The sequence below is a fragment of the Peromyscus californicus genome, unplaced genomic scaffold (genome assembly GCF_007827085.1).
Source record: "Peromyscus californicus insignis strain IS unplaced genomic scaffold, ASM782708v3 Scaffold_20__1_contigs__length_68692818, whole genome shotgun sequence".
In the NCBI taxonomy this organism is placed as follows: Eukaryota; Metazoa; Chordata; class Mammalia; order Rodentia; family Cricetidae; genus Peromyscus; species Peromyscus californicus.
In genome coordinates this window covers 57,072,337-57,649,052 of record NW_026294503.1, presented here as the reverse complement: position 1 = coordinate 57,649,052, position 576,716 = coordinate 57,072,337, and the positions used below count along the sequence as shown (strand labels likewise).

Here is a 576,716-nt window from a genome sequence, read left to right as displayed (position 1 = left end):
TGTAGCACTACAGTGTATATTTTTAATCAGAAAAAAAGGATTTATTAGGAAAGTTCATTTTTTTTTCTTAGTATGAACTGGAAAAGAACTTGAGAGCAATGTGAAATTAATTATAGACCAAACCTTTACAGACATCTGAGTCAAGATCTGTGAGTTTTGATTTGGCCACTGTATTAGTTACTTTCCTGTGGCTCTGATAGACTCCCTGGACAAAAGCAACTCAGAGGAGAAAAGGCCTCAATTCTGGCTTACGATTTGAGGTTCCAGAGGGGATCTGGTCTGTCATATTGAGGAAGGCATGAGAGCAGGAGTGTGTGCGAGGCCTGACTGACAACCAGGGAGCAGAGAGATCACGTCACCCCCCACACAGGAGACTGAGCACAGGAGACTGGAAAGGGAGACCATGGTACCAAACCTCAAAGTCTGTCCAGTGATGTGCTTTCTCCAGGGCGGAGGGGTGGGGGTGGCACTCCATTTCCTCTAGGCTTCACAGTCTGCCCAAATCGGCAGCACTGACTGGGGATCCAGTGCTTAAATCCAAGAATTTATGGGGGACATTCTCATTGAAATTAACACAGAGAGAGGGTAGGGATGAGGGAGAGGAGAGGGGCAGGGAGAATAACTAGAGGGCAGTCTAAAAAGCCCCTGATGATGCAGAACAGAAAACAACCTTTCCTGAAGAACAGATAGGTGAGGTGTTTAGCTCAGGAGAGGAGAGTACACAGCAGCTGTGACAGCTGTCTTCAAGTATTTTGAGGATTATTGTTTTTTTTTTTTTTTTTTTTTTAGAATGGGTTATCTGTTGCCACAGAACATTGACTTGATTTGAGAAAACCCATTTTTTTTTTTTCTGGCATCACACTGAACTCCTCTCACAGACACCACTTTCTTTCCGAGGCACCTTCAGCTGGACCCCACGAATCCCTAACACGTGATTTGATAAGTGACTATAGAGGGACTAGCGAGCCACTTTCTACAGCAGACAGAACCAGGACCAGCAGGTAGAAATGGCCTCAAGCGTCCTGGAACATGTTTCTAGGGAACATGGACACATAGTTGCGAGTCTCTCATTTGAGGTCGTGTTTGATCCCTGGCTAAGCAGCATTTAAATGTATCCTAGAAGAAAAGTTCAAGTGCTTACCTTGGGGGGAGTACCCTGAGCCACGCCTCCCTTATCTTCTATGATTTATTAATTTTCTCTTCAGCCTTTTGAAAATACTTCCTAATTTTTTTTTGGCGGGGGGAGGGGAGTTTCAAAGGAAATAAGGAAATGTCTCGTATCTCCCATGCGGTTAGAAGCTGTTTTTTCTTTTCTTTGCTGTTTTTTTGTTCTTTCCACACCAGCATCACTGTGCCTGGCACCCTTCGTGGTCACCCCTGCTGGGCCTCTATGACACCCCTCCCATGGAGTGGGCACTCTTGCCTCTTCTGCAGGAATGGCACTGTGATGCTGATGTTTCTAAAGAAAATGGCTTCCCTTCTCACAAAAGTATCTTGTTGGGCTGTGTGTTCAGCATTCTTTCCCTGGCTATTATGGCCTCTGGCCCTCCTTCAGATTCCTCCAGCTGCCACAACAGTTCCACTGTGAGGGGGATGATGCTTGTCCTTGTGCCGTATCTAGTTAGAGGAGTCTTGTGCCTGTGGGACCTGTGCCCCAAGGTTATAAAGACTGTTTAGTGATACAGAGATGTGGGTTTTTTTATCTTAGCTACCTTTTCTTCTTGTAACTCAGAAACGAAGTCAAAGCTGACAGACACAAGTGTGCTGGACAGTTTTATGTCAACTTGACTCAGGCTGAAGTCCTCTGAGAGGAGGGAGTCTCAACGGAGAAAATGACTCCATAAGATGGGGCTGTAGGCAAACCCATAGGACTTTTTAAAATAAGTGATTGATGGGGAAGGGCCCAGCCCACTGTGGGTGGTGCTGGATTCTATAAGAAAACAGACTGAGCAAGCCATGTGGAGCAAGCCAGAACACAGCAGTCCTTCATGGCCTCTGCATCAGCTCCTGCCTCCCTGTTTGAGTTCCTGTCCTGACTTCCTTTGATAATAAACAGTGATAAGGAAATGTAAACCAAATAAACCCTTTCCTTCCCCTGTTGCTTTTGATCATGGTATTTCATCACAACAACAGTAACCCTGACTAGAACAGCAAGCAAGAGACCCAGGTCATGCACGACGTGCTCAGATTACACCTCACTTTTGGTAATCCAGGCTCTTGTACTGAATAAGAACTGTCACTCTCCACTTGGAGAAGTCAATTCAATTACTTGTGCAAATATGTATCGCTAAGGGTGACGCCATGTTTTCCAGACCCCCCAGATACTTGCATAGAGAAAGTTTCCATTGCATAATTAAGGGGGCATTTGCTTTGTAGAAAACTTGTAAACTATGAAAGTATCCACACTATCCATCATACTCATAATGAAGAGTATTAGAAGAAAAGCCAACCAAGAGCAGGGTTGTGAGGGAGAAATAGATTTATTTCTGCACACAGACTTTTGGGTAATTTGTAGCACGAACAGTGTGGTTGTATAGTTTGGGGTTTGGTCTTGGTTTTAAGCAACCAGAACGATTGCTTTGCATTCTGATGGTAAGATGAGAAGGTCCAGACATACGTACATTAGGTAATGTAGCATAGTGTGTAGGAATAGACAACTACTTTACATGTGGCAACCAGCAGGAGGTAAGGCTGACAATTTTTAAATTATAGCTGGATCACAACTTTGACACAAGTGAAATGATTCTATACCTTCAAAAACTGCATTTGGAGTGGACTGAAAGATCAGTTATGGTACTTCAGCTGTATTCTACTTATATTAAAAGAGTAACTAGTAAGTAGCTGAGTTCACTCCTTTGGGACTGGGACTAGGTCACTACCCTCTCCAGCCTCCCTGTGGTCCTCACAAGTGGAGGCTGCCATCTCACTGACATTTTATCATACAGCCTGGGATGATAACATGTACTTCAGTTCACTGTATTTACATATGACTAAAGATACCTATTGTCCCTTTTGTGCTAACTGTGTAAGGGGGATGATCCTGACAAATGGGCTCAGGTAACGATGTATGTCTGGGAGAGATGAGGGAGAAGTTTCTATGAATTAAACAGGAGAGAGGCTGAGAGGGAAAGCCCAGGAAAGACAGGCCAGAAAGGTCCAGAAGGAAATTCAGGTGGAAGGCCAAATTTGAGAGGGAACTAGGCAGCCTGGAAGAAGAATTATGTTTGGTGCTTTTAGATGGAAAGTGTGGGGTTGAGTAAAAGATTGTAACCATACGTTATTCTTTCTCCATAGGTGACCAGTCTGTGCCCAATATTGAACTCAAAATGGAATAAGGAGACAGAACAAGTGAGGTACATATTCCAAGTCTAAGAACAGCCTTCCATGACCTAAGATGTACCTACATTGGAGTATTACATTTAGTCTGTTTTCTCCAATGTATTTTCTTTACATTATTGTTTCTTCTACCTGGAACTCGTCCTCTTCAGGCCCTACATTTTACCTTCTTGCTTCCTATCTACATGCCTATTTTCTGTTCATAATGTCACTGATTCTGGAAGCTATTGTCAACTCTCCCTTGACCTCTGAGTATGTCCAGTGAACATATTAAATGAATGCAAATGTGCATTTATAAACTAATGGAATGCCAGTGAATGAATGTTGATATTACTTAGTTTCCTTGCTGAAAGGGTGATTGTTAATTGTCAACTTTAAAGGGTCTAAAATCACCTGGGAGGCAGGTCTCTGGGTCTGCCTCTGGGGAATTATCATGATTGCATTAACTGAGGACCCTCTACTTGGTACAGCCTCCGCCATTCTGTGGCCTGCATTACAAGGTAGGTTTCACTTTCACAGTAACGGAGGTGGGAAGTCCCGCCCACTTTGGGTAGCACTGTTCCCTGCTTGGAATCTTGGACTGTGTAGATGGAGATACGGTGTTGAGCAGCAGCATGGATTTGTCATTATTTGCTTCGTGATTGTAGATGTGATGTAACCAGCTGCTTCAAGCACTTCCTGTCATGATGGACTGTATACTTGACCTGTGAACCAGAACAGTTCTCATAAGGGATCACCCCCAAAGTTTCTTTGTTTAGAGCATTTTATCACAGCAATAGGCAGCCCCCACCCTCCCCCAAAATAACTAAGACAGAAATCAATACTGAGAAGTGAGGCCACTGCTATGGCAATCTGATCATGTGTTTCTTAGGATCTGCTCTGTGGCTTGAATTTAGAACTTTGATTTAGGAAAGTCCTTATAGGCTGTAAACAGAGATTAATGAATGGTCCATTCCAGTGGGAGTTTAGAAGACTGGACTGAAGTGGGAACACAGACAATGGGAACTCTATTGATGCATCTCAGAAGGAACAAGTATACTATCAGGAACTGGGCTAGGAAAGTTCATGTGATAGTTTGGCCAAGAAGCTGTCTTTATTCTGTCTGTCCTGAGACAGAATTTAGTGGCTGGTTACAGGTCTATGAATGTGATGCACCTGTGAGAAATTGTCTTGAGTCGGTTTATTCAGGTAGGAAGACTATGATGGGATGGGGTCATGGAGTGCATAAAGGGCTGAAAGTGGACTGAGCACAAGTATTCATTGGCTTCTGCTTCTTGATGTGGATTGATATCCTTTCCATAAATTTTGCTCATAGAATCATATAGAAGAATAAAGCCTTCAAACATAGTGAGATCTCTTCCTACAAGTTATCAGAACCAAATTAGCCAGCCTACATAGCCCCTTTCAGCCTTTTGTATCAGTAGCATGAGAAGGTCCAAATCCTCAGATAATATTAAGTATCACATTCTCTTCATGAAATTGATCCCCAAACCATCAAGGCACCAAATTGTAGACACAGGCAAGAGTAATTACCTAAGTTACTATTAAGCGTAATTTCAGGAAGGTGCATTCCCAAAAGCTGAGTCTAGATTCTGATTGTGGGATATATTGTACATGTATTGATCATTAGTTCGGAATATGTATTTAATTTTATATCAGCTTTCAGGATTCTCCATTGATTGGTCCTTCCAGCATTTGATCAATGCATCTGCCTCTGGCAAACTTATAGATGTCACTAGTGTAGGCCCATTGCTATGCTTCTCTTGCTGTTAAATAATTTTCTTGCTAGGAGTCAAGGTATGGGATACAATGAGAGGGACTAAGGTATAATGCACGTCCAAGGATAACGGTATGGGCAGAAAATTACAGGTAGGGAAGAATCATTTCTACTCTAAAGAACACAAGTGGCTGCTCCTTATGATGCAGAATTCCAATATAATAAGCAATCCGTTGCTAGGTGGCTCACTGGTGTTCTTGACAAATAGTAATACACTTATGGCTCACTTTCAGTCTCTGCTGTTGTCAGCTCAGACACTCAACAGTAGCAACTACCAGTTGGAGAGTATAATTCCATGTTCCTAAGGTCTTTCATAACCTCATATCTCAGTATGGGCTCTGAGATGTTCAGGGAAAGAAACTATATGCACAGACTATGTTACCAAGGATATCTGGCTCCTGAGAGATTCTTGCTGGTGGTATTGATAACTGCATGGTACTCTGTTAGAGTTAATTTTAATTATCAACTTGATTGTATTGAAAGACACCTAAGAGATTACAACAGCATGCTTTAGATAGGTCATCTGTAAGATCATTTCTACAGATGATAGGATCATGAGGCATCTAACCTAACCAATGATCAATCATCCGATGGTTATATAATGTGATGGTATTGTTGGGAACTGATGGAAACTAGGTGGAAGGTCCTTTTGGAGGAAGTATTCAGTGGAGACATGCCTTTGAAGGATGTATCTTGTGTGCTCTTCCAGTGTGGGTGTCTGCTTCCTAGCAAGCATGAAGTGAACTGTTTTGCCCCACCACATGCCATATGCCAGCAGTCTGCCAACATTATTACTTCACCTTCATATCTGGAAACATTCTTGGTCTCAATCATTGGTTTTCAATCTTCCTAATGCTATGGTCCTTTAACACAGATCCTCATGCTGTGGTGACTCACCCATAAAATTATTTAATTGCTACTTCATAACTGTAATTTTGCTACTGTTATGAATTATAAATATTTGATATTCAGGATAGCTGATATGTGACTCCCTGTGAAATGGTCATTCAATCCCCATGGGGTCACAACCCACAGGTTGAGAAACATTTGTCTGAATGGACAGACCTGTGCCCTTAGTTGTCACCCTTGAGAATGATAGTCTAACGGTGGGGGTTCACGGCCTTGTGAACACATGAGTGTTGGGGCAAGAGGTCAGTGCTGGTTGTCTTTGTCTCCAACCAGCTCATGTTTTGAGACAGGGTCTCTCACTGAACCTGGATCTCTCTGACTGGCTAGAATGGTTGGCCAGTGAGCTTTGGGGAATCCCTTGTCTCTGCCAACTTAAGTGCTGGGGTTTCAGATATTTGCACCTCCATACTCAGATTTTATGTGAGTGCCGGGGAATCCAAACTGAGGCCCTTATGCTTGTGGAGCAAACATGTTACCCCTGAATCATCACCCCAGACCTGATAGAATTTTTTGTTTGTTTGTTTGTTTTTGACTCCGTTTAAAGAAGGGATCAGAAGCTCAACTGCAATGCTTAGTTACTTATTTAAACGGGGACAGCATTAATAGAAATGGCAAATTCAAAACAAGGAACATACTTATTAGAGATGGCAAGGAAGCAAAAATATGAGAAAGTGATTTTAAATATAAATTTGAGAATTTTAAATCTTAGGCAAAGGCTTCCTTAAGTCAGACCCAGCATCAGCCTTTAACTCATCTGGATAAATGCATCATCCATCTGGGTAGTGTCCTGGCCTTATTCTGACACATACAAGAGAGCAATAGAGAGCATGATATGTGACAAGACAGTCTCAGGCTGACACTCCCCTGCCCCAGCCTTCCACCCCCCCCCCCCCCCCCCCCCCCCCCCGCACTGTGCCCATTGCTTTAGGATCCATGCAGGTGGTGGAACCACCTCATAGAAACGTTTACACAGAGAATTCTTTATTACCTCTGACAGATGTATTTTAGCCCCATTGCATCCAACCTCAGTTCCTGGAAGGCTGCCCAGCATTGTTGCTAGATATCATTGCCATGGCAACCATAGACCATGCCACCAGGGTGAGATATAGGAATGCCAAAGTAACCTAAAAACAGATTTTTTTTTTTGAGGCGCTGGTCCCTCTGGCTTCACACCTGACAGAAGCATAATGTATAACCCATGAGTGGAACTTGAGGGTAAAGCAAGCGAGGATATTGGGGTGCTAGGGATAGACTAACCAGGGAGTATATCTCACAAAGAAGCAGGGGCAGAAGTTAGTCTCCAAAATGTAAGATTGTTTTTCCTATTTTCCTCTGAAGATAGAGTCATTAGATCTTCTTTGAGAACAGAATTAACTGATAGCTATGTCTTGTTCTTTGGCACCGTGAAAGCAACTTCATTGAAAGAGTCTTCCTATTCCTGCCATTAACTCAACCACAGCATGAGTTTGCTCATCTGAGACAGAGGGTGGAGTGGGGCACTGATATGGGTATCACATATTTCTAAATTTGAGGCCAATGGACCAAGCATTTGTATTGCCCTGCCTTTGGGGGCTGGCAGTGGTTACAGGGGCTTGCTTGCCATTAGCTTCATGAAGCTTGACTATATGACTGAAATTTAGTCTAATAAAATACTTATAGCCACAAAATGGAAAACAAAGGATTGTTAATTACAAGTGATTATAAAAATATAGCTTGATTGAGAAGAGGGTTTCTATAGTCATGCAATTTTAATGCTAAAACAGATTGCAGTCTTTCAAAGGATTTTATTTGCAGAATTACTAAAGCTTTTCATTATGCTGTGGGTGGCAATAACTTGAGGTAGAGTGTCAATATTTTTTGTTTTATTTTGCTCATTTTCTGTCCCTCTTGTGTGCCCTACAAAGCATGTCCCTCTCACCAAGGGCATTTGAACATTACCCACACATGTGCTTGCTCTTCCATTTCTCTGCTTCCTGGCTTCTATGATGTTAGGTGCTCTACACTCACACACATACACACACACACATATACACACACATACACACACACACACACACACACACACACACACACACACACACACAAGCACACACACCCTGTCAGGATGGACTCTCAAAGTGTGAGCTAAAATAAGCCTTCCTTTCTGAAGTTGTTTTCCTCAGACACTGGCCACAACAACAATACAACTGGCCATTACAGCTTGGCGTGGTGTTGCATGTCTTTAATCCCAGCACTCAGGAGGTGGAGCTCTGTGAATTCAAGGCCAGCCTAGTCTACAAAATGAGTTCCAGGCCAGCCATGGCTATATAGTGAAACCCTATCTCCAAAACAACCCCCCTCCCATATAGTCATCTAAGATGTAGAGCCTTTTAAAGGGAGGAGGTGAGGGAATCCTCAAGTCTGCTCATTTTCTTTTAGTTTTTGTTCTTGTTTGTTTGTTCCTAAAGGTTAGTTGCCCTTTGTCTCTATCTCTGTCTTCTGGTCAAGAGATAGCATGTAGTAAGCATTCATTACGTTTGCTTTGCTATTTTGAATGCTCTGTCCTTTCTCTTCCTCTTCCTCGTGGATGCTCATTCTTCATCCATGTTGGTTAGTTTCTCTCAACTTGACACAAACCCAGACATATCTGGGAAGAAGATATCTCAGCTGAGGAATTGCCCCACCAAATTGGTCTGTAGACAAGTCCATAGGACATTTTTCTTGATGTGTGACTGATACGGGAAGGTCCACCTAACTGTGGGTGGTTTAACTCCCGGACGGTGGTCCTGGGTTGAATGAGAAGGCAGACTGAGCCAATCATGTGTGAGCAAGTCAGTCGTCAGCATACTTTCATGGTCTCTGTGTCAGCTCCCGCCTTGAGTTCCTGTCCTGACTGCATCAAGTTGCTTTTGGTCAAGGTTTTATCAAAGCAACACAACCCAACCTGCCCCAGAAATTGCTGTGACAGACCTGATCGCGTTGTTTTTAGGGGAAAAACAGGTGAGTGACTGCTCTTCCAGCTAAACTGCCCCAATCTCTAGGCCCTTACCCCCTGGGCACATCCCGCACCTCTTCTACTCCCATCTCAGCCCCAGCAAGGCAGCTGGGCCCTGCCCCCAACTCTGGTGGAACCCCGCTGCTCTGGCGCAGACCCCAGCAGTCAGCCAGCAGATGAGAGATTTGGTGGCAGGTTGTACCACCACCTCTCCCACCCACCGGACTCTTCCCACAAGACCAATTCAGCTGCCCAGCCGCACCTACCCCAGCATCCTCCCCTCAGACAGCCATCTCCCGCAACATCAGCAGACCCTATATGCACAAGCACCACCTACATCAGTTGGAAGAACAGATGGGTAAACATCAGAATACATTCAACAACATAAAGGGCAACATGCACCATCAGAAACCAGTGGTCCTGCAACAGCAAGACCTGAACATCCCAAAGCAGATGAAGCAGAAGGAAATGACCTTAAAAAATAACTTTATGAAGATGACAGAGGCCCTTAAAGAGGAAACAGAAAATTCCCTTAAAGAAATCGAGGAAAAGACAAGCAAAAAATTGGAAGAAATCAGTAAATCCCTTAAAGAAAGCCAAGAAAAACAATCAACAGGTGAAGGAAACAGTTCAAGACTTGAAAATTGAAATAGAGGCAATAAAGAAAACACAAACTAAAAGGATTCTGGAAATGGAAAATCTGGATAAGTGAACAGGACCTACAGATGCAAGCATCTACAGCAGAATACAAGAGATGGAAGAAAGAATCCTAGGTACTGAAGATATGATAGAGGAAATAGATTCATTGGTCAAAGAGAATGTTAAATCCAATTTTTGTTTTGTTTTGTTGCATTTTTCAAGACAGGGTTTCTTGGTGTAGTTTTGGTGCCTGTCCTGGATCTCGCTCTGTAGACCAGGTTGGCCTCGAACTCACTGAGATCCACCTGGCTCTGCCTTCTGAGTGCTGGGATTAAAGCCGTGTGCCACCACCGCCTGGCTTCCAAAAAATTCTTAACACAAAACATTCAGGAAATCTGGAACACCAGATAAGTGTTAAAATAGGGATAGAAGAAGGAGGAGAATTTCAGCTCAAAGGCATAAAAAATATATTCAACAAAATCATGTTGTTTTTGCGCAGATTGTAGAAGTACTTGGAACTTGGGTTGGGAAAGTCATTGAGTGGTCAGAGCTTACTGAGCTGTTGTGGGAACTTGGGAGATAAAGCCAAGAGCGATGAAGGCCTGACTTGTGAACTTTTAGAAGGAAGTTTGAGAGTCCCTTAAAGACTTTATCAGGGTCACTCATGTGATATTTTGAATTAAGAATCTCTGATTTCTTATCAACTGAGGCTGAACACTCAGCAGTAATTAACAAGAGACTGGAACCACCGAGGTGAAACCTCTGCTTTACTGGGATAATCAATGTTGATCAGACATGGGTGAGAAATCAGTTGTGATTAAGGAAAAGACCAACATCATTGAGCTGAAATTGTCTTGCAGTATCTCTTCGGGGTCAGCACACAGAAGCTGGGGTCCAGAACCTGTCAAGGCTGCATCTTATGTTGGCAGTTGAGCTTGTGGATGTGTCAGAGTCTCCCACGTGGTAGAAGTTTTGAGGGAATGAAGGAATCACGGAGAGCAGCTGAGGCTTGGCGTCATGAGAAGTTCAGAGAGTATTGGTGAATGTGTAGTCTCAAGTGCAGTGTCAACCCCAGGACTGAAGGAGTCAAGGTAAGAAACGGAGACTTGGGGAAGTCACATCCTGTGGAGACCCCAGTATATTGGAGATGCCATGCCTGTGGGATGACCAGTCGCCAAGGATGGCAGCAGCTGTGGAGTGAAACTGGCTTGAGCCTACAAAGCGAGTTGTGTATACTGTGGCTGGAGAAGTGGAGCTGCCCAAGATTAGTAGAGCCAAGAAGATGGTGAGCTTCAGAGATCAGACATTAAGCTTTGTTTGACTTCGCTTTGCCTTGATTGTGACTGTACCCCGATTCTTACCTTTTGTAGTAGGAATTATGTAATTTACTTTTGATTTTATAGGAGCCCATAGTTGAGAGGCATTAAAAGAGACTTTGGATTCTTTTAAAGAGAAGTTGGACTTTTGAAGTAGTAAAAATATTTAAAGACTGAGAGACTTAATGTTGCTTATACTTTATACTGTTTTATTAATATTAATATATAACTTGGGGACAAGTAAGAAAGGAAATGTTATGATTTAATACTGATATGTTTGTGCGTCAAGTTGGCAAGGGGCCAATTGTGCTAGCCTTTTTTTTGTCAACTTGACACAAACCTAGTTATACCTGGGAAGAGGGGAATCTCAATTGATAAATTGCCTTTGCCAGATCGGCCTGTAGGCAGATATGTGGGGTACTTTCTTGATTAGTGATTGACTTGGGAAGGTCCAGCCCACTGTAGACCTGGGAAGGTGATGTTGGATTGTGTAAGAGCAAGATGAGCAAGCCATGGGAAGCCAACCAGTAATCAGTATTCTCCTATAAACTCCATCTCAGTTCTTGCCTTTGGGTTCCTTCTTAGAGCTTCTGCCTGAGTTTCACCAACAACATACTATAAACTATAAGTTTAAATAAACCCTTTTCTCCCCATGTTGCTTTTGGTGATGGTTTTATCACAGCAATAAAAAGAAAACTAAGACAATACCATTGTCTTCACCGGAACCTAGGTGTACATGTGTTTTAAGCTCCCTAAAATTAAAGATTGATTGAGGAAACTATACACCATTATAATGAAGCTGTATTGCTGAATAATTCTTAACCTGAGGGAGCTCGTGTCCTAATGAATAATAGTCATTGGCTTGTAAAAGCAGAGGTATTTGAGAAATGAGTTAAAGGTAAAATCATGCTTGAGAATGTATTTGAAAAACAATCTAGATGTGTTTAATTTCTGGAGGTGATACAATGTAGAATGTGACCAAGGATGGATTCTGAGGAGTGGAGGGAAGGAGTTCAAGGCACTGAACAGCTTGGGTGTTGGATCATTTACCTAAGGGATGGTGAATTTAGTAAGGATGAGGAAAGGAATCCTGGAACAAAAGAATCCTGGGATTCAAGAAACCAAATGAAGTTAGGAGAAATAACTAGGAAATGGATTATTTATTAATAGTAATAAAGAGAGTATCAAATATCCATTCTATAAACAAAGAATCAGGACTTTTGTAGGAAGAAGACTCCGAAGGTATCAAATACCAGAAATGTTTATTTTGTAATAGTGTAACAGCTTTGCTCTGGGGGTGGACATTCCTAAAGGTTGAGGGTGCAGGGAAGTGTGCTGAATTCTGAGGCAGAGTGGGATTGTTTGGGAACACCAAAGTAGGAACTTCTGGAATCATGGATGCCCTAGTCTTGGGGTTGAGAGCAGAGTACCAGGCTTGGCACCAGCCATGTAAGACCAGGAGAAGGGGCCGGCTCTTCTGTTTTCCATCTGTGCTTTCACTGTGTGTTCTGCAGCATTCACGGTACTACTGAAATGACTCAAGTCAGAGCTCCCTCGTTCGTTTGGACCATCATCTGTGTGCTGGCAAAGTCTTTGCACATGCTCTCTGAGGGTGACAGTACTTTCTTGAAGTCTGTCCCATCTCTTCAGTCCGTGTCCTTATCCTGGGTGGCTTTGACATTCTTTATGACCCATTTAATAACTCAGTACCTCCACATGATTTCCTCTAAGAACACTCACTTCTTTGTATGTCATGAATTAGCTTAATCACAAGTGACTATTGTGAATTCTCATCTGAAACTGCCTTCAATATTTAAAATGCCAAGTAATAAAATTCCCTCTCTGCTTTCTCTTCCTCTTGCAAATAGATTTTTAGATGTCCTTACTGGACATCTGTTGTCATGAATCCTTGCTGTCCCCTCAGATTGTTGTTATCATCCCATGCGGCTCTGATGCAAAAATCTGTCTGTCTGTCTGTCTCTCTCTCTCTTACACACACACACACACACACACACACACACACACACACACACACACACACAATGGGTGAATAAACACCCCACCCCATCATATGATAGTGCTAGATGTGTAAATTACAAGTATATGCTTCCGTGTGCAGACATTCCCACGATGTTGCCCATCCCCCCTTCATAGCCGCTTCTTTAGGATAGTTTCTTGTTAATTTTCTTTAATCTAGGTTCTCCATGTTAGATACTGAGCTCTTTTTCTAGAGTTTTTTTTTCAAAATAAAGATTACCTAATTCACTTCCTTGATTAAAAATCCCTGTGAACACCCACTACTATTAATTCACTAATTGATTAATATTAAACCAATATTAATAGTATTAAACCAACTAATTAAAACTAATAGTATTAAACCAACTCCTAATGACTTATCATTATATACATAGATCAATGCATCTCTCAACCCTCATCAGAAAAGATTCCCTTTGCAGGAGATGGTGGTTAACACAGAGACCCACAACCAGCCAAGGTGTAGAGAATAGAAGACCACAGAATGCTTGGCCCTAAATGGATCATATATACTCTCCCCCTTCCTCCAACCATCGTGTGAGAGGATGTAGAAAGATGATAAGAGCCAGAGGCAGTGGAGGACCACACAGAAGTGGTGTCTTCTGGACACAACAGGGCATCTTCACATATGACCTCAGTGACTGTGATGGCCTGCACAAGACCTGTGCAAAAGACCAAATCCCAGCGTGGAGAGGGGAGCTAGGCATGGTCTTAGCCCTGGCTGAGGAGCTACTGGCAATTGTAAGATGCTGGGAGAGGGAGGGTCAGTTTTCTCTAACAGTGTGGCCCTTGATCAGTAGACCATGCTTCAGTAGAAATTCACACATCTAAGAACATCTGGGCAGCACAAACCAAAAACCAACCACAACAAAACAAGGGGACACATTTGGTGAGTGAGGAAACAGGATTGGATTTAGGAAGACTTGCAGGAGGAAGGGTGAATATGATCAAAACACGTTGTATAGAACACTCAAAGAGGTAATAAAATCCATTAACAATTACTGTGAGTAACCTAAACCCTAAAATTTGAAATAGAATCTTGGTGTAGACTTTTATGCAGGACTCACACCCCTTCGTATCTTGCCCTCAACTTGCTCGTCTAATCATGTTTTTACATTTATAATCTCTAACTCCTTTAATATATGAACATATACACTTGTATACATTCACACATGTGGACAGATGCATACATGCATACACATATATGCATATATACACATGTACACAGATGCATGCATTCCTGCACATGCATATATACACATGTACCCAAATGAATACATGCATGCATACATATGTGCATATATACACATGTATACAGATACATGCACACACACATATGCATATATACACATGCATGTACACATACACACACACACACACTGCTTAGTGTTCCCCGGACATACACGGGAATCAACATCACACTGTTCCCTCTGTGCAGAATCAAAGCTTGGTCCTCATTTGTGGAGATCTGATTTTTTCTCTCAGGTTCCTGGACCTGGGAGGTCTTCTTAGGAAATCCGTACTTCCCAGGTGCAGGAACCACTTCTTGTGATACTAGTGCATATTCTTCTTGTTAGGTTTGTCTAGATAAACGTGTAGCTTAATATACTGTATCCTGACTATCTTGAGCTTTGTGACTTTGTGCTTGGCCTCTTTCTAGAGGACTCAGTAGCATGGTTAGGATACGGTGGCTACTTGATAATTTATTTTGACTGGGAGATGAATATACACATAGCACTTTTCTGAAAAGAGACTTCTAGCTTCCAGATATGCAATGGAGATTTCTAAACCATATCTAGAACCAGGTGAACATAATCCCCCCTCCAAAGGATGCAGACAGCAGGGGCAGAAGGAACTCAGAAGGGAGGAAGTTTTCTTAAAGTCTGTGGGTCTCCATAACAAAACCCACTGGCATTGGTTTCCCATAGTTTTGGATGCTAGAAGTTTAAGACAAGGGTCTAGCATGAGTGAGCTCTGGGGAGGGTTCTCTTCCTTGTGACAGTCAGATGCCTCCCTACTCTGTCCTTGTATCAGAACAAGCTCTGGGTTGTCAGCTTGTACAAGGGCAAAGCTTCCCTAGTCACATGACCCATCTCATTTCTTAAAGTCCAGTCTCCAGAGAGCATCATACTGCGGGCCCAGACTGTAATATATGTGTGGGGACCACCCCATCCCTGACAGTGTTGGAAGCCCCTCTCCCTTATGCTGTATATTTCCTGCTTTGTGTGATGGGGGATGGTGCAGTCTATGCACATTGCCAAGGAAGCAGCCTCAGAACTTGGGACATGGATATCACTTCTTGAAGAATGCTCACTCAGTCTCCTGTCACTTTTAGAATGGAATCTGAGTTGTTAAACCCCCTTACGCAAAAGGGATACGTTTATGGCCGTACTTTACTGGTTTGGAGATTTTGCGCTTTTGATGTTGTTGTTGTTTGTAGTTTGACAGTTTCTCTGTCTGCTTTGAATTAGGGGGAGAGAGAGAATGGCCTGCTGCCAACAGCCGAGTGAAACTGAAAGAAGGGCCGTCATCCACAGAGCTGTCCCTGACCTGCTCTCAACTATGTAACTGGGCCTTGCCTTACAAGAGACAGGGGCCGATGCTTTCATGTCCCATCAGCTTGTCCACTCAGCACTCACTGAGAAGCACCCCCTTGAGTTATTCCTCTTGTAAATCCTTCTGTGACCATAATAATGCTGCTGCTTACTATAATAATGTTTCCCACTTACAATAGTAACAACTATAATTTGTAGAAAATTTAGGAATCTGGCTTCCTGGTGCACATCTGCAATTCCCATAATTGGGAGGAAGAGGCAGGAGGATCACAAGTTTGAGCCCAGCCGAGGATACTCATAATGAATCCTGTATACAGAGTATAAAATAATAACTTTCAGAAAAGTGAAAATATTTCTGTTTGACCAGGCAGAGGAGACATCACTTGTGATCTTCAGGGTCTTCTATATCATGGTGTATATACCTTTTTCTTCTGAAAATAAAAGGCAGAGGGAATAGCGTACAGAACTATGTATTCTGCTCTTAGGCAGATTCAAAGATTCACCCAGTGTCTTCAGAGAAAGAGACCAAGGCCTTGAAACTCAGATCTGATGCTCTGGCGGCGTCCAATCTTTTTCACATGGGTCAACTTGTTTGGACTTCCCAGTTTCTGCTCATGACCGATCTTTCACAGCTTGCCCAGTGCCCCTGTCCTGTTCTCTCCATGTCTAGAATGCCACCGTATTTCAAATCCTAGATGACTTCTCCTGCTTGATGTTTTCCTGTAAACATAACTGGAAGGGAGTTTCTGTCTCCTAACTTCTTCCAGAGGGTTCCTTCTGCCTTGCATTCTCTCTCGTCTTCTCTGTACTCAGACTTCACATCTTTCTCCTCAAGATACATTTCTTCAGGCTTTGCAATCCCATTTCCAACTTAACACCAATATGTCTTATTTTTCTTCAAAGATGTTATCTCTCCCTGATATTCGGCATATTTTGATTTGAAACATTTAATTGGACAATGGGCTTCTTTTTGTCATAAAACCATAAATGGATGCCCATTTCAGTAATTACATTTACCCCAAATATCCTAACAATCTTTGACAAGAAAAACAAAAGCTGAGGATGCATACTCTAAAACTTACAACAGCGATCAAAACAATGTGGTATTGGTATAAAGACAAATCCACACACCAATGAGATAAAATGAAAAATCTAGAAATAAGCCTTCCCAGATAGTTAAATGGTTTTTAAAAAATGGTGACAAAGGGATTCAGCCATGGAAGGAACAGTCTTTGCAGTCAGTGACTCTGGGAACACTGGATATTCACATCCAAAAGATAAGCGTAATACCACATGTGAAAATTAATTCAAAATGGATCACAAATCTAAATGTAAGACCTCAGACTATAAAACTCTTAGAAAATAAAGGGCAAAAGCTTCATGATACTGGATTTTTCACAACCAAAAGATAATCGTAATACCATATGTGAATATTAATTCAAAGTGGATCACAAATCTAAATGTAAGACCTCAGACTCTAAAACTCTTAGAAAATAAAGGGCAAAAGCTTCACGATGCTGGATTTTTCATTGGCTTCTTACATTGACCTCATAGGCAAGTCAACAAAACAAAAAAATGGACACATTGGGTTTTATGAAAATTTGGTACATCAAAAGACCTTATAAAACACTTCAAAGAATGTGAGAAAATATTTGAAAATCATGTCGGAGAAGGGATTAATATCTGGAATATGTAGCAAACTCTGAAAACTAACAACAAAATAATCCAATCAAAGGTGAGCAAATGACTTCAACAGACATTTCTCCTATCCATGGTTGGTGGTCCTTCATAATCAGATCCCAGACGCTGGTCCCATCTCAGCAGTCCTTCAGGGGTCAGTTTGTGTGTCCTGTTCTTCCTTCTGGGAAGTCACTCAGGAACCTGGTTATGGATGTTAGTCCTACTCCACAGTGGTGCTTTCTAACGTTGGGCACCCTGCCTTGGAGCTGTTTGTGTTGCTATGAAGATTCTGTATCTAAATGGGTTTCCACCTTTCTGAGTACTTTCAAGGTATTGATGTAGTTTTCCCTTTCTGCAGGCTAGAGATATTCTGGTGTCCAGATTTCAAGGATAATGATAGTCCCATGACCCTGCTCTGACTTCCCTAGAGTTTGGTACATGGAGTACCTGAGGCCACCAAGTCTCTCAACAGGAGTTCTTTTAAAATGACTTAAAATCTTATACTTCTCTGGTCTTCTAAAAATCACATCCTACTGCTGTTATGGCCAAGTGCCAAATTGAGGTGTTCCCATTATCTCTCTTCCCAAACTTGGGTCCTCTGGGAGAATAGTATGCATTCTTAACTTCTGGGCCATTTCTCCAGCTCTTAAACTATTTTCCACTTTTTAGGTAACAGTATAATACCTGCCAAAAGATATTTCAAGCCCCAGTTAATCAGTCAATATAATAGTCACTCCATACTGATTGAGGCAACAATTTATCAAAATGTCATTACAGTTTTAAATTTATATACACTCAATATGAGTCCATCAAATTTCATAATACAGACACAGCTGGATGGAAAGACACAGATTAATCTCAGTGTAGTAACAGAGTTTCCTTGGAGTCATCTACCACTTCCAGCTCTTACAATCTTTTTGCTTTCTCTTCCACATAGATTCCTACTCCTATTCAAAAGGAGGGGTTTGATTATGACATCCCCTTCATGAGTGCTCCAAAGTCTGTCACTCTTTGCACATTATCCAGTTGTGGGTTTCTGTGTTAATTCCCGTCTACTTCAAGAAGAAGTTTCTCTGAAGAGCGCTGAATCATATTCAGATCTGCGGGTATAGCATACTATGTCATTATATAATCAAACAGTAGGTTTTACTCTAGGCTCATGACCTATCTGATCTCAGATTCTTGTCCACTTTAGCAGTATCAGATATGCAACAATATGCCATGACCAAGGGAACCTATAAAAGAATATGTTTAATTTGGGCTTAGAGTGGGTTAGAGTCTGTCGTAGTGGAGACAAGTCATGGTGGCAAGAACAGCTGAGAGCTTACATCTTGACCCACAAGTAAGTAGACAGAGAGAGAGAGAACACTGATAATAGTATACATCTTTTTGAAAACTCAAAGTCTACTCCTAGTGATACAACTCTCCCAACAAGGGCAAGCCCTCTAATCCTTCCCAAACAGTTCCACCAACTGAGCACTGTGTATTTATGTGCTGATGCTGATCCTTCTACTTCAATCAATCACTAATAGATATCAGTGAAATTCAGAAAACCATTTAGGACCAAATTTTAAAGGGTTATATCTCACTAAACTGGAATACTTAAAAGAAACGGATGCAATTTTACATGCACATGACCTCACAATATGACTTACAAGAGCCAGTCCAACAAGGGCTGATTCCTCTAGTACGACTTCAGGTCTCCATCCCAAGGAGCTATTGGTGGTTAAATTGTCCAGATTCGCCGGGCGGTGGTGGCGCACGCCTTTAATCCCAGCACTCGGGAGGCAGAGCCAGGCGGATCTCTGTGAGTTCGAGGCCAGCCTGGTCTCCAAAGCGAGTTCCAGGAAAGGCGCAAAGCTACACAGAGAAACCCTGTCTCGAAAAACCAAAAAAAAAAAAAAATTGTCCAGATTCTCTGCTTCTGTACCCATAGCCTCTTCTAGCCTCAAAAGCTGTGTAGAGAGAAGATCTTTTTACTATTTGTTTGATTTTTCTATTCAGGCAGTTTAGATACTGTATTAGTTAGGTTTCTATTGCTGTAAAGACACACTATGACCATTACAACTCTTAAAGAAAAAAATTTAATTTGGGCAGCATAGCGTTTAAGAGGTTTAGTCCATTATCATCAGGGTAGGATAGGAATTCAGCCTCTCCATCTTATTTATTCTTATATAAACAAATTCCCACTGACTGGGCTTCTTGGCTATATGTACATACCTATATATAATGTTTTAATTATATATAACAGTGGCCATAAAACCTCTGTGGTGGCCTGATGATACTCATGTTCCTTATGTGTTACTCTCACAGACCACAAAATTTTTTTCTAAATTTTTAATCTTTTTTAAGGGTGCCTATATACTCACTCATTGGATGCTACTCATTAAGAAGGTCTGTTACTCTATACCACATAGAGGAAGACAGCCTCACCAGAGTTTCCCTTAAAGACTCTTGATCCAGGACTACCTCTGGGTATAGGACTTATCCTCCCTTGCACATCTCAGGACCCACTGTAGGAGCTACACAACTAATTACATAGCATGAAGGCACAAGACCCCATACCATCCAGGGAAGGTAACCATATCAGGATCACTCCTTGGATGTACCATCCTCAGGCTATTCAGCCTCAGTGGCATGCCTTGCTTCTCATATCTAATACAGTGCAATTACTTTCCCTAAACTTCCTCCTTGTTAGGGTGCCAATTATATTTTGTGACGTTATTCTTTTTTTTTTTTTTTTTTTTGGTTTTTCGAGACAGGGTTTCTCTGTGTAGCTTTGCGCCTTTCCTGGAACTCACTTGGTAGTCCAGGCTGGCCTCGAACTCACAGAGATCCGCCTGGCTCTGCCTCCCGAGTGCTGGGATTAAAGGCGTGCGCCACCACCGCCCGGCCATTGTGACATTATTCTTGAGGAGATGTGAGCAAATGCCTACTAACCCCAGGTATGGAATCAACAACAGACAAAAGTAATAATACCACCAAAGTCCAAGGTTAGTGAACCAGTGAGTTTTACTAATGCTACTAACAGTAGTATGTATGGGTAAGGGGTTACTCACAGGAACAGACTTGGAGACAGCTGCATCACCAAAAGCTCACCCTAGCGTGGATTGCCCAAACAATTTAGAAACTTGAAGCTTACTGAGTAACTTGCAGGCTGTTTGACAGACTGAAGAGGCTCTTGTGTCTCTTCCAGGCAGCTTGGTTTGTCTGAGACTCTTCCACACAGCTCAGCTGGTGTCTGTTTCTTCCAGGTTGCAAAGCCATTTAAAAAAAAAGTAAAAGTATTACTGTTTTCAGATGAAATGATTCTCTCTATGAAAGACTGAAGAATCTACCAAAACAATTCTTAGAACTTATTCACACTTTTAGCAGTTGAAAGGGTCTCTGTGACTTCCATAGCCAGCAGAGTTATGATCCAGAGAAGGCGAGAAGGCAGTTTTGTGGAGGATATGCAATTTGTATATAAGTATAAGCTCCTTCTGAAGAGCTATCTGTAAAAGCACTAAAAGTGGTCCATATGACCTTTAGATGTAATTTTAGGCAATACCTATGGGGTAGCTTCAAAAAAATTTCAAAAGGGGAGCTTTAGGATAATGATTATTTACAGAACCAGTAACATACTAATGCTACCTGCCAATTATCAGTGTAGAGCAAATTATCAACATGTGTTTTATTTAATGGCACAATGATTTCTGTAGGCTCTTTACTAGTAAGTTGTTTAAGACATCCTTCCCATCATTACCAAGTCTATAATTTCTTATAAATAAGGAGTTACATACAGATCATTGTGGAGATTTCTGACGTGCATAAATTTCTATAATACGGTTATCTTGTTGATATATAATTCCAGTAGGTAACAGGGAAGAAGGAAGGATAAGTAATTGATAAAGAAATAAGGGATTAATTCTTTGAGCTACTGCTTTAGCATAAGTATTGTTTAACAAAGTAATAACTTACCGCTTCAGGTGCTATGTTTCTTTTTTTTTTTTTAATTTATTTTAATTTATTTTGCAATACAATTCAGTTCTACATATCGGTCACGGATTCCCTTGTTCTCCCCCCCTCCCGTCCCCCTCACCTTCCCCCCAACGCCCCCCCCCCCCATTCCCATCTCCTCCAGGGCAAAGCCTTCCCCATAGACTGAGGTCAACCTGGTAGACTCAGTCCAGGTAGGTCTAGTCCCCTCCTCCCAGGCCAAGCCAAACAATCCTGCATAGGCCCCAGGTTTCAAACAGCCAACTCATGCAATGAGCACAAGATCTGGTCCCACTGCCTGGGTGCCTCCCAAACAGATCAAGCCAATCAACTGTCTCACCCATTCGGAGGGCCTGATCCAGTGTGGACCCCTCAGCCATTGGTTCATAGTTCATGTGTTTCCATTCATTTGGCTATTTGTCCCTGTGCTTTATCCAACATTGGTCTCAACAATTCTCGCTCATATAAACCCTCCTCATTCTCGTTGATTGGACTCCCAGAGATCCACCCAGGGCCTAGTCATGGATCTCTGCATCCAGTTCCCTCAGTAGTTGGATGAGGTTTCTAGCACAACAATTAGGGTGTTTGGCCATCCCATCACCAGAGTAGGTCAGTTCGGGCTGTCTCTCGACCATTGCTGGCAGTCTGTTGTGTGGGTATCTTTGTGGATTTCTGTGGGCCTCTCTAGCACTTTGCTTCTTCCTGTTCTCATGTGGTCTTCATTTACCATGGTCTCCTATTCCTTGTTCTCCCTCTCTGTTGTTGATCCAGCTGGGATCTCCCGCTCCCCCAAGCTCTCTTTCCCTCGACCCTCGCCTTTCATTACCCCCACTCATGTCCAGGCTGTTCATGTAGATCTCATTCCATTTCTCTGTCATTGGGCGATCCCTGTGTCTTTCTTGGGGTCCTGTTTTCCGGGTAGCCTCCCTGGTGATGTGAGTAGCAGACAATTCATCCTTGTTTCATGTCTAGTATCCTGCTATGAGTGAGTACATACCATGTTTGTCTTTCTGAGTCTGGGTTACCTCACTCAGGATGATTTTTTCTAGATCCATCCATTTGTCTGCAAACCTCATGATGCCATTGTTTTTCTCTGCTGAGTAGTATTCCATTGTGTATATGTACCACATTTTGTTTATCCATTCTTCAGTTGAAGGGCATCTGGGTTGTTTCCATGTTCTGGCTATTACAAACAATGCTGATATGAACATAGCTGAACAAGTGCTCTTATGGTGTGGTTGAGCATTTCTTGGGTATATGCCCAAGAGTGGTATAGCTGGATCTTGGGGGAGATTGATTCCCAATTTTCTAAGAAAGCGCCATATTGATTTCCAAAGTGGTTGTACAAGCTTGCATTCCCACCAGCAGTGGAGGAGAGTTCCCCTAGCTCCACATCCTCTCCAGCATAAGGTGTTAATTCACCTATAAAAAGACATAGGCTTACAGAATGGATACGAAAGCAGGACCCATCTTTCTGCTGCATACAAGAAACACATCTCAAATTCGAAGATAGACACTACCTAAAAATAAAAGGCTGGGAAAAGACTTTCCAATCAAACGGTCTTAAGAAACAAGCGGGTGTAGCCATCCTGATATCCAGCAAAATAGACTTCAAACTAAAATCAATCAAAAGAGATCAAGAAGGGCATTACATACTCATCACAGGAAAGATCCACCAAGATGAAGTCTCAATTCTGAATATTTATGCCCCAAACACAAGGGCACCCACATATGTAAAAGAAACATTACTAAAGCTTAAATCACATATAAAACCCCACACATTAATAGTGGGAGACCTCAACACCCCACTTTCACCACTGGACAGATCTCCCAAATTGAAACTTAACAGAGAGATAAAGGACTTAACTGATGTCATGACTCAAATGGACTTAATCGATATCTACAGAACATTCCATCCTAACAAAAAAGAATATACCTTCTTCTCAGCACCCCATGGAACCTTCTCTAAAATTGACCACATACTTGGCCACAAAACAAATCTAAACAGATACAAAAGAATTGGAATAACCTCCTGTGTTCTATCAGACCACCATGGTCTAAAGTTGGATTTCAACAACAACAAAAACTACAGAAAACCTGCATTCTCATGGAAACTGAATAATACCCAACTGAATCACCAATGGGTTAAGGAAGAAATAAAGAAAGAAATTAAAGACTTCCTAGAGATCAATGAAAATGAAGACACCACATATCCAAATTTATGGGACACTATGAAAGCAGTACTAAGAGGGAAATCCATAGCACTAAATGCCCACATAAATAAGTTGGAGAAATCTCACACTAGAGACTTAACAGCATACCTGAAAGCTCTAGAACAAGAAGAAGCACAGTCTCCCAGGAAAAATAGACGCCAGGAAATTATCAAAGTGAGAGCTGAAATCAATAAAATAGAAACAAAGAGAACAATACAAAAAATTAATGAAACAAAGAGTTGGTTCTTTGAGAAAATCAACAAGATAGACAAGCCCTTATCCAAACTAACCAAAAGACAGAGAGAGAGCATCCAAATCAACAAAATCAGAAATGAAAAGGGGGACATAACAACAGACATTGAGGAAATCCAGAGAATCATCAGGTCATACTTCAAAAACCTCTATTCGACAAAACTGGAAAACCTAAAAGAAATGGATAACTTTCTGGATAGGTACCACATACCTAAGTTAAATCAAGACCAGATAAACTATTTAAATAGTCCAATAACCCCTAACGAAATAGAAACAGTCATTAAAAGTCTCCCAACCAAAAAAAGCCCAGGACCAGATGGTTTCAGCGCAGAATTCTACCAGATCTTCAAAGAAGAGCTATGTTTCTTACAGAGTTCAACTGAGAGTCTCCAGGAAGTAAGTTAAAGAGCAGAGACAAATCCTTATTATTAATAGGCAGATAAGGACATGCCCAATTGACATGGCCCCAAATTTTTGGTTAGCAATTGAGGGTACATTGTTTGGGAAGTTGGAAGCTGAGAAGTTTATGGTAGATTTGTTGTTTAGTAATAATATATCCTAAATAATTGCTAAGCGATTGCTTTTGTATTTCATCTGGAGTTATGTTTAAATTTTGCTGTTTTAGTTTATTTACCAGGAAAGTTAAGGACTCATTTAAGTACTGATTCGATGAAGAGAAGAAGAGCATGTCATCCATATAATGAATGATTGATGCATTGGTAATTTAATCTGCATAGTTTAAGTGCTTTATGTATATAATATTGACATATAATGGTAATATTTTTCATTCCATGTGATAAAACTCTCCAATGATATTGGATCACTGACTATATATAGATTATGTAAAGGAGGAACAAAATGCAAAATTTTCCTTCTCATTAAAATGTAAAGGAATAGAGAAAAAGCAGTATTTTAAACCAAGCATAATAATGTAGTATCCTTGAGAAATCACAGGAGGAGCAGGAAGCCCTGCCTGTAGGACCTCCATTGTTTCCATAGTAGCATTTATGCTCCTGAGATCATGTAACAGTTGAAATTTATTTTGTCCTTTCAGGACTCACAAAAATTAGGATAACTCCAAGCACTGACTGAAGGTTCTGTGTGTCTTAGTTGTAGTTGTTCCTGTATGAGAAGTTGGGCCTATTTAAATTTTTCCCCATGAAGGAGCCTTGACATTCCTTAGTCCAATGTTTTCCCTGGGTAAATGCAAGGGGCCATAGCCAATCAGCTTCTTGGCCTGCCTGACACTTTGCCAAGATGTGTTCTGAGGATCCTACAGTCCTCCTGGAAGGGATCCAAGCATTACTGCAGTCCAGATTGCCAAATTGTTGACAAGGATTTTATCCCCCCAACCCCCTTTATGAGCTCTTTTTACATCAGCTCTTATGCGTTTCCAATTTTCAACATCAATGGTTCCTTGTTCAGGAAACCAAGGATTGAATTTTACAGGCACTTATACAAAGTTTTAGAGCTGTGGCTATGAATATTTTTGCTTCCCTGGATCTTAACATGCATCTCAATAACTGTATAAAATGCTTTGCCTCAGAGGACTGAGAGGAATCCACACTCATGATTCCGTGGGCAGGAGGACCCAACTCCTACCCTCTGCTCTGTTTTAAAGAAACACCATCTTGCGTTCTCCAAGGCTCAAGCCCATGTGTTGGCTCACCAGTTGCTGTGAGCTCTGCGACCTCCACAGCCAGAGAGTGACAGTCTGTGGGGAGGAGCGGGAACAGGGAGGCAGTTCAGTTCAGCGCGACTCAGTAGCCAGTGTTGGCTCAAACTTGTGGCGTCTGATGCTACGTAGTTTATTTTAGGCATGTTTAAGCACAGTACAGTTTGGTACAAACTTATTCTGGTGATAATTAACTCAATCCTATGTTTGCAACAAAGCATACACGTATCTCTTTGAAGAACAAAGTGAGCTAAATACAGATCAGATGTGAAATGCATTGTAAAGTCTGTAAAGATATGCTCTGAAAGATTGACTGAAAAATAATTTATTATAAGGTTCTGGGAGTAGATCCTGTGCCAGGGGAGTCTCCAGCCACACAGAGCAAAGGTCACACTGGGCTATTAAACATGTCTGTTTCCAGTCTTTAGGGCACGTAAGAGGTTATGCATTCCTTCCCTGTGTGTTTAACATTCCAGGATCCCCTGGTGCTTATCGGTTAGCACAAAGATCTTCATACCTCCTAAAAAGCAATGTGACACGATACAAGGGAAACATGAAAAAATTTAATAGTTTTCTTGTATACCAATAACAAACAGAAGTAAATCAGGCAAGCAATCCCATTCATAGTAGCCTCAAAATACAAAATCTACCTTGGAGTAAACCCGACTGAGGATATGAAACACTATATATATATATATATATATATATATATATATATATATATATATATATATATATATATATATATATATATATATACACACACACACACCTTATATTTTATATATATAAAATGTATATATATATATAATACACATATATTAAAGAAAACACTAGAAGAGGTATTAGAACATCTTGGAATAAACCTAGTCAAAGACAGGAACAATCTCTACAATGAAAACTTCAATTATCTGAAGAAAGATATTCAGGAAGACACTAGAAATTGGAAAGATAATTCCATATTCATAGATTAGTAAAATTAATATTGTGAAAATAACCATTATTATTGGGCGCCATTTGTAGCTGGAGAATTTCTCTCCAGCTCCCGCAAAGTCCCACCAGTCCAGAGCCCACTTATAAAATAAACACACAGACTCTTACATTATTTAAACTGTTTGGCCATTAGTTTAGGCCTATCATTGTCTAGCTCTTACTCTGATATTTAGTCCATTTCTATTAATTTATACTTTGCCACGTGGCTCGTGGCTTACTTGTACCTTACATCTTCCTTGTCTTGGCGGTGGCTCCAGGCAGTCTCCCCCTCTGCCTTCCTGTTCCCTCTATTCTCCTCTCTGTTAATCCCACCTATACCTCCTGTCTGGCTACTGGCCAATCAGTGTTTTATTTATATAGAGCGATATCCACAGCACTTGCCCCTTTTTTTTCTTTTTCAAAAAGGAAGGTTTTAGCTTTAACATAGTAAAATTACATATAACAAAACAATTATCAAGTAAGAATTACAGTTACAATATTAAAGAAGATATCTATCTTATATTTGTGAGTTTAAGTTTTATATCTAACTTATCTTTTATCATAACTAAGGAAAATTGTAACTATCTAGCTTCAACTACATCAAAGACCTCAGAAGGATATAATATTACCTGAGAAATGGGAAAAGGATGCAAGCAACTTTCAGGAGTCTTGTAGGGTAGATAGAGACAACTGACAGCCTGGACAGTCACCTCATATTCCTTTGTAAAGTTGGGGCATCTGTCTTTAGCCCACAGGGCTAGAGTCTCTTGGTCATTTTTTTTAGTGTCCTATAGAATGTCTGGCAGTTTTCTCTACGAAGCAGGAACCTGAAGGACCATTTTGTCAAGCAAAGTTCAGTGATCAACTTTTTATGGGTCCTGTATGTCCAGTCAATCAAGCAATCCAGGCAAGAACAGTTTCTTGCCCAAATAGCTATTTTTGCCAAGGTGAAGATAAACTCTATATGGAGTGTCTTTGATGCCCATCCTCCTCTCTGAAGTAAATCCGGTGCTGCCAGGAGCAGACATGTCTCACTGTCTAGAAAGTCTAAATTTTTAAAAATATTTTAAATGCCATATTCTGTAGGTCTTTAAAGTATTTGAAGATCACTTATCTATCTGAAATATATCTATGTATACCTAGAAGACTTAACTAACATGGCTATAAGTATGATTATCATAGATGACTAATTATTAATCTATTTAATTATTCATTCTAATCTAAATGAGTTACATAAACATAATACCTCAAACGAGAATAGAAATATATATACAGTATAACAAAATTAAGTTTAAACTTGTATCAATAAACTAAAATCTATACCAATGTAAAACATTTTGAACATAAACTAAAATCTATACCAAATATAAAACATTTTAAACAAGTTTTTCTTTAATAGTAGGTTTATTAATCTATCCTTTTATCCTATCATATCTATATCCTATATATCTATATCACATTATACCAAAGCTATTTTGCAGATTCAGTGCAATACTAATCAAAATACTCACAACATTCTTCACAGAAATAGGAAAAATAATACCAAAATTCATACAGAACAAGAAAAGACCCTACCCTCTACTTCCTCTCTGCCCCAATGTCTGACAGATGATCTTCTACAGCCTTTGTCATGACCTCACCGCTTTGTCTCAGTTGCAGACTCCTACAGGCATTTCTTGAGAACCCACTGACCAAGCCAGCCAGGGAAGCAGATAGGTAAGAGAAGCAGGTAGGTGATCTTCAGATCTTTACTCTTCCTCCTCTTCTCTAAATCCAGTCCCCCAGTCTCATCCTCAGCTTTGTAGCAGACCGCTTGCAGTGGCCTATCCTCCCTCTCTCCCCCTAATCCCAGGGAACTAAGCAGATACTAAGAGGTAGCAGATCCAGCTTTCCTCCCTCCTGTGGACCCATTCCAACCCCTACCTCTCCTTCCATCCCCATTTCTAAGTGTCAGCTCTCAATAACCAGAAAAACATTCTACCTGGAACCCCCCAGTGATCACACCTGACTAGATTTCAGACACATTCCCTACCAGGCAACCCACAGCCACCACACTCTACTAAGACCCAGAAAGGGCAACAGAAACCAAGGAAGGGAACACCTACCCATCAAAGACAAGAGCAGATATCATCACCTAGAGTTATAGTCATTCCAAACCCAGATACTTAGATGCCACTGTAAAAACACAATAACAGCCAGGACAATATGTTTCCACTAGAGACCAGCAGCCCTACTATAGCTGAAGTACAATACAGGTACTTCAAAATAGTCTTCATGTTCTAGGTCCTTAAAGAGGAAAGAACACATCTACTAAAGATACCTGTGAAAGCACAAACAGTGTAACACAATGAAGGAAATAGTTCAAGACTTGCAAGCAGAAATAGAATCAATAAGGAAAACCCAAAGTGAGAGAAATCTGGAAATGAAAAAAGTTAGGAGCTCAAACAGGAATCACAGATGCAAGCTTAACCAAAAGAATACAAAAGATGAAGGGCAGAATATCATGTATTGAAGGCAAGATGGAAGAAATGCTTGGTCCAAGGAAATGTTATATCTAAAATAGCCCAGGCACAAAACACCCAGGAAATATGGGACACCATGTAAAGACCAAATATACAAATAATAGTAATAGAGGAAGAAGAAAGGAGGAGGAGGAGGAGGAGAAGGAGGAGGAGGAGGAGGAGGAGGAGGAGGAGGAGGAGGAGGAGGAGGAGAAACCCAGTTCAAAGGGACAGAAAGTATCTTCAACAAAATAATAGAAGAAAAATTATCTAACCTAAAGAAGGCAATACTATCAAGGTTCAAGAATAACCCAGAACACCAAATAGACTGGACCAGAAAAGAAATACTCCATGGCACATAACAAAACACTAAACATACAGAAGAAATAATATTAAAAGTATAATTGACCAAAGTAGCATATAAAGCCAGACCCATTTGACACGTGACAAAAAACCACATGGTCATCTCACTGATGCAAAAAGGTCTTTGGCAAAATCCAACATCCCTTCATGATAGAAGTAATAGATTAGGGATACAAGGGACATACTTCAACATACAGAAGGCAGTTTACAGCAAGCCCATAGCCAACATCAACTAAATGGAAAAAAATTGAAACTCAAACCATTCCCACTAAAATCAGGAACAAGAGAGGGTTGTCCACTCTCTACATATCTATTCAATTTAGTATTTGAAGTCTTAGCTAGAGGAATAAGACAGTTGAAGGAGATCAGTGAGATACAAATTGGAAAGGAAAAAGTCAAAGTATCTTTATTTCCATATAAATGGAATATGATAGTATACATAAGTGACTCATAAAAACTCCACTGGGAAACTCCTACCTCTGATAAACACTTTCAGCAGAGTAGCAGCGTACAAAATTAACACACAAAACTCAGTAGCCCTCCTATATTCAAATAATAAACAGACTGGAAAATCAGGGGAACAGCATTGTCACAATAGCCTCAAAAAATAGAAAATATTTTGGGGCAACTCTAAGCAAGCAAGTGAAAGACTTTTATGAGAAAAACTTTAAGACATTGAAGAAAAACAACTGAATGGATATCAGAAGATGGAAAGATCTCTCATGCTTGTAGATGGGTAGAATTAGTATATTAAAAATGGCCATCCAACCAGAAGCAATCTACAGATTAAATGCCACCCCTGTCAAAATTTCAACAGAATTCCTTACAGAACTTAAAAGGATGATTTTTCAGCTTTATTTGGAAACACCAAAACAAAAACCAAACCAAACAGAAAACAGGATAGCTTGAAAACAAATTCTGAATAATAAAAGAACTGCTGGAGTTATCCCATCCCTGATCTCAGGTTGTACTACCAACTATAGTAATAATAATAAAGCATGTTATTGGCACAAACACAGACACATTAATCAATGGAATAGAATTGAAGACTCAGGAGTAAGTCTACACACCTATGAACACCTGATATTTGATAAAGGAGCCAGGAATACAAACTGGAAAAAAAAGAAAAGAGCATCTTCAACAAATGGTGCTGGTCAAACTGTATAGCTACATGTGGAAGATTAAAAGTAGACTCATACTTACCACCCTGCACAAAACTCAACTCCAAGTGGATCAAAGTCCTCAATATAATTCTAGTACACTGAACTTGACAGAAGAGGAAGTGGAGTGTAGCCTTGAATTCATTGGCACAGGAAGTCTTTCTCAATAAAACCGACAGCACAGACACGAAGCTCAATAATTAATAAATGGGACCTCATGAAACTGAAAAGCTTCTGGAAAGCAAAGGACACCATCATTTGGACAAAGTAGCAGCCTACATAATGGGAAAAGATTTTTTTTTACCAACTACACATTCAATAGAGGGCTACTATCCCTGATGTATAAAGAACTCTTAAAGCATGGACATCAAGAAAACAAATAACCCAATTAAAAATGTGGTACAGATCTAAACAGAATTATCAAAAGATAAAAATTAAATGGCTGAGAAACACTTAAAGAAATGTTCAGCATCCTTGGTCATCAGGGATATGAAATGCAAAACTACTTTGAGATTTCATATTGTACCAGTCGGTATAAGATCAATAAAACAAATGACAGCTCATGCTGAGAGGCTGTGGAGTAAAAGGGACCTCGTCCATTGCTGGTGGGAGCACAAACTTCTACAGCCACTATGAAAATCAGTGTAGTAGTTCCTCAGGAAGATGCGAATTGATCTACCTCAAGGTCCAGCTATACCACTCTTGGGTATATACCCAAAAAACACTTCATCCTTCTATAGACACACTGGCTCACCCATGTTTATTGCTGCTCGATTCAGAGCAGCTAGAAATTGGAAACAACCTATATGTCCTTCGACAGATGAATATATAAAGAAAATGTGGTACATTTACACAATGGAGTATTACTCAGCCATTAAGAAAAAATGAAATCTTAAAACCCGCAGGTAAATGCAACTAGAAAAAAAAATCCTGAGTGAGGAAACACAAATACAGACAAACAAATACAAGTATTTACTCATTTATATTATTTGTTACTAGACAAGAAAAAGCTTTATAAACTTAGGCATAGGGACAAATTTATGAGGAAGACCAAGTCTAGGAAATGTTTCCCAAGAGGGGGCGTCCGCTGAGCTGGTGTCCTCTTTTCCCTGATCAGATTGAGATGACAACTTCAGAAATTCCCTTGGGGAAGACTTCTGTGACCATCTTTCAGATCCCACCCCTGGCTGGCGGGATTCATTGCTGTGAGACAGGCTTGACGCCAGTGTCTGGATGCATGGCACCTTTTGAGATGCCACAGCAGGGTTCCTGCTGGAAGCCCTCAGCTGGTGACTGGCACCACTTCTAATTTCAGGCGGAACTGGGTTTTTAAAAGTGACTTTGACAAAACCTTAGCACAGCTTCAAGGGCTAATGCAGTTTCCTTTTTGATGTAGCCCAAAGCTTCCAGACAGTGAGAAATCTGAGAGGATTAGCAGGTTTGAAAAGCAACATTTATTAACTAACACATCCATTTCTTTTCCCACCCAGATTTCCTCTCAAAGAAAATGTACAATCCCCTCTCTCTGTGTGTAATACCTCCTGTGACACAATTGGATCTAAATGTAGTCAGTTCAATGCTTTTTCCTTCTTAATAACTAAGTTGAATTGACCGGATAGTTGAGTTCATTGATTGTGAAGAAATCTTTTAACTTGTTTGGGAAGAAACAAAATAAAAAGCAATTAGGCTGGAAAGCATCAGCATCAGTGTTGGTCTCTGGTGGCTAGATTCTGACTCTGTGGATGCGTCTGATTTGGGCATTACTTCTCTCCCCACCTGAGATAGGTAAGTAACAAAACGATGACGACAACATTCCTTATTTATCTCAAAGTTGTTTTACATTTATGGATCTAGGGTTGTTCTCTCTCTCCCTCCTTCTCCCTCTCTTCCTCTTTCTCTTTTTCTCCCTCTCCACCATCTCTCCCTTTCTCCCCCTTCTCCCCACCTCTCTCCCCTCTCCTTCCTCTCTCTCTCTCTCTCTCTCTCTCTCTCTCTCTCTCTCTCTCTCACACACACACACACACACACACACAAGGATTTTTAATTTTTTCTTTTAAAATAAAAAGAGAAAAATACTGCAAAGTAGTTCCTACATCTAGCATGAAAATGGAATAAATCAATTTTTAGGATTTTAAATTCATGCCTTGTACTCTGCTGAAGCCTGAAGATGTTTCTCTAACCATTTATCATTTATACATATAGAGTTTAAATCTTCACCCCCCCCCCCCCCCCCCCCCCCCCCCCCCCCCCGGCATGAGGGAAAATTCTGGTGATTCATGAAATCAACGGCTAGATATCTTAGATAGTCCTGTTTTAAGACGTGGAGTGAAAACTATCGCTCAGTGAATCAAGAGAGGATTTTCACAAGCAGTTAGAGTCAAGGTTCTTGAACTAGGTTTAATACAAAGTTTGACTCCAACTTGGATGTTTTCCCACTGAGTACATTCAAGCTCCTCTTCTCCTGCTCACACATCTGGGCAAATGAGTAAGAAAACCCCACACATTCTTTTTCAAATTTCATTACATTTGTGTGAGTGTGTGAGTGTGTGTATGTGTGAGTGAGTGTGAATGTGTGAGTGTGAATGTGTGTGAGTGTGTGTGTATGTGACTGTATGTCTGTGAGTGTGTGTGTATGTGTGTGTGTGAATGTGTGAGTGTGTATGTGTGTGTGAGTGTATGAGTGTGTGTGTATGTGAGTGTGTGTGTGTGAGTGTGTGTGTCTGTGTCCGTGTCTGTGCAGGTCAGAAGACAACTTGCAGGAGCTGGCTTCTTCCTTCCACCGTGTGAGTCTCAGGGACTGAACTTAGGTTGTCAGACTTGGCGGCAAACATCTTTACTCACTCAGCCATCTTGTAGGCCCTCATACACTGGTTCTCTTATCATAGTAGGAAGTTCGCAAGTTTCATCCTAAGGAACTTTGCTTTTCTGGCTTCCTCTTGGCTCTACTCACCCTGAATCTAATATATATATATTTGGATATATATATATATCCAAATAAAACCAATTTTTATTCACTTCACTTTAGCCATGTTTTATCAACTTGGTTGTTCTCTTTCATTCCTCTTAAACGCTGTATAATATGAGCATTTTTTTTTTATTCTCTCCAGGTATATGTGTTATATCTTTAGTTTCACTATGTGGATCTTTATGTGTATATGTTGGGGGAGGGGTATAGCAATTCTGCTGTCAAAGGGCTGCCACAGAATGATCACTGCTATGAGTACGATGGTGTGGACCACCCTAACCCAGACCACTTCCACCTTATTCCCCTGATGTCTGTTCGCTATGTGGTTATGTGGCTTTGCTCCCTGCTTTGAGGTTCTGCCTGTTAGTGGACAAGTGCTTTGAGCCATGGGGCTTTGTACTCCATTTGCCAACTCCTAGCAAACCTCTGTTGGATTTCACTGATGTAAGCGGAAACTTGTGGTAGTTAGCATTTAGGGACAAGGGTACAACATTGATGCCTTGTTAAAATGGCACTGGGTTATGAGTTCAAGCTGGGACACCTCCATGAGTCTTGTATTTTGTCTGGATTTTAGTACGGCAGTTGATACTAAAAGACTTTTACCCTACAGTTGTTGGTTGTATGTTTCAGTCAGGCACTGGTCCTGCTTCCACAGACTGCTCAGAGGAATTCCTATATCATCAGCACTGTAGGACCATTCATGTGAGGAAGGTTCATCACTATGTGTTGAGCTCCATGCTCTACCTGTTCCCATGGCTAACTATGATGCTATAGAATTCATATTCTGTTGCTGCACACGCTTGTGTGCACCACCTCGGTGATTTTCAGAGACTTAGGGGAATGTACCTGTGACACAGACAGGGAAAATAGTTCTCAATGCTTAGCTTCATACCCAATAAAGAGTTCTAACATACTGTTGCCTTAATGAAAAACTGTAAAATAGATTGGAAAAGACTGGGCCCAGTTGAATGCTTCAAGCTGACAATATGATGAGGGAGTGATTCAGGCAACTAAGCTCAGCGTCCCCCCATTCATTTCAACAATTCAGATCACAGAAAAAATTTCAAAAGGAGGAAAAAAGTTTTAGCTTATGATTTGGAGGTTTGGGTCTATGGTCAGTGGCCAGTTAACACCATAGCTGTGAGACTGAGATGCGGCAAAAACATGAGAGCATGGGAAATGTGTGGGTAAATGGCTCCTTAACTCATGGTAACCAGGAAACAGGATAAGACAGACGAGACGAGCTTAGGGACAAGATGTCCTTCAAAACCACACCTCTTTGTGACAGGTACTTTCTATCTAGGCTACACCTCCTTATATTTCCAGTATCTCCCCCAACATGGTGCCACCAGCTGGGGACAGCACTTTGTACAACATTCTCCCATCATTCCCAGTGATACACAATGATCACACTCAGCCCTTGCAGGATGGAGTATGTTTCTTGCCTTCAAGTTTTATTTATACACATTTACGCTTTTACAGATTGGCACATTTTAAGTGGATCTATCCATACGCATTTCAACCATTGGTATCATCCATAAATTACTTCATGTCAAGATTGCAATAACCATGTCTCAAGCCTCCTAGGCGTCTTTAGATACCCGCAATGGTCATCAGTTGCTCCTGGTATGAGAAGCTGCCCTTTGCAGTCCACACTGTACACCACTAGAATGGTGGCTCCTGGTTATACACTACGGTATTGGGTGATACAGGTGCTCATGGATCCTGAGCATTTGACTCTAAGCAAGCCAAGCTGTCCATTATGATTGGAATTATGGAGACAACACCCTGCAGAAGCCTGGCACAGCCATGGTGAATCCTTTTTGAAATAAAAACAGCACCTACAGAATAGAACTTCTCTTGAGCCTCCAGTATATCCCATTCCAAGAGGAAAGTGTTTCCATCTCCTTCCCCCTCCTATATGTTTTATGCTACTTTCTGTCCTCCCCCATGAGATAAGGAACCCTTTCCATTATGTGCATCTACTGCCATGATGCCTTGACATAGAACCTCTGAAACCATGAGTCAAACTTGTATCTAGAGTTTTCCTGCCTGGCCCACATTCAGGACAAATCTCTGTCACCCGCCAGTCCCACAGCCGCTCAGACCCAACCAAGTAAACACAGAGACTTATATTGCTTACAAACTGTATGGCTGTGGCAGGCTTCTTGCTAACTATTCTTATATCTTAAATTAATCCATTTCTATAAATCTATACCTTGCCATGTGGCTCGTGGCTTACCGGCATCTTCACATGCTGCTTGTCATGGCGGCGGCTGGCCCCCGCCTTCCTGTGCTCTCAATTCTCTCTGTTAGTCCCGCCTATACTTCCTGCCTGGCTACTGGCCAATCAGTGTTATATTTATTGACCAATCAGAGCAACACATTTGACATACAGACCATCCCACAGCACAAACTCAACCTTCCTCCCTTCCAAATTGGTAGTCATCCACCTCCTGGATCTACCGACCATCTCTGAAAAGTTCCTGATGACAAGCTGAGTAATCAGGGATTATTCAGAGACTGGGTTGATGGATCAGGACCTGAGTTCAGGTTCTAACACCCAGGTAAAAAGCCAGGCTCAGCCACACATATGCCTATAACTACATAGGTAGAGAGATCAGGATCACTGGGGCCTGCTGGCTTCCAGGTAGCTTCAAGTTTAGTGAGAGAAATTGTGTCTCAAAAGAATACTGAAGGGAGTGATAGAACAAAGCATCTTCCATTCTTCTGTATCATCAGAGTATGAGCACAGGTGTACATATCGGCATATTCATGTGTATATATACCACACACATATACCACACACGCCAATACATATATACCACACGACACACGTGCATGCACACACAGAGTGTGTACACTGTTTGGTGGTAGTGCCACTACCATTTATGACAGTGTGCCCTGACTACCTCTGCTGTCCATTCCCCTAACAGTGACATTCCAGAACAAAGTCAGGACTCAAAAGTTCATTCAGTTGGAAGAACTGTCAGAAATTTCTCAACATTAGAGGCTTCTTGCCAACCATCAGTTCTGTTCACATGATTTTAGAGTTCTGGGGCTATAGGTAATGATCTGATTTGATCGATATCATGAATAGCTCCTTATCTAAGGTTCTTCCCCAGTGAAAAAATAAAAAATGTCTGGGAATTCCTTGTTCTACAGATCCCTAAGTTATTAATTAAAGTCATACATGATTTTAGAAATATTAAACCCACAATAAACACCGTGGCTTATTAAAATTGCTTCTCATCCCTTTGCCTGGTTTCCTTTTTTGAGACATGGGTTTCTTACATTTCTGGTTAGGATATCCATTAACTCCTCATGGGGTATGCCACCACACCCAGTTTCTCCTTTGCATTTCTAGTGATCACTAATGGATACAAGGTAGAGTAACTGATGGCACTTCAGATGTTCACATTTTAATCTTCAGATTCTTGGAATAATCCTATGATGAGAGAGACTGCTGATGAGATAAACATTAGAGCATGGAGGTGTAGGATTTGTTGGTTTTAATAAGCCACGCTGTTACTGAGCGAGATACCGAGCGAGAAAGGTCACGAGGCACGACAAAACCCATTATCAGAGCAGAGTTTTATTAGGAGAGGGACCGAAGAGAGTGACCAGGCCTGTGGAAGACACATGCAGAGAGAGAGAGAGAGAGAGAGAGAGAGAGAGAGAGAGAGAGAGAGAGAGAGAGAGAGAGACAGAGAGACAGAGAGACAGAGAGAGACAGAGACAGAGAGACAGAGAGACAGAGAGACAGAGAGACAGAGAGACAGAGAGAGAGAGAGAGAGAGAATCTCTAAGAGAAAAGATAGTACCCACTCAAAAAAAATTCTCTTTGAAATTTTATTAAAGGACATAGGTGTTATGGATATATTTTCAAGACTCCATATTTTCAAGCTAAAACTAAACTCTTGTATGCATGTATGACGTTGGGAATTGAACCCATGGCCTTGCCCAGGCTAGGCACATTCTCTATCACTGAGCTGTGTACCTCAGCTTTCCTTTTATTTTTGTTTTAGTTTGAGAGAAAGTCTTGCTAAACTGCCCTGAATGGTCTGCAACTCACCCAGGAACCCAGGCAAGCCTTGAACTTGTAATCCTCTTGGGTCAACCCAGGATTACAGGTCTATGTCACCAGGTCTGGCAAACAACACTTTTAGAAAATATTTTGTCTTTGAGAAGGTTATTTCACAGCATCTTCCTTCCTTCCTTCCTTCCTTCCTTCCTTCCTTCCTTCCTTCCTTCCTTCCTTCCTCCCTCCCTCCCTCCCTCCCTCCCTCCCTCCCTCCCTTCCTCCCTCCCTCCCTCCCTGTTTTGGTTTTTTGAGACAGGGTTTCTCTGTGTAGTTTTGGTGCCTGTCCTGGACTCACCTTGTAGACCAGGCTGGCCTTGAACTCCTAGAGATCCACCTGCCTCTGCCTCCCGATTGCTGGGATAAAGGCATGTGCCATCACCACCCGGCATCATGTCCCTTTCTAAAGCTTAACTGCAACTAGAATTAATGTTAGAAAAATCAAATCTTTGAAGACCTCTTGTGAATTTTGGGGCTGTGCCGCAGGCAGCTGCCCTGGCAATCTCTGACAATCATGTCTGCCTGGAGTTGCTTGCCTGTGCAAGGTGGTGCATTATGAAACATGTCATGCCTGTGCTGAAGAAGATCATGGTATGTGCCCCTCCTCCCCTACTGCCACCATTTCCATCTTAGTGCTGACTGGAAGTGGGCATAAAGAGAAAGGGAACTGGAAAGACAGATCACATCCCTTTAAGTGAATTATCTCCTTCCTGGGTTCCTCCCTGTCTTTGCAAGGTACAGAAAACCTCCCCTCTAGGAACTGCATCAAATCTTCCTCATTATATGACTTTTTCCTCCTCATACAACTTCAGCTTGATGTATTGCCTTTGTCTTCTTAGCGATTCTTACTTGCCTTGCTCACAGGCCAATCACTCATCAGTCCACATGCGCCGCTTTAGTCTTTGCATTCTTTAGCTTGTTAGATTCAAGCTTTGTGGCATCGTTCTTTGTAAGGACTTTCTGAGGGCAAAAACTTCATCTTAAGTTTTCTTTATCCTTCACAGGACTCCTTGTAGTGGCTCAGGGTATCTGTTCCATCATAAATGGTAGTTAAGTTTTGGCTTATAGAAGGCCCCTAGGAAGAGTTTCAGAAAACTTCCAGTGAGTCCCAGTGATTCTGACTCCTGCAGACTATTTATATGTATACTTAATCCAATTATAATGTAGTCATTAAGGAATTGTTATATGCCAGATAATATGGTAGGCCTACAGAAAGCATAGATCACTAAGAAATGATTGTTATGTCACGGGGAAACAGAGCTGCATGTAGATGGCATGGAATAGTAGCATGACACATGCAGGATCTTTAAGGAAAAGAAAAATTTCAAAACAGAGTAGTGTCCAGCAAAACAGCTACCACAGTAGGAAGACCAGCCAAGCGAGCTGCTGGCGGGAGGCTGACCATGCTCCCCTCTCTGTGCTTTAGAGTGTGCACCCCAATGTTCATTCAACTGTCGTAGAGAGATTCAACTTGACTCAGTGTCTGGGGAGGGTCAGGTTTCATAAACAAAAACCTTGTTTTAAGCTTGAGCTTTTCTGGAGAGACTTAGCCCGAAAAAACGAAACCCAGAACTAAACATGAGTCAAGCTGCACTCCACCTGAAACACACATTCTAGTGGTGGAGAGATGAACACGCTTCCAGAATATTCACGCCAAGAAGAAGGGACATTTTCAGATGTTTTACCTTGATTTTGTTAGAGATATGCTAAGATTAACCGCTTTTGGCATTTCCTTGACATACGACTCTGATCACTGAGTTGACAAATACTCCAAAGATCAGCTTCTGAGTGAGGATGCTAATGTGAAGCATCACCCATGATCACATCCATCTATTGATTGTATTGGCTTGTCCATAAACTAACACGATTTGCATTGGGGACCAGACGAATGTATTTTAAGCAGAACAAAGGGCACATAGGTGTATCATTGTTTTATGACCAGTGATTTATTTTCAGGACATGAAGAAAATTGTACCAGCATTCCTTTTACAGAGTAAGGGCTGGCCTTTCCCCGCATGCTTCTATCTGCTGTTAAACGTGTTGTTTTTATAAAGTGGGGATGCTTATATCAGAGAAGCTGCTGGATTGTTTCTGATGGGAACATATGTTTTCAAAAATAAAGTCTATGAATTTTTTATTTTAAAACGTGCTTTTTACAGTAGCAGCATAATCTGCAGATGGCGCAGCTGATATGGCTATCTCGCTGGTTGTTAAAGAGTTTATTCTACATTAAATTGATTCCCAAGGGCTGTGTTTTTCAGGGCTGTTACGACCACCAACCTTTCTTATTGAGAAGGTCAACAGGCCTGATATGAAGTCTTGTAAATCATCAGCTCACTCCTTCTTTAATATCTAATATGTCCCAGTTCACATGCCTTAAAAATTATAAACCATAGCAATACTGTGTATCAACCAAATAAATCAGCTGCTATAAATATGGCCTTTCTTTTGGTGCTAGACAGATTCATTTTTGAGCACCTCACAAGATTTAACTGCCTTTAGCACAATAGGCAGAATCCTCTTTTTATCCAAGTATCAGAGAGCTGGCATGCAGTCTGTTTTTAATACCCCAGACACAACAATTGGCCCCATGACACTAACCGTGGCTCCTGAAGATTCTGAAGAACAGATGCAAAACAGTGAACATTATGATCTTTTCCATGTTTTTAATGACAAATCTCCAATTTTACTTATATGCCATGTTTATTGATATGCCAGATTAGGGGACAATAGAGAACTGGCACCTGCCTTTCAGTTACTGGATTGTACTAGAGACTCATCTATGAGTGAGTTTAGAGAGTTCCTGATCTATTCTCTCCTCATTTCCCATGGAAACTCTTTTGTGCTTAGGTGTCTGTTATTGATGGGTCTGAATTAACTAGATACCTGTAAACATATGGGGCTTGAAATGTAGCTGACTGGGAGAATAGAAGAGCATGGTTTCCATCCCAGGACTGGTGAAGCTATAGACAGAGGGGTAGGGATAAGGGTAGGCAGAAGTACAGGCAGGTACAGATAGATATTGACCTTGAACAATGAAGTATCCACGTGAAATCACTCCCACTTCTTTACATTTTTGTCGATTGCTCATTGATTGAAGAGTGAAGAGCCTGTATTAAACTTGTAGCATTACTGATTATTCATTGCATGCTTCCCGACAAGTGGACCCCAAGGGACCTTTTGTTTTCTTGAGAAATTTTGTGTTATAAATTCATTTAAGATAGGAATACAGTCAACCTTGCTTTCCAGTTCTATTAGCTAAAAAGACAAAGAAGATAGGAATCACTCAGTTAGGTTGGGTAGAGATAGGTCTAGAAGCAGAGGGTGTGGATTCTGGTCCTGATTCTGTCATTGATCAAACTGGGAAGGCTCTGAGTTTCTCAAACCCAGCCAATCCTCCTTGTTTGCAGGGTATATGTATCTGCAAAATGCAAATTTGCCTCCTTTCTCAAATTTATGCATAGCCTCTAAATAAATGAATGTTCATTATATTCTCATGGTTATTTTTAGACAGGAGAGGGACAGTGACACACACATTTCCAGTTGAGAGGGATTCTGGCATAAATGAGACCTTGTGAAATTCTCATTTTTAAAAACAAGCTTTTTGGTATTATTTTCTAAACTAGGGAGTGACCAGAGCTGCTTTGCTTACTTACCCCCAAGTCATGTCATATTTCAAAAGGTATGTTCAATGTAAGATATTTTGGTTGCATTTTATAGTTAAAGTGTCTCCACAGTGAGATGTGCTGTCCTGAAGAAATGCTTATAATATAATCTCATTCCTTTTTTAAAAATTTTGTTTTGTTTGTTTGTTTTGTTTTTTTCAAGACAGGGTTTCTCTCTGTAGCCCTGGCTGTCCTGGAACTTGCTCTGTAGACCAGGCTGGCCTCGACCTCAGAGATCTGACTTCCTCCGCCTCGTGAGTGCTGGGATTAAAGGTGTGTGCCACCACTGCCTGGCCCTGAGCCCCATTCTCAACCATCTTTCAGCATGAAGTAGCCACTGATCCCAGGAGGTCCCCCTTCTAGGTCGTAGCTTGCTTCCTCTCTGGGCTGGTTACATTTTTATGGTTATTGTCTCCATATATTTATGTAAATCTCAGTTCCTAGAAGGTTCCAGCTCAGCTGATAAAAATCCTGCTTTTGTAGGAGAGCCATAAGAGCAGCCAAGGCAGTGTTGATCATCCAAGGACAATGGAGGCTCCACATTCTTTTACTTCCAGGCTTGTCCTTTAACGGAAAATCACGCTGTAAATAGGAGTGGGCCCGTTAGCCAGAAACAACTCAAGGATTGAATTCAATAAAAATTCCCTTGGGTTTCTGCATGAAAACTATCGAATTGGCTGTAAATGAGCAAAAAGCACCTTCTATTTTTTTTCTTATCCTTTCCCATTGTAAAATCCTTGGTTTAGTTTATTAGACATTAATGAATCGCCATTGAGTTACCTAACTGGTATATTTAAATATCCATTTCATTTACAGTTAGGTATTCAAATATCCTTTTCATTAAAAAATATGCTCAAAAAGGAATCTAACAGCTTGTTCAACCATTCTTAATAGCTCCTTTGGAGACTCTCTGTGCTCTCAGCTAAATCCAAACTTGCAGAATCTCATTATGAGAGAGCATTGAGTCAATTCAATTGCTCTTGGAATCTGTGGTGACTTATCATGTCAGAGTGGCACCCCAGACTATGTTCATTTTAATTTTGCTAAGTCTGTATGAGGTTCTCCTGACTCAGGAAGTTTGAGGAGTGTGGTCTAGCCATTTTTAACTCTCTCCAGTTGAGACACAGTATGCACACACAATAGGCAGAAAGTGTGCTTGTGCTCAGTGTGCAGCTGAGGGGCTTGCACACCAGCAATTCTCAAACTGGGGGGTCTCAACCCCTTTGGGGGAATTGAATGACCCTCTTGCATATCAAATATTTACATTATGATTCACAAAAGTAGCAACATTACAGTTATGAAGTAGCAATGAAAATAATTTTTTGGTTGGGGTCACTACAACATGAGGAACTGTATTAAAGGGTCACAGCATTAGGAAGGTTGAGAACCACTGATATACACCATAGTGATCACCTTGATGGCAGAGAGCCTTCTCTTCATCCCCAGAGGTGTCCCATGCCTTTGTCCAGTCGGTACCCTTACCCCAGAGGTGAACACTATAGGTAGAGTAGTGATGTCCATCATCTTTGATTAGCTTAGTTTTGTGTGATCATCAGCTTCATATAAATGAATCTCGTGTGCTATATGTTTTTTGCCTTTTCTTTGACCTGTTGTAATATCCATGACAGTTGTCCACCTTGTTATATATAGCATCTCATTATTTTTAGTGTTGAAAGCTTCTATTAGGTGAATACACTAGAACTCAGTTCAAACTCTTAGTATTGTACATTTAGTTGCTTGGGAGGTAGACTGTGAACAGAACTGCTAAGAATATTCTGTAATATGTGCTTTGTGATGTGTGAACTCATTTCTTTTAAATATACATTTTAGTTTAGTCATGTGAGTGCTTGCAGGCAGATGTTGTTAGACTATAAATAGTGCCAGTTTTCCTCGGTGATTGCCCTCTAGTGTACTGGAGTAAACAAGTTCAAGTTGTCCTGCATTCTTGACAATATTTGCCATGACCAGTCTTTAAACAATGTAGTAATTCTGGTGAGGGAGCAGAGATGTGTCTCTGAATTTGTTTTACAGAATGCTTCCCTAAGTGCTATTGTTGTTACAACATTTGCATTCATTTACTGTTTAAATTCTGTGTGTCTATTTCCTGGTACATCTCTCCTGGAGGTAACGATAACTCGGAAATAGACCTGGGACTGAAAGTGGCCAGCAAGAGGCTCAATGATGGTGATTCTCTGGGACCTTCGTTTCGTAGTTGCTGAACGCTTGTCTCACGTTCATTATCACAGAGTAGGGCACAGACTCAGATTGAGTGGACTTGTTGACAGTTGTGTTGGATACCTTCCACATTTGCATCTTGGCCTCACCCTTGATCTCTCTTCCCTTCACGGGAGGCTGGCTGGGGTGCCATGCATCCTGATTTTTCTTTTGTCATTTCCTGTGGGTTTTGTCAATGTGTGACACTACCTGAAGACAGGGAGGCGGGGAGAAGGTTAAAAGCAGCGCTCCTTTTCTTTTCTTTTTTTTTTTTTTAACAGACATTTATTACTTTAGTTGAACAACCTCTATACACAATGATTTGTTTTGCTGAATAGAAAAGAATTCTAGGTCCCAAGATTGAGTCTAGTATTTTCTGGAAATCAATAAAATCATCCTTTAAAAATCTGAAGAGAAAAAAAAACAGTTTAAAGGCATCAGTTAGTTTTGTTTTTTTTAAATCAAGCCTGCTGTGAGTTGGCTGTGCCTAAGCTCTCACAAGTCCTTCTGGTGATCGTCTGTACACAGTCCTGGCTCCGGCAGTCAAACGCCTTCCATAACTTCTTAAGCATGAAATATCTGGAGCCCACTGTGATCACCTGGACTGCAACACTGTACCATCTCTATGAGTTCCTTGACTACTGCCTTGTCTGACTGGCAGGGACATGGAGGTCGCACTTCAACAAATACTTCATAAAAAAAAAAAAATCTAGGATGCCCATCAAGCAGACTTTGCCTAGTAAATGACTCCCATTCACTTAGTATGGCTGGCTCCTTCTTCTTGACCCAAAACTGGCCTGGATATTTTCTGATCTATCTCTACTAAGTCTGCTCATTTTAACCTGCTCTCTACCCTAGATCATGGACTGTTCTGTGCTCAGACTTTCATGGAGAACAGAGGTGCTCAAGCCCAATGCTGTTGGTGTTCGATGGGGAAGTGGCACCTAGTTCCTGAGCATACATCCTAGTGGTGAGAACTTGATGAACTCTTTATACCTATTTGCAAAGGGGCTGGGAAATGTGGCCTCTGATAATACACACACACACATGACACACACATATGTGTGTCATGTTTGTGTGATGTGTTTGAAAAGAGATTGGGTTTTAGGAAAGCTAACATCTCTATCACAATTGTGTTTATCTCTTGATTGCCATTTTGTATACCCTATGGGCTTACATCTATGAATGTACATACAGGAAAATGCACAGACTAGAATACCTGTTCCTACCAGGGACTAACTTCACATGTTTGCATTGAACCTGGAAGCCCATGAGACATCAAGGCAGGTATGGAGGTGTTTCCACCAGTCTAAATCCACTCTGTACTTTGAACTGTGTTAAAAAGGAATCAAATATATATGACAGACCTGAGCGTAAAGACACTGTAAAACACACACAGGAGAAAAGCTTAGTGACTTTAGAAAGATTTTATAGTTATGATGCAAAAGTGTGGTTCATGCAGAAAATCTGTGCTTTTGTACGGGAAGTGTTTACTCTACTGGCCAAGAGGATGAGCTAGGCAAATGCTCAACTCTGAGCTGCAGCCCTAAGTCTTGTTCATGCTGTTTGAAATTGATTCGTAATATGTATTTGTTTTCCAGTTTCACATTATTTAAAACAGTGAAATACGAGTGTGAAAATAGAGGTGTTTCTACAAAGCTAAACTGAAGGCATTAAAAAGTGGAATGAATACTAAATTGTTTTGGGAAGTCTGCTGTTGAATTGAGGGTAGGCTAGGTAATTGCAATATTAATAGTGTTTCATTCTCACATTGAAAAGCAATCCTAAATATCATTGTGGATGAATGATAGGCATGGTTTCTGCAAGAGGGAGCATGTAGAACTCCTATAAATGGGCTAATGTTCAGAACTAGGAGTTGTCTGTGTACGGAAAGACTGCTGAGCCATGTGCACATATATGTTGTATGTTAAGCTGAAGTGTTTAAGGTATGTAGAAATAATTTGCAAGTGAGTTTTTGTTTCACTAACTTACTAAGCCCTGTTGCAATAGCTTCATTCTTCAAAATATCATGAAGAATAATATCAGAATGTTGGAATATTCTCCATTACAACTATATACATTCCCCCCATCCCGCCCCAAGACAGGGTTTCTCTGTATAGCTCTAGCAGTCCTGGAACTCAAGTCTATAGACCAGGCTAGCCTTGAACTGAACTCAGAGATCCGCCTGCCTCTGTCTCCTGAGTGCTAAGATTAAAGGTGTGCACCACATCTGTCCAGCAACTATATACATTTTTATTCTGTCTTTTGTGTCCCTCTCAACCAGAAGAAACATTTTACAGCATTTATATTTTGTTACTAGGCGAATTTATATTATGTAGATATTTACTATCTATAGTTTAATATTTCAGTCTTTTATTTTATGAATTATTTTGATATTTATTTTGTATAGAAATCATATTTAGGAAGTTATTATTTTTAATTAAAAGTATTTTAGTATAATATATTTTAATCTTATTCTTTCCCCTTCTCAACTCCTCCCAGATCCCTCCGACATCCTTCCTCACCTAACTTTGTGTTTTCTCTCTCCCCCCATCAAAAATAAAAAAAAAGAGAGAGAAAAACTCTGTCTTAGTTACTTTTCTATTGCCATCAGAAAACACCATGACCAAAGTAACTTATAAAAGAAAACATTTAACTTGGGACTCAGGATTCCAGAGGATGAGAGTCCATGGCCACCAAGGCATGGAGCATAATAGCAGGCAAGCCTGGTGCTAGAGCCATAGCTGAAAGCTTGCGTCTTTAGCTGTAAGTTGAAAGTAGGAAGAGAGCTGACTGGGAATAGCATGTGATTTTGAAACCTCAAAGTCCACCCCCCACTCCCCAACCCCCGTGGCACTCCTCCAACAAGAGCACATCTCCTCATTCTTCCCAAACAGTTCCAACTAGAGACCAAATATTCAAATAATGAGCCTATGAGGCCATTCTCATTCAGACTACCCCCCAAAACAAACAAAAAAATGAAAAGCAAAGCAAACAAACCAAACCAAACCAAACCAAACCAAAACATTAAGACAAAAATACACCCCCCCCAGGAAAGCAAAACAAAATGTGTATACATACACATGTGCACACACACACACACACACACACACACACACACACACACACACAAGTCTACCTGTTCTGTATTAGCCAACTACTTCTGGGCATGGGGCACACCCTAAAATGCCATTAATATACCCAGTGACACTCCATTTGGGAAAACCGATTTTTTTCTTTGCCAGCAGATATCAATTGCAGCTAGTTTCTTGATTAGGAATGGGACTTTGTGCACTTCCCCTCCTCGGTGCTGGGACCACACCTGGCTTTCATTTGTGCAGGTCCAGTGCCTGTTGCCACAGCCTCTGTGAGTTCATCTGCGTATAGGTACTATTGTGCCTGGAAGAGGCTGTTTCCTTGGAGTCGCCCATCACCTCTGGCTCTTAGAATCTTATTTTCATCCTTTTCCACATAATGTCCCTGAGCCCTGGAAGGAGGGTTGATAAAGATAACCCATTTAGGGATGAGTGCTCCAGAATTTCCCACATCAATGGCAAGAAGAAGCCTCTCTGAGGAGAGCTGAGCAAGGCCCTGATCTACTGATAGAGCGGTATGTCATTAGGAGTCATTTCATTGCTGTGGTCCTTCAGCAGAATAGTAGTAATAGTCTCTCCCCTGGGCCCATGATTTATCGAGTCCCAGATTGTTGTCACATGACCAGTGTCAGGTATGGGTTCCATCTCATGGAGTGGGTCTTAAATAAAATAGGCAAAAGTGGTTGGTTGCTCCCATAATTTTGGTACCACTATCATACCAGTGCAGCATACAGGTGGGCTGATGTTGTAGGCTTCAGTTTGCAGCTGGGTGATAGTGTGATTACCTTTCTCCTCTGGTAGTGGGCAGAGTACCCTCCAGCACCATGAATGCTAGTCAGTAGTGATTATTCTGGGGCACCGGCTCCATTTTTGCATTTTTAGTGACATAAGTAAGTTGTTTCTTCAGCAATAGGGCCTTCCCATCATGTTGTGGAGAGCAACCAACAGCCTTGACAATGGCCTGAGATGTTTGGGGGACTTCCATGAGACCCTCTGGGCCTGTGACTTGACAAGATGTACCACGATGGGCACTGGAGTTTTTATGTGGTGTCATAAGATCTCTAATTGTGACTCCATTTAGCTTCCTTTCATAAACGCATATATTTTAGAAAGCTTCTACAGTAGTCGATTCCAATATAGCTTTTCCAAAGGCTTTTGGTGTAAGTTGTCTCTCCCCATGTTGCCTCCTTTACCTTGACATCCCATCCTTATCCCCACTTAATCCTTCTATTCTGCCCCCCCTTTTTTTAATAACACTATATTCTATTTGTCCTTCCATGAGGATCCCTTCCTCCCACTGGTCCCTTAATAGCTACCCAACCTCTGTGGTTATTTGGATTGAAACAGTTATCTAAAGCTTAAAAGCTAACCTCTAAGAGAAAACATGCAATATTTGTCTTTGGGGGGGTATGGGTTATCTCACTCTAGTTGATTATTTCTAGCTCACTCCATTTACCTTCATATTTCATAGTTTTTTAAACAGCTGAATAACATTCTGTTGTGTAAATGCACCACATTTTTATTGTCCATTCATCAACTGATGGACTTCTGGACTATTTCCAATTTCTGGCGATTATTAACAGAACAGTAATGAACATGGATGAGCAAGTCTAGAGTTCTTTGGGTGTATGGCCAAAAGTAATATAGCCAGATCTTGTGGTAGATAGATTTTCAGCCTTCTGAGGAACTTCCATACTGATTTCTGTAGCGAATATGCCCACTTGCACTCCCACCAGCAATGAATAAGTTTCCCCCTTTCCCCACATCCTTGATAGAATCTTTGGTCATTTGCTTTATTGATCGTGGTCATTCTGATTGTGGTAAGAGGAAATCTGAAAGTGTTTTTAATTGGCATTCAGGAAGCCACTTTTTTTCTAAGTTGCTTATCATTTAGTTGCAATATAATTCATCATTTAAAAATATTTTTCTAAGACATTTTGGGCATGAGCAGTGTTGCTTATGTATGTAAGTTTGCATCGGTATGCATGTGTGTTGGGTGCACACGTGTGTGTAGGTGGATGTGTATGTGTGTGCATGTGGATGCCTGACACTGACATCAGGTACCTCCATCCACTCCTCTTCATTTTCTATATGGAGGCAGTGTCTCTTGGTGAAGCTGGAGTTCACCATGCTGGCTAGTCTGGCTAGCCAGATTGCTCTGGGGATTCCTGCTAAATGGGCTGAAATTACAGACAGGCTACCACAATCACCTGGCATTTCTGTGGGATTCTGGAGATCCAAAAGTACATCTTCATGTTTGTAAGACAGGCGTTCTCCTTGCTAGGCCACCTCCCCAGGTCTTATTGTGCATATTAAAAATTTTCAAATTTTCTCCTGCTTATCTGTTAAGAGGTGATTACTACCCTTTCCCTCCCCTGCTAGGAAGAAAGACAAGCTGTAGTATTATGAGCAGCCCTGACTGACACAGCAGTTCTCAGAGGAAAGGAGTCTGCCCCATGAACAGCACTTTGCAATATCTGCACGTGGTTCTAGTTGTCATAGTCTGTGCATCTGCTATCTGAAAGCCAGGGCCCCAAAATCCTGCTAAAATTCCTGAATTACACAGGATACTCCAGCCACAGATGCCTGAATGCTCTTATTGCTCCGACTGAAACACACACACACACACACACACACACACACACACACCCGAACAAAACAACTGCTGCAAATAACCAAACAGAATTCCTTGGGGAAATGAGTGGGAGTGGGAAGTAGATACAAAAAGGAGAAAAAGAAAATGAATGCTCCACCCCAACATCTCAGAAATTAAGAATATTTAAAGCAGGAGGGCACAAAGGTACTTTAGAAGGGGTGGGCTGTACAGCATGCCATTAGACGATCTGATGTTATGACAGTGAGTGAAGCCATGCACATTAACTGACTCTGTGCATCTTTCATTAAATGGGTCTGTGGGGCATTAAGAGATCTTTCTGGTAGAGAATTGTGTTGATTGAATAAAATTGTCTAGGGGGGAAGTGTCTAGGTGTTTGATATCATGGCAGCTCCCAGGGCAAGAGAAATACCTTGCAAGAACTCCTTCAAATGGGCGTTTGGCCTTGGCTGTATCAATGTGCCACTCAAAGGTAATTAGTCTGTATTCTTTGCTCTGTCACCCAGCAATGTAAGGCAAATGCCCACTTTGCAGAGTTAGCATCCCAGGTCCCTGATTGAACAGACAGAAGTAGAAGACACTTGGTTAAGTTTTCCATTTAAATTAGAAACGGATTTGTTATGTATTTGAAATTGAAAACCAGTCGATCATCCTGTTCTTTTATCTGGTAACCTTAGCATGTTCTTTGATTATATTTTAGTATAAAAAAAAGTAGATTTTATATACTAACACTTTGCAGTCTTTTTATAGTGCTGTCGTTTGCCTGAAGTAGATAAAAATTGAATTCTGACTCTAGATACAGTATTTTGCTCTCAGAAGGCTGAACTCAGCCCTGGTTCTGGAATAGTCAGATGGGACATAGACTAAAATGAAAACAAAACACCTTGTATGGATAAAGGCCTGAGGGACAACGAGCATGACTGTGTCTCTGTCTTTGAGCCTGGCACTGGAAGGCAACAGTGATTCTCCATAGACCCCACGTCTCAGAATCAAGGACGAGTCCAGACCTGGACTCTTGAACTGGAATCTGAATCTTCATACTCAGCAAACCCCCCAAAGTGAGTCTTGATTCCTACTCAATTTAGAATTTATTTTTATTGGTGGGGATTGAACCTAGGTCCTTGCACATGGCAGGCGAGCACTCTGCTACTGAGCTGAACTCTATGCCTGATTCACACTGAAGTCTGAGTATCACCAGGTAAAACGTTTCCTGTTATGCTACTAGGGACAGAATAGTGTTGTCGGGCCATAGTAAACGTCGATGGTTTCTTCAGTATCAGACTTCATGTGGCAATATGATGGTTGTTTCTTAAATAAGGCATGTCTGTGAATTCCCATTTCTTTCCCACAGTCTCCACAAACTCGAGTTCCTACAATGCTTGGTGCTGTCCATTCATTTATCAAACACTGATGGGTACCAGACTCTGTAATTCTTTTAAGGTGAATGCTATAAATAGAAACCTTATCTCATTCCCTTCTTGAAGGACAGTGTCTTCATTTTCTTTGTGGATTTTTTTTTCTTTTTTACATTTCCATCATTCCCCACATTGTCGGCAGTAAAAACAATATACAGTTTTATTTTACTTATTTGTCTTCCTGTCTCCCATGGCAAATCTCTGATTTGTTACTAAATGGTATTTATGGGTTTGAACTTGCTTGTTTTCTCCATTGCCCCAGCACTGGGGTCCCAGGATGCACTGGCAATATGTGCGCATGCTTATCAAAGTACCCTTGGGAAATGAAATAACACACGAAGCTCATTCGCTGTTTTCCAACAAACTTCATAACATTCTCCCTGATTCTATCCTTTGGATAGATTTCTAGTTTATCTTATATGTGAGAAGTGACCTTCTAACCTGTGTGTGACAGTTGTTTGGGTTTTATTAAGTGCCCTGCTGGCTGGTGATATAGGGGCATTACTCATAGATATTTGTTGGCTCCCCCAGTAAGCCAAGAAAATGTATTTTTATACATTTAACTGCAGTGTCTTTCTTCTCCTGCATGTCATTTAGAAGTAGTTCATAGGATAAGGAGCGTGCTGCCAATTCTTCTTTAGACGAAGGGGAAGGAGATAGATTGTCATAATGGCTCAGGGAGGTGAAAACTTGGCAGCGTACACGTCTCCCAGGAAAAAGCAAACTTGTTGAAAATTAAACATAAATTCAAACCAAGGGGAGCCGTCTGTTCTTTTTTACTACTTAGAGAAAGACTCTGTTTATTTCTCTTCTTCTGTTCCTCGGAGTATTAGGGAACAGGAGCTCAGAAGTGTGCATCCTGCCATCTGAGATCATCTGAGATGTTCCCGACAGCAAAGCAAGTCATCCCTCTTTTTTTTTTTTTTTTTTAAGTTGTGATACCTTAGTAGTCATTTTGAAGTTCTGCCTAATTTCTCCCATATAAAAATATTCTATGGTCAGTTGGGTGGTGGTGGTGCATGCCTTTAATCCCAGCACTCAGGAGGCAGAGGCAGGTGGATCTCAATGAGTTTGAGGCCAGCCTGGTCTACAAAGTGAGTTCCAGGACAGCCAGGACTATTACACAGAGAAACCCTGTCTTGGGGAAATAAAAAAGTCCATAGTTAAGACAATTCATTAGGGCTTCAAGGGTAAATTTTTAACCATGTACTGGTTTTCCCTTTGTTGATAATTTTCTGTTGTACTGAGACTGAAGTCAGTTATTACTTGGTAGAGTCCACACAGTGGAATGTAGGACACAATTAACAGCACTGTATTCTTTCATGTAACTGCACAACACTGCCAAAGCAAAGGGGATCATTACCCACCCTTTCTCACTCAGGCCTTGTACCTTAAACTCCACTCTCCCAGAAGTTAGAGAATGTTTTGTTAGGCTCATGTGCAGTGTGCCGTGAGTCATCCCACTGGTTCATGCTGTCGAGGAGCAGAGTGAAGCCGGCTGAGACTGTCGGTGTTAGGTAATGGCTTCCTGCCCAGGCCCTCTTCACACCCAGTTGTGTCCAGAAATGCATGTGATGATTTGCTTTTTTTTTTTTTCACTGTGTTTGTTCTTCCTTTTTACAAAGATGTCTAGAAATCAGACAGAACAGAACATGATCAAGGAATGTGGTGATGGGGGATTCTCGAGTTTCTGGGTTTTGATTTTATAATATTAAAATGGAAGGAATATGCTCTAGGTGTACTGTAATAATTAAATTAAAGGCAAATTATGTGTAATGGCCAAAAACACCCCAAAACAAATAAAAAAAACCCCAGAAACACTGCAGATGGATATTATTAGTAGGTGTGTGGCTGAGCAAACACAGAAGGTTTCCTACTCTAAGCATGACAGAGCTGTCACTAAAATAAACAAGCCTTCAAAGTGGGTACAAACATGGACAAATGGACGCAAATGGGCAGCAGAGCCACACAGACTGAGGGAATGATCTTAATGATTGCATTTACTGATATGTTAAAAGTCCAAAAACGAACAGTTGTAAGGGTCCTGAATTTCAATCAACTCCAGGGCATCCATTGTCTTCTTCAGGCATCTACAGGTATCTGTGCTTTCACAGGTATCTAACCACCCTCCTCCACAAAAATATACACATTTAACAAAAGGTGACATGTGAACCAATTTGAAAGGACATCAGTTGGCCCATCTGCAAATGAACTGAAAGTCATTGGATACAGATTAAGTGACAAGTTCACAAAGCAAAAAGCATACACTTTGTTTACAACTCTTGGTAAGTATGGTTAGGTTGACCACTTCATTTAAAAGTTGGTAATCAAATGTAAAGAATTAGGCATTTATCTTTTCAGGGGAATATGATGCAGGGTAAGGAAATAAGTCTGGGTGTTGAGGGAACTTTAAAAGTGCATCTTACTGAGAATAAGGATGACATAATTCATAATCAGTTTAACTCTTTAGTAAAATATTCGACTCAAGCAAACTTGAGGGCTGGGTGGTAAAGAGCAGGCAAATGATTTCATAGGCATCAAGTGTTGACCTTTAGATGCCCTGCTAATCACGAAGGAAAGAGTCTGATAATGCAGAAATACGTATCACCTCTCTAACTCAGTTAACAAACTCACAGCTAGGAAACCCAACAATCATGGACCTCCTGATAGGTTGGGACTTGAGCACAAAGCATCCCTCAGAAAACACTCCTGCTGGGTATCTTTAATTTGTGTTTACTGCCTGTTTGCAACCAGTATTGGGGCTAAAGGATCAGTAAGATGATTGCAGCACACAACCAAATATTGGGACAGTACTCATTCATCAGACAACTGGCTTGATCTCAACTTGCTGGTGGTTCAACAAGGCAGCAGGACAGAGTCTCAGTACTGGGGGATCATGCTGTGCATGCTGTTATTTGGACTTGGGATCATTTCCTCATCTGTACCCAATGATGTGCTAGTGTGTTAGACACATGGGTACCCATAGCAAAGGAACTGGAGCACTCCTAATGAACCTAACACTGAGCAGGCACATTTTAAAAAGAATATAAGCTAGCTTATTGTGGATTTGCTAACCACATTTTTAAAGTGCATCTTGATTAACATATTAGCAACTTACTAGTAATTAAAGGACTACTCCTTTGTCAACGCATTCTTCTGAATCTACAAAGCCTTGTGGGATATGTGTGTTGATACACAAAGACCCATGTGCTGGTAAAACATTAAGTAAATGTTAAAATTGGGTGACTGTTTTCCTTTTGTGGTTCTAAGAACACTGTCTTGTCAGGACAATACCAATGCCTTTGATAAAAGTTGCCTTTGTCTTCACATTCTTACTTCAAGGGTTACTTTCTCTTATGGCTGTGTCGAATATAACATGATGAGAATGTGCATAATATTAGTTCCTCTGTTTTTACAATAAAACTTACATAGGTGCATTATTAGTACCAATGGATTTTAAGTAATTTAGCTACATGGGAATATTTTTGCTAACCTTTTTAAAGTCTAAAATTCTATGTTCTGAGCTACATAATATCAGTGGCCCTTGTTTTTTTATGTTCCTATATATGAGATCTGTGTTCATGATTTAAGTTGTTTCTCTTGACTGAAACAAAATATCTGAACTCCAAGAATTATAGTTATAAATTCATGTCTAAGGATATATATCTAAACAATCAACAGTAGTTTTAAATAAAACCAAATTATGAGAAACTATTATGCTTTCAAATGAGTCAGATATAAAAGGAGACACGGCAGTAGATGGGATCGATATTAATAAACACGGTGATGAGGCTATGATTGCAAACACAGCCGACTTCATGCAGCTCCAACTTGCGAGTGATTTATATTTATGCCCTTTATTAACTGGCATCTAATGAGAGTTTTTTTTCCTGTATCACATCAAAAGCTCCTAATAAAAATCTGCTGTTTTGCATGTAAGTTGCACCTTTTCATAAAAAATTTCAACAGTCTTTGACTCACTAAATAAAGTTGTCACTCAAAGCTCATTTCCCATTTAAACGTGGGGAAGTTGAATAGATGGGAATTAATCCTGCATATTGTTTCCACTTGATGAGGTCTCCAAGAGATCTTTGTCCTGTCACCTTTAATGGACTCTGTGTGATAGACTCATGAGTCAATTCCTTATCATTTTTACAAGAAAGATGTAATCTCACAAAGCTGTCCTTCATGCATTTGGAAATTATTGTAATTTATTCTTAAAATACATTCAAAAATAAAGAATGAGGAGACTTCACTTTGTTTGGGTACCATAATATTGTAACAATAACATGCTGATTACAAGGAGAGAGGTCTAAGAATACTATTTTGTGCTGATTACTCATGTTATATTCAGAGCTAGCAGCTAAAGCGGACAGTGCTTCAACCCAATTGTTTAATATTCTACCACTCTCAGAAAATCTGCAGCTGGGGAATGGAAATGTTCTTGACTTCATTTATCTGGGAGTGCAGAAAAACTAGTAATAAATGACTTCTGGATACCATGCAAATCTCCCTAAATTCATGCTGTTGAGATTTGGATTTTAATATTATTTTGCACTGCGGTCTGGAATTGAGTACTTGTATTTGTTATCTTGCTGCGTGCCCTTCATTCCTTGTCGTTTTTATTCCCCTTGGCTTCACATGCTAATTTGATTAATGAAATTCACATAAATGGATGGAAGAAGAAGGATAAGATGGGTATTGGACAAATAGTTAATTTAAGAAAAACCTGAAGAGCTTGCTATTCTTACTATGTTTGGGTATATTTTTATACTCTTAATTAATCTGTATAAATTTGCCACTCACAGATTATCACTTGAGAGATTTTGCTGGTTTCCTCACTGGAACTCTTAGATCACCAGTCTTTTAATGATGACTGTTTTGTTTTATATTCAATGGTAAGAAGTTTAGCATCGATCCTGTTAAGGACTCTATCCTTTTTCTTTGAATTGAAAGCATTCTTTAGCTTTTCACTGCTAATTGTCTGTTACAAGATTCTAATCTGTGATGAGCAAAGCCAGGTAAAGTATAGGCACAGCAGGTAATTGCTGTGTGAGCTGAGGCACCAGCACGTTTCTTCTGTGTCTCTGTTTCTCTCTGTTTCTCTCTGTTTCTCTCTCTCTCTCTCTCTCTCTCTCGTGTGTGTGTGTGTGTGTGTGTGTGTGTGTGTGTGTGTGTGTGTGTTCGTGTGTTAGTTCAGGTTATGGGGTAGTGAAAGGAAGGTACAAAGTTTTTATTTTTTATTTTTTTGTTTCTTTGAGAGATCAAGGTAAATAGAAGGCATATACAGTGCATATATTTGAGTTGATGCTCTGGAGGGAAATCATCAGTCTGACTCATCAGATCAGGTAAATTGTCAATACAAAGGCTGCCTAAAAGGAGGGAGCTTGCCAACGTCTAGACTTCCTGGGTTCTGGAACAATGATTTGTTGTGGTCAATGAGGTCATAGTTTGAGTAAGTTTCACACACAACATGCAAAACCTGTAGTATTCACTTTTGCTAGGTTTGTTTTAATAATTTCGTCATATCATTGCTTGAGCCATAGTTGAACTGTCAGCTTTGAGACAGATACTTCAACAACTTACCTTTATAATCTCAGTTCCTGTGTTGTGGTTTGGACCTGAACTGGTCACTTCTTAAAAGCTTAGTCTTCAGCTACTAATGCTACTGGGAGGTGGTGGCAACTTTAGGAGGGGATGTCCTAGTAGAACATCGTTGGGGACATGCCCTTAAATGGGATTCTGTATCCTGTTCTCCCTGCTGCCCTGACTTGCTCCCTCCCTCCTTCCCTCTGTCCCTCCATCCCTCTGTCCCTCCCTTCCTCCTTCCCTCTATCCCTCCCTCCTTCCCTCCCTCCCTCACTCTTCCCCTTTCCCTCCCTTCCATCACCTCTTCCCATCTACCTCTTCCTTCTCATCTTTTCCTCTCCTTCCTACCCAATGAGGTAAACGTATTTGCTCTATAGCACGCTTCTTGTTGTGATGTTTTCCTCATCACTGGCCCAGAAATTATGAGAGACAATGACCAAGGGCAGAAAGATCTAAACTTGTGAGTCTAAATAAATATTTTCACTTAGAAGTTGCCTAAGATAGTCTGTCACAGAGTTGGAAAATTTGTATGTAAATTTTGATCTTATTAACGCACCCAACAGACACTTTGGTCTTTCCTGCTTTTTAGTCTTTGATACATGTAGCATCTTTTCTACCTGGAATATTCCTTACATTCACATTTGTCTGGTAAACTATTACTCTTATTCATGGTACAATTCATATAACATCTCTTCTATGAAGATTTCCCTAATAAAATCCTCCGTAACTCCATGCCCAGAGCTGCCCATGTTTGTTTGCTAATCATACTGAAATGTCCTTAAAATGTCTGTTATTTGGAGAAGTCATTGGTGCTTAATCAAGTCTCAGTCTCTTGTGACAATAGGCATGATTAATAATCTGGATTTTTCTGCTTACAGGAAGGTGGGGGTTGGCGCAGAAAACAAAACCATGAAATGCTGTTACTAACTTCAGCCCTGTTAATAATGAGTATTTTTATTGTAATATCCTTTCTGTTGCATAGATGCATCTGTGCTGCCTTTCCAAATTGGACTGACTCTGCCATAAATTTCAGAACAGTTTCTGAGCAGCTGAAATGTTTATTACACTCAATGTTTATGCAGTGTGGAGTACAGGGAGTGGGATGCCACAAAGGAAAGGGGAACAAACCACCATCTGCTAGGTAGAAATGTTTGTGATGAGCAGTTGCTGGGAGAGCAGCATGAGGAGAAACAGAAATAGTCTCTATCAGGAGTATGTGAAATGCAGCTATGGAAAATTTACGGAATATGGTGTTTTTAATGCTGTTGGAGCCATTAGACTCCTCTGATTCATGAAAATAGGCTTGTAGAGAAGTCTATACTCATCCCAGACTTCTTTCAACTTGGTGTCTTTAGTTCTATAAGTGGCTATAAAATTAAATAGAACCAGTAATCCATCAGAGGCATGGGCCCTGAGGAATTCTCATCTTTTCCATTTTTTTTTAAAAATTACTGCACAGAAGAAAACCATTTTTACCATGACCAGCTTAGCTTTCATAGCTTATATCCACTGAACCCTTATATCCTTATGTATATTGTGCATATATCTTTAATTTTTTTTTATTCTTTGATGATTCCATACAACATGTTTTGGTCATATTCTTTATCCTCCCCCAAATTCTCCCAGATCCTTTTCTACATCCCCATGGTTTTTTATATAGGTATTCTATGGATTACATATAGGACTTAGCCATCTATCTGTTATATTGAAAGAAAAATTTCAGAAGAACTTTCACAAGACAAGTGAGCATCACAGTTGATGAAGTTTGGAAGAGGAAGCAGATTGTTCTCATTAATGAAAATGACTACATGTATGTCCTGACATTTCTACCACTTCTACAATTCTCTCTCTCTCTCTCTCTCTCTCTCTCTCTCTCTCTCTCTCCCCTCCCCCTTCTATTCTTCTTCATTCAAAACCAACACTCAGACTTACCTGACCATTCAAAATGAAAAATAGTTCAGCTAGAACTACTTTGCATTAAGTACCACTGACTCTCTTTTACCCTAAAAGCTACAAATACGATTCCTTTTCTAATGTGAACAATAAACAGCATAATTCAGGAAATTATTCTTTACCCTGGTATGAATACACTGATAGTAGGTCACTGAGTTTTAATCTATCATTTAAAAAAGATTCTAACGGCAACATTGCAGTTATTTCTTTGAGCCAACAAGTATACTAAAGACACAAAGATAGAAAAGGAGAAAAGAGATAATCCCAGAAATTATAGGACATCCTAAAACATAGAATTCTCAACGATTAAAATTTAGTTACATGTAAGAAACAGAAGCCCGTGACCTATGATGAGGAGAAAATAACTAAACAAAATCAATCTAGAAATTAAAGACAGGACAGATATGCAGGCAGAACCATAAATGCGAGATCTAACTGTATCCCACACATTGGAGACTAGAAGAAAAGTAAAGCATAATAATTAAATATATTCGAGGCCAGCCTAGTCTACAGAGCTATTTCTAGGACAGCTAGGACTGTTCCACAGAGAAACCCTGTCTTGAAAAGCAAAAAAAACCCCCACAAAACAAAACAAACAACACACATAAAAAATAAGTGTATTAAGTAGAGACATGAGAGATATAAAAATAAATAAAAATTTTAGAAATGTAAACACTCATGAGCTGAAATAAATACCAGGTGAGATAAACAATAGATTCAGAAAGAAAAGATTGACAAGCTTGAATAAATAATAAAAAACTGAATGAAGCAGTAAAAGGGGCTTTTAACAAGAACAAAGTATTCTTGGTGATCTGTACCAGAATGTCAAGTAACCACATACACAGATGTATGGACCACCAGGAAGAGATAAAAGAGAGATGTGGACAAGACTTGTAGCTGATAAAGCAAGGGAGATAGAGAATATCTCTGTTTAAAGGAAAAGAAGGGTTTGGTAAGATGGCTTAGTGGTTAAGAGCACTCCATGCTTTTACAGAGAACCCAGTTTCAGTTCCCATCACCCACCTCACAGCCATCTTAACTCCAGTTCCAGAAGATCCAGTACTCTCTGTTGACACTGCATGCACACATTCATTTAGGTGAAATTCTCCTTGTTGGTATTTATGTTGTTGTGATAAAACACCATGACCCAAAGTGACTTATGGAAGAGTTTATTTTGACTTAGAGTTCCAGGAGGAGGGTTCATAATGGCAGGGAATGCATGGTAGCAGGCAGCTGAATCAGAAAGTGCGGAAATCACATCTTTACAGTGCACAAGAAATAGAAGGCGAACTAGAAGAAGTTGGATAAGCTATGGACTCTCAAAGCCCACTCCAGTTACACACCTCCACCGTCAAGGCTCCACTTTCCAAGTTCTCAACAGTTTCCCCAAACAGTCCTACTATGGTAGTTTGAATGTAATTGTCCCTCATAATCTCATAGGGAGTGGCACTATTAGAAGGTGTGACTTTGTTGGAGTGGGTAGAGCCTTATTAGAGGAAGTGTATCACTGTGGGGGCAGGCTTTGATGTTTCCTATGCTCAAGATACCACCAAGTATATCTCAATCAGCTTCCTGTTGCCTGCAAAATCTAGGACTCTCAGCTACTCCTCCAGCACCATGTCTGCCTGCATGCTGCCGTGCTCCCTGCCATGATGATAATGGACTAAACCTCTGAACTGAAAGCTGCTACCTCAATTAATTGTTAGCCTTTATAAGAGTTGCCGTTGTCATGGTGTCTCTTCACAGCAATAGAAACCCTAACTGACAACTACCAACTGGGAACCATAGGTTCAAATATGTGAGCTTATGGGGGACACTACTCTCAAACCACCAAACACCTTTAGTATAAAATAAAGTAAACCTTAAAAACAAAGGGAAAAAGGTGTGTGGTGGGTATGGGTGGGGAAGAAAAGATCTGATGAGTGAAAAATAAATATCAAGATCAAATGTATAACAATCATATCCAATGAAATTGGTATAGGAACCTCATTAAAAAGAGACTGCCAGATGGAATAAGAACAGAAAACTTAATTGTATGGCATATATAAAGCATAAACTTAATAAAGACACAGAAGTAAGTTCAAGGAACAGGACATTTTGCAACTTCAATACCCATCAAAAGAATGTTAAAATCACTGTTCACCATTAAAGTGTGAGAGGGGTCTCATAAGGATCATACAAGTATCTGCTCATTGAAAAAAAAATAAAAAGGACTTCAGCCCTATTTATTATGTATCTAAGAGATTTTTCGTCGTAAGTGGTACAACAGTGATTAAGTACAAGGAGAATTGGCAGATGTATATTTTTAGATATAGATTCCAATAACTAATAACTGACAAACAAGTAGACAGAAAATCAGTTAGGAATGTTGAGATTTGAGGAGTGCTCTCAGACAATTGGATTTAGCTGACGTTCATAGGACAGGACAGCCAATAGTGGGATAAAGAACATTTAAAAAAAATCTACCAAAATTAAACAAATTACGGGTAATAAAAATGTACCTCAGCCGGGCAGTGGTGGCGCACGCCTTTAATCCCAGCACTTGGGAGGCAGAGCCAGGCAGATCTCTGTGAGTTCAAGACCAGCCTGGGCTACAGAGTGAGTTCCAGGAAAGGTACAAAGCTACACAGAGAAACCCTGTCTCAAAAAAACCAAAAAAAAAAAAAAAAAAAAAAAAAAACCAAAAAAAACAAAAACAACCCCTCTAAATCTGTTGAAGTATTCAAATAATACAAAGAATGTCCTATGTAACTTCTTTTATTATAGATGAAAAATAAAACCTGAGTTTCTACCAACTGTTGAAAGAAAATTAAAATATAGAGTACTCACACAGTAAATAGTGGTCACATGGATGAAACTTAACCAAACATTCTGAGTGAAGGAGAGACACAAAAGCTGTATATAGTAACAACTGATTTATGTGAAATTTGTAAGAACAGAAAACAGGTCAGTACTTATCTGGTATTTTAGAAGGAGTGGTTCTTGGCTGCAGATTGACTTGACAACATCTGGGGTCTTCTTAAAGTACTGTAAATCTATAATGGGATGGTAGTCCTGTCACTGTATGCATTTACTAAAATGTATTCTGTGTATTTTAAATAGATGGCTTGTATGCTGCCTAAGTACAATTAAATGAAATTACTAAAAATACAAAGAACATGAGAGGAAAAAAGCCACACAGGCCACAAAGACAACACATATCTGATGACCGCAACATTGAGCATTGGGCACGTGGAAAGTTGTCTCTCTTTCATTATGCAGCTGGCCTAACTGGACACCTGGAGTTTGGACTTGGAAGAAGTATTTTGGATGCTGCTCTAGTTTGTCCAGTAAGTGAGCAAGCATCTTCATATACAGACTCACTCACTGTGTGTGTGTGTGTGTGTGTGTGTGTGTGTGTGTGTGTGTGTTGTATGGGTATTCCCAATCCTGCACCTTCATGTGCACATACACTTGTGTGTATATGTGTCCCAGCCCTGCACCTTCATGTCCACACATGCCTGTGTGTGTGTGTGTGTGTGTGTGTGTGTGTGTGTGTGTGTGTTGGGGGTGTGTGGTTTCCACCCCTGCAAAGGAGATGGTGATATGATGACTCTTCAGCCATTAGTGTTGAACAGGTTTAAGCGGTGACACTTGGAAAGGCTCTGAGGTATTCAGAGGAAGGAACTTGACATAGTCTGTACAGATTTAATGACTAACAGGCCTGTTTGTGACTTCCCAGCTGTCACTTTTCCCTGCGTTCATTAGTTCTGTCTACTGTAAGGGGAACAGCTGGATCAACAAGACAGTGAGTAAACTTAGCACCCATCAAGTCTGCCAATAAAACTAAAGGCAAGCTCAATTTCTTTGGGCAGAATAATGAAGTTAGCACTCTAGTCTTGCAGGTTTCTTTAATGTCATTAGCGAGGATGTGCCTGTTTTTCCAAACACACTATTCTCTGAGCGCTCTTTCTTTCAAGCACTTGAAAATACTTGGTTGAGAAAACTGTGAAACACCCCAGATGTATACACCACAGTTACATGTAGAAAAATATTGGTTAAAACATTGGCTCATTTTCTTTAGGGTGACAAAAATGTAAATTAATTCTCTCATATAAATAGGAGTAGAATGGACCAGGAAGTATGGTAGACATATGCCTTATTTATAAGAAATTATCAAGCAGTAGCTGTAGCATTGTGTATTTCTACCAGCAGTGTGTGCATTGCAGTATTAAACCAAGTGACATGAAAACTATCAACAATCAACAGAGTTATATTGCACCCACTGTTTACAACATGTGGAAAGACTTAAAAATTCACCTCTTTGTGCGATGTTGTATACCATGTGGCTAAGTCACTAAAGGAAGCACAGGTTTGGTTAACTAGAGTAAGGGGGTTGAGTAATCAGTTGAACAACTCTAGCCTTAGCATGCATGGAAGGTAAGAGAATTCTGAATTAAGACAGACTAGAAAAGACCAGGGGTACAAAAACAGGGAACTTTATACCTACTCTGAAGGCTAGAACTAAGTTTATGTGGAGGCAGGAGTGAGAAGATGGAAAACAAACCCAAGATTTGGAGCTGCAGTACCTAAAACATTCCTAATATTAAGTGACCATGGGAGAAGGTTACTGTGGGAAAGAGGACTGTTACTTATGGTTTAGGTCTGTTATTTACTGGACTTTCTAACTGCTGCTGCAGAGCTTGGAAAGGAAGGTAGAAAGGTAGATCTTGGGCATCATACCCCAGGCCCTAGAGGGAGGTACAGGGGACTGTGTTCTGCTCAGCACCCCGAACAGTGCCCACACTGTGAAACGGGGAAAAAGGGTCCATAGCAAGAGCCAACAGAGAGAACAAAGAGCTAAGAATACTGGGCCCATTGACAGGTAAAGGAGAAAGACCACCTAAATCAGTTGCTTTGGGAATCTGTTTTTAATACATTTTGCCAAATGTTTAGATGTATGATTTAGAAAGAATTTTTTTTTTTAAAAGTTAAGATCAAAGAAACTGTGATTGTCTACAGATGAGCTGGGAAATGTCAGCTTGGTCACTGACATGACCTGGCTTTTTTTCTTTCTTTTTCTTCTTTCTTTCTTTCTTTCTTTCTTTCTTTCTTTCTTTCTTTCTTTCTTTCTTTCTTTCTTTCTTTCTTTCTTTTCTTTCTTCCTCCTCCTCCTCCTCCTCCTCCTCCTCCTCCTCCTCCTCTTCCTCCTCCTCTCTTTTTTTTGGTTGGGAGAGTGTATTTTGTTTGTTTTTTGTTTTTTTTTAACTTAACAATAGCAACAGAGGAAGGATTTCAAATAAAATAAACAGACACATAACAAACTGAGCACACACACACACACACACACACACACACACACACACGAGACACAGGAGAGAGAGAGAGACAGAGAGAGACAGAGATGGAGAGACATAGAGAATGAACATGAAGGATTAACTCTTAGAATAAAAAAACCCCGCTATACTATTAAAAGGTGATTACTTGACCCATACATTTAGCTTTGTGATTTTATATGGAGATCACAATTAAACCATAGTCTCCAAGGTGGAGATGTAATGATACAGACATCTGCTGGCTCAGCCTTGTCACTTCTGGAGAATTGCCTGAGCCCACCACGCTTTTCCTCAAGCTGCGTGGTTCCCTCGGAGCAGACATTAGTTTGAGATGCTAAGGCTTATGTCATCAGATGTTCTTATTTCTAGACCATGACCCTTTTAATTTGGAGTCTATGATCGTAAACGTAGTTTTTATTGGCTCATTTTATAGCACAGACGTTTCTTGCTTTCAGTTTTGTGTCAGAACCTGCTTGGGAGGACTTGACTGGTAGTTTATTCAGGCTTTAGAAAAATCTCTCCTGAAAACAGCTAAAGATGAAATATGTCAAACATGGGCTGCATAATTTAAGATGTTTCCCATATCAGAGGACTTTTACATTAGATTTATTTGTGTATTCCATATTCATCCCAAACACAATTAAGTACCACAAGCCTTTCATTATGCTAATGAGGATTATGATAATTTCTAGATGTGTTAAAAGAAGAAATCAGTTTGTGTTTTTGGAGGTATTTGTATTTCAGTAAGCTATAAAGTTATCTAATATAATAAGTTGTATTTCAAGAGTTCTTTTTGAAGCCTGTTGTTCAGAACTTGGGATGTAATTTGTCACATAAATACAGAGGTATTAATGCATCTAGGCAACCATAATCCTGTCTAGCCTGTGACACATGCTGTTACTGAATCTAATGCTCTAATGGAATGGGCCTACGTTTAGGGGAATGCATTCAGAGAGGCTCTGACATTGAGATCACTTCTCCACTGTACTGGGAATTGGCCCACCTTCCCCTGCCCTGCCCCTTGATAGTGAGATCAGTGGGAGGCTCCAGGAACAATTGGGAGGGAGCCCAGCAGAATGAGTACTTGTTTGAATAGGGGGCAGACAACAGGGTTCAAGGGAGAACATAGCGTTGGAGGAGGGGTGTCTGCTACTCACATAGCCCTTTTGGCTCATTTTGAAACAGCTGGACTTCCTTCCCAGTGCCCCGGAAACAAGCCCAGTGGTGGCATGCCTGTTCAGCATACTTCAACGCGTATATCTTTTCATCTGGAAGGAAATGGCCTTTAAGATCAACCCTGCTAAATTTGGAACCGTTCTTATTCTGCCTTCTCAGATTCCAGAAGCTGAAACTGCTTATTAAAAACCTCTCGTTTGGAAATCAGAGCGTAGATCCGTCGGCCTTCGCTGAACCATTAAGCCATAGACACCACTTTTCCTCAATAGGGCGTAACTTAGTTGTTGTGAAGGAAGAGTGCTTGCAGAGGTACACGTCGCCATAGCAACCGGATTTTCAAGCAAGGCTGTGGAAATAGAACTTGAAAGTCACACAGAAACAAGTCTGTCTAGCACTGGCTTCAAAAGGATTGTGTTGAGAGCGGGAGAGTCATGATTACATGCCATTTGATCTGTGATTGCTCAAAGGCAAAGTGCATGTTCTATCAATCCCTTGCACCCCTGAGACAAAGTAGAACGTGTTCCCTGTACCACTATTGATTTGCTGTAGGCAAGCTACCCAAGGAACTGCAGCCTCTTCCCCTATACCTGTGTGGCTTGAGTTATCATAGTATGTATGAGTACACAAAGCTGATAATTGTTACTCTGTTTTGAAAACCATAATTGACATTCTGGGAGGTTTTCTGTTGCTGTTTGTTCTACCTTAAAGCAACCTATGTTTATTGTGTTGTCCCATGCGTTTACAGCCCTGTGGGGGTAGACAGCCTGTTTGGGGCTACAACAACAAAAAAAAAAAGGTAAAAAGTGAACACAGGACAAAGTAGCGGGAAAACCAGGATCACAATTTGGAATTGAAATGAAATGCAGATTGTGAATCTCTAGCATTAAATACAGCAGGAACTCCAAGCGCCCTCTTTTGTCACGCCTCCACTGCCAAGTTCCATGCTGACTGGACAACTCACTGACAGACAGCAGTACTAATTAAGTGATGTAGGCAATGCTGGGAGTGGGATAGCCTGACTTCTGAGTTTGGAGATTGTAGGAGAAACTACCATGAACAGGCTTGAAATTGCGGGAGTCTAACTCTAACAGTAGATGTGGAATCTAGTGAGGGTGTGGCCATTGAATTCCACTAACCACTTTATTTACCTTTTGAGTTTGGGTTTTCTTATATAAATCAAACTTGTACCTGAGAGCCTCTTGTTCTGTAAGTCTCAGTACTGCAGGTATATGCTGCTACCATGCCTGGCTTAAAATATTCTTGTTGATATTGAGATGTGCATCTTCTAAAGCTATGAGTTGTAGCCAAGGCCGAATGATAAGATTATAGGGAATGTATGGAAAACAGTTATTGATCAAAATTTAGCCCCCTCCCCCTTGAAAAGAGGAGTATCGTATTACAGACACCGTCCTTGCTCTTAACTACCAATCTCATTTCCCTCCCAGACCCTTTCTCAGAAAATCACCATCTGGAAGGCAAGTTTCATCAAGTGCCATGTAGAGCTGTGGCTGATCACAATATATCAATATTCTAAATACCATTTTTATATCTACACATAAATTTGTGCATATTTCAGAATATGGTATGATTTTGATACATATATACATTGCTAACAATCAAATGGTAGTGTTTGGCATATGTCCTCATGTAGTATTTCTTTGCAATAAGAATGTCCCAAATATACTCTTAATTGTTTCAAAATACATTACTGTGAACGGTAGTGAGTGCACCATGTGGTAGAGCAATCAGGCTTATCCCTCCTGTGTACCTGTAAGCTTGTATTCACTGACTATTCTTAACCCCTCCTCCGCTCTCTGCTCTGGTAACCATTCTATTCTGTGCTTCTGTGAGAGCAGAGTCTTCAGAATCTGCATAGGGTGGGAACCAGGCATTATTTGTCATTTTGCACATAGCTTATTTACTTCAACATATTGTCCTCCAGGTTCATCCGCGGTGCCAGGAATGACAAGATTTCATTCATGTTTATGGTCCAAGAGATTTTCATCGTGTGTGTATGAAACACTTTCCTTTGTCTCTTGTCAAATTGATGGATATTTAGTTCGAGTCTAGACCTTGGCTATTGTGAACAAGAGCTTCAATAACCATGGCACTGTAGATGTCTCTTCAACACACGGACTTTATTTCTTTGGATGTTTATTTAGTTTTAATCACGTCTGTTCTAAGCAGAAGCATTTTAGTTCAATGCAATCCTCTGTCTACCACTGGCTTTTGTTAACTGTGGTTTAAGAGGTCCTTTTATTTAGTCAGTTGTTTGTTGAGACAAGGTCATGCTTCATAACCCCGACTGGGCTTAAACTCATGTAACTCAGAATGGTCTCGAACACATGGCCGTTCTCTTGCCTTTCTCTTTCATTCAAGTGTTGAGATTATAGTCATGAGCCTCTACAGCATTTTTGGAGGTTTTATCAAAGCAAATCCTTGTCCAGCCCAAAGGGCCACCCTTGTTCTAGGTCTTAGAAGAAAAACTGTCTTTCACCCATTCTGTATGCTATCAGCTGTGGGCACATCACATAGCCTTTTGTCTTGAGGTGCATTTTTTTCCCCAAGTCTATTAAGTTAGGAGTTCTCCTCGGGGAAACATTTTTATTTTATCAAATGCGTTTCTGAAATCTATTGAAATGATCTATGTTTTTTTTTCTTTCATTCTGGTGGTGTGAATATATCATGTATATTGAATTATATATTTAGCCATCTTGCATCCCTGGATGAACTCCACCTGATTATAGTAAATGGATGATCCTTTAAGCACACTGTTAAATTAGCTTTGCTAGTACTTTATTGAAGATTTTTTTTTGCAATTATGCAGAACAGGAATATTGGCCAGTAGGTTTACTGTTCATTGTATCATTGTCTAATTTGTATAAAACAGAAAAACTCTTGACCAAGAATACTTTACATTTTAAGGAAGGACCTTAAATGCATCCGTTATGATATTTATACATATATAAGACAATAATATTAGCATATTAAATTTGCTATTTATGTAGTTTTTTTGATAAAATACAGGCGATATAAAACTTAACCATCTTAATAACTTTAAATGTACAATTTTGTAGTATTAAACACATCCATCATGTTGGACACCCATCTTCGGAACTCCTCTAATCCTGGTAAAGAGACGCTCTACCCTGACTCAACGATGTCTTCCCATTTCTCTCCCTCTCGCCTCCCTGGCAGCCATTAGTCCACCTTTCACATCTATAGTTTTATCAGTGTGCTAGTCCCTCACCACCTCACCAACCAGCGCCAGCAACGAGATGTGGTGGTATTGTGTTCCCCAAACTATTGTGTACCTTAATAAACTTATCTGGGGTCAAAGAACAGAAAAGCCACTAGATACAGAGGCTAGAAAATGTTAGCACACGCCTTTAATCCTAGCATTCCAGAGGCAGAGATCCCTCTGGATCTCTGTGAGTTCAAGGCCGCATTGGAAACAGCCAGGCATGGTGACTCAGGCCTTTAATCCCAGAAAGCAGCCTGTAATCCCAGGGAGTGGTGGTAGAAAGGAGAAAGGTTTATAAGGAGTGAGGACCAGAAACTAGAAGCATTTGCCTGGTTAAGCGTTTGGCTGGTTAAGCATTCAGGCTTCTAGCAGCAGTTCAGCTGAGAGCCATTGGGATGAGGACACAGAGGCTTCCAATCTGAGGAAACAGGACCAACTGAGGAATTGGCAAGGTGAGATAGCTTGTTCTGTCTCTCTGATCATCCAGTGTTCATCCCAATAACTGGCCCGGGTTTGATTTTATTAATAAGACTCTTTAAGATTCCTGCTACAACAGGAGACCAAGTTCTCGGTGAGTGGTTTGAGGGAGAAATGGTCCCCAAAGGCTCGGGCATTTGAACATTCAGTCCCCAGTTAGTGGTGCTAATGAGGAGATGGTGTAGCACTGCTGGAGACAGTATGTCACTGTGAGCAGGCTTGGAGAGTTCGTAGCCTCACCCTACTTCCAAGCTGCTGTCCCTGCTTTGTGTTGAGGGTTGAAGGTATGATTTCTCAGCTTCCTTCTGCTGACACAATGCTTGCCTGCCATGATGGACTACTTCCCTCTGGAGCTGTAAGCCAAAATAAACTCTTTGGTCACAGTGTTTTATCACAGCTACAGAAAAATAACTAATACGAAAATTGGTACCCTAGGATGGTAGATTGTTGTGATGGGCCTAACTGTGTTGGTGTTTTGGGAGGACTGTAGATAGATTTTGGAGGTTTGGGCTGGAAAAGCCATTGTATTCTTAGAGCTCAATGGGCTGTTCTGTGGAGGCCTGGCTTGTGCATGTTCAGAAGCAAGTTTGAGAATCTCTCAAAGACTCTACTTTAGTTGTTTGTGTCATATTTTGCATTAAGAACCAGTGGTTTCTGGTAATCTGGAACTGAAGGATCAGCTTTGATGAATAAGATGAATAAGTATCACTTAAAAGGTAAAACCTTTGTTTGACTGGAACAATTTACATTGGTTAGCTAGGGCTGAAAACTCAGCTGTGATTAAGAAGAGGCCAGCATCACTGAGGTGAAATCTTCTGGGGAGCATTTTTTTTCAGGGTCAGCACACAGAATCTGTTCTCTAGTGGGGAACACCAAGGCTCCACATCAAGTTTACAACAGAACTTGGCAAATGATGTATTATATTCTCTCACATGGTACTGATTTTGAAGACATGATGGGCTTGTGGAGAGCTGCTGAAACTTGACATTCATTTTATGGCAGGGCTAGAATACCTTTGAAGAGAGTCCAGGAGAGGCCATTGGTAAAGGTGAAGCCTCAATTTCAGTGGAAATGGCAGGATCAAAGGGACCATAGAGAGAAGCTGAGACTTAGTGCCTGAGGAGGCCAAGATAATGCCTTATGAGAGTGCAGTCTCAGTTGCCATGGAGATTCCAGCATATTGGAGATGGCAGGACCATGGGATGAGCACCAAGGTACCACAGGCTGTAGAGTACAGGTAACATGAACTTATGAGGCAAGCAATGTGTTCTGCAGAGAGCAGAATCAGAGAAGTGAAATTATCCAAACCCTTGGAGCCCAGAAGATAATGAGTGAGTTCAAGATGCTGGATATGGAGTTATAGGATTTTTATTTGTGCTGTAGGACTTTCTTTTTGCTCCTTCCCTGGTTCTTCCTTTTTAGAGTAAGAAATATTTAACTTGTTTTTGATTTTATAGGAACTAAGAGATTTGTGATATTTTAAAAAGGACCTTGAAGTTTCAAGGTGTTTGAATTTTGCAAAGACTATGGGTCTTTTAAAGTTACACCATGTTTTGCATTGTGATATTAACATGAGATCTTGGAATAAATAGGAAAGAAAATGTCATGGTATAATAATGATGTATTTCTGTGTCAAGTTGATAAGGGGTCTGTTAGGTTTTTTGTCAATTTGACACAAACTAGAGTCCCTTGGGAAAAAGAAACTCTAATCAAGGACTTGCCTCTATCAGATTGGCCGGTGAGCATATCTGTAGGACATTTTCTTCATTAAATGATTGATGGGAGAGGACATAGTCCACTATGGGCATTGGTACCCCTGGGAAGGTAGTCCTGGGTTGTATAAGAAAGCAAGCTGAGCAAGTCAGTGTTCATGACCTTCCACAGCCTCTGCTTCATTTCCTGCCACAGATTCGACTTCAGCTCCATTCCTGACTTTCCTCCAGGATGGACTATATCTTGTAAGCCAAGTTCACCCTTTCCTCCTCTAGTTACTTTTGGCCATGGTGTTTATCATAGCAGCAGAAATCAAACTTGGAAAGTCTCTTATCAGACAAAGTTATTTGCAAGTATTTTCCTTCTCTACAAAACATGCTTCTCTTTTAGTAATGTCTAATAGTACAATTTTATGAATTCCAGTTTATCTACTGTCCCCCCCCCTTTTTTTTTTTCAAGACAGGATTTCTCTGTGTAGTTTTGGTGCCTGTCCTGAATCTTGCTCTGTAGACCAATCTGGCCTTGAACTCACAGAGATCCGCCTGGCTCTGCCTCCTGAGTACTGAGATTAAAGGCGTGCACCACCGCCGACTGGCTCTGTTTTCCTTTTTTATTATCTGTACTGTTGATATCACATCCAAGAAATTACCTAATGTTTTCTTCTGAGTTTTATAGTTTTATGTATTGTTTCTATTTTGAGTTGTTTTAATATCATTTTTGGGGAGGGTGGCACATGAATATTCAGTTTGCCTAGCACTATTGCATAGATGGACATTTTCCCACTGAATGATCTGGCTTCCTCTTTAAAAAAAAAATCTGATTGTATGTTAAAGGGCTTTTTTCTGGGTTTTCTGTTCTATTCTGTTGGCTATATGTCTTCTGCATGCCAGTACCACACTGCTTTGGTTATTGCACTTTTAAATTTGACTTACCTCAGACTCTGCATCAGTCTGAGATTTTATCTTTATTCTCATCCTTGCGTTATCTTTATGAGATCTACTAATATTGATATAGGCCAAATAATTTTTATTTGCTTTATGTTATAAAGAGTTTATTTCTTTCTCTATTGAATATATGAATATATATAATATATGTGGGAGATTTTTACTATTGGAATAAAGCTGCAAAATCATATTTTAAAAGTCTCCTGTGTACATACTTATATATACTTATTCAGACGCTATTTGCTGAGTGTTAGGGTAAACCATTCATTAATTTCTTACATATTAATGCATTAACTGTGGTTACATACTATTCATTACTCCCATCAATATTGGTTTTCAGCCAGGGATTATCTATGGATTAGTTATTTAATTTTTTGATAACATACTTATGCACTGCATTTTTTTTTTAAGAGGAGAGCAGTTTAACTGAAGAGCACTTTGAGAAGTGGAAGGCAAGCTCTCTAGTGGAAGAACACTTAGAAAACTATGAACTGGAGCTATTAGAGGCTGGCCCAGGACTGGACATGACTAGTGAAGGCATTTTTATACTGTGGGACAAAGTTTTAATTTGTAATCTGTTCATCTGGAAAACTAGGCTCAGACTTTCCTCCTGGAAATCAGTTTGGGTGAGATTAACCAAAATAGATCTTTAAAGAAATAAGAAGGCCTGTTTCAAACTGAGGCAGAAGAAAATTAGCATCTCTTCTGGACTCATGCCACCAGAATCCCATGAGTATATAAGGTACAGTGTGCCCACTGGCAAACATCCCATAGCGCACCCAGGGCTGAAACTTCTCAGCCCTCACTTTCAGACTTAATGCAGCCTGCTTCAGGCACAGTCCTGAACCCTTCTTGATGGAGAGATCAATGTCAACTCTCTTGACTTCTGAGGAAGTCACGTTAAGAACGTCATCGTAAAGTCATGGGGCTTAGCCTCAGGTATGACCACACAGAGAAGAACAGAGCCAGACCACTGGGGCACCACTGCAGCCCAGGGGGTTTTAATCCCACCTGAATGCCCATGCTCCAAAGAGGGGCACAGTGGCCTGGAAAGGTATGGCCACCTGGAAGAAGCATGGACTTTGTGTAACACTGGTGGCTAGAGACTGGGTGGTCAACAGGATGTTTTCTGTCTGGGGTGGTAGGCATGAGCACGACCCGAGGACTCAGATGAGCATGTTAAAAAAGAAAACAAACAAACAAACAAACAAAACCAAAAACCTTTGTTAAAATCTGTCTCAAATTTGTGTGCAAGATTGTGGCTGCCAAAGAAATAGAGGGAGATTCAGGAAAAGTATAAAATGGTTGAGAAAAGTGTTTTCCTTCTGCATTCATAAAGATGAAACTCTGGTCACTAGGTGGAATGGAGATGCTAGGTGGAAAATAATCATAATTGAAGATCAAAACGTTGAAAGCTCTGACTGGCTTTTGAGGTGTAAGTGAGCTGAACTGGCTTGTGGTTTCAATTTCCCAATTCTTGTAAGATACAGAGTAACTCTAACCAAACTTACCATGCACTTTTCAAATCTAGTAGTTGAAAGCTTTCAAAAATTTCAAATCTGTTTCAGTGAATTCTATTTCAACCATCGGATTTTAAAACTAACTTTTGATGTGTTAAGACACCTGATTCTCACATACAAGAGAAGTCTTCATTTAAAAAGAATCTTAAAGTGTGTACAGTTTTATAACAAATTTCGAATCATTAAGAGAACCCCTGTGTGCTCATGTATTATTGATTTGCACAATTATGAGGCGAGCAGAGGACTCTATTTTGCACTACTAGCCTTGTTCTGTCAATGTAAGCGAAACAAAGGGCCTCACTTACCTCCTTTTCTGAAATTATGCCTCTGATTTTACATGGCTGGTAACGTAACCATTTGGGAACATAGCTTATTATGACCATAATTTGAAAAATTCAACAGGGACTGTCAGAACTTGAAATTCAAAATGATATCTACAGATAAAATCAGGAGCAGCACGGCCCTCCCCTCGCACTCCCCTTACCCGCCCCTCTCCCTCGCCTTGACTGTTCCTGTACTTTATTTCTGAAGTAAACACTGTTAATTGTTGATGTTCTTTTCTTTCTTTTTTTAAAATTTTTTGTTTGTTTGTTTGAGACAGGGTTTCTCTGTGTAGCTTTGGAGCCTGTCCTGGAACTCACTCTGTAGACCAGGCTGGCCTTGAACTCACAGAGATCCTCTTGCCTCTGCCTCTAGAGTGCTGGGATTAAAGGTGTGTGGCACCACCACCCCGGCGTTGATGTAATTTTCATCATCCCCATCTTCCTGAGAAAACATGACTTTTGTCCTTTCTTAAGTCCTTACCAAATACAACACTAAGAAATGATATTTCAAAGAAATTTCCTTGAAGACTTAACAGTTCCAAGATAAGATCCCATGAAAAGGATGCAAAAATTGCATTTTATGAGAGAAATAAATGTGCCTAGTCTCCATTGACACTGGCCCTTCTACTCTTTCTTAAGTTTGATAGAAAACTACTAGACTTGATGCCGTGGTGCTTATTCTCAGAGTATCGGGATCCATGGCTGTCTGTCAGTCTGTCTTGGGAAACAGTCAGTGGTTAGGATCTCCAATGCTTTTCCTTTCTTCCCTCTTCCTGGCACTGTTGTTACACCATGTGTCCGTCCCGCCTTGTCCAGCAGCAGTTGGGATGTGTGCACTTCCGCTCTCTTCCTGTCAGTTTCCGCGTTTCCATTCGAACCCTCAGCCTGTCGGTTACTGCTTTGGAATTGTTTGTCTGACCCTCCCAACATTCCTTCCATATCCGGTTGGTTCTTATACTTGTTCATTCTCTTCAAGGAGTTTCCCTCTGCCCTCTGGTTTTCCTTTTTTTGTTGAATGAAGGACACAAAGTACTATGTTAGAAAGGGCTGCGGCAAGTAGCTCCTTGGCGATGCGGTGGTGATGTGTGGGAGAAGGGAAGTGTGTTATTGTCTTATGATTGGGCGTTGGTCTTATGTGGAGCCTGGGAGCCAGAATTTGAACTTCATCTATTTCCCAGGTCAACCTGAGAGAACATCCTCACCTTTATGTGGGACACAATGGCAAGAGGGTCTGGAGTTGGGTCTCTTCCCCACCACCTATGAAAAATGGAGCACTCTGGTGTGTTTTAAAACTGATTTTCAGGCTGACCAGATGGCTCATTCAGTAAAGATCCCCAGAACCCGACAGACAATGCCAGATGTGGTGCTGTGCCCCTGTAATCCCCATGCTGAGGTCGGGAAAGAAGAATCCCTGGGATTATTGGCTAGCCACCCCAGCCTAATTGGTAAGCTTCTGGTCAGTGGGAGATCCCAGGGTTAGTGACATTCCTGAAACTGATGACACCTGAGGTTGTCCTCTGCCCTTCATGCACGTACACATGTACGCCAACCCCCACACCAAGCACACACACACAATTATCATCATTATCCTGATTATGATGATGATAATTATAGTTTAATTTCCCATTTTCCATGGCAGAATCTTTGTCTGACATTCATTGTCATTACCTGGAAGCATTCATAGAAGGAAAAAAAAGTCCCTCTGTGACTGTTCCCCCACAGATTTTTAACTCTCAGATTGTCCATACTGATAGTCCAGAAACGTGTGGGTCATCACTGAACCTTTGTCTCTTCGTTAGAGCCCACAGAGTCTCATGCTCTGGTGATTCTCACTCTGACTGGTAACTGGGAAGCTGAAGTGCTGAGGAGTGTGAGAGCACAGGGCAGAGACAGGGCTGGGAGAAGAGCTAACTAACACTAAGGATGCTTGAAAAGGCCACATGAAAGTGGACTACTTTATAAACATATATGTGTGGAAAAAGAAAGTGTGTGTGTGTGTGTGTGTGTGTGTGTGTGTGTGAGAGAGAGAGAGAGAGAGAGAGAGAGAGAGAGAGAGAGAGAGAGAGAGGGAGAGAGAGACAGGCAGATAGACAGACAGACAGACAGAGAGAGAGAGTTGGAGAGCGAGAGATACACACACACACACACAGAGAAAACACTCCAGAATCCAGAGATCCATTTCTTCCCAACTAAAGTCTCTACCACCTTGCAGTAATGCCATCTACTTATGCATCCACACATGGGTGTTTGGTTGGAACCTCCAGCTCACCCCTGTATGATCTGGGAAGTGCCATTCCTGTCTCTCTCTTTCTCTCTCCAAATCCTGCCTGCTCAGAGAGTCTCAGAACAAAGGAAAGGTGCCAAAAAAAAAAAAAAAAAAAAAAAAAAAAGCCCAGTTCCGCATTCCTGGTGGCTACTGCTGGTTCCTCCCCTGAATTTGCCAGCTACCCAAGTCCCCACCTGAGCACTCAGTTTTTGACCACACTTGGGCACAAACCCAGCTTGTGGAAGACACGTTATCACTCCTTGCCTACCACCCATAACATCTCCCTGCTTCTGTTTGGGGGTGCAACGCCTCTGGCCCCCATTTCTGGGACCTGAGGACCTGCCCAGGAGTTACATTGTTTAAATGTATTTGAGGTTATACTTCATTTTGGCTTGATCTGGCTCATTGCATCGGCGGAGACACTTTATTATGGTGGGGGTGGGGTGGGGTGAGGAGTGCAGAAAACCTATTAATGGGTTAGTCCACAGATGAGGTCAGAGCCCTCCTGATCCAGACACTGCTAGGAATCAGACCTTTGAACACTGCTGCCCTGGGAAACAAGCTGTTAACGTTTGAGACTCTGGGGACCTTTCCTATCTGAACCGTAATATGAAGTGTGTGCTTGTTTCAGAACCCCAGAGCTTAGCGGAAGGACCTCTGGTACCACTCTGAAAATAAAAGGGGACATGTCTGTGTAAACATTTGCTCAATATAAGTAATGAGATAATATGTAGCTCAGGAGACCAGGTAGGCACTAGCCTGAAAATCTAAAGGAGTTAGAAATAGCCCAAGGAGAAGAAACTTTTGAAGTCTGTTTCAGTGAAGCAAACAGACTTTTCTCACAAAGTCCTTAGTGTGGCATATGTTGCTTTAAGAAGTAGTGAGTACCTCATCCCGGGGATGTTTAGGCAAAGCCAGATACCCAGTTGGTTGGGATGCTGGTGAAGAAATTCAAAAGGTAGATGGCTAGTCAAATCCCTTGGGATAACTAGTATGGTGATTTGAATAAGAATACCACCATATTTAGATGCTTAGGGAATGGCACCATTTGAAAAGATTAGAAGGTTTAGCTTCCTGGAGCAAGTGTGTCGCTGAGGGTGGGCTTTGAGGTTTCAAAGGTCCAAGTCATCCCCCGAGGCTCTTCTTCCTGCTGCCTGTGGATCCGGATGTAGAACTCTCAACTTCTCCAGCACCATGTCTGCCTGCGTGCTGCCATGCTCCCCGCCATGATGATGAAGGACTAAACCTCTGAACCTGTAAGCCAGCCCCAGTTAAATGCTTTCTTTTATAAGAGTTGCCATGGTCATGGTGTCTCTTCACAACAATAGAACACTGACCAAGACAGCTAGAGATCAAGATTCTGTGATTTTCTAAAGAAGCTCATTCAATAGATTTTTTTTTTGGGGGGGGGGATTAATGTCATGACTGAATGTAGATCAGCAGTGAATAAGATCTCATTATCTCTCGACGCTGCATCAGTCCTAATATTTATCAGACCCTGTCATTCTTATCTTTCATAAAAACCCAGTTATCCTATGATACTGACTTCCAATTTTCCCATTATCTGACTTTTCCCCATTACCATTCTCGTTCAAATGAGGTGATCATGAAATGTGGATTTCTCTTCTTTTTCTTTCCTTTCCTTCATTTCTTCATTCCCTTCTTTCTTCCTTTCATTCTTTCTCTCTCTCTGTCTTTCTTTCTCTCACCTTCCTTTTCATAAAGCACTTTTCTGAGACGGAGTTTCTCAGTGTTAGCCGGGCTGGCCTCGAACTTAGGGCAGTCCTCCTCCTTTCTTGGCTTCCTAAGTTCTGTCACATGTTTTCCTTTGAAATGTTAGTGACTTTGTAAAATAGACACCAGTCTTTGTCCTCATTCCTTGCTACATAGTTTCTAAAACTCTTGGAATCTTGGGAGGGAAGAAGTGTCTGTTGCTTGCTAGTGGGGTGTCTGGTAGATGGGGACCCTCGTAGCTGGGAGTGGGCTGGTTCCCCAAAGGCAGCCATATGTTAAAGGTTTGGGATTTTCAGCCTCACCTGCCAACCTCTGGGGAGGGGAATGGAGCTTGGGCTGTTGAGTTGATTGTGATGGTATTTTATTTGTGCTCTAACAAATAAAGCTTGCCTGCGCATCAGAGGACAAAGCCAGCCACTGTATTAAACATAGAGGTCAGGCAGTGGTAGCACACGCCTTTAATCCTAGCATTCCAGAGGTAGAGATTCATCAGGATCTCTGTGAGTTCAAGGCCACACTGGGAACAGAGCCAGGCGTGGTAGAACACACCTTTAATCCCAGCACTAGTTAACCATAGAGGTCTAGAGGTCTGTACAGACAGACAGGAAGTGATAGAGCTGGGTGGAAAGAGGAAGTGATGTAGCTGGGCAGAGAAGAAGTAAGATGGCAGGGCACAGAAAGGTATATAAGGCATGAGTATACAGGAAGTAGCTCTCTTGAGCTGAGGATTTCCTAGCAGTAAGAACTTGTGGCTGGCTTGTTCTATTCCTCTGATCTCTCAGTTTTCACCCCAATATCTGGCTCTGGGTTTTTTGTTAATAAGACCGTTTAGCAATTCGTGTTACAGTTGATCCCAGGAGCAGATGATTTATTCAGTTACCCCTGTGGAATGGAGCAGTTGCAGAATCCCCAAAGGACTGGCTTTGCAGAGACTCAAGAAAGCTCAACAAGAGGATGTCTCCTCGAGAGAGGTTAGAAGCCCCAGGAGCCTCCTTCATGTCTTGTCCATGCATCTTTCTGACATCAATGTTCCTTTGCATCCATTAGACTAACCTTTCTAATAGGTGGAGATACATACATACACACACATATATGTATATATATATACACACACACACACACACACACACACACACATACACACACATGTATGTAAATTTCCCAAGTTCTATGAGCTGCTCCAGCACAAATTAAACAAGGTCAGGAGGATGATGTTGAGAATCTTGATTTACAGCTAGTTGATGGGATGGGAGGTAGAGGTCACAAACGGGGGTTGATGTTTGTCTTAGTTACTTTTCTATTGTTGAGATAAACATCATGACCAAAAGCAACTTGGGGAGGAAAGGGTTTGTTTCAGCTTACAGCATACAGTCCATTAATGAAGGGAAGCCAGGGCAGGAACTCAAGGCAGCAATCAGGAGGCAGGAACTAAAGCCGAGGCCATGGGAGAGTGCTGCTTACTGGCTTGCTCAATCTTCTGTCTTACACAATCCAGAACCACCTGCCCAGTGGTGGCACCTCTCTGAGGAGCTGGGCCCTCCTACATCAATTGTTAATCAAGAATTTACCTTACAGACTTGCCCACAGGCCAATGTCATAGAGGCGTTTTTTTTTTTTTTTTTTTCAATTAAGATTTCCTCTTCCCAGATATGTCTATTTTGTGTCACATTGACAAAAACAACCAGCACACATTGGAAGGGGCAGTTTGGGGAGTCCCCACCCTTGACTTGAGGGGTCAGATGCTATAGCTAAGCAAACAGTGTCAAAACAGAAAGTGAACTAGAAGACCCAGCAGGTGTCTGCTGCCTTACTTGGTTGGAGAGTGGGGGGAGAAATCCCTCCATTTATCTGTGATCATGGGCATTCTGTGTTGAGAATAAAGAAAAAGAACACTTGATGGTTTAGTTTTTCCTATCCTCAAAATGCCAGACTCTATTTATAGGCTGCTGTTTTGGCTTCTACAGCTGTCTTTCCATCACTGTCCTTGGCACATGCAGAAGACTGGTTCCAGCCCGTCTATATGGCCCTCCCTCCTTAGCCTGCTTGTCCTCCCTCTGTTGCTTCTAAGAGCTCCTTCGTCATGCGTCATTCAAGCAAACGCCTTGACCGTTGTTTTCCTCGTCTGCCTGTGTTTCACTCTCCAAGCTCCTCATGTCATTGTGTCGTTTCTGTCCTCTCCTCCCCCAGCCCCTCTCGGGACGTTAGTGGGTTTAATACCCTTAGAGGTAGATGTGTGCATTTCTCTCGTTTTCCTGCTGAAACATGTCGGGTCTTTCGTCTCCCCATTCCCGTTAGGTTCATGACGTCATCTTTAAACACACTCGGTCTTGCTGATTTTCTTCTCCCTCACCCCTGCCTCACTTTGTACCCCCCCACCCCCCCGCAACCTCCTCCTGATGTTCATACCCCATGTCCTACTGCCCTCACTGCAAACATCTTTTGACCCCTCTTACAACTCCACTGTTTTTAAAGTAAATCATGGCAGGCAAGTTAGTTAAAACAGATGCTGAAAGCACCAAGAAAAGGGAGTAAGCTCTCATCCGAATGGTGTAAAAACCATCTTGACCTAACAGGCTTACAGAATGTGATTTGTTAGCACCGAGAAGGGATGGTCACCTGGCTGCAGTTGTCTCTTGGGTTCTTATGCTTTCGGTTTTTTTTTTTTTTTTTTTTTTTTTTTTTTTGGTTTTTCGAGACAGGGTTTCTCTGTGTAGCTTTGCGCCTTTCCTGGAACTCACTTGGTAGTCCAGGCTGGCCTCGAACTCACAGAGATCCGCCTGGCTCTGCCTCCCGAGTGCTGGGATTAAAGTCTTATGCTTTCAATCAGAGTTTATAATTTGTTTTATTTTAAATAAAATATATCATACTTCTCCCTTGAAGCTCTCCCATGTTCTCCCACTCCCTCTCAAATTCATTTTTCTTATTCTTTAATTGGTATCATTACACACATACATGAATTAACATATAAATACAACTTGCTCAGTCTGTCTAATATGGCTTGTTGGAGTTCATATTTTGTTAATGATGTATTAGTGTGTGAACATGTAGAACTCATGATCTGAGCTTTTCATATCTCGATTTTATAGAATATTTGACATGTGAAAAGTTTTTATGTTCCTGGTTGTGTGTGTGTGTGTGTGTGTGTGTGTGCGTGTGCCTGTGAAAATGTGTGCAAGATAGAGGAGGGCATTAAATGTCTTTCTCCATCTCTTTCTGTGTTATCCCTTTGAGACAGGGTCTCTTCCTGAACCTGGAGCATGTGAGTGTTCGGCTAGGCTGGCAGCCAGCAAACCTTTGTTTTTATCCCAGCCCACCCCCTCCACAGCACTGGGGTTACAGGTGTGTATGAGACTGTGCCCAGCTTGTTAGTGGGTGCTGGGTCTTAGCTTTGGTCCTTGTGGTTGCGTACAGTGACTGACTGCTGAGCTATCACTCCCACCCTCTAGTTTCCGAGGTTTTCAGTTTGTTTTACACATCAGTTTTATAATCTCACTGTATGTGCACTGCAAGTCAGAGAAAGCTATTATTGTCATTTGCTAGATTAGATCATTGGTGTTTAAGGAGATTAACGGATGCTACAAAGACTAAAAGAAAAACAAACAAAAAGGTTAGTGGGATGGCTCAGTGGGTAAAAACACCTGCCGCCAAGCCTGAAAACCTGAGTTCAATTCTTGGGAGTCTTCAAATTGTCCTCTGACCTCCATCTTTGTGTTGTGACATGTGTTGCATGTGTGTGTGCACACGTGTACACACACACACACACACACACACACACACACACACACACACACACACACTAAATTTTAAAGTATAATTGTAAGATGCAACCAGAGTTCCCTCTCATCTCTTCCGTCACCTAGTTCAGCGCTCTTTAAACTGATGTTTACTTGAGATAATTTTATCTGTAAAGTTTTAAAGTCAATTTTAGAATTTACTTCTCTCCCAAACATCTCTTAGTAAAACCTGATCATTAATTGCCATTTGTTTAGGTTTCAGGTTAAAAAAAGAAAAAGAAAATCCAGCCGTTTTAAACTTGAGGGCATTTCTCTGGTCCTCAGGTCCACTTCTATGCCAGCTGTTTGTAGTGTGGCTGAATCCTACCTGCCAGCGCATATTCACTGTCAGCTTGCTGAATACGTCCAGGAAGTGCACTTTTAGCTGACTAGAATATTTGAGGGTGAAAAACGAGCAGCCCTATCATAGTTCTCCCTTCTATTTTCATGTCCACACGTCTAGAAAGGCTGTCATTTATCGCCTACCTCAGTAGGTAGGAAGCAACCTTTGCTTAAAGGATTTTTAACCTGGAGCCTGATGGCTGCTAAATCATGCTAAGGTTATTCTAATCCTAGACAGCATTCATCCTTTGTAACTCCGAAGTGTCTTAGCTTTAGTTCTGAGGTTTAATCCTAATGAAATTACATTTCTTTTGTTAGACTAAGAGTGGTAAATAAACTTTGAATGAAAACTGGAATTAAAGCTTTGCATATTTTTATGCTGACTATGGCAATAAGAATCACAGACAGACACATGGTTACTTTCCTTGTGTTAACTAAACATTTAGTTGCCTTTTTTTCATTTTAAAAAGGAATTATGATTATCATAGGCCCTGAGTATTGGGATGGGGGGAGGGTGAGGATACAGTTTGGCCCTAATAATGTAAGTAAAAAGTTTCTGAAAAATAATAGAATAAAAGGTATTTTTAAAAGCTTTTACTCCAGGCTACTATAATGAAGAAAAAGTGTTCCAAATGTGAACTGATGAAGTACAAAGTAATGAATATTTAATTTGTATAATTTACCAAAGTGCTTTTAGAAATCAGAGCTACATTCTTCATAAACATAATGTTCATTAAGCCTGAACTGTAGCTCACACGCAATTACCATATCTCTCCTGGACCACTTGAGCATCGCAGGGTATTGAGTAAAACCCCTCTGAGAATTTCCTGTGGGGAAAGGGAGAAAGGAGTGAATGTGTATGGCCATCGAGTCTGAGTGGCTTACTTTTGGCAAAGGAAGCCTGGAGGACAGCAGGACTAAGGCAAGCCAGCCCTTGCCTAGGAGCCCAGTGGCTTTCCCAGGGCTACCTAGTCCCTCGGCAAACAGCAGTTTGGAAAGAGTAAACAGAAAACCAAATTAGTCTGATGGCTCTGCAGGACACCTTATCACATTCTTAAATGTAAAAGGAGTGCTACTTGGAATCTGACTGATAAGTTATCAGATCAAGCAGGGCAGTGTGCTGCAGAAACACACCCAGATGTGACCTGAATTTTAATGGGGAGCAGTAATGTAGCTTAGATTTCAGAGCCCAGGACCCTGCTTCTTTTCCATATAGTAGTGTCTCAAGTGAGAAATGATGCCTTCTTTTTCTTCTTCCTTGAAGCACATTTTTCCCCCATTCTCTCTCTCGTTTTTTTTTAAGACTTGGCAGCCAGATTATCACTATTAACAAAGGGCTTTAAAAATATTTTTTTCCAAGATTTATTTTTGAAATACATGAAGAAACTAAAATTTAGCAGCATTTTAACAATAATTTGTGAAATCGAGAAGTCTCTCCTTCTCCTTTTCGATAAAACAGATTTGGCAAAAATAAAATAGAATAAAATAAAAAATAAAAATTCAAAAAAAAAATGAAAATTCTCAGCGTTGAAAACTTGCCTTCCCTTCCCTTGTGCCTATGGGGTTTCTTCTCAGCTGTTCTGGGTCTGTGTGGTTCAGCCTTGCAAGAAGCCACCCAATCATGGTCAGGCGTTAATGGACCTTTTCCTACAGTATTGGTGTAACATACCGGGGAGAACCTCAAAGCACTTCAGACGGAACAGAGATGGCCTTGTCCTTGGAAAACGGCCTGGAGAAATGACATATAAACCGATGAACAGTAGTGCCACCTGAGCAGTATAAAGAGTTAGGGGATAAAACAAACCTACTGAATACCGAATTAATATGGAAATTATTAGTATGTGTGCCTTCCAAAGATTCCCACCAACGCGTCTAAAGAAAAATGATTTTGACAATTTTCATAAAATTGCTACTTTTTAATGAATAAAAGCGTGCAACCCGCTGCATGTGGTGTTTTGTCTGTCCATTGCTCAGAGAAAAGGTAAATTGCTTTTGCCGTGAGTCACCCTATCGGGATTCCAGCTCTCCAACGTAACTGTCAGTTAGCTGAGCCATCCACCTGGAAACATTTGGTGACAGCTGGCTAGTGTGGCCTTCAGAGAGCCCTACCTACTTGATGTAGGTCCTGCCTCAGTATAGGGAGACTGTCTCTGGAGAGTGGTTTAACAACTGTAGGATATCGTTTAAGAGATCTATTGGCAGGGATCTTCCATTTGGCTTGTCATTGGGAGAAGCAGAAAAAATGCAAGTTCATTTCAGAGCATAAGCAAGCTTCCAAGTAAAACAGCTAAAGCAAATGTATCATTGGACTAAATCGAAGCGTCTAGCAGAGTATTAGAATCCATCCAATGAAAGGATTATGAATTTCAGTGCTAAGCAAAGAAAGGAAACGCTCACTTCCGACAATTACTCAATAATGTATAGATCCCCTCCACTTCTGTAAAAGCAGAGGAAACTTAAAAGAATATAGAAGTGTTCAATGTAAAGCATTCGTTGAGAACACCCCACAGTCACATGACCATGTAGGGGAACATGTAAAGAGATCTATGTATGGTTGCATTGTGTGAGTGAGTGAGATTGCAAAGTTCGAGATGGGGAGAGAACCTCAGGGGAAAAGGGAGGTATGAGGGGTGAGCCATGTGCAGACAAGTTGCTAACAACGGAGGGAGGAAGTTGAGAGAGTTCATACACGGGAAGCGATTCTTTTCCTTCATTACATAGGAGGTAGAGCATGCTTTGCTGAAGGTGAAGGAGATGTGCAGAGTGTTAACAGAGTGGCAAAAGTAGGGAATTTATATCAGAGATTGGACAAAGCGAGAGTTGACTGGAGATAGTGTTGGTACGTCAGCTAAGTCCCTGGACGGTTGCTGAACCAGCTGGCATCACTATACAGCATCTAAAGACACTCAGCAGTCAATGCTAGGGGAGGAGTGTGTGACTGGCATTACTCAAGACTAGAATGGCTATTTTTGGCATTTTCAGGTTCTAGGTAAACTTAGAAATACTAAATAGCAAGCATTGACACGTACATAGGATGCGTGGGGGGGAAAGAAAAGATGTTTTGAGGCAAAATTAAAGTGGTTTGGTGTGTGTTTCTTACATTCATATCTCTGGCTTCCATGACTGTACTTAGAAATTCATGGTTTTATTCAGCAGAATCACTTTTTTTGTTTTTAATTTTTTGCTTTTTCAAGACAGGGTTTCTCTGTGTAGGCCTAGCTGTCTAGGAACTGACTCACAGAGAGCCATCTGCCTCTGCCTCCCGAGTGCTGGGATTAAAGACATTCGCCACCACTGCCCAGCAGGCAAGGATCTTTTTAAGTCTTACAACATGATAATTTACCCTCCGTTATTCTTAATGTACAACACAGGCTTGGGACTGTGTTGTCTCTTTAACTAACTACTTTTAAATGATTTTTTTTCTTCTGTTGCTTAGATAGTTCACACATAATAAATTGTATATCACATATTGTGCAAATAATCTGAATAAAAGAAAACAGAGATTTCACATGGCCATGCTAACTGGTTTTGCTTTTGGAACATTAGTAATTCTTCTGCTATGCTAAGTCATGTTTTCCTTCATCTCAGATGCTTAAAAGATATGCAAAGCTCCTTTTGGGAGAAATTCAACATCTGATACTCAAATATGACTTCAATGTCTATATAACTCTGGTTCTAGTACAAACATATAACATTACACTCTGGAAATTATTGACCAGGCTTGATGCCTATTTATTCTTGAGTGTTGAAACAGGAACCCTGCTTTTCCTGCTGCCTCTGTTTAGTTCCATGTCCCTTATACACCAGGCCAATAAAAAATAAGGGGACAAGTTGCTGGTGGTGTGGTGCCATAACCCAAGTTGCAAAACTAAGACATTTTGAAAAAGCCATGTAGATGCTTACTACTATAGAAGAATCCTAAAATATATACCTATATAAAAAGAGTTTAAATGGAATTGTTGTATATTAATACCTCAATCAAAGTGTTAAATCTATCTATCTGTCTATCTATCTATCTATCTATCTATCTATCTATCTATCTATCTATCTATCTCCAGGAAATCTGTGCCACTATGAAAAGACCAAATCTACAAATGAAAGGAATAGAAGCAGGAAAAGAAACCCAGGTCAAAGGCACAGAAACTATTTTCAACAAAATTCTAAAAGAAATTTTTTCCAACCTAAAGAAAGAGATGCTTACCTATCAAGGTATAATAAGCATACAGAACACCAAATAGACTGGACCAGAAAAGAAATTCCCCAAGACATATAATAATCAAAACACTATATGCACAGAACAAAGAATATTAAAAGCTGCAAGGGAAAAAGACCAAGGAACACATAAAGGCAGCCCCATTAAAGTAACACCTGGCTTCTCAATGGAGACCCTGGAAGCCAAAAGGACCTGGATGGATGTTCCACAAATTTGTGTTCCACAAATATGAGAGACTACAGATGCCAGCTCAGGCTATAAACCAAGAAAAATAGTCAATTACAACCAATGGAGAAAGAAAAACATGCCCCCATAAAACCAAATTTTAGCAGTATCTAATCTAGTTCTACAGAAGACACTGGAAGGAAATATTCAGGCTGAAGTGGTTAGCCACACCTAAGAAAACATAGGATATGCATACGTACATACATACACATGTGTATATGATATAAACAGGAGGAAAAAGCCTACACTATAAGAACAAAATAACAGGAATCAGTAAACACCCCATATTGATAACTCTCAATATTAGTGGTATCAAGTTCCCAACAAAAGTACAAAGACCAACAGAATGGATTAGAAAACAGTATCCGCCGGGCGGTGGTGGCGCACGCCTTTAATCCCAGCACTCGGGAGGCAGAGCCAGGCGGATCTCTGTGAGTTCGAGGCCAGCCTGGTCTCCAAAACGAGTTCCAGGAAAGGCGCAAAGCTACACAGAGAAACCCTGTCTCGAAAAACAAAAACAAAAAAAAAAAAAAAAAAAGAAAAAGAAAACAGTATCCATCTTCTACTGCATCCAAGAAACATAACTTACCATCAGTGATACACATCACCTCAAGATAAAAGTATATAAAATGGTTTTCCAAGCAAATGGACCCAAAGCAAGTAGGTATAGCCATTTTAATATCTGACAAAATAGATTTCAAACCAAAACTAATCAGAAGAGTTGGGAAGTATACTACATACTTATAAGATAGTAAAATCAGCTGAGAAGACATTTATTTCAATTCTAAACATTTATGCACCAAACACAAGGGTACCTGAGTTCATAAATGAAACACTACTATGCCTAAAATCAATCACATATTGATCCTCACACAGCGATAAAGGGTGACTTCAATATACCACTCTCAGCAATAGACAAATCATTCAGACAAAAAAATAGATAAATTCTGGAGTTAATGACATCATAAATCAAATGGACTTAGTAGACATTTCTGGAACATTTCACCAAAACACAGAAGAATATACTTCCTTCTCAGCAACTCATGCAACTGTCTCTAAAAATGATCATGTACTTGGACACAAAGCAAGTCTCAACATATGTACAAAGACTGAAAAACACCCTGCATTCACTCTAACCACCATGGATTAAAGCTGAATATCAACAACAACAGAAACAACAAAAAGTATACAAACTGATCAACTCACTACTGAATGAAAAATGAGCAAAGATAGAAAATAGGAAGGAAATTAATAAAAATGAAAGTACAACATATCCAAATCTATGGGACACAATAAAGGCAGTTCTAAGAAGCAAGTTCATAGTACCAAGTGTCTATATTTAAGAGAGGGAGAGAGAGAGAGACAGAGAGAGAGAGAGAGAGAGAGAGAGAGAGAGAGAGAGAGAGAGATCAATCTCATATTAGCAACTTAATGGCACATCTGAAATCTTTAGAACAAAAAGAAGAAATTGTACTCCAAAAGAGTAGATGTCAAGAAATAATAAAACTCAGGGCTGAATTCAACAAAATTAAAACAAACTATACAAAAAATCAATAAAACAAATTTCTTTAAATACATCAATAAGATAAGTCATTAGCTAAGTTAACTAAAAGAAGAGAGAAGATCCAAATTAATAAAATTAGAGGTCAAAAAGAAGGAATATCACAACAGACAGTGAGGAAATCCAAAGAATCATAAGGACATACTCTAAAAGTCTATACTCCAGAAAACTGGTAAAGTAATAGATGGATTTTTTGATATATGCAGTTTACAAATTTAAATCAGTATCATGTAGACAATTTAAACAGAGCAATAACCCCTAATGAAATAGAAACAGTTATTGAAAATCTCCCAAACCCCTCAAAGTCCCAGGGCAGATGGATTCAGTGCAAAATTCTATCAGACCTTCAAAAAAACAATTAACACCAATACTCCTCTATTTATTCCATAATGTAGAAACTGAAGGAACATTTACTAATTATTTTTATGAGACCACAAGTACCCTGATACCTAAACCACAAAAAAGCCCAACAAAAAATTACAAATACACCTTATGAACATAGATGTAAAAATTCTCAATAAAATAATTGCAAAGCAAATCCAAGAACACATAAAAAAGATTATCCACCATAACTAAACAGGATTCATTCCAGAGATGCAGGGACAGTTCAGCATACATAAATGGATAAACATAATCCACCATATAAACAGACTAAAAATTAAAACTCACATGATTATTTCATTAGATGTAGAAAAGGCCTCAGACAAAATCCAACATTCCTTTATAATAAAAGTCCTGGAAGGAATAGAGATACAAGCCACATACATCAACATAATAAAAGCAATTTGCAGCAATCCCACAGCCAACATCAACCTAGATATGGAGAAACTGGAAGCATTTCCACTGAAATCAGGAATACAACAAGGTTGTCCACTCTCTCCATATTTATTCAATATAGTACTTGAAGTCTTAACAAGAACAACAACAACAAAAAACAACTGAAGGAGATCAAGATGAATACAGCAAAGAATGAAGTCAAAGTATCTTTTTTGAAGATGATATGATTGTATATATAAAATGAAATTTTATGAAAAATGAAATTTGCAGGTAAATGGATGGAGCTAGAAAAAAAAATCATCCTGAGTAAGGTAACTCAGACCCCCTAAGACAAATATTGCATTTTTCCTCTTATATGTGGATGTTAGCTTTTCATCCTCAATAGGTGTGCTACAATCCATATAACCACAGAGATTAGGTATTGAGTAAGGACTAGTAAGGAGGGGAGGATCTTCCAAGGAACGGGAAATAAAATACCTAGTTATAGAGATGGGGTGGGTTGGGAGGCCGGTGCAGGAGAATAAAATGAGGGATAGAAGAAAGGGGTGAGGGAGGGAGTCCTGGGAGGGACAATTAACACTAAGAGCCAATTGAGGGATCATATAGAAATTTATTACTGTAGAATCTTCTTCAAATATATACACATATGGAAGAAATCTAAATGAAGTCACCAAACAATGGAGGTGACAATGTCCCACCTACCAACTAGACATCTTTTGCCACCCAATGAAACCTCCAGTGCCAGAAATGGGTTACATCTAGTTGAGTCATCAGGCAAAGGTATCTCATGGAAACACCCAAACGTCTCAGGCTCTAGAAAAGGCTATTGGTTGCTCTGCACAAACTGGTGGTAAGGCCCTGTTGCTAAACACTTAAGTATCTCATTGAACATGGAGAAATTGAGCTGGTGCCTAATCAGAGCCTTCATCCCCACTTAATAGTGTTCATGGTACTGGAAGGTACTCTAGATGCCACCAGAGGAGAGAGGTAAATAATAACCTGGCTACAAATCCTGTGGTCTACAATGGTGACTTGCCTCTAAGACATGCTGATGCATTAGTGGTGCAAACATTGTAGGAGTAACCTACTAGTCTCTGGTTGGATTTAAGGTCCACTGTACGAGATGGAACTCACGCTTGATACCACTCTTGTGGTCAATAGCCTGAGACGGCATAGGCCATAGGCCCAGGGAAAAACCAAATACTATTGTTCTGCTAAAGAAACATAGAAATAACATGACCCTTAATGCCATTTTTTATAACCATAAATTGGTGCCTAGATTGGTGTCTTGCTCAGCCATCATCAGAGAAGCTTCCTCTTGTAGTAGATTGGAACTAATGCAGAGACTCACAACTGGACAATGTGTAGAGAGTGAGAGATTTTTAAATCAAATCCCTTCCCTCAGAGATCAGAAAGCTTTGAGAATGAGGGTGCAAAAAGATTGTAAGAGCCAGAGGGGATGAATGACACCAAGGAAACAGTATCTTCTTGATGCAACAAGACTGATGCACATATAAACTCACAGAGACCATGGCAGCATGCATAGGACCTGCACAGGCACAAGAGATGGGGGTCCCAGGGCTGAGAGGGAAATAGCCAAGAAGTTATCTGCAACTGACATCTTCTTGCCAAGGAAAAACTTAGTTTTCTCTAATGGAGCCTCACACTTAAGGGTAGACCCCATACTCAGCAGTAGTTAGCTAACACAGAATGAACTGGATGGTACTTTTTGGAAATGTTTTTGTCTTACAATGTTTTGTTTGGGCATTTTTATCTTACTGGTCTTTTGTTTGTATATTATGGTTTCTGATTTTTGTGGGTTTTATATATATATATATATATATGTGTGTGTGTGTGTGTGTGTGTGTGTGTGTGTGTGTGTCTGTCATTTTTATTTTTAAAGTTTGGTTTGTTTTTTGTTTGCCTATTTTTTCCTGAAGAGACAGTTTGAAAGAAAAGGCATGAAGTTGGGTGGGTAGGGAAAAGGGGAGGATCTGGGAGGAGTTGGGAAAGGGAAAACTGATCAGAATATAATGCATGAAGAATTTTTTTTCAAACAAAAAGAATGTATTTAATTGGGATCTACAGTTTCAGAGCATTAGAGTCCATGGCCACCATAATGGGGAGGATGACAGCAGGGGAGGAGGGCATGGTGGGGAGCACGGCAGCAGTGAGGCCACCATGGTGGGGAGCACGGCAGCAGGGGAGGCGGGGTTGGCACTCAAGCAGCAACTGAGAACTTACACCTTCAGATGGAGCAGAGAGAGGGAGAGAGACATTGAGAATCATGTAAGTCTTTTGAATCCTCAAAGCCTGCCTCCAGTGACACACTGCCTCCCACAAAGCCACACCTCCTAATCCTTCCCTAGTTCCACTAGCTGGGGACCAAGTGTTTAAATACATGAAACTATGGGGGCCATGCTGTGGGATGGTCTGTATGTCAAATGTGTTGCTGATTGGTCAATGAATAAATCACTGATTGGTCAGTGGCCAGGCAGGAAGTATAGGCGGGACTAAGAGAGAGGAGAATTGGGAGAACAGGAAGCTGGGTGAGAGAGACACTGCCAGCCGCCATGATGAGAAACAGCATGTGAAGATGCCGGTAAGCCACGAGCCATGTGGCAAGGTATAGATTAATGGAAATGGATTAATTTAAGCTGTAAGAACAGTTAGCAAGAAGCCTGCCACGGCCATACAGTTTGTAACCAGTATAAGTCTCTGTGTTTACTTGGTCGGGTCTGAGCGGCTGTGGGACTGGCAGGTGAGAGAGATTTATCCTGACTGTGGGCCAGACAGGAAAACTCCAGCTACAAATGGCGCCCAACGTGGGGCAAGAGTTTCCACCTAAAACCTGAGTAAAAAGATTCTAAAACGGAGCTAAAAACAGCTCCTAGTTGTCTCTTTTAAGGTAGCGGCAGCCTGCGTGTTTGAGCTACTATGGTGGGTTCCTGGCGTGCATGCTCGACCTGCAGTATGGCGGGAATGAGGCCTCTGCAAGTGCCACATTAAGCTGTGTGGTGGATATAGCCTTTGCTAGTACAAAAAAAAAAAAAAAGAGGTTTCTGGGCTATACACGCTGCTTTGATAGAAGCATATACCCACTATTTCTGAGAGTTGATGGCTCCCAGAGCTGGTGGAAAACGTATCACCGCCATGTTGGGAAGCTAAAGTGGGCAGAGCCAGCAGCCACAGCACCAGCGCCGTTTCAGGCTTAGAAGGCTACAGTTTAAAGCAATAGGCTCAAGCTAATATAAAAAAATAAGCCACGTAAAGATGGCTACCACACAGAGAATCTGGATTATGTTCTCTTTGATATTCGTAACTGAAGAAAAACATTTGATTACAAAAGCTGTTGAGTTATGCCAAAATGTATATTTTAAAGGTACTTTGACTTCAAAATTTGGATCTAAGGATATGTTGCTTTGGAAAGGAGGCTCTGCTTTTGTTCCCACAGAAAGCCAGAGGCTATGGATTTGTTCCAGATTAAGATACATCAGGTTTGACCAGCCAAGACCCCCTGAAAGGTGACACCAAGGCCCAGATGATGCAACATCCAGAATGGTTTCAAGGCAACTGGCTCAGACGATACAGCCTCACGGACTACTCCATGATCCTAAAATTTTCTTTGTTTCCCCAGAAGATAGAGCGCCCCCCTCCAGCAGGAAGTAGTAAGAGAAGCTACGCCCAACTTCCCAAATATACCAAGCTGACTTTGGAGATATGTAAAGGTTAAAACCTTCCTTTTTAAGAAAAGAAAAGGGGAAGTGCTGTGGGAGGGTCTGTATGTCAAATGTGTTGCTGATTGGTCAATGAATAAATCACTGATTGGTCAGTGGCCAGGCAGGAAGTATAGGCGGGACTAAGAGAGAGGAGAATTGGGAGAACAGGAAGCTGGGTGAGAGAGACACTGCCAGCCGCCATGATGAGAAACAGCATGTGAAGATGCCGGTAAGCCACGAGCCATGTGGCAAGGTATAGATTAATGGAAATGGATTAATTTAAGCTGTAAGAACAGTTAGCAAGAAGCCTGCCACGGCCATACAGTTTGTAACCAGTATAAGTCTCTGTGTTTACTTGGTCGGGTCTGAGCGGCTGTGGGACTGGCAGGTGAGAGAGATTTATTCTGACTGTGGGCCAGACAGGAAAACTCCAGCTACAGGGCCATCTCTCGTTCGCATTCAAATCACTATAATCATAATTTTTACTTAAAAACAAGCAGGGCAGTTCCATGATAGTGGGCCCCCCAAACCTGCAAGGGTCACCAAGTGACTGACAGGCCAACAGCATATGTGGTGTGGATAACACTGGATGAAGGGATGCTTTATTTCTGGGCAGGTTGGAACTGGATAACATGAGATTTTATCATTCTCCTGTGAATTTGGCAGCTGGTGAGATGGCTCAGTGGTTAAGGGCACATACTGCTCTTGATGATGACTCAAATTTGATTCCCAGCACCCATACGAGGAAGTTCACAACTGCCTGTAACTCCAGCTTCAGGGAATTTGATGCCTCTGGCCTCTCTATGAGCAACTGCAGCCCCAACACAGACACACATACATGTGATTAAAAATGAAATGCCCTGCCCAAACTTTGATGTGATAATTTTTGTTATGTTTTTTTATTTTGTTATATTTTAGTATTCTCTCTTAGAAGGGATCTAGCCCTGTCCTACAAACTATCTCCAACTTACCAGATCTAGCCTGGGTTCTGCATCCAGTGACCGAGTCTACTTTGGCCACCCTTGCCTACACTGCATCCAATCTCTAGGCTTCTGCCAAGATCCACACTTCCCACTCCCAATCACAAAAGACCTTTCCATGCCACATCCAAACTCTTTATCCAGCCAGCTCTACCCCCTACAGCCCAGGTTTGGACCAGGAGGCACATCCTGTACACTACCCAAGTCTACTCTGTCTACCTGAATTCATTCCTTTCAAACCATTTCCAACCTCTAGGCCCAACCTGCTTACACATCCTCTTTTCTGTCTCAACCTGCTCTGTCCATATCAGACTTAGGACTAACAAAAGAAGTCCACATACCCAGATCTCATGGCAAAATTACAAACAATATAAAGGATCAAGCCAATATCTTCTCTGCAAAACCTACCAGTCCCATAACAGTGTTTGTCAATGAAAATTACTTAGATGAACTCCAGCACACAGAATTTGAAAGAGCTGTCATAAACATCATCAAAGAATTCAGAGTTAAAAAGACACAAAGAAATAGCTCGATGAACTTAAGGAGAAGAAGCCTACAGAGGGAACATTCTCAAATACTTTCTATGGAGCAAGGATCACTCTCAAACCAAACCATGTCAAGATACAATTAAAAAGGAAAACTGCAATCCAATATCCATGATAAATGTAGATTCACCAATCCTCAAATAAAACACTCGCAAACAGAATGCAGACATACACCAAGAAGATTATCCACCACGACTAGGTTGGCATTGTAGAAGAAATGCAGGGAGAATTCAACATATTCAGGTCAATAGATACACTAAACCACATAAATCAACTTAGAGAAAAAAAATCACATCTCAATAGAGACAGAAGAAAATCTTTAGCAAAATCCAACATGCCCTCATGATAAAAGTCCTAGAGAATGTAGGTCTAGAGAAAGCAAAACTGAACATAACAGGAGCTATATATTAGAAACCCACAGTCAACATTATCCCAAGTGGAGAAAAGCTTGAAGCAATCCTGCTAAAGCCAAGACGAGATAGAGATGTCCACTATTTCCACTCATTTTCAATATTAGTCTCAAAGTACTACCTAGAGCAACAAAGCAAAAGGAAATTAAAGGATACAAGTAGGGAAAAAAGAAGTCAAACTACCCCTATTTGCAGATGATATAATACTATACATTAGAGATCTCCAAAATTCTACTAGAAAACTTCTAGAAATGATAAATTCAGCAATGTGGCAGGTTACAGAATCAACTTGCTCAAATAAACAGCTTTTCTAACAACCATACACACAAAAAAAATCATATAGACAAAGAGATTATGGACACACTCCCATTCACAATAGTCTCAAAATGAAATATCTAGGAATAAACCAAGGATGGGAAGGATCTGCACAATGAAAGGTTTAAACCTCTGGTTAGAGAGACAAAGAAAGACCCTAGAAAACAGAAAGACATTCCGTGATCATTATTGGTAGAATTAATACTGTGAAAATGACTATTCTACGAAAAGCTACTATGAGTAGATTAAATGCAATCCCAACTAATCCAAATTAAAAAAAAAAAAACTATCCTCAAATTCATTAGGAACCATAAAAGACCCTGATAGCCAAAACAGCCCTGAGCAAAAACAACAACGCTGGAGGGAATACTTACCATTCAGTGTCTTAAGATATATCACATAGCCACAGTAACAAAAACAATATGGCACATTTGCCATAATAACAAATAACAAAAACACGATCCTGGTGCAAAACAGATAACATGACCAGTAGAACAAAATAGAAGACCCAAACATGAGTACACATAACTTTAACCACTGAATATTTGATGAAGATGCTCAAAACATACACTGTAGAAAAGAAAGCATCTTTTAACAATTGGTACTGAGGAAAGTGGATGTCCACATGCAGAAGAATTAAGCCAGAGCTGTATTTATCACCTTGTACAAAAATAACTCCAGATGGATCAAAGACTTAAATATAAAGTCTGAACCACTGAAACTGCTAGAAGAAAACATAGACAGTGTCCTACAAGATACAGGTGTAGGAAAGGACTTTAGGCCAACAATTGATACATGGGCCTTTTTAAAACTAAAACGCTTCTGCACAGCTAAGAAACCATCAACCAGGTGAAAAGAAAGCCCACAGAATGGAGAGAATACTTGCCATCTATACATCTGACAGAGGATTAGTAGCTAGAATGTACGAAGAAATAAAAACCAATAAGTAAACTAAGACCCATTTGAAAAATGGACCTGGGACCTGAGCAGATAGTTCTCAAAAGAAACAAAACTGCCTAAGGAATATATCAAAAAAAATGTGCATCATTCCTAGCAATTAGGAAAATGCCAATCAAATCAAGTCGGAGATTTCATCTTACACAAGTCAGAAACACAAAGCTCAACAAAACAACTGACAAGAAATGCTGGGAGGGGTGTCGGGGAAAGGAATCCTTATTCACTATTAGTAGAGTTGAAAACTGATACTGACACTATTAAAATCAATGTCAGGAATTCTCAAAAAGCTGAAAATAAATCTATCATATGACCCATATATACCACTCCTTGACACATACTGAAAGGATTTAACATCGTACATAATAGATTCTTACTCATCCATGTTAATTTCTAGTCTATCATCTACAATAGCTAGGAAATGGAAACAAGTCAAATGTCATTCAAATAACAAATACATAGTGAAAATATGGAATGCTAGTCATCTAAAAGCAAAATGAAATTGTGAACTTTGCAGGTAACTGAATGGAGCTAGAAAAGGTCATATTGAAGGATGGAACTCAGAAAGACAAACATCAGCTGTTCTCTGTCATCAGAGGTCCCTACATCCAAATCTTCAAATGTGAGTACATATCTTGAGTAACTACAGAAAGCTGGAGAGTAAAAATGGACCACTGCTGGGGTGTTGGTAGGGCAATAGAGAGGAGAATAGCAGGATTCAATTGATCTGATCAGGAAATGGGAAATAGGCCTCTAATTAGGGAGGAGAGAGGGAGATAAATACAGAATAAGTAAAGAAAATAGCAGTTAGGATTTCTAAATAGTCATATGTAGATGAATTTCTAAATGGTCTTATTAAATAAAAAATATGGAGCCAAATATAGAGGTGAAAGCCTTAGAGATCAGAGAAATAGGGAAAGCCACCAGCAACCCGTACCTCACCAACTCTGCAGCTTCCAAATGCGAGTTACTTCCTGTCTACCCATGCCTATATGCCTTACTGTTCTGCCATCTGATTTGCTCTCTGTCCAGCTACATCACTTCCTCTTCCTACACAGCTCTGTCACTTTCTGTCTGTCTGTATAGACCTCCAGACCTCCATGGTTAACTAGTGTTGGAATTAAGGAGTATGCTACCACACCTGGCTCTGTTTCCAGTGTGACCTTGAACACACAGAGATCCTGCCTGCTAAGTGATAGGATTAAGGGCGTGTGCTGCCATTGCTTGACTTCTTCGTTTACTTATAACACTGGCCTTTTTCCTCTAATCTCCAGGCAAGCCTTATTTATTAAAGCACAAGTAAAATATTACCACATTTCAGCACAAATAAAATATCACCACAGTGATAAATAATCATACTATTACCTACCCTAAAAATCTATAATACATGTGAGTCTGTGTATAAATATACATATAAAGTTTTTATAAAATTCTCTCATCTTACTGACAATGTTCCCTCCAAGAGCGAGAAACATTTAACAAAATTCTCAACTCCAGGCATGAGAAGCCCTCTTCTGAATTGTTGGTCGATGTTGTCCAAAAGACTCCCACAACATTAGTTCCCCCCCTCCTCACAAGAGGTGGAAGGTAAGTCCCTATTGCTGAAGACTCCACTGGGCTAGAATTACCTGAAAGCCTCCTTTCTGAGGAATACTTTTCATGGTATCAGAAGGCACCATGCAAGCTTCCCAAGGAGTGAAATCAACCAACAGTCCTATCTCACTGGTGAACCACAGCAATGGCTGGCATAAGATGTTAACCCTAAGGGTACAGAAACAGCATGTATATTGTGGCAGCAACTAAGCAAATTGGACTTAAGGACCACTCAACCAGAAAGAAATCATTCTTGATGCTGGAAACCTGTCAATTGCCTTAGAATAGTGAAGTCATGGATCTTGGAGGCAAACCTATAACCACTTCTTTAATAAATCAGCATAATCCCTAACTACATTCTAAATAGTTTACCTTGTACTCACAGATAAGTGTAGTTTCTACCCATATCAAGGAAATTTCTCTTTGCAACAGATAGAGGCCATTATAGAAATCATGATCAATCAATACAGTTGTGGAGCCCAGTCCCAACGAATACATCCACAACACAACCCCTCGACCTAGGGCTGGGGGATCTTTGTGAAAGAGGGGAAAGAATGAGTTTAAGAACTAGAGTACCAGAGACTTTGCTCTGAGATTGTGCCCCCTTGTAAGGTCAGAAGGTACATCTGTAAAGTCTCACCAACATGAATGCCCAAACATGAGCTGAACATGGACAACAGCAGTAGGCATGCCAAAGTGGACATGGAAAAGCCCCACAGGTCTCAACCCTACACAATGAATGACAGGCAACTGAGGAATGCTGAGAGCTGCCCAGAGAACCAGCTCTCAGCAGGCCGTGTACTGAAGAGGAGGTGTGGAGTAGGCAAAACTGCCAGACAGATGTACAGATACACAGGAACTTATCTGAGGGGCAAAGTTCAATCCTTCATTTTATTTTTCTATTTCTGCAGTTCCTCTTCTGTTCTTTCTCTGTTCTGTTCTTCTACCCCATCCTCTTCTTTCTCTCTCTTCCCAGTTGCTCCCCTTCTACTTCTTCCCTGATGTTTTCCTTCTACCTCTTTTATTTTTCTCTTATCCCTTCCATACCTCCTAAGACAAAAATTCCTATGCAAGAAAAGATTACCTCACAACCACAAGTTACATAGTTTCCCAAAACAAATCAAAATCTTTCCATGGGAGGAAATCACATTATGATCACAAGTTACATGCTTATCTTAGAAGCCCACAAGTAATTAAACATTTCCCTCTGTATTAATTTTCCCACCATAACATCCTCACCCCAAAGCAATGATTCTTTTATAATTGATTAACAAAGTTTTAAGCAAGCCAAGTATATTTCAGTCAGTTCCTTTTGTACTGGCTGTTTGTGGTTACAAAGAAAGGATCAATCATTTTATTCTTTATCTCAAAAGATAATCTTATAAAAAATCGTAAAAGAGTCACAAATCTAAACTTTTATATATAAAAAAAATCAGTCATTTCTACTTTAAGTCCTCAGAATGAACATCCACTCATCAATAAGTTTTTATTAAATCATATCAGGAAGCCAAGGGCAAAATGGGTACAGAAATTAATCATCGCCTTTGGTCACCAACCCATCTTTAGCAAGAAAGGCATGTCAGTCAGCTAGTAATAATCTGGCTATCTTATTTCTTGTTCCTTGACCTCAACATGTCCCTAGCTCAACTAACAAAAGTGTGCCTTTCTAAACTTTAAATTGTTCCCCAAAATTTTCTACATCAAAGCCATTAACAAAAACATTTTAACCTAACTTCACTAACAATCTACATCTCTAAATTCTTTCTATGGCTGGTGGTTGAATCATTAATCAGCAGCAATACTTAGAAAAAGTCACTCACTATTATTGTTAAGTACCAGTGACACTGTCCATTGAGGGGCTAGAAACCCCCTGAGAGTTTTTATACAACTCATAGATTATGAGGAATGTTGTGCCAGTGAGGGCAATAAGCAGAACTATGTTCAATAACATCATGAGGTCCTCAGGAAACATAGTCCTTGGGGCTCTGCCTCTCTCAGACTTACCCATTGTGTCTATACTAACCAGTGGGCCATTTTCCATGAGTTCCAAAGTTCTTTCATGGCCCCCAACAGAGAGTTGAAGTAGTCTTCCCCAAGGAACACCAATTGGTTACCCAATTGGTATTGGATACCCTGAAAACATACATGCAAGTAACATTATCCTGAGCAGGTAGGGATATTTATGTCTATACATGTATATATGCATATACAGGGATTAATGGAAAAAGGGGGCCATGCATTGATAAAGATCGAGAAGAGGTATTTAAGAGGGTTGGAGTAAGGAAAGAGAGGGAGAAAGGATGTAATTATGCTATAACATCCAACATAAAATAAATAATTAAGGAACACACACAAAGAAAGAAAGAAAAAAAAAGAGAAAGAAAAAACCAGCTAGCAGGGAGAAAACTCCCAGCTCAGTTTCCACTTGATTTCTCTACACTATGCATTCAGCCATGTGTGTGGTGTCCTCAGCCATGGTGTCTTATCATCTACTTCTGATGGGCACCTAGATGCCTGTACTGTTTAGTGTGGATGTGCTTTGGGGCTTCCTGTGTGAGAGTTTTCTCTTTTGTGGAATAATTGTCTGTGATGGCTCAAAACAATAAACACTCTATTTGTGTTAAATCACGGCACAGTCTAAAAGCCTCTGCTGGATCCAATAACATTTAAATCCATAGTATTTAAAAGCCATGTAACCTTGGGACAGGCATCTTAGCCTTCTTGAGTTTCTTAAGCTCTGTGTTAAATGAACATATTAGTGTCTGTTTGCCCAACTAAAGGATTATGGTGAAAATAATGAAAATATCTGAAAGCAATGTATAACGTGTCAGAAGCATATGAAAACTTTATAGCTTATTGATGACTTTATGTCCCAAATTTCTTTAAAAATACATTTCTATTTCCTGCTTTTATAAGAAAAAACACAACCATGCAAACTTGGGATTCATTTGAAAGGTTATCATTGACATAGCACAAAATCCACGGGGAGAAATACAAAGGTATTTTGAATCTCTCATGTGAGTGAACATTGACATCAGATGACAACTTCTTTCTTTCTTTTTGTAAAGATTCATTTATTTGTTATGTATACCATGTTCTGTCTGCGTGTATCCCTGCCTGCCAGAAGAGGGTACCAGATCTCATTATAGATGGTTGTGAGCCATCATGTGGTTGCTGGGAACTGAACTCAAGACCTCTGGAAGAGCAGCCAGTACTCTTAACCTCTGAGCCATCTCTCCAGCCACAGATGACAATTTCTACCTGGCTTTAATAGGATACAGTTCCGTCATTAGAGCTTTTCTCATTCTCAGTACATTCAGAAGAATCTTTTCTCCTGTGTATTAAGATATCCTACAAAACTTGAGAAGTCTACTTTGCTACTCTACACATTTTTTTAAAGTATATATTTTTTGTTTTAGATTTATTTTGTGTGTATGAATGTTTTGCCTGCGATTTATTTTCTGTGTATGAATGTTTTGCCTGCATGCATGTCTGTGTATCACATGCATGTTTGGGGTCTGAGGAAATGGTGAACCTCCATGTGGGTGCTGGGAATTGAACCTGGGTCCTTTGCAAGAACAACAAGTGTTCTTAACCACTGAGCCAACTCATCAGGCCCTATTCCACATGTCTTAAGAATGTATTAATTTAAACTTTTACAGACTTTTAAAAGAATATTTATTTATTTATTTATTTTTTGTTTTTTTTTTCGAGACAGGGTTTCTCTGTGTAGCTTTGTGGCACCTTTCCTGGATCTCGCTCTGTAGACCAGGCTGGCCTCAAACTCACAGAGATCTTCCTGCCTCTGCCTCCCGAGTGCTGGGATTAAAGGCGTGCACCACCACCGCCTGGCTGACTTTTTTTTTTTAATAATTCACTTATTTTTATTCATTTTACATACCAACCACAGTTCCCCTTCCCTCCCATCTTCCCGCTCCTCTTCCCACCTTCCCCAACCTACCCCCATCCATTCCTCAGAAAGGGCAAGGCCTCCCATGGGGAGTGGACAAGGCAGGACCAAGTCCCACCCCTCCACTCCCTCATCAAGGTTGAGCAAGGTGTCCAACCATACAGAATGGGCTTCAAAAAGCCAGCTCATGCAGTGGGGACAGATCCTGGTCCCACTGCCAGGGGCCCCTCAAACAGACCAGGCTACAAAACTGTCACCCACATGCAGAGGGCCTGGTTTGGTCCCATGCAGGCTCCCTAGCTGTCGGTCTAGTGTCCGTGAGCTCTCACAGGTTCGGGCATGTCTCTGTGCATTTCCCTGTCATGATCTTGGCCCTGCCTTGCTCCTATAATCCCTCTCCCCTCTTTTTGACTGGACTCCCGACACTTTTCCAGACTTGTAAGAAGTTACCTCTGTATAAAATAAGTCTGGAATCAGAATGACTTGAGTGTGAATCTTGTCCATGTCACTTGCCAGCTGAATGACGATGTGAAAGTTAGCTTAGGTCTCGTCACCCAAAAGAAAAAGAATAATAATCAAACTATCATACGGCAGTTGGACAAAAAAATGAGACAACATGGCAAGTGCTTGGTACACTCTTGGAGCCCATAGTTAGTGTCCATTAAAAATTCTGTTTCCACCTTAATGAGTTACTTGTTTTTGCTTGAGTGACCTGAAGCAGGTATTTCTCTTCGACTTTAATTAATTGCTTATTTGCTTTACTGGCTCTTTCTTCAAAAAATGCCACTGCTTTCTCCTACTCTATTTATTATAAATGGTACTCACAGCCATTAGCTGGCCTCAGATGCTATTTAAGTAAGACAGCTTTCAGATCTTGTCATTCCTAGTCTTAATTGTTTGAGGAAGTACACGGATGTGTAGTCTCTCCCACTCCAGCAAGAATCTACAGAGAATGCATTAGAAAAATTTTCTTTCATTTTTGTAAATTGCTACTCCCTGTTTATGTATTCATTTTAATAGGTTGATTCATCTTTATTGTTAATTAAACCCTTAAATTACCTTCCAAATTGGAATTAAAGTAAAATGTCAAAGGCATTTACATTTCAAAACTAGATCTTCCACATGTACAATGTTATTCTCAGAGTATTAAAAAATAAGGGGGAAATCATGTTAATGTGAAGTCCTAGACCCAGAAATAAAAGTAGGTTGTGAAATAAGCTATTTGTATCATAGCATGCATAAGCCCAGGTGTGAGACAAACAATTCTACCTATAACAAGACTGTTGGGGGTCCCCTGTTGAAAGAGTGGGGTGTGAGAAAATAAATCAGATTGAGGCAAATAACAAAAGTGAAGTGCCTCTCCTCATTTTCAGAGCGATTATAAATTGCTTTTAATCATAATCTCCAGTTAGAAATTTCATATTTATTTTTATCACTTGTTAGCATATTTTTGCTCCTTCTTGGGAATAAATGAGCTGTTTGGGCCCAAGCCTTTTCATTTTGCAAAATTACCATTCCTTGTGCCTCTCCCCTGCTGCTCCATTTCACTACTGAATATTTGTTAACTACAGAAAAAATTCCTGTTTTGCCCCTGCTTGTCAGGTGTAGTATGGAAGGACTAATGAAAAACATTTTTCATGCTTATTCAACAGAGACTGTTCAAATGGAATAAGTGAAATGCTTTTCTACTTGAACTGAAACCTGTCCAAATGTTTCTACGGAGACTTTCTCTTTTCAACTAAGTAAGCTGACCTTCCATTTGTTTCAATACCAATTTCTCAGACTTCCCCCAAAGCAAATTATTTGTGGGGGTTAAGTTCGACATATTAACCAGCTTTTTGCAGCAACGTCAACCATCTGGACTGTGAAAGAATTGGTCCAATTTGAGGTAAGGAGCAGACTCTGTGCTGCAATCTGTCACCCCATGTCACTCACCATCCAGACTGTCTGTGAACTGGGTCCTTGAGTGGATGAAGTAGAAAGACAGATGGGACTCTGAGTGGTAAGAAGGGGCTCTAGAGGTGTTCAGTTCATTCTTAGTCAGGGAACAGCCTCTGTGGAAGGGCTCCGCTCAAGTCTGTCTTCAGGACTATGGGTAAGAATGGGCTGAGGGCTGCAGACTGACTTCTAGCCCCAAGCCATGGAGGACGGGGAGATGTGAGGAATTGGACTGGGGGATTATGAGCTTGCAGAGGGGAATTGGAACCACATCCTTCATGGGCAAGTTCTAGAAAGATAAGGAGTTCTGGCAGAAAGAATGGGTGCTAAGGAGTGACATATAATAATCTGTCACCAAAGGAACTGAAGGAGTATAGAGCCAAAGGTGTGTGAGTGAGTGGATTCTGGGCGCTTCTCTATAATGATTCACCAGTTTCAGAAACACAAATGGAAAGAGACCAATATTCTTAAAATGTTTAATATTTAAGAATATTAATGTTAAGACCATGGATGAAAACGAGAATTCTCAGCGCTTAGCCTCATTTATCTGCCTAGTTGAAGATAGCTAGAGAGGGCAAAGAGCACTCAAAAGTCTAACCTAGATTAGCTACAGCAAAGTTTCATCATGGATAGGCAAGTGGTCCATGACGCCCAATCCTCCCTGAGAGACTGTTGGAAGTTGAAGGTTGTTGGGGGTACGTGTGTCCTTTCCGTCAGTGTTGTAGACACTCATAAGCTTCCCTTGCTATGGTAAATTACTTTCCACTCATGACTGGACAATAAATTAATTCAACTCAGTGGACCACACACTAAAGGAACCCGTGACAGTAGGAAGGGGCTTATTGAGGAGGATTCCAATGTGAGAGGGAGGAGAATGAGGAGAAGAATGGAGGTAAAGACAACAAAAAGTTATATAAATGTGTGAAACCATCCCAAACCATCTGCCCTGACTGGAGCTCATGACTGCCAACGAGTTGTGTCTCTCAGAGCAGCCTGCCAACAGAAGTCTACATCCTATCTCCTCACTCTCTGCTAATCTAGACGACAAGTTCACTGCTCTCTCCCTGGTCTCCCTCCATTCTGATTTCAGCTAATGATCTTGGGTGCTCTTGCCCTGGGAAATCAGACTTTCTTAGCAGGTGGTCCTACAGATCGCTGGCCCCCAAACCTCAGCTACTTGCTGCACTTTCACTTCTCGCCATTTCAGTGGCTGAAATCCAGGGAGGATTCCCATCCCTGATGCATCAGCTCCCATCTCTCTTCACATAGTCAAGATACCAACCAGGCATTTTCTCTCCTTCTCCTTTGTATCCTTCCCCTATTCTTGTTTTATTGAATTACTCTATTTGAATATAGGTATGCTAAACTTCTTCCATGACCCACTCCATCTCTGACCTCCATTTTCTGTTCTCGAAGAACTCCAGTGGGCTTTCATCTCCACCAATTCATGAAGTGGTCCCCTGTCAATGTTGGCTATGACCTCCATGTTGCTGAATCCCATGACCAGTGATCTGCCTTTGTTTAACTTGACCTATTGAGAGGACCACAAGACTGACCACTCTCTTCTTCAAGGTGAGTTTAAAATCCCATTTGCTCTGAGATTTTGAAACACTACACACTGGTGGGTTCTCTCCTAAATCATAGCCACTTCTTCCGAAGTCCTTTGCTGCCAGTCTGACTCAGGCCTTGGGCCTTTTTCCTTCCTTATACAATGCTGTGCCTCGGTTGGTAATGCCTAAACCTCTCTCTCTTCTCTTCCCCAGACTCATATAACCAGCTGTCTACATTTCAATGTGTCTGTCTCATAGAAGTTTTAGTTTGGTGTTTCAGAACCAAACTCGTGGCGTTCCTCTTTAATGCCTTACTTCCAAAGCCTTTTATATACAGTAGCAAAGTGCTTCTCCAACTTTCTCTCTAATTCCATTCTCTACATTCCATTAATCAGCAAATCCTCCTGCTCCTACGTTTAAAACAGAGCTAGAATCTGACTGGTGCTCCCATAGTTTAGACATCATCATTTCCTCTCCTAACCAATAGGAATATTTTCCTGTTGGCCTCACTATGTCAACATTTGCCCGCAGTAACAGACAAAAGCAATACACAATGAAATCTGGTTTTTCCTTGGGCTTCTGACTAGTCTGTGGCCATAGGATGTGAGTGTTAATAATAGCTGTCAGTGGACCTCCTAGTTGACTTCCCCTTTGTCAGTGACTGTCAGGTGAATGCTGGACTGAGAGCCACAAGCAAAGATAGCCTGTATTGATGAATTACCACACAAAGAGCATCTGCCAAACATAATAATAGACTTCCATTATAGTCAGGAAGAATTCAAGTATATCAAGTCTTTTTCTCCCCCCGCCCCCTGCCACACACAAGACCTTAGAGAAGCATATCAATCCTGTACAATTTCCATCATTAATTTCTGCCTCAATATATTTCTCTCACCTTTAATTACTGTACTTCTGGTCAATCTGTCTTTTGGTTAATCTTAGAATAGTACATACACGTCTTCCTCATCACCATCTCAGTTATGTCCTTTAAGTTCACGGGGTATCTATATGGCTTGTTTCCTCATCTTTCTTGGGTGGCTTCAGAAATAGTATCCCAGAATGGCCATCAACTTATTAAAATTTCAAAATTTACTCAAATGCATATGTGTGTGTACAAACTATATATATATATATATATATATATATATATATATATATATATATATATATATATATATATGTTTCTTCCAAGTACCGTTGAAGTATCAACTGATGACTGATAGTGTCTGGTACATAGGAAACAAGTAATAAGTGTATATGGAATGAATGAATGAAGCTACTTTTCTCTAATTAAAAACTCTAAAGTTGGCAGCTACTGATTAATATACTAATAATAGAATGTGTAAAGAATAACATCAGAAATTCACATGTGGCTTATTATAATGCAAAAGTTATACATAAAAAGGCTACCAGCAGGAATTAGATTATATATATAAAACTTAGGTTCAAATCAAAGAATACAAAATATAAACTCTTTAACTACTTACAATTAAAATAAACAGCAGTAGACAAAGGCTAATTTTTTTCTGTAATTGAATCTATTCATTTTAATAAAATACCTGTGATAAAATCCTAAAAGGATGTTACACAGCCCATTAGTACATAATAATTGATGAATAAAATTTATTGCACAATTATAGACTAGAAAATGAAGTAGACATTATGTCTGTTGTGGTATAAGGGGGGCAGTAAATAAGTGATTATAAATGCCCACTTAATGTGAAAGCTGTCACCCACTCCCAAGTATTTGCTGTTTACATGGAATTATTAACATAGTGATATTTTCATATTCATAATTAATTAGGAGAGTTCAAGATTTAATGTAAAAACACCAAAATCAAATAATAAAAAAGTTCTTGAAAATATATCCTGATGGTGAAAGTGCAGTGTTATTAAATGGATTTTTCTTTGTTAGTGTATGCTATTAAAAATGTTTACCGTAGGTGGGCATAATCTGCTAAAGGACTACAGTGGCATTTAAAACTGGATTCTTAGAGACAAACAAGAATAAGAGTGGCTTGGATGTTTTTGTTGGATTTAATTTGGGTTCAGAGCTGAGCAGTAACAGTGTATACTTGGGTTGTGTGGACAGACAAATGAGACTGTATGAGGACCTTCTGTATTCAACATGTGTATAGTCTACAAGCTCAGAATCTACCTCTGCCCCACACTCTGCTTATATTCAGATGTCAATATCCAGTTGAGTGTTTCATTTTGACTAGGACTGTGAAATTGGTGTACTCCCTTGGTACTTTGTATATATGAACTCTGCCAGTCAAGAGAAGACAGTGCCTCTGTTTCAGAGAGCTCGTTGTGAGAGTGTGAATAGTAGAATATCCAGAATCTAGAGTTTTCTTGAGGTTATCTAAAAGAATGCCCATCTTTTCTGAGTATGGTTTCTGTGCCAAGCAGGATACAATGGTTCCTCAGCTCAATTCCCAGGCATTTTTTGAGCTTGAATGAATACTAAACATTACAAACAAGTCCCTGGATTCAAAAGAGTACAGATTATCACTGGTCACTGGTGATCCCTTTGGCTCAGGTACCTCCCACCGTGGGCATTCCACAAACCTGGGAAGAATCTGCTTGCTTTTATTCCATATCATTTAGGGAGAATTCAAGAGAATTATTAGGATATGATCTACATACAACCTTTATTATTGTCCTTTGAATTCAGGACTCATTAGACTGTCAAGAACAAATGAAATGTAAAGGTTTGTCCACTGATGTTAAGAAATTGATAATGTTTTGTTCTACTTCTTCTCGCCTCTGGTTTTGGTTTCCTGATGAGCACTCACTATTATCCATCTTTAGTTGTTCAAACATCATCAGTTAGAGATGTCTGAGTTCTCGAATGAACATAAATACCATTAATGCTATGATTTTCACATATAAAGTCTAACGTAAGATTATACTTGGAGAACACTTGACCAACAAGGAAAACAATAGCCTTTTACATGTTTCATAAAGATAATCAAGAAGAGTTTCTGGGACTTAAAATATTTCATTGGTTTTAGTGTGTAAGACCTCATTCTTTGGAGGAAAATTGCTTCAAGTCTTGAATTTGCTTATACTTGCTGGAGTCTTAAGAAAGAAATACTACAGTGCCGTGGATTTGTTATTTTCTTGCACAGAAAGCTCATTGCCTCCTCTGATGTACACACGTCTGTTTTTTTTTTTTTTTTCTATTCTCTTCCACATGATAAAGTGTTCAAGAACAAGGAGTTCAGGCAAACACAGCAAATTCTGCTCTAACTGTTGAAGCTTTATTGCTGAGATCAAGGACTCTTTCAGTTGGAGGTCTACAAAAAATACAGATTAATTTTTTACTGGATGCAATGGAAACCCAAAGTTTTTTCACTGTGGACCTAGGCTTTCTTAGCTGCCAGCTGATTTTACATGAGATCTTGACCAACATATTCCTTGTCTTCATAGATAAAGTCCACATTGTGTTCACAATGGAGGCTGGTAAGGGGAGCAGATCTCCTTCAGGAAGCATCTTTCATTAGTCCCAAATCCAGTTAACGCTTATTTACTTATTTTTCTTTTTCAAATTGGTCTCACTATGTAGCCTAGGGTGGCTTGGACATTCAGTCTTCCTATTTCAGTCTACAAAGGACTGAGGTTACAGGCATCTTCTATCATACCAGGCTGCTATGTGAACTTTAGAGGATCTTCTTCTTCTTTTTTTTTGGGGGGGGGGTGTTTCGAGATAGGGTTTCTCTGTGTAGCTTTGTGCCTTTCCTGGAACTCACTCTGTAGCCCAGGCTGGCCTCGAACTCACAGAGATCTGCCTGGCTCTGCCTCCCGAGTGCTGGGATTAAAGGCATGCACTATCACTGCCCGGCTACTTTTTTTTTTTTTTTTTTTTTTTAAGATAACGCTTTTCTTAAAGCATTAAATCCTAAGTTTGTGGTTATTTGTTACAGCAGCCATAAGAAACTTGGGAAAAGGCCTATTGAATGAAGGAATTTATTTTCAATATTGGATGTTTGGGAAGCAACTGTGTAGAGCTGTGGGTTCTTTATCACTTAACTAAATTTCTATTTCCTCTCACATTGACCTGGTTATGCTAATTTATATCTAAGAGAAGGCAATAGTTTTTTTTTTATTTTTGCTTAACATGGTCTAAAATTATTCCTACATATCAATTAGTTTAATAGCCAAGGTAGAATGTACAAGACGGTACTTCTAAGCACCAATGTCAGTCTGCTTGAAGCCAGGCAGTACCACATAACCTGCTTTTAGTATCAGAACCTGACAGGGTATTAAACATGTTCCTTCCATGCAAAATGTGAAATGCAATGTGTATTTTTGCTCTGTAGCAGTTTATCAGTATGGCTTCATGCCACCAAATGTAACTAATAATGGCCTCCGAGACCAGCTGATTATAATGGACACAAACTGTGAGTGGGTATATTATGCAGGACTTTTGCCACTATATTGAAATATTTGACCGAGACTGTTGATAAAGAAAATAAGTTTTTGTTTGTTTGTTTGTTCTAGCTTACCATTAAGTTCAAACCCCAAGGTCAAATGGAGAGCTACTGGTTTGGGTCTTGGATGGATGGTAGCATAAGCTGGTGCCCGTGTATGTGTGTAGAAGAGATATCAAAATGAAAGTCAAAGAAAATCCTAGGGTCACACAGTCCCCCTTTGGAATGATTTAAGGACCTCCCATGGCAAGATTCACTGTGACTCCCTACTCCAACAGATGAACCATGGGCTCTCAGCCATCCACTACGTGCATGTACTATAACTTTCTAGTCCAGTGTAATCTTTGGTACCACGTCATTTTCTCTGCTCCAGCCAGGCCATTTCCTCCCTGTGACCGAGGTGTGTCATATGCCTTTAGCTTTTAGTTCTGTCTTTTAAATGATATTTATTGTTTTGCTGTGCTTAATCCTAATAACTAAATGTTGTCTATCACTGGCCATATTTTAAATTGCATTTGAAATATTAGGTAAAGGCTTTCAACTTAATGTGTTTTTTGCCTGCATGAAAGGCAAAGAGCTAGTGTGCAGATCAAACCCTTCCTGTACTTGGAACAATTTATCAGCCTTATGTGTGGATGGCCCTCTTATTTCAAGTAATCGCAGTGTGTGAAGACGTGATTTATCAGGCCTGCCACAAATTATCACTATGCTTAATTTATTCTGAATCTAATTCTCTATTTATATATCCAAATGACAAATAATAAACACAGGGGGGAAATTTGTGCTCAATAAATTGAAATATGATTTGTTGTGTGCCCTGTGAAGTTTAGTGGCCTTTACCTAAAGAGTCTATTTTTGATGGAACAAAAGGCTTTAATGATTATAACTAACTCCATTTTAGCATTATCTTCTCTTTGAAATATTATGGTTAAATTTTCAGTTGTAAGAAATTACTTATTTTTTAAAAGAACGGCTACCTTTGAGGCTTGCATTAAAGATGATGAAAATTAGCCATCTAAAACCATTTCAATTTTGTGAAAAAAATAAAACTGATACAGTGTTTCTACTTGGATGCTCAGATGATCTGTAGGGGAAATTAGGGATGTCGCTAATAGTGGCTCCAGTTTCTAAGGCACTGGAAGGAGGTAATCAGAGAGGGAAAACAAGATAAATAATCCTTAAAATGGAGCAATTAAATAAAGATCAGTTGTGACAGAAATCACAAAAGAACCCCCAGACTTGGAGAAGCGAGTCTTTGTGTTAATTAGGGATAATACGCCTCTTCTGAGCTGCAGTCATTTGCATGGGTGATGGTGTGATTTCTGTAGATATAAAATAGATGCGGCTCTAGATGGACTCTCACTTAGAAAGGTGGCCAAGGTGATAATTCCTCATTTCTCTAGGTATAACTTTGATAATAGCGAGGCTCTCCATCATTTTCTTTTTCTAAATTAAACTATACGTATAAACCATGTGCGTCAAAGCTCCAAGTGGTGCAATATATTTTTTTCATTTGGCACAGATATTAAACTAGCTGTTTATTTACACATAGAGCTGCGTAAATATGAGATGAAAAATGTCACACAGAGTTCTCTCGGCAGCTATATTCTCCCTCATCACACTCAGGCCTCTGTTTCAAACCTTATGAAATGAATATTATATAGGTTGAAGTTAGCAGATGTTGAATGTGTTGTGCTTACCTCATTTACATATATGGATTAGAATGTTTTACTTTGTTGTGCGTTAGATTGATCTCTTAATTTTGATGATATGAAATTGTTTTTTATTGGGTTTATAAGAAAAAGTCAATTATTTCGCGAAGAAATTCATCCATAGAACGTGCTTCTATTCACACATGGAATAAATTTGAATGCAGATGTTACATTATTTCCCTGTCCCGTTATAGAAAGCTGGGATGATGATGTTACAGCCTCTTGATTCATATTGCTTTAAAATTCATGTAAATGGGCATAAATACTGGTTTTATACTTTGGTTTAGCATTTTCATGCATATTTATTTCCAAATAAGTAAGTATTTCTCATGTCCAAATTCCTTTTCTCTTCCCTGAGAGATTAATAGGCCAGGGAATCTAACTGTTAAGCAAAATAGATTTCTAGACTCTGTTGCCTTGCTTTGTTTGGGAGTAAAGAGCAGCATTCTGGGGTTAGCTGTCTTTCTTCAGGATGGAGTTGTGGCGAGAACACTCGTCAAGGCTCGGTTGCAGCATTTGGTTTCAAAGTTTCAGCTTGTTCTAGGGTAGCGGCTCTCCTGGACTCCTCTCTCATCTGGGCGCCATCACTCCCTGCCATGGTTTCTCTTCAAGCACCATCCTATTTCTCAATCTTATCAGTGTTTGTAGGCCTCCCAAATCCTGGGGTAGAAAGAAAATTTCTGAGTCTGAAAGCTCTTGCAGACATCCCTTGATTATGTGGCCCTTTTGCACCCCAGGAGACACTCTCAGGCCTTGACCTGTTTGACCTGATATAAGAGTTGAGTTGTCTGATTGTATCTTGTATGATAGTTGATGGTTTCTGCCAACTCAACAATGCAAAGGATATGACACGAACTTCTACCTTAGGGAATGCTTCCTATTGCTTAAGAAGTGTCCTTTTCCTTCCAGGAAGTTCTTTTTCTTCCTTTGTGGTGATTTGAAGATTCATGTCTCCTGTCTCTACTAGGGAGACATAAAGTCTTTTTACACACATAATTGCTAGGAAATTTGTCCTGTACAAACTCTTAAGTTACCCAGCAGTCCTCCCTACCCCTCTCTACTGTGAACCTGTAGTTACGTGGTTTGTAGGTAACATGTTGTTTTACCTTATTTATTTATCACCAGACCCACCAAACATTTGTGAAGAAAGACCCAAGTAAAAATGGGATGCAGTCTGAAGCATAGGGACAGGCACAGGCTGAGGAGTAGGAAAAGCAAAGCCAGCATGGGATTTCCAGATTTACTGATGGTTGGATGAGACAAAGACAACTGATGTGGGGGCTGCTGAGAACAGAGCTGTCAAAGAGCACCGGGTGGATTTTGATGAGTTTGTTTGTTTGTTTGTTTTTGTTTGTTTGTTTAAATCACCTCTGATGGATAGAGTAGCTCTTTAAAGTTGAAGGTTGAATAATGTTTAAGCCATGGCAGTGCCGCCAGAAAATTTGCTGAAGTGGGTATGCCCTGTGTTCGGGAACTTGAGTTCTGGAATGGAAGCTTTGCTGAGTAGGAAATGATAGGGAGATAAGACTAGGGACAGATCCTACAGGGCCCCATGTGCGAAACATTTAGACTCTAAAGAAAATCTGTTACCATCAGACTGTGTTCCAGTTCCATGGGATCTCAACAATGATGCTCAGGGAGATGGTCTCATCTCTCCTCTGGAGTGTCCTGGGGAGTTTGAGTATGGAAAAAGCACTGAAATGCACAGCTTCAGAGGGAATGCTAAATGCCACTTAGACCAGAGGTTTCCAACTGGATTGACCATGAGACCGTTTTGCTTTTAGCCATGTTTGCCTTTCATCTTGGGGACAAACCAGGTTCTGGCACTGTAGAGGTTTTCTAGGGATTGGAGAAAGTGAGTTAAAGTCTGCTGAACGGAAGCTGTACACCATCATACAACTATTTGAAAAACATCTTAACATACTTCCTCTACAGAAATTTTGAGTCTAAATACTAGGGAATCAGAATATATTTATGACAGAATTCTCAAGCGTCTGTGTACTGGTTGGGAAGAGATCAGTCGCTGCTCATGATAAACTTATAGCCAGCTGAGGCTGACGAGAGGATTTGATAGTTAGGTATCATGCAGAGAATAATATAATGTGTGAAAATAGTTACCAAGAAAGCTTTCTGGTCAGTGAAGGTAGCTAAGGAGGCGGACTAAAGAATAGCAATGGAGAGAGAACATAGCCCAAGGAGGGGCCAGAGGTACAACAGTGGACAAGGATTCACTGAGACGATTATTCTATTATTCTGGCTCGACTTCAAAGATATCAAAGTGGGGAACAAACCCTGCAGACAGGAATGCTGAGTTAGACCTGCAGGGTGTTGACCAGCTTCTCTGGACAGGGATACTAGTGTGTAGAGTCTAGGTCCATCTATTGTGAAACATAATCTGTTGTTTCAGTATCAAATGTCTAGGACTATTTATGACGTAGGTGTCTTTCTTGTATTTACGTTCCCATGAAAACAGGGAAAGTGAAAGAGAAGCCATATTTCCATGAGTTTCAAGAATGGACAGACCTGTGGTACTATGGTAGATAAGATAGTATTACATGCTTGCTATAATTCTGTGAAAGAATTATTAGGGAAGGAACACCTGTGCTTATTTGTTATTCATCCCATATGGATTAGACATTTGAGTTTTGACTTATGATGTAAGAGGCGGGAAAAGGAACTTTGAGGATGTCATAGAGAAGAGTCTTAAGAGGGGTCATCGTAGAAAGGTCAAGTGGGCCAAAAAATGAAAAGTGGAGGCCACGTAGAATGTTCATGAGTTAAGAGCACTTGTTTCTGTTGCAGACGACCCAGGTTCAGTACCTAGCACATACATACAGCGGCTCACAGCCAACTGCCACTCTTGTTCCAGGGGATCTGACAACCTCTCCTGACTCCATGAGTACCTGCATATATGGTGCATATAGAAAAGCAAGAGCCTACCATTAACAGAAAATTTTAAAATGAAATGAAGCCGGGCAGTGGTGGTGCACACCTTTAATCCCAGCACTTGGGAGGCAGAGCCAGGCGGATCTCTGTGAGTTTGAGGCCAGCCTGGTCTACAGAGCAAGATCCAGGACAGGCACCAAAACTACACAGAGAAACCCTGTCTCGGAAACACAAAACAAAACAATTAAAAGTGGTTGAGGGTCTTGAATACAGAAGGACTGGAGGTGAGCTCAAAGGAAGATGGTTCCGTGTAGCAAGAAGGGAGAAGGCAGCAACTGAAGAATCCCCTCAGTCACAGTCACAGGGCTAACACAGACCCAGAGAGCTGTTTGGTGTGGAGCTGGGCTGGAAGGGTGTCATTTTGATTTTTGGTTTTAAATGTCTCATTCGTTCTTTGAGAGTTTTGAGTTTCATAAAATGTATCTGGATTGTATTCACGATGCCCCAGCTCTTCCCGGAACCACTCCCTTTTCCATTCACCCAACCAACTCTGTGTCCTTCCCCCCTCTCCCCCCCCTCCCCGTAAACCCTCCAAGACCAGTTTGTGCTGCCCCAAATACTCTTGGATGTGTGGTCTTCCACTGGGCTGTGGTTGACTTACCAGGGACTATACACCCCTAGAGAAAATTAATTTCTCCCTTCCCTGCAGCTAACAGCTGTTAATTGCTCCGTGGCTGGGGATGGGATTGTATGCCCAACTCCCACCTCCATGCTGGGATTTGGTATGACTTGAACTTGTAAAATTCTTATGCATGTTGTCACAACCACTGTGAGTTCATCTGGGAAACTGCCCTTCTATGTTCAGAAGATGCTTCCTTGTCATCGCCTCGGCCTCTGATTTTTACACTCTCTCCTCCCCCTCTTCCACACTAATCCTTAAGACTTGGGAGGGGATGTGTGCTGCTGTATATGTTCCCATTAGGGTTGATAATTCTGCAGTCTCTTATTCTCTGCAAGTGACCCATTGTGGGTCTCTGTTAATGACTGTCTACTGAAAGCAGAAGTGTCCTAGATGTGGGTTGAGGGATGCATTGATTTCTGTGTGGAATAGTCATTAGGGGGCCATTAAGCCTCTGTGAATCTTAGGCTGCTATTATTTTTTTTTTCTCCTTGCCACATTATCTTGGGTTGTAAGCAAAGATAAAGATTCTGATGAGTAACTAACTGATTATATTTCAGCCACTTTTAGCTAGGCAACTTTTTACCAGCTTCCTAATGTTTTTGAGGCACTTAATATCTGCTTTGAAGGATAATTATGGAAATCAGTTTTGACAGTATATAAAATGCTTACTATAGTGTCCAGTACATTAAAGATTTTCAATAAATCATATATGTATATTAATCAGGGATATCTACAAGAACAGAACTGAACTAATACAACTCACACATGTAATTATCAAAAGAGATTTATTGGGTTGGTGTATGTAATTGGAGGCTGAGTAGACTAACAATGGCCATCTACGCTGGAGATACAGAGAACTTGGTAGCTGCTCAGTCTTGGATATTGGATATCTCCAAGCAAAGGGACCAGTGGCATAGTCCTAATCAAGGATTCAAAGCTAACAGGTATCTGTGTTCAAAGGCTAGTGTACTCCATCAAAGGTGAGGGCACTACTCAGGCATGGGACTTGCAGGCTCTGACTGGCTTCCTCTTCCTGCTTTACTCCATCTGTGTTCCTAGCCTAGTGCATGTTGCTGCCTATACTCATGATGGGTCTTTTCCATCATGTTTCCCACCTCAGAGTTTCTCTCCCATGACAGTCCTCTCTGTAAATGCCCCACAGGCACACCCAGAAGTGTGCTTTACTCTCCCCTAGGCATCTCTCAATCCAGTCAAACTGCTAATCAAGATTAACCATTGCAATATATATATATATATATATATATGTTGACACACATGAATATAATTATTCTATTATTTGCATGATTTTATATTATCTAAAGGGTGATATTCTCCAGATTATATCCTATGGGAAGCAATTTTCAATAGTTTTATCTGAGAAAAACTGATAATACTGTTGAGAAAAAAACCAGCATTCTTCATTGAGGAGAAGAAAAAGTTAAGAGAGATTAAATCAAAATTTAAAATCAATAAATAGCAGGGCTGGATTTAAAATCCAGAGTAGATGTTGGCATATTAGCATTTGCTGCCAAAATCTAGCTGGCTGGCTGGAACATAGATTAATCCATCACCATGCACAGGGTTTCTTCCATGCTATGATGGCAGGGTCTGGTATTTGCTGCAGAGACAGAATGTCTCACAAAGCTCAAAATATTTGCTCTCTAGTGCTTTAGGGAAAAAAAGCCAAGCCTTGGTGTAGAGTAAGTAGAGAAGGAATGAGTAGTTCTGAACAAACTTGGAATGCATTCACCACCAGCATCTTTTAGTAAGATGTCAAGTAATTGGGTAACTCTGGACTGAAGTTTCTCCCATTTAGAATCCCTGAATTTTAACCTGAATAACTACCATGTGCATATTTAGCTCCATTTTTATATTCCCAGCAGGTATCTGAGTATTATATCCTTAGGAGAGAATCTGTGCACTTGAAGTGGTTATGAGAATTCCTTCTCCGTGTTTGCTTTGCACTCACTTCTATCTATAGTTTATTGTTGGTTTATATTGTGAACGTTCTCTTGAGTGCCACTATTATGTTGAAGATGCTTCCCCAAATTGCCCTTCCACATCCATCGCCGACCATATCTAAGGCTCTGTTAAGACTCAGCCATCAGCATGCTTCCTGAGTCTGTCCGAGGCTTTCTCCAGAGACCCCCTCATCACCGATGGTATAGTGTGAACAGAGGGGCACATGATTACAAAGTCAAAGCAGTCTCTAGCAAATGATGAACATGAGATTGATGGACTCACTGCTTACACTGCACAATAACCCGGTGATTTGCAGTCCCCACTCAAACAGGGAAAGTCCTTAAGACTGGAGGACTCCACACACCCTTGGGATAATTTTGCTGTGAAAAAAAGATTTACTGTTTTTTTCTTTTTCCTCTCTCCTGGACCAATGGATGTATGTTACAACTTTGATTTAAGACTATTTAAAATTCTCCGAATTGAGGACTTTCACCCTTTGCTTCATAATTTATTATAATAAAACTGCATAAAATCAAGGGCAGGTGGAAGTTGATACAGGCCATTTGTTTCTCCAAAATAAAATAAAACCTCTCCTCTTTCACAGAGCTTTAAATAGATAAAAGACCCATGGTTCTGAGAGTTTGGGCCTGGCTGCCAAGGTGTAAAAGAAAAATGGAATGTCATCCTGGTAACTGGAAAAGAAAAAGGAATGTCAGCTTGGTTATTGACGGGGTTCTTTTGCCCTTCTCAATCCCCTGATGGGTAAGGCGTGGATAGAAACAGTGGCTTCTGTTCCTGTTGAGGGTTGAATGGAACCAAGCAAGAAAGATGCTTAGTACAGTCTGGCACTGAACTCAATAAGCTGGGCAGGATGCATTTGTTTGTTTCTTTGTTTTTCTATGCAATGACTTATTTCTTTTCTCATGTAAAGTTCTCCTGTGAGAAATGCTAAAACACTGTGTCTTGGGTTGACAGAAGATGGCAAGGGGATAGGACATTATTTGGTTGTTTCTAACTAACAAAATCAAAATTGAGGATGACCTTGAACTTTGTGCCATTAAGTGACAGGCAATTGCCTCTTCCCTCAATACAGTGTAACTTGAAAATTTTAAGTGTAGCATATCAGAAAATTTATTGTTGTGTATATTTATTGAGATTTTTAAAATTCCTTAACTCTGAGGCTCCTCACTAGTGTTCCATGCAATAGAACTTCCTAGATGTCCATGGAACTTCCACTTACATAACATCCGCTGTTTACATTATTTTGGGTGAAGGAAGTTTTATACTCTTAACAAAATTCTCACTGTGGTCTTCGATCTGGAGCTCAAAGGTAAAATTGTAAGCAACATCCAAGTGGGCAAGAAACTGTTAAGAACTTTGGAGATTTGTGAGAATACAACCACATCCAAGAACCCCATGCTTTATAATCATTTAAAATTTTTTAGGAAAAAAAATAATGAAAAAGCACTTTGTGATATGTCAAGGCAACAAAACTACTTAATAAAATAAATAATTACATATTTGTGGCACTGATGAGCTTGCTAAGTACATTTCAGTGACACTTTTGAGGAAGGAGTCTAATTCGTTATAATTTAACAGCACTTTACGGTGGGTGCTTAACAAACCAGGTAATAAAACATAATCAGTAGAAGCCTTTCAGCGCTAATGCTGAAATTTCAGAAAAAAAAATTCCTCATGTTCTTTAATGACTGTGTAGTCTGTTCAATTAACTGTTGCCATGCTCAGTGAGAGGCTTGTAAGTGCTCAGCAGGTCCCTTATTTTTCCACACTCGCAGCCTGGTGTGAGAGGTTCTGCTTTCTATGCTGAAGGGAGCTCCGTACTCAGCAGGAGTGGTGATAGAGGGTAGTGAGCTTCATTCAGAAGACTGACCCTCTCCTCCTCCATGCTCTGTGTCCATGGATCCTCCACTCCTCCATGCTCTGGGCTCATGGATCCTCCACTCCTCCATGCTCTGTGCCCATGGATCCTCCACTTCTCCATGTTCTGTGTCCATGGACCCTTCACTCCTCCATGTTCTGTGTCCATGGACCCTTCACTGCTCCATGCTCCACGCCTGCTGATCCTCTACTCTGTACTTTGTGCACCTGCCACTGCAGTCCTGGAGAGATGGTTGAAGAGCAGCCACCATTATTTTTCAAGGATCTACTGTGCTGAATTGTCTCCAACAGAAATGGCACATAAGTACCATTTATTTACTATCATTTCCTTACTCTTTCATTGCTTTCAAAAAAAAACCAACATAATGTGCAGGATGACAGAGCTCATAACCCAAACACTAATTAGTCATGCTTTTGATGTAGATAAGGGAAGAGTTTGTTTAAGGTCTCTCTAAAGAAGAATGTTCTATATGCCCTCTTCTCTGGCTCTCTTTCTTGTTTTCCAGTTGGGAGATTTCACTCCTCTTTGGGAAACTTAACTATGTCACATAGGTAGGAATCCCTACATTTGGTCTCCGTGTCCTGAAAAGTTGAGTGACAGATAAAGCCTTTTAGTCTGTACATGAAGCAAATTGGACACTCCCAATTCCAGACCATTGTGCCCAGCAGGAACCTCTTGTTCTGTCCTCATACGAAGGGAGAATTAGAATTGTTCATTTCATTTTGCCACATAATAAAGCAATATCACCACTGTTGTACTAATAACCCAGGTGGAGCAGTGGTATTTTCCCCAGTTCATTCCTTCTCTTAAGTTTTAGGGACATTGGAGAAACAATAGCTGTAAGTATTGTAATTACATGGGGGAAAAAAACCAGAAGTCATAAATATGACTTACTTGGTTAGTTCATAAGTGAGAGACAGACACAGTCTAATACTACCTAACAATGGTTTCTACTAACCCAGTATTTGGAGACATAGCTGTTTATTTCAAAAAGAATAAATTTTAGAAATTCACAACTCTTGAGTTAGTAAAGGCTTGCATTAAATTTTTTTTTTTAAGCGAATCAAGGAATGATAGTTCAGCAGGATGATCAGCAGTTTTAGGCCGACATTTAGTTCCAGCTGCTTAGGAGAGACTCTGCAGCCTTGGTTGCGTTGTTTAACCTTTCTGGTGTCTTGGTGACTGTCCTCTGTCCTGGGCACCACGCTGCTACTGCTGTCTAGTAGGCAAATTGTAAGTGATGTAACTGCTCAAGTTTCAGTCCTGCGTGACATTCTCGGGAGCTGTCTCTACTTCCTGATGAATGGCAGATGAGACTGGAGGATTCTCCAGCATGGACTCAAGGGTGGGGAAGTAGCAGAGTCCCCTCAGCTGCTCGGGGACTGCTGTGCAGCAGAGAGATACCCGAAGCCCTGGGAGCTGTAGATTTTGGCCTCTCTCCGTTCCTTTCTTCCCACTTTTCTCCATTTGCCTTTTGTTATCTTACCTGCTTTCTCTCTTCTCATACATGTTTCCTTTTCCCTTTTTCCCAGTAGCTTAAGCTGTCCTCTAACTAGTGTGAAGTCCAAATAGCTGAGACAAAGGGAGTAATAGGGGAAGGCTCCCTTTGCTCTTCTTAATGAGCCCACCTAATTATGGGCCATTAGACCATGCATTAAGAGTCTGTAATAAGATAAAGAAACCCTTATGATGTTATATTAAATTTAAAAAGAAAAGATCATAAATATAATTGTAGACAATTAAAAATACGTGCATTACTCAGGGTTTCCGCAGAGAAATAGAATCAACAAGATAAATACATAGATATTTAAAATTAGGTGTGTTTGTAGATGATTATAACAGAGATTTGTATATTTAAAGAGATAAATACATAGCGTTAGGCATGTAAAACAAAACCAAACAAAAACACTACCTCAACTGCCTTCTCTTTGTTGCTATGTCATAAACACCCACAGGGCTTAAGACACCATGAAAAACCAAAGAAATTAATATTCCTAGATTTAGCATAATCCAATTTAAATCCAAATCAAGATGCAAACTGACATGTAATGCTGATCTGATCTGGGGCAGCAACAACTTCATAGGATTTAGAAACAAAAGGCCCCATAGCCAACTTTCTGAGATCAGACTTAAGCACCCAGACGTCATGTGAGAAGCGACCAATTAGAAAACACGTGGTCCTGATATAATCCATTCCTGGATGCTCCCTCTAAGAACAAATGCCCGGGGCAGCAATGAAACCTGAGCAAAACACTCCCAGTTTCTCCTTGTTTGGTTGCCCCCTCTACAGCCCACTAAGCTTGGCCTAAGACAGGGTATAAATTCATCTTCATGAGTGAGAAGTTGCAAAGGTTCTCATTTGCAGACAGTGGGCTGAAGCTCGAAAGTTGAATGTGTCTAAGACATCTCCCTTCACACACACACACACACACACACACACACACACACGGCTTCAAGGTCTCCAAGAAGCAGAGGCAATGAGCTAGCTGCTCTAGGAGGCAGGATAATATGATTCATCCATCGCCCTGAGCCAGGTACGATGCCTGCATGCAAGAGGCTGGAGAAAGCCTGGTTGAGAAATGAACTAATTAATAAACAGAAGCGGCCCCAGATGCACATGCACTTTACCACATGATGTTATTTCTTAAAAGAGAATGTAATGTTTTTAATCAAAATGTTAACTTTGGGCATCTTACATTGCTTAGGAAAAAAAAAGAAAGAGAGACTGAAATCTTTTCATCTGTAGACACCTTCACATTATCCTACCAAGGTCACATTTTCCCTCTCCACATCACTCAGTGCTTTTTGGTTTTATATTAGCTTTGTGCTGAAAATTGGAACTGGAATATTAGAACTCAGTTGGGGAGCACACTAATTTAATTAAATATTAAAAGCCAGCTGGTTTTATGTTATGTGGGCAAATTAGAGAATTAATGATTTGGTACACTTTCTTGTTCCTGTCAAGCTACAAGAACATGAAGAATAGCTCATTTATACCAAGTTACAAAGGTGAGATTGAAAAATTAGGTCTGCTTCGTTAAAGTGTTTCCATCAAGAGTTTTTTTGAGAATAGGGTGACTTGCTTATTTGTAAAGCACCTGGATAGGCACTAGCTCCTGGGACAACGGGAAGGAGCCGGAGAGACCTTGTTATTGGGTGACTCAAAAAAATCCTTATCTGGGAACCTTAAGGTGGTTTAGCTCTGAATGGCGGCTGTCCTCCTTTGAGTGCAGTTTGGGTGTCAAATGGGGGCTCACTGCTGTCAACTGATTTTGTTGTTCGCCAGTCCCTTAAAGACTTGAGAAAAAGCTTAGCATGTGAGATGAGGTAATTAGAAGGCTGTACAGATAGTAGCAGCACCTTTCAGTCCTTCCTAGTCATCGTTGCGCTAAAGACTTCCGGGACTCAGTCATAAGACCTCACAGAACCGGCATGGATGTAGCTAAGGGCTAGAGGGGCACTGCTCTCCGGACATATCCCTCCTGACTGTACACCAAGCCTGGTAGAAGAGCCATGTTGACTCTCTTACTCCTGATCTTTTCTGTTTTCCTCTTTTCTTTACACGATTGAAAACAGAGACCAGGGCCTTGTGAGGGGCTGTGGGGTTGAAGATGCTGCAACACTCCGAACTTCTTGGTTTATCACTCTTCTCTGGCGGTAAAGACTTAGGAGAAGCATAATGATGCTTTTGTTATGTATGACCCACTCAACAAACCAATCCAAAATGTGACTCCAAACAACATCCTATTACTTTTGACAATTTTGGAATCTTTGCTGTACTCAGTGATGTTTCTTTTCATCTAGCCCTTCCACTTGGCGCTGTGGTTCCATTCCGAGAGGGAGTCATGGAGTGAGGCTCGGCTAGCATACCACTTGAGCTGAAGTCCACTTTTCCTGGGACCTCAGGCCCTCCTCTCCATGTATCCTCTCCTCATGGACCATCCTTGGATCAAGCTCTCAAGACTGAAAAATCAGAGTCTAGGTGATCAGACCTTCTTCACGGTCAGGCCTACAGCTTATACATCACTGGTGGCACTTCTCTTCATTAAAGCCAGCCATAGATTCCTCTCAGACTCCAAGAGAGAAGCCCTCACACGGGTGTGGATGTGGAGGCTGTGGTTCCTCAGGAGCTACCCATTTCATAGACTGCTCTGGTAAATGTAGCAAGCATACTGTTGTTCTGTACCTTCAGCAGGGCTGTGTCTCAAATCATGCCTTAAATAGTTGTCGTTTGGCAGATCACTGTGGGTGACAGTACTATTTTTTTTTTCTCAGCCATTGTGCAGTGGTGTTAACTTTCACAAAGACAATTCCTTTCTACAGCCTTCTGCTTTGCTGTGGCCAATTTGGCTTTCCTAGAATGTCTGGCAATGGAGCTGTGGTAGTGAGTGAGGCTTTGACTGCGGTAAAATCACCTTTCTTAGTGATAAATCTCATCTGTTCTTGTTCCTGCATCCCATCTTCTTCAGGGGCAAGCCTATTGATGGCTCTATCCTCATGCATAGCCTCTGTTACCCTCCCATACACACTTTCTTTCTTTCTTTGAGATGGGGGACTGAATATTTCCTCTCATCAAATCTGATCTTAGCAAACTGACCCGGATTTACTCTAAAGCAGATTGCAGGTCTCTTATACATTCTTATAAAATCCCTGAAGCCCCTTAGACATGCAGCCTGAGGGCCTGGCGTTTTCAGCTGCTATCAAGTCTGCTATACATCATTCCTTTTTTGGTCCTGGGGAGCAAACTCAGGCTTTTGTACAAGCTAAGAAGGTATTCTTCCACTGAGCTACAATCCCAGCCCTCATATTTTGCTTTGTTGGTGACTTTGTGTGGTTCCATTTTTTCATCTGATGGCATGTTTTAAAAGGAGGCCATTTAAGTCCACACAAATCTCTGGTTATTAGAGGTAGGTGATGTGGATATACAGAAACCAGAAAAGGCCCACAGGCTAAGGAGAAGGGCAATCAAGGGGGCCATTGGGCAGAGCCTTCTAGACCACTTAGCTTACTTCTGTAGGTGTGCGCCTCACTGGCTTTGTGCTGTCTGAAACAGCGCCATTTCTACCCCAGATGCGGTCTTCATTATACAGCATCAGTAGGCTACAGTTACCATTAAAGTCATTCACGTACAGGCTTAAGAGAATTTTGTTTCTACGGGTTCTTAAAGGGGACTTTCCAGTTAGGGAAGTTTATAGTTTGGAAATAGACATTATTAGTGACTCTGCTTTTGAGGGATCCTCTTGCTATTTATCCCAAGCTGACCCAGCCTCAGCCTGCTGAGTGCTGGGATTAGAGACGCACATTGACACTTCTGAGGTAGTGAACATTATTACTCTCTTCTTGTGTATATTGGCTTACTTAGGCTGCTATAATGAAGTAGTGAAAACAGAGTGTCTTAGACAGGAGGCAGTAGTTACTTCTGGGCTCCTAGGTGGGGAGGCAGGAAGGGATGTCCAGGCTGAGAGCAAAGTGTTAGAAGATCCATGCCTCTTTCTACTCCATGGTGTTTTGTTGTTTGTTTTTGTTTTTTCTTCTTCAGTCTTTAGCAGTCCTTGGCTTTAGGAAGCACTGCTCAATCTTCACCATCGTGTTCACAGACCACTCTTCCTGGGGACGTGTTTGCCTCTAACACCCCCCTTTCAGTTAGGATACCAATCTTTCAATGAGGGCTCCTGCTAATGACGTCATTTAACCAGTTACTTCTGTCAGGACCCTGCCTACAGGTACATTGATGGTCTGGGGCACAGAGGATTAGGATTTCAGCACGTAGCTTTGAGGGCCACGAGTCCCCTCACAGCTCATGGTTGAAACTGCTTTAGGATGAATCTTCTTATATCCCAGTGCACGTCAACCTACCTAGGATTTCAGCAGCTAGGAAGATAAAGCTGTAATCATATATTCCTCCCAGGGCAGATTCATGCTGCTGAAAGTGAGGTCTTTAAGGTTGGAGCTGAGAAAACTGAAATATACAGTCAGATTAGATAGAGATACTTGAAGATGTGGCAGCTTCTGAATTGTGGGTATAATTATCAGGCCCAACTTCTTTCAAATAAGCCAAAGAGAAATGAGACTATGACTCACACTGGGAGTGTCATTCTGACACTGTCCTTGTCATCCATACTGCACACGAGTGTCCCCAGTGGATTCTCAGGTAGAGTTGGCCAAGACCGGTTTCTCATCTCAAAAACCTTTGTGTCTTAAAGTAAAGCTGAACATACTTTTCTATATATGATAAAAAAGACATACTCCTCCAGGGATGATGGCGTAGGCCTTTAATCTCAGCACTCAGGAGGCAGAGGCAGGTGGCTCTCTGTGAGTTTGAGGCCAGCTAGGCCTATACAGTGAGTTCCAGGCCAGCCAGAGAAATATAGGGGGAGTCTCACCCTGCAACCCCCAAAAAATTAAAAAAGAAAGAAGACAAGCCACACTTGCCTTTATAGTGCAGGCATCCTTATCCCAGACAAACTGTGAGCCAGAGAGAATCTTTTGCTCTCTGAGGTTTCTGCTAGTGTATGCCTGTATTTGGGGAGAAGATATAAAAGTGTGAACAAAGCGGGCCACTTTGACATTTGAAAGATGTAGGGTGTACTGGCTGGTTTTGAGTGTCAACTTGACACAAGCTTGAGTCATCAGAGAGGAAGGAGCCTCAGCTAAGGAAATGCCGCCATGAGATACAGCTGTAAGGCATTTTCTCAATTAGTTATCAGTGGGGTAGGGCCCAGCCCATGATGGGTGGTACCATCCCTGGGCTCCTGGTCCTTGGTTCTATAAGAAAGCAGTCTGAGCAAGCCAGGAGAAGTAAGCCAGTAAACAATTCTCCACCACGACTTCTGCATTGGCTCCTGCCTTCCGGTTCCAGCCCTGCTTGAGTTTCTGTTCTGACTTCCTCCAATGATGGACTATTTTCTGGGAGTGTAAGCCAAATAATCCTTTCCTTCTCAACTTGCTATTTGATTATGGTGTTTTGTCACAACAATAGAAACCCTAACTAAGACAAATTGGCACCAATGTAGTGGGGTATTGCTGTGACAGACATGACCATGTTTTTGGGAGGATTGTGGAAGGACTTTGAAAATTTGGGCTAGAAAAGCTATTGAGAGTTAAGTCCTCAGTGGGATCTTCTGTAGGAGCTTGGAAGACAGGAATGTTGAGAGCAGTGCAGAAGATGGAGGTCTGGCTTGTGAAATTTCAGAGGGAAGTATAAAGACTTTTGGGCCATTTATTATTTTGAATTAAGATTCTGTGGTTCTGGTTATCTGGGGCTGAAGAATCAGCTGTGATTAATAAGATACCAGAACTACTAAAGCAAAACTTTGCTGGAACACTGGATGCTGATCAGCTGGAGCTACGAAATTAGTGATGATTAATAAAAGATTTCACTGAGATTGAAATCTTCTTGGAAGTATTTCCAAAGAGCACAGAGAAGCTGTGTTCCAGAGGCGGCCACGGTTGTACCTCGTGCTGGCAGTGGACTTGGTGATGTGTAAGAGTCACCCAGGTGGTACTGGTTTTGAAGTCATGAAGGGGTCATGGAGAGCAGCTGAGGCTTGGTACTGGGAGAGGCCAGGATATGCCATTGGTGAAGGTGCAGCCTCAGTGACAGTTGAAGGCCCAGAACTGAAGGGGTCATGCAGAGAATTTGAGGCTTGGCACCATGAAGAGAGCTTATGAGAGGCTATTGGTGAAAGTGTAGTCCAGTTGCAGCAGAAGACCCCAGCATTTTGGAGATGCCAGTACCATGGGATGACCACCAAGAACAGCAGCAGGTGTGGAGTGGAGCAAGCTGGAGCCTAGAAGACAAGCTGTGTGTGCTGCAGAGGGCAGAGCTGGAGAAGAGACCCAAACCATTTGGAGGAGTCCAGAAGAGATGGTGAGTGAATCCCAGATAACTGGGCATTGAGTTATTTACATTGTTGGAGTTTTGTTTTGCTTGGTTTAGATTGTGACTGTGCCCTAGAAAGTATTTAATTAAATTTTGATCTTTACAGGAGCTCACAGCTGAAAGACTTTGAACTTTTTCTTTTCTTTTTTGAGACTGGGTCTTTCTGTGTAGCCTTGGCTGTCCTGGGACTCACTCTGTAAACAGCAGACCTGCCTGTCTCAGCCTCCCAAGTGCTGGGATTAAAGGCTCTTGTGCCCCTACCACCTGGCAACTTTGAACTTTTAAAAGAGATATTTGATTTTTAGAGAGATTGTGACTCAAGCCCTTTGGAGGAGTCCATAAGATTGTGAGTAGATCCCAAACATTGGACAGCTGAGGTTTGATTTTGCTTTAATTTGATTGTAACTGTGCCATGATTTTTCCCTCTCAAAGTGGGGAAGTATTTTACTGGAGCCCACAGTTAAGAGACGTTGGATTATAAAAGACTTTTGATTTTAAAAGAGACTGGCTATTTTAAAATGACTGAAATTTTAATGTGTTTGAATTTGTAAAGACTGTGGGACTTTTCAAGTCATTATGTTTTTAATGTGAGATCTTGGGGGTGAATAAGAAAGGAAGGGTTGTTGATTAATAGTGATGTATTTTAGTGTCAAGTTGACAAGGTCAGGTGTACTGGCTGATTTTGTGTACAAGCTAGAGTCATCAGAGAGGAAGGAGCCTCAGTTGAGGAAATGCCTCCATGACATACAGCTATAAGGCATTTTCTCAATTAGTAATAAATGGGGGAGGGCTAGCCCATTGTGGGTGGTGCCATCCCTGGGCTGCTGGTCTTGGGTTCTATAAGAAAGCAGACTGAGCAAGCCAGGGGAAGCAAGCCAGTAAGCAGCTCTCCTCTGTGGCTTCTGCCATAGGTCCTGCCTTCAGGTTCCAGCCCTGCATGAATTCCTGTCCTAACTTTCTGTAATGATGGACGATGATCTGGAAGTGTAAGCCGAATAAACCCTTCCAGATCATAGTCTTGATTTTTTGGTTATGGTGTTTCATCACAGCAATAGAAGCCCTAACTAAGACATGAAAGAAAAACAGAAGAATCTTACAGGTCAAGTCAAAACGCTGTGTAACTTAAAAAGGTAACAGAAAGCTGGAGCCAGTGTAATCTGGTGTAAGGGAATTGAGGTAGGGGGTTCAGGGTCCCTGGGATGTATAGTCTTAGTTCTCAAGAAGAGGAATTCTGGAGGATACTCTAGACCACATACCATAAAACGTGCTGCAAAGAAAGTGACCCACAAGTAGATGAAGTCAAATTGTCCCTGTCTTAGTCACTATTCTTTTGCTGTGAAGAGACATCATGACCAAGGCAATGCTTAAGAGAAAGCATTTGATTGGGGCTCACTTACCGTTTCAGAGGCTTAGTTCATTACCTTCATGGTGGGGATCATGGCAGCATGCAGGCAGGCACTGGAGCAGCAGCTGAGAGCTCTGTACTGATCCTTGGTCAGAGAGAGCAATACTGGGCCCGGCATGGGCTTTTGAAACCTTAGAGCCCATCCCTAGGGACACACTTCCTCCATCAAGGCCACACCTTCTAATCTTTCTAATTCCCTTCAAACAGTTCCACTCCCTGGTGACGAAGCATTCAAATATATGAGCCTATGGGGGCCATTCTTATTCAAACCACCACAGTACCTGTTTTGCCTTAGGTTCTGAGCAGCATATAAAGGGATTAGAGAAAGCAAGCCAGTGCAGAAGGCTTTAAAGTTTAAAGGATGTCAGCGATCCAGAAAAAAGCACAGGTATTAGAGCGTGACTGGCATTCAAAGACCAGAGGCATCCGCAGGTTTTCAGGGGCTTTGTGATGGCTTGTATTGGTAGTCGACTTGACTGGATCAGGGATACCTATTGTAAAGCACATTTCTGGTGTGACTGTGCGGGTGTTTCTTTCAGTGATTGACCCTTGTGTTGATAAACTCAGTTATGAAGACCATTCTCTAACGTGAGTGTGGGAGGCAGGGATGTAAGAAAGAATGGAGAGTGGGAGAAGCTTGTACATTCTCACTTGTGGACTCTGTATGAGTAAGAATGGTCTCCTTGTGCAGTTCTTGTTGCCTAGGGACACAAGAGTCCAGATTCCTTAGTCCTTAGAAAGGAGCTGGCGTCATGGACCCCAGAGCTGTAGAGAGAGGCTATGCCATTTGTGCTTTTTATTCTTTTATTAAAGAAGATTTATTGTTATATGCATGTGTCTGAGCATGTGCACCGTGTGTGAATGCTCCTGTGGAGACCAGAAGAAGGTGTTGGATCCCCTGGGACCAGAGTTCCAGTCACTTGTAAGCCATGTGATGTAGGTGCTGGGAAGCCAATCAGGGTCCTCTGCATGAGTCCCAAGTGGTGTTAAACACTGAGTCATCTCTTCTGCTCTATACCTTTTGTTCTGAAGCTCCCACCTTCTTGGCCCGAGAAGCTACCGGGATTTCTGACTCTCCAGATCTAGCTGTCCATGATGGGATATTTTCAGCTTCTGGTTATTTAAGCCAACCCCCCCCCCCCCTTACAATTATATATGGAAAAAAATGCACCTTATATACAGGATTTTGTGATTCCTTCCTATTGATCAGCCTTCTGGTGAACTCTGATATGAGCTGCACACCTAGCTTGGTGTCTGGCAGTCCTTAGTGCGTTTGAGTTACTATAACAAATCACCATAGAACCGGATGCTTTAAACATTTATTTCTCAGTTCTAGAGGCGAGAAAGCCAATGTGAAAGTGTTGGTTGGGCAGAGATGAAGGGACTCTTTTCCTTTGTTCTTTGTGAGGCACTAATTGTCTCTGATGGGCTCCATTCTAATGATCTGCGCATCTCCAAAAGGCAAACTCCACCTACCAAGGACCACCTCCCCCACTGGGGATTGTATTTTCAGAATGTAAATTTTCAGAACACAAACATGTTAAGGATAACCTGGCCACTATATAGTCCTTGTAATTCCCTTTGTGCCTTGATCTCTGCTTGGCCTCTGTCAAGGGTCTGCCCAGGAGCAGGGCTCCTTAACGATATAACAGGTACAAGCTTTGGAGAAAATATCAGTGCTCATAAGCATCCTGAAGTTGGCTTTATAATGTGGTTTTAAAGATTAAACAGAATTTTTAACTGCACAAATTAAAGGTGCTGTGAAAGAAAGTCCAACCCTGCCCGGAGAATCCAGCTTCAGCTGTGGAGTATGTTGGAATCAAGCCACTGATGAGCATGTTTGAGCGGTACACCTGTTGGGCACTCTTTTCCCTCAATTGCCATCTTTCTTGCCAAAGAAAAACACCTGAATGCTGCTACATTTCATTTGGGGGATTAAAAAGGAAACGTTCATGTAGCTGTTCAGTCTGTGTTGCATACAGAGTAGTCTTCAGGCTTCTGAGCGTGGCTGCTGTACGAGAAAGCATGGGTGGACTCTATGTGGGCATCTTGAATTTTGCTAGACCAGAACATCCTGCAACCGGTCCAATTCACAGGGCAGCCATGCACTGCTTGTGAAATAATGATTTCTCATTATTTTCTCCGTCCCTCTTCCCTCCCTACTTTCCATTGTTTCCCCTTCCCTCCCGCCCCATTTCTTTCCCTTTCTTTAGAAGACAGCAGCATTGCTGCATACTAATGAGGCAATTCTTGGCCTTGCCCCTTCATTTATTTCCAGGCAATTAATTCAACTTTCTAACATGTAGCCAGAATGCTATGCAGGTGATTTGTGAGTCTGCCTAATTCCTGGGACCCTGTGGTTATCAGCCAGCAGAGCTCATTGTGACAGTGAGATCATCCAGCTGGCAGGGAAGTATGATTTCCAGCGAAATCCCATCCCTTCATTACAAACACTGGGTCCTTCAGCTTGGCAAGCGCCCCTTCTCACCACTTGGCTTTTTGATTGCACGTGGTGGGCAGCCTCCACACCTTTGCCCCCTGTGCTCATTTTCCGCCGTGAAGGACACTGGGCCTGATGCATCATTAGCAGTTTTCAACACAAAACCTGTGATGCTCCCTCTCAACTCTTGGATCTGTGTATCTAGGACTGTGGCAAACAAGTGTATTAACATTTCCGTCCTAAAAACATGTGGAGTGCAGTTTAACAGCTATTTACGGAAAATCAGGTGAAGGATAAAAAGGGGGTGACGTAATTTATTTCTGCTCACACTCTGTGTTTGCTGTGTGCTTCCACAAGCAGTGACCAATCTTTCTGGCTGCAAGGCATGAGCTGGGTGCTCATTAAATCTTGGATACTGTCTCCTGTGTATGAATGACTAAGAATGTTGGGTCATGAGGGGAATGAACTTCATGCATAGATAACACTTTAGAGAATTATTATGGGACAACGTGTGATTGGTGGCAAGAAAATAATCTTTAACGTATCTACCAAGGAAAATTAAATGGTGTGGCTGGTGAGGAGAGCATCCTTGAAGAATTTTGCAATGATTACTTGGGAAGAAGATCTTTAAGAACAAATGACTTGAGAAAGATGCTATAGAGTCAAATCAAGTAAATGGGAGGTACTTGAAAGGCTGTGGAGATGAAAAGCACAGGTTCTGAGTTACATCTGGCTTGAATTCCAGTTTGGACAGCTATACACTTAGTTACTACTTAATCACAGCATCCTCATTTGTAAAGGGGGAAAAAGCAGATCTCACAAGGTGAGTCTCAAGGTCAGATAGAAATGGTAAGAAATGAGAGAGTACCCAGAATATAGTGTTGATAAAGTATTGATAAACAGCAGATGTTTTTAGTTGTATTGCTAGTTTGGAATGAAGGGAGACCTTTAAGCATGAGAATAGGAGTTTATAAGAGTGGACGTATGATTTTTTTAAAGTAAGTTTATTTAGTGTGTGTGTATGTGTTGTGTGTGTATACAGGTGACCTTTTTCTCTCCTCCCACTGTGTAGAACCCAGGGATTGAACTCAGGTTGTCAGGCTTGAGGTCCAGTAGCTCCACCTGCCTAGCTATCTTGCCATACCTACTTTATGTCTTAGATGTTTTGACTAGCCACTAATTCTGAAGCACTGGGAACCGATACTTTACGAAAGGAGAACTAACTGTAGACTTCTGATCAGAGAAAAGAAAATGTTGAAATAAAATGTTCCAAAAACTTTGCTTTTGGGAATTTAAGCCAACTAGCCAGTGTGACATGAGGATAGCATGGTGAAGGGAGAAAGCATGGTAGCCAAGGAAATGAGGAAGAGGTGATTATGAAAGATTGATGTAGGAGGAATTGGAAGGTGTTGGAAGGAATTGCTGTGGCTGGTTAGAAACGAGGTACTAATGACAACAGAATATAGAAAACAAAAATCAAGAGTAGGGAAGCTATAAGTAACAAGGACACAAAGTAAGGAAGCACCTTGAGAACCACACATTATTATGACATTTTATTTAGGGGTTAAAAAAAAGGCAAATGAAAATACAAATAAAGTGGAAATCCAGCTAGCCTAGCTCTATTGTTCTTGCTTATATTTTCTTTGTATCCAGTAACACTCACTTTTCTGGGTGCAGTATTGTGTAAATTTTGACAAACATTGCTACTATTAGAGTCCATAGCCCCCAGAACACCCTAGTTCTGCCCCTGTGAAGCAAACATATAATTGCTCATCTGTGGTGAAAATTAATCGGTATACTGTCACATTGTTTGTCTCAAATGAAACATACTGGGGTGGAGCTCAGTTGGCTTTGCTTACCACTCCTGGGGCTGCTGGGGATTGTCTGTTATGTGTTGTCTCATCTTATAGTAATGCTGGGGAGTTTGTTTATCCATTCACTAATTAAAGAATTTCTGTGATGGCTCAGTTTTTAATGACTGAAGTAAAGTTGTTAAACATTTGTGTGTGCGTGCGCGCGCGCGCGCGCGCACACACACACACACACACACACACACAGTTTAATTGCTGTTTGTTCACAGTACCTAGAGAAATGGATACAGCCTATAAGCTCATCAACAGCTGAATAGATAAATTGTGGGACATAGGCACAATGGAATTTTAAGCTGTTAAGAATGAAGTTATGCCACATATAGGGAAATGGAGGTCATTGTGATAAGCAAAATAAACCAGATTTGGTTACGTGGGCAATGTTTTCCCTCAAATACAGAACTGAGATTTAAACTTGTGTGTGTGTAGGTTATGAAAGTAGAGAGGGGATTGTGAGAAGAGATCTTGGGAAAGGGGACTGAGGATAATGGGTTCTCTGGATGCCCCTTGGACCTTGATAGCATCTCTTGCCTTCAGTTTGGGGGATTTTCTTCTGTGGTTTTTGTTGAAAATATATTCTATGTCTTTAATTTGGCTTCTTATTGGTCGAAACCTATTATTTGTATGGCTCATCTTTTTATGTTATTTCCAGATTTCCTACATGTTCTATTCATGGGTTGTTTGGGATTTAACATTTCCATTGATTGAGTTATCTTGCCTCCAAGCCCTGATAACCTCTTGTTTACTTGATGCATTCTATAGGTGAGGCTTCCCAAGGAGCTTTTTATTTGACCCCTGTTATTTTATTATTTTTTCCCCAGAAATTCTTTATCTTTATTAAATCCCATTTTCCTCCTTTCTTGTCTTATTTCATTCAAGTTTGTATTTTCAAGGTCTTCATTCTGGAATTTATTTACATCCTTTTTAAGTTCCGTGAATGTATTTATAATTGCCATTTTGACTTCATTGTCTTGTATATCATCAAACTTGCTTCTCCCAAATTATATTACTATGGGAGAGCTGATATTGGAGGATACTTATTGTGAGAAAGATACAATCACCATACTAATTAAGCCAATTAAGAGTATAATAGTCCCTTAATTTTGTCTGGTGACCAAGACAGACTAATGCCCGAGTCTCTTACTGCAGAACCTCAGAATTACAGCATTTTAAAAGGCAAAACTCAATTACAGCAGTGTTAGATGAGATTCAAAGAAACCTGGCAGTATTTATCTAGGCAGAACATAGCGGTTATTTTAGACACATGACAGTAGTTATTTTAAATACAACATGACAATTTATTTTGACTTTTCCCATTTATTTTAGTTTGTATACATACATATATATATACATATATTATATTAACCATATATTAACCATATATATATGGTTAATACATCCCAATTATGGTCAGAGTCATGGAAATCCCAAATGTGTTGCCAAGACAGATGTGGATGTTGAGGGGTGGGGTAGAGGGCTGAGACTCATGTAGGCAGACTCAAAATGGAGTCAAGACAAGATAGCATTACTTAGTCACTTCAGTGGGACCCGAGCATCTGGAGTCAGGTCATTCTCATATCTTTCAGTATGGCTTTTTGTCCCACCTTTATCAGGTGGGCATTTGGAATTGTTTGATTGACCGGTTTGGATCATATGACTGAAGCTTGTGGTCCATCTTGGAGCAGCTCTGTTGATGTGAGAATGTGGTATAACAAATGGCCCTAACTCAGGTGAGGGGTAGATTCTAAGCACATAAATGAACCCTCCATAGAGCCTGCAGGTTCTTGCTGCTGCTCCTTAAAAGTCTGTGGGAGGCATGCACGGTTCTGTGGGCAGTCCCCCTGGTAATAGGGCTGGGGTCATGGGGTATGGATAGTACTATCTGGGGAGAAGTGCACACAGCTCTACACAGTCCTCGGGTGGTAGGGCTCCTGAGGATTATAGAATTTATCTGACACAGAAACAGAAAGGACTATTTGGAGACGAAGGAGACGAGCTAGGAGACTGGCGAAGATCAGCGGGGTTGGGGGTGTGGGGGCTGAATTTGAATAAGAACAGAGTATAATGACATATATGCATGAAAATGTTATAACAAGGCCAATCACTAACTTGAAAAATCATTTTAAAAAATTTGTTGGGAATGTAGTTTTCTTTCATCTGGAGTAAATACCTCGAAGAGTGTAATGTTGGGGTCACATTTTGGTGAAATGTTTAATTTTAGAAGGCACTGTTAAACTGCACCGTGACTATCCTATTTTATATTTTCATTAGCAGTGGGTGAGAAGTCTGGCTGTTTTCATCCTTGTTAGCATTTGGAATTGTCTGTTTTGTCTCTGCTAACCATTCAAATAGATGAGTGGTAATATTTATTGCATTGTGGCTTTGGTTTGCATTTCTCAAGTGACTAATTATGTAGATTATCTTCATGTGCTTAATTATCATCCCTGTATCTTTGCTGAGATGTTTGTGAACGATTTCCTTCTTTTTAATTTAAAAAAAGTGAGGATTTAGTATGTGAGTAAACTGTATAACATCATTTCCATCTCTCCATCTCTCCCCTCCAATTTCACTGATACCCTCCACTCTCCAGGATTCCTGACCTTTTTCTTCTGATAGCTCTCTCTACTACTGTTTAGTGATTCATATCCTAGCAGGAGACTCATCCTGGAGAAAACTGATTCTTCCTTCCTCAGGAGCCAATAATTGCCTATGGTTCCTCATCTAGTGGTAGGATCTTGTGAGAGTTCTCCATCCATGCTGGTATGTCGACTGGTGTTGTTATTATACAGATCTTGTTTAGGAGATAATTAGATTTCATGGGTGCAAAAGTCTGTATAGAAGCTACTGTCTCCAAACAGTATCCATAAAGAAAAAATGAAATCATGGCATTTGCAGGTAAATAGATGGAACTTGAAAACATAATTGAGTGAGGTAACCCAGACCCCAAACAGTGGAATATTATCTCTTATTTGTAGAGCCCAGGTCTGAATTCTTAGATTTTAGTACATGACCTGGAGTAACCACAGAAACCAGGGAAATAGAAACTGTGGGTGAGGAGCTCTAGAAAGAGGAAAAGGAGAGAAAACAGAACTGGATTTAACTGGGAGGGGTTAGGAAGTTTAACACAGAGCAAGAGATAACTAAGTCAAAGATGCTTGTAAAAGCCATAGTAAAATATTACTTTATAAGCTTACTCAATAATACGTATATAGTTTATATCCTGGGAGAAGACATAGACTATCTAACAAATACTCAAATAGCAGCTGTCCCTGGAGTTGGTGATCAGGGGAACCCAGGAGATCCACAATTATTTCCTTCTAAATTGAGTTTAGGGTGCAATCCTAGCATTCAGAAATCTGGCTCAAGAGACTTAAGTGTTCAGGGCTACCCTGGACTACATAGGTCCTGCCTCAAGGTAAACTAACCACACCAAACCAAAAAGTTATCAAGAACAAAATTAAGTTTGTTACCTAGTGGGGTAGTCTGAATGGAATTGGCCCCCATAAACTCATATGGTGTGACTTTGCTGGAGCAGGTGTGGTCCTGTTGAAGCTAGTATGTCATTGTTGGGGTGGCCTTTGAAGTCTCCTATGCTAAGCTATGCTCAGTGTAGACACAATTCACTTCCTGTTGCCTGTGGATCAAGATGTAGAACTCTCATCTCCTTCTCCAGCACCGTGTCTGCCTGCACACCACCCACCATGATGATAATGCACTAAACTTCTGAAACTGTAAGACACTCTAATTAAATGCTTCCCTTTACAAGAGTTGCCATGGTCATGGTGTCACTTCACAGCAATAGAAACTCTCACTAGGACAACAAGTTTTGAGAGGTTGAACAAATCTGCTTCATGAGATAAGTGAATTCTATCAGCCAGTGGCTGCTTCTGATCATAGAACCACCATTCTCTGAGCATTTGCTATCCTGGATGTTTGCATCTCCCTTTCCCATGTTGTCGTGGTATTAGGAAGTGGAGCTTTGCCTGGTGATCAAACAGCCCATGTGACTGGATTATGACCTTCATAAAGATGGTTCAGCGAGTTGCCTTGTCCCTTCTGTCATGAAAGTACACAGCTGCCAGAACCAGCAGGAACAGATTTTGGTCATATAAAAGCTTATGACATTTCATTATAACAATCTTAATGGATTAAAGGTCCATATATTACATTTTATTGATTGAGTTTTAAAGTTTTTCATGATTTTAGTGTCGGATCTTTTTTCTTTCTGAATCCATAATAATAAAGCTTTATACTTAAAGATTTTTTTTTAAAAACTTTTGCAACTGTGCATTTCATATTTAGGCCTATCACCCATTTTTATCTGAGCTGTGAAGAGCTACTATGCTGTCCACTTGTTCTCATACCTCTCAATTAAGGGTCACCTGCTTATCACTTCAGGGTATTTTGCATGTTTGTCAAATAACAATTAACCATCATTAATTACATGAATCTATTTCCAAATGCTATTATTTCTGATGGGTCTATGTTTAATCTCATTGCCTTAGTTTGATGACTCTAGCTGTATAGTGAGTCTTTAAATTAGATAGTGTAGGTCCTCCAAATTAACAAATATGACTTTAGATTATGTGTATTTTTGCCAAAGTTTTTATAAAGATCTGCCTTTCCCTCCCACCGTGTGTGTGTGTGTGTGTGTGTGTGTCCAGAAGAGGGTGACAGATGCTAGGAACCAAACTTAAGTCCTCTAGAAGAGCAGCAACTGCTCTTAACTGCTGAGCCATTTCCCCAAAAGCATTTATTTACTATTATCATATGTGCATAGGCAACAGTGGGTGAGAGGTCAGAGAATAATTTTACAGAGTTAATTCTATCCTATCTTCAGCTGGGTTCTGGAGATCAAACTCAGCCAGGCTTGTGGGACAAATACCTTTACTTCTGGGCCATCTCGGCAGCCTAGGGCTGGTTTTTCTCAATCACTCTGAAATACTGTATTGGGAGTTTGTCCTATTTCAACACAATTCCACTCAATTTTTGGAGAACTGATATCTTAAAAAGATGATTAGATATGAGTCTTCCAACTGCAAGCATAGAACATATCTGTGTTCTTTCATAATAGTTGTTTTTTTTTTTTTTTTTAGCAGAGAGATGTATAGTTAGATTCATTACTATGGTTTTGTTTTGGTGCTATTCTAAAGGGGTGCTTTTTATAATTTGATTTTTCCAAGTGTTCATTGTTTATGCCCAGTAGAAATCTTTGAATTTTTAGTTTGAATCTTGTATTGTACAAAGCTCAGGTATAAATCCTGTAAGACTTTGTAGAGACTTTGGAATTTTCTATGTGAAGCTCATGTTTTCATGCACATGCTATTAATTTTTTCTTTTGCCTTATGCCGGTGGTTAGGTAGGAAGGGGCGTTCTTGCTTTGTCCCAGTTCAGTGAATTCTTGATTTCTCCAGTAAGTTCTGAGTTAGATGTGCATTTTATAGGGCTGTTATTTACTCTGACAGTATTGCTAATTTTAAACATGAACCAATGTTTCTTTGTCAATTGTTATTACACATATTGAGTAAACATTTGGCTTTCTCTAATCTGTCAATTTCTGATTAATGTTGATTTTCTAAAATTCAGAGTCAGCCTTGCTTCCCCGGCATTCTATTGTGCAACACTATGCTATTCATTTTGCATAATGGTGGCTTCAGCTTTCCTAGGGGTAAAGATGTTTGCACTGACCCTAACAAAGGACATTGGTCTGTGGGTTTTTGTTTTTTGTTTTTTTTAAAACTGTTTTGAGTATCCAGGTAGTATTAACCTGACAAGATCAGTAAGGGGATATTTTCCACTCTATTTGATGGACAATAGTACTTGAATTTTCTTTTTATTCTTCTTTAAATGCTTGATCGAAATTGTCAGTGAAATTACCGGGGCCTAGGGTTTTTTGTTGTTGCTGATCAAAAGTTTTTAACTACATATCTAATCTACTACTTTTTAGAAGGGATTATTCAAATTGCCAGATAGAATACTCAAATTCTATTCTTGGGTGAGTTTTGATTGTTTTGTTCCAAGAATGAATCTATTTTTATCTAACTTGCTGAATTTCTGGGCATAGAACACACATACTATTTTAATACTATCTTAATATTTAGTAATAATATTTTAATAGTATTCTTTAGTAATAATATTTTAATAATATTCTATCAGTAATGAAATATCCTTCAATCCCCAGTATTGGTCATTTGTATATGCTTTTTACCTTGACCACTTCAAGGATTTTTTTTTTATCAGCTTTTTCAATGAATTATCTTTTGGTTTCACATTTTTCTACTTTCATTTTTTATTACCTGTTTTTATGATTTCCTTTCTTCTTCAGACTTTATCTTTTCAGCCCACAGTGTCTTCCTCAGAGCTGCTATTGTCTGAATGGTCAAGTTTACTTTGCTCTTTTTTTTTTTGTTGTTATTTCTTTAAAATGGTTTTAAAGTACTGATTAATGTAATAGGAATGTGTGGGAGGTGTATATGTGTCCAGGACACACATGTGAGAGTCAGGGGACAGCTTTTGTGAGGCAGTTTTCTCTTTCTACCATGTAGGTTCCCAGGGATCCTTCTCAGGTCTGTATGCCTGGTGGCCAGTGCCTTTACCCATTGAGTCATCTCGTGGATCCTTTGCTAATTTTTGGTGCATAAGTTTGATTAGAGATTTGGAGCCTCTCCCACTCTCTACACTGTCCATGCTGTGTGAGGATAGTTGCTAACTAAACCTAAATGTGTGGGTACAGATCTCACTCAGCTGAACGAAGCTTCCCCCAGTGAAGTGACTTCCATGCTTTCAAATAAATGTAACCTACAGGGGAATCCTTTGAAATCTGCTGCTGAAGTTATTCAGCTGCTTCTCGAATATGAAAATGAGACAATCATTTGAACACAAACACCTGAAACAAATCCTGTCCATCTAGGTCATAGCTATGGGGCCCAAGAAGGTTCCTAAAGGAGATGCATTGTCTGCATCAATTGAGTCCTGAGGCTGAAAAACCTCAACACCACCACATATAGAACTTGTAAAAAATGACACTTCTTGCAGACTGTAAAAATCAACAAGAATTTAATAAAGTTAATCAAATAATTGTAGTGCAATTGCACATAAATTTAAATTGTTTTCCCATTAAAGAATGCTTGTCTGTAAATTATTACAGGGAAAGCCATTTTCAAGTTAATGCCTCAGCCATTAGAAAATACAAAGGGCATTTCATTAATTAGATGCAGCTCCCTTTTCCCCCAGATTATCATTACCTTTGTTAGGTGGAATTGGCTTAGCACTCAAATTTATTGGCACGTGTGATTCAATGATACTGTTGTTTACCGTCTGTCATAAACCTGGAAGAATAAACTCATTTAGTATAAATGAATAGTATACAGTCATCTCTGGAGCACGTTAGTGCTGATCTCCAGAGCCACTGTAATGAATGTGAGCACAGCTGGAATGATGTCTGTGATGGTTACATATTTCTGAATAGAAGTTGTAAGACTGTAGCTTTTCCTGTCTAAGTCCACTTGCCTAGGAAGAAGGACTCAGGAGCTATGTGCATTTGTACTGCCTTCCTCAAAAGTGGGACAATGTGCAAAAGCCACATTACCCTGCCTGTTCTTGGTGATCTTTCTGGTTTTTTGTTTTTGTTTCATTAAATTTTTTATTTATTTTACATACCAACCACAGTGTCCCCTCTCTCCTCTCTTTTTGTTCCCTTCCCTACTGTTGATCTACCCCCCACTCCATCCACTCCTCCTCCATTCAGAAAGGTTCAAGCCTTCCATGGGAGTTGACAAAGCATGGCATATCACTTTGAGGCAGGACCAAGCTCCTCTCCCTGCATCAAGGCTGGGCGAGGCATCCCTGCATGGGGAATAGGTTCTTAAAAGCCAGCTCATGTGCTAGGGACAGGTCCCACTTCTAGGGGCCCCACAAACAGACCAAGCTACACAACTGTCACAAACATGCAGAGGGCCTGGGTTGGTCCCATGCAGGCTCCCTAGCTGTCGGTCCAGAGTCTGTGAGCTTCTACTAGCTCAGGTCAGCTGTTTCTTTGGGGTTCCCTATCATGATCTTGACCCATCCCTTCCTTATATAATCCCTCCTCCCTTTCCTCAACTGGACTCTTGGAGCACAACCCAGTGCTTGGCTGTGGATCTCTGCATCTGCTTCCATTGGTTACTGAATGAAGGCTCTCTGTTGACGATTAGGTTAGTCGACAGTCTGATTACAGAAGAAGGCCAGTTCAGGCACCCTCTCCATTATTGCTAGGAGTCTTATCTGGGGTCATCCTTCTGGATTCCTGGGCGTTTCCCTGGCACTAGGTTTCTCCCTAACACCAAAATACAACCCCTCCCCCCAAAACAATGAAATTTGCAGGCAAATGGATAGAACTAGAAAAAAATCATCCTGAGTGAGGTAACCCAGACCCAGAAAGACAAACATGGTATGTACTCACTCATAAGTGGATATTAGATGTAAAGTGAAGGATAACCAGGCTACATAACAATTTGCAGCCCCACAGAAGCTAGGAAACAAGGAGGACCCTAAGAGGGATGCATGGATTTCCCTGGAAGGGGGGAATAGTTGAGATCTCCTGGGTAAACTAGGGCCAGTGTGGAGTGCGTGGAGTGGAGGGGGAAGGAATGGGTGGAGGGGAACATGAGAGATCAGGTTGGTCGACTTGGGGTGAGACAGAGGAGGAGAGTGATGAAAAAGCTATCTTGATCTTTCTTTTAATGGCTCATTGTGGTTTCTGACAGCTGCTAAGTAATTGTCATTGTCACAATGCAATATTCCATATCCTTGTTCTTCCCAGTCTCCCTCCACTGTTCTTTATGAGAGATGACTGATCTCAGGGTGTTGTGTGGGAGGGAAGGAGAGAGGGGGAGGGAGGGAGAGTTGGGGAGGGAGAGGGAGGGAAGAAGAGGGAAAGAAGGGGGAGAGGTGGGAGGGGGAGGGGGGAGGGGGAGGGAGGTGGAGATACACTGAAAGTGTTAGAAAACTCTGCCTTAATGTTTGGAAATACAGAATTCTGCAAACTTTCCTTCACCCAGTAATCACCAATGTATTTTTTAGGGCATGCAGATGCTATAGTAATTAAATTGGCATTCTAGATCAGGTGGTAAAATCAATAAAAGAAGTTCCATCTCATAAGTATGTAATTCCCTTTGGTTTTCCCGGTACCTGATAACAGGTTAGCTCATTTCACAGTGAAAACCACTGAAGCACTATCAAGACAAGGAGGGGTGGAGTGGCTACTTAGAACCACTCTTTAGCATCCAGTGTAACTCTACCATCCAGGAGGACCGACCCTCCTGGATATGAGGACAGGGAAACGAAGGAATCCCTGGCATGCAACGTCATGTAAGTGCCTGGATTGTTTAGAGTAAAATGGTCATTGGGATATAGTAAGTAGGGTGGGGATATGGCCAATTTTGAAGAAATAGATCTGCTATCGAGCAAGTGATTGGCTTATGCTTTTTGAAAAGTTTGTGTGTGTGTGTGTGTGCATGCGCGCACATGCGTGCATGCTAATATGTCATTATGATTAAAAGTTAAACTGGAACTGACAAGAAATTAAACATAAATATGTATGTCCATGTAAAATACCAGGGAAGGCAGGGATGTATCCTATAACCAACTTTTTTCTTTATAAAAAGATGACTACATAGTGCTGAAAGAATTCCCTCTCATTGGTGCCTTTATTCTTCCCTTGCTCGGTCTCTTCCTCTCTTCTCATTTTTTTCTCTCCTTTCTTGTTTTCTGATTCTTCCCACTCTCCCTTGCCTCATTTCTCAAGCTGTCCAGAACAGCTGCAGACCAAGGCTTCAGTCTGCCTGAGCTTCTCACAGTGCTCTTGTCTTCTCCACAGGGGCCAACACTGTTCTGATAATCACTCTGAATATTCATGGACTTTCTAAGACCCGGCTTTAGTGAATTAAGCACTGAGTCTATTATTGAAAAGTTAAAGCCAACTGTAGTAGATGCTTTCACAGTAGCCGTCCAGCGATGGTGGACCTGGTAGAGGGCAGTTTGCTGGGTTTTCTTTGTTCTCTAAGCCATTCGATGAATGTGAATTTGGGTAACACTTTTTACTTGGAAAAGTAGACTGTATGGAGCATGTAAAGAGGAATGAGTCCTAATGGAGATGATGGTTTAGTTTAAGTGATGACACTGCAGGAGGATTTGGGACCTATTATAGTAATTGAAGCTGGGACTGGCAGTGGGGTGAGTGTTGTGGTGCAGAGCTGATGATGGAGAGGTAGGTCTGAGATGTCTTTGGAGGTCGAACTCATAAGATGCTTCCTAAGTATTCCATAGTGCTGCTCTTTGCTTTTTATGTCTTATTTTGTTATTTTCTTTCTTTCTTTCTTTCTTTCTTTCTTTCTTTCTTTCTTTCTTTTTCTTTCTCTCTTTTCATTCTCTCATTCTTTCTCTCTCCTTCCTTCGTTTTTTGAACACTGCACTATAGAGCAGGCTGACCTGAGACTCATTATGTAGCCCAGGCTAGACTTGAACTCATGGCAATGCAACTGCCTCAGACTTGCAAGTGCTGGAATTGCAGGTGTGAGTCACCACACCTGGTAAATGCTGCTGTTTGTGTGCGTGAGGCTCCAGGTTTATTGTGTAAATTAGTTCTCACTACAGCTAACAGTTTGGTTGTTTACTAAGGTGGTTTTACTGATGAATCCGAGTCATGAAGTCTTCAATCACAGACACATCAGGGGTTGAAATAGGCACAAAGCCAGCAAGTTTGTGAGATAGCTCACCCTGGGCTTCCTATCGGAAATGTAACAGGGTTTGGAATGAACAGTGTCAAATAAGGTAAAGCGAGCAGTTACCTGAATATGCAAGGTTTCCCAGGGAGCTGACATCCAACAGCAGCCCACTTTGGGCACCTGTGTTTTGTCCCTGTGTGAGATAATGCCATGAGTGACAATTAGATAGTCTTGACTATTCTCATCTATATTCCGAAAGCCTAGACCATAGGAGACATTTAATATGGGCTTAATGAATCGGTGAATGGAGATATTAATAAGCAAAGCAAATGATCAAAGAAGGCAATATTCAGCACCAGGTACTGGATTGAAAGTGGATAGGAGCATGGGAAACCAGTGATTGCGGCAGGCATCCTCCAGCAGCTGTGAACTGCAAACCCTAGGTAGTTGTAGCTGCTGTTCTCCTAGCGGCACTTAACGCCAAACAACAGACCCCAGACACCCCTCCTCATCCCTTGTGCACTCCCTGACTTCCCCAGGAAGGATGCACCAAGGTAGCACCAACTCTATGGGGGAATCTGTCTTCAAAGCAGCCTTCAGGAACAACCTGGTGCTACATTGAACTGGTTCCATAGTCTTACGTTCTGGGCTTTCTCTTGTGCTCCATTCAGCTTCTTGCACTGAGGTCTGGGTTGCTCTTGAAAGCAGTCTTTATTTGCTTAATTGGTGTATTTATTGTGAAAGAATCTATCTAGTCTCTGCTTCTAGACGATCCAAACTAAGATACCCATTGTCCTCCAAAGGAGTTTTCTTTAGCAGTCACATAGAAAGCTATATCTACAAAACAAACTATCAGCACACATGTCTATTTATGTGTAAGCTAGTTACACACATTCCTGGGCTAGTAGGTTATGTGTTGAGTAGATCTTTAGTTGACTTCCAGTATCTGACACTCCCCCTCCTACATAAAGAGCTAGTGTTGCTGCAGCCATGGCTTCCTAAACATGTTCCTGTGCCTCCCTCACATTTATACCAAGTGACCAAATTTTCCTAGTGAAATGGAAATAAAAATGTTTAAGAAATCCTTGGGACCTTTCCCAGAGAGCACTGAAATTTATATTTCACGAGAAGTCAGTTTGGACCATGTTTTAGGTAGGAAAGGTGTTGCAAGGACATGGGGGGACTTGGCTTAATGTCTTTGCTTGGCCTGGGCTTTACCTAGACATACTTTAATGTGAGAGGGGAACAGGGGCTGTTGAGGCAATACCTTGGTGTTTTTCTGCTATTCACCCAGTAACTTAACCATTATTAGTCTAGATGTGCTTAACCCATCACACACAGATTTTAATATCCCTGAAACTGGGAAGCTTCTTAACAGTTAATGAGGTCTTACCATTATAATTATAGTGTTCTTATCTTTCTTAGTGGAACATATAATTATGTTCCTATTCTAATTGCTGGCAACTTATATTTAATGAACTACAGTAACACACTCTTAAGTGATAAAACCAAACATTAACAAATGTACACAAAAGAAGCAAAGGCATTCTGATGTGGAGAGAGTAAATATTTAAATACATTCATTTGAAATGTGCTAATTGCTTGAAACTTCTTGTCCCCCATTGTATTGGGTGAGAACAGCGTGGTCACGTAGGTTACATTATTTTACTTTTTTGATTTATTTCTGAGTAATTGTCTCTTCTAAATACAATTTAAGAACCCAATGTTTCTACATGGTACATTTTAGAAAGATACTTCAGGATGACAGACATAAAACCTCAGGAAGTTCAATACTAGTTAAATTTACTAAGTCACAATACTGTTCATTCCTGACATCAATAGTTAAGCTAATGTCAGTTCATATAGTTTCATCTTCCCTTATGCCAATCAATTGTTTCTAAAAACTAAACAGAAGATGTTGTGTTTTTTCATTGTTTAAACTCAATGCAATTCTAGTTAGAAGGTTTTTTCCCTGGTTTTAAAATGTCCCTTACAGTTTTAAATATGCAGATAGATTTTAAATAGAATGTGGACTTACGTGATTATTTTCAACAAAACAAAATGTGCAGAAATATTAACAGACATCCGTTATTGACACACTGACCACAAGTCTCTTGGAAAAGCAGTTACATTTTTACTTATTGGTTGCCCTCTTGTTGTATTTGATATTGAGGATTGATTTGAGGATATTATTATTTGTGCCTTGTAATGTAGTTAATTTTATCAGCTACAAGAAGAGGATTAATTTTGCCATTTTCTTGGTGGCTACTGTGTACTCTGGGCATCCACTCTATGTGCTGGGACAGAAATCATTGAGGGACCTCTTCCTCTGAAAGACTTATATCATTACCAGGTTGTGTGGAAGTTCCATGCAAGGCCCACCCTATATTGTTTTTAATGGTTCATAACTATGACAAATATGTAGGTTAGATCTGGTTGAGGATCAGTATATAGTTCTTTCATCTTATTTAAACATATTGATTTGGTTGGGAGGAGTGCTGTACTACTTTAATTCTAGAACTCAGAGGCAGAGGCAGGCAGAGCTTTCTGAGTTCAAGGATAGCCTGGTCTACATAAAGAGTTCCAGGCCAGCTAAGGATACAGAGAACCTGTCTTAAAAAGGATTGATTCTTTAAAGAACTGGCAATGGAAAGCCCATACCACAAGAGGGAGCCCATGCCAGACACTGCCTAGATGGCCAAGCTCCAGAAGCTGGATGGCTCAGAGATGTAGGGTAGAACCAAACAGGATGGCCAAAAAAACAAAAACAAAACAAAACAAAAAAACCCAAACCAAAACAAAACAAAAAACAATGAAATGATTTCTAACGATATTCTGCTATACTCAGGATCAGTGCCGAACCCAGTCATTATCAGAGCGGCTTCTTGCAGCAGCTGGTGGCGATACAGAGACTCAAAGCCAAACATTATGCAAAGCTCAGGGAACTCCAAAGAGGGGCAGGAAGGATTATAAGAAGCAGAGGGGTTGAAGACCTCAGGAGAACACGGCCCACAACTAGGAAGGACTCAGGGGCTCACAGAGACTGAAGCGTCAACCACTGAGCCTGCACGGGTCTGTGCCAGGCCCTCTGCATTTGTGCTGTGGTTCTTTAGCTTGGGGTTTTTGTTGGACTCTTAACAATGAGAGTAGGAGTATCTCTGACTCTTATGTCTGCTCTTGAGACCCTTTTTCTCCTACTGGGTTGCCTCGTCCAACCTTAATATGAGGGTTTGTAACTAGTCTTAGTGAATCTTGTTATGCCGAGTTAAATTGATATCAATCACTGGGAGTCCTCTATTCTGAAGGGAAATGGAGGAGGGGTAGATACATGAAAGGTGGCATTGCTGAACTTTCTCTGGAAAAGCTTTGGTGAACTTAACTCCCTTAATAAAACAATGTCCTAGAAGTCGAATGTGCTGTTCAAATGGAGACACATAACAGCAAATACTCCTGCTTCCACATGCCATGTGACACACACTCAATGTTAATGGCCTATAAACCTACCTGCATCAAAGAAATTTCAAGAAAAAAAATATTTCTAATGTCCTCTCAAATCATTAGAAGATAGGACAAAGATCCTACTTTCTCCCCTCTTTTATTCACCACTTGTAAAACTAAGATTTGGACAAACATGACTCAGGCAATTTAGAGAGAAAGAGTTTATTTGGCTAACACTTCCATATCACTGTTGATCGCTGAAGGAAGTCAGTATAGTACAGGAACCTAGAGGCGGGAGCTGACAGAGCGCCATGGAGGGGTACTGCTCCTCATGGCTTTTTCTGAGCCTGCTTTCTTATAGAACCCAGGGATGGCCCACCCACAATGGACTAGGCCCTCCCCCATTAATCACTAATTAAGAAAAATTCCCCATAGCCAGAACTTATGGAGGCATTTTCTTAATTGAGGCTCCCTCTCAGATGACTCCAGATTGTGTCAAGTTGACATCAAACTAGCCAGCACAACTCTGCTGAATGCTTTTGAGATGACCAAGAACAGATGAAGTGGAAGAAAGTGAAAAATGGTCCAGGATCCTTAGTCCTTCAGCCATAGTTTGAGTTCTAAATGTGTCTGTGTGTTTTGGGGTCTTGAACAAATTGCTTAGCATCTCTGCTTTAGGCATTTAGCTTTAAAATACGTATGCTAATACGCTATAAATGTATTAAATGTGGGGATTCATGGTGAAGGTGTCATCAGAGCTAAGTAAATGATCACAAGCAGGGGATATATTCTTTTTAGTTTCAAAATTTCACGCACATAAGTTGAGGCCTCTGTGAGGGTAGAGAAGTTTTATCAGTTGTAGTTAGAGCAGCGGTTAGCACAAAAGGCATTAACTACCTGTTGAGTGAACCAATCAGTAAACTTGCAGCAGAGTAGGGAGACGGCTCAGTCGGTAAAACGTTTGCTGCTCAAGAAGGATAGAAATTTGGATTTCTAGCAGCCATGCAAAAGTCCAGGGCAGCATACCAACCTGTAACCCTGGTGCTGAAGAGGAAGGAGAGGGCATGGGAAGAGGGTGGACCACAGAGTTCCCTGGCTGCCAGTCTAGCTAAATCAGTAAGCTTCAGTTTCAGTGAGAGACCCTGTTTAATAAAATGTATGGTACATAGATGCTGACCTGTCTTTTAAAGTCACACACACAGGTATGTGTATATCAGTATGTATAGGCAGATTTTTCTGTCTCACCTTCCAGCTTCCAAATAACCACATGGAGACTTATTAATAATGAAACCTTGGCTGATAGCTTAGGCTTATTCCTAACTAGTTTTTACAACTTAACCCATAAATCTATGTTTTACCATGTAGTTTTTACCTCTATCCCATTTTGTGCATCCAACTCGTTCTGCATCTGGCTGGCTTCTCTGCCCTTCTTTTTCCCAGCATCCTCTCTGCCCTGAAAATCCTGCCTAGCTATTGGCTGTTCAGCTTTTTATTAAACCAATCTGAGTGACAATCTTCCCAGTGTACAGAGGATTATTCCATAGCAAGTATACATGTGTGCACATATGTAAACCTATGTACACATATGCATCATACCACACACACACAAATAATAAAATTAAGCTAAATTTCTGGTGTACACAAAGCATAATTTGCTTATTCTGCCTTACAATAACTCAACGGCAAAATGTTTTCATTATTGCAATAGCCATCAAGATTTTATTTCTGCTATTGTTATTGAAAGACTGGTTTAGAAAAACTTGAGAAGTACACATTTGTCTTTTATATGTGCCATACTTTTAGTTCTTTTGACAGTATTTCTCATTTGGTGTCAAAAGAAAATATGTGTGGGGAAAATTCTCCATCAATATTTTGTAGGAATGAAAGAAGCCGAATGAAATACATGGAGGATGGATAGAAGAAAAAAATGCAGCCTAGCTTCTGGGGAGCATGATTCATATTTTTTCCACACAAATGTGTTCATTTAGGATGTGCTCACGTTCATCTCCCATCATTCCACTGTGATAATGACTTTCAAAGATGAAAATAATTATTTCACCAGGAACATGGCTTCATGCAGGACCTAGATCAGCTTTTAAGAGGCCCGAGTCCATTGGCTTAAAATCGGCATCAGATTCCTTCAGATTGTTTAAAGTCTTTCCCTCCTCCGTTTCCTCCATGTGAATCTGACTGCACAGCCAGGGAAAGCAAGGACTAGTGGTCGAACTGTTTCCATCTCAGAGTGTTTACATTTCCTTCCATATGATCTTCCATATCCCCTAAAGTGATATCATATGATTGGCTGAAGTTCCTCCAGCATAGTGACATCCATGAGCATTTCTTTGCTTGTTCTTTGTGAAGACATTTCCTTCGAATTTAACAGAGAAACAATTACAACTAGCGTTATCATTCCCCACCCCAGCAAACACAAAAAAATTAATCATCTCCGAGCGGCTGTATTCAACCTGACACAGCACACAACGCAAATATGCCACCGAGTGTATCTGTACATTTATTTGCTAATGTGTGCAGATATGCTTCATATAAATTAATCCCCCATTTCATTATGAGGGAGGAATTGCGTCTGTGGTCAAAGGGTGGTGATGGGGGAGCGCTAATCTGATTTAGCATAGCATGTGAAAAATTAATTGAAAGTCAGAACTCCATAGTGTTTATTATAAAGTAATTTCACACCAGCTCAGGATTAGCATGGTGATGGGTGACAATGGGTCATCAATATGTTAATTGAAAGACAGCATGCTTTGAAGGAGAGAGAAAGGAGGGAAGGGGTAGACAGAAAGACTGATTAGAGACCTGTCTGTAACATGAGCGTTGTTGGTGGTGTGAGACAAAGGGTCTATAAAATGGGTAGGACCCTGGTGATAAGGATAGCCCCTTGTAAAATCAAGTGGTTTTCTTTGGGTGGCCTATGCCAATACTCTTTGTGTTGACACAGAACCCTGAACTAACCCAAGATTGACATAGTTCAGAATTTCTTCAGGTTGCTTCGTTTTTTTCAGGGTTGGCCGTCGGGGGGCTGAGGTAGATACTGACTTGCTCTGAGGTGGTGATGTGGGGTTGAGTGGAAAAGTGGAGACTGATGCTGAGTCTTCGACCACGTGTTCAACGTTCTTTGCTTTCTGAAGATAAAGCTGGGCTGTCAGAGGCTCTGAGCGCCCACCTGGAAAGGTGAATTAGTACAAGCAAGGTTAGTAGTAAAGTGGAGATAACTTTTATTCGGCAACCTTGGGACCAATAAAGCCAACAACAATAGACAAGTATCAGAAAACAGCCTGTCCTTTCGACACCCTGCTGCACGAGTGGCCAAGTCAGCCAGTCCTTCCAGCGGTTGCAGACTCCACTAAGCATGTATTTTCTATTGTAACCAGTACCTGTTTCACCTTGTCATTCCAGCCGTGTGCTCTGTTCTAGACGTGAAGTCCAGGAGCACAGCTTGCAAGGCAGAGGCTGAAAGGAGAAAGAAACTCCTCCATTGTATTTGTGTAGAGGTGAGACGTTCAAGTTTCGTGACTAGCAGAACATGCCTGAGGCGAGGCTCACATAAGATGCAGTGCAAAGGTAACCTTGTATTAATTGCAGTCATCACCGAGCTTTAGGTTAGCAGCTTCTTAATGATATAAATTCATAATTCTGTAATAGTAACTAAGCAGGAAAAAAAGAATTGATATGTGATCGGGTCAGGACTCAGAAACGAAGTTCACAGAAATAGATGGGACAAATGCTGTGAATGCTTGCTGGTGAGCAGCTGTTTGTCTGAAAGTCCTATGTGAGGGTAGAGCTGTTGACTGGAGCTAGGGGAAGCAGTGACTTATTAAAGAGAAGTCATCTTTGGGGATTCTGCAACTTGTACTGTCAGCAGATGAGTGTGACCTTTCTGCCTCCCCTTCCTTGTGGCAAGCTTGAGACCCAGGCTGACACAAGCTGTTGCAATATGTTAATTTTAACCCAGCCCTGCCACAATTGCTAATCATGATCTCTAAGACATTTTCACAAAGAAACACAATCTTTCCAGATATAGCTTTCAGCACTACGTAGCCCATCGACCTTTCTAATACAGCTCAAAATTAAAATGGGAACCACCCCCCCACCAAAACACAAACAAGGAGTCTGGTGCAGAAATGGGAACCCTACAGCTTTGTGAGCTGAGAGGCTGCAGCAGCAGGTCTGACCCCTTCTCCGCCATTCCCTGACCCCTTCTCCACCATTCCTTCTGGGAGCATGGTTCGTTCAAAGAGTATAGTGGGAGGTCAACTGGAAGGTATCTGGAAAAAATTGAGTGAATTCAGAGAGCAGGGGATGAGTTTGGAATCTGTCAGAGACCTAGGTGTAATTTCAACATGAGAGGAAAAAGAAAATGTAGGCTTTGCCAGAAGCTTTCTGAGACTAGAGTCAATGCTCATTTACTCGAGGGCCGAGCTCATGGGTCACAAGCTCCTGGGCCTACAGAGGTCATTCATACACTTGAAATGTGTGAACCACGAAGAGGTGCTTCTGGGGTCTGCGGTGAGTTGGTAAGCAGACAGAAGCTTCTCAACTCCTACCTTTACTATCTGCAGATTCAGACCAACTGCATTTGTGGTTTGTGTCTTGGTTCTCAAAAAGGAGATAGGAACCATATAATATATTTTAAAGTTTTTGAAATTTTTTACATGTGCAAGATAAAAATGTGATCATATCACACCATTTACACCTCTAATTCCCCCCAGACATTCCCTCAACATATCCCTCTCTTAAATTCATATCTTTATTTTTTTAAACTCACTAAGTCCAATGAGTGCTATCTGCATGTACATTGTGTGGGGTCATCCTCTGAAGCATGGAAAACTTGTTAGTGGTCACATCCTCAAAGAGTGACTCTCCCTCTCAGTGAGTGACTGCCAATACCTCCTGCAGTAAGGGGTAGGGCCTGCAAAGCAGCTAAGTCCCATCCGTGCTGGCTTTGTCTTGTGGTGGTAACCATGGCTACTGTGAGTCCAAGTGCAATAGCCATGTCAATCAGAAGACAGCGCTTCCGTCTATCCTCACATTCTTGCAATCTTTCTGTCTCCTCTTTTGTGACGTTCCCTGAGACCTTACTGGGTTAGGGTGTGGGTGGGTTGATAAAGATGTCAGGACTGAGTGCTCACATTCATAACTTTTGTTAGTTTTGGTTTAAGACAGTGTCTAACTTTGTAGCCCTGGCTAGCCTGGTGCTCACCATGTAGACTAGGTTGGCCTCCAACTTACAGAGATTCTCTGGCTTCTACTCCTGAGTGTTGTGATTTAAGGCATACACCACCATGCCTGGCTTACACTCTCATATTTTTTCTGAAAAATTACGAGTCTCTGCATTTACTGTTGCCTATGGCAAAAAAGAAACCTTTTTGACCAAGATTAAGAGCAACCCAGGTCTTTTGATAGGGACAAATACTTGAATGTGAAGGCTCCCAGTATCTAAATGTGCACAGCTAATGTAAATTAACTGCCATCTGTGTGTGTGTGTGTGTGTGTGTGTGTGTGTGTGTGTGTGTGTGTGTATACACACGCACACATGTATTTACATAACAGAACCTGCATATAAACGAGACCAGCTTTGAGGTAAGTTTTTCTTTGACTCATGTTCTCTGATACAAGCCTACTGGCAAATGGGCCACCTCCCTTTAGTGTCTGTATTTGCAGAACTCTAGTACTATATATACATTTGGAAACTGATCTGTAAATCTCTCTAGAAAATTTATAAGAAATTAAAAAGTCTAAAATTAAGTTTTGACACATCGTTTTTGGAGATTAAATAATTTCTTGATTTAATATTTTTTAGCAGTTACATAAAAACATACAATTTATATATGTGAATGGGTTATATTTCAGTACACTTACACATTGTATAACTTAATTTTACTTTGTCAATCTACACTACTATACATGTTGCTGAATGCAGTGCAGCGTGTTCATGCACTCTTGCCTCCATCTCAGCACACTTTCCCGTACCTACTTTTTGGTTCAGATTATGCAGAAGAACAGGGGATGCTTGTCTCTTTGCAGCTGCATTATTTCAGTTAATACAGTATTCCCCAGTTCCATTCACTTTGCTTCAAGTGACAGAATTTCTTTTTTAGTTTTGACAATACTACTCCATCTGTGTGTGTCTTCATGCTGTGCACTCATCTGTTGGACACCGGCTAATTATGTATCTCAGGTATGGTGCATAGTGCAGCAGTAAACACAGGCATAGGTGCTGCTTCTCTATGCTGAGTTCATTTCCTAGGGTCCATCCACAGAGGAGTCAGGGAGCTAGATGATCTGGTAGTGCTGTTTTTAGTTAGTTCTTTTGATTGAAATCTCCTTTCTGTTCTCCACAGTGGCCATGCTAATTTATAGTCTCAACAGTGTACATACTTGCCAGCATCTCTAACTGGGATGAGATGTACCTGATGGTGGTTGCACGTGCGTTTCCCTGATGGCTAAGAGTGTTTGTATTTTCTCTTCTTAGAAAGGTCTTCCTCAGATGATTTGTCCTTTTAAAATTGGATCACTTGGGCTTTTTCTCATGCTGAATTTCTTTTGTGTTTTGTGTAATTGTTTTTCTTTGTTTGTTTTACTCTTTAGTTGTTGGCTCTTTACTCTTTAGGGAGGCCAGCCATTCAGCTCCCACATAAATACACAAAGGCTTATTCTTTCTTATAAATGCCTGGTCTTAGCTTGGCTTATTTCTAGCTAGCTTTTCTTAACTTAAATTATCTTGTCTACCTTTTGCCTATGAGCTTTTTACTTTTCTTTCTTCTGTAATCTTAATTTCACTCTTACTCTGTGGCTGGCCCCTTTTCTTGTCCCTTGATCTCTTTTGCTTCTCCATCCCTCTTTTTTTCCTATTTTATTCTCTCTGCCTGCCAGCCCCACCTATCCTGTCTCCTGCCTTGGTATTGGACATTCAGCTCTTTGTTAGACCAATCAGGTGTTTTAGACAGGCAAAGTAAAACAGCTACACAGAGTTAAACAAATGCAACATAAAAGAATGCAACACATCTTTGTATCATTAAACAAATGTTCCACAGCATAAATGAAGGTAACACATCTTCAACTAATAATCCACAACACTTTTGAGTTGTTTTTATATTCTGGGTATTAGTTTTCTATCGGGAGAACAGCTGGGAAATGTACTCTCCAGTTCTGCAGGCTGTCTCCTCACTCTGCACTTCCTTGACTGGTTGAGAGCTTTGAACTTGACTCTAATCCCATTTTATCAATCTTGATGTGTCTCTGGGACTTGTAGAGTCCTACCTAGGAAACTATGATAGCCTATACCAAGCTCTACAAGCTTTCTTCCTGTGATTTCTTCTATTGGTTTCAGAGACTCAGATCTTACAGTAAAGAACTTACTCCATTTTTAATTGATTTTTGTACAGGATGAGAGATATGGAGGAGAGCTAGGAGGCAAATTCCAGTCTCCTGCATGTGGACATCCAGGTTGCCTGACATCAAGCACTGAAGAGACTTTCCTCTAAACCAATGGTTCTCAACCTAGGGTCATGACCCCTTTGGCAAACCTCCACATCCAAAATTATTTAATTGTGATTCATAACAATAGCAAAAGTACAGTTATATAGTAGCAATGTAAATAATTTTATGGTTGGGGGTGTCACCACAACATGAGAAACTGTATTAAAGGATCACAGCATTAGGAAGGTTGAGAACCACAGAGTTCCAGGATGATGATCCTGGAGTCTTTGCTATGACTCAGTTGACTGTGTATGTATGAGTATATTTCTAAATTCTCTTATCTGTTTCATAAGTCTGTGTGTCTGCTTTTATACCAATACCATGCTGTTTAGGATATTGTGGTTCTACTCTACATCTTAAAATCAGACATTGTAATGCTTCCATGCCTCCTTTTGTTCAAGATTTTAGGTTGCCTGTTCTGTTTCTGTGAAGGATGTCATTGGTGTTTGGGCTTGCAATGAATCTGTGGATCACTTTGTATGATACATTAATGTTAATAAGTTTTCTATTCTATGAATATAAGAGATTATTCTATATTTTTAAATACCCTCTTAAAATTTTTCATAAAAATTTTCATCATAGAGGTCTTTCCCTTCTTTAGTTAAGTAGATTCCTAGTTTCTCTCTCTTTCTTTGTGTGTGTGTGTGTGTGTGTGTGTGCGCGCGCGCGCGCGCGTGCGTGCGCGCACGCGCCTACTGTGAATAACATTGTAATTTTTTTCCTCAGAAAATCCTTTAAAAGTACACAGGAAAGATACCAGTTTCTCTATGTTGTTTTTTCCCCCCTGCTTCTTTATTGAATTCATTAATCATAACAAAAGGTATTTTTACAAAGAGTTTGGGTTTTCTAGGTAGCATCACGTCATCTGCAGACAGGGGTGTTTGACTTCTCTCTTTCCTACTTGTATTCCTTTCAATTCTTTAGTCTAATCACTGTGGTTGGAACTTACAAGCACTCACAAGAGAAAACAGAGATAGTGTTGTCTTCTTGGTCTTGGAGGAAACGTTTTCAGCTTTTCTTCCTCTTTCCATGTGACATTGGTTGTGGGTTTGTCCTATGTAGATGTGTAATGTATAATCCTTCTACACGTCATTTGCTCCGAGCTTCTATATTGAAGGTGTGTCGCATTTTTACAGGTGTCTATTCAAATGACCATAGAATTTCTATCCTTCATTTTGTTATGTTATTGAGTTGCATGTGATGAGTCCTCCCTGTGTTCCTGAAGTGAAGCCAGTTTGTTCTTTTGTGAACTTTATGATACATATGCTTTGACAAATATCTTGTGTAATCGATTGAAAGAAGGTGAGATTTATTTGGAACCATGTTTTCATTCCATGGTGGCTTTGTCTCGTTGCTGTGGGCTGTTCAGGCAGAATACTATGGTGATACCCTCTTTTGGCACCCAACACATAAATAAAAAAATAAAAATAAATCTTTTAAAAGCCCATGTTATTTGGCATCCATGTGTCTGTATAATTTCTTGAAATTGATTTTTAACTTTATTCATTGTGATAAAAAGATACAAGGTATGATTGTAATTTTAAAACATTTTTATGACTTGTTTAGTAGCATAATATATGATCCATTTTGGAGAAAGTTCTGTGTATTAGTGAAAAAATATATTTTGAAGCTATTCGATGACGTGCTTTATAGTTGTGCATGTCTACAGCATGATTAACTGATGTTCTTTAATTTTTTTCTCTAAAGTGTTTATTGATAAGAGGGGTGGTTAAATTTCTCACCATTGTGTTGTAGCCTGTGTGTGCAACACACTTAAACCTTCCATCATATTTCTTATTTTAAGTTCAGTTATCTTACCAAGCACATTTAAGAATAAGACTCAAACATACACTGGATAAGAGAGAGTGGATTGGACAAAAACAAAAACACATCTGAATGCTGATTGGTGTAACATACCAACAAACGAGAGGAAAAGGCTAGGAAAAGGCCCATCTTGATTGTGCATACACTCTCATCCATGAAGGCTGCAGTTCAATAATACCAAGCCAGGATGAAGTTCAAGGAAAGGAAAAATACCCACCCCTCAAAAGACTATTGTGAAAGTGTCTTTCCACCCAAAGTTAACTTTAAAATTTATGAGACAAAAATGGACAGAAACAAAAGTACAAACAGTAAACAAGATAACATAGAGGGTAATTTTTTAACAAACTTTAACAAATAACTTATAGAAAAAACCAAAATGGTTACTAATACTATGTATTAACTTTGAGTCACATGTTTAACAAGTGTGACTTAATTCACATACATAGAAGATTGTAACCCAACACTTGTCTGCAGATGCACAGAGGAAGGAAAATCTCAAGCCCAGATTGAATTCTGGACCATGAAGTAAGTTTCAAACATTTCAAAGAATTACACTTAGAGAAAAAAGCATAAATTTGCATGGTTATGGATTCAAAAATGGTTTATTAGATATGACATGAAAGGTACAAATAACAGGAAGAAAAATAAGCATAAATTTAATTTTGTGTGTCAGAAGATATCAAAATTCAAAAGTAGTGGGAATAAAAAATTATTTTGAAAGCCATACAGTCATATATCTGGTAAGACCATCTATCTAAAATATTTATGATAATCTTACAACCTAATAGTAAATTTCATGTAATTTAAAAGTTGTCAAAGGATCATAATATACAACACACACATCACATATGCACATACACCACACACACATGCATGACATACCAAACACCACTTACACATGCACACACACATGCACCCACATGGCACACACGTATACAGGAACCAACATATCATACCACACACATAACCAATATGAACATGAAAAGTCACTTAGCATTCCTTACAGTTGTATAAATGCAAAGCAAAACTTTAATGAGAAGCCATGTCATGCCCCCTTGTATCCAAGGGCAGAGTAAAAGCTAAATGTGAAGGAAGGAATTGTAACCTTCCTACTCTGCTCATGGGAATTTAAAATGATGAAACTACTATAAGAATGAGCAGCAGTAACCCCTTAAAGAACTGGGATTGGGTGACCATCCAATCTATTCCTGTATCTATACTTAAGGGGAGAAAAATATCATCTACGTAAAACTTGAACACTATTCTCATAACAGTGCTGTTCTCAGTTGCCCCAGGCTGGACACCACCCAAGCCCATCCAGCGGTCAACAGATGAATAAAATATGGTATAACCATCTAATGTAATGACTATGAGTGGTGGACACAGGCGACAATGGATGACTCTGGAGTGAATTTCTGCTTAGTGAAAGAAAACGATCCCAAAGACCACACAGCATACAATCTCTCTTACATGAAGTGTACAGAACATGCAGATCCACAGAGAAAGCACAGGAGCTGCTTCCTGGCACTGAGCAGATAAGGGAGAATTGGAATGATCCTTCTGTAGAGGTGAAAACACCCCTAACTGTGACAGCTACAAACCCTTTGTCTATACTGTAGGCCCTTGAATTATATGCTTCACATGAGCCAGTTGTATAGTATATGAGTTTCATCTGCTTTAGGGTGTGAAATGTACTCAAGATGTTTGTAAGGACAGAATAATGAAATATTTACACAGATCATGAGAATATACATTGGTTCAGCCCAAATAGTGTTTGGTATACTTTACTAAAGTTGAACTCTATGATGCAGTGATTTTCTTCTAACAGATATGTATATCTTTGTGTATAAGTATGTCTGTAACAACATCTTTTTTGTTGTTGTTGTTTTTGGAGACAGGATTTCTCTGTGTAGTTTTGGTGCCTGTCATGGAACTCACTCTGTAGACCAGACTGGCCTCAAACTCACAGAGATCACCTGGCTCTGCCTCCTGAGTGCTGAGATTAAAGGCGTGTGCCACCACTGCCCAGCAACAGCATCATTCTTAACGAAACCAAGAAACAACTCATGTGTTCATCAGTAGAATAGATGGGCTATATTTATGCTAAATATCCTCCAAATATCTTAAAAGTCCTTTAAATTTCAGGTTCTCTCATTCTCTACTATATCAAACTGTGTGTACTAGGTATGTTATAGGATGCCTCTTGAGGGGCAAGTCTAACACTCTCAGAGCATCCTCTAAGGTGCCCAGAGGCTTACTTTTTCATAGCTTGGCCAATACTGACCAGCATTTTTTGGTGAATATGTGTGAGCCTTTCGGTTGTCTGAAGCAAACAAGGGTCCACAGTCAAATATATTCAGGTAACACTGTTAAATAAAACCCAGCTTTTTCCATCAGTTAGTGGATGAAGGCTCTACGATGACAATTAGAGCATTCACCAATCTGATCATGAGGGTAGGCCAGCTCAGGCATCCCCTCCACCACTGATAATAGTCTAAGCTGGGGTCATCCCTGTGGATTCCGGGGAACTTGCCTAGCATCAGGTTTCTCCCTGTCCTCATGATGTCTCCCTCTATCAAAATATCTCCCTCATTGCTCTCCCACTCCACCTTTGTTCCAGCTTGTCCATCACATTTCCACATGCTCCCATCCCTCATTCCCCATCCTCCATTGTCTCTCCCCCCCCCCCCCCCGCGCCCCCCAGTTTACTCAGGAGATCTCATTTAGGAAACAGATGCAGAGAGCCATGACGGCCAAACACCAGGCCAGTCGTGAGGGAAGAGGGATCCTATGAGGAAGGAGTATCAAGACCATAATGCGGAAACTTACAGATATAACAGAACAAAGCTAGTGGGAACTCATGAACTTTGGACTGACAGCTGTGGAGCCTGCATGGGACTGGACTGGGCCCTCTGCATGGGTGAGACAGTTGAGTAGCTTGGTCTGTTTGAGGGGCCCCTGGCAGTGGGATTAGGATCTATCCTGGTGCATGAACTGGCTTTTTGGAGCTCATTGCCTATGGTGAGACACCTTGCTCAGCCTTGATGCAGGGGGAGGGGCTTGGACCTGCCTCACCTCAGTGTGTGCCTGGGCTTTGGGCTTTGCTGACTCCCCATAGGAGGCCATACCTTTTCGAAGGAGGGGATAGGGGGTAGGTGGGCAGGGGTAGGCTGGGGGGGAGGGATGAGGGGGGAATCTGTGGTTGGTATGTAAAGTGAATAGAAAATTTCTTAAAAAACGAAAACAAAAACAACTCCATCTTTGAGAAATTAGCATACCTAAAGCTTTTCTGGAAGATTAATTGTGAAGAATCTTGCATTGTTTGGTTATTTTAGTGTCCAGGAATGAAGTTTGAAGGAATTGAAATCTTGTTCTCAAACTTGATCAAAACAAAAACAAAACCCCCCAAAAAAACAAACCAAAACAAAAACCAACCGACCAGCCAACCAACCAACCAAACAACAAATGAAAGAAAAATCAACCTGTTATTTTAAAGAACTAGTCATTATTGAAAAAAATATTTGAGAGACACTAATGCTCAACAATTCTGGTTGTGGAGCTGTTAAATGAAAGACTAGGCCAGGCAGTGGTGGTGCACGCCTTTAATCCCAGCACTCAGGAGGCAGAGCCAGGCGGATCTCTGTGAGTTCAAGCCTGGTCTACAGAGCAAGATCCAGGACAAGCACCAAAGCTACACAGAGAAACCCTGTCTCGAAAAACCAAAACAAACAAAAAACTAGTAGGTTATAAAACAGAAAGACTAGTTATAAGTTATAAAACCATCACAAAGCAACTCCATTCACTAACTAAACACTCAGAGCAACACTTCACTGAATCTGCCATTCCCAAACCCTGTTTCTACGCTCGACTCAATGTTCTCCATTTGAAGAAATCCTGCTCTCCTATACATTTCTCATTTCTAGGCCTGATCTGTTGGGCAGAGATCTTGAGCTCACATTTTCATCTCCTGAAGGTGTTCTTCTTTTTTGAGCAAAGCTGGATGTCACCCTCTGTTGTCTTTCCTGTCAGCCTATGGGACAGACCTTGCTCAGTCCTGGGTTGACTGGGTGATTTAAGGCGTAGAAATACAAACTCCCAAAATGACTTGAATGCTGGCACTGAGAAGTCACGCCGTCCTCTGTGGGCAGCAGCCCCTGCTTCTGTACGTATGTATGTGGTCCCTGTGTTCTGATTGCATCTTACACAGAGAGCCCTGCTCATCTCTTGTCTCTTTCCCTGTATGACCTAGGATCTCATTGTCTATTCGCCGAAGACTTACTGAGCCATGTTCTAAAACAATTCCTGTTTTCCATACTCATTTTTCTTCCTCACTGTTCAACACAAAAGTCTATTTGATTTCTCTGGTCATAGTTCTGTGTCCTTGAGGCTTTCTATGCTCTCCTCTCCCCACTTCTCAGAAACACGTTTTACATGAACGTACAGAGGCAAGCATTTCAAAGTCTCTACCGAACACAGCCCTTTCTTTCAAGATTTAATTAGAAACGATGCTATGAAGTGGATAGAAATGTGCAGCTGTGACACTTTCTGGGTAGAGCATCACATCTTTCGGATTCAACCCCTCAAGTGTGTTTGAATCTGATCGTTTACTTCACAGCTGCTTTGTTGGCATGTGGACGTGTTACCTTTTCTCTGTGCCAAAGACTGATGAAAACACTTTGTTTTTATTTAATTTCCACCATGTACTCAGATACAAAGAAATAAAGGGAACAAATGCTTATTTACTCATTTCTCACTTTTCCTGAAGATGAATAATAAATTATCCTGCCATTCTAACATCCCGATTCATGAAAGCACTGTATTTTTATTTAAAGTCCACCATGTACTCGGATACAAAGAAAAGGGCACAAACACCCATTGCTCATTTTTCTTTAAAATAAATAATAAATGATCTTCCCATTCTAATATCCCATGACAGCTTTCATGTGATAAGTTAGACACTCTATTCTTGGACATATGCAGTGTTCATTCCTTCACACTTGAAACTACCATCAGAGGCTGAGAAACATTTTAGCTCACCAGGGGCTGTGTGCTATGGTGTTACAGCACTATTTGGAGATTCCAATATTTGAGTTTTCCTCTTTTCATGAGGATCTGTAGTTTCACCCCTTTGCTGAATGTTCTTTTTCTAGTTTATTTTATTTATTTATTTATTTTGCCATCTCTTGTTCCTAAAGCAGAAGGCAAAGCATACACCTAACAATAAATCTGGGAATCTATTGGAAACACTTTCAAATTTCCTTCAATGTGTCCTTTTAATTAGAATATTTCTTTCTATGTGACTTATCCCCCCCCCCTCCGTTTACTTCAAAATTACCTGAAAGACCGACCAGAAGAGAAGAGCATTGAGTTAGGCTGAGCTTTACCACATGGCACAGGAACAGCTCTGAGCTGACTTATTTTCCAGGATAATAAAATTTTGTGTGAGGCATTTGGTGTTGTGGGATTCAGAAAGGTTATCAGGCAAGCATTTATAATAAAAGTCCTCGTGTTTCCCCTAGCACACACAGGAAGATGGGAGTGCTATCAGTTTGACATTTCTGTCAGAACTGGTATTTGAACCGCTGGATGATTCTGACAAATGCCATGGCTGTCACTGGCTCAGTTTTAATTACACCTGACTGAAGCCTTAAATGACAGCAAGCAGAAAACTTAATTAGTGAGAGTCAGGAGCATGAGCTGGCTAGAGGATACCCAAATGGTGTACACTGGGAAAGTGACCACATTAAAATCTACCAGCCTTCCAGCATGATTTCTAGATTTCCCAAAGCTCGTAAGATTATTTAAATTTAAACTGCTCTTGAGAGTACATTATATTTATGTATTTATTTCACCAGTAACTTAGTCGTGTGAGACAGTAGGTAGAATATACAAACGTAAATGGAAAATAAAAGGACTCTTTCCTTTCACTGGGTATCAGCAAATGCACACACATACACACACACACACACACACACACACACACGACTGGATGACAGTTCTCTGTCCAAGAAAAAAAATGGTATTAGTGTTTCCATCTTAAATTACCATGTGTTTTCAAGGGCTGAATGCTATTTCTCTTTTAGCTATGCATTTTTATGGAAACACAAATTAGCTGGCTGTGATGTCATACTGTGAATATGCTTTAATTAAGATTAGCCATGTCTTGCTAGCTGGAGAAAAGCATCCTTGTCCTGAAAGATCCTCTCAGAATCCCTGCTCTCCCCGGCAGCGCTAATGGGATCCTGTTCGAGACCCTCCCAGCTCCCTCTGCGACACATGCCCTGTTTCTCCGACTTTTCAAACTGTGAGTGTATTGGAGTAATCATCTGTCGTCACTCACTCGGGCTAAGCAGTTCAGAAAGAGTCCTACTGAATATTGAGTTTTGTCAAACATAAAGGACGGTACTCCATGGTGTTTTATAAATAAAATATGCCAGTGCTTGACAAGCCTGAACCCTCATCCTGATGACTCAGCCCAGACGCAGGACCTTCCTGTCTTGTCAGCTGCCTAGTTTGATTCCATTGCCACTGTCCTTGCTGCCTGTAAATTCAGTGACGCCCGTGGAACAGAACATTATTGGATCCTGATTGACTAGTCGGGTAAAATCACAGCCCAAGGGGGTGTTGCTTCTAAAGGCAGGCATGGCAGGGTAGGGCTTTGGAGTTTTCTCAAGGGAGCTCCTGTGAGAATAGCTGTAAATTTCTTACTTTCAGGAATACTAAACTGACACAGGGTGGCCAGGTTAACCTGTTAGGTGCTGGAGTTACTTGTTGGTGTGACAGTACACAGGTATAACTTCGTGTGTGGTCTTAATGGCTATGGAGAAGAGCAAATCTTGGGTTCGTCTATTAGGCTAAGGAATATTAGTTGCCAAGATAAAGTTGCTGCTGAGCTATGTCTCAGAATGTGGCAATGCCACAGCTGGTTCTAAGTGCTGTGTGTTCTCAACACTTTGCAGTGTATCTCAGAGCCTTTTGGAAGGTGACTAAAAGAAAGAAGTGCTTGGCTTTTTGTCTCTGAAACTCTGGCTCTTGGGACACTCCTGAGCAGAAGGGCAGAGGATCGTTGGTAAGGTTCTGTCCCAAACTTCTAGGAATGAAATGGAATTAAAATCGGAACTTAGTAAATAAGGTGAGGTTCCATGAGCAAGTAAATATAAAGTATTTAAAAGAAAATGCTACAGATGACAGAAAAGTACCAAAATTGTTCCTGACATGAATAATTCACCAACTCTCCAATGGCATAAGTCACTTACTAATGTTCATTGCTTGCCATTTAATAGTGGCTGTATCTGAAGAAATATGGAAATTGGAATATTTTAATAACTTTCTATATGAAAGATGATGAGACTGCCTAAATGATTAAGAGGAAGATATGTTATAATGAACTAAAGCCACTCGAGTGTAAGGTAATTTTAATTCAAATCTCCATCTGCTTATGTATAATTAAGACTCATTTAACAAGTTAATGCTTAACAGAGAGAGCTGATAAGTTTGGTATTAAGGATCTTAAGAGAAGTAAATTAAACTGTCAGGGTTGAACCGGTCTTTAGTTTTAATTTCTTACACCTGAACCTTGTATGAATTTTAGGGACCACTTCTTTATCCCCAGCATTGATTTCAGCATGAAGCCAAAGACAAAGAGAGGAGGCAAGCAGCCTATCTCTTTATATTTTAATTTGGGAGAGCCCACCCTGTCTTCGGGATGACAGCATCTTGACTGATATGAATATTTATACACTTCATACCCATGTATAGCACCTATGTGATGCTAGGGTGGCCATTTCAAAGCCACGAAATATTTATGCACACTTGAGATTGGCAGCGGGGTTAAATAAGAAGAAAGCCTGAAGGTGCCCAGGGAGGATGTTTTGTTCCTTAGTGAGTTTCATTGTCTTGTTGCCGGGCAACTTCCTGCTTTAGTCTTTTCCTACACTTCCTGACAAAGGAGGGGGGCAAGGGACTCACAAATAAGATGCCAAGTTTTGTCTTCTAGCTTGAGGATTCAGTTCCCTGGGAAAGGTTCCTCATTTATGAGGCCAATGAATGGGACTTTTCCTCTCACACTGTGGAAGATTGTCAACATGGAATTAAAGCAGGATATTTGAGGATGCCTGTGGTTTTCCCAGCAGGGATCCCACTAAGGCAAAGCTTAGTAGCCCTGTTTGCATCAGGCCTGTGCGGTGAGGCCACAGGGCTGAACCTGAGGTTCTTGGTCATTGACAGCCTTTACATGTGGCTTGTAGCAGGTCATCCAGAAGGGACAATTTCTTAAATCAGAGATTCATTGCTGATACTTGAGTCAAGCACTCCAGGGCTCTCACTTTCTGAGATACACTGATTCATTCCTTACTTAAGAGCTAGGAAGTACTTTTATGCTTTATCCTACTGACTCCTAAAGAGAAGTCATTTGTCCAAGTTCATGGAATTAATAGAAATGTGGGTCTGGTATTTTATCATCTCACTGTTCCTTCTTCTTCTTTTTTTTTTTTTTTTTTTTTTTTTTTGGTTTTTCGAGACAGGGTTTCTCTGTGTAGCTTTGCGCCTTTCCTGGGACTCACTTGGTAGCCCAGGCTGGCCTCGAACTCACAGAGATCCGCCTGGCTCTGCCTCCCGAGTGCTGGAATTAAAGGCGTGCGCCACCACCGCCCGGCTTCACTGTTCCTTCTATAGCACACTGTTTCTTGAATCTGTCTATTAAAAGTTTGAGACATACTATTTACACACTGATAGTATTTTTTTTATGAACATGGTCCATAACTACACAACTAAAATATACGACTATTAACATTTATTTTCTACTTTTTGGAATATGTCTTCAATGGCAAGTAGATATGTACTAGGACTTTGAAACTGTAAAAAAACTCCACACATAAAGACGCTGGTGATGCTTTTGCAAGCAAAGACTATTGCCTTAGAAAAGAGCTGGAAGTAAGTGTTTCTAGGGAGTTTTAATCCATCAGATTATTGAAAAAACTTCAAGCATGTTTATATTCAAGAGTCAATTCATTGCAAAATTGCTGCCTCAGTAATGGACTTCCTTGGTATGTCTAGTCACTAGAACTAGGGAAATGGTGAGAGGTAGTGAGAGCTTTATGTTTAAATTGTCTTCCCCATCACCACATAGGACTGAACATTCTCATATGCCATCAGGTATGTGACTGTTGAAAAGACACTGTTGAGAAAGATCAAAGATGGCAGATGCACACAGTATGCTATATCTCCAGGGAAGAAACTGGGGATCTGGATAACAGCATCGGAAGACGTGGGTGACAGCTCAGACTCCAGGCTAATAGCACAATGAAACAGGACACTTTGAAAAAGAAGAACAAGAAGAATCTAGATTCTGTCTCAGAGGGATTTGTCAGTGTGTGGCTCCTCCAATCTCAGCGAGAGGGAATAGAGCCATGCTTTAAGCTGAGAGTCTCAGAAAACTACACTGTCCTCTGGCAGCAGACATTTTAAAGAGAAAAAGGAAGTGGGGACATGGAAGATGACAGAGGCAGAGGGAGATGTCAGAAAAACCCTCTTTGCTTAGCACTGGACTGGAGCAGCAGTGAGCAGCTGTGATGGTGTGGTCAAATTGTCACCTTGATCTGGGGGATGGATCTCAATGAGGGACTGCTGCCATTGAGTTGGTCTGCGAACATGTCTGTGGAGAGTTGCCTTGATTGTCTTCATGGAGGAAGACCCAGCCTGAATGTAGTAGCAGCATTCCCAATTTTGAGGCCCGGGACTGTATAGGAAGAGGATAAACTAGCTGGACACCAGGCATGAGTGCATTCATTTCTCTCTGCTCCTGACTGTGGATGGCACGTGATTGGCTGGCTTAAGTGTCTGCCACCTTGATTTCCCTGCTATGAAGGACTGTAATCTGTAACTGGGAACTAAAACCTTTTCTCCCCGAAGTTGGTTTCATGTCAGGGTGGTTTATTGCTCTAACAGAAATGAGAGTAGAACAGACGTGATTTTACGGACTCCCAGTGAGTTGAATGCTTGGTGGCCCCAGGCCCTCAGAGTATCACACTCTTGGGAAACTCAGAGCAAGTGTCACAAGCCTATACATAAGTGGTTCTCAATCTATGGGTTGTGACCCTGGGAGTCAAATGACCTTTTCACAGGGGTCACATATCAGATGTCCTGCATATCAGATATTTACAATACAATTTATAACAGCAAAATTATAGTTTTGAAGTAGCAATGGAAATAATTTACAGTTGAGGGTCATTACAGCATGAGGAACAGTATTAAAGTATTGCAGCGTTAGGAAGGTTGAGGCCACTGCTCTACACTGAGCCTGCCCATGAGAATTCCTCTAGAGTACAAGGAAGAAGCTTTGTGTCAGAGCCCCTCACTCTGCAGCAGGTGGTAATCTGATCAAAGACAGATCATCAGACAGAGTCTTTAGTGGAACACAGATCCAGGTTCAGGTGCTGTGCTCAACTCCAAGGGGGGCAGCCCAGGAGTGGGATCAGCATTTGCAACAAGACTCTTGAAGGGGCTACCCAGAAGTGTGACCAGCATCTAGGACCCGATTTGTGAAGAAACAGCCATTATATGTCACCTGCCCTTGCAACCAACTGTCCAGGGGTGTAGCAGGCACCTGGAATCCTAGGGAGATACTCCTAAAGACCTGAGGCTTCCGCAAGCAGCCACTGAGACTGTATAGTGTAGACAATGTATTCCCACTCAGCATACTCTCCTTCATATTTTACCTCCTGTTTAATAGCTTAACAGGCCAGCTTTGTGCAGCTCTGTTCTTGGGCCCTCCTTTCCTCTCTTTCTCAATGGTTTTTCCTTTTTATATGCCTTCTCAAACAACACAGGCTTTCCAGGTTTGTGGGTCTCTCTGTGTCTCAGCATTGTGGGAAGAGAGACTCTTTGGGAGAATTGATTGCATTTCTTCACCTCTCTTGATTTCGTCCTACGTTTGCCTAAACTGCTTTATCCATCCACCCTTGTCCCTACCATTTCCTCCTCTGTTCCTGCTCTGTTGGCCCAGTGCTATGCAATAGTCTTACTCTGCGTCTTCTTATACAGAGTAGTATCATCAGCGTTCCTTGGCTTCTTTAGATGGCTGGAGCTTTAAGGGTGCTTGCTATTTGAATAGTACTTTGTGCTTCCAGCCACCCTGTCCTTTGGTAGTAATTGTTTTTACACATGGTATTCTGCCTTTAGAGGAGTACAGGAGACTGAACCTGGTACCCAGAAGAGGAGTCTAACAGAAAAATGACACATGCTACCAGTGCTACAAACTAACCCCTCTTGATCATTATAAACACTTCCACTGAAATAATGAGGCTAAATAAAAACAAAACAAAAAATCAAAATCAAAACCCAATCCAGTCAGCAAATAAACCCCAGATGTGCAAGACCCAAATGCAGAAAATATAGGCAACAAAATTTTTTCATAAAATTACTCATCCTACAGCAATGGCTTCCAATGAGTGTGAGGTCTGAAATCCCAGAGAAATAATTTTTAAAAATATTATATGTTCAAAGAAATGACAAAGGAAAAAAAAATCTACTGAGTGAGTTCCAGGAGAACACAAATATCTGAATGAAGTAAGGAAGCCAATACAGAATGTGAAAGTAGAATGGATGATAGAAATACTATCCCAGCAGGGTCACACTCTTGGTTTGGACAGTTGTGGTAGTGCACACCTTTAAACCCAGCAATTGGGAGGCACAGCAAACAAATTTCTGTAAGTTCAAGACCAACTTGGTCTACATAGCAAATTGCAGGATATCTGGGGATGCATAGTAAGACCCTGTCTCAAAAATAAATCTTGTGGAAACAAGGAATAGAAATAAATATTGGAAATGGGAAATTCAGCCAAGAAGAAGCTGTGTAGAAGCCTTATCATGAAATTGATAAAAGGGAGGATTGACCATCGGAGCTTAAAGATAAGTTAAAGTATTTGGAACATTTAGAAGACAAAGCTAAATGAGTAATTGTTGCTAGAGTTTTCCTGCCTGGCCCACAGTCAGGACAAATCTCTCTCACCCGCCAGTCCCAAGCCGCTCAAACCCGATCAAGTAAACACAGACACTTACATTGGTTTCAAACTGTATGGCCGTGGCAGGCTTCTTGTTAACTGTTCTTACAGCTTAAATTAATCCATTTCTATTAATCTATACCTTGCCACGTGGCTTGTGGCTTACCGGTACTTTACATCTTCCTTGTCCTGATGGCGGCTGGCAGTGTTTCCCTGCCTCAGCCTTCCATTTCCCAGCTCTATTCTCCTCCTTGTCCCGCCTATACTTCCTGCCTGGCCACTGACCAATCAGTGATTTATTCATTGACCAATCAGCAACACATTTGACATACAGACCATCCCACAGCACCTCCCCTTTTCTTTTCTTAAAAAGGAAGGTTTTAACCTTTACACATCTCCAAAGTCAGCTTGGTATATTTGGGAATTTGGGCATAGCTTCTCTTACTACTTCCTGCTGGAGGGGGGCGCTGTATCTTCTGGGGAAACAAAGAAAATTTTAGGATCATGGAGTAGTCCGTGAGGCTGTATCATCTGAGTCAGTTGTCTTGAAACGGTTCTGGATGTTGGATCATCTGGGCCATGGTGTCATCGGAGACCTTTCAGGGGGTCTTGGCTGGTCAAACCTGATGTATCTTACTCTGGAACAAATCCATAGCCTCTTGCTTTCTGTGGAAACAAAAGAGACTCTTTTCCAAAGCAACATATCCTTACATACAAATTTTGAAGTCAAAGTATCTTTAAAATATACGTACTGGTTTAACTCAGCTTCCTTTACAATCAAATATCTCTCTGTAGTTAAGAATCCCAAAGACAACACAATCCAGATTCTCTGTGTAATATTCATCTTCACGTGGCTTATTTTTTATATTAATTTTACTGTCTCTTTAAAGACTTTATTTTTTAAAACTATGTATTTGTTTCTATACTGTATATATCACCTTTTTTTTGTCTCTTTTAAGCCTACGTATATTTTACACACATTTTAAACTATTACATCTGAATCTGTCTTATTGTGAATCTGTTGCTTTAAGCTGCAGCAGCTGTGGCTGCTGGCTCCGCCCACCTCAGCTTCCCAACATTGCGGTGGCGGTACTGTAGTTTTCTGCCAGCTCTGGGAGCTATCGTGGGTCTATGCTTTTATCCAAGCAGCGTGTAGCCCAGAAACCTTTTTTTTTGTTTTGTACTAGCAAAGGCTAAATTCACCAAGCCGCTTAATGTGCCACTTGCAGAGACCTCATTCCCGCCATATGGCAGGTCGAGCATGCACGCACGCTAGGAACCCGCCAGTAGCTCAAACCGGCAGGCTGCCGCTAACTTGAAAGAGACAACTAGGAACTGTTTTTAGCTCCATTTTAGAATCTTTTTTCTCAGGTTTTAGGTGGAAACTCTTGCCACCACGTTGGACGCCAGTAATAAGGTACCAACAAAACATTTGAGATCTCTGGGACACCACCAAAGACCAAATCTATGAATTAGTGCAACCAGTATCATAATTACAATGAAATTCTACACAGAACAAGAAAACAAAAGATCTGCACAGCTCTAGCAATCCTGAATAAAACGAACAATGCTTTAGGATTTACCATACCCAGTCTTAAATTATAACAGAGCCATAGTAACAAGATGCTGATTATATGAATGGAATATAGAATGGAGACCCCAGATATAAACCTGTACAACTATAGCCATGTGAGTTTTCACAAAGGTTTCAAAATACACATTGGAGAAATCGCAGCCTCTTCAACAAAAGGTGCAATGACCTGAAAAGACAATTGTTATCAATAGGAACACAAATGGCCAATAAACATGTATGAAAATGGTCAACTTCATTGGCCAACAGAGAAGTACACATTACAACCACATTAAGATTCCACCCTTCCCCAGACAAAATTACATTAAGAAACAGCAACAAATTCTGATGAGAATATGGGCAAAATACACTACCAGTGGGAACTAGTCTAGCCAGCCTGGAAATCATTATAAACATTCCTCAAAAAATTGAAAATAGATCTGCCATATGACCCAGTGGTACCATTCCTGAGTACTTACCCAAAGGCCTCCAAGTCAATGTTTATTTCAGCACTATGAAGAATAGCAAAGTCATGAAACCAACTTAGATGTCCAAAATAGAGGAATGGATAATGAGATGTGATACATGTATACAATGTGATTGTTTTCAGCCATATAGCAGGAAGTCCTATGACTTTCAGGGAAGTGGACACAATGGAAGATAATCATGTTAAGTGAGTTAGGCCAGTCTCAGGAAGACAAATATATTTTTCTCTTTTGTAGATATTATCTTTCACAGAGGTACAATAAAATTACCTACATATATCTGACACGAAAATAGAAGCAAAATGTCTTGGGCCACAGATGTGGGAATCATGAGTGTGGTAGTTTGTATAAAGCTCTCCCCCTCACGTTCTTGGGGATTTGAATATTTGGTCCCCAGTTGGTGACCCTGGTTGGGTAGGTTTTGGAGGTATGGCCTTATTTGTAAGTCAAGCAGGTATGGTGATGCTTATCTGTAATCCCAATGCTTGAAAGGTGGAGGCAGGAGTATTTTATTTTAAGACCATTCTTGGCTATGTAAGACCATGTCTCAAAAATAAATTAGGAAGATGAGGCCTACTTGTTCAGCATTTGAACCAATATTTAGGGACAGTGGTTTTCATTAAAAGAATACTTAGAAGAGTACGTATGTTTCTGACATCTTGAAATTTAGTCTGTCTGGTATAGAGTCTCTATACGATTCCCATAGAAGGGTTTCTATTAAAAATACAGATGTTGGGGTTGGAGCTATAGATTGGTGGTGAAGAGCACTGGCTGCCCTTCTGGAGGATTCAGGTTGGATTCCTAGCACCCACATGGTCATTCACAACTGTCTGTAACTCCAGTAAGAGGGGATCTGTTGCCTCCTCCTGGCCTCTGCTGGCCCAGACATATAAGACATGTGCAGAGGTAAAACATCCATACACATAAAATATAAGGTTTTTTTGTTTGTTTTTCAAGACAGGGATTCTGTGTAGCTTTGGTGCCTGTCCTGGATTTAGCTCTGTAGACCAGGCTGGCCTCGAACTCACAGAGATCCACTTTGCCTCCTGAGTGCTGGGATTAAAGGTGTGTGCCACCACCGCCTGGCTAAAATATATATATTTTTTTAAATTAAAAATCCCACAGATTTTTGAAACATTTTCCTTCTTCCACTATAAGTTTATTATTTCCTTGCCAGACAAGAAAAATATGACTATTCATTGTTCTTTCATGCAAAAAGTCCATTATTGGCTGGATCTCGTGGTAGCTGAACTGAGTGTTGCTAATTTTTCCAACAAGGCCATGAAAGGGGCCCAAGCAACGGGCTCATGTGGCCACTTGTTTTTTTGAAATGAAGACATTGAGACTGGAATTGGTTAAGATGGCTACCTGTTTGTTCTTGACTTTCTTTCATTCATACTTCTTATGTAAGATGGGGATGGAATGGCCATGGGCAGTTAGTCAACAAAAGGGAAGATAAGAATGGGATTATTTTAATTTATTAACTTCATTCGTCTGCATCATAGCTACATGCACATAGCAGTGAGTCATTTCTAGATGTCCTAGCATAATGAATGCATTTTAGGACTTCCCTTCATCCTCATTCACCTGAAGACTCCTATAACAGAGGAGACTTGCTGCTCAGAATGGGCTCCGAATTTGGTCAAGAATTCCTGGCAGTGAACTCCATGAATAGTGGAGGAGGAACAAGGCTTAAAACACACAAAGGTGGAAACAAATCCAAGGTAAAATCTAAGCTTTTTGGCTCATGTAAAGAAAGACTTTGGAAGAGACTTTTCGTAGTTCAAAGCCATCCTACAAGTCTACATAACATTACAGTATCTTAAATCACATTTTGTTTTTAATCTATCATCGGTTGGTCTGTCTGTCTCATCTGTCTATCTGTCTGTCTGTCTGTCTATCTATCTATCTATCTATCTATCTATCTATCTATCTATCTATCTATCCATCTATCCATCTATCCATCTATCCATCTATCTATCATTGTTCTGGGGTTTGAACCCAGAGGCTCCCAATGTTCATCAATCATACTTGCATTGACCTGCAATCCCAACCCTCTTCTCATGTTCCTTACACTCCTTGACTAAGTCCTGTTAGCCTGATTCTTTGTGTACTATAAATGTATTCATCTACATAGAAAGTTTATACAGAATTATGACTATCATTTAAACTTACCTGTTGCAGTAATGTCTCAACTAATAACCTTAAAGATCATTGCAATGATATTAGTTAAAATATCATGGCAACTCCACGTAGTTAAAAGGGAGGTTTATTTTGTGGGGTAACTTACAAGTGAAGGGATAGGTTACAGGGTCTGGGAAAGGTGTAGTGCAGACCAGCGGTGTTCTCTGGAGAACTCTGCTTGGTCTACCTCCAGCGTCCAGGGTCTAGGAACCAAGAGAGCTCCCCCATCCGGATCTCAGGTCTTCAGGGGTCCTCTCTCAGCTCCGCCTTGTAGGCTTGACAGTTAGGGTCTAACCTAATACAAGACTATATACAATAGGAATGATTATCAAATATTGTCCAGGAGTAATTCTGAGTAAGTGTACAGTCACAGAACTACAAGGGTTTATAAGGAGGATTTGAACACTTGTAATTTTGATGCTTGCCACCATTTTCTCTACCTCCACAGAGGCAGCATGGTTACAAGTCTCACCTGCAGAAGGTGATGGATGGTACCTACTTTTTGGGCTTCCCAGCTATGATCTTTCAGCTTCTTTGTCTCCTCTATAAGCTCACCTATCAGCTGCGATTCCCTTTTAATAGGAGTGGAGAGGATGGGAGATGGAGGGAGAGTGTTTTACAGCTTGAACTGGAATGTCAGCATAAAGGATGCTGCCATTGAAGTGCATGATGTTCAGAGTTGATACAGGTATAAAACCTGGGTTGAGGTTATGTGGGGTTATTTATAGTTTAAATACTTGTGTGTCTTGCTGCATAAATGTCAATGAATTTGATTACAATGTGCTTTGCCAGACATTGCTGAGGATGCTTCTGAAGTTCACATTCTAGGCTTGGAGGTATCTCTAGAGAAAGCTGAGCTTGAGTCTGGCACCTCTGACCATTCGGCCATCCCAACACAATGGATGGTATCTCTAGAGGAGAGGAGGATGTTTGAGGGGGGTATTCTTGCTTTCCTTCCTTAAGAGGCATAGATAGGATACTTAAACCAGGACACAAGAAGGACAGTGGTAAGCCAAAGTGCTTCCCATGTCCTTGACACTCTGAAAAAGAGAAAAGCATTAGGTGGTCTACTTGGAGTCCCTGGATGAATTTCTCCAGTCCATGACTCCTGTTCTGAGCTCTATATTTTAACTGTCAATTAGACATCTCTCATTGGAGTGTGTTAGTGGCTCCTTAAAATCAACATCCTAAGGTTGAATCATTCACCTTTCCCTCTAGGACAGTTTTCTTGTGTTGAGACAGTTAAGCATAGTAACACCATTCAGTTGATTCCCCAACCAGGCTCTGCCACATCCTTGGCAGCTCTCTATCTGCTCTGTTCCCCTCTCCACACTCTTTTAAAGCCCATCTTTAATTGAAGAAAAACTGCAATACCTTCACCATTCATTGTTTTTTATCCTAAATGCCTTTCTTCCCTCAAAATGCCCAAATAAGAAATGGACTGAATTGGGTGCAGCACAGACTTGATTCTATTCACAGCTGCAGTTCTGTGTGACCCTTCTTGACCCAGTTCCTGCCTAACTCCTCATGCTTCTTTTGACTTAAGTCATACAGTATTTGCAGAAACTAGCCAGTGTGTCTGCTAGATGATTACAGAGGTTTTCTCTCTGGGGAAGCTCAACAGCAAGGTTTCTCACTCCACAGGGAACTGTCTTGATGGCAAAGCTCAGCATCATCCTCACGAGCAGATAATTCCTTCCTTTCTCCATCCTCTCTACAAATATGCATCCCAAAGACTCCTCTCTCTTTTAGAGCATAACCCCATGATGGACATGAGGGGTCAGGAGTCAGGTGATCTTCTGGAGAGGTGGAAGGTATAATTATCAAAGCCTAGCTCCAAACACAGTGGTTCTCTGCCTTCCTAATGCTGCGACCCTTTAATATAGTTTCTCATTTGTGGTGACCCCCAACCACAACATTATTTCATTGCTACTTCATAACTGTAGTTTTGCTTCCGTGATAAAACATAATGTAAATACTTGTGTTTTCTGATGGTTTCAGGCAACCCCCTGTGAAAGGGTTATTCAGCCTCCAATGGGGTCACAACCCACAGGTTGAGAACCACTGTACTAAGAGAAGGCTCATGATGTGGCAATTGGTGTTAGAAGGAGTTGTAGAATCATTTTTATAAGAATTATTGCTTTTCTATTTTTCCACTTTCAAATATACTTATTTGCTCTATAACAAACTATATGGCTACATCAAAAGGAAATTTTTACACCTGGCAAATTTCTAGACTATTTCTAGACTATGGGCTTTGAAGGTTGTTAATTCCAATATCCCCATTTTGCGAGTGAGAAAATAGAGTTTGAGGTAGTGTTTGTAATGTGTTTAACATCAGAGACCTGCCAGGAACTTGTCAAGTAGGCAAGCCATGGTTGAAGGGTCTAAAGCCAGGAAGGCTTTGCAGAGCTAGTGAGTGCCTGCCGAGACCTCGCTGTGCTCAGTTCCCCTACAGAGTTTACATGCTCAGCTTTAAACCGATTGAATTCCACCTGCTTTTATTTCATCTGCCTAAGACAAGAAGTGTATTAATGATCCATGGAAAGCATCTAACACAGTGGACACTTCAGGATCTCAAACATGTTTTCTTCACCTGACAGTTTGGTGCTGTTTGTTTCTCTGTGCATCTCACACGTTACGTGGCATACCGATTGATTTCCTGATCAGCGTTCTGTTCCAAAATCAAGTCTGAATGAGTTGACTCAACACAAATAGACATCAATGCTGTACTCACTGACCCTGCTGCAATGGAAACATCTACAAGGGACGGATTTCCTAACACACTGGGTTGGCTTTCCTCTCTGAAATACTGCACAAGGATTCCAAGGATCCCATTCAAACTGTTCTCGTCATCATGAGAAAAGTGAAGTAAATGCATCTTGTTTTATTAAATTCCATATTCAAACATGCTTGGCAATTAAATATTAACTATGCTTCTCTTAAAAACAGCAGGTTTACGGCTGGAGAGATGGCCTTAACTATGCTCACTGTACAGCACAAGGGCTAGAATTTTATTCCCAGCACTTATATAAAAAGCTAGATCGTCATGTACTACCCTGCATTCTTAGTGCTGTAGTATGTGGAGACAGGAGGATCACTGCAGCTTATTGTGTATCAGCCTAGCTCCAGATTAGGTGAGAGACCCTATCTCAAAGGAATAAGACTGAAAGGGATAAAGCAAGATACACAAAATCCTCCTTTGGCCTTCAATGTGCATATACAGCATATACTCCTTGACACATATGTACACACACACACACACACACACACACACACACACACACACACACACACACTACCAGGTTCTGAAATGTAAATGATCATTTAGGATGACTGTTACAACAATGTCACATTTCTGCTCATGGATGTGCTAGACAGCACAAAGGACAGACACACAATGAATCTAAAGTAGAATGAAGTCACATACCAGATACCTCTAGAGAAACTGTCAAAGACCCACTGACAGATTCTAAACCAAATATCCCACTATAATTTCCAGTCATAGACAATGTGCAATTTAAACAGAGACTGGCTTATAAAACAGCACCAAATTAAGAAAATCAACATGTTTGATGTAGAAAAAAGGTGTCATTTTCTGTACTTCTGTTGGAAGCAGAGCTGACTGAAGTACTGTGAAATGACACGTAGATTCACCATCAGTGTGGAAGCAACAAACAGTAGACAGAAGAGGAACATGTACATCAGAACAACTTGAGTTTGAACAAATCCATTGCTTAGAATCAGTGCCAACTGTGGACGACTACTGCAATTGTATTGGACAGTTTGCTCACCTAAAAATAAAATACCAGCTAGTATCTACTTGTTCCCCCTATTGAGTCAAGCTTACTAGCTTTTTGTAACTTAACTTGTTTCATTCTCAACCTGTGAGGAAAGCTAACTTTGTTGCCACTGGAGAAGCAGTAGAAAGCTTGAGTATCTTGCCTAGGATTATAGCAATGGAAGGTAGCACTGTGGGATGGGATACATGAAGGCCTATGACACATCAAGAAGCTGCTATTCAGTAAAAGAGAATGATTGTCACAGGTACACACTTGGCACTGTTTCCTAACTCTGTAGAATAGCATAGCATGAGTGGGAAGTCATAAAATAAATATCAAAAGAGGGATGTACATAGAGGTTTATCAAACACACAAAAATAAAGAGCAAAAATGCTGCTGGAATTGAAAGTGGCCAGCCTGTGAGGAGTGGACACTGTGAGGAATAGCCTTCAACTTGAGGAGAGTTATCATGAGGTACTAGAAGAAGCTTAAAAAGCCTCCACACATTTAGCTTAGCAACATGGTGTCCATTTCCTCAGATCTACAAGGAGAGGTCTTATGAATCGGTTACAGTACAAATCAATCCTGTTCTCCACTAAACACATGACTTCTCCCGGGTTGGAGACTGTACCTCAGAGGCTCTGACATTTGAACCCTTGGTCTCCAATTGGTGGAATTGTTTGGAGGTGTAGGAGGTGTGGCCTTGCTGGAGGACGTACATCATAGGGGGCGGGCTTTGAAAATTCAAAGAGTCCCACTGTTCCCTGTTAGTTTTCTTCTTCCTGGTTGTGGTTTGCCATTCAGTCCCCCTCTCCCAGGATACTTTCATTAAGGGAAGAAAATATACCATGTACTCTAGGGGATAACTGCCCAACAGGGGATATTCTGAGTCCTATTCACTTGTATCATTTGTCATTTATATTTTTCCAGAACTCCTGCTCAAGTTTTAAGCCTTCCCCAAACTCACTCAACACAGCATTGGACTTCTTTAAGTTTTTCCTCTAGGAACTCTGATGGACACAATCTTGCCATACTTGCCCTCAAGTGACACAGATTCTTTGTCAGCTTGGCCCTCTTCTTGATTACTTTAGAAATTTACAAACCCAATTTATATGTTTTCCTAAAGCATTCAGATCTGTCAGGACCTCTCCTCCTTTAGAAGGGTCACAACCCATAGTAGGGCTCAGCAAAGCCTCTAAAACCCAGTTCCAGCCTCCATGTCCCTCTCTGAATAAACCCTTTTGGGATTTCAAACTCTGGAAGTACTGTCCTGGGGAGTGGTGAACAGAGCATCCAACACTACCTCTCCTATGCCCAACTTTCCCAGGGATGCCTGTCCTTCCTCTGTTGTCTTCCAGCACCTGGCATTCATGGGGGCTTTGGCTGGTGGTAACCAAGCGTCTCTTAAGGCTTATATGAGCCAGTGCATCAAGGACTTAATTTCTATCATCCTGACTCAGATTACAGAGATTTTTGTCTCAATAAGGAGTGTGTTTTATTTCTTTGCTTCTACAGCCTTTAGCTTGATCCCATCTTCTTCATGCAGCATAAGACAGTCTTCTTAGTCTCCCAAATCAAGAAACTTTCAGTGTAGAGTACTTTCTGAGCACTGTGCTGTGCTTTCTTGTCCTGGACCATCATTCAGGTTTCTGCAGGCCGAATCACAGATTTTTTTTTGTCCTCTCTATACAAGATTGGGAGAGATATTGTCTTTCATTCTCTTCCTCTTTACTGTTTTCTCCTCCATGCGTTCCTGGTCTTAGGAGGTAAGGAAAGGCACCAATATCCTTTGTGCTTCTATCCTTCGAGCTGCGAATGTGAACAAATGGACAGACAAATAGGAAGCCAATGCCTCCATATCACCCCTTTCCTTTTCTCATTCTTCCTCCTAAATGAGAGAATCTTTATAAAGTTTCCCCAGTATAATTCTTAAGTGGGCAAGTGCTTTTTTGGAAGATAGGTCAACCTCAGTTGCATGTCTTGTACACAGTAAAGGTCATGCTGTTCATACCACAGTATGTTTATGATCTTGTCCAGTGTATATTACTTCCAGAAATACTGATAAGTTCTCTAGTCCATCAGTCATTTTTGGAAGTATCCCTCTACTTATGAGATGTACCATACTCATAAATGAGAATTATCATCTTGTACCACAGAGGAAGACAGCCCCCCATTAGATTCCTCCAAGGATGCTCTACTCAAAGACAGCATGGCCTTAGTCTTATCCCTCATTATGGGGAACATGAGAGACACTGCATCACAGATGATTCACAAAAACTGCATTCCTGGAACTCCCTGCTCAACTCAAAGGATGTTTTCACTCGTTTCCTCTTCCCAGAAACTCTTTACAGCTTTTCAACCTCAGTGAGGGGATCTTATGAATCCTATAACTTTCTCAACCTGCTAAGGTACATGAGTGACCTGAGTCTTATGATCTCTGTCCTCCCTTTAAGATGGACTATTTCAGTTTGGAGGTAAGAGCCACACAGCATCACTAGTTTACTGTCAGGACTTAGTTTTTAGTTTCTTCATATGAGAGAACATGAAGTACTTGTCTTTCTGTACCCCACTCATTCCAGGTTACATAACATCTTTCAGTTTTAGCCATTTGGCTATAAACCACAGGCTTTTATTCTTTATGGCTGACTAGTACTTTATATACATTATATTTTTTGTGTGTATTCATCTGTTGATGGGTACCTAGAACAAACCCATACCTTATTTTTATTTCTTTTATACAATACATCTTTGACCACAGCCTCCCCTCCCTCCACTCCTCCCAGTCTCCCTTTACCTCCCCTCTCCCCAAGATCCACTGCTCCTCAATTTCCTTTTAGAAAAAAAGCAGGTTTCCCAGTGATGTCAACCAAACATGGCATAACAAGATGCAATAAGACTAGGCACAAGCCCTATTATCAAGGCTGGTCAGTAGTTGAAGTTTTCCTGTGTCCTGCCAAGTCCTCAGCTGCTCAGACCCAAGTAAATACACAGAGGCTTATATTAATTAAAAGTGCTTGGCCATTAGCTCAGACTTTCCATTGACTAGCTCTTATACTTAAACTCAGCTCATTTCTGTTAATCTATATGTTGCCATGTGTTCCGTGGCTTTACCTCTGTGCTATTACATACTGCTCCCTGGACAGCAGGCTGGCGTCTCCTGACTCAGCCTTCCTCTTCCCAGAATTCTCCTTGTCTGCTTATCCCACCTACACTTCCTGCCTGGCCACTGGCCAATCAGTGTTTTATTAAACAGTGTACAAAAGCATTATCCCACAGCACTGGTCCATATCTTAACTGCCACAGTTGGTATAAAAACAAACACAGGCATGCAGGTATCTCTTCTGTATGCTGACTTCATTTCCTTTGGACATATATCCATAAGGCCTCAGTGGGACCCTAGTTCTTTCTCTAGCTTTCCTGAGGCACATTCATGCAGTTTACCACAGTGACTCTCCTAATTGCTCTCCTGCCAACAGGATTTTTCTCCACATCTCCATCAGGTATTACTCTTATTATTTCTGTATAGCCATTATCAGTAGAGTGAGAGTATATCTCATTATAGTCTAGATTTTCATTTCCTGATGATTAACGATATTGAGCCTTTTGCATATATTTCTGGCCATTTGTATTGTTTTTACAAGTGTCAATTTAGATTATTTTCTCAGCAAGTCTAGTTTCTTGTTTCCTGCAAACTTTTTGTAGTTTTCTCTTTATTTAGGTACCAATTCACTGCCTGATAAATAGTTGGTAAACATTTTCTCTAATACTACAGGTTTCCTGTTTGTCCTGCTGTTTGCTTTGCTGTATGGAAGTTTTCCGCTTTGCTGAAGTCCCATTTTTCGATTCCTGCATTTGCTAACAGTTATTAGAGTCTTATGGAGTAAAAGGTTTCTTTATGCCAACATCTTGAAGTATTAACCTTGTGTCTTCTTCTGGTAGCTTCAGCATTTCCAGTATTGCATCAAGGTCAATGGCACGTTTTGACTTTGTTTATATCCAGAATGAAAAAAAATGTGTAAGAAATACATGGGAAGATGATGGAAGTTCCCAGTGTCTGTATGAGGATAATCAGTTATGTAGCTGAAGAAGCTGTTTTTCCTTAATGGCCAGTTTTGACTTTTTTGTCAAGAATCTTTTGGTAGATGTGGGTTTATTAGTGGGTTCTTGATTTTGTTCAAATAGTCTGCCTTCACTCGACTCAAATAGTCTGCATGTTTACTTTGTGCTGGTTCAATGCTACCTTGGTATCATAGCTCTGTAGCATAACCTTACATCAGATATGATGACTCCAGTCTGTGTATTCCTTTTCATGGTTATTTTCATTGTGTCAGGTCTTTTGAGTCTCCATATGACATTTAGAACTGTTTCTTCCAGTCTAGTAAAGGATTCCATTGTTATTTTTGATGGAGATTGTATTGACTCTGAAAATAACTTTGGGTGGAATGGTCTTTTTCACAATATTCTACTTTTCAATGTGGAAACATGAGAGGTATTATTGTATTTCTTTTGTCATTGTTTGATAATCCTATTGGAGAAATCCTTTCCTTTCTTGTTATTTCCTATGTATTATTATTCTTATAGCTATTATCAGTGGGATTGCTTCATGATTTTTTTTAAAGCAAGTTGGTTATTGATGTGTAGAAAGCTACTAGCATCTGTTGATTTCACATCTTCCTCCCATATTGAATTTATCAATTTGGACAGTCTTCTCATGGGACCTTCTAGTTCTTCTATGCATGTATGCTTTCTGCCTGTGGATCAGCTGTAAGCTCTTAGTTACTGCTTTAGTGCCATATGCCTGCTGTTGCCATGCTGCCTGGCACCATTGTCTTGGGTTCTACTAACCTCTGGAATGGTAAGCTCCTAATTAAATGCTTTATTTTATAAGTTACCTTGGTTGTGGTATCTTCACAGCAATAAAAAGTAACTAAGAAAGACTAAGAAAGGGATATTGGCTTATGCTTTTGTTTTTCAATTTGTTGTGTGTGTGTGTATGTGTGTGTGTGTGTGTGTGTATGTGTGTGTGTGTTACTCTCTTAATATCAGAGTAACACTGATCACATAGAATGAATTCAGATGAATTATTATCCTTTAACTTCTCTGGAACAGTTTGAGAAGCAGTGGCCTCATTTTATTGAAAGTTTGACAAAACTCATCAGTAAAGCAATTTGATCCTGGGATTTTTATTGGGGGGATTTTTTTAACAGGGTCAATCTTTTCATTTGTTATTGGTTTATTTGTGCTTGATATATCTTGGTTCAGTTTTGGTATACCATAGGTATTAAGAAATTGTCTATTTCTTTTATATGTTCCTACAGTTGTTCAAATTAATCCCTAATCTTTACTGTCTCTGTGACATCAGCTGTAATGCCTCCTTATTTATCTGTAATTTTAACTGATTGAGTCCACTGCTTGTTTTTTGTTTGTTTGTTTTTTTGAGACAGGGTTTCTCTGTGTAGCTTTGTGCCTTTCCTGGAACTCACTCTGTAGTCCAAGCTGGCCTCAAACTCATACAGATTCGCCTGCCTCTGCCTCCTGAGTGATGGGATTAAAGGCATGTACCACCACCGCCTGGTTGAGTCCACTGTTTTTTATTGGCCTCTATAGAAAAATGTATTGCTTATCACTTTTCTTTACAAAGAATCAACTAATCAATACATGAATGTTTTACATAGTTTTATTTTTATATTGTTTTGTGCTCTGATGTTTATCATTTTGTTCTTTATACTATTTGGGGGTTTGGTTTCTTCTTACCATTATAGGTCCTTGAGACTGAGACCTTTATCAGCCAACAATGTTTTCCAATAGTGTATGTTACCAGGGTTGCACATGGTAGGCAACACTATCACTGAGCTATATCCACAGCATTGAAATTGTTTTATTTTTTGATGTAGGCAGTAATAAGTATGAACTTACAGTGAATACTGCTTTTGATACTTCTCACAGAAAATGAATGTTGTGTTTTTAATCTTTCTCTCATTATTTATTTAAAGAAATTTTAAATTTTTTCCCCATGTTTCTTGATTCAGTTCTTATCACTCATTCCCTTCCTTCAGCTCTTAAATTCTTTCCATCCTCTCTTTCATGATGTTCTCTGAGCCTTTGAAAAGGAGTACTATAGATGTCTCACTTAGGGTAGTCAATAGTCAATAGTCACTCATCAATACTTGGACCAGTTATGAGTATCTGCATTAATTACCAACCACTGTAAAAAGAAGTTTCTCAGATGAAGGCTGAGAGTTGCAGCACCAATCTATAGTTATAAACTATAGTTATAAACTATAGTGTTTAGAGGACTATATATTATAAATTATAGTTATAAACTATAAGTGTTTAGAGGACAGTTGGACAACATGACCATTTAGCAAAAAGCAGTAGTAGGTTCCCCCTTAAGGCATGTGACCATCTTATCCATTAGGTTTTGAAAAGTTTATAGCACCAGGCAAGAGTTTCCTCCTATGTAACGGGTCTCAAAACCAACCAGAAAGTTGATTATCCCCTTAATAATCATGCCACAATTTTACCAGTAGTACACCCTGTCTGAGGTCATTACAGTAGTTCATATGGTTCAAAATGTATTTCTCTATATTCTGCACCAAAGTATGTAGTGTCTTCAGGAATAAAGTATTACTATTTTCTACAGTTCAGAGGTTGGTCTATGATAGCCACACTTTCAGTTTTGAATGAGTTTGTTTATTAAGCACAAAGCAAGCAAAAGTAAGAGAATAAATAGCAACTGGGAGATGGATAGACACAACAGATAGACAGTAAAACATCATTAAATCAGGTACTCAAGACATACAACAGAAGTCAACTGGGGAAGCCCTATTGAAGCAGTCAGATAGGAATTCAAGATGGAGTCACTGGAAGGGTAGTGTCTCCTTGGATAAGGTTTTCACAAAAAAAGTACAAATAACAGCAGAAGGCTAACACCATCAAATCAGGGGCTTATAAATGTCCCTCAGACACCAATTGGAGAAACGGTGGCAGTTAGCTGGAATTCTAGATTGAGCTTTTTCGATGGATAAGCTTCCTACAGCTGAACTTCCTTCTTCTCTTTCCCGCTATAGGAAATTTTATATAATTGGATAAATGATAACAGAATCTGTTGGAAACAGGTTATCTTCCACTTGTTTATAAGGACGTGGTGTTTTTACTCCTGGGTTGGTCCACTGCTGTTTTTTATTGGGGCATGGGGTCCATCTCCATCCAGACAGGGGCCTTTGAGGACACTTTGAGATAAATATGGTTGCGTCTGAAATGAGGGAAAATTTCTTTTAGAATGACCTTTTCAGTGATCTCAAGCTACATATGGTAATTTATCAAAATAATGTACATCACGCCATCTAACTTGAGGTGACCAAAGACAATAGCATAGCCTGTGTTGTTTTAGAGGCTTTGGAGACTCCTGACGAACAACATGTAGGGAGACAACCCACAGCCTGTACTTAGATGCTGTTTGATCTCCTATGGCTGCTGGCAGCAGCACTGATAATTGTATATATTGTTAAAAGATAATTTTCATTGATTTACTTCTGTAGGCACGTTTCCCTTCAGTATATTTTGTAAGGCTGCTCTGATGGTCATAAGTCAACTCCATTTTTAACCAATCTCATGTCTTTGTTTCTCCTTCAATTCTGGATACAGGAGTCTTGTTTAGTAGTTATTTTCCTTCTGGGGCTAGAATACATCATGCTATGTCCTCTGACCTGGAGGGTGTTTGTCATGGAATCATTTTTTAATGGGGTTATCATTCAATGTGTCTTAGGACTACCCTCACAGATTTCACAATCCTGTCTTTGTCCTGTGCTTTGATTTTATATGCCATGATGAGAATCTTTTCTGGTTGCATATATTTGAGGTTAAATGAGCCTCAGTGTGCTGATGTCTATGTAGCTCCCAGGATTACAGAATCCCTCTGCTTTTTTTTTTTTTAACTCTTAAGCACTAACCTTTATTTCCCAGCCTTTGGATGATGCTGGTGTTTGATCATTGAATGGTGGTGTCCCAAAGTTAGAGTATTTTCTTCATTCTTTCTTTTCTTGTTTTTATTCCTACTTGAATAAGAAATTTTAAAAGGCCCATCTTCACACTCAGATATTCTTTATTCTGTTTGATCTAATATATCTTTAGGCTTTCAACTGAGTTTTTCTTTTGAATTATTGAACTTTCAATTTCTATATGGGCCTGTTTCAAAAACATGTACTTCTCTGCTGGATCTGCATTTTATTATCAATTTCAGTGAATGGTTTATCTTTAGTCACTTAGATCTTAAGCCTCAATGGCTTTTTAAAAACCATTCTTTGAATTCTCTATCAGGCCTCTCATCCATTTAAAATGCATTGCTGTCTGTTAGTTAAGAGTTTCGACCTTTTGGTGATATCATATGACCCAATTAAAAAATATTTTCTGTGTTCCTATGTTGAAATTTGAACATGTAGTAGATGAGAGGTCACTACTATTTTATGTTCTTCTGAGTCAGTAGATTTCTCCATGTGTCTGTCTGATGGCATTGGTGCATTAGGCAATATTGTCATTATTTCCCATTGAGCATGAAGTACAGTCTCCTGTTGTTTCTTTGCCTATGATTGGTGTGTTTGTATACAGTGTATTCTATTTCTGCTAGCCATCCAAGATTGGGAACATGGTAGTAGTTTAGGCAGGTGTGATGTGGACAGCATTGTCTGTGAAATCCATACTGTGTGTTTATACCTACAATGGTAGTACAGCCTCTAGTCAGGCGTTGGGGGTATCTTAGGCACTGATACCTTTTTTATTCACTGGGATCTCTGGCATTACTAACAGCACTAGTATTGTGGGGCTTGAAACACTGTCTTCTCACCAGAAAAATAGTATGGGTCAAGTGCTTCATAAGGAAAGTCTCTGGGCCTTTGTCACATTCTTAGTCTTTCTAACAGTGGATGGTCAGACAAGATATAGGCTTGATCTATCTTGGGGGACCATAGAGGTGTGGCAGCAGTGATTATGTGGTGCTCCTATCTGCTGCTACTGAGTGACTGTGACTGAGTGGAACAACAGAAGCCCCCAAGTTGTATGGCACTGGTGACTGAGCAATAGCTAGGGTGGACATAGTAAGATGCCATCAGAGCCAGAAAATTGCTCTAGGGCTCTCCTTTCTTCCTCTGATTCTTTCTGTTCTGGTGCATGCCAGGGAGTAAATTGAAAGGTCAGAGATGGGCAAATTTCCTCTTGGGCCTCCTTTAGCCAGGCAGGGTGATAGTTAGGCTTTTCTGATTCTTTCAGGCTTAGTGTCTATCAGCGTGAGAAGGTTGTGGGGACAGGGCCAGCACTAACGAAGCTTCTCTTCAGACTGTCCTAGTCTGTGTGCTTGCAAGATGGTTACAGCTGAAACTCCTGTATTGTTCAAGGCTATCCCAGCATGCCCCTGTGTGTGGCAGCAGTGAAATGGAGTGGTAGCACCTCAAGATGGACTGCATGTTCTTCCTGCCACTGCCATTCATCTGTGTATGCCTGGCCAGTAAGCAAGCTTCACATCCTCTGTGTTGAGGACAGCACATTTCTTCCATTACCCTCCATACTGAAATACCTGTTCCCTATAGCACAAGGCATCCTTCAGATTTGTTTCAGTATTGTGTTTCAATGCCAAGCTTGGTTCTGGAGGTACCCACAACTGCACTAGTGCATTGGAATGTCTATTGGGTCCCCAAGACAGTGATAGGCAGATTTCCCACCACCTCTGGAGTAGTTTGACTTAAGACAAGTTGTCCCTTCTTGGCATAGCTCCTGGCTTTGACACAGAACTTGTTAAGAGGTGCTGAGAGACCCATCTGGAAAGACAAGGCTTCTCTGAAAATTCCAGCTTGTTTAGAGTATCATGATGCAGGCCCCAGAGGATTGTATAACTTTTCAGTAGCTAGGGTTGCTAGCAGCCACACTGACAGTATTTCTAGAATCTGCCCCATTCAACTCTTACCCCTGCAGAGGGGAGATACCCCTCCCTCAGTCTGTGGAACTGGGTGGCAAGTGACAGATTATTTCACTTTCTCTTTGTACAGTGCTTTCTCCAATCTCTATTTTACCAAGTTCTGGTTTCTTTCCTACACACTTCTGGTGTTCTTCTGCAGCCATTCCATGCAAATGCCGTTCCACCCCTGTTGCTTTGGTTTCCCTTTGTGGAGTAGCAGGTCGGTTCTGAGAACTTCTGTAAGTCTGTAAGCAGCAAGGGCAAGAATTTCTAGGAAACCTACTTCTTTTTTTCCTGGAAGAAGTAAATTAGTCAATGAGTCTTATGTAATGTTTAACTTTATTGAGAAATAATAGGAGCTATTCAGTTATTATCATATATCCAGTTAATTGGATTTATAATTATTCACAGAAATAATGTATGATTTAATAAATAAAAAACTAACACACTGAATTACATATTCATTAAAATTTGAAGACTGTTAGTTTAAGGGACCATCAGAAAAACTATTTACCAAAGGCATAGGTTTCTCACTTGAATTGGAAGCTTAATGGAGATTCATGAGAGATCAGATGGAAAGACACAGAAATCCTTTAATAATATTCTCAAGAACTCAGATTTTAAAGTTAGCCAAGTACACGGAGGAAAGAAGTGTTTAGGAGAGCAGATGTAGAGGGAGCATCTGGAGATGAGGTTCAGGCTTGAGTAACCAGTCATGGACAATGACAGTCTAGTCTTTGGATGTCTTAAGACCACTGGAAGCAATCTATGCATTTGGAAAAAGAAATCCTAGTGCTGTGTAAACGAACAGGGAAAGCGGCAACTCAAGAGTAGGATCTGCAGGTGACAGACACAGGAGAATAAGATAACAATACCTTTGTAACAAAGACTATGAGGCAGAGAGCTGATGCTCGAGAGGCAAAAACAAACAGGTCAGATGGAAGATGACAGGCCAGCAGTACATGGATCAAGTCAAGATGTGGCTCCAGAAAGGCGATGTTCACACGCAGTAGGTGTTCATGAAAGGACAGTGTGGAAAACCAGGAGGGCAAAGGCAGCCTCCTTCCTGGAACATGAGACAAAATAGTCTTTGCACTTAGACTCTTTTCTGCCCCCTTAGGTCCTCGTTGTACAGATCCTAATACTAATCCTGTCAAGTCAGCATAAAAAAGCAAGAATAAGATTCATTTACAAGGCTTTTGACTAAAAAGCGATGCTCTCAACCACAAGATGGAATATTTAATTTGATGATATTTGCAAGCAGAACAAAGCAAGACATTTTTTTTTTTCTGGCAGTCTCAACAACAAAAAGCAAAATCACCATCTTCCAGAGATCAACAAATTCCGGGATCTAGCTCTTAGCTCTCTCTGTAGGCTTTGAAATTTGGTATGATTTATCCATGGTGAGATATCTTATTTGGAAATGAACAGATACCAATTGATTACACTATAATTATTTAGACTATAGTATTTAAGCAAATTTAAGAGGATTTTGACATCATTAAAAATGAAGTTTGAATGTTGTCCCTATCATCCTGAAACTACTTGACTTTGCCAAGTTTCCTAATCTTCATTTTCTTTACTTATAAAATGAAAACATAAATAGTGAAAAAAAACACACAATTTCAAGATAACCCAAAGTAAAATATTTTCCTCTTTATATCCAGGTATTTCTTTTGAAATGAAATAAAATATCCCACATATAACCAAGAAATATATTTGGAGAGCAACAGACTCATTATTAAAAATCAAGCTTATCAGAAAGTTGGATTATACAGATAGAACATGACACTTTTCAGATTTTCAACAAATCTTAAGGGAGGTATTTCAGCTTGTAGGACTATATAAACACAGATGTGAAAATGTATCACATTTTTAGAAATCAGGTAAGCATACTTGACTTTAATAGAAGGAAAAAAAAAACCTGGTAATTGGCAAAACATTAAAATCTGGGAAATGTGCACATGTTTCTTCTGGAAAATGCACGTGTTGGATCATGCATGTAGGAGAAAGAAGGAACAGCCATTGTTAGAGCTGAATTGGAAAGAGCTGAACTCAGGAGAATCAGGCATTCTTAGAGAGAACCTTAAGACAAAACTGAACTCAAGGGGCTGCAGAGATGGCTCAGAGGTTAAGAGCACATTGGCTGATCTTCCAGAGGTCCCCAGTTCAATTCCCAGCACCCACATGGTGCCTCACAACCATCTATAAAATGAGATCTGGTGTCTTCTTCTGGCCTGCAGGCATGCACGCATGCAGATAAAACACTCATATACATAAAATAAATTTTAAACATCTTAAAACAAAAAAACTGACCTCTAGAACTGGGGGTCAGCTTAATAGAATGCTTACCTAGCACGTGCAAGGTCTTATATTCAATACTCAGCACTACAAAAGAAAGATTCTTGAGGCATATGTGGAATAGTTTCAGCAATTCCATTAACAATGGCTAAAATTAGGAAGCAAGAAAATCTTCAATTTTCTTGCTTTGATATGATTATCACTATAACAAAATCTGAATTCAGCTTTTCGTTATAGGGAAATAAAGTTTATTTCCCTGTGTTTGATAGCGCTGCAAAAAGATGCTCTCTTGGAAAGGTAGAAGTAGTAAGTAACAAAAGGACCAATATGTAGGGCTGTCCTACTTAGCATCACCTGCCAATTCGACACAATCTCAGTTGAGTAATTCCTTTTATCTGGTTGGGGTTTTGTGGGCATGTCTTTGAGGGACTGTCTTGACTAATAATTGGTGGAGAAGGGCCAAGCCCACTGCGGGTAGTACAATAACCTGGGCAAGCGGTCCAGAGTTGTGTAAGGAAGCTAGCTGAGCAAGCAAGCGAGGCAGAGAGCAAGGCAGCAAGCAAGTTACTGCCCTGACTTCTTTCAGTGATGGGCTGTGACTTGGAAGTGTAAGATGGAATAAACCCTTCCGTCTCCTAAGTTTCTTTAGGTCAGAGTGTCCGATCACAGCAACAGGATGAAAGCCCCAGCATCAAAGAGGGAAATACAAATTTATAAAATAATTTAAGGTAAATAGTACTCATTACTATCCAAATGGAATTTAACCAGAGAGTTGAAAAACTGGGGATTTAAGACTGTCCCTCCATGACCCTAAATCTACAAAGGGAGACAGTAAGGCCTATGTATGTGATTTATTTATGAATAAATTCCCAAGGAAAAGCCATGGGCATAACAGTGCATGCTGAAGAGCTAAGAAGATGTGTTGTCAATCAACACATTTACACTAAAAGAAAAAACCTGTACGTTCCATTCTAATAAGGTATAAGATTTGTTCCAGATGTCTCAGAAAAGTAACAGGTACTCCCTTCCATGAGAATGGGCAGGAGTGGCTCAGGAGATTTAAAGAGACAGAGCAGCGGGTGTATTGGGCAAGCTATGGGGAGGCTTGAGTATAGTGCTGATGCCCAAGGCTGATTCAAGAGCCACTACAGGTTTTCATGTAGGGAACTAACTTCAGAAATACACAAGGAATATGCAGATGTATTGTCCTCATTATGGCAAACTGTTGGGTTAAATGGAATTTTGCATACGTAGTTAACATTGTCACCCATTCTGTAGACATTATGCTTGGCATGTAATATGACTAAATGTTTAAATGATGAAAAGCTAGAGTAAAAAAAATCTGCCTAGCTAGTTAATGATATACCCCTTAATAAAGACAGATAAGGCATTTAATTGAACGTGCTGAAAATTACTGCAAAGATGGCACCTCAAAACTTGGTTTTTAGATGATCAGTTAAATGGACATGCTGTGTTATAGACGGGATTGTGTTCCACCAAAATTGAATGATGTCTCCAGAGCTGTGAGATGGAAGTTCCCATTGTTGAAGCCTCTCAGGGTAAGAGTTTTATAGGTGAAACAGATGTGTCAATAGGAGATCCTTCACTAATACTCTTTCTCCATTCTTCCCCAAAATGTTTATTTTATTCTCTCACATGTGAAAGGCTGACTAGAGGGTCATGAAGGTTAATTTAGCATCGCCAAGTTGTAGCATTTATTATCTAATCTGTTCCAAGTAGGAATATGTGATACAATGATCCATAAGTCATGGTTCAAAACAACTTTATTGAAAAAAGGTGATAGAAAAAGTGCACAATTTGTAATTCACAATTAATAGTCTTCTAATAGTATATGCACAACTAAACCTGTTAACCACAGTGGACAAGGAAAATAACAATCCTTGATAACTTTTCTTAAGGATAATCAATAATTTATTTTTTTACTGTCACAAGTTACCACAATTATCTAGCTACATGACCAGTGTCACTACATATCACAGGAAGATTGTCCACCCACACTTTACCGAGACAAAGACAACTGCCATTAATGTGTTAAATGTACAACAGGATGTTAAAAGGGGTGTTACTTCATGTATAAGACAAGATGTGGCATGTAGTTTATTAGCCGATTTGACTTAGTATACACTATGCCAGGAAGTAAGCATAGACATGTTTTGGCATTGAATTATTAAAATAGAAAATAAGAAAATTAGAGAAATAAATCCAGATTTTAACTTACAATAGATACATTAAAATAGGAAATTAATTAGATCCTTAGTTTTTTTGTTCGATCTTTTTCTTTCCTTTGTTTTTTCAATGTTTTATTTTTTTTCTATAAATGAGTGCTATGAATATATCACAAGTTAAGGAAAGATATTAGCCAAAGAAGGTACCAGCATATGAAAAACAAATTAAAAAGTACCAGGTATTTTTGCTTACAAAAAATTTAAACTGTGAAATCACAAAATATATATAAAAATGCCACATTGAACGAGGCAATCATCCTCTACCGAAACAGGTAGCGTGCGCTCCGAGCCACTTGTCCCATTCGCCTGGTCATACGGTGGTCACCGACAGAAAGGCATTATGGACTCTCGTGCCATCGGGAGACTTGGCTCCATGGGTCATCAGTTCTTGGATTGTCATCCAGTTATCCAAAATTTTCTTGTTTCGCTTTTTCATCATCTTTTTGTGGCTCAGTTCAAGGATGCTCAGCTCCTTCTTGCCCTCGCCGCTGCTCTGCGGGCTCTCCTTGAGACACTCCAGCCGGCTCCGCATCATGAACTCGCGGCGCCGGCGCTGCTCCTTGGCCCGCACCAGATGCTGCTTTCTCTCCTCCTTGCTCCAGTAGCGCCCCATTTTCATCTCACTCATGGTGTCATCATCGGTGGTCATGCCACTCCGCTCCTCCTTGATCTTTAAGGCACGTTCCTTCAGAATTCGGTCTCGCACGGGTCTCTTGGTTATGTACCGAGTCCCGTCACTCCTAATTTTTACCTTCCATTCCATCTTGGGCTCTGAGCCCTTTTGCGATTCCTTACACATGCTCACCAAACTGAGCTGACTCTGGGCGTACTCCACGGCAGATTTCTGCTGAATTAACTGCATGTAGCTTTGATAGTGCCGGGCATGTGCCGGGATGTTGGCATATCTGTAGGCGGAGCTGTGGTAGGGAGAGAGGTATGGAGTGCGCTCATTGACTGTGTTCTCCTGATCCGGAAGCTGGTGGTTTTCTAGACTCTGCTCCAGGCTTTCAATACTGCAACCTTCGTCGGTGGTTTTGACGTTGGGAGATGTGTATTCCTTGGTGCTCGGTCTGGAGGGGGACTGATGGGCTGTCATTGTGCTTCTTAGGTTTTTCTTATTGGCAAGGTTGATCATTCGTGGAAGGGAGCTGTCAGGGGATCGGTCTATAGTCAGTGGCGTGCTTCTGCAGCTCTCGGCTGTATTGTATGCACTTGAGCTGTCCTTGTCTGACTTCTCTGGATGCTCCATGATGTCATCCAGTTTCCCCCTTGGCGTATCCAGGCTGGTGTTGTAATTTCGGAATCCTCCGTCATGCAGTGCCCAGATGTCTCCGTATTGGTCCGTCACTTTCTGGAGCCTGTGAGCCTGCATGATATTCTGACACTCCAGCTCGATGTTTCTCAGCTCTTCGTTAAGCAGCTGCAGCTCGTGCTCCACCCCATCCTGCTGCCCCTGGTTGCATTCAATTGTGCTGCTCGAGTAGTACAGGTCATAGTCTCCGTGGTTTCGAATCTTCAGCTCCAACAGCTGCTGGAACCCTTCACATACCTCATGGTTGCTGGCGCAGTCCGAGTCCAGGCACTCTCCACCAGCAAAGCTCTCGTGACACTGAAGCTCGAGGCTTCCTAGGGTGTCTTGGCTCTGCCCCAGCTCTCTCTTGCTCTTCAGAGATGTGCTGTGGGGGCCCTCGACCGCATTCTCCTGCTCCGAGCTCTCGTCGTTCCGCAAGCTCTCGTCGGTGCGCCCCACTCCACTGTCCTTCTCCTGGTTGTTGGAAGAAGATGTCGCCGTGTCTGTTGTGCCTTCCTCTTCTTCCTGCTTCTTTGGCTGAAAATAAAGAGATCCCAAGAAGTCATTGTGAACGAACACAGGCTGTTGTACATTTGCCTGAAAAACATTGCTTCCCGGCTGAGGCGCGATTCCTAGATGCAGCTCTAACTGTAGCATGCATACTAATTTTAGAAATGAAGACAATTAGCTCCTGACAGCCTTCTGTGCAGAGACATAGAGGGAATAAGCACTTCTTTCATTATGCCTGTAACACTCGCTGGGTATAAACGAGGCAGCGTACCTGAAAACTAAAGGATCTTTACCTTCAGGCTTTTCTGTCTGGGAAACTGGGGTGAAAATATATATGACGTAAACCTGAACTTCTCCGGTGAAAACACAGAGTAACCAAGACAGAATACCTTCATGTTCTTTGGCAATTCAGTGGTCTGGTGCTTGGGAGTCACAATCACCTAACTATTGCTGCTTTTTAACTTTCCTTAAATGAAGCAGAATAAGGTAGAAAGGACCAATTATCCAACACTGATTTATTGACTTACGTAGTGATTTACTTAAAGCACGACTTGACTTGCTCCCTGATACAGGATGACCTGGAGAAATAGTTGAAACAATGGGCCGTTGCCCGTAACAACCTGCTGACTCTCCTATATGCTTCTGTAAAATCTTGTTTGCTTGCCCATCCTAACTTGTGGTTCTAGGGTATAAAATGGAAATACGGACTGGACCAGGATCAAAGCCTCTCAGGGGCTGTCCTAGGTTTGGTCCACCAGTGACATATCCTCTCGTCACTGTCATTGGTGTCAGAGTGCGTATGTCAGAAGGATTCCCACAATGTAAATTCAGGGGAAACTTTACTGAAGACAGTAAGGCTGGCATCACAAAATATTAGACTCATGTTAGCATGCCATGTTGGAACCTCCCAAGCTCTGTCTCTGTCGAAATTAAGGTATCTTTTGACAAGAAAAACAGAAGACAATGTTTGTGGACAAGAAAGAATTTTAGGTGACATGACCAAATTGGTCCAGGATGGTGAGAAGGAAGGAAGACAGACAGGGGACTTAAATAAGTCAGAGAGGCTCTGAGCAGTGACAGAGAGTCCATAAGAGGGCAAATCTTCTACAGAAAAAAATCCTGCAGAGGGTTTGCGTCTTACCAGGTTGGCTATAGTAAGGAAAAGATTATTTGTATACATCTCTAAAAGATGAACATTAACACACAGGTAGGAAACCAGAATCTCAATTCTCTATGTCTGAAACAACAAGAGAGTTTCAAATTCTGTACTTGTTCTTAGTTTATAAAAGTTGGGTAGTCCTGGTACTCTCCCACCAATCGTGACTATTATTTTAAAATGCTGTATGTGTGAAAGTAACTACTTTTTTTTGGTCAACAGTTAATTCTTACCAGAATTCTACTGGTTACTGTTGTCTTTAGTCACCTACACTTTGCTTTTTCCTCCAAAGTATTTGAACTCAAATACATTGAAAAGACTCCTAAGGAATCCTCTCTTACTTTAAATTTTAATATTATTACTTTTATTTTTCACAATTTTATGTATGAGGGCTGTATTCTATCATTTCCACCCTTCTTTCCCATCCAACTCCTCTTGCGCCCCCTCACCCACCACTCCTTCTCAACTTTATGACCTATTCTTTTTCAATTTGTATTGTTAGGGTGTGTGTGTGTGTGTGTGTGTGTGTGTGTGTGTGTGTGTGTGTGTGTGTGTGTGTAAACGCAACCTTTTGGCTCCATTTGTGTTGCTCGTGTGCACATGTGTTTCGGGCTGACTGCTTAAGATTTGATAACCTATCGGGGACTGGAAAGAATGAGTCTCCTTCACTCAGCAACCTTTGCAGCTCTTCATCTAGGGGTCAAGCCTTGTGTTCCCCGATCTGCCGTGGCATGTTACCTGGTGTTGTCATTATGCAAGTCTTACTTAGATGCTCACGTTAGTGAGCTCTCACAGGTACAGCTTCCTTGCCATATATAAAGATGCCGTCTCACAGGAGACAGTCTAGCCCACAGGCTCTTACACGAATTCTGCTGCTGCTTTCTACAAGGAGCCCTGATCCTTAGGGGAAGGACTCCTTTTAAATACAATTTTTAGGGAAAACTAAATTCACAAAAAAGTGGGGTTTTCTTTGATAAAAATTGGCATGGGTACAGCAAATTATGTTTCTTTGTTTAAAGCTAGACTGTAACATGGGGTTTTTGTTTATTTATTTCGTTGTGCATATCAAGACTCTATAGGTCTTCAGCTCATTACACAGTGATGCTTGCTCAGTTCCTTAACACGATGCCTGTTATCAACAGAAAAGAAGAGCAAAAGGACTTCGCAAGGTACAACAGGCATTACCAGGCATCCTTGGCTGCTTGAGAGCATTTCTTCTAAATGTCTTATTGCCGTGAGAGCAAAGCCAGAAAGAGGCTTGTACCTTCATACACTACGCTGTACTCTTCTAGCAACAGCTGAGGATAAAAATGAATGCCAACTAAATACCATCAGCAAGCACTACATGGTTTTAGAAACTGAAAAGGGATCTGTTATTCTAAATATTACTGTAAATGACTTATTGGGTTAAGTTGCTTCTCTGGAAAAATAAGAACTTTGGCATCCATGTCTCATCTCTCACTGGCTAAAGAGCCCAGTGAGGGGCAAAAATCGGCTCCAGAAAAGTTATCAGTATAACGTATGCCAAACGAAAAGGCCTGCAGGTCCGTGATGAATCTCCCACCTGTTGGTCCTCTGATAGTAATTGTGCTAGACTTAGTAGCTCCACAATAACAGTGTAGTCTGTGATATGATGAACACTAGCATTCACCTGTATATTAACATATCTCAACAAATGGAATTAGAAGCAGCTAAGGTTTTAATGCTAGTATAGCCCCAAAAGGTGATTCTATCCCTTGACCATGGTTGGCTTCCCATCTCATTTCTAGGTGTCTTCATTTGGCTTCTTGCTCTGCCAGGTTCCTTCCTGTGCTCTTCCCTGTAGTTGATGATGATTCTATCTCTAGGCATGAGCATCTGACTTCTTTTAAGGTTCATAACTTGTATGGATTGCCTAGACACAATGGTGACCACCAATTTATGATTGTTTCCATGCACACAGGGAATCCCAAATCTAACCACTTAACTAGACCCTAATTCAACAGGAAGTAGCAATAGTAGTCCTCACCAAACTTTCAAGATTGAAGAATGAAAAAAGACAAAGGACTGAAATTACTTCTGACCTGGATACATCTGGGTATAATTTTCTTAACTAATAAAGTTCTGAGGATATCTTCCAGAAAAAGAATTCAAGTCTTTCATTAGTGACTATTATGTATTAGAACCAGCCTTTTCAAGACTGGATATGAGCAGAAAGACCCAGGTTGTTAGCACAACCATGTCATGTACTCAAGATGCCTTGTATAGAAAGTGACTGCCCACACAGAATTGTGTAGCCAATGTTGGGGCATGCTGTCGAGTAAGTAAGTGTCCTGGCTATTTTTATGTCAACTTGACACAAGCTAGACTCATTTGAAAGGAGGGGACCTCAATTAAGAAAATGCCACAATAAGATCTAGCTGTAGGGCATTTTCTTAATTAATGATTGATGTGGGAAGGCCCAGCCCATTGTGGGTAGTGCCACCATCCCTGAGCTGATAGTCCTGGGTTTTATTAAAAAATATACTGGCTGAGGAAGCCATAGGAGCAAGTTAGTAAGCAGCAACCCTTCATGGCCTCTGCCTCAGTTCTTGCCTCCAGGTTCCTGCTCTGAGTTCCTGTCCTGACTCCTTTTGATGATGAACAGTGATGTGGAAGGTGTAAGATAAATTAAACCCTTTTCTCCCCAAGTTGCTTTGGTCATGGTGTTTCATCACAGCCATAGCAACCCTAACTAGGACAACTTCCTCCTTCCTAGCTCCTAGAGATCCCCCCAAATTAACTCACCACATAGGTAAGTTTGAGCCATGCTTTAGCTCCTGGCCTCTTTGCTAGTTGTCCAGACAATACAGCTTTTTTATTCTGTAAAAGTCTGAAGCCATAGTATTGGCTTCTGCACCCACTGAACAGTGATCCCTTTTCCAATAACACAAGTGAAAAATGGATAGTTTCCAGGAAATTTTGAGCAACACTGATTAGCAGGCATGCATATAATATTGAAAATATGTTTTGATATATATGGACATATCTAATATGCATATATGTTGTATATATGCATACATATAATTTTACTCCATGATAATTTTTACTTTCCTATGGAACAACTTATCAATGGCCCATTACTCTTTCCTTACCTCATACCAGTGTTCCACATTACACTTTCTACATTGTTTTCCTGCATGTGAATCTACTCACTACATGATCCATCTTCTTACTGTAGCCAGTTAAACTACATAACTAAATACAATTAAACTCATGGTAAGAAAGAATAGATGGGTTAATAAAAGTGCTCTAAAATAAGTTTAAAAGCTCTCTCTAGATAATTGCTATTTTGTTTCCCAAAAGTAATGTCATATAAATAATAAGGAAAATATAGCCATCTATCCTTAATTCTAGGATTCTCAAGCTTTTCCTATAGTAAGTTCCCTTATTTGTTATGACCACACTGATTTTAAATGTCTTACTGATAAAAAAAAATATTATAATTATCAAAGCAAAGTCATTCTCAGCCCCACGCTTGACTGTCTGAGAAGGACTGCATGCTGTGCCTCACCCACTATACTCTTGATGGACATATTTCTTCTGAGAGTTTCAGTATATATGTAACAGTCCTTACAATAAGAACATCTCATATCTTATAAGGACTCGAGACAATGCAGAAAGACCAGTATTTTTGGTACTTTATATACAGTTGGAAAGATACAAACCATACTTTGAGAATCGCCATACAGCGACTCACAGCAGCTGTCCAACCCAAGATAGTGTGGAAAGTTAACCTTGGTAGAAAGCATTCATTCATGTGCCTCCAAATTTAAGTTAACTTTGCATTCATCGTCATTGGTCTATGAAAAACCGTGAAAATGAAAATCTCCATTTCAATCCCAGAGTTCCTTGCTGTTAACATAATGATTTGCTGTCATATATCACTGCCCTCTGGAATTATGACTGTGACAGACAGTGTTTCTGACAGGACGTTTCTAATGCAATATTATGGCTTAGAAGGGCAAAAGGCATTTTTAAAGGTTTCTTTCCTTCTCATCGGTTTTCAGTCTTATGCTGAAGAAAAATTTCTACACAATGAGCATCTACCCTCGGGGATATTTGGTGTTCCTTCACAAGCCCTCACATTTGTATTACACCTGATGAGTAGGCAGCATTTGGCACTGTATCACTTTACCTAGACAGGCTCTCTCCCTTCTTTATTCCAACCACCCCTTGTCAATTCTGTATCAGGTTACATTTTGTATCAAAGAAAGAAAAAGCCTGCAGCAAGGATTTTCTTGTTTGTAAGCAGCAGCTGCCAACAAAAGATATCTTTATTTGTGGCTGGTGTTGAAGTCATACATAAAAATTCCAACCCCACTTATCCTGCAAAATAACAACCGCCCGGCAGCACTTCTAAGCACGGACTAGTAGAGTGGCCAGGAGCAATTCCGATCCACGTCACTCCCGGCTGTGGTGATGGTGTAGTTTGCTGTCTCCGGGTTTAGTTACTACATTTTGTTTGAGATGGTAGCATGAAAACATGTTTCATTATTGAGTTTGGTGAGGTGTTAGAATGTCTACGCTTCACATGGTTAAACCTGTCAGGATTTTTTTTTAAATCTTTTAGGATGAGTTAATAATTAATGTTGGGAATAGGATGATAATTAAAGAAATTGGTAAATTGACAGAGAAATGTTAACAAGATTATGTCAGGCTGATGAAGGACATGAATTAGAATAAGAATCTAGGTCATATAGTCTTGTTTTGACATAGTGTGAAAATAATAAAAATAAGAAGACTCCTAGACTCACTCTGCCATAGCCACATTGTGATCTTCCCTCATTATGAATTAAGGTCAGGAACTCTTATTTTTTTTTTAAATATTCTCAGTAGCAAAAATGGTACTTGGAACATATTAAGAGTGTAAATTTTTGTTGAATGAGTATGTGACCTTAAGACAACATGATGTCAATCACCTCAAATCATGCTGTGGGATATGCATATAGCAGCCATGGGGCCAAAGGTCACCTTTATGGTTGTTCAGGAGTACACAGGTGTGATTAACCCATGAAGTACACACGCCCTCACATCATACCTTCTTCTGTTTACAGCTTTACTCTTCATACAGAAACATTTATATAGTAAAGTTCAAACTTCCATTTTTGAAGTTATCCCATGGTTGACAACTGGTTGTTCCTAGCTAGCATATCCCAATGCAACACACACACACACACACACACACACACACACACACACACACACACACACACTATTAAATTTCTGCAAATTATGTTGACTATCTACTTCAACATCTTAAAGCTACTGTATTATATTAACAATAGTCCTCTGGCTTTCCAACCTGGAAATCTTCTTAATAGAAAAGATACCTATTCCTTCTGCTTCATTTGAGAAGATCATTTGCTCAAAAGGATTATGATGACAGAGATGTTTGATCATACCTTTTGACTGTGTTTTCTTCCCCATTAAAGCAAACTAGCGGCATTTCCAATAATGCTGTTCAGATGGGTGGCCCTACCTGCTGCAGCTCATTGGCTGTGCGCTGGGCTCCTTCATTATGTTCTTCCTCCAGCATCTCTGAGTTTAACTCCTCTAAGAATTCATTCCTTTCATCTTCCAGCCAGCCTTCGTCCAGCTGCAAAGGAGCACATTAGTACATTACATTATGTTGGTGAGACCCATGCTAAAATAGGGCAAGCCTCGACGCTGACGGCCAACTGGCTCTCTTTATCAGTGATTCTCTTCAGAGCGGCAGCCCCCTATAGTCACCTCTCAGAAAGAAGAAAAGGTGAGACAAAAAGGAAAAAAAGAAAAGGATTCTTAGGCCTTTTATCCTCTACTGAAACAGCTTTAGATTTTTCTCTCATAACTGAGTAAATCCCACAGCACAGAACATTACCTTCTTTCAAAACCTATGAAAAGCGTACTGCATAATCCACAGCTGGCGTGCTCATTATCTCCCGCAGCCCTGGGTTAAAAGAACTGCAGTAGTTCTGATAGGGCTATGAGACAATTCGGCTTTTACCCTTAACAATGTCCCCCAGTGTGCCTGTATACAAAGTACCCCCAACAAGCAGATTTTACCCTCATCCTGCTTTTTTTATTTTTCGCTGGGTGACTCAAGTTAGCAAGGTGGAAGCTTGTCATAAAAGAATTGATAGACAACAATGATTTTTATCTGTAAAAAAGAGAAGGAAAAAATTTTTTAAAAATCCAAAAACTAAAAACCAATCACCCAAACATTTATTTATTTAGTTGTTTGGTTATTTATTTACTGTCTGTCTCTCTGTCTCTGTCTCTCTCTATCTCTATCATACTGTGTGTGTGTGTGCATCTGTATGTGTCCACATGACATGGGGCCCATAGGAAAGTCAGAGGACATCTTTTTGTAGGACTAGGTTCTCTCTTGGCATCAGGTGGCTTCTGGGAATCAAACTCAGGTCATCAGGCGTGGTGATAAGTGACTATATCCACTGAGCCATCTCGTTGGCACCTAAATTCTTTAGAGGAAAAAAAAAAAAACAATCATGGCCATGCCTGTTAATTCACAGGTTTCTGAGAATTCAAGGCCTCAAACATGTTACGCACATACAGTACCATGAATACCCCAGCTCCCATCATGTCTATTCGTCCTAGGGATCCTGGGCAGCATGGTATTTAAAGGTAATGGAGTGGTGCACAATTTTGTTTGTGGGTGATAGATGTCAAAGTTCATGTGAGGCTCATTCAGCACTCACTCAGACAAACCCGGTTGGCTTCCTCATACAAAGTGAAGTAGGAAGCCGTAGCTAACCATCACAATAGGATTGCTGTTGACAGCCAAAGCAGCTAATTGGCCTCCAAGTGGATGTCTGGAGCTGGAGTACATAAATTAACTGTTTAGGCTCATTCAGTGACCTGTACTGTCATCAAAACTCTGCTTTACTCTGTGCTACAAAGAAAACAGGTGTCTAATGAGCACAAAAGGACAACAGTTGGAGGTGTTTTTCAATAAGAAACCTTTAAAGACAAATGAATGTCTTAAAATTAAAAAAAAAAAACTTGAAAATAGGAGATTAAATGGTATCATAAGCATTCACACACATGAATGGCATTCGTTAAGTTAATAGAGGGCAGATCATGGTGTCATAGGTAGTTAACATTTGTTTTGGCAAAACACCCAGGAGAGGGAAAAGCCACTAAGGAATTGCTTCCACCAAACTGGCATGTTTGGGGGGAGGGGACATTTCTTTTAGTTGTTAATTAAGGTAGGAGGACCATGCCCACTGTGGGTGGTACCATCCCTGGGGAGGTGGGCCTATGTTGTATTAGGGAAGGTACTTGAGCAAGCCAGCCCGCAGCATCCTCTGTGGTCTCTGCTACAGCTCCTGCCTCCAAGGTCCTGCCTCGAGCTCTTGCCCTGGCATCCCTCCACAATGGAGTAAAACCAACAAACAAGCAAACAACCCTTCCCTCCCCAAATTGCTTTTGGTTCTCGTGTTCATCACATTAACAGAAAGCAAACTAGAACATGTGGATCCATGCTGGCCATTAAAGCCCACACAGAACTTCCATCATCTCGGATCTAACTGTATGCCAAAGTAAGGGCGAATTTATCTGTCCTCATTTTTCTTAATGTGGCTGAGAAAGGTGTCCAAATGACTATACTAACTAAGAACTGTTTAGTTCTTCTTTTTTTTTTCCTCAGCCATGAAGCGGCAGAATTCAACTCTAAACAAAATTATCTCAAGTTAAGAATGTTTGCTTCTTACAAACACTGCAAGGTCAAAGCTAGATATTTCTTAATTATTATATAGGAACAGTCTTCTGAGGGTTAAATGAAATGGTGAGAAAGCTGAGAACAAGGTAGAGATGACTCCCTCTGGCTAAGTCACCATCTGTAGGTGCCTGTGTGTCTTCTAGGTTGGGACATACAACACAGTAGAATGGAGGGCTTCTCCTTGCTCCCTCTCCCCCTGCTGCACCTCTGCAAACTCATACATCTGTGGTCTATGTGCTACTTGAGCTGAGCTGCAAGAAAGGATCACCTCCCCAGGACAGGGCCCTGTGTCCGCACAAAGTAGGTCAGACATAGTGCTGCAGAGAAAGGACAGAGCACACCGTCTCAAAAGTAGTCGTTCCAAGTTTCTCTGAGAGCCCTCGCTGCCCCCGTCTCCCGAGGGGAATGGGATAGAAAAGCAATATCTTTAATGGTCTGAGGAAGAAAATGGGCAGGAAATGAAAGAAAGGTGACAGGGGATGAAGGAAATGAGTTATTTAAAAATATTGCACAGATGCACAATACTGCCCCCAGCAAGCACATAGATCATTCCCAAGAATCTGGAGAGCATTCGAAACATTTTTAAACACGTTAAGGAAAGCACACAAATAGTGTGTTTCCTCATTCTTCCTGCATAAAATATACACTCATGATGCAACAAGATATGCTGAATTTGATAGACAAAGATAGCAAATGGAAAAATAGGATTTGTCTGCCCCCCCCCCCCAACTATAGCGTGTACCTTGTAAATTCTATTTTAAAGGTATAGTGTTAAGATGAATTTTCTTGGATGATTTCACTGGAAATCCAAGTTTCAAAGCAATTGTGTCTTTTCTAGTGGCATATAGAGCCTTTTTTCAGGACCAAGGGTAAAGGCAATCCTGGTTTGGTAGCATGGTGTTGTGTGGCATCAGAGACTGTCATCAAGACAGAAAGAGTCTGATTTGATGATTTACCCTCCAACATTTACTCTTGCAGGGGAAAGCTCAGGAGGGTGAGCCAGATAGTTACCCTCTGCCAGCCAGGTGCATCTGACAAACAGTAGCAAGGTCCAGTCTTAAGACATTAATATCTATTATTTCTATTGCCTATTATGACCACTCTGGAAAACGCTTCAATTTTCAATTCATGAGTTCCCCAGCAGCTACATGGAAAAGCAGGAAATTGCCTTCTAGCAAACCGTTCTACAACAGGGATGTCTATCCAGTTCGTTCAACTTGCCATGAACTTTACTGATATATAATCCCTTTTATTCTTTTCTAGGAAATGGGATCAGTGAGGGAATTGGCTAAAGAATCTTCCGGATAATTGGTGCAATTTTAAATGTGTTTTAAACATTCCCTCCTAGCAAGGAGGCACCCCAGCCTGTCGTATGGGCTCATTTCCCACCACCAAGACCTCAGGTGTGGAACTTTACTCTGCTGCAGGCTACAGCAGACTTTATGAGAACCATTTAGAGTGGTCAAGGGCATAAAGGAAATATATTCGGAAAGAGTGATCTTTTATAACCACTATATTCAAGTCGGGACCCGGCCTGACATTGAAATACACTTACTCGGTATAATTTATAGAGAGAATGTAGTTACTGAGTCTGAAAAATATCAGATCAATAACCTAGGAGACAAATGGTGACATATCCAACTTCCCTCACACCACTGACAGGTGGATAGGACGGTGACAGTGTCCTGTCCATTTTGCATTTGATGGGACAGGAAAAGAATGTGAAAAGAGACACGAGTTAAGTACCTTTCTACCACCATTACCTCTCCTTTACTCTGATGGCATCTTCCTCTGTCAAGATATAAAAGTATTCCTTTTGAAGCATCATTTTTGGGGCGGCAGAAAAAATGTTTTTGTCACATTAATTATGGAAAAGAACTCATGTCCTCCACAGAAGTACACTGGAGAGACTTCATTTGAGAGTTATTTCAGGAAGATTTAAGATGATAGCTACATATGCTAATATTTTCCTCATTAGAGAATCCTTCGTGATGCCTTAATATGCCAATTATGTATTTTAGATGGACGCCTAAAGGAAGGGTCTACATAGAATTTAAAATAATCTGAAGTCAACTATTTCTCACTTGTTAACTCATTTAAGAAACTGAAGCAGAAGGAGAGAGAGAGAGAGAGAGAGAGAGAGAGAGAGAGAGAGATAGGATTCCATTTTGTGTGTTTTATATTTCTCCCTAAAATTAGATGCTTAGCTGCCTTTTGTGGAGTCTTTAGCAGATCTTTTTGGGGGTGAGGTTAGGCAGTGATGACCAGTGTTGTGTATCCGTGGTTATACAGACAGCCATAGAAGTGATTCGATGTCGCCTAGAAGGAATGCGTGCACATTCATTCATGAACTCAGTGAATGTAAAGTCCAGGATGAAGACCCTGCCCTTTCCTCGGACCTGCATGTCGGGCCGGGCGACCAGTAGCACGATTCTCTTACACTCCTCGCTAGACAGCAGAGCCACGGCCTCTTCCCGGTTCTGGATGTCTTCCCCATTTATCTAGAGAACAAATGAAAGTGGCACATTAGTTTCTATTTCCACAATGCTGCACACAATAAATGGCAAATATCAGCTCATTTATGGTGAATGTATGGACAATGAAGCTCCCACAATGGGCTCCTCTTCGCCCCTCCGTGGAAAGTGCCTTCACTCAATTACACACGCGTGCTGTAAGAGCCATATCGATCCCTGAAGGATGGTGGACATCACAGGAAGCAGTTATGTTCATAAATGTCCAACCTGCGCCCTGGCAACATACATCTAGCAACACAATTAACCAGCCCCTGACAGGTGACGTTCATCTTTCTCCGCTCAGAGTAATGGAAGTGTCACTCTGAGATAATAGTGCTGGGGGAAGCGGCCAGCAGTTCCACAACTGAAATCCGTCATCCTGCACGCTCCCGGGAGCCAATTAGAGAGCTGCAGACTGCCCCTGAGCAGACTGTGCTCCCAGACTGCTGCTGACCGGGGCCCAGCTCATCACTTTGTATTTGTGTGGGAGTGTGACTCAGTTGTCCGAACATCACTCCAGCTATATCCCAAAGGAGTCTAATCCAAAAGGAGAAGAGCTCTTTAGGACCCTGCTCCCAGCACTGACTCCAAGACTTACCCATTTCCTCTTTAAAAAAATATGCAATATTTTAAATATACTTGGAAATTTTAAATATTGGCATCAAGTACAATTGACTTTACAAAATGAGGGAAATAAACCAAGCTTTCATGAGCTTTCGACTGTGTAGGAAAAAAAATCTTACAGCACTCAGACATTCCTAGGTTCTAAAAATAGAGTAAGCATTCTTAAACTACATTTTCGTGTTCAGATGCATTCATTTTTAATTTAGCATATTTTCCTTTGGATGCATAAGAATCATTTTGTTTTATTGAGTTCTCAAATTCATAGAGGCAATATTTTCTATCTCTAGCATATTATCAAAATATGTGGAAATTTCATAGAGGAAGCTGCCTAAATGACAACTAATTATATAAGTTAAATGGAGAGGCGATGTGGTGATGCTAGCCAGTTTTTTTTTCCTCCACTAGTTTCCTATTTTCACTTGTGAGTCTCTGGGATTCTGGCCGCTCCACAAGGATAGACAGGGTTACCAGAAAAACAGCAAAATCAGCCTTAGAATTTCCCTTTGGACAACAGAGAAGAATCCTTATGCCTAAACTCTGACTATAGATGCTGAGGAGAGCAGACGACAGGTGAAGAAAATCCCACAACTCACAGGCATTTCATACTCTGATCAAAATAGGTACCACCTTCATTTCTTGCTTGTCTGTAGATAGAAACCCCAGTGTTCATGGGTTTCATGTGCATTCCTTCTTATTCCCAATCCTCAAATAAGCCCTTTTCTAACTAGGACTATGGTTTTAAAACACTGTAGCCTTTACTTCCTTTGACCTAAGGGTCTCTGGCCATTTCATGGCACTTCTTAGTTGATTTGCAATGCATCTGTCTTGTTCTAGGCATATTTGGTTCTAAATGTTCTGTAATTTCTGCCATGGCTAATCTCCATCTTTTTTGCCTGGGATTTAATACTCACTACTTCCTCCTCTAGTTTTCACTCAGACTCATGCATCCTTTCCCTTTTTTCACCCAGTTTCACCTGTTATCAATCTGCTCCGCATCTCTCCTACCCTAATATTGCTACCATATTTGCTAACTTAGACTAGATGCTCATAGTGGCTTTTTCAGAGGGTTGTGGTAAAGAACTTAACTATGGGCCTTGCATACTATCAGCACATACTCCTATAGATGCACATGTTGCTTTACTCTCTCTCTCTCTCTCTCTCTCTCTCTCTCTCTCTCTCTATATATATATATATATATATATATATATATATATATATATATAATCCACTGTGAAGGCAAACTTTATCCTGCTAAGTAAAGAAAACAGTAAAATCTACAAATAAATCCATAGTCGTAGGCCTATTTCTGTCTAGACAGGTATTTATTTTAGATGTGGTTCTAACCGTTTGGAAACCACCAACACGGTGGCATATTTGCCTTTCAGTCTTTCTGTGGTTGGCACTCAGCTTTCTTCTTTGTAATCTCATTGTGGTCTGCATTTTGGCTTCTAGGATTGCCAATCAACACAAATCATTTGCTGCGGAAGCCACTCATCTTTGGGAGCACATGTGGGAAGAAAGGAGGCCACCACAGAAATTTGCTGTTAAAATATTATTTGCTGTTTTCTTTTCTAACGTAAGGGCCATTATATCCAACTGGTTGGCAGATTTTTGTGTACTCTGGATTTTAGTTTGATGTTCAAACTGATAAAAAAGCAAGAAATGCGGCCATGTATTTCAGCAAGGAGTCCTCTCAGAGAATGAAGGATCTGAGGGAAGGAACCACATAGAGTTTTCAACCTTCGACTGCTCCTGTTCCTGAAATAATAGCTTGTGGTGATAGGGCTGCTAGTGAGAAAACAGCTTGCTCTTTCCCAGGAAGATGTAGAGTATCACGGGGAGGAACCAGATTGCAAGTCCGTTCCCCTCAGTTCCTGAAGGACATTTGGCTTAAGAAAGAAGGGATGAGAGCCTCAAGGGAAACAATATGTAGATTTCATTCTCAATGAGGTTAATCTCTGTAGATAATAGATGTAGACCTCATATTTTCTGTGCATAAACATATATATTCATTTCAAAATGGGTATTGTTGGGGCAGGGGAAAGTAGGTATGTCTTTGTGTTGGGTGAGATAAATAAATCACAAATCTCACTTTAGGCCTGATCTCCTAAGAGAGGGAGTGTGTGGGGGAGCAATGCCCAAAGGTCTGTACATAGCATAATAATAGGTTTTCTGCTAGAATATACCACTGTGTAGGCTTCAGTAGTGTTGTACCTAAGACGGATATCGGAAATGTTCGCATCCAACTACTTATGACATTTCTCAGGAAAACCTAAGTATCTTGGGCAAAAGATGAGACCTGCATTTCATGTGTATTTAATAACAGAGAGAAATAGGGAGGAGCATATACTGATGTAGATGGGGCTAAGAAAGAGTCAGGGGAAACTGCTGCTGAAGGAGAGAAAATCAACACATAGGAAGCCACGCTGTGCGGCAGTTCAGATATAGTGTGGAGAATACAGACAGCTCACTCAAATGCTGTCATCCCACCATACCTTCTGGCAGAGCCTTCACAGGAGCGATTCATAGGCACAGGGCTGGCTCTTTGGCCAGCATAATAGTAGGCTGCTTAGAGGGACTCTTCTAGGCTTATCACTCCAAGGAGACAATGTGACATGGTACTTTCTCCTTTTGGGGACTGGTTATTTGTTACTGTGGGATGTTCTTCTGTATGTTAAATGTGTTGCTCTGATTGGTTAACAAATAAAACTCTGATTGGCCAGTAGCCAGGCAGGAAGTATAGGCGGGACAAGGAGAGAGGAGAATTCTGGGAAGTGGAAGGCTGAGTCAGAGAGACGCTGCCAGCCGCCCCCTTGAGAAGATGTTAACTGGTGGTTCATTTAAGATATAAGAACTAGATAACTAGAAGACTGAGCCATTAGGCCAAACAGTTTAAATAATATAAGAGTCTGTGTGTTTATTTTATAAGTGGGCTGCAGGACTGCCGGGGCTTGGTGGGAGCTGGAGAGAAACTCTCCAGCTACAATTTGTGTGACATTTAACCCTTGCAGTCTGACTCAGAAATGCCTTCTTCAGCTCTATAATTTTTTTAGGTGAATTCCAGGAAAAAGTTGGATCTAAGTTACTGTCAATGGTGCAGTAGACAGAACCACCCGGCACTTTGGGAGGAAAACATATGAGAACTGGAAATGATCTGGAGAGGTTGATTTGTGGTTTTCCTTCTGCATGGTCCCTTTCTGATGTTTACCACCTGTGTGTGTGTGTGTGTAATGGATACCATCAGGAAGTCATCTAAGAAGTCTGTGATATGCTAGATGAAGAAAATATTAGCTCCACAATGAGGGCAGGCTCATAAATACACTCCCCTTAGGTCATCATAAAGAGACAATTAAAGTCACAGTTGCCCTCAAGAGGTTCATTTAAATAAAAGCCAACCAGGAAACCTTATGGATAAAAAGTAATTCCTCTGTTTTTTCCATTGCTCTCTCACTGGGAAAGGAGTCATTAATTGTTCATTATAAGGTATCCCATAATCTCCTCACCAGACAGATGGGAGCTATTTGTCTGTGGGTACAATTTTGTCACAGTTTTACTTAATATAATTTCACCATCACCCTTAAGACACTTTGTTTCCTCTGTGTGTGAGACAAAATTGAATTCTAGGCTTTTTAATGTGATGTGTGTGTATTCATTTAGTTTGCAGTATTTGTCACAGAATATAAAGTAATCTGCCAGAAAACAGCACTTTATCAACCCTGCCATTGTTTCTTCAATGAACTAATTCCATTAAGGAATTCCTTATTATGCTGTAGGCATTTTTCTTCAAAAATAAATCTGCATACAAAATAGCTAAGAATTTAGAAGCTTCAAAATACGCAGTCTCGTGGAAACACATGCACCTCAACACACACACCCCCACCCCATTTCTATCCAGTTAGCCACAGAACTAAAGGATGCAATTTTTTAAAAATGTAATTTTAAAAACGGTGCTTGCCTATGGGAGCATAGCTAGCTGGAAAGCTGGAAGGGAGCCAGGTGATGGTATAACGGGAGGCATGGGTGTGGAGAGTAGATGTCAGGAGGAAGAGATGAGCGATGGCAGGGGAACAGCACAGAAAATGATGGGACAGATTCAACACATCAAAACCTTGGCTGAATAGGATGGCTACTTTGAGGCTACAAAACCATCTACGCTTTTCAGATACTTAACATCTTACTGTGTATTAGTGCCCAATGACCTCCGAGAGTCAAGAAGCCACATGATTTCAGTGTCTTGGAGATAATAATAAAGCAACGATACAGTTAATACTTCATTTTATTTGAAAAATGAAATATTTGAACCTTTCAATATCTGTGTTAAATATTAGCTTCTTAAGTACGCTACCCTAGCAAAACTTCTCTGCAGATTTTATTCATCTGTTCTGAATGCCTGTTTCATTTGTGTGTGTGTGTGTGTGTGTAAGATGTTGAACATGTGTCTCAAAACAAGGCCATGTCTAGATTGCCAGCCAGACATTTTATTCCCCCAATGTATCCAACAACGGGCACAGTTCTGTTTGCCTAACTACAGGCCACCACTTATAAGCTTTCCTGCATTGCATACTCTTGAAGTTTACTGGAAACTACTTGGACCCTTAAATAATCACAAACTCATACTTCTTATTCTTTCCTAACTAGAACCTTAGTAGAGGGTTGTTGGGGAAAAGGATCTGTGGTAGCAAGCTAAGAAAAAGGAGGAGAGAGAGCATAATGGGGATTAGCAAGGTTGCCCTGGGGGCTGGCAGGGTGAGGCACCAAGCAGCTTAGGGACCCCTGCATAATGCCGTGCTATTCTGTGTGGGCTGCTCTCTTCCCATTTAGACAGGACTGGGTGCCCCAAGAGCATCTTATATATATATTTCTGAAGCTCAGAGTTGTAGGAAAGAATCAAGACTGCAGCAGCATTTTCTGGGCATGCATGCCTAGCTAGGAGAGATGGAAACTCTGGATATGTTCCTAGATCTAGAAGCTCTGAGGATTTTTAAGTGGGCACCCCTTTGATTTACCATGCTATTACCACTTGCCCCATTTTACAGCTGTGACTAAGAACTCCACTCAGCAGTTTCATTTGGGTGTTGACCTGTACTTCAGACTTTGTGTGGATTCTTCCAGTCACCCTTTAAGGTGAAGACTCAGAAGAGATGCCAGGAGCAGAGCCTTGGTCTTTCTGTTAACCCTCATCAGGGTGTGGAACCCTTTCCAGTCCTCCCTATGATCTCCTCACTGTTTCATATTCCTCAATCAACTGGAATGTTTTTTATACTTCTTTATGGAGAAGAAATCACAGCTCTTCCATCTGGCCTCAGTAGCTCACTCCTAAGTCATGGGTTAAAGCTGTTTTGGACTTCTAGATCTTTTGTATAGTAAGGGAACACATGGATTCATGTTCAAGTAGTTTACTCTGAAAAAGGCCGCCATTGATGCAGTTACGAGTAACAACTACTGTTGTTGATCAGTGACTTAACATCACTGTGCTAAGCGCACCATGCACATCTCCCATAACCTTTGCAACAATAGCAAGTTATAATTCAAGATTAGAAAGTGGGCTTGCCATGGAGGAAGCTAAATAGTGTGCCAGAACCAATAGTGGGGCTGGAAGGTAAAGCCCTTCCATCTCATTCCATGAAGTGTATCTCAATAATTACTTGCTAATAACTCTTGAGAAATGGTACCATACCGCCTTTACTTTGAAAGTGTTTCAAAGGGTAGCCTCTTGTTTTATGGATGATAATATGCAAAAGCAATGACAAGCTCCTTTCCCCCTAACATTTTGTAAGAAACAAGATAAAATCCAAGCTGTTAGACAGCCTGTGAGAAACTTGAGGAAATAACCACATCACATACTTGTAAAATACGATCCCCTTCTCGAATCCGTCCATCCCTGGCAGCGATACTATTTGGGTCAACCTGTAATAAAGAAAGTATACACCTTCAGTGCCATACAATATCCTTCTAGGAGCTTAAAATGCAGTTTTAAAACATACTACCTTAAGAGATTGTAGTTTTAGACTATATTGGCTCAATTCACTATTGACAGGGGGCATACCATTTTTCTCTGTCAAAAATCACTAATTCTAAAGCTGTAAATGAGTCTCTTTAGAGTTAACAATAATAATGGACTGGGGTAGAGCTTCATTGGCAGGTCATTTCCCATCCCCTCCTCCCCCATCCCTACACATCCCTTCAGTCATTTCTGAAGCCCAATTGTCAATCTTTGGCTGACAAGACACAATGATGTCATTAACACCAGGATTTTTCTGGACCCAGGAAATTTACTTTATACTAAGGTGATCTGTAAATAATACTGAAGATGTATTAGGAAAGCTGATAGATATATTATGTCCATACTTATTAAAGGGATTTTTGGACCCACAAGTATATTATTTTAAAGGAGATTTTTAATCTATGCTGTTAAAGAATTAAAAAAACTATCTGTACATTCTGTTACTCAGTGCCATGTAACATATAGTGCTAATTATATGGACTTATATTATTACAACCAATAGATATTTAAAGCCCTACTAAGAATGTTCCAATATTTTAACAGGCCAAACTTGAGTGATGGTTTTCAGTTCATTGAGGGTAATTTTATTGATTGAGTCCCTGTGATAGTTTCAATTTATTGATATAAGCTTGTTCTATCAAAGCTTCTTGTCTAAGTATTTCAAGTCCTGCATGAGGTTGGTCTGTTCAGTTCCACCATTACATGTTACTTCCTTACCAGGAGTCCCATCTAAAACCTGAGAATGGGATGATGAATCGCGTAAATGGCCCTATGCTCATACTCAGGCGGTATAAAGACAACTCTTTCCAACTGCACATGTTCGGTTCCTGTGGCTTCCTTATTACCTCTGAAAAGAAAGGCTTCAAATCTGACAGATGGAAATCCTAAACAGTAACTTAATCAGAATGAAAAAGATTAGATTGCTCATGAAGTGTGTCCCTTTTAAAAAGCCATCCATCACACAAAACTTTGTCTTTAAAACTGTAATCAAACCACCCATAAAACTGCCTGGTTCTGTACGTATTACAGAAGAGGTTTCAGTATGCGTCTCTTTACTCCTCAGTGAGAGGGATTATTGGAGCCATTCATGTTAAAGAAGTAGCCAAATGAAATTCACTCTGGAGAATTTTCCATGTGGGAGGGAGGCAGCGAAATCTTTGGTAAAGGGATAAAGAAAAATACCATTCTGTATTTTGAGAGCTGTGCCGCTCTCCAAGTGTGTTAGTTGCAGGTTTCTTGCATGTTCTAAGCCACTCTGTAGAAAAGTGTTGGCGGAGTTTGTTAGGTACTGTTTTAACATTGTATCCACCAAAGCTCAGGCTGCCGGAAACATGCACATCTTTGTGTGTGGCTACATGCATAGTGTTAAACCATAAGTATTGTTAATTAAGAAAAATACATACCATTTTACTTTTTCCAAAATGATCTAAATTTCCTGAAATCTATTGCAATAAATTCTGCTTGGTAGTCTTTCAAGCTAATGCTAAAATGGTGACTCAAATGTAGTTCTTTGCCTCTTGAAAATGAACGTGTGGTTGAATAAAAGAAGTGGACAGATGTACTTCTGGAGTATTTAAATCTATCCACCCCACCCACAGAGTAAAAGAGGTGATTATTATGACTGTTAGTTTAAAATAATTAGCCAATACTGTTGTTAGCAGAGTAGAAAAGATGCAGTGGAATGGAAGGACAAATGTTTGGGGACCAGAGCTCTGTTCAGCTTGCTGCTCTCTTATGGGGTCTTACGGGAATTTATTCAAATTTAGACAATGTTACCACTTTCACACTTTTCCTTCCTGGGATTCTGCAGGGAAAGCCTCCACACTAAACAAGCTGGTGATAATTGCATTACTTGGGCAGCATAATTTGCTTCCCTAATTGAAAGTGGCAAGAATTGGAAGGCGGCCAGTTCTTCACATTCAGGCCTTGCAAAGAGGCTTTTCTCCTCCGGAGCCCTTTCAAGTCATCTCCCCCCTCTCCCTCCCTTCAGGTCCTCCCCACAGCATCTCTCACCTCGCTGACATAGATGGCGGTATCTTCTTCATCATCGGTTCGGTAGCAGACTGTCAGGCCGAGCTTCTCTTGACTGCTAACACGACACAGCTCGACCTCCTGAGAAAATAGCATGCATATGGAGACATTAATCTCAGAGTGGAAACTCAAAAGATGCAATTCTGGCCACTGTGAGAAGTTTTAAAAACATGATTGCTTAACATCTGAAATTAACTTGTGTAACCAAAATCATTGAAATTTTTACCAAGTATTTCTGTATCGTCAAATCAGCATTTCAAATTTTCCTTTTGTAGTGGGAAATATGCAGAATCACATGAATTCACACATAAAACTGCATAGATTATTAAGTTGGAATAATAAAGTATTTCAGAATGTCAAAGAAGGTAGAAAAGCTCCACAAACATTGTTCCTGTATTTTCCTCTGTAATGTAATAAAATGATGTAAATTTGGACAACAACAACAAAGAGGAGTATACTGAATCTTTCTGTCATTTCTTCTTCTGAATTTTGTAGTGTGATATAAGAAGCAAGGATTTGTGTCGGTCAGGTTAAAGTTTTCTAGTATTCTACAGAAACCCTCACCCTTGGAAAGGAAGGGGTTCATCAGCTGAAGGGAGAGACATCAACCACCATATGGGGCAGAGAGGAAGATGGAGAACGCAGCAATGACGGAACAAGAAAATACATTCACTCCCAGGCACTGCTAAGGGGCTGGGAATGCCAGCCTCAGGTAACGTGGACTGAACCTGGTTCCTGATTTATGTTCAGAAAAATAATAATAAATTTCAGTTTCATCTAATGAAATGGGCTTGTGCCACTTCCTGACCCAAACTGGGATAAATCGCACAATTCCTAGTGTTAAAAGACAAATTACAGCTACAGTCTGGGGCAGCTTGTTCCTATTGTGGAGGGCATAAGACCTATTTCTAAAGAGTCAGAGGAGAGAAAAGGCGGAACTCTGTAATTTGGAAAAGAAGCCCAGAGCAAGGCTCTGGAATTCAGCCCTGTGGGGCTGTGTGCCTCTCAGTCCCGTGAATGACCCCTCTTCACTGTCTGAAAAAGCAGGAGTTTCATCGTGGACTGAGTGACTACCAGGAAAGATGTCATTATTCCTTTCCTGTCTGTGTAATGTTTTGTAAAACCAACCCAAATTAAGAAGGCTTTCCTTTCTGATGGGAAGTATGTGCATATGTGTGTGTATAAAATGATTGTTAAGTCTAATAATATAGCGATATGACCCTATATGTCTGTTTTTCCCAAACTGAATGTTGAAATCCTAACTCATGACCCTTGGCAGGTACTTAGGTCATGAGTGGTAAGACCGGAAATGCAATTAGTGTTCCAGTGAAAGGGACCGAGTGTACAGTTGCCCTGAAGCATGCAGGCCTCAGGGAGACGGTACCCTTGGTGAGGAGGGGGGCCCTGTGAGACACCAAACTGCTTCTGCTTGGATCCTGAACATTGCAGCTTCAGCACTGAGAAAGGTGTCTGAACTTTGAGTCACCTGATTTCCAGGGTTTTGCACAGTAGACGGAATGGGAAGACAGCAGGCCCCATCTTAGCTCTCCGAGAACTGAAACAGTAGCGCTAAATACAGAAAAGTTCACTTGGCTGCAAACAAGAGGGTGCTCTCTACAGCATTCTGTAACACTTGGAGAAGTCCCCTCCTCTCAGTTTGGTCTATCAGCGATGCCCTTGTCACTGAGCAATAACCATTTGTTTAAATGATGTGCTGTAAACCACGGGTAAATCCTTAATGAGGACCCTTACGAGCATAAATTCCAATGACCAATAATTTCATAGCCAACAGCAAATAGAGCAAAATTTAGCCCTCTACCCTGAGACAAGTGCTGCAAATAAGAGCAAATTGAAACTTCAGGGGGTAAGTGTGCCCCCGGGGGTGTTGTAAGTGACTACCGCTGCTTCTGAAGCAAGCTGAATGAGAACACCACACTGGATGGGGAAAAGCCCACAAGGCCCCAACCACACCAGGAACAGCAGGTAACTGGGAGCTGGAGAGACAGTCCTTCCCAGGAAAGAGCACACCGGTTGGTTGGTTAGTGCCCAATGGTCAGCCTTGGAAACATATATATATACAGCTGGGAATGGTAGCACACACCTTTAATCCCAGCACTTAGGAAGCAGAGGCAGGTGGATCTCTGTGAGTTCCAGGCCAGTTTAGTCTACAGAGTGAGTTCCAGGATGGCCAGAGCTATAAGGTGAAACACTGTCTCAAGAAAAAGAAACAAAAAATCAAAAAGGAAAACAAATAACATTATATGGAAGATTAAATACAATGGGTTATATTTTGGGATATAGTTGTACCTACAAATACATATATGCATACAATAACAATGAAAAAGCCATGAAGATAAAGGAGAAGTATGTGGAGCATTTGAAGGGAAGAGAGAGAAGGGAGACACATTGTAATTAAATTACACTCTCAAAAAATAAACAAAAAACCAACCAAGCTGCTTGGGGAGCAGAGAAAGGTGGGAAATCCATTAGTCTTAGTGAAGAACAGAAAACATGTCTCCATTTTTCACCCGAAGGGAAAATACATATACCAAGCAAGGGTCTCCTCCAAACTGACAGCAGTTCATAGCTCCACAGGCTGAGAGTCCCTAACTAAACCTGTCTTTCTAGGCAGGAGTCACAGCCACAGAGCTGTCTCTTCCAGCAACAGTGTAGTGAGCAAAGAAGCCTGCTGTTGCCAAGAGGCTTCCCGGGAAACCTGGGCACATTGCAGAAAGCTGCCTTTGGAGCCCTTAAATCAAGGCTATCAGAGGTCCTCTATAAGGAGTTCCACTGTCTGCTCAGATGGAAAGAAAGATGTCTCATGCTAGGGAAGGCATTTGCATGTGGGTGCACTTCTCAGTGTTTGCTCGGAATTCTCAGTTATCTGTACACTTTATGGTCTGTCCACAAGCGGCACGTCAGACTGCTGTGCAATAGGATTGAACGAATCTATTAACAGCAGGATCACGAGCTACCCACATGGTGTCCATACCCTAAAATGTCAAATTAGCTACCCAAGAATTCAGGAAAAACTGAAGACCTTGAGGTAAAAATAACATTGCAATATTTTCAAACTATTAAACCTATGTGAGCTGGGCAGTGGTGGCTCATGCCTTTAATGCCAGCACTTGGGAGGCAGAGGCAAATCTTTGAGAGTTCAAGGACAGCCTGGTCTACACAGCTAGTTCCAGGATAGCCAGGACAACACAGAGAAACCCTGTCTCGAAAAAACAAAAAACAAAGCAAAACAAACAAACTATATGAGGTGGGCATTAACATTGTCTAGTCTAGGTTTTTAGTACACTACTTTCGGAGACGGCCCACACCCTCCCATGTCTAGCCGCCTGCGCCTGACTTTCTGCACAGGTGTTTTAGGCTTCCTATTTAATTACCCCACCAGCAAAACCTGGCATTTGGTGTAAGCTTCTGTGCTCTTACACGTGTACTCGAGAAATAAAACTGATAAATAAATCCTCTTTATAATTCAAGTAAAATACGGTGTAATGGTGCAATTTTATGAAAATTATCTCTTGACCTCCAAAAAATTGAACTTTGGCAGAACTTACAGCCAAGTCCATAATACACCATGAGATCATTTAAGACTATGTGCTTGGGGGAGGGATGGAGGGAGAGAGGACTGGGAGAGATGACTAGAACTGGGGGACACTTAGGGGGTGATGAAGAAACCTAGTACAGTATGAAAGTGACGCTAGTGAAGCCTTCTAGTAATGGGCTCTGTATCCCCCAAACTGGCCATCTTCTATAACTAGGCAAGGCACCCAACAGTAAGACTGGGACATCAACCCAGCCATAAAACCTTCAACCTACAGTATGTCCTGCCTGCAAAATGTGCTGGGATAAAGCTGGCCAACCAATAACTGGTCTAGCTTGAGTCCCACACCACGAGAGGGAGTGTATACCTAACACCACATGGATGGCTAGGAATCAGAGGCTGGGCAGCCCCAGACACTCAGGATAGTAGAACCAAGTATGACCGGCAAAAAGAAAAGTCAATTAAATGATTCCTAATCGTATTCATAGATCAGTGCCTAGCTCAATTGTCATCAGAAAGGCATCCTTCAGAAATTGATGGGAGCAGATGCAGAGATCCACAGCCAAACACTAAGTGAAGCCAGGCAAACCCTGCAGAAGAGGCAGAGGAAGGATTCTAGGAACCAGAGGGCTCAAGGACACAATGAGAACATGACCCACAGAATCAATTAAGCAGAATGATAGAGGCTCACAGAGTCTGAAACGACAATCACGGAGCCTGTATGGATCTGAGCTAGGTCCTCTGCATATATGTTATGGCTGTGTAGTGTTCTTGTGGGACTCCTAAGTGGAAATGTGGGGTATCTTTGATGCTTTTGCTTGTGCTGGGGACCTTTTTCTGGGTCACCTTGTCCAGTCTTGATATGAGGGTTTGTGCCTAGCCTTATTGTAACTGTAATTTGTTATGACATGTTTGGTTGATATCGCTGGCAGGCCCCCCCCCTTTTTTTTGAAAGGGAAACAGAGTAGTGGATATAGGAAAAACTGTACTTAACTTGCTGTCCTACTGTGTACTCAGCCTCTTTAAAGCTAATCTTCCTTTGAGAGAACCATGGAGCAGTCAGCCTTACTATGCCTTGGATTGCCTGTACAATTAGCTTTTCCAGACTAAGATAATGCATGACTTTAATCTTAAATTAGATACTTTTCCATGCCCCTGACCAAGACTAATGTATGTGTGTATGTTTGTGTATTGTAATAATTTGCTGGAAGCAGTCAGTGGTTGAAAGCAACCTCAAAACAAATATCTACCATAAATGCTTCCAAAAACATGGATATAGCTTGATAACATCTGTATTTAGTACTGTTAACTATTCGGAGTCAGGGGAGTTACCTCTTCCTTTGTAAAACCATTAAAGATTTCTGTAAGAAGTCCCTCATTCCCTTCCCATGCCATGTTGTCTGTGCTGTTCAATAAGTACAGAGGAAAGCCCACTGTTAGAGACAGAAGTAGGGACAGCAGGATATCAGACAAACATACATAACAGACAAATCACAGATAGACCAAGAACCATGATCTACAGACAGATGGAAGACACAGGGAGAGAAATGAAAAATTCAGACTTGGGCTCACTCTTGGTCAAATTAATCCAAGATAAAATGCTATGTTTTCATTTCTTAATTCGTCATCAGGTTTTGGTGACTCTGGGGTTATCTCTAATGCATTCACTGACAAACTGTGGGGATAGAAGGCTGGCTCAGTGCTTAAGAACACTGCCCTCTCTTCCAGAGCACTCCTGTTTCCCAGTAACCACTTGGTGGCTTACAACTGTCTGTACTTGAAGATCCAGGAGATTCTGTCACTTTTTTCTGAACTCTATCAGCGGCCATATCTGCAGGCAAACACTCATTCACATAAAACAATAAAATGATTTTTTAGAAGATCATGTAAAATGTGATCCAACAGGGGTTAGTTCGTATCAATGCAGGCAGAAAGCACACAGCTTTTTGTGTGTGTGCACACCTGTTTATGTGTGTGAAAGGGTGCTTAGGAGCCAAGGATGAATGCCATTCTGTTCTTCAATTAGGTTCTACCATTTATTTATTTATTTATTTATTTATTTATTTATTTATTTATTTATTCAATGTGTACATGTGTATATGTCAGAGTATAACTTGTGGAAGCCAGTTCTCTCTTTCTACCTTGTAGTTTCAGGGGGTGGACTTAGGTAGCCAGGCTTGCAGCCAGCTACCTTTACCAGCCGAGCCATCTGTCTTTCTGGCCCTACCTCTTTTGAGACAGGACATTTTTCTGAGCTGGGAGTTCGCTGATAGGCTAGATTGGCTGGGATGCAAGCCCCTTGTCTTGGTCTCCTCAGCACCGGGATTGCAGGCAGGGCTATTTATTTACATGAGGGCTGGAGCTCCAAAATCAAATCTTTGAGCTTGCCTGGTAAGCCCTTCCCCTACTGAGCTGGCTCCTCAGCCACACATTGCTTTTATTCAAGGACTGACCTTTCAGGGATAAAACTTCAGGCACCAAGGAAGACCCAAGTATAATGGATCTCAGAACTTTCAAGCCAGGGAACCCAGCACCAGTGTAGACCTCCACCCCTTCCTGTGGTGGCTGCACAGTTCACAGTGGTCCAGGAAAACACACATTTCCTAGTGAAGGTTCTTGGAGTTCTATGACAAAGTCAGTTAGAAGCAGCTGCCAACAGCATGTTTCTATGAGGCCAGGGTAGCTGTGTAGACAGTGTGAGATGATTCTCCTGCAGAAGCTTTATCCAGCACTCCTATGCAGGGCCCAAGCTGGCTTCTGAAGAAATGATCCCAGTAATGTGCCAAGCTGCCCTGTATCTTCATACCTATCTCTGTCACCACCAGAAATGCATCATGCTGCCCTGCATCTTCATACCATCTCTCTGTCACCAGGAATCTACTTGAAAAACATAAAAGTAAAAGCTATTGGATCCTCCACAGAGAGAATGCATGGATGTCTGCAAACTTCAGGCCTCCTGCACTGATGTCGACAGCAGTATTAACTTTGAGGGCATCATCGTGTCTGAAATTGATGCTCCATGTACCTGGCACAGCCATAATCACTATGCCATGAACACACTTCAAAATGCCATGCTCTGGGAATGGATAAGATTCTTTTTTTTTTTTAAATCAAACCATGGCATCCATTTCCGTGGAATTTGATTGTGGGTGGGTGGAGGGCAGAAAAGACGTCAAAAGAGCTTGATGTAAACCATCCTAGCCTCAGGACAAGAATGAGCCTTTTTTAGCAATGAGATATCCTCTCACCTAGCTACAGTCACTGTTTTCATCCCAAAGAGAAGCTGAGGCTGCAGGTGAAAGGAGGCTCACACAGGGTTGGGAATGCGAACTAATACAGGCATTGGAAATCAGCATGAAGGGTTCTCAACTCCCCCGCGTTAGTTTTATGCAGCTATCCTGCCATGCTGTAAATATCCGGAGGAAGAGGAATCAGTGTGCCACAGAGGCACCTGCACCCCATGCTTATTGCAGCACTAATCATAATCACCAAAGTACGGAAACAATCGTGATCCAGAAACAAACGGATGGATAAAGATGATGCTGTTTATAAACACCATGGAATATGGCTCAGCTGTGAAAACATTCTGTCATTTGCAGCAACATGGATGGAGGCCATTATGGCAGGTGAAATGGCCCTCACTAAAACAAATACTGGGTGTTCTTATTTATACGGGAATAAAAAAATGGATCCCATAGAAGTAAGAAGTAGACGAGTGTTTCCCAGAACCTGTAATGGTTACAGGGAGAGGGAAAGAGTGACTAGTTCACAGAAGGGCGCAGCAGTGGGCTGGGGGGAATAATTCCCATGGCGTGGCTGAATACTCATGGTTGTCAGTAACTGGTGGAGTATTCCAAGGTAGCTAGTGAAAAGGATTTTGAATGTTTGCAAGGTAACGAAAAGACAAATATCTTAGGTAGGAGATTTGTAATTAAATTGACCCAATCATCACATATTATATATGCGTTTTAAATATCATATTTGACTCCAGAAATATGTGCAATTGTTATGTTAAAATAAGAATAACTTCTTTTTAAAAGCATCAGAATTTTTACAGAAATCAATTTTATTAGAACACTGTGAAAAAATGTTACCTTTTATGGTTCAGGCTAGGAAAGAACCAAGAACTTATGAAGAAAACAATAATCCAACTTTTGGTCTGTAGGTAGGACTCTCTAAGCACAGTGGCCTCCCAGCATGGGTGAAAAATCAAGAGCCACCATTATGCAAGCCAGAAGAATATCCAGGACCAGACAGGACAGTCATCTCAAAGGAGATGGTGAAGAGAGAGAGGGGTCTTTCACATTACTGTCTTCACTTACTTTTGTAATACTGGTACTAACTAAGGAAATGCCTTGAAAACTATTAAAGAAAAAATCAGATGAAACTGAGGAAAGTTTAACCCCTGCAGAGAAGGGAAGCCCAGACTTTACCATTCCAATCCCACTATCTTCCAGGCAATGGAAGCCCACATCACATTTACAGGAATATAAATAATAGTGATGACATTGCATTCAGAACAAATTATGCAACAACACCTAAATCTCATTTCTCAGCACATTGATATAGGAGGTAAGGTGGACAGCAAGGTCTTCTTGCCAATGTCTCACTTCTGGTCCATTATCAGCAATTTCTTTTCCCTTGGGATTATCACTCAATTTATTATTGAGTACAGATTTTTTGAATTCCTTGAGAAATAGATCTAGGTCATCTGCTCCTCACTGTGGGCTGTGAATCCTCTTAAGTCAAACATACTCATTTTGATTAGGGTTTTAAACTAAAGAAGAATGTATTAATTCCCCCTGTGTGAAAACTGAGGTGCAGGCAAGTTCACAATGCTTTTAATCAGAAGGTTACATCATGAATTCTAGAGCAGGCATACAAGTAGAAATGGAAAACTAAGACATGAGAGTGATGTCCCATGAACTTATTTCTACTTCTGCTCTACTGGACCGGGTGACTGCATGCAACTTGGGGTCCACTTGGGTGATCCCCATCTCTTGGCTATTATGATGAGCGCTGTTGTAAACATTGGAGACAAGTATCTCTGCGACATACTGATTTCACTTCCTTTTGGACATTTAGCCATTGGTGGAGTAGCTAGGTCATAAGATAGTCTTTGAGAAACTTTGAGCTGTCTACAGTGAGCACAAAGGTGTACAAGAAAACGAGGGAAAATCTGCATGCCACAGATGATGTTTGCTGGGTCTTTTGAGGAAACCGCCACTACTCAGAGGTAATCATTGAAGAACCAAGGAATCCAAGGATTTCAGAGTTGGGCCTTGAGTGTTGAGTGGAGATTGAAGTGATTGTTGATTAGCTTTCTAATGGCATTGCCAACCATCACAATCATTTGTGATGATTAATTCTTGGGAGTTTTCCACCAGAACAACTTAAAATGCCAACACAATGTACAGGAAATACTATTTGCAAATGTGTTTGTAAGTTGTTTTATTAGCACATATTAATTGTATGCAACAAAAGGCTTTATAACATGTATATTTATAAAGTATGTATATAAGACTTACATGCATGTATATATGGTAATCATGCTCTCTATATACTTTGATATACATGTAAGGTACTTAGCGTATTTGCACCTCCATTGCTCGTACTGGTCTGCTAACACTGTTCACCCCCTTTTTGCTCTTGAGTCTCTTTGTTGCTGTTCAGCTCCACACATGAGAGATAATATATGGTATTCATTCTCACGAGTCTAGTGTTTTTCAATAGGATGTTGTCTAGCTCCATCCTTTTTCCTGAAGACATGTTCTTATTCTTCTTAGTGGAGTGTGCGCACCAATGGCATTTATTCATCGGGATGGGCACTTAGCCTCATTTCTTGACTTGGCTACAGTGGAGAATGCTACAGCAGATGACTCGTCAGTCTGCTGACTTAGAGTACATACCTGGTAGAAGAGTAACTAGACCATATGCAGTTCCATTTTTAGGTTTTGGAAGAATTGCCATATGTATTTCCATAGTGACTATAATATTTACATTCCTACTAATAGTGTATAAAGTTTCTGTTTTCCCTGTGTCCTTTCCAGGATTTAAAAAACTTTTCTTGATGACAGTATTCTGACTGTAAGATGGAGTCTTAGTATAGTTTTGCATTTCCCTATGACTGAAGATGGTGAACATTTTTTTTTTTTTTGGTATTTGTTACACACTTGTGAATTATCTGTTTGCTTCATTTGTTCATTAATTGATGGGATTATTCTCCTACTGTTTGTTTTTAAAGTAATCTTTTGATTATCATACATTATGTATGGTAGTGGGCCTCAAATGGACATTTTCATTTTAGTATAAAATACAAGTTGACCATCTCTTAGTCTCGACAGCTAGCACATGTGCTTTAATTTTAAAATAACAATTATAAGTACTCCATTGTTTGAGGAGCTCAAATGCTCTCACATTTACCCCTTTAGCTCCTTCGTTCTCACATTCAATATTGAGTCTATGACCTTTCTACTTTTCTCTGTGAATAATTCTCTCATGCCTTCATCTCTGTCCTTACATTGCTTTGAATCCCCATGTAGACAAAATGATCTTTTATAAAAATTCATACTTCCTTTGTTCCCTGCATTGCATCATGTAGAACAAGGTCAATTGTTGTTAAGTCTATCCATTTGCTTCTTTAGATTCCTATCTGGGAGGCTGTGTGGTCCTGGATGAGAACACACACTTCAGTGACCGTGGAGGCTTTGTGGAAACCCATTGGACAAATCTCAATCAAGGCTGCATCTTCTGTGCCAAGTTGCTCTTCCACTTCCTTTTTCAGTTCCCATTTTCAAATTTGTCCTTTGTGAATTTTGTACAATGGGTTTTGGTTATATATATCCCCTCTTGCAACTTCTCCCATGCTGCCGTGTGTGTGTGTGTGTGTGTGTGTGTGTGTGTGTGTGTGTGTGTGTGTGTGTACAGTCTTCACTCTTGAATGTGTGGTCTTCCACTGGAGTATGGGCCCAGTTGCTAAACTCTTAAAGAAAACCAATTCTCCTTCTTCAAGGAGCTGTGATTTGACATTAGATCTGCAGTCTACCTCCCTGCTCTGAGGTAGATGAGTGATTAAGGCAATTGCTTTTCTACTTTCTTAAAAGCTGTTGGGATTTTTTTCTCTTTGTCTCCAAGTTCCAATAGTGACTTCTCTCCACTCATTGATATCTCATCTCAGACTATCATTATGTTATGATTAGGCACACCCCAACTTCCCACTCTGCCACACCGTCCTTTCATACCCCTCTCCTGCAGCTCTATTGTGGTACCTTTTTGTTCCTCATGATTACCAGTCAGCCTTTTCTAGGCTTCATGAAAAACAAGGAAGCCACAAGATGCAAACTACTGCTTCATCTCTTCAGTCAGTGTGTTTGTGAACATGAATCGTATCTACCCTCATTGCTGCTTTTCTGTTGATGAAAGAGCCCAACCCTATCAGAGACAAATGCTTCCACTCGTGTCCTGTAAACCAGGTCTAAAATCGTTTTCTTGAGATTTGCATTATGAAGCTAGTTCTATATTTTTGTTGTTACTCCCTTTTTCCTTCTGAAATATTTCCTTTGACATATGAATTCATGAGGGCACACGTGTACAAATGCGCATGTGTACACGCAGGCAGGCATACAGGCATGCACGCATGCACGCATGCATGCACACAATTTTACTCTTATTGGGTAGGGCAGAAGAGAACTCCCAAAGAACTGCTGGTTGCCTTGAGATTGGGGACTAGAAGAACCCATCAAAATATCTTGGAGTCAAGAAGACTGAATTTTCAAAGAATAGAAATATTGACCATGCAAAGGCATAGAAACAAGGAACAATACTCCATGTCAGAGAAACTTTCAGTAGTTAATGTGCTGCAAATGGAGCATTTAAAATTGAGCTGGATGAGGGGTCATGGTGAAAATAAAACTGAAAACATAGGCAATGGCCAGATTGTGTTTATTATACAAGACAGCCAACTGCCTGTCTCTGCCTACTGAGTGCTGGGATTAATTAAAGGCATGCGTCACCACTGCCTGGCTGTTGGATTATTTTTAATTGATTCTGAGACCTACTGTAAACTTTGTTTTATAGACAAGAGAACTGAAAACCAGCATATATATCAATCTGTGGTCACTCATGGGCAGTAACTAATCAGAAGCAGAAATGGAACACACATCTTCTCTTTGTTTCTTGGAAATCAAAGGCTTAATCCTTTTTTAATCAATACATTTCTAGCCTAATGGTCACTGAGAAGATCTTTGTATAGATGGAGAGTTCAAGACAAGAAATTGGTGAAATTCAGTGAGGCATTTGGTAAAGTCGGATGAGATGAGCCAGGAGAGGGACGGTTAAAGTGGGAGCCACTGTGTGCTAGGGGAGCAGTCTAGCATGGCAGCATCAAAAGGTGCTTGGGGAAGGACTCATAATCAAAATCCTTATCAAAAGAGGGAGAAAATGCTCAAAACACAAATGCATGGATTTTCATCCTACTTAAATTCCAAATCATAAATTTGGACTATTGAGAGGAATCAAGGACTTGTCCTTCTCATATTTAACTCAGGCAGACTCAAAAATTCCTCCTATTTTAACTTAGCTATTGTTTGAGTTTTTAGAAAATTAACAACCTTATATATTTTTGGAATTATTTGAAGCTAACTTAGAGATAATTTATCTATATTTCCCTCTTTTGTAAGCGGAAGCAACTTCCTCCTATTGAGCTGGTCATTTACTGGCAGAGCTCACAGTATAACATTTTGGCTTCCTAGATGTCATCCACCTGAACTGCTCTGTGTTAACTGCTTTTTGCTCGCTCACTTAGTATTCTTTAATTACCACATAGGAGCTTGGACTGAGGGTGCCACAAAGGGTGCATTAAGAGTAGCAGAATGCTTCAAGGGATCAAACGATAGTGAAGGACACCTGTCGCACAGGTGAATGATGCAGGCAGAGGACCACCGTTGAGAACTTAGTGTTTGCTGCAATGCCAACCTGGTCAGGGTGATGACCAGAGAAAAGAATCGACCTGAAAACACCATTGTGTTCTCTCAGCCTTCAGCGTCTGTAGCAAATGTTAGAAGAAGAAAGACCTGACTAAACTTTTGTATCCAAGCCCTGCCTGTCAAGAGAGGCTCAATCTCTGTTGTCACTTCAACTGGGCATTGCTATTCAGAGGCCTGGCTGTCTTTACTGTGCCTCCTTCTCCACAATTGTAAGCTGTGTTCTTTGAATTACCGAAAATGTGTTTTTCCCAAAGAAAGTGTTAGCAGCAACACTTCTTTGATATTGGTTGTGTGCTTTCTGTGAAGTCACTTGTTGGAAAGGACAGGATACAGTTGTCTCTGATTTGATTGTGGCTCTTGGTTACATTTGTGCTGGCCATGTTTTCAGTAAAGGAGATGAGCTAAAGCAATGAGACCTACAGTTGGGAATGCTGCTGTAGAGTAACAAACGATCCTAACAAAACATGGAGGAGCTGTAGGCATTCACTTGAGGAAGGCAAGACACTCTGTCAAAGAGACAGGCAGACAGACAATCTGTAGCTCTTCCATCGTCAGCGTGAGCACTGTGCAGAAGTCAGAGGGAAACCCGAGCCTTCACAGAATGGCCACAGAGCTAGAGAACTGGTGAATTATGAGATTGTAGAAGCAGGATAAAATGGTTAGTGTTATTTATGACAGCTTTCCCCAATGGAAAACAATGCCACTGGCTGGCAGTCTTTTGACAGGAAACCCTGCTAAGTACATGCAACAGAAGCTGGAAAAAAACTAGAAAGTAGGGCAGGTAGAGATGAATAAAGGAGGATAAGCTGAGAGTTCAAGTGCTGCACTTTAAAATAAACCCAGGGAGTAGATTTGGTTGTATCTGACCCAGATAGCAAGGACGTGGTGGCTTATTATTTAACTTGGGCTAAAAGGTAAGGAAAGGAAAACAAAGAAAGAGGAGTATGTTAATTAACAAAATCTATTTCTTGAACTTGAATGGAAATGTTGATCTAAATTTATCAGTCCACATAGCATGCTTCATGTTGGAGCTACATACTTATAAGCAATGGGAATCATGGCTAAAATTCTACAAACTCAGGTTTTTCCCTTGGGGGTTCAGATTAATTATAAATGTCACAGCAACACTAAAAGGATTTTTATTTTGTAAACATTATATAGAATATACCTCTGTTCTAGAATTCATGCTATTATATTTTTCATATCCTATTTCTACACTAATTTCTTTGGCACTGGTTAAGGCTATGTTCAGGTAATAATTTAAAACTTCTCCAGGATTTTCAGTGAAAATCTAAAAATAATATTTTATTATAAAATATAGTGGTCAATAGGAAATTAATCCATACAACTTATTATTAAAATAACCTTGCTATTCTTTATTTTGTACTAGCACCACAGTGCATAATAACAACAATTTTCCAATAAATATACATTGATTAATCATAGGGAGATGGGCTGGTCCGTATTTGTATAGTATTTTGTATTTATTGCTTCTACATTTTCTCACTGACTAGCATCCCAGCAAGATCTTCATTTGACAAAACATTCTAGATGTTCTCTATTTGTTCTTTCCCTCTGGAGCTGGCAATTGTACTTAATTTTTAAGGCTGCTCTAGTATGTATACAAAGTGTATCATGACTTTATAATACTGCCAAACAATTCTAATAACATGCACTGAAAACAATCAGTGAATCTGCAGATCTGATGAACGAGAAAACAGGGTCTACATTTATCTATTTCAGATATTATACATTGAATTCCAGACTGGAAGATGCCCCAGGTCTGTGTTGACACAACAGAAATTTGTCAACGCTCCCCTGGAGCTTCTCTTTGTTTGAAAAGAATTCAGGAAGTTCTTCAGCATGAATTATTAAGGAAACATGAAAGGAAGATTAACAAGGAGGAAACAGGAAATAAATAAACCTGTTGACAGATGACTCCACTTCCTTCCACCGGTTTCCGGAGCTGGAAATAGACTTTTTAATAAAGTACTGGGCTCTTATTACACATTTCTTCTCAGCTGTTTTACACCATGGATGGCAGTTTTTCACACGGTCATCACAACAGGAAAAGACATTAGACACTTAGGGCTGTCAAGATCCTACAAATGCCATAGTAACTGTTGACCAACTTTTTAGCTCTTTTTTTTTTAACTCAGTAAAATAAAGTTTTTGCTTGTTTCCTTCCTTCCCTCCCTCCCTTTCTTTCTATCTATCTTTCTTTCTTTCTTTCTATCTATCTTTTTTTCTCTTTTTTTGCAATAGGGTCTTAATTTGTAGCTCAGGCTGGTATTGAACTCTTGATATTTCTGTCATCAGTTTCACAAATGCTGTGATAACTGGCCTGAGCCACTGTGCCTAGTTCAAGATTCTTAATGTAGCTAAATGTATGTAAATACTTTCCACTTAACAAAGGAAATTAAACTCTAAAAATATATTCATTAAAGAATATAACCAAAGATCACAGAATGCCTACGTTAACACTTTTGTTTTATTCACAGGTTTTTCCCTTACTCAAAAACAAATAAAGACAGCAATACTCTCGAGACAGTGGAGCTTTTATTCAAGCACAACTGTGTACATTTTAGGCACAATCTTCCAGAAGGGAGCAAGCTCACTGTGGGGAGGTTTGCACATCCCTAATATCCAATGGAGCTCTTACCAAATGCATGTGCCTTATTTTAGAAAAATGTCATAAACAAGGACTTTCAAAGTTAGATCGTAGCTCTTTGCCTACACTCATATGCTCACAATTAATAGTTCATGTAATGTTTAGCATCACCATTATGTTATCTATTTTGTAAAACCTGAAAACTAAGTGATGGTCTAGACTTTTGTGAACTAATAGTTTTTCCTGTGGAAGTATTTATATCCATATATACATATACATATCAGTTTTAAATTCTAGTATGTAGTATCAACTGGAGTCTGTTATTAGCAATTTTAGGGAATTTTAGTAGTGTTTTTGAAATATTTGAATAGACAAATTAAATGAATTATCTGATTAATTTAAAGCTATTTTTCTCCTAACCATTTACTAAGATTCTTTTATAGTTATTTGCCCAACTGTACAATAAATTGCTTTTGCATTGGCCTTCTAAATAGTCAGCATGCTTCTCTGTTCTGTGATGAGTTAATCTGATCACTTTGGTCATCAGAAAATTAATTTCAAGCATTGCATTATCTATTTTGCATTTTCTTTTATTAAGCATGGGCCACTGAAGTTAATTGAAAATTTATCAGCATTTCTCACTACCATACAATTATTATCTTTCTCTATATCTATCCATTTAACTATCTAAGATTTTTCGGTCTTGTTTTGTTTTTTGGTAACTCTGGACTATGAACCCAGAACCTTGTAACGTGCTCAGTTACCATCCTTTTGAGGTACATGTCCAGCCCTATGTAATTGATAACAGTAAAGTGTCCTGTCTTCTACATCCTAAACAATGGTTCTAAGGAACATTTATTAAAAGGGAAATAATCCAGATAAAACATTAAATAATAAAACAGGACTCAGATTTATATAACCCATGAAGTTGTTTATAAATGCTTACAATTTTTTTTAGTTGTTTATGTTTGTGATGTTGTCACTTGAGTTCTGGGAGGTGAAGGGGTTGGCTGACGTGGGTATGGTAACTGGAAGAGCAGCAACTGCTCTTAGTGTCTGAACCATTTCTCCAGCCCATTAAAAGGTTTTATGTTCAAAGGAAAATTCTTGTAAAGTCAATTTAAGAGTAGTTGGCAACTAATGCTGTTACTATAATAACTACTTTCTATTTAGTGCTTTCTTGTATTTCCAACAGTTTTGCTCTGGAGTAGATATTTATTTCAAATCATAAATATTTTAAAATATAAATAGTAATCATTTGGTATTAGAAAGGTAAATATTGGATATCTCAGACATCACGGGAGTCTGTAAATCTCTGTTCCTTCTCTTTTATCTCATCATTGTGTTTATTGGAAAACAATACTTAAAAAATAAAAGAAAATGTAATACGATCCAGTGGGGTGAAAAGAAGCCACACAAGAACCATGTCCAGTGCAGAAGCTCAAAGCGGGCAATAGCATGCCTCCCACAGGGGGAAAAAAGGGGAATGTGGGACACAAGATGCCTCCGAGGCTATTAAGGGGCAAGGCAGGCAGTGTGCTCAGCTTGTGAGGACTTACAATCGCAAAATGTCACAGAGATAGGGAAACCAAAGGAGGTGACTTTATCTTCAGTGAAGGAGAGGCACATTCTGACTCTTGCTTTCTTAGAGTGTAGCCCTGCTCTTCAGCTCTGGCATGCCAGCTCCTGGAGTTCTCTGTGTAGACAGCAGAGCTGGAGTCGCCATTGACAGCTGGGCCTTGCTTACGTCACAAGTTTCATCTTGCCAAGCTCATTCATGCTCTTAAGAATTTAGCAGCCAGCTTAGGTTGTCACGGTTATTTCTGTATTCTCCAGCTTAAGTGTCTTTAAGACAACTGACCTTTGCCAATGAAATGGTTCTACTTTCCTTAGCTACTCCATCTGCCATTGCTGTAATTCAGGTCTATAATAGCTCTCCACAGACTCCTCTACACCTGCAGGTCTGTCTGATTACTCTTCTTAATCAACAGCTTAACACATCAGGCCATGCTGAGCTAAATGCTTCCTGTGGTGAATGAAGTCCAAGAGTGATACAGCAGAGCCTCTCTAATATCACCCAAACACTTCCCCGTGGTTTCTTTCCCAATCTGGGATCTATTGGTGTAGCAGAACTGGACTGGGACACACTTTCCTAATCTACTAAACCAGCTTTCTCCTGATAGCAAACAATGACATTTCATTTCCTATCTGAAATAAAACCACAGCCAGGTTGGACAATCAAATGAACTAGGAGCTTCCACAGGCTGGAGACAATGAAGGAAGCTGTGTCTGTGTTGCTGTGGACCCTTGGCTGGAGTAACTGTCCAGGACACATGTGTTGAGTACAATGCATGCACTGAAACTACACCTTCACCAGTCTTTGTCATCAGAGCTCTTGAGCCTTGTGAGAAAACAGGCCTTGGCCTCTCTAGCACACCTGTGAGCTGACATTGTTCTTAGGGAGGACAGGGCAGATCTTCAGGCTCTGTGTTTGCCCAGTAGGATTTGTGATATCTGAGCCTGCCTGGAAGTCTGATGCAGATGGCCTCTGTTGGGGTTCAGGTTGTATTTAAAGCTATGTATGCCAAGAATCCTGCTGAAAACAGCAAATCCTGCTGATAAACTTGGGTATTACTGAGATTACACACACACACACACACACACACACACACACACACACTCAACCACTCAGAAGACAAAAATGTGAGAAGTTGGAGAATACTCAGGAAGCAGATTATACATCTTTTTCAATAGATATTTATTTTTAGAGCAGTTTTATATTGATGTGACCTGATGATATAGATATTTCCATATAAATAATCCCTTTCCTATACCTATGTAGCCTTCTCCATTATCAATATCTGCTATCATAGCAGGATATTTATAAGTGAACCTACAATCATATATCAACACCCAAACTCCATAGATGCCATCAGAATTCATCCTTTATGTTCTTTCTATGGGTTAAAAAAAGATATGATATTTACCCATCATCGTAGGAGTACAGATGAGAGTATTTTCACTGCCCTAAAGATAAACCCTGCCAATTTGCCTCTCCATCCATATTATCACAGTTTTGCCTTCTCACTTGGTGGGAATCATGTTCCACCTATCCTTTGTAAGTGCCTCCTCCACGTGCTTTCAAGTCTTGCTCACTCATTGTTCTGATGAGGAATAATAATCTGTCCTGTGGATGAACCACAGTAGATCCAGTCACCTACTGAGGAGCATCTCAAATTTCCAAGTTTCACTCATTTTTAAGCAAATTTTAATCTTGACAGTTCTTTAGTGATTTAAGGGCACTTGGACTACTTGGCTGACAGTGCCATCAGATATGAAAGAAAGGAAGTGGCTTCTTTAATGTGCTGTGGTGAAACAAGCCGACCTATAATCTGTCCCCAGCAAGGATGTCTTCCAGAACAAGGATATTTTATAAACAAAACAGTACAAAAGAACTAACCAAGCAAAATGAGTGTTGGCAAGAGCAGACTGTGACTACAGACAACTCTAAAGTTTGAGCTTCATGTTCAGAAGTTAAACTCGGGTAGACAGTAAGAGATTTGGGCAGAAACACAGAGAAAGAGAATCTGATTGCATATGGGGTGGCATCTCAAGGTGCACAGTGGCTTGAAGAGTTGAAAGGGCTACAGAAAAAAATCCAAGTATCTATAACGTAGTATATCCGAGAAAGCAATGTAAACGCTTGATTTTTATCACTCAAGAGAAGGAAAATAAACAATTATAAATAGCCTATTAAAATTTCTAATAAATCACTAAAAGAATAAAAATAACTAATTATTTCTCTCTGAGTAAAACAATATGAGAAAAATAATCCATTCACAAAAAGATGAGACAGGGGGAAATGAGAAACAGAAAAAAGCATGGGGAGCCAGGATAAAATAAATCCAAATAAGTTAAACTCAAACATAAGTGGTCATGCTGATTAGACAGCACAGCAACAAACAGAACTGCAAACTCCTGCCAGAGAAGTGTGCCAGTTCCACTAAAGGACACAAACAAAACAAACCCGAGCAATGGGAACATGTAAGAAACACATCGAAACCACTCGGATGGAAACATTACAAAAGACAAGCCACAGAGTACGAAGATAAAATTGGGGTGTGATGACGTTATCATACGAAACCGACTTTTGGTACAAGAAGTACCACAAGAAATAATATCTGTACAAAGTTACAATGAGCAGGAAGAAATGTAGATGCTCAGGACTTAGGCGCATCTGGAATCATGATTCCAAACTGTAGAAACTAAAATGACAGAGGAAGAATCTCATGGGACTGCAGTGTGATGGTAACTAATGGATAAATCAAGCAGAGTGTCCTCAAGTACACAGGATTGAACAAGATGACTAATGAGACAGATCACAGTTGTTGAATATTATAACCAAAGCATGTCAAATGCATACCTTACCTTCAAACATGAATTGAACCATTTTTTTGGGGAAGGGAGGACAGGGTCCCTTTATGTTACTTAAGCTGGCATCAAACTCATGATCTTCCTGCCTCAACCTCCCTAATTCTGGGATTCTAGTTGTCTAACATATAAATCATGATTGGCTATGAATTATCCTTATATGAAAATTTCTAGTTATAATAATAACGGCAAACTGAGTCTGTGTGTGTATAGTTTGTATGTCATACTTTCCTATATTAATTCTTTGTATTAGTTATTTTAATCTAATTTTCACAGCAATTTTAAGGGCTTGACACACGTGCATTCCCATTTTATATATGCGAAAACTGAGGTACAAGGGGTCAAATTATTTTGCATAGGAGCAATGCAGCTAATGAAGAGATGAGTAAATACCTTATGGAGAAATGCATAAGATCTATGGGCACATATTAACAAGGTCCTTGAGAGATGGAGAGCTTGTGCTCAAAACTGGAGTAATTGATGGTGTAAATACATTATTCTTCCCAAATTAATATATAGATTCAAAATCTCTTGAACATTGCTGTGGGCTTGCAAAGCTAATTCACCAAGTTACACAAGGTAGCAGCATAGAGAAATGCTTGTCAAGAAGAGGGTGGGTGAGTCTAAAGCGACAAAACTGCTGGAGATGCAGTGATAGACACAGAACTCCTATGACCAGTGACCAGAGACAGATGCATACATGCAAAAATGTGATTAGTGACGGATTTGTCATTACGTATCAGGCAGTATGCTGACTTTCCAGTAGCAGGGCTGAAAGAATATGACAAACACTAAACTGAATCGGTTTAACTCCCATGCTCCCACTGTGATAACGAGTCAACTCTTTGTAAATGAAAGGCTAAAGTAAAAGGTAAGATTATTTTTAAACCTTAGACTACACATAGGAACCAAAGCTTTTATTTGAGCAGCAAGGATTTCTTAAACTAAATAGATTCATGAACTGTAATGAATTTCCTAATATATGTTATTACATTCAGAATCTCAGCTAGGCATGGTGGCACACACTTTAATCATAGCGCTATGTGGGGCATAGAAGGAGGCAGAATGCAGTGAATTCCAGGTCAGCTTCGTCAACATAGTGAGTTTCAGGACAGTCAGGACTACATAGAGAAACCCTGTCTCAGAAAACCACAAACCAAAACAAAAACTAAAAACTTCCATTTATCATAGACACCATAAGAAATATAATTTCATAAAATTAGGAAATATATTTGTCATAAAGTATTGACTGCATAATGAAAATGACCGATATATAGATAATGGGTTTATATATGTAATGTGTTTCATTAGGACATGTTTATATTCATTATATATGTCTATATATAAATATTCATATGTATGTATATAATGAATATTTGTTATATATGTATAGACATATATAATGAATATGAACATGTCCTAATGAAACCCATTATTTTGTACAGCCAATGTATTTTAATAAAAAGTACAATACTTATAAAGAGGATAAAAAACAAAATCTTTAAATGAAAAAATAATGAAGAAAAGAGCAAAGGACTTGGTGTGAGATTGTAAGGCAGAACAGACCCAATCAGCACATAGGAAAATGTCCAGCATCATCTGTTACCAAAGGGATGGAGATTTCAGATCCTTCAAACCCACTGGGAAAAATTAAGTCTGGAGATGACAAGTATCTTCAAGTGCAGTGTGCAGGATCAACCCCATGTTGGTGAGTTAGAACTGCTTTGGTACCTGCTGCCTAGTATATCTTATCATATGTGTTTCCTCCACCTCTCCTAACACGTGTGAGTCAATTCCTAAGAGAACATACATAGGTCTCTGCAATGCCAGCTTGGTACATACTTAAACTGCCCACAGTACTGAATACAGGTGACAGCTGTATACAATTACGGGGATAAACTTGGAAGCAGGTTCGCAATTTTGAGGTTGTAAATAAACAGGTGACAGATACACACATTCAGCGTGCTTATGTGTACATAATGGTGAAGAACATACTGTTGAGAGCCACAGGCATGGCAAAGCAACAAGGCACAGAAGGGTGACTGTAAACACAAAATCCAGTGGCTACTTCTGTGAGCAAAGGTGAGGGGTAGGCCTAGAGAGAGCATGCTCAATACTTCCATTCATAGGGACGCTTGTCATGAATTGGGTATTGGCTGTAGAGACTCTTTGTGCCTTTGTTTGAGGGAAGGTTGATGCAGAACAGGATTGCCTACTCAGATTATTTTAGACCTCTAACCAGAGACATAGGCCACTGTTTTTTTTATAATATAATAGAGAGCCAGGGATAGCAGCACACACTTCTAATCCTAGTACTCAGGAGGCAGCAGTAGGATCTCTATGAGCTCAAGGCCAGCCTTGTCTACAAAGCAAGTTCCAGGACATACAGGACTACATAGAGAGACCCTATCTCAAAACAAAAAGAAAAACATAATAGAGAAGAAGTGAAAACACCAAGACTTAGTCTAGATCTGCAGAGAACTGGGAGCACAGTTAGGCTACCAGTCACTGGTGGAACGTGGTGTGCTTGTATACAGTGATCTGAGCTCTGTGTGTGTGTGTGTGTGTGTGTGTGTGTGTGTGTGTGTGTGTGTGTGTGTGGTGTGTGTGTGTATGTGTATACACCACTCAGAAACCAGTAGAGCGAGGGAGAGCAGACATCAGAATGTAGGGTGCAGGAGAGCATGAAGAGGGAAGTGCCAGATTTTACAAGGCATTCTGAAATCCCACAGAAGTTCTAGAGGAGGAGTTCTAGAATATTCTGAAAGGACTTGAAGGGTGACTTGTGGAAATCCTCCCCCAAATGGAGGAGATAGAGTCAGAAAGCACTGTGATCTTACGTCTCTGTTTTATTTTAAAGACAGGTATATTCTAAAAATACAAAACAAAACAAAACTGGGTAGTTAGTATTTGTGTACTTAAATTGGATAATGAATGCTAGCTCATTGTAGCATACATGGTGTAAATGATATTTTGCAAAGATCTATAAACTCAACAAAACTCCTTATTAACAAACTTTAAGTGTGCCTTAATCTGTACATCAGGGACACTATTTTTTATTATTATTAAATTTTTTATTTTACATGCCAACCATAGTTTCCCCTCCCATCTACCCCCCCCCCCCCCCAAGAGCCAGCTAAGCACCAGGGACAGGCCGTGATCCCACTGCTAGGAACCCTACCAACAGACCAAGCTATACAACCAGGTACACTATTTTTAAAAACAAAAGAAGGCACATGACACATTGTAAGGTAGAAGGGATCTCTCTTCATCTCCTATTTCTACTAAGCCTCTGCAGATTGAACTCAGTATCCAGGATAAGAATGTTTGTGTGGAAAAGCAAGCAAACAAGTTTATAGAAGAGGCAAAAAACACAGCTAATAATACAAAGCATTGTATTATACACACAGAAATTCAGAAACCATTTTCCTGCCTCTCTTCCCTCTGTCACACACAAATGCATACATGAGCACATGCAATACACACACACACACACACACACACACACTTGAATATATACCAGCCTGAAAGCACAGACTTTTTCAGCTTGACCAGCCACTGGTATCTAGCACCCCAGGAAGTCTCTCCTGAACTCTGCTGGCTCCAGGGCAGAGTGTCTGCAAATCACTTTGGTAATAGGCAATAGAGGAAAACTGGATGAAAGTCAACACGGGAAAAGTCAATTTGAGTACTAGAAAATGTTTTCTAATGATGGGTCTATTAGGTCTTGGAGTCATCTTCGCAGGAAGATGTGAAGGCTGTATTGGAGGAGATACTTTAAACCTCAGTGAAAATTTTCATTTCAAACCATAAACAAGGCAGATGTTGGCAGCAGATCAATGCTAAGGCCTTGGGAACATTACTGGGTTCTAACAACTGCTGAAAAGTTACGAAAGAGCAAGTCTTCCAGTTCACTGCTGTGTGCTGAAAAGTATAGCTTCAAAGAATCGGTTTGCTTTCCAGGAAAAAATATCCATTTAATCTTCAAAAATACGGCTTCCTACAGGGACTGTACACAGGGAAGGATGATGTAGCAGGGAAAAGCAATGGGTGCATGCCCGCTGTAATTAGAATTCGTCTAACTGTTCCAAGATTCTCAATTAAAGGAACCATTCAAGAATGTTCTGCTGTGAGTGGCAGTTTTGTTAATGAGCACACAGTAGGCAGATCTGACCCCTGCTGCTACGCTACTCACATTCCAGCTCTGTCCTTCCTAGGTTTTCCAGCACTGTGTCATCTTCCTTGGTAAGCATATTCTCCTTAGATAGGAAAATGATGCGATCAAGAGCAAAATACAGTCACTCAGCACAGGTAGCCCTCTGAGACTTTCGTTTCTTCCCTTTACAAAAGCAGATGATGATGTTTGAGTGCTTTCTTGTGTATTGAACTTAAAGATACCAGCCGCTCTATTGTTCAGAACTAAATCCTTTTATTACCAAAAAAAAAAAAAAAATAAGGAAAATGGCGAATATTTTGGGATTTTAGATGCACATTTCCCTGTAATCCCAAGAGCTTTTCTGTTACACAGAATTTAGTACCTATTTTGCAAACTACATTTGGAGGACTGGCCAAGTTCATGCTTTCCTGTGGAAAGCTGTTGAAATCTTTCAGTTGCGAAAATAACCTACAGAACGTTGCCTCTTCAGCCTCCTGCTCAAGCAGACCGGCCTGCAAAGAATAGCTCACTTGGTGCTAGGCCCTCTTTCGGTGGGAACAGAGACGTCTTGGGACAACAGAGCCACATCCAGAGGTGAACAGGTGCCAAATGCCGGAAGCTGCATAGTAACAAACAAGACCACATCCCTGCAGCGGTCCCACTGAACAGTTTTGACATGTGATGTCTTGACTCCCTTGAACATTTATCAAAGGAGACAAATCATATTGACAAGTTTGCCAGAGTGACTTTGGTTAGCAGTTGGCTATAAAAAAAAAACAAATGGCTTATAGTCACTATTGTGTCAGGGGAAGGTTGGTTGTCCACATAAATAATTTTTGTTTATCTTTAATAATCATCTACCCAACTCTGTTCATCTCAGTTCTGTGTGTATCACATCTTGATTATAAAAATGGTCCCTCATAGGTCTGTCTTCTTTGTGTTTTGTGCCTCCAGCTTTATCTTTCATGTGTCTACAAAAAGGGGGGACTTCTCTTTGGAATGCCAGTGTGACCTCCATCACTTCTTTTCTGACATGGAATTGTCTTCCCAGATATTGAAGTATGAAATTCAAATTTCTCATATGACACAAAAGGTTTTTCCTTACTTGGCCCTTGTACAGGTGCTGGCCTCATTCCATAGTCTTTCTCAGTTCTTACAACACAATCTCTGGAAAGTTAGACCCATCTGCTGCTCATCAACCTTGCTGTGTTTGTTGGTGCCTTAGACATTGTTCAAAATTCTCTGTGGGTCTTGCTGGTGGGTTGGCATTCCCTGGAGTCAGTCACATCACTTTTCCATCTTATTACTGTGAAGGTCTCACAGTAGGGTAATTATGTTGCCTTCCTGCACTCACATTTACACTGTGAGCACCTAAATGGATGGCAGCATCCCACTTATTTTTAGCTTCCCTATGCTCAGGATAGAATCTGAAACATTGTACTGAGAGAAAAAAAAAGAAAGATTATTTTCTAACTTAATTGTGTCACTGGTTTTTCTCCAATGGAAAGGAAAGTGTTATTTTGAAATTTTTCTCCAAAGCTGAGTCTAATATAATACAAGAAATGAAAAGTGTACATGATGTACATTTAATCCCATTTTAGGGGAGTCCCATAATCTGTGATAAATATGAGATGGCAGACTGTAAGTTTAATCTCTAGCTACCCTGTGCACGAAGTTATAAAATGCAGGACTCACACAAGTTCATTTGTATGAAAATTTAAAAACAATGAAAGTTACAGTTAATATTAGAATCTTTTATTCTTAATCTTTAGCAATTTATATTTAATAAGAACATCACATATTAAGTCCAGATCTTTGTTATCCTCAACATTCAAACAGCTTTGCTTCTTAAACATATTGAAACGAATGATAAGTAGCACTGATTACTGGCGCTAGTTATCGTGCAAAAAGGTCACACAAACCATGGCCACGACTACCTAGTAGCAGAGCTTTATTAGGAGGAAAAAGGGTTAGGGGGAGAAGAACCAGGCCTGGGGTAGACAGAACAAAACAGAGAGAGAGGGTGGGATCTGAGTCATGGCTCTTTAAGACACAGGTGGGCCTACAGAGCTACACCACACATGTGCAGATTGCGTGACCATGCCGCACGTGCACGTAGTCATCAGTGCACATTGATGACGTAAGATGCAAGACCCTTGTCTAGCTCCTAAACTGCACATGCAGCTGGAGCTCAGCAGAATCCTAATACATATGCTTTAGCATCACTTCTGTCTTTAGTTCCTACTGCTGCTGCTACTACTGGAGCTGTCCTGGCTAGACATGACAAAAAGAATGAACACTTTACTTCACTTTTAAATACAAAATAGCCATTCAACGGACACAGACTGAACATATGCCCAATAGAGGGATATGTAAAGTGGGAGAAAACTAAGCGCCAAGGGAAGGGTATCTGTGTTTTGAGAGTCATACAGACTCTCATCTAGCTCCAAAACCTGAGGATGTGAGAAAAGTATCTACAGGAAAAGAAGATTCACAATCAATCATGCTTCAAAATAAGAATGGCCACTCTTCATGGATTGGAAATGGAGAAATTCCTGGATGACAAAGTTTAGAACAGACTGTGTTAAAGTTTGAGGCTCAGCCAAGAAGGAAACAGAATGAAGTAGTTTACTCTACAGGAACAATAATCCAGGTGCAGAGCTAGGATCTTCTAGCCCCTAGGAGGATGGGGATGGCATGCATACTGAGGTTTCCTCCAGCCTTGGTTGCTGCCAGCTCACCACACCGAGAGCTTCAGGGCAGCTCTCTGCAGCCTTGAGACACATGGTTTAGTGGCCCCCAAACTGAGTCCAGGAAGAGTTATTCTATAATCATATAAAAGGGCAGGCAGGCCAGGCGGTGGTGGTGCATGCCTTTAATCTCAGCATTCAGGAGGTAGAGCCAGTGGATCTCTGTGAGTTGGAGGCTACCCTGGTCTACAGAGTGAGATCCAGGAAAGGCTCCAAAGCTACACAGAGAAACCCTGTCTCGAAACAAACAAAAAATGCAGGCAGTGTGGTGTTAGGGTAGCAAGATGCAGTGGGACCATGGCACAGAAACCAAATGCTGTGGAGAGGATAAGGTCTCAGGAGGCAACTGGATGGGGTCAGTCACCACAGTGCATCCTCCAATCGGTTCTCACCAGTTGGAGAAATGAATGAAACACTTGGAAAGCAAGAGAGAATCAAACTGTTCTTTTAAGGTGTCCAGGGAAAAGGGAGACCAGAGACGGTAGAAATAAGATCTCTAAATGGGCTTAATTCAAGGACCTTTTTTTTTTTAAACCTTCAAAGCCGCTTGAATATAGTTAGCCTTCTATGACTTACAACACTTTCTGTGTGCAGCTCAAAGCCCATGTTTAAAGAGCTTCAGCTCCTATTATCCATACAAAGTGGAGTTTCTTGTCTTTAGATTCATTTTTATCTTTTCTATAAACACTTTCTGCCATCTGAACTGAATTGAGCTTAACCATGGTTCAATGAAGGAATACTGGTACATTTTCTTCCCTCCTACCCTTCCTTTTGTATGTACTAACATGCATCCATAGATACATTTATATCTGTTTCCCTCTTTTCTTTTACTTATAAGGGATAATATGTAATGTTTATTTATAAATTATCTACCTTCTAGCTATTATACTTCATTCTTAAATATTATCTCAATTAATCTTATGAAATATATATTACTAACATTATTTTTGTACAGATGAAGAACCTGAGCATCAAGAGGGTCCCATAAGCACATAGCTGAGTGGATTAATTTAGCCCATTCAAAGCTATTTCTAAGAATAGCTAAATGTACACTTTCTCAAGTCGGTGGTTCAAGTACACCTCTAGTTTGTTGAAAATAAATCGTTTTTGAAGGTTTGACTTTGATCATTTCCGTTTTTAAATTCCATCCTATCTTTTCCAGGCTAGCTCATCTATAACAGATTACTCTCTGAGCACTGTATCCAAACAATGCTCTGTCTAATATCTGTACATGAAAGTTTACAAAGTATCTCAAACTTAACATGTTCTAATCCTTAACTCCTTGGTTTTGCCACACTGTCCCACCTCTTCATATTCCAAACCTTAGCAGGTGATGAATTCTCCACCTAGTAGCTCAGACTGCTAATATGCATCTTAGTTTCACTTCAGTAGCTGTGGCAGAATACCCCAACAAAGGCAGCATGGTGCAGAAAGAGTTATTGGGCTCTCAGCTCCAGGTTGTTCTCCCTCATCGTGGGGAGGGCGAGACAATGCAACCTATCCACAGCCAAAATGAATGAATGAATGAATGAACATACATACACATTAGTGTTTAGCTCATTCTCTCCACTTTCATACAACATGGGAGTCACTGCTTAGAGAACTGTGCCACCCACAGTGGGCAAGTCTGAGTTCAATTTGGGTAATCAAAGTAAATTCTCCTTCCCACGGGTCAATCTAATCTGAATAATTCCTGAGACTCCCTTTCCAGTGAATTCTGGATTGTGTCACATTAACCTTCACAGATGGGTGGTGTGACACCTTGCACAGCCTTGGTGCAGTGGGAAGGGGCTTGGACCTGCCTAGGCTCAGTGTGCTGGCCTCTGCTGACTCTCCATGGGAGACCTCAATTTGGGAGATGTGGGGTTGCAGGGTGGCTTGGGAAAGAGGGCTCGGGGGTAGGAGGGGGGGCTGTGGAGTGAGAATTTCTTAATAAAGAAAAATGAAAAAAAAAAAAAAAACCTTCACAGATGGAAAGTCATCCTTTTGATTTCCAGTATACCAATTCCTACAACTAGGTTATCAGAAGTCATGTCTGCTCTGTTTTAAAATTTTTGCCCTACCAACCAACCAAATAACTGTTGCTTTCATCTGGATTAACACAACCATTTACTGCTACCTTTTTCTATATCCTTATCAAACTTTATCCAAATAGAAGCCAAAGCAATACTTGGATTATTTTTAAAGAGTTATTCAATTTTTATTTTATGTGTATTCTGCTTATATGTATGTAAGTGCACCATGGGAGTCAAATCCTCTGGAACTGGAGTTACAGATGGTTGGGAACCACCATGTGAGTGCTGAGGATTGAATACAGGTCCTCTTCAAAAGCAACAAGTGTGCTTAACCACAAATCCATCTTTCCAACCCCAAAGTAATGTTGAAAACAGAAGGTAAGGGGACCTGAGAAGTGGGTCAGTGGGCAAAAGCACCTTACTGAGGTGACCTCAGTTTGGGTCCCAGCACCCACATCAAGTCTCTTACAGCTGCCTGTAATTCTAGCTCCAAGGGATCCAAGGCCTCTGACAATCATGGGCCTGTGACATTCATGGGCCTCTGTTGATATGTACACTCTCCCTTCCAAAAATACACATATGTGTACACATATACACAATTGTAAATAATAAAAACAAATCTTAAACTTTTTAAAAACCACTAGTTCGATTAACACCATGCCTCTCTTTAAACACCTTTAATATCTTCATTGGACTTTGGATAAAATCCATCAGTTTTGTGACTGGCAAGGTCCTGAATCATAGTCTGCCTTATGAAAATCACACTCCAATGGAGTCTGATTTCTTTGTTCCAATAGTGAACCAAGCAGCTTCTTCAGCACATAGAACTTGTCTTTGTGTAGATGAGCAAGGGCTCTTGTGGCAAGGTCACTTTGCTGTAACTGTCATTTCCAGTGGCCAGGCCGTTCTAATGTTTATGCCTGTCTCCTTCAGAGAGTCTACTCAGTATTGCCATCTGTACGAGGTACTGTAGGTCTATGAGATTGTTTCCATATTCTGTACTGGAGTGGTTCTCAACCTTGCTGATGCTGAGACCCTTTAATACAGTTCCTCATGTTATGGTGACCCCTACCTCCAATCATAAAATTATATTTGTTGTTACTTCACAACTGTAATTTGCTACTATTATGAATTGTAAATATCTGTGTTTTCCAATGGCCTTAGGTGACCCCTGTGAAAGGGTCATTTGATCCCCAAAGTATCACAGGCTGAGAACTGATGGATGCTATACTAGGTTTCATTGCCTTAGATGGCTGGCTAAATAAATAAATAAATAAATGAGAAAAACCCCAAAGCATCTCATTTCAACAATGTAGAGATGGCAGTGGATGCTGCAAACATCTGGTCCTCAGGGTTGCTGGCAGGAGAGGGACAGAAGCCTGAAAAACATTTTGCTTTCTTTGGAGGATGAGATTTGATTATATTCTCTGCACATTAGAAAGAAGGAGACTTAATCTGTTCCTAACGAAAAACACTTAGTGGGCCCTCTATTTAGGGAGTCAGGCTTTCTTTTGAAAATTTCAGTTAAATTGCCCTTTATTCTTAAGGCACAGTTACAACTTTTGCCAAAAGGATCCACAACTGTGTTTATTTGGCAGATATCCACAGACAAGTCAAAGGAAGGAAGGGGAAAAAAAAACCCTTTAATGATTATGAGCTTCCTGGCTTTGAAAAGGCTCAACAGCTGTCAGTAGCTCCTCTGGTGACTCACGAATACTTGGAAGCACAGTATCCCTCCAAAGTGTGTTTGTGTTTCAGACTTCTCTCAGTAGGTAGATAAGAAGAAACCACAGTTTGGAGCATGCATTCATTTTAGTTTGTTTTATAAAAGGAAAAATACATACCCTTGACAATTATACCCTAAAAGAATATGCACCCAGTCACATGCCAGTGTGGAACTGGAATAAAGGAACACCAATGATGTGGCTCTATTATGTTGAATATTTAAAAAGTGTTTAACAAAGAAACACGTTCCCCCCCAGAATCTGCCCTTGATCCTATTGAGGTCAATTTTGAGCTACATGGGATTCAGACACCTCGGTCAAGCAATTCTGAGACGCATCTGTTTACGTTTAACTGTTCATTTTTCAGCTTGTCAAGAGGTCTACTTGAGTTCTTTCCTGTCCAAATTCAGTTTACTTGCTATTATCCTAAAGCATGAGTCCATATTTACATTTTTATTCAGTTCCTCGTCTCGATTTCTGTAGCCTGGTTACCAAAAAGCCTTTTACATCTGGAAGGCAAGTTCCATTCACCTTATAGTTTTTTTTTTTCCTTTAAAAACACATGCTTTGATAAGCAGGCTACAATCCTTCTAACCACAGAGGTTATGTTAAAAGTAAGGGATTGGTGGGAAGGAAGGCTCTCTCAAAGGAGGAGAAATAGAATAGTTATAGATAGATAGATAGAGGGGAATGGACTGGGAGGATTAAGCTGAGAAGGGGAGGGAAGGAAGGGTAAAAAAGGGGGGACAGCAAAAACAAGGGACCTTTGGAAGGCTCCCACGGAAACCTACTATAGTAGAAGCTTCTTAAAATATAGACATATATGAAAGAAATCTAAATGGAATCACCAAATCATGGAAGAGACAAAGCAACAACTAGACATCTCTTGCCACCAAATGAAACCTTCAGTGCTGGAAATGAGTTATATCTAACTGAGTAGTTGGCCAAAGAGACCCCATGAAAACCCCCAAACCACCAAGGCTACTGTCCAGGCTATTGGTTGCTCTCCACAAACTGATCGTAAGGCCTGTTGTTGAAGATAACACTTCCATGTCTAGTTGAACATGGAGAAGTCAAGCTGGTGCCTAACACGGACCTTCACCCTTACTGGCTGGTGTTGATAGTACCGGAAGGCACTCTGTATGCTTACAAGGGGAGATCAATAAACACCAGCCTAGCTAGAAACCCTTCAATCTACAATGGCGACCTTCTTGCAAGATATTCTGGTGTAGTCAGGTAGTGGTGGTATATGCTTTTAATCCCAGCACTTGGGAGGCAGAGGCAGGAATATCTCTGTGAGTTTTAGGCCAGCCTGCTCAGTAGAGTGAGTTCCAGGACATCCCGAGGCTAAACAGAGAAACCCTGTCTCAAAAACAAAACAAATCAAAACAAAAAAGATATTGTGCTGCAGTAGTGGCACAACCATTAGGGGAGTAACCAATCACTAAATGGTAGGATTTCAGCCTATCCCATGAGATGGAACCCACGTTAGACACTGTTTGGGTAGCCAAGAACTTGAGACTAGATAGGCCATGGGTCTGGGGGAAGCCAAATACCACTGTTTTGTTAAAGGAACATAGGATTAAAAGAGATGTCCTAATAGCATTCTACTATGCCCAAAGATCAGTGTCTCAGCCATCACCAGATAAGCTTCTTCCTGCAGTTGATGGAAACAATTACAAAGACCCACAACAGGACAATGTGCAGAGAATCAGAGACCTTGGAACAATTAGTTGTAAGTGGGATGTGTTGATCAAATCCCTCCCCTCCGAGCTCAGGGAACTCTGGAAGAAGGCGGCAGAAAGATTATAAGAGCCAGCATGGAAGAAAGTCACCAAGGGAACAGTGTCTTCTAGACACAACAGGATTGGTGCACATATGAACTCACACGGACTGTGGCAGCATGCACAGGGCCAGCATAGGGCCAAGCCAGTGGGATCACAGTGCTGAGAAAGGAAGTGGACGTATGACCCCATCCCTAGGCCAGAAGCTATCTCCAATTGCAAACTGCTAGTAAAGAAAAAAAAAATCAGTTTTCTCCAACATAGTCTCATTGAGTATACAGAAATGACACTTCAGGGAAGGGCCCATTTTTAGCAGTTAGAGAGCCAACACAAAATGAACTCATTGGTATTTTCTTGTCTTATAATACTTTATCTTGGTTTCCTCCCACTTCAGGTCTTTGGCTCATATATCACAGTTTCTGATTTTGTTTTTATAAGATTTCTCTGTGTGTGTGTGTGTGTGTGTGTGTGTGTGTGTATGTCTATATGTATTTCATGTGCTTTGGGGGGCTCTTTTTTCTGTTTGTTTTCTCCTATTTTGTTTTTTTCTTGTTTTTTTTTGTTGTTGTTTGTTTTTTGGTTTTTAGAGACAGGGTTTCTCTGTGTAGTTTTGGTGCCTGTCCTGGATCTCGCTCTGTAGCCCAAGCTGGCCTCAAACTCACAGAGATCCACCTGGCTCTGCCTCCCGAGTGCTGGGATTAAAGGTGTGTGCCACCACCACCTGGCTGTGTTTGTTTTTCTTAATCTTATTATTTTTTAGATGCCTGTTTCTTTTCCACTGTGAGAAAAAAAGAAAAGGGGTAGAGAGGAGGGGGGAGTCATAATTAGAATATATTGTATGAAAAATATCTATTTTCAATAAGAAATACTTTAAAGATGCAAGCTTTATATAGTAAATTCCTTGGTTGCTCTGTCCTAAAATATTTTTCACTATCAATTGGGGTAGAAATTTTGTCTTTAAAAAGTGTGGTCTCTTGAACTGGAGAGATGGGTTAGCTGTTAAAGGTTAGGATAACAACCAAAAATATACAAATCTGGTCTTTTCACTCAGGAAAGGGGGAAGAACAATCAATGGATTCTGAAAAACAAATAGAGTTATGGAAAGTGAATGTCTGTGGGGGTGGGGCTGGGAACAATGACATAAACCGTAGGCAGGGGCACAGAAGGGCTGTGCGACTTGAGCTTTGGCTAGCGAGTGATTCTCCTGTGGAGCTCCAGCTTACAGCATGGGTTAAGTGCCAAGCAGTGGCTTCTGCAGTACATCCCACCATCACCAAATGTAATCACATTGCCTGAAGTGTGTGTTGTCTTCAGTAATGAGGCTTGCCATTCATGACAGAATGATCTACACAATTGCCACATCTCAGTTCCACAAAAGTGATGTGCTATCATAGACCACTTCTCGGTGCATTTCAAAATAGCACTGCCCAGCACTTCATCCGTTCGCTTCATTATGGCCACGGACATCCTTTTCTGGGTTTAAAGTGAGCTGAAAAAGCTGTTTGCTCCATTACCACCCTATTATCGGACAAAGAGTTAGTCATGGGTTTGTGAGTATGTTTGTGTTATATTTTTTTGATGCTTAATGAAGCACTCAATAATAGTTTCAAATTTCAAGTAGAAAAATATGATCATATTTTCCTTCACAGTTAGTTTGAAGAACAAATGACTTTTACAAAAAAAAAAAGTGAGGACATCTTAAGAGTTGCAGCTTTATTTTTTTTTCATCATAGTATTTTGTATTGAAAATAGATTCTTCTCTCATACAATCCCTCTAAAGATTTATATCTTGGATTTGTTTGCTTGCAAGTGTATTTAAGGTTTAGTCATCCAAATCATTCTAGCATGTGCCCCACACATGGAAGAAAGATGCATGGGACAAGACCCCGCATGCTGAAGGTGGTCAGAGATTTAAGGGAACTCACAGTGTGGCTGAAGCACAGTCACACAGTCCAGCAAGTGGAGGCGGGTAGAGAAGCTAGAAGTTAAGATGCAGGGCCGCTTCAACTATAGTTTGTTAAGTATTTAAGAGTTCAAAAATATTTCACTCTTTATCTTCCTACTTCTACCTCCACTGCATGGGAGGTATCTTGATACAGAGAATTAAGACCAGAACAGGGGGCAAGGACTATCCCAGTTGAAGGGAAACAAATGTAAGAGTGATCCAAGTCAAGAGCTCGCTTGGTGAATGCCATGCAGTGTGGGTACATGTCCATCGCATCCTAAGTTGTGCTGGATTAGTGGGAGGTGCACACAAGAAGGGAATGGGAGGAGCCCCTGTGTGCCATGGACCTTACATTTCATAATAAAGGCTTGGATTTTTTTTAAAGTGGAACATGGGAGAACCCACAAGGCTGCAGCTCAGCTAAAGCAATACGCACCTTCTTGGGGGGTTGGGATGGAAATAATATGCTACTGAAGATGAGTTAAAATCTGTGGTTATCCGAAATCACAATGTGTCTGCTAAAGGATGAACTATAAACTTCACACCACTGTAAAAAGTAAAATTGAGCCGGGCAGTGGTGGCCCACGTCTTTGATCCCAGCACTGGGGAGGCAGAGGCAGGCGGATCTCTGTGAGTTCGAGGCCAGCCTGCTCTACAAAGTGAGTTCCAGGACAGGCTCCAAAGCTACCCAGAGAAACCCTGTCTAGAAAACAAAACAAAACAAAAAGTAGAATTGAAACTGTACGTAGACTTGTTCTTGAAGCTGCGCATACAGAGGCTGGCCTACCACCTCACGGACCGCATTACTCCTCTAGTGAACAGCACTGAGTGGTGCTGCTGGGAGCAAAGGGTGGCAGGAGAGTCCTCAGCAGCATGGCACGATGGTGCAAAATGGAGACAAAGCAGGAAGACAGGAAGCAGGTGGGCTGCCTGCAAAGATGCTCCAGGCAGAACTGAGGTGCCTTCCTGACCACGGAGGGAAAGGCAGGAAGAAATCAGAGCCACGGTCAACTCTCTGGTGGGTGTCACTTTACCTAGAAAGTTTTCTGTTAAGGGCTTGAGATCTTGAAAACCCCAAGAGGGAGTCTAGGCAAACCAGTAGATGGTGAGTACCCAGTGACAGAGCTGTGCTGTGGAAGGAATCACTGAGGAACACCAGGTAGGCGAGCAGATTAGGGAAGCAAAAAAAAACCTTATTCTGGCAGCAAGCCCTGGTTTCATTTGAAATGCCTTCATATTTTGAAAAGGTGAGCCCACTGTTATTCATCACAGGATTTTAATCAGCAGTGCATTGTGGGCTCATATTTCCATGTACATCTAATATGGAAGTAGGTATATGAAAATGTTATCTATAATGTTAATCCCACTGGCTACACTGACAGGAGTGTGTTAGTTTCATAAACTTAATATTTAATTCAAGAATCATTAAACTTTAATCCTAATGTTTTAGTTGACACAGATTTTACACATTTTCAGTACCATGTAATGTTTCAATACACACATATATTGCATAATACTCAAAAAAGGATAAATTTATTTCCTTGGGTATTTTATTTCTTGTGATGAAAACATTAAAAACAGTTTCTTCTAGGTTCTTGAACTATACCATGAAAGGCAGATAAAAGGGAAAGAAAGCCACTGACTATTAGTAAGACCACTCTCATACATATACCACTTGTAAGAAGATAACCCAACACAATATTTTGAAAACATTCATTTCAAAATATATTTATCCGAAGAGTTTACTAATAATTACACTACTACGTGAATTTTAGTTCTGAAAAGCTTTTTTCCCATGGAGAAAATTCAGAAACATAGACAAAGGTTTATGCATAAAGTAGGCCAAAGATAAACACCCAATACAATAGTACGATCATAATAACAATAAGGTCATTCACAGAAGAGGGGCATGCACATAGGATGCTATGGCTGTCTCAGGAGGTACAAGTGAGATGATAATACTAACAGTTTGCATTTGAGGCCTCTACTGGATACAAAGCATTTACTATAATCTTTGGTTAATGACACACCTTTTGTTTGTATAAACTATATTATATATATGTCATTACTTAATATACAGTGAACACTGCTAACCAAATACAAACCAGGACCTTAATCAGCAGCTTATGCTCTCCAGGGATGAAGTAAGAAACTTATTCTCAGGCAAATCACATTGCCTTGAGGGTTCCAAATATTTTATTTAATAATATAAGAAATATCATTTTTAAAGATAATATAGTATGGTAGAAAAAAAGTAAATTTGTTTTCTTTATTTTTTTTAGTTAAAACCCAAGTGCTGTATGTAAATAAATATTGTTTTGTAATCTCTACAGACGATACCAACTGTTGGAAATTAGCAAATGTATGTGAGTTATGCATAAATGTGCCCTGATCCTAAAGCTAAAATCAGAAATATTATGGAGAAAATGCTGTTTTCTCCCCATTGATATGATACATTACTGGACACAGAATGTGTACTCAAGTGAGTGGCATGCTCACCCTATAAAGCCCCATATAGTATTCTCTATACCAACCGTATAGGTTTACCTCTATACATATAGAAGTATAGCCTGATCTGTTGGTAATGTTAAAATACTGTAAAAACTGAAAGGATTTGACCACGCATTTGTTTCACATTGCTTATAGCAGCTACAGTTGCTGCTGAGAAATAGGTGCTGACGAATGAGTCCATAGCCAACCCTGGGTGTCCCTGAGAAGCTCACATGTAGGACACTGGAATTCAAGACATTAGCCCCAAGGTTCATCTAAGAAATGGAGTTAAGCCAGGCCCATGCTGCTTGTTACTTCCCTTTTACAGATCCTGTGGTGTCTGAAAGGAACACTGACATCCTGGCACATCTGCTTCACATTAGAGAAGGCAGTTTTCACTGTTGTGAAAGTGGAGTGTACAAGAAGTTCAATGGGGAAAAAATGTGATGGCAAATATGCCCCTCAAACACAGCCTTTCACGGATGCATTTAACAAATGCAAGGCAACCCTCTGCATGCGTATGAGAGCGTCTTCAAACACAAAGAGCATGTCAGCACTTAGATATCATTTATACATGCAATGTACAGGGTCTTCATTTTATAGCTAGATTCCTAGTGCAGTGCACGTGTCCATGGTTGCTTTGTGGAATAACTAACTTGGAAGGTTCAATTTGCTTTTGCTGTTTGCTTTTCAAATAAGGCTGAGTGCTGTTATAATCAGTGAGGTGAAACGCAGATTTGCTTCACGTTTGTTTTATAAAATAATATAACCCAATCAACAGCAATACTAATCTTATTTCATTCTGCAAGAAAGCTCAAAGAATTACAATAACTTCGATGACTTCTCAACCTGTGGCCTTATTTTATAAATCACGCTCGAAGGAAGACTTTTTCTTGTTCCTAATAGGCTCTTACAATTTAGAAAAATAATTCAATTTAATAAACATGGGTGTTAAAATTAAAAGGCTCTGACTTACTTCTGCATGTAATATTAAGATTGTATTACATGTGATTCTAAACCATCAGCCTTAATTAAAGTTTGATAGATAGGAAAATTAAAACAACCTTACAAGATATTCATCAACTAGGATATGTGTGAATGTGAAAAATGCTATATTTGTACTTGCCCTGAAATATTAGTCATATCCTAGGACTATTGAGGAGAAACCAGGACATAGGGTCCTAGTGGCACTGGACCCTTGTCCTTTCTCACCTGTATGAACTTGAACATCTATTTAGCGTAGTCTACTCCTTTAACGTTTCATAGGAAACCATCTTTCTTGTGAAGATGGTGACAACATTCTTCAGTTATCATCTGGCTAAAAAGCATATGCTTAATTATGTTTACTTCGATTGTTAGATTAGCTGAAGTGTTATGGGGAAAGCAAAGACTTCCACATTGTATTTCAAATTGCTAGTCTCAGTTATCTTTCTCCTTCCAGTGTCTCTTCATAGTTTGAAAGACTCTTCTGGTGATGTCAAGATCTAGAAACTGGGAACTGGAACTGGAGAAGCCCTGTTACGGAGAACTAGGGTTTCTTCTCAGTACCCACATGGTAGCCCATGGCCACATGTAACTCCAGTTTCAGGGCATTGGATACCTCTTCTGATCTCTGAAGGCTCCTGTACGTGTATGGTGCACATACTTACACTCAGGTACATGCACACAACATAAATAAAATAAATTAATGTTAAATAAAATCACCAGAACTTCTCTCAAGACAAAATACAACTATGTGAATACATGCTTGTAATTGTAGAACTCAAAGGGTTGAAGTAGGAGGATTAGGGATCTGAGGCCAACATTAGCTAGACCAAGACCTTGACTCACAAAACAACAGACAAAAAAAAGTACATACGGATGGAACTGAGAGAAGAAAATAAAAAGCACAAACTGAATACAGAGTGAGGCACCGAAACACAGGTGGGCGAGAATGCCTTCTAAGTGAGGAGGATATTGTTGAATGCTTCTGAGGGGGTGATGCTTGGTTCATTTTGAATCAATGGTAGAGACTATCAGAAGGGAAATCTAGGGATGAACAACCCTACAAGCAAAGGCATGAAGTGTGGCTAGCCCTCACTTCCCCCTGAGTACTGTTGGCCTGAAAGTCTGTGTTCCTCATGCCTAGAGGGGCAGGATCGTGACAATGGTCACAGAATGTTCAGTACCAGATAGATTTGAAGGAAATTTTCGGGAGTTGGTCAATGTGGTGAACAGCCAACAATCCATCTGAAGTACACATAATTATATTTGGTCTGACAACTTTGCTAATGACTACAGAGACAAACAACTCACCATCTGAGTGAGGCCAGAGCCTCACTAGAGACAGAATAATGTCTAGGGCAAGGAACTGCCATTGTAGGAAGGAGAAATGTGTCACACTGCCTGGAAGTACAAGTCCTAATATATGACAAATCACTGGACTGGCCTTCAAGATTTAATCTGGCATAATTAAGAAGATGGTGGGCATAGAAGACTATTAACGGGTACCCCAAATGAGTCAATTCTCTATGGACACACTAACATATGACCTTTAATGTTCAAGTAATAAAAATATTTTCACCATTCATCTAGATCAGTGTTCAAATAAAAATTTTCCATAGCCTGACTCTTACTAAGGGGATTTTTCTAAACATTGATTTTGTTGTCTGTTTGGGCAGTGGTCTAAAATTCTTTTGGATATTTCATGGCTCTGAACGGTGACTGGCAGGTAGAAAGAAAGAGGCTGCTCACATACCACCTGCAGTGTACTAACAGTTCTGAATAATGAACTCGATGTTTTCTACCTTATTTTTCTCTGCTCTCAATCTACTGCAACACATAGATAATCCTCCTTGTGGCCTCTTGATCCATGATACTTCAGATCCAAACTGGTTCCTTTCAACACTGGCTTTCAAGCTCTTGGATAAGGTGTCCTCACTACCAGAGACTGTTGGTTATCATGAGGCCCCTGCATAGGCACTAGTCCACTGTTCATTTTGCTGTCTCACTCATGTTGAATGAGCACATTCATGCAGCAGTTATGAAGGAAGGAGCCACAATGGTAGGTTAAAAAAATGTTTCAAATTCAGGCTGGGGAGATGGCTCAGTGTTTAAAGTGCTTGTTGTACAAGTGTGGGGACTAGAGTTTAGATCCCTAGAACCCACATACATGTCAGATGGGCATGGTTACTCATCTACAATTCCAGCACATGGAAGGTGGACACAGGGGAATCCCTGGAGCCACACTAGCTCTAGCTGTATTACAAGTTTTGATTTCAACCGAAAGTCTTGCCTTAAATAATTAATTAGAAAGCAACCAATGAATTTCAAGGTCAACTTCTTCTACATGCAGGTGAACACACTTGCATGCTCATGGAACCATACACACATTCCATAAATGTCAACAATTTACACATACACACACCCATAGGAAAAAATTGAAATTTATACCATGTATGAGTTTTATAACTTCATATAAAGATAATTAATATAGATAACAGCTATATCTTTTATTTTAACTGTATTTCTTATTTCACACCATTTTTTGTCTCCTCCTTAGAAATACTTACTGGATCAGAACAGATAATAGTGTTAAAACAAATGAGTCAAGGAGCAAACACCTTCTGGAAAGGGAGAGAACATTCTTGTCACTGCATGGTGGCCCCAGCTTCCTTTAAATTCCCTCATACAGACAGAGGAGAGGAAAGGGTCTAAACTCCTTAGAAGCTGGTCCATACAGACAGTTATGGGCTTTCAATATCCTCCTTTATCCCATCTTCAAATATTTACCAAGGCCCCACTATGAGGCAAAGTTCTGCTTTCACCCAGAAAAACACTTAGTGCTCTACACAGCACAACTAGGGAGATTTTTCTCTGAGGCAACTGTGCAAATCATGAAGCTGTCCAGAAGCATGACTGTTAAATGGTAATCCTGGTGTGTGTGTGTGTGTGTTTAAGGAAGTTCTGCATACTTCATAACCATTATTTAACTGTGAGAAAAATACAATAAACTTAAATTCTCACAAATATTCTGCATGCACCCAGCACCAAGAGTGGCATTTTGCAAAATGATACCCAGTACAAAGGTTTCCTTTTGCTTTGTATAAATATTGCCAAGGGAAGCTAATAGGCTAAATGCATGTTGTTAGTGTTAGACACTGGCTAGAGTGTTGCACTTGTCAGTTGACACATACTTAGACATTTGGCTCCTCCTTTCCACTTTTAATCTCAGTCCAAATGAATTTCAGAATTCCCATTGCTTTCATTTTATAACGAGCACAGGGAGAGTACTGAATCCCGACACCTGTATGTCACTTCTCCTTGATCCTGGGGAGAGGAGGAGTATATGTGGTTTCAATCAGCATAGCTAACTTATGAACACCTAAAGATCCAAGAACGTCGAAATTTTTCCTTGTATCGTAATGTGCTGTCTTATTACAATTTTAGTTATTTCTGACTCTTCCACCAGCCCTGCCTTTTAAGATTTAACGGTAGATCCTACAAAACCGAACCAGAACAAAAGAACAACAAAACCCAGCTTCCTCCCTGCAGGGGCAAACCCATCTTTATTAGGAGTTAGATGGAGAATGCTCTATTTCTTGGCGGCTTTCCCTTTAAATTATTTCTGGTGGAGGTCAGATTTGAGACCTGCTTCTGACTTGCTAAGGGCTATTTATGATTTATTTCAACCTTGGCTGGCTCTAAGGGGGAAAAAAATGAACAGTGAAAATAAAGAAGAGAAGCCTAGTCCTCTGTGGTCCTCTGTCAGGAAGCATCCTAACTCTTAAGATAGGTACAGTGTTTAAATTCGATACTTTTTCTTTTTCCCCCTCAAAAAATAAAATTAAAATCATATATCTTTTTTAATTAGAGTACAAGTGCCATCATTTTTTTTTTAATAGAGAACAAATTTCAAGCTGTGAATCTTTTGATGTAGATTGGTCCTCTGAGATATTGTGAAGTACAGTGGGGGGATTTAAAACCCAGCCAAGTATTTTTCTTGGGGAAACCAGTGGTATGTCATGGTGAGGTGCGAGAGTCATTAAAGTTTATAGAGATCCCTAACACACCAAAGTCACCATTATGTTGACACGGTCTACAACATCCCCAAAGAAATAGTCCCTGTCCATCTTGGTTCTAAGGGAAACTGGTAACCTATCAATGTTAATGATCTGCATGTTTAAAATATTCTATATATGCATTCATAAAATAGTAAGACAAGTTCTGTTCTATTGGCTCAATAATTCATATATTGAAATCTCTCTATATGTACTTCCAAGATACATAATCAGCTCTGGTTCTGAGTCAGTCATAAGTTGGTCTGTAACAAACATGACTAAATCCTTACTGCATGGTCTGCCTTTGAGCAAGCACCGAATGCCGTCTGTAGACCCCAAATGCTGCTTTTAAAGGGTGAATCTATTATGATCATTTCAAGGGATGGCAGCAGCTGTGTGAATGTAGATTTCATTCTGTCTTTTTTTTTTTAATACTACACTGTGAATTGTTAGACTGCTCCGAGGTAAGATCTGGGTACATAGATACATAGACACAGCCTCAGTTCTGCTTGGGTGTTATCCTTACAGTCTGTGCCCTGCCTATCTCCAATACTGCAGAGCACTGCAAGCCACTGCTCCCTCTCAACTGGCTTCCCTGCTGAATCTTTTGCTCCTCCCATGCCACGCCCACCCCACTGCCAGAGTGTTCTTGCAGGGGTCAGACCAAGGCCCTGCTCTGCTGCAGCAACTCCATCTCAGAGTCACAGGACGAGGCCACTCCAGATAGCACCTTCTCACTCGGCCTCACCTCTGCCCACTATAAGTGTAGCCTTTAGCTGGATCAATGGCTTTTTTTTTTTTTTTTTTTTTTTTAAAGCTCCCTGCTGTAAGCCTTGTAGTGATTTGAGTCAGAAATGTTCCCTGTAGTCTTGGTTTGGGTATTTAAATGCCTGGTCTCCAGTTGGTGCCACTCTTTGGGGAGGCTTAGGATGTGTGGCCTTGCTGGACGAAGTGTGCCACTGGGAGCCAGGCTTAGAGAGTGACAAAGTTTCTTAAACTCTCAGTCTCTCGGCTTCCAGCCTACAGTTTGGGACGTGAGGTCTCAGCCTCTGCCCCAGCTGCCATGCCTTTACTCCCCAGTCATGGACTATCAACCCTCTGTATTTACAAGCTCAAATAAGCCCTGTCTTCTCTAAGTTGTCTTGGCCATGATATTTTATCATGGTGATATAAAAGCGCTAATACAAGTCCACTTTGGCCTTTGACTTGCATTTCCCTGTTTCTGGAAAGTTCCTTCCATGTGGCTCCATCTCTCTTTTTCCCTGGGTATCTCATGAGAGAGGAATTCCCTGACCACTAGGTATAATATAGGAACAACTTGTCCCAATCCCATGATTCTCTCTCCTCAGTGACCTAATCTTACTATCCTACACGACCCCTCTCGTCCTCCATTAGAATGCATGGTCATGTGTTTCTTGTCCACATTTCTTCCCTAGAGATTAAGCTGCACTGGGACAGGAGAACAGGAGCATCATCAAGCTTGTACTTAGTGGTGCTGAGTTCCTTGGTTCAAATGAATGTGTGTGAAAGTACACATAAGTGTGTATGTGTGAGGGGACTTCCTCCTTTTTTGACTGCGAGGATGATATGCATGCCTGTTGAGAAAGAAGATGAACAATACTCTCATTCTGAGCTGGAGCCTTCTCTTTGACCACAGGAGCTGTCTCCTGTACTTGGCAAAGGCTCTTCATTCCTGGTGTTCACATTCGTCTCACTCTCAGATGTAGAGGGTGATGATGAAACCCTAGAGAAATTTAGTTCATCTCAGCTGGTCACAGAAACACCCCACCTGTCAGCTTTCAGGTCCAACAGTAACTGTGCAAAAGATGAAGACAGGATTGCCATTTTTACATCTCCCTACTGCAAACTGTGTTTAGGACAGGCTCTGCTGATGGCAGTGGATGGGCTAGATTTTATAATCTAACCTGAAGGGTGCCACAAGGGCTGCTGTGTGCTATTCCTGTATGTTACCATAGCAAATTGAAGAGTTCTGGGAAGAACAATTGTTTTCTGTTAAATTGAGTGACATCCTCCACGCATTTGCCTATGTCTCCTTCTGACCTTTAACCATGTATGATGTTCTCATGTGTATGTGTTTTCAAAGATGAAGACTGCCATAGCAAATGTTTCACTTCTTTATGTAAATTCATAAGAACATTCTTTGTTAGGTTGGGTTTTTGTTTTGCCTTTTTTTTGAGACAGGGTTTCTCTGTGTAGCCCTGGCTGTCCTGGAACTCATTAAATAGACCAGGATGGCCTTGAACTCAGAGACCCTCCTGCCTCTGCCTCTCAAGTGCCAGGATTAACGGTGTGCACCACCACCACCAGGCATAAGAACATTGTTTATTTCAGTCATTCAGAAAGGTACCTTTGGCAACAAAAATCATAGTTGACAGCAAATTACCCACAATGGTGGTGTGATTAGTTGAGATTGCAGGCTATGGAGAGCTTGTCTGAACATTTAACAATGTCATTGTCTTGATGTTAGTATGTACTGAAGATAGATGCTGACCAAAATTAAGGCATGGTTCAGGCCCAGTAAGCCCTACAGAATTGGAAAGAAATCAGTCTGTATTATGGTATTTCAATGACATATTAATAATTAAAAGACTCTTTGCTGTTAACATGCTTAGTTTCCTTCCAGGCCTACCTAAAACATTGTCTTATTTTAATAAAGCTGTAAGACACAAACTAAATAAAGAGTTGTAGTTACGTACGCAGTTCCAACTCCTAAACCCAATATGCATTAACTGAAAAACAATTTATGCTAAATGATTTCAATAGGTGAATCAATGCTGACCTTTTTACATTTTTTGCCACTAGATATGTGATGGATGTTTTAGTGCGTACCTATATGTGAACAAGTTTCTGAAATCATTCTTAAGAAACAGCACAAACAACAATGACAAAAGTCAGATACTAGGTGTCAGTGCCCATCTTCCTGAACCCCAGGTGCAAGGAAATAATGACTTTCCATAAGCACTAGTGATGACTTTTGCAGAGGGAAGATTTCAAATAAATGTCTGTTTGCTTTAGGTGAGCTCCACTGAGTTGGCCTTATTTGATTTCAGATCCTCCTAAGGGAAGAGATTTCAGGATTTCCTGCTTGTAAAACGGAACGAACACTTCGCTGAACTTGTATGACATCATCTGAGGCATTAAAGGTCAGATAATCGTGGGAGCTTTGTCTGTTTGCCAGCGTCTCCTCCCTCTCAACCCACTGCATTTCCAAATGTCAAAGTATGCCAAAGCCAAGATTCATAGACTGCAGAAGTAAAGAAGTATCAGGAGAAACCCTCTAGCTTTTGTGGAATGTTTTAAATAGTCATTAGATGGATGGGCTTAGTGAAGTGTTATGGGCTGCACGTGGGCTGCCTAGTACTCCGTGTGAAGACTGTTTAACAGTTTAACCAGTGCTGTACAGTCTGTTTCTAAAACAGGACTGAAACTGCTCTTTGCAATTCACACCTGAATCATGATACAGAGAAAATAGGTTTGCGAAAGAGAATTAAACTAAATTAAATATATTTAACCAATTAATACCAGACTACACGAGGAAAATAACAATTTCCTTTCTAAACTACGGGAATCCGTGTATGTTAAAAAGGGTGACTGTAGCTGCCATAAAAGTACACACACACGAAACATAAAGTAGTAAGCAAATCGTTTTCAAGCTGACACCACTGTGCAAATATTTTTGCAAAACACTTAAAATATTATAGATAAGTAACTAATGCCAAACTATTTCAAAGCTCTTATTCTAGGCATGCAGCAGACATGCTATTTCTGAGACTAAATGAACTTCTTTGTTATGCAAACCCCCTCAACCATGCTTCATGAAGAAACATGAAAGGAAATGGTCTTGCCTCATATTCGAAGTCTTCTGCTCTGTCTGCATCAGCGGGCAAGCTGGAAACGTACTCATTGTCTTCATAAAATCCGTGCTCCATCGCATGGAGAGAATGGCAGCTGTGGACAAGGCAGCAGCGGGTCACAAGGATGGCTCTCATGGCTAAAATGTTTAGAACTGCATCTTAGTCTTTCCAGCTGTGGTGAGAAGATCTGTCTGTGCTTAAAGTGATCCTGCCTTCAATAGAAACACTGGCTTTTATCTCTCCCCATTGGTAAAGCCCATCAATGCCCCATTTCTGAAGGTTAAGGGGAAGGTGTTGGGTTCTAGTTCCATTTTGCAATGACACCAATGTGAATTTTCCCATGGTCCCTAGTGCTTCATGGACTCTCTGACTTGCTTCCATTTCACTGAGTGTGACAACACCTGTCTAGGTATATTGCATTTAGAATTGCAACCTACTCTGGGGCAAAACTCCAGGTCTAAACTGGCATTTTCGAATTGGTTCAATGGCATTTTCTAAAGCACATATTTTTCAGACTATAAAATATACCTACATTGCTGTCTGTTTCTCAAGACCCCACCCCACCGTGCTCTCTCATGGCCTAACCATTTGATAAAGGGCATGCGAACAAGCAGTAAAAACATACCTGGTGACAGCTCTCTGCCACTGTGGACACTGTCCAGTAAATTCTATTAGCATAAACTAGCTCTCGTTTGTCTAAATGGGGAGGCCTATTCCCATGTCCTCTTGCAAGGTCAGAATAAGTTCTCCCCTGCATCTTTTTTTTACCGCTGCTGGGCTGCTAAAGCTAAGCAATATGAGACCAACTAGCAAAGGAGGCAGTACAAGGCAGCATCCTGGCTGCTTGTCTACCAGGTAGATACATCCCCCTTTCTCTGCAAACAAGGAGGTGATAACTCCCATCTGGGGCACAGATGCGTTCCCTTTGCCCTTCAGCTGGGAAGGAGGGAACACTGCCATAAGAAAGACCTTAGTCATTTCACAAACATTTCCTGAGTGCCTTCCAGATGCCAGGCTCTGTGCCAAGTGCTGGAAACATGCTCCTGCACAAAATCTAATTTTTGCCCTATTAAATGAGGAAAGCAGCAGAGTGGCAATTTTAGTATAAGGAAATAATTAAAAGGAAAATATGGACACTGTGGGGTCACGTGGTGAGGACAGGGATGCTGCAGCAAAGCTGAGAGCTGCAGGACTTAGGGGAAGCATCTCTCTGCACAAGTTAAGGAATGCCAGTCTTCACCCAGATTAGAAGCTGGCGGCTGGAACTTCCTTGCTATGTTATCTTGGCCAAGGACCTTCACGTATGTGTCCTTATCTGCAACATCGGATTGTTAATAATATAGGCACTCTGTCCAAAGGCTGCTGTGAGGATCAATGAGGTAGTAATGTAAAACACTTGGAGTATTACCTGAAATGTGTTAAAGTTAGATAATAATGCTTTCTTGAATGAACAGGAAGTTAGCTTTTTTCTGCAAGGCTACTGTGTGTCAAGATGTATTCATGAATTTCACTTGTTTGTTTACTTATTGTTCATTCCCAATGCAGAATATAAATAATAGGGGCTACTGGCTTTATATCTGTTCATAACTTCATTATTTTTGTACCTAGTACTGTGCCTGATACAAGAGTTATTGATTACGTAGTGGGAGAATGAACACAGACACCTACTCACACAGCCTATGCCCTCTTGCAAGCTGGAGTCTCAAAAGGTAGTTTCAAACACTTGCTGGTACAGTAGCATTGCCTTGAGGAATGTTGGAAAAATGGTTGTTGCTTCCATGGGACTGGATTAGACCTTCTGTGTAAGTGAGACAGTTGTGTAGCTTGATCTGCTGGAGGGGGGCCCCTGGCAGTGAGATTGGGATCCATCCCTGGTGTATCAGCTGGCTTTTTGAAGCCCATTCACTATGGTGGGACACCTTGCACAGCCTCGATGCAGGGGGAGCGGCTGGGACCCACCTCAACTGAAATAAACCAGGCTCTGCTGACTCCCCATGGGAGGCCTTACCTTTTTGGAAGAGAGAAGGGGAGGTGGGTTGTAGATGGGGGAGGTGGAGGGGTAAGAGGAGGGAAGAGTTGGGGATCTAAAATGGATAAAAAATTCCTTAATTAAAAAAAAAAAGAAAAATGGTTGTTGCTTGAGTCCACTCTAAAATTTCTTAATTAATTGGCTCGAGGCGAGACTGGGGCTCTCTTAGTGTTCCTTAGGGTTCCAGGGTGAGCCCATTGTGTACCTGTGACTCACTGGAACAGACTAAGGAACTAATAGGCTGGGACTGCGCACAATAACATGGGTGTTTTACAAACTAGAAGCTGGAATAGAGAACAGTGAAAATGCAGCCTGAAGGGACCATTGCTCTCAGGAAGCAGACTCTGGACAATGTGTGAAAATTACTTAGCACAGAGAACAAAACAGACAGGTGACATTGCTTAAATAAAATACCCCACCTTTCAACTCGGTAAAATTGGGGAGGAAAATTCCTTTAATTGCTGCTTATTTCCGAGTGTTGTGTTTACGCCGCGAAAGCCGGGACCCTTTGTTTGCATCTCGGTATATCTGGTAATTGGTTCCTTTGCAGAACTGTAGTTGAATTAAATCAATTTCCTAGATTCTTGTTTAAGGGATGGCAAGGGAGAGAGGGATCATTCACAGAGGAGACCATGGTGCCAGCATGTCACTGTCACCCGAGTCTTAATGAGGCTTTTTGGCAGCTTTGGTGAGAAAAGTTATTTCCCTGACTAGCACTCTGAGCCTTGAAGGGTAGGGAGAGGAAGGCAAGCGAAGCAGAGCCGAGCTTTTCACTGTGCCTTGGAAAGTCTGATTTCAGAGCACAGCTAACTGTGTGGCCAGGGAGGGTAGCAGCAGGGACAGCTTGAGAACTCATGGAGAGCACACACACAGCCAGCGGGGAGATATTTCTGAACAGAGCTGGGAACCTGTCCCTGGAACTGTCAACTTCTGGGGTGTCTGGTTCTTTCTAATGCCTGCCATAAGTGGTGAATGGCTAATAAACAGGGCTTTAGGAGAAAGGAGAGAGAGAGCTAGATACCTGTCTGAAAGCAGAAATGGACAGGTGTCTGGCACTGGAGGGGTGAGGGGGCGGAGCTTGGCCAGGGCCATGATGTGTTCAAACGTGATGTCCGTCTGTGTGCTGGCGTTCATGAGCTGTACTTCCGGGACCATGCCGAACGTAGGTCGGCTGAGGGGAGTCCGCCTTAACACCTGCACCACGATGGGCTCCTTGGCGGTTCGAAACGCTTCCACTGCCTCCTCATGGGTGGCCTTTGACAGATCCTTGCCATTGACCTGTGAACACACAAGGACAGTGCACGTCTCAGAGTAAAGAACACAGAGCCTCCAGCACAGACTGACCGGCATGCATATGAATTGTTTGAAGGAATATTGAATCAGACATTGACATTTTTTGAACTGTCAATATAAGGAGTCAACAAATTGGGAATAAAAAATCACTTTTACATTCTTTATGAAGTACCTGGAGTTGATTAATAAAATACTATCAGAATTATTAATAAAACTTTAATGGTTTAACATCAGAAAATGGTGAAAATCTTCAGCTAAACAGAAACTTTGCTTATGTATGCACACAACACTTAAAAAAATTATCAATCTTTTGTTAACTTAACTGAAAATCTATTTGAAATATACTTTTTCAGGATATTGCCCAATTTCTTTATATTCTTGTTTATTCAAGACCATGTTATTGAATGCATGCATCATATTAAACCATAACGATTCAGCATGACCCATCAACCAGTAGCATCAACATCACAGAAAAGATTGGGAACATGCAGAGCCCCTGAATCTATCCCAGACCTGCTGAGTCAGAATTAACATTTTGATACGATCCCAGATGACTCAGACATGCCCGAAATGAGCACTATTCTAAATTCCTTTGAGAGAGGACTGCACACCCCCTTCAGGATCCTCACCCATTCCAGCACCTAACACTTCAAGGTAGCTTCAGACATGAAAGATGGGTGAAATTGTCATCTCTTCTCCCTTATTATCTGCCAACAGTAACAGACCATTTGCATTTTGTGGGACGCTTCCTTGCCTGTCTTCTAAGGGCCAGTGACAGTGTTTGTATAACCCAAACTTTCTTCATAGTTTCCTAATTCTTTACCAGACTGCTCTTAAATGGTTCCAAACTGTTGCCCTCAAATAGGTCCTGATGACAGACCCTGTCAGTAGAGGTTCTTTTAATAAATATCTCTAGACTGTAGAATTATGTGAAATTAATTAATCTTGGCTTTTGCCAATATGAGGAGATATTTAGTTGCAAAATACTGTCCAAAACATCCTAAATGGTGTCATTCCTAGACATCTATCTGAGCCATTGGTTTGTTGGTGAAGCAATGATAACTGTCTGACCGTGAGCTGACAAACTCTTAAAGAGCCCCGAGTGTCTCACAAGGAAAGGAAGTCATGTTGGCTGTGGAACAATCGCTGACAATCAAATGAGCATATTCTCTCTCTTCGAGTAGACAAAGAAAGTGTGTCTGCTCAGAACAAGTGTGGGCCAATGGGGAAATGATACGATTCCAGGTGAAAGCATCACATCGTATAGAGACAAGTTTAATGACCTAGGATAGCTAATTTGCTCAATGGACCCTGAAAGAGTTAATGTGCCCTCAAAAAAATGAGCAATTGAGTTTCCACATTGGCAAAATACATCCCACTTCCATTGTTGGATCACTAGGGAGACTCAGATGGAGAACTGATTGGCACTTAGCAACACACACACATTCACCAACCTGCACGTTCACATTCTGATTCTTGTCTCTGTGTACTGAACTTGGAAAAGGATCCTAAAATTACGTTGATACCACCTTGGAGTGTTTGACTTGGGCAGATAGGATATGTGGACACAGGACCCCCCAAGCACACAGTAATTCATTCCTTGAGTTTGTTTTGGATGACTGTGCCCCAGGGCCAGGGCCGCCATTATCTCCCCGAGGATAGATAGTCAGAGAATCATAAATAGAGGCCAGCATGTACAAGTACAATCCCATGATGAGCACTGTCATCCTCCATGTATTCCAGTATGGTCAGTATGTATGAGTTTCAGATTATGAGGAAGAACAAGCAGCAATGAGCAGCTTCAAGGTCTGAACAGAAGTCACAGTTGCCCACACATCTCCATCTTTTACCCTTAAATTTAGTGAACTCTTTCCTGCTGTGTTCCACACCATTTCCCCCTGAAAGAACTCCCAGTGTATCCCTACCCATTTACCCTCTCCTGGCACTTCGTTGCTATGTTACCTTTATGACAGTCTTGCATAAAAAAAAAAAACAAAAAACAAAACAACAACCTCTATCTGACAGTGACAGGGTAAAGTATCACATCCCTTGGAAGGAGCTTCAAGCAATGTCTAAAGAAAGGAGAAATGTGTGGTCAGGCTTGCCTCAATCACACATTAAAGTCTACTGGTGCATAAAGTGTGTCTGTCAGCAAGCAGCAGACAGAAAATGCCATTAATCTAGTTTTTCCCTGAGGTGGCTGGATGTCTTGCCTATGTGTTAACCTAATTTTTATGTTCAGCATTCATATTTGTTTTAGTGACCTTCAAAGCAAAAATGACTTTAAAAACTGAGTTTCTGGAGACTGTGGAGTGTGCCAGATACGGTGTGCCAGCCTAGGAGCCTCGCCGCTGGAACCTGTGAAAGAGAACAGCAACTTAAAACGTGCTAAGCTCTTGCTCTGCAGAGAGACAAGGTCTACACATGTCTGATTGAAGCTAGTGGAGATCTCTTCAGAGAAACAGGCAGGAAGGCTGAGAACCAGAGCTCCTCTGGAAACCCTCTCCAATTGGTACCACACCAGCCTGCCGAGAAAGCTGCCATGGAGAGAGCAGCATGATGGGAAAAGTTCTGTTCCTTATATACACTAGATCTACAGAACTAGACGAGGCCAGGGGCTCCAGTGAGCTGCCAGTACTACACAGAACCTGCTAGAGACAGAAGGATCTGAGAACTTCACCCTTCAACTCAGCTCAGCTCTACCAGCACACCATCTTGTCTTTATTTCTTATGGTTTTTTTTTTCCTACTTTTCCACTCTTGCATACATGTATCGTGATGGTTTTGCTCTTGTTTGTATATTCCTTGGGGTTTTGTGACCATTGTGATTCTCCACACAGTTCATTAGAAGGCATTCTTCAGTATACTTTTCAATCTATCTCAACCACCCCCCCTCATTCCTATGTCTTTTTTTTCTGTTGCTTTCTAATCCTCACATCCTCCCCTTCTCTTCCCATTGGTGACTTTCCTCAACAGTATTCCAACTTTTCCCTCCTTGCTCCTTCACAAAGTTGACCCAAGACTTAATCTTTATCCTTACTTACCCTACTTTCCTCATACTCCTAATCTTACTAACTAAATAAACAAATTTATCTCCCGAGAGTTATTGAAGTCAAAAGGGCCACTGTTATTAACTGGCTAGTATGATATTTGAAGAGTAGTGATGTCACCTGGGATTGCTCTCCCAGTTAATATCATATTCAGGAAATAACCCAGAGCTTGCACCAGACACCCTGGGCTCCTGAACTGAGAAATTATTTTCTGAACAACATATTCAACTCTACTACGTCCCAGTATTATATGACAATTGCAAATACTTCAACCAAAATAAATGTAGTTTATAAAAAAATAAACCAAGCAACGAAATAAAAATATGTGTAGCTCCCCCCCACCCCCAAAAAACTTACACTGTATAACTCCTATAAAAGAGTTATTAGTGTGAGTTAGATGAAAGCACAGGAAAGTTGATGATTATGAATGTGTTCAAAGAAACTAACAAGAGCTTAATGAAATAAGGCAGTCTATGGATGATATGAAAGAGGAATTCAACAAAAAGAAATAGTGGGAAAAACTGTGTTTGAAATGCTGGTGATAAAAAGCACAGTGAGAAAAAAACCCAACAAAACAAAAAACAAAAACAAAAAAACTTTCCAAAATTGCATTGATAGAATGCATTAATGAGCATTAATGAGAAGACAGAATATGAGAGCTTGAATATGTGGTGGAAGAACTGGGGCAATCTAATAAGGACGAAGATATTATAACAATAACAAGGCCCCAGTGAGCATCCCAGCATACAGGTCACACTCTGAAAATAACAAACCTGAGTTTATTAGGCATAGAAGTGGAAGCTTGTTTTAAAGGCATAGAAAATATTTCCAAAAGACTCGTCAGGGAACATTTCCCAGAGAAGGAAAGAGGTGCCAACCCACATATAGGAGATATTTAGGAAACAAGAAAAACCAAAACATAATCTCTTACCATTATATGATTCCTAAAACAGAACAGAAATCAATTCTTAAAATCAGCTAGAGGGAAATGCTGAAGAACATGATGCTGGCTGGGTTTTTGTCAACCACACAATCTAGAGTCACATGAAAGGACAGACTTTCAAATAAATGGACCCATAAGATTGGGCTGTAGGCAAATCTGTGTGCATTTTCTTAATTAGTGAGTAATATGTGAGGGTTCACCCCATTTTGGGTGGTGCCACCCCCGGGTAGGTGGTCTCAGTGTATATAGGAAAGCAGACTCAGCAAGCCATGAGGAGCAAGCCAGTTGGCAGCATTCCTCTATAGACTCTGCATCAGCCCCTACCTCCAAGTTCCCACAGAGGACCCAGGTTCAGCTCCTAGCACCCACATAGCAGATCATAATCAACTGTAACTCCAGTTCCAGAGGATGCAATATACTCTTTTGGCCTCCAGGGACATGACATTCATGTGGTACACAGAAATACAGACAAAAACATATATATAATAAAATAAAAAGCCCTTTTTAAATGCTAAATATCTAAAAAAAAAACCCTTGCTGATTTAATTTAAAAACACACCAAAAAGATTATTCACCATGATCAAATCAGCTTTACTCCATAAGTGAAGGTGTGGTTCAAAATATATAATTCAACGAGTGTTATAAATTACATAAATGGCCTCAAGGATAGAAATCACATGGTCATCTTGATAGACACATAGAAAGCTTTTGACAAAATCTGTTATCTCATCAAAGTCCTGAAGAAACTTGGGATAGAAGGAACATATCTCAATATAGTAAAGGTTATATATGACAGTACTGTAGCCAACATTATATTAAATGAGGTAAAACCCAAAGCTTTCCCCCCACTGAAATCAGGGAGAAGACAAGGTTGTCCAATATCTGCACTCATATTCAATATAGCCATGGAAGTCTTAGCTATAGCAATAATCAGGAAAAGCATATAAAAGAGAAACAAATAGGAAAGGAAGAGGTCAAAGTATTTCTATTTACCAATGATGTTATTCTACACATGAGACGAACAACGCCAGAAAACTCTGTAGAACAGATGATCACTTTAATCAAAATTGTAGCATATAAAACAAATATGCAAAAATCAGTAATCTCACAATATACAATGACAAATATATTGGGAAAGAAATCAAGGAAACAATTCCACTCACCAAGAGAAAACAAACAAAATGCCTTAGAGTAATACTAACCAAAGATGTGAAAAAGGACAAAATGGTACCACATACTTGGGTGGCGGGATATAGTAAAACTGAGCTGGAAATGACCAGGAAACTTCCCCTCTTCTGGTTAGCTTCCATAGCGTGAGGAGGTGCTATGCTGACTGATGGGGAAGAACAAACGTCAGTGGTCTTGCCCCTGGGTAGACCCTGCATGACAGAATACTGACCTTCCAGTAAAAATGTGCCTAATGGTACAATAGTGTCATAAATGGTATGAAAGTCATCAAATACCTTCTGACTGAGTTTGAAGCCTCCTCCATAGGAGAGAATCTACGTGTGAAACTGTAAAACTGTAAACCTGATGAAAAGTCAGTGGATGGGGAAGTCATGGGCCCTGGAAAGAAACAGATTATTGCAGTGCTGAATGGCCATGACTGTCAAACTGCCATCTAAATATTTATGTTTGGACCCATAGACCCGGGCTGTTCTCGATCTTGGTTAGAGGAGCTTCTTTTTATAGTGAGCACTATTTATTACAGAGAGACATAACTGAGAATAAATGCCTACGAGTGCTTAGCTAAATGCTACCCCCATCCCAAGGCTCATGACACATCCCAGAAGAAGGGACATAAAGAATGTAAGAGCTAGGAGAGGGAAGGAGCCATGTAAAATGCTGTCTTCTGGATATGACATGGCCATTGCATTCACCAACTCAAGTAGCTGTGGTCACTGGCGTAGTAGCCTTGCAAGATCCAGCCAATCAAAATCCCAGCATGGATAGAGGAGGGGCTCAGCAGGTCCACCCCTGACTGCGAAGCTATTGGCACTCCTTGGCTGTTTTCTTTGTGGATATGGTCACTGATAGGCTTCTAATGCTCATTTGTGACTCCTCACGTGTGTGTTTGTGGGCAGCATATGGACTCAGTGAGTTAAAAACAAAAAAAGAAGGCATAAAGTAGCAAAGGGAATATGTTATGGGGATTCCAGGAAAGTTGGATGGTGGCAAGGGGGAGGAGTAGATATGATAAAAATATATCTCACCCAGGTATAGAACTCTCGAAAAAAATAAATATTATATTAAAAATAAGCTGCTTTCCACAATCATTCCTTGTGTACCATGGGCTAAGATTAATTTTGACAATTTTAGTCTGCATAATAAAATCTGCAGAAATGTAAAATTTACCAAAAAGTATTTTAGGATGCAAAAATACCCACTAGTTCTCATGGCAACATTCAATGTATGCCAATAATATTAACATTTGTACAGTAAGATCATTTGCTGTTGATTCTATGACCTGTACACTTATTTGTTCACAATCATGGCATTTATATGCAAATTTAATTCTTTGCTCTAAGGACAGTCAAATACAATCTTTAAAAAGGACAGTCAATGTAATCTCAACTATCTTACTTGCCTATTGGGTGGTGCCCTTTTCTATCACTTACCATGTGGCTGGCCTCTATTTTCATAAGCCATTTAATATCTCTCCAAGTAAGGAGGTCTCTGACCTTTAAAGGCTCTGATGCCCCACGTGAGCGCCTAGAAAATGTGAGGACTACTAATACTAAACACAGTTTTTTTTCACTTCACTTGAAGTTCATCAACATATTGTTAGCCTTCCAAAAGGTCACCATTTTATAAATTACAGCTTTCACAACAGAAGAAAGAATAAATTAATTAGATTTTTTTTTCTGGCAGTGGCCTTGCTCAGTTATCTACAGGTATGGCTGGGAGGAATAATATTGGAGGAATAATATCTAACATTAATTCTGTGAGAAAATTGTGCAGCAAATCAATAAATAATAAGGTATAAGACCAGTTTTTCAAGTAGTGAGTTTTCAAACCATCAGAGGTTTTGGTGTTTCATGGATCCCACCCTTATGATTTTGATAATTCACTGTTGTGCCTTCTTTCTCATTTCCTTCCAGATCCTTCTATGGTTCAATCTTAAATGTGATTTTGTATGGACAACGCACAATGCTTATTTGTTTTGAGTTTAGGACAGGGAGTAGAGAAGCCCTCTAGAGAAGGTACCTACCTGAGTATAAAGCTAATCCTGATGCTCAGTGTAAACATGGTAATCTTTCATTGTTGGAAAAAGGAAAGCTGATTTTGAGGAAGACAAAAAGGGGACAGGGAAGACTGGAAGAAAAACTTACAGAAAGATGTGATTTTAAAATATGCCAAGTCACAGGTCAGAGCTCGAAGCCTTCATGCAAAGGGGTTTCCTAAGGGGTTACAGTTTGATTCAAGCATGCTGTAGGAAAGAGGACTTCTGTGAAGGGATTTTTGAGACAGAATGAGTGAGAAATCAAATTTGCTGTAAAGTGAATTGTACAATTGCATCTGTCACTCTAATAACTGGAAGTTTGATAAGGATATCTCAAGCATGCTACGGTTCTGTTTCAATGAGGTAATTTCAGTTCAATTACAGTACAACTGCAAATACTGGCTTGGTTGGCATTGGATAACAGGCTGGCCATTTTCAGAGGGTGAGGACTATGACCTGAAAAGGTATGTAAGCCACTTAAGGTAAGTGGGAAAGGAGACACATTATGAAAAAAGAGGGTACCAGATAGTCCAAGGCAAAGAAGAAGAGTGGAGATGCCAAACACAAAGTTCCAGGACAAAAAGAGGCATGGGGCTATCTTCATGCCCACTAAATAGTGGGATGGGGCTATCCTCAGGCAGACTAGGCAGTTGGAGTAGGCTATGCTCATGCAGATTAAATAATGGTGGAGGGCTCTTCATCGGTGGACCTGGGGCTATGCTCATACAGACTAAATAGTGGTGTGGTGATATGCTCATGAAGACTAAATTGGGGGCTGGATGCCAGTGAATATTCTTCACTGAATCAAGTGTATATTCTGATGACCCAATGAACACATGTGATGGGATGCTGATATCTGATTGCACAAAGTTCCTCCCCCAGTCAGTTCTACATTGACAAATAGTTCTAAGATTATGTATCTGAGTGATGACTTATAATAAGCATACAGAAGTTTTCAGATGTATGAAAAATAAACGTCGTGTTTTTAAAAGTAATTAGTTTTTCATTATATTGGTGGCACAATCTTAAGTGGATAAAAAAAAACCTTCACTTTTCGGGAGTCAATTCAAAAGATGTGTGAATTCATTTGTTGTGGCAGATGGACTAATTAATCCATAGCAACCTGTGAATGTAAGTAAAAAAAGGCAGTTTTTCATATATAAACCATAGTATGGTAACGTTTGACAAGGCTGCTGTTTAGTGGGATCATCTACTCTTTGGATGCATTGCAAAAACTGATCACTCATTATGACACTTCCTAGGGGCCATTGTCTTCACTTGGATACATGGATACAAGCTGCTCCTCTTTGATGTTTTTCCCTTGACACCCAACCTCAAACACAATTCTCTTGAATACCATGAAAACAACTGGCTGCCTACTTTTGAGTTCAAAGAAGTCACCAGTGACTGGCCAGTTCTAGAATTAGCTATTTGGGACTGACGAGAGTTTCAACCCCTCCCTGCCTCTTAAGAAAAATAAAGGTTTCTAAGCATCTATATCTGAGAGAGACTAAATGTAAGAATACTTAGTAAGCTGCACCTGCAGGCAAAGTGTTTGATGCCAGCACTTGGAAAGCAGAGTCAGGTGGTTCTCTGTAGGTTTGAGACAAACGTAGTCTACATAACAAGTTCCAGAACAGCCAGAGCAAATAGACCCTGTCTCAAAAATTTAAAAAAAAAAAACCTGAAAAAGGGAAGTATAGATACCAGGGCTTATGTACAGTTCCTACCCAATTTCAGATTAAAAATCTAAAAGACTGCCGGGCGGTGGCGGCGCACGCCTTTAATCCCAGCACTCGGGAGGCAGAGTCAGGCGGATCTCTGTGAGTTTGAGGCCAGCCTGGTCTCCAAAGCGAGTTCCAGGAAAGGCGCAAAGCTACAGAGAAACCCTGTCTCGAAAAACCAAAAAAAAAAAAAAAAAAATCTAAAAGACTAAAATGTTATAATTCTGTTTGGACATGATGCTTCACCTGGTTAACTTATGGGACCTTTTACATTTTCTTCTAACTGGAGTTCATTAATTTTGCCTAAAGCTCAAAGGTGAAAATATTTATTTTTATTGATATTAAACTCTCTATGTGCTAACTAGAGAGGTGCTACAAATCATGCTTTAGTGGCATATCACAGAAATGGGAAGTGATACTTCAATTCCTATTAAAATGTTTGGCATGAAAATAATTAAAAGTAACTCTAAATCTCTATTCATTAAAATACTTCTGACATAATTTTCAAATTAGCTTGAAATAATTTCAGCATATGCTTTTTTTTCTTTTTCTGAACTTTAGTGTGTTGATTCCCTGAGGATACCTGTTATGAAAGTTGAGTGTCATGTATGGTATAAAGCATAGTAAAAGGAACTCATGAATGATAATGTATGAAGTCATACATTGAAGGCTGGGTGTGTCTGCACACACACACATACACCCAGCACTTTGGAGACTGAGCAAGAGTTGCAAGTTTGAGGCCAGCCACAGATACATAAGCAAGATCTTTTGTCAAATACATTTAAAAAAATATGAAGAAAACCTCTTGAGAGAGTGACTAAAATTAACTTTAATTTTTTTTTATAAAAAATGTTATCAGTGAGCGAAACAATTTGTGCTGAGTAGGTGTATAGTCATTATTCATGTAACTAGTATGTAAAAACATAGACTGCATTGACCTCTACATCCATTGTTTTCAGTGTCCTCCTCAGATAATCGAGTGGTTGGGCTTTTGGAGGATTATATACTAAATACCCATGTGATAAAATGAGCAGGCTTACCCTGAAGTGGACCTGACACTTCTTTTGTCTTGTCTGGACAATGAGGGAGAGCTGGCTTCACTTCCTTGTGTAGGAGTCTGCCATAGATTTCTTGGAGCTCTGAAACTCCCAGGTGCTGTGGAATAATTCTCTTGTACACTGTAAAGATTTGTCACTTGAATTGGTTTAATAAAAGGCTGACTGGACTGTAGCCAGGCAGGGAGTGTAGGTGAAGCGACCAAACTAAGAATGCTGGGAAGCGGAAGGGTGGAGCCAGGAGTCACCAGCCAGACACAGAGGAAGCAAGATGTGAAAGTACCAGTAAGCTACTGGCCATGTGGCGATACATAGATTAATAGAAATAAATTAATTTAAGATGTAAGAACTAGCTAGTAACAAGCCTGAGCCATAGGCCAAACAGTTTGTAATTGATATTAAACCTCTGATTATTTTATAAACTGCTGCAGGACCAAGCAGGTCAGAGTAAAGGCTCTGGCTACACCCAGGTTTCAGGCACATGGTTGGCCCAGATAATGCACATTCCTTACATTGGAACCTCCTGTGCTGTCCACTGATTTGCAGTGTTTCTGTGCAGAAAAGAGTAATGGTGTGTTGGGTACAGACTCTGTCAAGTTTCTGGTCTCTTGGATGTCTCTGTGTGTGCTGCATGCTCTGGACTTGTATGCTACCCCAATAAAGACCATTGCTTAAATGATAACTTCTGACATTTTTGGATCTTCACTTGCTAAGTGCTTTGTATGGCACTGTGGTGGTGTGAATAGGAATGGCCCCCATAGGCTCATATATTTGAATGCTTGGTCATTAGGGAGTGGCACCACTTGACAGGCATTAGGAGGTTATGGCCTTGTTTGAGGAAGTATGTCACTGGGAATTGGTTTTGGGGTTTCAGAAGCCCAAGCCAGACCCATTGGCACTCTCTTCTTCCTGCTGCCTGCAGATCCTTACGTAGAACTCTCAGCTCCTTCTCTAGCACCATGTCTGCCTGTGTGCTGCCATGCTTCCTGCCATGATGAGAATGGACTAAACCTCTGAAACTGTAAGCCAGCTCCAATTAAATGCTTTTCCTTCGTAAGAGTTGCCTTGGTCACATTGTCTCTTCACAGCAATAGAACACTGACTAAGACACACACACATCAACAACCTAACAAAACTGACAAGGTTCAAATAAATTATATATGTGGTCCTATTGAAGACTTTCAGCAATCCAGAGAGACTTCCACAAAATTATGATTCAGGAGACTGAAGCAGGAAGGTAGCAGCTTCTTGCTAGGCTTATGTTGCCTAGTAAAACCTGGTCTCAATACTCCCCAATGGGGGACACAGCATCACAACAATGGTCCAGCCCACTGCTCCTTGACCTACCCACAGTTCACTCTGACAGAATTTCTCAGACATAAGCAATGCTCACTTTTTCTTTCATTTTCAGATGTAAGGAATCTGTGGTGATCTTTTCAAAACTGTTCATGAATCAATTCATAAGCATGCTTATAAAACCTCTTGGGGCCACACCTTTCACAACTACTTTTTCTTTTGTTGTCTTTCTTTGTCTTATATTTGAATCAATCGTTTCTTCTGTCCTTTCCTTATCTAGTTGCTGAACTTAATGCAGCCACATTTGGTATTTAACATATCCCAAGTCCTATACGTGGTCTCTGCAAGCTTCCCACTTCCTGTATGCGGTTTGCTCACCACTGATAAGGAGACATTCCTTTCCCCACGTGGCTTTCGGGTTCCCAGTGCCTGCTGTGTTTTGCTCACATCCCTGGCTCACCTTCCAGGTCTATAGATAAAAAAGACTTTTGTCTGAGCATCTTCCTATGCCTCTCACCTTCTCCAAGTTTGTCAGATGATAATGGGGCACACGATAAAAAAATTGCACGTTTCCAAGTTGTAGGTAGATACTGAAAGAACTCACTATACAAAACCAAATGCATTCCACAACTGATATGGTAACTAGATTAAATCATTTTTTTCCACAGTGCAATATATACTAAAGCATTGTGTTATAACCCATAAATAGGTACAAGTATCCTTTATCAACTAAAAATCAAACAGATAAAGACCTCTATGGTGATATTTTATTTGTATTAAAATGTTATTTGTAGGTTAATAAATAAAGTTGCCCGGGGGTCAGAGCTATTAGCAAGCCATAGGAAAGCAGGGCAGTGGTGGTGTACTCTTGTAATCTCAGCACTTGGTAGGCAGAGCTGGGTAAGTCTCTGTGTGTTCAGGGATACAGCCATTATTGGATACACATGCCTTTAATCTTAATACCAATCATGGAAAACCTGGAGGCCTATACAGACAGGCCGTGAGGAGGCGGTCATGTGGTTGGGTTTACAACCAATGAGAAGGCAGGACAGGAACTCTATATAAAGACTTTAACACAGGGGTAGCTCTGGTTCGGAGAGGTAGGACCACCGCAGGAGAAAGGGTAAGGTTTTAGCTCTTAGCTCTGACCTCTTGGCTTTCTTCTTTGCATTGGTTCTGTGTTTCTTATTTAATAAGAAGGTTGGATACATCTACAGACCTCCTTTTACTGCTCTTCCCTAGATTTTTTTTCTTATTGGCCAACATCTCTTCATTTTTTTGGACCATCACATCTTCTTCCACTTAATTATTTGTGGTTGTCCAAAACTCTGACCAATGTAACTAGCCCCCTAGGTTGGCCATAGTGGCATAACTTGCAGCATCAGCACTTCAGAAGGTGAAGCAAAACGAGGATTATGAGTTCGAATCCAACCTGGATTACACAATGAGACTTTGTCAAAAAACAAAATAACAACAACAAAAACAAATGAACCAATAAAAAACTTTGTGTTTTGAAAAATTCCTAATTTAAACAATAACAACAAAGAAGGCCAGAGAAAGCTGAAATGTGTGTCTGTGTGATTTAATTTCACTGTTAAAATTACTAATGGCTAAAATGCAACTGCTAAAGTCACAATGTCAAGGGAAGCTAACATGTAACTCATGTTGAGATTATACAGCAGTTTTGAAGTTCCCTTGGAGATAATGTTTAGTTATTTTGTAGAACATTCCTCCATTTGATTTCATCTGGTATTTTGTTTTATTAGATTCAGATTATGCATTCTTAGCAGAAATACCACAGGAACCACCTTGTATCCTTCTCCATCCCTCCCATTAGGAGCCAAGTTATATCTGTTTGCTACTGGTAGTCAACTTTTATGACCCGATGTGGGGAATCTAAGGCCAATGTTAATGAATGTCAAAAAGTTTGGGAATGTAAGTGAATGATACTTGAGAATTCTTTGTGTGCTTCTTGGAACTTTTTAAAATAAATTTTATACATGTATACAGTATATTTAGATCATGTCCTCCCAACACCTTCCCCATCAACCTTCTCCTGATTTTGTGCCTATTTTAGTAACAATATAATGAGTTCAGTTATTGTTGTTCATATGTGCATGGGTCTAGAGCCATCCAGTAGGGCATGGAATCTACCATAGATAACACGGCTGCAGAATGCGGTGGCAGTGCTCGCCTTTAATCCCAGTACTCAGGAGGCAGAGGCAGGTGGATCTCTGTGAGTTCAAGGCCAGCTTGGTCTACAGAGCAAGATCCAGGACAGTCAGGGCTATGCAGAGAAACCCTGTCTTGCAAAACAAAACAAAACAAGACTGCTAAAGAAAATTGACTTTCCTTCCCTTAGCAGGTATTGACCGCCATATCCTCAGCTAGGGCTCCACCCCTCGAGTCCTCCTCCGTCCACGCTGCTGCTGACTGGGTTGGTCTTGCACTGCTTTTGAGTGGGCAGTCATAGCTGCTGTGGTTGTATGAGTGCACTAATTTGCACCAGTCTTTCATGACCACTGGCTTGTACAATATTTCTATCTCCTGTTCCCTGGTATTCCCTGTGCCTTGGGAAGTGGGGTGTTATGTAGATGTCCTGTTTAGGGCTGAGCACTGAACAGGCACCTATGCTCTGCACATTGACCAATCACAGAGCTCTGAATTAACTGCCATCTTGGAACTTTTTGATGAGTAAAAATTATGACACATTGAACTTTTCCAAAACTACTATTTTGTCATTAGTTGAAAATGGATTTATGCTAAAACCATTTAGATTTCCCAAATAATTATAAGGGATTGGCTCGTGAAGAGCCTCTGACCAAGTTTGTTTCTTTTTTAACGTATCTTTTAAATATTTTTAACATAAGAATTTTTTTATTATTAAGAAATTTTCTATTCATTTTACATACCAACAACAGATCTCCCTCTCTTCCCTCCACCTGCCCCCTAGCCTTCCTCCTCAACCAACCCACCATTCCCACCTCCTCCAAGGCAAGGTCTCCCATGGAGAGTCAGCAGAGCCTGGTACATTCAGTTGAGGCAAGTCCAAGCCTCTCCCCCCTGCACCAAGGCTGCACAAGGTATCTCACCATAGGTACTATCTCACCATAGGCACTAGATAAGATTTAAAGTAGTGTGTCTGTGTCTGTGTATGTGTGTGCATGCCAACTGTACGTATGTGTCATTTGAGGCCAGAGGAGAGTGTGGAATCCTCTGGAACTAGAGTTATAATAGGTTATGCAGCTGCCCAAATGGATGCTAGGAACCCAACTCAGCGTCCTCTGGAGGAGTAGCAAATGTTCTTAACTGCTGAGTCATCTCCAACCTGCGCCCTACCCCCCTTTTGTATGCCTTTGAAAAAACACAGCCTCACTCCTGTAATTGATTTTCTGTCTTCAATGAATGTGAACATGCATGCACATGCACAAACTCACATCCCTATAGGCAAAAATCCCAAACTGGTATCACCAACTTTATCACTGTCATAACAATTCATTTGGTGAATATCACCAAGCATCTTGTTCTCCAAGCTAAGCTGTTTAAAAAGATAAATGGCTGCCTCCTGGCTAATTGTGGGAGTTCTCTCATTGCTACAAAAAGACATTTTATATCTCGAGTGGCTCTATAAGCAGTGAGTAATGACTGAAAGTCCATAGAGAGGAGTCCACCGATGAAATGAAAGGATAACCACTATGCCCTGACCTTTCACTTCCTAAGATAATGTACAGCTCATGCAGGTGGTTATTAATAACCGATCTGTTGAGTCTTTGACATATCAGATCCAACCATCTCAAACTTAATGAGAAATTCTGCTGGAGAGACATAGCATTGTGTGAAACAGGTCCGAGAATGAAAAGACAAAAGTCACAAACAAGGGAAACAGTATTAAAATCAATTCAAAGTTTTCACGAATAACAAAATTTCATTGCAACTAAACAACCCATTAAAAAGCTGCTAGTAGTTAAATTCATTTTTCCCAGTGTGCTAAAGAAAAGGAAATATGCTTCTGGCCCTTGGGGGAAGTCTTGCTCTGATCTTTGTAATCAGAGCACAAATGGTTGTAAAAAAACAAAAACAAAAAACAAAAAAAAAAACCAACAACAACAAAATCCAACAAGGTTGTACCACCTAGGCAAGACCTGCACAAGACTGTGACCCTCAACATGTACCACAGTGAGGGAGGGATTCAGGAGACTGTCCCACACTCTGGGGAGCTACAGGTAGTGAGTAGTTGCTGAGGGAAGGTGGGTTATATTTCTTGGAGGTATAGCTACTGGTAAGCTAGCCTTGTTTAGTAAATAACTTTGCCCCCATGTTCATGGAGGCAACCCTAATTAAAGGCATTGGGCCGCCAAAGGGGGAATAGGACATGTAAGTTGGGAGTGGACTTGCTGGGAAGAAGAAAGGGCTATGGGGGTATAAGAGAGGGTAATGGGGGAAATATGATCAAAGTATATTATGTACATAAGTGTATTCTGTCCAAGATCATGCCTAGTTTATTGTTTATTGCTTATTTTTGAAACTCAAGTTTTATATTTCAAGATGCATAGTCAGGAATAAAAATGCAAAGATTTTAATAGCAGTGTTAACAATTCTTTGGGACAACATGGTGTCACTCCAACCTTTGACCCAGGAGATGGATCTTGAACAGTGAAGAGATTTATAAACTGCCAAAATAAAGGGAAGGAATCCTGGGTTGAAGGCATGGAAGGGCAGGTCTTCTGAGGACTGTGTGGAGGGTACAGAGAAGCCAAGAGTGGAGGCTGACAAGGATCCCATTGCTGTCTACAGGCCACGCTGAGGGGTTTGTTTGCAATGCCTTTCTTTTGAGAGCTACAAGGTCTCATATTTAGGAGAATCACTCTAAAGGCTTTGAGAAGTAACTGAACGTAAGCAGAGAAATCACTAGGAAGGAAACAGGGAGAAGTGATGTGTGCCTCTGCTGAGGCTAGGCAGCATAGCAAAGTCCAAGTGGGAGAAGATATTGAAAGGGTTGTGAAATGGAGCTTGGATACTCCCATTCATCTTATTCTTGTGGGTCAAATCACATAAGCAGCTTTCCACGCAACCTTGCTGTGTTTTGCACTCTGATCAGTTAAGTTCACATTGAGCAGGAATGTGAACTGTGAAAGTTAAAAGCGGATCATAAAACCATAAATGTATTCTTTATAGAAGTGCATCTTTTGCAGGCTTCCAATTTCAGTGGTTGCTTTAGAAAATACCTACTTCTAGTAGCCTCAAACTCTGATCTTTTGAGTTGTTTCCGCCTGGCTAAGTAGGAGATTGCCACACTATAAGTCTCTCTCTCTCTATCTATCTATCTATCTATCTATCTATCTATCTATCTATCTATCTATCTATCTATCAATCAATCATCTTTTTCCTTCTCTCCCTCTTTCCACATGCTTTATAAGAACCTCTTCCAAAATACATCCCGTGGGATATAAACTGTTCCAAGTGGAATATGTAATAGCTTTAGAACAAGAGAAGCATCAGTAGAAAGGACTTGTATGGTCCACTTCTCCACCAGTGGCATCTCCAGCCTAAAGCCTAAAGGAAGAGAAGCATTTCATACCAATGTGAAAGGATGGGCCCAAATCTGAACAAATTGACATGATTTTAGGAGGGGCAGAAAGTTTAAATTATTTATAATAATCAATTCTGACACTTGAATATACTCTGCTACCTGGTAGAACTCAGTCTATGATGTAAACCCACTGTGGAAAGGCCAGGTCCATAGGGGAGTTTCAAAGCATTGACATCTACAGGTCAAACCTGCTCAATGTCCTTTTCGCCACTTTCTCAAACTCATAAGTTTAGAAAAGAAATAGTTTATATTACCAAAGGATGGAAGGGCTGGAGAGACAGCTCAGTGGTTAAAAATATGTGTTAATCTTCCAGAGGACCTGGGTTCTATTCCCAGCTCCCATATTGGGCAGCTCACAATATCCTGTAACTCTAGTACTCAGAAATCTGGCCTCTACTTCTGGCCTTTGTGAGTAGTGGACACATGTGTTGTGTGTGTGTGTGTGTGTGTGTGTGTGTGTGTGTGTGTGTGTGTGTGTGTGTGTGTGTTTGTACATATATATGTATACATATGTAGACAGACAGATAAATATATACAATATATGTACAAACACACACACATAAAAGGAATAAATCTTTGAAAAAGAGAAAATAGAAGGCTGTGAAAGACCAAAGTGAAGACATTTATTTAAAATAGCAACTATGCCTGTTCAAGGTCTGTCCTGGAGCGTATGTGGAATGACACTGTCAGCTGGAACAGCTTCACAGAAGGGACGAAGTGCAGATGTAAACACTACCTGGGTGCTCATCCCTTTTCTGTAGAAGACACAGTCAATAAGGCATTCAAACAGAAAGACCATCAAGGAAACAGCAGCGAGACCGTAGGCAGATCTGCACTTACTCAGGGCTCTGGGTCTATCCAGGTGTGTAACAGGAACAAGTAGGCAATGGTTTGGGGAGCAGGACTTTGTGAGCACTTGGCTTCTTCTCCCTACTACTTTGTGTCTGTGCAGTATACACTATGGGATTATCATACATACTTTGTCTTTTGTGAACAGAGTGTCTTAATAGGCTCTACATATGCCCTAGGAAGTGAACAAAACAGGGCAACAGGCTGAATGTAACAGCAAATAGAGTCATCATGTCCTTAGACCACCACAAAACATCTCAGTCCTAATACTGTGTATTTTATTTTGTTGTATTTGGAAGAATGTGGAAAAGGGTAAATTGTGTAAATTTACTTCCTTCAAACAATTAACATCTTTATGCTTTTGAAATAATTTTCAGCAGATAAAACGATTCTGCCAAGGCCTGGTAAAAGCTCTCCATTGTTCCATGTCTGCACAAATTGCTTTGCATCTCTGATGATTTTATGTACATTTAATCACTAAAGATTAATTATGTGGCATATGGAAAGTGGTGAAACATTGCGAGAGAACTTCAGTTTAAGTGCACATGCAGCTAACTTGTGGCTTTTTAGAACAATTTTAATTAAAAGTACTAGAAGAATCATCAGGCTGAAAATATTAGGAGCTCTGGGATGGATGGGCTTAGCATAGCTAATTAATTGTATATTTAATCAAAGCAGCCTTTGGCTGTAATTAATAATCTATTTTCCTCTGGTAGTAAATATTGTAGTTCTGTGAAACAGAATTTATAATTTGTGGGATGCCGTATGCACAGAAGAGCGAGACAGAACACAGCATCCCACACCGGCTTTCTAGGCAAAACTGGCTCTGTTTGTTTAGAGAGGGTACGATCTCTATCTCTTTCACTCGATTTAAATGTCATCGCACGGTGGCAGCTTATAAGCAGCTATCCCAGAATGACTCGGACATTTCAAAGGTATAAGAACAATCCAGAGTGGCAGATATAATGCTAAGTGAATTCTGATCTTTTTTTGTGGCGAGGGTGGGGCCAGGAATCTCATACTTTAAAGAACATTAAGCAGCCCTATCTGGAAAACATTGCTGGGATAGTGAGACTCGGCATTAAACAAGTCTTTTCCTCACTTCCCCTTTAAAGGTGAGGCTCAGCGATTTCCACTATCTGCAACTTGAAATCACAGGGTGAAAACTATTCTCTTCCTTGAAGCAACCTAGCTATTGCTTAGAGGGGTAAACTTGCATTATTCTCATACACACATATACGTACACACACATACTTGCATGTGCATACCCCTCTACTTTTCAAGAATTCATGCATGGCATAGTATATAGTACATGTTTGCTCTTCTGACCCTTTCATTAACATTTGTGAGAGAAACTGTAAATTGGGAGGTAGTTGTGTGCTTCAGATGATCTAAGCCTTCCTTTTCTGCATTGTCCAGAAAGCAAGATTTAAATTCTAAGAACTTTGCATAGAAAAGAGACGGTCTAATAAATTACTCTTAGGTTGTAGGCATTCCTTCCTCGTACAGGTGTTTCACGATGTGAGCCTTAACTAGCACTCTGTCCTTAATATTTTTTAAGATGGTTATGTATGGTATTGGACTTATAAGTTGTTGAATAAAGCTTTAACCTTAAAAAAAAACCATCATTTCAGATAATAGAAACATATTATTTTGTATGCATCTGATACGATTGCTTAATACGCTAATCAATTCATAGCATAAGTTCCATTTTTTCTGGGGTTATGTGGTCTTCATATGAATATGTATGAAAGCAACAGATATGAATCAGGTCATTAAAATTATATCAAGTGAAAATATTTTATTCATCCTATGCTGGTGGGCATAATGAAGGCCTAGGAACTAAAGAACAGAACAAAACATAGAAAGGAAATTTTCCTGGGTTCTCAAAGACCACCATTAATATCACATGACCAAACATAACTCTTATGAAATACATGATGATGTGTTTAGTGCTTAGCATGTCTAGATCAGAGCATGCAATTTCCAGAGAGAACAAAAAGCATTAGTGGTAATTAGAAACACAAGATAGTCTTTTCCCTTTTAATTTTTTCCTCTAAGTGTGTGTGTGTGTGTGTGTGTGTGTGTGTGTGTGTGTGTGCGTGTGTGCGTGTGTGTAACTTAGAGCAGTAAAGTGGCAAGTGTGGTAGTGTGGCAATACTATATAGGGACATGTTAAAGAGCCTGATGATACCCATGCTTTCTCTGAAGCATAGCATGTCACTTTGAGTGCAGAACCCTATCCTGCCCTGTTCTTTTCAAATTCTGAGACTATTCCTCTAATAACTCTGGCTGGAGTCTGAGGTCTACTGCTGATACTGAGAAGATGGGTTGGGAGAGGTATGATCCCACCACTCCGCATTCTGGTAAGAAGATCTTGAAATATGTGTGGTGATTTGTGTGGCAGGAGTTCAGAATCGTGGTGGTGGGACAATCCTGAAGAGAGGAGAGTCTGCACACTGGTGAACTCATGAGATAGTGCTCCTGTCAGGGGGCTGGGTAATAGAAAATACATCTAATTTTTAAATGTTCTGAATTCCTACTCTGTCTCATAAAATAATAATATGGAAGTCACATATAAAGAACAAACGATATGTAAGCTAAAGCATTATAAACTATATAAGCTATTCTTCGACTTTGTTATCAACATGAATTCTAAAGGATTCTATTCAGTGGTTATCAGTGCATCTGTGAACTACAACTTTGGGAAATTTACACATGTAGAGAACGCTTTCTGGCTTTTGTTTTTTCATTGTACAAATCTAAAGGATAAACATCACACTAAGAGGAACATTGAGTTAGTAGTCTGAAGACTTGTCTTCAGTTTGGCCTTACAATTTGCTCTAGAGTTAAATTTGGATTTCTCATTCTGGAGCCCTCAATCTACAGTGTCTCAAATTTACGTGAAGTCATTACTAATGAGAGGAATTAGTGCTTCATACTTATAATCTATCCTGCAATTTGTAAATTAATTAGCTCACCAGCGTTTATCTCACTGCCCACAGGAGATTTACGTATTATCCACATCTTCAATAAAAGATAAATATTGGTTTAATTGATTTTTACCAAGGTCATACCACAAGTGGTAAAGCTGGGATTAAAAGTCCTGACTGCCCCCCGGCACTCTCCTTATGCCACCAGGAAATATTTCTCCTTTGTCCTCCGTCTAATACCTACATTAGTTAGTTAATCACTGTATAGTATATACAAAATGATTGTTAACTTAAAATTTGGGTGTTATATTCTGAGGGAAAAACCACTTATCATCAAAATCAATGATAGCAAATAGAAACTCTTACTGATTTTCAAGCTTTTTAAGTATGTCTGAGTGTGTTAGAAGCCAGAGCACAGAACAATAGGTCCCTGTGAAGTGTTGAGTTCAGAAGCCTTAAGGATGCTGAGAACTACGGCAAATTGATGACACCATTAAAATTTTACCAATGACCTAGATTCATCAAATAACAAGCTAAGATTTCTATGTTAAAGAGGAAAATTAGAAATCGCGGAAAAATACCCCAAATGGATGAAGTCTGTACTTTCAAGATAAAATGATAAATTTAGTTTAGAGAGTGGTGGGTTCCTCTCAGGGCCCATGTCAAACACTGAGCACATTGCTGAGGTTCCAGATAGGGAGGTAAGTTCATCTACTGCTTCACCATGCTGGTAACAGCTCCTTCCCAGTGTGGAAGAGATTTCCTACATGACTCAACTGCTTACTGAAGAGCACAGTGTTCTAAGGCTGTGCTTTCTCAGCTGTGGCATTGACAGTGTTTTGTGATAGGCAGTCCTTTTTCTTCTTAATGAGGGACAGTGCTATGTAATATGGCCATGTAGCAGCATCTCTAACCTCCACTCACTAGATTCTAGGAGCAGATGGCCTCTCCCACAGTTTGTGACCACATGTTTCCAGACATGATGGAATAGCCCTTCAAGGTAAGACTGTGCCCAGTTCAGAATCACTACATTAAGCCTCCTGTTAATCATGTTTTCCAGATTTAAAAAAGAATGCATTACCTTCCTGTTTTCTAAAAGGCTGTTGGAGTCAGTTACTATGTGTACTGAATGAGCACTGCTTTCTAACTCCCATCTGAGAACAGGCTCACCTCTTGTCTGTGGGACATTGCCTAACCTTGTTAAAAGGGTTAAGCTCAATGAGGAAGTACTGCTGGGAACATAACACAGACTGAGCCTTGTTCTGTTTCCACAGTTTTAATTCTAAGCAAAAAGGCTTTGGATAATCCAGATGTCAAGAGATGAGTCTTATGAGTTAAATATGTAAATATATGGTCAAATATGCAGATACGTATTTTGCATAATACCTAATTTTTGAAATTCTATTTGTAAATTATATTTTTAGAGTCTACAATATTAAAATACAAAGCTGAAGTTCCCTGGTAGTTCAAGTCCTAGACTATTGAGGGTTGCTTACAAAAGGATAGAGGGCAAATGATGTAATTAAAACTGTTATAACTTAAAATATAATTAGACACCAAGACCATTCTCTTGTACAACAGTCTGCTCCTGTCAGAACACCTCAAATACTAATTAAAATGGAAAATTAGAAAATAATTTTCCTGAGCCCAAGATTAGCACCCCTCTTCAATTTTCATTCATGAATTATCTGCTTTGTGCCAGCTATTACTTTATGCACTAAGGAAGTATCAGGGAGTGAATCAAACTAAATCCCTGACCTTATGGCATCCGCAACTGAGAAAAACAGTAAAGGGAATGTGTATTCAATTACTTTTAATTTCTTGGAAGATAGTTATGTGTCAAATGTTATGAAAAAGAGTGATCATGAGAAGAAGGCTTGAGAGGAAAGGGAGTCACCATTTTTCTCTTGGTACACAGTAAGTAAAGATGTCATTAATTAAATGTAAGCAATGATTTAATTAGGAGAAAATGGAATGTTCCTATGTCCATCTGGACAAGCCAAGTAGTGAACAACAAGCCATTACAAAGGTCCAGAGTAGAAACATTTCTGAGGGGTTTATGGACAACCAGGACGGGGGCTAGACACCATGTGAGTGTTGAGAGATGAACAGGGAATGCACTCAGTGTGGCAACCACATGCTTGCTAGGCAGGCTTGTGAACTCACAACGAGCTCACAAAGCTGCGATCTGACCTCACAGTGACCAAGCACCCACTAATTAGCTTTATGAACTCTTTGTGACCACTTTCCCATTAAAGGGCCTTATGACCTCACAGTGACCATGAAAGTGGAATTTTACTCCTGGCTGCTTTTCCAAGAAGCACAATTTTTCAATAAAGCTTTCCTCTATATTTTTTACTCTGACTTATTTTTGTATCATTCTGGTTTGCTCAAACTGTCTTATGCCTTCTCTGTTATCCCTGCCCATCTGTTACCTTTATGTCAATTTCTATTTCCCTTGCAATATTGACAAAACAACCCCTAAGGAGCCCTTAACTGTCTCTAGAATGATCTTGTTTAATACCATTCTTGCAATTACTAGGCATTATTAAAAGTTAAAACTAGGTTAGTCAAAAAATTAGACTAGGATTATTAAAAATTAAGTATTTTTGTATTACTCTGTGAATATCTGTATGCCATGGGACTTGGAAACAGTTGGGTTGATCATAAACCCAACACTAAGCATAGTATGTCTCAAATTTTTTAATACAAACCCTCTTAGTTATTTATCTATTGCTGTGACAAAACATCATAACCAAGAAAGTATTTAACCTGGCTTATGGTTTCAGAGGGCTTGAGTCTATAATAGTAGAATGAAGGAACAGGTGAAAGCTCACATCCTGATTCACAACCACGAGGCAGAAGGAGATCACTGGGAACCTATAGCTCTTCTAAAATCTCAAAGTCGGCCTCCAGTGACACACTTCCCCCAACAAGGCCAAACTTCCTAACCCTTCAAAGCATTCCCACCAGTTGGGGACCAAGTATTTGTAGGTAAATTTTTCCTGGTTCTGTTCAGCTCCTGCGGCCCTGCGGCCCTGCAGCCGGCCACTTGGACCCAAGTAAACACACAGACGCTTATATTATTTAAACTGTTTGGCCTAATGGCTCAGGCTTCTTGCTATCTAGTTTTTATATCTTAAATTCACCTATTTCTATTTATCTATAAGTTGCCACATCACTTGTGGCTTACTGGTACTTTTACATCTAGCTTCCTCTCTGGCTGGCTGGCAACTCCTGACTCAGCCTTCCTGTTCCCAGAATTCTCTTCTCTGCTTGTCCCATCTATACTTCCTGCCTGGCTACTGGCCAATCAGCATTTTATTTATCAACCAATCAGAGCAACACATTCACAGCTTATAGAACATATCCATATAAAGTATTTAATAATATGAGCCTATGGGGACCATTTTCATTTAAACCATCACACCAATATAATTCAAAAAGTATTTTTTTCGTTAAATGATGCATTTATTTTATGTGTATGAGTGTTTGCTTTCACGTATGGGTTGCATAATATGTACATAGTGCCTTCAGAATCCAGGAGACAGAATCAGAACCCCCATAACTGGAGTTAACAGAAGGTTTGGATCTGCCATATGGGGCTACTGGGAACCTAATCCAGGTCCTCTGCAAGAGCATCAGGTGTTCATAACCACAGAATGATCTCTCCATCACCCTAAGGAAGTATTTCAAGAATTGTATTTACCAAAATTGAGTACACATTTCTTTTCATTTACACTATTAAAAAGGGAGGGGGCCTTGGAAGCAATTCTATTTACTTTGTCTCAATATTTGAATCTCTTTTTACAGTATCTCTGCCAAGTGGTCATCAAGACTATAGTTGAAAATGGCCAGTAACAAAAATCTAAAATAAAATTTTCCTTTAAAAATAGTACAATATTATATCATAGGTATATGGTATTCATTATTTTGTTGTATTTAAATCTGGAAACAACTGATTTTTTTCTTACTTAATATTGACAAAGCTACCATTACTTTTCAGTTTTCTCTTCCAAATACAATTTTTCTTGTTTTACACACATACACACCCATATATATATATATGGGTGTGTATGTGTGTGTGTGTGCACAAATGTGTGTGCATGTGTAAATATGTTTGCACGTGTGAAGAACAGAGATCAATGCCAAATATATTCTTCAATCACTTTCCACTGTTTTCAGGGCAGGGTCTCTCACTGCGCCTGGAGCTCATTGATTCAACAATACTAGCTGCTCAGTGAGCTCCAGGGGTCTTTGTCTGCACAGCATTGCAATTACAGGTGCTTATCAACATACTTCCTGGAGTTCTGCATGGGCTATGGCGATCCAAATTTGCATCTCCACGCTCATTTCACTGTCTGAGTCTTTCCCCAGCTTCCTCTCTTAGTTTTAAATTGTTAAAGTGTTTCATCCTAAAATTTAGTAGTGTATCTTTTTTTTTGCTTTTTATTTATTTATTTTTATTTTTTCTTTTCTTTTTATTAAGAGATTTTCTATTCTTTTTACATATCAACCACAGATCCCCCTGTCCTCCCTCTTCCCACCCCCAGCCTTCTCTTCCCAACGTACCCCCTATTCCCCCTATTCCCACCTCCTCCAAGGCAAGGTCTCCCCTTGAGAGTCAGCAGAGCCTGGTACATTCATTCAGTTGAGGCAGGTCCAATCCCCTCCTCCCTTCACCAAGTCTGAGCAAAGTGTCTCAGCACAGGCACTAGGTTCCAAAAAGGCCTCCTAAATAGTTCAAGCTAAACAACTGTCTCACTTATCCAGAGGGCCTAGTCCAGTTCTATAGGGGTTCCTTAGCTATTGGTTAACAGTTCATGTATTTCCACTAGTTTGGCTAGTTGTCTCTGTACTTTTTCCAATCATGGTCTCAACTTCAAGCTCTACTATAAAGCTACAGTAATAAAAACAGCTTGGTACTGGCATAAAAACCGACATGTAGACCAATGGAACAGAACTGAAGACCCTGACGTTAATCCGCATATGTATGAACACTTAATTTTTGACAAAGAAGTCAAAACTGTACAATGGAAAAAAGAAAGCATCTTCAACAAATGGTGCTGGTATAACTGGATGTCAACATGTAGAAGATTGCAAACAGATCCATATCTGTCACCATGCACAAAACTTAAGTCTACGTGGATCAAAGATCTCAACATAAATCCAGTTTCTCTGAACCTGATAGAAGAGAAAGTAGTAAGTAATCTTGAACACATTGGCACCTGAGAGCACTTCCTAAATATAACATCTCAGTGTCTGTCAGTAGCACAGACACTGACAGCAACAATTAATAAATAGGACCTTTTGAAACTGAGAAGCTTTTGCAGGGTAAAGGACACGGTCTGTTAGTAGCATATCTTTAGTTACATTTCTGGCTAAATTTTGTTGTTGAGCTTGAATCATAGCAAAGACAGGCACTGGCATGGGTAACCTGCTTTGCCTCAAGTTCCAGTTCAAGACTACTACAATCCATAACTTCCCACCCAAGAAATGGTTTCTGGCTTCTCTATATTATACAGACCAACTTGTCCTTTACTTAAAATAGTTTGCTCCAATTATAATGGTTTTATAAACTTATAAGCACTGATTTAGTTCTGTTTGCATTCAGGAGATTTTTAACTTCCCCTTTCCATGTATTTTTATATGTAAATAAAGTGAGGTGGGGAAGGTCTAGACTTAAATGGCTTTTTTGTAGCCACACATGTAAAAATAGTAACACTTTCTATGAATCATGGCATGCTGGGAATTTCCTGAGCTGTCACTTCCATACCAGATTTAATCCACAGGGACAGTCAGCCTCTAAGCTAAGGTCCTGTTATCTCCGGATGAGCAGGGCACACAGTCTTGTGCCAAGACATGACAGTGCAGACAGATCCCTCACCATATCTGTCATGAACAGTTTGGCCTTCATAGTCCTTGATCAGTCAGGGTTATATTATATGAGACAGAATATAGAAAACAATTCTGGTCAACATTTATGTAGCACAGTTAGTATAAAGTGTTTAATATGGTCCTTGCACGCGTTCATTTCTTGCAGTGGCAGGAGGTTCTCTCTATTGTAAATGAGGGGGTAAATGATCTTAAATGTCATAGCTCAGATAGCTTGTTCATGGATGGCAGGGTTTGACCCCAAGTTCTTGACTACTGTACTAAAATAAGAAATGGCATTATCGTTAGTAATATCAAGCTAGTCAGTTCTCCTGGAAAATAACTACTTCAGTGCTGTGATTCTGAGGAGAGAGGATTCAGATTTGAGAACTCTCCCAGGTTTACTCTTAATCCTAGGATTTATGAATGATTATTCCCAACTATCATTTTAAGTTTCATGTGGCAGGAGGAAAAGAGGTATGAATCCTACCAATTACATTGATCAGCATTCGCTCATGTAAAATAAGCTAAACTTCATAGATATCTGAACAAAAGAGAGAGCAGGATTTTACAGATGAATGTTTCCTGTGTTTTAATCTAATAACTTGTAAGGTGTATCTTTTAAGATTGGGATACAACAAAGAATGGGTATAAAAATTTTAGATAAGAACATACATTCAAATGTCAGAGAAGAAGGTTCTACCCATGGAAATGTAATGTGTGTGATACTGGACTCTGAGTTCAGCCACAGAGATCGATCTGATTGGCTGGTTTTTCTTTTAAGGAACACATCAGTGCAAAGGCGAGATGCTTTAATGAGCTGCCCAACTACCGTTAGCAAATATAAAAATGGTTAACAGATACCATAATTTATGGGTCCTGACAAGAGCCATTAATTGACACCATGTTTCTACTATTTGAACTCATAGAGTCGATTTAGTCTGAGTTCTTGCAAGATCTGGGAGGATCATTAAAGGAGACTCGAGGCTAAGCACAGATAATAGGAGTGTTTTAATATTCCTGATGCTTTTAGAAAGGAGCAGCATGCCATACATCAATGCTACATTATCTATAAAGCTCCCCACATAGGGGTGGGAGAAACCTCAGCTACTCACTCTTCCCTCCAATTGCTTTGAAAGAGGAAAAGAAATATTTAATATCCTGCTCTCCAAAAGTCCCGAGGTGCCATAAGAATCCAAGAAAACCTCAGAAGAGACATATATGATTTTTTTCTCATCTTGATATTTTGTCTTTGAAGTCTTTGCGAGCTTACTGAAAAAATAATGGTATTTTTCCTTAAAAAGGGAATATAAAAATGAAGACAAGGGGCATGAGAGATGGCTCAGTAGGGAAAATCATTTGCCACTTGCTGCACAAGTATGATGACCTGAGTTCAACCACTGGAACCCATGTCAAGATAGAAGCAGAGAGCTGACTCCACAGAGTTGTTGGACCTCCATAAGTGCTATAACATGCTTGCACATGTGTGCATATGCACATGAGCACGCACACACGCATGCACGCACACACACATACAATTTTTAAAAAAATGATAAAAATCAACAAGTTAGGTTGTGGACTATATTTATAACCAATCACATAACAAAAGGATCAAAACTGAAAAGTATTAAGATCTTCTAAACATCAGCCAAAATCAAGGCTACATCTTGATGCTGCATATATATCTCACGAGAAGTTCTATTTCTTGCTGATTCCTCAAAATGCACATTATTTTTAATGTTGATGTGAGTTTTCTCAAGGAGACTTTTTTTTTTCATTTGTACAAATAAAAAGCAACATATAAGTTAGGGAAATTATGATTCTGCTAAGTAGAACTGATCTTGGATTCAACTCCCCTGGCCTCTCGTGCTCCCACATGACCTTGTGCACAGCCTCACCTGTCAGAGGTCAATGTGCTTGGGCTTCACTGTTGTCAAGCCTTACTAAGTACCAGGTGTCTCCTCAGCCTACTGACAGGGTTAGTACTTCTTTATAGCTGGAACTTCAAAACTCAGCTGAGATGCAAAGATAACCACGAAGCCTGGCATTTCTGCTAAGATGGTGGACTGTAGGTCACGTCTGAGCAAGCAAGGGAAGGAGAAATATCAGGGCTGCTGTACCATGGGTCAAGCTGCTCCCTCTGACTCCCTAACCTACTGAATGAGCAGATTTTTTTCCCTATGTTCCAACAAACGTCTCCCATGAATGGACCTGGACACTTGCCAATGCTACCACCATTGAGGCAGCGGCAGGGCCATGGCTGCCATGCATACCCTTCTGATGACCCATATATGTCTCTGCCAGTGAACTGCCCATGGAAATGGCACAATTGATGAACCCTGAAGATGCCTCATTGACCACCATAAAGCAGTGTTGAGTATCTTGGACAGTGAACCCCATGCAAAAAGAACTGCCTAGAACAGGGAAAACACAAGAGATTGAGTACAGCGGTGACCAGAGACCCTGAGCATGAGACTGCCAGGCAGAGAAAATGACTCCCCATCCCCCGCCACTCTGGCGACTGACTGCAAGGGAGCATTGTGTTGTGGAGCCCAGAACCAGCACACAAAGGTACTTCAGTGGGAGGGCTTTCATGTCCTGTCAGAGGCAAATCACAGGAAGTACTGCTGTGGAACATTTGAGCCCGAATTCACAAGGGGTGGGGTTGTAACTTACTAGGGAGCAATTAGAGTAAACTTAGGAAGGAAGTCGTCTATGGTCACGAAAGTCTCTTTTGTCAGGAGGACACATGGACCCACATGTCTCAGCTGCTGAGAAAAGCGTCATTTCCCCAAATTGTGAGACCATTACAAAAGACAGGAACGGGGGACGGGGGGGAAGCTGCGTCACCTTAATGAGGGGAAAAATTTGGGTTAAAACATAATGTCGTCTATTTCATGTTATTGCCTCTTGAAATTTTATAAAACGTTTTAGTTGTTTAAGTTCCCTCCCAAATTTTTAGTATATTTACAATATTATATATTAATTGTTAAGCTACTATATTTCAACTTCTGCCTCTCCTGAGAAGACTTTTGTGACTTTCCTTTGTGTACTTTTCTACGCCTAAAAACAAACTTTATTTTCTACTTTCTATCATACCTCTACTACTATTCATACCTCTGACTCACATATATCATTTTTAATTCATACTTCAAATTCTTTCTCATTTCTCTATTCCTTCCTTGTTTCACTATTTAAATGTACATATTACTTATTCCATTAGAAGTATCTACCCTCTCTAACCAGAATCCCAACACTGAGATCTCTGAACCCTAAATGGACACACAAGAAGCAAACAAGTGTCTCTAACAACAAAGCCAATCCTGGACTGCTGGTAAGTTAGGGAAGAGCATTATTGTCACCTCCCTCCACCCAAAGTAGCACCAGGAAATGTAGTTTCTAGCAAAATTATCCTCTAAGGGGACTCACAAAAATGATACAGCCAAAGAGTAGGCAAAAGGAGAACAGTTCAAACAGGACACACATACATCTCAATAAATACGCAAACACAACTAAGAAACACAAGCGACGTAAGACTTAACCACAATACATTCCAACCTCTCAAACCTTGAGTAATGGAAAACTAAATCACTGAGAATTAGGAGTTCAACTTAAAAAAAAAGAAATGATTGGTAATTCAAGTAGGCAGATTAATGAACTGAAACCATCAACTGAGGCAACACAGTTACCCAATGAATAAAATGGCAAGTATGAGAAAAATACAAAAATAATAAAGAAAAATTTAACAAGCAAATAGAAACATTGAAAAAGTATCTAACATAAATTATGGAAATGTCACAAGGAAAAAAACACAGTAGAAAGGCATCACCAACAGACAAGACCAAGCAGAGGAACAAACTTCAGGGATAAAGGAAAAAGTTGAGACAACAATAAATTCCAGACATAGATAAAGAAATGATTAAACATGACCAGTACTTCCAAGAACTCTGGGATATAGTCAAGAGACCAAACCTCAGATTCTGTGGTACAGAAGAAGAGACATCTAACTTAATGAAACTATAGTAGCCAATTCCCCAGAACCCAGAGAAGTAAATTGAGAAGCACATGTTATTTAGAACCCCAACAGACATGATCAGAGAAGAATTTCCCTACAACATATCATAGTCAAGATGTCAAATATACAAAGCAAAGAAAGCTAAAAGCTGTAAGGGACAACTCACACAAAACAGCAGAATAGCATCACATCATTCATCAGTAATCATAAAAGCAAGAAAGCATGTTATGATGCATTTTAAGCCCAGAAAGTAAAAAAACTACCAATCCAAATTTCTATACCCAGCAAAGCTATGCCTTAAAATTGAAGGAGAAGTGGGGACATCTCTAGACAAAGGCAAATGAAGCAATATATGGAAATTATTGCAGAAAATTCTTAAAAAAATACTATGCATGAAGGAAGAAAATGACAATCTCATTCATGAAAACATAGGAAGGAATACATTGCATTTGGGGAACAGATGAATGTTCATGACTCATTCATGAAAGCATAGGACGGAATACATTCCATTAGAGGAACAGATGAATAGGAAAGAGCTAGGAAGGAACTGATGCTCTCTGACACATCAAATTAGAAAATCTCTAATACTAACTACAGATGATGAAGAGAAATACATAAAATCCAAATCAACTTAAACATCAACTAACAAAATCATTGGGGACAGCAAGTCTCTCTCAGTAATAAGCTTATATAGAAATAGCTTGAGTTTACCAATAAATAAACTACCAAAAAAAAGTGACCAGTTAAAAAATGAGATCCAACTGGAGAGAACACACAAATAACTAATGATGCACCTCAAGGCTTTAGAAAAACAAGAAGATTAAGTAAGACTTACTAAGTGGCAAGAAAGTATAAATATTGGTAGAAGTTAGAAAAAATCAAAATGCACAAAATTAATCAAGGAATTGGTTCTTTCAAGAGATTAACAAGATTAACAAACCTATAGCTAAACTGCTAACAGAGAAGACTTAAAGTAAGAATTAGAGATGAAAAGGGAGTTGTTACAACAGATTCCAATCTAATCCAGAAAATCAACAGGGAATACTTTAAAAACTTACATTTCCCAAGCCCAGAAAACCTAAATGAACTGGATAAATTTCTAAACTTACATGACAAAAGTTAAATACAGAAGCTATAAAGAACTGAATAGACCTCCAAGAAAGAGAGACTAAATTAAAAATCTCCCCCACAAAAAATAGCCCAGGACTGGACAAATTCTACCAACTTTTAAAGAAAGATCTAAAACCAATACTGCCCAAACTGTTCCACAAAACAGGAAAGAAAGGGATGCTACCAAACACATCCTTTAAGGCCAGTATTACCCTGATACCAAAATGAGATAGAGATATAACTAAAGAAATTATAAACCCATTTCCTCATTGAAAATAAATGTAGAAGACATTTTCAAGTCAAGTCCAAGAACACATTAAGATCATACACCATGACTAAGTTTTTTTCAACTTAATGATGCAACATATAATTTTTTTAAAAAATCTTGATAAAAGAAGGACAGGAAAAGGCAAAAATGTGTCTGATTTCCCACTTTGGAATATGTAGGAGGGGCCAGAAATATAACTTCTCTTTTAGGGGGACCAATTTGAGTTCAAAACACACATACTGGGCTGTCACGAGGCCTGTAATTCCAGCTCCAGAGGATACAGTACCCTCTGGGCTCTGCCAGCATATGTACTGATAGGCATATATCCATTCATAAAAACACATGCATACAATACTTTAAAGTAATCGATATAAATATTTAAAAAGGAATATGCTTGAAGCTATGGCAGCCATTTGTGACCATGAAGAGAAGACTAAAAGAGAAAGAAGCTAACCCACAGTCCAGACATTGTCAACCCACAAACTCAATCAATAACAATTATGTCTTAATAAACACAGTTTTGAGACAGTGTCTCATGTATCCCAGGCCGCCTTTGACCATAGGAGGTATAGGATGACATTGAACTCTTGATCTTCATCCCTGCACCCCCTGAATGCTGGGACCACAGGCATATGCAACTATATCTAGTTTATACAGTGTGAGGAGTAGAATCCAGGTCTTGGGCATGCTAGGTGAATACTCTACTAACTGAGCTACATCCCTGGCCTGTTTTGGGAATGCTTTGAAACAAGGTTTCATTTAACCTACGCTGATCTGAAACTCACCATCCTCCTTATTCAGCCTACCAAGTATGGGGGAATGGAAGTGTGTGCCACTCAGCCCAGCTTTTCTGGAATGGTTTGATGTGGTTTTAATGAAGTTCACATCACATATTTAACCCAGTCTGTGTGGCTATTGTATTACTTTCATCTAAATGATAAAATTAAAAATTTCTAGATAAACCATTGCTATATCATCATACTTTTTACATTATACGGATTACGCACAAAATGTTCAGCCTATGTAAAGCAATGCAATCAGTGCTAGATTTGAAAGTGGGCATAAGGCATGGGGTGTGGTTTCTGTGTGGAGAGGCTCTCGGGTTTTACTTGTAGAGATAGAGCATGCATGCACAAAAGATAAACAGAATTGCACATAGCTTTTCCCAATTGCTAACTTGGCATTGTGAACAATGACTCTCATGAGAATACAAAGAACCGTCACTATTATTAATGATCATGGAAAACTCCACAGAAGCCTTGGACCCGAATTTGTTTTGAAGGAAGCTCTAAGGAACCTATTTCCAAATAGAAAATAATTGGAGCCAGGAAAACATGGCTAGATCTGAGGCACGCTGGAAAGAAGGCTTGTGGCTACAATGTGATGAGAACGGTTTGCCAGGTTCATTTTCATGTTGAAGAATAGCACAAGGGAGGGTGGAATGCCAAACTAGCAAATTGGCCTTGTGCGTGCAGACAAAATGGATTTGGGAATAGACATGTAAGTTATCTCATGCCTGAGAAAGGATCCTTTGGTAGCTCTGGGAAGGAAAATGTGACTGGTGGAGAGTCGCTGAATTAAGTGTCCAGAGATGGGTGGTTAGAGCTGGAAGAGAAAGGAAGAGATGACCAGGGTCTGATGAGTGACATTGTTAGTGATGAGAGACCATGACTTGGTTAACACAGACAATAACTAGAGGTAAAATTGAGGCCCTTGGGAAATTGTGAAGACAAATGTTTGGGGGCCATATGGTTGGGAACATCTTTTCAATACCAAATATATCTTCATGTACACAGGGAAGGGTTGGAGATAGTTTTGAAATTTTACCTATTAGAATAAGTACTTATCAAAAGTTAGTTGTTTATTTTAACTTTTATATATTTTTATATAATATATTCTGATTACTCTTCCCCCAGATCCTCCCCAACTCCCTACTCACCCAAATCTACACCTTTCTCTCTCTCATTAGAATACAGACTTAAATAACGATAAAGTAAGATTTAAAAAAAAAAACAAACCAGAATAGGATGAAACAAACAGAAAAAAGAAGAGCCAATGAAGAACCAGAAGAAACAGATAGAGACACAGAGACACACATAGTCACAGACATGGAAATCCCCTAAAAATACAACACCAGAAACCATAATATAACTTCTATACTTTAGGCTTGAAATCCTGGAGCATCTCAGTTATATTTTAGTTAGGTGTGTTTTCAGTACCACTTCTCATCTTCTCCATGCCACCTTCTGCTGAAACCCTATGTGTTCATCCTTGTACAGGACACCAGCGTCATCAGCCTGGAGCTCTCATCGAGTTGAGTGACACTGTCTCCCTATGTCATCTCTCCTATCTTACTCTGCCTAGGTTGACGAACAGAAAATGTCCAAGTCTCTATTTGTCAGCTAACGCTGGGAGCAGAAAAGTTAAACAGCAATGTTGCTTTATTTGTTTTTTTAATTACATTCACAAAGGTACATTGATGGGGGCGTAAATCTTCTCACAACACATGCCATAATGTAAAGCCTATAGTAGGAGCAAGTTGTTATCTTCAGAGCACACTATGCTTTAATACTCAATGTTAAGTCAGTGTCAGAGAAACTGAAATCTCAACAAGATTTCTTACTTCATTGAAAACTTATATTCGTAGTATAATATACTGACACACAGACAGACACAAGCGCATGCATGCATACACACACACACACACACACACACACACATACACACACGCACACACTGTTCTCTCACATACACGTATGGATGTGAATATATTTTACCTAAGAATTTCAAATATCAACTGATTTGACTTAACTATGTAAGTATCTATGCTATGTGGTGACCTAGCCATGAGCTGGTATCAGTCAGTCCCCCAAGTTTTATGAACAGTATCAAAACAAGAAGAGGATTGAAAAATACCCTCACCAATAAAGGACACCAAAGACATTTAGACAAAAAATAGCCTAGCCACTGTCACAACAGGTGCCTAGTAACGGATGTAGCTATTGCAAGAAAAGAAATTGCTGACATACTCAAGATCGTGCCCTTAAATTTCTAATCTTAGCATTGAGAGAGGAGGAATTCTGTACCAGTGTCCCATGAGCACAAAACATTCAGACCTGACATACAGAAATTACTTAACCACAGAGGAAGAATGGTCTTCATTCATGTATATGACACTATTTCATTTTTATCTGTTTTCATAGTCACGGATCGGTGGTGTCCACTTACATCTAATAGAATAGTTACTCAGAAAGGATGAAACAGATGATGAGTTAAATGAATAGTTTTTAAGGGTGAAAAATATTTAAATTGGTGCATGAATTAGTCATCACATTTTTTTCATGCCTTTTGGACTCTCCCATTCTTTAATATAAGGTACTTTGACAGAGGAACATGCCCATGTCTCTGTTTTATAAAATCAGATATGAGAAAGTTTTCTTGATTGATTGTATCTTGCCTCCTTCCTAGAAAGGAAGCTTTATTCTCTGTGACAGAGAGCCTGGATGGTGAGAAGCTTTGATGGATGGTAATGTCAATCATCGTCATTATGACCCCCATGCAACTCTGAGACCTGCTGCTTCAATTTAAGTTATTTCTCCTTGGTCACTCTTCAATAATCATAGTTAGCAGCTGGTTAACCTTTTTTCATAAAACAGTCTCATGTACATGAGTAGTATTCAGTATTCTTTCAGCCATAATAGAAGTCTGAATAATAGAAGCAAGGAAAAGTGGATGGATATTAATTATCATATGACTGTCACAATGTACCCAGTGCTTTAAGGGCTATAAAAAGAAGAGATGCTGTGTCATCTGCTTAAGTTTCCTGAAAAATCATGACCGTCTCCACCTCAGGAGGAAGTCACCTCTTCATTCTATACACCATGCAAACTCACATCCAAGACAGGGTGTGATCACATTCTTCTTATTTGTTATGGTCCCTAACTCTATACCAGTCATGCCAATCACTAAGAGCCCTTGTTTCTTATCCTGAAATGTATGTATTAATTATGATATTAAGTATTGGGATGTATTTTTTCATAACTACTCTTTTCATGAATACTTGGTTTTATGGTAGAGGTAGGAATTAATTTATTCTTTGTTTTCTTAACTCATGAGCAACCAAGAACAAGTAACATCTGTGGAATTCTAACTTGGAGCATCCTTACAAGTGGATTACACCTTGCCAGCCAATGCCAGTTCCTGAGGCAACATGATTTCAATGAAGTCTTTGTCAGGTCCTAGCATAGCTCCATCTGATTGTTCCCAGAAGACCCTGGTGATCATGAGAAACACTGTGTTATTTTTACCCATTTGGTTATGGGATCACATTCACTGTGACTGTGGAAAAATTACATTTATAGTTTTAAAACTATTAAGTGTGTGACTACTGCTATCACAGCTGTCTCCTCTATGTAAGAGGAGCATGAGAGCTGTGGAGAATGAATGGGTCAGTTGCTGATTCTTATTCAATGTTTTTTCTTGGCTTGATACAAATTATCAATAGGTTAAAAATGTTTTCAAACATATTTACATATAGTATACTGAAGTGCAACTTTCAATAAGGCCAAAGAAGTATGAATAAACAGTTTCTTACACAAAAGAAAGCCAAAATTTTATGCTCAGAGTCATGATTCCAAGTCTAAAGAAGGCCCTTGTAGAGTGTGTGTGTGTGTGTGTGTGTGTGTGTGTGTGTGTGTGTGTGTGTGTGTGTGATTGTGTTATTTTTATCCTGGCAGTTTTATTAGAAGTTTTATGCTGAGTTGGTCTGATTGCCATCATGGATACTCATATTCATATTCAACATTGTGCCAATTAAATTCAATTTGAATACTAAAGAAGTATATATGTGTAATTCTGTATCATTAACCTACCACTGATGCTTGATGCCTTTAAAACAATGGAAATATACAAAGGAGCTAAAATTCAAAAGTATATTGCTTTCATTTTTTTCAACCAACACCACTTTCATCCTTTGTAACATGCTTCTGGCTCTTCCTAACAGATGTGCCAACAACTCTCCTAGACAATTTCACCTTCAATACTGCTGAGAATCTGCCCACTAATGACCATAATGAAACATGCTTTGTGTGAGAGCCTGTTCATTTATTTTCATTCCCGTGAGTGCCTTCAGAGACCAGAGTTGCAATCACGGCTACTTACTATTTAATTCCCAGCCAAATTTATGGTCAAATTGAAAAATGGAGGCAGGCAGCCTGATGCAGGATGCTTTTGTCTGAAGTGTCCTCATGGAATCATTATACTTGCATTAATCTTTAATCTGCAATTAAACAATCAGTTCTATGTAAAAGATAGCTGCAAACAGATCTCCTGCATGTGTCCTAGACAATATATCTTAATGGGAGGTTGGGGGAAGGGTGAGAATAAGTGTAATTAGAACAGAATTCGTCACGGGTCCTGGTTCGGTAGGATGTTATTTATTGAGCTAAAATGACTTTGCTGGATTCAGACACTTGCCAAATAGCCTCCTTGTCTTGCAGGGGGTGGGAGGGGCATGGTAGCAAACTGCAACACAAGTGTGAGAGTCCAGAAGAGGGAAGAGAGCTTGCCTAGCTTGACTGATAAATGTCTTGGCAGAAATTGCAACCTGCCTAGTATCTGCAGCTCCCCAATTAAGAGGCTGCTTTCCAGTGTCCACAGATGCTTAATTGGAGCTAGAGGCTGCCAAGCAGGCATGGGCACCACAATCATTAGCAGGTAGTCTGAGGACATGGTGCTCATGGTTTTCAGTTACCTTTCATTCTTAGGACTGTCAACATGGTGGTACCTTCCTGAAAGACACATCTGGATAAGGGAAGCATCCAGGACAGCTTTTTACATTTAAAACAAAGTTGAAACCTTCTGGTCAGGTGGAAAAAAGAAAACATTAGAATGGGGTTATCTGGATGGAGTCATCATTAAATAGTCCTGTGTTGAATATCTGACTGGTCACCTCCTTGAGACTTTATGAAGCATTCAAACAGTCCATTTTATGACATCACAAACAATTTAGAATATCACTTTTAATTTTGTACTTGTGGTTATATCACCAGTTTGCTATGCTGGCTCTGTATGAGTATATATGTCATATGAAGATTTTGCAAGGGTAATTATTACAAGTTCAAAGTCAGTCTACTAAGAATAAACAATTGTGTTGGAGAAACTTCTGAAATGTTTTGTTCTGCCAGTTCCATTTCTGCACATAATTTCATTTCAATATTTTGTTTCTTCATATATACAATTTTCATAATAATAGCACCTATAGTCAGTTATGAAAGACTGACTGGCTTTTTGGTGTTTTGTGGGCAGCCACAGTGTGAGTGTGTGGGATGGATACGGCGCTGCAAGGAGCTGTAAGGGATCTTTAGAAGTTTGCAACCCAACTTGCTCACATCTAAAATCTTTCAAGTATGTAACTATAGTTTAAGGCATCAAGTAGCAAATGTCAAAAAAAAAGGTACTCACAATGTAAACTTGTGGAAGTCAGAAGAAGAGATTGGGGAGAAAAAAAGCCAGCAGGATAATCACAAAGAGCTCTGGAAACATTGTTTCAGGTGTATACATCAATGCCACCTTTAAAATATATCTCAAACACTGTAGCCACAAGATAAACATGCCTTGAATAATTGGGATCAACAAACCAAACTCGAACTATTAATATGCCATCAATATGCTCCTTTTAGAGTGGTTTAGATTCTTGTGGAAATAGGGTCAAACTGCTCTTTATCATCAAGGATTAGAAGTTGTTCTCTGCACTAAAGTGTCCTCATGAGAACTTCCCCGCAGTGCCATTTAAAGCTGTGAAGAATGTGTTTCTCCATGCCACTTACAGCCTCACTATCAAGTATTCCAGATAAAAACAATTAAAGACACAGAAGTAATAGACATATATTGATTCCAGTTACTAAACCATTAAGAGAATTCTAAGGTAATATTTTGTTAAGCGTCTGGTGATTTATTTCACACAGCAGTTTCTCAGGATGGAAATTCCAGATTCTATTAGAAGAAGATGTCGTTGAAAGCTCCGTCTCCTGAACAAAAAGAAAAATCAATGCCAGAGCTCATTTCTCTGGTCCTCCTAAGAGACTCAAGACCTCACCTGCTGATGTCAGCTGAATAATTTTTACTCAGTCAGTCCTGTTTATTGAACATCTAATAGACACCATAGTCCTGCATTGGGTGCTAAGGATCCCAAGGTGCTAAGGGCCATGGGAGTATACAGCAGGTGACAACTAGTGCTTGACAAGTCAACCCACCAGATGTAAAACTCCCTGATGGGGAACCCTACTTGGCAAAGCCATGGGGTCACTGGCTGTGAAAACTGTTTTTTTTCTGTCTGTAACTTTCTCATGTGCCACCGTTATACCTCCCTATAAGAACAGCTGTGGGGTGCTTTCCACAGCCCTTTGGTAGTGTGTTTTACATCTCTGGTCACACATTTAGCTTGCAGATTTCTGTTTATGCTGCATAATTCTGATGAACAGAAATATCACCAGAATATTCTTTACTGACACAGGGAAGTAACAGTATTCTCTGTCTGAAAAACAGCCTCTTAAAGACCTTAGAACTAGTCCAAAACAGACCAAGTTGCCCCTACAGAATATACACAAAGACTAATTCCCAGTTATTGTTTATTGTTAAATCAAGGTCAGGCTGTTTACATCACGACATAGTCCTTGCAGTAGCTCTCTCTTTTTGCACATACTCTGACAGCTCAAGGTTCAGCCAATTGTTTACTGTCTGGGACCCCTCACCAACTTAGAGCTACATGCATGGGTCAGTGTGACACTACTAGCCTAAAAGAAACTAGGTGACTTATCTTGTGTTTTGAGAATGGGTAGGGCCCTGAAAATGTAACTTATAGTTGTCCAGAGTTTTGGTTGTGAGCAGAGGCAGTGTGGAGAGAGATGGCTGTGTAGAGCTATGTGAGAGCTGCTGCAGAATGTGAGTGTGTGTGTGTGTGTGTGTGTGTGTGTGTGTGTGTGTGTGTGTGTGCTGAGTGAGAGATGAAGAGGAAGAAGCATGAGAGAAGTGTGAGGCAATGAGGGGATGAAAGAGTGAATGAATAGAGAATGAGTGAATGATCTAGAATATGTGTGTGTGAATGAGTGTGAGAGAGAGCTGAATGGAAAAGCTGCTGCTATATAGAGGAGCTGTGCCTAGGAACTGTGTTGTATGGTGAGAGAGCTATGTAAATGAGATTCTTAGCTGTGGCTGTGTGGAGGTTTGTAACTGTGTGGAGGTAAGGAAGATGAAGCTGTATAGAAAACAGATACAGAAGAGAAATCTATGTAAAAGGTATGTAGACATATGGAAAACAGATGTAACTGTGTATAGAGAAGTATAGCCGTATGTATGTAAAGAAAGACATATTGTAGTTGGTAGCCCTTTTAACTACCAGATAAACTACATGAAGTTATCTTTTTAAATCCCCGCTTTAGACATATATATATATATATATATATATATATATATATATATATATATATATATAGAGAGAGAGAGAGAGAGAGAGAGAGAGAGAGAGAGAGAGAATGTAGCAATGTGGAGATTTATAGCTATATGGTGATGTAAGAGTCAGAGACCATTCTTAAGATGAAGTAAAAGAGAAAGCTAATGTCAGAAACTATGTATGTTTTCTTATTTTACCAGTCAGACATAAACTTACTTCTAAATACCCTCAGAAAAAAATCTAGCCCTTGCCACCTTCGTGGATTTTCTTGTATTACCCTGGAGGTGGCCTTGGAGTAGGCTCTCCAATAGGCTCCCGATACCAAAGGAAAAAAGAGTTTAGAAATCATGCCCAAAGAGGAGAAATAGACAGAAAAACACACCATCATGATAGTACAAGTACATCTAACTCACCAATGGGCACTCCAACCACCTATGTCCAGTGGCTTACTGGATACTTCTGCTTGCATTTTCCCACACTGGGTACAAAATTTTCCTCAAAATGGATCCTCTAACTTTTTCTGTTTCAGACCATGGCATTGAGACTCTAGATACTCAGAAGTACAATGTTAAAGGAGTATTTTCTTCCTTCACTTACTTCCTTACTTCCATATCTACTTACTCCTACATCTATTTGCCTGAATAATGATTCTAACCCCCCACCTTAAGAATGCTGCTCTAATTCAGGTCTTGGATCTCAGATTAAAATCTTAGCTGCAATCTCCTATGTGACTTTCTATTGAAGTATTTGCTAACATAGATCATTCAGGTAATTGTTGTATGCATAATTCTTTTTTTTAATAATTTAATTTAATTCTACATATCAGCCACGGTTTCCCTTGTTCTCCCCCCTCTCCCCCACCTCGGATCCCAATTTTACAAATTACTACATAATTACATCCATTTCACCCTTCCTTTTCCTCCAACCCCTCACATGTAGCTCCCTTGCTCTCATTCACATTTACAGCCTGCTTTTCTTTAATTGTTATCAAATACACACACACACGCACACACACACACACACACACACACACACAAAAACCCATGCATATACATGAGTTATTCTCATCTATTATATATGTATATATATATAATCTTATATATATATATGTATATGCACACACATATGTGTATACACACACACAACTTGCTCAGTCAATATAATGTTTTTTGTATGTACGTGTTTTCTGGACTGAAACATTTGATATTGGATAACCAATTGGGGTGGTGGTCCCTGGGGAAGACTATGTCTTCCACTTGCAACATTCCTTAGTCTCCTGTAGCTCTTTTTGTAGGCTTGAGGCCGCATGAGCTTTCTCCCTTTCATGTTAGCATGTCTATTGGTGTCTTTCTGCCCTACATTAGCATGAGTGTTGGTGTCCTGGTTCAGCTCCTGTTTAGGCAGTCCTGATGGTGAGACTGTATGGGCGTCATTTCTGACACTTGAGAAGACACAATCTCATAGCAAACTCCCTTTCCCTCTGGCTCTCAGACTCTTCCCTGCCTTTTCTTTTACAAGGATCGCTGAGCTTTAGGTGCAACAACTGGGTTATAGGTGTATCAGTTGTGATTGTTCACCACAACTCAGCAGTTTGATTGGTTGTGATTTTCTGTAATGGTCTCCATTAGTTACAAAGAGCTATTTCCTTGATAAGAGGTGAAGACTATACTTATCTGTGGGTATAAGGACAAATGTTTAGAATGCAATTAGGAATTATGCTGTCTTAGTGAAGTAGTGGGTATAGGTTCTCCTCCAACATCCACAACTTCACTAGCCTTGGGTAGCTGGCTAGGTTTCCAGTACCAGGCATAGTTTCCCTCGTGTTGAGCAGGTCTTAAGTCCGTTTAGAAAGCTGTTGGCTATTGCCAGGGCATGCATACTGCTTCTTTATCCTTCAGGTTATCATGCCATGCTGTCTTTTGATGGGGTCATCAGATGTCAGAGCTGGGTAGGAGTGCCAGTCACCTCACTCCTGTGGAAGCTTGCATGGGACCTTCCAGTCCCATGAAAGCTTCTTCAGGAAGGAGGCATTCAGGTCAATTATAGTTCAGGGGTCTCTGGGCCCTGGGTGTGAAGTGCATAGTACCTTCAGCAACAGGGACTTACCTTGCATCTCTGGGGTCAGCCCCCATTTCCAACCATTTTTATAACTATTACCTAAGTGCATGAGGAGGTTGATTCTGTAGAGGTATTTTCTGTGCAGCTCATCTCCACCTCTGCATACTATGAGACCTTACTTGAGTTAGGTAATTGACTTGTGGGTGCCTCACTTAGCTCTAAAGGAAACAGTAACAGTAATAGTGGGTCCCTCATTGATTTGCTGTGTAATTTCAGTGAGCTAATCTTTATTAAGTACCTAGGTCTGAACTTATTCCATAGTAAGTGATTTAAAAGGGATTACCTAAAAATAATTTAAAAATTTAGCCTTTGATGAGACACTTAATCTTGCTAGATCTCAGCTTCTCAGTTACACAACTGATAATTAATTTCTCCAATTTGGTGGAAGTGGAAAGGTGTGAGTGCCTGGCACTTGGGAGGTGCTCAGCATGCAGTGGCCATGGTGAACTGTAACTCTCACTCCTCCTCCTGACACCAAGGACTTGTCACAAAGTGCTTTAATGAATCTCTTTAATTTTCCACTTCCTGGAATCTTCACCCTGACTGGATGGATTCTTATCCCCTCACACAATGCAGCACCTCTGGACTGTTCTTTTTATTCAACCATGTCCTAAGCCTGCATACCTCATTATTTGTGCTCATCCCTAAGTCCTAGTCTCCCTTCATTGTTTATCCTTCTTCAGTGAAGTTTCTAAGTAACGAGAGTCTCAGAAACTATCTTTACAATTATACTATTTTGTCACTTTGAAAGACATTATCACATGGTATTTATAACATGCCCATTTAAAAGTACGTCAAGTCTACAGAGCCCAGCAGACAGCGGTAAATATGTAGAGAGCAACTGGTGCCTTATGAACAGGACACAAGCCCTGGCTGGGGTCCAGGTATGACTGAATACAGCAAACACGGGAACAGACTTGTGTCATCATAAGCAGCACATGGACAGCTCCCAATGCTTTGTATGAAGGGCATGGTAGGTTACTGTAACTCAGCAAAGGCTGTGACACTAGGTTATCAGGCTGAATCATATGGGATTGCCAACTTGGGGCTAGTTTCAGGGCATAAAAGGTGGAGATTTCCTGTGGTCAATTAACCATATTTCACTTTCTCATGACTAGGCTGTCTTACTAGAAAACAAAACAAAACACACAAAGGAAGTTGTATCTTAGCTAAGTTACTTATGGGGTGTGGATGACAGTCACCTCAAACTTTCTTTTTCCCTTTCCCTCCAGCGCTAAGAGTTTTGAGAATCTTCTGAAAACAAGTAAAACCTTCTGAAAATGAGTAAAACTTTCTGAACTCTAAAGACATAATGGTGACCATCGATTTGGTCTCCTCTCTGCAGTGTGAAGGGCACAGACATTCCCTTCATCTGCTGGGGAACAGTGTGCTCACTTACATGCAGCACCAATGTAAAAACTTAATGCCTTAAAGGCAACACTTTTGTTGCTTCTAACTGAAAGAGGGCCAGCTTTCATCCTGTGCGGGCCAATGCTCAAAAACATCTAGTGTTCCTTTCCTTAATTTTAATCTTACTCTACTAGTTAGTGTGGGTGACTCGTATGGGCAGCTGATTTAGCTATTGCTGACTATATGCCAAAGTGTTTTCACAATTACAGTGGACGCAATGTATCTACCACCTCATATCTCTCCTGAGAAAACTAAACACATTCATACCGGTAAAACCTGTAGAATGATGTCCGTTACTTACTTAGAACTCAATGGATGCTGACGGCATGCTCATTAACACAGTTGTGGGAGAAGGGTTGTGGTGAGCACAAAACACCTCCTTTTAAAAACACTTAAAAATGAATAATGGATCTGAGCAAAGATACACATCTACAAAAAATACTTATTCTCCTTGCTCACTGCAGTCACCAAATGCCATTATGTGAAAAGAAATATTTCAAATAGAATTACATCCTTTAAGACATACACAATGTTTAGTACACATGCGCTTATTATTTGATATAAAACACTTTATACTATTTGTCACTTATCAATTACATTCAAGATTATTGGAAGTACAATCAATCATGATCAAAGTAATCTTAAGGGATTAAGATACAGTTTTAAAATAACAAACTAATCTCTAAAAAGAAACCTTCACAAAGGGGGTATGCTTTGTACTAGAGGAGATCAGGTACATTTGCACTGGTATGACTATGTACTAGACCTATGTTCTATTTTAAATGGAATATTATTGTCAATATCCTTTTGTCAATAAGTTAAGTTTGTGATTATCATTCTAATATTGGTCTTATCACAACAGCCCATCATAACAGCTAAGGTAATTTCAATATGTATTCACTAATTCATAAACTGTTTCTGAGTTTCTGTATAAAAATTGTGACAGTTATTGTCACCAACATCATCAATACTCAATTTAAATTCACCAGTGTTTCCTAACTACGTGCTAGCTTCAAAGCAATGAGTCGAATAGCAAACAATGGATACAATCCTCATATCTGCCCAAGCAAAGAATAAACCTTCCCTAAGGGCTAATGAGCTCTCCTAGCACATTGCAGCAGTGGAATTCACCACATCCTGCGTTTCACCCTTGAGATGTCACAAGACACAGCAGTTACAAGTAAACCAGTAACCATCTCGTTCTTGTGACCTCCAAGGAGAGCAGGAGGAGGAGGGAGCCCTGCAGTACTGCATCACCAAGTTACTCTGACCCTTTGGCTCTTCACATGTTTTCAGAAAATCTGAGTTGTTTGATTCAGGCTGCCACACAAGTACACTTGGTCACTAAGAAAAGTTCTCTTACCTTGGCTCTGAATGTACAACTCTTTTACAGGGAAAGGGATCAGCATGTACCATGACTATTGTTGAATTCATAGTCACAGTTAGATAAATATGGTTAACCCAGCCAGGAGGTGTCATTAATAACCTGTGAATTAGTGGAATGGAATGATTTTTTTCTGTATGATGTTCTCTCTCTCTCTCTCTCTCTCTCTCTCTCTCTCTCTCTCTCTCTCTCTCTCGTATGTGAGTGTGTGTGTGAGTAAACATGACTAATACCCCAATTTTCCAGAATGTCTAGGCCTATGCTAAAATTGCTAGTTATATACCAAAAGTTTGTGCTGTTCTAGTGTAAAGTTGAGGTTGAAGGAGTTTCCCAGCCTTACCCTTGACCTCCTCTGTCTGAAATGTGACCACTTAGCTCATTCTTACCAAAGAATAAGAGCAGTGTAACATTCCTTGCAGGCTGCACAAGAAGAGCCGGATACATTTACTCTTGCTTCCATTCTGCAGGCCAGAAACACAGGACCAGGAAACAGGGAAGATGGGGCAGGGGATGGCCCTGACTCAGTTGGAAGAAGAGCTCTCACTATGTCTAAGCAATCTTGCTGAGTCCTGAATGGCTTCAGGGAATGACCTGGCTCTGGTAACAGGGGATGAATAAAGCAGACAGAGAGACAGAGACACACAGAAAAGCTGGGATTGGGTGGACTTGGCTCTCTAATTGAGAAGCCACAGAACCCCAGAAGTCCAGAGTGTTAATCATATACAGTTGAATAGGGAGGTTACTTCATACAAGGAGGCAGGGCTTATGGTATAGAGCTGGATCAAGGAGGAAAGTTTGACTAATCTCTGTAGGAGCAGTCTTCAGGCTGTAAATACCCAGGGGAAAGAAATCGATGGTGAACATTTTCTGCACACACAACCAACGTCCACAGTTAAACCAGAGGAAGGCTTTGCCGTTCCCATGAAGCTGAGGTATTGGGCTCCTTGACATGGTCATGCCTCTGCCAGCCACCTACATGCACTCAGTACTTCATTCACATTTTTATCACAATTATCATAAATTTATCAGAAGAGTGAATAGCTTGCTGAAAGATTATAGGTTTAAATCTCAGTTGAAGTCACAAATCTTAAATTCGTATATTTTCCTGCCAAACATCTGTAAAGCACAGCAGAAATTACAAATAAGGCCTTTAATAAAAAATAAGTGGACTAGCGGCCCTTCACTAGGCAGAATTAAAGACCCAACCACAAGTCTATCCAATTGCTATTGCTACTTTATAGTCTGGCTTCAGAAGTTCTTGATCTCCAGTCTGGGGTTACAAGAATGAAAAGAAACACAGATCGCTACAAGAAGTAGAATTGGACTGATCATTGTTTGAGAAAAACAAACTCCAAAAGTTAAACAGCAAAAAAAATCAGAAATGATGAGTTGCACTTTGGGGGAGTACAACAATACAAGCTGAGGGTAACTTAGCTATTTGTTTCTTTCTACTCACAACCAAGTTTGAGTTTAGAAAGTAATTACACACATACAGAAGAAGATGCATACATCTGAAGCCAGCCACAACAGGGTATGTAGAAGTTCTTTAGTGTTACACTTTTTTTTTTTAATGGAAATCATCTCATTCTTCCACTGGTTGTAGTATTATTTTCGAATTCAAACCTAACCTGTTTCAGTGACATTAATCTTTAGGTAGCTACTTAGGCAAAATGAGTATGCAGCGTATTTAGGAGAAAAGAGTTTTCTATGTGATTTTACCAGTTCTAAAGAGAAAGTATTTCCCTGCCTAGTGCCCTATTGCTCTGACATTCAGGGGACCAAGTTCCTCAGAGTCACCATGAACAAAAGGCTATGAGGCACAGGCTTGAGCAGCAATCATGGATGAAGGCAAAATGAAAAAGAGAAAATGCAACTTATTAGGTTGTTTGTGACAAATCGATTCTTATTATTTCTAAGTAGTTGCTGTGGATGGAAAGGGAATCTGGAGCACATTTTGTTTCTGTTTGATATATTTATGCAAAGATCAGTCTACATTTGTGAGGGGTAGATCCAGAAAGTTAAAGAAAGTTTCAACTAAGTTCCTACATACAATTCAATGGACAGCAGCAGGCAGGGAATTTACATAGTAAAATGTGGCTATTATCTAAGTGTGTATATTTGTAGTGGGTAGACCTATGTGTGTAGTGAGTAGATATGTATGTGTAGTGGGTGGACATATATGTGTAATGGGTAGGTATATATGTGTAGTAGGTGGGTGTATATGTGTAGTGGGTGGATGTATATATGTAATGGGTGGATGTGTATGTGTAATGGGTGGGCATATATGAGTAGTCAATTGATATATATGTGCAGTTGGTGGCTCTGTGTGTGTATGTGTGTGTAGTAGGTGGATATATATGTGGAGTGGGTGGATGGAAGAAAGCAAAGAAGTACATTTTTAACAAAGGAAACTGACATGTTGGTCTTTCTAGTGGTTTCCCTTTTGAGTGAACTTTAGTAAGGAGTACATATCTTTCATGTTAAGTTAGTTCACATTCAATTCAATATTTGGGGCATGTTATGTAGACCAACAATACTCAGAATCCTTTGGAAGGACAGCCATTCCTCAGTGAGGGCCTGGATGTTGTTTCTCAGTACTCCCCAAAGTACAATCACTCATTTTAAACACGAGTGGAGTTGGGGAGTCTGTCTCTATTCAAAGACTGCTTTTTCATTTCCATCATGTGCACTGATGGTATTGTACCCTCCTCTGCCCCAGTTAAAGCACCCCTCAAAATAGGCTCTACATATTTACATGCTGTTCCCTCCTCAACTTGGGGAGGAGCGTGATGCCTGGAGTTCCAGTTGCTGCTCTCTCATTTCCGTTAACCAAGCACAATGTCTGGTGCTTAGATACTTCTCAGCACCACACCACCATACACTAGTTATAGAATCTAAAGGGAAAAGCACCTTTCAGTCAAAATAGCAACTACTTTATCCAAAGAACAGAGAATGCACCACAACCTAGGGATGCCTCGACAAGTAAGAGATTTCCTGCTTGGGATTAGCTTTTTCTTGGCCAAACATGTACTGAACCTCCCTGGGGTTTTCTACATTACAACTTGGGGGTCACCAGTTATCACCAGGCAGTAGATCAAAAGTAAGGAGAGGCCATAGTCGGCTTCTGGGTCACAATTTTGTGTTTCTTGTTCGTGGGTAAGAACAGATACATTCAATCTGCAAATCTCCACTGTCTTCTAGGAAAAATAGCAAAGACATGCCATCGACAAATTCAAAAGGAGGATCAAGCTCAGCAAGTTCCTCACACTCAACCTCAGGCATGTCAAGTCTGTCTCCACCTCCTCCAGCTTTGTAGTGGAGGAGCACAGTTCAGGGAACTCATCTCTGAAGCACCAAGGCCAATGGTTGGCTTAGGAATTATTCCTTAACAAGTTTATGTGAAGGTCATATCAATTTCAAGTATAAAGGGTCATGAAATAACATATTATTTAATTACAAATATTTTCCCTCAAAACCAACAAAGTCTCATTGCTTTCTGAAGACAATACCACAAGCAGCTCATCCCTGGTTCAACATTGTGTGCACTGTTCCGATGAGCTCAACTGAAGCACCTTACTCTCCAAACTCTCACCCTGTCTACCACTGCCCTTAGATGTCATTGAAAAGATGCAAGCAATATTTGCGGTTAGGTCTGCGTGGCTCCCATCAGGAGCAAAGCTATTTTGTGCCGTGATGCAAATGACTGCATTCATCAAAGGGGCTTTGTTAGTTATTCATTGTGTTTCTTATCATTCCCTTCCGCAAAGCCCAGAGACTGGGTAGCAAGCACCGAGGTACGTCAACAGCCGCAGCAGCCCCTGTCAAGGGTTTCTTATCAGGCAAAGCAGGGTGTGCTGGGAATGACCTGCCAAGCCGCTCATCCTCTCTTCATTTTTCCTTTGTGCAGAGTGGGATGCTTTGTCCTTATTCTGCGATCTGCCTTCCTCAGTATAGCTCACACTGTGAGACCCACAATAGAAAGGGTTTGTGAAATCACATGGCTATAGTCTACCCCCCGCCTCCCGCCCCCTATTTTTGTATGAAATGGATTACTTTCTCTAGTCTTCATACTTGGAAAGCTCAGTTGTTGTTTTTTTCTTTAATTTATTTTCTAATGCAAACATAATTATTTAAAGATGTCATAAAACTCAGAGAAGCGTACCTGAAGTGGTTGGAGGGAAGCCCAAAAGGGATATTGACAAGTTGAAAAAAAGGATCGTCTGACATGGCCAGCAGAGCTGGACACAGGGGGCTCTTTTTCATTACAACTAACACAGCTTAACTGAGTTCAACACACCCTTCTCTACTCTCTGGGGAAAGGTTTTCTTTTTAGACGGGCACTAGAGATTAATCTGCCTGTAATTTCTCCTGCTTTTCCAACTGCCAGGGGATTTGTGTTTGAGATAATGGCAGTATTAATGCCTAACCTGGATGTAGAAATTGCCTTAATATAACAGGGATCATGAGGAGCACACCAATAATTGCCTGAGTGGTAGCCCTTAAAGTAAATGGCAATATAGGAGTGCCCACATCCAGCCATCTTTAATGAAGTTTGGGGTTTTTCTGATGAGATTCCAGACACAACAGCAGAGAATCAAGACAGCCTCCTGAGTTTTAACCTCTAGCCTGGATTTAATATGGCCTTATTAAAGATCCTGGCTAGGTTCATTCTAGCATGAAATGTAATAAAACAAGGCACGAGCATGCTGTAATTAAAACAGGCTAGATAGTATTATCAGATGCTTAATAATTAGGAATTTTTATCAGACAGTTGTGCTGGACAAGGAAAAAACAATGTACTGAAACCAAGGCCTGTTTAAAGATTACTGAATACACTTGTTATTTTGTGAAAACACTGCGGCATTATAACTTAAACTACATCAGTATCAGCTGGTGAGATTCCACACCTAACATATTGGAGGGAATTGAAAACCTTTTCATACCCATCCCCTGTTCTTCACCCACACTGGCACAGTGAATTGGGGGAGGAAGAGGAAGGGGAACAGGGTCTAGAGTTGTTCAGATACAACGGAAGACTGCGGTCCTGGGGTCAAGGAAGGTGGACAAAGGGGGCTAAACTAGATGCAGAGCTGCTAGAGCCCAACAGAGCCTGTGGATGGTGTCCGTGTTGACTTTGACCAAAGTGCTTGAGGAGATTTTTTAGGTTTTCAAGTTTTCCATTTATGATTTTGTTAGCACACTCTATCTTCATAGCTTTATCTTGGGTAACCAAGTTTTCAGAAGTATGTATTTTCTTAGGTTTATTAGTTTAGGGAAAGCACACAAAACAATGAACATGGCGGCACATATGATCCTAACACTTGGGAGGCTGAGGCAGGAGGATTGTAAGTTGAGGCTGGCCTGGGCAACATGGTGAGTTATAGGCCAGTTTGTCTCAAACCAAACCAAACCAAACACACACACACACACACACACACACACACACACACACACACACACACACACAGAGAGAGAGAGAGAGAGAGAGAGAGAGAGACAGAGAGACAGAGAGAGACAGAGACAGAGACAGAGAGACTAAGTAGTGATTTTGACATATAGTAAGGCAATTAGAAGTTAAATGTTTGTGGCTGCTTACTGATACTCTCAAAAGCCAAATTTAAAACATTCCTATGTCTTCTCCACTAGCCTGGGAGTAAGGTATGTCTCCATTACTTCGAGAGATCAAACTATGGGTCACTCTCATGACTCAATGAACAAGAAGCAAGGTTCTAAGGTAAGACACATGCTCCTTCACACTCACTCAGGAACCCAAGGGGCACCTGTTAACATTATCTTTAAAAAAAAAAAACAGTGAGGTTCAGCCCAAATGCTTCTAAATGGTTTCCTGCTTTGACAAACCTCTGCTGCCATGTGATGCCTATACTTACTGAATTCATGAGCCAGGTAAATCAAGAGAAGAGTATAAAAGGTAGGGTATGGATGGTTTCCTTCATGAGTGTTCATATGTAAGCTGGCGTGGTAGCTTATGCCTATAATCTCGGCACTTTGGAGGCTGGAAAAGAAGAATTGTGAAGAGTTGGAAGCCAGCTTGGGCTATATAGAGAGTTTGAGGTCAGCATGAACTACAGAGGGAAATTTTGTCAAAAAACAAAACAAAACTAGAAAACAAAACAAACAAATTTTAACATGTCAACTCCATTGTAAAAAATGGTTTTTAGTTTAGAAGTAAACTAGCAATATATAAGATAAATGAAGACAGTGTGTCGCTTACTCGTTTTGAATGTATAGCATTTGTATTTGGGATTTTCTGTTTCTGTTTTTATATCGAGACTGGGGCTTCCATAGATCCTGCTGAATGGAGCTCATGTTTCCATGAATGGCATCAAAATGGAAATGCAAGCCAGCCCAGGTGGCCTTTCTATTCTTTCAGACTTGAGCTCTCTGGTCTCAATTGACCAACACGTGTGACTCAAGTTCTATTTTTTTCTTTTCTGCAAGCAGAGAGAAAAATTGGAATGGGACTAATTATCTTGTCCTTCTGCTGCATTTCTGAAGGGGCAGTTGGGCCACTGAATGTGTTGTTCAGTGTGGGGCATCTATCTGGTCTAGGCTCCTCTCTGGCTGAACATTTTGTGGATTCTTTGAGCTCTGCTGGCTGACCTGTTTCCATCCAAGGCTGTGTGGACACGGACCGCTTGGCTGTTCTGGGTGACTGTTGCATTATGACAAGTATAAGACACAGCAGCAGCTCTGGGAAATAGCTGAATTCTTTTCTCACAACATTCTTGAGGATGCAGATCCTCCCTTCATGATCAACAGTCCTGCTTGTCCTCTGTTCCCTGAGCTGTGGTGACACTAAGGCCAGCCAAAGAGAGATCAATTGACAATTTGCAGGAATCAAGTTATGTCTTTCACTATTTGAACCCAGGGGTTTGAACTCACATAATCCGGTTTGGTAGCAAATGCCCTTAACCCCTGAGCCATCTCACCTGCCCTCACATGTCTCTTGATCAGTTTGACAGGAAGAAAAAAACGAAATCAACTTTGATACCAAATGGGTTACATTATATACAGTTCAGACTTGTGTCTGAATTACCAAAGGAGTCACAGACAGAATATGATTCTCCCTTGTATAGTTCTGTACACCTTTTGTGTACACCGCATCCTAAAATGTGCTGTGAATTCCTTTTGATGATTTGTGATTAAGTCATTTGTATCCATGATAGATGAACGGATGCATATGATATTGCAAAAGAAAAAGAGAGAGTCTAACACTGGTCTGCTTCTGTCAGAGATCACAGAAGGAGAGCAAATAACCTGAGCAGCTGTCATCAAGGTAAAAAACATCAGAACTCAGGACAAAGTGACAGGAAATAGCACAGGCTTCGAGGAACTTGGGAAAGCCTTCCAGGGAAAGTGGGTGACCCAGAGAGTGGGCATTTCCAGCAGGCAGCACAGAAAGGACCACGTTCAAAATCACACAGTTTTCCAGTTTGACATTGGAGAGAAAAAGAAAGCATGGTTTGAGAAAAAGGTGATTTTGGTTACAGCCCTGACATGCCAGTCACACCTGATTTGTGATTTCACAGGTAACTGCAAGTTGCTGAAGATTTTTTAATGAGGAAATGACCTGCTTGGATTTTCCTCAGGGACACATATTTGCAAGGGAGATTCCTGTTCCTGTCACTGGGAGAATGATCTCAAAGGTCACCTATTCTATTTCTTCATCTTGGCCTTGAGGAAGGTGAGGTACGTCTAGAACCTGGCAGAAGACAGGCCTTAAATACCTGTATATCCAGACAATTGTCCTAGCTAATACCAATGCCCCTGATGAATTGCTATTATTCTTCATTTTTTATATGGTGAATTTCTGGAAAGTTGGTCAGAATTACTGATTCATAATTGTATTTATCACTTTTTTGTGGACATTATCTTTATATAAAAAATGCCTTCCTACAACTCATATTTCTCCTGTTTTGTCAAAGTCCACAGTAGCCACTATTTTGTTTTTATTCGGAGGTTGGGATCCTGGCTGGGTACTGCCTTGGTCACTGAATACTCATCTTTAGGGCAGTCTAAACTACTCTGAAGGGATGACTGAATGATGACCTGCTCTCCACCTGGACAGCCTCATCTGTTTAACTCAGGTAGAGATTAGCAGCATCTTGTGACTAATGATCAATGACTTCTAAACCATGTCAATACCTTTTTATAGTTAAAGGATAATGGAAACTTAATGAAGCCTTCCTGGTACATTAACTTCCTATGAGAAATATATATAAGAAACGCATGCTCAGCAGTTGAGTGACTCCATCTGAGTTTTTATAGGCCTTCCTGACTTAACAATTCAGTTCTCCAAACAATGAATATCTATTTTGTTAAAGCCCTGTGTTAAACACTCTGTGAGATATACAAATTATATATATATACACATATATCCTACTTCATATATATTTATTACCTACTTCATATATATATATATATATATAAATACCTACTTCATACACACATATGTATATATGAAGTAGATATTTTTCTCAAGGAGCCTTTAATATAGTTACTAATTTGCATATGTTTAATACCAAATATATAAAAAGTGAGTCCAAAAGGACTCCTCTATCACCAGTTGGGAGAAAAGCCATACACTCATACAGGCTGAATGCAATCAGTGCAGTATCCCTCAAACTCATGGAAGCTAGCTCAACATCAGGCTGATTTTGAATGTGAACATAACTGCAAAACACTGTTCCAGGGAGCTCGGACTTCAATGAGGGAGGGAAGCAAGCCTACTATAGAGCTGAGAGCCTGCCACACATTTTATTAGAGTGCAAAACAACTGTGAGAAGTTGAGTTAGCAAGGCCCAGACAACATTATGGATTTTTGAAAGAGACTCCATTTATTCTCTTTAGAGCTTTCAGAAAACATCACAAATCAGATAGCATTTTAATTGTGTCTGAAAATAGGATTTCTAAGGTGGAGAATAAGGAGACAATCACAGTGATCACCATCCCAATTTTCAACAATGTTGTTATATGGCTAAAATCTGGTGAATACATATGGATATTGCAGAAAGGAATCATTAGGGAGTTGCATATGGCAGATGGTTGTCACGGGGTTGTCTCATTGTTCGGCACAATGGTTGTCCCATACAGTGGTTGGCATAAGCGGGCACATTGACTCTCTAAAGTCCTGGTCAGTTGACCAGGTTCTTTTAAACAGCCATGAGCCAATAAAGCACTCCATTTTGCACAGGAACACTCTGTAGAACATCATCTATTATGCAGGGGAAGCAAGAGCTCTGCATACGACAGCTAAAGAAGTCAAAGAGCCCCCATCTATATGAAGGGTGTAAATGGACCACTTGAAATTCCAATAAGTCAGCATATCCAGGGTGCTCTCCCTTAGCCCAGACCATGGAGCTGGTTCTCCTGTTGATGAGCAACACATCTCCATGAATGGATTAAATTAGTTATATATGTAACTATATTTCAACACTGCTCTCTTCTCTCCTTTCTCCTCATAAAGTAATAGCATACCAGTTATAGTCATAGGATGAGTTAATCTCTCAACACGTACACACACAATGTATATGTTATCTACTATCTATCTATCTATACTCATATATATCATTTGTGACTAGTAAGTACTTTTATGAGATTAGTGATATATAACTTTTTAAGTACTTCAAAACTTCTATGACACAACAAAATGTGTCAAAATTCAAATGCAGAGGCTAAAGAGATGGCTCAGTGATTGAGTGCATTGATGGTTCCTTCAGAGGACCTTGGTTCAAGTCCAAGCGCCCCAATGGTGTCTCACAACCATCTATCATTCTGGTTTTTCAGAGGAACTGACTCCCTCTTCTGGCCTCCATGGGCACTGCACACACATGTTACACAAACATACATGTAGGAAAAACACTCATACACAAAGAAAAAAAATAAAATTAAAAAATTAAATTTAGCTGGATGGTAGTAGTGTATGCCTTGAATTTCAGCACTCAGGATGCAGAGGCAGGTGGTTCTCAATGAGTTCGAGGCAAGCCTGGATTACAAAATGAGTTCCAGAATAGCCAGGACTGTTACACACAGAAACCCTGTCTTGAAAAACCAACCATATAAAAAAACGAAACAAAACAAAACAAAAAAAAAAACCAAAACAAATTTACCGATGAAGTTGAAAGTGCTCTAGATAGTCAAGTGCTCATTTATTCTGTAGGTGGGTTTAGAAGGCTAGTGGAGGTAGATTGCCTGCTCTAATATTTTTTCTAAACATAAATACAAGTGAAGTTATCTTTACTCTAAATCAGTGGTTCTCAACTTTCTTAATGCTGTGACCCTTTAATACAATTCCTCATGTTGCGGGGACCACCAACCATAAAATCATTTTCATTTTCATTGTTACCTCATAACTGCAATTTTGCTACTGTTATGAATCATAACCCACAGGTTGAGAACTGCTGCTCTAGATTTTTTTTTTTTTTTTTTTTTTTTTTAGAATTGAGTAAGAATCAAACGTTTGGTTGAAGAACTGCTTCTCTATTGGGCTTCATTTCCAGTCCATGAAAAGCAAAAATGCAATAGGAAGCTTGAGAGCAGTTGGCCATGTTTATTCTCATCACTGGGAAATTCTAATCGGAAAAGTGTGTTTGATGAGCAGCACTACAGACAGTAGAAAGCGGGCCATTTCCTTGTTTTTAATTTTGACTTAGATATTCGAAAACCAGGGTATTTAATTAACTCCATGAGCAAGGTCTTGTCAAGGCTGCAACTAACTTATAAACAAAAAGATCAACAATAAAAAGCATGTGCAAGGCAGGCTATGTTTATGATCTTCTGACAGAAAATGTATAAATAGGGAAAATTTACCACTCATCCACAGAGCCTAATGAAGCACAGGAAAGATTGCAGGCATTCCATCCATCAAGCGGAGAACACCGTCAATTTCTCAATTTCAAGCAGAACAGAACTGTTTAAGTTACATCTTCTGTAACAAAGGCCATTTTATTTTTCCTTCCCTTCAGTCAAAATAGCAAAACTGTAATCAGACCACAAGTTTCCATTTTTCTTAAACTAATGTTAATTTAATGGGTAATTTTCCCAACATCTCTAGATCTAGGTTGTGCAGAGCTATACTGCCCCCTAAAATCAATCTATTTCATGAATTGTGGGATGTGAACTACAGTTAATTGATGTTTGTTGCAAGGCAAAATGATTTACAGTGTCTAATAAGCATTCAGAACTCAGAGTCTTGTTCCGAGGAGCTTTCTGGAGTAGCAGAATCCTGTGGCACATAAGTCTATTTGTGGAGGCTACTGAAAACCCAGTGTATTCTTAGCCATAGAATATGGTCCAGCTTTAGGCAGGATGAAGCACCAAGCAACAGAAATACCTCCACAGTTACGTCTGGTAATGGCTAGCTGTGTGAGAAGGCTGAAATACATCCCAGATTTTAGACCAAAGCATGCTTTCCAATTTCTGAATGTTCATTTCTATTTCTGAAAGCTGCGTTACTGCGTTCGCCAAAAGAGGCATATGGAGTTTCAGCAACTCTCTATGTTGCACATTTCTAACTTACATGTGAAAAGGCATTTTAAAAAATTGCATCAGCTTAGATCGTATGTTCAGGTCCATTCACAGCTTCCTTCCCAAGCCAACTCCCTGCCCCCATTCTTATTTTTCTTGCCTAGGTATTGGGATTTTCTATGAAGCTCATATTTTTCTTAGCATCTTTAGGAGTCTTAGAGGGTACCCTGTGTACACAGAACCTGGTTTATCTTCTGCAGCTTTCCAGATTCCTCCAGACAACTCAACTTTGTATCTTGAAGCTCCTTATGTTATTTGAATGAAAAACAAGACAGTTATATTCCTAAAACCTAGGGTTAAAAATCATCTGTCCCTTCCTTGCTAAGAGAGCTCATGGGTGGGTGTGTGCATGCACGTGGGTGCTCATGCATCTGGAGGTCAAAGGTTAATGTTGGGTGTATTCTTCAGTTTCTCTCCATCTTATTTTTTATTTTTTAAGACAAGGTCTTTCACCAATTCTGGAGCTCATTGATTCAATGAGACCGGCTGGCCAGTGAGTTCTAGGGATCTGTCTTTCTGCATCCCTATGCCCAGATTTTATGTAGGTGGTAGGGATCTGAACCTGGGTCCTCACACTTGTGTAGTAAACACTTTTTTCACTGAGCCATCTCTTAAATGTCTTTGCTGTTATGGAATATCTGCTGTTGGTTACTTCATACAGAGAAGAGGTTCATTTATCATATCGCTTTGGAGACTGAGTCTAAGGCATACCCAATCAGTTCTAATCCTCCTGTTGGCTGCATTAGAACATGCCAGACAAGCAGAAGAGGAATCAGCCAGGTACAGAAGGGGCTCGACACTTAGTAACAACACATCCTCCAGAGAACTCACTTTCTCTGTTAGACCTTTATTAAATCACTTCTGAGGGTGGCCGGTGACCGGATACATTCTATCAGGCCTACCTCATAAGGTTCCTCCACCTGTACACACTGGAAACTAAGTTTCTAACACATAAACTTTTGGGAGCATACTTCAGTTGCTTGTAAACCATTAAGTGCTCCCAAATGCATCATCAAGCTTCTTACTTCAGAGAAAAGATAACTCACATCCTGCTGCTGGATGTTCAAAGGACACTGGGCTGGACTGTTTCTCACACTTCTCTGTACCTCCTTCAGTCATCATTCCCCTTCCTTTCCAAGTTAGCAATTCATTGCATTTTGTCTCAGAGCATAATAACATACTTCTGATGATGTTAAGTCCCCACAAAGTCTTGTTCTTGACTTGAGTCCCATTGTCTTATTACCTTCCCTTCCATCTAGAAAATATTTCAGCAAATGTGGGTATGTAACTGGATGGTAACTTCCACATACTCGAATTATTTCTCAGGTTACCAAAAAGTTATTAATGCTTTTCAATTACTTATAAGAGCTATACTTGAAATTCATTAATTAATTTTATTTTAAAACAAATACCATGGTTCTAGTATCAGAAAAATAAAAATAAGCATGGATCTTGGGTCCCTAGAAATTAGTTATAAATATATAACTCAGTAACCCAACCCTTTATTCTCTTTGGTTAAAAGTAGGGGGCGGGGAGAAAATGTTATTCATCGTTTTGTGGCTTGAGTGTTTTTCTGTTATAAAGCATGTGTGTGTGGGGGGGGGGGCATAAGTGTTTATTTCAGCATCTACTAGAAGGGCTGAAATAAGCTCATTTTTACAACTTGGAAAACAGTACATGTTGTCCTTGCACTCCCATCCCACTCGTAAACACCTAAGTAGAAGGCGTAGAGGAAGATGCAGTCTGTACTTTTGAGACCATTTTCCAAGAAGTCATATTTGAGCTGTACATGAACTTACATGTTACACGTTCTTGAAGGAGGACCGCACAATCAGTAATACCCACTTCATGATATTTTCAGATTAGCCAGTCTCCCCATTTCCTAGAGGGTCTACCTTTTCTCCAGGAGTGGGCATTGGCCCCACGAGAATAAAAAGTATTAAAAGAGATGAAAATAGCACATTCACATGAGAATAATTAGACACGGAGCCAACCAAGTACATGAGACTGTATTCAGTATAATCAGATCCAGAGGGCTTCACACAGATAAAACCTCATCTGTATTCAAGGGAAATGGTTCCTCTAAGCTTCCCTCTGATTGGCACAAGTGCCACCCTTTCTCTATACAATACTAGAAACCTAGGTACAATGTTCAGCTCTGCCTTTTCCTTTGGCTTTTACATTCAGTCTGCTAAAAAGCAGTAACTCTTCATTCTCCGTTTGCCTCTCTCTCCCCTCAATGCCTTACTTTGTTAATTCATTGTTGACTCAATTGATAGTTATTGCTTAATACCTAGATGCCAGGAACACTTCTAGACGTAGTATCTTCACTGATTTCTTTTGTTACTTCGTTAATATCAAGAGAACCACAGGACTGAGTCACTTCCTAGCTGGATAGTTAGGCGATAACTCACCCTGTCCACCTTCAGTTGGTTCCAGTCTTTATAAAATGGGGAAATTCCCTGCTTGCCCCCACTTAAATGAGACCATCTGGGAAATGGAGCCATAGGAAAGAGGACTGAAAACATTTTGCAATAACAAAAGACATAATCGTTAATTCCTTTGTAAACTTTTAAAATATCCTGGATAAAAACGAAGCCAACTGGTCTAGAGAAGAGAATGATTGGTTCCAGTTGTGTGATGGGGGGAGGCTGTTGGGATACAGTACTGTCTGGGCAGGTGCAACTGACGTTGTTCTGCAGACTTTGAGGATCTGAAGCATAGAAAGCAGAAGGAAATGTGAGAAATCAAGGCTTCAATAAACCTTGGGCTTGACTGAAGGGCTGTACTAAAGGAAAGAAGACGATGAGGTGAGGAAGGAAGACAGTTGGAAGAAGTGCTGTAGGAGAGAAGCTCCAGGCTCCAGCAACTTGCACACCATAGTGGAGCGGGGGCAGGTGAGGGACTCAGCTGAGAAAAATGTGGTCCCCTCAGAATTGCACTGGAAAGCCATGCTTATTTTTACCAAGGAAGACGGTGCTTTTCCATTCAAATAAAATGGGTTTGATACTGAAATGTGATTCTGAAATACACATATCTTGGTGAACATACTGAATATGTATGGAAAAAAAAATACTGATCCACAAAAGCATACACTAAGAGTTTTGAAGAGATGGCAGCCCATGAGGATTTCTCCAGGTTAATGTGCGTGACTGATGGACAGACCCCTACCACCACAGAGATGCTAAAAGGATCATGATACAGGCTGCCATCCCAGTTGTCCTGCTCTGAGAATGCTATTGTTCTCATGCTGTTTTCTTTAGTTCTGCTGAGAGGGTTGAAAGGGGATCTGACTTTCTCATCATGACCCCAAAAGGTGGTGGCAGTTTTTTCTGAGACCTGGAGACATGGTGGTCCCCTTTGTAGAGTTCATGGATCCATGTTTTGTCTCTTGCTGACAGTAGGGCTCAGATTTCTGGCTTTCATGGTCTGTAACTTATGAAGTGATGAGATTATATTTTCTGCAGAATTCTGTGCCCAGATTATTTATTAACTGTGTTGTCTAATCAAGTTCTTCTAGGACTTTTAAACTCTTTATTTTTTTTTTTTGCGGAATAATTTTTATGGTTGTTTTTGAAATTTATATTTTATTTCAGTCTGTAAAGATGCATTTCACACTTCATGATATTTTAGTCTAATTCACCACCAAAACAAATCACAGAGATAATTTTAAGTGCCGAGAGAATAACAACTTTGTTATAGGCTTGAAGGTTTAATCATATCATTTTGATAGTATGGAGTATAACTCCTTAACAATGTGCAGACCTGTGTGGCTCAGTATGGTACCCTTTAGCCACATGTGGCAATGACAATTTAAATTAGCTATAATTAATCAAACCATAAATTCAGGTCTTCAGGTCCATGGGCCACATGGCAGCTGCTGAGTAGGTCTTTGTGGCTAGTGGCTGTTCTACTTGACCACATGAATATCGACCATTTCTTTGACCATAGAAAGGTATAGTGTACAGTGCTGGCTAACACAATTGGTACACATAAATGAAAGAACTTGCCTCAAGCCCGGATGTTTCCATTTGCTCCACAATCAGTCGAAGGGTTTGTATGGCATATGATCATTAATATTGCTGAAAATGTGGACCAGCCGGGCTAAGCCAATTTGACAGCTGTTCACAGATACACCCTATGGTCAAAACCTAAGAAAAGCTTCTGTCATCCCTGTGACCAAGGTCAGTAGGGGAGAATGTCTCTTGCTTTCCCATCCCCACCCCCAAGAGGCCGTATTACCCTTTGAAATTGAAATTATTCCATAGGTCCCTGGGAAGTCAAATTTCCTCAAGGAAATTCACTTTATATTATTTGTTCGAGTTTATTTCTGCTTGAACTTTGTAAACAGCAATACACACACACACACACACACACACACACACACACACACACACACACACACACTTTAAAATGTATGCGACTCTATCATGTCTCCAAAGAAACAAGTACTTTCTGTTCCTTTAACACAAGCACAAGAACCTCTTGGGAGACAAGTGGGGCAGAGGCCAATGCCCATAGCTGCTGCTGCTAGGGTCCAGGATTCACCGTCCCTAAAACACACTGAATAATATGATTAAACAAATGTTTTTGGAGCATTTCAGGAATAGTTTGCTGTTCTGCAATTTGTTGAACAGAAAGATAATATTCAACAGATCCAAGAAAAACCTTGGAAGACCGGGCTTTCCAAAATCACTATGGTTTTGGCTTCAGGTTGTAATAATGGTAAATTCAATTATCAGCTATCACAGAGCATAAAAATGAACCCTTATAGTAGCTCCCAGAAGGAAAGAAAACTAAGATGCAGGGCACCTGATCTTGCTGATTCTATTCCTGAGGCTTCATCAAAATATCTCCTGACTATAAACAATGTTAAAGCTAAATTCATCTTGCAAAAGATCAAACATTTCAGGGCACTGACTTTTAAAGCTAAATAGACTGATGCCCCTGTGAGTTGGAGACTGTTTGGTAAACCTGGCTAATTAAAGTACTTAACAAATGAGGAATCTACCCTCTAAATCTCTTGTTGGTAGTAGAAAATTCTCATTTACTCTTTCAGAGGGATAATCAATTGAAGGGCACATTTTTCTTTTCTTTGTTCTTTCCCATCAATTTTAATGGGTACAGGACATCAGTCACACAAAATGTAATGGGACAAGAAGATGGATGAAGCTGCTAGTCACAGGACAGAAACATCCTGAGGAGGTGACTGTGGCAGTGCAGAGTTCAGCAATATGGCCTGGACATATTTAGTGAGTGTGACTGTGCGGCTGTATGACTTGGGATTAGCACTCAATCTCCATACATGATTCATCACATTTCCACGGGTCACACTTTCAAAGTCACATTCCCCAAACATGCTCTAGTGGCATGCTTCAGAAAATGATTTAAACTAACCACAAAATGGATAAAGAGGAGAAGAATGTTCTAACCTTAGCAGCCCGAGCATCCCCTGTAAGTGACTAAAATCCTTTCGGAAGGAACATTTTATTACAGACTAGAAAGTAGGTCCCATGATACAAGTTGAATTGGTATATCCTGATGGATGCTGAGTGCTGAGATCCCCTTTTCAGAACCAAGTGCTCTCTCCTCAGAGCTGGGACTCAGGCTGCTGTTGCCTGGCATCTCTGTGCTTAGCTTGAGGGAGCCACATGGTTCAAAGCCGCTGCCACTCAACTGGGCCAGCACATCCAGGAGCAGGTAAGGCAGCTATGCCGAGGCCTGCCTGCTCTCCCTGGCTGGAGACCTCTGTAAGGCCAGCTCAGCCTCAGCCTCTCTTCATTCTCATCCCCCCCCTGCCCAGTCCTCTCCTCTTCCCCTATCTGCTGTTGTTACTGGCACTGTATGCTGTATATTGTTTCTGTACCGAACTTGCACAGATGAAAAGATTTTTTTAATTTACATTTAAAAATTAAAGCATTATATGCATAATATTTTAAGAAAGGAGTTTGAGTCTAGTAGGACTTAACTAAAGAGATCAACACATTCCAGGTAGGCCTCATTTGCTAGGAATCATGGGCCATTTCAGTAGGCCCAAGATAACACCAGGATGATATGATCACTTATTGGTTGCTATTTATAACTACTGAGATAATGTAGTACTGATACAGAAAAAGAGAGTTCTTAAGGTCCTATTAGCCATCTCTCCGTTCCTTGTGCACTTTCGAAAAGCAGTGATTTGGGACAGGATCTAAACCTTTATGAAGTAGATCAATAGAAGAGTCTACAACTCAAATGAGTAAGTATCTTTCCCTCTTGTAGAATTTTACGTAACCTCTGAAACACAGATCGTTCTGGCCAGGATGCTGTAAATACTTCAAAGGAGCCAAAGCAAAGCAAACTTCAAAGGGCAGAGCCAGATTTGAAATTGTTTTGGCGATGTGGCAGAAAATGACAACTGGGTATTTGTTGGGGGGTGGGGCAGGGAGAGAAGGGGCACACCTGAGAGCAGTCATTAGCATGCTGATGATAATGTCACTGATGTGCTCAAAAACATGGTATGGACAGTGCCAATGTCTCAGTCAGAAGTCTGCAGTTTGCTAAGATTATCACATGAGTATGGTCACCTTAGAAATAGCAGGCAAGATATTTGTGTACCTGTGGTGATATTTTATTTGTGCTCTAACAAAGCTTGCATGGGGATCAGAGGAAAAAGCCAGCCACTATATTAAACATAGAGGCCAGGCAATGGTAGCACACACTTATAATCCTAGCATTCAAGGCCACACTGGGAACAGAGCCAGATGTGGTGGCACACTCCTTCAATCCCAGCACTAGTTAACCATAGAGGTCTGCAGGTCTGTACAGATAGACAGGAAGTAATAGAGTTGGGTGGAAAGAGGAAGTGATGTAACTGGGCAGAGAGAGGAAGTAAGATGGCAGGACAGAGAAAGGTATATAAGTGTGAGTATACAGGAAGTAGCTCTCTCTTTAGACTGAGATTTTCATAGAGGTAAGCCAGTGGTTAGAGCAGTTCAACTCAGACCCTCGGGTAAGGACTCAGACGATTTTAGTCTGAGGATTCATGGAAACAGGATCAGCTGAGGAATTGGCGAGGTGAGGTTGGCTGTGGCTTGTTCTGTTTCTCTGATCTTTCAGCGTTCACCCCAATATCTGGCTTTGGGTTTTTTTTATTAATAAGGCCATTTAGCAATTTGTGTTACATGTACCCACTTCCTTCAAAGTCTTGCATTACTCTCTTGGATCAGTTATGAGATCTCAATTCTCTTTTCCTGCAGAACAGGGCCTGGTTACCTTGCTGTCTGTAGACAGCAGAGATAGTTGTGAGAGATTCTTAGGTCTATTTTGTATCAATGTGCTTTTAGCTTAACTTTGACAACTTTTTAACAGTTTGCATCAAAAATGAGCTAGAAACCTGGACAAAGATATCTATTCCATGTCAGTCACTCTTAGCTACACTTATTAATATAATAAGTATAACATTTATACATTTCTGGTGGGCACTGATCCTTGGTCAGATGGGACTGGAAAGGACTAATCAGTCAGTCTGTGTCAGTGAAAGAGGAGCTTATTTTTCTGTAGCTTTTACTCCCAACTTCATATATGAATATATTAAATGGAAACTGCCCTGACCTACCTTTCAATTGTATCAACTAACTTTACTCAATATATTATGATTCAATGCTGAATAAAATGTAAACTTTTTAACTTCAGTTGTCAGAAAACTTTTGTAAAGTTTGGATAAATCTACCCTCAGACAGGGACATTATCTTTATGTGTAGCTTTTCAAATTGTTACCACTAATAAAACAGTAAAGCATGACCCCCCCCATCCCGCCCTCCAGTAAAGTACTACCCTTCCCTGCCCCTCCTGATTTTCCTGGACTAGGTTGAGCTTCTGCTTTGGCAAAGCAAATTTGTTTGGTATTTTGTTAGCATTTATCTCAGAGTTAAGCATGGGAGAGGAAACTTAGCCTTGGACTTAAAACACAAACTTCTACCCTTTCTGAATGAATGGCCTACATAAAGTTATCTGTGGGCCACCAGCCCCTGTCCTGCAAAGCTTAACTGACTCTCACTGTTTAAGGTAGATTATCTTCACTTTAACTACATTCTTCATGGACTGAAAACTCTTGGCTCTTAAAATCATAGCTACAATAAATAAAATAACAGTTTTTCTGTTCTTGGAAAAATGTATTCTTAAATGGAATGAGATTTTATGTATACCTTAAATTAAAAAAAAATTTTTCACGGCCTTTGTTTTCTATGTTCTTAACCAACATATTAGCAATGAATAAATTTTCACATCAGTGCTATACTAGCTGAAACCCAAAGGCATCATCATTAAGGCAATTGCAGGCAGTTTACAGCTTATTGTACGTTATCACCTTAAATTCTTGTTAACCTGAAGATGAGCGCGTGTGAAGATAAATAGTTCAACCATCCCAGCACATTTTACTATCCCATTCGTGGTAATAAATCATTTAAAATAAAACAAACATATAAAACTACCCTTACCGCAAATATCCTATTCAATTTTACAGCATGAAAGGAAGCAAAACAAAAATGATGATAGATACCAAATCAATAATCAATTCACTGAATCATGCACAGAGGAATATTCTTTTATTATGTAAAAATGAGACATGTCCTCTCTTAAGTGTGCCATTTAAATGTTCGTCTGTTCCCCAGCAAATCATCACAGAAAGCCACCTGAGACCTTTGTTTCTTTTTGACCTACACATCTGGTGTTGCTCTGCTCCGCAGCTGTTTGTACAACCTATATTACTAGATCCAGCCACAAAGAGGGGGACAAACCCTCCTCTCATTTGACTTCTGCATCACCTTCATCACACCATTCTGCTGACACCACCTAGTTGCTTGTCGTAGAGTCAAGAAGCACCTGTGTGGGTACTGGGTTTGACTCTCAGGATGCCAAGATAGAAGACACACAGTCTTTAGTCTGCAGAAATCTGGAGGCCACTGAAAATCATGCGGATACGAAAAGAGATCGGATGGCTCAACACCCTGGCTGTCATGATACAACTCTCATCCAGTGTCTGGTGGAAGTGGATGCAGAGATCCACGGGCGAGCCCCAGGTGGAGCTCTGGGAGTCCAGTTGGCGAGAGAGAGGAGGGATTATATGAGTGAGAGATACTGAGACCATGATTGGAAAAAGCACAGGGACAAATAGCCAAACTAGTGGGAACGCATGAACTGTGAACCAATGGCTGAGGAGCCCCCACGGAACTGGACCAGGCCCTCTGGATAAGTGAGACAGTTGATTAGCTTGAAGTGTATGGGAGGCACCCAGGCAGTGGAGCCAGGACCTGTCCTTGGTGCATGGGCTGGCTTCTTGGAGCCTGGGGCCTATGCTGGGACACTTTGCTCAGCCTTGGTGTAGGGATGAGGGGACTGGACCTGCCTCAGCTGAGTCTACCAGGCTGGGCTGACTCCCCAAGGGAGACCTTGCCTTAGAGGAGGTGGGAATGGGGGGTGAATTGGGGGTTGGGAGGAGGGAAGATGGGGGAATCCGTGGCTGATATGTAAAATTAAGTTAATTACAAAATTAAAAATATTTAAAACAAACAAACAAAAAACAAAATAAAAAACAAAGTGAGCCTTTAACACCTATCGTGGCAGAAATAGGAAGCACTGCATATTTTGGAAAGAGAACAGTAAGTTTACTCATTTCAAGTATTCCAGGAAGATTACCTGGGAAAAAAGATCCCAGACTCACACCCTGAAGAGTTGAACAACTTACTTAAAGAGTACTGGGGATGTTTCTCCTCTCCCTAGACCAGTGGTTCTCAACCTTCCTAATGCTGTGACCCTTTAATACAGTTCCTCACATTGTGGTGATGCCCAACCATAAAATTACTTTTGTTGCTACTTCATAACCGTAATCTTGCTACTCTTACAGATTGTAATATGAAAATCTGATATGTAGACCCCTGTGAAAGGGTAGTTCCACCACCAAAGGAGTTGAGGTCCACGGATTGAGAACTGCTGTCCTAGACTAAGTCTGTTTCAGGTACCTGCTCCTGCTCAGACACCGTGTGAGATGGTGACGTGGCCACATTGGAGCAGAGCTAAGCACAAACAGAAGTATCTGGCTGTGTTTGAACTGTGGAGCGCTGTGGAAGAGGAGGACTGAGAAGAGCGAGAGACTCCGGGCTGGGTCGGAGAAAAAGGCTTCATAAAGTGAACCTGGGATAGAGTCACAAGAACCAAGGGTGTTGCTCTTTTGAATGAGTTTAGACACTGTGGGCAAGAGGGATTTTGTGTTGAATGACCACAAGATGGGAAAGTTCATTTTATTTACAAATAGGGGTTTACAGTTGGGTTTGGCTAAAACTTTATAGAAAGTCGGGAAAGAGAGTCAATCTCTCATATGAATAGTCTTTCATAGAGGAGAGAATTTGATTTAAATGAATCAAAGAAATGGTGAAACGGTCATGGAAAATAGGTATTTTTCCTCCATACATCAGAAGGGGACTCAGGGTGAATCTGTGGAATGAAAAATTTAAATAGTGCCTCTTATCCTATTTCTTTCCTTGTTTTCTCTTTTCCATGCCATGCCATATCATCCTTCTTGACTTTTTGTTTGTTTGTTTCTGATGGGGTATTGTTAAGCCATAACTAATTATTCATAAAAAAAATTATCAGTAAAAAACAATCAGGAATCAGGTATCAGGGTAAGAACCTGAAAGACCAGAGAAGCAAGGGAGCAGCCACTTTTGACTTCCTTACCTCTTCTGTTCCTTCCTCCGAAAGGGCTAAGATCTTCTCTCAGCCCCACCTTGCTGCTTCCTGCCTCTTACCTGTCTATAATCCTCCAAACTTCTATGGTTAATTTTGGTCAGTAAATGGCTAGCTCCGCCCTCTCACTCCAAGCAAGCTTTGTTTGTCAGAACACAACCAAAACATCACACAACAGTCTTGCTATGTGGTGCTCAAACAGTGTCAAACTCATCATTGTATGTCTCAGCCTCCCAAGTGCTGGGTTATAGACCTGTGTCGCCACACTTGATTCCTTCATTGTCTCCTTCATTAATCAGATATTTACCAAATGCTCAATAGTTGTGCATCAGTTCAAAAGGAATGCAACATGTGGTTCTATAATAACCTTAACAATGACCTTACCATTAGCTAGACATTTATTTGAGATTCAAAGTGTTCTCCTTGCTAGCAGTATGAATTCGTCTTGAGATTACTTTGTGTTTCTGTTTTCTTACCTGTTGAATGGGTACAGTGTTGTTTATCCCCCCAAGGTCATTGTTAGATTGAAATAAGATTAAAACTTCAAGAGCTAGTACTTCTGGCATCCCTGGAATATGCTATGCCCTTTAAACTTATCATCTTATTTAATCCTCAACCACATACTTCAAGGTTGATATTAATCCATTAAAAAATGGCTAATGAAGTTATATAACTAAATTACAATGGCAGGGTTAATATTTGGCAATATACCTCACAAGACAATTTAGCAGAACTTTCTCACTGAGATCACACTTGCATAGGCAAAGCCAACTTCAAACACTAGAAATGTAAGTCACTAAGGAATTACAGAGAATGCTTGAGGAATGGATGATACACTTATCCACTGTTGATCAGCTGGGCATATTTGTACTTCTTTAAGTGTCAAGCAACCAGTGTTTCCACATGTTCTATGATGTGATTTGCTTGTTTCTGGTTGCATCCTTCAGGTGCATAGTACCCTGTGATCACATCACCAAGGCCATTTATTTTGTAAGGCAAGGCTGTCAGTACTAATCTCATCTCAGAATTTAGTCAAGTTTTTCTTCCAATTTTCTGAAGGATATGCCCTACCAGTCTTTTTCCCATGACTGCTTTTACAATGGATCCTGGACTCCAAATGCCTTCAACTCAATGGATTCACAGGAGGAACAGCAGTGTGAGCTTGACTTTGGCTCTTAATGAAGACCATCCTCTTATGATCCCATAGTAATCACTGCCGTGTTGCTTCCCAAATTTCCTTAGTCTGCCTGTCCCATGTAGAAATGCCTTTCAGCATGCTATGGTGTCTCAGTCTGCCTTGTTATTACATCATGCTGATCCACTCCTTGAAGACTGCCTTTTTTGTGTGTGTGTGGGGGGGTGGGTTTTTGTTTTTTTGGTTTTTCGAGACAGGGTTTCTCGGTGTAGCTTTGTGCCTTTCCTAGAACTCACTCTGTAGCCCAGGCTGGCCTTGAACTCACAGAGATCCACCTGCCTCTGCCTCCCGAGTGCTGGGATTAAAGACGTGCACCACTACCGCGCGGCAAAGACTGCCTTTTTGAGTTACGTTTCTTTTGTATTCTCCATACAGTCTATTAGGATGTTGAATACAACAAAAGTGTAGCATAATTACTTACGATTAATTCAGTACACTCTCTCAAACTTTTTTTTTTACTTAAAAAAATTAATATGAACACTGATTACAATGATGGTCTTTCATGTATGATTTATCAAACTGTAATGTTTCAGAAATTTCTCTTTGTTCACATATCTTGAAAGCATCATTTTGTTAAATAAAGGTACCTGGAGCTGATTCTTATGAGACTTGGGAATGAGTGGTTAGTTCAGAAAAACATCTAATTGAGATGAGAGCAAGTTTTTTTTTTTTTTTAAGCTACAGTTTTTCCATAAAGCTACATAAGGCAGGAGGGAGAAAGGGCTTTACAATGGCACAAAGAACCATAAGGCAAGATTTACAGCTTGTTACAGAGTGGCACAAATTAGCAATTAGCTGTTATGTGTGGAAACACCCGAGAACACCGGGCTGCTACTGTTTAAGCTTTTTACTGAAGGAACAACCAACTCTTCATAATAACCCTTTAAAACTGGTATTCCACATTGGGAGAGAGAGGATTAGGAAAGAAGACATTGCTATGGTATAAAGGAGATGAGACAGATTATAATGATGACTTTAGAAATGGGTCCTTAGGAAACACAGCTGAACCTGCATTACTAGAAATGTAAATGTGAAGACAGAACTGTCACCCAGTGGTTCCTCCATCTATGAGTTACAAGAAGACATTTGTTAAGAATGATGCGCAAACTTCTGAAGATGTGTGCTCTAGATTGGGTAAAGATGAAAGTTGTTGGCGGATAATTAACTGAGGGGGAAGACCCTGCTCTGGCTCCTGTTCCCAGTCAGGAATCCTGAACATTTCCAGGGCACAGATCAATCACAGAACCACAACCCAGGGCCTCTTCTTGATTGCCTACTGATTTAATTCTGCTGCCTTCCTTCATCATTTAGTAAGATTGATTGAGCACCCAATTAAATGACTTGTGAAGATTCAATATGTGAGAATCTACTTATATAAAATGAATGTACTGAATGCTGATTGCTGTAGAAGGATTTTTCACTATCAATTAATCTTTATACTTAATTACTTAACTCTTATAAAGTTAAGAACTACTATTTGCTAAAGATATGCAATCATTTGTTACTAGCTAACATGCCTGGAAATGAATAATAATTGTACATATGTTAAGTAATTATGTAAATCACATAATATATCTTTGAAATCTTTTCAATAAAAATTGAAATTAAAGAGTTTTCTAATTAGATTATCCTACTCACCTAAACAGTCTAGACAACTTGAATAGTACAATATTTTGGCATTCCTACAAGTTTGGTTTTCAGTAACATGTCTCTCCTGTGTGTAACCTAACAAGGAAAGTGTTTTCACCTAAACAGCTATGCAACTAGAGGTGGATGACCTCCGATGTCTAGATCAATTAAGTAAGTGGCAGGAATTTAAAGAAATGATACACATCTTAATGAAATGTGATATTTTGATCTTTTCAGTAGGGAAAGACACTTTACTTATTAAACTTACATAAATTAAGTAAAATTATTAAAATACTTATTTTTAATTTTTCTTGCATTTATTTATTTGTTTGCTTTTCAATGTGAGTGTGTGTGCACATGTGGGCCAACCATAATATGTGTGTGTGTGTGTATAGAGATGAGAGGACAATCTTGGCCCAGTTTACTCTACCATATGGGTTCCTAGGGTCAAATGCAGGTCATCATGATTTGTGGCAGGCACCTTTAATGGCTTAGACATCTTGCTGATTTTCAAATTATTTTTATAAAAAGTCTTTTCTAAAACTAATACTGAAGTATTCTTAAATGTCTTGGATTAAAGAGGGTCTAGATAAGGGAGCTAAGATATATTTTGTGGTACAGAGGACTGAACCCAGGCTCTTGGACATGGTAGGCAAGCATGTTGCCACTGAGCAACACTCCCATTCTCCAGGCTGCATATTGAACTCACCACTATCTGAACATGGTGGCTCGAGATCTTAATTTTAAAAGGAAAGCAAAGAAAACTTTCAACTTTCATAATTGCAATTTTAAGTAATTTTGTAATCAGAAGAGAAAAGCTACATTCATATGTTAGCAGGAATTCCATCTCTGATAATCTGTCCTATCTGAACTTCAGGGATGTACAGCAGATCTACATTGTTGTTTAATCTCTTTTTGGATTCTTCTTCCACATTTCCATACTAACATGCTCTGTAATCACTAGGTCAGGTATCCCAGTAAATGCACTTTGAGACAGAAGGAAGTGTGCTCCTTACTAAGTGTAACCCTTGAAGTGTGTGTGTGTGTGTGTGTGTAAGTGGGATTGGGCAGCAGGGCTGATCTGTAAGGTAGGACCAACAGCAGCTTCAGGGAACACCTGAGTTCAAATGGCACTCACAGTGTTCCAGGTCTGACCAAGATGGCCAGTCCTTTGTATGTTTTATGTTTTCATCAGTCATCTCTGGATGTGGAGCTTCAAGGAAGAGGAGTGACCTTGGGTGAGCTGGTTCTCTATAGCTAAGAAGCCCGCAAAGGGTCAGCAATAGCATCTTTACCTGTCTGGACTCCCAGTAGCTGGGACCAATGGTCCTGCCGGAGAAGGGCTGTGGAAACCCATGACAAATACTCTTTGCTCTTCCCCATCACTCCAAAGCACTGTCTGTTCTGATCACTTTCTACAACTCCCTCTTCTTAGCTCTTCCCACAAGTCAGGTCATTCTCAGCCCACAACAAGTTCTGTTTTCTGTTTTACTTTCTTCTCCTTTGTTGTTTCTTGGTTGTGTCTTCACGACTTCTCCACAATTCTCCCCTCTTATTAGTTCTCTCTTGCCTGGGTGCACAGCTCCAATAGGTTTATGTCAAGATTTTGATTACAGTATTTGGTATTCCACTTTTGGGGTCTCATGACTGAGACCAGAAGTCACATTAGCAGATTTCTTTCCATTTCTAGGACCCACTTTACCTCTCTTACTGCCCTCTTTGTCAGCATGAGCACGGTCAGTCTCGTAAGCCAGACACCAATTGGCTTTCTCTTCACCTGGTCTCCAGGTTTCCCTCTTCACATGTTCTTTCTACACAGATTGGCCCTTGGCAATGGCTTCCTAGTTGGTTTCCCTTGATGGATTCTTGCTGAAGCATACCATCCACCAGTCTAAAACACATACCCAAGCTCTCACTTCTCTCTACCCCTTCATTCCTCCTTCCCCCCAAAGAAGAGGGAAAGAAGATGAAGAGGAGAAGGAGGAAGAGGAGGAGGAGGAGGGGGGGGGGGGAGGGGGAGGAGGAGGGGGAGGAGGAGGAGGAGGGGGAGGAGGAGGAGGAGGAAACAAAAACAGAAGACAGGGACTCTCCTGTTTAGTCTTACCCAGTCTCAGGCCATGCCTAGAGTCCTCCCTCCCTCTTTAGGCTTTTTTAAACACTTGCTTAGAGCTCCCCTATGCCAGATATTTTCCAACACACCACCTGTTTGTCATCTCTGTGGATTTCTTCTATTATTCCATTTTCAGTTTTCCTCTGCCTCTCACCTGTCCCCGTCTCTGTCGTTCTGACATCTTTGCCCTCCTTCAGCCACCCATCGGTGAATCTGTTGGTTTCATGCTTCACTTGAAAGATTATAAAACACTATGCTTATGTGTCTTGTCTCCCCTCTGCTGTCTGTCAGTCTGTGTATTTCTCAAAAGGACTCTCTTTGTGTTCCCAATCACAAAGGCCAGCTCTTGACATATTTTTAAGAAGCCACTGTTTGCAGGAAGCTTATTGAATTGAATAGCATGTCTAGAGTTCTGTTACCCGTTAGATAGTCAACAAAAGTGAGATATTATTGGAACATGTCTTCACTTACTCTTCTGGTAAATAAAATGGAGGGTTATTACAGGGGTGTATTCAGAACAGCAAAACAAGATCACTTTGACAACTCAGGACTTATTCTTTGAGCTTCTCTTTGCATAAAACCTACCTATTTAATTTCTCTGATGGCCCTGATTCTCATATGTGGCCAGCTTTGTTTGTTTTGTTTTTTTTTTTTTGTTTTTTTTGTTTTGTTTTTTGTTTTTTGAGACAGGATTTCTCTGTGTGGCTTTGGAGCCTTTCCTGGAACTCACTCTGTAGCCCAGGCTGGCCTCGAACTCACAGAAATTCGCCTGCCTCTGCCTCCCGAGTGCTGGGATTAAAGGCGTGTGCCACCACCACCTTGCATGGCTGCCTTTTTATTGCTGACTGTATGCCTTAGGCTCCTCAGTCTAAGCAAAACACCACGTATTTCTTTCTGCTACAATCCCATTACTAATGATCTGTTTTCTAGACTACATTTGTGAAACTGGAAAACATTTTAAATGAACCTCCAATCACTTGCCCTTGGTCTAAGCAGCTTCTATGGATGTGGCTGTGAATGGGGTAGTTTGATTCTAAAGCTGTCATACAGACATAGAGAAGGAGTTCTAATGGTACGAAGAATTTTACAACGACCCTAAGCACCCCTGAAGGGACATTAGCCCACTTGAGCATGTGGCTCTGGTAGGCCTTGCCCTTCTTCCCAATTCCCTCTGTCTTGCTAAAATCTGTTTGATTACATTCCTAAAGCTAGCCATCAAGGTCTATTCCCTTATTTGGCCAATCTCTTTTCCTGAGGCTGACTACCAAGATCCAGCTATCAAAGTATTGAAGTCCAGCAATTAGAAGCCCCCTTTGGCTGGCCTAATTAACATGCCCAATAAAACTAAACACCTCATCCTAACACAGGGCTTCCCCTCGTACCTTTATAAACTGCCATTTTCCTGCATGCCATGTCTGTCTCCTCTCTATCCAGAGGCAGTCTTTTGTCCTCCAGGACAAATGCCACTGCCCCCTTTCCCTTATTTCTGTCCCCTCTCCCTTATCCTACGTCTTTTGTCTTCACCTCTTATTTTCTGCCCTCTGTCCCTGAAGGGCAAATGAATCTCCTTGAAATGGAGAACTTGGTCTTGTGTTATCTTGAGCCAAGTTTGAGGTTTCCTACAACCTTGCCTGGAGGGGGAGCCAGAATTTATTTTCACCAATAATTTCTAAAATTTCTCTGTACAAGGATGAATTTGAATCGTCATTGAGTTGGGAAATGCGACTGGAGGTGGCCAAAGGTACTAAGCTCCAAGGGCATAGACTGGGAAACTGATTTAAAGCAAAGAAAAGAGTCTTTAGGAATTGTACTTTGTACCTGGAGAAGAACAATGAGATAACTGCATCATTTCATAGTGACTGGGGGCCATTAAAGTTGGAGAAAATTATAACTGCATAGTGGTCAGGGTAGGCCAGCCCACTAACTAATCCTAAAGTGGACGTTCGTAGTACAATGGCAGAGAGTAAATAAAAGGTGTGGCAAGGAGGCAGAAGCCAGAGTGACATAGAAGTATAATCCTCCAGAAGGCCACTGTGTAAATAAATACATTGATATCTCTTTCCAGTCAGTGGCTTTAAAAGCAATGAGACTAGAGTTTGGAAATATGGCGAGAGTTGGTAAGAAGTTCCAAGGTGGGCTTACATACTATGAGGCAAAGGTATCTGAAGGTTCCCCAAAAGGCCCCAGAGAAAGGGAACTACAAAACTATACAGATTCGAGAAATACTGCAAGCTAGGAGAAACTGTAACATATTAATAGTAAAAACTACGGGACACGAGGCCAGTGAGATAGCTCAGCACCATTGCTAAGCTGGATGGCCCCAGGTGGATCCCCAGGAAACACATGGTAGAAGGAAAGACCAACTCCAAGTGGTCACCTGACTGCCACACACGGCATAGTCCACACCTGCCTGAACATATACACACAGACAAACAGACAGACATAAACACATAACAAACAAACAAAGTTCTTAAGTGATGGGAAAGGATTACCCGTTTTGGAGAAAGCGCCCAGGACAGTGCTTAGAACACATTAGTGGGTTTTTTGTTTTATTTTGTTTTGTTTGTTTGTTTGTTTTTGTTTTTGATTTTTGAGTCAGGCTACTACACTGTAGTCCAGACAATCCTCAAACTCCCAGCAACCCTCCTGCCTCAGCCTCCAAATACTTGAATTACATGCATCAGCCGCCATGCCCAGTGGTATTTGTGTTGCTTTCTGTCCAGGTTATGTCCAGTTCATGTGGCAGATTCACAGATGCCAGTGGGTGAGGAGGCAGACCTCTTTGCTGGGCCCAGTTATTCAAATAAATAAAAGAACCCTGTCTTGTATAAAAATATCCCTTCAAGAGGGAACAGGGTCACAACAGTGTCCCTGTACAGAGGCCCGCACCACCTCACTTCTGGCTTCCTGAAGTTGAAGGTAAGTTAATTTCTTTCCTCTAATCTGGCTAGTAAGAACAGAGCTTTGCACTGTTTCCTTTCTAAACATGAAGTGAAATCTTTTATCAACACCTTTTGGTACACAGCACATGAGCTTTTAAACATTGGCTCTTCATTTGAAGACTTTGCTCAATGCTACTAAGCATGCCATTGATGCTTTTATCATTTAATCAATCAAAAAGTTACACTTAGTTTATACGAACAACGAGGTTAACAAACTGTAAGATTAGGCACCAGTGTTGGGTGTCACTCAGGAGAACAGGTGCTAATAGGGACGGAAATGCCTGACCAGCTTCAGCACTGGCGTGCTGCAGGTGGTCCTTTAATCACATTAATCCAAAATGGGCGATTCAGCTTTTGCCAATAACAGGGCATTGTTCAAAGCCCCCACTTATTAATTCTTAAGAGGTTAATGAATAACCTACTTTGCATAAAAAATAAATCACCACAGAAAACAGTCGTGTCCCTGGCACATGTAAAAGTTATCAGATGAAAGGTACATGACACTGCCTGGTGGGAAGGTCACCTTATCTGTCCCAGCCCTGGAGTCACCCTCGTGGCTGCATACTAGACCCTGACCCACCCAACCACAGCTGAAAATAGTTTTCTCGGGGTAACATTCCATCTCTTCTGCCAACTGCAAGTTGTGGCTCCTCCATGAAAGCAAAAAATATCACTAAAAGATAAAGGACAACGTCTGCCACCCGAGTGGGTCGTTAAGGCTGCCTCAACTGGGCTCCTCAGGGAGCACACTTACTACCTCTTTGCCCAGAGTCATAACCCTGCTTATCAGCTCACTAAATCCAGAGAGGAAAATCGGAAAGTTCCAAACCATAATGAGCCTATGGTAGAGAAACATGCATCTTGCTGGTGGGAACACATGATATAGTCACTGCTAATTTTGCATCATCACACCCTCCTCCCCCCACAAGCCAGAATGCTCCTCAGCTCTTAAAATTTACAAAGAAACAAAGACGCAGGTGATGTGGGAATGACAAGTATACAAATATACGGTTTGGGGGCAGGCGGGTGTGCACTTGCTGGAAATCAGCCTCCAATCTTGAGGGGGTTCTGTGAACTGTATCCTCTCTAATAGGGGCAGCTAAGGGCCCTCCCAAACACCTGGTTAAGAACGTGCAGACTTTCATGTGTGTTCTGAGCTGCCTTTCCTCCAAGTCAAAACAGAAAGGAGTTTGCAGCCCCTCAGTGCATTATATGAACCTATCGCTGCTTTCCTTTGATACCTTATCTAGCCATTAACTCAATAAAATAGACGGCAAAGCTGGGGATGCGCTGCAGGAGGGCCCCTCTTGGAAAACGCAGGCAAGGCCTTTAAGCTGAGGTTTTAACTTATCTAATAAAAGCCAGTTAAATGGAAGCTAATCCTTCATTTCACCCTTTTATTAAAGACCATAAGTACTACAGCTTGGGAGTAGAGAGAATAAAATAAATGGATGGAGTACAGTCAGAGGCAATAAGGAAGGAGGCTTAGCTGTTTGCTCAAGGTTTGGGAAGCACTCATCACAGAGAAGCCTTCTCCAAATCCATAACAAAGGCTCCTGCTTCCTAGCAAGCACAGTGCTGCGTGCTGAATGCAGTAACCCTGCCCTTCTAGGACATAAACATCGTATGCCAAGCATAATTGGGAGGGGGGGGAGGGGCTGTGAGTTCCCACCATCACCACCACACTATGCTTCTATATAATTGGGACTTCAGATGTAAAAACCACCAACAACAGATAGATGAACCCACTTCCCTGCTCCTGGACCACAGAAAAACCAACACTGGAAGTCCAACTCTAAGACAAGCAAAGTAAGGAGAGTGCTCCACCTGGAGACTGTTTTCAGGAGTCAAAGGCAAGCATCCAGGAAATGGCTTTACTTCAGCTCCCTCTTCCAAGTTTATAGGTTTTCTTTTCTAAAGGAAAGCCAAAGGTATTGCCCCCCGGTGTAATTAACAATGTTAATCTTCTTTTTCCTCTCTCTGGTGATAAAGGAATCATTTTTTATATTTAATTAATGCAGAGGATCATTTTGGAAACTGGCTAATGAGCCTCTGATCACATTACCATGAAAATGTGCATTAACATTGCAACTGAGGAGGCTGTTTCATGTGTAGCAAATCCACTTTGTAATTAGCCCACTGTGAAATGAATCACGTCTGGGGGCATCAGAGGGAGCCAGTAAGCAGTGGGCACTTGGCTACTGCTGGGCCATAGACCACCAATGTCCCAAACACTGCCTTCTCACAGCGATACTGTCTAAACACCAAAGCAGTCCTGTCATATTTGGGGCCGACTAGAAAAGGGGAGGAATAAACTTTATTCTGCCAGATGAGACATCTGCATGTGAGCAATGAATCAATAGTCAATGAACAGTTACATTAAAATTACGGAAGCTGACTAGTTCTCTTATTATTTTTTTTTTTTGCCAGAAAAGCCCTCAGATATGCGTTAAAGAGACATTTGAATTTATACGATTTTTTCCCTAAGTCATACATGCACACTGTAATGCACACTCTTGCAATTAATTTATAGTGCTAAACAGACAAAATAGAACAAGGATCCAAGAATAGATGGTAAAAAAAACAATTCCTTTTTATCTTTCTTAAGACATGTCGTGTCGTTTCCTTTATACAAAAGTACCAAGTATTTCTCTTAAACCAAAGCAAAAAAAAAAAAAAAAAAAAAAATCTCATTAATCAAATAATTTCCTCTGGCTAACCCGATTTGGCAAGAAACTTTTCCTGTCTATTCAAAATCACTGAGACCACAGACCTATTAACTCCCAGTACTTATGCAGACAATGATACAATTGATTTTCAAATGTCAACATGATCCCCAAACCAAAGAGGTCTCTTAAAAGATTACAGTCGGGGATCTCGGAGCTGTTCCTCTGACTTGACAGACATCTTGGCAGCAGATACACAAAATGTTAAAAGAATCCCACAGGAAGTCATCTGAAGGGGGAGTGGCAAGGAAACTGAAAACTGCCGCCCAAATGTCAAATAAAAAGCCCCCAAACAGCAAGTCTGCCCTCGATTCCGAAATGCACTGAAAGACAAAAAAAATCAAGCAAGCCAGAAATCGTTTCCCATTGCTCAGATGAACACAAAGCCTGGCTGCTTTGGTTGCTGCGTGCAGACCTGCACTCACCTGGGAAACTTCGTACAGCAGTTTGTAGTGTTCCTCTCTTTTCTGAAAAGTGCACAAATTGCAGCCCATTCTAGGAAGCAGAGAGAGAGCACAAATCTTCTAGTTTCCCCAGAACTGCAAGGCAAGTGAACTGAAAGGGAATCACCCTCCAGTCTTGACTAGTGTTTATCATCAGTCACTTCGGTCCAGAAACAGACAAACCGCTGTTAGCTGAAAGCAGAAGCCAGGGTGCATGCTCTCCGCGTTCCCGAAGTATCTTGCGCTCACCGATACACACAGAGTTTCCAGTCAGTTCATGGCAACACTCCCCCTGTCTCTGCATCAGTGCACATGACTACACAGATTCCAGCTCATGAATATTAATAGTGCCTCATTGATTATTTATGACAGAACATGTTAGCAGGGTGGGGTGTCATAGCTGCTGCTGATGACAGATGAATATTCACTAATTAAGAGGCAAATGTAGTGTGGTTAAACAAAATTCACTTGTGTCAATAGCATCTCTGTTTATTAAGGATAGAGGGGTTGAACATAGGGCATTTTAAAAGAGCATACATTTAATTTCTCCATTGATATAAGCTTCTAATATGGTAATAAAAATTTGAGAAACAGAAATTACTTAGTTCACAACTCCATGTGCTGCAACAAAGAAAAGAATGTTTTCAACATTATTTAATATAGGGAGGATGAATAAGAAAAAATTATTTAAATTTAGAAAACAAACACAGAAATAAATGAAAATTATGGAGTTGGTATGGGAAAGGATGAGAGTGTGTGTCTATGTACATGTGTGTGTGTGTGGGGGGGGGTTCTTTCAGTTTTCATTTTTAGCCTATAGAAATGATTGAGTGGATTATCTGTAAAGACCAGCACCCTGAGAAAATGCAAGGCACAGTCTCCTACTGCAAATAAAGAACACTTAAGCAAATGTGAGCAGATGACACTGGCACAAATAATAAATATTTTAATTAGATAATAAGGGCATGTCCATTAAATAGACATTTGAAGCACTGTAATGCATGTAGATCTATATTTAAAAATTAGATAAATACAACGTACTTCCTCAGATAAATTACCAACATATATAGTATTTATGCTAATTTTATTAAAGTCATATATAATATTTCAGGATGCTGACATTGGAGATATTTACATTCTACTGTAATGTACAATAACTCCATTTGTGGTTCTGTATTTGGAATTCATAAAAAGCAAAGGTGAACACAGACTTAAAGATAAAGCTCAGATCTGCAAATAATAGAATTAATCCACTTAATTCCACACTCACAAATAGTTACTTTGGGTCCCAAGGTAGTAAGTAGTTTTTTGGGTCCTTTAAAGATATACTACAAACAGCCAAAGCAGATTAGCAAAAGACAATTCCTTTTGTTCCAACACTGACTTGTCTAAAATCTCTGCTAATTAAGAAGTATGTCCTTGTTCCAGTATATTTTAAACTGGACAGGATAGCAGGCACTTTTGAAAGGGAAAAAATTACTTTGGTTAGGAATCACAGAGGATTTTGGAAATGTTTAATTTATGAACATTTCTCTATAGACACTTTTTGGAGTCTAAATTCCTAAAAGTGCTTTGTCAAATGTTTAGAATAGTTAACAGGAAATCAATCCAGTGAGTACTAATTTTTAACAAATCAGCTTTGTGACTAGCAGCACCTCAACTCCAGCAAGTAGCCTGAGATGAGCAGTCATTGTTGGCCATTTCCTTGGGGAGGTAATAATCTGATTATCTGGGCCTCATTTCACCTAGCAGCCTGGATGGAAGCCAAGACCTGGGACCTTCCTCAAAGTGGTAGGATAATCAATGGTACTCATGTGAACAAATTTCACCAGGACACCCTGCAAATTAGAAACCACTTGTAGGAGACATTAATTAAGACTTGATTTCTTTATGGGACAAGTGTATTTAAGAGGCAGTCTCAGGGATTTCTATGGTGCCCACAAACAGAAGCAAATATTCTAAGTGTAGAAGAAACAATACCTTTGATGTTATCAGGATTGAAGATATTGGAGCTCACCTCTTTCTTCCAAGCACACACTGATTTTACTTGGAAGTTCCTAAGTTGAATTTAAGTGAGTTATGGATTCTCAGATACTGATGTTCTGTACTCAAATGTCCAGGTCAAGGGATCAGAGTACAGTAAGGCAAGGATGGCTTGTTCATTCATTTCAGACTGTTTGGTGTCATGACTGACTAATCTCCTTGGGGGAAGTTTTTGAAAGCTGGGTATGTAACTATCTAAACTGTTACTCATTTGGAGCTCTCACCATATCTTAGAGTTGGCATTTAATAAAAAAATAAACAAAGCTTGAAAAATCTATTTTTTTTTCAGTTATCAGAAAGTAAAGTGAGCATTCTAGCAAAGTAGAAGTAGGTAATTTCCATTGAGGTTGCTTGTCCAGTTCTGCAGCTGCTCTTGGCTGTGGTGTTTATTCATTACTAGACCCTCTGCTCCTTTGTTTCCATCTGAGGAAACAAGTGTGGCTTCTCCAGTCATCTATCAAATGCTGTCCTTGGCCCATCTACCCTGGAAAGGTTCCAACCTCTGCTGCTGCTGGGCTCATCCCAAAGAATGAAAGGGTGTTCAGAACAAAGGTCCCGTAATTCCAGAGTCTTCTAAATTTCACTGGAATATGAGGGCCAGACTTTCTAGTGACTAAGCAGGCTATCTTGTATTGGAAAATTATATAAAATTGGAAATCAAGAGAAATAACATTAATCTGAATATTTTCAAAACACAAGTAGATTAGATATAGCTGTTTGGGAGTATTTATAAGGAGTACCTTTCCAACTATTCTTGCAGAGAATCTTAGCAATGTGTGAGAGTGTGTGTGTGTGTGTGTGTGTGTGTGTGTGTGTGTGTGTGTGTGTGTGTATGGTGCATTTCAATATATAGTTATTTATTTTGATTGTAATTACTGTCCTCCACACACATCATTCCAAACATAACACATGTTCATCAAGATCTAATATAAATTTCAAAGCTTAAGAGGGTAGTGAAATGAAGGAATCAACCATTTTCAAGTTCATCCTATATAACTTGTATCACTGAACAGCTAAAGAGTAGTTGAGAGAGCCAGGTGTGGTGGCACACGCCTTTAATCCCAGCACTCCATAGGCAGAGTCAAGTGGATCTCTCTAAGTTTGAGGCCAGCCTGGTCTACAAAGTGAGTTCCAGTATAGCTAGGGCTACACAGAGAAACCCTGTCTCAGACAAACAAATAAATAAATGGAATAGTTGAGAGGGCATTTATCTTTATCTTTATAGAAATATACTAACAAGTGAAGATGGGATATATAAACTCTGCCCATGCCAGCAGTCCTCAATCAGTCTAGGTACTATGAGTTACTGGCTCCCCTCATGACACCCACTCTCATACATATCAGAGATAAATGGATATTTTGTGTCACCTGGTAGGGGAAAATGATGCCACTCAAAGGCACACATTGTAGTGAGTGCAGAGAACAGACTTGCATATTAAACAACACAATAAGCAAGCATCACCACATTGACACTACAGATATCATTGTATAGATCGACAGGAAAGAGGGTGGAGAGAGAGAGAGAGAGAGAGAGAGAGAGAGAGAGAGAGAGAGAGAGAGAGAGAGAGGGAGGGAGGGAGTTAAAAGAGACTTTAATGACATTACTATATTTTTTAATATGTCCATAATTTACTTCACAAATTATCAACAAAATGAAGAAACTGAGTGCCAACAAGTCATGGTCGTGGCTATTTTTAAGGAAAGAGCATGTAACTGGGCAGGAACACCAGACAGTTAGAAATAGGAAAAGTCAGAGCTTCTGACCTTGGTGGTGGCTTTTCTAGGCAATTAGTTACCAGATGGATTTCTGCTATAGACAGTCTCTGTATTTTTGTTTTATTTCACAGTAAGATTTATTGGAAATAAACTAACCAAGAATCTGTGCCACACAACTCGGCACTTGATTTCTCTTGTTCTGCCTTCTTTGGTTTGGCTTCCTTAAGTCAACTGCAACCCCCAAATGTAAGTATTAAGTTCCAGAAATACTCATGGATAATGAATGCAGTGGAAAACCCTTGCCCTCTCCTTTCATCAGGCTAGAGAAATGAATTGGTTTTGTCCAGTGTGTCCACGCATCTCTGTGTTACTTAGTCACCATCTCCTTGTTAGACCAATTGGGCAGTACCATGTCACTTGTGTTCAAGGAACCTTTAGTTTACTTAGAAGCATTGCCAAGGCCCAACATGGGTGAGGCTGGCAATTTAGATATGCCAAAGGGAAGCTATCCATGCTCTCAGAGGTGAAGATGATATGTCAAGACATCCCAAGAGAGAGAACATTCACTAAGCTTTTCTTTTGGTATATTTTTATAACTGTTCTGTTTTATAGTTATGACATTTTTACTGTGTCCAAATTATAAATTGAACTGTGCCATAGTTTCTGCAGAGGCAGATACATAGTGCATATGTACATGTGTGAGGCAATGGCAGTTTTAGGGTATCCTCTAGGGGATCTCAGAATGTACCACTTATGGACAAGTGGGTGACTGCCCACATTTTCAGTCCATACCAAGAGAAGTAATGGTCAAATGGCACTGTTCTGGGTCAGCAATACTCCGAGTCTCTCACAGATGCCATAAGCAGTGGATAATCTACCTGCTAACTTTAGACTGAAGCAGTCTTTCTTTGCCAATGATGTGTTGATCATTGTCTATTGATCATTGCCAAAGGCAAGCCTTCTAACACATTAACACATGAGCTATGCTTTTCCATTCTAGTTCTAATCCTTTTAGGCAATACTATAAACACATACAGGTTCTAAAGTTCACATATCCTACACTCAACCACAGACACAGAGAACCCATAGATCAGAGAGATTGTCCTATTCAAGGTCAGCGTGAGTAAAGAGATCCATATTCGCTTCTCCAGTTACAAATTCTGTGGTTAAATTCAAAAGGTAGCTGCTGAGTTCTCGTTCTCTCTCTCTCTCTCTCTCTCTCTCTCTCTCTCTCTCTCTCTCTCTCTCTCTCTCTCTCTCTCTCTCAGAAGTAAGAGCTCTACCAAATGTCCTTTTCTGGTGACCAAGGAAGTGAAAGCTAGAACTCCAAAGTCCTGACCTTAAAAAAACAAAAACAAAAACAAACAAACAAAAAAAAAAACAAAGGAGAGAATAACTGCTAAGATTTAACTTAGAAAAAAGAGGTGGTCCATGGTTGAAAAATATACACCTTCTCTGTATTAGAGTACTGAGATGTTTTGTCATAGGTGAGAGTTGGATTTAATTAGCTAACACCCCACAGGAGCCTGTGTTCAGACACTGAATCTGGATGCTCACCAGAATATGCAACTTATCTACATGTGCCAGGGACTTTGCTGGCTTTAGCATGCAAGACTCCAGATCCAGGCGGTGTTCAAGCTGATCCAACTGGGCACTTGAAACCCACTTCTTTCTTTGAGTTTCAGTCAAACTGCACTTCAGTGTATAGTCTATATCACCTTGTCTTTGTCCCAGATGCTAACTGGATCTGTTTGTTCTTTGGAATAAACTGCTGAAACACTAGGCAAGTTCCATTGCATTCTCCTCTGGGACTTCATAACTAGTAGTGATGTCTTCAATTTTAAGTTCTCTGTATATTTTATCCATAGCCACACATACTATAGCACACATCACATCTATAAATACTCATGTTTTATCTCTTTTATTGGACTGTAACACTTATGAGGGCAGTAATAATATATGGTTATTTTTTAATCTCTTAAAATTCTTAGCATGGTACTTTCCATACTCTGGGATTTCAATCAATGCATAATGAATAAATAGAAATAATCGGGAGGTGACATTTTTGGGTCGAGCAAAGGGGCATACATTTAGGTTTGCATTACAATGCCTAATCGGTGGGTGACATTTCCCCTACTGGACTATTTTAAGATCATTAAAAAATTGAAAAATCTTAAGTATAAAATACATTTAATTTTATTCTATAAACACAAATTTTAGAGCCTTTAAAAAACTCTGTGATAGGTCTATAAATGAATAAGGTCTGATCACATCTATTTTACAAGTTGCTTATGTATTTGCATGACAAAATATCTCTACCTTTAAATTAACATTCTGGCCCATGTGATAGTTATTTATTATGCACATATTTTCTGAATACTTACTTTCTGAATAATACTGGTGTGTGGCTGGGAGGATTTGGGAAATGCATTTCACTTTTACAACATCTCAGAGTTAAATGTGTCAGTTATTGTCCTATATTTACCACAGGGGAAATCATTTGATGTTAAAATGCTCTAATCCAGGAGATCCTAGAGCCCTTCCCTTGGCTCTAATCTAGTGTTGGTCTCAACACTGTGAGATATTGACCAATATCATGAGTTTGAAAAGACGTGGCATTGACAATTCCCATGAGTGTCTTTCATTTACTCAGCTAAAGCCTGACACATCAACATGCTGAACCTTTCCACAGTGTCCTCATTTATTGGCCATATTTAATTTGTTCCTATAGTCAATGCCTGCTGTCATTAGGGTGCTCCACCAACCTCCACACGTCTGAGAGTAGACTCATTACTAGACAGACTGCAGAGGGGATCACTAAGGTTCTCTCTTGAACCTTGTCATTATTTTGTACAATTTACACATTCTGAGATAATATTTAATTTGCAGTTGATTGTGAAGATTAAATATGGTGACAGATATGAGTATGAGTTCCTGAGTTATGGAGGACTTTGTCCATGTTGGTATGTGTGAGTTCTAGAGTCAAAGTCTAGCCTTGTGTTGTCTCAGTTTCTACTCATGTAATATAAAACAAATTACTAATATGTTACAATTATTATGGTTCTTCCTATGTTTCTTATTTTAAAATGAGTGTAACTAACATTTGCTATGTGATTTTTGCAAGAGATAAAGTTGCAATGATGTGTTTAGGTTTATCTGGGCCATAATGTGTCCACTGCATACTGCCTATGACTATCATAGCAGTCAATAGAATAAAGATAATGATGATATCCAACTTAGACTTCAAAAACATGTTTGTAATGTTTTCTAATTATAAACCCATTGTGATTCCTCTCCACACTACTTGACATTTATTTGGTGAACTGTTATAATCATGTCTATCACCTCCTTTGCTCCTGAGTCCTTCATGTATTAGTGTCTTGTTTACTGGCTCTTTGTATAATACAAATAGTGGCATGGGAAGTACCCATTTTCATTCGCAGTAATAGCTCAGATGCTATATTTGTTCCTCTTCTGCATAATAAGCAAGTGTTGTGAACACAACTGCACTGGAAACCAAGACAGCATGAGGCAAGTTATGCACTCATGGAACAGCTAGCCTAACAACACTTCTGGAAGGAAATATTAAGTACCTGTCCAGCCCAGCTCAGTTTTCCTGATTTGGTTAGAGGTTAAAGTATTTGTCTTGACAATGTCACACTACTGAGCAACAATATAGGAATTAGAGTTTATCATGAGTGGTATCATAACTGATTTTACATCTATAAAAAGGTTTCAGCAAATGCTCAGTTAAATACTTTCATTCAACCATTATTTATTGAATAGTACTGTGAATAAAGCAAGGTGGTAATTACTGGACAGACCAGTTTGAAACACAGGCTAATATTGATTTAGTACTTGCTGATTCTATTGCTTGAGTACTCCATGTTACCATCAATTTCCCCATATTAATGCTTTGAGGTGGTTAGTCCTCTTGAGATGAGTAATATTTAATCATAAGAGTAGTAAGTCGGGAGCCAGGACTCATGTTCAGGAGGCCAGTCAGGTTTGACTAGCTCACCAGTACCTTATACAGCTTGTCCCTCCAAGAGAGTTATCATTCTAACACATTCCTAGATGCTTAGGAGAAAAAACTCTGGTGATGCTTGTAGCATGTTGAGATTTGAAAATTTCCCTGAGGTCCAGAAGTGCAGTCTAAAATTAACTCCCAGGATCCATGTTGCATCCTCAAGCATGACTGCATAAAATAGATTGAATAAAACCTAAGCAATTTCCTAACTTCACTCCACTCGGCTGCCTATGGGATATTGCTGCACTTAATATATGCCAGCAGCTGAATAGTATCTTCCTTCTTAGTACTTAACAGTAGGAAATACTCAGGAACTCATATTACATGTCTATATTGAGCGATAATGGAAGGCTGCTACCTAAGGGAGGCACATTTTGTGGTTTTTGGGAAAAGATTCACAGATCTGAGAGATCTGCTGATGAATCCCAAGTTTACATTTCCAGATTTAGGGCTAGGTGTGGTGGTGCACATTTTTAATCTCAGCACTTGGGAGGCAGAGGCAGGTGGATCTCTGTGAATAAGAGTCCAACCTGTTCTATAAAGTGAGCTCCAGGCCACCCAAGGCTGCATAGTGAGACCTGTCTTAAAAAAAAAAAAATCAAACAAAACGTTGCCAAAGTTAATTTCTCTTGAGCTTCAGATGGACCCATTCATTAGCAGATCTATCTACTGAGACTGTACACAACCCATTCAAGTCTATTTTATCAAAACTCACAATGGTTTTCCCCGTAACTGTGGCTCTTTGTCAAGCTCTGTGTGAACATGTGGCCTGACTATTGCAGTCTGAGGGTTGAATCTGCCCTGCTTCCTCCTGCATCTAAGGACTGGTTTTCATTTCATTTTATTTTTAGACTTCAATGTTATTTAGAAGCCTTTAAACCTCCTAAAATCATTTGCAATATGGGGCTGGAGAGATGGCTCAGGGGTCAAGAACACTGCTTTTCCAGAGGACCCATGTTCTATTCCCAACACCCATATGGCAATTTACCCAAAATCTCACAACCTTCTGTAACCCAAGTTTCAGGATATTCAGTACCCTCTTCTGACTTCTGTGGGCACTGCATACATACACTGAGTTAGTGATGCATGGACACTGACTCAGGCAAAATACCCACATACATCAAATAAAAATAAAAGAAAAACAAAACCCAACACATTTGCAATATGCTTTTGAACAAGTTGCATACTGAAATATATTGAAGTGTCTGAATTTTTCTCTGTGAATTGGGTATATCAGAACCTAGTCCAAAGATGTTTTCAGAACACGACTTTATATGGTACCCGCTCTGTGTAAGTACTCAATAAATTTTAAATAACATTTTACAGCTCATAATTCTTATCATGAAAATATTTAAGCAGGTAGACATGCTGTTTATATGTATTTTGGCAAGTGTGTAGACAGACACTTTGAAAGATTCATCTTTCCTTGGAAGGGGCTGGGCTTCTCTCTCGTAAGCAATGGCTGCTGTGGTACTGGGTGGCAGCCAGGAGGGAATGGGGAAGGGCTCAGTGATTATACAAAGCACAACTCGGGTGAGACAGGGATGCTCTGAGTCTCCTAGGGTTTGCTGAGCATCCTTTCCCACCATCCCTTCCTTTGGTATCCAAAGCCAAGGTATTCATCTAGAAGTAGATGTTGAAACATCAGGAAACATTTTCAACTTACATTGGATATACCAGCTCCATTCCTGGGAAGGAATATAGTACAAAATTACCTATTTAGACAATGTCCACTTTCCCCAAGTCATCAGATTCTTTCCTTGGACAATGAAGTTAGGTTTTGTTGTTGTTGTTATTGTTGTTTTTACATTTGCTAGGGTGGAGCTCACTTTCTATTTTGGGCTCTACCTTCACCCAAGCATGGCCAATTGTAAATGATGACTGGCTGGCTGGCTGTTAGCTTACCATGCTACCATCATGTTTTTCACCCATACAGGAAAGTTGACTTTGTTTACAGGCTTTTATTACTTATATTTTTCATTTGGGGTCAACTTAATGTTTTATATACTAAAACTTAGCTAGATAATCACTTGACTGGTATGTATAAATACTTATATCTCATTTTATTTTTTTCTCATAATTGACTTAAAAAACCTGTTGCTGGGATTGCTTTTCATCATGCATTATAAATATAATTTTGGTTTGCATAATTACCCTACATGGCAGGGTCTGTGTGGTGTATTAACATTTTATTTTTACACAACTAGAAAACTGTGCTTGCCTATCTTGTCATCTTTAAGTGCCATGATATGGCATGCTCTGGCTAACAGAATGGAGATAGAAGTCCTGGTCAAGACCACTGTCAGGTCTGACCTCTAAAATCTGCTCTCAACTTCTTTCAACTCACAAAATGGATACTAGCAAAAAATACCTGTGCAATGAAGCCACATGGTGCAAACAGCCTAGATCTCCGATAGTTGTCTTTAACCAAGTCAACCGTAGGAGCTTTTAGACCTGTATCCAAGTCTTTATAAAGGGATGGGTACCTTTACTACATGAAACTGAAAAGGATTTGAGGGCTGTTATTTCAGTATAATTTAGCACAATTAAGACTCAAAGACAACACCTCTGAGTACACAAATTTAAACAAATTATAATTAGTATGAAGCAAACAGCTTATGGTGGCTCAGTAACAGGTCATGGTGACATTGAGGGACTGGAGCAATTTTGTATGAAGAGACACAGCAACATTAGCTCTTATAATGGAATGAGCATTTAGAAATGGGAGTATAAAAACTATAAAGTTTACCTACAAGTCACCCTTATTTTCATCAGGTCATTTGTTTATATATTCATAAGCAATATTTTTTTGAAGAAAGGCGAACAATGCTGATGTGAGCAGGAATGGTTTTGTACGAGCAGACTAAGTGTAGGCATGTTATGAGCACATACAGCTGATGATCTCCAATCCCTGCAAAGAAAACTCTTGCCCACCTCAGCAATCCAGGCTCTCAGAGGAGCTGCACATTCTAACTGGGTTAACACGGCAACACCATAGCAAGCAAATGCAGGATAAGTAGGTTACACTGCTTGCTAATCAAGTGATAAATATCTATTTTTGCATAAAGGAAAATGAAAGGGCGGCTTTTTATGTTAAACACCATTATACATTTTCAAAGCTTGAAGAACCTCCCAACACAATCAAAGTAGAGGAAAAAGCATGGGCTGCAAAATTCAAGAGCCTGTCCTTGAAATTCAGCTCCACAATTTGAGCGAGAGAGCCATGCCTAACTTCCTGTGAGATGGAGTTAATAGCCCTTGCTCCTCTTGGTGTTATTGATAGGATTGATTACCTGAAGTAATTGTCTCTCATATAAGCCATTCTACAGGAGCTCCCAAGAGTCTTATCACTTTCTGAATGGCTTGGAAGAGATTCATTGGCTAGCTTATTCAAAATTTCAACAAGCAGGATATGAAATTCTTGCTAGTATTTTTTAACTACTGAAGCAAGGAAGATGAAGTTGTCTGTTTGGGGGGACTCAGAAATATGGAACTAATTATAGAAGTTGTATAAAATATTCATAGTAGTATGTCTGCTAAGAATACAACATTGTGTGCAGATGGTCAGAAGCATGGGACTACAAAGAGTTAGGGGGATTTTTGGAAAATAGTAATGGAGCTTAAAGATTTGCTTGAGTTAAATGAAACCAAACCTAATCACTAAAAACCCAGAATTAAGCCCATGATACCAAGTTTTCACCAAAGAAGAGGAAGGTTGATCAAAAGAAATAAGGAGATAAAGGACTGATAAAAGCAGGATTGGTACATGTGACAGACAGGAAGAAACTGTGAAACATAGGTACCACCCATCATGTTGTAAATGTCTTAGATAGATGCCACATTGGCAAAGAAATCTCTCTTGTGCACATAAGGTGCACACACAGAGAGAATGGCATGCATGTGTACATTTTATGTCTAGATATATATTGTGGAACACGAGTACAACCAGTAGTAAGGTTATTACTGGAAATGTATTATAATCAGAACTAACAAGAGTTCCCTGACAGGCCAGATGATTTGTGTGGTACCTGGGATAGAGAGCTCATTTGACTGAAAATGTATTCTTATAATTTTGTCATGCCATGACCGTATAGAGTACTCATTTATAATATTAATTAGCAATATGCAAATAAGGTATGTTGTGTTTCATTTCCTGCCTCCACCTAAATGATAAACTCATCTCACTGCATCCATATGTGCATAGTGTAGCATATAAAATAGTTCACAAATCAGTGAGAACAAAATTTCAAATTAAAACAAAACAGATAACTTTGTCAGTTCTGAGAAATACCAAGGTAACAATCCAAGAGCTACTAATTAAAAACAATTAGCTAAACTCAGTTACTTATTCAACAAGTATTTATTGAAACACATGGCTATTTTGCCATACTTAAATAATTAAATTATTAAAACAGAATTTTCAGTAGAAATATACTATACTAATCATTATGGGATATTAACTGGTTGAGATACCTATTTCATCTATTTTTAACTTAGAAATAAGTGATCTATGCCTATGTATTTTAATATTCATAATTTTTGACTAAGAAATAATTTTTTCTGAGAAAATTACATATATATATATATAAATTTAGCAAGCAGAGATGTAGTAGTTAGAATAAAAAAGAAATCCTAAAGGAAGGAGCAGGGAAGCAAAAGAGCCCCCCCCAAAAGAAAATAAATTGGGACTGTTAAAGGAATAGCCCATAATCCAGTGTCTAAGGCTGACACACGTAGCCTGTCAGGACAAGTGAGCCTCATTACATGGGAAGTGTTTCTGAGGCTCTGTGTTTATGTTTCTTGCAGTAGATAATACAGTTACCGAAGTTTCTGCACTCGGAGTGTCAGTAGTTACCTTATACTTTCAGTTTCTCATGGTTCACTGAAGGGCTCCAATAACAGTGCTCACAACAGAAAGTAACCATTCACCTCTCACGATAGCGTGCCGGTGGTCTGGAGTAGAGGGAAGGGTGAGACAGGGCACACAGGGTAGGTAGGGATGGTAGACAAGGGAGGATGGAAGGACTTGGGATTGGCAAAGAGTAAGAGGAAAGGAAGTGAAGGTGACTGCCTTGGGCGTCTCACTAAAAGCTATTTCTTTAACAGAAATAAAAAAAAAGACAAGAAAAGAATTACTATAGACAGGTATATAAACAGACTTGAGCTGGGTATAGTAAAATCAGGCAACCTCTGAGAACAAAGATGTCCTTCATGGAGATGAAATTTTGAGGAGAGAGGTAAAAGATCTGAAGGTTGTTGTTTGAATCTTAGATGATCTTTTAATAAAAAACCCAGAGCCAGATATCAGGGTGAAAGCTGAAAGATCAGAGAAGCAGAACAGCCAGTCACTAGTTCTTACCTCTACGAAATCCTCAGCCTAAAGAGAGTGAGTTCCTGTTTCCTCATGCCTTATATACCTTTCTCTGCCCTGACATATTACTTCCTGGGATTAAAGGCATGTGTGCTTCCCAAGCAAAGGCATAAGATCTCAAGTGATAGGATTAAAGGTATGTGCCACCACTGCCTGGCTCTGTTTCTCTCCTATACTGGATCATTCTCATGTAGCCCAATGTGGTATTGAACTCACAGAGATCCAGACAGGTCTCTGCCTCCCGAGTGATTAAAGGTGTGTGCCACCACTGTCTGCCTCTATGTCTAATCTAGTGTCTGGCTCTGTCCTCTGATCCTCAGACAAGTTTATTAGGGTACACAATATATCACCACATTAGGTCACCAGTTTTATTTGAAATTGAAGGAGTTTGGTATCCAAAGAAAGGAAGAAGTGTGTGTGTGTGTGTGTGTGTGTGTGTGTGTGTGTGTGTGTGTGTATGTATGTATGTATGTGTGTATGTGAATGTATATGTATATATGTGCCTATGTATATGTGTATATATGTATGTGTGTGCACATGCATGTAAGTATATGATATTATGTGGTTATGTATGCATGTAGGTATATATATATGTGTGTGTACATGTTTCTATATGTGTCCATATGGACACATATGTGTGATGTATGCAGAAATGAGCCAGAAAAGGGGTCATGAGTAGAAACACAAGGACAAACAGAATTGTGAATCCACAGAGTTGAGGTTTGAAAAATAAGGGACTTATGAGCAGTAGGCTGAGAAAGGCAGGTGAATGGTGCATGTATTTGGGGTTGAAACACATCTGTCATTCTGAGAATGCTGCTGAACCCAAGGAGGAGTGGGGGCAGTGGGTTGCACAGTCTACAGAGGTGCTGACGAGGAGGGGACATGGGGGAAGGGCAGTCTTTTAGGAAGAGTGTAATGGAAAGAAGAGAGGGAATAAAATGCCTTTACTGTTGACAGTAGTACTCAAAGGCTGGTTTGCTAGACTGTCTTAAACTAAATGAATCCAAGGAAAAAGCGATTGAAGGTGCTGAAATGCCCCACAGAACAAATCTAGAGGAGGAAAGAGTTAGTCGGAGGAAGCTCACAGTGAAGTCAGCAGTTCCTGAGGAGAAAACTTTCTCTCTTTTGTTTCTCAGACAGAAATACACAGTAAATAAAAAACATGGCCAATTTTGTAGCCTACAAAAGAGAGTGAGATCCAAATGGGTTCACATCAGGTGTTGACATTCAGGAATGAGAAAATGAGGTTACAATTTTCATGAGCATTCACTGAAGCAAGAAAAAAACTACGTAAAATGAGGTGCAGAATAAATAATCATTTTTGTGTACTTTTATATTGAAAGAAACAAAATTTCTATAAGGGTCTCTTCTTAAAGGGACTGCTTGCCGAGCTTCTGCCTTGATAAATGTATATCAAGCACATGAAAGACAATTTAGGTTCTTAGCAGCGATCCAATAAGCTGCTGGGTGTAAGGAAAGCATCAAATGTTATTATACAAGAAGGACTCTGCATGTGTTGGATGCATCTGGCAGCTGGCTACTTTGATTTAACATTACAATTTGAACAGATATAAACTTGTTTCTTGACAGTCATTAACTGTGAGCCGTAAAAGGGCCATTAATTCTGCAGTAGTCAGCAAAATGCTTTGTAATGATCTAACGCTAATGCACCCCACTCCTATAAAAGCCCCATGGTAGCAAAGGTTTACTCTTTAATACTGGTTGGGTTTTCAGGAGCTTAAACTCCCTGCCAATGCACCTGCTTTCCAGAAGATCATTAGGTGAAAGTCCCAAGGTGCACAGTCCACCTGGCTCCTGTTGCCTTGCCGTCTGCTGGAGAAGAAAATGAATGTTATCTGAAGAGTCTCTTTCCCCAAGACTGGCTGGTGTGTAGACACTGGGCCAGCTGTCTGAGGGGTACTTATGGCTATTCAAAGCTGACCCAGCTCATTCGCTGCATGGATCTCAAGTCCCAACATAGCACACTAACACCCCTCCTGAAGCCTGCACCAGCTGCTATACCATTGTATGGGTACTTAGCAGGATTACAGCACACAGAAGCACAAGCGTGCCAGCAAGCAGGTTGCCATCCAACTACTGTTGTATGTAGACTCTCACAGACTCCATCACTGTTTTCTTTTTTAAACAAACATAAAACCAAACCACCAGATATGAAACCAGTATTTGAGACAAAAAGACCAGGAGAAAATGAAGGGTTCTGACATGTGCTTATCACTAAAAACCCCCTTTAATAAAGGATTTCCTCCCTTCTCATTTCTTATGGAAAGTAATACGAATTAGCATAGGAAAATCCTGCTTTATCTCAGAATGGAGTTACATCGCCTTAACCTGAAATCTTCTTTTCTTCTTCTGGCCATGAGAAGCCGAGCAGGGCATCCTATCAAATGGCAAGGGGAGATTTGTCACATGTGACTGGTTCTCAGGCTGTGGGTTTTCAGCTACACGCCCACCTGACACAGCAGTCAACCCAGACATCCATACCCTACACTGGTCCCTAAGCACTCTTTTGCAGTTAGACCTTGTGCCCCAGCTGCTGCTGCTGCATCCTCCCAGAAACAGCAGCAGGGCACCTTCTGTATGCATCAGGCTGTCCTCCAAGGAGGGCCACAGTGAAATCACTTTGTTTTACATAACAGCCAACTCGGAGGAAATTTTATGGTAGAAACGTAGCCACAGGCTAAATGCAATGAATCTCACAGAATCTCCTGTTTGGTCATTAAAAGCACGCTAAAGTCATGACTATTTATAGAGCTGGAACTTGCTTTTGCCTTTGCATGAAATGTGAGTATGTGAGTTCTCAAAAATTAGGCTTTAAAAAAAAATTAACCAGATATAAAATTCCATGGGGCCAATTTTTATAAAACTGGTAACTCTATGTAGTGACTCTAGTTATTTCCTTCTTTTGATACAAACTAGGAATTCTTTGTTGGTGTTGGGAAATGAATTTCATAGGATCTTTTCTCCCAATTATTACTTTCAGATAATGCCTAAACAATGCCAATAATTCACATAGGATAACATTCTATTTTCAATTAATGTTCTATAGAACGAAAGTGATGTTTCCAAGTCTTTCAAGTTAGATCTTGAAGCATATTTCTGTTAAAAATGAATGTATGCAGTATCAGTGTACTTTTGTTGTTTGTCAATGTCAGTTATAAATTCAAATTAATGATAATGTGCTGCAGAAGGGTGTGCAGAGAAGCAGGAAAAATAACCGTTAGAACCGCATAAATCCTGCTCTGTATTCCGTGCTGCACAGTTTTACAAAATTATACAAACCTGTAATCACACAAATGTTATGTTGCATATGTGTGATGTGGGTTGCATATTATTTCCTCCAGGATGAAAGATTCAAAATTAATGAATTGAAATATATGTTACATGACTATTGAGAGATAATATGTTAGACTAAGTTAGATATATGCATCTGCATATATATATATATATATATATATATATATATATATATGTGTGTGTGTGTGTGTGTGTGTGTGCAAGCACATGTGTGTATGTGTGTGTGTGTGTGTGTGTGTGTGTGTGTGTGTGTGTGTGTGTGTGTGATAAGTACTGTGGCTTCAACTCTCTTTAACTTGTCCACTCTTGTGTGGACTCATCATCTATTTGAAAATTCATACTTTTCACTTCTCTAAGTGTTTCCTCCTCTCTGTGACTGAACCAAATACCCTTTCTTCCACACCTACATCCCAGAATTAGTACAAGAACTCTGGACACTGCATTCTTAGAGCCTTCTTGATTGTGAAATACTGGAAAGCAAGCACCATTCCTGTCTTTTGGCATGTGCTTACTGGCTAGCACTCAACAGATACCCCATAGCACTTCTGGGTGACTGAGGAGTCATGGAAAACCAAATTACTGGTAAAATTAAGGAAGAATAATCCATGAATCTTAGACTGAGTTTGCACTCTTTCCCTTCAAACAGATGATGTTGATAATAGCACTCATCAACTTCCCTCTGGTCAAAGGTAGCATTGCATATAAAATGACTATCAATTAAGTATTAGTTTAGGAGCAGAAGACAAAAGAAAGCCATACAATATTTAAACTATTAGGAATATTAAATAACTTTTTACATTGAAAACAAATTAAAAAGCCAAAATGCAAATAACTTGCTTAGAATTGAATACGTATGACAACTTCCATCCTAAGTACAGTATTTAGAGATTATGTCTGGTTGGGGTACAGCATCCATTTCAGTATTCCATTTCTAAAAGTGGTTAAAAAAAAAAAGGCTACACAACCTCTTCATTGAACAACCAGAGCAAGCTAACATGGAGACAGGAAAGTCTCATGTTAAGAATATGTTCTTTGGGGGTTTTACCACTGTGTTTAAACATTGAGACCCATGAGGCTTTTACAAAGAGGGAATAATGATGGAGCTTTGTTATTAAACCAGAACACCTGACTCTGACACAGGATAGACTTGACCCAGGATCACTCTTACTTTCTAGAAAAGCTTAAGGCCCTGAATGGGATTGGGGATGGGTGTGGTGGGGAGACAAAACTAATGTATCTCCACAGGGGAAAGAAGTCAATTCACTCCTTCTATCTCTTCCTGTGGGTAAGTCTGTCCAAATATCTAGATGTGTATAAAATACATATTGAGTTCAAAACCAAAATGATTATAATCAGAAAGACTCCATTTTCCTTTGTCTTTGTTTTTGTTTGTGTGTATGTGTGCTTAAGATTTTCTTATTTTAAACTGAAGAGAAATTACATGAAAGATAAAATAAAAAACAACCTTGGTTTTTCAGACTGTAAGTTGCAACAGCTTCACAGTCCATAGAGAAAGTGGGGACAAATGCGGACATAAATTTTGTGCATTCAGTCATATTTTAATTCAGTTCTTCCTCTAATCTGTACCATATTTAAACCCTTAAAATTTTAATGGTTCACCTTAAGAAAAAAAAATATTTGTCAATCTCGGAGAAAATATTTGTGTCTGCCCCAGACACATAGTTGCAAAATCATGGAAGAACATTGAAAAATGGCTTTACTTCTTGGCCCCGTGCGTGCTTGCCAGACAGTCTGTTTTATTCTATTTAAAAATTTAAAGTGATTTTAAAATGTAAGCATATTATACTTGCAAGCATAAAAATAAGACAGAACTTAGAATAATCCAATCTCGAGTCATGATCTTGGCTCTCTAACTAAATAAGCGGATAGTAAAATGTGACACATTCGGCACACGTCTCGAATGATAAACTGCCTCTGCAAAGCTGAAAGGCACACTGTAGTTCAGTGTGAAGGTTGCTATGGCAAAGCCTGCCTTCTGGACACAATTCCTTGTCTTCAAATAATTATGTTTTAACTAGCACAAGGTAACCAATTTCTGCTTTTAAATACAGGAGAAAAATGTTGATGTACTTAACGATAATCCTTTCCCAAAGTTTAAACTTTACCAAAATGTTGGCTGCCTTCCAACAAAAACTTCTAGAAAAGTAATGTCAGTGTTTTCTCATACATTGGCCAACATGCTTGTTCATTTAACTCTTAAAGGCAGGACCTGAACTTTACAAAGTGACACATAGAAAATGGAGAGTCCTTTTGACTATGCCTCCTTAATGTCCTTATTTTAGCCACCCAACCAAGTTGACATTATCATCGATGTCCCACCCTCCCTGGTGCCTCTACTACGTGTTCTCTACCATTCATCTGGGCTGGAAGCGTATCCCCATAGAAATGTCATCGTACATATCCCTACTTGTGTGGAACTTTTAGTACGTGAAGATTAATACCTCAGTCCTCACACTCTTTGCCATGCCACGCCTCTCCAGCCAGGATCCATTTAGTTCTCCTGACATTATCAGCTGACATTCAATGCTATTAATGCATTCTACCTTTATCTGGCCCCTCAGCATTGGGGACTGTGCTGGCCTTGGAACAAGGAAAGCCCCTCACTTTATAACTTTATAATATTACTCATAAGACTCCAGCTGAGGTTGTTTTCCTGGTAATCATCTTTGTAGCTGAATGTGAGTTTTCATCATAGTTGTAGTTTTATATAAAACTGATTAATATTCACCATCTTCATTAAGTAAGATCTTCTGAAATTTTAAGTGTTATATTTTAAGTATGAATGTTCTAAAACAGATAACAAGAGTTTCTTTACTCACCTTCTAACATTTAATATTAATTGTTCTTTCATATCTTGTTTTAAATCATTATGTAGCCATCATATACCCATACACTTACAGGGAAGCCACATCATGTATATTTCCTTCTTATAATATAATTTCTATTTTCTTGGAGTTAATGTTGACTTCCCTCTGTTAGCCCACTGTGGATCAATGTAATTACCCATATATATATATATATATATATACAACAATTGATTAAAAAGAGGTCATGAATTTGAAAGAGTAAAGAGGGTGCCTTTGGAGGGAGGAAAGGGAAAGAAAAAATGATGCAATTATAATCTCAAAAAATAAATGATAAAAGATTTAAAAAGAACTTGCTGCTGCTGTCAGTTACCCACGTTCATATAGATAATAAGAGAACGCCCTATTTCTAACTTGGCTTATGACTATGCAAGAAGACGACCCTATTTCTTATGTGTGGCCAACTTTGTAATCAACGAGTTGAAAATGAAATCAATTCCGCTTAATCAACTGCTGTAGTCACACCTTTTTCTCATTTTTTTCGTCTTTATCTTTTTCTTCTTTTTGCTATTGTTCCAGTGGGAATAAAATGGACATGACTAGGGGTGAATTGATAACTTGGACTACAAAGTGACTGGGCATGGAGGCCAGGAACTCCAAACACACATGCCAGTGCTTCAAGGTCTGACAGGAATTCCCCTCCCCCAAGACACACACACACACACACACACACACACACACACACACACACACACACACACACACACACTATGTATGTATATTTGTCTTCAGTGGGAAAACAATCTACAGGAATCATCAGATTTTCCATGAGGCAGTCTTTACCCTAGAAATGCAAATTAAATTGATGTGGTAAAGTCTCCTCACTTAAGGACTAGGGAAAGTGATGCAGTCCGATAACACAGCTGCCCCAGGTCATGTAGATGGTATTTAGACTTGGGCTCAACCTGAGCTCTTCAGCCCACAGCTGGTTTCTAACCTCTCAAATCTTGTTGTCTCCTTCTGTTAACAAGTTGCGTTCTTAGGCATAGCCACCTGGGGCAAAACTTGCCAATCACGGAAGAACTAACATTAACAGGTGAAGAAACCCAAAAGTGAAAGTTCTATCCACTCTGTTTTGTCCACTATAGGGACTTGGCAAGATTTAACTAGGGTTAAATGAAAGGCCTTTTGATATTGTTTGCTTGAAATGGTATCTTTGCTCCAATTAAGCAGTGCTCAAGCAAAAATAACCCTGTAGCATGATGTAAGCCAGAATTTTCTTGTCCTTCTTGCTGTTTGATGTGAGAAGTCAAACCCAAGATGCCTCGTCTGTGTCTGTGCTTCCATCTAGGAGCCTCAATAAACAGAGCTCTATGCCCATGACTGTTTTGGCTTTCACCCAATGAGAAACAGAGCTCTATACCTGTGACTGTTTCAGCTTTCACCCAATGAGAAAAGTAAAGGCTACCAACATTACTTCTCACTTGTAGGTGCAAGTTTCTTTACAGCCCACTGTCAAAAACACAGAGCAAGAGTTGGAGCTAGTGTATCTGCAGCTGGCGCAGGGGCTGCCATCTTCCTGTTTCTTTGGTACTCCTTTCTCCAACAGGAAGGAGAATGAAGTAAGGCTGGAAAGACATCTGTACAAAAGCTGAGAGTAACACTAGTCTCTTTGTTCTCACATCTCAGGCAATAGACTGTGGAAGTCCAGGCTCCCTTGCTGCAGACTACCAGTTGGCTATGGCTTAGCCTTTCTGCAGGTGGTGCCCATGTTTCTGACCATGAAAAAGGCGCTCTTCAGTGGTGTGTCACTTCATCCTGACAACGGCCCCTTCATTTTTGAAAATGAGAACATTAAGGTCCAGTCAGTTTCCACTGTCAGGTCGTTAAGCCAGAACAGGATTCCAAATTAAATCACTCTTCCTTTACATCTCATGGCAACCTCTTTCCTTCTACAGAAGGCACCAAAGGGAAGATGCCCTGAGCACTCCAGCTACATTCCAAACTGTGACTATGACGTTTCACTGGAAGCTAGACCAGAACTACTTCCGAAGCCTCAAGAGGAAAACAGTGTAACAGTAGATATGGTATTTCTAGCACTGCTCTGGTAAGGAATTCTACACAATAGCTTGTATTTAAAAGATGGATTATCATGCAAAAATTCCAGAATATCCATGTTTACTTCTGCAGGTGTTTTACCTGTGTATTCTGAAGCATCTGCATTATCTATTGCTTTTAGGAAATGCATGCATATAACACTTCAAGCACAAACAAGAAGGAAAAACATGACTCTCTTCAACAAAACACTAAAGAAATACTGTTGGAAATTATTCTGATATAAATCACATATGTTATTGTTCATATTGTAAAGTTTTGTTTCTAAGAGTTAAAAAGTTAAAATGTTAGATGCTATCATGATTTGAAGTATGTACCTCCAGAAGGAAATGCTGAGATCTTACACTATATAAAATGACCTTATCAGAACATAAGGTCAGGTGGATGTCACTGGTTAAGATGAGGAATAGGGTGGGCTCCTACTTCAATACAATTTTGTCTGTGTAAGAAGACAGTCAGGAATGCTCTACCTCTCTCTGCCTCCAAGCCAGAGCAGCAGAGGCCAGAAGCTCCAGGTAGCATCTCCACACAAGGGCTACAGAGAAAAACATGACCAGCTGATACATACGTTGCTTTCAACCACTAGTATTTAAAGCCAGGAAACAATAGATTTTTGTTGTTTTAAACCACAGGAAAAAAAACCAGCCCTATGAAATTAATGTCTATTCTGATACTAGTTTTGAGAATACACAAAAATATCTTGTGTAATGCATGGAACAACGGAAGCATGAAACTTTAGATGGACTTCTATTTTTGAGTAATTTGTAAAGTCATAAATCATTATGTCTTAACATGGTAATAATAATCTAAAATTCAGAAAGTTCCAACATAATAGGAATAAGTGCTAAGAATGATGGACAGAACCTTTCCTGTGTTGGCACGATATGAATTTCCCCAGTGTCTCCTCTCTCTCTTTAATGGCCCAGGAAACATGAGGGCAGACACCTTATCTTTTCTGAGTCTAGTACAATGCTGGAAACCCAGTAAAGACTCAATGAATATTCATGACAGACACCTAAAGGAGTAACAAAATTGAATAGAGGGCAACCACTTTTTACAAATCCAGAAATGAGTTACACTTAAAATTTGTTTCCTACAACAGAACCATGGCCAGTTGGCTGTGTTGACTGACCATGGCCCTTTTATAGCTTTCAGGAAATATTTTGTCTCGTTCAACTCATCTGATTTCTTATCTGTTGTTATATTTAGATATGCAATCGACATCCTTACAAAAAAGACTATTTCCAGTCAGAATTCATTCCATGAAGAAAATTGTTATATGCTAACTGGAGTTTTATTAAACCCTCGAGAAGAAAAAAAGATACTGTTATTTGCAGGAAAAATGGATCGACCTGGGGACCATCACATTACGCAAAATAATCTGAACCCAGGGAGGAGAATATTGTATGCTTCCTCTTCTATGTATGTAGAACTCAGTGTAATACTTTGGAAAATGAAGGAATTAGCAGGAGGGAGAGGGATGGGAGATGGTAATGAGGAGGAAACATGGTTCAAGTATATGATACACTTGAACAAACATATCACTGTGAAGCTAATCACTTTGTGCAGTGAATATGCTCCAATGAAAACATTGTAAAAAGAGTTTTATTTATTTTATTCTATAATGTAATAGCTTTGCCTTTGATACCATGTGAAATTCACTTATGTATCTAAATAATCTATGATATTTGAGGAAATTTTTAAAGGTAAAGAGAGCAAAACTGCTCATTATTTATTCAAATATAAATGACTAATACAAAAGCAATAGATAGCCCTCAGAACCAGAAGCAATACAAAGAAGAAAAAAAGTAGAGAGAGGAAGGAAAGAAAGTTTCAGAAGAAAGCAAGGAAAAAAAAGAGTAAAAACCTTGTTTGTTCAACTAGATTTTTGAAAATTGTACACTTTTTATTAAAAGTATATAAAATCTGACTTTATGAGCTGGGCAGTGGTGGTACACACCTTTAATTTCAGCACTCTGGAGGCAGAGGCAGGCAGATCTCTTTGAGTTTAAGGCCAGCCTGGGCTACAAAGTGAGTTCCAGGACAGCCAGGGCTAAAAAGAGAAACCCTGTCTCAAAAAGGCAAAAAATAAATAGATAAATGAATAAAAATTGACTTTAAACTCTTCAGTAGGGGCTGGAGAGATAGCTCATCACTTAAGAGCACTTGCTACTCTTTCAGAGGTCCTGGGTTCAATTCCTGGCACCCATCTGAAGCAGCTCACAACTGTCTGTAATTCCAGTTCCAGGGGCTCTGGCACTGTGACTTCTAGCCTCCAGAAGTACCTGCATACACATGGTGCACACAGAGAAGCTGGTACACAAGTGTGTACATGTGTAAGTTTGTGTATGCATGCATGCACATACACACCAATTATTTAACTATAATAGTCTTTCAGTGGAGATTGGGCTTGAAGATCTGAGACATCACACAATCTATTCATTTCCTAGGCTCATCCTTAGCACAACTCTTTGGAGAAGTACTCTTCCTTTGAATAAAATTCTATTTCACTTCAGACGACTTCCTCTCACATGCTGAAAATGATGATGTTTTAATCTGCACCCACAGGTCCACTTTGACAAAACCTGGATTCCATAAACTTATAGAGAGGTGCCGCCACTGCGCATAGCCAGCAGGGGTGGCTTGCTCTAAAATCATGTTGTGCTGAAGAAAAGCAATTTATTGTTGTGTGGAAATGCTTTTAGATTGAAAACAATCACTATTTTATAATGAATGAATTGGCAACTCCTAAATAATTTTATAAAGGTGAAGCAGCCCTTTCTTTACAGAATACAAAATGCCTAATTTTTCTCCTCTACTCATTTTTATGGTCTCAATTCCTCATGCATTCTTGTTTATAATGTCCATTTGCTGAAATTATTCTTGACATTTTTTTCAGTTGATGAACACTGTCAAGGTAATAATTATTAAGTGTATATTTCTCTAATCAGCTAACTTGCCTTATTATCAAACCTCGCTCTAAAAATGAATTGTATGTCAAGTCAACAGGTCCCATGCTTAAGAATTTTAATTACTTTTCTATGATCACTTTATATTCTGTACATAACGTTCAGGTAACACAGCTTCTACAGTGATAAGCAGTTTAATTAGAAAGCTGAGATAAGAAAAAATGCCTTTTACGTTACTAAGTTTGCTCATGCCAGTCTCATGGTGACTGGGGCTTGCATTTTCTTGCAGAATTTTAAATGTGAAACGTTAGCATTAGGTGAGCCTTCCCTCCCGATGGCCTAGCAAATGCTTTACTACTACTACACCATTTGGTTTCCTCCCTTTGTACATGTAAACACTGTGGTTGTAATTAGATTGCAAACTGAACCTGCCTTTAATCTTTGTGCCAGTCCAAACACACACATTATTCCTCACACTCCTAACTTGGCACTGGAATCACAACAAATAGACACAAATGTAAACCCCAGTGCTGCCAATAGCATGCCTGCCCTTTCCACAAACTGTCTCAGAGGATAGCCATTGATTTCCTAGTTATTATGAACATGAAATTATTGAATGACAGATGATAGAGTGTTAGGTCCTACAAGTATTTTCCCAAATGGGTTATCTAGCCAGAGTTGCCATGGAAACTACGCTGTTTGACAGACCTGCCCACAAAGAACCCTTTGCTCAGAATTCAGCATCAAATAGCTCTCAGCTTACTGCAGGCTCGTGTTAAAACAGAGAACATGGAAGGTTTCTTATTAAGAAAAGAAGGGTTTTCTTGCAGATGGGCCTGTCTTGTCATAGGAAGTATTAAAATGACATTGAAGTATTTCAGCCTGGCGCATGCACGCATGCACACATGCACACACACACACACATGAATGAGGACTTTAAAGGGCTGGACCTTAGGATATTAACAAAGACAGTATTAATTCTTAGAAGATAAATTAGTAGCTCTGAGAGCACAGAATCCACTGGGGACATAAGTTCTGCATCACAACACACTGCTCATTAGGAGGAAAGAGGCCCTAAACCCAGCATTTCTGGTCAACACAGTACGTATACTGTGAAGAGGGCTTGGAAACTGAATTTTCCTATCTTTCTTTTATTGACAAACACACATGTGAAATAGAACATTTTCAAATTAAAGTAACTTTTCTCAATAAAATACTCCTAGAGTTAATGCTTTCTAGTTCCTAGGTCTCTTCCGAAGTGTTGGGTTCACACTCAACATAGTGAAACTGAGATCATACCCTGGTACAGTTAAGGGAAAAAAATGAAATATTAACTTCACATCAATTAGGGCCAAATATATAACTTCTGGCCAATTAGGGGTGTCCCACTAGCATGGTTAAGGCAGATGGGGACATCTGCTGCTCAATAGGTTTGGTCTCTTCTTTCTCGCTTGGCCCCCCTCTTCTACCTAATCCAAGTTTTTTATTTCACTTCTTCATTTTCTTTCAGCTAAATGTGATCATGCAGTCATACATCACATAACAATGTGTCACTTAGTGATAACTATGGAAATGATATGATTGTGAGTCTACAAACTAAGATAGCTTGATGTTACAAGATAAAAGAAACACATAGGACCGCTCTCAATTGATGGAAATCCCATTACCATTTCTCTCTCTCTCTCTCTCTCTCTCTCTCTCTCTCTCTCTCTCTCTCTCTCTCTCTCTCGCTCGCTCGCTCGCTCGCTCTCGCTCTCTCCCTCTCTCATTTTGATGCAGAGGACTGGACTCAGAGTCCTGTGCATGCTAAGTCCTGTGCAAATCACTGTCTATTCTTTGCTCTTAAGCACTCTAGAAGCTAGAGTGCCTTAATATTCTCTCCTAATTATGTATTTGTGTGTGCATGTAGAGGTTCACATCTGTGCCTCTGTGTATGCAAGTTTGTTTGGTATATATGTGTGCATGCACATGTTTGCATGGACGTGACAAGTTGATATGGAGTGTCTCCTCATCTATTTTCCAACTTATTTTTTGAGGTAGGGTCCCTCACTAAACCTGCAGTCTGACAGTTTCCTGTCCAGTAATCCCCAAGGATCTTCTTTTCTCACATTCCCCAGTTACAGGTGTACACTGCCATGTCCTGCTTTTTATATAGGTACTGGGGATCTGAACTTAGGTCCTCAGAGTTGTGTGACAAGCATTTTACCAGCTGAACCACATCCCTAATGCCAAACCAGAATACCCTGTTAGACTTATCTGGAGATTGTGTTTTAGTCTTTCTGTAGAATACATTGCTACTCAGAAAAAAAACCAAAAAAACCAAAAAACAAAACAAAACCCCAAAAACAAAAAACAACCAAGTTAGATTATATTTTCAATCCATTAACTGGTTCATAGAAATTAACACAAAAAGCCACATTATTCATTCATAGTGACATTTTCAAGGTTCTAACCCCAATTCTATAGTATATGACCTGGATACCTTCTATGTCAACTTAACACAAGCTTGTGTCATCCGAGACCAAGGGACATCAACTGTAAAATACCTTCGGCTGTAAGCAAGAACATGGGGGATTTTCTTAATTAGTGATCGATGTGGAAGGGCACAGCCCACTGTGGAATGAACTGTTCTGTAGGAGCTTGGGAGATAAGAATGTTGAAAACTGTGCAGATTATGGAGGCCTAGCTTGTGAAGTTTTAGAGAGAAGCAAAGACTATTGGGCTATTTGTATGAAGAATCTGTGGTGTCTGATCAGCTGGAGATTTAAAAAAAGGCTATGGTTAATGAGAGATGAGAATCATTCAAGTAAAACCCTTGCTGTACTGCGACAGTTGATGCTGAGTAGCAGGAGCCTAGAAATTAGCAGTGATCACGAAAAGACCAGAATCACTGCGGTGAAATCTTCTGGGAAGCGTTTTCTCAGCGTCCACACAGAAAAGCCATGTTCCAGAGGTGGATGAGTTTGTACCCTGTGCCCAAAGCCAAACTTAGTAGTGTAAGAGTCACCCAGGTGGAACTGTTTTTGAAGGCAAGAAGGGGTCATGGAGAGCAGTTGAGGCTTGCCACGGTAAGGCAGGAGAGGCCATTGGTGAGGGTGCAGCCTCAGTTAGCATTTGAAGTCCTAGGTTGAAGGGGTCATCGAGAATATTTAAGAACTGTCACCAAGAAGAGAAACCAGGAGGGGCTACTTGTAAAAGTGCTGCCCAATTGAAGGAGAACCCAGTGTTCTGGAGATGCCAGTACCCTACTGTGATCACCAAGCATAGACCTAGCCATGGAGGAGTGGAACCAGCCAAAGCCTATGAGATAGTCCATGTAGGCTGAAGAGGGAGGCACTTAAGAAGTCACAAAAGCACTTTAGTGGAACCCCGAAGATTCCGAGTGGATCCTTAACAGTGGACACTTGAATCACTTATACTGTTGGAGTTTGATTTTGCTTTTTTTGGGTTGTGACTGTGTCCTGGTTCTTCCCTCTTGAAGTAAGAAAGTATTTAACTAATTTTCATTTGACAGGAGTCTACAGTTGAGAGATTTGGAACTTTTAAAGAGATTTTGGAGTTTTACAGAGATTTTTAATTTTTAAAAAGGACTGGATTTTTTTTTAAGAGATTGAACTTTTCAAGTGTTTGAATCTGTAATGGCTGTGGGATTTTTAAGGTTGTAATCTGTTTCATATTGTGATATTTATTAATATGAGATCTGAGGATGAACAAAAAAAGAGAAAAGTTACTGTTAAATAGAGTTGTAGTGGTGTGTCAAGTTGACAAGGGGTCAATTGTCCTGGATACTTTTTATGTCAACTTGATACTAGGGAAGTCTCATCTGAAAGCCGGGAGCCTCATTAAAGAAAATGCCTCCAGACAATCTGGCTGCAGGAAAGCCTGTGAGACACTTTCATAATTACTGACTGATGTACAGGGGTATAGCCCATTATGGATGGGGCCATTCCTAGGCATGTGGTTCTGGGTTCTATAAGAAAGCAGGATGAGCAAGCCAGACACAAGCCAGTAAGCAGCACCCCTCCATGGCCTCTGCATGAGCTCCTGCCTCTGGCTTCCTGTCCTTTTGAGTTCCTTCTCTGACTTCCCTCAGTAACACACTATTACCTGGGAGTGAAAATGAAATAAACCCTTTCTTCCCCAACTTGCTTTTTGTCATAGTGTTTCATCACAGCAACAGTAACCCTAAGATAGTATAGTATAGTATAGTATAGTATAGTATAGTATAGTATTAGTATAGTATATATAGCATGAGCCTAGTTTATGGAATTCTATTATCTTAAGTGTGTATCTAAAACAAAATTAATTTTAATCCATCTTAATTAACAAAATAAATATATGCCATTCAATATTTTTCTTACATATAAGAGGGGATTGTATATCAAATAAACATACTAAAGCAATAACAGTGTGCTACAGTTCCAGATACAGGTCCAGTTACTTGGTTGGTTTTTGCTGGATGTAAGGAACCTACTAGTATCACTGTAGGTTGGGAAAATAAGGATCTAAAATAAAATGGATGTTTAAGTGAGCTATAATTTAGGCAAATGTTTTGAATTCCAAATCTGAGTATTTTGAATCACAGAAAACCTCCATTACCTTTGTTTATGTTGGTAGCTGAACATTTTCTCTCTGTAGAGGAGGTCTCTACTCAGACCTCTAGACACACATAGTCAACCGAGTACTGGGCACTCCTGTCGGAGCAGTCAAGAAATACTTTAAATCTAACACAGTGGTTCTCAACTTGTGGGTAGCAACCCCTTTGGAGGTCACATATCAGATAGCATGCCCATCAAATGTTTACAATAAAATTCATAACAGTAGCAAAATTATAGTTATGAAGTAGTAACAAAACGGTTTCATGGTTGGGAGTCACCACAACATGAGGAACCGGATTAAAGGATCACAGTGTTAGGAAGGGTGAGAACCACTGATTGAACACCTTCTATCTTGAGCTCAGGGCGTTCATTGTTTTACATTGTTACTCCCTCAAACAGCAGACAGTCCCTATATTAAATGACACGCCATTCACCCAGCTACCCATGTTAGCACTGCCATCATCTCTAACACACCACTTTGACTCTTTAATTACATTACTCAACCCCTATGTGCCATTAATTCCACCGAATTTTGCCCAGCTTTCTCAATTTCTGCTTCTACTGCTTTCCTACAAGGCCACAATTATCTTTCTTACATAACAGCCAAGTGGCAGCCTGCTTCCATTCAATCTCATTGTCCTATCCAGAATCCATAACTCAGCCAAATTAATGTTTACTAGACATAAATCTGGTGAGATTGCCTGTCTGAGGCACTAACTTTCAATGCCTCTCCATTGCCTTTAAGATAAAAACAGTCACGTGACATGCGCACTGTTCATCATCTATCCTTTTCCTTGCCTTGCTCGTTACAATTGTATCCCTCTAAACTCTAGCTAGATTGACTTATTTATTTTTAGATCCCTTATGATCTAAATAAAATATGAATTATTTTATTTCTGGATTTTTCATACACCATTTTTGTTGTAGGATACTTTAAATTATAAATGTTGTGTCCCCACGTACTGCAATTCTGTGTACCTCTTAGTCCTCTCAGCTTTTAGGTTACATGGGGGATCTCCTCTTTTTCCTAAGAAGAAATGATACAGTAAATTGGGACATTGAGAAATGCTTTAAAGTATAGCTTCTTAGCATTTGATTTGGGCGAGCTGGATCGTGCAGGGACGGTAGATGATAAACGGGAGGAAGTGTCAGGCAGTAGACAACGGATCTTGAGAGAATTAATTCAAGAAGGGAAGGGAAGAAAATGAAAAAGACCGAAGCCTGAAAAGGCCTTTCACAATGAATGAGAATCTTTTCTACAGGGCCTTTCTTAAACTGTCAGCTGTAAACCAGGTCAGAGTAAGACAGACAGACAGACAGACGAAAGCCATGAAAGATCATTTACAAGTTTGTGGCTGACACTAATAGAAGCTCCAACATAGACCTCACCTTGAGAATGTAGGCTAGGACACTCATCTGACTGGGATTAAGCTTTCAGTTTGCTTTTAACAGAGTAGTAAGGAGGAATTAAGTTGATTTAGATGGGAAAAAGTTACCTTAATGACCTCAATGTATACATTGTTTGCACATTAATATCAGTACCTGAACTGTCTGATTTAATCCCTCTCTCTCTCTCAACCAGCATCAATGAGTCTCAATGTTGACATGCATCTAAGTAACTGAGGTGAACATTTGTTCTTTCCTTAAAACCTTTTTTTTTAAATTTTAGAGTGTCTCAAAAACAGAAGTAAAGAAAATAGCACAATGAAACCTTATGTCTAGTTCTCAAATACAGCAATCATCAACACATGGCATGGCAAAGATTTTTTTAAATATGGGATTATTTTGCTTTTGTTTTTGTTTTTTTTTTTTTTTTTTTTTGAAACAAAGTTTCTCTGTGTAACAGTCCTACCTGTCCTTGAACTTAGTTTGCAATCCAGGCTAGCCTGGAACTCACAGAAGTCTGCCTGCCTCTGCCTCTCAAGTGCTGGGATTAAAAGCATGCCTGGCCTAGATATGGTACTATTTTTAAAAGATCAATAATGTCTTAGACTCACAAAAGCTGAAAATCCAGGAGTAGGACCCAGGCACCACCTTGTTTTAAAGTTTCCTCATGTGGTATGGGCTGGCAGTCAGGGTGCTAATGACCACATTAGTTAAACTGTCATTCTCCAAGAGGATGCAAAGTTCTGGAGAGTGCACTTTGTAATCTCCCAAGTTCCCCAGAGAGGCTACACTATTCCTCCCTCCCTGGCACAGACGACTGGCTGCAGTTCACCTATTTGTCTATCTCCTGGTGTATATTTTGATTGACGCTGCATTCTTAGTGACGCCTTATTTATAAAAGCAACCACCAATTTTTGAATGATTAAGTCGTGCTAGCACTAAACTTCACTAATATTTCAGGAGACCTGTAGCTAATACCATTACAATCAGAAAATTAATCTCAAGCCTGCTCAGTTTGAAGTGTTAATTCAAAATTTTGTGTGATTTGTCTATATACTTCTTTATAATATCTCAAAACTCTGTTCTATTTCCTGTGTATTTGTCTATATATCCTATCAAAGGTATATTCTAGACCTGTTAGAATTTAAAATTCTCTACATCAAAAAATCATGAATCATATTTCTCCTCAAGGATTTGTATGCATATAAGAACCTCCTGTGATGATTTTTTTCCAAATAATCCCAGTATACTTTCCCCATCACACAGGCCTTGCAGGAAGTATTGTGTCAAACAATTGTTGAGGTAAATGGAAAAATGGCTCAACCCACCACTCTACTTCCGCTCTTACTAATGGCTTTTCCTGCCTTACAATAATTCTTTGCAATGAAGTCAATACAGAGTGGATAACAGGGAGGTGGGATAAGGGTGACAGGCTTTAGTCTTTGAGGAATGGTCTATAGATGTTGAACATCACCTTACAGATAACGTAGCTTGGTTTGTGTTGGAGACAATCTAAACACTGGAAACACCAGAGTGATTAATTCATAGGAAAGATACTGTAAGCAAGGTGGGCAATGAGCAGAAGCCATCATCAGTATAGTGGGTGTAGGAACGGCAGTTGCATGACAAAGTAAGATGGCTGCAGAAAGCCCTCTGGGGGCAGCCTCTGCTCCGGAAAGACAGATCAGCAAGGAAGGATGATTCTAAGGAGGACTTTGACTTTTCTTAAAAATGGTTGATGAACTCAAGGAGAGAGATTGTGTTAGTCAGCTATTCATGACTGTCATGGAACACCCGAGGCAGGCTACTCTTGAAAGAACAGATGACTTTTGGCTCCTGGTTTTTAAGCCTGGAAATCCAAAGGGCATGCATGGTTCAGGTTCTGGCAATGCACTTTCTGGCTGCATCTCATCAGAAAGAGAGCATTCTATGTAGGACTCTGCTTGACCAGGTTTCTTTCACCTAGGAAAACATACTCTAACATAATTTTCTAATTTGTTAAAGACCCTGCCTCTAGACACATGGGGCTAGGCTTCCAACTTCTCAATCTTCAAACCACAATACAAGCATTAAAAACCACATGCAATAAAAATGGTAAATTTAGTACAGAGCCCAATATGAGGGCAAATATGGAAGAAAACTGAAGTATCTTATTATAGATGCTGGGAAGAAACTCAGGTTCAAACAGCTCCCTTCCAGGCTCAGCAGCCATTCATCACACCTTTCCTGAAGTGATATTTTTACTGCTGTGCAAAATGTTGGTGGTAGCGCGCACCTTCATGGATGTTTTTAATTTACCTAGCAAACAGAGCAAGGGAAATAGAACAAGAGATGCGGAAATGCGAGTGGGTGAATTTTTACTGCGAATAAATGTCCCTGTGGCTAGCTACCTCTTTGGAAATCACACATTTAAATTATTGGGAAAGGTTTTTAAAAATGCTTCCTTCTTGACTCCGTGAAAACTCTTGCTACAATATATTATCCACATTTTAAGAATACGATAAAAATGATGAATGGAAGTCAGGATTCAGAGAAATCTCAAAATGCAGAGAACACAGAGGAAGAAAAAAAAATTCAATCCAATGAGGCTGGAATGTGTCCAGGTAGGTTAGTTCTCCAGAACAATCTTAACTTCTTGAACATTTTTATAAACAACACCCTTGCATGGCTGCAAACCAATGCCTGCTCTGATGGGCACTTTTATAGGACAGGTGAGACGTCTAAGTGAGAAGGTTTGCTGCTGAGGACTAGACTAGATTCCAGTGGAGGAGTGTTGTGTGATACAAAGGGATGCATGGGGCAATTTTCTGGCATCCTCTCCCCTGCCTGCATCCCATCTCTAACCTCTCATTCTCCCCCAACTGAAAGCTAAAAACATTTTAAGGCTCGATGGCAGTCCCAGAACAAAAACCGAGCATATGTTGTGTATTTTCATATGGAAGTAAAAGCTCCGAAGCCCCAGGAGGTCTTCTATTCGAAAGTATGCCTTCTGCCCAAAATGCCCCCTTGGTGGTGCCTCCAATGGGCTACAAATCACTTACCACAAATTCCTCTGATTCAGACGAAGCCAAAGCTCCTTCAGGACAGCATTAGTGGACTATTTTACACAGAGGCCAATTACATATTTTCTGCATCAGTCCCTCACCACCCACTAAAATTTTGCTGATATCAGCCTATCCAAAAATGCCTTTGTGGGATTTAAGTACCAAATAGCGTCTATTACAAAATCCATCCATGTTTTCTGTCAAGCTTAAGTTAAATGCACACCGGGGAGGAAAAAGCCACAAAGAAGCTGCAAATTTAGAAGCTACAGAAACAAAGAGAATGCATTTGTGTGTTCCTCTCCAGCTCATGAACCAGAACCTGAGTGAGGTATGCAGGAGCTGATATGAACTGAGGGCGGCTCCACTAGCTCCTTAAATGTTATGTAACAGCTAAGTTTAAAGAATGACGTTTTTCAGAAGGCAGGGGCAGGACAATGTTGATACACCCATGCACGTGCTGTTGTGGACACACATGCACACACATCTGTGTTTCCGTGCTTTTGTATAGGCCAAGGGGCCATCTTTAAAAGGCAAAGAGGGCATAACTTTGACTCAACAGGATGAACTGTATTTTCCTCTAAATCTTCTAGAACAATTAAGAAAGAGCTATGGGGAGAGTTGCTTCTTTTTCCTTTCTCCTTTTTAAATGGACAATACTATGGGTTGGAATAACTTTAAAGCTCCTATCTGCAAAATTTTCAGTGATTATGCTAAAAAAGTGAACAAAACTGTAGTAAGTTAGTAAACATGGAAGGAGTAATAAGGACAAGGTAATATGAATTACCATATTCTTTTATCATATGTGTGGGTGTGGGTGTGTGAGTGTTTGCATATAGTGTGTGTTAGCCATCATTACTTCCCAATGACCATGCATGCTTTTTTCTTGATTCCTTTTTATAACTTATTCATTGTATTAGATAATGACCATAAATTATTTGCAGAAGTCATAAAGACATTTAATTAGTAAATTTTACAGTATCAAAATATGAAAATCTAAGATAAGATTTTTAACTGCATACTCTTCTACATATAATAAACAATTCAGTTTAGAGCTTCCCATCTTTCTCATCTTGTCTTTCCACTGTTTCTTAAAAACCCACTGACTCAGTCCTTCAGAATAACAGATTAAGCAGAAGCACTGGAAGATGTCTGCTTAATTTATAAACTAGATTATTTTATGGACATGTTTGTGCAGGTAGTTGAAAAATGATTTTTTGAATTCATGCTAATGAAATCACATTAGATTTCCTACTAAGTATCGTAGCTTGGATTTCTATTGCTGTCATAAAACGATGACCAAAAGCAGTATTGGGAAAGAAAGAGTTTATTTAACCTCCTATCATACAGTCCATCAATGAAGGGAACTTGGGGCAGGAGCTCAAGGCAGATACTGAAGCAGAAGTCATGGAGGAGAGGAATGTTGCTTACTAACCCCTAGGCTTACTCAGCACCCTTTTTTTTTTTTTTTTTTATAAAACCCAGGACCACATGCCCATGGATGGCACTGCTCACAGCAGTCTGCACCATTTCATGTCAATCATCACTCAAGAAAATGCTATATGGACTTGCTTACAGGCCAATTTGATGCAGGCATTTTCTTACCTGAGGTTCCTTCTTTGATGTAGGCATTTTCTTAGCTGAGGTTCCTTCTTCACAGATGACCCTAGGTTTGTGTCAAACTGGCAAAATACAACCATGTCGCTAAAAGATTTTTCAAATAATTTGGTCCATGATTCACGTAGCCCCCAACACCAAACATCTAGTATGTATCAGGTACTTACATGAATTCTGATATGAATTCTTGTATATTAACTTATTTATAACAGAAGCTAAAGTGGAGTATGACATTAGTTATCTAATCAAACCATAAAAGTTTATTAAACAGATGTTATAGCTTATGTCATTTGTAAGTCATTGCAGTCTTTGATTTAGTCCAGAACACATGAAGACACACTGTGCAGCCATGATTATGACTTGATCTGGTCACACCTTCAAGGTGTTTTCTCTTAGAAAGGAAAGGACAAATCACAACCTTTCCCTTATGCCTCGTCTCCCTTCCTTTTCTTCCAAACTGACCCATTTATTTGTCACTAGCCACTGTCTTAGTCTAAGGATTGCCCTATCCATCTCCATAATGACATCTGTAGCAAATTACACAGTTTCCCAGTCACCTGGGAAAGTTCTATGTAACTTAATTTAAAGCTTGAGTTTATTGTTTCATTATTTCATATATGTCTATAATGTATTTTAATCAAACCCCCCTGTCTATTTCCTCCTTTCCAGCTCCTTCCAATCTCTCTACCCCCTTTCCTTTCTAACTCTTTTTGTGAAAGCCACTGAATACCAGTGTATTCTTGGGTGTGTACCCAGTCACCAGAGCATGGATAACCTTCCAAGAGTCACATCTCTGAAGGAAACTGTGTCTCCTTTCCCTAGCAGCCACCAATAGCCAGTAGTTCCTCAGCTAGAGCTCTGTGTGTCCCTTACCCATGCATACAACAGTTTTGGCTGACTTCACTTTATACAGGTCTGAGAGTTCATATGTGAGATTGCCCTGTCATGTAAAGAAGACATTGCTTCACAGTAGCCTTTCACTACCCATGGCTCTTCAAATCTTTATGGCCCTTCTGTGATGATCCCTAAGTGAAAGAGAGAGAGAGAGAGAGAGAGAGAGAGAGAGAGAGAGAGAGAGAGAGAGAGAGAGAGACAGAGAGACAGAGAGAGAGACAGAGAGAGAGACAGAGAGAGAGACAGAGAGAGAGACAGAGAGACAGAGACATACAGACACACACACAGACAGAATTAGTAACTTTTCTGTTGTTGTGATAAAATTCCATCACCAAAGCAACATATAAGACTTTGTTTTGGCTTATAGTCCCAGATGCTATCGTCCATAGTTGTGGGGACAGCATGGCAGCATCAGGCAAGCAGCAGTAGCAAGAAGCTGAGCTCACATCTCAGCCACACATAGGAAGCAGAGACCAAGAACTGGTGAGAGGAGGGGAGGTCAACCCTCAAGCCCTCCCCTAGTTGTGTATTCTTCCAGAAAAGTTCCACATATTAAAAGTTCTACAACTTTCCCAAACAGTGCCACCAACTGGGGACAAAGTATTTAAAAGAATGAGCCCATGGGGAGCATTCTCATTCAAAATACAATAGGATACAGTATAGATGACCCACTTGTGGCTGAGCACTCCATACGGTGTCCTATTCTCTGTACTTTGGCCAGTTGTGAGTTTCTGGTTTAATTACCATGTATTGCAGAAAGAAGCCTTATTCTGGTGAGGGTTGAGAGCATACTAATCTATGGATATGAAGACAAAGACTTAGAGGGCATTTTGGGACTAGGAGCATATTAGTAGTAGGCTCACCACGGGGGCCGAACTCTCTACCATTTTCAGCCATTTCCACTGTGAATTGTGGAATTTGGATGAAGGCCAAGTGAGTATATTTTAAAATTTAGTGTCATATTGAAAAACCTAATGGCAAAACAGGCAAAATTTACAGAGCACCTATCACCATGCACATTACATATTTACACCTCTACGCTTCATATCATCCCCGTTGTCCTGGCAATTCAATTACATGTTCAAGGTTATCTTGCCAGTAGGCAGCTGAGACGGGGTTTGAACTTGTTGTGACTCTGATGTCTGCACTACTCTATAGTCCCTGCTTTCCTAGAAGCAACACTTGAGTATACGGCTTACCACAAGGTGTACTTGCAAGAGGCAGAACAACTTGCAAAAGAGGAAAGAGTCTAGAGGCTTAGGAATGAAGTTCCACTTCCTAATACAAACTTTCTAAGTTCCATAAGGATATAAAAGCCAAAATACAGCAGCACAATTTAAAGGTGCTTATTGACCAGCAATGTCTCTCCTTTTAAGACTGTGATTACTCTGGAAAGCAAAATATAGATGTTCCAAGTGTTTCTGGAACACTCTCAAAATTTGATCTATTAAAAGTTACTAGATTTTCAAGCCAATTAAATACAGCATCCACCCCGGCTCCAGCTTGCCTCTCAATCCTATTAAACCAAACGCTAATTGAGAATGGAAAAGTGGCAATTTTATCTGCCAAGTGAAAATAATTTAATGCAAGCTAATAGGAGTTGGCTTCTTACTGACTGGCCATTTTGATTCCAGCTTGTTACAGTGGTAGAAACTACTTTAGAAAGATAAACTCATTCTCCAGTCATTTACAAGCATGGAGTTTTGCTGTGTCCGTTTTGGGGATGGAGAAGGGGATGGAAGGGGAGTACAGGACAAAAGTGAACACACCTTACATGTCACAGCTGCATCTAGAAGAGGGAGGAGGCACAGCAGCCTGAGGGTTAGGCTCCTGCTTCCTTTAAGGTATTAAAGACTTATCAAAATCAACTCTTAGCTCTGGATTTAAAAAACTCCCCCAAAGAGGGGGCATTTATATAAGCAGTGTTTACTCACTAGTAGACTCTAGTTGCCTATTAAACTATACATTCCACTTTAAAACTGCCTCACACGGGCAAGAACAACTAATCACTATCAGGAAAGGAACTAACCAAATACTATTATACTATTATACTGTTCTATTACACTGTAATGCTTTCTAATTAGGGCCCTTTATAAAAAAAGAAGTAATAGTAGTAAATAATAAGGCTGACCTTAAGTATGTTTCATATTTTTTCTTGTGTCTTAAAATATGTAGAAATCAACTGTTTTCCATTTTTCAGAATTATTCTTGATAAATACAGGAAATTAAAATTTCTCCATGCTAAATCTTCTAATTAAGTGATTACATGCATATAAATAAGAGAAAAATGCCATAAAGGGTTGCTTGGATTAACTACTAATTCAAGCTTAGGAGTGGGTTTTTGTGACTGCAAGCAAGTCCTTATACAGCCAGTAGTGTTGTTCCTAGGTTCTTGACTCACACAAGTAGTAAGACAACTGTAATGCTGTTGCAGCTTGGATATTCGCAATGTAGCAATTAGAAAGAAGACTAGAGATATTGGCACCTGGCTGGTAGATGGCACCCTAACATGGGAGAAGCTTAGAAACAGTGTGTGCTCAAAAGACTCGCTCAAGTGTAGCACACCTCTAGGGAACTCTCACATGGCCTTTGATAGAGTTGTCAGGAAGACTGCTTTAGAAAGTGAGGTAAGTGCTTTCAGGAAGGTGGTCATGGTTACAGAGTGCCAGACGTTGGTAGCCTTTGAGCAGAAGTAACTTAGAAATGAGTCAAGAACATTTCAAACAAAGTATTGAAATTTCTTTCTGGTTTCTTCTTAGACATTATAGAAATAGTCAAAAGATTAAAGAATAACTCATATAAGAATCTAAAGACTGTTAAACACAAGAGAAATAGAAATGAACGGTTACTGAAAATTCTTATCCTTTCCATGAAACATGGGATGCTAAGAGAATGCCTCTGAGTGAATGACTACTACCAAGATAGCTTGGTGCAGACCAAGAGGGAAAGCTGCGCCAATAAATCTCATACTAAGAATCTTAGAAAAGCCTGAAGGGGTACCTTTGTGTACTATTCAGACATATGAGATTGATGTGCTCCCAGGCTTCCCATGAACAATGAATCTTCTGGCAGGATTAAGAATCTACTGTTTTCACAACAGAAGCCCAAGATAGTCAAGGGTTTATATCAAAGGTATTTTTGGATGTGACCCTTGTGTAAAGTAGTGGACACCAATAAGATTCACAGAACTGAGTGTCAGTGAAATTGTCAACATGCATATTTTATTTCCAGCTAGCACTGGAAAAGGCAGAAATATACAAAAATGGAACACAACTTCTGATCTAAAAGTCTACATGTTGCAAGCCAGCAAAGAAAACTATGTCATGACAGACACTGCTAACCATCTTCAGAAACAAAGAATGACAAAGTCCCAGAGCTGGAGCTGAGGGAGGTGGAGAACCATTCCCACCCTAACACCCATCAAACAGCCTTGGAATGGCAGAGCAGCTGCCTTACCTTTCCACATCTCTGACTGTGGACAGACCCATCTGCATCGGTCACCTTATCCCAGGGGTTGGCATGTTTGCATTTGGGGTGTGTGAGAAGCACATGATTTGCCTCCGATTTCACAGAGATTATAGTTGTTAAAGGAATCACAGTAGAGGTTTACCTATTCTGTACCTAAAGGTTAAATGATGAGTCGTGAATGTAAAACTGATAGTATAGTAACATGATGCTCTGGGACCCTGGCAGAAGTGGGTATACTTTGAGTTGTGAGAACAAAAGAAAATGTTTCTGATTAGAAAGCAGACTGTATGCTTTTAAAAGTCAGCATCCTACCATTCAGTTTTTCAAATATGTACTTATTATACGTAATCAGTTTACAGAGCAGTTACACCTACCCATGAAAACAGAGTAATCCTTTTCAATAAAATTAACATCTATGCACTTATTCAACAAGCATTTATTAGCTTCTGACTAATTATAATATTCACAGAGGAAATTATTATTAGGCAACAAAGTCTATTGTTAGGCATTATATGAAATACATGACTTAAGAGAGAGGAAGATACTACTTCTAAATATTCCCTGCTTGGTATCTGGTATTTATAAACTGGGAATAGCACCTCTATGAAGTGAAAAGAAATGGAGAGATTTAGTGGAGCAGGAACTCTGTCCACCACCATAGGTACTAATGATAGTAGAAACATCACCCTAGTGTTACAACACTAAACACACACTGATGCCTGGTACAAGGCGGACACCCAGCAAGTCTTTCTAAATGAATGACTGATGTTTGAGAATATGGGTAGAATGTAGTGGCTCAGAACATAGTCCTGTCTCATTGTAAACTCACAATAAACTTAGACAAAGAACTCATTCTATATGATCTGAGCCACATCATTTGTAGCTTTGTGACAAAACCACATGTAATAATGAGTGCCCACTAGAAACCACACAGATTTCATCAAGAACTTTGTGAAAGCCCTGGGCAGGCTTCCTGCTCTTCTAGATCCTCCAGCCATGCACTGTTAGTCTCATAACTACTTCCGTAGGATTCAGTAGGTGATAATTCTTGAATGATAACTTCCAAGACATTTAAGGTGTAGCAGAAAGGAGAGGACTCTGATAGGAAGAATGTGCAACCAGGTCGATTGGAGGAATGAGCACTGAATATTTTGGGAACATGGAAAACTCTGTGTAAATGTCTTAAAGAGTAATTTTTGACTCTTTAGTAAGCTTCATCATGATAAAGATGAATGGACATTTTAAATGAAATGCAACTGAAATATATCTATATGAAAAACAAATTACCGAGATGAATAGATATATGCAGGTTTTAAGTAGCATTTGTTTCAGATGTTGATTTGAACCCCAATAAGTACCCCAACTGTTTCTCTGGGACAGGGCCCTAGGGAAATATCAGCAGAAAGCCCTAGGTCAATGAGTGACAGGAGCTAAGCCTTCGTTTCCCTCCCGATTTACAGCAGAATACTTAGGACATACTTATATTTTAATCTGTGCAAAATATTGAATGTACAAGAACTCTGATAGTGGTATATTTTATGTGGCTACTTCTATTAAAACTATAAAAATAACCATGTTTTCAATTTCATACCCACAGTATATAGCTTTACTACTATTTTCTGGGTTTTTTTTTTTTTCAATTTTACATTTCCCCCTTAAGCTCTGGGCTCCTAAAAACATATAATGGGATTTGAAACAAACACTACTCCAGGGTTCCTCATCTTCATCACTTGTTGGCTGTTGACCTTGACACTTATTCAATTAGAACTGACTCGTCAATCAGGCACTCTGGCTGAAGTCACCGAGCTCACACCAGGGAGACGCTTATTTCATTACTAAAGATTGTTCAAGGAACCTGGGGCCAACTACAGAAAAAACAACCTTACAATATTAGAACGTATAAGTTAGTGACAAAACTGGGAATGCACATGCCAGACTTTAATATATCTTTTCACATTTAGGTGGTCAAGAAATTGTTGGGAATAGTGAGTGGAGAGGGTCCACAAGAAAACATACTTTGGCAAGTCACTTCAAAAGTTCCACGTTGTAAGACTTTTTAATTTCTTTTTGGCAAGTACCTCAGTAATGTGGCTCAAGATGTCCCCTGTTACCATGCCAGAGTATGGTAGCTCCATTTCCTGCAGAGTGCAGGTGAACAGAAAGTCCATGTCACATGTTGGGCATACATCACATTTCGAGAGCAATCAGGGCTTGTTCAGGTTGTCAAGTCCCATTCACAAATTTATGCCTACAGAGTTGTTCCTCTGCAGAGGAACCAAATAACTCACACTTTTTAAAAATTGCTCATGGCAGCCTCTCAGTCTGCTTGGGGTTCTCCACATTGATGTGTATTTTCATACACTGCTCATACATTAAAGAATTTACACCTGCCAGGCACTGACAGAGTGCTCTCTCCTTAATCTGCCCGGAGAAGGGGTGATGCTTTACTTCCAGACATTATCCAAATAAATGTCCATCAAGCGTGAGAGTGACATAGTAGGTAGGAACATAAAAGTATGGAGCATATAGGTGTGCAATCTTAATAAGGAACAGTCTTTGCACCTCAGAAGAGGTGTAAGTAGCAATATTCCTACAATGCTCCAAACTATACATATAATAGTGGCGAGAGCCCATAATTCCAGTACTGTGTAGAACTTGCAAAGTTTGTTTTATTGTTCAAAATGGAATCATATTTTCTCCTGCCTCTGTGATTTATGTCTAGAATTAGGAAAAATAAGACTATCCATGGCATCTTTGTTCTTTGTTTTAAAGTAAAAGACAATAAATACTATTGCCAAGCTGTTTGCATTAGCTATTTCATTTTACTAGCATCTAAAATTGCTTGCACCACAGGGGCTGGCAAAAACCTCAGTATGGAAGGCCATTGTTAACAATATTCTCATCAGAAAACACACTGGAATTTAACAGTGTGTCAAATGTTGATGGGATAATGACACGGTAGCCCAATTAAAAGGACATGAATGATCCGAACACCATGTATCATTGGCTCAGAAATATCCAGAAAACTTTTCTCTTTGTTTGTTTAGAATTTCTTCACCAGCACCAGGCTACTAAGACAGAACCTATATTATATGATGGAGAACATGGGGCACAACGCCTTCTGAAAATACCGTCCAGTTGCTTCTTACCATTTGGACGTCAGGTGAGTTGTCTTGGGGCGGAGAACAAAACAAAATAAAATAGCAGCGACACGGGGGCTGCCTTAGACACTTGGGAAATGAGATGGTGCAGCTGAGGCATCAAGACAAATGTCCTAGTCTATAGTTAATGAAGCAAGAATTAACATCTATTTGAATATAAAAAGTTTTGTTTTTTTTTAATACTCTTTTTGGCTATAAATAACACGAGCAACTCTTCTGAGTAGTAATGTTTAATTATCCTTGCTCTTAAAGTCTAATAAATAGCTAGATATCAGTGATGAAAATAAAATTTGTCATTACAAAATAACATTATTACAATTGCCACTGTCATCAAATAAAAAACGAGGTTCGATCTCAGGCATCTACCAAAGATTTACTACTTGTTCCTTAAACACAGCAGCCATAATAAAGACTGAATTGTTGGCATTTGCTGTTAATTTTCACAACAGTCAGTCTCCTCACCAGAGAGCTTTCATTATGCAGTGAACAGTGATCAATACAGAAACTTACAACTGGTCAAAGCGCAAGAGAGTTAGTGTTCAGCCTCAAATGGGACATCTATGTCATTGTCCCAGTCTCTTGCTCAGGCTCAGGAGCCATCATGGAAGAAGGGGTGGAAAGATGGTAAGAATCGGAGTTTGGGGGAGAACCAGAACAAAATAGTGTCTCCTGGATATGACAGGACAGCTGTGCTCGTGATCTCACAGCAACAGTGGTTTCCTGAACAAGATCAAGCCAATCAACACTCCAGTGTGGAGGGAGGAGTTCACAAGCTTCCTGAAAATACCTACTCCCAAGGGAGACGCTATTGACAGACGGTGGCTTTGGGGGCAGGTAGAGTCAGTTTTCTTTGAGGATTATGGCCCCTAGTAAGTTAACTATGCACATCCAGGAGTATATGAGAAGAACAAATTAGACTCAAAGGGAGGAGGAGGAAGAACAGAAGGAGGAGGAGGAAGAGGAGGAGGAAGAGGAGGAGATATGAAGTTGGGAGAGTTTAAAAAAAGTGAGGGTGGAATCTGGGAGGCTTTAGGGGGTAGGAGGGTTGAATATTATCAAAATACATCTTATTTTATTCTCAAAGGCTTAATAATAAAAATGTTATAATAATCTATGGGGATTTTTGAGCATGTACTATAAAATACTGCTAAGGTTCGAAAGTCCTTAGAACTGAGTTACTTTTACACTTGGATTAATGGAGAATGGGATGGTTGTATTCTGTGTTTTATAGAACACTTCCAGGTGAAGATAGGGTTCTATTGGGTTTCTGTGTGTCTAACACAAAAGGCACCAGCTAAGGAGGACTTAATTGTTATAGGTCACAGTTCATGACCTAGGAATAGTGTATGGAGACCTGAGATCATGGGATATTATAAAAAAAAGTCAAGGCTCTCCCTTAGCATTCAAATCCCATTATTTGTAAAATTACAGCTATACTATTACTGTATTGGCTGTATTACACCAGATAGTCTCTAAAGTTCATGAATATTAAGAATATCTGATTAAAGTCAATACATAAACATGTTAAGTGGACCACAATGACAGCTGCCAGTAGATACGAGTTTAACCCCTCCAGAATCATTAACTGTCTTCATCTATAAATTCTAGATCAGGGATGCAATTAGGGATATGGCTCAGTTCTTACCTCCCATATTGGAAACCTTGGGTTCATTACCACCACTGTAAAAACCAAGCTAATTAAACCGTTACTTCTGGACTGGATGGGAAAGATGTTTACATCTTTACATGATTTTGTTCAAAATTCAAGAGCTTCATTTGGTTTGACTTCAAAGCCTACAGGATGTTTTTAAAAGATTTTAGTAACAAAACAAGATTTGTTTTTACTGTGTAAGACATTAACTCAGGGGCTGGGGAGATGACCATGTCGGTCGGTAAAAGTGCTTGCTGCAGATCTTAGTTCAGATCCGTAGAACCCATGGACAAAAGCTAGGTGTGGTGGCATGAGCCTTTAATCCCAGTAGTGTACAGGCAGAGACTAGCTGGAGCCTTACTGTGCTTGCTAGTCAGCCGGACTGGTTGAAATGGTGAGCTCCAGGTTCAGAGAGAGACCATGTCTCAAAAAATAAGGTGAAGAGTGTTATCATTTCCAGCATCCTCTTAGCTGCTTCCAGGGTCCCACGACATGAGTGCATTGTCAGTAGTCAGGCAGAATGTTTAGTCATCCCAGATGTCAGAATTTCCTGAGTACATGCGTATGTGCTGTCTGCATTCAGGCAAAATGCCCAGTCACCCCAAGGGCCTTATGTCCTAGTAATCTTTGCACAGCATGGCCACATAATCTATGCGCATGTGTGATGTGGCTATGTAAGCCCCTATATGCATGCAGGAGATTATCCTTAAAACCAGACTCCACCTCTTCCCTCCCCCGTTCCCTCCACACCTCTCTCCCGAATGCCTGCTCACTTTCCACCTTTCCCTGTTCTCTTAATAAAACTGCTAAAGTGGGCTTCTTTGTATAGTTATGGTCCATTCTCAATGCTGGTAAAAACAACAAAGAGTAGCTGAGGAAGATCCCAATGTTGACCTCTGTCCACACACGTGGACATGTGAACAGTCACATACAGAAGCGACACACACACACACACACACACACACACTCCTAACCAACAAACTCCAAACATTAATTTAGCTACAATGGTTTGTAATTAGACGTTGCTGTTTTTAGGAATGTATTGATTTTCTCATTTATGGTTTTGTTTAAAATCCTATCCCAGACTCTTCAATATATACACTGCATCTTAGATCTAAGAATTTTTAAAGCAGTCAAAACACTTAGCATAAACAAGCATTTTCCTGTATGTTTTCATATAATCTTGAATATCTCCAGAGACATTTAGGAATCTATGACTATAACATTAAATTAAATCAGTCATCACAGCTAACGTTAGGAAAAGTATGTTCACTATCATTGATGAGCCTTACACAATCAGCTAACCAGTCATCAATATTTGCTAGTTACCATAGAGAGAGAAAATACTGAGTGCATATGAGTGAACAGTAGCTCACCTTGCTCTTAGAAATTTTATAGTAGCTCAAGAAATAGACAAATATTTTATGAGATGTCTAACATTTGAAGGTCATCAACTAAGGTAGCATAAAATCAGGAAATGAAATTTGATCCTTTCAAGTTCCCAATTATGAAACTTCCTACAGATGTCTGTCACTTGTCTCACAGATACAGCATGCGATCTGATACAACCTGGCTCTGTCTCCCAGAGATATCCAAGAGCTAAACTTGTCTCTGAACTTCACACACTACCACTTGGTAATTTCTCACCTACCGGACTGAAATAGTTTCTTAAGTGTTTTCCTGCTTGGGCTTTTGTTTCCCTACAGCGAGTCTCAAAAGAGCAATCAAGGAGATAAAAGGTGTTTTTTTTATCACAACAGGTTCTTCCAAACCCGCAATGGCTTTCTTTTCAATTAGAGTGAAAGCCTAAGCCTTGACAATGGCCTGCAAAACCTTTCACATTTTGGCTCTGGTCAGTTTCCTGACCTGCTTGCTATTACATTTTCTTTGTTTACTCTGTTCTAGAGCAGTGACCTTAAAATGCCAATAACGTGCCCACTTCCCCTTGCCTGCTGTGTTCTCTCCTAAAATAGCCCTCCCCAGGGCTCTGCCCGGCTATGTCTCCAGCCTCCTTCATCTCTTGGCTCAAAAAACACCCATGTATTCACTTATCTCTCCAAAGCATATATCCATTTCTGCTATAATTTATTACATATTTATACATTTTGCTCATGGTTTAGCTCCCTCTACTAGAGCAAATTTTTCACTTTAGAACATGATGTAAGTTGGACCAGTGGATGGTTCATTTGGCAAAGGTTTTTTTCAACACAAGGGTAGTGACCTGTATTCCATTCCCAGAACCCACATTGTGGTAGAAGGAGAGAACCACCCAGAGATGCTGGAATTAGCCCCAGCAATCTCATGCTAGGAGGAGAAGAACAAGTGGGAAACTTGGTGCCAGCCAGAGGGGGAACTTGCCTCCCAGGAAGAGATTTCACACAGTACCAACAACTTGTTAGACTTTTGCTGGAGAGGCTGGAGCCCAGACAATGGGCGTTCAGTGGAGGACAAGATCACATCTTGACCAGACTGCTTAGATAAGCATCTTCCTGGACCTCTGTTTAAACTTTAATCTCACTTAAGGACCCAAAAGATAGATTTGAGGGAGTCATTGGATCTCTTTTTTCCCCTTTTCAATTTGGTTACATTGAAGACATTTTTTTTTCTGATATTTTTTTGTTTACTATTAATTTTGCTGTTTTAATTGGTTTTCAAGAATAGATAGCTGAGCATGGATGGCTTCTTGAGGTATAGACCAAGACCCAAGTCTGATGATATTACTTCTGGTGTTACTGGTTTTTTGTTTGGTTGTTTTTGCAGGAAACTGAGTACAACTCAGGATGCCCTAGTGGTTAAACAGGAGCGGCGTGATTCGAAGCCAGATCTGGTGGCCTTAGCGGAGTCTGCCCTCGTTGCCTTGTACTATGCAGCCTGTTAAGTTCTTAGCAAAGGACTGCACAAACCAAGAGATTGACACCAGGGGGAAGATGGGTAGTTGTTAGTCTAACCGAGCTTCGTTCAACTAAGGGAGAATGCTTAGAAAGGCCCCCACTATACGAACTTGGGGGGGGGGTTGCTATGTGTTAATAACCCATAAAAGGTTACTGTAGCCCTCCTCTCCTCTCAGTTCTCTTCTTTCTTGCCTTCTTGAAGCCAGGCGATGGGGAAGGCCTGACACATCCCCAGATTCCTCTGTGTCTCCCCCACAATAAACCACCTATAGCCTTGCCTATAGCATCTATGTGCCTCCATTCAATCCCTTTTGCAATTTATTGCACAGAGGCATAAGGGCCTGGAAACACAAGCTTCTGTCCTCTGGGCTCACCCATATCCTCTGGACTCACCTGTGCCCTCTGGACTCACCTGTGCCCTCTGGACTCACCTTTGTCCTCTGGACTCACCTGTGCCCTCTAGACTCACCTTTGCCCTCTGGGCTCACCTTTGACCTCTAGACACCTGTGCCCTCTAGACTCACCTCTGATCCTGATATGCTTTCACTATAAAAAAAAAAAAAGAAAGAAAATGAAAGGGGCGGGATGAAGAGATGACCCAGGGGTTAGAAGCATGTGCTGCTCTGTAGAGGACCTGGGTTGGGTTTCTAGCACCCAAGCAGCGCCTCACAACCTTATGGAACTACAGTCCTAAGGAATCCAACAACCTTTCTGGCTTCTGAGGGCACTGAGTCACATGGTGAACTTACATACTTCGGGGGAATACACTCTCACATATAAAATAAAAATAAATCTCTAAAAAGTATGAGGAGGGGGCACCGGAAAGATTGTCCAGTGGGTCGGGGCACTTGCAGCTCTTCCTGAGGACCTGGATTGAGGTTCTCAGCACCCACATGGTGGCTTACAAACACGCGTGTATTCAGTTCCAGGGGTTCTGATACCTTCTGACTTCCAGTGGTCTCAGGCATGCATGCTGTTCACATACACACACACAGGCAAAATACACCAACGCAGAAAGTAAAATAAATAAATCTATTTTTTTTTTTAATATGGAAGGAGTGATTTCCCACTGGCAAATACTTAGAAATGCTCATTACATTTTAGGTCCCTTTTTACATTTCCTGACTTTTCCTCCAAAATTTTCCTACTAAACAGTTTTGCTGGAGTTTTTTTTTTTTTAACACATTTTAAATTTCTAACCACACCCAAAGTGTGCCCAAAAGAGCAAAAGGCATAGATGGTTTTGGTTTTGTTTTGTTGACATCATACATATGAGACCTTTGGTGCAATTCAGTGCCTAACAGTCATCACTAAGACCTAGTATATTTCCATGTTAAGGTCTCACTAAAATGCCATTAGCTTACATTTCATTTAAATGAATGCGTTCTATTTGTTTGCTAATCATCTTTATCGGGCAACTTCAAGGAACAGAGACGTACAGAGAGGTCTTGAATGTTTTAGTTTTTACAAAAAGGCAACTGACAACGGAGATGAGCTGTCATCTTTGTTAGGATAAATGCATGTTAGCAGATACATTGAGCAATTGTTTGCTTTTTAGTACTAGCCTTTTCTTCATGTGGTGTCACGATATACACCTATACAGGTATCAATTAAAAGAATAATTGTGGGAAAACCTTACATGAAAAAAGATAATCACATTTATAACTAGATCCCTTCAACTTTTGACCCAAAACTTTCATTCAGCTACTAAGCAGTAAAGGGGGGAAAGTGTAGCTTTGAAGAGCAGAGAGACTGCTGATATTACTATATATGTGAGTTTTGCCACACAATTTAGTCTCTGCAAGTCTCAAGAACCTCTTCTGTACAAAGGCTAAACCTACTATGCAAGGTACATCCCTTAAAATCCAAGATTGTGGGCAGGAAATATGATGAACTTTAATGACCATTTATAAAAGAATAAAGGCATGAATAAAAGATTCTCACCTCCAGAAATTCTCGATGAAATCCTAGCTCCTAAATTCCCAGTTCCTTATTTTGTGAGTCCCTCTGTCTTTTCTATAGACAGTAGACAGGCACAGAGAAACTAGCCACATAATAGTCTATAATTGTAGCAGGAATCTTAAAAGTTCTTATTAATAAAATCAAACCTGAGCCAGGTATTGGGGTGAACTGGAAGATCAGAGAACCAAAACAAGCCACAGCTACCTCACCTCGCCGGATCCTCAGCTGGTCTTGTTTCCTCAGAATGGAGGCCTCTAAGTCCTCATCCAGAATGGGTCTCAGCTGAATTGCTGCTCAAAAGCCTGAATGCTTAACCAGCCAAATGCTTCTAGTTTCTGGTCCTCATGCCTTATATATCTTTCTGCCTTCTACCATCACTCCCTGGGATTAAAGGCTCGTTTCTTGGGATCAAAGGTGTGTGTCACCATGCTTGGCTGTTCCCAATGTGGCCTTGAAATCACAGAGATTCAGAGGGATTTCTGCCTCTGGAACACTAGGATTAAAGGTGTGAGTGCCACCATTTTCTAGCCTTTGTATCTAGTGGCTGTTCTGTCTCTGATCCCAGATAAGTTTATTAGGGTGCATAATATTTTGGGGAACACAATACCACCACATATAATGACAATTGCAACTTAACAAAATCTGGAATTAGGAGAAGACAAGCCTCCAGGTACATCTGTGAGAGGTTATTTAGCTTCTAGAATGTCTATGGGGGATCACTTTGATTAAGTTAATTGATGAGGGTAGACCCATCTTAGCTGTGTGCTGGAGCATCCCTGAATGGGGATCCTGGACCATATAAAAGCGAGTCAAGCACAAGCATTCACCGCTCTCTGCTTCTCATCTGCAGATATGATGTGACCAGCTACATCCAGCTCCTTCTGCCCTAACTTCCTTACCTTGACACCCTATGGCCTGTGCTCAACCACAGGGTACAGTCTGTATAGTTCTACTGAACTGTGGGTCCATGTGAGGACTCATAACAGCACAAAGCCCAGATTGTGTGTCTACCAAAAGTGAAGTCTATCTATGCATGCTGCTAAGATTGAGGACTCTGGTCAGTGGATCTTCAGAATCTTAGCACAAAAACAGTGACCTCACTGGCTAGAAACCCTGAAAGCAAAGTAGGCGAACACAATTGCCCGGGACACCCAGGATTGGATAAAGTCTTTCACTGCTCAAACAAGTCTTCAGAGCCTGTAAGAAACTGTCACTTCCCCAAGCTCTCAGATAGCTATGTATAGCAATATCAAAAGATTGGGAGATAGGGTACTCCTGAAGCAGCTAAGAAGATGCATTAACTAATCCTAAAGAAATGGAATGACAATATATTTGGTTATGGTGACCAGAAGGAAGGTACAGAAAATGCACTTGAAGAACAAATAGTTGAAAGTCCCCCAAATTTGGAAGTGGTAATACAGACTGATCAGGCCCAAATGATCCCATACATGTTGAAATTAAAATGCCTATCTATATTAAGACAAGCTACAGCTAAATTGTTCAAAGTCAAGGGCAAGAAGAATTAATTATAAAAAAAAAGCAAGAGAAAAACAATTGATTATATAGAGCAGACTCTCATCATTAGAGAATTTCTTAGCAAAAAGTTAACAGGCAGGTAGAGGGTGGCAGAGTACAAAGAAAACACTTAGGGGGAAAAAAGCTATGCCAATGAAGAGTTCTAGATCAACAACTGTCCATCAGAAGTGAAATAGAATGTGGGTATGGCATACTCTCAGGACTTGGGGGCGAAGGCAGGATGGTCAGGAGTACAAGGTCATCCTTAGTTACAGATGAGTGTCATCCTGGGCTAAGACCTTCACAAACAAACAGACAAATAACAATAATCATAGTAATGAAGTAAATAAAGATTTTCCTAAAACAAAACAAAACCCCAAACTGGAGAAGCTCATCACTGTTAGTCCTTCTTTGTAATATACATGAGATGGAGTTATTCAAAAATCAAATGGAATAAATACAATGGAAAAATTATGAATATTCAAAACTCACCAATAAAATGAAATATGTAGATCAAGTTAGAGCACTTTAAATGCTTTTATGAAAACTAAAATACATATAAAAATAATCATCACTAAAATAATTTTATTGTTCATACAATACAAAAGTTAGTAACTATAATAACAACATGAAGAATAACAAAGGAATAAAGTTGTTCTGTACAATTTTCTTAGTTGTTTTCTTTTGCTGTCACAAAATACTCTAGCAAAAGCAATTTAAGGAAGAAAGGATTTATTTTAGCTCCCAGTTCAACACGCAGTCCATCATAGCAGGAGAGTCAAGGCAGCAGGCCTTTGAAGCCACTAGTCACATCACATCCATAATCAGCAAATAGAGGGAGATGAATGTAGGCTGATGTTCAGCCCATTTTCTGTAGTCCAGCATCCCCACCCAAGGATGGTCCTGACACCAATTTTTATAATTAAGACTTTTCTCACAGGCATGCCCAGATATCCATATCCCAGGTTGTTCAAGATTCTATGAAGTTGAAAATCAGTATCATCATGATCAAAGTTGTTGAGTATCAGCTTAAAATAGGGAGATATATGGGTATATCATATGTGCTATATGGTAACCACAAAGGAAAATCTATTAAGTATTCTAAAGATTACAAGACAGAAATCAAAACATGTAACTAAAAAAGGCAACTAATTAACATGGGGAAACAAAAGAGGAAGAAAGATAAACTGCAAATAGTCAAGAAATGATTCCAGTGAAGCCTCACTGATGAATGTTGCTTTAAAGGCAAATATACCAAATCATATGCTAAAACAGCATTAAGTAACAAAATAGATTAAAAATAACATCTAAGGATTTGATTCTGGAAGATATTTTTGTCTTTGTCTTTAAGGACATATAGATTGGAAATGAAGGAATTAAAAAAGAATTCTTACAAGTGAAATGAGTGTGAAATTCATTTCAAGTCACAATCAATGAAGGTCATTATTTCATGACAAAAAGCCAATTTATCAAGAAGATATAATAATCATAAAATGCAAGTACCAAATATTGGAGTGCTGAAATAGTAACCAATAGTAACTGAACAAGGAAGAAACATACATAGCAATAACAGAACATTAGGAAACGTTTGATAACAGGACCATTCAGTCAGGAGAAGTAGATTAGAGTACACTAGATACAAAATAGAAAGTTGACATATGAAGAACCTTCTCTCAACAGCAACAGGATACACTTGTCAACTGCACATGGAACATTCTCAGAATGGATCTCGTTAGGTCATGAAGTAAATCCTAAGAAATTCAAGGAGACATCAGAAATGCCAAGGAACTTAAGACTCATATGGGAAGACAGAAGAAACCAATAAAAGGAGAAACATGGCAAAGTCCTCAAATGAAACACACTCCTAAAAACAAACAAAACCAAAAGGCTTAAATGACAATAGTATGGCTTTAGAAACTATGAAAACGAAAGAATACATCAAGCCCCAACTTATCAGCAAGAAGAGAAAAACCAAACACTATGTAATTTACTAAATAAATGAAATAAAGAATCAAAATTAATATAAAAGGTCAGTGATACTAAGTGGTTTCCCCCAAAATGATAAGTAAAATGGACACACTTTGGGCCTGGGTAATCAAGAAAAAAAAAGAGAGATCCAAATACATAAAATTGTAAGAGAAACAGGAGGCATCCTCTAATAATGCATAAATATACAAAATAATAAGAATTCACTACAAATACATAAACATCAGCAAGTCTAATACACAAGAAAGATAAATGGCTAAATTCCAGAAGTTCTGTATTAAGATTGAATCATGGAAAACTTTGAATAAAAAAATGAGCACAATTGTGAATCAGTAATCAAAAAGCAATAAAGAGGGTGTCATTGATTATTCTACTCAACATTTAAAAAGAGTGTGTTGGAACATGCTAACATGTGCCTCTCCAATCCCAGCACTCAGGAGGATAACAAATCTGAAGTTAGCCTGTTTTAGTGAGCTCCAGACTAGTCAACCAGTCAGGCCTATATAAGGAACCACAGTCTACAGAGGCATACCTTGCCTGAACCACCATGCCCTGCCCCCCCACACTTGTTAATACTAATCCTTCTAAAGGAAGGAATACTTCCAAACGCCTTTTATGAAGCAAACATTATACTGATACAAGTCAGATAAAAAAAAAAAAAAAAAAAAACTGCCGGGCGGTGGTGGCACACGCCTTTAATCCCAGCACTCGGGAGGCAGAGCCAGGCGGATCTCTGTGAGTTCGAGGCCAGCCTGGGCTACCAAGTGAGTTCCAGGAAAGGCGCAAAGCTACACAGAGAAACCCTGTCTCGAAAAACCAAAAAAAAAAAAAAAAAAAACCTGCAGATTGTTGTCATTGGTGGACATAGTAACAATCACTCTAAACAAAGTAATTATGAATTGAATTCAAAAGCACATTTAAAAGGTCTCTCTGCCTGTGTTGGATTTGTTTCTCTGTTATAACCAGACTCTTTATCTGGTTCATTCCCATTCACCCTTTCTGGTTTCTATTGTCAGTTACCACCTATAGTAGTTTGAATGTAATTGGACCCCATAAGCTCATAGGGAGGGGCACTGTTAGGAGCTGTGGCCTTGTGGGAGTAGGTGTGGCCTTGTTGGAGGAAGTGTGTCACTGAGGGGTGGGTGTTGAGGTTTCCTATTCTCAAGCTATGACCAGTGTAGACACAGACTCTTCCTGTTGCCTGTGGATCAAGATGTAGAACTCTCAGCTCCTTCCCCAGCACCATGTCTGCTTGCATACTGCCATGCCACACCATGATGATAATGGACTAAACCTCTGAAACTGAAAGCCATCCCCAATTAAATGTTTTACTTTATAAGAGTTGTCCTGATCAGGATGTCTCTTCACAGCAACAGAAGCTGTAACTAAGACAGTGCCTCAATAAGTATTACTTATTCTAATATTCCTTCTAGGAAGTCTACCACACCTTGTCTGAGCTATGTTGATACTTCTACGCCAACATTTATCATTTAGACTTGTGACTTCCTATTTCATTCACTATATTTCCTTTGCTCAATGATTTTCTTTTCTGGACTTCCATTTCTCACTATTAGTAAAATCTGTGCTGGCCTCCAGGTACAGTATAAGTACATTCAATAGTTGATTAATAGATAAATGCAGAATAATCACATTTTCATAACTACTAGGCTGAGTCACACTTTAATTTTCTGTTAACTTTGATATCTGTATCTGACTTGAATCACTTTAAGGATCCCTTTTTTTCTTAAGTCCCACATAGGTACTACACCTTTCTTTTAAGAGAAACCAAATTAATATAAGGAACATTTGTTTTGAGACTACTCATGAAGTAGAAATAAGAGAAAATAAACCAGGGTGGGTATACTCAGACCTGATTTTGATGATTTATGAACACTCCTGAGCATGGTGAAGCACTCAGTGAGCTCATCTTTTATCATGTGTAAGCAAAGGCTCCATACATTGATGAGAACTCACTTCACACCAGCACCATCGAGTACTCTAACATTTGGCACAACAGATAAATAAGCATTAAAAAGGGAACTGGGTCAGAGTACTGGCTTGCTTATCAGGTGAGAGGCCACACGTACCCTGTCCTCAGACACCCCAGCCCCTAAGACCTCAAGAGAACCTGCCCATGTTTAAGGTCTGAGGTTGTACCTCTTCAAGTAGCCAGAGAAGGAGGGGCACCCAGGGGTCAGCTACCCAGCAAGCCACAGAGTAGAAGTAAGATTTATAGAAGTTAGAGAATGGAAAAAGCCCAGAGGCAAAAGAGAGATGAGATAATTTAAATTTAAGAAAGGTGACAAGAAATAAGCCAAGCTAAGGCCAGCCATTTATAAGTAAGAATAAGCCTCTGTGTATAATTTATTTGAGAGATGGGTGTCAGGACCCCAAAAGAGCAAAAACAAACAATAACAGCCACATCTTTTCTTGCACTAGTAGGGATCACGTCAATTACCCCACCAAATGCACGCTCAACACACATGGTTCAGAAAATGACATGGAAAAAAAAAATCAGTGAACTAATTCAGATGCTCAGCTTCTAATGTGAAAACACAAGCAACATGAAAAACCAAGACACTTCTGCTCTCCAAATTACTAACAACATAGCAATGGTCCCAATGAGACTGACTTAGACAAACTCCAAAATTTCAAAGGAACAATTACAGACATGTTCAAAGACATCAACTCTTTACAGACCTTGAAATAATAATACTCAACTTCATATGGAAAAATAAAAAACCCAGGGTAGCTAAAACAATCCTGTGCAATAAAAGAACTTCCACAGGTATCAACATCCTTGATTTCAAACTCTACTACAGAGATATAGTAATAAAAACCACATGACACTGACATAAAAACACACAGGTGGATCAATGGAATCAATCAAAGACCCAGAAGTAAATCCACATACCTATGGACACCTGAATTTTGACAAAGAAGCCAAAATAATACAATGGAAAAAAGAAAACATCTTTAACAAAATAATACAATGGAAAAAAGAAAACATGCTGGTCTACATGGATGTCCACATGTAGAATACAAATAGATCCATATCTATCACCCTGCACAAAACTCAAACCCAAGTGGATCAAAGAACTCAATATAAAACAAAATACACTGAATATGACAGAAGAGAAAGTGGGAAGTAGACTTGAATGCATTGGCACAGGAGAAAACTTACTGAACAGAATACCAATCACACAGGCTCTAAGATCAACAACTAATAAATGGGACCTCATGAAACTGAAGAGCTTCTGTAAGGCAAAGGACACTATCCATAGGACAAAATGGCAGCATACAGAATGGGAAAAGATTTTCATCAAACCTACATCTCACAGAGGGCTACTATCCCAAATACATAAAGAACTCAAGAAACTAGACATCAACAAACCAAAAAATCCAATTAAAATTGGGGTACCCATCTAAAGGAAGAAGTCCCAACAGAGGAATCTCAAATGGCCAAGCAGCACTTAAAGAAATTTTCAACATCCTTAGCCATCAGGGAAATGATATTCTGCCCAAATTCTAGCATGGTCAGAACTGTTTCACAAGCCCTGACTCTTAACTAGAAGTTATGGACAACTGACTTTTCAAGACAGGAGAATCAGTTAACAGTGTGGCTCATGGTAGGCCAATCACGCCAAATTTTTTTTAAAAAGGCAATTTGTTACAATAATTTTTAAATGAGAACAAAATAGAATTTAAATTAACAATTATTTTGCAATAAAAAGAAGTTTTACTTGAAAATAAAATGAGCAGTGCAAACGGTAAAGGAAGCCATATGGGATTGTACATGCACTTAACACAGATCCTCACAAGGCATAAAGGGAACAGGAAGAATTTGAAAATCTACAATTACCCCTTAAGATTACATCACAGAAGAGGTGAGGAGGTTGTGTGATTATCGCAAATAGATTTACACACCTAACAAATGATATATCACGTAAGTATCAGTGGAGCATTGCATGTGTGTGAAAAGATGTATAATATGAATATATATGTATACCCTGCACACACATCTGTATATAAGGAAAGAATTCTGTATAATCAAGTTACAGAAATATTTTTTCAATAGATTCTTAAAACTTATGAAAGAATGGGGCTGGAGAAATGGCTCAGAGGTTAAGAGCACTGGCTGTTCTTCCAGAGGTCCTGAGTTCAATTCCCAGCACCCACATGGTGGCTCACAACCATCTATAATGAGATCTGATGCCTTCTTCTGGCCTGCAGACACACATGCAGGCAGATCACTGTATACACAATGAATAAATAAATCTAAAAACAAAAAAACTTATGAAAGAATACAAATATGTTATATGAATTGGAAATAATCATTTGACATAAAAGAAAAATGCAACACAGATTATAATGCAATAAATTTGAATGGGTGAGGACATAATCCATAAGTCTTAAAAACAGAAAACAGGTACTCTAAAATTTCATGATAAAGGAAAATTACTAATAAAATTATAAATATTTGCCTGGTCTAGCAATGACACTTCTCTATTAAAACTTGTAAGCAGCAGCTGAGGCAATACAAGAAAAGAAAACACCAGAGCAAGAAGAAAGGAAAAGTAATGAAATATTTAGCTTGCAAATTAAGCAAAACAGTAACAAAGTAAATGCAAGCAGCCATATTTTACAAACATAGGAATGTTATGTGTGTGTGTGTGTGTGTGTGTGTGTGTGTGTATATATATATATATATATTAATATATGAATTGAAGTTGTTGAAATGGGACACAAAAAGCTTAAGAGTATTAAATAAAAATAATACTATATGAAAGGACTAGCTCACTCAACTGAGTTGGCCAGATTAAACTAGAGTAAAATGGGGGTAAATACAGATTTGGAGAAGTATCAGGACTGCTGCTATTTGCAAGTGGCAGAGCAGACAGTCTACAAGTAGCAGATGCCTCTATGCAATGACAAACACTGGGCATAATCTTGATAACGTGAAAACATTTGCCATATAGATTGTGTTAACAGAAAATGTAAATCATAAATTAAGAAAAAGTTAATTAAAATATGGAATCCACAGGAAAAGGAGGAGACGTCCAACAGTCGTAGGAGGTTTCACAGGGGAATGTAAAAAATCTGCATGGCCAATCCTTATCTCTAACATGTTGGTATAAAGAGTCTGGTACCATATAACCTGATGCTAAATGCAATCCCAAAAATGAACAAAAAGCTGTTGATTATGAACAAGGAGAATTTATTCTATGAATTCAAGTTTGTTTTAAGCTTTGGTATCTTAAAAAATGTGCTCAATTGAAAATAATATAAAAAATAGTATGATCATTTCAAAGGAAAATACAAAAAACTTCAAGTGAAAACCGAGTTTCATTTATCATAAAAAAAACAAAACAAAACAAAAAAACACTCTTTCAAAATAGGCTAAAACTTAACTTTCTATTCTGTCAAAACATAATGGAAATTATTCACAGAAATAAAATGCTAAAAAGTAAAAGCCTTTTTGAAAATCAAGAATATAAAAAAGCATGTTAGTCAGTATTGATTTTCTTGCAAACGTTACTAGACCCAGGGACCACAGTCAGCTTTTTGCAATAGACAGTTTTTTGTCTCTATGACAAAATATTTAACAAAATCAACTTACACAGAGAAAATTGAATTTTAGCTCATGGTGTCAGAGACTTTGTTCTGTGTTGCTAGTTCTGTTGTTTCTTACTGTACTGAGGCAGGGAACCATGGAGGGGAATATATGGCACACACATCATGGCAACCAGGAAGCAGGGAGAGAGGAAGGGGCCATGGACCAAAATGTTCTCCCTAAAGGCCCACCTCCAGTGACCTATTCCCCTATGAAGGACCCTTCAGCTATGAACTCATCAGTGGATCAACCCATTGATAAAGTCAGAGTACTCATAATCCAGTCACCTCTCAAGATGTCACCTCTGAACTTGACTGCATTGAGGATCACATGTAAGTGTTCTAAGGGACATTTCATATTGAAACCACAAAACCTGCACAGTTAAAGCAGGGCAAATGGAAAAAGAGACAAACCTTTGCATTTGTTTACAACATAACTTTGTAGATGGGAAATCTGGGAGGATCTTGGTGTAGAATACTATTTTAAGATGTGTTACATTTATTTATGCTGTGGAACATTTGTTTTAATGATGCAAAGATGTGTTGCATTCTTTTATATTGCATTTGTTTAACTCTGTGACACTGTTTTACTTTGCCTGTCTAAAACACCTGATTGATCTAATAAAGAGTTAAAGGGCCAATAGCAAGGCAAGAGAAAGGATGGGCAGGGCTGGCAGGCAGAGAGAAAAAATAGGAGAAATCTGGGGAGATAAAAGAGCAAGGAGCAAGAAAAGAAGTGGCCAGACATGGAATAATAAGGAAAGAAAAGATATATAGAAGTTGATAAAGGTAGAAAGCTCAGAGGCAAAAGGTAGAATGGATAATTTAAGAATAGCCAGCAAGAAACAAGCCAAACTAAGGCTGGGCATTTATAAGAAAGAATAGGCCTCTGTGTGTTTATTTGAGAGCTGGGTGGCAGGCTCCCAAAAGAGCAAAGAGTAAAAAAAAAAAACAAAAAACAAAAAAAACAAAACAAAAAAAACAAAAAAAAAACCAGAATCTAGCAATTATTAAAAAGATTTCAGCAAACTCTGAACATAAAATTCATGAAATAAAATATACAGACCTGTGTTTATAGTCTGGCTTTTGTGTGTACAAGCTCCTTTCCACCTGAAAACCTTGGGCATGTAACCAATATCAAGTTTGTGAAGACGATTCTTCACCTAAAATTATGAGATAATACCACTTCCCATTAATGTTTAATAACACAATGAAGTTTTTGTTGATATCACTTAGAAACATTCCTTTTCCTCCTTTACAAAGTTTTTTAATTAAGTATAACAAATATAGTCATTATATCACATCATTTGCTTTTTATGACAAATTAAAAATGAAATTTTTACTATAAAAATTATCTTTACAGAAAAAAAAAAGTTTCAAGGCAAAACACTACTTTATTAGTACATTTAACAAGAGACACTAAAACTTCTAAGCGCTGGGTGGTTTTCCTTACAAACTGAGAATTGAAATTCATCTTAGAGCCCGGTTCAATTTTGCATATACTTCGCTCAGTTATCTAAATGTCAAACAGTAGGCTTCCAATGACTCAGGAGGCACCATCTGAGCCCAAGCTTTGTTTTCTGCCCAAAGTAGTCACTTGCCCCACGGATACAGCTCGTCACTGAGGGAAAGATGATATAGTTGATACAAGAGTAACAAGATGGAAGAGATAAAGAAAAAAAAAAACATCATTTTTGTTTGTTTGTTTCTCTGTGTAGTTTTGGTGCCTGTCCTGGATCTTGCTCTGTAGACCAGGCTGGCCTCAAACTCACAGAGATCTGCCTGACTCTGCCACCCGAGTGCTGGGATTAAAGGCATGTGTCACCACCACCTGGCAAGGAGCATCATTTTAAACTGATGATATTATTAGAAGCTTTCAAATGGATTGAGTGAAATCTGCAAACAAGAAAGATGCCAAGGCTTGCAAAGGACAGCTTATACCAGGACCAGCAAAAGAGAAGGCTAGCCGAAGGTTCTGTGTGCTTAATCTCAGGTGGTCTTGAAGCAATAGTTGTTTAAAAACTGGTAGCAGCTGATAATCTCAGTTCTAAGCCTTGTATACATGCACGAACATGAGTGTGCATGCATGTGTGTATGTATGTGTGTGTGTGTGTGTGTGTGTGTGCGCGCACACACATGATTAATTGAAATCTCACGAAATGCTCATCCTCATACAACCCAGTGAAGAAAAGCGTTTTGACTCTGATGTGATGTGAGTCTGAAGTCCAATGGTTACCACAGTAAACGCAAGTCTGAACAAATGCTGGGTGGACTGTGGAGAAGCCTCTCTGAACTGCCCAGGGATCAGCATCCACAAGGATGGGGCATACAGGAACAACAAACTGTGCAGGTCCTGTGTTCAACAGTGACACCTTGTGGCCAGAAAAGTAAAGGCACGCAATTGGTGACAGCTATTTCTCAATTCTTGGTCTTAAAGCTAATGCTGGACTTTTTAATTTATACTTTTTTGTTTTGTTTTGTTTTGTTTTTCACAATAGGAGATCAAGAGAGGGAAAGAAAGTGTCCTGATTATTAGAGTGGTAGTCAATTCAAGTAATTTGGTTAAAATTAGAATTTTTGATTATCTTAGTGGCATAAGACTAGCATGGCTGCTGTTTCTTGGACACGGCTGTCAAATTCATTTTCTTGTTTTGATTTGCTTTCAACAATTAAATTAGAAATACTGTGATTTTCTTTAATATCTTTCACAGGTCCTTTATATTTTACTTATGATAGAAATAATGTATGCTCCAAATAGCAGGCTATTTTAGTTGTCCACAGCTGAAATCCTAAAAGGAATATACAAATCACTCCTAAGCTATTTATCACTGATCCAGGTTCTCATTTCTCTTGTGAAAGGGTTCGTGAAAGACAAATAGAAAATGATGAGCCATTGAGGAGTTTCCTAGGAAACACAACAGTTTTTACCAGTAAACTCAAGATGCAGATGTTAAGCAATGAGGAATTTGCATTTTTCTTATTTTGAGACTTACAGAAGTGCAGGTACTTGGGAGATGGGGCAGACAATTCATGTGCCCAGGGGACTGTGTTGTCTACACCTCCGCCTCCCATAACCATAGTAAGCCGAGCTTGCATGGCTTCTAGCCTAAGGGGAAATGGGCTCCAGTGGCTTCCAGTGCTTCCCTAATCTGTACCACTCAAGCTCCATGTCATTCTACTCGACCCGTCTGCACTGTGCCCTTCTCAGGGCCTTTCAGATAATTCAGAGGTACCTTAGATCCATTTTCAAAGGAACACTTAAGAAGCACTCCCTGGGCTTATAATCCTACAAAAAAGGTGCATACTGTTGTAATAACTGCAACACGAAAACTAATAGCAAAGAATCAGGGAGGTGGTGATAAATTCTGAGAGAATCCACTTCTTGAACACGTTTAGAATTTACCTTTCTGTGTCCTATCTACTCTGTAATATCTAGCAGTTCCTAAACCAGCACCAAATTTCTTAGTAAAGAGGCATGCTGCTTCCAAAAGGAAACATTATGGTATATTCCATTAAACACAGCAAAACTTTAAATTTCACATAAAAATAGGCTCTGCAATGACATGGTAAATGTGTCACATGCTCATTGTCCGGTACATGATCTATTTACAGGCAAATTAGTAAGAACTCCTCAGCTGTATCAGTTCTCACCCTTATATTTAGATGCAGTCATATATTACTGCTGATAATGTGATGGCAGTGAGTAGATTGGAATTCTTCACTGTCCTTTATCAAGATAAATTGTTCTGTCAATAGCAAATGGCTGGCAAGTATTAACGCTCTGCACACTGTATGACTTTTCATTCCCTGCAAAAATTGTATTTAATGCTTTTGCACAAAATCTATGGCCATGACTCTCCTTATTACCTATTTAACTACCTTTTAAAAGGAGGATTTATTTCTGCAAATTAGGACCTGGGTAACAAGATGGTATCATGCATCATAAACTTTAAGTCAATACAAGGCAGGGCACTTGCAGTTTGAATGGGAAAGTACCTCTCACTCTCATCCCTTGGTCATCCAATAGTATTAGCAATCTGTGGTGGGAGCAGCTGCTCGGGGCAGAACTTTATCTTGGCCTCCTTCCATCTACACCACTATGGCATCCCATAGTAGCAATTTGCTCATTGGCCTATTACTTTCAATAGGTATTCCAGTAATTGGCTATTTCACACTCGTAAGGCTTGAACTGGCAGAGAGCAAAGGCCAGGCAGCCAGCCTGTCAGGGTCTAGCAAGCTGGTCGTTCATCAATTATAATCAGCTTTTACAAGAGGGACTGAATCTTCCAAAACCTTGTTTGCTCATCAGCTTTGCCACTAGTATAATTTGACCCCGGACTGAGCAGAGTCCTTATCTGAAGAATGTGAATGTTGTCCCACAGTGACAGGCATGTTTCTTTATTCAGACCCCTAGGGAGAGGGATTTGAGCTTAAAAGGGGGAACAGAAAATGCTAATGAGCTTTAAAATCCTGGGATCCTTCTGATTTCATCTGCTGCCCGGTGACACTTCTCTTTGCCAGACCTGACGATTCAAAAGGCAACAAAACAATTTATTTTGTAATAATACAGGAGGGACTCACGAATCTAAGAAATGACTTTCCCTAAGTTGAATTTAAACCATGTACAATCATGTAGACTATCATGGAAATATCTATTTAAATACTCATGCAAAGTTGAGGAAACAATTGATGTGGACAATTCATGACATGACTTACATGTGAAAATCAGTTTTCTGGAAACTTTGGCTCTAATAATAAGCAAGCAAGAGTTTACTCAATTAAACAGTGGCCACTTTTCTTTCTTTGGCCATATCTTATTCTCATTGCTCATATTACTGTGCTCCACAGAAGGAATAGAAACACTGCCTTGCATTTAGGTCTTCAAGAAAAAGCTATGCAAAACTTAGCTGGGTGTGGCAAGACATACTGCGACTCAAACACTCAGTCGGGAAGGTCGTACATTTGAGGCCAGATTGAACTACATAGTGAGCTCCAAGCCAGTCTAGGCTACATGGCGAAACCCTGTCTCAAAACCAAAACCAAAACCAACAAATAAAATGGAACAAACCTCTGCCCAAATTCTTTGCTTTTTTTTCTTCTTATTCTCTTTTTAAATCAGGAGCTTCAAGTTTACTTTCTTTTTAAAAAAATAATATTTTAATTTATTCTTTGAAGACTTCCTATAGATGCAGCATGTCTTGGTCATATCCAGTCTCCACTTCCCACTTCAACTCTGTCCAGCCTCCCCAGCACACCTCCCTTCTAACTTCATGTCCTCCTCCCTTTTTAAAATTCTGTCATATATTACATCACAACTGTAGTTTACCCTCCATTCCCTCCCCCCAGCCCCTCTTTCCTTCTCTACTTTTCTCTCCTCCATAACCCTCCCTCCCCTCAGAGAAGAACAGGTCTCCCAGGGACATCAACCAAACACGACATAACAAGCAACAATAAGACAATGCACATCCCATCCCATCAAGGCTGGAGGAGGCAACCCAGCAGGAGAAAAAGGGCCCCACAAGCAGACAAAAGAGTCAGCGACCACCCCCACTCCCACTGTTAGGAATCCCAGGAGAACACTAAGCTACTCAGTCATAACATATAAGCAGAGGACCTAGGTCAGACCCCTACAGACTCCCTGATCTCTGCGAACCCCTAAGAGTCCCAGTCAGCTGATTCTGTGGGCTATGTTCTCTTGGTGTCCCTGACCCCTCTGGCTCCTCTGATCCTTACCCCCCTCCTCTGTAGGATTCCTGGAGCTCCGCCTAATGTTTGGCTGTGGGACTCTATATCTGCTCCCATCAGTTGCAGGATAAAGTCTCTCTGGTCTCTTTGATGATTGCTCTGCTAGGCTCCAGCTCCAGAACACCCTGAATGCAGGACTAGCTGTAGGTCAAAGGTTACGTGGCTGGGTTGGTGTCCCAATCCTCCAGGTGAGGACTTGTCTGATCACAGAAGATGACAGGTTTGGGCTCTGTGTCCCCCATTACTAGGAGTCTTTGCTAGGGTTACTCTCTTATATTCCATGGAGTTTCTATTGCACTAGGTTTCCACCTTGACTGCCCTCCCTGAAATGCCTCCCAGTTCGCGTGGACGAGGGGGTGGTGTTGAGAACAGGAGGAATCAGGTGGGGAGGGAGAAAACACTGGGAGAAACATCTTCCTATTCTTTTTTCCTCTTTTCTTTATTTCTTTCTTTCCTCCTTCTAATCCTCTTCCTCCCTTCCTTCCCCCTCCCTCTCTCCTCTTTCCTACCTCCCTCCTTTCCTTCCTTCTTCCTTCTTTCCTTCCTTCCTTGTTCCCTTCCTTCCTTCTCTCTTTTTCTTCCTTCCTTCTTTCTTCCCTTTTTTCTTCCTTCCTTCCTTCCTTCCTTCTTCCTTTCCCACTTCCTTTCTGTTGTAAGTGGTGAGACTATAAAATTTGGATTAGGTTTAATTGGCCCAGCAGTTTGGGGCTTATGCATACTGGTTATTGCTAATTTATATCACTCACCCCCTCCGAAACTGAGAGAACCTCAATGTGTATAATTAGAAACAAACTTTTTTAAAGGCTTCCTAAATCCATGATGTATCTTCTCATTTCCAGAAGCTTAAGCCAGTGCCAGCTTGGAATGTGTCTACACCCAGTTCCTACTGGAAACCCAGTCCCCCTGTTGTTCTCTGCTTCACGGCAAGTCGACGCCTATGATTCCCATGTCACACTCACACGCCATCTCCTCCCTCAGGTCCACTTGGTTTGTTGATTATATGGGGACAGGGTGATCCATCATCCAGAAACTGCCTCGAGTACAAATGAGCGTGCAAGCCAAACTTGAACTTATTCAGTAGAGGTTTTCATAAAAGCTACAAAACCTGATTCTGAGTTTTAAAAAGATACGAGGAAAGCTCTCAACCAATCTACCTCCAAGGAGTTATGTGCTCTCACTAGCTGAATAAATGAAGAGAGATGGAGGCATTCCTAATTGTAACACATCACAGGATAATCTGTCAAGTCCTGAGTGCTCAGACCCTGCCACCCACCTTCCTTACCAGTGAAATCCCTGTAAAGCGGATAGGGTGATGTTATCGAAGACTGAAGTTCTACCACTCAGCTAAACCTTCAGAGAGTATATTGGATAATCATCCCTAGACAGCGTGAAACGGTATTTGTGGTTTCTCTAAAATGTACCAGAGCAATCCTGGAATAAACAGGCCACACCTCTGAGATGGGCAATGTGTTGGCTGTTCCTAGCCAACAAGGTTTGCCCGAGTGAAACTGTAAGGGCCCCACTGTAGCAATTACATCTCCATGTTTTCCCTTGATGGTGACAGAAGGTGGAAGATCATGGAGAAATACAAAGGCATGGTCATGATAACAGCTACTTAATAACAGACCAGTGGGAGGACCCAGTGTTTTCTAAGTGGGGACCGCTGGCTTACTGAACTGAAGCTGTCACCAGGATGAGGAGGGATGCTTATCTGTCCATTTCTGGCACCTGCTTGGAGATGCCATGATTTTCTGCTGAGCCTTTCTTCAGGTGCACAAAGCCCTGCTCTACATATCCTGGCTAGGGACCTAGAACTGCTGAACACATTCAGGGTGACTTTACCATCAAGATTCCATAGTGGGATTTTGCAGTTGTTTATTGAAGGAGTCATTGGCCCATTTCATACCAAGCCTGTTTTTTTTTTTTTTTTCAAACATGGCCTTAAATAACAAAAAGAAAAATACACATTTTAAACCATTTTTTAGCAGCGTGGCCAGCTACTCAGCTCTAGCCATGAGGGGATGTGATAAGAAAGAAAGAAAAAAAAAGCTGCTTCAGGCATTTAGTGCTAGAAATTAAACTTTCTATAGATTGGGTGGTTATATGACTCTCCCAGTACAATAACTAGCTTTATTATTTGTCAATCAAATATCAAATAAAAGCCTACTCTCAAGATATGGCAGCTGCTGCATTTGGACTCTGGAATAGTGTGTACTCTCACCCTGTTGCTAATAATGCCTTCCCACCACTAACAGGTACCTTAAAGTCCTGATCCTATATACTTTCAATGGAAAGAAAAATGATAATAAAAGAAGAGCATATATATATTACAGACAAGGCAATGTGAGCCTAGGCAAATCACCCTTTGGTGGCATTGTAACCTGTGAACCGGAAGTTGAAATCCTTTGTGATTAATAAAATACAATTAATGCAGGTTTATGACGGCTAGAAGCAATGGAGGGATGAGGCAGCCACTCAGGTGCTCCCCAGCCTCTAAAGCCCTCCCAACTGGAATCCTCTGTTTCCCAGTCACTTATTCCCATCACATTCCTGGACAGAGGCCCATGAGAGGGAGACGGCAACTCCTTGATGTGTGCAGGAAATCCCTCCCCATGGAAAAGACATACTTGTTTCTTCCGTTTGAAGACACACGCTAAATGTGCAGGATCAGTAGCCTCCCTGGCAAAAGGACAGGCATATTCTTTTTATTCTAGGACTTTCTTGAGCTGGGTATGGTGGTGCATGCCAGTAATCCTAGCAGATAAGAGGTAGACTAACGAAGATCAGGAGTTGGAGGCTAGCCTGAGCCACAGGAAACCCTGTATCAAAAGCAAACCAAACACAAAACAAAAACCAGAGACTCTCCTCCCTAAAGGAAAAAGATACAGCGTGTCTTTCACATATTTTAAGAGAGTAGCAATTAGGATCTTCACTCAAGCTTGTCTTACCTCCCGTGTTGTTCTGCTATTTAGAACATTGTTTAAAATTATTACCATTTTTAATTAGAAACCAGCTTTAGGCTTGAAATCCCGATTTTCTTTTCCAATATTGATCCACATAAATTCTCCCAAATTGAGAAGAATCAAAACAAATGCTGAGCGGCATAAGATGATGGTAAGTGGATCCTCATTTTGCAAGGGGGAGGGAAGTCTTGGTTCTGTTTGCTTGTGGCAGTACTAACAATTAATTTAGGACGATGGTGTGACATGAAAATCAAAGTTCTTCTGATTGAATTTCAAGGACTCTTCTGTTTAACTAGTTTCAAGAGTCCTTTTTTGATCATAATAAAATTATTTGCCATATGGTTCCAACGCTTGTGATCCCTTCTCAATGAGAGGATTATGCATGAGATAAAATGCCTACTGTAGCTGCAGCCAAGCACACAGCTGGCTCTGATAATGCCAACAAATGGCTTCATCTGTCTCAATGTCACGTAGGAGCTGGTGCGACGCGTGGCGGCCCGAATACAATTAAAATCTACATCATCTGTGAGAAAGGTGATGGAGGTTCTGACATCAGAGCTGTGCCAGATTCATCCTTTTCCACAGGAACAGAAGAAACGTGTTGCCCCTTCACCCTGCCACACTAATGATGCGCAGAGCACATCCCTTCTCAGGCGCATTAAAGACACTAAATCAAGGGGCCTCTTGTTTAAAAGCTTCACCTTTATCTGACATTCCATAGCAAGATGTACAGTCCCTACACGTCAGCTGTGGGTCCTTTCTTCTTTTCCTGATGAGATCATGTCATTTATGTCCACCAGTAAAATACAAATAGAAAAGTTTATGATCCATATGGCCTCAAATTGTGGCAATATGCAGGAATTTCCTTGCTTTAGTTCCCCAATGTTCAACTGCACTAATAAAATCAGGTTGGAACACTCATTTGTTCCAGAAAGCCAAATTTTATCACTAAAACATCCATAACTCATAACAAGCGAGCTCAGTTCCATCTTACAGACAAGCTCTTGTACTGAAGGTTTGAAGTAAAATGAAAAAAAATTGGAGTTTATGCAGAAATGTTGCTGGTTTTGGACACATTATACTAGAAGCTATGTTTCAAATGTATTTTAATAGCATTTTCAATGGCTTTCTGTTGAAATTAAATATAATAAGATATAAATCTCAAAACAAGGTTATTGAAAAATTAATTCTATAATGAATCCGTCATTTATATATCTTGCCTCTGTTCAGATATTATTGCTAAAAGGCAAAATTATAACCTGAAACCTGTGACCCAGGTCTACATAGTAACATGCAAGCCTTTCATGTAACTGCAGACTGCATAACACACAAGGAGATAACCTCTGCTTTAAAGCCAGGGAAATGCCTGTGTAAGATTCTTCCAAAGTCCTCAACATAAAAGCATGCATGAATGGGTTTCTGCATATACCGTAATGCATGTATACACATATGCACATTTACATGAATATTTACATCTATGTAGTAAATACTCTATATTCTTCTGTGAGACAATAGGTAAGTTTTATATTGTAGTTTTAATTTCTTAATATGCCTGTCATCAGGTACAAGACCTTGTGCAATGTAAGGCAGATAGTTGTCAGTAGATATTAGCTGCTTTGGATCCTGACTTTGTCATGGTTTTCTTACATGATTGATGATCCATACTATGCACAGGTAATTTATGGTGAAGCCCCTTTTAATTTTTCTACTAATATGACAATTGGGCTTTATTAAATTTATGAAAAATACATGAAAGGTAGTTTCTATTTTTGTTTTTTCACCAAAATACAGATTTTTGTCTTGATCATTCTAAACTAGTGGTTTCCTACTTGGCTGTACTTTAGGGACACTTCAGTAGTGTTTCTGAAAGTAAAGACACGTGTTATTTACTCACAGCATGCTGAAATGGAACATCCGCATGTGACCGTCCATACTTTCCAAGAAGGTTCCCACTGAGTAGATGGGATGTGCAAACATTGCCTAAAAGTATTCTAAAGGTGTGACTTAGGAGCCATCGGAAATATCCAGCTCCATTAGAGTAACTTTCTAGTTTCAGTTATATGACAGAAAACACATATGAAGAAAGATCAGGGGCATTTTTTTTCTATAGAAGCAGTACAAAGCTCAGAAGAATTGAAGAGCTTGAGATAGATTAGAAATGAAACATAACAAATATTCAATGGGCTCCTAAGCATGAGACCCTGAGTTTGATTCCTAACACTGTAAAATAAAACCAAGCAACAAAGCAAACAAACACAAAACCAAAAAAAGCCCAGAGAGTATGAACAGACATGACATATATCATAGATGATATTTTAAATTTGTAAATCAAGCTAGTCATGGTGGCACATGCTTTAATACTCAAGAGGCAGAGGCAGGCACATTTCTGAGTTCGAGGCCAACCTGATCAGAGTTCCAGGACAGCCAGGGCTACAGAGAGAAACCCTGTCTTGAAAAAAACTATCTATTCTAGATCCTTAAGGGTTAAATTAAATCATTCAAATAAACTTAATAAGTAAAGATATATTTTAGAAGTGCTAAGTATTGGGACCCAGAAGAAAAATAATCACTAGAGGAGGCTATTCTTGAAAGAGGAATTGTAACCCAGCTTCACTTGCCTGCTTACAGTGTCCTAATTCACACACAAATCACACAGGCAACCGGAAGGTGATGGTGTCTACGTATGATACAACTGTGGACTAGTGTTTCTAAGTCAAAGTAAACCTTTCTAAGGCACATTGGGAAGTCCTGAAACCTATGTGTGTGGTCCCAATATGGGTGACCTATAATTGGAGGATCATTTTCTTGTGATCAGATTAGTCAAGGTAAGTGGATGGATGCCAAAGAGACCCAACTCTGCTCTATTTCAGCTACTGATTAGCTCAATGATTTGGGTGAAATCAACCAACCTTCTCAACTCCAGTTTCTTGCCTACCAATTGCAGGGAAGTTAGCGGGAGTAGAATGGGAATAGCTTGGAATAATCTAACTCATTTCCTGGGACGTTCAAAAGTTTCAATAAAAGACTTCCTAATGATGACTCTATTAAGAAGAACAACTAAAAGAGAAATGACTGGCTAAACACTGGAATATGGAGTATAAACAGAATATTCTGTGTGAGTAAGTTATGTATGAGAGTTCTGGCAACCCAAGCACAAATCTATTCCGTGGGATGACCACTGGGGCTGGACGTTTGCCTTCTTCCTATGCCTCAGAAACTAGACGTCCTGAGTCATTACCAGAAAATACAAATGCACATTGCACAGAACGGACCTTTCAGAACCACTGGTTGTCCTAAGCTTCACAACTTTCCTTTCTCATCCACGACTGCCCCTAAAGAATGCTCAGAAAAATGGCATCATCTCCCCTGTTGGTGGGACGGAGAAATACTGATCCTTTCCTTTTACATTTCCATGTTGACTGCTGCTTTCTAACAGAATCTGGAAAGGGGATTTGCCTCTTAGAAACTGACTGTGTGGGATGCAGTCTAACACAAGCCAAAGGGAATTTAAGAGCAATTGGAGACTCTGATCCTGTGTCTAACAGCTGGGTGCTGAAACATGCTAGGGGATGCCTAGCTACTGCTACTCCCCAGTCATGGCTAATGGGGCCATGAGAGACTAGTACATACATATTGCCTCACAGAATGTTCAAACATGCTGGTATTACTGCAGGCCCATAAACTTGTAGGGATTATTCCACGTGCAAGATTGGCTTCTAAGGAGAACATTATCCTGATGTTGTCAACACCATGAGGTCAAGGTCCACATTCCTTTGGCTCAGCTTTGTATTCCTAGTTCCTAAGTCTGAGATCTAGGTGTAATTGTCCAGTTAATTAATCAATGAACGTAATCGTTCACTAGTTAAGACATACATAGAATTATATTCTGACTCTGCCCTTTATTGATCACTACTCATTAACCTTATATGGGTTCAGTTTCTTTTCTTACATGAGTTGTATATTTCAAGATAAAATATCAGTTGGCATGAATAAGTATTTTATGCACGCAAGTGAAACAGAGCATTCAATACATGTTCTAAAGTAGGCTGAAAGAGAGAAGATGAGAAAAGGACATAGAAGACTACCTACCTTCAGTTTAGAATCCAAATAAAATCATCTTTTAGGATTCATTATTCATTTCTATGAGATACAAAAAGTATTGAACATTTTCTGAAGAAGTCTCTAAACTTGAGAGTTTAGATCCGACCCCGATCCCCAAGCTGTAACACTTAAACTAAACCTTGAAATCGCCCAGCAGTGCCATCTCCCGATCTCACAGCAAGGCAGTCTCCCACTGAAGGAGGCAGGTACTAGTTGGACATTTTTCTGCCAGAATGCCACTTGTTACTAATCCTTCCTTTCAGTCGTTCAAAGATAAAATTGACACAGTGAAGGTGCCTGAGCCAACTCTCTTTCAGATGAAATCGGTTCTGAAAGGTCATAATAAAATTAGTAAAGGCAGATGGAAAATGTGCTGCTCACAGCTGGGAGCCCCCCAAAGTGTGCACACTGGTGTAATTAGGACATCAGGCACTGCTCTTTCATCTCTCTTCCTTCTCCACATGCATTCTTTAATTCCCAGAGATACAATTATCCTGGTGGTTGAAATTCAATAGTGTACAATACAGATTGATGGTTAGAAAGATACCATTAGATTCTTCACCAATACAGAATTCTTTTTGTCAATGTGGGCTATCAATGAAAAAACTTGAATAAAGTCTGAGCTGCTTGCCAATAACAAAGATTGTAAAACGTATCCTATTCCAACATTGCTATTAATACACCATTTTCTTAGCTACTTCTACTAAGGTCAAAGAGTAGAAAAATATATGCTACATTTAAAAGGAGATAAAATGGTTTTAACTCACCTCACCATGTTTTAGTTAGTTCCCTGACATTTGATTGGGATGCCATAATCCCAGACTTTCAAACATAAATGAATTTCAATGATTACTCAAGTGAATCCCCTTTAATTTAACCAGCATTTAGTGTTTTTTTTAAACTACTAATGTATAAGTACAGTTAAAATATGTGTATTCTTTCTTTTGGCCTATACAGTATAACCCATAATTTTATCAGATAAATAGTGGGAAAAAAAAAACCCCAAAAAACAAAACACTTCAAAGGGGTGGATTTTTGCTGAGCTCCGTTCTCAGTAAAACCAAAACAGAATGTGAATTTCACATGTAACACTTCCTCTCACACATTTACTTTTGAAAATTCGAGGCAAAGAGCCATATATAAAGTCACAGTGGGGCCACTTGTCATTGTTTGGAATAATGAGACTCATAGACAGCACTGAATAACTGCTCTCTCCTGATTACTTTTTTCTTCCCTCCTGGGTAACTACAAATGAAACAAAAGTTTGAGTCTCTGAACAAGCTCCAAAAAACTTGAAGGCGCTAATACTTTTTGATCACCTTCTTCCATTTCCATTTTTCATTTTGTGGGGCCCAGCTGTCTGCTTATAATACTACAAAGATTTTGTCTAATACAGTATCCATGCTCCTGGTTCACCACTGACAGATTTGAAAAGGTTGTTGAAGACTGAATGCATATATGCAAATGTTTTGTTATTAAATGGAAACATTCCAAGAACTCAAATGATCCATGTGAAATTTTAATTATAACTTAACAGCTGCTTGAGCTAATTGAAGGATATCAGAAAGGTGATTTCCTTCTCATTGTAATTAAAGAGTTAAGCCTAATTTGCTGTTGTCAGAACAAGACTAAATACCAATCTGGTTTGCCTAATTATATTAAAAGGCAAACAGATAGCTCCTAGAAAGGGTAGATGCCATCCTAGACAACGACAACAGGTCCCCATTGTGTCCCCATCACACCGTTCCTATGGGGATATGGGAAATGACCTTTAAGGAGAGTGGCAACTGTTCTCAACTTCTGCTGTGAAGGTTACAACTGTCTCTTGCAGTATCATCTGTTCATATCCTTTGGTAGCCAATTTTACTTCCTAGACCATAGTTCCACTCCCAGGTGTTTACTCAGAGGATGCTCTGTGATATCTTTGCTTAATAGATAAGGAAACAGAATCCAAGAGAGGGTCAGGCAATCTTCAGTGCAAACTACTGGTCAGCGACAAAGCAGTGAGGCATTTGTTCACACCGTTCTTGGTGCTTTGTGTCTGACCATGGAGTATAACTTGTCCTGACTCCATTGGTGGGCAGTGATGGTGGAAACATCTGGACATCTCCAATTGCCTTGAAATGATTTGAGATCACATGGCTTTCCCCCCCCCCCCCAGAGTATCTATAAAGTTGCACTTTTGATGTTTTCATTTATTACAGGAGTGTTGTGGAAGAATGTCCTGCCTGAATAATATTATCCTTAAATGTTTAAGTGGAATGGGGTAAAACATTTATCCATCAGATCATAGATTTCCAATACAATATAAGAAGAATTTAGTATCTACATTTAGGGTTCCATGGTGTTTATGACAGCCCCTACTAACTTTTGGGAAGACCTATTAGTATTAAAATAGGGTAGTGGGCTCAGCTGCCCGGTAATCATGATGTTTTTTGGATAACTCAAGTTCCATTTACTTCCTAAATTCAGTTTCTATGAGCCCATAACATAATATAAACAATCCATGTCTGAATGTTTTGTTTCTATTTGCTTTATAGGTAAATACATAAGGAGGCCAGTAAGAGATGGAGCTGGCTCATTTAATAATATTTCTTTCTCAGTAGACAGTCAGCTCCCTACCTCAGATGTCAATGTATATTGCAAGTGATCAACAGCTAAAAATAAAGAACCACTGTCAAACCAAACCACTGTGTGGCCCACATGTTTTCCTCAGGCTCCTCTATCAGAGTGACAACTCATTTAGAAAAGAACCAGACATACATGGCTCACTGTTTTTAAGGTCTGACTCTCACTTCTTGTAATCTTAGTCCAATATCATCTTGCTATTGCCTAATTGTATATATTTCACATCTATTCTAATTCAGTCTGTATAACCCTTTTTGCCTACAAACCAGTTCCCTAGTTAATATGATCCATGGTACCTCTCTTATTTGTCTGCCCATATTTGTTAGCTTCCCATCACTTCAAAAAAAAATAACCCCAGATAATTAATTTATAAACAGAAATGTTTGCTTTAGCTCAAATGGTGGAGTCTCCAGTATAAGATCAGGCACCCCCATTGCTTTGGGCTTCAAATGGCTATACATGATGACATTGAGGAGAGTGTGTAGCAAAGCTTTGAATACATGCCTCCAATGTCCTGAAGAGTTCTCTCAAGACTCTATCTGCTAACTATCCACAATTCCTAATAGTTTGACCAGAGTACATAGGCTGCAGCATACAGAATGTGTGGGACAGTAAACATTCAAAGCATAGCACTAGTTAGAGACTTTCTCTCTCAAAGAATTCTCCTCTACAATGCTGACATTAATCTTCATAAAGCATCACTTAGGTAATACTTTATTGCACAGAATTCTTTGAAATCAGTGTGCACATAAACCCCTTATGCTGACATGAAAAGCCCCTATAACTAAACCGAAAATCTTGCAATGATTCTTAGATGAAGGAAATGGAAAACATTGCTGCTTTAAGCAGAAAAGATATTTGTTAGGATTAATGGGTTGGTTTTAAAATTATTGGGAAATCGGGCCGGGCGGTGGTGGCGCACGCCTTTAATCCCAGCACTTGGGAGGCAGAGCCAGGCGGATCTCTGTGAGTTCGAGGCCAGCCTGGTCTCCAAAGCGAGTTCCAGGAAAGGCGCAAAGCTACACAGAGAAACCCTGTCTCGAAAAAAAAAAAAAAAAAAAAAAAAAAAAAAAAAAAAAAAATTATTGGGAAATCAAGAGAAGCTGGCTCAGAAATAAGCATGAAAAGAGAAGCTGGGCAGCCCAATCCATACCACTTCACAGCTCTCAGCCGCACTGATGAAGACCTTGCTGCCTCCATCACCAAATAGCAGATGCCACCTCTCTGACACTACCGGGACTCAACTCTAGTGTATAAGGACCACTGAGTGGATTTGGATGCTCCTGCTGCCAAGATTGAGAGCTCAGTAAAATGTCAGCTAGGTCTGGATTTCAAGAGCCAAGTAATTCTCCCTGGCTGAGCAAAAGTCTATGGCCTATCTTTGTTGGAAAGGGGCTTGGAAGTCAGGTTTCTGGATTCTCCAAGTGATAATCACCTACATCATAGGATGATAAGCCCCAGGAACATTGAGGAAAATGTGGATGCCAAGAAGAATATAAGATTCAAAAAAAAAAAATAAAGGCTTAGACAGTAAAAAGGAGACAGTATGTGAGACCTCTGTGACTCTAAAGTGTCCTAATAAGCTAAATGCACTCAGCTGCCTGAAACAAGTCATGTTCATCTCCACAAGATGCTGTCAATAAAAACACTGAGCATATTGCCATTCAACAGTTGCCTGTAATTTGTGAGAATTTCTCCTCTCTCTCTCTCTCTCTCTCTCTCTCTCTCTCTCTCTCTCTCTCTCTCTGTGTGTGTGTGTGTGTGTGTGTGTCTCCTCCTGTCCACATCCACTCAGCCTGAAGATCTGCTTGATTTCCACCTTGTCTAAGAAGCCAGAACACTTGAAATCAGTATCATCCATTTTTCTAAGTTTACATTTCATTTCACTCATTAATTATGCTGTTTGTTTCAGTAAACACAGTGGCACACTGACATCATCTTTTCTTGTTTATAGTTTTATAGCCTCAGAGTTCAGCTTTCAAAACAACGAAGGCCATTCTCTGTAATTCTTTGTATAGACTGTAGCAAGCTCCTCCTGTCTTTGGAAGAGGAAGAGTATAAACATTGCTTACTAATTGCCTGGTCAGCTCCCCAAATGGATGCAAAATTAAATTCTTAACTAACCACCTCTATGTATTTCACAGTTTTCATAAAAATGCTTCATATTTAAAGAAATAAATTGCAGAAGAATTTTGTTGAGTTGTCTTATATCTTCCTTATTGGAGCATTATCATCAATAAGCTTCTGGAATTATTAATTCTGTTCTCATGGAATTTTTTTTTTTTTTTGGTTTCACTTTAAAACACATAAGGAAAGTTCTGTAAGGCATAACGTAAAAGAACTGACAACAGCGAGTTTACCGGAGGCAGAAATGCCATGATGAATGAAAAGAACCCATGGTCTCTTAGCCAGAGTAGAATAGAAGGTGCCATTCACCCAAATGAATCACCCGTCACTCCCCAACCCCGGGCTCATTCCCTCAACATCTGAGACACTGATGTCTACCCCATTGAAATCTAGACAAGTGCTTTCTTGACAGTCTGTCTTCTTTAAGATGATCGTCCTCATCCTTTCTCTTCCCCTTCACAGCCATGCTGCGGAAAGTGCAGCCCATGACTCTCTGTATTCCCAGCCTGGCACAGGCTGGCACCACTCCTCTGTTCAACCTGTTACCGAATCCACTAGATTATTACTTTCATTGACTACACCAAATGCTCTGTTTTCAGCTCACAATCGTACCCTCCCACTGTTTTCAAAAAAGTCTCCTGGCATCCGTATTGCTTCTTTCTCAGCTTCCCTTCCTCATCCCCCATCGTCCTCTTACCCTGTTGCCTTTCCAGGTCTTTCACAGTTGTTCCACCCATGAGTCCCCCTGCCACCTGATACAGAATGCTTATCTCCCACTTTCTTTCTTAGGTTTTATAGAATGAATAACCAAATAAGATGTTGGATACAATGTCAATTCTGAGTGAAAATCACACACAGAGCAGAGATTAAAATCACTAATGTCATCTGAGATTTTTCTGGGAATCTAAGTCATATTCTAATCAGATATAACTGATTCTGACTATTCAAGACCCAAAACTCTACATCACATTGGTTTCTATTTTTCCCGCTTGAATATTTTGTTATTTTGTTATTTGCTATTTTGTTAAATACTGAAACCTACCTAACACCAGAATGAAGATTTAACCATCTCTGGTGTTATGGACACATCTTGAGTGTTCTGCTGATGACAACCAGAAAGTACTGACAATAAGAAGGCTGCTGCTGGGTCAGACACATTCACCCCCACTGGCGCTGGTTTCAAACCTCCACTTCTCATGCTTATCAAATAGATATAAAAACAACACATGCAACATGACTGGAGTTGAATTCAAAAACCAAGTACATTTTCAAGGGACTCAGTGCATTGAAAAGCCATTGTTCACAGAATGCATCTCAGGAAACTATACTTGCCCTCTCTCCTGGACACAGTTACTAAGCCAGAAAACCAGAATAACTTGTGTGCAGAGTCCTACTACTGTCATGATTCACATTTTCCTTACTAACAACTGTCCAAAGTCTTCATAGATAATGAGGTTAATTCTAGATGTCTGAGAGCATCATGGGTTTTCCTGTCTGTTTGTTTCTCATCCTTTTTGATCATGAGTATTTATTTCATCTAGCTTTCCTAGACATTCACTGAAATTAATTACAAACGACTGTCATACCTATGCCATCTTATCTACATATCCAGATCACAGCAATTGCAAGTCAACCTGAACTCTGGAATTGCTTCAATCAGCCATACTATTAGGAGCTGGCAGTATTCATGCAGGTGAGCCAGAGGAGCCCGTTGGCAGTCTAAGAGCCCATTAGGGCTGGGCAGCAGGGCAGCTGCCTTGCTTAGTTTCAAAGTTCCAGCATGGAGCCAAATACCTTTCACAGAAGAGAGGTTCAGGTAATCTTTGTAGAATGAAGAAATGCTTCATCACACTGCTGTCAACACAGAATGCAATTTAAATTTGTTCAAACCTCATCAACAACCTCATATTGTAGACAGGACAGCTAAGTTTCTCTGCATGGTCACTTGGTGCTTTGCCAACTCCTTTTTTACCTTGTGGCTGCTGGTCCATTTGCTCCAATCATGGTGAGTTAATTGAAATCCGTGATGTATGTGTGATATTACTCCCTTTCTTCTTTTCTGGGGTGTTCCTTACAAATGTGCATTTACCTTTTAATTAGCTCAAGGATGCTTCTTGACTCTAAGCTCCTCTAGGCACTTTCAGAAAGGAATAAGCACTGTATTCTTGCTGTTGCATAGTAATAACATCTTCATGCATCTAGCACAAAGTCTTCCTTGTAATTTTGTATATACAGTCTCCTCACCCCAGCAACAAAGCTCTTTATGAAGTATTACAAGACTATCTCATGGTACTGGATGCATTAGACAGTATTTATTAATGTTTATGAAGGACACATAGATGATTAGAGGTAAAGTTTTAAATGGAAAACCTATAGTGACCATTATTTTTAGTTAGTATGATAAATTATCTGTTTCATACCTATGTGTCATTTGTCTTATAGTTGATTTATGGAAAGTTAAATTAGAAAGAATTACAAATGAGTGTTGTTAAAACAGGCTCTTGTTACAACTGCATGCTTTGAACAGAGATAACACAGTAATGTTTCAGTGTCACAGCATCTTTTAAAGTCAGTGTCTTCTTTTGTCTAATTCATATAACTTCATTTAACAAAGTATTTTACTTACTAAGCAGTACTGCAAATTCCCCTTCCTATCATGTCTGCAGTGACAGAGAAAGGATGCTTTTATCACAAGGGTGCTCCAGCTTTTGTTCTCACAGTACCATGAGGATCCAAAGAGCTTCTTGTTAATATAGGCTATAACTATTGATATTTATTACATAAAAATTAAAATTAAATTACATTTATATTGATTTACTAAATTAACACTAATAAAAGTTTTATATGTCAATATAAGTAACATTTTAATGAAAACATGTTTTCAAATCCCAAAATAATGAGAATAGCATATTTCTTTAAATTTTTAGATTAAAAAAATGAGCTTTACATAATTCTGTAGATGTTCAGATCAGATGTTAAGAGTTTCTTAAAATCTCAACTATAAGGCCCAGGAAACATCAAGAAAGAAGAGTAGGAAAGATTCTGAGAGACAGAAGATGAGCTTGTCTGCTCCCAGATTTTTGTCCTCTCAATATGCCAGGGAAGCTCCACCCATTAAATCTCAACACTATGGCTGCCCCAACAAGACCTTAACAAGACTACTCAAGTTGGCATGTCAACATAGATATGTGAAATCTCACAGGACCCCACACCTAGACAAAGAACTATAGTCAATTCATGACTGATAGAAGATGGAGAATGAATTTTCCCCAGGGATGAGTGCACTGATTATCCAGTACCAACTGGTCAGCCCTGAAATCGTATACAGATGAGCAAGACTAAATGGACCCAACAGGTTTATATCTGCATATCTATCTATCTCTCTGTCTGTGTGTATACATATACATATAATTAAAGAAAAAGAAGTCAAGAATCCTGGCATATACAAGAGAAGAAAGTCATTATTAACTTCACCCAGCTACAAACCCTGTGACCTACAACAGGGATCAGCCTACAAGATATAGTCGTGCAATAGTGGCAAAAATGTTATGGGAGTCACCAACCACTTTCTGATTGGATTTAAGGCCAACTCTATAAGATACAACCCATACCTGAAACTTCTAAAATGGCCAAGAACCTGACAATAGATAGGTCCTGAGACCCTAAGGGGAAAACTACTACTATTATTCTGCTAAAAGAACATAACAATAAAATGACTCTTAGTAACATACTGCTATGGCCATAGATCAGTACCCTGTTCAACTTTGGATAACTCAGCCCTAAATGGGATGTCTTTATTAATACCTTCCCTCAAGGATAAAGGATCTAGACATAAGATAAGGAAAGATCATAAGAGCCAGAGATAGTAGATGTCTCCAAGGAAACAGCTTCTTCCAGACATAATAAGACTATTGCATAGTCTTATACTCTATAGACTAATAGAGACTGTGGCAACACACACAAAACCTGCATGGCTTCAGACCAGACAAATCCCAGCACTGGGAAAGTCAAGTAGAAATAAAGTCCCATCTCTAACCACGAAGTTATTTGATATTGATATCTTCTGGAAAATGAAATATCCATTTTCTCCAATGTCATGTTACTGGGTATATCTACTAGGCAAGTCCCGTGCCTAGGAGTAGTTGGAGTACACAAAACAGGTTAAGTGGTTTTTATTTTTGTTAGGTTTTTGTATGTGTCGGTTTTTTTGGTTTTCTAGTGTGTGTGTTTGCTTTTTGGTTTTTGTTGTTTTGTTTCTTGTTGTTTTTGTGTTTGTTTTTTTATTGGAGTTTGTTTTTCTAGTTTGATTTTTGCTTTTATTGTTTTTTCCTGATTTTGTTTTTGAGAGGAGAGAGAAAGAACATGAAGTCTTGAGGGTAGGAAGGTTGGGAGGATCTGGGAGAAATTGAAGGAAGGGAAAATACAGTCATAAATATGTATGGAAAAATAAAAATGTAACCGTTTCTTAAAATCAGGTACAACACAAAATCTGAATTTATGTATGTGACTTTTTCATGTTATATTTCACCAAGACCTGTTTATTTACTTTGTATCTTGACTAGGTATTTTACTCATGCATAGTTTTTATAAAAATCACTCATGTATCATGGGAATTCATTAATTTATTGAGTCATGCAGAGTTTCTATATGCTGTCATAGTTCATCATGCAATACCCAAATCACATGCTTACTGGAATCATCACTCAAGATCAAAGTGACAGACACAACTTTCTAAAAATCCTAATTTTTGCTTACAAGTCCAAATTTTATGACTAACAAACTATCAATGTTTTCTTCAGATGAGAGTATTAACTCCTTACTTTTGAGAACATTTCTAGTCATGGTGTTTTTTACACTTTCATCCTCCTCTCCTAATTCTTCCCAGATCCAATCCCCATACCCATTCAACTTTTCATTCTCATTTTTTAAAGTCTATTGTGTCCCATGAGTGCTGCCTATATGCTGGATCTACCAGCAACCGCACCCCTAAAGAAAACTAACTCTTCGTCTGTGTGCCACTACCAATAGCTTCTCATCTAGCTTTGGGACTCTGTTCTCCCTCCATGCTGAGATTTTTCTCTGGCCTGAGCTTATGTATGCTGTTGGCACCACTGTGCATCCATATGTGCACCTGCCACACTGTGTCCTGTAAACACTATGTCCTGACAGTTAGTTATCCCTGCCTCTGGCTGTCACAATCTTTCTGATGCCTCTTCTGCAATGATGCCTGAGCCTTTTATGGAGATAGACATGATGTAGACGTTCATTTAGGCTGAACACGCTGTTTAAATGTCAAGGGAGTAATCACAAACTTTCCGATTGTTGTGGTGTTTTGCAAAAGCTTGACTTGCTCGGCTTGCCACACAACCATAAGTGGTGTTCTTTGAGCAGCCATCATGCTTCAGAATACAGAAGAGCACACCATACATATCCCCACATATATCAAAACAGTGACTAAAAACAATGAATTTCAGGGATGGATTTAGTAAGATTATATGATTACTTCAGCATCAACATTCTTAAGATAAACTGGCATGGTATTTATTAGTTTATTCATTCCAGTAATTTATTTTTAAGCTATCTCTTCAAGCCTATAGTTGTTGGAATACAGGGACACTAGCCCAGCTTGATGCCACCACCTGAAGTCATGCTGAGACATAAATTAGTTATCAATTACTCCTTGGAGACAATCAGTGTTATCGGTTACTTTTCTATTGCTGTGCTAGGACACCATGACCCAAGGAACTACTGAGTAAAAGAATTATTTGGGGCTTGTGGTTTCAGACGCTTAGAGTCCATGATAGTGGAGCAAAGCCCTGGTATGGTGGCAGGAAAAATTGAGAGCTCATATCTAGATCAACAAGAAAGAGACAGAGAGCATACCCTGGAAATGACAAACTCTTCTGCCAGTGTCACACCTTGTCCAACAAGGCCATATATTCTAATCTTTGCCATACAGTTCTATGAACTGGGGATCAAGTATTCAGACACATGAACTCATGGAGTCCATTCTGATTAAAACTACCATAAATGACAAAATGTTAATACAACGAAAATGGCACATTATGCTTTAATATTATATAAATTATCTTGGCCTTGTATACTATCAGTAAAGCTTTCAAGGACTCCCAGGACTCGACTACACACACATTGTTCTACATCACAAAACAGTCTACATAAAAAATACTGTGTACTCCAGAAACAAGATTATAATTGGGCTGGGACCAATCACTGGGTTCCCTGATCTTTGTTGAGATCAGGGAAAAAGAATCTGTCAAAACACAGCCTCATTTTTCAAAACCAATATGAATAAATCATTTCCCACTACAAAAGACATATTTTCTTCTCTGACTTCCCAAGAAACAAAATTGGGATCTTCCATATGGGATTTGTTACATTTTACGTTGTACTTTAGTTACTTATATCATATCTGCTTTTCTTTATTAGGCAATGTTCTCCAAGGACAGATTTGATTTAGTGTCAGATTCTAGGAAAGCACTGGGGATACGTAATAGTCACAACAAATATTTGCTTTGCTCAGCTGACTAATATATCTTACAGACGCAAGAAGAATTATATCATAAAGTGTCCTTCACAGGTGTTTTAAGTTCAATTTAACAATGTATAGAAACCTAAAGCTACAAAACTCCTAATAGAAAATGCAAGAATAAATCCTTGTGATCTTGTGTAGCAACTAAAACAGAAGAAGCAAAAGAAAATATAAATTGGGTAGACAGTTGTGTACCCTCTAATGACCCTACCAAACACACAGATCTTAAGAAAGCATCAGGAAACCAAAAATGTAGCCAATAGAATAATCAAGTATTTGCAAAAGAATGCAAATGACAAGGGATTTGTGTTTAATCCACACAAAAAGGACAGTTACATTTCAACAATAAATAGAAATCAACCTCAAACTACAACTTGAAAATGAGTTAAGGATATGCAAACAGTAAGTAAGCACCCGAAAAATGTTCAGTGTCCTGAGTTATTAGGGGAATGCACATGAAAGCCTCCTTGAGACACTTCTTTGTGGCCAGCTGGATAGCATTATAAAGAAAGACAGTACCCAGTGTTGGAAAGTCAGAAACTGACTCATCACAGACAGTGATACAGCCTAACACAGCTCTGGAAAATTCCCTCCAAGTTTTCACCCAGGTGTCATATGACCAAACAACTCTACTCCTAAGTATACACGCAGGTGAAATAAAGGCAAATATCCACAGAAGATGAAAGCAGAAATGTTTGCAGCAGCAGCATCAAAGGAGGAAACAAAGCCTGTCAATCAACAGGAATGTGTGAAAACAATGCATGTTATCTATACAATGGAATGTTATTCAGCGATAGAAACTACCCAAGTACCAAGATATGAAAAACAAAAATGAAACAAAACAAAACAAAAAACCCTAAAATGTAACTTAAAGACATGCTGGTGGCTTGTGGGATGGCTCTGTGGGTAAAGACACTTGCCCATCAGGCCTGGTTACCAGAAGTTGCAGCCTCTAAAGCTGTGTAAAGATAAAAGGGGAGGACCACAAAGTTGTGACTTTCACACATGATCCATGGCACACATTCCCTCACACCCCATATAGTGTGCCGGTACACACACACACACACACACACACACACACACACACACACACACACACGGCAAGTACATTTTAAAAATTTAAAAAGACATTACACTGAGGGAAAGAAAACATACAAATGACCACATACTACACGGCTTCCTTCATATGAAACATCCAGAACAGACACTTTTATGGAGACAGGAAGGTTTGTGGGGAGTCACTTGGGAATGGAGAATAATAGCTCACCATGTAGTGTTCCTTTTGGGGAAACAAAAATATTGTAAGCCTAGATTGCTGCAATATATCAAGATGCCAAAAACCCCTGAATTGTTCACTTATATAAAGGAATTAAACATTCCATCCAGCTTCTGGCTACATGAGTTCTACCACCATCACCAATACATGTGAATACTTGCATATCAATTTTAATTAGCTGTTGCTTATAAAGCAAAAGGAAAAAATCATGCCGTATTTTTGCAGAACATGCACAAGATGTGTTTCAAACTAGGAAATACTGGGAAGTATTTAACCTCGTGCCTCAGCTCCATCACATGTCCAACTCAAAACAAGGCATTTTTGAAGTGAATTGGTGGGGAATAACCAGTAAATTCTCAAAACACAAGTTTTATTATAACAATATGGGAGCCGCTAATATTATTAGCTTATATAATAAACATGCAATAATATATTTTTGGAACTCAAACATTTGGGAATCAAGGTACGCACTTCTAAAACAAATAAATATATCATACACATTTATGTATGTACATATCCCACCAAGAATGCCCAGATCTTCCTGAGGTATCACTATCAGGAATGCCATTTCAAAACTCCATGAAGAATCCCAACAGCAACATGCATGGCGGAGGGGAAGAAAGGTGTATCCACTCCCAGCACACTGCATGGGGGAAGGAACTGTCTAAATCATTATTGTACAGCTCATCTCTCCTCATCCTGACAGAAGTAAATGCAAAACGACTGAAAAGATAAATGGTTCCCACATAAAGTGAGGGGAAAAACTAGTTTGGGGTGTGCCACAGACACATTCGTTTGCTTTTCCTGCAATGAGGTCTCCTGGACAGTAATCCAAACCCATTCTTTCTGTGGAATGTAAGAAAGAGTGTCTGTTCTGCCCTTCCTTCGTCAAACTCCCCCTTCTAGGGCCTCCATTGAGTTTATCAGCCATGTTAATTATCCATAACAATAGTCAGGTGCCAGCAGCAAGCTGGGGGTGGGAGGGGTTTGGGAGTGAGAAGTGGGAGGAGAAAGACATACTAACTAGGAGGGGAGATTGGGTCACGAATTTGTAAGACCTAATTTGTCTGGTATCCACTAACAAAAGGAACCCGGCTGTGCTGTGCACAAATGCAACATCAATCATTGGCTAACTGGTCCACATAGGTAATGAGATCACTCTGGCCTGCCTGTGCTTCATAATGACAGCCGAGGAGATGGAATTTGTATTTTAATGCAACTCTTACTCTTTAAACACAAAAATTAAACAAATTAAAGTTGGTAAAAATGTAACTGGCTTTCATAAAAGCTGACCATGACAACATATTTGGCCTGAAGCATCTCCCTGTGGTCGTTGGGGGGTCCCAGGCATAAGGACCCTTTTCACTCCATGAGATGCTTTGGTCTTTCTAGCCCCATAACATTGGCCCATGTAACACATTTCAGTCAGGCTTTCATTAGTGAAGAGCGAGCCCATGAATTTCCAAGAGAACAAGGGGAGATGTGTAGGAGGTTTTGGAGGGAGGGAAGGGAAGGGGGAAATAATATAATTGTAATCTTGAAAAATAAAAGAAAAAAAAAGGTGTTTGAAAGCTGCATTTTATTTAGCTAACTTGCTTTATTTTAAATCAAAATTATAGCTGTCTTTGTAATTACACAAAATAAGTATTTATATTCTTACTGTTGTATATTTAGAAACTGAAAAAGATTACTTATCACAAATTACACAGAAACAAAGAATACGTTTAAAAATAGATATGTTTCACTGCAACAAAGACCTATGTCCCATGTTAAGGCATTTATTTTCTGTTTTCTATTTATTTCTCTAAAAACAAAATCAAGGCAAAAAGATAGATTTTTTTTCATTTATTTTACTTTACTATTGTCTTCCCCCCAAAAAAAAGTTTAAAAATAAATTTGAAAAGAAATATAAACATGAAAATATATTTTGACATGTAATGATCTCCTAAGGAAATAATCAGCCAGGAGCACTACCTGACTTGCCTGTATGGGGGTCACGCTATGCGTGTGTTAGGCCATTCACTATGGGATCACTGTTGCAAATAACAAATCATGCATGCAAGAATTATTTCTAAAGGACAGTTTAGAATGAAAAAGGGCTGAGAGGAAATGCGGAAAAATAGTAAGTCCAGCCATGACAAGCAGAAGGGAAAGAATTTAATGAGGTCAAGTTGAAAATATAATTTAAGATAAAAAACATCATTGAACTCTGCCTGCTGCTCCACTAACAGGAAGATACTATCGGCTTCCTTGATCTCTGGTATGGATTTTAACTCAGGAAAACCATTTTGGCATAAGAAAAGAAGTATGAAACGGCTTGGCTCCTAATGAGCAAAAATCTAAGCCCAGTATTTTATAGCATTCAGAGTGACTTTCTTTTAAGACTAAAATGATTAAAGTCTGTAATATTTTAGATTTAGTTTTAGGTCTCATAAACCACAAGGCTGCCAGAAATCCCTGATGTATTTAAATAAGAAGGATTCACAGATTTCAATTGGGTTTTTAAGACCTGGATGCAATGGTAATAATCAAGGAATGGTGAAACATACGATCTTGTTGAGATAAACAGTAATAATGGATAATGAGTCTGATAACTCAGTTCGTATTTTCACCAAAAGTTCCCAATTTGGTCATAGTTTCAGCATGAAAAACAGCCATACCCTTCATTAAAAGATAAGTATACCAAAGGTATGCCAAGATGTGGATCAAGTTTTCCCTAATCACCAAGCAGTCCATTCACCTACATTGTGGATTCCCTCTTAAGGGAAGAAGCATTAGTTAAATTTAACTTTCTGCAGTCTATAATGGAAACGGAGTGTGTCTTCTCATTCTGAAATGTAAAATGGCACTATAATAGTGAATCTGCTTTTCTAATTCTGCACCCCCTCATCCTCTTGGAGAGCCACTGCTGTTCTTTGGAAGTCTGATGTTTTCTGAACAAACAAAATGCAATGAAGTGAAAGGCTTACTATCTTAATGTGGCCATAAATGTAGACAGGATCTATTTTCCTAAGACACTGAGGTACTAGAAAATTTCTCATGGTAAGGAAAAAAAATGTCCCTGTGGTTTCTGTGAGGTCATCTATGTTGGTCGTCCACTATCCTTTATAGTTTCGATTTAAGGACAGGACTAGGGTCCAAGAGAGTTCTTAGTTAAATGCCAAGGAATGACTTCATTTTCATCATTTGGTAGGTGACCAAAGAAGATGAACCTTAGTGTGAAGGTCATCAGATAAGCTCTTGGGAGAACACCGGAAGGACTAGGGCAAAGAAGAAAAGCGCCCATCATATGGCATTCTGGAAGAGTAAGCACCTTCTCTGGGCTCCTGTGAAGAACAGGGATATATCTGTCTCCTAGCCTGCCCATTGCTGGAACTCATCCTTTCTAGACAGATGCACAGCTCACTCTCATCAACTAGGGCAGGGCTGGAGACACCATACTATTTTGTGTTTTACTGTCCAGTTATCCTAGTCTTTGGGGGAGAGGCTGCCTTTCTTCTTTGAAGGACAGGACACTGATCAGGACAGTGTTTACTATCAGATCTGGTTAAGATACTTGAAACACTGAGATAGTTGTAGAAACTGGAAGAATCCCAGTCACATTTGTTGATGAGGAAGGCCAATGTATGGTGACTGTACAAAGCCATGTGGTAAGCACTCTTGAATGAGAGTTCCTAAAGGAAGCTGAGTGTTTTGGATTAGCATGCAGGTGTATAAGCTAGGAAAAGCTATGATTACTTCTGAATATTTGGCATCTCCTCTTAAAAGTAGCTCTCATAAGGGTCAGGATGCAAATTTTGAAATTTAGTCTTTGATTTCCACTAATATTTTAATAATCCATGTACTGCCATTTTTGGTGAACATTTTGGTATGAGTGACACCAGAATAAGAGCATGCCTTGGCTATAAACAAGACGCCAAGGCGAAGCTGTTACGTTGTTTGGTTATGATGCTGAGCCACAGTTCATTGTTTCTTGCTTCCTCTGAGACACATAACTCCACAGTTCCCCTGACCATCATGCTCTTTCCCCAAGACTGAGCAAAGACCCACAAAGCAATATTAGCCTGTTCTTTCACAGTGTGATAACCCAGTGGAAAAACTAATATCCTGGGTACACATTAGAAATATGTCTTATTGTATGCCAAGGAGTGTTTGCATATCTCAAAATCTTCAATACCTTTTTTTCAACAGCAAGCCCAAATCCGGCCTGACACCATTAATAGGCTGTTCAAACACTCAGTAATTAATCTGGCTAAGAATTACTGCTTCTTCTATCAGGTTATTTTAGTACATTGTAAGGGATATACCACATGTGACACACAATGGCATATGTAGAATGTGGGAAAACAGGCAAATAGTGATTTCCATGATAGTGTGGTGACAAACGCCTTCATTGTCAACATACAAAGCTGCTTTAGATGTGTAAATGAGTCCTGTGCTGTCACTATGCTGGATTTGGCATAAACAGTAGGCTTTCACACAAAACACTTTTAAGGCATTCTACCTAAGCAATTTTTCAAAGAATGCTTTCTTGGGATCATTAACACACATTTTACTTTAAAATATTAGGATAAAAAAAAATCCCAAAGCATATCAAAACTGTACGCTATGCTTTAAACAAAAGATTGGCACACACTGAGTTGAGAGATTCACCTACATTTTATTCTGACTTTTAAATAGATGGCAGTTTAAAAAAAAATTCTTATTAAAGTAGTGGCTTCTATTCGGAATGCTGACAAATTTCACCAGTCTAGAATACAAGGTCACAGTTTCAGTGACAAGTGAATTAAAGGAAAATCAGATATTCTATAATCAATGATTTATCTTTTCTCTTCTTCTTTTTTTAAACCAAGGAATTAAATCCAGCCTGGGTTAGGTTAGCTCAGTTATCTGTGATGTGCAAGGCAGACATGATCCATTGTGCTCCTAGGTTGAGTGACAGCATGAATGACAGCCTGTGCCAGTCAGAGCCAGATAAGGACTGGGTTCTGAGAGAAGCCCCTACTTGAGAACCATCTGCATTGTCTCAGTCATCACCACTGGCAGGAAGGCTGATCTGAGATAAGGTGATGGTGATGTGCGTGCTGCAGAGGGATCTCACAGGACAATCAGTGCCGCCATCTGCACTTAGAACAACAGCCATCAGGGTGGCTTCTTTCTTCCTTTTTGAAACTTTCAACAACAACACCCCCCTCCCTGTCCCCCGGCTGAATGCTGCAAAGCTTCATTACATTTACTGTGCCAACAAAGTCCTGCTCTTGCTTTTCAAAAACCAACCCGGCACACCGAACAAAAAGACCCAAGAGACTGGGAAGAATGCGAGGCAGCAAAGGGGCTCCTGAGTAGGGTTCTGTCTGATGGACAGGTTGGTGAGATACACTTCAAGGCTGTATTGCCGAGTTCTCAGGAATTCAAATGTTAATGAGAGCCAAAGGTTTTCCAGACTCTTCCAGAGAAAAACGTGGCCTTTGCTGAGGTGTGCATAGAGGAAAACCGAAACAGAATAACTGCCCACAAAGTGGCAGATGAGTGGCTGGGCAGCTTGTATCCAAGGCCACATCAAGGGAATGAAGGCCAGAAAGAAGTAAATGGAAAGAACTGCCGCCTTTACAATGTTGAGAGATGTGCAATCACAAATTGTTAGGCCTGTGCGTCCCACAAAATGACTAATACTGAGTGTATCCTGGTTGAGGCCACTAAAATCCTTTGAGAACCACCACACGCAGATCAAAACAGGAAAATATGATAAAGTCACAAAAATCATGACGTATTAGCTTTCACATAGCAAAGATGACGAAATATAAACAGCTAATGTCCTACATCTATGAGGATGTCCCTGTCTTTGGCATAAAGTCTAACAAAGTATTATAAAATTGTTTGTTATTTTGCCAGATTGCAAACCATCCCAGGGATTTGCCACGGAGAACTGAGTGAACATAAAATGAAGAAGGGCCCAAGATGGCAAGCTAGACAGGAGACCGAGTCAGAGACCAGAAGTCAGATTCTAGCAGAGCACTTAGCAGCCAAGTTTTTTCTTGTGGGGAAAGGCCTGTGGGTCCCAGCAAAGCACAGCAGCAGGGAGAAGTGAGGGGATGCTGAGGTGTTGGGGCATCTGGCTGCCAGAAAGGCTTAGCAGGAGAGTTTAGCTGCCTCTCTATGCCTGCAGCATGACTCAAGGAGATTCCTGCCAACCTTCAGAACCACAGCTTATCACTACCAACTGATCCCATAATGAACATTGCTGGGGATGTCTTTCTGTATGCCATGAATGTGTTGCTCTGATTACTTACACAGTCAATAAGTAAAACACTGATTGGCCAGTAGACAAGCAGGAAGTATAGTACAGGTGGGATAAGCAGAGAGGAGAATGCTGGAAAGTGGAACCCTGAGTCAGGAGACATTGTCACCTGCCGCTGCCATGAGAAATAAGATGTAAAGATACCGGTAAGCCACGAGCCATGTAGCAAGGTACAGATTTATAGAAATGGGTTAATTTAAGATATAAGAACTAGATAGCAAGAAGCCTGTTACAGCCACATAGTTTATAAGTAATATAAATCTCTATGTGTTTACTTGGGTCTGAGTGGCTGCAGGAGCCGGATGGACACAGGAAAACTTCAACTACAAATGGCGCCCAACATGGGGCTTGAACCCATGACCCCGAGATTAAGAGTCTCATGCTCTACTGACTGAACATAACCCACAGAAGTGTTGATTCTTTCCATTATTAGCAGAAGAGTAAGGAAACTGTTCAATGGTTTGGAGGAACAGTATTCAAGTCCAGACTCTAAACCCTAATATTAGGGTTATTAGCTCCACTACAATTAGCTATTTTGAAGTAGTCATTTGGCTCATAGATAGCTCCCAGTCACTATTTCATGGTTGTTGATATCGTTGTTGTTTCAGGTACTTCTACATCAAAGGGGTAGAATGACTGTCCTGTCACCCCCTGTCTCCTTACCCCTGGCACCTCGGGCTCTTCACTTCCTGATGCTGAGGGTCATTCCATTAAGAACACCCCACAGAGGCCACACAGGACTTCAGAAGCAGCATCTGCCCATCTCCAAATCCAAAATACAAGCATACCACCTAAGACCCACTTTCCTGTTCTTCTCTCTCTCATAGTCACATCAGTGTTCTCCTTATGTTATGGCCATTAGAATATTGAACCCAAAGTCTCTGATCTTCCACTTACCTGTTCTTACCTTCACTTCTCTAGTTTATAGACAGAAGTCCATCATCATCATACCCTTGATTCTACTATCTCTTCTTCATGTGTTCTCTATAAGCAAATGTCACAGTTGCATTTCAGGTGACCTTCACCATGTTCTTCTCTAACCCCCTCCTCCTGAGAACCTGAAGAATGCTGAAGGAAACTATCTCCATTTGAACCTCATCCATTTTATCTCAAACAGCCCCAATGATCTCATTTCTCAGTTGAGTGTACCTTCACATACTTGACATGACTATTTTAAATGTGATTCTTTTCCCATACCCCAGCTCCTCAGCTTATGCATAGCTAATATCCTACTCCCTTATTTTACTTTTAAAATAGAAATTAGTAAATGTTAGCTTCTTTAAAATTAGATTTACAAACTCACAGATTTCCCCATGTCTCTCTTTTACATATAAGAAAAAGAAATACTAATCTATTCACAAGTGCATGGATGTTACTTAAGCTTCTCATTCAGGCTATTGCGTCCTGTGTTTCTAAGTCAGTTCCAGTAGTATTATCCATTCAAATACATAAAGATCTGGGGGGATGTGATTGTTTTAAAGTTTTTATGGTCTCTGGCATATTTATACATAGGCATGTTCACCAATAAATGGATAGATAAACCTGCTGCAATAGTTTAGAAACTATTTAGAATCTTTAACATGTCTATAAACTCGAGATGTTTTTAAATGGAATAGAAAAATTAAGTATTTTTGAATACCCTAGTATGTCTGTGACTTTTAAAACTACCATATTTAAGTGTTCAGAGTTTAACCATCCTCTGTATTTATTCTGAATATTCATGGAAAAGAGTGTGCTTCTGAAATTAATTGTGTTACCCAAATCTAGTCCTATTTCAGATAGTTTGAGTAGGAGTCCACTTCATCTATTATCTCGAATAGTGCTTGGTCTCAATGGCTCTAGTAAGTAATAGAGACCTTAAAATCACTACACAGAGAATGATAATTCAAAACCAGATAATCAAAACATTTTGACAGCATGGGCTAAATGCAGTATCCAAAATATTTTATGTGAATGAGGGGTGGCTTCTTGCTTGGCTAATGCAATTGATGCATACAAGGCAGGGGTACACTGCAACACTTTCTTTTCACATGCAAACTGAGACAATTGTTCTTTCCCTGGGAACTTGGATGGTGCATCCTCCCCTCCCCCCAGAATTGCTTCAGTTGCAGAATCATGCTTTATTGAATGTCTGCTACTTGCTCTCAGATTGACCACACTTACTGCCATCTCTTATTAGCAAAATGAATAACTGAAATTGATAAAGTATGGCAGGGCAGAAGCTATTTCCTGTAAGAAGAGGAGTAACTAAACATGGCAGAAGTTTACACAGCATGTTAGCACCATGCTACAAGCCTACAGAAGTTGCTTCTCTGACTATTCTCATCAGCCCACGGAAGAGGTACTATTTGAGGCAGTTCATATGAAATTAGCTGTCTTTTCTTGTTACCCACGCTCAGGATTACGGGTAGTGGTCTTATATGATCTACCATAATTTTAATATCCCGTTTTGCAGATGAGGGTTCTGAAATATGGGAAGGTGAAGTTGAGCTTATGGATCATCTCACTGGAAAGATTAAAAACCAGAACGTACTGAACATAACGAATGAATGTACTCAGCGTAAAAATGTTGAGTTTTCTTCTTTTAAAGTCTCTAATGAAAGTGATCTGTGAGAACCCAAGTTCTGCAACACAGGGCTGCCAAAGGTTCTGCTCCTTCAGATTTGATCAGATAACTCATTGTCCTTGGGCCCCCAGGAGGATACCCACTGTGCTAAGTTTAGAAGCTGGAGAGTAAAGTAATTTCTTTGAACAGTACATAACAATCCTATTCAATGCTGCTGAAAAATAGAAAGGATTTTTTAAATGATCTACCTTATCTCTTGAGGTAGCCTGAAAGAGTGCACTATCTCTATGCTATGATTCTATGATTAATCAAATTTCAGCCCCCCCCCCCAAAGACCATCTTGTGGCTTGGTAGAGAATAGTTAGTACAGAAGATTCCAAGGGGGGACTGAGTGTCAACTTTCTGAATCAGCTCTTAGCAACTTGAGTGACAAGAACACTTGGCTTGAGAGTTGGTTTTCCTAAAATCTTTTATCTGCCTTGTGGCTTTATGTGACTTTTCATAAATTTAACAGAGTTGAAATTGTATAAGCAATGGCAGATAAAATATTTTAAGGTAATTTTATCACAATTAAGAACCTCATTTTGCCTGTACTTACTAGTCATTATTTAGTATTTTTCCAAGATTATAATAAAGAGGACGCATTAACATTTTATCACCAAATGTCAACAGAGGCATCAATGGTCACAGAGAGTGTGCCGAGCGACCCATAATTGGGGGCTGATCGAAAGTGAGATGACAGAATTAACTAAGCAGAAGAAAATTTCACTAAATGCCATGAGATTAGTAAACATGTGACCTGACAACCCCATGCTCTTTGAGGGACTCTCTTTTTCAAGATTATGATACAGAGACAACTGTATTGGCTTGCAGAAAGTATTAGCCTCAAATGTATAAGCAGTATAGGTGGCTTTAGCCATGAAGCATCATGTTAAAAATATATTTCAATATCCTACCTATATGGGAAACACTGATATGTAAGATATACACAGCTGGGAGGATTGCATGTCTCAGGTCCACCAAATAGACGCCAAGTAGAATGTGTTGTTTGTTCTTCTAGTAGATGTGGTAAACCTTCCTAGGTAAACCACTTAAGGGCTTACGTTGCTCCATGGTTTAAAAGGGTTCAGCTGACCATAGTGGGGGGAGGCACAATAGGTCAAGCAGCAGGGACAGAGGTAGGGAGCAGGGAGGGATAGGATACTGTTAAACCTGAGAATCATGACAGAAAGACCAGTTCCACAATTTTGAGTCAAATTTGAAGCAAGCTTCAATTAAATGCTGGCCAAGATGGTAGACTCTGGCCAGCTCCATTCCTGGGTTCCCAGAAAATGGCACTTAGTCATGTTTTGCAGAGGCTTAAAAAGGCAAATCCACAAGGCCACCCTATTTCCAATCAGGTCCAATCAAGGGCAAACATATATCCTGACATATTTCCTGCCCATATACCTCCCGCCTACATCCAGTCAAGCATATCCAATGTCGTTGGGTCAAGCTTGTTTAGGGGAGCGAAAACATGTGGCTTGTTACCTCCCATAAACAATACCCACCAACATTTCAGGAAGTATCTGTCCTTGGACAAGTGGGGCTTACAGGTAAACTTTGGCCCTTACAATACCTCCCAAGACCCACGTCCTCAGTGAACTACTTCCTCCAGTTGGGTCTACCTTCTAACATTTCCAGAAGCTTCTAAAATAATACCACCAAGCCCCAGGACATGAGCTTTTATAAGGGACACTTCCTTTCTGAACCATACACGGAAGATGTTCTGGAGAAGGTAGAGTATAATTCTAACTTGGGTGTTATATTTATTTGCAGAAGAACTAAACTGTTGAAATAGAGGTGAGAAACAGGTCCAATACCTGAAGAGAAGACACCATCTGTATTCCATCAAGATGATTCCATGTGTTTAGTAAGACCCAAATTTGCTCAAGTTCAAGAACACATTAATGAAACTCTGAAAGCTGATTCCTAATGTGTTGATAATACTCTGAAAAGCAAAGCAACAAATCACAAAAGTCACACTTCCGGTCACAAAACAACACTCACTCAGCCATATCCAGATGTCACTCACAAGAACTGGCTTGGTCTGTCTTCTATTCTCATGCATCCTATGAGACACAAGATTGGTCTGTTCCAGATGCCAGCTGTGTTGTAGACTTCTCTGAAGAGAATAGTGTGACTTGGAAATAGCAAGTCTACCAAAGGAATCATCACCACCCTGTGGGCTATGGGCTTCTAGAAGGAGTATGCATGTGTCCTCTTAGAAGGAGTCCAGGAAGATATAATTTTTAAAATAAAGCCAAGCTTTTTAGTTAAAAAAAATCTTTAAAATCTATAGTCTGTATTTTTGTGTTTTATATATATAGAATTTATCTTTTCTTCTGGGTACAATTTATCTACAGTTTACCACCAACATACGTTGAAGGACATCGAAGTATCTTACTTTGCATTTTGTGCATCAATGATGCTGATGGAAGATTAAAAACAGCTTATCTTTATTGACAAGTGAAAGTTAGATTTGGGTTGTAACTTCATTTTCTGATGTCCTTTTTGTTGTTGTTTTTCTGTTTGTTTTTTGAGACAGGGTTTCTCTGTGTAGCCCTGTGTGCCCTGGAACTCACTCTGTAGACCAGGCTGGCCTCGAACTCAGAGATCTGCCTGCTTCAGCCTCCCGAGTTCTGGGACTAAAGGTTTGTACCACTACCACCCAGTTCTACTGTCTTTTAAAAAATATGCAGCTGATACAGTTGGGCATACACTGGTCTTATCTCTGAACCAATCTACATAGGTTGTATTTCTAATTTTACTAGGCAGGGTTTTGTTGTTCACATTAGAAATTTTAGTGTAGTTTTGCTAATATTAACTGTGCTCCAGCATGAACAAAAAATTTTTTTTATTGTTTTACTGGCTTAACCAAATATATTTGAATGAACAACTGGGCATAGAGTGAAAGATAGGCAATGTGTCTTGAATATACAAATCTATACTTTCTTATACACATTTGCAACAACGTATACAGAGAGAAGTTAATTCCTTTAGATCCCAGTTATGTATAAGGCAAGATCATCATCAAAGAAAGACCACTGGAAATATTACACGTCATTTTGAGTCCTCTACCAACTAAACCTAAGAGGAGACAGTACTCTAGCCAGCCCTAAGCCACCACCCTTCTCCATTGGTTGGGGATATAGTTGGAGCTCACAGGCTTGCCACTGTTTGCCTGTCCCTCTCAAGGTACACAAGTTCCACAAGCTTCTCTGGTTGATTGATGCTCACAGCTAAAACTGCCTCCTCAAAATTAAAGCAGCAGACCTCCAGGAGCACACTGGGGAAGTGGTAAAGGTTGCCCTTTAAATCTCAACCAATGTGCTACAGTTCAGGTATCTCGGGGGCAGGGGGAAAGATTTAGCAAAGGACTACCATCAAATGTACAGACACAGCCTGTTTTTGCACCATGGATTAACTGCAAAAAAGAAAATCCCTTAAGGAAGAACTTGCAGGAGGAGGCACTCAAGTTTTCAGGCCAGAGGTTAACAGTTGAAAAAGAGAAGAAAGGCTCTGGGAGAGAAAGAAGACATGGCCTGTACAATGCCAGAACGAGGCTGCTCTTACCACACTGACTTGCCAGAGAAGGAAGATTTCCCCAGCTGGAAAGAAGCAAAGCCTGCTCCCCAAAAGAAGAGTACCAAGGACAACAGGGGTGGAGTTGGGGGTGGAGGTGCCAAAATGAATGTGTATTTTCTCACCAAGAACCAGAATGGAAAGTTGGGGAGAAAAATAATTCCATTTGGATGTCCCAGACCTAGTACATTATCATTCAGCATGTTGTTAGTTTGTGTTCACTTTAACTGAAGTTATGTCTTCCTCTTTGGTTAACTCCAGAATGCCCCAAGTTACCCTGTATATGATTCATTCAGTTTAGCTGACTTTTTGTGTTACACTTTCAGCTGTAGTCTGTTCCATGGGGATTTGATTTTGTCATCACGTTTTCTGACTGTAGAAGAATAAACATCGTCTAATCTCCCATCTGTTGGAGATCTTGCAGATTTATAGGAGAAAACTTACTGGGTAGAAGATGGCTGCATCCTAATTATGTTCAACTTGAGAAGCAGACACAGATTTCTCCCAGCCTTCTGATCTCCACCCCCTGCTATGGCCAGGGTGACTGGAGCTCACAGGCAAGACTTCTATCTGCCCCTTGCTGCTGAACTTCAAGCTTGCCCATGGTTCCTGCTGCCTGATATCCACAAAGTGTAAAGTGTGGGTTTAGTTTTTAAATAAATCAAGTTTTTAAAGGGGTTTGGGGGTATGTTTAATGGATCATGACTAGAAAATGCAATCAGATAGAAGAGACAGAAATTATCAGTTTGCCAACTCAATATAACTGTGTGTATATACCTATGTTGTTATATCATGATCAGATAATGTTGAAAGCTACTATATAGAATAATGTTTACTTATAAAAACTGAAGAGTCAAGCACAGAAATTATTCTACAGGCTTTTAAATTTTCTTTCATAAGGTATTTGTTTATTTTTGTGGATTTAGGAAAATTGTGAATATTTATGGGGTTGAATGTGATACTCAACACATATAAACATTACATGAGGTTCAATCAGTTAAATACCCATTGCCTTAGTTACTTTTTTGCTGTTGTGATAAAATACCATGACGAAAGACAACTTATAGAAGAAAGAGTTTACTTTGGCTCATGGATCCTGTGGGACACTGTACAATGGTGGGGACAGGGGCAAGGGAGCAGCCAATCAGAGCAGGAATCCAAGAGATCACATCTTTAACCACATATAGGAAGCAGGAAGCAAACTGGAAGTGGGCTGAGGCTGCAGACTCAAGGAGCCTATTCCCAGGGATGTGCTTCCTCCAGCAAGAATGTACCTCCCGAAGGTGTGATAACCTCCCACAAACAGCATCACCAACTGGGTACCACATGTTCACAGACTCAAGCTCATGGGAAACATTTCTCACTCAAGCCATGGCATAGAACTCCTCAAACATTTCTCACTCACTACTTTCTCATGAAAATACTCAAACTCCTTTCTTTAGCCTTAAAAACAAAGCCAATTGAAACATACATTTCATTGTAGTTATCTATAGCCAGGCTAACAGTAGTCCTTGACCAGCTCTTGACCAGCCTTGACTCTGCCTGCTTTCTGCCATTAGTAGCTGTGACTCCCTGCACCACAGAGCCAACATTTTCTGTTTCCATAAATGTGTGATACCACACTATACTTATTTTTCTGTGCCAAATTTATCCCAGATATGTGTCTTATATTCATTTTTTTTGGTAAGTGATATACTTGAAAACTGTTTAGTTTTTATTATTATCTAATTGATAGTATAGTCACATGACTATTGGCCATAGCTCCAAAGAAAGGATAATACACTTGATGGCTAAAATAAAAATGATTTTTATTACCATGACTTTTTTTGCACCCTTAAAAACCTATGCTCTAATAAGAATATTAAATGTAGATCAAGGGTCAGGCTTCCTGGTGATCACTGACAGGAACACTGAATTTTGGAACTTGGGTATGGTCCTCGAGCTAGTACTTTGCACAAGGGGCCCTTCTGGCTGTCCTTACAGTAAGTCTTATACTGGGTTGTCACGACTCTTGAGATGAGTTTCCAAGACCAGATTTCCCTGTCCTAGTACAACTCACCTGAGTTCATTTCCTCAGGAACTACTGATCATATGGTTGGCTGCACTAAATTCTTACATTGTTTTGGAGACTCTAGGTAAAGAAGACAGTAAATACGAAGGCTATGTACGAGACATACAAACTAAAATTAGTTCACACTATAGTCCAAAAAATCCACAGACTACAGTACACAGAACACACTGTGCAAATAATGTGCATTGAAAGGATAATTCTAATATATAGTTTACTAATCTTGTTGTTTTGTTTTTTTAAAGAAAAGAAAATGTTTCTGGATTGTCAGACAATGATATGGCATATAAACAAAACTCAGACACCAGAATATTTATGTTTTAATTAGACATTAAATCAGTAATGATATGCTAGTGCTTATGTAGTCTTTCATAAATGATAATTGTGTTTATTTAAATATCTTCTTTATAGGTGGGTTGTAGAGATGGCTCAGGAATTAAAACGCAGCGCACAAACATGAGGACTTCAGTTGAATCTCTGGCGATCACACCCAGAGCTGGACACAGTGGTGTGTTCCTGTGCTGGGCAGGTAGAGACTGGCCAACCCCTGGGGATTACTAGCTTTCTAATAGAGCTGAATTAGAGAGACCCGGGCTCACTGAAAGACCAAGTTTCAAAAAATAGGGCAGAGAGCAAGTGAGGAGGGCTCCTAACCTTTACTTCTGGCCTCCAGAACCACACACACCCATGTGTACACATGAATTCACATGCACACACACACACACACACACACACACACGAGAGGAAGATATCTGTCTAGTACATTAAATCATAAAATTGACATCTAGACCAGTGGACCTCAATTAAATATTAATGTGAACATAGATGGGAGCTACATATGTAACTTGAACTTTCCAATATTTTAGTGTCTCTAATTTTAAAAGGAGTGTAACTCAGACGAAGTAAACTATAATAATATACTTTAACCCCACATGTTCTCAAATCAACCTGAAGTCAATACAAAATTCAATGCAATTTTAAACATATTTTATACTGTCTTTAAATCCAGAACTTTTCAATTCAAACTAGCTATTTGATGGTTTAACTGTCAAGTCTGGGTAGTGACCACTGTTTTAGAGGGCACGGATCTTGAACATGCACCACAAAGCTAGTTGTTCTAAGTGGATGTGTCCATTAAAAGTCAGTAACTAGATTACAGAAACCTCTGTTCACCATAGGAAAAAATATTAGCACACTCACTTTTAAAGTCATAAAACAAATGAGAATACACTGGTTTTGGATTTAAATATGTCCTTTATATAAGTCATAGAACTTATTCTTTCATAAGATTTTTCAAAAGGCACTAGGGTGTCCAGTTGCTCTGTTTAATAGCTCTCTGAGCTGAACAATTACTCATAAAATCAGCAATATCCTTACCAAATTGAATTGATGAGCTAATTTTCCAAACTTTGCTTTACAAATATATTTGCATTAAGATTTTTTTTTCTGTAAAGTGAAGATATAAAGTTGAGAATGGTTAAAGAAACAGTTAGAACTGCTGCTGCCTGCAAGGTCCCATGGGGAGCAATGAAAGAAGCAGCAAGGAAATCATTTTAATTCAGATCGTTTTAGTAAAGGGATCATTCTGGGTCAAGGTGTATTATGACATCATAATAAAAGCATCACTACAACACCAAAAACCAAATCTCTCGTGTAGTCTGTCAGTTCAGTCATGAGCATCGGTGACTTACTCAAGTTAAGCCACAAGGATGTGGATGTGTGGCTGCCAAAGAAAACTCCGAGGAAATGGCCGAACCAGCTAAGTGTTTGGATCGCGTCTTTACGAGATTAAGATTATGTTGGCCCCAAATAGCCTGCCATATGGTGTATTATCATGAAAAATTCTTAAAATTAATACGAATTACATTTATATGCAAAACTTATTAGGCATATTTATTAATACAATGAAATTAATAGGCATGACTATAAAATATAACAACATATTTCAGATACTTTATAATTCATTGTAAGGAAAGAAACCTAAAAGTTTAAACTATCACCATGGTGACTATATTAGTGATACATTTTTGTATAATACAAATCACTTTCTGACTGACTGAAAATATAATAGAATCTTCAAATGATACAGAAGTCCCTTACTCTTTCTACCATTTTCCATTCTATCACTTGCTTATGATAATGTCTTGCTTTCATTTTCTTGATATCACAATGAGAAGGCTAATCTCTTCATCTCCTGAAAAATAATATGCTTGCTTGTTTATCCTGGAAGCACCTGATTCCAATAGTTACATTGCTTTGGGGCTTTATTGTGTTTCATTGTTCTTTTATCACATGCTTTTTTTTTTTTTCCCTGATGCCTATCAAATTCCACTAAAGGTCTTATGTAAATTTAAGAAAGGGGTCACTGCTTCCACAGAATACCAAGAAGCTGACCTACTTATATTTTTAAACTGGTTTGGATCTTCCCTTGCAATAACAAAGAGGAGTTAAGTTGTTTATGTGTTTTCCTCCAGGCGTAGCCCATCCACAGAAGACGGTGCTGTCCATCCAAGGCTGCAGATGAGACGGTCACCTTGGGGTAAAGCAAGGTGAGCACTTCGTGCGGCCAGTCTTAAAAGAAATGTACTGTTCTGAGAAGATCCGGCAACAGCTAACGAAGAGCACAGCAGCCGCCAGTCTAGGCTCTCGGATGACCATCCAGGCAAGATGAAGGACTCAACTTCTTTACTGGACCATGAGTACTTACTTCCTGCCATGATTTTCGTTATTCTAGCACTGCAGTAGATATAAACTTCAAAACTTTCGAAAGCATGGCTTCTGATAGTATACATTAAGTTACCCAGCTGCAAACCCTATGAGCTACAAAGCCGAGCTGCCAGGCCTGCTATGCTCACTGGTTCAATAAAGAAATGACCGTTATTGGAGTAACTAACCAATCTCAGATTGGATTTGAGGCCCACAACACCGGAGGGAATAGATGTTTGTTTGATACTGTTAACGTAGTAAAAAACCCCTGGCTAGGGAAGTCATAGATCCTAGGGTAGGACGGTACTACGTGGCTTTTCCTACGTTGTCATGGCACCAAACTTCAGTCTAAATATGTATACTTACAGACAAATGTTATTCCAATCCTTAATCAGAAATGCTTGTCTTTTCAGTGAATGGAAATAAATGCACAGACTGGTAGACGTTCGAGATGCTTAGAATAAATGTCAATTTAGTGGTATATTCTGAACAGAACATTTATGCTACCTCCTCTAAGGCTTAGAAACCATTTCAGGAGAGCTGAAAGAATGTAGGAGCCAGAAGACAGAGAGAAGAAGTGTAGAATGTTGTCTTTCGCACGTGACGCAGCCATTGCATGCACAAAGCAAGGGATGGCCGCTCTGGGATGGTCCAAGAATGGACTTGTCAACAGAGAATCGACCAGAGAGGTGTTCATAGGACTATATACCCCCTTTCTGAACTATTAGCAACTGCTAGACTCTGAGGGAAGGATAGCCATTACCTCCAGTCACATATCAAATAGCGTTCCCACCAGACTCCATTAGTTAGTGGCCATAGAGATGGTCCTGGTCAAAACCAGAGCGTCACAAAATAACAAAAAGGCACACATGTAGAAAAGACACATGTAATGGGGGAGTAACAGAGGTGGGAGGGCAATAAAAGGGGTGGGGGAGTAAACAGAACGTACTATACATATGCACGAAATGGCTAAAAAACGAATTCCATCAATGAAAGTCTCTAGGAAAAAGAATTAAATAAAGGAGAGTAACTCTCTCTCCTCCCTCCCTCTCTCTCTCTCTCTCTCTCTCTCTCTCTCTCTCTCTCTCTCTCTCTCACACACACACACACACACACACACACACACACACACCCCACAAACAGTGACATAATTATTTTTTCTTTCAAGATTTATAAGACAGAGAGAAGGATGTAGAGGGACCTCATCTTGAATTCCTGTAAGGCAGGATGTTTCTGAAGGTTTCAAGAAAACTAAAGTTTAAAAGTTAATTTTACAAATTTTAATATACTTACTGTAAATAATGAACTCCAGCTATATACTGTGAAGTCCTTTCCTAGCATGAATTCTATTAAAAAAAATTTCTCAAAATCTTGAGGCTGGAGAGATGGTTAGTTGGTGACATGCCTGCCATATAAGCATGAATGCCTGAGTATAGATTCCTAGGGCCCACCTGAATTCCAGGAGCAGTAGCAACGTCTGTAACCTAATGATGGGAGTACAGAGACAGGAGGCTCCCCAAAGCTTGATGGACAGGCAGTCTAGTCTATTGATGTGTGGGTGCGTGTGTGTGTGCACGCACACACACACACACACACACACACACACACACACACAGACAGAGACAAAGACAGAGAGACAGAGAGATAGAAACAGAGATACCTAGTTATAAAAATTTGGAGTAAATCTCAATATTGGTGAATCAGCTTCTGAAGCTTATTAAGAACTGATTTCAAGCTGGGCGGTGGTGGTGCATGCCTATAATCCCAGCACTTGGGAGACAGAGGCAGGGGGATCTCTGTGAGTTCGAGACCAGTCTGGTCTACAGAGTGAGTTCCAGGAAAGGCGCAAAACTACACAGAGAAACCCTGTCTTGAAACCCCTCCCCCCCAAAAAAAAGAGAACTGATTTCAAATCTATAAACTTTGATGCATTTGCAGGGTGGAAATATTCCTGTAAACAGAACTACTACATGAAAATAAAATTTTTTAATTTTTAAAAATAGAATCTCCAATGTAATTGTTCAAATAAGAAAGTTAGCAACGGATTTAAAGTGCCTTAGTTAGGGTTTCTATTGCTGTGAAGAGACACCATGACATGGCAACTCTTATAAATGAAAACTTTTAATTGGAGGTGGCTCACAGTTTCAGAGATTTAGTCTATTATCATTATGGCAGGAAGCATAGCTGTATGCAGGTGGACAAGGTGCTGGAGAAGGAGTTGAGCGTTCTACATCATGATCTGTAGACAGCAGAAGGAGTCTGTGGCCCACACTGGACACAGCTTGAGCACATAATGCCTTAAAGCCCACCTCCACAGTAACACACTTCTTTTAACAAGGCAGCACCTACTCCCACAACAACACACCTCCTAATAGTGCCACTCCCTATGCGCCAAGCAATCAAACACATGTGTCTATGAGGGCCATATCTATCAAAACCACCACATGCAGGGTGATGGGATCAGCTTTGTTCAAGAAAACAGAGATAATTCATTGCATTTGCCCATAAGATTGTTTTCTTGTAGTGTCTACCTTCTAAGGCAAGATAAGGCTGTCTGGTTACTTAAAATATAGTGGTTAGGACAGGTGAGATTCCATTCAAATGTCAAAGCTAAACAATCAATGAAGCAAAGAAGGAGATGCTATTGGTTGGCAGAGTAGTTACTAAAATAATTTGACTTCGATTTCCCAGGACTAAGGCAAAAGAGAGCATACTGGGTTGAAAGTGTCCATTTGTTGTGAGGAGGTATGCAACCTTTTCCCATAGAAATCTGGCAGATTTGGACATCAATACACGCAGGTCAATGGCAATATTTTAAGGTGTGATATTAAAGAGCCAAGCCAGCAAATGTATTAAAGTGGTGCCAAGATCAGAAACGGCCAATCCAGGGGTGAGTCCTCAGCGAGGGCAGCTGTGTGGCGAAGAATGCGGTCCAAGCACTCTGCTTTCTGATGACTGGCCCAGTTTAGTAAGGGAGCAGATGGAAGACTCAAACACTAGAGAGCAATTTGTTTATCTGCACAGACTAGCATTTGTGACATAAACAGCAGATGGGTTCCTTCCCTCTGAGTTGCAATATTCTGAAGTTTATTCTTTTTCTGTATTCTTATATTCCAGGTACTGTTACTAGTACTACATCTAGTCTACTTAATATAGGCCACATTAGTGTTTTTATTTATGTATTCGCTTGTATTGTTTCTTAAAAATGAAAATGTAATCACATAAATTTCTTCCTTCCCTTTCCTCTCATCCATCTCTCCCATGTACCACTCACATTGCGCCCTCTTGAAATCATGGCCTCTTTCTCTGTTATTGTTAAACACACACACACACACACACACAGAGGCGTGCACACGCAATGAATGCACACACACATATACACACACACACCTGTAAATATATAAACACAACCTTCTCAGTTTAGTTTGTGTTACTTTTATGTATATGATTTTAAGACTCTCCACTTGGTGCTGGATAATCAACTTGGGGACTCATCCCTGGGGAAGATCCTTAGATGCCTTTAGGTCTTTGTCTTTGGTGGCACTCCATGAGATTTTCCCTTTCCAGGCTACATGCTTTATTTTTAAAAGGTGTCTGTAATGAGGGATTGCCTATTTATGTATTTATTCATTTATTCATTTTTTGCTTGATTCCCCAATTTGCAAGAATGCTTTTAGAAAAATTCACACAGAAAAGTGAAGATTTTACCTCATGCCTAAGCCTTTTAGGACTATGACCATTTGAATTTATATAAAATCTAAAAGGTAGTTTCATTTTTCATTTTATAAGTGATATGTGTATATTATATATATAATATTACATGTATTATTAGAACTGCTAGAAAATGCAAGCAAACAAGACAAAACCTACACACAACAGGCTGGAAAAAAAACAGCTCTACTTTTATGTGATTTATTTCTATTTTTGTAGCCAGAAGATAACTTCCTAAAATAAACTTTACTCATATCATCTAATGAGTTTTAATTCATAGATTGCCATCCAAAACACGAGGTGAGATTTCTCTTTCGTACTGTCACTTCCCACTTCACTCCATTCTTGTCTAATCACTCTAAACACAGAACAGAGTCAACGGCCTCTATGTAGACACATTGTTTCCACAGGACACCCTAAGGTCACCTAACCAGGTGCCCAGAACAATCACAGGCACTAGTAGAAAATAATGAGAATGTGAGTATGCTTAGTTTGGAAAAGGATAGGTAGGCCGTCAATCTTCTCTCTTCATTATAGAAACTAAAGACAGTACAGCATGCTACAGATGCTGCTGGCCTGGAGGGAACATGGCTCAGGGTGCATAGTTAGGGCCGTCCATCTCACTGTGCTGACTTCACACAAGGATGGAGCCCATGTAGGTCTATTCTGGGACTGGGGCTCATTTGTAATTTCTTCATTGCTCTCCCAGTTTCCCACAATAAACATGAATCATTTCCAATCATAAATACAGTTATAAAAGCTTGAGTACACTTTAATGAATTATTATGACGTGGTAATGATTTCAGCTGAGCGGTCACAGTGCAATGATAGCAAATAGAGTTATCTATAGGCAATTACATAAATATGTCTACAGGAAAATAAAAGATGCAGAAGAGGCTAAATCCTAGCTCACTCTGTCTTCCGACTCCAGAATGACTTTCTATGGGAGCAGCAGGATCGAGTATTCAGGTATTCCTGGCAACATCAGCCTGCCTCACAGTGCCAGATCACCAATTATCACAAGTCAGTTCATTCTCTCTCAAGAATTGCAGATAGGAAGACACAAAGAGCAAGGAGGACAGAGTGGAGGGAGGAGAGATGGGGGGAGAGGGAGAGAGAGAGAGAGAGAGAGAGAGAGAGAGAGAGAGAGAGAGAGAGAGAGAGAAGAAAGAGAATACATGAGTGAGAATTGCATTATTCTGGACCCTGGATTAAAGGTTAAAGTTCTTCTAGGGAGGAAACAGACAGAGTTTATAGGAAACCTTAAACGGGCCAAGAGATGGAATCAGTGTTTCTGAAAGTTATTTTTAGATTTTAATGAAGGAGTAAAGTAACAGATTCAAACCAATATTTACCACTCCTGTATTATTGAATGCTATGTGGAATATAGTTTCAGTTTCTTTTATTGGAGCTGATTGGATTAAACTGTTCAAAAGTATGAACAAATTGGCGTATCAAGACCAGTAAGTGCAAATATGGTGATCTTGCCCTTCACTACTTTCACTGACTCCATACAGTGACTCTGTAAATGAGCTCATGGCTTCCTTTTAACAGTGTCTGTGGGGTTCACTCTCTGAGTCTCCTGCTTATGTTTTTATTTGTAGATGTAACCAACTGTCTTATTAAATAAGAAACACAGAACCAATGCAAAGAAGAAAGCCAAGAGATCAGAGCTAAGAGTCTTACCCGCCTGCTGCAGCTAGCCTCTTAAGCCAAGAGACCTCTCCGAAAAAGGAGCTACTTCCTGTCTGTTTCTCTTTATATAGACTTTCTGTTCTGCCTTCTCATTGGTTGTAAAACCAACCACATGACTGCCTCGTCACTGTCTGTTGTACAGCCCTCCAGGTCTTCTATGGTATTGAGATTAAAGGCATGTGTCTCCAATGCTGGCTGTATCCTTGAACACACAGAGATCTACCTAGCTCTGCCTACCAAGTTCTGGGATTAAAGGTGTGGGCCATGAATGCCCAGCTCTGCTATGGCTTGCTATTAGCTCTGACCCCCAGGCAACTTTATTTATTAACATACAATTAAAATCACATTTCAGTACAAATAAAATACCACCATATTTATTATTTTTATTATTATTATTATTATTAACCTTATTTTCTTTTTCTTTCAGTATAGTACTAGTCTCAGAAATCCTCATTAGCAAAGAAGGCTAAAATATTTCTTTGTGGTGAATACTACTCACACGTAGGGATCAGATCTCCAACTATTAAGAAAGGCAGCAGACCCTCTTATTTATTGCTTTCCTGGCTTGACTTTAATAGACCTTTTTTTCTACCCAGATTCCCAACTTAAGGGGTAAATAAATGAAAAAAAAAAACAGAAGTATTATAATCCTGGGTTACGGCTACAAGGCTTGCATATTGGAAGGGATGAGTAGCGTTCAAATGTGAGCAACAGCTTTCTGATCAAATAGGAAAAAGGTCACAGTCTACCTGAACTGAGACTCCAAGGAAGAAAATGCATTATTGTGAAGCTCATTTCTGCAGGATTTGCCTCTTTCCCTGGACACCTCACCCTTCCACATTTCATAAGTCACATACTGTCTAGACCAGATTCAAGGTTTACTCTGAAAAGATTACATTCCCAGGGTCACTGAGAATGGAGGTGGGGGCAGGTGCCTTCAGACTGAAGAATGGAGCTTTGATTTATGTTAGGTGGCTAACCTAAGTTCTATCCAAGGTTTTTCCAACTTTTCAATATGAAAAACAAGAACCACCACAAAATAAAAACAAGTTTCATGCAATATAAATGAGCACAATAAATTACTATAAGGGCAGTTTACCTAAGTAGTAATTAGATGATTGCACAATCATTACTATAGTTTACAAGTGGTAAACATCACAGATATAAATCCTATGACTAGTGAGACCTAATTTTCCCAGAGTTACAAACTAAGATCAAAACTTCACTTATAATTTATTTAAAAATGAAGAGCACAAGAATTATTGTTCTTTACTAGCCGAGATTAAAAATCAAGCCATAATTATAACAAGCAATATTGAGACCCATGTTCATATTTATTTCTTTCGAACAAAGGGGTTACAGAGTTCACGCCTGTTCATACCTTTCATATGCATCTTCATCAAATTCAAAGGTCAAATGCCAGTAGTGTGGATCAAGACTTCATAATAAAATAAAGAAGAGTTGAAAAACCTCAAATGTCATTTGGCTTTTTCACTGTCGTGACCATGATAGTAGAGAAGAAGTAAACTTAATTTTATATACTGGTAGGCAGAGGAGGCTCTCATTGTTATGAAGTGGGCATGCATGAGAACAAGGGCAAGCAGAGTTCATAAAATGTCACTTCACAATGAAATATATGCTCACTGATTTCCTGGGGGTAGGGCTTTACATGCTTTTAGATGGAAATATGGATATTATAACAGGAAAAATGAACAGTGCAGGCCAACAAATTCTGAGCTGCAGCACAACTCAAGCCACTGTTCCCACTCAGGCAAATGCATCAGGAGTTCCGGTCTCTGCCATGGACTCTCTGACAGGCAGCACAAGCCAACTGTCTTTGAGGACTGCAGTGAGCTTTAAGTTCTTTTACATGAACCTAAATTTGCCAAGAAGTACTACTTTACTTTGTGGCATTTCAAGACTTGAGCTAGACACACACCAGAGGAAACCAAGATGAGATATGACAGAAATGTAGTGAAGAGTTGATATCTCAGTGGGAAGACACTGGACAGATTAACAAAGATAATTCTACTCCACGGAGAGAGACTATAGGACAAAGCAGGACAAAAAGAGGCCTAATAGTCAAGCCATGAGGGAGCAGTTTTTTAGCCTTCTCCCAACGCTTCATGTTCTTTCTAAGGTCTAAAACTGAACTGAGTTATTGGCTGGCCTACTCTTTCTTTCTCCTTCTATCTTTGAGTCTTTTGCAGTGGGCAGTAGTCAACACAGAGAGACTCTTAACTGATCAAAGTGCTAATAATACATGACTATTCGTGTTCACCTTAAACATCACACGCCCTAAATATTACATGTTCATCATACCCTTACCTCTGACAAGGCTCAAGTAGCAAGGAGCATCATGGAAGAGGGGACTGAAAAATTGTAAAAGTCAGAGGATTGGAAGGGGGCTTTGAAATGCTGTTTGCTGAACATGCCGTGACTGTTGCATTCAAGAACTCATCAGAAACTCTCATTACTTGCACAAGATCCAAGAAAGGTCAAGCCAATCACAGTTACATGGCTTGGATGGATGAGAAGCTCATAAACTCCACTCCTAACTGAGGCATTGTCGACAGCTGATACTCTTTTTCAGTGGTTTGGCCACTGGTTGGTTTCTCATACTGTAGTAGATAGTACCACATCTAGCTACATATGAACAGGAGCAGTTGGACTTGTTGTGTTATGAAGGAGAAGGAGGTGAGGGAGGTGAGGGAGGTGCGGGAGGTGAGGGAGGTGGAAGAGAATAAGGAGAAGGAGAAGAAGAGGAGGAGGAGGAAGAGGAGGAGGAAGAGGAGGAGGAGGAAGAGGAGGAAGGAGGAGGGAGGAGGAGGAGGAGGAGGAGGAGGAGGAGGAGGAGGAGGAAGAAGAAGAAGAAGAAGAAGAAGAAGAAGAAGAAGAAGAAGAAGAAGAAGAAGAAGAAGAAGACGATGACGACAAGTAAGAGGGTATGTTGGGGAGAAGCGGGCGATTGTATGTTGATATGATCTTATCTCTTTGTATACTTATATAAAATTCTCAAAGAAATTTACAAAAGAAATAGTATGAGAGTATCTAATTTTAAAAAGTATTATGTATACACAGTAGCAGTGTCTTCTTTAAAACAAAAATCTACTTTCTCTTTTCCAAGTTGAATATTTTATAGGAACTATACATAACAGAAATTGCAATAATGTTTTATAAAGCTAAGCGTTCCTTCATCATGCTCACCATCATTTGCAATAACTTCCTTTAAAAGTCATCCTATTCTTCTTGTTGCTGTCACATGAATGTATTTCCTCATCTGATTCAAATTTATTTCTGTTCCTACAGGACATTAATCACCCCAATAACAAGTAAGACTGTGAAGGAAGCATACATATTCTTAAATATGAATATTGGCTCTGTATACTAACAGAGGACCAAGAGGATTTTGACATTTTATGAAGACATGTTGTGTTCAGTCCAAGTAGGTAGTAAATTGAAAAGTCAGATTCCTGAAGGACTAATGACTTAATGTATCATTGTTATTCCTTCACAGTGATATCAATTTAATGTGTTAGATACAGTAGCTCTCAAAGCACAGTGCCTATCAAAATCACCTTGTGGGACTTTAGAATTTTATTAAACACACCTGAATTGATGGAAAGTGTCCTTGTATACCAGAAATTCTAACACAGGATACTGCCCTGCACCATCCTGGGTAATAAGCTGTGTGATGTGTGATACTATTGCCAATTATCTACAATAAGCAATAGTATAATTCCTTATGTTGCTTTTCTTTTCCTTCAACTCCTATTCTCTCTCTCTCTCTCTCTCTCTCTCTCTCTCTCTCTCTCTCTCTCTCTCTCACACACACACACACACACACACACACACACACACACACACACACACACACACACACACACATTCACTGTCTTTCTCCCTCACACATAGACAGACAGGGACAGAGAGAGACACAGAGAGAGACTCACACATTATGCTGGTCATATAGATGTGTGTTGACTTGTTGACTGCTGTGATATTTGAGAAATTATTGAAGCCAAATGAAGCTCTATAATGAAATAGCATCAGAGAGTTCATTGCAAGGAAAAAAATCACATCAAATATACTAAATTGTTGACAAGACTACTGTTCAATACTTTCATCTGTTTTTGATGCTTTTCCAGAGCAGGAAATTTTACAGATGTATAAAAAGATTTTAATAGTTGTTATGTGTGCTGAAGTCAATATATTATTAGCAGGAAGCCTAATTTACATCTCAGATCAGAGGAAGCTCATTGCTGAGCATCCAGAGGCTCCTGAGTGTTAGCCATCAGATCTGTGCACTTCCCTTAATGCTACATGAATTCATGAGCAGGCAGGCATGCAAAGATCCCTTTTATGTTTCCTAGAATGGTTTGGCCTAAACAGAACTGGTTTCCACAGCAAAGTTACTAAAGAAAGAAACAGAATATTGGAAAAAATTTGTCTTGTGAATAAAATATTACAACTTAGCAGTGTTTTAAAGATAGGATACTCTGTGTGTGTGTGTGTGTGTGTGTGTGTGTGTGTGTGTGTGTGTGTGTGTGTGTGTGTGTGTTTGAGGGTAGCTTTTTTTTTAAAGATAGAGATTTCCTTTTATCTTAAGAGATATTTTATCCTTTATTCTCAAGAGCAAAAATTGACACAGATTACTTAGCAGTGCTATAAAGCCTGGCATGGTCAAGCTGTGATAATGGAACTGTCAATGCTGTTAAGATGTACTTAGGTCCTGAGGATGGCATTTGCAAATGTAACAGGATCCTAGCTAAATCCTCTTTGGAGGTCTGGAAGGGGTAAGAGCTACTGAGCAGGGCCCACAATAGCATAAGTCACAAGGCAAAGAACAGGAGAATGGGGTGAAAAGCAAAAGTGATCTTCAAAGAGTGTAGATATTGTTAATATGTATGTGCTTAATTCATGAATGGCCTCGTAAAATATGCAAATAATAATATGTACACACACACACAACCAGGTTCTGTCTGTCCCTCAAACACTGAAGAATTTTCATTTTCTCTCCTCCCTCAACTCTCCTCTTTTCCATTTTCTTTTGTCAGTTTGCTAACTGTAATTTCCTTATCATCATCACCAGAGATTTAAAAATAAAGTTTTTTTTTTTTTGTTTTTTTTTTTACTATTATTCAGTACCCTCTTACTCTAGCCTGGATCCCTGGATTAACTTTCCCCATCTGTTTATATTAGATCTTTGCATATTAGACGTTAACCTTATCTGTTATCCCTAATTTAAACAACTCTCTTTTAAGCATATTTTTAAACTTTCATTTTCCTTACAGTTGTTTCTGCCTTTTATCTAAAAGTCATATATTAGACAATCAGGCCCAATTCAACAATGTTGAACATCTGAGAACTCTGGAGAGGTGATCAGTCACTGGGTCAGAGCAAAGGGACGAACATCACTGTGAGTAGGGGGGGGGTCATTACTGATGGGGGTATGTTCCATAGAAAGGGATTAACATGGCTCCTCTGTTCTTACTCTCTGTTGTGTAGTTATGGGATGGAACAACAAAAAGATTGTCACTATACCCTAGTCCTAAAAACTTGACCTCCTAAACCTCTGGATCTCGGAGCTAACAAACTTCTGTTCATCTGAGCAATGGAGAAAGGTGACACTTGCCAGGAAGTGGGAACGAACTTGGCGGCACTGCCTTTGTGATGTCGTGGTTTTGTAAGTATGAGGGTGATGGTAGTTAATAAGGACGTTCCTCACCCAAGTGATAAAAGAGTGGCTTGCACCCTCCTGATGGCTTCTATCAAATTCAGGAAGCAAGAAATGAATCACAGAAGTCACTGTCCACAAAAGGACTTAGGACCTGAAAATTCAGAAACTGCTCAGCCTGTCTGCATCACAGATAATTAAACAGTGTGTTCATAAGAGAACAATAAGCTGGTGAGTGATGGACCACTGCATAAGAAGATGGATGGGAGTGTCAACCACAGACCTAATTAACCACCCATTGGAAACGCTGCCAGTTTAAATTGAGGGTCATGAAAACAGGACAGGATGAAAATGGTTGATAGATTCCTTACATCTGTAGGCAAGGTTGATAAAAACCCTCAGATTTCAAACATGCACAGTTCTTCAAGAGGAGGGGAAATGGCTCCAGAGGAACACAGAGATCATCAGAATTTCTGTTTCCATTGCTTGGGAAGCCCCTGATCAAAACGGCTGAAGAGAAGTTAACGGGGAGCCAGGGGAGCAACCCTCACATCCAAGAGCCAAAATGGAGTCAGGGCCTCCACTAGAAGCTGTCTCTTGAGAGTGTGGTTCACTGAACGTGGCCGTGACATTGTCACTTCAGCTGGCTGAGTATTTCATTAAAGTTGATTATTTGTGAGCTTTAAGATCTCATCAAATTTGATTCCGTAAGTCTCACTCGTTTTTCCTTCTAATGTCTGCTATTAGGAATGAAAAGTCTATCCCAGACTTGGCTCACAATTGCACTTTGAAAGCACAGAGCTGTGGCTTTCACAGGTTCTCAGCTATAGAATTTTGCCTTGATATGGACACTTGGCTATGTTTGGTTTAAATGATGCCTCGCTGAGAACACCTTATACAAAAGTGGAAGGAGGCAGTGCATGGGTACAGGGATGTGGCAGGGAGATGGGGGAGAGGTGCCTGGATGGGGAGAGAATATATGAAAATGCCTTAAGGAAATTTGTTAGTTTGTAAGCTAGTTAAAGTAAATAAACAGATTAACTTTGGTCATTAATGTAGAGGTAACTGAAGAAAGCCCATGCATTTCTTTTCTTCATGATAGCATATTACTGAAATTATATAAAAAATAAAAAGATCCAGATTGACCATGGTAGACTAGTTGGCATTTGATAATTATATTTTATATTGGAGAAGGACATGGATTTGGAAGGCCTGAACACTTAGTACTTGTAGCTTCTTCAACATTATATGTTAAAAGCCTCACCCCCAAGTAGGCCTCTGGGATCTAGCTGAGGCCCTGGGTAGGAAGGACAGGATCAGTGCCCTCATAACAGAAAAGGAGAAAAACATATAAAGCTATCCTCATCAGATAGGCTCTCTGCTGGCACCTTGGTCTCAGACTTTTCTTCTTCCAGAACTATGGGAGATATTTGTGTTTCATCGATCAGTCTATGGGATTTTGTTATGGCAGCCTGAGCCAACTAGACAAGCCAGTGACATCCTACAGAGCCTAGACACTGTTGTGTGCTATTCCACGGATGACATCTATGGCTTGGATATGGTTCACATGGGTCTCTTACCTGGCTTCTGGTAGAGTGATATCAGAAGGTGCTGTGAAAACTTTGTGGGTGCGTGCTAGTGGGAGCTGGTTAGGTTATTGGAGGTTTAACTTTAGAAGGATTAGCATAGCCTGTAGAATCCTAAGTTAATCCTTGAAACAGGGTTGTTATAAATGATTAAATGATATGTGGCCCCCCCCAGTGGCTTTCTGCATCTTGTACAGTCCTGCCATGATGCCATCGCTGAAAGGCCCTCACCAAAGACCAAACACACGAGGTTGCCTAATCTTGACAGTTTCGACTGCTTTGAGCTAAATAAATCTCCTTGCTATAGTTTACAAAGCTTGAAGTATTTTGTTAGTCATGAAAGAGAACAAACAAAGCATCCTTCCAGATATCCAGGAGTACACAACAGATTTGTTTCATGTGAATTCAGTAGTACTTAGCAGGAATAAAGAAGAAAAACTTAAATTTCCTTAGTCACCTGAACAAGAAATAAAACAATGAGTGATCTTTCTAAAATACAGAATTGGTTGTGCTACTCCTCTCCACTTCCATGACAAAACGCACAGCTACAGTGTACAGCATGGTGCCTTACCGGCCCAGCCTTGCCTCCTCACAGCCATATTCCTTTACCTCCTTTGACTTCAACAGGCTCTTCCTTCCTATCACGCCCTTCAGCTTTTGTCCATCTGCCAAGCACATCCTTCTACTGCCAGCCCTGACTACTGCCTCATCTCCTTAGGTGGGAGCACCGAAGTGTGCAGCTTTCCAGCATGTCTGTGAAGTTTCTTCACTGGTCTCTAACTGTTCCAGCCAAAGATGAAGAGTTTCATGCCTTCTTGTTTTTCTCTCTTGACCATATGGAAATTACTACTCTCTTCAAGAATGATGTTTGCTTGTTTTTCTCATCCACTAGTCATTGAAGTTACTCAGAAAAGGGACACCATGACAGTAATCTTTATAGTTCTAGCATCTGATACTATCCAAGTCATGATTTCTCATCGAAATGGATATCATCATTGGCCATCATTCACAGTGGCAAATCCCAGCCTTGGAGAGATGATGAGAGAAGCTGAAGTCTTACAAAGGCTGTGGTTCCAAAGAGTTACAGTGCAGGACAAATGTATAGTGCATCTGCAAGTTACAGTGCAGGACAAACGTATAGTGCATCTGCAAGTTACAGCGCAGGACAAATGTACAGTGCATCCAAAAGTTACAGTGCAGGACACATGTGTAGTATATCTGAGTTGTTGCTCTGTGGGAAAAGAATAATGGAGAAAGACAAATGTCTAAAAATCTTCTTAGATGGAATAGTGAAAACTATGAGAAATATAACTTTTCCATAAGCACTCAATCACAAATTTTTTGAGGAAGAAATGAATGTAAACTCTGGTCTGATGGTTATTATTCGGGGGACTATAGACAATACTTATGTATATAATATACAGGGAAACCCTGAAACCAGATGTGACATTTACATTACCTAGCACATTATGTGCCTTAATCTTTCACCAGGTTTATATAAAGTGATCTGAGACTTTGTCCCTAGGAAGACCCTCTTTACCTCTTCTATTCAGTAAAATCCAATACATCCATTAAACTACAACCTCCTGGATTCTATGATAAGGGAAAAGTCTGTACTTTCTAGTCCTTACCTGGAAGTATGATAATTCTGAGCCCAGAGCTTGCATCTTGTTCATAGTAAGTAGCTAGATGAAAATCAGGTGAATGATAACAACTCAAGCATCATCTGCCTTGATGAACAGCCTGTCAGGTTCCTCTGTGACTGCTGTTAGGAGTGACAGGAAGATCCTAATATATTAGTACCAAGAATTCCAGCCTTCCTCAGATCTTATGCAGTCTCAACAAACCCAACCTTGGGAATGTCAACTTTACTTTGATGGAGGCAAGGTGCAACAGGAGCAGGCCACAGTTCTGTAGTCATTTTTCCTTTCACATGCTCAAGGAGTAGCAGTGCCAGCATTATTTCCAAGTAGTCAGGATGATGACTAACTCATGAAAATCATACAAATTTAAATAATAGTAGACTAAATGATTAATGGGAGCAAATCTTGTAGAAACCTAGTTGCATAAGGGATTCCAGAGCCATTAGGTGAGTTCTTCAATATTTTTTTTTTATTTTAAACAGCATTTTATAACTGACTATACGTAACCTTTGTTTTACAAGGAGATGCAAACATTTCAGAATATGGTTTTTGGATAGTGAAAACATCAGGAAGTCTCTAGGCATGATGCTACGTGCCTGGGATCCAATCAGAGGCCAGCAGGAAATCACCCTGAGGCACTGAGCTCAGAGGACTCTGGAGAGTTTTCTCCAACCATTTCCTTTGTAATTATGCAACATTACATCCTATTTTGCCAAGGGCATGGTCTGGCTGGTGGTTTTGCTGATTTACTAGGCAACAGGGCAGTGCTATGAAAATGGAGGGGTTGCAGCAATCACTGTAACTGCTGTGGAGGCCTCCCTGTAGACTGACTGTATCCTGCCATGAATTTGTGGCTTCCAGTGGATAATTCTCCTGTTTACAAGTCACAGTTAATAGCCCTTGTGACTACTGAGGCCAATATTACAGGTTAGCAGTAGCTTCAGATTTTCATGAATGCCTACATATGCTGATCTGTATCCATTAGTCTGGATCATGATGCAACCAGGCCAAGACTAACAGCATCACTCTGGGAAGTAACATTCCTGTTCCCAACACGGGCCTTATATTTTTTTCTTTCTGTTTTTATTATAGTTTTGTTTAATTTCTTGAGAAAGATGGTATCTTGATATCGCATTTCCCAAGAACTGGGAAAATTGTTTTCAAATAGAATATTTACTCATTCAATTTTATACCTGTAAAAAATTTAAAATATACCACTGCGCTATGCAATACCAGTGGACTGATGAATCACACACCAGTGCCACCATTGTAGATTGGGAATAATGTAAAACAACAAATCAACAAAACAAGAATTATAAGAAAGCCACAGAGAATATTTTGTCAAGGTAGTGATACTGACTGAATAAAACGTTCCATAAAGGAAGTTTCTTGAAAATCTGTGGTGCTAAAGTCAGCATGAATGAAAGAGATTTTATTTCTTTCAGAATTAGGAAACTGATTCTGCAGCAACTAAAGAGAAAGCCAGGTTTCTGTGGGTGTACTATAGGGTACCATGGCTCCTATACACCCTTACATATTTCTTTTGTAAAAAGCCTCTGGCCACAGTTGTCTTCAAAATACAAGTCAACTCAGTTTGAAAACTGGAATTTGCACTTAGACCTGTAGTGTTTAATAAAAAGCAAAAAAAAAAAAAAAAAAAACCACAAAATCTTTTGGTATGGGCAATTCTATCTTCAAAAGTAGTGAGTGAATATTATTTTTTTTAATTTACAAATACATGATGATTTGTAAAACATAAACTATACACAAGTTTTTACTATGAACAGCAACTTCAAAGAAACATCATGGACAGTCTGAGCCTTCCAATTAAGACACGAGATACATACATAATGCTAATGCTCATACACCCTCAACACACACACACACAGAGACACACACATACACATACTCATACATGCATGCACATGCATGCTTATACTCCTACCCACTCGCAAACAACATACAGGTCTCGTGAAACATTCTGTGCATTTTATAATTAAAAAGAAGTAGAATGCTTTTTAACAGAAACTGTATCACAGATTGGTGCTGTACATTTGAAGGACATTAACAAAAATAATGACACTGAGCAAATGTAGAAGTTAATACTAAGCAGCTTTTAGACATAAGACATGATAAACTGCTGCCTAATAGCTAAATTCTGCTCTCTACTCTCTTGCTTTGTCTTCCTTGGCTGTACTACAGTGGAAGAAAATGCCTGAGAACCATCACTCAGAGAGTTCACCTTTATACTTAGCTCTCTCTTTTATTCATGTTATGATTTAAAAATTTCTTGATTATGTACAGTAAGTAATAGAGCTGTCCCAATAAACAGCACAGCCTGAATTCCCTAATCTATCAGGATGATAGTCTTCTGTGTTATACCCTCAGATCTTCTATAAAAAACTGTGAAATCTCTGTATAATCATGTTCCCTTGTATCTTATAAACAAAATCCTCACCAGAGCAATGATGCAGTTATCCACTGGTGTACAAAAGAACAAAGAGAATTCTCGAAATGCTGAGATTTTACTCAAAGTGAGTGCTTGGGACCATTCTCTGATAGGTGTAATGTCTGTTTCCTTTTCCATAATTTTTCTTTTGAAACAAACAAGGAATAATCTTAGTCATCACACATGTGAAGGAGGTCAAGGAGCCTTCCCAGCAATCATCTATGAGCTAAGAACTCACAGGACAGAGATGATATCAAAAAATAAGGTCAACATTTAAAATTCGGAACAATAATAAGCTGCGCTGATAAGAACTCTTCTTCCACACAACTCAATACTGTAAAAATAACAACAACAGCGTTCACCTTGGCTGCAGTTCTGCAAATAAGCAGAAGTCACAACACTGAACTTTGGTTTTGATAACCCCAATCTCTTGAGCCCACTGTCATTTCAAGTTCTGGTCCAGGAAGACATATTTATTTTCCCTGAAGCCTTCAATAAAGCACAAGGAAGCCTGAAAAGATGTGATCGTTTGGAAAGCTCCCGAAGTTCCGCTGCAAAACTCCGTGGAGTTTCTGTAGTGATTGCTGAGAATCACTGGCCAGTGTGTGAAAGGCCCTGGGGATATTTGACAAATAGCTTATGGATATAATAGGGAGAACTCTCGGGGTTTTTATTTCCTTAATACACACATATCCTGAGGCCAAATGAATATCTTTATTAGAGGCCATTTCTCAAAGAAGAGATAATGAACACAAGGGAAAAAATAAACCTACATATTATGAAATATTTCCAGTCTGTGTTTGATTTTAATTGGGGCATTTCAGGGTATACCAGATGGTTTATTGAAACACTCCACATAAAATTATATACATAGTCCAAGTGGAATTATTAAGAGATATTTAGTTTTTTAAAAAAATTCTTGTTGAATGCTACATTTGAAATATAACTTGGGTCAGATTTAGAAAAACCGTGTATTAATTCTAGCACTGAATTTATCAGGCTTTCACTCTCTTACTTATTGCTATCTTATCTTTGTTTTTAAAATAAATGAAGTACATAATTATATATATGCATATTTCAAAAGGTTTGAGAAAGATTAAATAAGGCATATTTTCAAAAGCACTGAAAAGAGCTATATGGAAACAAATGGAGCACTGCTATTATATAGTATTTTCATTTTATAATATATTAATAGTGTATGTAATGACATATATCCTATAAATACAGCATAAGAAAATTAATAAGTATCAGTTTAATCTTTGAATAAAAGTATAGATACTCAGAGATAAAAATATTTAAACAATTAAAGATCTCTAGGTATTTACTTTATTTCTATGTGGTGACATATGTCTACTATTGAAAGGTATCTGTTAATGATATAATATAATGTTAATACTCACCAAATTTTATTGATACACCACAGAAATAGACAATACAAATTGCACAGATATAACCCATCTTCTCAAGTTGCTTTTATTAACTGAATTTTCTGTTTATTTGAAACACAGGAAGATATGAAATTTGAAAATGTGATAACATAGTAGGATTATTTATAGTTAATTCTCAAAAGATTGAATTATAAAAATTTTATTATATATTTATCATCTGAACAATTGCTCTGAAAGTTTTTCTTTTTAAGAACTATCCCATGAAAACTTACAGCAAATCCATCTCTGAATAATGCTGTATAAAATAAACATTATAAGGATAACATCTAAGCCTTGGGGCTTATAAAACAAACACATTCTGAGGAAATAAAATATGTATTTGGATCTGAAGTCAGAACCAATAATTGAAATGAATTTCCCAAGTTACATATATGCCCAATAGGGCAGTTCTGAGGTGCCACAAATCACAGTGGCTTAATAGAACATAGCATCTGAATCCTGACAAAGGTGTGGGAAGAGCATGCATCTCCAGACTCAACCACAGTCTCTCACCCTCTCCTTTCCACTGCGACACCAAAATTCAGACCATTTCCAAGAAAGTTTTGACAACCATGTCTAAAGAAGCCAGAAGAATGTTCTGGCTCTCTTTATTCTTTATCCATATTAAATTTGTGGTTATTATTATTGGTGGTGGTGGTGGTAGTGTGTTTCTTTTTATGCTATAATGTTATATTAGTCAAGCCTTTAGCTGTTGTGCCAAGTACTTGAAAAGACAACTTTAAAACGTGTCTATTTACTTTGGTTTTGCAGTTCCTGAAGTTTCAAGCCCAAGGTCCCTTGACCCTGTTGCCTCTGGCCTGAGGTTTAGCTGAACATCATGGAGGTATATTATGAAACACTGGAGGCTGTTCACTTCAAAGTAGCCAGGAGGGAGGGAGAGAGAAGTGGGAGAGACATACAGGAAAAGGAGAGAGATGGAGAGGAAGAGAGAGATATGAAAAGAGGAAAGGGACAGAGATAGAGAGAAAGGAGCCATGGACAAGGTGTTTCTTCACAGGGCCCATATCCAGTGACTCACTTCTCCCAACCAGGCCTTGCATCCCAATTAAGCTTTCATATTATAAATTAATCAATGAATTGCTTAAGCCATTGATTAGGGCAGTAACCACTGGCTCCAATCATTTCTTAAAAGCCTATTAATCCCTCAGGCCACCACGTGAACCTTCATGGGACATCTCAGATTCAAACCCCTACTGCTATAAAGTGAAGACTTCATCCTGCAACCAAAGGCTACAGGACTCACAGATCTTGTGAGGGACACAGGAAGCTGCCATAGAGCACGGACCTGAAGGGTGGATAGGAATTGGAAAAGAAGGCCAAATGGATGTATGATCACATAACAGCTGGGGATCCTTAGTAAAGAAGGGCTCAGAGGGTCCTGGAAGAAGAACTGGCCTTCATGAAACTAGTGTATTTTCCTTGAGAAAGGAAACACTAACTCTAAATTCTATCTACAATGATACGCAATGGAAATTCAAATGTCAGTTGTAACCTGGTGGCTAGCTTGTTTTCTGAGAGACACTTCTCAGTCTTCTCCACTAGACTGGCTCATTTCCATGTCTTTAAGTTCAGTCTCCTTTATATTCCTGGCATAGAAGGCACCTTTTCTTAACACAGGCCTTATAAGGTAATTTATAAATGATTATTCCTGACACATATTTTTAGAAATTCACAGAGCAGTTGACTATGGTAGCACACACCTTTAATCGTAGCACTTGAGAGGCAGAGGCAGGGGGATCTCTGTGAATTCAAGCCAATCCTGGTCTCTATAGTTCCAGACCAGTCATGGCTATAGTGAGATTCTGTCTCAAGTAAAATGAAATGAAATGAAATAAAACCACAAGGCAACAAATAAGCTTAAAATCTAGACACAGGATATATAATGCAGAAGTCACAGAACATATGAAGACACAAGAATACGCAAACTATAAATTGTCACTGGGAAAACTTTTTAAATTTAGGTTTTGAAATTCTACTCAATGCATCAATTATAGTGTTTTCCTCTGTGCAAACATTCTGGATTTAGTTTTCCATAATCATTTCTATCTTAGGTTTCTTTAATGTAAAAATGACAACTGAAGTTAAAAATATATGTGGGCAAGAAAATAAAGCTTTCGCTACTCAATTGGGTAGATAGACAGTGGTGAAGCTATTTGGGCAGGTTTCATAGATGTTACTGTCTTGATGGAGCTCAGCCTTCAGTGGGGGAATCACCATTTCCTTCATTGGTGACTATTCCCTACTCTGTTCCCATGTCTCTTCATGGATTACTATAATGAAATGTTATGTGTTCTCTTTTGTCCAATAGTTTAATTAAATGCTAAATGGCAGAATCTTTAGGAATCCAATGAGTGATGGGGAAGAAATTTATCTTTCTCTCCCCTGAAGAAGAATATATTGTATTTTTCTACTAACCGTGCCAGGGAACCTAAACATTTTGGATCCGTTTAAACTCTGGTAACCCCTTCTAAGGCAGACACATAGTTCCAGATATTAATGTCACCATAATAAATTTAAAGTGAGCTTCAACAATTCGACCTTAGACTGTACTAGAGTTAGCAAACAATCACAATACTTGGAGAAAGTGCTATGGTGAACAATGAAGACAGAGTCAAAGGCAACATCCAGGGCCAGAGCTACAGCTAGTGGAATATGTCACCCAGATAATGGGGTTATTATTTATTTATTTATTCATTTATTGTGTGTCCTAATTATCTCAGTATTATTAATTAAAAATTCTTATAACACGAGCAGCTTTCTTTGGTGTCATTCTAGGAAGTGCTCAAAAGTATGCTATATTTTAAAATTCAGCAGAACCATTTTATGTATGTATATGTGTATGTATACACACACACATATACACACACATACATATTATGTTTCCTAAGTGTTGAAATTTTTTGTCTTATTTTATCTTGTAGAGAAGAAATATATGTCTATGTGTTATTTGTTAAATGACTCCTAGCCTATCAGCAATTTTTTTGCTTTGAACTAAATCAGTTTCTGCTGTGTCTTCCTCTCTCCATGGTTTCTGTTTGACTTGGGCTAATTTATCAATGACCATCTAGGAGTTCCTTGTAATTGAGCTCCATGGGAGAACCCATATTTTACATCTCAAGCTTTGGTCTCTCCTGCTTTCCACACTGGGAGCCATACTTTCAAAGAAACCTCCCAGGAGGAATGAGTAGGAGCTGGACTGTAGCTACTGTGAGTCAGGGGCCATCTTGACTTGAACCTGGCAGTTGAAACCCTGCTGGCTGTTGATTCTTTTTGAAGCTTTGCCTTTCTAGGTCTGAGCAGCTTACCCCATTGTCTCTGATGCAGGACTAATGAGAGTATGAGTGTTTTAAGAGTTTGTGCCCACTCTGCTCTGGCTGTGTAAGGTTTATTCTTTCATCATTCCTACCCCTCTCCTTTTTTTTTTTCATTTCTCCCTTTCAGGATGATATAAAGGATATTTAACCTCCTAAACTTGTCTTTATTTTCACATTTTTCTTCTTTAAAAGGTCTCTTCAACTTTATCTTTCAGCACATAAAACAGATTGTACCATTGTTGGCTATCTTGATTTAATTGTCAACTGCTTCCCTGGGAGGTGTGTGACTCAGTAAACTCAGGGTTGAAAGGAGGCAATCTTTATGTTCATAAGATTCCAATCATCTCTATTTTAATAGGGAAACAGTTTGAGAATTGCCCTATTTGATACAACTTTTTAAGTAAAATAATTTTAAATGTTAAATATTTAAAATGAATTTTCTTTCTCACTTAACAACCTTTACAAAGGCATAACAATTCACTCCATCTTATATTTTAATCTTTCAAATCAATCTTGTCACTTATAATTCATCTGACATTACTAATAGAAAGTAGTCACTTTCTAAAAGTGTGATGGCTAATGTTGGCAGTCAGTTTGACTGGATTGATCTGGAATCACCTAAAGCACCAGCAGCTGGGCACTCCTGTGGGGAACTTTCTTGATCAAATTATTTGAGGTGGAAAGACCCTCCCAGATATGGACAGCATCTTCTAGTGGCAGCCTAGATTAAAGGACATGGAAGAAGTAAACTTTGCTTTTTTGCCTGTTTTCCTTCACTCTTGCTGGCAAGTCCACCCATCATACTGCTGTTACTGCTGCATTCCTTTGCTGATGTTAGAACTTGATTATTTGGGCTTCCACTATAGATAGAATATCAGCAGCTCCCCAGGAATCTTCCTGGCCTTTATTCCAATACAGAGACTGCCAAGACATCCACTTTTGCATCATAAACTAAGAAACTATGGTATTCTAATCCTCTTTGGGATGAGACAGCCATTGTTGAACTACCTAGACCCTATCATATAAGATAATCTTAAAGATCCCCCTTTAATACATATCAAATACATAACTTTAATACATGCATATATATATGACTGTTTTCCTCTAAAGAATTCTGACATACGTAAAGAGAAAATCAGCTATAGTTGTTATAGACATATTTCAAAAACACAGATTTCATGTGACAACTATTTGTTACACATACATAGCGACTTGGTGAAGTATACTTTACACCTGGGGAATAGTCTTTATGATGCCAAGAAACCTGATCAGCAAATATGCTAGAGACAGACCTGGCTGGGGGCTGTGACACTAAAGCCGCTGCCTGTTCCACAGAACACCATGCAAACAGCAGTGGGAGTTTCAGACCATCGAACAATAAGCTGAACACTTTTCCTGTGAAACACAAACTCTACGGTTACAAACTATAATGAAAGAGAATTAAAAACTGAGCATATTTATGCAAACACCCTCAAATTAATTCAAACCATGTTCGTTCGTGGTACAGCTGTGGAGAGGGAAGCAGGTTCCTGCTTATTTGTGATGATCATGTTTTCTTGCTTTGATGGTTAGCATTAGAAATGTGTTTTATTGGTTTTGTTTTGGAGTACTGCATCATTCTCTGTGACGTCTAGAATGAATAATTAAACAGGTAACTGTGAAGCACTACAGAAATTAATTTTAAGAGGACAAATGGGATCGGGAAACACAGCATACACTGCATTTTACTGGAAACACCTTCAGCCATTCCACTAAATAATCCATGCCATATCGTCTAGTAATTTCCAGGGTGATTTCCTTTGGCCAAAATAAATTATTTCTGCTACATGGATTATAACACACTGGGTAAATGCATTCACAGTTTACTTACCCCAAATGGGAGGAAAGCATATAAAGATTCTACAGAAATACCCTCAAATATCTAGCAGTTTGCCATGATATTTATTCTTTGTGATGCCCAACTAAGTGGAGAGAAGCCACTGGCAATGTAGCCATCCCAGGACAGAAGTAAAAGTAGTAGGACAAAACTGTAGGAGCTGAGAATGTGGAAGATGATAGCCAGGTTTCCATGGCTATGGTTAAACTTCGTTGAGGCACCTGTAGGTAGATAACTGTGTACCCATCAGAAAGACATCTCCTGGCTATTTTGTATATAGGTGGGACTCTGTAGCTAACTTCTGGATGATGAAATGTGAATGAAAGTCACACGGACTTTTTCTAGGCCTTGACATAAAAAAGTTGGAGAGAGCTTTTCATTGTTTTTGACATTTCCCACTGACTTCTACTTCATCAATAGGAAGCTAGAAACCTCTGAGATGGCTCTTCAGGGGTGGAGAGCCAGTTCTTCACACACTGTGTTCTAGAAAGACCATGCTCTAGAACATGTTTTCCTTCTTGCTCAGGAGTTTGGAACCTTTGTCTGTGGGCTTCTGAAATCTGCTCAGTGGTATGGATTCTGCATATCTTCTTTGTGCAATGTAGCCCATAGCTTCTTCATTGCAGCTGTGGATAACATCTCTTTGGTGCCTAAGAACCATCATTCCTAACTAACATGTTTTGCTAACTTCCAATATTCATGCCTGGATTCTGTGCTTACCTGCCTTCTGATGAGCTGCTCTGCTACTTCTCAAGAGGACCAAATACTATGTAAATGTGTACAAGACCTCTTCCATCTGCAAACTTCTTACAGGCTTTGTCTTAGCTTCCTCCCATGTTTGCTACTCAGACTTCCTGAAACTCAGCAAGGTACCAGGCTTAGGGTGATAGTTCCTCTTTGCAAATATCACAGATGGAATGGTGTCTTAATGGAAGTATAATTGCAGCACTTGCCTGTCTACCCATAGGCCTTCTTCAGGGTGTACACAGGGTTTCATATTCCCTTCATAAGATTCACAACACCTGCTCCTAAGATTTGAGTTCATGCAGTATGAAAATCAAGGGTCATATAATACGGTTTTCTCAGGAACTATGAACATGGTATATCTGAATTGTACTGAAGAACAATGGTACTTATGTAGTCTTACCTTGACTTTTGAGGACCCAGAATCAACAATCCTATTATAAAACATGAATACAGCATAAAGTTAAGCATGTTCAAATCTACTGGTAAACCTGAGAATCATTCTTGCCAATGTACAGATGGTGAATGAACACAGAGTAAAGGTCTCATCACATAAATACAGTTGTGAACTCCAGTTCTGGTTGCATCCAAGAAACCCTGCCTGGTCACAGAGTCTCAGCACATGAGGCAAGCCTGTGACTTTCTGAGTTCAGCCACTTAAGCGCTACATTTTAGAAGTACTGCTGCTTGTTGGTCTTGTTGTTGTTGTTGTTTACAACAGGATTTCAAGTAGCCAAGAATGACCCTAATCTCCTGATCCCATATCTCTACCTGCTGAGAGATGGGATTCCAGGCACACACCTCCACACCTTGTTTATGCGGCGCTTGTAAAGAAAGCCCATGCTTATGCACACTTGAGAACTTTTTCAAATGATTACATTTCTAAGAAACTGTTCAGCACTTCTATGTCCATAATGCTCCTAGAACCCAAGTAAAATGATACCTTTATGCTAAATTTGGGGAAAGGCCCTTACAGGTTGCCTTTCACAACACATTTAGAAATCTTGACAAAGTTGTGTAAATTCCATAGCAGAGTTCATAGTCCTCAGGGTCAATTGGAGAATGCGAAAGAAAGGGCAACTTTGGATACAAATAAAATCTATCTTATTTCTTAAAAACAAAGTCATTTTCTTCTTTCACTTAAATGTATGCTTTGTCCAATATGCACAGAGAGAAAAATATGAAATTCTAAGACTGTTTAAGAAATGAATCAAAAGTCTATCCTATGACCCCTGCTGCTCAGGAGGTTGCTGCAGGAGGAGAACATGGGCAAGACCAGCTTGGATTACAGATTGAGATCATGTCGAACTGGGCAAATCATCATGACCCATCTCCAGATGAAAACCACCCTTTAAAAGGTTCAGGGATATAGTTCAGTGGTAGAGTGCTTGCCTAGCACAGACCATTGGTTCATTCCTAGTATCACACATACACAAAAGTAGAAAGGTGTGGATCAATCTATATTAAATTGGAGAATTATGAGTTTTATGAACAAAAATTAAAGGTTGAAAAGTATCCATACCAGGCCTAGGAGAATATTGAAACCATGAAAGACTGTAAGAAGGACAGGATATTAGCTCTTTTGAAATCTGTTTTCCTGCGTTCGGGTAAACATATGAAACGATCCCTCACAGGTTTAGATGTCTGTCTCACAGTTCTTATTCCAGTCACTTCCTTAGTCCCAGTGATGTCACTCCTGGATTTTATAGGTTTTCCTAAACTGTGTCCCCAGGTTAAAATGTTTGTGCTTGTGTCCAAATTTCTAATGATTGTATATGATGTGTCTTCCATGGAAAGGTTCGTATCAGTTCTCAACTCAACAGGATTTAGAATCTTTTTAAGAGTCAAAGCTCTGGGCATTTCTGGAGGAAGATTCTAGATTGAAATCATGGAGATGTGAGGCCCTGCCCTTGCCCTGGGTGGCAGCATCCATAGCCTGGGATCCTGGAGGGAACAGAAAAGGGCAAGGGAGCTGAGAAGTAGCATTCATCACTCTCTGTTTCCTGATTATGGATACAATATGATCAGCCTCCTAATGTTCCTGCAACCAGGATTCCAAGCCATGGCAGGTGATGTCCCACTAAACTATAATAAAAAATAAACCCTGTCTGAAGGTCTGCTGGTCATATTTTCTTTTTTTCCCAGAAGTGATAAAAGGATGATATATTCTGTGAAGTTGACCTTTTACACACATGTGAAAGGATTTTCTATTTTATGTTTTCCTAAACTAAATGGGGAAAAGGAATTTCATAGAAAATGTGATAATTAGTGACCTACTTAACTTTATTTTAAAAGTGTTATACCAGAGTGACCAGCTTTGCTATTTCCATTTTCTAGACCAAAAATTACCTTTGAATGTAAAATTTTCTATTGAAATACTGGGTCTTATGCTGGATTACTTAAGAATCTGTACATAAAAACAATGTGGTTTGCTTTAACTGTGTTTTACTTTTTCTCAAAGTGGGGATGCTATGAAGGTTCCATTCATTACAAAGCACAATGAATCTCAAATCTCACTGTCTCCAGCAGCACACGGATCCAAAGGAAAGCCTACCGCTGGCTGTGGTCCTTTCTCAGGACACACACTTATGATCTGCATTTATCTACTTGGTATCAAAATGACGAGCTCCTTTGTCACTAGCCCAGGAAATTCAGTTTATATCCTAAAGGCAGTTTTCCATTCTCTTCTCTAGATCCATTCTTGAAGCAAGCACCCAGGGTTAAGCTCCAGGAAAAGGAGCTTTTTATATTGCTGTTGTATGCACTCCTGGTCATCTGGAGACAAATAGGAGGCATCTGTCTTCAAAATGAAACCCCAGTTTCTATGCCCTTTTAGTCCCCAGGTGGGGTGATGGCAATCTTCTGTAGAAGCTGCTTGGAGGACATGCAGGTGCCGAATAAAGGCCACGAAAGGCACTTGAGGTGGGAATGACAAGCACACCTTGTCTGTGAGCTGTACCGGTGACCTATTTACTTCCAAATAAAGTGAACTTGATGTGGTCTAAAAGAACCTCTTTATACAGCTCAATTGATGTGCATCTCCTCGCTGTCTCTACATCTATACTACAGCTACACAAAGGAGTGATGGGCCTCACTGTTATTACCTAAATCTTCTTTAGGACTAGTTCAGTATCATTTGTATAAGAAGCTCAGCCCCATCCCATGTAGGTTAGTAGACCCTGGGTTAAAACACACTATTATAGTCTTATGATTCTAATAAGTTCAAAGGTTTGTTTGTTGTTTTTGTTTTGTTGTTCTGTTTTTTCAAGACAGGATTTCTCTGTGTAACAGCCCTGGCTGTCTTGGAACTCACTTTGTAGACCATGCTGGCCTCCAACTCCCAGAAATCTGCCTGCCTCTGCCTCCTGAGTGCTGGGATTAAAGGCATGCACCATTACCTCCCAGCATAAATTCAGTTTTAAAATGAGCTTTAGTTTTAAACCATGTGGTTTACACCTCTGTGAAAGTTACAGCAGATACATCAAGTCACTCTTTAGTGTTTGTGGATTAGCGTGAACCTAATATGTAAGTATTTAGGTCAATATAGCAGAGATTTGGTAAGCTTTGCTGGGCATAATCAAACAGCTGAAGTGCTTTCTCAGAATTCATTTACATGGCTGTAACTCAAGAAAATAAGGACAAAAATGAAATATTTGCCTCATCTCCTTTTGAACAGCTGTTATTCTCCATCAAATGTTTCTTATAGTTTCTACTCAGATCTTTGTTAATTACCACATGAGGAGATTACATGTTAGACATCAGGTGCATATGTTCAGTCAAAACAATGAAAACTGGCCTCTTCCACACATGTTCAAATCATTGTCCCTGCTGTAGATACATAGAGATGACTTTAGAAGTCCAACAAAGATATGCAGATGTGTTTCCTCAAACTATATATGTATAATTAATTGAGACTTGTTATTAATAAAGCCAGCTTGCCCTGTTCAAAAATATGAACTAGTGGCCAATATAGCTTCAAGACAAGAAGCTCTTGGAAGGGCGTCTGTATTTTTCAAGAGGATAAGTTAACAGTAAGGACACATTGATTTCTCATCTCTGCACTGAGAGCTGAGAAATTAGGGGCGGCATGAAGAGCAGGTGCTTCAGATCACAGACCGAGTTCTATTTTTTTAAGGAGACACCATGCCATATTGCAAATAGAGACATGAAGAAGAACTACCTCTCCAATTAGGACAAAAATCACCCACTGCAGGCAATAAAACAACAGGAGACATCACAATATCGATACCTGAGAAATACTGCCACTTGTTATCCTAACCATCTCGCTCGCTCAGAACATTACCCACGGGACCTGGAGCCAGTCTAAACACTCCAGAAAATATCCAGGGCCTTATGGCACACTGCTCTCTCAGGCCCCAGAGTAAAAGTTAGCCAGAGCCTAGTGCCATACGAAAATGATTTATTACCCTGGGGCTGAAGTAATGCATTCTGCTTTACAACTCTCCTGGCAGGCTAGGGGAGAGGCTGCGTACATCACCTACAGTACATAATGCCCACTGAAGAGCTCTGTGTTATTCATAAGGCTGCCTACTCTGTGCTGTCGTAATACTGATAAATTATGAAAAAAATGCATATTTTATTTCAATTTATAACATATTGTTATATACATATCGATACATCACATTGCAGCAGGCGGAGCAAATGTTATTGCTGTAGGCTGTTGACATGCTTCAGTAAAGCCCAAAGGGGCTACCCAGACAATCCTAAGTCATAGCTAGCATGGCAAATAAAAAGCCACTTCTAACTCTCATAATATTTAGAGGAGATTTGCAGAAATGTCAGCGCTGCATAAAGGAGAAACTTGAAGGAAAGCCTGGAGAGACACAGAAATTTCTACTCCAAGTCCCTGGAAGGAGCAGGGTCTTCTACACTCCACACAATGGCTCTGTGTGATGTACATGGCCTCCTAAAGAATAACAAAGTTGATTAATGAAGGAAAATTCTGTTGTTTTCTATTATTTTATTTGGTATCTTTTTTAAACTTTTCTTATCATTGATGGTAAAGTGCCTCATTCTAAAAACATGTCTTAGATGAAGCCTTGAGATTTCCTGTCAATTCTCACCTTCTCTGCAGTTTTCAATTTTGCACCGTACTTTTTACATCAGTCAGGATGCGTAGCCAAGTGGTATTCAGATCTTGCGATAGATTTAGTAGTCTCCTTTTCTGTTCTATTTATAAACAATAGCTGAGATGTAATGAATAAAAGCTAATCTAAGGGTAATTGAGGCTCTCAATAAGGCCAAGTTGCTTTTAGACATCAAGAATTCAATAGATACACTTCCAAGATGACAGAATGCTGGAGTTCGGTTGAACTACTTCAATCGCACACTAGACGTCTGAGCCCATGTGAAGTCTGTGCCAGGTTATGTTTCTAGAGAACCCCAATTAGAACACAAATTTGTCTCCTAATTTAGTCTATTATTCCAAGTGCCCTTTCTGGAGTTTAAAATGCAAATTTATACATGAGATTTTTCTTCTAAAGATTTAACGTTTGGATATAATGATCCATTTCCATTTAACAACACCAAAATATGTTGTTGCTGCCCCCAAGTCACTGGAAATATCAAGCTATAATAAAACAGATAACAAGGCTGCCTTCCTGTGTTTTTATGCCTAAATTGGGAAAATTGACTGACTTAAAGAATAAAATCCAATGATGTTACCAGTGAACTGGAGGAAGAAAGGCTATCAAAAGAAAAAAAGAAATAAAATACTGAATTGGCCACACATTTTAAGACATAAACAGTCATCATTGTGTGTATATGGAGCATGTTGCCAGGTCCATCAGACCCACCCACCACAGAGAAGTTCAGAACCACTGTCTTGATCCACTCTGGGGGGGCTTCTGTAAACAGCAGAAAAAAAAAAATCAAGCTGATTCTTAGTGAACATCCAAACATCTGCCTCTACTGTCCCTGTGCATGTGTTTCCCATCCAGAGGCCACTTGTGCCCCTTGGGAGCTGTTCACATAGCCCCTTGTAAAAAGCAATGCTGTTCCCACGGCCTTCTCCTTATTCCATGCAAAGGTACCATAGCATGGTACTGATGACCCAGCAAGGCCTAGCATCTGTGCTCTGCTTGCCAGACAGACCAGGCTCAGTCTAAGCTGGGGAAAAATTTTAAACAGACATTGCTTCTCAGCTATTGGAGCATAAGTGGCTGACCCTTGGCTGCTGTATTACAGTGCATTTTATGCAAAAAAAAAAAAAAAAAAAAAAAAGCACGGTGGGAAAGGGAGAACTTTTTAAGCCGTCAATATCTTGTTCGCTGTTATCCTAGATCCACAACTTTGACTTCATGTTGCTACTTTCTACCCACTCAGATGGTAGCCATGCAGAGTGGATGAGAGGAAGAACATTTTAAATGTTTGGGAATTTTTCTAGGTGCTTTGCATGCAAACTGTCATAGCCGCTACACAGTCAACCCTCAACACTCTTTTAATATGTCCAAATTCTTTTGTCTCAAAAATTCTTTTTTTCCTGCACAGAAATTGTTAATATTCACTTGAAAGCAGTAATAAGCTTCATTCTTACATTTTAGTGTTTGTTTGTTTGTTTGTAAACCACATTTTGCAAAACTAGAGCCACGTCCAGCCATACTTTCATGCCAGGACTTAATGACTCACCCAAGGAAGACAGAGACAAACTAAACCCCTAAAGTTCTACTATAGTTTCCCTGATACACCCTAACAAACTTAATAAAAGCTGTCAATCAACTCTGCTTTTTACTGCCATGAGTGTCCTTTTTGATAAAGCAAACATTTGGATCTCAGTTCAGTTTGCAAATTATACAAGGTGCTTTAGCTTCTTAGATTTTAATATCTGCAGACTCTGGGAACCAAATAAAACCAAAAGAGGCATATATATATATATATATATATATATATATAATTTTATATTTTATATATATATATATAATTTTATCTTTTATTTTCTTGGTCTAACTGTGATCGTTAAATAATCTTGAGTGGCAGAGAACTCTAGGATTTATTTCTTTTAGTTTGACATTTCTATTTGGTAATTAGAAAGCCTTTTAGGTCAAGTGTGTCCTATCACCTATGAAAAAGTACCACTTTCAGTTCTCCATATACAGAAGCATAAGCCATGCATATGCTACCATGTGATGCTAACATGTTTTAAATGTACCAAGGAGCTCAGATTGGATTTTTCTCTTTGTGTTTCAGCTGTGGGCCTGATAGAAGAGGTAAGGGCCATCGTGGCTACATTTTAAAGTTAAACTGGATCACCACAGCAAACTGGGAAATCTGGCATCCCAAACAAATCTGAGAGCTTCATCTGAATCTTATGTGTTGGAGAAATTTAGAATTAGAAGGCCATAGAATTCCTCAGTTTAGAACAGAATTTCTCCAGACAGAGTTGGGAGAAGGCAAATACTGTTTCTAGAAAGTTCTAGGAAGAGGAATTTCAGTGGGATAACTGAGAAGGTCTAAGGTTGATCAGGTGTGGGATTCTAACTACTTAGAGTCTGTCTTTGTCAATAAAAGACTACTTTTTCCCTACAGGGTCTGAATGATTAGCCACCCTGGCCAGGTTCTGAGAAAAGACAAGAAAAAGAACACTTTGGATCAGACCATGTTTAGTTCTGCTCTCTTCATATAATATCGGAAGGTAACCATTTATAAAGTAAATAGACTGTTGAACACCAGCATGCCACATTTGTTAACTTTCTGCACATAAGAATGAAAATGTCTCATTCCATTTGATGAAAACCATTAACCTGCATAGAAAGATAAATTTGCTTTCTGGGTCTATTTTCCTTCCAGAGCAACTGAACACAACATGAAACTCAGCGTGTAGGACTATCCACTACTTCAGTCTTATCACCCCAGAGGCCACAAATAAATCAAAGCGTAGGGGAGATTTGATGTTTGAGTGCAGGCAGAAAATGAGAAGCAAAGCAGCACACTGGTGTTCATGAAAATACAGGGTGCCAAGGGTGTATGTTGACTTATGGTTGTGGCTCTTCTAGCTAGGAGAACCATTAGCATAATTGGCTTTAGATCAGATGGAACCCATTAGCCTTAAATTCCTTGCTGTGGCCTAAAATGTCTAACTAATATCCCTTTTATTCTATATAACCTTTCACTTGCCCACATAAATTATCCTCCCTTCTCCCAGACATAAGACAAATCCATCCTTGTCCATATGTGTGAATTCTATCTGCTGTTACTAATCTGACTAAGAGAAGCCCCTGTGCTCTATAGACTCAGCTTTTCCTTTAAACCGGAGAGCAGTGGAGCCCCAGAGTTGTTACCAGAAGCATTATTAACTAAACCCAGCACAGCTGATGGCCCCGAGTACTCTCCAGAACTGTCATCCCACTTCCCGAATAGACCAGGCAAGCTCTCACCACGCTGAGCATCAGGTGAACGCAAAAATGGGATGACGATACAGGCCATCTGTTTGTTGACAATGCATTCGGACAGTGCCTGAGCTCCTGAGCCTTCAGTGTTCAGAATGAAAGCTGTTCCTTCCCTCAGTGGGGAAGACAGTGCAGGCCTTGCCTTTGAGCTGTGGCATCCACCCCACATTCATGCCCATCTTATTTTCAGCAAGAGCCGTATATTAAGAGGCAACAGATTTTATACGTTTGGCATTATAAATAAGCTGAAACTCCATGGAAAATGAAAAGCTCCGCTGTGGGAAGCAGGGATTTCAGGTCCCATTTCAGAGGCTTGGGTGTTTCTGCCATCTGCTGGCTTCAGGCTGCAATGTTTCAACCTCTGCACTCTCGGTGTGGAGATTTCCTGACATTTATTGTTCAGCTGAATTGATGGGGCTGGATCTTAGAAGATTGTCAGTGAAAAGGTTGTAAGTCATCGCTGGGAGTGAACATCTTCAAAATAAATTTCATTTTAACATGCATCCACACTCAGGAAGTTAGGAGTGTGTCACACTTTGCATATGCCCACACCCAGATTCCCATTGATAACACTTTATTCTGTCTCATTTGCCACAGTAACTACAGGGCAGATAATAGCATTATGAGCTAAAAGAGAACAGAATTGTTGAGAGGACCCAAAGCCCTGAACTACAATTTATCAAGACTAACACAGGGCCCTATCCACAGGTGGGTATTGGGCAGTTCCCATTTCTGCCTAGCATTGTCTTCGTTGGCCTGTGTGTGTTATCTTTTGTGATTTCTCTCTCTCTCTCTCTCTCTCTCTCTCTCTCTCTCTCTCACACACACACACACACACACACACACACACACACACACACACACACACACACACACACACACACACAGAGAGAGAGAGAGAGAGACAAAAAATCTGCAAAGGGGGTATTCTGTCGTACTTCCATTCAGGGAAATAAACAAAGCTAGCATGATGTGTGGTTTGGCCAGTCTTAGTCACGGCATTTCTCATAAATTATTTGCAAGATTTTAGTTCACGAATATTTCAGAAACATCTAACTGCTGATGGTAGATGCTGAACACAAAATAATTCCAGGTCTAACTAGATCTAAATGTGCACAGAGCTATCCTTAAATACTACTAACCTGCATTCACTATGACCCGCTAAGGAGACTCCTTAAAACATGAAAAAAAAAAAATAGCTAATTTTGGAAACTGATTTCTCTCTGATTTCTACTCTCTTGCATCAGATCCTGTGTCATTTCACAAGGGTCTCTTCCCCAGGAAAATTTAATACCATAGAAAGACTGTATACTAGTGTGTCTTTGGAGGTCTTTGCCACAGACCATTAGAATGTAGAATTTTTTTCCCTTTCTAAGAAGTTTTTTTTTAATAAAAAAATCCAACTTTATTGATTGAACATCCTTCCCGCTAAGAAGTATTTTACACAATTGTGACTGATACCACCTTAAAAAGTCTTCTAGGCTCATCACACCATTGAAGTGTCCTATTAATAATTGTGGCATTGCTGCTGGGCAAGCACATCTACCAAGAAAGAAATCAGTAAGGCTGGCACTTTCCAGGCCAGGAGCCCCTACCCCTAAAACACAAATGAATTCTCCTGGTTTATTCTAACTCAGTGTCTCTCTGAGGTCTCCTTCAATCTCCACACAAGCCTGTACATTTAACAAACATCATTTTCTTAGTCCCAAGTACACTCCATTTTTTTCACCAAGAAAGCCTCCCTTAGATGTAGCACTGGGGCTTAAACAGTAAATCTCTTTCCTAAACTCACAGTCTTCTCTGGGTTCGAATCCCATCTACTCCACTTACTGTATGTTTTGGTTTTCTATACAATTACTTCTTACATTTTGTTATTAAGATCTTTCTAATACATCTTTGGGGAAAGATATGTAACAGCAAAGATGGAGTCAGTACCCGATGCCAGCACAGAACTCATAAGGATGTATGTTGGAGGGAATGTATGTTGGAGGGAATGTATTTCCTGCCTCTCTGACAGTCCCCTCCTTGACACATAACCACACTCATGATGAAGTTCTGGCTGAACATCACTTAGAGGGGAAGAGCAGAGGATTTAAAGTTTTGGCAGTGGGAACTAATAATGTTGGGATTTATGTTCTAGTAAAATACTTCAGGCAAAGGGATGAATATAGAACAGGTGATAAATACTACGGAGAAATATAAGACAGCTATGATGGGGGAGAACGGTAATTTGTATAAGGGGAGGCAAACTATTTGAAATGTGTACTCTTAAATCAAAGACAGGCTATCTAAAATTATGCACTACACTGTGTTCTGCCTGATTGTCTTCAGGCATACACACCCTCCCTTTTCTGAAGTCATTTTGATCCTGTAAGTTTTATCATAACTAAAATATGGTCACTTTGTTCTGAGGTACAGTCCCATGTAGCATAGTTTCCAGAGACAGAAGAAAGGCATTGCTGAACCATGTTTTCAGGTCAACACTAGACACAAATCAGCTTCTACTTATCAATGGGCCAAATGACATGAGTAGCCAGCATTCTCTGTGTGCATATGCTAATGCAGTGAGAGACTTTGCAAACAGTGGCTGGATTCAGTTTCTCCAACTCCTAGTCCAGAGATCTAATAAAACTAGATGGTAACTAATCTTAAATACCTTCAGGTATTTGAAGACCATATACTGTGTGGTTATAGAATGCAGAATTGGAGCCAGAAAATGTTGGTTATCAAGAGACAGGGTTGCCAAAATATAAGGAAATGTTGTTAGGCCAGTCATCTGAAGATGTCCTGGGCTGCTTCAAGATGTCTCTTGTTTCACCTTTAGTGGAGTTTTGGAGCCGGCAAGTGGAGAAGGTGTAAGTAACCATTAAATACACTGTATGTGGTTTTCAAAGAGTGTTCCTGAGCTGATTGTGCTTCTGAAGTAGCCTTAATTTCAGAACTTTTACCAGCTCAGGGACATCTTTCTTTCTGGTTTACACTAGAGACTATTCCATGATGATAGGGACACGTTGAGCATTGACAGTTACATGTTCTATACATTTCAACAGGTATTGTTCCTTGACGTCCTGTCATCTTTTAAAGTATTGGTTATCATAGATGTTTGGCAGTAAAGAACTTATGAAACAATTTTAACTACACAATGCACAAAGCCATTATTACCCCCCCCCCCACACACACACACATTTCCTAACAGGAAAATATCTATTCAACAGATACTCATTATAAGTACCTACATTCTGACAAATGGATACAGTTTATTTCACCAGTTAATGGAGATGCAGTTAGTCTATTTGAAAATCAAAAAAAGAAAATGCACTCACAAGGTTGGTTGAACTTGACTTAAAAGCTGTGTTCTACATGTAAGAACACAAGGTCCCTTTTATGACAAGGCAAAGCAATGTCAAGATAAACTTTAGATGCTGTAGGTGACAGCTAAGCTTGTCTTTGTGGACTTGGACTGTAGGTCTTGATGCATCAGGACAAGTGATGGAGAACAATGAAATGGCCTTACAGCCCATCTGCCAACCTAGTGTTTTGGTATCTGCTGTACCAAAGGTAAACTTAGCAGTCAGCTGTGTACATTGAATTATTTTCAATTGCACTCTGGCATGTCTTAAAAATCAACCATCCTTTTGCTGGTGGTCCTGACAAAATAGTCTATGATGTATGATTTTTGTATTCATGCCTTTTTAGGTATCCTAGAAGATCACACACTTGTTATTTCTCTGTGTACTTTTTCTTCATTGAAATGATTTCAGAACAGTGTGTATTCTCCCAGTCACAGGAGCTCCTTGTGAGCTTCACCTGGCATTATCCACCCATCTCTGCCAGGTACTTCAGTAGCTGTGGAGGATTCTGCAGTTTCTTACCTCCACACTACTTCATGCCTCTCCAACCTCTATTCACCTGTTCCTTCTATTTCTGAGGGACTTCATTTCCAGTGACTTTTTACACAATCTCACACCTGAGTTTGCTCTTGTTAAGATCTCACACTTATTCCCATTTCTCTCCTTGTCGTGTTCTTCTTTGGTCTACATATCCACAGCACCTAGCACACTGTCCCATTATAAGACATTTTCAAAAACATTAAAGCAAACACACCACCCACTTTCTACATCTGCGTTTGCTTCAATTTAGACTAAGTGAGCCCCAGACCAGTTGAAGACAATACTAGGAAAGTAGAGATTGCATGACTTTTGATACTATAGTTCATGTTGTTTATAAAGATTCATTTCTTCCTCTTTAATTTGGGACTTTATTGAGACTCCTGGAAATTCAGATAACCATCCAACAGCAAATGGTCTGCTATTCTTGCAAGTGGACACCAATTTAACCAACTCTTCCAGAGGCTTCTTTACAGTTGGCTTTAAAGGGTGCTTAACTACAAAGAAAAAGTGAAATAATCCATTTTCTAGGGAAGTAAGATAAAATGAAGACAGAAACAAACCCTGAGAATGACATGTATTTTTATAAACTTCAAAGAGGTAATATAATTCTGAAAGTTTTCTAGGCATCATTGGTACATATTCTTTGAACAATGACCTAGGTTTTTGCCATCAGGGTGGTAATACTTAATGAAACAATGTAGCTTCTGCCTGGGGGAAGATAAAGAAAGTGGTGAGCCTGGGTATGTTTCAGTTTTAAGTAATTACAGGGATTTAATACTCATTTAGTACAGTGACTTGGCCATTATAATTAGAGTATTTTAAGATTAATATCAGGAGGCAGAGGTAGGTGGTACTTATGAGTTCAAGGCTAGCCTGGTCTACATAGCAATTCTGGTCTAGCTAGGCTACATAGCAAGATCCATTTAAAACAACTAAACCCAAAACAATAACAATAAAAACAACCAACCATACAGCAATAAATGTCAAGCAGGTCAATTACAATGAACACATAAGACTTACAAATTATATTTTATATGCATTTCACCTAGGATATATTTCATTTGAAGACTCAAACCTGTAAGTCCCACTTAGACCAGTGATATTCATAGGCAAACAAATAAGATGTTGCTAGTATATACTGCTAGGTTTATTTGTCACATATCATTGTTACATTGGCTTCAAAATTAAAAGAGGTTATTTATTGATGAGCTCATGTTATTAAAGTAATATTGATGAAAGGAAAAAATAAAATTCCTTGACTAGACACCAAAGAAATACTTAATTTTTATTGTTTATGCAAGTTAAGATAATACACTTAAATATGTTCACCAATCTCTTTCACACATCAATTATTAGGACTTCGTTATTTGGTAGTGAAGGGAACAGCCTCCAGGAGTATGTGTAAACACAGAAATGATGTTTCAAAATCACTTGGTGCTTTTGTGCTTTCAAAGTAAAGATCTTTCATGAGATCAAGATAATGGAAGAGGGTGGAGACAGCCTGTGTTTTATTTCCCGTTCCAGATGTTCCCTGATGACAGGCAAGGGGGTCTCTGAGGCCCGTTTGTTTTCAGTACAATTGCAATAGGAGCTGCAGCTTCCTCACAAACATTCCTGATAATTCTTTTCATCCACTCACAAATGTGAATTGTCACCCCTGATTCATGTTCATTAATCAAAATGGCAAATGCATGTGGAGTGCCATACCAGGGTCCAGGCTGTTGTCTGAAAGTGTGATCAATCATCACTGATTGGCATTTCCAGTTAAACTACACAAGAATGTGGAGAAAACAGATGCTACTGCGAAGCAGGGGAAGGAAGTTGGGGCCAAGAGGCTAGGATTTTAATTGGCAAGATGCAAAATGCTTACAGCAGAATAGACTAAACATTCTGATGTTTGTAGGAAAATAATCATGCAAAATATAGGGAAAGTGGCTTTTTAAAACATCTTTGGGGAAAGTATCGTGAAAACAAGCCATAGATGGTTAAAAATGCTACCTGACTTAATAAGGCCATGGAAATAGGACTTGACCCATATTTTCTGCACCTAGGGGAAGCTGGCTAAGTATAATGAGAATCAGCTACTCATAAAACAATAAACTCAGAAGGTACTTAACAGCTCCTGCTGGGCTCTGTGTTTTGTGTTGAGGGAGGAGCTGTATCTATTAAATCAGTTTCTTAAAAAAAATACCCATAAAAACACTCAAGGAAAAAAATAGGCATATTAGCTGAGGCTGATGAGATGAGAATATATATTATTTCTCGAAGCATATATAACAAAACCCACAAAAGGAACGAGGCTGCAAAAGCAATTTCTCTAAGTCAGGTGGCATGATCTATAATCCTCCATGTGAAGCTAGAAGACTTTAAATTTCAGATTTGTAAAATAATAATCTAAACTTTCAATGATGCAAATGATTAGACCACTTAATGATCAGTCTCACTAAAATATCTCTTTTGTTGGTATAACTTTACCACTAAATCACTGTAGGAGAGAGTCCTCATTTCCTGTACATAGACACATGTACTGTGACAATGAATACTTTCAGTTTCCTTGTAGGGGTCAATAAGTGATTTTTGTATCTTTTTTCCCCAACAGGCTACACCTTTTTTCTATCATATTGAGATATAAAAACAGCAAAGAATAATTACTACAGCAGTTAATGCATTTAACTTAATTCCAATCAATTAGTAGAAAATAAAGAATTATCAAGCAGTGTTTGGAAAGGTGGGAATGCACAGGAAGAGCTCTTCACTAGAAGCAAGCAGGTCACATGGAGTCAACATTCAGTACACATTTGTTCTTCATAGTTACAGAAACACTTTTTTTAAAAGCAAGCTATTTAAGGGTGCCTGTAACTGAGTTCTCCCTACTGTTGAACTATGGTATTAGATTATTATCTATAACAATCCATTTCAGTGGAAAACTTTCTCAGTCTAAATTCTTATCTGTTGCTTCAATAATGGTCAGATTACATGTATCAAAAAAAATCTAACTTTAAACACACAGTAGTTAAAATCCAAAACCATTCCCTAACATTAACAATACTGACTGATCAGAAAACATTTCTAATGTTTGTGTGTGACTGCAACTTGTACACAACCTTGGAAACAGGAAATATGCATCATCACTTTAGAGACAACTGATTCACTCAGCCTCAGCTGTCTACTGGGCAAGGCTGAAACCAGGATCCAAACCCTAGCTCTTTTATTTTAGATCCATTAGAGTCAAATCAGAAATCCAGAGAACTAGAAGAGAAATGGGGGCCAGGAGAGGGATGGGATGGGGTGACACACAGGAAGATGTTATGGAGAAAGACTCAGAGGCATGTCCTCATAGGTAGCATTAATGGTCATCCTAGAAGCTGTAAAGTCATAGTGTGTTTTTGTGTCAGGAGCTTCATAAATTTCAAAACCTGGTTGTGGGGTGACTTGGTGTCTTCCCCAGGTTGACCTGTAGGTTTAGTCCTAACAAGTTGTTCCTCTTATACCCTTTACCTTTCATCTTGCACTTTATTTCAAATTTGACTTTTCTTCTTCCTTTGGGCTATCTAAGGAAACAGCACAACTAAATGCAGAGGCGACAGCTATGGAAAATAGTCAAATACAGCAAAAAAGGCCTGAAGTCTGTAACACTGTGGCAGCTGTGGAGGCACCAACATTCAATTGACAATGTTTTTATACCCTGACTATTGAAGTCCTCAAGGTGGAGAAATAAATTAAAATTATTTTTTATAAAAATCTCTTAATAATTTGGATAATTTAAATCAGAAATAACTTCCTTGTTTTTTCTTCCCTTGTAAAACCAATCAGCCCTCTGTAATTGGGGCAGCATCAGAAGACTGTAATGCACACTGTGGTAACAAGGTCTGCTAGAATCAATTATGCTGGGCAGCAAGAAGCTCCCTGCCTTCTGTATGATGCATGGCATGCAGCTTAAATAGCATCAACATTAATAAGCTGCTCTTAAGTTTCGACGTTGCTTTCTCGGGGGGAGAATCTGTTATTGTCAGTCAGCTGTCACGCGCTTGTAGTATGATTAATGAGTCATATTTAGATGACTGGCAGTGGAAGTCTACCTTATAGAAGACGTCAATCATTTTTTATAGTTGCTTTCCATTCTCTTGGACACTTGGAATACTGTTCTGAGCTTTAGAACCATTATAACCTCAACTCTTTGCTGTAGGCCACCAGCTACACAGAGGTCCAGAGATTGCATTCCATCTCTTTCCACAATGCTTTAGGCTAAACTCAAATACCCATGTTTGCTCCCCAGGCTCAAGGTGAAGTAGACAATACATTGCAACTCAAAAATTAATGACCAAGGCTGTCTAGATTGAATCCCTCTGTCCAGTTGATCATTTTTAAGGCAGGGCACAAAGTTTCCAAGGTACAATCTTCTCTGTGTTTATCCTTAATGATTTGGTCTTCACACACCTCTTGTGTGTCTTTCTCCAGTTTAATTTTTTTTCACACTGAAAAATATGTCTTTTAAGATGTAAGGCACTCAATCAAAATATCAGTATCATTTTAAGTAACAGTGGAGCTCTCGTTTTGCTGACTCCAAATTCTATTATGAGAAAGAATGGCATGTTTTAGTGAATGTGATTTCTTGATGTGCTAGCTATAGCTCTAAAACAATAGTCATAATATTTTAACACAAAAATTTTTCAAGTGAAATAAGTGAAAACTAAGTTATGAGCTCAGAATAGGGATTTCAGCATCTGCTCATTTTTCTGGTTCTTATTTGCCTTCCTTTTCCTTTGGAACTTTTGTGTCTTGGTCAAGGACCATCAAGGGGCAGGTGCTGCCTTCCTTCCCTCTTCTGCGGCTTCCAATGAACCCAGAAATAGACCAGTGCACAAGGCCTCCTGTCTGAGTGGCCACTGGAGGCAATGCAATGTGAAATCATAGAATGTGCAAGACAGAGTCTCAACTGGTTGCTGCTTGGTTTCTGGTATTTTTAACTTTCCTGGTGTCTCCCCTCTTACATAAAGCTGACAACAGGAAGGTGTTGGGGGGTTAAATAAAATGACTTATGTTAACAATTTGGTATAGTACCTCCAACATCCCAGGCATTAAATATTCAAGATTTCTCTTTTGTGCCCACCACAAACTTAGCAAAGTAGGAGCCTGTATTCAGCATGCATAATGTCACATGATGCACAGTGAGGTTTAGTTTAATGATGTCAGAGTAGCCTGTAGAAGAGGTCTTGAGCTCCCCTGGGTCATTGTGGCTGTAACTAGGAGCTTGGTAAGTGGGCACTTGTGTGGCATTCTTCTCCATTGGGTCAATGGATTATACATTGATGTTTCTGCGTATCGTTTTGTCTCCCTTTGTCACCACTCCGGTTTTCATCAGCACAGAGAAATAACGTCATGCTTCTGGTCCACTGTAAGAGCTCAGATGGCTTCCCAAGTTCTACTGTTCAACTTCTGTCTTAGCTAGGGTTTTTTTTTTGTTTTTTTTTTTTTTTTTTTTTTTTTTTTTTTGTTTTTTTTTTTTTGCTGTGAAGAGACATCATGACTATGGCAACTCTTATAAAGGAAAATATTTAATTGGGGCTGGCTTACAGCTCAGAGGTTTAGTCCATCACCATCATGTTTAGGAGAATGGCAGCATGCAGGCAGACATGGTGCTGGAGAGGCAGAGGAGAGTTCTACATCCCCATCAGCAAACAGCAGGAAGAGAGAGTGGCCACTCTCAGTGACCCACTTCTTCCCAGAAGTCCACAGCTACTCAGACAGAGCCATACTTCCAATACTACCACTCCCTATGAGCCTACGGGGGCCACTTTCATTCAAAACACCACAGTATCCTCATCATTTTCTACTTTTTCTCTGCAAACAGAAGACTGATATCAAGGTCTGAAATAACTCACCCAGTGTCATCATGGCTGTCTAGAGATAGGGTCTCACCGGTTTGGGTAGGCAAGATCAATTAGTGATGCCTACCACATTAACAGGAAGGGGGAAATAAAGTATTTATAGCAGGTTGTTTCAATCCTTACCCAAATCCCACTCCAGCGGTACTTCTGCTTCATTATATCATGGAAGGCACTAGTAGTTTTACATTACACATGTCAGCACTAGAACTGTTTTCCTGTTTATCTTTCTACTTCTCTGCCCCGCCCCCTCTTGCTGTCCTATTCTTTCCCAATAGTGCCCCTTCTGTTTTTATGACATCACCTTACTTTCCCACATCCCTCAAAATTATTTTTAGCCTCTGTGTGGCATCAGAAATGAGGGATTCTATGAAGCAAAGTAGGAGTCGGTGTGGATGTGGCAAGCTGACTGTCTAATCATATGGATGGACAGATTAATAGAATTCTGGTAATATGGAATGAAAGCAGTGTGTTATGTAAAGATATATAAATGATGTGAGATTGAGATCTAATCCTCAAAAGGCAATTTACTATTTTAGAATGATTTTTCTCCCTTCAAACAAATAAACCAACCAACTTCTGGGGAATACAAAGGCCATATTAACACAAGCAAATGGATCTATGGAAAGCTGTGATGGACTGGACATAGAAAGCTAAATGATATTGAAGCCAGCTTCTAGCTCTGCGTGTGTGCCTACCAGCATTGCTCTTTGAGCCTTTCCTCTCTGGTTTATGTATCTCTAGTGTTTGCCATAGCCTTTGATTCAATGTATACCACACGTAGAATTTATAAAGTAAATAATTCTGCCTAGCGTGGGGATTGGTGTGTCCTTCTGTGGAGAATGAAGAGGCTGGGTCAGGGAACATTTTCTTCCTTAGCTCTCCACCTTATAGACAGGATTCTGGTGGATCCACAGAAAGGGCAGAAATGAGGCGGTGCATGTTTTTTTGATGATTAACTGGATCTTCTCTCCCAATGAGTGTCTGGTATCTCTGATCATGCTCCCTGCTCCATGTCACTCAGAGGACCATGTGCTGTCATCAAAAATGTAAATAGAATGTGGGACATAACTCAGTGAGACAAGGCACATGCCACCATGCCTGATGATCTGCCTTCAATCCTGGAGTTGCACATAGCAGAGAGAACCAATTTCTGACTTCTGTCCAGGCCATGGCACACCAGCGGCCATGCCATGACACACAGATGTAATACAGTTTTTAAAAAGGTAAATGGTAATCCAGTTCCTATTATACATGTAAAACGAGATTCTTCATTCTTGTTGGTGTCGACATCAAGGGAAAGTGAAAGACTATTGAAAGGTCTCACACAAAAGAAATAGTATGTAATACTGCACCAAAGCTCACCCCTTGGTAGGAGATGCTAATAAAAAGGCTTTGTAATGAGAAATATACTTACAGCTCTACATTTTCAAATAGATATTAGATCCATCATAATCTCTTTTTCATTACTTAAATTTTTGTTTTTTATAATTTAAAATACTTTGCTATATTCATTTTTCTCTTTCCCTGATTCTCAAGGAACATGATTCTGAATTATGTTAATGTCATCTTTTATAGGAAATTGATTTAAGTTAAATACACAGTCCAGTTAATACATGATACTGCAAGGGACATATGATTGTGGTTAAGAAGAAGGTTTGAAGGTCATTATTCTAGTCAAGTCGCAAAGACAGGGACTCCAATTGACCTGGGCACTGATGATCAGCCCTTTCCAGCCTCCGTGGCAGAAGTCTCCCCATGGAATCAATGCTCCCTCCTGAGCCAGCCAGAGCTACCCCTTGCTGAGGGCATTACAGAGCTGATTCACTATTGGGAAAGATGGCGCACCTAATGGTTCTTTAATGCCAAGTCTTCTTAAATGCATAATTTAAAACTCTGTGGTGTAATAATTTTTAACTCACTGCACAGGCTTATAGACAGGGCTGGAGATGGGTCCTTGACATCCCTCCAGTGTCATAGAAAATTTATTTAGATAAAATGGTATCAATGACAGATTCTCCCTTAATTATATAAGCCAACTCTGTAAGCTGTGTTCTAAAGCTTACAAATTTACTTGGATTGACTTGAGTCTTTATTTATAAAATAAGATGCAAATAAAATATATATATTTTAAAATTAACAGTCAGTTTTTAAAAACAAGTATAGCATTAAAGTTTTAAATTGCAGGTAGGCTTGCTACTTGCTTCTAAGAATGCATTACATTATACTGAGGAAAGTGATCTTTTAAAATAAAATTTGAGGGTAATTGCTACATCGCATATTTGTATCCACAACAAAGCACGCTTATAAGAGAGAAAGCCTGTCTGAAGCTGGTGTCTTTTATAGTTCCACAACTAAATAACAGAGGTTTACAATTCAGTTTGAAGTTTGTGTTGCAGAAAAATAAAGGAATTCAGAGCTAAAGAAGCAGAGATTTCAGCCTTTTGTTGTTACATTTGCTTAGCTTAATGCAAGATTATACTGCCCTCTAACGGATTTCTTGAACTACTACAAACATAGCAAATGTCTGTAAGGACTATGAAGTTTGCATTAATTGCTAAAGGTATGACATATTATCATATTCCTGATGACTTAAAAGCCAGTTGATGTGATAATTGGTTAAAAACAACATGTGTACACTCAGGTTGAAGTTGGGTTTCATTAGGCCAAAATCATTTGATAGTCTTTGCTTTGATAGAGTCTATGAATTTTTTCTCTTTCTCCAAATCTGAACATTTGAATCATAAACATATTGCTAGCTATATTTTTATTCAAGTAGTGCTGAGATCAAAGGATTGGAATATTATGTCAAGGGTATGGTTTTCACAGTCAGATTTTTCTTTTCCTTCCTTCCCTCTATCCCTCCTTCTCTTCCTGCTTCTGTTTCTGGTGTGTGTGTGTGTGTGTGTGTGTGTGTGTGTGTGTGTGTGTGTGTGTGTGTGTGAGTGCGCGCGTGCATGCACACTAGGGGTAATCCTTGATTGCAGACACAGCAGCATATTGATAGATAACAGCCTACTAATTAATACTGGGGAGGGGAGGTAACTCTTCGTGTATTTTAAGATATGTGATTACATACAGCAAATATTTTATTGCGTAATTTGAGGTAGTAATCAGATTTTCAACTTAATTTGAATGCAAAATTAATGATTATTCTTCTTCCTTACCAACATTAATATTTTACCCTAGTTAATAAGCTCAATTTTCATTTTTCTTTAAATGACTGTAATTCAATAAAGATTCACTACATCACCTCCTTTCCTTTAGCATGGCTGGAGAGCTCCCTTTCTGTGTATCCTCGTGGGTATATCTACATACAAATACATTACTTTTGTTTTGAGAGTTCACTACAGGAATAAGCAATAATTTTGAGGAATAATTCAAGTTAATAAATTAGATACTTCATGATTTCCTTTACTTATTATAGAAACATAGTATAGTCCCTTTTGACTATTACTGGTAGCATGAATGATTTTCTAACACTACATATATTTTGCTAAATATTGTACACTATGCAGCTTAGAATAGAAATATACAACATATATACTATACATGTATATGCTTCATGTATGTACTATATATGCAATGAGAGAGTAGATTCAAAAATTCAGGGTGATAAAACAACTTTGTCTCTCAATGGTTTTTCCGCTTTTACCTTTTAAAATAAAATCACAAAATTTCCCTCTCTCTTTCCTCTCTTCAACACTTCCCATATGACTCCCCCTCCAAAATTCACACCCTCTCTTCTTAAATTATTCTTTCTACACATACACACAATGGATAGATACATAAATATAACCTGCTGAAGTCTGTGTAGTGGTGCTTGCATGGATATGATTGTAGGGTTGATAACTTGGTACTGGATAACCAATTATGGGGCTTACTCCTAGGGAAGACTAGTTTATCCATCCTTCCTCAGTAGTTGTTAATTGCCAGTAGCTCTTCACTTCAGTGTGGGTCCCAATGAGATATCTGCGTTGCACGTTTAGATGTCAATTGCTGCTGGAATTGTCCAGATCTTTTTAGGTAGCCGTGTTGTTAGATTTCATGGATGTAGTTTCCTTTGCATAGCTAGAGAGAGCAATCTCCCAGCATACTTCTGATATTCTAGTTCTTACAATCTTTCTGCCCTTTCTTCAGTGATGGCTCCTGAGGCTTATATGGAGGAGTTGTATTGTAGATGAGTCCGTTAAGGCTCTGCACCCTGAAGTCAGTTGCCCTTTACATTTTGACCAGTTGTGGCTTTCTGTAATGGTCTACCAATGCAAACAAACAAAACAAAACAAAAACCTTCATTGACAAGGTATGATCTACAGTAACCTGTGGGTCAAGTATTTAGAGTAAAGTTCAGAATTATACTGGTTAATGGAAGTGGTGGTAGTAGGTTCCTCCTCTCAGATCTATGACCTTTCTAGCCATGAGTGCTGACTAGGTTTATAGTACCACGTGTGATTTTCCTCATGTTGAGCAAGACTGAAATTCAATCAGACTGCTGTTGGTAACCCACAAGATAAAAACTCCACCGTTTCACCATTGCAAATTAGGCCAGGCCAGTTATTTTCGTGGTTCATAGACTAAATAACCACGTAAGACTACCAAATGCTCCTCCCCCTTAACATCTTGCATAGAACCTTCTGATGCTGTTCAGGGATGAGACTTCTGGGTCAGGTGAGCTCAGTTACTCTAAGCCCTGTGTCTGAAGTGTCTCATGCCTTCATCAGTAAGGCCTTGCTATCCATTAACCTTTTAAGACTTGTCTTTAATTAAATTAAAAAACTCAGAAATATTATCTGTTCATATGATCTACATTTAAGTTTTTAAACCTAGATCAAACTGAGATTCGACTTCTAAAATTATTATATTTATCTACGTGGCATGGTTCTACTCAATGGCAGTTATTGAACAGTGACAGTTTTATCTATTCAAAAACCATTCTTTTAAGCTGAGAATATAGTGCAGTTGGTAGAATGTTTGGTTTTCCTGCATGAGGCCTTGGATTTGATCTCCAGCATATAGTAAACAAATAAACAAAAAGAAAACAGTCTTCCTTTAAAAATCCTCCCAATGGCATTATCCCAATGTATGGATTTACAGTAACCTTAAGCACTTTTAAGACTACAGTGGTGGTTTGAATTTAATTGGCCCTCATGAGCTCATAGGGAGTGGCACTATTAGGAGGTGTGTCTTTGTTGGAGTAGGTATGGCCTTGTTGGAGGAAGTGTGTCACTATGTAGGTGGGCTTTGAGGTCTCATACATGCTTAAGACACACCTAATGTTTCAGACCACTTCCTGTTTCCTATGGGATTAAGATATACCTCCTTCTGCACTCTCAGATCTTTCTCCAGCACCATGTCTATCTGCATGCCGCTATGTCCCGCAATGACAAGGGACTGAACCTCTGAAACAGTAAGTCACCCAATTAAATGTTTTCTTTCAAGGAATTGCTGTGGTCATGGTGTCTCTTTACAGCAACAGAAACCCTAACTAAGACAAACACATTAAATGTTACTTCATAAGGTATTATGTATGGATTATATATCCCCATATATTAATTAGTGTCATTTTCCTCATTGTAGTGCTTTAAATGAGATGTCCTCCTTAAGGCTCAGGCATCTGAATACCTGATCCCCAGCTTTTGGCTGTTAGGGGAGGATTAGGGAGTGTGGCCTTGCTGGAGGGAGTATGTTACTAGCAGTGGACTTGAAAGTTTCCAAAGACTCCTGACACTTCCAGCTAAATTCTCTTTGCTTTTGTAAATTAAGACATGAGTTCTCAGCTGCTGTTTCAGCTGCCTGCTGTCCCCAACATTACAGATCCTAGCCTCTGGAACCAAAAGCCCAAAGTAAACTGTTTCTTGTACAGGTCGCCTTGGTCTTGGTGTTTTATCACAGAAATAAAATGTACTGGATGATACCTAAACTGACTCAAAGGTTCCCAAACCTTGATTTGTTCATGGCCAAAGGGCAACAGAAGCCTTTTCAAAACAACTAATGCACACCAATGCCTGAGGTGTAGACCTGCAGGTCAGCTTGATGTCTACAGAGTCAACTAATGGAATGATATTGTAAAAGAGGACAGATGTACCAAAATGCCTCACATTCTGGGAATGAATGCAAGCTTGCAGAGGGTTTGAAGAAGTAGTAATTGAGTCATGAGGACAGGCAATGACAGAATAAAGGTGGAGAAAAATTGCAACTGCAGGAAAATGTCCAGACATCATTAATGAGCCATTGGCAGTAGGCATTAGAGTTGACCTCCTTCTTGGTGTGCCATGCTATTGCTCGTACTCAACACCATTGCATGTCAGAACCCTGGGTTGAAGAATAGCAAGCAAACAGCGCAGATGAGAAGCAGGCCGACACCTCTACCTCCTGCTTATTTTCTGTTTTTATTTTAATTAATTAATTAATTTGGTTAGTCTGTTGTTTGGTTAGTTGGTATCCTTGCATCTTTTCATCCTGACTCTTTTTTATGTTATGTTGCAACCTTTTCTTGTCATTTCCTCTAATACTTTGATAGTCTAGTTTCTCTGATACTTTTTTATACAACTATTTGCAGGTTTTTACAGTTTAGCCAACTGTGTTCTAACCACTATCTTACCAGAATAGATATTTTACAACTAACTGTCCCTCGTTTTCCTGCACCCATAAAATTCCTTTCTTCTGTTTCCAACTCTATGACAGGACTCCTGCTCCTCCTCATGCCTATACTCCTCCCCTCTCACACTGTGCTCCTCCTCATGCTTGTACTCCTCCCCTCTCACACTGTGCTCCTCCTCATGCTTATCCTCCTCCCCTCTCACACTGTGCTCCTCCTCATGCTTATCCTCCTCCCCTCTCACACTGTGCTCCTCCTCATGCGTATACTCCTTCCCTCTCACACTGTGCTCCTCCTCATGCTTGTACTCCTCCCCTCTCGCACTGTGCTCCTCCTCATGCCTATACTCCTCCCCTCTCACACTGTGCTCCTCCTCATGCCTAGACTCCTCCCCTCTCACACTGTGCTCCTCCTCATGCTTAGACTCCTCCCCTCTCACACTGTGCTCCTCCTGACGGTTTTCCTCATCTCTTCTTCATTCAACTGCTTAAGTGCTAATAGCCCTTGCTCTAACAGCGTTCTCCATACCACACTGTCTCCAAAAAGTAGCACACCATTTTCTCTGTAACATAAGAAGCATAATGCAAAAGAATCTTACAGCGAGAAAAAGTCAAGACTGCAGATAAGTGTGTGGCATCAATGCACCTCCTCCTAAATAGCTCCAGGAAATACCTATTGAAGACGCCTTAAGGAGGACTCACAGAAATGTCCACCACCAAATAGGGTTGGAAAAGGGTAATGTTAAAACTGGAAGACAAACCATCCAAACAGATGCACAAAATACAACAAAGGATCACAGAAAGTATGGGACAACCTGGCCAAGGACATTTCCTTTAGAGTCAGGGGTGTCTACGCCATCCACTCCCATGCATTCTAGTGTTGCAAAACTCAGCTAGAGAAACAAGAGAAAAATATGAAAGAGATACAAGTAGAAAAGGAGGAAGTCAGGTTATCAATGTTTGCAAATATGATTCTGTAATTAAAAGACCTTTCACATTCTACCAGAAACTTTTAGAATAAAACATTTCCAATAAAGTTGTGGGCAAAAAATAATATCAACATATAAAAATGAGTAGGTTTCACATAAACAAATAATAAATTTGCTGACAAAGAATTTTTTTTAAAATCACAATAGTTCCAAAAAAAATAGCTAGGAATATTATGTGGCTGAATAGATGGTCTTCCAGAGGACCTGAGTTAGATTCCCAGCACCATGTAAGGTGTCTCACAAACCACCTGTAACTCCAGCTCAGGGGATCCATTGCCTTTGGCCTTTGCTGGCAACTGCACTCACTAGGAAGTGAAAGGTATATACTATAAAATCTTTAAAACACTACAAAGAAAAAGAAAAAAAAGGAAAAGAAATAAAAGGTGATGGGAAGATCTTCTACACTGTTGGGTTGGCAGAGTTAGTATTGAGAAAATGACTACCAAAAGCAATCTGCCTAAGCTATCCTTAACACCTGGCTTCATGTACCACTGGAGTCATAGTGACCATGATAGTATGGTATTGATTCTCCCTTTCCAAGTTGTTATTGAATGCCAATAGCTCCTCTAGTATGGGTAGGCTTCATGGCCATCTCTCCTCTCCAAGCAGTGATTTTGTGTGGCTTGAGCTTGCCCACATCTTTGTGCATGCTGTTACTACTGCTGTCAGTTCATTTGTGCAGCTGCCCTCCTGTGTCCAGACGAGTGTCCTTGGAGTCATCCACCACCTCTGGTTCTTACAGTCTTTCTGCCTCCTCTTATGCAATGATCCCTGATCCTTTGTAGGAAGCGATGTGACATAGATGCCTCATTCAGGTCTAAGCATTCTGCAGTCTCCTAATCTATTTGCCCTGACCAGTTGTGGGTCTCTGTATTAATAGATACCTGCTGAAGAGAAGAATCTTCTTTGATGATGGCTGAGAGATGTACTAATATGTAACTATAACAATTACTAGTTGATATGATACGATGTGTATTTAGCAGAATAATTGCAGTGAGCTTTTTCCCCAGGATCTATGACCTATCAAACCACAGTTTCTTGGCCCCAGTAACAGTGCCAGGTATGGATTTTCTATTATAGAATGGTACCTAAATCCAATCAGAAAGTGGTTAGTTGTTCCCAAATGTACCTGTCACTCTTGCTCCAGTGAGCATGTCTTACCAGGCTAGTCATTATTGTAGCTCTCAGAGTTCACTGCTGGGTAATTATGATGATTACTTTTCTTCTCTGGTAGCACGCACAGTACCTTCCAGCACTATGACAGCTAGCCATTAAGGGATGAAGCTTCCAGGTGAGTACTAACTTGATTTCTCCATGTATAACTCAAGTGTGTGGGATCTTCACAATAGAGTGTTATTGTCAAGTTCTGGATAGCAACCAAGAACATCAGCAATAGCTTGTAATGTTTGAAGGTGTATGGGACCTCACTGACCAGCTACTCCAAAAGAAGTAATCCATTCCTGGTCCTGAGCATTTTATTGGTTAACTCGTGGTGTCCAGTAGGAGCTTTTTGCCCATTGTAGGGTAACTACATTTTAAATTTTTTGACATGTGTGTATGTGGATTTTTTAGGAAGCTGCTAGAGTAGTAGGTTTATAAACAAAAAGGATGGATGCAAGGTTGTATGGGTAGGTACATTGAAGATAGATCTGAGAGGAGTTGAGAAAGTCGGGGGAGGAGGGTGATTGAGATCAAAATATATTATATGAAATTCTCAAAGAACAAAAATGAAAAAAAAAACCCATTCATGAAAATAGATCCCCAAATACTGAAACTGCTAACAGAAAACATCAGAACTCATTTCAAGGCACAGCTATAGACAAAAACTTTCTGATTGGGACTATAATATTACAATAAACATTCTCCCAAATTAATAAGTGAAGAAATTTATGGATTTTATCTGTGTATAATTAGCTATATATATAAATATATAGCAGATTATATATAATTTGCATTTGTATTTATATATTTTTATTTTATATGTCATATGTTGTAACATACAGCATATTTTTCTTGAAATTTAAAAGTACTATAAGGAAGCTATCAAGACAGTGAACAGACAGAGTCAAGAATGGGAAGGAATCTATCCCAGTTTATACATCAGATAGGGCATTATCTTGCATATATTAAAAAAAATCACAAAATTCAAACACACATACACACACATTTTCTCTTTCTTTCATCAAATAGCCTCCCCAAGGGACGGGCACATCAATGGGCTATTCAACACCAAATGATCAGTCCTATAAACAAACATAAAAGTAATAGTGCACAGATTAAAAAGGTTATATTTATGAATATATAAGTTTATACATATAGGCATGTAACAACAATTAATAAAGAAATTCTAAATTTATAAGAGAGCAAGGTGGAGTATATGGGAGAGTTTGGAGGGAAGGAAGGAAAGGGAGAAATGTAATTATTTTATAATCTCAAAACATTTATATAAAAATATGCTAAAAAATGAATATATGATTCTCAAAAGAAGAAACACAGATGTCCAGTAAGTACCTTAAAATGTGTTCATCATTCTTAACCATAGAGAAATACAAATTAAAACTACTTTGGGATTCCATCCCACTCCACTCATATTAGTAACAATGTCTACCATCAACAAAGGAGACAATGAAAATGCTGTCAAGGAGATAAAGAGGCATCCTCATTAGATACAAGTGAGAATAATACCTAGTACATCCATTGTGTAAATCAATATGAAGGTTTATGAAAATACTGAAAATAGAACTACCATATTTCCTTAATGTATCAATCCTGGGCTTATATTCAAAGGACTCTATTTCCTACCACAAACATACCTACACATCCATGTTTATTGCTGTGTTATACATAATAGCAAGGGAAAGAACTAGCATGGAGGTCCATCAATAGATAAATGAATGGTGAATATATAGTGTATATATACACAATGACGTTTCATTTTGCTATAAAAACAAATATAATTATGAAATATATAAGAAAATAAATAGAGCTAGAAAACATGATATAGGTAAAGTAACCTAAGCTCAAAAGATAAAAATACCATGTTCCCTCTCATATGCTAGTACCTACTAGTCAATAACATTCATATATAAGTGGGAATGACTATGGGTACAGGCTATCAAAGTAGGGGGCCATGACTATGAAATGTTACAAGATATACTGAGGAAGAGGCTAATAGGATGTAAGTGGAATGAGTCAGCTGTTTGTGATATCTTGGAACTCATTTGGGAGTTTATTTGTGTCCTCTGATTTCTTTGAACATACTTATGATATTGCTATCATTAGCAGCCCAGTCATAAGATTAGTAAATTTTAGAGGAGTAATGTCTTGGTTTTGCCTGTTTCTTGTGTGTTTGCAATTGGACTTCTGGATCTGGGTTTTGGTGGGTGTTTGGACCTTTTTAGTACCCTTGGTACCCAGAAGTTCTCCTCTAAGGTAGGGGAAGAAACTTTGCACACACAAAAATCACAGTATCCAGGGAGGGGGAAGCCTGACAGGAACCAGAGACTACAGGGAAACCTAGACCTAGGTTTCAATGGTGACCCACATCACAAAGCATTATGGAGGGTTAGGCCTAACTTTCCCAACTTGATACCTGAAAGATGGTCCAGACAAATAACTAACATGTGTTACATGTTCTGTGATGGAGCACCCATTGACAACGTATTTCAAAGGACCACCCAGAGGCAAGTACATCATCCACAAGACTTCTGAGCAATTACCCAGAGGTGTAACCAGCATCTATGACCCAACTATGAACTTTCAAAAGACCCCCAGGTCTTGCAACAGGTATCTGGGAGCCCTGGATGACAATGTCTAAAGAGTCAAGGTTAGCTTAGTAAGCCAACTGTATTCTAATCTTGGGAGTCCTGAGGAATGAGCCTGATGGCCTAAGTACTAGTCTAGCAGATAAAAACAACAACACCTTAAGGAGCCACTGCAACCTAGTCTCTCTTGATGACAGTAAGCACTTTTACTAAAAGAGATGCCCATGCAAGCTACAGAAGGTCCAAATAAGAACCTCCCTACTTCATATTATTGTTTAAATATTCAGTATACATGATGAAATATATACTTGAAAAACTGCTAGAGCAATACCCAAATCACATATAAAGACAGGTACATCAGATAACAGGAAATTCCACAACAGTTTCTCTAAAGCCAGGAGGACTTGGAGTAAAGTATCTCAGTCTCCAAAAGACAACAGCTACCAACCTTGACTACTATACCCAGCAAAACTGTCATAACTGAAGAAGGAAAAAATACTTTCTATGATTAAAATAAAGTATAATTCTCAACTGCTAAATCAGCACTTCAGAAGATAACGAGGAATCCCGCAAGATAGAAAGAAAGAAAAACACATCAATAAGGTTTTAGGAAGAAATAAGCCATGCTGAAAAATGTCTATTTGCTTCCTCTAAGAAATGTACCTCATCATCAAAGATAGATACTACCTTAGGGATGGAAAAAATGTTCCACACAACTTGAACTAGGGAACATGCAGGTGTCACTGGTCTAACATATAACAAAATAAACTTCAAACGAAAATTAGTCACAAGAAATAAAGAAGGCCAATTCATACTGGTTAATTGGCAATCCATCAAGAGTAATGACAGTTCCAAACATATATACATGGAATATGGGATTACCCAATTCCATAAAATATTGCTACATGTAAAGATACTAATCCAATAATAACTGATGACTTTAGTACCCAATTCTCACCAACTGAAAAATATTTAAACAGCAAAACATTTGACTTAATGTCTTAAGATCAATTGTTCTTTATTTACTCAAAATCTATACTTATTTTAAAAAACTAATTATTCATTGTAACAGTTAACCAACCTGAACCAATTGTTGTCAAATCAAATAAATTGGAGGATACCTCCTGGGACTTTAGGGCAAGATGACATATTAAAAGCTTATTTACATGCTGAAATTTCATGAAAAAAAAAAAGTCAAGACAATAGAGAGCAAGCTCTATTCTGAATAAGTCGTCTCTAAAATCTGTGGCCAGTAATGGTATATTCCCCAACAACCTTGGTTGTCCATCCTCCAACAGCAAAGTCCAAGTGTCCACCATGGTTAACTAGCTAGAACAACATTTGCACAGACGCAATAGACAACAGCTGTGGTTGCTCTTGAAATCAATATTCTACACAAGGTGTAAGGTAGTTTGCACAGGCATCCTGAGCTCCTGGATCAAGGGATTATTTTCTTAACTACACACCTCAATTCTACTACATCCAAGACTATAATATGGACACAGAGAAATCAAGTTGGAACTGGAGGGGAACTTCCTTACGGCTGGGTAGCATCCACAGTGTCAGAAGATACAATGTAGACCACTGAAGAACAAAAGTTATCAAGGAACTCATCCAATAGAGGATGTTGCATGCTCCATTATCAACTTGCCAGGCAAAATGGACCTACTGGAGCAATAGGAATATGACCATTAGATAGAGGTAGCCATCACTTTCTGATTGGATTTGATGTCTGCTTCACAGTTGGGAATTCATAGTTTGTATTCTAAACCTGGTAGAAAACATATGGCTGAGAACGTCATAAGCCTTAAAGGGGAACGAACCTTCTATTGTCATTTTGCTTAATGTACATGCTGTCAAACTGCCATCTAAATATTTATGTTTATGCCTAGAAATTAGTGCTGACCTCAGTCTTGGTCTGAGAAACTTCTCTTCACCATTATTTGGTTCCTAGCACCCATGTTGAGTGACTAACAACTACCTTTAATTCCCACTCCAGGGGATCCAGCGCCTTCTCTGGCCTTGAGGGGGTATTGCACTCATGTGCAAAAACAAAAAACAAACACTGCAAACAAACACACAAAAACACATACACATAATCTAAAAAGAAAAATAAATCATAAGTAAATGCAACGCTTTGAATTCTTTAGTAGGGCAAACAAGATTTAACATTTAACATTGTTAAATCCCGTTTCCTCTGAGTACTTCTGAGATCAATCCTTTCCATGGGTTTGTGTTTAGCGCTTACATTTAAAAATATTTTTTTAAATTCCTAAGATTTATTTTATTTTGAATTTATGCATGTGTGTATCTGCCCTGTGTGAGGGCATGGGGTCACCTGATGTTGGAGATGCAGGTGGTTGTGAAATTGCCTGACATGTATGCTGGGAACTGAACTCTGGTACACAGAAAGCTCAGCAAACACTCTTAACTTCTGAACCATCTGTGCAGTCTAGACAGAGATTTCTGTAGTCTTAAAACTCAACATCATGGGGCTGCAGGGATGGCTCAGTTGTTAAAAGTACTGGATGCTCTTTCAGAGGACCCAGGTTTGACTCCTAGCACCCACATGGCAACTCCAAACTGCCTATATCTTCAGTACCAAGGTATCTGATACCCACCTTTGGCCTCCACAGGCACTGCATGCACATTGTATATAGAAATAGATGCAGGAAAAACATCCATACACATAAATATAGTAAATAAAAATTTTAAAAAATGATGTAACTCTTTATCTTCACTCCTTCCTCCTCACAGGCCATCTCCTGTCTAGTGAATTAACATAAGGTAAACACTATAATCAAGGCTAATGTGATGTTGCAAAGTTTCGTTAAAAATTAAAAACTCAAGAAAATAACCCGCTTGGTGGTTTTCTTGTCATCTTTCTAAGCCCTGTAGGGAACGACAGTATGTGTCAATCGCCTTTTGCCTAGTAGGTGCTCAGTTTATTTTGGTACATGAATTAAACATAGATAAATAGACCATCTAACTTTCTTGTGCCAATACACTATTTCAGAACTGGGAAACAGAAAAGATGTTGAACATATATCCTAAGCATTAAATTATTATCCCATGCATTGCAAAGTAATATAGTAGTATATATATATATATATATATATATATATATATATATATATATATATACACACAAAGTACTTACTAGTAATAGCACCGAGACCATAAAAATAGTCCAGATATTTATTTGATCATCTGTAGAAAAATCATGGCCAAATGAGATATGATCTAAAAGGTATTTGTACTACATATGTCACTATTTGGTGATCAAAATGGTATCAGATGTTTTATAAGTCAGTTTCATGAAAAAAATAGAAAATAGATTTATTTTAAAACTATTAGGGATAATTGTTTCATTTTGTCAATTGACTCTAAAGTATATGCTATTTGTATATGAGGAGATTTCTTTTTAGGTAAGTGTTATTAATATTAAGAAAGTGTAACTATTAAAGTTGATGTCACCACACAGTTTTCATTTTCATGTTTTATTCTTCCAATAACCCAAGGAAGTCTTGCAAAACCTAATCCTTCTTGTCCTGTTTTGTAATCATTGGTGCTACTTATTTTAAATGTTACTAGTGAAAAAATAAAATCTGATTAGCATTCTACATTTAGAACATAATTTTAAAACATCCTTTCTAATTTCCTCTGTCCTTGCCGCCCTATAAGCCCATTTAGAAATAAAATAGATCCAGAATCTAAAAATAGATACTGCTCTTAGCTCCAAACTCACTCTCTGTGGTCTCCTTGTGTGTAGAATGTGCCTGTTCTTTATACAGCCTTCTCAGATGTATGACTCAGGTTAGCTACACAGGACCATTCCACTGGTTATGTTGAAATTTAGAGAAAATGGTGAACTAACAGAAGAGAAAGGAAAAGGAGGTCCAAGTCTAATTATTCCACATGCATTGTTAGGAGAAAAGGAAAACAATCCCTAGACTCAAATACCACATGACACCCCAATCTATCACCTCTTCAGAGTCCTGTTGTGGAATAATCTTTTTGTACACTGTAAAGATGTATTTTGCCAAGGCACCTTATTGGTTTAATGAAAAGCTACATGATCAATAGCTCGGCAGGATTTTCGGAGCAGAGAGAATGCTGGGAAGAAGAAGGGTGGAGAAATGAGACAGATGTGGAATGAGTGAGATGCACAAAATGGTATAGAAGTAAAATCCACGTGGTAAAATATAGATCAATAAAAATATGGTTATGAATATTAAGTTATAAGACCTGGTTAGGAACAAGCCTAAACTATTTCCCAATCTTTTATAATTAATAAGAAGTCTCTGTGTTGTGATTTGGGAGTTGGCAGGAGGGACAGAAAAAGTCTACCTGCAAATGGCGCCCCACATTGGAGTCAGATACCGGTATAAGAACTTGAACAATCAGAAAAGCAGTGGAGAAGCAACCAGTGACCTCTTATCTCTCTAGTTCCTTCATCCAAAAGGGGCCTGCCTTACTACTTCCTGTGTCTATCTGTCCTCAGTCCTCCAAAATCTCTATGCTTAATTTTGTTCAGCTAGTAGCTAACTCCACCCTCTGATTCAAAACAAACTTTATTAGTCTTGGGACCATCAGAATGCAATAAAAAAAAATGCACAACAGAGTCCTGAACCGCATTTCAGTTTAACCCCTGTATCTAAATGACAGAAATAATTTGGAAATGATCTCTTTGCCTTTATCTCTAGGCATCACTGTGCACTGACATGATCTTCTTCCTGTAAAGAATGAACCCTGAACACTCCAATATGACATCCAGAGTTCACTACAACACTGCCCCAAGGTAACTTCCCACTTCTTCTCCTCACTGGTTCCTTGATCCACTAGCCATGCCAGACTATGTCCATTGCTTCAGCCAAAACCAGAAAAACCATTGACCCCTGATTTTGCAGGGGCTCATTCTCTCATACATATCTTTCCTGCCTTTGTATGAAAGCCCACAGGAGACAGTTATTTGTTCTCAGGACATCTATACATTTGCTTTTCTCCATATAACATCAAAGCTAGTCTTTCTCATACATAGCAGTAAAAACCTCTCTTTGTTAGGAACTATAGTCACTTACACAAGTCCCTTAAATGTAGATGCTCAGTGAATGTGGGCTGCTTTCAAATGCTGGTTGATTTCAAGTTGCCTCAGTGTTTATTCACTCTGAGATTAATTCAATTCCTGAAATGGTTACTACTAACTCAGCAGAATATGATACTTCAGCTTTAATTAGACTTCTGAAAGTTCAATAACTTAAAAACGTGTATTATACATTTGAAAATGAAATTCAGTATGGTGACAGGTAGATGTAGTTTGGTGGAGCAACCTTTTGGAGGCCTCACTAGGTCCACGCTGTATGTCTGTGCATGTACACATTTCGTTGATGCTTGTAACTGGTTATCTGTGTGTCCACAGGCCACAACTAGTGTGTGTGTGTGTGTGTGTGTGTGTGTGTGTGTGTGTAAGAGATATGGCTCACAGAAGACTGCTTGAACTTTTGAACTAACATTTTAAAACTAAGATACCTTACTTACAAATTAGACTAACGCCTTCCTTTAAAAACTCCAAAATGCAGGGTATCTGGAGCCACATGCTTATTAGTTGTGCATGCATCAGGTTCCCTGAGTGTCAATACTTGGATGCATAGCCTGTGCCTGCCTGTAGACTCACTTTCTGATCTCTTTATGTGTATAACCTGTCTGGCCCTTCCTGAGGCTTCTTAAATGCTTCCTAGCAAATGAATATCATTGGGAAAGGAACACAGGACACATTGATGCATCAAATGAGCTCAAGCTGAAGGCTTGAAATGCTGCTCCTGTTATCAGGCTGCAAGGTTAACATTTGATTACACATTGATATTTGTCTGTGTAAAGTCGTGGTCTTGTCTTAAAACCAGCATTCTTTCATTCTGACACTATAACCAGTATGGCTGAACTGGCGTGCACAGGAATGCTAGTGCTCTAAAGTCATTTCTAATCACCTTATGAAAGACTATTTTCATAACTTCCTAAGCCTTTTTGGTACAGATTGGTGGGATCATTTGCACAGCCTGGTGACTGACTTCAAAGCCAGGGTGTGAGCAGTGGCAGAAATGCTCCCTTCCTCAGTCTCTCAGTCAATCCAATTAGTATCATATTTACTCACTTGTGCCCATTCACATTTCATCTTTGAAGACAGAGACAGGCTGTCTCCTTCTCTCACCGGCTTAAATACTCATCTCTGATTTCTGGAGGTTCAGTGAATAAAAAACACAACTCTGATGCAATTGGTATGGAAAGACCCATTCATATAACCAGTAAAGAATGACCTGGAAAAAGAAAACACTGTCCTTTGTGTTTCTGTGAAAATGAACATTCAGTTGCACACAAGATGCATCTGCACATTTAGATGAGCTGAAGAAGTCTCTGTGCCCAGATGGGACCACAGTCTCTCTCCCTAGAGGTGTAGATGCTGCCACTCACCACCCTGTCTTCCTGAAGAGATGCTTATATTAATGGAACTACAAATCCAGTCCTTTCCACCAGTTCCTCCAACTATGATTATGGATGTCCCCTTTGTGAATGTAACACTTCTATAATTTATGCTTGGGACTTGGGTTTTTTTTTTAATATGAATATCCAAAAAGCCCTTTCCACAATGAGCTTTTCTAGGATGACTTTCCTGCCCAAGGCTAATCCTGACCAGACCATAAACATTTGTAATTTAAATGAGAAACCTAACTATATAAATTCAGAGACTTACTGTCTTTGCATATCTTTGAAAGAAAAAACAATTACAGGTCTCAGCTCATGCCGAGTGATTTTTGTAAAGTACATGGACCGTAGCAGTAGAAACTCTGTAATCTGAGAGGTTTAAAATGAAACCAGTGAGAAAGAACCACTGTCAAGCAAATGCTTTTCAAAGGCTTTCCATGCTTGGGTTTTTAAAGGATTCTCTTTACCAGGGATCAGTAAGCTAATGACATTGGGTATTAGTCAAAGGGTCAGCACTGCTTGCTCCAGTCACGGGTCCTGCTAGATCTGGAAGTGTCTCTTTGGTATCTATGTCCCCATGTGGCACACTTAGAAGCTGTGCAAACTTTGCAATCCACTGCCACACTCTAGGCCTGACTGCTGGTGACCATGTAACCCCATGCCATAACTGCACCTACAGAGACTAAGGGAAGGGAAGACTGGAAGACGGTGCTTTCTCACTGCCCTGTGCTGAGAGTGATGCCCCATACTCTGTAGACGTTTCTAGACTTCTCTGGCCTTCCTGGGGACTCTGACACTAAGGCTTCACAGAGCCATGTTACTGACCATTTGCTGACCATTTCCCAGATTGACTCTGCTCACCACAATTGGCTAATCAGGAAGTCATAGCCACTCTGCCTGGGCAGTATATGGGTAGGGGGTCATATGATCATTACTTCAGGCTTCTGTCTTCAGCACAGAGTGAACAAAGTATAATTTCAAAATGGCAAAGCTGACTAGGTCATTTTGTATAAAGCCCAAGGCAATATATAGTATGTGATGACTAGGGACACCATCACTGTGGAATAATCACGTCTCCAGGGAGCCTATTTGCATGAGGCCACAATTCTGAAGACAGGGGAGTCAAATTAAGCAAATCAGCAAGTCAGTTTACTTTGCAGGGTTTTGCCATTAAATTATCAGAACAGAAATAGCCCAATCCTTTCTGTAATAATTGGTGTCACAGGGAAATTAGGCAATACAATACCAACAAATGAGATTTTAGTGTTGATGACATGAAGACATTTTCAACATTCATATATTTTCCCTAATAACTCCCCTCAAAGCAATGTAGATACTTGCAAACCAATTAATGATAATAGAGCCCTGTTGTTTCATGCTTACCAGATCTAAACCAGCCCTCCTCCCATGTCTGTGCTCCTCCAGTCAGGGTTTCTCACTTAAAATGAATGGGACATTGACGAGGCAATGTGCAGTCATGAATGGGCTTCTGTCCTACATCCCCATCTTTCTCTTTATGAATACTCCCCCATAAAAGCAGAGCACACCCCCCCCTCCATTAACCTGTAGGCGAATCGACAGGAATTGTTTAAATCAATTGTGCCCAAGCAGGATTAGACAGCTCAGAAACCAAACAAAGAGACGTGATGATGTTTCTAAGGTGAGTGAAGACAGTTTTCCTATCCCGTGGATAAATTCTCTCTACTGAGCTAAATAAACTGCTGTGTGATTGTTACAAATACATGTTAGAAATGAAAGTAAAAATCCTACCTCTCTGCAGGTATTTCAAATAGCACAGGTTGTTTTAATGCAATTTGCAAAGATAGAGTTCACGTGTTCACTGATAAGATAAAGAGCTACTTAGCTCTCTCAGTTCTAAGGTAGTAAAATGGGGTGTTACTAATAAGTAACTGTATTATTATAACATGCTCTTTTGCTTTTCTTTATCTGTTTTAACTATAATGTATATTAATTTTTGAGATTATAATTCAATAATTTCTCCCTTCGAACACTCCCATGTACTGCCTTTTTCAAATCCATGGACTCTTTTTCTTTGTTTTTACATGTGTGTGTGTATTCCTAAATACATAGATATAACCTGCTTGGTTTGTACAATATTATTTCTATATGTATGTTTTCAGGGCTGACCACTTGGCATTGGATAATCAGTTTGGGAGCTCTTGCTTGGGAAGACTATTTTTCCCACTCTAGGCATTCCTTAGCTGTCTGGAGTTCCTTGTCTAGTGTTGAGGCCTCCTGAACCTTTCTTTCCTCCATCCACATTAGCTTATTTATCAGTATAGTCTTTGTTCAGGTCATGTTTAGGCAGCCATAATGGTGAGACTTCACGGGTGTAGCTTTCAACAGTTCTAGGAGACATAATCTCACAGCAAACTCCCTATTTCTCTGGCTCTTATCATCTTTTTGCCTATTCTTCCACAATGATCTCTGAACCTTAGATGTAGAAGTCATGTAGTAGAAGTATCAATTGGGACTGGGCCTCTCATCTGCGTATTTTGGTAGATGTGATTTTCTGTAAAGGTTTCTCTCCATTGTAAAGAGACATTTCCTTGATGAAGGGTGAGGACTACACTTTTCTGTAGGTATAAAAAAATATTTAGAATGTAATTAGGAATAATGCTGGTTTGGTAAAGTGGCAGTTGGAGTTTCTCCTCCAAGATCCATGATGTTACTAGCCCTGGTTAACTGGCTAGGTTTCCAGTACCTAGCATAATCCCTCTTGATGACTGGCCTTAAGTTCAATTAGATAGCTGTTGGTTACTTCCAAGGCATGAATGTCACTACTGCTTTTGTAACGCTTAGCAATGATGAGTGTTTTGGCTCTATGCCAATGTCATAGAGTAAAGCTAACCTGGCTGTGTGCTGTTTGCTAGTCTAGACATCATGAGTGTTCCCAACTGTACACTGTATGAGGTTGGTTTTCATTTTGGAAGATGTACCTTCATAATGATGCTGTCTTCAAGATAATAATCATTATCATCAATTTCTCTGCTGCTAGGAACAATTTGCAAAGGCTCTGGGGGCTTAAGACCTTCAAGTGATGTAATCATAGTTGTGTCTCTCATATCAGCTGGCAGAAGTCTACTTATTTGTACACTGTCCCTTACTTGGAACCAAAGGAACATACATAAACCACTTGTCAACTTAAAACACAGTGGTTCTCACTCTAAGTTGTATGGCATGGTGCTGTTCCCAGGAGCAATGGCCACTGGATTTAAAACTGTTATGTTTTTGATTTCTCACCTCTCAGACAGACAGGAATACTTGACTAAAGTTGAGTTATCAGGAGCTCCTCACAATAGCAATAAAAATCAAGACAAATGGACTCTGGCAAAAACCATTTGTAGAATCTTGAAAGAAATTGCTACATCCATAAAAATCAGAGCACAGCAAAATTTTACCTTTGTGAAATGCACAGGTGGCTCATTCCCACACTTCTAGCCTGGGAAATGAGGCCATATTTCTAGTGATAAATATAGAGAATGTTGTTGACTTTACAGAGAACCTCACAGACTAGAAAACCTGCTTAAAATGGGAAATCTCTGTCTTCAAGCTCTGAGATGTTACAAGGCTTCTGAAGCTTGAGACAAGGAAGATTATGGATTAAAAAAAAAACCCACTACAGTAATGATATCAATGGTCATGGGGTGAGCTGAAAGAGTAACATGAAAGCAGGCAAATGGAAGGGTACCCACTTCTAAAGACTGGACACAGACAAGGAACAAAAGAAAAGAAAAGGGTCCAAATCTGCCAGATCAGCATCAACCCAATGAGCATTTCTATCAGGCTATCTACACCGAGAATAACTAGGAAGGCAGATTGACTGAGTGTAAGAAAGCAGCAGAAATTCTAGTTGTGATCTGGATTGCCACTTTTGCTTAGGATTTCTTAGAAAACTCCTCTCTGGAACTGTGCTTCTTATTTGGAGCAGTTAACTTTTCATTTATGGAAAAACTCCTAAGCACCTGTCATAGTAGCAGCCCATCTTCCATGCAGGGCAGGGGCTGTCATCAGAGCGAAAGATGGGTGAAGTCCAGACCATCTGTCTCAGATTTTAGCATTAACATTAGGTGCAGTAATTTTCACTAGATCAATGAATGAAATAACAGACTTATAAAGCATTGTGTAATGTCCAGTTGGATTCAGACAATAGACTTACTTCTCATTTTGGGAGAAAAATTAGGTTATTGCAAATAAGGATGTCATACTTGATTTTGCAGAATGTTAAACTCCATCCAGACTGGCCTTGCAGCGCTGGATGTTTTTACTATGGGTTTTTACATTATACGATGTCATCTTGATAGAAGAAACTCATATACATGCAAAATTCAGAGGCCAAGAAAATCACCTCATGCCATTTCCATAAAACTAACTTTCATAGATATGGTTCCCTGAAATATTTCAAGGAGCACTGCTTCTCTGAGGAACTCAGAGGAAGCTGTCAATCAAAACTTTGTTTTCTCATTACAAAACTCACACTTAGACTTCTCAATGGCATTACAATAGTCTGATTCATAAAAACTGGAGTGTCACAGTGTGCTGCGTGACTTATCCCAAACAGAGGTTTCTTTTTCACTTAGGAAGATAAAATTCTCCTGCCCTCACCCCTAATTAACACTTTAACCCACAGCATATACTTTCCTAGCCAAGGGCCTTTCAAAATTGCTGTGAGACCAGAGTGAGTTGTTGTTTTTTTTTTTTTTTTAACCTATCCTATCCAAGTTAAACAGACTATTCATGTAATACTGATATTATTGTGAACAGTCTTGAATTGTGTAGTCTGGAAGTCTCACTCCAGCTTTAGTTCTTAATTAAAATTCACCTTTAGCTTAAAGAGAGCCTTGTGAATCCCCCTTCTGTAATTTAAAATAATTATGATGACGTACATTGTGGTGAATGGTCACCATTATCCAACAAGCTAGAGGAATCCTCGAGAATGCCAGTGCTGGGGTCTTGCAGACTTTGAAGAGTTGCTCACAATTTCTACATCCCAGAGACACAGGGTTCTGACTCCACACTCGTTCTGATGAAATTACTACCTTTATTTATTTCATGGATACTAAATCATTCAACTATAAACAATTGGTAAACATTTTCTGTGAAAGCAATTATGCCTTCAGTGCATGGCCACACATGCTATCAACCTCGATGTGTATTCTGCTTGTTTAAGGCATTGTTTTAGTTTGCTGCCTTCCATTTTATTTCCTTGCTATACTTCACAGAGGAGAGATGTGGGCAACAGTAAATTGAACAGCAAGCAGTATGTACTGCATGTAAATATGCCACTGCAGAGATCCTGGGTACAATAGTAAATCATCAGACAGTTAGACAGGTCATTTGAAAATTGCTTATTTCCCTGAAAAACTATATGCATTTGTTGGTGGTTTTTGAGTGATTCTGCCAAGCTGGATAGAGAATAGCTATCTGAATGAGATTTCTAATTGAGTGCTGTATGGCAATTTCCTCTGCATAGAAGCATTTCTTCCTGGAGGGAGGGGTCATAAAACTTAGGAGGTAAGCAAAATGTGTAAGTTTCAAAAAAAAGTTTAGGTGGATGTTTCTTTCCCAATCCCAGCCACCAGTCCCAACACAGAGGCTTATATTAATTATAAAAGATAGGCCGATAGCTCAGGCTTATTACGAACTAGCTATTACATTTTAAGTTAACCCATATTCCTTATTTATGCTCTGCCACATGGCAGTACTTTATTATCATGGCATATTCACCTCCTGCTCCCTCTGTGTCTGGCTGGTGAGTCCTCTAACTCTGCCCTTCTTCATCCCAGTATTCTCAGTTTAATTGTCCTGCCTCAATTTATCCTGCCTTGCTATAGGCCAATCAGCTTCTTTATTAACCAATGAGAGTAATACACATTCACAGTGTACAGAAAGGTTATTCCACAGCCCTAAAACATACAAGGTCCACAGGGTTCTGCCCCCAAGGTTGTACACACAGTGAGGGTGCAACCACTCCTCCCCAGCTCCTCATTGGTTCTATCAGTTTTTGTTCAAACACTAATAATGCTGTATGACTTTTGTAGGAGAAGTGAAAACAATTCACCTGCAAAAGGCACCAAGGACAGAACAAAGTAATTTTGTAATATGGTAACAAAGTAAACATGGATTCCACCCATGTTTAACTTAGAAAGCCAATGAGCTCATTGTGTGTATTTTGTTGGAGGCAACAGGACATTCCACTGAAGCTGGTCTCTCCACCCAGAAAGAACTTGTGTAAGAAAGAGAGGGATTACAAAGGAAAAGAGACACATGAAAGCTATCCTTTGTATTAAATCCCAATTTGGCAGGCCAAATAGAAAAGTGAGGGTGAGACTAACGTGTTGGACAGCTGTCTCTTGAGCTGGCTGGACACAAGGAAAGGAGATACAAATTAATTTTGTGATAAGGATCCCTTCCTGGGATCCAAACACTTAGAATCCATAGGAATAATTGGACAGTGAGGAATAAGAGAAAGATAGAAATGATAGAAGAAACTCCTAAGATCCAATCTTCAATAGAGAGGATGGGAAGTCCCACAGTCCAGCATTCAGGCCAGGCCCTTATTAATGACTAAATGCGTCCCCAACAACCCTCAAACTTCAGTGACCTCACATAAACTCAAATCATGTCAAGAATGACGTGGGCATTCTTGGCCCAACAGTTCTGAGGGAATTCTACCTTCTTCTGGTATATAGCCCTGATTCTATTTCCTTTTGCTTCTTAGGATGGCCTAAGAGACAGGGGTTGGGGGAGCAGTAACATTTAGCATGAACATTCTGAGGCTAAGTCTGAAGGATTTTTCTTTCTATTTGTATTCCTCTACATAGAACAAAGGTGCATGGCCCCACTTCCATGACAAAGGGACAGAGAATTGGGAACTTTTGTGTCCACAAGGAAAATGAAGCAATGTGGAAATGCACAGTATTATTATTTTAGTTAAAATTATATTCAGTCTAAAATATGTAGAAATATTGAGACTCTGAGTAAAACAGATTCTTTCTTGATTGTATTCTTCTCCTTCCAAATTATGAGTGCACTAGCCAACAATATTCAAGTTAGAGGTGAGACATCATTAATAAAGGTGAGACATTCTTAGAGATAAGACTTCATTCCTAGAGGTGAGATACCATTATTAAAGGTGAGACATCATTATTTTCTCTTTTAAAGATTTACTTATTTGTATTCATGTGCACATGTGAATGCAATGCTCACATAGGCCAGAAGATGGTATCAGATCACCTCCAGCTGGGGTTCCTAGAAGTTGTGACCTGCCTGATATGGGTGCTGGGAACCCAGATGCTGTTCCTCTGCAAAAACAGCAAATGGTATTTAGTCACTGAGCGAGTGGTTAATTACTCTCCAAAATTTCATAGATTGAAATTTTAGTTTCTACTAATTAAAGTTAAATGAAGTCACTGCATGAACCCTAGTCCGATCTGTCTTGTGAGACAAGATGGACAGGGATGAACACATTCTAAAGCTAGAGGATGGACAAAGCTGACAGGTACCATTTACATACCAAGACAAAATGGTCTCAGAGAAACTCAAGCTGTTAGACCTTGATCTTGAACTCACATCCTCCTGAACAGCCAGCATTTGCTTAAGTCAACTAGTTTGGGTTTTTCACTATGGTAACCCTGGTAAACAAATACAGACTAAAGCAAAGCAGTATGAAATCCCTGTGTCTGCTCTGAGTGTGACTTTCCAGCCTCACCTTATTCCCATATATCCATTTATCTCTGAAATCACATTTGAAATGGCTGTCACTACAGAGAGTAATGCTACACATAGAGTAACCACAAGAGCAGACACAGACTGGTTGTTGGATCAAACTCACACAGAAGAGCTCTAGAAATTTCCCATTCAATGATATCTAGTACATCAGCAGAACAAGATTCATCATGTGGAAATTGTGCCTGATATATGTGAAATTCCTAATAAAAACTTTGGAATGACTGCTATGGCATTGAAATATTCCTTCCAGGAAAAGTAATCCATTTATGCAAAAAGAGCACATAGCTAAAGCTAGATTTTTATGCTATGTCAAGGTAAAGTTTTGGTTCCTAAACTTAATAAAGCATTTGTGTGTGTGTGTGTCTGTGTGTCTGTGTGTGTGTTCAATAGAAAACCTTGTTTCCCCTCTAGACATTAATGTCTGCCCGTTATCAGCTTCAACACCTCACCTAACATGTATTCTGATTTACAAGCATTTCTGTAATGCAAGGTTAGAATTATTAAAAGCCTTCTCAAGACTACATTGATTAGGAAAGAAGTTGGACTTCTCCTCACTACAAAGAATGGTTCAATACAACTCCTAAAGGTATTACCATGAGGCCATTTCTTCTCCCTGATCTCTACTTCCCTAAAAATATTCACCAAAGATATTTACAGTGAACATGTTCTGAGATTCAAGACCACCTGGTTTTCTTCTCTTTGCTGTTTCTGTCTTTAATATTGACTAAACTCCTACTCAGTCATCAAAACACAAGGCAGGGATCACATCCTCCCATAGTTAGTGCCTCTTCATTTTCCTGGCTAGACTAGCTCATAGCTTCAGTTTGCACGGAAGCACCTCCAACCCTAAGAGGCATAGGCTGTGTCTGTGCACACAGGGTAGCTTCCACAAATGAATGCTCAGCTGAGAGGCATTGGCTTTAACTCATAAGTTTAGGCTATTATCCCTAGACACCTAAAGTTTCAGTTTAATCTAAGACATTCACTTTTAACCAAATCTTTAAACTTATCACAAAAGTACAAGTTAAATGAAAATATATTAAATGTTTGAATGTATTTTAAATCACATGATACACGTTTGATAATGAGCTATAATTAATGAAAAGTATTTGATATTGTTTTTACTATAGTGCATGCAACTAAATCATTTGGCTATCGTTAGTCTCATTAAAAAGAATATTCTGCACAGATATGTCCACTATAATACCATTTTCACATAATAATTTTCTAGCCACATACAATACAGTCTGGAATGAAAACTTGTGGGTATAGCACATGCATTTGAAGTGAGTGTGTAGGGCCAATTCATAGGAAAGAATATTTTCAAACTTCCAGAATCCATACTCAGGGATGCTCCTAAAAGGGATTCTTACTGTCCAGACTTTGACTCATCTCTCTGTTCACCTCTCTCAGAAATTCACTTACTGGCATCACCTACTTTAGCTGGTTCCCCCTTGGCCTAGGGAGTCCTTTCAAGGTGTTCACTGAAGAGCAAATCAAACGAAGCAGTGCCTTGAGGGAACAGAGTCTCTCTACCCACAACAGGAAGATGGTCTCTATCTTAGTCACCCCAGCAGTTCAGACAAGAGAGCGGCTATTGCTTCCTGAAGATGGCTTAATCGCCTCCACAGTTGTGTTACACAAGGGAAGCAGACTGAATTCTGGACAGCCATGATGACTGCTTCTTTGAAGCTGCCTCACTACAGAGGTTTGCCTTGGAGATGATGCCATTTCACATTTTTCCAGTCTGTTGCCGTCTGGCATGCTCATCCCCAGTGTGTGTCCATTCTGCTTGTGAAGGCTGTATACTGTGAGAAGTTAATGTGTGCTGTCTCTGGCTTTTGGTTTCTTTTACAGTGCTAGAGAATTGAACTCGGGTTGTACAAGCACATGTTTTGTGACTCCACCCACCATGTAAGAGAGAAAAGTTCTGCAGAGATGTTTAACTCTATGGATAGTTCCTTTTCTGAGTAATATGACTGTATCATTCACTGCTTACCCCTGCTTCAATGCAAGGGAAAGAGAAGAATATGAAGGAATCATTCAGGAGCCACACAGAAAAGAAACGAAATCAGCTTATTTGCTTTGGGACAGATACAATGTTGGAGTCATTGCCATATAAAACAAATAGAACTTGCTACGAGTGGCACTAAAGCATGGGGCTCCTTTTTAGCAGAATGAAAAACATTAGTTTGGACTTCAGTAGACTATTGGACTTTTCAAAAATCTAATGTTTAATGATTATGTGAAAATTATTTGAAGGCATAAAAATATTTGGTTCTATGTTCTGAGATGGATTGTGTGTATGGATAATTAAATAAATAGGTCATCAATAACTTACTCAGTTTTTGTCTACTACAGAAATACCAAATGTAAGGCAGGCTATAACTTTAACACTCTGAAAGTGCAGTATGCAGACCTAATGACATGTGTTGCTAGTAAAAAAGAAAAGGTAAGAAAATGTACTCAATATTTTCTCTAGTTTAAAATCTTTAAAATGTGCATCCAATATATAGTTAAGATATTATTTCTGTCTGTGATAAAGAGAAGCTTTCTAAAGCCAGTTCCAGGAATCCAACATATCTGTCAAGGTTATGCAGACTCCTTTGTGACTTCTTCAAAATAAATCTCTGTTTACTTTAAAAAGCAGCAGTCCACATTAGCTACCTGTATAAATGGCACAGTCCACATTAGCTACCTGTATAAATGGCAGTGGTTACATAGGGATGTGCATTGTGTTTTCATATCTTATTTTCTCTTTTGTAAGACTTCTATAAGACACAAAAACTGCTTTAATTACTCATCATTTCTCCCATAATGTTTTACATCATACACTGCACACAGCAGCCACTTGTACTTAATCTTCATGAGGCTCATGGAAATTCATTTCACTGACCAGCATCAGGGTTAAATTTTAAGTGAAAATAGTTGAACTTGTCCCCCTTTTCACTTATCAACCATCTTACATTTCTAGCATCAGATTTTTTTTTAATTTAAGGATTTCTCATGTTATTGAGGTCCTTAGAAAACTGCATTATTTACTCAGCTGTCTTTACGTCAGACTACAACTGCTAAAGACCTCTTGGGAGGTTTCTCAAGCTATGGCTTAGAGGTCACACGTGACTACTTCTTAAGGTACCTGTTCTAAGCACAATCATCAGATTAATCCCAGAGTTACTAAATATTTCCCAAGGAACTGATGATGCAGATCTTTTAACACCTTGTTCTTCGCTGTCTTGAGAAGCCCTGTCTTAAGTACTTCAAGTCACATTCCCTTATGCTGAGGTCTGAGATGCACTGATGTCAGCCATTATTTGTGACATCAGTGGAAGACCACTTACCCCAATGCCTGTGTAGTGCTTCTCAATGAGCTTTGCATCTGTATCTTATTATCACCAATTGCAATAAGCAAAACTGTAAAAATTAAGGCAACCCAACATCCCTACTCTTAGATTAGTAAAAGCATCTTCAGTTATTACCTCTGCCTTGATGGAGGGTTCACTGTCTTTGGAGTCTCAGCAGATTGTCTGCCATACAACATATATATTCAAAGAATTTTTTACACTACTTAATATATCCCAGTGAGGTGTGATATGCAAATTTTTTCACAGCAGGCAAAACCTGTTTAGGAATCTAATTCTTCACCCTCGTCTTCTATCAGATTTTCTTATCCTTCTAGACTGATCTAGCATAATGCTCTAAGTTAAAAGTTTGCCTGACTTGAACAACTTTGACTCTAAAGAAGCCTCATCAATATGCTAAGCCTGTCCCCCACCTTCATCTGCTATGGAATTTAGTATTACTGCTTCCTTAAATCTCAGAGAATGGCAGGGATCTAATTAGACCATTTACATGAAGGCATTCTTTCACTAATAAGTGTTTCACCCATAGAGTACTAGTACTGCTCAAAATTTAAAAATTCCTCCTGCCACTTGATCCTTCAATTTCTGGTTTATGATTTTGTTTGGCCTAGAACTAGGCTGTCAACAAAACTAGTTAACAAATCCAATTATTTTAAGTAAAATAGGGACACTATATATGTCACTATCCAATCAAGGCACTCATTAGAGTGAGTAGGTAGACTGTGAATCATTTGTCCACACCAGCAGGGTTACCCAGAGCACTCCTGATATGTGGCCAACTGTCTGTGAGATGCTGCATGAATCAGACCCTTTATGTTGCTCTCCAGCTTCTCTGTTGTTATACTTGAAATCCCCCTGCCTCAGTCTCCCTAGTACTGGTTTACAGGTCTATACTACAGTGAAAAGCCAAGAAATAGATTTCAGATCAAAGCAGATTCACTAGGGCTGTATTTTCTTTTGCAAAGGGCTCTCATAGATTTCAAATCCTGATGTAGTTTCTGCAGCTCCAGTCCTTCGTGAACTTCACACCTACCAGTGCACACTAGGAGTTACACAAGGAACACAGCCAGCTAGGCTTCACACGCTAAGCACTGTGCAGGTTCACATTCGTATGTGGGTTCCAGAATTTCCTAGATACATCACCCTTAAAGCGGAGACAGTTTCCAATATTTGATGCCAGAGCTTCACTTTTCAACTGTTTACAAATACAATGATTTAAAGTATTCCTTAATACTTGAAAATGTTTGGTTTAATAACCTTATCTTTTGAGAACCCTTGTCTTTCCCTTTCACACCTACAATTCCTCCCATGACCCTTTCCCAATTCATAATCTCTGTTAGTCATTTTTTTTTTCAGGTGGCCAATGCCTATTTTAATTTCTTTAAAGGTTCATCATTTGCTAAAAATGAGTGATTTAAAGTGTTACTATTATTGCATTTTAAGCATATTGTGAAAGGCATTATTAAAGTAGTATGATTGACCCACATATTGCTTCCTGAACGAATGCAGAAAGCCTGGAACTAATGCGCTTGCTGCAGCAAAGGCAAGGCCTCCTGCTCAGACATTAGAAGGCTAGACATGCCAACGAGCTTTAAAAATGCTTTCTAATTCAAAATGTGCTACTGCTGTGGTTCATTAACATAGCCATCCAGAGTAAGGTAGGAGCCCTTTCCAAAATAAGCATGAACATGGTGTGAGAGTGTGGATGTGTTACTGTTAGACCTAGGAAGGAGATGGAAAGATACACACAGAGACACAGCACAAACACACATACATAGAGATATTCAAATGCTCAGACACCTCCTTAACCTCCTGCAAGTTAATTCAGTCCTAACTCCCCAGGAAATAAAAAAATAAAGCCAGAACCTCTGTTTGTTGTACATGTATACTTCCTGGAAATTTTATTTTCTAAAATGTTCTCCAAAAAATTTGATTTAAAAAGACCCTAATGTTTGTAAGAATTAGTAAACATTATTTTATCTCTTTAATTTTTTTTGACGGAGTAGTGGATTTGTTCAGGGTTTCAGGGGTCATGAAGGACTTGAAGGGGCATGAAAAGTTAGGCAAACACTGTAAAAGTTTTCAGGAGATTTAGAAGGTTTTCAAGAACTCTAAAGAGATTAAGAGGTTTTCAAGGGTTTGAGGGTTGTAAAGGTTTTCAGGAAGATTGCCAACTAGAAGAGAAGATGTGAGAAAATGGACAGAGATTGAAATCTGAGCAGAGAGGCCTAAAGATGGGAGAGAAAAGCTACGTCACGAGAGTATAGTACAAATGGGGTAAAATGGAAAGGATTTTTGAAACATGAATGTTTTGAAGGATTATACCTGCTTCCTCAGCAGAAGTAGATTTTAATCTACCTACAGTAGGCTGCCAGTGAGAGGCCTCAGCCACAGAGCAAAAACAAACAAACAAATAATAAATGGCAGGGGCTGGGTGAAGAGAACATCTCAGGAAGCCACTGTGGAAGGTGACAAAACTTGGAATTAAGGTCCTGTGTCTTCAGCCACATTCAGACTGTTGGGGCAAACTGTTAATGTGCAAGGAATTAAAGATCACTCTTTCTTTATGTATCAGACAAAAACAAGAAGATACCAAACAACAAAGATAACTGAGAGAGAAAATGAGAACAAAGCTATTAAGATTCATTTTGAAACTTTATCAAAACTTCAAAACTCAACCAGCATCTTATTTTAAAGCAAGTCACAGCACAGAATGGTTTGGAAACGTCGAGCACAGTCAGACTCCTTCTTGTAAAAGGTTTTTTGTTTGTTTGTTTGTTTTTTGTTTTTGTTTGTGTGTGTGTGTGTGTGTGTGTGTGTGTGTGTGTGTGTGTGTGTCTGTGTCTGTTTTTGTTTTGTAGATTTTATTTATTGTTATTTTATGTGTCTGACTTTTTTTCCCAGAAGCAGGTGTCAAGTCCCCTGAAACTGCAGTTAGAGAAGGATGTGGGCCACCATGTGGGTGCTGCGAATTGAACCTAAGTCCTCTGGAAGAGCAACCGTGCTCTTAACCTTCAAGACCTCTCTCGAGCCCACAGTCAGTACCACAGTGTCCAAACCCTACAGTCCTATGTGGTTGCCCCTGTCTTTTCTTGGAAACTTACCACTCAAAGCTCACACTATGCTCATGTTTTACAAGCTTAAATGATGTCAAAGTGTTCAGCATACTGTAGCTCAATGAGAGCCTTCTAAGATCAGATCGTTTTTGTAACACAGTATCTATTAAAGCGGAAACCCAGAGTGACAAAAATTCTCTGCTCATTGACAGTATAAGCAACTACAAGATTAGTCCCTGTTCCACTGCTCTAACAAAATATCTATGGCCAGTTGTTTTCTAAATAAAAGAGATCATTTATCTCATGGTTTTAGAGGCTCAAAAGCACAGTGCCACCACCAACTGGGTTCTGGTAAGACGCTCACAGCAGATGGTATCACGGGGGTAGCAGCACGTGAAAGGGAGGACTCTCATAGCCAGACAGGGAGCCAAAGACTGGGAAAGCATCAGCTCTTTTATAAGAACACTCCTGAAAGAATTAATAAGCCTCCCCACAGAATCACTTCAGGACTTCCAAGACTGACATTGTGTGACCACTTCACCTCTTAGCAGACTCTCCTCTGCTGTGGGATGGTCTGTATGTCAAATGTGTTGCTCTGATTTGTCAATAAATAAAACACTGATTGGCCAGTAGCCAGGCAGGAAGTATAGGCGGTACTAACAGAGAGGAGAATTGAGAGAACAGGAAGGCAGAGTGAGACACTGCCAGCCGCCACCATGACAAGCAGCATGTGAAGATGCTGGTAAGCTACGAGCCACGTGGCAAGGTATAGATTTATAGAAATGGGTTAATTTAAGATATAAGAACAGTTAGCAAGAAGCCTGAGGCATTAGGCCAAACAGTTTAAATAATACAAGCATCTGTGTGTTTATTTTATAAGTGGGCTGTCAGACTGCTGGGGCTTGGCGGGAACCAGAGAGAAAACTCTCCAGCTACACTCCTCCTCCCTTTCAGTTCTGCTACAATGGGACCAATTTTAAGAGGAAGGAATCCTTGGAGACCAAAGTAGAGCCAAACAACGGTGACTACACATCACCTCACTGTTATTTAAAGGCAGGACACTGAGGGTAAAGAAGGTTGGGATGTCATCTGTTGTAACCCAACATAAATTCAAAGGTTCAAAGTCTGGGCCTTTCAGAAACCATGAGAATGTTTCTTATTCTATAACTTCTACTGTCCTCTACAGGTCCTGAACCTCATGCCACAATTCCCAAAATGAAGCAAACAAGCTATGGGGCAACAGGAAAATGAGAGGGAACTCAGAGTGTGATCCTACTAAGGTCTACCTATATCCTTAGCAGATAGAGGAGCAGTGTCACAGGACGGTGTGTCTGTACTAAACAGCAGGAGAGAGCTGGCCTTCCCCAGCCAGCTAAGTGCAGGTGCTCTTCTTGCAAACAGAAAGCATGGCTTCTGACAAACCATACTGCAGAGACTGCAGGTTCCCCAACGACAGGTCTTCTTGCCTGCAGTGTTCTTCTAGAGAAACCCCAAAGCTGTTACCATCTGCTGATTGTCAGCAGACTCTGGCATCCTCAGGAATTAGAAGTACTGAATGCTGGCAGCAGCTGGCCTAGATTTCCTCAAACATCCTGCTTGTATAAGCTGAAACTACACATAGAAACTAAGGAGGAACTCGTTCTATCTTTAACAGGTAGAGCAGGCATTCCAGCTAGCCTCCTCCACCTCATGGCCCAGGCTTTTCCCATTATACCACATTATTTTTCAAGAGAAAGTAAAACACATGACTATACTTTCATTTTAGTAGCACTGAATTGTGGTTACTAGTCTCATCAGAACATAATTATTTATTGATGCTGATTAAATTTCTTTCATATTTTTCCTAATTATTATATACAATCAGGTTGCTGTTGAAATACACCTTAAGATTGATAATAAGGATGTTTTTCTATTGAGGTATGCAGTGATGTGTTCAAACAGAGTAAATCTAACAGCCTACTGGTTTACAGGTATTCATGAAACTTGCAAATGTTTCTTATATGTGAATTAATTAGCAGTGGTGATCTGAGGTGGAACCTTATAGATTTGTCTCAATATTTATAACTGGTTAGTCCTGGTCTGTAGTTAACTTTCCTGCTTTGACAGCTGTAAACCGCTGTCCAAAGCCTTAGCTGAATACACATGATAACCAAAGAATTCACTCTGGCCACATCAAGAGGTGAGAGATGATGCAGAAGGTATAACATGCCATGTAGGATTGGAAGAAAATGTGGCTGGCAGCCTGAGGACACAATTCCTGGTTGGGAAAGTTCTTCCCTCCAGTGCCAAACATGGCACTTTATGGAAAGTGCCACATGGGCACTGTTCAGTGTAGAAACTGTTTACAAAGCAAAAGAAACTGCTTCTGTGGCTGCTGTTCAGGTTGAGTTTCAGCTTCATAAGTAGAAGGTATTTTAGTATGTGCATGAACACACACACACACATACATACACACACACACACGCGCGCGCGCGTGCACACACACACACACACACAAGCACTATATTCTGTTTCAGTGTGTTCATCTCAGACTCGGGAGACTCGGGAGACTCCACTTCCAAACCTGAGAAATTAAGTGTGCAACAGCTGTGCATACCAGTGTCCTGTTACCAGTGTTGCTAGAAGGTGGTAGGAGGACCAGAAGAGAACAAAAAGCCATGGATGATGCTGCACCATTTCTCACTCTGGAGTTATGGACTCCTTGCTGCCTACCAGTGTCACGAAATTATGGTAGAATGCTATTGCTCACAACAGCAGTGAACTTTGACCCCCCCCCCCAACTTCTTCCCACACTTTTCACGGGTATCTTAAAGAAAATAAAGTATTTATATTGGCCTCTTCCAATAGGACCAGGGGCCTTCTAAGGTAGCCCTTAATTGTGAAAGACAAGGCAAGTTGCTTTAAATCTCGTGTATGTAATGAACTTGTTTACCTTAATTTCTGATGCTGTCAACAGCATTTCAACCTTTTTAGACTCTAGTAATATTTTGCCACTTAATGTTATAACTTAAATTTCAAATTTAACTTGTTTTTAATACACACAAATAAATATTTTTTCAAAGACACAGATGTAAAAGTAACTAGAAACTGGCCAGTATGGGTATTTGTGGAAAATGACTCCAAAATTAACTTGCTTTGAATCATGTCCAAAGTACCAACAGGGTTTACCTTATGACTTTGACTTTGCTTTATCCTTCAAAGATTTTGAACGTGATAAACTCCCGTGGAAGTAGAATACCAAAACCAGTCATTTTTGAGTTGTTGATTGTTGCTGAACTATGGCAAAAACTTTATAACTAATATTGTCTTAGATTTAGTAAAGTCTCTATAACCATTAACAGAACCAAATATTAACATATCTACTTTTTATTCAAATTAGTGATTTATGAGTATTTTAATAAGCACAGTTCTTTTATTTGTCATGCATACTTTAGGCTAATAACCATACCAAATATTTTGGGCATATTTTGAATATAAGGTAACAATAAACATTTTCAGCTTTGATTATTTTCATTTCAAAGCATTCAGAATAAGTCAAATTGCTGCAGTTAAGTCACCTGGGCAGCTTCATAATATACCACCTCTTTGTGCCCTTACACTGTGGAAAATGTATTTGTATACGAAATTTAAAGCAACATTGCCTTTAGAAATTCAAAATCTGGCTTAATTTCTCATTGCATTCCTTCAATCATCAAATCATAAAGCAGAAAATATATTATTGACTTGTTTTAAAAAAATCTGTTTATCCAACCCTGCACATTTTTAATCAATATAGTTTGCCAGTTTCCTATTAGACATAAATGTAATATTGATTAGTAGCTTCAGCATAGGAATTAAAATGATTGACAGACATCAACTGTTTCTAACTCTTATTAGCATGTGAGGATTGTCCACAACACCTGTGTCTTGAAGACTTGGTGGAATATACACTAAGGTTGCCGAGTATCTCTTCCAGGAGCGGACAGAACACTAAGCAGCGAAGTGTTAGAGATTTGTTTCTAGCCACCCTCCTTCTAAAACAGTCACACTAATTTACAAGTTAATGCCATAAATAGTAAAATCGTTTTACTTAGTTCTTGGCAACCAATGTGGTCTCATAAATCCACTGTAGAACCAGAATGTATCTGATATAAATAAGTAAATAAATCCATGCCCTGGACAAGATGTATTTTATATATATGTATATATACACATATATACAAGTATTTTATATATAATATTTTTCATTTCCTGAGAGAAATCTACTCCAATTTATATCCTTATGACAAATTTCAAGTTCTTTCTATCGCTTGTTAGTTTATAAATCAAGGTGAATAATAATAATACCACAGTTTATTATGAATTTCAATCAGTTCTCCATAAATGAGTCAATTTTGCTCTTTATCTTAATAGAGTTTAAATAAGATTAGCTTGACAAATATTAGTAATGACTTTGGATGGATCACTAGATGAACTTGTTATTAAGCATAGATTTAAAAAAAAAATAAATTACCTTTCCCAGTAAGAAAACAAATGAGACTTTGTACATTTGACTTTATTCTAATTTTGGTGCTGTGGATGGAACCCCTGACCTGGAGCATACAAGCCAAACACTGTACCATGTAGTCACACACTTCCAATCCTAAATAAATGAGTGCTTTAAAAAAGCATTATACCAGGCTGGAGGGATGGCTCAGGGTGTAAGAGCACTGGCTGCTCTTACAGAGGTCCTGAGTTCAATTCCCAGCAACCACGTGGTGGCTCACAACCATCCGTAATGATGTCTAGTGCCCTTTTTTGGTGTGCAGACATACATGCAGGCAGACAACTGTTTTATATATATATATATATATATATATATATATATATATATATATATATATATATATATATCTTTTAAATATATATATATTTAAAAGTATTATATATATATATCTTTTAAATATATATATATTTAAAAGTATTATACCCATATAAAGAAAATCCCTTCCTTTTAAAAAGGCATTTATTATTATTATTACTACGCGCGTGTGTGTAATAATATAATAATGTGTGCATGTGAATGTATTCCACATAAGTGTGAGGGGTGCCTCAGAGGCCAGAGGGGTCACTCCTGGGATCTGGAGTTACAAGCAGTTGTGAGCCACCTGATATGGGTGCTGGGAACAGAACTCAGGGCCGCTGAAAGAGCGGTATGCATTTTAATTGCTGAACACCCTTTTCTCACTCCACTACATTTTTATTGCAGCATTAACAAAACATATGTAACATTGTCAAGTATCTAGAATAGTTCAAGTCCCCATTAGTGATTTCCGTCAGTGGGATATAGGTGTGTTTGAGTATATGTATTCAGTGAGACACTATTTGATTTAATAGTGTCAAATGTAGACTTTCATTTCATGCTTATGAGATGATGCAGAAGATGAGAATTTTTTGTTCTTGTTTAAATGAGTATGCCCTTGGAAAAATATATTGCAGGCACATTCACAGGAGTGAGAACAGAAGTCTTCTGATCACAGCTACTGCAATGTATAAACGTTTGCTGCAGGTAACCTGAAGCAAACTGGACAGCAAGCAGAAGGTTGTCTGTCCTTTCTTGGCTACACAGTTAGCAATATTGATCTGGAGACCTGTTTAGTTCAACACACAGTCTCCACCCGAAGGTAACTCCCACTCCTCCAGTGTCTAGTGAGCTTTCTTCTAGGCAAAGTCATCTTCTATTCTTAGTCTAGCTCAATGCCTTCAAAACTCAACTTTGTTAGCATATGCGCAATGAATACAAATCTAAAGTGTACTGGAAGTTTAATAAAGAAAAGTAGGATCCACCCATCAGGAAAGGTGATGCTAGTGATAAACAGATTCATTTTTAAAATACAGTGGAGTCTAATAAACTTTCTTAATTTCTATTTACGCCTTTACAAATACATTGGAAATGAATTAACTGATTAAAAATAATCTAGTCACTTTTGGTAACAATAAATAATCATATCTCCAGCTGTGAAAGAACCTCAAAAAGAGAGAGATAGAACTAAGTCCTCTGTCATCACAGCCCAATTACCAGCACAAGCTCCAAACACAACAACACAGCTCCACACACAAGAGCTTCCCACAGCTCCTCCCTCCAGGAGCAAGAACACTTCTTCATTTGTCTCACTTTCAAAAAGACAGAGTGCACCAAAGGATGATACAGGCACCTTACAGGTAATACCAGTGTTCACAAGTACATACTGATCACAAGCTTTAAAAAGCATTGCTTTCTTATTAAAACTGTTCCCAAGCACAGATTTGCCACCTTTTGAAATGATATAAAGATGAATTCCACGAAAATCAGAGAAGTTCCTTTGATTTCTGAGGAGGGAATGTATTAAAATACAGATGTTCATTAATATACCTGGAAACTTTAGGCACTTTGTACTTTCATCCCACTGTGTGCTAACTGATAAAGAACCACCGAAGAGTTTTACAGTTTTAGGAAGAAATAAACAGCAAAGTCTCCACTGCAGTTAGATTTATACTCTGATAAGAAGGTGAGCAATGTGGGTGCCACCTTACAAAGTCTTAATCACGAAACATGCACCTGCCTTTTTACTGCCTTACCTCAATGATTTTGTCGTGAACCTCCAGGCCATCGGCTCTGTCCGCAGGTCCATTTTCTAAAATTTTTGAAACATAAATTCCTTCAGTTGCTGATTGCTTCTGGCAATTCTACAGGAAAAAAATGTTAGCAGAAAGAAACATATTAAGCAAACTTTCAATTTTGTAATGGATAATTTTTCTAACTGTAACAGTAGTAATTCTGCTCCAACATGCAACTCTCTTAGCTGGGAATTTGGCATAGAATTAACCCACTTAATGCCAACTAGTCATTAATCAAGATGACAGCTATAATGAACAAGGCCAGCGGCTCTGACAAGATCATCTATTTACTTTACATTTTTGAATTCACATGAAAAGCTTTAGAGAAGGGCACATACAAGGTGAGATCAGCAGTGTTACTGTAAAAACCTCTCACCTATAAAGTGATATGGGAAATTTAAAAAAAAGACAGAAGGATAGAAGAAGAAAGAAATCAAATTCACCCTCCAGGATATAACAACTTAGACTCAGTCATAGCCCTAAAATACGTTTTAGCTTCCAGTGTGAAAAATTTGGAATCATAGCTTTGACCACCTAGGAGACAGAGAGTGATTTTAAAATCTCAAAATAGCAACTTTACATGGCCAAGAGACCCATGCAAATCTGATCTCTGATCTTTCCATGGCTCCAGGTGCAAGTTTCACAGGGAATAGGCAAACCCCAAACAAGCAGCCTTTGATACTACACAGCATGTTAGCCCATCATAAGAAACCAACGATCCTGTAAGACCTACTTAGGAAGATGTTTATCGTCATGTAACAACACATCGGGCATTCTTAAATGTCAGTTGGTTTTATGGCGAGATAAATAAAATTAACCCTAGAACTTCTCCTTAACTGATCTGCTTCAACCAGAATTGGAAATAATTGTTTTTTATTGCCCAATGCCAAATTCTTAACTGGAAGTTATAAATGACCGCCAAGAGAAGGGAGAATGAAAATAATATGAAGAAATGCCTCTGTTTTTATAACAACTGAGACCTTATCAGAATATAAGCAGAACAATGATCTTTAATTGCTGGGTTTGCTAGCTGAAGAGGAGACACAGGATGGCATAATCCACCACCACCCTAACCCCAGCTTAGAGCAGGCTAGAAAGTCCTCAAACAGCAGGTGCCTCATGGGTCAGGAATGTCTCAGAGCAGCTAACTGAAGAGTTGAAGAAGGTGATTTCTTTATTAAATTTCATTGTCTTTGTCCAGTTACGCTCAAAATTAAGACAGTGGAGGATTGCAGGATGCCAAAAGTTTTGTAACTATAGTATGTAAAGTCTTAATATGTACTCTGAGAACAAAAAGAGATTATTCATCCAGTTAAATAAGGAGTTGATTTGGGAAGCCGAACATGTTTCACATCAACTCTTTTTAGGATGAGGTTTCCTAAGAAATTTCAGGAAGGAGAAGGAGGAGAGGAGGAAGAGGAGGAGGAGAAAACACGAAAACACACACACACACACACACACACACACACACACACACACACACACACCCCTGCCTCACTTTTCTCTTATTCAAATTCATTTCGACTCTGCATTCAATGAACACTGTCAGTTTCTCAAGTCTGGTTGTCATTTAAAGATGGAGCCATTTGAGAATAGGAAGTATATGCAGACAAGATACTACTGAGTGGAGCAAATGGAAATTGTCTACACGGGTACTCAAGAAATTTGCCCATGGTGCTCTCCAAGAAAGGTGGATGAAACATAAAACACACTCTCTCCTTTATGACCATGGCTAAGAGAATCAAGATGGTCAGCTGTGGGGTGTTTTGGTTTTGTTGTTTTCAAATTCTCTCATAAAGAAAATCTGAGTATGGACTGGAAGATCTACATTGAGAATCTAGTATTTGGGCAAAGCATCCTTTTAAGGATTACATCACTTGTTTGTCCATTTCACGAATACTGTATTAACAAAGGAGTCACCTGGTTTGGCCTGCCTCCTATTATGTTGAATCCCAGAGTATCATCTTCTCTTTCTAACACAACAGTGAATGACTTCTGTTCTCCACCCTAAGTGAAAAAGGGGAGAAGTGGATTAGCAAAAAAATACAAGAAAGAATTAACTACTACAGTGACATTTTACTGTCAACAGACAGCATTTTAAGAATGGTTGGCTCTGGCAAAATTTTTTCCCTGAACACACTCTAAAGCATGCACTTGAGGGAAACGGCAGTGGACGGGAGAAGAAAAGGATTTTTTAATGGCTACATGGATTTGCATTTCACACAGGCAGCACCTCATTCTGACTCACCTCAACTGCAACCAGACTTCTGGGCTCCACCAGGCAGGGCTCTGTGTTTTTATCTTTGTGTGACAGAAAAGTCAAATAAACTGTCAGGGGATCTTAGAAACATTTTTATGTAAATTTTCACTGTAGAAATGCTGAGCTATTTATAAGTCCCCTCAACAGAAACATTCAGGCTGTCCCTGTAATCCAGGGTCTACTGGAAGGCAGCCATCTTGATTTTAAATAATATCCCTACTGGGTTTGTTATAATTCTTACAAAATAAAAACAAAAGGAGTTTTGCTAGGTAGAGTGGTCTTTCTGGATGATCCGATAATATTTAAACATATATAAATTATATCAGTCACCCGTTTGTTAGCAAAGACCCATTTAAACAGTCATAGAAGTAACTGGACAAGATAAGCTGTGGTTACCACTACAAACATGAACTTCTCTGAGGAACTGAAATACATGGAATTATATCTGACGCTGAGGGATGAAAGCTCACTGCGTCCCCCCTGCTGCGAATGTGAGTGCACGTGGACACACACACACACACACACACAGAGGAGCTTTTCCAGAGCCCACAGCAGCCCCTAGAGGCAGGTGGAAAACAATTTTGAGAAGCACCACCCACTGGCAGCATTTGAAAATTAGTCAACCAAGTACTGCACAGAACAGTAGTTCTCAACCTGTGGGTCTCGAGTCACATGTCAGATATCCTGCGTAACAGATATTTACATTACGACTTGTAACAGTAGCAAAACTACAGTTATGAAGCAACAAAGAAATAATTTTACGGCCAGGGGGTCACCACAACACGAGGAACCATATTAAATGATTGCAGCGTTAGAAAGGTTGAGAACTGCGGGCAGAGAATCAGAGCTTGACTGATGCTGAACATCTTTATCCCATAATTCTAACGCTTGTTCCGACGTTGAAACCTGAACTGGCGGTGCAAATCAAATTTGTGTGCTTTTCTCTATGTCATCCATCTGAAGATTATCCTAGACACAAGCAGACTAGGGAACTCATACAGCATCCAGACTTTGTTTTCTCCATTAACTGTCTGCTCATGGCACTCGGTTTCACACAGGTGTAATTTGTGTGTTGAGCACAGTGTTCTTCTTACATGCTCCCTCATCAGAGTGGCTGATCTCATTTTGAGGGTGGCTTTCAAGCTAGGAGCAGGAAGGTTAAAACCTAGGACCAGAATCGGAGTCAGAGCTAAGCAACCAGTCCCCAAAAGGAAGTCCTCTGTTGCTCCTCCCCAAGAAGCGCAGAAGAATGATAACAGCCCCCTGAAAGGGGGTGCAAGTTAAATCCCTTCTTGCTGTGCCGGCGACCAGCCAAATCAAACACCTGTGCAAATGTACTGACAACAAGCTACAGCTGATGACCCAGGCTGCTGCAGCCTGTAGCTCAGGACCAGCAGCTTCCATGAAGTAGGAAAGACAGTTGCTGCCTGGCGCTCCTGGGGCCATTGTGACCGCATGTAAATGTTCCTGTCCTGGGACAAGTCCCCAGGTCATACATTATGCACACTCACCACCAGTAAAGCACAGGTGAGGGCGGGAGGGAGGGATCATCAGAGAAAGTCAGGGATGTAAAGAAATCTCACCCTGGCTCCCTGACACCACCATCCCTTGAGGTCCCTGAACTGAGGAAAGGGTAGTTAAACAAACCATAGGCGTACTATGGCAGAGAAAATGAGCCACTCACAGCTAATTGGTTTATTTGTGGAATTGGCTTCAGGCACAGGCCGAGGATACAAAAGATGGGCAGCGATGGTGGGCAAGAGAGTGGGAGATGGGAACACGAGTGTGGATAGAAGAGTTTTCCCAATTCCCCCTTTTCCGGGAGGGAGTTGAGTTCGACTCCCTTAACCCAAAGCAATGTTTCTGGGGCAGAGGTGCTGATGAGGCCCGCAGAGCATAATCGGGGGCGGGGGTGGGGTGGGGTGGGGTAGGGTGGGATGTGTGTGGCTCTGGGAAAAAGGACGGCACCACCAGGAGGAATCCTCACCGGTCGTGAGGATCCCTCTCTCCCCACCCCAATCATGCTTGGGGGCCCACTCCCTCTGCGCTTACCCAGCGGCGGCCTCCTAGGTCTCCCACGAAGTTGCCTGTGTGCGCCATGGACCGGGCCAACTTCTGGTACCTGCGCTGCAGCAAGCCGAGCTGCGTTTGCAGCGTCTTCCTCAACCGCCTGCAGGGGGCTGCCCGAGGCCGCCCGCCGGACCCCGGTGGCCCTTCACGCTTGTCCCCACTTGGGCGGGTCGTGGTCGCCGGGTGCCTTTCCTCCCTGCCGCCTCCGCAGCCGCCTGGGCAGTGGCGGCCGCAGCCGCTGGCAGGGCCGAAGGCGCAGCTCTGGACGTGCGCCGCCAGCTCCCGCAGCCGCACGGTGTGGCCGCAGCCCCGTGCACGGTAGTCGCACTGCACTCGCAGCTGCTGGACCAGGTTGCGCAGCGGCAGCACCCGGTACAGCTCGCCCGGCTCCAGCGGCTGGCACTGCAGCGGGCACCGGCGCCTCCGCGCCGCCCAGGGCAGCAGGCAGCTGGCGCAGAAGACGTGCCCGCAAGGCGTGCACGCGGGCTCCTCCAGCACCTGGCCGCACAGCTGGCAATGGAAAGCGGGGTCCACAGCTTCCGCGAAGCGCTCCAAAGCGAAGCCCATGATAGCAGCGGGGGAGGAGGGGAGCCAAAAGGGGTGTCCGCTTCTTCTGGGCACCCCCAAGCAGCGCCAGGGGCAGTGGTCTCACCACCGTTGAACTCTGTGGGGAGGTGTGTGTGATCTCAGAGTTAAGTTTGGCTTGGCGTTTCCTGGCTTTGGCTAGGTCCTCCGACTTCTCCATATTGACACTAATAGAAGCCACCTGGGTGAATCCTCCCCCACTCCACCCCCCTGCTTTGTGGTTTTGCAATGTGAGGTCTTTCAAGTCTATCCTTGCGAATGAGGCGAGTTTACAGTGGTCTTTGGGTCAGCTTTATTTTTCCCCTGAGCCAAGAACTTCAAGTCCTCTGGGGTGTCCTGCCTGAGCAGAGCTGGTGATGGGCACAGCACTGATACAGAGAACTTTGAAACCTACCAGGATGGAAGATTCCAGAGATCAAGGTCTTTGTGTCAAGCAGATTCTCAATAAAACCATGTTTGAAATACAAATACTTTTGTTTTGTCAAACGAGCTAACTAAACAAACAAACAAACCAACAAAAAACAAAACAAAACAAAAAAACACCAGCGAAGAACTGTGACCCTAAATTAGTTTCACGTTTCAAAAAATTCATTTAGGAACTCCATAGAGCCAGGCCTTTCTAATCAAGACACAGAAGTCAGGTGAACGTAGAGAAGGGTAATCTTTGAACAGGCAGCGAGGGCTGGGGAAAGGCCAGTTGTTGCCCTCAAGACACCTTATTCTTGGTGGTGGTGGTGGTGGTGGGGGGGGGGGGGAGCAGTGAACAGCCATACAGGCCTCCTGCCGAGGGAAGAGACTAAAGTTTCATTGCTGCAGCTTCCCTCCAACTTCACTTCTCACACTATTTTCTACTTTCAGACATATATATATATATATATATTAGTACTGGGAACGGGGTATGACCTTTTGAGCACTTGGAAGCAAAAGACAACAATCGTGAATGAAATAGTGGGATAACATAAAAAAAAAAAAAACCTTAGCGGAGCCTTTCTCTACTCAACCAGAACAGAATCAATCTGAACTGCTTCCTCCCAGTTCGATTCTAAGTGTGTGGCCTGCCAGACTTTCCTAAAAACACACAGGAGTTTCCTCCAGGTCCTCTGGTCATGTTTTCTTCCCTTTTTTTCCTGAAACTTAGGCATGAAAAGAGCCCTTCACACTGGGATAGATGCACCCCGCTTACCATCGTTACCCAGAAACCGTGACAGATGCTTGGGATAGGGGCTCTTAAATGAGTCACCCTCACTGAGAGTTGGATGCTGCTCCTGGAAGATGTGAAGAGCATCAATGAAAAGGACTCCAGACTTGGTGATAATAATAGCATAGCTTCTCAGGAGAACCTTCTGAGCCTTTAATGGCTAGTGAAATCCATAAGTGATGTTCCAGCTATCTGAACTAATTCCTCTCTTTTTTGTCAAAGTACGATGCTGTATTGTATGTTCTATATGGAAATATGATAAAGTTTATTTGCTGCTATGATTCAGTGTTCCTCTCCACGTCCATCTTATCTTTCTACAAAGAGGCAAATAATAAATCTCTGAAATAATTTGCAGCATTATTTACAAGAACATATTTTTTTGTGAAATGTATAAACAGAAAGCACATAATACTATAAAAATTATTCAAACAATTCTGAGTGGGAGAAAATGTTTTTTTCTAGCATATAATATCCTGGTCTTATAGATATGACTATATATATGTCTTGTAATTTATCTGTTTTACAGTAAACAGAATAGTGCCAAGAACACTGTAAAAGACCAAGCAAGAAGAGGTGGAATCTAAAATGATCTCAGTGGAATACTCAGAAATAGAGACATTCAGTTATTAAAAGCAAACAAGTAATGTTCCTTTGATGCCTTTGGAAGAGTCAATGGTGACAAGGAGTGCTGTGAAAGGCTGGCTCCTGGACATGGCATATCTATCATACTCAGGAACTCACAGCAGCTAATACTACCTATACAAGACCTCCTGCATAAGATCAATCTATCCAGAATTCTGGAGTAGATAGTGGAGTTACTCTTCATGTTCCACCCCTTACCTGAGGACTTCTGGCAATGGATAGCAGCTGGGGGATCTTTGCTTTTTAGGATTTTTCCCACTGGTAGTATTCCATGCTCGAGTAGCTTGCCCCACACCCACACCACACATAACGAGCAACAACAATTAGACTTAGTGGATTATAGGAAAGAAGAAGAAAGAGAAGGACAGGAAGAAGAAAAGAAAGAAAATGAAGACATGAAATTTGGATGGAGACATGTTGCAGTAGACTCAGGGAGAATTGTAGGAGGAAAATGGAGATGATTAATGATTATTTACATTGTGTACGTGTAAAAAATTCTCAAAAATAAAGAAAAATTATCATTAAAAGAAGGAATTATCTGAGGTCAGCAAAGGAACTCAGAATGAGTTTCAAATGCATACACAAATTTCAGCAAAAATAGATCCAGGAGCGTGTTGATGTCTTTTGGCAAAAGTTCTTATGCCATAACCTTGGGCATATGCTTATTCCTTTATTAATCAACATTTTCTATCTTTTAAGAACATATAGAGAGTGAAATTTGCAGACTGAACAGTTAGGTGGCAGAAGAACAGAAAATGAAGTCCCTGTTTTCAGGTTTGGTGCAGGTAATCTCTAGATGTATTGCTACTTGTGACCAAGACGTGCTTTGCCCATGAGCATTCATTCAGCCTGAAAATGTGCTTCTCTCGGTGACAGAAATAGGAAGCACAACCGATTCACTCAGAATTCTGGCATGGATCCAGATACCTGTAAGCACACCATATTGGTTGCGTAATTTTCAGCTTGGTAACTGGGTTTTAATTCCAACACTGAGTCATCAACACTCATGAAAAGAAAGTTGACTTGCTTTCCTACTGTACTTGTTCTTGAACAGCAGTGAAAGTGCGCTGTGCCTAGGCTGGTTCTAGTGTGGAGAGGCAGGCTTCCAACTCAGCTTAGGGGGAAACCTGCTCCCAAAGAGCAGTAGGGAATTTGGGAGTCACAAGTTACTGTGACAGACCTAGAACACCTAACATCTAAGCACATTATCCTGCGACAGATATGTGACGCCTGTAGATGAAATGGGAAATAATTTTCCCCCACCAACTAAACCTAAACCAACCAGTTTTTGCAATTTGTTTTGTGGGCTTTCTAGTCTTATGCCAACTTAGCATAAGCTAGAGTTATCTGAAAGGAGGGAAGCTCAACCAAGAAAATGCCTCCATAACATCCAGCTGTAAGGCATTTTTAAAATCAGTGATTGATGGGAGAGGGCCCAACCCATTGTAGGTGATGTCATCCATGAACGAGTGGTCCTGGGTTCTATAAGGAAGCAGGCTGAGCAAACCAGTAAGTAGCACACCTCCACGGACTCTGCACCAGCCCCTGTCTCCAGGTTTCTGCCATGTTTGAGTTCCTGTCCTGACTTCCTTCTATGATGAACAGCAATGCAAAAGTGTAAACCCATAAACCTTTCATTTTCCAGCCTGCTTTTTGGTCATAGTGTTTCCTTGCAACAATAGAAACCCTAAGACATTTTGTTTTTCCTTATGACTTAGGCATTTGATTGAGAGCCATGAAGTCAAAAAGCTTGAGGAAACATTTCAAATAATAATTTAAATAAAGTTATTTATTTAACATATGATAATATAGCACAGTTTAGTACTTTTAACATAACAATGTTTTTAAATTACCCATAAGAATTGTCTCTGAAAGGAAATTTAATTTTTCTATTTTATTTTCTCCAATTCTCTGGTTTTATTTTATATCAGAAGGCTGTCTGTCTTCTTCATCCTTTCTCAAAGTGATCTAAATGGAAGCTATAACTTTATAAAATTGCTTTAATAACTGAGGCAAAGTACTCTGATACTTTAGGCCTGCATAGTTCCTACATCATTCGTGTATCTCTCATATTAAATTTACCATGCACACATATTCTTCTTTTGGTCATTTTGTGTTAGAACCAAAGATCAGAGTTGTTCTTTGAAGTACTAATGGATGTGTTCACAAAGCTTATGATAATAATAAGGTCATTGTGACCCAGAGAACTTTCAATCTTTAAGAAAGTAGCAATGCCTTGAAAGTGAGGCAGCTGACAGTTCATTTTTGATCTATTTTATGAAAGATACATTTTTGGATATATGCTTTACTCTTAGAAAAATTTAGAACCAGTTAAAGTCAGAAAATACAGAGCAGTCTCAACCCTTACACTCCCTGCCTGCTGACATGCAACCCCTTAGCAGTTCTTTGCTATTATCTTGCTTTGCTGCTCTTGGGCAAAATGAAGACATAGAAGGACATCATGACAGTGTACAATGCTATGGTTTGGGGAAATGAAGTGGTCTGAACAACACTCTTCCACATTTATTCCAAAAAGAATAAATGATTTGCAACAATCGTTGAGTCCCTATGAGAACAAATAATCAAAGAACGATGAAGGAAATGATGAGTAATTAAATTTAATAGTGTGGCAACTGCTCTTGGTCCCTACCCAGCTTAGCTCTCTCCTTCAACCTTTTATAGGCCTCCCTTCTAGCCTGTCTTCATTCCTTTATGTCAGCCATTGATAGTTAGAAACACTACTACCTGGAAACCCCAGTGGACCACAGTAGGCTGAGGCTCAAGTGGATGATTCTCTCAATTGCTCCTGTCCACCATTAGGGTCTCTTCAGTTTTACCTTCAGGCCTGCTTGCAGGTGTGCTTCCTCTCAGTATGCATTCGTTCCCTGGAGACTACAACTCCTACTTGGGACCCAACTTAGATCTTTCTTGAAGAACCTGTCAGCATTCCTGCTTAGCCCTCCATTCCTCTGTGTCAGGCATCTATCCCTCGAAACAATTTTCCCAGGGAAATCTGGTGGCCATACCAGGTTGGGACTCAGATAAATGATCCTCACTATGCTTCCTGTCATCCACTGTGATCTTTCCTGTTTCACCCTCAACCATGTTGAAGCCTGCTCGAAGGTGCCTTCCTCCCACCTCAACCCCAGTCACTGGAGACTCCAATTCTTGGTACAGACCCAGGGTTTCCAGAGCCCCATCATCCCTGTGTCTCCAGATATACCCTTTGTCCTACTACTGCATATTTGCAGAAACTCTCCTCCCGCCATGGCTCCAACTCCCTGAAGAGCCCATGTTTTGGCTTAGACAGGATAACCCTAGCTCTTTCTCACAGCCCATCTCAGCCTTCCCTTCCAGCACATCTCTACTCTTCCCAGCCGCTCACTGACCAGAAGAAATTCTCTCTCAAGGAAATCCGAGCCTCCACACTTTCCTAAGATCCAGATGGGGCAGCAGATACCAAGGAACAGAACAGCAAACCAACAAAGACAAGAACAGATATCAATACCTACAACACCTAGAATTACCTCAATCATCCTAACTCTGGATGCCTAGACACCAGTGCAAAAACACAAATTTGAATGTTCAAGATAGTATGTCTCCTCCAGAACCCAGTAACCCTACTACAATAGGCCCTGAAAATGCAATATAGCTAAATCACAAGACAAAGAATTCAAAATGGCCTTTATGAAGATGTTAGTGGTCCTTAAAGAGGATATGAATAAATCCATTAATAAAATCTATTAAAACACAAAAAAGAGGAATGAGATGAAAACAGTTCAAGGCGTGAAAGTGGAAATAGAATCAATAAAAATAAAAAAAAAAACCCAGATTAAGGAAAAACCAGACAAGAATAATTTAGGAACTGAGGCTTGCTCACCAACAGAATACAAGAGATGGAAGAGAAAATATCAGTCACTGAAGACAAGATAGAAGAAATGGATATGTCAGTAAAAGAAAATGTCAAAACATCCAGACACAAAACATCCAGGGAACCTGGGAAAGTATGAAAAAAACCTAATCTAAGAAAAATAGGAATAGAGGAAGAATAAGAATAAAATAAAACCCCATTCAAAGGCAGAGAAATTATTTTCAATAATCCTAAAAACTGAAATTTCCCCAACCTAAAGAAGGAGGTACTTATTAAGGTATAAGAAATATACAGAACCCCAAATAGACTGAAAAGGAAATTCTACATGATACATAATAATCAAATGCTAAACATATAGAACAAAAAAGAATATTTTGAAAGATTTTTCAAAAATATTTCCCTTTTGAAAGCTAAAAGAGAAAGAGACCAAATAACATACAAAGGTAGACTTAGTAGAATAACACCTGGGTTTTCCATGAAGACAAAAAAAGCCAGAACAGCATGGACAGATGTTCTACAAACTTTGAGACCACAGAGGCCAACCCAGACTACTATACCCAGCAAAACTTTCAATCACAATAGATGGAAAGGAAAAGACATTTCTAAATCAAGATCAGATAAGTAATTTAAACAAACCCATAACTTCCTAGTAAAACAGGAGAAACCAAAAAAGTCCAATGTAAATAGTCCGAAGCTAGATGGTTTCAGGACAGAATTCTAACAGATTTTCAAAGAAAAGTTAATGTCAATACTCCTCAAATTATTCCACAAAATGGAGACAGAAGGAACATTGCCCAATTCATTTTTATAAGGCCATAGTTACCCTGATATCTAAACCACATAAAGACCTCAATGAAGAAAGAGAATTACAGACCAAGTTATCTTATAAACATAGATGCAAAACTTTAAATAAAAATACTTGCAAACTGAATCCAATAATACATTGAAAAAAATTATCCACCATGAATAAGCAGGCTTTGTCTCAGAGAGACAGGGATGGTTCAACATACATAAATCAATAAAAGTAATCCACCATATAAATAGACTGAAAGGCAAAAAATACCTGATCATCTTATTAGATGCAGAAAAGGCCTTTGACAAACTCAAACACGTGTTCATGATAAAAGCACCGGAGAGATTAGGGATGTGAGGGACATAGCTCAAAATAAAGTCAATTTACAGCAAGTCCATAGCCATCATCAACCTAAGTGGAGAGAAATTCAAAGCATTTCCACTAAAATCAGTATTAAGACAAGGCTTTTTGTTTTTTTTAATCTCTCTCGGTATTTATTCAATATAGTACTTTAAATCTTAACTGTGGACACTGGATTTTTACAAAGATGCCAAAAATATACACTAGAGAAAAGACGGAATCTTCAACAAACAGTGCTGGTTAAACTGATTGGCTACATGTAAAAGAATACAAGTAGGTCCATACTTATCACCTTGCATAAAACTCAACTCCAAATGGATCAGTGTAGCCAGAATTTCTCCAGTCCTGCCTGGCCCTGCGGTTGGGATGAATTTATCCCACTTGTGTCCTGTAGCCACTTGGTCCCAAGTAAACACACAGAGGTATATTATTTACAAACTGTATAGCCTGTGGATCAGGCTTCTTGTTAGCTAGCTCTTATAAATTAAGTCAACCCATTTCTAATAATCTATATATTGCCATGTGGCTGTGGCATTACTGGTCTGCTGGCATCTTATTGCTCCTTGGGCCACGGCCTGGTGTCTTCTCCCACTCTCCTTTCTTCTCCTACCTTCAGTTTGAATGTCCCACCCTAACCTTATCCTGCCCTGCCATAGGCCAATGCAGCTTTATTTATCAACCAATCAGAGCAACACATATTCACAAAGTACAGAAAGATATCCCACAGCAGATCAGGGACCTAAACATAAGATCAGATGCCCTGAATCTGATAGAAGAGTAAGTGGGAATAGTCTTTAACTCACTGGCACAGGAAAAGAATTCTGAACACAATAACAAAAACACAGGATCAAGAGCAAAAATGAATAATTGTGATCTTATTAAACAGAAATGTCTTTGTGTGGCAAAGGGTACCATCATTTAGGCAATGTGGTATGCTACACAATGGGAAAATATCTTTATCAATTAGACAATTGATATATAAATATATAAATATCTTAATGAAATTGGATATCAAGAAAGCAAATAATCCAATCAGACCTAAAGAGAGTTCTCAAAGGGTGAAACACAAATGGCTAAGAAACACATAAAGAAATGTTCAACATCCTTAGTCATCAGAGAAATGCAAATCACAACCACCTTGAGATTTCATCTCACATGAGTCAGAATGGCCAAGAGCAAGAAAGCAAGTGGCAGCTTAGGCTTGTAGGGATGTTGGGAAAGGAGAACACTTACTCATTGCTGGTGGAGTGCAAACCTGTACAGCCACTATGTAAATTAGTATGGTGGTTCCTAAAGGAAGCTGGGAATTGAACTACCTCAATATTCAGCTATACCATACAGTGCTTGGGCATATACCCAAAGGACTCTATATACTACTGAAGAGATACCTGCTCAACTATGTTCATTGCTTTTCTATTCATAATATCCATAAATTGGATAGCCTAGATGCCCATCCACTGATGAATGGGTAATGAAAATGTGGTGCATGTTAATTAACCTAGATGGATGGATCTAGAAAATAAAATCTAGAGGTGAGTTAACCCAGACCCAAAAGGACAAATATTCTATGTTTCCTATTGTATGTAGAAGTTAGTTTTTAAGCCTTTGATAGGTGTGCTACAATATGTGTAACCATAGAGGTTAGATATTGAGTAAGGGACTAGGGAGGAGGAGAAGATATCCCAAGTAAGGGGATCTAGAATATATATTTATGGGGAGACAAGAAGGGAGACTGGTGTGGGGGATTAAATGGAGTGTGGGAGGGAGAAGTATGGGAGAGGGAAAATGGTGAGGGACAACTAATACTAAGGGTCATTTGAGGGGTCATATAGAAACCTACTACTGTAGAGTCTTCCTAAAGTACACACATATATGAAAGAAAGAAATAGACCTGCCAAATAATGAGGAAGGTAATGCCCCAACTCAGCATTTGCCACCAAGTCAAACATCTAGTGACAAGGATGGGTTACATCCAGTTGAGTTGCTAGCCAAAGGGGCCCATGGAACCCCAACAAATCTCTCAGACAGTTGCCAAGGCTATCGGTTGCTCTCCATAAAGTGATGTTAAGGCCCTATTGCTGGAGACAACATTTATATATTTCATTGAACCCAGAGAAGTTGAGTTCACCCCTACCAACTAGTGTTCATGTTACTGGAAAATACTCCATGCACAACCAGAGGAAGATGGTAACCATTAACCCAGCTATGAATTCCATGATCTGAAATGGTGACCTACCTGCAAGACATGCTGGTGTAATTTGGCCCAAACCTTTTGGGAGTGATCAACCAGTCCCTGATTGGATTTAAGGCCCACTTCAAGAGATGGAACCTGTGCCTGACACAGCTCAGATGACCAAGTACCTAAGACTAGATAGGCCATGGGCCTATGAGAAAAACAGATACTGCTGCTCTGCTAAAGAGGCATAGCAATAAAATGACTACTAATGACATCCTGCTATACCTAATGATTAGTGCATAGCTCAGCTTCCTCTTGATTAGATAGGAACTAACTCAGAAACCCGCAACTGGACAATTGTGAGAGATTTTGGACCACTCAGTCCTGGATGGGAAGTTTTTACCAACCCACCACCCCCTTCAGGGCTCAGGGATCTATGAGGAATAGGAGGCAGGAAAACCGTAAGAACTAGAGGTGGGTGGGTAACTCCAAGAAAACAGTGTCTTCCAGATACAACAGGACTAACGCGCATATGAACTCACAGAGAGAGTGGCAGCATGCACAGGGCCTTCATAGGTTTAAGCCAAATGGGGCCAGGCAGAGGAAAGGGAAAAGAGGACAAGTGATCCCACCCTTAACCAAGAAACTATCTTTAACTGATATCTACTTGCGAGGGAAAAATTAGTTTTCTCCAGTGAAGTCTCACTAGGTATGTTAACTATACTTAAGGGTAGGACTCGCCCCATAGTAGATGATCCCACAGAAATAAATTCAATGGTGTTTTGTGCACTTTTTGTGTCATAGATCTTTGTTTGGGCAATTTTTTTTGCTTGTATATTATGGTTTCTGGTTTTGTGCTGTGTGTATGTTTATTGTGTATGTGTTTCTTGTGTGTGTGTGTGTGTGTGTGTGTGTGTGTGTGTGTGTGTGTGTGTCCTTGCCTCCTTATCTTTTTCTGGATTGTTTATCTTATTTGTTTGCCTGTTTGCCTTTTAAAGAGAAAGAGAAAAAAAGAGTGTGGAGGATGGTGAGTTGGAAGGTATGGAGGTTCTGAAAGGAGCTGGAGGAGGAGGGGAACACATGATCAAAATATGTTGTATATAATTTTCTTCAGTAAAAGTATGGCACCTTTTAATTAGAGTATAATCATTTTTTTAACATTACTGAGACATTACTTTGGGTAATCTAATCATTATATTTAAGATATGGCTCTTGTGAGAGGTGGTTTATAGGGGAAAATATGTAGGAAATCTTACATTTAGTTAACCATAAATTCATACTATATCATTACAGATCATAGTCACCAAAAGAGAGGTATGGCACCGAGTCTGACTTCAAGTACCAATACATAATAACAACAACAACAACAACAACAATAATAATAATAATAATAATAATAATAATCTTATAATGCTATAACTCCAGCTTTGCATTAGTCAGAAATATCATCCCAGTCAATTTTCCCCATGACCACTTTGGAGGAACACTGTCATTATCTCCATTGCCTAGACCCAGCCTACAAAAATAGAAACTGGCAGAATTTAACCCCAACTCTTTAAATGTATCCCTGCAGAGACTGGAGGCAGGCTTAAGTTGATAGGTTGCTGCCTAGCATGAGTGAGTCCCTGAGCTGGATCACTACACTGCAGGAGCTGGGCATGGTTGTACAAGCCTCTGATCTCAGAACTCAGCCACTTTTTCTGTAACCATACAACCACAAGAGTAAGCCATTGGCCTGAATAGCACTCTGTGCACAAGTGGAGATGGGTGTTGGCTGTGAGCACTAAATGTACTTTAGGGTCATAATATTTGGAATTTATGATGGGTTTCATGACATATCCCATTGGGAGTTAAAGAAAATCTGAAGTCATTTGAATTCCACTGTTTGAAAGCCCTCTCCTCTTGCTGCCCTTTCTTTGATGGGAGAACGTCCAGGGTCACATTTATTAGTAGCTTACACAAAACTGATCTGGAATATTGACCTTAATCATTTTTTTTCTGTGCAATACTAACATGGCTATGTATTTTGATCATTTTAGTGCTGAGCCATGTCATACAGAGACTACTGAACCTTCCAGAATGAAGGCCTAGATAACATTCTCTAATTTTTGCTCTTTGTAATTATTTAAAAATTATCGTCCAGTTCAGGTTCAGGCAATTTATCTGCTGCTGTCTACATGTGTTTAACAGCAAAGAGAAAGGGCACTGCTGCTCAGATTACTATGACATTCCATAGTTGGAATATAGATTGACATGAAACCAGTGAGTGTCATATGCTTCAAATGCAGAGTGACTGGAAATGGTAAATACAATCACTCTACTTCCCACTTCTTTAGACGCTTCAATATTTTCTTTAAAGTCAATTGCAACTTACATGTGAGCCAGTCTCACTGGATATCCCTGTAATTCCAGCAGGGGCAGGAGAATTTCAGGTTTATGAGTAGTTAGGGTAACACCAAGAAACCTTATCTCAAAACCAAACACACACTTTCCTGTGTTACAACCCACAGCCAACATCATAGAGAACGAGCAAAATGATAGCATTTTATTCTCTAAGATCAGGAATAAAAATGGCATGTCAATTGTCAACTCTTATTAAACATAGTACTAAAATTTTAGCAAGATCAATCAGGTTAAGGAGAGAAATTAAAGGAATACAAGTAGGAAATGAGTATGTCAAATTACCACCATTTATAAACATTGACAAAAATGACTGCATATAAAAAATTTAAAGATTTAACCATAGACAGCTCTTCAAGACAAATTCATTTATATCAGACTAAAAAAATCAACATTAAAACAATACATTTTCTATACACTAATAATACACTTCTTTTCTGCAAAAGAAATCACAGAAGCAATCTTTTTCACAATAGCTACCAAAAATCCTTAGAAATAAATACAATGATGTTAATTAAAAATATTAATGAGCAAAATTCCAGGACACACAAAATAGATGGAATGACCTTTCATGTTCATAGATTGGGATTGGGATTAATGGAAATTACTAAATCTTTATACTGCCCAAAGCTATTTCCAAATTCAGTGAAATCCCCATCGAAATACCATGTTTTTTTTTGTAAAGAATTAGAAAAAAAATATAGAATTAATTTGCAAACACCAAATAATGAAATCAATACCGAGGAAAAAGAATGAAGGTGGCAGCACATAACCCCTTACAAAGACAATGCAGAGCCCCACGATGGCATTGTAAATAGAGCAGAGGCAGGCAAATGGAACTGAGCAGAGGCCCTAGAAACAAGCACACACATCAGCAGCCACCACATCCCAACAAAGACATGAGAGACATGCCTTGAAGAAAGAAAAGCTTATTAAAAAACCAAGCCAGAAAAACTGGATATACACATGCAGAAGACTGAAACTAGGCCTCCTTCTCAACATGTACAAATATCAAAATCCAGTGGTTCAAATTCATAGGTATAAAATATGAAACTAGGAAAATAAAGAGTGTACAGGCAATGATTTACTAAACAGGACTCCTAAAGCACGATAAACAAGAAAGGTGACAAATGTGGCATTTGGGTACTTGGAAGTTTCTGCACAGCATGGGAAAAGGGTGAGCAGACAACACCCAGAATTGGGAAACATTTGGCAAAGAGAAAGTATCTGTAATAAATAAGTAATCTAATTTAAATCATGGGCAAATTATCTGAATATATGTGACCCCCCACACACACACACCACATATACACATATTCATGCAACTGCCAAAATATATAAAAATTATGATTAATGTTCTTATCAATCAGGAAAATGCAAATCAAAAGTGTATTGAGATATCATTCCATTTTAGTCACAATGTTTATCATCAAGAGAATAACTCTGGTGATTTGAAATAAAATAAGAAAATGGCCCCTGAAGGGAGTGGCACTATTAGGAGATGTAGCCTTATTGGAGTAGGTGTGGTCTTGTTGGAGGAAGTGTGCCACTGGGCAGATGGGCTTTGAGGTCTCATATATGCTCAAGCCACACTCAGTGTCTCAGACCACTTCCTGTTGCATTTGAGTCAAGAAGTAGGACTCTCAGTTACTTCTCTAACACCATTTATGTCTGCATGCCATCATGTCATACCATGGTGATAATGAACTAAACCTCTGAAAATGTAAATGATCCACCCCAATTAAATGTTTTTCCTTTAAAAACCTTACCATGGTCATGGTGTCTCTTCACAACAATAGAAACCTTAACTAAGACAGTAATAAATGCTGTAAAATATGCAGAGACAATAAGCTCTCATGTACTATACATGGGAAGGTAAACTAGTGCTCTGATTATGGAGAACAGTATGGAAGTCCTTCTTCACAATAAAACTAAAACAAACAAAACAACAAGACACACAACCCAGTTGTTCTACTTCTTGGTGTGCATGCAAAGAGATAAAACAAACAGTCCACATTCATATTTATTGTGACATTATTCACAATAGTTAAGGTATGACCTCAACCTAGATGCTCACCAAAAAAATTAATGGGCAAAGAAAATGTGATACACACAGACACATAAGATGGAGCTTTTTTTAAAGCCATAAGAAGGGATGAAATCCTGTCATTTACAAGAGAATGGGTGGAACTCCAGGACATTGTAAGTGAAAGAAACCAGAAACAGAGAAACAAACACTATGTGTTTCCTCACTTACAAGGAAAGCTGACATCAACTTAAAATACAATAATAATTGCCAGACATGGGTAAGGGTGGAAGCTGGAAAGAAGGGAAGCTGAATTTGACCAGTTAACACTGAATGCATATACAGAACACCCCACAGAAATCCACTTACAGGTACAACTAACATGCGATAATTAAAAACAAAAACAAAACATGTGAAGTAGAAGGGTCAAAGAACACATGATAGACTGTTATGGAATAATCTTTGTGTACACTATGAAGATGTGTCAATCTGATTGGTTTAGTGAAACCTGAGTAACCAATAGCGAGGCAGGATTTCCAGGCACAGAGGATGTTGGGGAGAGGAAGGACTGAGATGCCAGGAGAGGAAGCAGCATGGGCAATACAGAGTAAAGGTAACCAAGCCATGTAAAAGAATGTAGATTAAAAGATATGGGTTAATATAAGTTATAAGAGCTAGTTAGAAACAAACCTAAGCTATCAGCTGAGTTTCCATAATTAATAATAAGTCTCCATGTCATTATTTGGAAGCTGGCCGGCAGGAGAGAGGCCCACTACAATAGATTAGTCATTAATCAAGAAAATTAAGTAAAGAAACTCAAAAACAGTTTTTGAATAGTATTGGCTATTAAGTTAACTTTATACTTAAGAAAAGTATTATCTCATAATCATCTAAATGACAGAAATTTGTTTCTGAAATAAGTTGCAATAAGAAAGTTATCACTAAATTAAATTCATGGAAATATGAATCTACTAAAAGAAAGATTGATACAAAGGCCATTTTTGTGTTTATGAGAATTTTCTAGCAATCCAGATCAGATTTTGTAGCCTATTTTTAAATTATCCATAGAAGGAAAGATACACTTTTTCTTCTTTTTCTTTAGTAGAAAAACAGAATTTCTTATTTTATGACTTATCTGATTATAAAAGGCATGTACTTATTGTTGAAAAATTTCTTCAGACAGAAATAACAAACATTATAATTTGTATGACTTCTCTATTATTTGTGCTTTTGCTATGAAGTTTTGCTTCCCGAATAGGAGACATCAAAGGATCTGTCCAGAATTACGATGTATTTCTTCACCTCACAATGTAGACCCAGAATGTTTTCATACTATAAAATAAAAACTAATCTTTAAATTATCCCCTAGCAAACTGCATACAGATGGATAATATTATAAAGTTAGATCTATAGTGCCAATTAGTACACCAAAGAAATCTCAGAAGCACCAAAATGTGTCAGTGTCTCATTAAGGAATGAAAACAGAACTCCTCTTCAATAGTTTGACCACGAGTGAAACCAAACTGAAGTCCTCTATCCCTCTTCCCTGTCATCCACCTATGGTGTGTGGTCTGTCTGTGTGGCCCATCTGTTGTGTCTCTGATCTGTCGTTATTTTCTCTCTGACCTGCCTGTGTGTTGTGTTTGTCCCTAACAAAGGGCTTTGCTCTGTCTTTAGTAAACAGCACAGGCATAGTATGGAAAAGAAATGAAGGACAAATTTTTACAGACATATTTAACAGAGTTTTACAAAGGAATGCTATTTGACTGACCCCTTAACTTACCCAGAATAACACTCAACACCACAAACAGATGTTATCAACCTCTACCTATGTGTTGCTTCAACATTTGTAGGATATTTATTTTGTTTCAGGTTGCGTTCAGCTTGTTGGCCGCTTTCTGCAAATAATCACCACAACACACACACACACACACACACACACACACACACACACACACACACACACACACACCACTATTCTGGGTCAAGGGTATGAAAGACTACATAATTTGATATTAAGGCTATGTATTTAGCTTAGGTTGTAAAGGCTGGCTACATGTAAAATCCAAGACAGAGTTAGGTTGGTTACATTGTTCTCTTAAAGATATATTAACTTTAAATAGTCCAAGTACACAGTAGGATAGCAGGTTAGGCACATAGTCTTAAATGATCTCAAGGCAGATTATTAACTTGGCTTTGCAAAAGTTCAGTCGCTTTGAGGGCAAGAGAGATTTTCAGAAAATGTATCACCACACATACGAATAGATTTAGCTTACTTCTAGGTTTATATATTATAAGTAATACTGTAATAAGCATTATTTTATGTCTTTTCTCCTGTCACATTTATGCCTAGAAAAATTTCAGTCAGTGGGAACTTAGATTAATGGTGTGGATATTATTTTTTTAATAATGCTTATAGAAATCACATTGAGGGTTGGTGTAAATTCTGAAGTCAGAATGATTGGATTCAAAGCCCAGCTTTGCCACTAGTGTGATGAGAATAATTATTATATCTACCCAGCTGAGTTGTTTACTTGTATGTTAGTGGATGTAATACAGAGACTTGAAACACAGCATATGTTTACACAAGTCTTTTCTCTTTGCGTTTGTCCACTTTTGATGGGAGAAAACACAGGAGAAAAACAGCATCAAGGTCGAAGGATTCACCTGAACTCCTGGTTGCAATGATACCATTCCAAGATCAGAAAACTCCATCCTTTTTGGTTTGAGAGTAGGTAGAGTTTCCTGGAGACAGCAATTTGTAATAGCAGAGGAAGCTGCTTTTTTTCTGTCAGCCAGGAAAAAGTAAGACCAGGGACATAGCTACTCTTCAAGGGCAAACCGCAATAATGTACTTCCTCCACTAAGGTCTCACATAATCTATCAGATCACGATCATGCTGTCAATTTATCAATCCATCAATGAATGAATACATTTGTTCAGAACTCTACAGCCGATTCACCTATCAATGGTGCTAGCAACCTTCAGTTGTTTCTGATGGACATTTCACATGCATCTGACAACACCTTCACTATTGCAGCTCAGAAATACTTACTTACATAGTGTAAGTATATATATATATATATATATATATATATATATATTATATAATTAATTAAGTTAATAAATATCAACTTACACATAGTGTCTCATGCCATCCCCTCCAAATGCAGCACACACCCAACAAAGAGTAATGGAAAAGCTCATTGTTATGTTAATGCATGCTTCTTTGTTCATAAGTCAAATAATTTAACATGTACTTTAATAAATGTTTCTTTATAGATTATTATTCCTACCCTTTATACTTTTATATATCTTTCTATAATAATATCTATCTTTTTATTATTGATTTGTGTGGTGATATGTTGTATACCCTAAAAACATTGATTTAAGATCAAAGGACAGAACAGGCCACTAGTTAAACATAGAAGCCAGGCAGTGGTGGCACATGCCTTTAATCCCAGCACTCAGAAGGCAGAGCCAGGTGGATCTCACAGAGTTTGAGGCCAGCCTGGTCTACAGTGTGAGATCCAGGACAGGCACCAAAACTACACAGAAAAACTCTATCTCAAAAAAAAAGAGAAGAAGAAAAAGAAGAAGAAGAAGAAGAAGAAGAAGAAGAAGAAGAAGAAGAAGAAGAAGAAGAAGAAGAAGAAGTAGTAGTAGTAGTAGTAGTAGTATGCCCTTTGATCAGTTTGTATAAGCATGAATAAGTTCTATTTGGAATATATCTTTGCAAATTGAAAAGAGCATACAGTATTCTTTGTAAAAGTCATATAATTTTTTTATATAGCTCATGAACATACTTTGTTTGCCAATTTGCTATATAATTTATCTTTACTTGATATTTGCCTTACTAAAAGTGTATTTTAGTAAGGACTAATTTTTTATCTTTATATACATATAAATATAGGCTAGTATATATATACTATATATATTAGACTATATATAATTAGACTAATATTTAGTGTTTATAGTTAAATAAATGTAAATAACTCAAATATGTACACCATTGGCTCATAATTAAGGTTATGGTTAAATTGTTTGTAGAGCAATGAGAAACTTCAAAAATTTGTTAATGGAGAAGACAGACTGGTTAATTCTATCAATTTCACCCTACCCTCAGCTCCAAGCTTCTTACTCCCTCAAATCATGATATAAGATTTGAGCTCATCTATCTTCTCTAACTCTTCCCAACTGTGTTTCTCTCTTTTACAAAATAGTTTGATCTGACATGATTATCTTTTTGAGGCCCCTTTGGGCTTCTTTCACAATGCCCTTCTTGGGAATCCCATTTCTAGTTTGAAGATATGCTTTCATACTTTCAATTTCTCCAGAGGAACTTTGTGTCTGACGTTTCCTCTGTGAGCATGTCCCCTGGTACCCGATCCTCTTCTCAGTAGGAAATAGTTTACTGTCCTTAAGCCAGAAATCTAGGCTAGGAAAGGAAACCACAGGTATTCATATTCTTCTCACATGACAACGTTCACTCACAATTCTCTTCACTGAAAATTCCACTCATCCTGTTATGCATAATTAGCGAGTGGCTATAAGTCAACGGGGCTGCGTGTTTGGTTCATAAGATGGCCACAGAATACCTTGTGACTGGGTTCTATACCTCCGTGGTTCTGCTAGGGGTCCTCTCAGGGTTGGATGATGGGTATCAATAACTGTAAGGGCTTTGTGCTTTCTCACACAGGACACACAGTCCTTCAATTAAAGTACTTCAACTGAATGCTAGCTAATCTGTTTTGCAGTCCTGTGAGATATTATACAATCTTTCTCAATATTTATCTTTAAAAATGAATAAAATAGGCCGGGCGGTGGTGGCGCACGCCTTTAATCCCAGCACTCGGGAGGCAGAGCCAGGCGGATCTCTGTGAGTTCGAGGCCAGCCTGGACTACCAAGTGAGTCCCAGGAAAGGCGCAAAGCTACACAGAGAAACCCTGTCTCGAAAAACCAAAAAAAAAAAAAAAAAAAAAATGAATAAAATAATGATTACAGCAGAAAGATTATAGAACTCATGGTTGGGTAATGCCAATTTACTAGACATATAGGAAGTATATAATAAATAAAAATTATTTTCTCTCAGAAGATCATAAATAAATTCTAGATATTAGACATTGAGCTATAGGATCTGGATTTGCACTACTGTGTTTTGGATTTGCTTTAAGATGATTGCTTTTATTACCAAGTTTTGAAATAAACATTTAACCTGTTTTTATTTTATAGGTGTACACAACTAAGAAATGTTGAATTCTTAAAGAGATATTGAACTATTTTTATGTAATTTGTTAGTTTAAAAAAGTTAATATAATTACATCATTTCATTTTTCTATTTACCTCTACTACCTCCAATTCTTCCTATTTCGCCCATCCTTCCTTCTCAAATACACGACCTCTTTTTTGGTTATTTTTCCATATATATGTACATATATACATAGAATAGAACACATTGTATCACATAACCTGTTAGGGGTTCATACTTGTGAAAGACTAATAATCCCTCTCTCAACACTCCTTAGTTGCCTGCTCTGGTGGTCTGAATGAGAATGGCTCCCATAAGCTCATGTATTTGAATGTCTGGTTCCCAGTTAGACTATTTAGGAAGGTTAGGAGGTGTGGCCTTGTTGGAGGAGGTGTGGCCTGGTTGGAGGAGGCGTGTCCCTCAAGGTTGGGCTTTGAGGTTTCAAAAGCCTATGCCAGGCCCATTTTTATCTTCTCTCTGCTTTCTCCCACAAGATCAGATGTATGTTCTCTGAGGGTTCTGGCTTCACCTCTCCCCTACCATATGGTGGTGTGGGTGTGAGAGAGATGCCCCTGCCTCCCTGCCCTCCCCTACCTCCACCCCTCACTCTCCTCCACCTGTGGCTGGCCCTGAAGTCATAAGAGTGGAAGAGCTGTTCACTGATTGCCCCTTGCTCCTTGCTGCAAGGGGTGAACTAGCTGGGTCAATGCTGGAGCGCTCACCCTGATGAGGAGGATCAGGGAGAACTGATGGGCTGACCAACCCTGCAACTACCCAGTTCCAGAGCCAGGGTTGTGAGTTGTCCCACCCCAACATCCACCCCATCTATGATTTGTGGGAGCACATGAAGGGGCTAGTCCTGAAGACCCTAAGCTGTAGGATCTCCATGACACAGGGTAACAACAGGATATCCAAGAGGAGTCCCAGTGAGGGCCCAGCATTAATAGTGTTGCCAAAACCAGAGGCCTTGAACCAGACCGATGACCCTTTGCGATGAACACTTGCAAAGTAAAGATATATGGACAAAAACATTAATTGTGTGACTCACTGTTTCACACTATAGCTTCTGTGATGAGATTTTTTTCCTTCCCCTCCTTTTTTTCTCTTAAATTTTATTTTATTTTGGGGGTGTTGGTTGCAAGGGTAGAGGGCAGATATGAAGGGATGGGGAAATGAATGGGATCAAGATGGATGATGTGAAAGACACAAAGCATAAATAAAAAGTTTTTAAAAAAAGCAGATGTGCATTATAGGTACTGCTTCACTGAAATTCCTGCCTGTCATCATGCCCCCACCATGGTAGTCATGGACTAACTCTCTAAAACTGTAAGCCAGCCCCCAACTCAATGCTTCCTTCTATCAGTTGCCTTGGTCATGGTGTCCTTTCACAACAATGGAAGAGCAACTAGGATACCTATAGTTCTTTGTCTAGATGAGGGCCCAGTGAGATTTCCCTGTTCCATGTTAGAGTGTCTATTGATATTGTTCTTTTTCAGGCCTTGTTTAGGCTTCCATATTGCTGAGGTATCATGGATGAAGCTTCCCTAGCATACCTAGAAGACACAAGCTCATAGCATGTCTTCTGGTTCTTTGGCTCTTACAATCTTCCCATTCCTCTTTCACCACGTTTCCTGAGACTTAGGTGTTGTGTTATAGATGTATCTACAAAATTAGCTGCTTTCTGCATTTGAATCAGTTGTGTTTTTAAGCAACGGTTTCCATGTTCTGCATTAAGGGGGTGAGAGCTACATTTATCTGGGAGTATAAGGATAAGTACTTAGAATGCAGCTAGGAATTAGGCTGGTTTAGGAAAGTGGTGGTTGTGGGTTCTCCTTTACAATCTATGACTTCACTAGCCTCAAGTAGTTGGCTACAACCTGATAAGTCTGTTTAATGTGGCTTGTATACATACGGTCTTCAGACTGACCGCTTGATATTGGATAATCAATTAGAGAAGACTAATGCTTTCTCTTTCAGAGTCATTAATTGCCTGTAGCTCTTCATCTAACGTTGAATTTCTCCCATCCATTTTGGCATGGAGGTCATGGACCTTAGAGGATAATCTGTTCCTGCTACTTTCCCAAACCAGTATAATTTCTAACTGCATTCTAAATAATTATCCTTATACTCATAGATAATTATAACTCTCACCCCATATCAAAGAAGTTTATATTTTGCAGAACATGGAGACCATGACAGAAATTCCTAACTGGTCAAAATACAGAGAACAACTGACTGTGGGTTTCCTAGCCTCCTTTGATACATCTACAGCACAAAGCCTGCAGCTAATGCTCAGGGAACACAGTGGAAGAGGGTAGATACACAGGGAAGCTCCAGAGGACTAGGAAGTCTGCTGTGAGATCATGCCTTCTAGATATGACAGGGAAGCAGCACACACAAAATTTCAATGCTTAGTCTGTTAATCATGTCCCAAAGATCTTATATGTTCTGTTCACAGTTACTTAATTTTTTTTCCTTTACGTGTATCATTTTCTAATTTTTGAAACCCGACTTTTGATTTCCTGTCTTCCAACTGATCTAGCTCATTGAAGGTTTTTCACTCTGATTTTTATTTGCTTTTTGAACATTATTCTCTGATTTGATTTTTTTCAGAATCCCCAAAATTTCTTTTTCATATTCTGCATTATTTCCCTTGTATCAATGAGCATTTTATCATTTTATTTTAATATTCTTTGAATTTACTGATTATTCTATAATCATTCATTTTGATTTTGAGGTGGGTTTTTTTGGTGTGTGTGTGTGTGTGTGTGTGTGTGTGTGTGTGTGTTGGGCATCAAGGTCAAGTCCAGGGCCTCATGGATGCTAGGTAAACATACTCTCACTGGATCATGCTCCAGTCTATAATCCATCTTTTGAAATATTTGGCATTGTATCCATTTCAATATCACTGGAATCAGTTACTGCATAATCACTAACATCAGCAGAATTGTGTTGCCTCCTCTTTCACATTTTTTAATCTTTTTAAGCTTTGTACATCTTGGTCAGTCAGTCATTGGCTGGAGGCCTTAATTTCCTGCACTGCTTTTGTTGGAGTATTTGCCAAGGTTCATGTAGCTCTATGCCTCAGCTAGATGGAGGAAGACTATTATTTCTATAGCCAAGTCCTGTGTAACCCACTCACAGCTTACAGATAAATGCGTGTTGCCTTTATTATCCTCACAGCTTAGAAGATGAAGAATCCACATTAAAAATGATGAAAATGTTTTCAAGAAGGCACCAGTATTTCTCAAATCAAAACCAGCCAAGTGTCCACAATACAACAGAAAGGGGATTTAAAAGTTTATATGATATTGAATAGCAGAATGAAGAAAGTTAGAGGGAAAAATATACCTGTGTCTACTCAGGAAAACATAAAATTGAAACAAGGATTCTCCTTATTTATTGGATATTTTTAAATGTTTATGGAACAAAATTACTTTAAATTTGCAAAGTATAAATCATGACTGCTGAGGGCCATGGGAGTATACAGCAGGTGATAGCTAGTGTTTGGCAAGTTTACCCACCAGACGAGTGACTTGTTGGTGAGCCCCATCTGGAAAGGCCATGGGAACACTGGCTGTGGAAGCTGATTGCTTTCTGTCTTTAACTTTCTTGTGTGCCATCACTTTACCTCCCTAAAAAGAAAAGCTGTGGGGTTCTTTCCACAGGGAGGAGTGGGAGTATACAGCACATGACATGGAATTATAAAATGTTTTAGTGGATTCATGCTTAACTTCAGTTAATGCTTCCACAATTGGTCACAGGTATGTGATGTGAATTTGTGAGAATATGAATTACATTTGATGGCAATTTGCAAGTTTTAAACATGTCATAAGGTATATTTCTATTGTTCACTTAATTATTGAGGGAAATTAAATGCAGTTTTTATCTATTAGATGTTGGTATTATGCTAATGTTTTAAGGGTTTTTTTTTTTCTCACATTTTATAAGGAAGTTGACCCTTGGGTCTTATTTGCTGATAGTACTTTAGACTTACATATTGAGTCATTGCTATTCCAAAGCACTAGTAACCACTCCAAACTATGGGTACGGATTTGTAGTGCTGCAGGCTCAGACAGTTTTTTTAATGTGCACCTCCCAAGGCTGTGCTGCTTAGTTTTTGTCAACTTGACACCCTAGAGTTACAAAGGAAGATGTCACTTCAGTTGAAGGGTTGCCGCCATCAGATGGCACCGTGGGGCATGTTTATGGGTCATTTTCTTGATTGATGATTGATATGGGAGGGTCCAGAACACTGTGTGGTGTCATCCCTGGTAGATCTGGATTATATAAGAAAGCAGGTCTATTCAAGCCAGTTAGTAGTATTGCTCTATGGTCTCTGCTTCAGTTTCTGCCTCTGGGTTCTTGCCTTGATCCTGCCTTAACTTCCCTTAATGATGGACTATAACCTGTAAGCTAAAAATAAACAGTCTTCCCTGTCCACTGGTTGGTTTTAATGAGTATATTATCATAGTTATCAGAAAGCAAACAAATACAGATGTCAACATCAGTTTCTAATCTACAAGTGGGTGGAGGAAGATTATAATGTCTGCATCAGTGATGGAAACTGGAGTAGCTGTTAGTGAAAATGCTTAAAGAATTGAAAGCATATTGGCATGTGATTGGCCATATATATTATATTTCTCCAAGTACTTTACAGTCTATCTTTTCCTCATCTGTAATTGTGTATGTGCCTGTCACATCATATGATTCCCAGGAGTCACTAAATGAAGACTTTATACCTGTTTACAGAATGAAATAGAAGCACTGAAGACTGAGTGTACTCCAATATAATGCATTTAGGAAAAGGGAAATAAAAAAATAAGCTAAGTTAGCAGTTCCTGAGCTTGGCAGTGTCAATGCCTCTGAATCTCAAGATAGAGGCATTTCCATGGTGACACAGATATTTCACGCTTACCCAAACATTTAGGTTAAAAAAATGGTACAGTAAATAGCTAGGTTAAAAATGGGTAATAAAACTAAATTAATACTTAATGTAGAGCAGAATTCTTAAAGACGGCCACGTGTGTGCGTGTACATCCATGCACATAACCACAAAGATTTTAAGAGATGATTGGGAGGTTTAAGTAAGATTTTGAATACATTGCTTTTACTATCCATGGTTTGTGGCAACAAATAACTGCCATTTCCTCCTCTATTCACCAAGCTCCTATGGAAAAACAAATGACTTGCTATATAAAATACAGGTTATCATCAATATTGCTAATTGATGGTGTAGCTGCCAGACTTCCAGTCAGACTCTGAAAAGGGTATGAGCTAATGCTGCTCAATGACATTGCATCAATCACAGGTCAGAAAATAACTGACATGAAGTATTTTCTTTGGGTCAGCAATGGAACTGAACAGTGGCAGTTAAGCATAATTAAAGGCATATAGTCAGATTAAAAAAATCTTAGTTTGTAATTTTTTTCTTTTTTTACTAAAAAGGGTTTTGTATTAAATGGTGTATGAGTCGAATCCAAAATGTGGGAAAAGCCACACCAAGTCAATAAAAAATCTTTCGATGAATATTTAATGAGTACCTATCCTTGCCCAGTGAAGGACACTCATGAGACATAATAGTAGAGGATTCAGTCCCTGATGCCCATGAATATATCCAACATATTGGATAAAGACAATGTGGGATATAAAGCAAAAAGCAGAAAGAAGCTCAGTGGTGACTACTCCAACAGTGTGGAGATTTGAGGACAAGGGGAACCTTGGGAATTATGATCATAAAATATCATTTCCCAGAAAGTAAACAAGAGGAGGACATGTGAAGGGAAGGAATTTCACAGGTTCTTCTTGAGTGTCACAATGGCTTCTGTACACAGTTACCTGAACCTGCACACAGAAAGGCACTTGGTTATCCTAACAGTGGTTTAGGATGCAATGGTGTAATGAGAAATGACATCATATAGCATTGTGCAGTCCACAGCACTCTGATGCAGCTGAATTATAGATTTACCCAAAGTTGAGCAACTTGATGAAATTTTGTTCACTGAATAGAAAGCAAGCTGGTGTCGTGACGGCAGCTTGAGTGAGCTAAGATGCCAGTTCAACACTATTGTGGTTTGTAGAACATACAATGTCCTCCATAGGCTCATATCGTTGAATTCTTGGTCTCCCAACGGTAGTTTGGGAAGGTTATGGAAACTTTAGAAGGTCCTTGCTGGAGGAGGCATATCACTGGGTCTTCGCTTTGGGGTTTTTGAAGTCTGGCCCCACTTTCTGTTACCTGTCTCTTCCTTTCTGCTGATGCAACTTGGTAAGCTGGCATCACGCTTCTGCTGTATGCCTTCCTTGCTATGATAGACGCTCTTTCACAGAACTCTGAGAACAAAAGTAAACTTCTTCTGCTTAAACAGGCTTTTGTTAGGTATTTTATCATAGCAACAGGAAATAAACTAAGACAACCATGAAAACATTTGGAAAAAGTGAACAAAAGCAAAACTGATTGTGTTTGTTGGGGTCACGAGGAGGGCTGTTTAGAAAGCCTTGCTTCTTTGCTGTTCCCCCTTCCCTGTGGCTCTTACATTTTTAGCATCAGCCTCCTCTTCTGCAGAGTTGTCTGAGCCCTGAGGGAGGGACTTAATGGAGACATTCTATTTAGAGCTCAGTTTTCTAAGTTCTCTTTTTGCATTGTCTGACTGAGTCTCTGTTCTCATCTGCTGCAGGCAGAAGCTTCTCCGATGATGAATGAGCAAGGAACTGATCTATGAGAATAACAAAATGTTGTTAGGAGTCATTTTATTACTATGTTTCCTTAGCACAACAACAGTATTTGATTTTCATCTAAGTCCCTGGATATATGTGCGTGTGTGTGTGTGTGTGTGTGTGTGTGTGTGTGTGTGTGTAAAGAGGAAAGGCTGTGTTTAGAAGGCTTTATTTTTTTGTTGTTCCCCTTCCTCCTTCCATATATATATATATATAATTTGATTTAAGGTCCTCTCAATGAGATGAAACCCATACAAGATACTGCTTGAGTCACCATGAATCTGAGACTAAATAGTTCAGGGACCGAGATGAAAATCAAATACTTATTGTTCCGTTAAAGGAACATAGCAATAAAATGACTCCTAATGACATTTGGATATATATATATATATATATATATATATATATATATATATATATATTTCCAAATGATATATATATCCATATATATCCATATATATGGGGATATATATCAGAATAATTATGATCATATATAATTTTATTATATATAAAATATATATATAAATTTATTATATATATAAATATAAATATAAATATATATATATATACATATATATAAAGCTCAAGCAAGTATTTCTATAATAGAATGAAGCATCCTTTGAGTATGTGTCCAGAATGGTACACCTGGATTATACTTGAGGTAAATCAATTCCCAGCTTTTTGAGGAACAATTACACTGATTTCCATAGTGACTGTACAAGTTTACACTCCACCAGCAATGGAGAAGTGTTCCCCTTGCTCTACATCCTTACCAGCATGAGCTGTCACTTGTGCTATTTATTTTGGTCATTCTGATTGGTGTAAGATAAGATCTCAAACTAGTTTTGACTTGCATTTCCCTGATGACAAGGGATGATGAAGAAAATTACTTTGAATGTTTCTTTAGCCATTTGAGTTCCCTGTATTGAGAAATCTGTTTAGCTTAATACCTAATTTTTTAATTGGATTATTTCTTTTATTGATGTCTATTTTTTTGAGTTCTTTATAAATTTTGGATATTTTCCCTCTATCAGATGTGTAGTTGTTAAAAATCTTTTCCAAGGTTGTAGCTTGTCTGAAGGATAGTGTCCTTTTACATTTTCAGTTTCATGAGAACCATGTATTAATTGTTCTTAGTGCCTGTGTTATCAGTGTTCTGTTCAGGAAGTCTTCTGTGCCAATGAGTCCAAGGCTGTTATCCACTTTCTCTTCTATCAGAGTCAGTGTATTTGGGCTTGTGTTGAGGTCTTTGATGCATTTTGAGTTGAGTTTTTTTGATAGATAATAAGTACCAGATAAATGGAAGCTGAGTTGCAGAATCCAAAGGAAACAAGCACAGTGAACAATCTGCACAGAAGCCAGTGGGTCATTTACAAACCTTCCAGCCTTGATGCCACTTCTAGGTGCCAGCCTTTAAACCAACCCCTTTCATTTAAAATAGGAGAGACAAATGGATAGAGGTCTTGATCACTTCATGACCAGCCCAGCTGCACCCTCTGTGAGTTCAGCTTGATGCCTTGAAACTCAATTCTAGCTTGAAAAGACTGGGGAGAACTCATGAACTGACCAGTGTCTTTTCCATTGCACTCACATGAAATTAGCCTTTTATCATTGTGAAATAGAGCTATGCAAAAACATTTGGTGTTTTTCTGGCTGCGTACCTTTTTAAGATAGAGGATCAATCAGCAAATTTTATAAACATCAACCCATTAATATTCATAACAATCCTGTAAGGAAGTTTTCTCCTTAAATTTTCTTCATCTTTTTTCATCTCCAGTGACGTATACATTTTCCACAGACTCAAAGTAGATTGTTTCTACATTACTTATAGTCATTTAAAAATATGTAACATTTCTAAAGTCAATATAGCAATAGAATAAGGCATTAGGTGTGGGATTATCATTTCTATTAGATATAGACATCACTACTTTGAATAATCAAGAATGTGTTTCTTGAAATATTTAGAGGTAATAGTGGTAGCTGATGAGTGGAAGGTATTCTAATCATGGATATAGATGTGTGCCTGGATGAGGCTGGTGTTGTGGAGGCATACACCTACATTGTATATAATCAGGTAAGTGCGATGTTTTCTTCACTTTCACATCTTCCTCAATAAGGTAATTATTGGGGAATAATTACTGAGGAATAACAGCCACAGGGACAAGCTTGTAGAGGATGTTCTTGTTGCAAATGACATGATCACAACTTTATTTTTATATGCAAGCTTTTTCCCCATTGTCCTGGTTTTACCAAAGAAGTAGAAAAAACACAGAAATACATCCTTGTCTCAGATAGACAATCTCTCCCAAACTAGGCAAGCAGAAATCGAGATGTAGAAGCCAGGCAAGCCTGGGTTTCTGCAGGCAACACCTCCCAGGTATAAGATGATGAGGTGTGATAGTTTAAGATAGAGATATTATCAGTGGTGGCATAAAGAAAAATGAAAATGGTGATTTAATAGCAGATGATATAAACAATGATAAATAATTTGGGTTAACTAGAAGTGCATCAAACTGGGAGCCATGAAATAGTAGGGCTGGCTACTGGCACTTCAATCCTGAGCTAGTATAGACATAGCCCCAATGGTGTTTTATCTCTAAAATGAGTGGCTGGCTGCCATGAGCTGATGATCCATTCTAGTTCCAACATTGACTAGACAGTGCTATTGGACAAGTCACCTACTTTATCTCTGTGTCTTCATTTGCAAAATAAGAACACCACCTTCCTTGAGTGCCTCCCATGATCACTATGCAATTAAATGTGTGCATACATTTGAAAGCCCTTTATGAACTAGAAATCTATTCTACAGTTATTTATTATCTAAAGTAATTTATTAAAGATGAGGGTAGCAGATAAATTTTCACAGATGCTGGACATTAGTCTTATGACTTCTAAGACATTCATCATTAAATAATGGGTGCTTAATACAACTTGATGGAATATAGACTCACCTAGGAGATAAACTTCTAGACAAATGTGTGAGAGGTTATCTAGGTTACGTTTAGTAAGGTGAAGACTCACCCTGAAGCATCATTCCACAGGCTAGGGTTCCAGACAGCATTAAAAGAAGAAAGCAAGATGAGCATAAGCATTTATTGTTATCTACTGCCTGTCTGTGGACAATGGTAGAGGTGACTACCATTACCTTAAAACTTAACTAGTTTAAACATATACCAGATAATGTTCGTTCAGTTCATTCATTGACATCTGGGATCCACTCCCCATCCTCTATTCCAAGAGGCCTGAGTAGCTTTATTTCTCTGGCCATGCCATCCATATTACACACAAATTCTCTCATAGACTCAAGCCAGCTTCCTCCATGGTGGCTGCTTCTATCCTTGGTGGTCATCCCATAATACTGGCATCTCCAAAACACTGGGGTCTCTACAGACTACGCCTTCACCAATGGCCTCTCCAGGCCTCTCCTCCAGTCCCCCAACCTTGCTACATGGTGCTAGGCCTCAACCTTTCTATGACTCCTTCTATCCTGGGGCTTCTTCTGCAACAGAGGCCACTCTTTCAGCCATGACCTCTTCTGATCTCTCACAGTACCAAACCTCAGCTGCTCTCCAAGGCCCCTCCAATACCTTTAAAACCAGTAAAATGTGGCAACTCTTACTTATTACCAAGTTTGACTGCCAGCATGAGGTGAAGCCTTGGCTCCTTCTGGACGACAGCGTCTGTGTGCTGACTTGAGAAACACTTCCTAGAAGATTTTGATCATTTGCCTCGAGGATGCTGGTACCTTCTTAATCACAGGTGGTTCTCCAGCCCCACCTAGATGCCATTGACTGTCCCAGTAAAGCAAAGTTTTCACTTCAGGGTCGCTGCTCCCTTCTTAATCACAGCTGCTTCTTCAGCCCCAGATGACCAGAACCACAGATTCTTAATTGAAATTTTTATTTTATTTTATTTTATTTTTTGATTTTTCAAGACAAGGTTTCTCTGTGTAGTTTTGGTGCCTGTCCTGATTCTCACTCTGTAGACCAGGCTGGCCTTGAACTCACAGAGATCCACCTGCCTCTGCCTCTCAAGTGCTGGGCTACCAATGCCCAGCCCTTGATAGAGTCTTTAAAGGACACTGAAATTTCACAAACCAGGCCTCCATAGTCTGCACAGCTGTCAGTATTGTCTTCCAAGGTCCCACAAACACTCATTGAACTCTGAACAGTAAATGGTTTTTCTAGCCCAAAGGTCCAAACTCCTTCCACAGTTCTCCCAAATCAACAGGGTGGGGTCTCTCATAGCAACACCCCTGGTACCAATTTCTGTGCCCGCTTTGTTTCTACTGCTGTGATAGACACCATAACCAAAAGTAACTTAGGGAGGGAAGATTTTTATTTTATCTTACACATGCAGAGCATGGTCCATCCTTGAGGGAAGTCAAAGCAGGAACTCAAGCAAGGCAGGAACCTAAGCAAAGCAGGAACTCAAGCAAGGCAGGAACCTAAGCAAAGCAGGAACCTGGAGGCAGGAACTGATGCAGAGGTCATGGAGGAGTGCTGCTTACTGGCTTGCTCCCAATAGGTTGATAAGCCTGCTTTTTTATTGCATCTAGGACCCCGCCCTTCCACATCAATCATTAATAAGGAAAACGCCTAACAAACTTTCCCACCGGCCAGTCTAGTAAAAGCATTTTCTCAAATGAGGTTTCTACTTTTCAGATGTTTCTAGCTTGTGTTTAGTTTACAAAAACTTAACCAGCAAACCATCTCTTCAGTGTCAGCTTTAACATCTGTGGCTGTGACTAGAAATATGACTTATTAGTCAAACTTATCATATCAATAATTCTCCTTGAGAAAACACATACATAATTATACTCTTAATTGTGTACCTTAGATGTTATCAGAAATACACTCCACTATTAAAGTAAATACTGTAAATACTTTGCAGCAGAGATAATATACTTTAGACTATAAACACCATGCACAAAATGAACCCAAAGCCCCACCTCTTGGCCTGTTTAAGTAGTTCGTATCTTACCAAACCTGGAAAAGCCATGCTTATTCACGGTAGAGGCATCATGTAGGTTGATAGGACTCTGCTAGGGAAAGGGCTCTGCACTGAACTGTACCAGGCTTTTTCTTTTTGGCCATCAACCAGCTCCCAAATCATGATGTGGAGACTTCTTATTAGTTATGAATGCTTGGCCTAGCTTAGGCTAGTTTCTGGATAGCTCTTTTAACTTAATCTGTTTCTCTTTAACCACCTTTTGCCTCAGGGCTTTTTACTTTTCTTTTCTTCTGTATATCTTACTCTCACTGTGTCTCCTCTCTGCTGGCTGGTGGCTGCCTGGCTTCTGACCCTGGGCATCTTCCTTGTTCTCTCCTCCTTCTTCTCTTTTTCTTTCCCTGAGCCTAGATTTCTCCTCCTATTTATTCTCTCTGCCTGCCAGCCTCACCTACCCTTTCTCCTGCCTAGCCATTGCTACTCAGCCCTTTATTAGACCAATCAGGTGCCTTAGGTGGGCAAAGTGAAACAAGTGCAACACACCTTTACATGATTAAACACACATCCTTATAGCATTAAACAAATGCAGCATAAACAAATGTAACACACCTTTACACAGTTAAAGTCATGTTCCACAGCATAAACAAATGTAGCACATCTGTGCTTAGTGAAAATAAACATTCCACAACACTAAACTCTTCTTTTCCCGCAGCCCCTACCTTGTGATGGCTTTGTCCTCTTCTGAGTGATGTGAGGGAGGTTCAGACATGGAACATTAATACCTCTTTCAGCTTCTCTAAGGTGACAGGCATGGCCCTAGTACTCACTTCACTCACAAGTCTAAATTACTGTTCTAAGAACAGAATAACTTGCCTTCTGGCTGCATGTTTGACTTTTCTTCCATCCATATTCTCTCCCACTTTAACACGGACTGGAGATGGGTTTATGCTTGAAATGTGGAAGGTGATGGAAGTACTTTGGGTTTTGGTGGGAGGCCAGCAAGTGACAAACACCTAGGGAGAATAAACATAGGTTGATATTTCAGCGATTTTCCTAGTCACTCCCAAGCAGGTCAGAAGGCAGTGATACGTCTCGGGCCGAGACTTCTATAATGAATTCATTAGAGATCATCAAGGCAAAAGGTAGCAAATTGGCCCATGGGAGGAGAAGACTGAAGAAAAGGAAACTTGAGTTGACACTCACCTGAAGTGTGATGCTTAAATGTGTATGTCATTTCCGCAAGGTCTCCGGGTCCCCAGAGAGCTGGTTCAACAAGCATGATTTCTGAGCATGTTTGTAGGGTGTTCGAGGAAGAGACCAGCTTCTGAGTTGGTACATGTAAATATATATATTCACGATAATATGGGTCTGAAGAACAAAAGGGGAAGGTGGGTGGGATCCGACATCCTCTGGGCAACTGAGCTGGCCACTTGTTCTCTAGTTTATGCCTGGGATCCTGATCCTCAGGCTGCAGACCTGTACTGGAGCCCACATCACTGCTTTCTCAGGCTTCTGAAATACATACTGCTTCCTGAGGTCTCTAAAGTACAGATAGCAAAGCATGGGCGTTCCTAACACCAAAATCCAGTGAACTAATATCAAACTCCGTATATATGTTAATAATGATGATGTATACACAGGTAAAAATGTCTTAGAGTGCCCACCAAATATTCAGTCTTAGGATCATTTTTCTCATACTCCATGTTGGTTTTTCATAGATTTATCTCTTTTGGGCCAGGAAATATTTTCTTCAGAAAGATGTCTGTGGCAAAGTGTTCTATAGGTGACTTCTCCGTGGGTTGTTGGGGCTGAAATACATGTAAATTTCTAAGACCTATCAGTTTAAAATTTTTGCATTTGTTACTAACATGTCCTTTAAGTAGAGTCTACTCTGTGGCACAAGAAACTGGTTCCCACGGTGCTTCTTTGCTCCATTTGGGCAGGAAAGGGAAAGCCACTGGCTGAGATGCTAATCTTTATTGTACCCAGAGCATTCTCACTTCAATATGATGTATATTGGACATTGTAACAAGTTGCTCTCTGGGGGAAAGATTCCCTGGACAAAACGAAACAAAATAAAACAAAACTGTATTGATAGTACTAGAGTGGAGGAAAGAAATTGCCCTTATGATCCTCATGCAGAATGAAAGGTAGAAGGTAGATGTTATAGCACATTTAAAATCTGCAGAACTGAAAAAGCCATCACATGACAGAACAAATATAATGTTAATAAAGCCTAAAATTACTGCACCTTGTGAGCACTGCTAAAGCCTTTGTATGACAGTGCTCTCACAGCACAGTTTCCACCTGTAATACTTCTAAATAAGCAGTGGGAGGTTACCTGTTAGAGAAGATTCAGTATTCAAAGATGTTAGAGTGAACTGCATATCCAAATGTAATGTTGTATCTAATTTATCTTTTCTCATAATCACTTCTCTAAAAAAAAAAAGGAGGGGTGTATTTTATTTGCTAAGTATAATACTGATATTCAGCAATAACTCAACATTCAATTATTGTTTTCAATAATAGCATACTAAATGCTATTCAATAAAATTATATACAACAAAAAAGTGAGCAGAGAGGAAAAGACTATCTCCAGGATCAGAAGCTCCTCTTTTTAAAGCTCTGTTTTACTACTTCAAGCATAGTGTGCCTTCTCTGAACCTTGCTCAAAGACCTGGGGTTAGTGAAAATGTTTCATGTGGAGCATCAGAGACCTTTCCAAGAAAAAAATAGTATTTGTTAAATGTGGGACTCAAGAGAGAGGTAGTATCATTAACTCCATCTTTCAAGCAATGAAACAGGAGCCCTGGGATGTTAAACACCCTGTCCAAGGCCACATTGCCAACAGATGGTGACCTCAAGGCTACACTCTCAATAGCAAACTAATGTCCTCTCCAGGGACATTAAAGACCGTGGTCATTGCTCATTACCCACAGGTCAGCCACTTATGTAATCATTCACTGTGCGTATATTTATTTGCTTTTACTGGGTGTTAACTGCTCTCTCTAGCATTGTAATTAGATATGGTTAGAGAGGCATGGAGAAGAGTTTAACCATGCATTATGTAATAGAGATGGGGCAAAAATAATCCAGCAAAATCTAAATATGCCAGATGATAATAGTAAGTGACATGAATAAATTAACTTAGGAAAATAAACTTCATTTCAATGATTTTTCTGCCAGGGTGAGGTTTGAGTAGATACAGGAAGGAGATTATTGAATGTGCTGCAATTGCTATATGTTACATGAAATAAACGCATAAAATTCCTCAAGACAGCACCACTGTCAGAATGCATGGTTAGTAAATTGTACTTCCTTCTTAAAATGGGAGAATCAAGTCCCAGTAGAAATATAGTTCCAATGAATTGCCTATTCATCAGAATGTTTAAAAAGCCAAGCAACAAATTAAATATGATAAAATATCCAGATAACCCTTCGAGCACTCAAATTTACAAAAGCAAATTTACAAATTACATCTTGAAATTAGGAAGTATAAGAGTGCTCTTTCATTCTCTCTTATTCTTTCTTTCTCTCTCTGTCTCTCTCTCTCTCTCTCTCTCTCTGTGTGTGTGTGTGTGTGTGTGTGTGTGTGTGTGTGTGTGTGTGTGTGTGTGTGTGTGAGAGAGAGAGAGAGAGAGAGAGAGAGAGAGAGAGAGAGAGAGAGAGAAAAGACCAGCCCTATAAAAGCAGTCAAGTTGGATTTTGTAGGGACATTCAATTCAAAGATTTTAGCAGAAAGTGCTGACAGACTTTTGAGCATTTCAGATCTAATGTGCAAATAAATAATATTCTCCATAGACATGAATGCAAGGCTTATCTAGGAAGATGAGGAGATGAGTATTTTATTACTCTGGATTTTATCCAGCTCAGTTAAGGCAGTGTACATCATACAGCTCATCCAAATCAATAAATCACGAGCATAACTATGCTTATGATTAAATAGTGCCAGAGCTCTCATAATTCTATTCAGAGAAACTGAAGTTTCCTTTGGGAAAATGAAGTGGGCATAACAGTTTTATGTGACTAGATGGAGAATAAACACAGAGATGTAATAGCCCTGGACTTTTTGTAATATATAATTATAACATGAAAGTCACTTACCTGACTCCCTGAAGTGCTTTACCTGGCTTAACTTCATGGTTATGTTACTAGAGTGAAGTTTATATAAATACTTATCAGGAATTTGATAGAGAATTTTGGTGAAGAGGTTGTAAAATTATAATTGCTTTGGGTTCTTGACATGGACAGGTATATGGTCCAGGTTATTGCTACTTTACATTATGCTACTAATTTATATAAGCTTTATCATTACTTGCTGATATTCATAACAATTATTTTTAATTTAAACATGTCGCCAAAATATATCAGAAGGCTATTTGAGTAATAGAATTTGGTGGACAAGTGTCCTTTTGTTTCTGTGTTAGTGACAAAAGTCTTCTTGGGAGAGCAAGATTGTGGAGACTATTTCAGTACACCACTTACTATTCTCGGATTTCATGGAGAGCTGGTTCCCCATGGACATGTTTGCCAGGCCAAGCTGTGGTTTGGGGAGACCACGCCCTCCCACCATCCCCTCCTCTTCAGCTTTGTCCGTTCCTTCACTCAGCATAACTTACTGATCTTCTGTGTTTTGTGTGCTGAACCTCAAGCAATTGTGCCGTACTGAATTGCTGCTCAGGTCACTTTACCCAAGAAGCCATGCTTCACCCTGAAGGCATCAGTCACGCCCTGTTTCATTTGGATAGGCCGTCGTCGTAGTCTGGTTTTATTCTCTGGGTCTTCACCAGGTATCAGACGAAAACTGTGGAGTTGGGGGTCATCAGAAAGCATGGTGGGACCCTCTTTGTACTGTGTCCTGCTCTTCACCGCCTCTCAAATTCACTATGAAACTCAGACCTCAAGTGCTTTTGGAAGCAGTGATAATCTTTATATTAGAAAATAGAATTCTGAAAATGTAGAGTGATTCATTGAGTCCTGCAAATAATCTTTATAAGGGATAATTTATCTTAAAATAGATCCAGTCATACCTATTTCCATAGGAATAAATGACATGAAATTTTAATGTAATACGTCTTTTTTAATAACACAAAATTCATCGTGTTTGTTCTATGTAAATGCATACACAAAATATATTTTAATACACTTTGTTACAAAACTTTTGTAAATACAAAAACATCACATAGTGAATTTAATAGACCCAATGGCTGTACATCTCAAAGGACTTCTATAAAGTTAGAATAGCCATTCTGAGGCTGTGAAGCTTTATGCTGGGTTTCACACCTCCATCGATGAATATACTTATGTACTTATTCACCACTAGAAAATAAAAATCCATGACAGAGTTAGACCTAGATAAATAATTAGTTTCCTAGCCTCTTTCATAACTCATGTCCATTACCTGCCTTTGGTATATATTTCATATTTCAGTATCCAAGTAACATGAAGAAATACAGATAAGGGAGAGCGTGTTATCACTATGGGAACAACTTTGAATAAAAAATACTGTCGATCCAGATCTTTCCGTGAGTGTAGCATTCCATGTTCACACCCTTCTAGGTGTGGTGTGACTTCTCATTCCTCATAAATCTAAATACATTATTTAGTATATAAATAATGCATGCAGTGCCTGTGCATACAGTTCTCGCTAACACAGGTGGATAGCTTTGACTTCCAGAAGTTACACTGCTGAGTTTCTAATAGCTCCTTGTTCATTTAAATCAGAAGACCCTTCATGTTCATTCTGTCATGTACTTCTCCAGACACAATGCACGGGTCTAAACTGATTCTCTTTCCTTTAGTATGGTGACTTAAGCCCTCAGACTGAATCCCAAGTAGCTTATCTCCATGAGTGGTCACTTGGATTTTGAGAAGTAGTCCGACGTCCAGTGGAGTTTTATGAACAGGAACAGTGGGCAAGTCTGTGAGTCTGAATTTCAGACAGGAGTGGTCTTGTTGTGTTTCCAGTCTTCTGAATCACTTTGCAGAGTCTTTCCTAATTAGTTACTGTAAGTCGGGCATTGCTTTGTCCTGTCTTCTACATAATAGGAATGGAGTTTTCTGTGCTTTGTTACTCATGCTTAAATCATCTTGAAATATAACATATATGTGGTGAAATATAATCAAAATCAAATGATATGGTGAAATCATGATGGGAAAACTCATAACTGAAAAAAGACATAATGGCTACCTGTTTTTGATTGGCAGACAAAAAAAATTTAAGAAAGAAGACAATTAAATTTCAGCAAGAAAGAGAGAGAATAACCTTGGGAAACAGATGACCTGGTTGAGAATGTGCTTGGGAAACAGAAAAGTTTGCATTGGACAGAGATTAATGGGAAATAGTTGCAGATTTCTGAGTGAGGGAAGATAAGAAAGATTTTATAATCTTGGTAATGGGTGGATGGAGCATGATAAGCTGTTTGCAGTAATGATGTGTAGGCTATCTAGTGAGTTGTTTGTGGAAAATCTTGACATGCTGGGTTGGAATTGACAAAAAGTGAAATCAGGTCTCACAGTCAGGCAGAAGATTGCTCCTCTGAGATCCCAGACAACAATTATACTGAGATTTAAATGTAAAGAAAATAACTAGAAAAGTCATGAAAAACAAAGAAAGAGAGTCTCAATTACTATGACCTGAAAAAGGAGCCTAGTGGAAAAATTCAAGACATCTGTAAAACTATTGGCTGGTCAGACAGGCATGTACCCCCTACCACAGTTTTGTCTGCTATCTACGACCTGGCCTATTGACATACTGGGGACTACACATTATTTTACCAAATTCACTCTGTTTCTTGATGACAACCACAATAACAGTACTTGCTATTTAGAAGTGCTTTTTATGACTTTGTGGAAAGGTTATCTTTGTTTTATAGGCAGGAACAGGAAAAAGAGATTTGTTCAAGCAAGAAAACAAGAATAAGACACATGTCTCTTGATGGTAAATCTAGCCTTTGAGGGCTCTTATCAATGTATATTGAAAAGATTTTGAAAAAAGAAGGTATTTTGATGGACCTTAAGAGATGTTAAAATATGGCACTCAACTCTACAATAATTCCTGGTAACTGCTATGAGTGACAGTGTCCATTCCTCTGCTGCCTTCTGCTCAGTCATCTCTAGGCTTCAGGTGCTGATCTTTATACTTTACAGTCTTTCCCCATGGCACGGTTCCTAGGGATGCACAGTCTAAAGCTCCCCAAGCTCTGAGATCTGGCACAGCTCTATTGTTTGAACTTAGGCTCTGCTTTCCTGGCATAGTCCCCAGGCTCATATAAAATTTTATTTTATTTAACATTCCACATGCTTTTCACCTGGCTTCTATGAGAATATGATTATTTTGGCTTGTAATTTTTTTTAAAAAGTTAGATTTATTCATTGAGAATTTTATACATTTATTTTGATCAGATCCACGCTATACTAGCACCTCCTAGACATCCCACTACATCCCCTTCCAACTTCATGACTTGCTCTTTTTCTTGCCTTCCAATTCAGTGAGTGAGTGTTATGTGGATACTTGTAGACCATCCTCTGAAAACTGGCTCTTTCTCCCCCAGCAGCCATCAAGTGTCAACAATGCCTGAGTTAGGGGTGGGCCGTTGTGGTGATATTGTGTTCCCCAAAATATTGTGCACCCTAATAAAGTTATCTGGGGTGAGAGGACAGATAGACATAGAGGCCAGAAAATGGTGGCACACACGCCTTTAATCCTAGCATTCCAGAGGCAGAGATTCTGGATCTCTGTGAGTTCAAGGCCACACTGGAAACAGCTAGGCGTGTTAACAAGAGCCTTTAATCCCAGGAAGTGATGGCAGAAAAAAGAAAGGTATTTAAGGCGTGAGGACCAGGAACTAGAGGCTGGTTAAGCTTTCAGGCTTTTGAGCAGCAGTTCAGCTGAGATCCATTTGGATGAGGACTCAGAGGCTTCCAGTCTGAGGAAACAGGATCAGTGAGGAACTGGCAAGGTGAGGTGGCTGTGGCTTGTTCTTCTTCTCTGATCTTCCAGCATTCACCCCACTACGCAGCTCTAGGTTTGATTTTATTAATAAGACCTTTTAAGATTCGTGCTACAGGCCTTCCATCCATGCTGGGATGTGGCTGCTTTGATATCATACAGGTAGGATGCAGGCTATCACATTTGCCATGAGTTCATGAATGTGGTGGTTTCTGTTCATATCCAGGAGACATCTTTTCACATCAGTCCTCCTCAACTCCTGGCTCTTAAATCCTTCAGGATGGCAATTCTTTAATAGGAACAATACGACTTTGAGCCTGGACAGATATAAAGATAACATGTCTAATTCCAAGTCTTGTGCTGTGCCCTGACATTCATTTTCTCACAGAATTATTTGCAAACCCTGGGCACTTGCAGAGAAGGAGCCCTTCTGAGAACTTGTTTGCACATGTTTTCTTGGAAATGCTTTGGAATCAGTGAAACAGAGCCACTAAGTTTTAGGCTGTTCTACCATGACTGATCACGAGCACGAAACCTGTTTTTCTAGGAATTCACTAACTTTGTAAATGTTTTCCTTCTCTGTTTATGACACTGTATGAGGTACTATTGTGATGCTAAGACAGTCATAGTTAGCTGTCTCTACAAATAAATAGCTTCCATTATAACAGATTACACTGGGAAATCGGTGTCCCGTGCTTCCTGCAGAGTTGGGAATGCAACTGCAGCAGTAGTCCATGACACTGCTAAGGTAGGCAAGTGTGTGGCATTGCACTGTGCATTATTCAGAAGAGTTAAGAATGCACTGTGCTCTGTTTCATGTATGCTGGCCACGGTTTGATCTCCTGCTTCAATTAGGCCATGACTTTTGGTTTCCAGCTTCTGTTCTATTTCCAAATCTAAACAATGTACTGTCAATAGTGGTGGAAATAAGACAATCCCCCTAAACATGCATTTGACTGTAGCATCTTAAAATTGTTATAGTGGGACAACAATGTCTCCAGGCTTCCATATATATCGGAATATAGTTGGCTTCATTATATAATATGATTCCAAGGTCCTGGGATCTCAATGAATTCACACTGTAGGCCACAGCCAGTGTAGTGCCATCCTTGGGCTGGTGGTCCTGGGTTCTATAAGAAGGTAGGCTGAGTAAGCCATTGGAGGCAAGCCAGTAAGCAGCACTTCTTCGTGGCCTCTGCATCAGCCCCTGCCTCTGGGATCCTGTGCTGTCTGAGTTTCTGTCCTGACTTCCTTCAGTGATGAACAGCAGTGCAGAAGTGTAAGCCTAATAAATCCTTTCCTCCCCAACTTCCTTTTTGGTCATGATGTTTTGTCACAGCAATAGAAACCCTGACTAAGACAGTCTATTATGTGGTATTCCATCACTGAATAATTTCAAGTTTTTGTCCAGAAAAATATTTAAAGAATTAAGATGTACACAAACTTAACACAGCTTTTCTTTTAAAATAATCAAAAGAATATAATAAATGACATACTAATATAATATAATAATCTATACTGTTAAATCTGTCTACTTCTCTCATTACAGCTCTGTTTGGAAGGGCACAATGTGACATTATCTGTGTCCTTCTTTCTTAAGTTTCCCTTCAGTAACATCATTTTCCTCCACCAAAACCTCATCTCAACACCACCCATCCCAGGCAGCCTAAGCACTTCCCCAACGTTCAAATCCTTCCCCAAGGTAGACAGAAGGAAAGGGACCTTTCAAGTACTGAAAGAAATAGAGCAAGCAAACATGGAGTGTGTGTGTGTCTTCTGTGTTTCTGGTTCAGTTGCTCCATCATATTTGTTAAGGGCCACTGTATGACGAGCCTGAGGCGAGCACTAGAAATCCTCTGGTAATAAAAACAAGACCCATGGTCTCTGTGGTCACAGACCTCACTCTGTGGGAAGGATGAAGTGAATTATAATAACTCATTCTCTGTTTTTTCATTTTATTTGTCTCATTTTTGTTTTTATTTTTAATATTTTTATGCAACATATATTGCTAATATTCATTCTTTTCCCCAAGTCCTCCCAGATTCTTCCTAGTTCCTTACCTACCCAACTTCATGTTCTTTTTCTCTCTCTAAACAAACAAACAAACACATCAAAAGCCAAGAAAATCAAAACACATCAAACCGTAACAAAAGAAATCACACACAAAACCTTGGAATTTGTTTTCTGTTGGCCAACTACTCCAGAGCGCAAGAACTGCCCTGGAATATGATTGATATACCCAGTATAACTCATTTTGAGAAAGAGGATTTTCTGTCTCCCAACAGGTATTGAATTGCAGATAGCTTATTAGTCAGGGGTGGGACTTGGTTTTCACTTACCCCTTTCATCACTAGGATTTCATTTGGCTTGAATTTGTGCAGGTCATGTGTGTGCTGTTACAGTGTCTGTGAGTTCATATGTGTATTGGTCCTGTTTTGTCAGGAAGACACTGACAGCTTCCTTGGAGTCATCCATCACCTCTGGCTCTCACAGTTTTTCTATCTCCTTTCCCTCATAGGTCTCTGATCCCTGAGGGAAAGGATTTGGTGAAGACATCCCATTTAGGACTGTTCCAAAGTTCTTCACTGTTTGCACACTGTCTAGCTGTGGGTTTCTCTGTTAATTACTCATGTACTGAAAGAAGATTTTCTGAGGAGAGTTGAAGGATACATTGATCTATGGGTATAGCACTATGTTATTAGGAAACATTTTATTGCTGTTTTCTTAGCAGAACATAATAGTTGGTTTGCCCTTTGGGCCCATGACCTAAGCTACTCTCAGATTCTTGGCCACTTTAGAAGTGTCAGGTAGTGGGTCCCATCTCATGGAGTGGGTGGGCCTTAAAGCCAATTTGAAAAGTGTTTGATTACTCCTATAATATTTGTGCTACTATTGCACCAGTATATCTTGCACTATCTGGGTGAGATTGATGATTACTTTTCTCTTACAGTAGCATGTACAGCACTTTCTAGTATTATGAATTCTACTCAGTATGGGTGAAGCTTCTGGCTGAGCACAGGTTTGATTTCTCCACATTTGATGACATAAGTAAGTGGTGTCTTCAGCAACAACAAGGCTTTACCCTCATGTTGTGGAGGATACCCAATAGAACTGGTTATAGTTTGTAACGTTGTTTGGAGGATGTCTTTGGGGACTGTTTGGCCAATGACTAAACAAAATGTAACCCATTCCTGCTACTGGGGATTTTATTTGGTAACACACGATGTCTACTTGAGGTGCTGTCTCCCCCAGTACATAATAAGTACATTTAAATACCTTTTGTATTTTTTAGGAAGCTTCATAGAGTAGTGGGTTTTCATATGGCTTTTCCAAAGGCCTTTTATGTTAGTTGTCTCTCCATATTCCCTTCTTTACCCTGCTCTCCAATCCCACTACCCATTTAATCTATGTATTCTAGCTTTCTCTTTATCCATCTGTAACACTAGATTCTATTTCTCCTTCCTTAGAAGGTCCTGTCCCCTTACCTGGTCTCTCACTGGCTACCTAACCTTTATTTAGAATATTCTAAATAAAACACACATTCCTAAAGCTTAAAAGCCACCACCCACATATAAGAGAAAGCACACAATTGCTGTAGGATGTTCTGTATGGCAAATGTGTTGCTGATTGGTCAATAAATAAAACACTGATTGGCCATTGGCTAGGCAGGAAGTATAGGCGGGACAAGAAGGAGAATAAAGCTGGGAAGTAGAAGGCTGAGTCAGAGAGACACTGCCAGCCACCATGATGAGAAACAGCATGTGAAGATGCCGGTAAGCCACGAGCCATGTGGCAAGGTATAGATTAATGGAAATGGATTAATTTAAGCTGTAAGAACAGTTAGCAAGAAGCCTGCCATGGCCATACAGTTTGTAAGCAATATAAGTCTCTGTGTTTACTGTGTGTTTATGTGTTGTCTTAATTTTTCATTTTTCTGTTATTTCTCTGGGATCCAGGCATCTGTAGTTATGCTGTTTGTGGTGTTTCTTGGTATAAATATCTGGTATTTCCTTTTTTGGGTTGGAGTTCACTTCCTTGGTTGCTGTCCTCACTCTGACAGGTTGTGAATTGGAAGAATGATGCTCAGTTTTCAGTCTTGAAACCACTCTGGATTTTCAGGTTCAGACTTTGATTGGTCCCATATCTGAAGTTTTGCCTGGAACTCTGGGCTCAGACTCAAAGGAGTCCCTAGTTAGTCCAGAGATTGGGGTGTGTGATAAGCAAGCAGGTAAGAGAAGGGAACTGACTCTGGAGAACTCTTTAGTAGTATCTGGGGTCTGGCTCCACAAAGGTCAGCAGAGGTAGAACTAATGGTTCCATGGGTCTAGGCATGGAAGGTGACAGGTTCCATGGGTCTAGGCATGGAAGGTGACAGGTTCCATGGGTATAGAGTTGGATTGGGAGGAGGGTCCGGGGAGTGCAGCTACAGCTGCAGCCTAAGAGTGGGTAACCTAAAGGGAATGTATTAGAAGATCAGAAGATAAGCACAGGTAACCTACTAGGTCCCATTCAAGTGTGGTGGCTGTTAGGTCACTGGTAGAGAGTAGCCCTACAGGTGGGAGGGTGGGAAGTCACAGAGGGACGGAGGTAGGCTAGGAGGAGTGACCGTGAGGCAGCAAAGAAAAACTAAGGGGACAATGGGTCTGGGTCTGTACCAGGAGGCTAAGTCCCAAGAGGATAGAGGTAGTTTTGGAGGAGGGGCTGAAGCAAGAGGCAGAGGCAGGTCTAAGAGCTCACTTCAGCTCACTTCATAGTAAATTATAAACAGTGGTGAAGATAATGAATTGAACATAGGAAAGAGTCAAACGGAATATAGAGCAGTGGGAGAATGATTTTCTTGCTAAATGAAAAACTGAAAATCAGAGATTAAAATGGGAGGTCTCGCCTGAAGGAGGGAGACCTTTGTAAATGGATTGCCAATCACATTGGAAATAGCCCCCACTCATTGACAAATTGGATTAGGTGAAGATAAAAAGTTCTGGACAGCAAGGAGACGATGGGCAGAACATACAACCAGCCTACAGGATGGGAGGAAATCCTTGCTTGGTGAACTCAGACAGGCAATTGAGATTTAGGATATATAAAGAGCTGCAAAAATTAGATAACAAAGTGAAAAACAAAACACACCAATTAATAAATGGATCAATGTACTGAACAGATAGGTCTCAGAAGAGGAGACTAATTGGTCAACTTACATTTTTTAAACTGTTTTAATATCCTTAGACATCACAGGAATTCAAATTAAAACTACTTTGAGATTCTATCTTATCTCAATCAGAATATCTGTCATTAAGGAAACAACCAAACATAGAAATAAGGACATGAGGAAAGAGTAACTATTGTTCACTGTTGATGGGAATGTGAGCTGGTGAAGCCACTGTGGAATTGAGTGTGGAGGTTTCTCTAAAAACTAAAATAGAAATACTGTATGACCCAGTTATACCTGTGCTGGCATATACACAAAGAACTCTATCTACAACAGATATGTACACATTCATATTCACTGCTACTATATGCTCAATAGTCAAAACAATTATCCTCGGCATCTGTTAACTGATGAATAGATAATGAAGATGTAGGACATATAAAACGTACAAAAATGAATTTTACTTGGCTGGAAAAAAAATTGAAATTATGAAATGTATAGGCAAATGGATGAAATTGGAAGGAGTAAGTGAAGTAACTCAGGAAAACAAATACATTCTTGTTTGTTTGCAGACATAACCCTAATTTTTATTTATATATATATATATATATATATATGCATTTATATATATATATGCATTTATGGGTATGTATGGGTATAAGTTATAAAGTTAGATAGAGGGCTATAAGAGAGACAAATGGTTTTAAGGAGGAGTAATAGAGCATATATGACATGAAGGTGGAAATGGGAGTACTGAGGGCAAGATGGATACAAATAGGCATAGGGAAAGGAAGGTGGAGAAGGACCAGAGGAGGAGGAGGATTAACCAAGATACAGTATGTATAAAAATGCTACAAGGAAACTTGTTACTTTCTGTGCTAACTAAAAATAATAAATATTTATTTAAAGCACTGAAAAATGGTTTCACCATGTGTTGATATGTATGTATGGACGTCTCAGGGTGAGTGAGCAGGTATCGTGGATTGCCGTAGAAAATACAGACTGCTGAATATCCTGAAGGGGAAACTATTCTGCACAGACCTCGTGTCTCTGGAGACAATTCACTCAATGGAGGGGATATGAAGCTTCAGTTTTCCTACAGATTATATAGATGTAGATTTTATAGATATAGATATCAGCATCAGACATAATCCTTTTCACTGCTGTCTTCTTTGACATATGAGTGGAGTGGTAAGTTCTTCTTAGGACTAAGTTTTCAATCTTTAGAAATATACAGGTACTTTTTGTTGGCAGTTTTCAGAACTTGAAGCAGGGTTTGCTTACCTAGGTGGCATTTTTAGAATATCTCACCAGGTAGACAAACATCCCCATAACAACAGCACTGTGGCTCACCACTTGGCCATTGATGTGGTTAGTAAGCACATCAACCCTAAACAGATGCAGATATTTCATTCTCACACAAAAGCAAATCAAGATCAGCAGGGCTTCCACTCACCGTTTCTCTGGTTTCACGTTGGTCACTGAACCAGCAGTCAGACAATGGGGGACGCTGATGAAGGACCTCCATCCTTGGTGAACAGTCTCTGGACCACTGCAGAGCATTTCAGAGAGTTACCTGGACACCTGTGGTGTGTTAACAAGTCAACAAGCCATGCTGCAAGTTTCCCCATCATGAACTAAGCAGAGTCAGCCCCCCTCCCCTGTATCCGTGCCATCCTTGTTGACTACTTGAAATGTGAGCCAAATCCTTCCTCTCTTAAGTAGCTTATGTTGTCTGTTCTGTCACAATAATGAGAAAACAAATACTTAATATAGTGAGACCAGGGGAGCTGGATTGCTTCAATTTCATTATTTACTCTTTCCTATGATTACCAACAATTAGTGGTCCTTTGACTATTTAAATAAGTAGCTGTAGCCTACAGCTCTGCGATCAATGTGATAGCCACCAGTCACCTGAAGACACCAAGCTATTACTTGATTAAAATGAAGTGAAACTTAAAATCAGCTTTTCATCATCCTGGCTGCATTTCACTCTCCAGGCACTTGACAAAGTGTACACAAAGGAAACGTCTGTCCTCTTAGAACATACTAGAAGACAATATGTCTGATACCAGCTTGTTCCCTCAGGATGCTTCTTTAGAGTAACTCTCTAGAATATGCTCTCTTATTTAGTTCTTGGGTCAGTTTTTGAAAATTATTCTTAAAAAAGCAGGATATTCTAAATATGTGTTTTAGCTAGTTTTAGAATTTTGAACTTGATATCAAAAATTTTAAAACTTCCTTGTGCTTAGGAATTAAGGTTGAATTGCAGGGTGAATTCAGTGTGCACAGAGTTCTGTATCAAAGCAGTAAAAGCTCTGAAACAATCTCCACACCGTTGTCTTTAAACCCACAATCCTTAACCATGAAATTCCAACATTAGCCTAACAACAAAGTGTCACCTAACTCATAATTCAGATAGAATATCAACTTTTCCAGTATTTTCAATATTTCATGAGGCATTTTGTGAAGCCTTCAAAACTATTGTTAATTTATGTTCCTTGGAATTTAAATGGTATCTGCATCGACGCCTTGAAAGCTTCCATGGGACATGAATTTTCTTAGAACTAACTTTTCCCACTGGCCCAAGAGGATCTAAGTTAATAACTTCAGTCAGCTGAACAATCTTATGGATTACTTTAAGATTCCTGTTTACTAACCAAGTAAAATGACATGGCCCTAGATATTAGAATTAATTTAATTTTCTTTGCCTGAGGATAAACAATGTCTTTCCCTAAAATGTGAATAAGCTTTAGACTATTGGGTAAATATGATGACACTCACTTAATACCAATGATTTATGCTAATTTATTTTCCAAGATAATAGCATTTGTGGCTTCTTATATTACACACAAATCATATTCACGAGCACTTAAGATGGATTATGTGTGAGCTTGCATTTGCTTCCTGAACACTGTGTGAACTCATAGATATTCTGAATATGCTTGGCACATTTTAGTTTGGAATTATCCCTCTCCTCTGAATCATTGCACGTATTTGATTTTATATTTTCAAATTATATAGTTTTAAAAATTTCTGATATGAAGCCTAAATAAAGACATAATTTCATTTTTATGTTATATAAATAAAAATCTACCTTTAAGTTGTATTTCTGGACTTGTGGATTTTTTTTTATCAGTTTCAACATCTGTTTAAAGACCCAAATAAATGAATCAAAAAAAATCAAAGGTACAAAATGTGAAATCAAATTATATGGAGAAATAAGACAGTGAGTCAAAAATTTTGGTTGATGATTAATCTTATATTCCAAATCAAAAGTTATGGATACAAAATTTCCACTTCTTTTAGCAGTTTAGTATATTGAAACCATCACTTGGGTAAATGCTGATTTAGAAAATTAGGACTTTACTCCCAAGATTGAAGTTCAGTTCTCACAAAAACAAAAAAATCAAGATGTCTCAAAGTTCCATATACTTGTTATGCCATCTTTCCTAAGATCTTATGAAATAAAAGCAAGAAGTCAGTTCTGGACCAGGATGTTTGGGGTACATGTGAACTGTTTATAAAGTCCTGAAGGTCTTAAGGGATTCTACACTGTCCAGAATTGGGGTACTCCCTGAGGATGAAGAGTGAATAAGAATCAAAAGACCTAGTGGAAGGTGTCTGCTTGTTTCCATCAAGGAGTAAAGGAGGAATAAAAGACTGCCACCCAAGAGGGACACACCACTCTGCTGACTCTGTGGAAAGATAGATCTCCAGGGGCTTGGCCATTTTGGAGGTTAGCACACTAGAGTATCTGTTTGGAGGATAGATGTTCTGTAGAAGGCTGTCCCATCTTTATTAATTCCTGTCACAATTCCCAAACTACCCAGTTCTTCTCAGGAGCATGGGAGTAGCATGTGAAACAAAGAGTTACTCACGCCCCTCCTGTTGAACATTGAATAGTTTATAAGAATCTGAAACCATTGGACTACTAAAGAAATTGTTATTTTCTACGTTACATGGGTCTCATATAAAATGTTATATGTAAGTTATAGCACTACTGTGTATAACCCTTGGGGAAAATTTCTCATTATATGGATAATGTCTTCTTGTAACATAGACTTTTTGTATATTAGCTTAACAGTGCATTGAAATATACTCAATGAAATAATTTTGTCACAATATTACTCTAGCAAATTAAGTGAAAAATGTTGAGCTAAATTCTCATTTTATGAATTGTTAATGCATATGTGCATGTCTGTGTATGTTCATGAGTGTGGTGGTCTAAATGTGCATGTGTGTGCCAGCAGACACACGTGTGTATTTGGACTCCACTTATGTATGTGGGCGTCTTTATCAGAAACACCATTCAGGTCCTTTGAATTAGGACTTCTCAATTACCTGGAGCTCTCCAATTAAACTAGACTGGCTGGCCAGTTACACCAGGAATCCTTTTGCCCCCACCTTCCCAGAACAGCTATTAAATACCGTACCAAATGCCACCATTCTTCTTCTGTAATTCTGAGGATTGAACTCAGGCCCTGTGCTTGCAAGAGAACCAACCAAGCCACCCCCATAGCCCTGTAAATCATGTTGACTCAGAATTCTCTGGGAAATCACCTTTGATCCAGCTTCTCAATGTTCTTAATTCTCTGAGCCACAAAAAGGGGAATCAACAAACTGTCTTACCATTTCAGGTACTTTCTTCCATACCACTTACAGTGATGCAGCAAATTTTGATGCCTATAGCCTATCTGAATCCACTAATGTTTGTTTTGCCGGGCAGTGATGGTGGTAGCACACACCTTTAATCCCAGCACTCAGGAGACAGAGGCAGGTGGATCTCTATGAGTTCTAGGCCAGCCTGGTCTACAGAGCGAGTTCCAGGGCAGCCAAGGCTACACAGAGAAACTCTTGTCTCCAAAAACCAAAACCAAATCTAAAATCAAAACCAAAACCAAAACTAAAACTGAGGACTGCAGCAATGAAAGGAAAAACATGACAATCCTACCTAAATTCTTTGTGACAACTGAAAAAGGAACATTTCCTGACTTATTTCATAAGGTCTAGATTTCCATGCCACTGAAACTACAGTTATAAAAAGAAGATAAAATTAGAGATTACTATCCCTCATGGATACACACACACACACACACACACACACACACACACACACACACACACAATCCCTATTAGCATATTACTCAATCAAATCAACTACATATAAAAATAGACTATCTACCAGCATAAACCAACCCAAGATTGACTTATCACCGGAAAATCAGCATATTAGCAGAACAGGTTCAGAGTGCTGTTGGCAGGGTAGCATTATAACAGCAGAAATGCTGTGGCATGCACTGGGTTATTCGTGTCCTTTTACGAGGCTGTGTTGGGCTATTCATGAACTTTAATCTGGCTGTGGCTTGCTTTTCCCAATGTTCCTATTTATTTCGTGAACACTGTTATAGTTTGTCTGCTGTTTTGTGAAGCAGGCAAGCTAGGTGTTTTGCTTTGGTTCCTCAGGGAGCTTTAATTTCTCCCTATCAGAACCTTAACTCCAAGAACTACCACTTTCCCCCATATTTCTGATTTCACCACATAAACAAAGCTGTCTTCCAGTCCTCCCATTTCAAACTTCTCTCCAATAACCTGAGCCATCTAATTCTGACCTTTGTTGATTTTTTGACATTTAAACTAATTCTGACCTTTGTTGATTTTTGACATTTAAAGTTGATGTCCTTTTTTTTCTCTCTCTGCTGGCTTATGGTTTTGCTACACATCTCAAACTAAGAAATTCCAAGTGAATTATACTTTGAGTGGTAAGAAAATTGGGAGCCCAATCTGACTAATGATACCACTGAGCAGCTCACAATTGCAACTTCAAGATCTGAGGTTTTAATGAGAAAATAATGTCTCATGGATTGAATTTTACATTTCTTATAATCAAATACATCTTAACTTATATACCATTTCTGGGAGAATCTCAGAGTCGTCAAGGTAGAACAAGTTCAAATCAATAAGAATCTACTGTGAGATGGTTGGATTAAATTGTCCAAAGAAGGGGGAAGGGAATGCTGAAGATAATCAAAAGCCAGCTACACAGGTGCATCAGAAATAACCAATGGGTTATTCTACACAAACTGCTCAAAGTGTAGAAAAAGAAGACAGACAGAAGAATATGTTATAAACAGAGTGAGTAAAGGTTGGATACATTGTGACTGAAGAGGTGAAAAGAAACTGAGCCTCTCAACTAAGGAATTATGTTTCCTCTCCAGAGAATTTTTTATGTAGTTATTGTTAATACATTTTATTTGACTTTTTGAGAATTTTCCATATATGGATACAGTGTAAGTTGATCAGATTCAATACTTACTTCTCCAAGATCCACCCTCTATCCATCCTGACTTTGTGTCATTTTGTTTTTGTTTTTATATGAAGCTCACTGATTTCCATTTATGATGCTCATGAACTCACTGGTGTGGGGAATTACACTCTTCCCAGGAGATACAGGTTTTTAAATAAAAGTCCAATGCTAGATGTATGACATGTCCTTTGGGGTTACTAGCCAGTGGTATCTGGGAGACTCCCAAAGCAAGAGACTATTGTGCCCACCAGAACTTGATGATAAAATGAACATGACACACTTTGGTCACGGGATATGGGGAGATCAAATTGTTACTAGCCAGGAAGCTTCCTCCTTACTAGCTAGCTTATGACAGTACCAGAAGTTGTTATACAGACTTCTGGGGAGAGGGTGAGTATTACCCAGTGGTGAATCCTGTAAACTACAATAATGATTACTGTGGCAAGATACAGCCATGGATGCAATAGCAGCACAAATATTGTGGGGGCAACCAATCACTTAGATTAGATATAAAGTCCGTTGCTATATAGGAGTAAAAAAAATCTCTGGGGGTTTCTTAGAGTTTGTATAGTTTGTTTCACATGGACAGTGTGTTAGGAAGGCATCCAAGGATGGATGAAGGAAGACAGTGCCAGGAACTAGATGACATTGCCAAGAACCAGGGTATAGTGCCAGGAACTGGGTGATATGCCAGGAATCAGGCCATGGTGGGAAAGTCTAACTGGAACAAGTCTGAGAAAGTACCTATGGTGGCTTTAGACTGCAACGTTGTATCCTCCCTGGGAACAGATGAGTCACAATCTCATGGAAGCCATTTGTCTAGAAAGGATTTTCAATAACTCATACAGTGACTTATTAAAATAATTGAAGCATCAATATAAGAACTAGTTCCTTTTAGATTTTGTATACTGTAGACCAGAGAGAGGACTGAGGGTGCCTGAGAGACTAAACATTTTTCATATCTGTTAGGAGATTCAGGGTTAGAAGCTACATATTTAATGATTCACTTTTATTATAAACAGAATTATTCTGTTGCAAAGATGTTTTAAAAAGTGCAAGATTTTGTAGCTTATTTCATCTATGTTCAGGAGAAATTAAAAAAAAAAAAACAGAAAAGCAAAGTTGTACCGAGTCTTTTTCTGTCCCACCAGCCAACTCCCAAATAATGACATAGAAACTTCTTAATTATGAAAGCTTGTCCTATAGCTTAGGCTTGTTCCTAGCTAGCTCTTGTGACTTAAATTAGCCCATTTATATTAATCTACATTCTGTTACGTGGTGTTACCTCTCTTCCATCTTGCACCTCTTGTTTCCTCTCATGTCTCCTGGCTTCTCCTCCTGTATGCCTAGAAGGTGCTGCCCACAATGTGGGTGGTTCTTCTTGTATCAGATCAAGGTAATCAGTTCAGTTCTTCAAGTGAACATCTGTACTCCGGTGTTTCTAATCTGTGGCATGTCAACACTGAAACCAACCAAAATAAACACCAAAGAGCCCACATCAGCACTGTGAGTCATGTAAGCTTCATCTCTGGGCACCCTGTATGAATTAAAGCAGCTCAACTGGGAGCTAAGGATCTCATCTCCCTAGATGTTGTGAGTACTCACATAACCCCAGGGAACAGCTCTGTGAGTCTTGCAAGTTTTAAGAGCTTTCTGGGCTTTGTAAATCTGATTTGCTTCCTGAGTCTTATGGTCCTTTGGTCAGACAAAATATTTCAATTGGAAGGAAATAGCTACACAGACACAAGCCATTTGTAATATCACACCTCCAGGAAAAACTATGCCAAAACTGTTTCAAAATTTTACCAAGTAATTTATAGAACAGAATATTGACATCCAATTAAACATGGAAGAATTAAATCACTTGTGATAATTAGATGATTGAGATTCTCAAAAGAGAGCGGTTAGAAGACATTTTTTGGTAGATTGTTCAATAATCCTCCCACACTGATATCCTATAACAACTTATGAAACATGCAAATACTGACTTATGTGGCAAAGACTTTGCAAGTATGATTAAGTGCATTGAAATGGGAGTCTTGACCTATATTCACCAGGCTTGGTTCCAAATTTAATGGGGAACCCTTTTAAAAGGGAGACAGAACAGTGAAGTTGAATGTGGCCAACAGGGTAAAGGTTATAGGTGTTTGGCTAGGAGCCAAAGGATTCCATCAGCTCCCCAGATTTTCAAAAGGGAGGATAGCTTTTAGCACAGCTGGAAGCCCAGAAGTAATTCAATGATAATGATTTAGGACCTTTGGACTCCCAGACTGTGAGTGAACAAATGTGTATTTTTTTTTAATTTATTTTGCAATACAATTCAGTTCTACATATCAGCCACGGATTCCCTTGTTCCCCCCCTCCCGTCCCCCTCACCTTCCCCCCAACCCCCCCCCCCCCCCCATTCCTATCTCCTCCAGGGCAAAGCCTTCCCCACAGACTGAGGTCAACCTGGTAGACTCAGTCCAGGTAGGTCTAGTCCCCTCCTCCCAGGCCGAGCCAAACAATCCTGCATAGGCCCCAGGTTTCCAACAGCCAACTCATGCAATGAGCACAGGGCCTGGTCCCACTGCCT

The 576,716-nt window shown here is 39.8% G+C and overlaps 1 protein-coding gene across 3 annotated transcripts; it reads right to left on the bottom strand.

Moving 5' to 3' along the window:
• Nucleotides 1-188,110: 188,110 nt before the first annotated feature.
• Pdzrn4 (PDZ domain containing ring finger 4) lies at nt 188,111-524,689 on the bottom strand. 3 transcript variants are annotated; one of them, XM_052748700.1, is made up of 10 exons: nt 523,753-524,689; nt 521,361-521,447; nt 519,402-519,509; nt 258,868-259,124; nt 255,809-255,911; nt 210,443-210,541; nt 208,270-208,332; nt 201,688-201,789; nt 197,048-197,164; nt 188,111-190,418 (listed from the first exon to the last, which is right to left on the bottom strand). In XM_052748700.1, the coding sequence occupies exons 1-10, from the start codon at nt 524,335-524,337 to the stop codon at nt 188,901-188,903; spliced, it is 3,039 nt and encodes a 1,012-aa protein (XP_052604660.1). In that variant the 5' UTR covers nt 524,338-524,689; the 3' UTR covers nt 188,111-188,900. The 3 variants fall into 3 exon arrangements, with proteins under 3 accessions (XP_052604660.1, XP_052604661.1, XP_052604662.1); XM_052748701.1 differs by lacking the exon at nt 521,361-521,447 and having other exon boundaries at nt 523,753-524,688; XM_052748702.1 differs by lacking the exons at nt 519,402-519,509; nt 521,361-521,447; nt 523,753-524,689 and adding an exon at nt 337,726-338,042.
• Nucleotides 524,690-576,716: the final 52,027 nt, after the last annotated feature.

Excerpts from the sequence above, each read along its gene's own strand:
- Pdzrn4 (XM_052748700.1), bottom strand. The coding sequence starts at position 524,337 with ATGGGCTTCGCTTTGGAGCGCTTCGCGGAAGCTGTGGACCCCGCTTTC. Across the intron at positions 521,448-523,752 it reads ACCTAGGAGGCCGCCGCTGG|GGTGGAGAACAGAAGTCATT; the intron begins GTAAGCGCAGAG and ends TTTTTCACTTAG. Across the intron at positions 208,333-210,442 it reads CCGCCATCTATGTCAGCGAG|GTTGACCCAAATAGTATCGC; the intron begins GTGAGAGATGCT and ends TCTTTATTACAG.